This window comes from Pongo abelii, chromosome 23, assembly GCF_028885655.2.
Source record: "Pongo abelii isolate AG06213 chromosome 23, NHGRI_mPonAbe1-v2.0_pri, whole genome shotgun sequence".
NCBI classification, from domain to species: Eukaryota; Metazoa; Chordata; class Mammalia; order Primates; family Hominidae; genus Pongo; species Pongo abelii.
In genome coordinates, this window is record NC_085929.1 from 37,072,158 (window position 1) to 37,596,439 (window position 524,282).

The following is a 524,282-nucleotide window of genomic DNA, read 5'->3' on the forward strand; positions in this document are numbered from 1 at the left end:
ACTTAGGTGTACCAGGAAGCCAAATGCAAAATCCGTCCCATTTTTAAGGTGAAATGTCTATGGCCAGAACCCCAAACCTCTGCTTGTTCACTTGCCTGTCCTTAATCATGGTGAGGGAGGATTCAGGACTTGTCCAATGACTGACTCCCCCTTAACAGCCCTGAAACAGGCGCAGAGATTCAGAGGCCAGCAGCTTGCCTTAGGTCGCACAGCCTGTGGGTGGCAGAGCTGAGATTCCCCCACCTTGGACCCCAGTGCCGACACTTGCCGTTGTACCATGCCACCTCCCTGCCCCCTGAGACCGGGCCTGAGGAAGCCACAGGCCCCTCCCATTTTGGGGAGACTGGTTGTGGCAGGTCTCAGGCCAGGCTAGAGAGAAAGTGAAGGGGAACTACAGGGGATCCCTCTGCACTGGGCTTTGAGGGGCCCATTAGCTGGGTTTGATCCTCCCTCCAGGAGGGACTGTTGGGGTGTGTTTGGCCCTGAGGAGCAGGAAGCTGCTGAATCCTGCTCAAATGAAAGGATATTTGCTAAGCCAGGCACAGTGGCTCACGCCTGTAATCCCAACACTTTGGGAGGCAGAGGCGGGCGGATCACTTGAGGTCAGGAGTTCGAGATCAGCCTGCCCAACATGGTGAAACCCTGTCTCCACTAAAAATACAAAAATTGGGTGTGGTGGCAGGTGCTTGTAATCCCAGCTACTGAGGAGTCTGAGGCAGGAGGATCACTTGAACCCAGGAGGTGGAGGTTGCCATGAGCCGAGATTGCACCACTGCACTCCAGCCTGGGCAACACAGCGAGACTCTCTCTCAAAAAAAAAAAAAAAAAGATACTTGCTGAAGAGACCCAGCCTGCCAAACTCAGGGGCAGCCAAGGGAGGTAGTGAAATGGAAGTTGGAGCTCAGAGCTCGCTCCCTCCACTGCCCTCAGATCTTCTCTGCCTCTTCCCCATCAGTCAGCTGCTTCTGGGCATGGTCTTGGCAGAGACTTGGCCTCCTTCCAGTTCAAGCTCCCTCTTACTTTCTCAGATTGTGTCCCACGCCACTGAGTCTCTGGGACATTGGGTCAGATGTCTAGTCTGGCACAATTGGCAGGAATCCTGAGAAACAGTGTGGGTGAGGGGACAGTCATGTTGGATGCATGGCCTGGTAACGGTAAGAGTCTAACCAACAGAGGCCCTCCATCTGGGACTGGGAGGCAGGTCTACGTCACGCCTGCATTTAGATCTCTAATGGCCCCAGACAAGCCCCTTCTGCTCACTAAGCCTGTTTCTTAACACAGCCGTGGGATGGTGCTTTGGTTTACATAGCACGCGATCCCATCATAGATCACGCATGGGGAAACTGAGGCCCCAGGAGTGATCTGCTGGCACATGCAGCGACAAGAGGAGAGGCGCGTCCCACAGCCTTGCAGCACGGTTGCCAGAAATCGATTCTCTGCCCCCATCCCACCCCCACCCCCCCATCCCATAAAGCCTCTCTGCATCACCTGCTTCCCACAGCAGCAGCCTGGGCCTCCAAAGGGCACATTCAGATTTGAGGGATTTGGGGAGTTTGTGGGCAAGGGCAGACTACTATGGGCTTTTGGGTGGACCCCAAGGGAATGCAAAGAAGCCCCCTGCCACTCTCCATGAATGGAGGTGAATGCCCTAGCCCCCCATTCTTCCACGTGGGAATATCCTCTTGAGAGTCCTGCTGGCTGTTGGTCAAGGCAGGTTAAAAGGTGAGGCTTAAAGTAGCCAGGAGTAGTGGCTCCCGCCTGTAATTCTAGCAACTTGGGAGGCTGAGGCAAGAGGATCAATTGAGCTCAAGAATTGGAGGCTGCAATGAGCTATGATCACACCACTGCACTGTACTCCAGCCTTGGGGAAAGAGCAAGACCCTGTCTCAAAAAAAAATAAAAAAAAGCTTTGGGAGGCCGAGGCAGGTGAATCACAAGGTCAGGAGTTCAAGACTAGCCTGGCCAAGATGGTGAGCCCCTGTCTGTATTAAACTACAAAAATTAGCTGGGCGTGGTGGTAGGCCCCTGTAATCCCAGATACTCAGGAGGCTGAGGGAGGAGAATTGCTTGAACCCAGGCGGCAGAGATTGCAGTGAGCCTAGATTGTGCCACTGCACTCCAGCCTGGGTGACAGAGTGAGACTCCATCTTAAAAAAAAAAAAAAAAGCTGAGGCCCTAGAGCCACACGGAGACCAGGTCCAAACCTCCTGCCACCACTCAAGCTACGTGTCCCTGGCTCCTTGCTTTCTGCAGCTGACCAAACCCTCTCATCTGCAACTGGGATAATACAGCGCCTGCCTCCAGGAGGAACAGTAAGGAGTGGATGGGATGAAGCCCTCCACCCTGGCCACAGGTGGTGTCTGTGGGTGGCAGAGCTGAGATTCCCCCACCTTGGACCCCAGTGCCGACACTTGCCATTGTACCATGCCACCTCCCTGTCCCCTGAGACTGGGCCTGAGGAAGCCACAGGCCTCTCCCATGTGCCTTGGCCCTTCTGGGCTCCCATGGAGGATGGTGCTGCTGGGTCACCTGCTTTGGGCTCTGTCCTTAGATTCCCTTCACCCCAAGGTGTGCCGTCCTCTCCATTCCACCAAGGCCTGTGCAGGCCTTGCTTGCTTAATCCATAGTCCTCAGAGCCACCCGTCACCAGGCAGGGCAGGTGGGAGCCGCTTCATGGTGGTCTTGGAGACAGATTTTCACCACCAACCACTCCCCATCAGCTCAGGTCTGAGAAGGTACAAGGTGTTTTTGTTTTGTAAAATTATTATTGTTGACCAGGTGTGGTGGTTCATGCCTGTAATCTGAGCACTTTGGGAGGCTGAGGCAGGGGATCACTTGAGGTCAGGAGTTTGAGACTAGCCAGGCCAACATGGCAAAACCCCATCTCTACTACAAATACAAAAATTAGCTGTAAATGGTGGTGGGCACCTGTAGTTCCAGCTACTTGGGAAGCTGAGACAGAAGAATTGATTGAACCTGGGAGTTGGAGGTTGCAGTGAGCCAAGATTGTGACATTGCATTCCAGCTTGGGTGACAGAGTGACTCTATCTTAAAAAAAAAATTTTAAAAATATATGTATATATATAAATTATTACTGTTGCCGAGCGAGGTGGCTCATGCCTGTAATCCCAGCACTTTGGGAGGCCGAGCTGGGTGGATCACCTGAGGTCAGGAGTTCAAGACCAGCCTGGCCAACATGGTGAAACCCCGTCTCTAGTAAAAATACAAAAATTAGCCAGGCATGATGGCAGGTACTTGGGAGGCTGAGGCAGGAGAATCACTTGAACCCAGGGTGGGGAGGGGGACAGAGGTTGCAATGAGCTGAGACTGTGCCATTGCACTCCAGCCTGGGTGACAAGAGTGAAACTCCATCTCAAAAAAATTATTACCGTTGTTGGTTTTTTCTTATTATTTTTTAATTAAATTAAAAAAATTTTTGGTCGGGTGCGGTGGCTCACGCCTGTAATGCCAGCACTTTGGGAGGCCAAGGCAGGTGGATCATAAGGTCAGGAGATCGAGACCATCCTGGCTAACACGGTGAAACCTCGTCTCTACTAAAAATACAAAAAATTAGCCGGGCGTGGTGGCGTGCGCCTGTAGTCCCAGCTACTCAGGATGAGGCAGGAGGATAGCGTGAACCCGGGAGGCAGAGCTTGTAGTGAGCTGAGATCGTGCCACTGCACTCACTCCAGCCTGGGCGACAGAGCGATACTCTGTCTAAAAAAAAAAAAAAAAAAATTTTTTGAGGCAGGGTCTTTGTCACCCAGGCTGGAGTGAAGTGGTACAATCTCAGCTCACTGCAGCCTCCATCTCCTGGGCTCAAGGGATCCTCCCTCCCAATCCCCTGAGTAGCTGGGACTACAGGCAGACACCACCATGCCAAGCTCATGTTTGTTTGTTGTTTGTTTTTGAGATGCAGTCTTGCTCTTTCGTCCAGGCTGGAGTGCAGTGGTGCAATTTCCTCCAGGCTGGAGTGCAGTGGTGTGATTTTGGCTCACTGCAACCTCTGCCTCCCGGGTTCAAGCGATTCCCCTGCCTCAGCCACCTGAGTAGCTGGGACTACAGGTGCCCACCACCACACGCAGCTAATTTTTGTAGTTTTAGTAGAGACGGGGTTTCACCATGTTGGCCAGGCTGTCTCCAACTCCTGACCTTAAGTGATCCGCCGGCCTCAGCCTCCTAAAGTGCTGGGATTACAGGCGTGAGCCTCTTCGGCCAGCCTCCCGGCTCATTTTTGTATTTTCTATAGACACGAGGTTTTGCCGTGTTGCCCAAGCTGGTCTCCAACTCCTGAGCTCAAGTGATCCTCATGCCTCAGCCTCCCAACGTGCTGGGACTACAGGCACTGTACCCAGCCTATTGTTTTTTACTAAAGGAAACTTACTAGAAAACTGACAAAATCCAGGCTGGGCGTGGTGGTTTACGCCTGTAATCCCAGAACTTCGGGAGGCCAGGGTGGGTGGGTCACCTGAGGTCAGGAGTTTGAGACCAACCTGACCAACATGGTGAAACCCTGTCTCTACTAAAAATACAAAAATTAGCCGGGTTTGGTGGTGCACGCCTGTAATCCCAGCTACTCAGGAGGCTGAGGTAGGAGAATCACCTGAACCCAGGAGGCGGAGGTTGCAGTGAGCTGAGATTGTGCCATTGCACTCCAGCCTGGGCAACAAGAGCGAAACTCGGTCTTGGAAAACAAACAAAAAAACCTGACAAAATCTCAAAGATAATTATAACCCTTAGGGGTCCCAGATTTCTCTTCCTCAGGAAATGGCAAGGGGGTGCGAGAGAGGGGCCGCCCGCTTTGGCTAGCTTAGTTTCCTTTCCACAACCCTTTCCGGAGAAACCCTACATGCCACCATTTTTTGGTCCTTGGCCTGGAAATTTCCCTATCTGCACCCCCTGCCCTGTAGCTTAGGCTATTCAGCAGAGATCTGCAGGCTCCAGCAGGCGTCGGACTTACAGAGGCAAATGTGACCATGTAAATTCCCAGGCCCACCCGTGGCAGAGAGCCTCTGATTCAGCAGGCCTCCTTTGAGGCTGGGGATTTTAAACCCGCGTCCCGTGATTGGGATGGGGATTGAGGGCTATATTCCGCACCTGGCCACCAGAGGGCGCAGCGGGCTGGGTTCAGCGGTCCCCCTTTGAGATCTTGTGTCTCAAGACAGGTTGCTGTCATCAAGGATTTGCTGGTTAGACAACAGGCAAGGGGTGAGCTGGGTCCTCTTGGGCAGGAGCCTAGTAGGAAGACCGACAACAGGAAAGAGGCTCACATCTGATACTGGGCACATGGCTGGGCCTTGGTCCTCGTGCTCCTGGACTTCAGAGCTCAGAGGGGCCAGGGCCTGGCCTAGCCTGGAATCTGGATGGACCTCTTCTGCCTTGGGGCGCGCCATTTACCCAATCCTGAGCTCAGAGAGCGTCTGTCGTTCTGGTGGGAAAACCGAGACCCAGACATTAACAAGGGCTCAGTGGCAACCGCTCTGCCTCCCAGCCCAGGGCTCTGTCTTGCCGGGGCTGGGGCACAGGGTGGACCCCAGGAAGTTCTGCTATGAGTCAGCTTCGAGTGCTCAGGGGACGGGACAGAGGCTGCTGGCCGGGGAAGGATGCCGGCCGGCGGTACCTACTTCCGCAGCAGTGGGTATCCCTGCCTCGTGATTCAGCTTCCCTCTGAGGGTCCCCAGGGGGCGCCGCCCTGGACTGGGAGGCTGGGGAGGATGCTGGGGCTACGGAGGGGCGATGGAGGTGCTTTAAGGGACCCTGTAATCCAGCTCTGCTGGATGCTGAGGTCCCACGAGATAATTGTGGCCAGAGATCAGGTGGGCGTAAGACTGGTCCTAGGATGGGGCTGTGGGCCCCTCCTCACTACCCTGCTTCTTGAAGATAGCCTGGGCGGCTGTGCGGGACACCCCAGTGTCTCCAGCAATGCGCGTTCATCTACATGGGGGGGCTCGCCTTGGCGCTGGGTGGGGAGAGACCTGGTCCCCCCGGCGGCGAAGAGAGGCTGACCACGCCAGCTCGGGGGGGCTCTACTGGGCAGATGCGCAGGCCCCGGGTGGAGGAGGGCTGATGGGGGAAATGCCCGGCCGATGGGGGAGGGGCCGTGAGCGGGAGGCGTTGGGGCGGGGCGAGACCTCCCTCCTGGGCCCGGGGGCGGGGCCTGGCCTGGGGCGGGGCCTGGCGGGGGTGCTCAGCCCAATTTTCCGTGTAGGGAGAGGGCGGCGGCGGTGCAGGGAGAGGCGGAGGCGGAGCCAAGAGCGCACCGCCGCGCCCGCAGTGCCGGGCCTGAGCTGGAGCCGGGCGTGAGTCGCAGCAGGAGCCGCAGCCGGAGTCACAGCCGCAGCCAGAGCCTCAGCCAGAGCCACAGCCAAAGCCTCAGAGAGCAGGAGTTGGAGCGCAGGCCCTGCTGGAACCGCGCCTAGCTCGCCGCCAGGCACCGGCCGGAGCACGGGCCGTGGTGTCAGCTCACTGCCCAGGCGCTGTGGGAGGCAGCGAACCCGCGACCCCCCGGGCCGGGCACCACCAGGCGCGGAGCCCGGATCGCCCCCCTGCCAGGCCTGGTCACGGCCAGAGCACGCAGGAGTTCCCAGGGTCTGGATCTGCGCGCACCCTAATGACCTGGGGACTGAAGAGAAAAAAGGAACGAGGATTTCATCTAAAAGCATAACGTGGATACTAGGCGAGGAGGAGAGTGGAGACCACCTGGCACGGGGCAGAGGTGCCTGGAGCCCACGCTTGAGCATCGGAGACCCTGGCATCCTAGCAGCCGCGACCTTGGCTCTGCACTGTCTGAGCTGGAAACACAGCTTAGCTTCTAGACATCGCTGGCACAGGCCTGGCACAAGTAAGCAGTGTTCTCACCTGTCTGAAACGGGACACGGGGTCGGAGGAACCAGGATCTAGCCTGGCCCCAAGCGGAACTCTCTGGTGGCTCAGAGGTCGTCACTGGGGAGCCCGCCTCCTGCCCTAGCCTCACTGGTGCGGATGTGCCGCTGCCCGCCGGAGCACCATGATGGCAGGATGACCTCAGCCGAAGTAGCAGCAGCAGCTGGTGGTGCTCAGGCGGCTGGGCCCCCCGAGTGGCCCCCTGGCAGCCCTCAGGCCCTCCGGCAGCCTGGCCGGGCCCGGGTGGCCATGGCAGCACTGGTGTGGCTGCTGGCGGGAGCCAGCATGTCAAGCCTCAACAAGTGGATCTTCACAGTGCACGGCTTTGGGCGGCCCCTGCTGCTGTCGGCCCTGCACATGCTGGTGGCAGCCCTGGCATGCCACCGGGGGGCACGGCGCCCCATGCCAGGCGGCACTCGCTGCCGAGTCCTACTGCTCAGTCTCACCTTTGGCACTTCTATGGCCTGCGGCAACGTGGGCCTAAGGGCTGTACCCCTGGACCTAGCACAACTGGTCACTACCACCACACCTCTGTTCACCCTGGCCCTGTCGGCACTGCTACTGGGCCGCCGCCACCACCCGCTTCAGTTGGCCGCCATGGGCCCGCTCTGCCTGGGGGCCGCTTGCAGCCTGGCTGGAGAGTTCCGGACACCCCCCACCGGCTGTGGCTTCCTGCTCGCAGCCACCTGCCTCCGCGGACTCAAGTCGGTTCAGCAAAGTAAGTGCCTGGGTGGCCAACTGAGAAGGTGGGGGTCCGGGTGGGTGCATGGCCTGGATGGCCCTGTGAGGGGTATGGCTGTTGTCCCATTTTACAAATGAGGAAACTGAGGTTCATGGCTGTGGAGGAAGCAGAACTGAGGCTCAGAGAGGGCCCACAGTTCAGTGAGTTCCAGGCCCCAAACTCAGGCTCTGGAGGCCCAACTCGTGTTTATTTGTTTATTTACTTATTTAGACAGGGTCTGGCTCTGTCGCCCAGGCTGGAGTGGTGAGATCTCAGCTCACTACAGCCTCCGCATCCTGGGTTCAAGCGATTCTTCTGCCTCAGCCTCCCAAGTTAGTGGGACTACAGGTGCGCACCACCACGCTAAGCTAATTTTTGTATTTTTAGTAGAGACGGCATTTTACCATGTTGGCCAGGCTGGTCTTGAACTCCTGACCTCCCAAGGTGCTAGGATTTCAAGCATGAGCCACCCCACCTGGCCAGCTAATTTTTTTTTTTTTTTTGGTATAGATACAGGGTCTTGCTATGTTGCCCAGGTGGGTCTTGAACTCCTGGCCTCAGCGATCTTCCCACCTCAGCTTCCTGAAGTTCTGGAATTACAAACCAGTATTTAGTGATAGCCAGTGATCTATTCCTTGACTAGCCATTTATCTCACTGTATTGTTCCCATCTGATAGATGAAGAGGCTTGCGCTGGGCCCTGTAGCCAGTGAGCAGCAGAGGCAAGATCTAAACCCAGATAGTCGGACTCCATGCTTCCAAGAGATGTGGCCTAAGGCTTTGGACACAGGAAAGCCAGAAAGCATGGGCCAGGGAGAGAAAAGGAGGGTAAAGCCTTGAGCAGGGATTTGGAAGGTCAGGGGTCAGGCCTAAGTCTGGGGACGGCTGATGTTTACTGGGAGCTACAGTGTGACAGGCTTGGTGCTGAGTGTTGACCTTGAGTTGTCATGGCAACCACCAACTTTATCCCCATTTTACAGATGATGGGACTAAGACCCAGAGAAGTTCACGATTTGACAGGCCAGGCACGGTGTCTCATGCCTGTAATCCCAGCACTTTGGGAGGCTGAGGCGGGAGGACTCTTGAGGCCAGGAGTTCAAGACCACCGTGGCAAACATGGTGAAACCTGTATCTATTAAAAATACAAAAACTGGGGCCGGGCACGGTGCCTCATGCCTGTAATTCCAGCACTTTGGGAGGCTGAGGCGGATGGATCACGAGGTCAAGAGTTCAAGAACAGACTAACCAAGATGGTGAAACCCCATCTCTACTAAAAATACAAAAAAATTAACCGGGCACCATGGCAGGTGTCTGTAATCCCAGCTACTCAGGAGTCTGAGGCAGGAGAATAGCTTGAACCCGGGCGGCAGAGGTTGCAGTGAGCCGAGATCGCCCCACTGTACTCCAGCCTAGGCGACAGAGTGAGACTCCATCTCAAAAAAAAAAAAATTGGGCCCGGCGCGGTAGCTCACAGCTGTAATCCCAGCACTTTGGGAGGCCAAGGCAGGTGGATCACCTGAGGTCAGGAGTTCAAGACCAGCCTGGCCAACATGGGGAAACTCTGTCTCTACTGAAAATACAGAAATTAGCTGAGCGTGATGGTGGGCGCCTGTAATCCCAGCTACTCAGGAGGCTGAGGTGAGAGAATCGCTTGAACCCGGGAGGCAGAGGTTGCAGTGAGCTGAGATCGCGCTATTGCACTCCAGCCTGGGTAACAAGAGCGAAACTCTGTCTCAAAAAAAAAAAAAAAAAATTAGCCAGGCCTGGTGGCATGCACCTGTAATCCCAGCTACTGGGGAGGCTGAGGCATAAGAATTGCTTGAACCCGGGAGAGGGAGGTTGCAGTGAGCTGAGATCACACCACTGCACTCCAGCCTGGGCGACAGAATGAGACTCTGTCTCAAAAAAAAGAAAGAAGTTTGGCCCAGCACGGTGGCTCACACCTGTAATCCCAGCACTTTGGGAGGCTGAGTTGTATTGGGGGAAATTCAGCCAAATATCGGGCAAAATTCACCCCCGATATTTCACGTAGATTCTTTTCTATATTACCTAAGTGTCAGCCGGTCTGAGAAATAAAGGGACAGAGTACAAAGGAGAGAAATTTTAAAGCTGGGTGTCCAGGGGAGACATCACATGTCGGCAGATTCCGTGATGCCCCCTGAGCCATAAAACCAGCAAGTTTTGATTAGTGATTTTCAAAAGGGGAGGGAGTGTACGAATAGGGTGTGGGTCACAGAGGTCACGTGCTTCACAAGGTAATAGAATATCACAAGGCAAATGGAGGCAGGGCCAGATCACAGGACCACAGGACCGGGGCGAAATTAAAATTGCTAATGAAGTTTCGGGCATGCATTGTCATTGATAACATCTTATCAAGAGACAGGGTTTGAGAGCAGACAACCGGTCTGACCAAAATTTATTAGGTGGGAATTTACTCGTCCTAATAAGCCTGGGAGCGCTACGGAAGACTGGGGCTTATTTCATCCCTACAGCTTTGACCATAAAAGATGGCCGCCCCCCCGAAGCGGCCATTTTAGAGGCCTACCCTCAGGGACGCATTCTCTTTCTCAGGGATGTACCTTGCTGAGAAAAAGAATTCAGCGATATTTCTCCCATTTGCTTTTGAAAGAAGAGAAATATGGCTCTGTTCCGCCCGGCTCACCAGCGGTCAGAGTTTAAGGTTATCTCTCTTGTTCCCTGAACATTGCTGTTATCCTGTTCTTTTTTCAAGGTGTCCAGATTTCATATTGTTCAAACACACATGCTCTACAATTTGTGCAGTTAATGCAATCATCACAGGGTCCTGAGGCGACATACAGCCTCCTCAGTTTACGAAGATGATGGGATTAAGAGATTAAAGTAAAGACAGGCAGAGGAAATCACAAGGGTATTGATTGGGGAAGTAATAAGTGTCCATGAAATCTTCATAATTTACATTCAGAGATTGCAGTAAAGACAGGCGTAAGAAATTATAAAAGTATTAATTTGGGGAACTAATAAATGTCGACGAAATCTTCACAATCCATGTTCTTCTGCCATGGCTTCAGCCAGTCCCTCCGTTTAGGGTCCCTGACTTCCCGAAACAGAGGTGGGAGGATCACGAGGTCAGGAGATCAAGACCATCCTGGCCAACGTGGTGAAACCTTGTCTACTAAAAATACAAAAATTAGCTGGGCGTGGTGGCGCGTGCCTGTAATCTCCCCTACTCGGGAAGCTGAGGCAGGAGAATCACTTGAACCCAGGAGGCAGAGGTTGCAGTGAGCCAAGATCACGCCACTGCACTCCAGCCTAGGGACAGAGCTAGACTCCATCTCAAAAAGAAAAAGAACAAAGAAAGAAAGAAGTTCATGATTTGCCCAGAGGTCACAGGGTCCCTAATGACGTGAAGCATGGTCTATGTGACTCCAGATGCTGGCTCTGATGAAAGAGGGCAGCAGGGCTCTGGGCAGTTTAGGGCCGAGGCTCCAGGCCCAGACCCACTAGATCATTCTGCCTGAGGGCGAAGGCTGGCTTCCTGCCTTTCCTACTGAGGGGCATCTGAGTCACAGCCTCTACCCTCTCTCTGCCTCAACCCAAGGAGACATAGGGGAGGCCAGGGTGCCCACTCAGGGTGGGGAGGCCTGGGTTCCAGCCATACCTTTGCTCATATTTGCTGGGCAACCTTGGGCATATCAGGATTTTATCTGGGCCTCAGTTTCCTCATCTCAGTGGAGGAGAGTTGGAGCTGATGGAGTCCAAGGGGCCTCTTGCTCTCCCTTCGCCCTGAGATCCTGTGACCCAGGCCTGGGAAAAGGAAGTGGGCACACCAAGAGTGCTGGGCTGGGATTGATGACAGCCCATAGCCAGGGAAGATTGAAGTCAGAGTTCAGCCCTGCCCTGGCATATTCAGAGCTGGGACACAGAGGCCCTGTCTCTATCCTCCCTGGCCCCAAGGGCAGGGCCAAAACCCAGTTCTATTTTTTGCCCTCAGGTTACATGAGAGCTAGAGGCTGAGCACAGGCATGAGCTCTGGGTGTGAGTCTGCACTGGGAAACCTGACCTGTGGGCACCCCTGTGTAGGCCACAGGGCTGTGAAGGTCCTAACCTCAAGGCCCATGCTGCCCCTGCTGAGAAACAGTCAGTGCTTCTCACACTGGGACCCAGGCAGCCCCAGCCTGCAGGAGGGGCAATGGCCGGCCAGGCCTCAGGCACTTGGGCATGGAGTGGCATGTGCCTGGCATCGGGCTGCATCTTGACTCCTGCCAGCTCCCTCCTTCCCTCCATCCCCAGTCTTAACTCCTGACCCCTGGGGAGGTTGAGTCCTTGCTCTGGGCTCCTGTGGCACCCTCTGCTCCCCTATCGTGGTTCCAAATGCCATGGTATGATCACCACCTGGTTACCTGTCTGCTGCCTGCCAGACAGATTTGGGGCAACTCTGTGTTCCTGGAACCTAGCCCCAGGGCCTGACAGAGGGTACATACTTTGTAAATTATAATTTTTAAATTTTATTTTATTTATTTATTTTTTTTTGAGACAATCTCTCTGCTGGAATGCAGCAGTGCAATCTTGGCTCATTGCAACCTCTGTCTCCTAGGTTCGAGCAATTCTTGTGCCTCAGCCTCCTGAGTAGCTGGGACTATAGGCTCACGCCACCGTCCTGGCTAATTTTTATTTTTATTTTTATTTTTATTTTTTTTTGTAGAAACAGGGGCTCACTATGTTGCCCAGGCTGGTCTCGAACCCCTGGCCTCAAGTGATCTTCCCTCCGGGCCTCCCAAAGTGCTGGAATTACAGGTGTGAGCCAACATGCCAATAGGTTTATTGATGGCTCTGACAGGCGAGCCAATCTCATAGACTGGTTGGGCTGCCTGGTTCAGGAGGGAGTTTGGGGGCTAGAGGCCCCACTAACAGAGATGGGAGCCCTGCAGAGACGGGGAGGAACAGACTTGAGCCAGGGCCTGAGATAGGTTTTTTTTGCTTGTTTGTTTGTTTGTTTATGAGAAGGTCTTGCTCTGTCATCCAGGCTGGAGTGCAGTGGCTCACCGTAGCCTTAATTTCCCAGGCTCGGGCAATCCTCCCACCTCAGCCTCCCCAGTAGCTAGGACTATAGGCGCACCTCCATGCCCAGCTAACTTTTGTATTTTTTGTAGACATGGGGTTTCATCATGTTGCCCAGGCTGGTCTCCAATTCCTAGACTCAAGTGATTTACCCACCTCGGCCTAAAGTGCTGGGATTATGGGCATGAGCCACCACACCCGGCCTGAGTTAGGTTTTGAACAAAAGGAGGTTTCTACTGCAAGAGGCGCCAGGAGAGGCACCAGGGCCAGATTCAGACTCAAGTGTACGTGGCTGATGCCAGCTTCATTCCTGAGAGCAGAGTTTGTGGGAGCAGAGGGCAAGTATCCAGAAAGAAGGCTGGGCACGGTGGCTCACGCCTGTAATCCCAGCACTTTGGGAAGCCAAGGCAGGCAGATCACTTGAGGTCAGGAGTTCCAGACCAGCCTGGCCAGCATGGTGAATCCCCGTCTCTACTAAAAATACAAAAAAATTAGCTGGGCATGCTGGTGCATGCCTGTAATCCCAGCTACTCGGGAGGCTGAGGTAGGAGAATCTCTTGAACCGGGGAGGCGGAGGTTGCAGTGAGCCGAGATATCACACCATTGCACCCTAGCCTGGGCGACAGAGTAAGACTCCATCTCAAAAAAAAAAAAGGGCCGGGTGCGGTGGCTCACACCGATAATCCCAGCACTTTGGGAGGCCAAGGCGGGCGGATCACGAGTTCAGGAGATCGAGACCATCCTGGCTAACATGGTGAAACCCCGTCTCTACTAAAAAATACAACAAATTAGCCGGGCGTGGTGGCAGGCACCTGTAGTCCCAGCTACTTGGGAGGCTGAGGCAGGAGAATGGCGTGAACCCGGGAGGCGGAGCTTGCAGTGAGCCCAGATAGCGCTACTGCACTCCAGCCTGGGCGACAGAGCGAGACTCCGTCTCAAAAAAAAAAAAAAAAAAAAAGTATCCAGAAAGAGGAGAGCCCAGGCAGCTGTTGGCAGGGCCAGCGACTTCTCTCCTTCCTGGGCCAGTTGTAGGCCCAGGGGGCCTGCACAAGGAAAGGGGTTATGCCATCCTCCTACCCACAGAAAGGGTGGGAAGTGGGGTGCCAGCCTGCTGAGCTTGCTCTCAGCTGGACACCCTCTGCATCACAGAGCAGGCGGACTCAACCCCTCTGAGCTCTCAGGCTGATGGGGGAGATGCACTCAGATATAGAGATCACGATGGCAAAAAAGAAGTTCTAGAGTCAAAGTGGTCACAGGTGTTGGGGAGCGGTTGCTTCTTCCTGGGGAGCGCTGAGAAGGCTATCTAGGAGAAGAGACATGCAATGATGATGACAATAATGTAACCATGAGAGCAAACATTTGTTGGGGCCTCTCTAGGTGCCCACACCATGCCCAGCTCTTCATACTGAAGGAGGAGGAAAGGGTGATCTGGGAATGGGAAACAGGCCGTGCCAGGGCACCGGGTGTCAGCCAGCAGGAGCAGGGTGTGGGGATCATGCCAGCTGCCGGGGTGAGCCGGCATCAAGGGCATCACACAGGGCATCAGGCCCTGTGTTCAGCACCTCACATGTGAAGGGGCTGTTGCTACCCGAGCCACAGGACTCACAAGGAGACTGAGGCGTGGAGAGAGGGAGACAGTATCACACAGCCCGTGAAAGAGCAAAAGGGACAAGCCAATAGCAAGCAGACAGGGTTTAGAGAAGGGTCAGCTGTTGTCTGCATGTGGCAGAAACTTGGGCATGTTCCAATAGAAGGAGAGGTGGCAATGAGGCAGGACAAACAGGCTGACATTTTGGGGTCCCCAGGTAGAAGCCAGTCGCCGCCTCTGACAGCGAATCGCTGCCCTTTCCCTGGGCTGCAGGGAGGGGAGGTGGAGGATTGGGTGGGATGTACAATGGGTGTGAGGAGATGGGTGGGAAGGTTAGGACCTTCCTGCCTGGCTGCCTTGCAGAGGGTGAAATTTACCAAAGGTGAAGTTCACCTGAAAACCCAACCGCCTTCTTGTGATGGGACCTTTAACGTGCAAGCCACAGGTAGCTCATAACAGTGTTAACTTTCGAGCCTGCGAGCAGGAGGCATTCCGATTATCTGTTCATTTCTAGAAACGCTTGAGCCAGAGGGACTGTTTGTTGCCTAGAGAACAAAGCTAAAACATCAGAATGAAATTGAGAGAGAAATAAAATTTCCTATTCTAAGCATAGCCTATGAGTAAGCATCTCTGTGGTTTTTTGGAAAGTGTGTGTCAGAAAATGCATAGAGGCTCACAGAGGCCTGGGAGGGGACCTGTGTCGACTACTCATCTCTCTCCACTAACTTGGCGAAGGCCCCATGCCATCATTGCCCTCATGCAAATAATGTTATTTCAGCCAGGCGCAATGGCTCACACCTGTAATCCCAGCACTTTGGGAGGCCAAAGTAAGCAGATTGCTTGAGTCTAGGAGTTTGAGACCAGCCTGGGTGAACCAGATGACGAAACCCCATCTCTACAAAAAATACAAAAATTTTCAGGGGTGATAGTGCATGCCTGTAGCCCCAGCTACTTGGGAGGCTGAGAAGGGAGGATCGCTTGAGCTCGGAAGACAGAGGTTACAGTAAGCTGACATCGTACCACTACACTCCAGCCTGGATAACAGAACCAGACCCTGTCTCAAATAATAATAATAATGTCATTTCACCTGGGCACCCCTTTGTGAACTGGCTGGTGGTGGCATGTGTACACGCAGGTACACACAGATACACAGTCACACATAGGCAAAGCAGCAAGATCCCCTCTTCCCTTGCAAAGTGAAAAGGTTTCCTCTTAGTCCTGGATTCGTCTTGACAAGCCACAGTATTAGCAGGAAAAAAAAGATGCTGATTATCAGTTATAAACAGTGAGTGAGAGCCAAGATCCCACAATGACCTTTTGTTCCCTTGTCACTCCAGTGGTCATAAGTGAATGAGGCAATGAATGGGTCACACTTTTGACCGAATTTATTATTTTCTTTTATAAATTCTTTTTTAATGCAAAGGCCCCCATGTAGCTAGTAAGTGGCAGAGCTGGGACCCTCTGCTGGCCTGTCCTTTCATGGTGGCTGGAACTGCAGTGTGGGAGTAATTAAGGGCTGCGGCGGGAAAGGTGGTTGGGGCCACTTGATGCAGAGTCTTCGAAGCTGGGTGAAGAACCTTGGGCTGGATGCACTGGCTCACGCCTGTAATCCCAGCACTTTGGGAGGCCGAGGTGGGAGGATCACCTGAGGTCAGGAGTTCGAGACCAGCCTGGCCAACATGGTGAAACCCCGTCTCTACTAAAAATACAAAAATTAGCCAGTTGTGCTGGTGCATGCCTGTGATCCCAGCTACTTGGGAGACTGAGGCAGGAGAATCACTTGAACCTGGGAGGCAGAAGTTGCAGCAAGCCGAGATCATTCCACTGCACTCCAGCCTGGGCAACAGAGCAAGACTCTGTCTCCAAAACGAAAAAGAAAAAAAAAAGAACCTAGGACCTTCAGGGCCAGGGCAGCCCCTGAAGATTTATTTTTATTTTTTAGAGACAGGGTCTTGCTCTGGTCATTGAGGTGGAGTGCAGTAGCATCATCATAGCTCACTGTAGTCTTCCTCTGGGCTCAAGTGATCCTCCTGCCTCAGCCTCTCAAAGTGCTGGGATTACAGGCATAAGCCACCGCACCTGACCGATTTTTTGTTTTTTTTTTTAAGACAGGGTCTCGCTGTGTTGCCTAGGCTGGAGTGCAGTGGTGCAATCTTGACTCGCTGCAACCTCCACCTCCTGAGCTCAAGATCCTCCTGCCTCAGGCTCCTGAGTAGCTGGGACTACAGGCACGTGCCACCACTCCCAGCTAATATTTGTATTGTGTAGAGACAGGGTTTTATCACATTGCCCAGGCAGGTCTCAAACTCCTGGGCTCAAGCGATCCACCCTCCCAAAGTGCTGGGATTACAGGCATGAGCCACCACACCCAGCCTTTGTAATGTTTTTTGAGCCACTTAGTCTTCATGCTTATTGATCATTTAGATATCCCAAGCAGATCATTGTTTCAGCTCCTGGGAGGCAATTTGAAGTGGCTGATAACAGACTTATTTATTTTAGTTTAGTTTTTTATATTTACTGAGCATTTCCCATTTAAGGGCTTTATGTATGCCGTCTTTTAAAATGTTTACAACAACCCATGATTAGGTTTTATTACCCAACTCTCCGGGTGAGGAAACTCAGGCTTACAGAGGTCAAGTGCCTCTCATGAGCCCAGGTCACAGCTACTCAGGGGTGGGCACAGGTCACAAACCCAGGTGGTCTGACTCCAACTGTTGACTGTCATGTTTCAGATGAGCCACCATCCCTGCCCGAGGGGCCCGGGTAGGCTTCTTGGAGGATGGGCCATAGGGGTCATACTGGGGTGGCTGGAGGGGTTGTGTCCTTCTGGGTGCTCATGGCAGTTGTCCTGTTGCAGGTGCCCTGCTGCAGGAGGAGAGGCTGGACGCGGTGACCCTGCTCTATGCCACCTCGCTGCCCAGCTTCTGCCTGCTGGCGGGTGCAGCCCTGGTGCTGGAGGCTGGCGTCGCCCCACCGCCCACTGCTGGTGACTCTCGCCTCTGGGCCTGCATCCTGCTCAGCTGCCTCCTGTCGGTTCTCTATAACCTGGCCAGCTTCTCCCTGCTGGCCCTCACCTCTGCCCTCACCGTCCACGTCCTGGGCAACCTCACCGTGGTGGGCAACCTCGTCCTGTCCCGGCTGTTGTTTGGCAGCCGCCTCAGTGCCCTCAGCTACGTGGGCATCACACTGACTCTTTCAGGAATGTTCCTTTACCACAACTGCGAGTTCGTGGCCTCCTGGGCTGCCCGTCGGGGGCTGTGGCGGAGGGACCAGCCCAGCAAGGGTCTTTGAGACCTGGGGGATCTCAGGAGCCACCTGGGATGGCCCTGGCCTGAATCCAGCCTCTGCCGTGGCCATAGAAGGAATGGAGAACAGGGCTGGGCATGGTGGCTCACGCCTATAATCCCAGCACTTCCAGAGTCCAAGGTGGGTGGATCACCTGAGGCCAGGAGTTCGAGACCAGCCTGGCTAACATGGCAAAACCTCATCTCTACTAAAAATAGAAAAATTAGCTGGGCATGGTGGCACATGACTATAGTCCCAGCTACATGGGAGGCTGAGGTGGGAGGATCACTTGAGCCCTGGAGATCGAGGCTGCAATGAGCCAAGATCGCATGCTACTGCACTCCAGCCTGGGAGACGGAGCGAGACCCTGTCTCAAAAAAAAAAAAAAAAAAATGGAGAACTGGCAGTGACCTCTACTGGGGCCCATGGTAGGGAGGGGAGCCTTCTGGAAGGGCTGCCTTGGAGATTGGAATGGGGACTCCCAGGGAGACCTGCCTTCCATCCCTGCCACAGACTCTGCTCACCACTGGATGGTGGGTCCAAGCCTGGCACAGTCCCTGTGCTTGTCAGAGTCATTATTATGATTAATATCAATTACGATGCCAAAAATTGCTAGGCAAACTTTGAAGACCTCAACTTGTTACGATGATGATGATGATGATTCTTGGCGGTTACACAATCCTTCCTCCTGGCGGGGAGGCAGCTAGGAGGCCCAGCACGGGGGCTTCTATGCTGCTGGGCTCCCCTAGGGAGTTGGGGTAGTCTATGCCAACTCCAGGCAGCTGCTGTGGCCTCACCCCTGGGCCCCCCAGTTTTTGGTCATCCATCCTCAAATACACTATTTTTGCTTGTATGCCTGTGTCATTTGTTGGGGGTACAGAGGGGATATAGGGAGAGTTGTAGGCTTCCCACACAGAAACTAGGACATCCTCCCTTACCCTGTTCATTGCAGTCTGTCTGGCCCCCCACCCCGAGCCCAGTGCCATTCCCTCAAATCCCTCCACTGGCCGGGCCACCATTGCCCATCTTCCGGACAGTGGCAGTGGCCTCCCCCTTGCTCTGCCTGGCCCCTCTACTCCATCTTACACACAGACCCCTTCACCCAGAGGGATCTCACTAAAACATGCACATTCTGATGTTCCTCACTGCTCTTGGGACAAAGTCAGAATTTCCTACCCCAGACCCCAACTCCCTTAGGACCTGGCACCTGCAGCCTCACCCAGCTCGTCTCCCTTCCCCTGGGCTCTGCCTTCCAGCCTCACCGACTTCTTTCAGTTCCCCGTGATACCAGGCCTGCTCACTGAAACCTTTGTACGTGCTGTTCCCTCTGTCCAGTCGCCGCTTCCTACAACAACCTCCTCCCTTCCCACAGCTTAAACCCCTGCCTGGAGGAGAAAACCCAAACATGCAACTCTTTTTAAAAAGAGAAATCCAGGCCGGGCGCGGTGGCTCACACCTGTAATCCCAGTACTTTGTGAGGCCAAGGCGGGCGGATCACCTGATGTCAGGGGTTCGAGACCAGCCTGGCCAACATGCTGAAACCCCGTCTCTACTAAAAATACAAAAAAATTAGCTGGGCCTGCTGGCGTGCACCTGAGGCAGGAGAATCGCTGGAACCCAGGAGGCAGAGGTTGCAGTGAGCCGAGATTGTGCCACTGCACTCCAGCTTGGCCAACAAGACCGAAACTCCGTCTCAAAAAAGAAAAGAAAGATCCAATCGCTTGAGGCCAGGAGTTGGAGGCTGCAGTGCACTATGATTATGCCACTGCACTCCAGCCTGGGTGACAGAGCAAGACCCTATCTCTTTGGGAAAAAAAAGGGCTGATGAGGGTCTTGACAAGGGACTGTGCTCAGGAGGCTTGCAAGGGTGTAGGGGAGCAGGGCTCCCATGTAGGGAACCTAAGACAGGAGTCCCAACCCCCAGAGCTCCCTGACTCGCCAGCCAGCATCAGCTTTGTTATTTACCTCTGAGCCTTTCCTTGGCGCTTGTAACACTTAACTCTCCCCACCCAGCTACCGCTCCTGGAGACCACCTGTTAAAGATGATAAGGACCCAGGTTGGAGTGAGAACACCTGGAACCTAATCCTGCTCTGCCCACCTGACTGGGAGCCTCCCCTCCCTAGGCCTCAGCTTCCAGATCTGCAAAATGGAACTGATGATCCCTATGGACAGGGTTCGAATGAGGAGCACTGGGCAGGGCCAGGAGTGAGGAAGGAGGTAATGGCACCAACTGGCTCTGCTTTTATCTTGGGGTATTCACCCAACCTTTCTGGAAACCATCTGCAAAATGTCTCACATTTGTGTGAGGACCAGGAGCTAGACCAGGCTGGGGCTGTGGTCTAAGGAGACTGAGATTCAGGGAGGAATCATTCAGATTCAGTAACCAGAATTCGTAAGAGACCACAGTGCCAGCCAGTGCTAGGCAGGGCTGAGTAAAGGGCCAGCCCACGGCGGGGTGGGAGTGGGTAGGGAAGGCCTAGGAGGACCGGTATGGGGTTTCCTGGCCCCAGCCTCCGCCCAGGCTGCCTTACAGAAGGGGAAGTCGGCCTGGGCTGAGTCACCTGTCACCCGCCCTCTCTATGACTCAGAGATGCCGCTGGCCCAGCCCAGTCCCTGAGCAGCTTGGGTACCTCTGGCCTCCACTCTCAGGCTTTGCCAGGCAGGATGGAGGGATGGATGGCTGTGGTCAAATCCTCCTCGGTGACTCAGGACCCTTTCCCATCCAATGGGCCCCCACTGCCATAGCAGGGACCTCCCTGTAACACCCTCATTTCTAGGCCTTGTGGGATACTTGGCTAATGAGTGAGCCTCACATCAGATTAAAGCCTGCCCCTGGTGGTTGTGGGGACAGGTAATTGGGGTTGTGTGTGACCTGGGAGCTGGTTTGTCACCAGATTCAGGACCATTAGACATTGAGGTGATTCCCCCAAGGCCACGGCCAAAGCCATCCCTATCACCCCTCCCAGCAGTGGGCACAGAGAGTGCTGGATTGGGAGTCAAAAAGCCTGGGTTTGGCAGGATGTGGTGGCTCACGCCTGTAATCCCAGTACTTTGGGAGGCCAAGGGGGGCGGATCACCTGAAGTCAGGAGTTCAAGACCAGCCTGGCCAGCATGGTGAAACCCCATCTCTACTAAAAATACAGAAATTAGCTGGGCATGGTGGCAGGCGCCTGTAATCCCAGCTACTTGGGAGGCTGAGGCAGGAGAATCGCTTGAACCTGGGAGGCGGAGGTTGCAGTGAGCCGAGATCGTGCCATTGCACTCTAGCCTGGGGGACAAGAGCAAGACATCGTCTCAAAAAAAAAAAAAAAAAATTAGACGGACATGGTGATGGGGACCTGTAATCCCAGCTACTCGGAAGGCTGAGGCAGGAGAATCGCTTGAGCCCAGGAGGCAGAGGTTGCTGTGAGCCAATATTACACCACTGCACTCCAGCTGTGTGACAGAATGAGACTCCATCTCAAAAAATAAATAAAAATAAAAAAGAACAGGGGCTCTGGAGTTAGACTTGTGCTTGAATCCTGGCTTTGGTACATCTGAGCTGTGTGAACTTGCACAAGGTCCTCCCCACCTGTGCCTCTGTGCATTGAGTGGGGGCAGCAGTGGAACCTAATCCCCCACCAGCTTCTGGAGCTGTAATGGACAAAGGCCTAGGAAGGCCTTAGTCTTATCACAGATGCTTCCACTTCCTCCTCAAGGCTTCTCTTGTTATCTGCCCCACCCCTCCTCAGCCTGCCAGAGCACATTGAGAGTCCCCCAGGCATGCTCCCGCCCGAGCATAGCAGCGTGGATGCCAAGCCTCCAGCCCCCTTGTCCTGCTTTGGAGGAAGCCTGGGAAGCTGGGTCTGTGCTGGGCATCCTGCCATTGTGGACTTCGAAACAAAGACCTGTCTCAGGCCCAGCTGCCTGGTGCCCCTTCTACCTTCCCCTGGTGGCCCTTGGATTGGCATTCCAGGATCATGAGTCCTTGTTTGTCCTCGCCCCCTGGAAGGAGTAGCTCCTTCATGCTACTCTGCCCTCAAATTAGCTGAGGGATGTCAAATCCTCCACCACTGCTCTAAATAACTTCCTGGAAGTAGCACAAAATACTTAACTGAGGGCCACGAGAGGTTGTGAGCCATGATCTTTTATTTCTTTTCTTTTTTTGAGACAGAGTTTCGCTTTGTTGCCCAGGCTAGAATGCAGTGGTGCAATCTTGGCTCACTGCAACCTCTGCCTCCCGGGTTCAAGTGATTCTTGTGCCTCAGCCTCCTGAGTAGCTGGGATTACAGGCATATGCCACCACACCTGGCTAATTTTTGTGTGCATATATATATATATAGAGAGAGAGAGAGAGAGTGTGTGTGTGTGTGTGTGTGTGTGTGTGTGTGTGTGTGTGTGTGTAGAGATGGGGTTTCACCATGTTGCCCAGGCTGGTCTTGAACTCCTGACCTCAAGAAATCTGCCCGCCTTGGCCTCCCAAAGTGCTGGGATTACAGGCGTGAGCCACTGCGCTTGTTCAAAATAAACATTTCTTGATAAGCAGACCTTCAATTTAGTCTGGACCCTATGTAGAGAAAAAATTGGAGGGGCTTGAGACACGAGGCAGGAAGACTAGGGAAGACTTGTTGTTGTGGTCTAGGTAACTCCATGACAGTGGGGACAGTGCTGGGGCAGAGTGGGTATCAGTTGTATTGATTTAGAATAACACTTTATCTCAAAACCTTATGGCTTAGAGTAACAAACACGTAGTATCTCACAGTTTCAGTGGATCAGGAATTCGGGATTGGCTTAGTGGGTTGGTTCTGGTTGAGTTTCTCATGAAGTTGTAGTCAAGATGTGGGTCTGAGCTTCAGTCATCTGAAAGTTTGGCTGGGGCTGGAGGATTTGTGGCCCCCCAGTGGGTTCACTTTGCCCACTGCCTAGACAAAGCCGATTTATCAAGACAGGGGAACTGCAATAGAGAAAGAGTAATTCACACAGAGCCTGCTGTGCAGGAGACCAGAGTTTTACTATTACTGAAATCAGTCTCCCCGACCATTCAGGGAGCAGAGTTTTTAAGGACAACTTGGTGGGTTGGGGGAAGCCAGTGAGACAGGAGTGCTGATTGGTCAGGGATGAAATCACAGGATGTTGAAGCTGTCTTCTAGTGCCCAGTCAGTTCCTGGGTGGGGGCCACAAGATCAGACGAGCCAGTTTATCGATCTGGGTAGTGCCAGCTGATCCATCAAGGGCAGGGTCTGCAAAATATTGCAAGCACTGATCTTAGGAGCAGTTTAGGGAAGGTCAGAATCTTGCAGCCTCCAGCTGCATGACTCCTAAACCATAATTTCCAATCTTGTGGCTAATGTTAGTTTTATATAGGCAATCTAGTCCCTAGGCAAGAAAGAGGTCTGCTTTGGGAAAGGGCCGTTATCATCTTCATTTTAATCTATAAACTATAAACTAAGTTTCTCCAAATGTTAGTTCAGCCTATGCCCAGGAATGAACAAAGACAACTTGGAGATTAGAAGCAAGATGGAGTCAATTAAGTTAGATCTCTTTCACTGTATCAGTCAGAATTTTGCAAAGGCAGCTCCAGATTTACGTTCAAAATGGGGCATTCACGTGGCTGTTGGCAGGAGGCCTCAGTTCCTTGCCATGTGGGCTTCTCCATAGGGCCCCTTGAGTGTCCTCAACACATAGTAGTTGGTGTCCACCAGAGTGAGTGATTCAAGAGAGCAAGAAACCACAAAGTCCTTTTAAATCTAACCTCAAAGTCTGTCATTTCTCCAGTATCTTATTGGTTAGAAGTCTATTTAGTGTGAGCCCTTCCCACATTGACTACACAAAGGCAGGATTACCAGGAAGATGGGATTACTGAGGACATCTCTGAGGCTAGCTACCATATCAGTGAATATCTATTGAATGAGTGATTGAGGACTTAAGGACATAGCCTGGAGCCCTATGAGGAATTAGCCTGGGAGCATTCTGTTCTGGGTGGGGTCTTGTCAGCCACACCTCTGCATCCTCCCTAACCGAGTATTGCACAGTCCTGGCCCACAGCATGCACTTAGTAAATGTTTGCTCAGTGAGGGCTGGTGGCTGCCTTCTGTGCTCTCCGCCACTGGCAGGACAAGGCCTGGGCTCCCTGGCCTGGTATTTGAAGCCGTGGATGTTCTCATGTTTCCAAGCCTACCCTGAACCCTTCGGCTATTGGGGGCCACCCTGTTCTCTATGCCTGCTGAAGTTTTTCAGTATCTAGGTCTCCTGCTGCCCTATTCCGACTGCCACAACCCTCATGTGCCCCCTTCCTCCTTCTCTTTTTTTTTTTTAAACAGAGCCTGTCGCCCAGGCTGGAGTGCAGTGGTGCGATCTCCGCTCACTGCAACCTCCGCCTCCTGGGTTCAAGTGATTCTCCTGCCTCAGCCTCCTGAGTAGGTGGAACTACAGGCGCACAACACCATGCCCGGCTAATTTTTTTGTATTTTAGTAGAGACTGGGTTTCACCATGTTGACCAGGCTGGTCTCGAACTCCTGACCTCAAGTGACCCACCCACCCTGGCCTCCCAAAGTGCTTGGGATACAGCCCTGAGCCACCATGCCTGGCCGCCTCCCTTCTCTAAGCACTGCCAGCATCCCAGCTGCACCTGCTGCCTAGGCTGGGAATTTCTGTTTGTATGTTTAGACTCTCTTTGGAGGAGAACCCTTGCTACGCTGGAGCCCAAAATCAATCAAGCCAAAGCAGAGTTCCCTGTTTTTATTTATTTACATATTTATTGAGGAGTAAACAGTCTTTATTGGGCTCAGAGCAGAAGTCCATGGGTCTTGAGGACATCCGAGTATTTGTCAGTTTCCTTCTCCACGTTCTTTTCGGCCTGTTTCTGTAGCCTCATTAGCTGTTTTTTTTTGGGGGTGGGGGGATGGAGTCACGCTCTGTCGCCCAGGCTGGGGTGCAGTGGCGCGATCTCCGCTCACTGCAAGCTCCGCCCCACGGGTTCACACCATTCTCCTGCCTCACCCTCCCAAGTAGCTGGGACTACGGGTGCCTGCCACCACGCCCGGCTATTTTTATTTTTTATTTTTTTAGTAGAGACGGGGTTTCACCATGTTAGCCAGGATGGTCTTGATCTCCTGACCTCGTGATCCGCCCGCCTCCGCCTCCCAAAGTGCTGGGATTACAGTCCGGCCATCCCATGAGCTGTTTCTTATTCGGGTAGTAGATCTTGGCCTTCTCCTCCCTCTTCTCCTCCAGGGTGGCTGTCACTGTCTGGTACTTCCAGCCAACTTTGAGCCAGGTGCCCCAGGTAGGCAAACTTTCTTGTAGGCTTCAGACACACGACCTGGAGGGCAGCAGGAACCACCAGCCGCTTTTTCGTCATAGGGCGGTGGGATGCCGTTAAACACCTTGAGGCGGTCGCGGGCAGCCTGGCCTCCTTGGTCTCCTGAGGCAGCATGCCTGGGGGTCCGCCAGAAGATGCGGCTGGGGACCTGGAAGTGGTGGGGGCCCAGAAGTGGTAGGTGCCTCGGGAAGGGTTGCTGTTCATCCGCTTGTGGAGGAAGGCCAGGTACTTCAACTTCTTTCTGTAGACATTGCCATAAATACTGATGCCCCCGCAGTGTACGACCACCACCTTCCGGCCTGCTTAGCCACCATGGCCCTCAGGAAGCCCAGGAGATAGCTTCGACCATTGAGCACCAGGACCTGCCCCTCCGCCATCTTCGGCAGCCGCCTGGGAAAGGAGTTCCCTATTTTTAGATGAAACAGGGAAGGGCATGGGGCCCCCTCACCCCTGAGGTACCTCTGCCAGATTTCCCTGGAACCCTGTTTGAAAACCACAGATCTAGTTCAATCCTTGTTGTCCATATGAGGAAACTGAAGCCCAAAGAATAGAAAGAACCAAGACGACCTTGTGCAGAGGAAGCAGTAGGATTAGGACTTCACCCTCCTAATTCCTGGGGTTCTGCTATTCTCTGCTCCCTACTCTGCTATGAAGAACAGAGCCACGGTGTGAAGTTACCAGGGCTGTGCAGGGTCTGGCCCAGGGTTGTAGGGACAGTTTGCCACAAGAAGCCAGCAGCCAGGTATGGTGGCTCACACCTGTAATCCTAGCACTTTGGGAGGCTGAAGAAGGTGGATGGCTTGAGCCCAGGAGTTCCAGACCCATCTGGACAACATAGCAAAACCCTGTCTCTACGGAAAAAAAAAAAAAAAAAAATAGCCAAGTATGGTGGCACACGCCTGTAGTCCCAGCTACTTGGGAGGCTGAGGTGGGAGGCTGCAGTGGGCTGTGATTACACCACTGCACTCCACTCTGGGTAACAGAGTGAGATCCTATCTGAAAAAAAAAAAAAAAAAAAAAGAAAGAAAAGAAAAAGAAAAAAAGAAGCCACTAGCCTGGCATTGCCCAGCTCAGTCAACAAAATATCTTTTTTTTTTTCTTCCAGGAAAAGTAATTACAAATATTTTGCCAAGGGCACATCTAGCATGTCTCTCAGAAATGGGCCTGCCTTAGTATCTCTTCCATACCCAGGAAATAGCTAGAAGGAGCCTGAAGGAAATCTGGTTTCAGCATAAACATGATGATGAATTTCAGTGTCACAGTTGGGAGCCCATAGTCAATTCTGCTTTCTGTAAATAGAGGTCTGTGGGGTGCCTTCTTATGCACGGATGGCATTGTGATTCCCATTTAACAGAGTAAGCAAAATTTCAGAAAAATTCCAGGGTCTGCCTGAAGACAAAGCCAAGAGGTGGAAGAGTCAGGATGAGAATCCACAGCTCTCAACATTCCTCCCAAGCTCTTTCTTAGGTGATATTGGGCCGCGATCCAGAGGTGGAAAGTAATGGATTCTTAGGACTTTTTTTTTCTTATTTTCATTCATTTATTGAGGCACCACTGCACTGCATCCTGGGCAAAAGGGTCTCACTCTGTTGCCGAGGATGCAGTGGAGTGGTGCCATCATAGTTGACTGCAGCCTCAACCTCCTTGGGCTCAAGCGATCCTCCCACCTCAGTCTCCCAAGTAGCTGGGACTACAGGTGTGCACCACCATGCTGGGCTTTTTTAAAAAACTTTTTGTAGAGAAGGAGTCTCACTATGTTGCCCAGGCTGACTGCAAATTCGCAGGCTCAAGTGATCCTCTTGCCTCAGCCACCCGAAGGGCTGGGGTTACAGGCATGAGCCACTGCACTTGGCCTCTAAGGGCATTTGGATTTAACATCCCAGGATAGGAAAGCAGGGCTATGTGCTTCAAGGTCAAGAGCTACCTGCCCCTGGGATTTGTAATTAGATCACCATCTCGACAGAGGTCATTCCGAGAAATCCTCAGGGCCAACAGCATGTCCCTGTTTATCTGACAGGGCATTATAAACTTCACAGAAACTTCTCAAACCAAATTTAATTGACTTTGGAAAGAAAGTGATTCCTCACTTTTTGAAGTGAGAAAGTTAAAGCTTCATGTAATCAAACAGGGCTAGAATCCTTGTTCTAAGCCAGGCTGTTAGGCTATGGGACCATTTTTTTCTCCCCTACTATAGGACTGCATTCAAACCCTAACATGACCTTCTTCCGAGGTTGTCTGAGTAAAAGGCTGCTCTACTCTCAGTCCAAAAGAACAGCGCGAACTGTTTGGGGAAAGGATGTGAACCCTCTCAAAAGCCCTCAACCTTAACCTCTCCCACTTAGGATATGAACTCCTGGTCTCATCATGTCCAATTCTGAATACTTAAAAAGAGAGTTAAAAAGGAGGAATGGCTTGGCCCAGTGGCTCATGCCTGTAATCGCAGCACTTTCGGAGGCTGAGGAGGAAGGATCACTTGAGCCCAGGAGTTCGAGACCAGCCTGGTCAACATAGTGAAACCCCATCTCTATTTTGTATAAAAATATAAAGTAATTAAAATTTAAAAAAGGAGGAATGAAAATTATGTTTACTCAACTATGAAAAAAATGCTCAGGAGGAAGGAACTAGATCACAAAACTAAGATGTTGACTTGGTTACAAGGATGGGGATATTGTGGCTGGACCATATTTGTTTTCCTTTTTCTACGAATGAGCATGTAAGATAAATTTCTGGGCTGGGTGCAGTGGCTCACACCTGTAATCCCAGCACTTTGGGAGGCCGAGGCAGGTGGATCACCTGAGGTCAGGAGTTTGAGACCAGCCTGGCCAACACGGTGAAACCCTGTCTCTACTAAAAAAAAAAAAAAAAAAAAAATGGCCAGGCGTGGGGGCGGGCACCTGCAATCCCAGCTACTTGGGAGGCTGAGGCAGGAGAATTGCTTGAACCCGGGAGGCGGAGGTTGCAGTGAGCCGAGATCACGGCATTGCACTTTAGCCTGGGTGACACAGCAAGACTCTGTCTCAAAAAAAAAAAATTCTGGCCGGGTGTAGTGGGTCGCACCTATAATCCCAGCACTTTGGGAAGCCAAGACAGGTAGATCACTTGAGCCCAGGAATTTGAGACCAGCCTGGGCAACATGGTGAGACTCTGTCTCTAAAAAAATTTTTTAAAGATTTAAAAAATAGGCCAGGCACGGTGGCTTATGCCTGTAATCCCAGTACTTTGGGAGGCCAAGGCAGGCAGATCACGAGGTCAGGAGATCGAGACCATCCTGGCTAACACAGTGAAACCCCGTCTCTACTAAAAGTACAAAAAATCAGCCGGGTGTGGTGGCGGACACCTGTAGTCCCAGCTACTCGGGAGGCTGAGGCAGGAGAATGGCGTGAACCCAGGAGGCGGAGCTTGCAGTGAGCCAAGATCGCACCACTGCACTCCAGCCTGGGCAACAGTGCAAGACTCCGTCTCAAAAATAATAATAATAATAATAATAATGATTAGCTGGGTATGGTGTTGAGTACCTCTAAGTTCCAGTTACTCATGAGGCTAAGGTAAGAGGATCATTGGAGGCTGGGAGTTTGAGGCTGCAGTGGGTGGTGATCACACCACAGTATCTAGCCTGGGCAACAGAATGAGACCATCTCAAAATAAAAATTTTTTTTTAGTGAAAAAAAACTAAATCTCTCAGGGTTCCATTTCTAAGTAAGATAGAGTAAGCATAGTCTGTCTCTCCCACTGGCTGCAACTAAAAGCCCTGGAAATAATGCATCTGAGGACTCTGAAAAAGAAATATTAACAAGGCTGGGTGCGGTTGCTCATGCCTGTAATCTCAGAACTTTGGGAGGCTGAGGCAGGAGGATCACTTGAGGCCAGGAGTTTGAGACCAGCCTGGGCAACACAATGAGACTCTGTCTCTAGAAAAAAATTTTTTTTTTTTTTTTTTGGGTAGCAGCAGTCACAGTGGTGGCCAGAAAAGCACCTAAAACTCTGACAAAGCAGAATCCTTTCATCTGTCCAAAGCATCTGCAATCTGAAAGGTAGAAGAGGGGAATCTCCATTGCCTTTTTTCTCTCTTCATCCTGTCACCTGGCCCAAGAGTACACCCGCCATGGAGGGTACGTAACAGAGCAGGGAGACTCAAGGTCCCAATTTCTAGCTAAAGGGCCAGGAAAATGAGGGGTCTTGAAAGCTGGAGAATGTGGACAGGAGAGAGCTTGTGAAATAGATCCCATAAAGTTGCACATGAATTTGTAGGCTCACATGCATGGATCTGACCCTAAGTAGTATTCCAGTGAATGAGAACTGAACTATTATTAGGCAGAACACCCAGGTTTCAGACTGGTCACTGGGTGGCATAAGCTTAGGACTGTTCTGATTTACATGGCAAAGGCTTTGAAACTGAACTTGATCGGCCGGGCGCGGTAGCTCATGCCTGTAATCCCAGCACTTCGGGAGGCCGAGGCGGGTGGATCACGAGGTCAGGAGATGGAGACCATCCTGGCTAACACAGTGAAACCCCGTCTCTACTAAAAATACAAAAAATTAGCCAGGCGTGGTGGTGGGTGCCTGTAGTCCCAGCTATTCGGGAGGCTGAGGCAGGAGAATGGCGTGAACCTGGGAGGCGGAGCTTGCAGTGAGCTGGATTGCACCATTGCACTCCAGCCTGGGCGACACAGCGAGACTCCATCTCAAAAAAAAAAAAAAAGAAAAGAAAAAAAAGAAACTGAACTGATATTGGAACTACAATAGCCCACAGGAGACAGATGAGAATCGAACCGAAGAGGGTCAACTGCCTCCTAAAACAAAAACCTGACATTTTCCGTGGGATTTAAACAAGACCTATTCAAAACGCCTGGGATACAATCAAAATTACACACAAAGAACAAGGAAAGTCTGGACCCTGAGATGACCCAGATGTTGGAATTATCAGAAAAAGACTTTTTTTTCTCTCTTTTTTTTTGAGATGGAGTTTCACTCTTGTTGCCCAGGCTCGAGTTCAATAGCATGATCTCGGCTCACTGCAACCTCTGCCTCCTGGGTTCAAGCGATTCTTCCGCCTCAGCCTCCCAGGTAGCTGTGATTACAGGCACCCGCCACCACATCCAGCTAATTTTTTGTATTTTTAGAGACAGGGTTTCAACATGTTGGCCAGGCTGATCTTGAACTCCTGACCTCAGGTGATCCACCAGCCTCAGCCTCCCAAAGTGCAGGGATTACAGGCTAAATAAGAATTTTAGAACTAAGAAAATACAAGAATCAAGATTTGGAAATGATGTTTCTGACCTATTCCCTGGAAAATGTGAATGTTACTTTATATGACAAAGGAGACTGCAGATGTAACTTATGCAGATGTAACTGATTTTATTTTTATGTTAGTGGGCTCATTCTAATCACGTGAGTCTTTTAAAGCAGAGTGATTCTCTCTGGCTGGACTTAGATGTAACAGAAGGAAAAGTTAGAAGTATTTAAAGTGTGAGAAGAATTCAACCTATTTCTGGAGGGGGACACATAGAAAGCACCAGAATGTGGGCAGCTTCTACGGAGAAAAGGCCAGCCCCCAGCTGACAGCTAAGAAAACAGGGTCCTCTACCCTGCAACTGCAATGCACTAAATTCAGCCAAGAACCCAAATGAATGTGGAAGCAGATTCTTCCTCAGAGCCTCCAGGGAAAAACACATTTGGTTTTGGCCTTATGAAACGTGATTTTGACCTTGTGAGACTCTAAGCAGAGGACCTAGTCAAGTCCAATCAAGCTTCTGACCTATAGAAATTGTGAGAAAATATATGGATGTTGTTTTAAGCCACTAAGTTTGTGGTAATTTGTTACAGCACCAAGAATAAACTAATACATTATCCAAAATGAGCAGCAGAGAGAAAAAAAAAATTTTTTTTTTTGAAACACAGTCTCACTTTGTCACTCAGGCTGGAGTGCAGTGGCACGATCTTGGCTCACTGCAGCCTTGACCTCCTGGGCTCAAGTGATCTCTCACTTCAGCCCCAACAAATAGCTGGGACTACAGGTGCATGCCCCCACACCCACCTAGAGAAAATTTTTAAAAAACTGAATAGTCTCAGGAATTCACGGACAATGTCAAAAGGTCTAATGTTCATGTTATCAATGACACAAGTACAGGACAGTATGGTACAGAAAACAATATTTGAAGAAATCATAGCTGAGAACTTCTAGATTTTTGAAACACGAAATCAAGTGGCTCTGTGACCTCTGATAAGGATAACCGAGAGAAATCCATGTCCATATACATCATAATCAAACTGATGAGAACCAAAGACAAGGAGAAAATCTTAAAAAGCAGCTGGGGAAAAATAAAGCATTACCTGTTGGGAAACAATAGTTAGAATGCCTCTGGATTTTCTGAGAAAAAACTATGGGGGCCAGAAGGCATAGAACAATTTTTTTTTTTTTTTTTTTTTTTTTGAGATGGAGTCTTGCTCTGTCGCCCAGGCTGGAGTGCAATGTTGTGATCTTGGCTTACTGCAACCTCTGCCTCCCGGGTTCAAGTAATTCTCCTGTTTCAGCCTCTAATCTCAGTAGCTGGGATTACAGGCACTTGCCACCATGCCCTGCTTTTGTATTTTTAGCAGAGACGAGGCTTTTGCCATGTTGGCCAGGCTGGTCTCGAACACTTGACCTCAAGTGATCTGGCCACCTCGGCCTCCCAAATTGCTGGGATTACAGGTATGAGCTGCCACACCCGGCCTCAATTGCATTTCTATATAATAATAATGAGCAATTGGAAAAAAAATTTACAATAGCCCCCCCAAGTGAAATATAGTTTGAGACCCATTCATGGATCTCAAATCCAAAAATCTGAAATGCTCAAAATCTAAAACTTTTTGAGAGCTGAAATGACTATCAAAGGAAATACTCATTTAAGCATTTTGGATTTTGGAGTTGGCATGCTCAACTAATATTTGCTTCAGGTAAAGCAAATATTAACCTGAAAATAATCCAAAATATTTCTGGTCCCAGGCATTTCTTTTTTTCCTTTCTTTTCCTTTTTTTTTTTTTTTTTTTTGAGATGGAGTCTCACTCTTGTTGCCCAGGCTGGAGTGCAATGGTACAATCTCGGCTCACTGCAACCTCCGCCTCCTGGGTTCAAGCGATTCCAATCAAGCAATGGTGCAATCTCGGCTCACTGCAACCTCCGCCTCCTGGGTTCAAGCGATTCTCCTGCCTCAGCCTCCCAGCCTCCCAGCCTGGGATTACAGGCGCCCAGCTATAAAAGAAAAAGCACTTGGCTTCCACTGGAATCTGGAGCCACAGTTCGGTGTCAAACAGAGCAGCTGTGCTTTTGTTTCAAATGCTGTTTGCTGAAAACCTCTGGATCAGAAGAGCTGGTCTTGAGCCAGGTCCTTGGCACCAAGGGGATGTGAACAATCCTGAATTCCAGGGCCTACTGATGGAGTCCACTCGTTAGTCCCTTTGACACTGCCCCCTTATGGATCCCAGTAGTCAGCCGGGGTGCAGGTTTTCATAGTGATTCTAAACAAGGCTGCAATCACTGTTTAGAAGTGATTGGGGGAAGCTGGAATTGTGCTCCTTGTTTCAGGACCCCTAGATTGCACCCAGATTAAACAAGACGGAAGCTCTCAAAAGGCTCTAAGTCTAGGCCTCCTCCGAGGTAGGGTCTGAAAGGACTTAAACCATTTTTTTTTTTTTTTTTACACACAGGGTAACTTTTTGGAAGAGTACTTTGTAACAATGAAGGGCTGTGCACAGAAAGGAGAAATGCCATTATGAGGATGTGTGTGCCAACCTGGGACCAGAAGGGTGAAAGAGTCTATCATTCATGATGAGAGCTGCCATTTGAGCTAAGCACACACCATGTGCCAGGCACTATGCCAAGAAATTGTTGAATCTTCAGAATAACTCTGTGAGAAAAGGGCTGTCATTAGACAGATGAGGACACTGATGCTCCCAGGGGTCCAGGTCACATGAAGAGGAGGTGACAGGGCTGGGCCTTGGTCCGAAGCTCCAGCCTTCCAAGCCAAGGCCTGTGAGAGGAACCCCTGAGGCCTGATGTCAGGCTTGTTTTTCTCATGTGCCCTGGAGAAGGGGACCAACACCATCTTTTGTCAAAGTTTGGTGAGGGATGGCCAAGAGCTCTTTGAAACTTTGCCATGTACAATAGCACTCACAATTTTTTAAAAATTTTTTATATAGTGGTATCGGGGTACAGTGGCTCACCAACACTTTGGGAGGCTGAGGTGTGAGGATTGCTTGAGGCCAGGAGTTTGAGACCAGTCTGGGTGACATAGTAAAACCTCATCTCTATAAAAAAAGAAAAAAAAAGATGCGGGCATGGTGGCACACATCTGTAGTCCCAGCCACTCAGGAGGCTAAGGTAAGAGGATCACCTGAGCCTGAAAGGTTGTGGCTACAGTGAACCATGATCACACTACTGCACTCTGGCATGGGTGACAGAGCAGGACGGTCTCAAAAAAAGACAAAAAAAAATTTACACAGTGGAATGCTTTAAAAACTACCTTATGCAAAAGTACAATCTAGAAAACCAGAACTGGGCCACTTGTAGTGAAGGTGGAAGCAGAGGTGGCCTGGGACCACCCCCAGGATTCCTGGAGCACTGCCTGAAGGCCATTTATCTAGTAGACTGGCACTCACTGTGAGAAGCACAAGAGGTACCATGATGCTTAAGGCTCTGGCTCTGGGTGTGAAAGAACGAGGTGGAATTGTAGCAGATTCAATCGGTTTTGGGGAGGGCTGCAGGATTCCAGGCCTGCCATGTGCAATGGGTGCTGGCCTTTCTTTTAGGCACCATCTGCCTCAACCTATCCCCTGGCCAGCAGAGGCCTGTCACTCACAGGGCAGAAAATTTATCTTCACCATCTCACAATTAGTGAGTTTAATCTTAAAAAAAAATGGATTATAAAGTTAAAAGCTACAGCAACTCTTTTTTCTTGTGCTCATAAAAGGCATCATCATTTTTGTTTAATCATTTTTTCTGTATCAACAAAAGTAGAATGTTCAAGTTTGGATCTTGGTGTAGGATCAACAATAGATCTGTACCTCTGACTCCAATGCAGGGGCTGGTGGGATGGCTCACAGTGGAATCATCAAACGGACTTCCTTCTCATAGATGTCAGGGATCATTCCCATTGGAGAACTGACCATGTGCACAGTGTTCTTGCCAAACAACTGAAACTCATAGTGGATGAGCTGCTCCCAAAAGCCGCTATTGGGTCGGATGATGGGCCGGCATGACTTGGTCCATGTGTGGGCATCCAGCAGGGACATGGCGTGGTACTTCATGAGGTAGGCGAGGCACAGGGCAGCTGAGCGGCTCACACCAGCAGCGCAGTGCAGCAAAGTACGGCCCTGCTTCATCTCCACGCTGTGGATATGGTCAGCAATAGGGTCAAAGAAGTCACAGAGACGTGAGTCAGGGGCGTCAGCCACAGGTACCTGCAGGTACTGGATATCCTCATACAAGGTGTTCACTACCTCCACTGAGACATTGATGACCATGGTGATCTGGTTGCTAGACAGCATGAGCTTGTTGTTGGCGGCCACACCATTGCTGATATACAGGCTTTTGGTTATCTGTGAGAGGCCGCTGACTGAGGGCTGCCGGAACTGAACTGGGAAGGCACACGAGGGTGCTGTCATCAAGGCGGTGGGTCAGCAGTCAGCAGTCAGCGAAGCATGAAGGCTGCGTCTTTCTGCTAGGCTGTGTCCATGGAAAACTGCAGAGAGGGAGAGGATGTTTAGAGGGCAGGTGCCCAGAGGGCCAACTCTAGGGGATCCCTGGGAAATGGATGGATAGGCCTATAGCATTCCCCAAGGCAGTCCTCTGACCATCACAGCAGAATTACCCAGCAAACTCATTTAAAGTACAGATACCCAGGTCCCTCTCCAAACCCACAGAGTCAGACTCTCGGGGTGAAGAGCATGAATCTGCATTTTCAGCATGCTTCTCAGGTGGTCTAATGTGCACTGCCCTATAGGACAAAGGGCAAGTCCCCAAGTCTGGCACTTGAGGCCTCCCTTGAGGGGCCCCACAGCTCTAGTTGGGCAGATGACTTGTGTCCCTCGGCCTGTGCCTTGGCCTGATTCTCCATTTAAGCTCACAGAGCCCTTTTCTTGCTCCTCTTCCAAATTCTCTCCTTCCTTCCAGCCCTTCAGAGTGGTAACCACTTGTACAGTCTTCCTCGTCAGTCTTCTGACTTTATGCCCAAATCATAAGGCCCTGAGCCAGTGGCATGGAACCAGAGCCCACTGTGCTGGCAGTCACTGAGGAGGTTGGTATAAGAGTAGGGAGGGTTCCCACTTTCCCCCTCTAAGAACCATCTCTTTAAAGAGATAGGATATGCCCATGCGAAGCTGATGTCAAATACAAAGTCCTAAATTGTTAGACATGCTCCCGTACCTTGCCTCTGAAGAGGGCCTGGGAAAGGGAGTGGCTGAAAGCTTCCTGGAAGCCAGCATGATGGGCACCACAGCAACCCCAGGGGCAAGCACAGAGACAGCAGGGCCTTAGGAAGACCTGCCACACCTGCATCATGCTGCCTGCAGCAGAGCTGTGAAACGCACCCCAGGGAAGGGCAGACCCCCTGCCTTCACCCGCTCGATAGGTTCAGTCGCCGCTAAGTAATTGGCGTAGGGGTTCAGCCGCAAATCTGCTTCCTGTGCCGCTGACCGTGCAGTCCTTAGTGCTCCTCAGGTGCGGCCCGGGTGCCCAGAGCATTCGTTAGACTCTCGGACCTTCACTTTCTCAGTCTTAAACAAAGCTGCAAAACCCAGGACATCTTTATATGTCCCACTGAAATAGGGGTATTTGGATTTAGATCACACCTTTCAAGGCCAAGTGGCAGTCTTCACCAGGCACGAGAAATGAGGAGCCAAAGTTTTGTTTCCCTGCTTAATATATATTTCAGTGGGGCTGTGAGGATAAGATGGAGCCACTTAGTTTGGCTGTCAAGGCCATTTGTGACCTGGCTCCTGCCTGTCTCTCCAGCCTCTTATTAGGCTTCCCCATGCTCTGAAGGGCCTCAGGTGAACTGAGCCACTTACAGTTCCTTAGGGACAGCCTGTCCTCTCCAGCCAGTGGCCTTTGCCCCTGCTGATCTCTCAGTCTCTTTCCTTATGAACCCATCAGATCCTGATCTGTTCCATTCAGCAGAGGACTGCAGAAGTCTGAGGAGCCTTAAGATATCAACTCAAAGGTAACTGTTTTAAGGGAAATCTCCTTAGATCACACCCCTCCCTCACCTTTGACCAACTCTGCTCCAGGCTTTCTTAGCCCTATGTTCTCTCCTTCCTAACACTTATTGAAGATGTGGTTTTGCTCCGATCTGATTATTTGATTAATGTCTGTCTCCCCAAGAGACTGTGAGCCCTTCAGAGATATGACGGTGTCTGTCTTCACTCCCACTCTATCACCAACTAGTGCCAAGCGCTGTGTCCCAACAAGTAGGTGCTTGATAAATATTTGTTGAATGAAGAAATGACTCCCAACAGCTAAGACTCTGCCTTCTGAGAGGTTTTCTGGAAAGAATGAGTTCTCTGGCCGTGTGTCTCTAGAATTCCAGGGAGGGTCTGGGTGGGGATGGGGGTGGGTCTGAGGCTACCAAAGAGAAAGACCAAAGGTTGTATAGGCAAATCCTACCTGCCAATGCCCCAGACTCAAATGCATCAGGCTCATCCCCGGAAGGACAGAGAGGGCTGGCTTGTTACAGAGGTGATATGAAGGGCAAAGAAAAAGCCTCCTGAACCCAGATGGAAGTCTAAATGCTAAGGAATGTTCTGGATCCTCATCATCAGAAAATCCAGAGAGAAGTGAACTGATGTCCCCCCAAACCAGTGCCCAGTGGGTAACGGGAATAGAGGAATGTGCTGTTCATTATAGCCACTAAAAGTCTGCAGAAGTGACAATGCTCTTGCGGGTGAGGGTAGTGATGGGAGGAGTCATTTTCATGCTAGTTAAGAAATATCTATCAGGGCTGGGCACGGTGGCTTAAGCCTATAATCCCAGAACTTTGGAAGGCCGAGGCGGGCAGATCACCTGAGGTCAGGAGTTCAAGACCAGCCTGACCAACATGGTGAAACCCCCGTCTCTACTAAAAATACAAAAATTAGCCAGGCGTGGTGGCATGGGCCTGTAGTCCCAGCCACTCAGGAGGCTGAGACGGGAGAATTGCTTGAACCCGGGAGGCGGAGGTTGCAGTGAGCCAAGATCGCGCCACTGCACTCCAGCCTGGGCGACAGTGTGAGACTCCATCTCAAAAAAAAAAAAAAAAGAAATCTCTATCAGGCCCTATATTAGGTGTTGGAGATACTGAAATGTACAAGACAGGCATGGCCCCTTTTCTCAGGGAGCTCAAAGACTAGTGGGAGAAACAGACAGTAAACAGGCAATTACAGGCAGACAGAGCTTGAAAATAGGATAACAGTACCTACCTTAAAAGGATGTTTGTGAAATTAAAAGAGATAATCCACGTAAAGAGTTTTCTCAGGGCTTGGCATAGAGTAAGCCCTCTCAAAATAACTTATTTTTTCTTGCTTCTGATAGGGAAGTTAAAATGCAGGGCTCTGTGAAGGGGAAGTGTAAACAAGATTTCTTCCAGGTCGGAGCCTAGGGAGTCACAAAGGACCGCCTGAAGAAATCACAAGAGATCTAAAGAACGTTTAGCTTGAGGGAGAGGGAGGAGGAGAAAAAAACAGCAACTCGGTAGCAGTTCAGTTCACCACTTTACAGCCTATGAAGTCTTTGGCTTCCCTCATCTGGTTCGATCTTCAAAGCAACCTAATCAGACCGGCGTCTAGAGTTAATATTTCCATTTTACAAAAGAGGAAAGTGAGACACAGCGCGGAAAAGGACTTGTTCAGAACGAGTCATAAAGCAAGGAAGCCGATCTTTATGGTCCATTATGTGTGGGAAAAAAGAACAAACACCGCGGGGCGTTCGTGAAATACTAAGTTATAAACGTGGAACAAAGTCCAAGAGTTAACGAGAGCGAAGCACCACTTCTAGGGGTGGGCCAAGTAGGTTTCCTCGGGGAGCTGGCATTGGAATAGGCTTCTTCGCCTGCTTGGTGTCAAGACCCCCAAGGTCTTACCTGTCTCCCTCAGGCGGGTGGGCGGGTTCGTTCAGGAAGTAGCCGCTTCGGGAAGCCTTAGGCAAGGTTCTTCGGGAGAGAGACCAGTCATGATCCCGCAGCCTCAATCGCCGCTGGCCTAACGCTTTGGTTTCCACAGCAATGGGCTCGTCGCAGAAAGGAATAGCCTGTGCCGGGTCTTCAGAGAAATCCTGGCCTCGGCTCCATGCCCCTGAGCAGCCCCACCCTGGCTCAACCGGTTACCCGCCCTGCCGGCAAGCCGGGGTCACTGCAGTCCCCGTGGCGAAGCAGGGTCAGCTCAGCTCACCGCACCCCACTCCATCCAGCCCTGCCCATCTCTACGGCAACGGGCCGGGTCGACCAGGGCTGCAGCCCAGAGACAATCTCACCGCTTCCGTAGCCCCCCCCGGGCTCTGTGCGCATGTGTGACACTCCCTCCCCGGCCCCGCCCCCGTATGCGTCTCCCAGGCAACGCGCCGCGCGGGGCTCCAGGTTCCGCCCAGGGACTAACTCCAGGTCTGCGCGCGTCCAACGCGCATGGCCCGCAACCGTTCTCCGCGCGTCCAACGACCATGGCTTCCAACCGGCCTCCGTGCGCTCAACGACCATGGCTGCCAACCGGCCTCCAGTTTCCAACTGTTTCTCGAACAGGGAAGCCGCCATGACACAACTGACTACGCCCTCGTTCACAGGGGACCCGAGATCCTCCACGATTTACGGGACCGGCGCCACCTCGGGCTCGAACCACCCTCTCTATAGGGCCGCCGCTAAGTAATCGGCGTAGGGGTTCAGCCGCACAGCTCCTTCCCGCGCCGCGGACCGCGCAGTCGTTGGTGCTCTTCAGGTGCGGCCTGGGTGCCCAGAGCCTTCGTTAGACTCTCGGACCCGCAAGGGAGCCCGAACTCTTTCAGACTCGCTCTCCCTCAGCCAGACCTCGGCCCTTTTTCACACCCCAGGGGAGTCTGGATTTCTCATAGTCGTGGGCACCAGCCCCTTCCCAGTAGCTGTTGGGACTCCCTGAAGCCGGAACTCCCTCGCCTGGACTCCCGGGAGAACCTGGAATCCCCGTCTCCAGTCCACGTTTTCTCAGAATCGGTCCTAGCCCTTCAGTCTCCCAGGCATGACATCGTGTGGTCCCAGCGCCCTAGGTGGTGAGCTCTGACTCTCCTTAGAGCCTGGCGAGGCCGAGGTCCTCCCCAGCTCGAACCCATCCCACACTCCCCTTCTCAGCCTCTGTGTTCCCCAGTGGTCCTGGAAAAGCCCCCAGTTCCCTCTGCCTGGCCCCAATCCTCACAAACCCAATTACCCACGCTCCTTTCCATTCCATAACCCCCATCACTGCATCCTCCAGGCTCCCATCCATGGAGGACTTGAGGTGGAAAGCAATTTGGTTCAAAATGACCATTATTTATTACTTGAAAGGGAATATTTCCAGTTGTTGCCAGCCTCCTCCCCTTCTAGTATTGGTAAATTTTTTGCACCACTAAGTGGGTGAAGAGTTTTATGTGTCTTTAAATGTTTTAAGGATTTTTTTAAAAAAACAAAAAACTCTCAGGATTTGGGGGACTTTTGTGTTTGAGCATCTTGATCTCTAAACCAGCTTTTTCCATCACCTCATACCTAGGCTATGCATAGAGGTCAGAAAAATGTAAATGAGAGATTGAGAAGTTGGATTTTCATACTAGTTTGTAAATATAAAAATATTCACAACACTCCAGTTCCAAATAGGCTGAAAATGCATTAGAAAAACTAGTCCTTCAATATTTTTTATCCTTCTACAGTTGTCTTTTTTGACCTAGTTATAAAAGTAGTGTACACTTATAGAAAAATGAGGACAGGCATGGTGGCTCACGCCTGTATTCCCACCACTTCACTTTGAAAGGCTGAGGCAGTTGGATCACCTGAGCTCAGGAGTTCGAGACCAGCCTGGGCAACAGGGCGAAACCCCATCTCTACCAAAAATACAAAAAATTAGCCGGGCTTGGTGGCTCACCTGTGGTCCCAGTTACTCAGGAGGCTGAGGTGGGAGGATCGCTTGAGCCTGGGATGTGGAGGTTGCAGTGAGGTGAGATTGTGCCACTACTCTCCAAACTGGGCGACAGAGTGAGACCCTGTCTCAAAGAAATAAAAAGAAGACAAGACAGGCCAGCAGCATAAGTGGCTAGGGACAATCACTGTTAACATTTTGGTGTATTTTGATCAGAATCCATTCACATATATATATATGTTATAACATGCTTATGCTTAAAAAAGGATACATCACAAAAGTTCACTTTTTAGTAATCTGCTTTTTTCTCACATCTGATATACCACCCGTCTGTTTCATACACAATTACATGTATTTTATTTTATGACATACCAAAATTTATTCAATTGCTTCCATATTGTACATTTTGTTTCTGCATTTTAGAAAGAAAATATGAACAATTTTTTTTTTTTGAGACAGAGTCTAGCTCTGTCGCTTAGGTTGGAGTGCAATGGCACAGTCTTGGCTCACTGCAACCTCTGCCTCCTGGGTTCCAGTGATTCTCCTGCCTTAGCCTCCTGATTAGCTGGGATTACAGGCGCTCACCACTACACCTGGCTAATTTTTGTATTTTTAGTAGAGATGGGGTTTCACCATGTTGGCCAGGCTGGTCTCAAACTCCTGACCTCAAGTGGTCTGCCCACCTTGGCCTCCCAAAGTGCTGGGATTATAGGCCTCAGCCACTGTGCCTGATCCTGAAGAATTATTTTTAAATGGGCAAAACCATTTAAAGGTATTTATTTCTAAGACTACTTCATGGTGTAACCAAATTATCAAAAAGTGAAAACACAGTGCCTAGAAGTATATCCACTCTTCACCATTTCCTCATTTTGACCAGATTGTTACATTTTCACCTGGAGTACCTGGTTCCATTCTACCCCACCCCACCCCATCTTTCACCTCTCACCTTTCAGAGTCTCCTAAAACCCCTGTCCACCCCACACCTCCCTCACTTTTCTAAATTTTCCCCAAACCTTCTTATGGAATTCCCCTATTAACCAGCCTAACATCTGTCCAAACTCTTCATTTTATTTCTCCCTGCTTTGATCTATACTCCCCCAAGCCCCCGCCTCCCAGATCCCCTTTAGGCACAGGGTCTAGAGCAAGTGCCTCCCAAGCTAAACACCTCTCAAATTCATCCTTCGAACCCTACTCTACAACTTTTACTCCTCCCCTCTAAGACCCCTCTCTCCCATTTCCTTAAGAAAGATCCTTAAGAAGGATAATCAAGATGACTGCTTTTGGCTGGGTGGGCATGGTGGCTCTCACACATGTAATCCCACCACTTTGGGAGGCCAAGGCAGGCATATCTCTTGAGGTCAGGAGTTCAAGACTAGCCTGGCCAACATGGTGAAACCCCGTCTCTACTAAAAATACAAAAATTAGCCAGGTGTGGTGGCGCACGCCTGTAATCCTAGCTACTTGGGAGGCTGAGGCAGGAGAATCGCTTGAACCCGGGAGGTGGAGGTTGCAGTGAGCCGAGATTGTGCCACTGCATTCCAGCCTGGGAGACAGAATGAAACTCCATCTCAAAAAAAACAAAAGACTGCTTTGGAAGATGGTTCTGAGTTCCTGATAACCCTTGTGGACTGCACTGGGCACTTTTACAAACACAGAATTGCTTTTCTTCTGGGTGTCCATGAAACACCCCTTTAGCATATCTTTCCACAAGAAGACACTGGTTACTCCCTTGCTTCTCTGAAAATTGTGACAGAGCTGCACTTGTCCTAAGATACCTGGGGAAGCCTCAGCCACTCCCCCAGGACCCTGTCAAATCTGCTCTGGCCCTGGCCTCAGCCATCTGTAACCTGTAACCTGTAACCTGTATCACCTTTCCCTCCCTGCTCCAGCTTAATGATTCCAGTGAAGCAGCAGTGAAAAATGTTTTACTCATATAAAAAGAGCAGTTTATCTTGGGTGGTTTTTCATGACAAGCTCATAGCACAACGACTCCATGAGGTGGAGGTAAAGTAGCCACAAGCTTTTGCATTAGAGGGTGTTAGTGGCTTGACCCATGTTCATTTCATTCTCTCTATATTCTGGGGTATCATAGAGGTGATAGGAAGTCCCCAAGGTGCTCCAAGGCACGCCCCATTTTACAGAGGAGGCAATTGACACTCGGGGTTACTGACTTGCCCAAGGTGTCACACCTGTTCCTAGGCTAAGGAAGCTAGAAAGACTCCATGTCTCTTGGTTTTTTTTTTTTTTTTTTTTTCCTGAAAGCACATTATCTCTCTAGGGAACCCATGGATGGATTCTTATTTTCTCCCATACAAAGTCTTGGGTTCTAGGCTGGGTGCGGTGGCTCATGCCTGTAATCCCAGCACTTTGGGAGGCAGGACAGTCACTTGAGGTCAGGAGTTCGAGATCAGCGTAGCCAACGTGGCGAAGCCCCGTCTCCACTAAAAATGCAAAACTGATCTGGGTGTGGTGGCGGGTGCCTGTAATACCAGCTACATGAGAGGTTGAGACATGAGCATTGCTTGATCCGGGTGGTGGAGGTTGCAGTGAGCTGTGATTATACTCCAGCCTGGGCAAAAGAGCAAGACTTCGTCTCAAAAAAAAAAACAAAACAAGCAAAAATAAATAAAACCCCCAAAAAACTAAGGTCTTGGGTCCTAGAGTTTGAATCAGCGTTAACACCATCTTGTCAGTTACTTCCTTCGGGGATTATCCCCATTTTCCAGATGAGAACTTAGGCTCTTCTCCCACTTTTTGCTTATGGACAGGTAAGAGTTTGACTCAGGCTTATTGAAAAGCCTGAGTGCTGTCACCCTACTGTTCCATAGACCCTGATTGATGAACTCATTAAACCTGTCCTTAGGGCCTGCTTGGGACAGCTACTGTGTTGGGTGCTAAGAAGAGACAAATGAAAAAGATGGACACCAACAACATACTCATTTTTTCAAACAGAGCAGGAAGCCCAGGGTTGAGCTGCTGCCCCTTCTTGACTCTGTTGACTTCTCTCCATGTTCCAGGGTCAAATCTGGATGGGCCCACAGGAATCTAACATCGAAAACAGTTGGAGATCCTTAAGAGATGGTGCCAGATCCTCTTGAAGATCACAAAAACCAAAAGAAGAGCAGAGACCTGGGCATTTCTGCCTCTGCTAAACTTCCAGTGGTGTGATGTAGTGGAACTAGATGGGCAGGCCAGCTTTGTGTGACCTTGGGTGAATCACACTTCCTCCAGACTGTGCTTTCTCATTTGTAAAAATAGGATCTATTAAGATCCTCTCAGTGGCAGATAATATAAACTGAACTTGAACTAGTTCAAGCAAAATAGAGAAGTTGGGTTTACATAATCAAGGACGGACAGGGCACAGTCGCCAGTGTTTTAGGGGAGAGAAGCCAGGGGCTATACTGCCACCAGGTATGTCTTCCATTCTCTCTTCATTGTCTTTATATTGTATCTCATCTCGTCCCGTGCCGTCCCGTCTCGTCTGTTTGAGACACGGTCTCACTCTGTTGCCCAGGCTGGAGGCCAGTAGCATGAGGCTCACTATAGCTTCAACCTCCTGGGTTCAAGCAATCCTCCCACCTCAGCCTCCCAGGTAGCTGGGATTACAGGCATGTGCCACCATGCCCGGCTAATTTTTTGAATTTTTAGTAGAGATGAGCTTTCACCATATTGCCCAGGCTGGTCTCAAACTCCTGGGCTCAAGTGATCTGCCCTCCTCTGCTTCCCAAAGTGCTGGGATTACAGGCATATGCCACCGTGCCCAGCCCTTTGTGGCTTTCTGAACACCGGTATCATTATCAGGCTGGCTGAACCTGGGGAGCAGAGTCACAGGAAACCCTGGCCTGTAGACCACAAGGAGTACTTCCACTGCTGCTCCAGTTAGACAAATCCTGAAGAAGGACTCCAGTTGGCCCCAGTTGGTTCGTGGGCCCATCCCTGTTTTAATCACTGTGGCCAGGTGGTGTGGGGTGTTCTGAGTGGCCCATGATAGGTTGGGGGCCAACTCGGTGGGGAATGTTGTACACCTTAGGTGGGGCAAGGAACTGTGAACTACTCAACTGGAAGCTCCTGAGTTGGCTTTATGTATACCTGAGGGCTGTGCCAGCTTTCAGCTGTCCAGAAGCTTCATTTTACTTTATTTTTATTTTTATTTTTTTATTTTTTTTTGAGACAAAGTCTCCCTGTCACCCGGGTTGGAGTGCAGCGGTGCGATCTCAACTCACTGCAGCCTCCACCTCCTGGGTTCAAGTGATTCTCCTGCCTCAGCCTCCCGAGTAGCTGGGACTACAGGCGTGCACTACCACGCCTGGCTAATTTTTGTATTTTTAGTAGAGGCGGTGTTTCACCATGTTGGCCAGGCTGGTCTCAAACTCCTGACCTCAAGTGATCTGCCCTCCTTGGCCTCCCAAAGTGTTGAGATTACGAGTGTGAGCCACTGCGCTGGGCCTTGGAGTTACCTAGCTTAATGCCCACTTTTTACAAATAAATAGGCTCCCTGTGAGTCAAAGTATTTATGGAATGAATATAGTGTTGAGAGAGCTTTAGAGAAGAGCAATAAGGAGATCAGCCACTAGTGAAGATCAGGCCACCTGATAAAAACTTTATGACAGACCAGCTCAGAAAGCTGGGGTGCCAGAGATGGGAATCCATGAACATCTGCCAGTACTTGGATAACCTTTGAGTGTACCAGGAATAGTTGAAACTCCAGTCTCCCAAGAAAGACCAGCCACTCTAGTACTGGCAAAGGGATCTGCCCCAGGGCCACGATGACACTAGTGTGACCAGAGGAGAACTAGAAAATAGCCAGCCTACATGACTGTAAAACAATAGACGGAGACCAGCAGACAGCGGGGCATAACAAGTCCTCAGCAATCCTCATATTCCTTCCCCATGCGTCCCCTCTGTTCTGGTGAAAGGAGGTCCTGATAGTTCCATGGATGCTCACCTCAAAAAGGCAGGATCAAGCTAGCTTCCATGGTTAAGGTGAAGATTGACCTCTCGGTGCCCACTTGTCTGAGGTGACATGCCAGGTGAGGTGTGCTGGGACAGTGGTACCTTAGATGGGAAGGCCTCAGTAATGCTAGTGCCAGTGGTAAGGAGGTGTAGGGGAGGCATCAGAAGGACCTGGTTTAGGTGCTGTATCTACCACCAGTCAGCCGTGTGGCCTTGTCACCTCCTTGAGCCTCTGTTTCCTTATCTGAAAGAATGCCACAGTAGTAAGGGAACCTACCTCCAAGGTCTGGCATGAGGAGATAAAGTGCTCAGCCTAGGGCTCATCATTTCCAGTGACTGTCATCATGCTGGCTCCAGTGGCCTTCTAGTGGTCCCCACTCCCTGTTCTGCCTGCTGTCCAGACTACATCCTGATAGTCCCCACATTGTACCTTTATTTGTGAAGACTGTTCATCCGGAATGCCTCTTTAGCTCACTCTTCATCCTTCAACATTTGTCTCAATGCCATTTCCTACACAGCATTTTCTTTTTTTGTTCTTTGGTTTTTTTTGAGACAGAGTCTCACTCTCTCCCAGGCTGGAGTGCAGTGGTGCAGTCTTGGTTCACTGTAACCTCCACCTCCTAAGTTCAAGTGATTCTCCTGACTCAGCCTCCTTAGTAGCTGGGATTACAGGCATGTGCCACCACACCCGGCTAATTTTTATATTTTTAATAGAGACAGGATTTTACCATGTTGGCAAGGCTGGTCTCGAACACCTGACCTCAAGTGATCCACCTGTCTGGGCCTCCCAAAGTGATGGGAATACAGGCGTGAGCCACCACACCCGGCCTGCTACACAGCATTTTCTGACCTCCTCCTGTCTCCTGTCCACCTCTGCCCATAACCCACCTAAGTCATATGGGAACGTTTCCTCTCCCCTCTGAACTTGGATTACTTGTGGTTTCATTCTGCCTTGCAGAGTAGCTGTTTGAGCATCTATCCTGGCTCCTGATTAGATTGTACATTCTTTTGTTGGGGTGATCAGACCCAACACCAGGTCCCGGGGGCGACAAAGTCTGGCGGAGTCAAAGGAATGAGAAAAAAGTTTGAAAGAGAAAGTGGGACCAGGGGGTCATGGCGAGTGTGGAGGCTGCGAAGGCGCCGAGCTCCGGGAGCTCCCGCTATTTATTGGCGCTCAAACAAACAGGTGGTGAGGATGTGGGGGTTGAAACAGTGTATCAAGTGAATGAGAAACATATGGCTGCTTGAGATAATAGGAGTGCTAGAAGCAAAGGGCCGGCAAGTCTAGCAGACATGCAAGTCCTGCCTCACCTGCTCTCCCAACACTCAGTGTTTTTTCCAACATGCCTCCCCCTTCTCTTTTATGTAAAAACCGCCACAACTATCATTACTAGCATAAGGTGACCTCTTTTTAAAATTGATTGAGCAAGGCAATTGCAGGCTGTGTAGCGCTTAATTGCCGGTTGGTGATCCAGCTTCGTTTTTCTTAGCCCTTATTCAAAATGGAGTCGCTCTGGTTTGAATGCTTCCTACGTATCTCCCCTTTCCCTTTTACAAGAGGACCCTTAATCCTAGGGGTTGCAGAAGGATGAAGGTCCGTCTTCTGTAACTTCTTCATGCTGAATAGGGGCAATGATACTCCTGCCTACCTATTAGGGTCTCTTGTATTCAGGGTAGAGAGGATTTCACTCAGAAAGCATTGGTCCATTAAGCATCCACAGGTAAAACCTTGGCGCTCTAGCAGTTTCTCAGCATGGTTCTTACTGGGGGAACCCGGTCCATGGTTGTACACATCTTGAGGGCACCTACACGGTTTGTTCATCTCCTGCAAAAACACAAGCATACCCTCACCCCCATGTTAGTAAATCTACTGAAACAGAAGCAAAAACTTTTGTGGCTGTAGCCTCGAGGCATGCCATTGCTGAAGCATTTGTAACTCAGCTTCTGCCTCTTTGGTTAATTATCACGGGGTGAAACTTACCATAGATAAGGAGAAGCAGGCGCCTTATAACAGAGGGCACAGACGAAGCAAATCCAGATTTAAAAGCAATCCTTAAACCTTCAATTTGCGCTGTACAGGTGGGTCCACTAGATGCTGTGGTTCATGATCTTCAGATGTTTGGTGGGCACCCACACAGGCACTGATTGTCACCTGGAGAGACACAAGCAAATTCTCTTCCCCATAAAATTCTTTCCTTTTTCCCAGCTCTTTGTACGTGCATCCCTCCACCACATATCTTGTCCAACCTTTTTATTTTCCTTTTGTCTTGTCAGGTGTTGTTCAGCTGCAGTCATAGGTTGAATCACAGCAATAACAGCCCTTAGATCTGTTAACATTCTCCATTTCCCTGATTTTTTCTTAATGACAAATACAGGCTAATTCCAAGGGGAGAAAGTAGGCTCTATATGTCCCTTTTGCAATTGTTCCTGCACCAGTTCTTTTAAAGCATCCAGTTTTTCGTGTTTCAGCAGCCATTGCTCCACCCAAACCAGTTTGGCCATTAGCCAAACAAGAGGAGTGGGAGCTGGAGGCTCAACAATGGCTGCTCCTAGAAATGACACCCCAATCCAGTCTGATCTGTTTGCCTTTTTAATTCTAAAGGTTCTGATTGGCCATTTTTATGTTTTCCTAGTCCTTTTCCTGGGCGATATCCCATATTTCTCATCATTTGTCTACTATTATTACTATATTGATCCATAGGAATAGCTATTTCAGCATCCCATTTTTGCAATAAGTCTCTACCCCATAAATTGACAGGAATAGGTATAAATGATAGGCTGAAATATCCCTTTCTGAACATCTGGCCCTTGACATGGTAAAATCAAAGAACTTTGAAAAACTTCTGAGGCAGCTCCTACTCCAACAATACCAATGGATGCCTTTTGCTTAGGCCAGTGCCGGGGCCATTGATTTATAACAATAATAGAGACATCAGCTCCAGTTATCTACTAGTCCTTCAAAATCTTTTCCCTGAATAGTTACTGTGCAAATAGGTCTTTTGTCAGACACTTGATTAACCCAATACACAGACTTTCCTGCTGGATTAGTATTACCAAAGCCTCCTGTTCTTTTCACTGTACTCTTCCTAGTTTTATGTAAGGTAACAGCAACAATTGAGCAATCATTTTTCCTGGGGAGGCAGACCACGGAGTCGAGGAACTAATAACTAATTGAATTTCTCCAGTATAATCAGAGTCGATTATTCCCATACGTACAGTAACACCTTTTAAATTCAGACTAGACCTTCCAAATAATAGACCGACTGTTCCTGAGGGTAAGGGTCCCCTAACTCCCGTGGGGACCTTTGGTGGCTCCCTAGGAAGTAAGGAGATGGGAATTGTGCAGTAGACATCTACGGCAGTACTGCCTGCTGAGGCGGGGGACAACTGTTGTATGTTTGTAAGGGTACTGGCTGTGCCAGGTATGCCTTGGTTTGTTGAGGGGCTCGAGGCGGGCCCCTCTTCCCGTTTCCCGAAAGAGGTTGTCCATCTTTGCTAAATTTATAATGACACTGACTTTCCCAGTGAGTGCCTTTCTTACAGCGGGGACATACACCAGGACTTTTCTGTTGATTATGGTAGTTTTTGCCTTTTGATTTCCTTTTCTACATTCCTTTCTTGTGTGTCCAAATTGCCCACAATTAAAGCAAGAGCCTGAAAAACGGGGCATATTCTTTCCTACTCTTAAACCAGCCATAGTCTGATCTAAAAGACTAGCCTTATGTAAGTTACCTCCAATGCCATCGCAAGCCTTAATATATTCAGCTAAATAAGCCTTCCCTTTCAGGGGTCTAATAGCAGTTTGACACTATGCATTAGCATTATCATATGTACGAAGCTGTGTTAGAACATCCTGTGCTGTTTTATCAGTTATGGCTTTATACACAGCCTCTTGGAGCCAAGCAATAATATCAATATATGGTTCTTTGGGTCCTTGCCAGACAGAACTGAAAGAGGGATATTTTTCCCTTGTAACATTTATCCTTTCCCATGCCTGTAAGCACACAAAGTGCAGCTGAACAATGGCAACATCCTCCATTACTGCTTGATTTTCTAATCGACTCTACTTAGGGCCAACTCCCATTAACTGTTCAAAGGAAGCAGGCACAGGTGGCTGCACTTGTGTTTTCCCTTGCCTGAGTTTGAGCTTCATCAGTCCACCAAGTTTTAAACTGTAAATACTGAGACGGAGTGAGAACAGTTTTTGTCAAAGTATCCCAATCATATGGTATTAATTTATTATCAGAGCCATATTTTTAAATAAAGTTTGCACAAAAGGAGAGTTCGGTCCGTATTGACTAATGGCTTGCTTAAATTCCTTTAGTAACTTAAAAGGAAAAGTGGCCCAATTAGCTATATTAGCCCTGCCTCCCTACTGGATTATAGTAACGGGAAATTGCCATCCTTCAAGGTCTCCCTCAGCTCTAGCTTTTTGAATAGAATTTTGTATAGCACCACCAATTGCTCCAGGTTTTAATGTTGCAACTACAGGAGCAGTAAGTTTTTCAGCTAATTTATTTTCTTGCCAATTAAAGGGAGACAGAGGAGGTGGCCATTCACTTAATTCAGCAGGTGGAGCCGACAGGCTAGTAAAACGTTTTTCAGTTTTCCTTTCTTTCCTTTAATTTCCTCCGGTAGCTGTTCCTCACACTCAGAATCTGAAGTTAGTTTTTTACACTCATCCTCCTCTTCTTCATCTGAATCTGCCTCATGATCTGTTTGAAATGGCTCAAGAGCTGCCTTTATTGGCACCCACATTGACCAAACAGAAACTAGAATTTCTGCTCCCTCTTTATACGCCTTCTTAAAGTCTCTCCAAATTCTCTCCCATTCATTCAACTCCATAGTCCCTTGTTCAGGAAACCATGGGCAAAACTGCTTTACTGTACTGAAGAGTGATAACAAATTGTGAGTACTAACTTTCACGCCCCCCTCTTTGTAATAAATGCCTTAAGAAATCTAAATAAGCAGAATGTCTGCTTTCACTTTGTCCCATTGTCACCCTGGTTCTTCCCAGCGCTCAGCTTTCCCACTGAGCTTCTTTTAGACGTTTTTGGGTGTCCTTTGACAATGTGTCCTCCACTTTCACACGCTCTAGTGTTCCTTCACTGGGGTCTTTGTCGCCCCCACGTTGGGCAGCCAGGAATGTTGGGGTGATCAGACCCAACACCAGGTTGTGGGGACGACGAAGTCCAGCAGAGTCAAAGGAATGAGAAAGTTTGAGAGAGAAAGTGGGACCAGGGGGGTCATCTCGAGTGTGGATGCTGCGAAGGCCCCGGAGCTCTGGAAGCCCACGCTATTTATTGATGCTCAAAGAAACAGTTGGTTGAGGACGTGGGGGTTGAAAGGAAACAGTGTATCAAGTGAATGAGAAACATATGGCTGCTTGAGATAATGGGAGTGCTAGAAGCAAGGAGCCAGCAAGTCTAGCAGACATGCAAGCCCTGCCTCAGCTTCTCTCCCAACACTCAGCTTTTCTCCCAACACTGTTTGAAGGCAAGGACCAAGGATCCTCCAAGATTCAGTTCAGGCCTCTTTTCTTCTTTGATGCCGACAGCTGGCCCCAGTAGAAAAGGCCATTCTTTCCTGTGCTGCTGAGTCCCCACACCCCTGTCTCCACACAGAGTGCTTAGTGCACAACATCATTTGTTTGCACACTGTCGCTCCAATCAGGTTGTAAATGTCTTTTTTTTTTTTTTTTTTGACCGAGTCTTGCTCTGTCGCCAGGCTGGAGTGCAGTGGTGCTCACTGCAACCTCCACCTCCCAGGTTCAAGCGATTCTCTTGCCTCAGCCTCCCGAACAGCTGGGACTACAGACACGTGCCACCACACCCAGTTAATTTTTGTATTTTTAGTAGAGACAGGGTTTCACTATATTGGCCAGGATGGTCTCAATCTCTTGACCTCGTGATCTGCCCACCTTGGCCTCCCAAACTGCTGGGATTACAGGTGTGAGCCACCGCACCCAGCCGAGATGAGGTTTTATTATGTTGGCCAGGCTGGTCTTGAACTCCTGACCTCAGGTGCTCCGCCCACCTTGGCCTCTTGAAGTGCTGGGATTACAGGCGTGAGCCGCTGTGCCACCTGGTCTGGTTATAAATGTCTTTATGGCAGCAATGCTGACTTACTCATCCCTGCAATCACAATGCCTAGTAAATGGGGTAGTCACTCAGTGTTTTTTTTTTTTTCCTTTTTGAGACAGGAGTCTTGCTCTGTTGCCCGGGCTGGAGTGCGGTGGTGCGATCTCAGCTCACTGCAACCCCTGCCTCCCGGGTTCAAATGATTTTCATGCCTCAGCTTCCTGAGTAGCTAGGATTACAGGCATGCACCACCACACCTCACTAATTTTTATATTTTTAGTAGAGATGGGGTTTCGCCACGTTGGCCAGACTGGTCTCAAATTCCTGACCTCAGATGATCCTCCCACCTTGATGTCCGGAACTGCTGGGATTACAGGCGTGAGCCACCGTGCCTGGCCAGCAAAGTCATTTAATTCCTGCGGACCCCTAGCAGGAACAAGAAACAGGAACACTTTCCAGCCCAGCCCTTTGTTAAATTAGGAAGTGTTACTCTGGCTATTAGAATTCTGGGCCTGGTCCAGCAGCTGACTTTGAAAGTTTGCAGGCCTATGAGGGACAGAGCCAGGGGCAGGCCTTGGACTGGGACCTCCTGTCTCCCCCAGTAATGTCTCTCTGGGCTTCAGCTCTCCCACTTGCTCTTCAGGGACAGTGGGGCTGGTGGGTGGTTTCTGCACTTCCTTCCATTTCTCAGATCCTGAGATGTGGCAACAGAGCTTTGCACACACAATGCTTCACAAACATCTGCTGAGTGGAAAGGAACAAATCCTGCTCTGAGCAAAGCCAGAAAATCCAGGCTTATCAAAAATGATCACTCAGGGAGAGTTTTACTTAACTAATGTGTTTATCACTTTACAAAGTGACTCCCAGTGGTATTCCTTATCCAGTCTGCTCATCCAGCAGCATTTTCAAAGCTTCTGCCCCAAGCCATTGTCATTCAAATGCACCTCCCCACTGAGTCAGGTTGGGTCTCCCAGCTAATGGAAGTTCCCCTGTACAGGAGCTTGGCCAGGCACAGTGTTTCATGCCAGTAATTCCAGCACTTTGGGAGGTCCAGGCGGGAGGGTTACTTGAGGCCAGTAGTTTGGGACTAGCCTGGGCAACATAGCGAGACCTTGTCTCTACAAAAAATAAAATGAAAAATCAGCCTGATGTGGTGGCGTGTGCCTTTACTCCCTGCTACTTGGGAAGCTGAGGTGGGAGGATCACTTGAGCCCAGGAGGTCAAGGCTGCAGTGAGCCAAGATTGAACCACTGCACTTCAACCTGGTGAGAGCAAAACCCTATCTCAAAATAAAATAAAATAAATCTCCCTATGGTTAAAAAACACTCATCTTCCACTTTATCCAGTATGTGTTTATTTATTAATAGCTCCTCATATGTACCAGGCACTCTTGTAGGTGCTAGAAATCATCAGCGAACAAAACTGACTCAAATCCTTTGCTTCCATGGAGCTTGTATTTGAATAGTCTCGGGGGTGGTGGAGTAGGAAGAAAAGCAATCAGGTGAAACCGCTGGCTGCTGGAGTCTGATGCCTCTGGCTGAATGCAGGATGCCTCCTTTGGGCTTTATGGGGAGAACCCGGTTTACACAGTCTTTTCTCTGTGCAATCCTTTGGCCTCTGGAAATGCTGTCCACAGGACTGGAAGGCCATGTGTGTCCCTCCCTGCTGCAGTGAGGCTTCTTTTATCTGATGTGCATGGCCTCTGAAGTCAGATGGCTCTATTTGGAATCTCAGCTCTGCCTTGCACAAGAAAGTCATTTTGCCCCTCGGAGCTTCACCTTCCTCATCTGGAAACTGGGAATAATTGTAGTACCTACTTCATAGGCTTGCTCTGAGAACCCAGTGAGCTTGACAAGAACCTAGCCCAAGGCCTGGCGTCTCACGGGTGAATGGGAAGGGGGTTGTGTTGGCAACTGTCATTGTGCTGTACTTGGAGTTGACACATACAATTCAAGAGGCAGCCTGGTGCTGGGGAGTGGGCCTTGGAATAATAATCTAGAGGTGGGAGTTCGGCTTCTATGACTCCTCAGTTTGCTCTGAGACCCTGGGTAACATACATCCCCCACCTTTTTTTTTTTAGATGAAGTTTCACTCTTGTTGCCCAGGCTGGAGTGCAATGGCACGATCTTGGCTTACTGCAACCTCCCACTTCCAGGTTCAAGCGATTCTCCTGCCTCAGCCTCCTGGGTAGCTGGGATTACAGGCACCCACCACCACACCTGGCTAATTTTTTTTTTTTTTTTTGTATTTTTAGTAGAGATGGGGTTTCACCATGTTGGCAGGCTGGTCTTGAACTCCTGACCTCAGGTGATCCACCTGCCTCGGCCTCCCAAAGTGCTGGGATTATAGGTATGAGCCACCGCACTTGGCCCTTAAATGCCTTTTCTGAGGATTGGTGATCTGCTCTCTTCCCTCATATTCAGTTAATCCCTTAGGAGAAAGAAATTGGGTTGAGACAGATCCATATCCTCCAGGGGGCCTTGGAGCACCCCAAGCCAGCATGTGCCTGTTGGGAACCTGGTCGGGAGCAATGGTTGGTCACTGGGGCTCCAACCAAGCCCTCCCCAGGTACTTCTCGGGGGCTGAGTGCACTTGCTCCACAAGAATGAAATGGTCACCAGGAAGAATTGTTCCTTAGCTTTGTCATATTAGAGGGCTGGGAGGGCCTGATCCCCTGGAACCTGCCTTTCCTACCTGATTTCCCATACTTCTTCCCATGAGCCAAATCCCATGATTTCTCTCATTTCTCCAAACAGGCCCCTTGATTTTCCACCTTGGAACTAACTTTCTTCCTCCCTTCCTCCCTTCCTTCCTTTCTTGCTTTTGTTCTTCCTTTCTTCCATTCTTTCTTCTCTCCTTCCTTTAACCCCATCCCTCCCTCATCCCCTCCAATCCCCTCCCCTTCCTTCCATCACCCAGGCCAGAGTACACGGGCGTGATCATAGCTTACCACAGTCTGGAACTCCTGGCCTCAAGTGACCCTCCCACCTCAGCTTCCCAAGTAGCTAGGACTATGGGTATATGCCACAAAGCCCCACTAATTTTTTTACTTCTTGTAGAGACGGGGGGTCTCGTTGTGTTGCCCAGGCTGGTCTTGAGCTCCTGGCCTCAAGCAATCCTCTTGCCTGGGCCTCCCAAAATGCTGGGAGTACAGATGTGTGCCACTATGCCCGGCCCACCTCAGAACTTTTGATTCTACTGTTCACCCTGCAAGGAATATAGACTTACCCTCATTTCTACCTGAGGAAGGTCAGCTCAGACTCTTCGGGGCCTGCCCTGACATGAGCTCTGCCTTCCTAGACTAGACTCTGCCTGTCTCCCATCAGACAGGGAGCTTCCACCAGGCAGGGGCTGGACACGTTAGGAAAAGAGAGGCTTGGGTGGATAACCTTTTCTTTGTAAAAATTGCATTATGCGGAACCAACCATAATCTCTGGAGCTCTCAGGTAATTTCTATGGCAGTCCCCCTGATTCCACATTGCTTTGGAGATTCTGTATACTTCACTAAGGAATCACTGACTCCTCTGAAAGGTTTTCACATAAAACCTGTCACTATCACTCTAAGCAGAGGTCACTAATTACTAGTCCTCCTGGGGCCAATAGTGGGGCGTTGATTCGATCAAACACTATGCTTCTCATAGTGATGAATTTAAGTACTTTGGATGTGGTATACAAGCTGCAGTTAGCTGAAGATCCCACCACTGCCATCTTCCTAAATCCAAGTGCATTTAATCTCCCTGGTCCCTGAAGGCATGTGAGTTTGTGATTACTCCAAAGTGTTAGAACAGGGTCAGATGTGGTGGCTCACGCCTATAATAGTGCTGGCTCGGCCAGCACTTTGAGAGGCCGAGGCGGGCGGATCACGAGGTCAGGAGATCGAGACCATCCTGGCTAACGCGGTGAAACCCCATCTCTACTAAAAATACAAAAAATTAGCCAGGTGTAGTGGCACGTAACTGTAGTCCCAGCTACTCAGGAGGCTGAGGCAGGAGAATCTCTTGAACCTGGGAGGCGGAGGTTGCAGTGAGCCTAGATCATGCCACTGCACTCCAGCCTGGGTGACAGAGTGAGACTTCGTCTTAAATAAATAAACAAATAAATAAATAAAGTTAAATTAGGCTGGGTGTGGTGGCTCATGCCTGTAATCCTAGCACTTTTGGAGGCCGAGGCAGGCAGATCACGAAGTCAAGAGATCAAGACCATCCTGGCCAACATGGTGAAACCCCGTCTCTACTAAAAATACAAAAAAATTAGCTGGGTATGGTGGCGGGCGCCTGTAGTCCCAGCTACTGGGGAGGCTGAGGCAGGAGGATTGCCTGAACCTGGCAGGCGGAGGTTGCAGTGAGCTGAGATCATGCCACTGCACTCCAGCCTGGTGACAGAGCAAGACTCCGTCTCAAAAAGAAAAAAAAAAAAAAAATTAAAGGATTTTTTCCAGCCTATAGCCAGAAAGTGGCAGACCTGGGATTTGAAACTTCCAGACTTGTGCCTTTAGCTGCATGCTGCCCTCACTCCCACTTAGGGCCAGTTCTGAAGCAGGGTATGGTTCAAGCCACTCCAGACCTTTCCTGAATAAAATGAGACACACACCAGCATCTAGTTTTGTATCTGCGGCCACAAGCTCATAAGAGAACCTGTCTGGATTTTGGAATGAAGACCAGATGGCAGCTGGGAGACCTGGGTTTTTATCCAGTCAGTGATGTGACCTCGGACTCTGGCAGAGGGGGACGGTGATATTTGCCATCTCACAAGGCTAACCTCAGGTGGAAGTGATGGCTTGTGAGCAGTTCTGCAAAACAAGGATGACCAGCTACTCCAGAGCCTTCCAGCCCAAGGGGACTTTGCTCCTTGCCATCTTTTAGCTTTTCCTTCTCCTGAGCCTCTCAGGGACAGTCTGGCAGGGTTTGTTTTGGGTGGGCAGGCACCTTGGGGTTGGAAGCTCAGGTCTATATTCTTTTACTGCACAGGCAAGCAGGTTTTTGGACTAGAGAACCTTCTGTTTGAATATTGGCTCCCCATTTGCGCTCACGCGCGTGTGTGTGTCTGTGTGTGTCTGGGCAGGCCTCTTTAGCTTTGTGAGCCTTGATTTCTTCTTGCATAAACATGGGGGTTATGAAACCAATCTTACGGGGTTGTTTTAAGTGTGGGAAGTGATGTATACAAAAGGCCTAACATTTGTAAAACAGAAGCATTTTATAGTAATTTTCTTTTCTTCTATTCTTTTTTCTTTTCTTTTTTTTGAGATGGAGTTTCGCTCTTGTTGCCCAGGCTGGAATGCAGTGGCACGATCTTGGCTCACTGCAACCTCCACCTCCTGGGTTCAAGTGATTCTCCTGCCTCAGCCTCCCGAGTAGCTGGGATTACAGGCGTGTGCCACCACGCTTGGCTAATTTTTGTATTTTTAGTGGAGACAAGGTTTTGCTATGTTGACCAGGCTGGTCTCGAACTCCTGACCTCAGGTGATCCACCTGCCTCGGCCTCCCAAAGTGCTGGGATTACAGGCGTAAGCCACCGTGCCCAGCAGTATTTTTTTAATGGTTTGTTTGAATCAGGATTAAAATAAAGTTCACACACACTGTATCTGGTTGATATGTCTTTTTAAACTTTATAACATTTTCCAATTCACCTCCTATTCCTAGGCCATGCATTTATTGAATAAAACTTGTCATTAGGATGTAGATTTTTCTGTTTTTGGATTTGACTGTCTGACTCCTTGGGCCATTTAGCATGTTCCTCTGTCTCCTGCATTTTACAAGTACTGTTCAAACTAAAAACTAAACAGGTTTAGTTTTTTTGAATGGAGGGAGGTGGTATAAAAATAATCATAGGTGGTGCTGTTTTTCCTATGTGGTCACATGGGGAGGCACATAATATCCTGTTGCACTTTTTGTGATGCTAAGATCAACAGGTAGAATCAGCTGATGTCAGCCTGATCCTTTAAGACGTTCCCCATCAACCCCATCACTTAGTAACTATTGGTGATTATTTGATCCCTTACAGTATTTCATTAGGAGTTGGCAAATATCATTTTTTTCTAATTCTATAATTCCTTCTGCATTTATTATTTTTATTATTATTTTTTTGAGACAGGGCCTTGATCTGTCACCCAGGCTGGAGTGCAATGGCATGATCTTGGCTCACTGCAACCTCTACCTTCCAGGCTCATGTGATCCTTCCACTTCAGCCTCCTGAGTAGCTGGGACTACAGGCACATAGCACCATGCCCAGTTAATTTTTGTATTTTTTGTAGAGACGGGGTTTCACTATGTTGTTCAGGCTGGTCTCAAAACTCCTGGACTCAAGCAATTCACCTGCCTTGGCCTCCCAAAGTGGCGGGATTACAGGTATGAGCCACTGCGCTCGGCCTCCTTCTGCATTTATTCGCTAATTATTCATTTATTTTTTCCTTCATAGAGATGGGTTGTCAGTATGTTGCCCAGGCTGGTTTCAAACTCCTGGGCCCAAGGGATCCAGCTGCCTTGGCCTCCCAGTGTTGAGATTACAGGCGTGAGCCACTGCACCTGGTCTAGCTAATTCTTCTATACACATTTTTCCTTCATGAACTTTGTTACTATGAGATAGTTTGTACAACAAGGATAGGATACAGACTTAATTATTTCCCTTTATCAATTTTCACAATAATGAATTGGTACTGTGGTAACCTCCACATAGGACCAATAAGGTGGGTTTTTGTTTTAGTGGGTTTTTGTGTGTGTGTGTAACTTTAGGAACTTATGCATTTAATTTATGGATTTTTATATAGTTGATGTTTCAGCCCATTGCAATCATTATTCTTTTTTGCTCATATTCTTCCACCTCTGGCCACTGCGAGCCCCTTTAAGTTGGCCCCTGAGTGCTTTTGACACAACAGTGGTCTTGAATAGCCTCTTCACTTTCTGGCATGACAAAATGTCCAGGCAGGCTCATCTTGCATATTTCCTGCCCCAGACTTGTAGTTGGTAAAAAATCTCCTTTGGGCCGGGTGCAGTGGCTCAAGCCTATAATCCTAGCACTTTAGGAGGTCGAGGCAGGCAGATTACCTGAGGTCAGGAGTTCAAGACCAGCCTGGCCAACATGGTGAAACCCCGTCTCTACTAAAAATACAAAAAATTAGCCAGGTGCAGTGGCGCGTGCCTGTAATCCCAGCTACTCGGGAGGCTGAGGCAGGATAACTGCTTGAACCTGTGAGGCAGAGGTTGCAGTGAGCCGAGATCATGCCACTGCACTCCAGTCTGGGCGACACAGCAAATAAATAAATAAATAAATATATATATAAATTTAAAAAATCTCCTTTGTCCCCAGGAATCCTTCTTTCTGTAGGCTAAAGAGCATTCCTCACAGTGTGGTGTCCACCCAGCTCTGTTCCATCTCCTGTCTTACTCTTCCAGATATGATGAGCTATTTATTACTTCCCAGACAAGCTGTTCTTTCCCAACATAGGACTTAGAGTATGCTGGTTCCTTCACCTTGAATGCCCTTTCACTCCTTATCCCTTGGACTCAGTGCAAACGTTGTCCCTTCTGTGACTCCTTCTTCACTCACTCTGGCAGAACTAATGAAGATGGCAGGCCCTGTCATCTTTGAGAGCTTGGCCATTTATTGCAGCAGTCAAAACATATCCTTAAGTACTTGTTTACTAGACAGCTTCCTTCCTTAAGGGTTGCAAATGCATCTGATGCATACATAGCAGGCACTGAGCTTTGCCCATTGTGGTTATTTCCCAAGCTTGTCAACCTTGATCTCATCTCCTTCTGCTCTGGCCTCTGTTTAGTTCATTTCACCAAATATTTCTCAGAGAACCCTCTAGTAAATGACTAGAGAATATTTACTAAGCATTTACTATGTCAAATATGGTTTACATACATTATTTCATTACAACCTGAGAGGTAGTTGTATTATCCTCATTTTACAGATGAGCAAGCGGAGGCTCAGTGGGGTCACTGAAGGACCCACAGCAAGGGAGTGGCCGAACTGGGATTTCTTTAGTGGGTCTGACTCCCAAAACCCTAGATGTTCCCTCCACAACACTGTCCATCAAAATGTGCTCCATGATTCACCCACATGCAAAACCTCTGGGAAATCATTAAAATGCATGTTCCCAGCCAGGCGTGGTCCCTCATGCCTGTAATCCTAATACTTTGGGAGGCCGAGGCGGGTGGATCACCTGAGGTCAGGAGTTCGAGACCAGCCTGGCCAACATGGTGAAACCCCGTTTCTACTAAAAATACAAAAATTATCTGGGCCTGGTGGCGCATGCCTGTAATCCCAGCTGCTCGGGAGGCTGAGGCACAAGAATCGCTTGAACCCAGGAGGCAGAGGTTGCAGTGAGCCGAGATTGCGCCGCTGCATGCCAGCCTGGGCAACAGAGCAAGACTCCATCTCAAAGTAAATGAATAAATAATGAAATGCATGTTCCTGGCTGGACGAGGTGGCTCATGCCTGTAATCCCAACACCTTGGGAGGCCAAGACGGGAGGATTCCCTGAGCCAGGATTTCAAGACCAGTCTGGGCAACATAGGCTCCATTTCTACAAAAAAAATTTTTTTAATTAGCTGGGTGTGGTGGCACATGCCTGTAGTCCCATCTAGTCTGGAGGCCGAGGTGGGAGGACCACTTGACTCCTGAAGGTCAAGGCTGCAGTGAGCCATGATTGCATCACTGCACTCCAAACTAGGTGACAGAGTAAGACAGTCTCAAGAAAAGGAAAAGAAAAAAAAAAGCATGTTCCTGGATTCCACCTCTGACTTACTGGGGATGGAAAAGTGAATTTCTTTTTCTTTTTTTTTTTTTTTAACTAAGACGGAGTCTCGCACTGTCGCCGGGCTGGAGTGCAATGTTGCGATCTCGGCTCACTGCAACCTCTGTCTCCCAGGTTCAAGCACTTCTCCTGCCTCAGCCTCCCGAGTAGCTGGGATTACAGGCACACACCACCACACCCGGCTAATTTTTTAATTTTTAGTAGACAGGGTTTCATTATGTTGGCCAGACTGGTCTCCTGACCTCGTGATCTGCCCGCCTCGGCCTCCCAAGGTGCTGGGATTACAGGCATGAGCCACCGTGCCCAGCTCTGGAAAAGTGAGTTTCTAATAAACCTCCCTGGAATGATTTTAACAATTATTATCATTAATTTGAATCAGTGAAACATACACACAGTGAAACATACACAGTAAAACATACAAAAGGTTCAAAGTGTGAGTGAAAAGCAAGCATTCCACCTCATTTCCCAGTTGTCCAGTTCTGTCCCCCACTGCACCCCAGAGGCAATCACTTTTCCTTGGGGTGACTCACCACGCTGAAGTTTGAGGGTCACCGTCATACATATGGGATAGACCAAGATGGGGGGCTCTCTGCACTCCAGAGCTCACAGCAAAATTGCAGGTAAGACCACCATTCAAAGACAAGTGCCTGAGGAAGGGGTCTCAAAGTCACCAGCAAAGATGCCAGGGGCTCCTGTTCAGTGCATGTCTGCACCTCCTATTTCTAGGACCTTCCAATCTGCTTCCTTCTGGGGACTACTTCATGTAGGAGGCAGTCCCTACACAGGTTATCTTGTCACAAGCAAAGAACAGGAATGGATAGGTGGGTAAGGGGAGAGTAAGACGTGATGATGAACTAAGGGGAGCCTGCAGAGAGGTCTAAGCTTGAAAGGTCTGGACAGAAACCCAATATTCAGTCTTTCCATTTGTATTTCTGATTATTTGTAGTAACCATCAACTTTCGTCATTTGGAAAGATTCTTAAGAAAAAAAAATCACTGATGGCTGGGCACAGTGACTCACGCCTGTAATCCTAGCACTTTGGGAGGCCGAGGCGGGAGGATCACCTGAGGCCAGGAGTTCAAGATCAGCCTGACCAACATGGTGAAACCCCGTTTCTACTAAAAATACAAAATTTAGCCGGGCATGGTGCGGGCCGTGGAATCCCAGCTACTAGGGAGGCCGAGGGAGGAGAATCGCTTGAACCTGGGAAGCGGAGGCTGCAGTGAACCAAGATCACGCCACTACATTCCAGCCTGGGCTACCCAGTGAGACTCGGTCTCAAGAAGAAGAAAAAAAAAAAAAAGCGGAAAAAAAAAATTCGCTTATGTTTTAACCATTCTGGGGTCACAGCCTCCTTTGGGAATCCCATGAAAACTATGGACCTACTCTGGAAAAATGCACAGACAGGTAAAACTCCACAACTACTGCGAAAGCCTCACAGACTGCCAGCCTACCCAGGGATCCCAGGAGGTCCAAGTTAAGAACCCCACTTTGAGATGTTTCTTGCACTAAAACGCCTCGTTTACAAAAAGTCTTCCCATATTTGTTTAGAGAACCCGAACGATGTCGTCACTTGCAGCGAAGCGCCCTGGCATGAACCGTAGGCCAGCTGGCTCAGGAGGTGGAGGCGGTGGCGGCGACTTGGGGCCACTGCTTCTGGCGGCCGCAGGAGCGACCCACAGACAGGTAATGGCTGCCATGGGGGGCGGGGCGTCGTCTTTAGCCTTTAGCGCCCCGTGCTTCGTGCGCATTTCGTGGCCTCTGGGTGCCGTACCTGCTTCCCGCCCGGCTTTCCTGGGTGGCGGAGAGCGAACCCACCCCACCCTGGGTTGGGGGAGGGGGCGTCGGCGCAGGGTCCCGTGGGCAGAGCTGCGCTGGGAGCCGGCGGGCTCCGCATTCATCATTGTTCCTCCAGCGCCTGGCACGGGCTGGGCCGCAGCAGAGACCGTGGCCTGAAGCGCGCCATCCCCTCCGCGTTGCCCGCCCGCCCGCCGAGCTCTCCGCCCACAGGTGTTGCCAGGGCTCCTTCCACCGGCCGGACCGAGGGAGGACCCAGGGGCCAAACCTGGCCCGCGGCTGGCCGAGAGCACAACAGCCGGCGGGCGCTGGCGGGCGCGGGGCCCACGGGGCCGCGGAGGGACCCGCGCGCGCCCCCGCCTCGCGCCGCGCGCACGTGAGTGCGCCCCCGGCCCCGCCCCCGGCCTGCTCCCCGCCCCTACTGGCCGCTCGGCCGCGCGCGGGTCGGCAGGCTCTATGGGGAAAGCGGCCGCTCCGAGCCGAGGCGGCGGCTGTGGCGGCCGCTCCCGTGGGCTTTCGTCGCTCTTCACGGTTGTCCCCTGCCTGTCGTGCCACACGGCGGCGCCGGGCATGAGCGCTTCCACGTCCGGCTCCGGGCCGGAGCCCAAGCCCCAGCCCCAGCCCGTGCCCGAACCGGAGCGGGGACCGCTGTCAGAACAGGTGTCAGAGGCAGTTTCGGAGGCAGTGCCAAGATCGGAGCCTGTGTCCGAGACGACGTCTGAGCCGGAGCCAGGGGCTGGGCAGGCATCGGAACTGCTGCAGGGGTCGCGGCCGGGGTCAGAGTCAAGTTCAGGTGTAGGGGCTGGGCCCTTCGCTAAGGCCGCATCAGAGCCGCTCTCCCGGGCGGTGGGGAGCGCGCCCTTTCTCAGACCCGAGTCAGGATCGCTGCCAGCGTTAAAGCCCCTGCCTCTTCTGCGACCAGGACAGGCGAAGACTCCTCTTGGGGTTCCAATGTCGGGGACTGGCACGACCTCCAGTGCCCCACTGGCCTTACTGCCTCTGGACAGCTTCGAGGGCTGGCTTCTCAAGTGGACCAACTATCTGAAGGGCTACCAGCGCCGCTGGTTCGTGCTGGGCAATGGTTTGCTATCTTACTACAGGTATGGAAGCGCCAGGGTGGGACATGGGGGTTGGAGGGTGGTGATGCTGCAGGGATGGTGATGGAGGGCCTCCATGGTTGGGGGACACTGCCACTAGTCTAGAGATGTTTAGGGGCATGCATTCCAGCAAGCCAAGTCACACTTCTGGCCCGCCGCCAAGGGCTGGGGGCCCTGACCTCTGGCAAGGGTGAATGTGATCTGCGGACATGACCTCTGGCAAGCTTGGGTTTTTGGGCAAGTGGGGAGGTGGAGTAAGGGAGTGATCTGGGGCCTCAGTTCCCTTCTGCTTGGCAGTTGTGGGGCTTGGGGCAGCTAGCTAGAGTCAGCCCCTCAAAGTCCTTGCCCTTTCTGGTTTGGGAGCTAACATCGTTGTGTGTTTGGGATTGAGGGAGACAGTCACCTTGTTCAGTCCTTAGGACCCACACTCTTAGGAAGGGCTGCTTATTCTTCCCACCTGGGGCAGTTACTCCCACCTTTCCTGATGCCTCTGGTTGCCAGGCCTTGGGCTGGGCACCACAGACTCACAGATGTATTGGACACGGCTCCTGGCCTTCCGGAGTCCATCTTGGCATTTTGCAGAGAGCTAGGAAGTGTTTTGCTGCCCTCCTTTCTTATTCCAGACCCAGCACGGAATTCAAAATTGAAGTACAGTGGTGAGAGAGCTAACACTGTCTTCCCACTGAAACTGGTTGAAAGGAGGTTACTGAAGCCTCCCTTTGTTTTCTTACTGGCTCTTCCCTGGGTCTGCTTCCTGGGGATGGTTGGTTTAAGCCTTGAGAACTCAGATCAGTCTATGCCAGTCGTTCTCAAACCTGAGTGTGCATCAGCATTCCCTGAAGAGCTTGTTGGAACACAAACTGCTGGGCCTCCCCACTGAATTTCTGATACAGTGGGCCTAGGGGAAGGGCCTGAGATTCGGATTTTCTAATAACTTTACCGGTGTGGCTGGTGATGCTGGTCCAGGACCACACTCTGAGAAGCACTGTTTCATTGCTGCACACAAAAGGACCTTGACTTGCTGTTGTTGAAATTCAGGTCACTTCACTCACTTCATTCAGCCAACAGTATCCCTTCAAGTCACCCACTACAGGGTTTTGTTTTTTGTTGTTTTTGTTTTTGAGATGGAGTCTTGCTGTGTCGCTCAGGCTGGAGTGCAGTGGTGCAATCTTGGCTCACTGCACCTCCACCCCCCGGGTTCAAGCAATTCTTCTGCCTCAGCCTCCCGAGTAGTTGGGATTACAGGCGCCCGTCACCATGCCCAGCTAATTTTTTTTTTGTATTTTTAGTAGAGACGGGGTTTCACCATGTTGCCCAGGCTGGTTTCGGACTCCTGACCTCAGGTGATTCGCCTGCCTCGGCCTCCCAAAGTGTTAGGATTACAGGCATGAGCCACCGTGCCGGCCTGTCCTGTCTTACAAATGAGGAGTTCTGAGGTTTGATGGGGAGACACAGAGCCCATTATCCAAAGTCACTGGCCCAGTAGGTGGTAGAGAGGGATTCTGAACACCAACATCTGGACCTGTCCCAAATGTGTCCTTATACCCACTCACCTTTGAGTTCAGCATGTCTGTGTTACCTGTATTTACCAGGTACTACTAAACTGAAGAGTTAAAGGTAATGTTTATAAGTATAGTCTCCCACAGTGGCAGAAATGCCTGGTTTTAGTGGAAGTAAAACCTGATATCATGCTTTTGGGTTTTAATTGGAAGAGCAAAGATGTCCATCTTCTTTTTTTTATTTTTTGAGATGGAGTCTCACTCTGTCACCAGGCTGGAGGGCAGTGGTGCGATTTCGGTTAACTGCAACCTCCGCCTCCCAGGTTCAAGCAATTCTCCTGCCTCAGTCTCTCAAGTAGCTGGGATTACAGGTGTGCGCCACCACACACGGTTAATTTTTGTATTTTTAGTAGAGGCGGGGTTTCACCATGTTGGCCAGGATGGTCTTGATCTCTTGATCTCATGATCTGCCCGTCTCAGCCTCCCAAATCTTCTTTTCTTAAAATAAAATGTGTAGACGGTTGACATTTCAGAGTAATCTCAAATGTGCAGATTCTCTGGGTAACTAAGAAAAATTCTTACTGCTTGCTAATAATGTTGTGAAGATAAATGCTAGTTTTGTGTGGAGGAGGGAGTGAGAACAAGTTTCTTGTGTGTGTGCATGTACAGTCCAGCTCTGCAATTTCCTTTTCGGACTTTTCGAGATTCTAAGGTGGGTCAAATTGTTGCTGACCTCACCCGGGTATAATGAATGATTCCTGACATTTATACTATCCTGTTCCCTCATTGCATTCCATGCAAAGCTGGCCAGGAAAGGGGAACTGAGGCTGAATGAATGAACCTCAGTGGCCTCCCCCGAGGTGTCCAGCTTGCAGGCTGTGTGTCCAAATGCCACCAGAGATGAGTATATGTGCAGAAAAGGCCCATTTGAGGTGCAGCTGGAATTGCCACTTGAGATGTTTGACGCCGCTCTCCTGTCCCCACTTCTGATCTGAATCCCCCCTTCCAGAACAGGCCATCCTACCAGCTGGGATCAAGGCCTGAGCATCCTCCAGGTCTGTCACGTAACCCTGACAGCAGCAGGGTGGGTTTTCGGATGCGCCAAATGTGCCCAGTGCCGTGCATGTGTGTTATTTCCTCCAGCCCTCTCCAGACACCCAGCTCTCAGCAGTTGGCCAAATGGGTGTGGCTGGGGACAGAGGTGAGATTAGGTGCTTGTGAGTTGGAAATAGAGTGAAAGAATTTTTAAATTCATGATCTCTTTTTCTTGGGGGTTGGTAGAGTCAGGCTTACCTGCTTGGCAATGTGGCTGGCGAAGAAGGAATCAGGCCATTTCTCTTGCTGGCTTCCATTTTGGAAAGACCACTCTCAACTTTTTATTTTTAATTTTTTTTTTTTTTTTGAGACAGAGTCTCGCTCTTTTGCCAGGCTGGAGTGCAGTGGCGTGATCTCAGCTCACTGCAATCTCCGCCTCCCAGGTTCAAGCGATTCCCTTGCCTCAGCCTCCCGAGTAGCTGAGACTATAGGCGCACAGCACCACGCCTGGCTAATTTTTTGTATTTTTAGTAGAGACGGGGTTTCACCATATTGGCCAGGATGGTCTCAAACTCCTGACTTTGTGATCTGCCCACCTTGGCCTCCCAAAGTGCTGGGATTACAGGCGTGAGCCACCGCACCTGGCCAACTTTTTAATTTTTAACTAAGTGAAGCCTGGTGTTTGGAGAAAATGTGGGCGTCTATTTCTTGTGCCCCCTGCCATCCCATCCCACTTTCTGGCCTCCCCTCCTCCAGGATAGCAGCCACCATTCCTAATCCTGGTCGCCATCCACTTTTCTTCCCATTTTATTTAATTTTATCTCATCTAGGTGTAATTTTTAAGAGCCCATATTTTTTATTGCAGTTTTTTTTTTTTTTTTTTTTGAGACAGAGTCTTCTTCTGTGCCACTGCTGGAGCGCAGTGACACGATCTTGGCTTACTACACCCTCCCACTCCCAGGTTCCAGCGATTCTCATGCCTCAGCCTCCTGAGTAGCTGGGATCACAAGCGTGTGCTACCGTGCCCAGCTAATTTTTTGTGTGTTTTTAGTAGACACAAGGTTTCGTTATGTTGGCCAGGCTGGTCTCAAACTCCTAGCCTCAAGTGATCCACCCCCCTCAGCCTCCCAAACTGCTGAGATTACAGGCATGAGCCACTGCGCCTGGCTATGCAGTCATCTTTAACCTTATTTCAAAAAGGGTTTCTAATATATAGAGTATGTTATTTTTACAGGACTTGTTTTGACTATTGTATAAAGTCCAGGGTGCAAATGTAGCACCTTTTACTTATGCATTTTCCTAATGATGGATCACTACAAACATTCTTGTATGTGTGCAGGAATTTCTCTTGGGTATAATTTCTGGGTTGTAGAGAATTGTGAATGTTCATCTTACGTAATGCCAAACTGTTTCCCAAAGCAGTTGCACAAATTTATATTCCCACCGGTCATGAAAAAGAGATTCTGTGGATCCTTATCCTTTGCAACACTTGGTATTGTCAGTGTTGATTTTGCTAATCGAATGGGAACTGTGATCGCTCATTGTAGTCCTGACCTGCATTTCAATTTCCATTATTTTTACCTTAATAGCAAAAGAGTGGGGGTTTGGATTAAAATTTCTCCTTTCAATGTGACTTCCTCAGGTAATTCTGCCCTGGATTTTGCTCGAGAAACTCATTTGATTGCTTAAGTATATTCTAAGGAAGAAAGCACATTTTACCAATAGTTGGGCTTAATAACATTCATATTATTAAGAATTTTTAAAAATGCTCTTTATAAATATTATCACATGTAAAAAGTATTTCTATGAGATATGGATAATTGTTGGCAGATTTTCACTTCTTTCTGACAATGTGCTTGGAATATAAATAAGACAGAAGACAAGATTCTTTTTTTTTTTTTTTTTTTTTTTGAGATGGAGTCTCGTTCTGTCGCCCAGGCTAGAGTGCAGTGGCGCGATCTCGGCTCACTGTGACCTCTGCCTCCCAGGTTCAAGCAATTCTCCTGCCACAGCCTCCCGAGTAGCTGGGATTACAGAGGCATGCCACCACACCCAGCTAATTTTTTTTGTATTTTTAGTAGAGACGGGGTTTCACCATGTCGGCCAGGCTGATCTCAAACTCCTGACCTCGTGATCCGCTTGCCTCGGCCTCCCAAAGTGCTGGAATAACAGGCTTGAGCCACCGAGCCCGGCCTAGAAGACAAGATTCTTATTCCATTACTTGGCATTCTTAATTATATGTTTATTTGCATACTAACAAGGAGAATATAGGAATATGGTTTTTTGTTCAATGTTGGCTTTTTTTTTTAATTGCAGGAAGTTCCCTTTGAAAAAATTTATCCCTAGTTCTTATCTCACAGGGAACACGTGATTCCATAAAATTAGAGAATAATTCCTAAATGATACAGAATTTTCAAAGGTATTGTCATCAGCAAGTTTTTATGGAGAAAGTGTTCCAAACACAAGTTTTATTTACATTAATGACAACATTTATTAGGTTAGGCAAACTTCTGTTTTGTTGTATACCAGTTGTCTGCTTGGTGACATTATAAATGACATTTATTTCTCAGGAAATGATTTCAAACAGAAGCATTTTAAATAATTTATTTATTGTTCATACTGATCTATGCTTAGTAATGGCTAAGCCAGTTAGCAAGGAGTGCCTCCCAGAAATTAGCCTGGGTCTATAAGATAGATAGCTGCAGTCAAGTGAAAACAAATTTTGAAAGTCCTTGGCTGGGCACAGTGGCTCATGCCTGTAATCCCAGAACTTTGGGAGGCCGAGGTGGGCGGATCACCTGAGGTCAGGAGTTCGAGACCAGCTTGACTAACATGGTGAAACCCACCCCGTCTTTACTATATACCAAAAAAAAAAAAAAAAAAATTAGCTAGGCGTGGTGACGCATGCCTATAATCCCAGCTAGTCGGGAGGCCGAGGCAGGAGAATTGCTTGAACCTGGGAGGCAGAGGTTGCAGTGAGCCAAGATTGTGCTATTGCACTCCAGCCTGGGCAACAAGAGTGCAACTAAGTCTCAAAAGAAAAAAAAAAGTCCTTTGGCTGAGGAAGACCACTGAACACTTGGTGAGCTGCACCCATTTTGGGTCAGTGGCCAGGTAACAGAAGATGGCACACCAAGACATTGTTGCCTCTGGGATAGATTGTGTACTCACCCTTCCCATGAACTCAGTTCTCAAAAGCCAACTGCTGTGAAAATTGGGCACCGAGAAATATTGTACTGTTTTCAATGTCAATTTCTTTTTTCTTTTTTTCTTTTTTTTTTTTTTTTTTTGAGACAGAGTCTCGCTCTGTATCCCAGGCCGGAGTGCAGTGGCATGATCTTGACTCACTGCAAGCTCCGCCTCCTGGGTTCACGCCATTCTCCTGCCTCACCCTCCCAAGTAGCTGGGACTACAGGCACCTGCCACCACACCCGGCTTATTTTTTGTATTTTTAGTAGAGACGGGGTTTCACCATGTTAGCCAGGATGGTCTCGCTCTCCTGACCTTGTGATCTGCCTGCCTCGGCCTCCCAAAGTGCTGGGATTACAGGCGTGAGCCACCACGCCCGGCCTTCAATGTCAATTTCGATAATACTCAAAGGCTGGAGATGGAAAAGTCCATCCAGTTGCAAAGTGTCCCTGAAAACATGAAGTTGAGGGTGCAAGTGTGCAGGATTAGTCCTCACATAATGGGCTGGATACCCCAGAAGGTAGCTTTATTGGATTCAGCTTTAATTTGAAATTATTATTCATTGTTACATACTCTGAGACTGTTAGGAGGCCGAAAAGAAATGCACAGGTTGATCATATGTAAGCATTTGAAGTATATTTTCTTAGCATTTAGCACAGAGTTGTTGCAAAGAGGTGACAAATGGACTATCAGCATATTTTGGAGGAGCACAGTGCACACCAACATTCTTAGCAAGTTCTAGTGACATGAATTGTCATTTTCCCCACCAAACCTGCCTCCCCCTCCTAACTCTCCTCTTTCTATGAATAGCTGAATACCTCTGAGTCATACTTGCTGCCTCTTCCCTCCCTCTACCCTCCCTCATCCCACATTAGATGAAATTTCCAAGTCCTGCCTGTCTATCTCCTCTAGCTCCTCCTCTCCATCCCAGCTGCCGCATCATGGTTCAGGTCTGCCTTCTGCTTACCTGGTGTCCCAGCTTCTGTCCTGGACAGTGCATCCCTGCTGTGGTGCTAGTGTCCCACCTCCATGACCCTGGGCTTGTCTCACCTTCTCTAGGATTCTCTTTCAATAGTACCTTCTCTGCTGGGCGTGGTGGCTCACGCCTGTAATCCCAGCAGTTTGGCAGGCTGAGGCAGGTGGGTCACCTGAGGTCAGGAGTTTGAGACCAGCCTGACCAACATGGCGAAATCCTGTCTGTACTAAAAATACAAAAATTAGCTGGGCATGGTGGTGGGTGCCTGTAACCCCAGCTACTCAGGAGGCTGAGGCATGACAATCACTTGAACCTGGGAGGTAGAGGTTGCAGTGAGCCAAGATCATGCCACTGCAATCCAGCCTGGGTGACAGAGTGAGACTCCGTCTCAAAAAAAAAAAAAATAAAAATAAACAAAACAAAACAAAACAGTACCTTCTCCTGTGTAAGCAGATCCCTGTATTGAATATCTCCTGTTTGAAATACCTAGAGTAGCCCTGTACTGATCCAAAGAACCAGGTCTTCCTCCTTTGGGAATTTACAGGGTATGTCTGAGCTTCTCTGCAGATAACTTTGTGTCAAGGGGACACCATGGCCAAGTTTGGCATCTTCTTTATATTCCACATAGAGCCTGGAGTAGTACTTGCCACTGATACATCTCAGTAGCTTGGTTAGTCTGTTAATGGATGAGTGAGTAAATGAGTTAGAGTTGCCTGTGAGTTTTATGGGATTTCAGAAAGCCAAGTATGTTCATGTCAAACTTGAATTTTTCTTAATTTGTCTTCCATTTCAAAAACTTGTTTGCTGCAATAAGTTAACTGGGGAGATAAATTGGAGATTGTAGGCTTAAGCCAGGAGTGCAAGAAAAGCAACAGTGGGAATGTGGATATAATGTGTTTCTAGGTTTGAATGCGTTGCAATAGGCTACTCAGTGAACCAATATCTTATTTTTTTTTTAATTTTTTTAGATGGAGTCTCGCTGTATTGCCCAGGCTGAAGTGCAGTGGCACAATCTTGGCTCACTGCAACTTCTGCCTCCTGGGTTCAAGCGATTCTCCTGCCTCAGCCTCTGGGGTAGCTGGGATTACAGGTGTGTATCACCACACCCAGCTAATTTTTGTGTTTTTAGTAGACATGGGGTTTCACCATGTTGGCCAAGCCGGTCTCAACCTCTTGAGCTCAAGTGATCCACCCGCCTCAGCCTCCCAAAGTGTTGGGATTACAGGCGTGAGCCACCACGCCCGGACTTTTAGCTTTTTTTTTTTTTTTTGACTGAATCTCACTCTGTTGCCCAGGCTGGAATGCAGTGGCACGATCCTGGCTCACCGCAACCTCTGCCTCCTGGGTTCAAGCAATTCTCCTGTCTTAGTCTCCCAAGTAGCTGGGATTACAGTCACCTGCCACCATGGTCTGCTAATTTTTGTATTTTTAGTAGAGACGGAGTTTCACCATGTTGGCCAGGCTGGTCTCAAATTCCTGACTTCAAGTGATCTGCCCGCCTCAGCCTCCCAAAGTGCTGGGATTACAGGTTTGAGCCATCGTGCCTGGCCTGGCCTTATAGCTTCTAAAACTAGTTTTCTGTGCATCTGATGGTTTGCCTTGCACTGTTGGAAGCCAGCTGTTGATCAAAGAAGGGGCCTCTACCCTAAAATGTTAGATCCAACTGGATAATACAACCTTTTGTCTGTGGGGTATTCTGCAAGTGTCAGAGTGATTTCCAGTTTATGCTTTCAGTGCAGGAGTGCTGATGTTGCCATCCTGTTACATGGGGAAAAAACTGGAAGCACATGAACAGCACCAGGATTCAATCACAGTCTTCTGACTCAGCCCACGCAAAGGTGTCCACCCACCTCACACTGGGGAGACTCTTCTCTGGGGTCCTGGGTCGGAGGTCTCCAAGAGTAACCCCAGGCTCAATGACCCACTAGGAGGACTCACAGGACTCAGCATATGTTAATGGCAAAAACTGTGATTACCTTTGTACCAACCTGATAGTTGTACCCACAGCTATGCTTTATTACAATGAAAGGATGCAAAGAAAGCACAATGGCAAAGAAACAGAGTGAAGTCTGGGGAAAACCAGCTGCAAGCTTCCAAGGGTCCTCTCCCAGTGGAGTCACACAAGACTCGCTTAATCCCTCCACCACTGAGTTGTGACAACGCACGGGAAATGCTGCCAACCAGGGAAGCTCCTTAGAGACTCAGAGCCCAGGGTTTTTACTGGGAGTTCGTCATGTGGGCATCTTCTGTTTGGCACATACCCAAATTCCAGATTCCCAGAAGGAAAGCAGATTTTTTTTTTTTTTTGGAGACAGAGTCTTGCTGTGTCGCCCAGGCTAGAGTGAAGTGGTGCAGTCTCAACTCACTGCAACCTCTGCCTCCTGGGTTCAAGAGATTTTTGGCCAATTTTTGTATTTTTAATAGAGATGGGGTTTCACCATGTTGGCCAGGCTGGTGTCGAACTCCTGACCTCAGGTGATCTCGGCCTCCCAAAGTGCTGGTATTACAGGTGTGAGCTGGAAAGCAGATATTTGCCATAAATCACATCGTTTGTACAAACAGTATAGGTACAGTGAGCCACCCTTATCAGTTAGGGAATGGTAGGAAACCTCCCCAAATTCAAGCTCCCAGACACCAGCCAAAGGCCCCTTGGAAGCAGGCCTGTCAAAGAACGGGCAGTCTCAGGCCTGCTATATGAACTCTTTTCTGCACAAGCGTGAACTCCTTCCTCCTTGCAGACATCAGTGACGTCAGTCAGAGTAAGGGCTGGTTCAAGGAGAGTGAGTGCCCATACTTGGCTTTGAGTGATGGAGTGGCCTCTTGTCTCTGATCAGAGAAAGCCACATGCCAGTATTGCAGGGTGTCAGACACATAGCATGTCTGCTGCTCTGTGTACTGAGTGCCTGCTCTGTGGCTCTCCTGGCCCTGTGATTGGCGCTTGATTGCGTCACAGACACTTGTCTGATCTAGACCTTGTGCAAGGTCATCTGGCGGCTTGGTTTTTGCAAGTGACTGGGGTACACTTGCCACATGGACCCCTTCCTCCCCACTATTTTTGTTGCTGTTGTTGTTGAGATGGAGTTTTGCTCTTGTTGCCCAGGTTGGAGTACAGTGGCGCGATCTCAGCTCACCGCAACCTCTGTCTCCCGGGTTTAAGCAATTCTCCTGCCTTAGCCTCTCGAGTAGCTGGGATTACAGGCATGCACCACCATGCCCTGCTAATTTTGTATTTTTAGTAGAGTCAGGGTTTCTCCATGTTGGTTAGGCTGGTCTCGAACTCCCGACTTCACATGATCCACTTACCTTGGCCTCCCAGAGTGCTGGGATTACAGGGGTGAGCTACCATGTCTGGCCTCTCCAGTATTTTTGTGCCTTTGGTGGAGTGTCTGCTGTGAGTTCTTCAGCTGCTGCTACTGAACCTTCTACTTTTCTCAGGGAGAGTCTGTTAATCCAAGATTGGGGACTGACAAGAAGTCTGAAACGTTTGTGACAGTGAGCCTACACTAGTTTTGGTCATATTGTTTATTGATCTCCTGCAGTGACCACAATGTGCAAGGCAGTGTGAGTGACAGACCCACATACCACTGTCACACAACTGGAGTGGAGGAGGGGGAGGGAAGTGTGCACACACCCTGGTCATTCAGTAAGAGGCCAACAGGTTCAGGCAAAGTGCTTTGTGGGAGCCCCTGGATATTCGAACATGTGGCTTTCACTTCCCCTGTAGTCTTTTGGGATAAAGCTGGCAAACTATGTCAGTAAAGAAAGACAGGTCTATGAAAAGGCTGTGAGGTTCCCTAGAACAATATCAATATATGCTTATCCCAAGGGGAAAGAGAGGGGAAATGGGCCTATTCCCTGGATGACTGCTGGATGCTGACACGTGGAGAGAGGAGATGGTAAGAAACACCTCTGAACAAAATTGAAATTGGCAGCTTGGTGTGTGGTGAATCACACAGCAGGTGTCACCACACGGAGATGTGGCTTTAAGAGGCCCCTTTCATAATCATACACACGGAGCAAACTGTCAATAAGTTTTGGGGTCATGCTGGGTGCTGTACACTTTTTTTCTTTTATGTGTGATGCTTTGCCACGTTGCCTTACTTTTATTTTTTAAAAGTACTTGGAGTTCTGATTGCTTAGTGATGCTTCATTCCATTTGGCATCTTGTCACACGCGCAGCCACAGCTCTACATTTAATACCGATTTAACAATCTTGACTCACACCATTTGATCTGCATTGCTGGGCCATTGCCTGAAACCAAGAGGAGGGCAGATGGCATGGCTGAGCTTGCATAGGAAACTGCCAGATTGCATTGTCCTTTGAAGCAGCAGGAGGTGCCGCCTTCCTAATACAGTGTGTGGTTTCCCTGGGCTCACCAGATGAAGCCCTGACCCTGGGCGTGATAGTCACTGTCCTTCACAGCCAGGTCCTGCCTGTCTTTTCCCTATCACTCATCTTCTTCCAGCTTTGACCCTTCTTCTAACAAACTTGCCTTACTCCCCCTTTGCAAGCCACATGTGTTTCATTCCTCACTCCAGATCTTCCTGCCATCCCCTCAGCCAGAAGGACCCCTCCTCATTGCTGCTGAAATCCTAGCTGGGTAGGCTTAATCCCAGGGTCATCTCAGCATGGACCTATATGGATTTCCTGCAGTGATCTGGAGGAACTGTCCTTCCTTTGGATGCCTTTTTGTGTATTTCATTTGGCCATGCACCCCATCAGCTGGATATTCCTCCTTCTCTCTCAGTTAGATCAATACCTCCCTCCTCCCCACCGGAACATGGGGCCATGTCTTCTCAATGTAGTGTCCTCTAGAGTGCTGGGCCTAGGGTCTTATACTTGAAAGACTCTCAAATTTCAGTGAAGCTTTTTTTTTTTTAGACGGAGTCTAGCTTTGTCGCCAGTCTGGAGTGCAGTGGCGTGATCTCAGCTCACTGCAACCTCCGCCTCCCGTGTTCAAGCAATTCTTCTGCCTCAGCCTCCTGAGTAGGTGGGATTACAGGCTCGCGCTGCCACGCCCAGCTAATTTTTGTATTTTTAGTAGAGACGAGGTTTCACCATATTGGCCAGGATGGTCTTGATCTCCTGACCTCAAGTGATCCACCCACCTCGGCCTCCCAAAGTGCTAGGATTACAGGCATGAGCCACCACGCCCGGCCCTAAGTGAAGCATTTTTATAGAAAATGTACTTTTTTGGCCCAGTGCAGTGGCTCACACCTGTAATCCCAGCACTTTGGGAGGCTGAGGCGGGCAGATCATGAGGTCAGAAGATCGAGACCATCCTGGCTAACACGGTGAAACCCCGTCTCTACTAAAAATACACAAAAAAATTAGCCGGGCGCGGTGGTGGGCGCCTGTAGTCCCAGCTACTTGGGAGGCTGAGGCAGGGGAATGGTGTGAAACCGGGTGGCGGAGCTTGCAGTGAGTCAAGATCACGCCACTGCACTCCAGCCTGGGCAACAGAGCAAGACTCTGTCTCAAAAAAAAAAAAAAAAAAGAAAAGAAAATGTACTTTTTGTAATTTTGTGTTTTGTTCCTAGTATAAAGACCGAACATGCAACCTGAACCATTGCAGTAGCCCAGGGGGAGTCAATGAATTGCTAGGAGAACACAGTGACCACGAGGCTACACATGGCCCAGCTTCTTCAGCCCCTTTTCTTTTTTCTTTTTTTTTTTTTTGAGACAGAGTATCACTCTTGTTGCCCAGGCTGCAGTGCAGTGGTGCAGTCTTGGCTCACTGCAACCTCTACTTCCTGGGTTCAAGCGAGTCTCCTGCCTCACCCTCCCGAGTCGATGGGATTACGGGCACCTGCCACCATGCCCGGCTAATTTTTGCATTTTTAGTAGAGACAGGGTTGTGCCATGTTGGTCAGGCTGGTCTCGAACTCCTGACCTCAGGTGATCCACCCACCTCAGCCCCCCCAAAATGCTGGGATTACAGGTGAGAACCACCTCGCCTGGCTGTGCAGCCCCTTTTCTAAGGCTTACATGAGCTAAGAATATGTGAGGATATTGAGAGCTCATTGTATTAATGTGTATTTAAAATTATTTTGTTATGAAGAATTTTAAACATATATAAGAGTAGACAATAGCATAATGAAACCCTATGTACCCGTTACCTAGTTTCAACAATTATTAACTTCTAGGCCAATCTTGTTTCATCTCAGTCCCTCTCATATCATTTTAAAGTGAATTCTAAATATGATATTTTACCTGTGAATATTTCAGTATATATCTCTAAAGGATAAGGATTTTTTTTTTTTTTTTTTTTTTTTTTTTTTGAGACAGAGTCTCGCTCTGTCGCCCAGGCTGGAGTGCAATGGCATGATCTCGGCTCACTGTAACCTCAGCCTCCTGGGTTCAAGCTATTCTTCTGCCTCAGCCTCCTGAGTAGCTGGGATTACAGGCACCCGCCATCATGCCTGGCTAATTTTTTTATTTTTGTAGAGACGAGGTTTCACCATGTTGGCCAGGCTGGTCTGGAACTCCTGACCTCAGGTGATCCACCCGCCTCAGCCTCCCAAAGTGCTAGGATTAACAGGCATGAGCCACCGTGCCCGGCCAAGGATAAGGATTTTAAAAACATATCCACAGGCCAGGGGGGTTGGCTCATGCCTGTAATCCCAGCACTTTGGGAGGCCGAGGTGGGTGGATCACCTGAGGTCAGGAGTTTGAGACCAGCCTGACCAACATGGTGAAAACCTATCTCTACTAAATATAAAAAATCAGCCGGGTATGGTGGTGGATACCTGTAATACCAGCTATTTGGGAGGCTGAGGCAGGAGAATCACTTGAACCCAAGAGGTGGAGGTTGCAGTGAGCTAGGTTGCGCTGTTGCACTCTAGCCTGGACAACAAGAGCGAAAACTCCATCTCAAAAAAAAAATAAATAAAATAAATAAATAAAAACATATCCACAATACCACTATTACAACTAAAACAAATTAACAATAATTCCTTATCATCAGATATCCAATCAGTGTTCACAATTTCAGTGGTTTCAAATGTCATAAATGTTTTTTTTGGATACATTTGTTTGTATTGGGACTCAAGATCTACCCATAGAATTTCCCACAGTCTGGATTTTGCTGATGGCATTTTCTTGGTGTAGGTTAACATGTTCCTCTCTCCTCTGTAATGTCTTAGTTTGACAGATGGATCTAGAAAGTTGAATAGGTGGTGGTGTGTTCTTCCATCAGTAGTTGGTGGCTTCTCTTTTTTTGTGATGTTAGCAGCTAATGATGATCAGTGTTAGATTAGTCTAATTCTTTTTTGTTTGTTTGTTTTTTGTTTTTTTTGAGACAGAGTCTCACTCTGTCTCCAGGCTGGAGTGCAGTGGTGTAATTTCGGCTTACTGCAACCTCTGCCTCCCAGGTTCAACCAGTTCTCCTGCCTCAGCCTCCCGAAATGCTGGGATTACAGGCATGAGCCACCGTACCTGGCCAAATTAGTCTAATTCTTTAAAAAAAATTTTTTTTTTTTTTAAGACATGAGATCTTGCTGTGTCACCCAGGCTGGTCTGCGAACTCCTGGGCTCAAGTGATCCCATGCTTGGCTTCCCAAAGTGCTGGTATTACAGATGTAAGCCACCTCGCCCAGCCCAGATTAGTCTAATTCTATCACTTCATCCTCATTTATTGGCATGGATACTTTTTTTTTTTCTGAAATGGAGTCTTGCTTTGTCGCCCAGGCTGGAGTGCAGTGGCACAATCTCAGCATACTGTAATCTCTGCCTCCCAGGTTCAAGCAATTCTCCTGCTTCAGCCTCCCGAGTAGCTGGGATTATAGGCATGTACCACCATGCCTGGCTAATTTTTTTGGTATTTTTAGTAGAGTCAGGGTTTCACCATGTTGGCCAGGCCGGTCTTGAACTCCTGACCTCAGGTGATTCCCCCTCCTCAGCCTCCCAAAGTGCTGGGATTACAGGTGTGAGCCACCGTGCCCTGCCTCAGCAAGAATACTTCTACAAAGAGAAACTTCCCCTCATCTGCTACTCATTGGTCACTCAGAGGTGCAGTTCACACAGGAAGAGCAGAATCAGTGCTTGACTCTTTCCTGGTTTTTTTGTTTTGTTTTGTTTTCACAAATTTTCAAAATAATGAGTTGGTACTTCTCTTCTAGTGGTGGCCAATTAGTTGTGTTTTCTTAAGCATCATTACATTCTCATAGATATCAGCATGTTTGATGTGTTGCCCACTACTATCATTACCCTTAAAGATGCTCATGTTGTCCGGCCATGTCTTTAGTTAGTGGAAGTCTCTTCAAGTTCGCCCTAGAGTCCTTTGGAAGGACCCCTGATAGAATTAGGGTTTAATAGCTTCCTTGCTGTCTGGCTTGAAAACATGTTCCAGGCTCTTCTTGTACTTGTCTTTTTTTTTTTTTATATATGTATTTTTTGAGACAGGGTCTCACTCTGTCACCCAGGGTGCAGTACAGTGGTGCAATCTCAGCTCACTGTAACCTCCACCTCCCAGGTCCAAGCGATTATCCTGTCTCAGCCTCCCTAGTAGCCGGGATTACAGGCATGTGCCGCCACGCCAGGCTTATTTTTGTATTTTTAGTAGAGAAAGCGTTTCACCATGTTGGCCAGGCTGGTCTCAAACTCTTGACCTCAGGTGATGTGCCTGCCTCGGCCTCTCAAAGTGTTGGGATTACAGGCGCCTGCCACCACGCCCAGCTAATTTTTGTATTTTTAGTAGAGACGGGGTTTCACCTTGTTGGCCAGGCTGGTCTCAAACTCCTGACCTCAGGCTATCTGCCCGCCTCCCCAGAGTGCTGGGAATACAGGCGTAAGTCACCACGCCCAGGCTTGTACTTGTCTTGTCCCAGGCCTGGAGTCAGCCATTTCTCCAAGGAGCCACATTTCTTTTTGGTGGGAAATAGTGTTTGAAGATCATAGTCTTGATGCCATAAGGGGTCATTGTCACCCAGTTGACCATTGTTTCTAGGTCTTTTTAGTGTATAGAGCTAGGAAATATATATATATTTATGTATGTTTGTTTTATAAAAGCTAGGAAATATCTATATTTTGTTTTATACAGACCTAGAAAATATATATATTTATACAGTGTTTGATACTATATATATGTACATACATATATATATACAAATACATTTATATCCTAGCTCGGTATAAAACAAACATACAATATGTTTGTTCTCTTTAAAGATAGAATATATTATCAGTTCATACTGGTATTCTCAACACAAAATTAAGACCAGCCCGGGCTCAGTGGCTCAGGTCCGTAATCCCAGCACTTTGGTAGCCAAGGTGGGTGGATCCCTTGAGTCCAGGAGTTTGAGACCAGCCTGGGCAACATGGCAAAACCCCATGTATACAAAAAATACAAAAATTAGCCAGGCATGGTGGTGTGTGCCTGTGGTCCCAGCTACTCAGGAGGCTGAAGTGGGAGGGTCACTCGAGCCTGGGAGGCAGAAGTTGCAGTGAGCTAAGATCACATCACTGCACTCCAGCCTGGGTGATACAATGAGACCCTATCTCAAAAAAAAAAAAAAAAAAAAAAAATTAAGTCCACAGTGTTTTTGCTTAGGTAGAACTCATTTTCTCTATGTTTCATCTCCTTGCTGAAGCCCACCATGGTGTCTGCCTGGTCCCCTTTAGCTGGGGTGGGTTGGTAATCATCATCATCCCAGAGCCGGCTTGATGACATAGGTCTCTGGAGACCTATAGAAAGATCTTTGTCACTTTATTCAGCTAATGCTTAGACTCCAGGCTAGGTTTCATACATCTCTCCCAGAGGTGCTCATGTGACACGAAAGGTGCAGGCCAACACTGGTGTAATACACAGGATAATGCAAGTGACCCAAAGGGAGATCAATGGCAAGTGGGTCCATGCGGAAGCAACTCTTTGAGAAAGACAGAGCGTGTCAGACTGTTTCAGACCCTGTTCTCCAGATCTCCTTTACCATTGGTAATTTTTACCTCCAGCTTCCTCCTTACCCTCCTCCTCTTTCTTCTCCAAACCTTGGGACTTGACCTAACCCTCCCACCTCACCTTTTCCTCCCACCTGGCAGAATGACATCTTTGTTCCTGTAGAGCAGTACATCAGCTGTGAGAGGAGGAGCCCAGGAAATTCTTGTTGAACTGAAATGTGCTCAAGCCTTCCCACCTCCTTCATTTGCCCTGGGAGGAGAGTGCCAGATGTGCATTTGTTGGTTCTGGGTCCTTTGAAAGTATTAAGTAAGGATGTGGATGGCCATTTCCATGAGGTCAGGGCTCCCAGCTGCTATGGAACCTCAGAATCCTCTCTCATCCTTTTGCACATTGTATGAAATGAAAAGCAGGAAAACTGATCAGGAATAGAATATTGCAGGAAATAATCTTTTGTATGTGTATGGATCTACTTCATCACACTTCCAGTCTTCGTGACCTGGGAGGGAACTGGAGCATCCACGATCACCCTCATTTTACAGATGGGGAAAACAAGGCACAGAAAATGTAGTTGCTTTGTCTAAGGCCCAGCAACTTGCATCACTGTTCATCATTTCTGTCCATATACAGGTTGTATGTTGGGGTCATTATGGACATAACCTCAGCTCTTTATTCTTTTATTTATTTATCCAGCAATATATCTGTCTAGTGCCCTCTATGTGCCAGGCCTGCTTCTTGGGCTGCCAGTAAAGGAAGGAGCCCTGGTTTTTTGGTTTGTTTTTGTTTTGTTTTGTTTTGTTTTTTGAGATATAGTCTCACTCTGTCACCTAGGCTGGAGTGGTGCGGTGGCACCATCACGGCTCACTGCAGCCTCAATGTTCTGCACACAAGCAATCCTTCTCCACCTCAGCCTCCAGAGTAGCTGGGACTACAGGCGTTTATCACCACACTTGGCTAATTTTTTTTTTTTTTTGAGGCAGAGTCTCACTCTGTCGCCCAGGCTGGAGTGCAGTGGCGCGATCTCGGCTCACTGCAAGCTCCGCCTCCTGGGTTCACGCCATTCTCCTGCCTCAGCCTCCCTAGTAGCTGGGACTACAGGCACTCGCCACCATGCCTGGCTAATTTTTTCTATTTTTTTAGTAGAGACAGGGTTTCACCGTGTTAGCCAGGATGGTCTTGATCTCCTGACCTCGTGATCTTCTCACCTCGGCCTCCCAAAGTGCTGGGATTACAGGCGTGAGCCACTGTGCCCAGCCTATTTTATTTTATTTTTATGATTTTTTTCTTTTCTTGCTAACATGGGTTGGGAACCAATGAAGTATTTTATTTTATTTTTAAAATGTTATTTATTTATTTATTTATTTATTTATTTAGACAGGGTCTTGCTCTGTTACCCAGGCTGGAGTGCAGTGGCATGATCACAGCTCATTGCAGCCTCAACCTCCCAGGCTCAAGTGATCCTCCCACCTCAGCCTCCCAAATAGGTGGTACTACAGATGCACACCACTATGCTTGGCTAAGTTTTAAACAATTTTTTTAGATACAGGGTCTTGCTATGTTGCCCAGGCTGGTCTCTAACTCCTGGGCTCAAGTGATCCTCCCATCTTGGCCTCCCAAAATACTGAGATTACAGATTTGAGCTGTTACACTCAACCTAAAGATGTTTTCATTGACACATCATAATTATATGTATTTTTGGGGTACAGGGTGATATTTTGGCTCCTGTACAATGTGTAATGATCAAATCAAAGTAATTAGCGTATCCATCACCTCAAACATTTATCATTTCTTTGTGTTGGGAACATCCAAAATCCTGTCTTCTGTTTATTTGAAAATATACAATACATTATTATTAACTGTAGTCACCCTACAGTGCTGTAGAACACTAGAACTTATTCTTCCTATCTAGCTGTAATTCTGTATCGATTAACCAACCTCTCCTTCTCCCCTACTTCCCTCTATCCTTCCCAGCCTCTAATAACTACTATTCTACTCTCTACTTTTATGAGATTGACTTTTTCAGCCTCCACATGTGAGTGAGAACATGCAGTATTTATCTTTCGTGCTTGGCTTGTTTTACTTAACATAATGTTCTCTGGGCTCATGCATGTTGTGCACATACAAGATTTCATTCTTTTTTAATGGCTGAATAGTAGTCCATTGTGTATATATATCACATTTTCTTTATCCATTCATCTGTTGGACACTTAGGCAGATTCCATATCTTGGCTATTGTGAATAGTTCTACAATAAATATGGAAGTGCAGATATCTCTTCAACACACTGATTTTTTTCTTGTAATTTTTTTTATCGTAGTAAAAAACACATAACGTAAAATTTACTATCTTAACTATTTTTAAGTGTACAGTTCAGTAGCATTGTGTATTTCACGTTGTTGTGAAACACATCTCCAAAACGTTTTCATCCTGCAAATATGAAACTCTATGTTCATTGGACAACTTCTCCCCTTTTCCCCTTTCCCTACCCCTGGTCACCACCATTCTACTTTCTATTTCTTTTTATTTGAGACGGAGTTTCACTCTTGTTGCCCAGGCTGGAGTGCAATGGTGTGATCTTGGCTTACTGCAACCTCCACCTCCCGGGTTCAAGTGATTCTCCTGTCTCAGCCTCCCGAGTAGCTGGGACTATAGGCACCTGTCACCATGCCCGGCTAATTTTTGTATTTTAGTAGAGATGGGGTTTCACCACGTTGGCCAGGCTGGCCTTGAACTGCTGACCTCAGGTGATCTGCCCGCTTCGGTCTCCCAAAGTGCTTGGATTACAGGCATGAGCCACTGCGCCCGGCCCACCATTCTACTTTCTGTTTCTATGAACTTGACTGCTTTCGATACCTCATAAAATGGAATCATACAGTATTTGTCTTTTCGTGACTGGCTTAGTTCACTTTGCATAATGTCCTCAAGGTTCATATGAGTCATAGCATGTCAGAATTTCCTTCCTTTTTAAGGCTGAATAATACTCCATTTTGTGTATAGACCATATTTTGCTTATTCATTTATTATTAAAAGTCAATGGAGATTTCAGTTGCTTCCTCTTCTTGGCTATTGGGAATAGTGCTGCTGTGAACGTGGATGTGCAAATGTCTCGAGACCCTGCTTTCAATTCTTTTGGTTCTGTTTTTTTTTTTTTTCTTTAATTTTTGAGATGGAGTCTCGCTCTGTCGCCCAGGCTGGAGTGCAGTGGCACAGTCTCAGCTCACTGCACCCTCTGCCTCCTGGGTTCAAGCAATTCTCTTGCCTCAGCCTCCTGAGTAGCTGGAACTACAGGCATGTTCTACCACTCCCGCCTAATTTTTGTATTTTTAGTAGAGATGGGGTTTCACCATGTTGGCCAGGCTGGCCTTGAATTCTTGACCTCAAGTGATCCACTCACTTTGGCCTCCCAAAGTGCTGGGATTACAGGCATGAGCCACCATGCCCAGCCTTCTGTTGTTTCTTTTGGATATATACGCAAAAGTGGGATTGCTGTATCATATGGTAGTTCTATTTTTAATTTTTTTAGGAATCTCCATACTGTTTTCCGTAGTGATTATACCATTTTACATTCCCACTGAAAATGTTTCTTTTTTTAAAAATTTTATTTTGTAGAGATGGAATCTCGCTATGTTACCCACGTTAGCCTGGAACTCCTGGGCTCAAGGAATCCTCTCTCCTCATCCTCCCAAAGTGCTGAGATTACAGGCATGAGCTACTGTGCTTGGCCCAACAATGTTTCTTAAAGGTTCCAGTTTCTCTACGTCCTTGCCAATGATTTATTTTCTGTTTTTGTTTTGTTTTTGTCTTTGGTTTTGATAGTAGCCATCCTAATGGATGTGAGATGATATCTATTGTGGTTTTGATTTGCATTTCTGTGATGGTAAGTGATGTTGAGCATCTCTCTCTCTCTTTTTTTTTCTTTTTTTTGGCCGGGGAGGAGGGGACAGAGTCTTGCTTCATTGTCCAGGCTGGAGTATAGTGGCATGATCATGGCTCACTGCAGCCCCAACCTCTGGGGCTCAAGTGATCCTCCCACCTCAACCTCCTGAGTAGCTGGGAGTACAGGTGTGCACAACACCACACATGGCTAATTTTTAGATTTTTTTTTTTTTTTTTTTTGAGACGGAGTTTTGCTCTTGTTGCCCAGGCTGGAGTGCAATGGCGCCATCTCGGCTCACTGCAACCTCCACCTCCCGGGTTCAAGTGATTCTCCTGCTTCAGCCTCCCAGGTAGCTGTGATTGATTACAGGTGCCCGCCACCACGTCCAGTTAATTTTTTGTATTTTTAGTAGACTCTGGGTTTCAAAATGTTGGCCAGGCTGGTCTCGAACTCCTGACCACATGTGACCTGCCAGCCTCGGCCTCCCAAAGTGCTGGGATTACAAGCATGAGCCACCACACCCAGCCTTTCTTTCTTTCTTTTTTTTTTTAACACAGGATCTTGCAGTGTTATCCAAGCTGGTCTCGAATTCCTGGGCTCAAGTGATCCTCCCACTTTGGCCTCCCAAAGTATCCCACCTCAGCCTCCCAAAGTATCGAGATTACAGGCCTGTGCCACCATGCCCAACCACGAGCATCTTTTCTTTCTTTCTTTTTTTTTTGAGACAGAATCTCGCTCTTCTCACCCAGGCTGGAGTGCAATGGCATGGTCTCGGCTCACTGCAACCTCCCCCTCCTGGGTTCAAGTGATTCACCTGCCTCAGCCTCCTGAGTAGCTGTGATTACAGGTGCCTGCCACCACACCCAGCTAATTTTTGTACTTTTAGTAGAGATGGGTTTTTGCCATGTTGGCCAGGCTGGTCTTGAACTCCTGACCTCAGGTGATCTGCCTGCTTCGGCCTCCCAAAGTGCTGGAACTACAGGCATAAGCCACCACACCCGGCTGAGCATCTTTTCATATGCTTGTTGATCGTTTGTATAACATCTTTAGAGAAATGTCTGTTCAAATCCTTTTTTTGTTTGTTTGTTTTTTTGTTTTGTTTTGTTTTTTGTTTTTTTTGAGACAGAGTCTCACATGGTTGCCTGGGCTGGAGTACAATGGTGCAATCTCGGCTCACTGCAACCTCCGCCTCCCAGGTTCAAGTGATTCTCCTGCCTCAGCCTTCTGAGTAGCTGGGATTACAGGTGCCCACCACCACGCCTGGCTAATTTTTTGTATTTTTGTAGAGATGGGATTTCACCATGTTGACCAGGCTGGTCTCGAACTCCTGACCTCAAGTGATCTGCCCGCCTCAGCCTCCCAAAATGCTGGGATTACAGGTGTGAGCCACCGTGCCTGGCCCCTTTGCTCATTTTTTAATCATTTATTTGATTTTTGTTGTTGAGTTGTAGAAGTTCTTCTTACATTCTGGACATTAACCCACTGTCAGATATATGATTAGCAAATATTTTATCCTATTCCATAAGTTTCCTTTTTACTTTGTTGATTGTGTCCTTCAAGGAACATAAGTTGTGTCCTTCGATGTAGTCCCATTTGTCTATTTTTGCTTTTGTTGCCTATGCTTCTGGTGTCATATCCAAGAAATCATTGCCAAATCCAATGTCATGAAACTTTATGCCTATGGTTTTTTCTAGGAGTTGTACAGATGTTACATTTAGGCATTTAAATCTATTTTGTTTTAATTTTACTGTTTGTGTGTGTGTGTGTGTGTGTGTGTGTGTGTGTGTGTAGAGACAGGGTCTCGCTATGTTGCTCAGGCTGATCTTGAACTCCTGGCCTCAAGTGATTCTCCTACCTCAGCCTCCCAAGTAGCTGGGATTACAGGCAAGAGCCACTGCACCTTGCTGGGTCTTTAATCCATTTTGAGTTAATTTTTGCATATGGTGTGAGATAAGGGTCTAACTTCATTCTTTTGCACAAGGACATCCAGTTTTTTCAACATCATTTGTTGAAGAGACTGTCCTTTCCCCCATTGAGTCGTCTAGGCATCCTTGTCAAAGATCATTTGACGCAGGGGAAAAATCAAGGCCTTTTGAAAAATGCCTACACTAAGGGGAAATGACACATGTTTTACTGTCCAGCCTGCAGCTGTGCCATCCAGGACCAGATGGGAAGTTACATCCAGGAAGGTGGACCTCCAAGGTCCCTTCTCACATCTCTAGGCTCTGCTCACTAGCTATACAGCCCTGTACTTACAAAAGAATTATTGCCATAGCCTGTAAGAAGGTAGATGGAAGTCAAAAGCAGATCCTTAGGTTGCTGACAAAGATTGCTGGTTGAGACTCATATTTTGACACTTGGAGTCTCCTTATTCATCTTCTGTTCATCTCAAATATGTGCCAACATGACTCCCCCTCAGGACTGGCCTCATCTCTGCCTCTCCAGCATCATCATCTCCTGCTGATCCCTTGCTCTACTGTGACACCTCAGTGACAATGGGCTCTGTGTGCATTCTGACAGGCGAGGGTGGGCGGGAGTTAGAATCGAGTCCTCAGCTCACCTGTGCTCCTGGATCAATCAACTTCAAAACACATTGCCCAGCGGTGATTTAAACTCAGAGGTTAAAGCAGCAGTGGTTTACTCTTGCTTGAGGGTCCGCAGATGACCAGGGCAGGTCTCCTTCAGGCAGTGGCACTTGGGAGTAAGCTAGGAGGTGTGTCTTCCTGTTGTGATGGCAGAAGTACAGGAGGGTAAGCGGGGGTCACAGCATCCCAGCTTGAGCCTGCACACCCTCACTCCATTCCACATTCCATTGGCTGAATCAAGGCATGTGGCCCTGTCCAATATCAGTAGGGTGGGAAGATATCCATTCCCCATTTTAGAGGATCCTGCAAAGTCCAGTGGCAAAAGTTGTGGACTTAAAATTGTAGCTCAGGGATGGCAAAAAGAATCAGGAGAAATGCTTCAGTCTGTCACAGCCTCTAACCTCCCTTCTAACGATCACACCCTGTAGCTTCTTTATCTATAGAATAAGAGGACTGGGCTAGGTGATGTCTGGGGTTCTTTCTAGCCTTACCTTTCTGAAAATTTGATGGGAAACCATCTGGAAGGAGGAGGAGGAGAGATGAGATATCTAAGATGACCTGTATGCTTGGCACTGGGCTTGACACATCAAAGGACTCGGGAAATGTCTGTTGACTTAATGGCTTGGAGATCTGAGTCCGGGAGGCCAGGAATCTGGTGACTGACCTGGTAGGGAAAGAATGGGGGATGCTTTAGCTGGGCCTCAGGTGTTCACTGGCCTTCCTGCCCCTCGGGCCACAGGCCCTGGGCACTGCTGTTGGAGTTGCAACTTTACAACTTCGGAGTTGCAGTGACAGCATCCGGGTGCTTGTCTCCCTTTTTTTTTTTTCTCCTGCCATTACTAACAGATTTGTTGCAGAAATGGCCTGGGCCCTTGCTCCTGAGCCCTGGGGCAGCATGGGAACAGGGCTGATGGTGTGTTCTGGTTCTCAGACTTGGGAACCTTGCGGGCAGACTGAGTGGGGACATTTTGCTGAGTTGTTCATGCACTGTGACAAGAAAGGCACCTTCTTTGAATTTTTTATTTTTAGAAAATAAAATTATTTTGCTAGATACAGGCATGGAAGCAATTTTCTTCTTTTGAATCCTGCAGTTCTCCTAAGTTTGAATTTATTTTATCTTTCAGCTTACTAAGACTTTGCCTTCTAGAGATTGGATTAGAGTGTTCTTAACCTTGAGCTGATTCCCGTTGTGCCTTCTCTCCAGCCTGTACTTACCTGAGTGCCTCGCAGTCCTCTTAACCTTATCCCTGGCTTCAGGCTGCTGCCCTCCTCACTCACCTTCTCTTTCAGCCTTAGTTTGTGCTCAGTGGCAGTATGTCATTATGTGTGAATGTGCAGCTGTGTGGCAGGACCAGTAGCTCATGTTTTGTCTGTTCCCTCCCAGAAGTCCCAGCCCACAATAAATCAGTGTTCAGTAACTGATAGCCAGCCACACACTGCATAGATGTGCCATGAATGGGAAGCTGATTAGATTTTCCAGGTCCCTGGAAAAGTTGCATGGTGTGGTGGCAGAATAATCTCTAGGTAGGAAAGGAACTTAAAAGTCACCAAGGCCAGGCACAGTGGCTCACACCTGTAATCCCAGCACTTTGGGAGGCCGAGGTGAGTGGATCACTTGAGGCCAGGAGTTTGAGACCAGCCTGGCCAACATGGCAAAATCCCATCTCTACCAAAAATACAAAATAAGCCGGGTGTGGTGGCGCACCCCTGTAATCCCAGCTACTTGGAAGGCTGAGGCATGAGAATTGCTTGAATCAAGGGGGCAGAGGTTGCAGTGAGCTGAGATGGCACCACTGCACTCTATCCTGGGCAACAAAGTGAGACTCTGTCTCAAAAAAAAAAAAAAAAAGTCACTGAGCCAGAGCCAGGATAGCTTGAGGCCACGAGTTCAAGACCAGCCTGGACAACATAGACCCCATCTCTCAAAAACAAACAAACAACAACAACAACAAAAAGTGCCGTCAAGCCAACCATCTCTCTGTTCATTGACTTCTTCCCATAGCATCCCAATCCCCTTATCACCTCTCAGGTAACAGAGAGCAAACCTCTAAGACAAGCTGATTGTTCCTTAAACAACTCTGAATGTTAGAAAATCCTTCTTCTGTTGAGCTGAGATAGGTTTCCCAGCAACCTCTGTCCTCATTGGGATATTTCTCTGTCCCACACAGCTGGGGTTATCCCTTCCACATGGATGTACTTTTCATCTTCAGAGAGGCTGTCTCAGTGTTCTTGTGTATTATGTGTTGCCACATAACAAATCACCTTGAAATTTAGCACTGTAAGACAACAATAAGCATTATCTCATTGTTTCCATGGATCATGAATTCACCCATGGATGACTAATTGGGGTGATCCTGAGTGGACTCAGGATCTGTCATGAGGGCTGCAGTCATTTGAAGGCTTGATTGGCTGGAGACACCACTTCCAATGTGGCTCACTCACACGCCTGGCAAAATGGTGCAGGCAATTGGCAGGAGGCCTCAGTTCCTCACCCTGTGGATTTCTCCAAAGGGCCGCTCGAGCGTCCTCACAACATGACAGCTGGCTTTTCTAAGGGAGAGTGAGCCAAGACAGAGTTAGGCAGGAACCCCAGTGTGCCTACCCTGAAATCCACACTCAATATCCTCTTAGTTACACAGGTGATCCCTGGTCAGTGTGGGAGGAAAACACCACATGTCCATGACTTTCGCTTTCCTTATCTGTCAACAGCCCTGCTTGGCTATTTGAAACAAAAAGGGAAGAAGTACTTGGCAAACTGTTTCATAAGTGTAAGGGATATTTTTTAATATAAGGGTTTTGCTAGTAATGAATGCTTAACTAATGAGACCCTCCTGTTTAACTCCCATATTCCTGTTTAACAGGAAGGCAGGACTGGATTTGCCAGAGGATGAGGAAGACATAGTTGAGGCCTCCTTGGGGAGCAGCCAGGTTGTGGAACCTTGTCGTGGGAGACCCTTCTCTGCTGATGGAGTCCTTCCCTTGCTCAGTCCAAATGGTGGATGGGAGGCCCAGCACGGTGGCTCATGCCTGTAATCCCAACACTGTGGGAGGCCGAGGCAGGCAGATCACTTGAGGTCGGGAGTTCGAGACTAGCCTAGTCAACATGGTGAAACCCTGTCTCTACTAAAAATACAAAAAAATTAGCCAGGCATGGTGGCGGGTGCCTGTAATCCCAGCTACTTGGGAGGCTGAGGCAGGAGAATTGCTTGAACCTAGGAGGAAGAGGTTGCAGTGAGCTGAGATGCACCACTGCACTCCAGCCTGGGTGAGAGAGGGAGACTCCATCTAAAAAAAACCCAAAAAACCAAAAACCAAAAAACAAACAAAAAAAACCCAAAAGACAGATGGTGCATGAGAGAAAGAAGGTCACATGTCATTGGTTGCTGGGTGCTATGGGGGCCCGGAAGACTAGCTGCCCCATGGAGGCCAGGATCTCATCTGTCTCATTCACCACTCTGAACCCAGTGCCTGGCCTGTGGCAAGCCCTCAGTGAATGCCGTGCTGACTGAATGAAGGACGAGTGTGCGGAGCAGGGGTGAAGGTGGTCTCCCACGCAGACTCTGTTAGGGGAGTCTGCAACTGCCTATGGTGTGGGGTCTTTGGTTCTGCAGGCTGCTGTTGTGTTTCGACAGGAGTTTACCTGCCATTCCTGCTTCAAGTGAAGCTTGATGGGAGTTGCTTTTACATAAGACCATTTCATCTATTGTTCATGTCCGTGTCTATAATACTGGAGGCCATGAAGGGAAGAAGCGAAATTCCTGAATAAATTGTATGTCTCACCATCAGATCTGTAAACTCATATTGTAATCTGAACATTTAAATTTATAATTGGCCTTGGTGTGTTAAATTTGGAGTTAAATGTTTCCTTAATTATCTCAAATTCATGGCATTTCAATCTTTCACTTGGCTTAGCAACTGGTTTTCTTTTTTAGAAACTTTGCTTAGTGTAGTATTTTGGTAGGTTTTTGTGCTGCGGGACTTTTAAGATTGTAAAAGGAAGAATCTGGGTTGCAGGAATATCCTATAGATTGTGGCTGCAGCTACCGAGATTGTGCGATGATTTAAAAAACAAATCTGCTCAAGTATCCTGAATTCTGTGAAGGAGAATCTGGATGTATAGGCCCACAGCTATGCTTGAAATAGATCCAGCCCTGTGCCCTAGAGACCCTGCCAGCTCCCAACTTCTTGCCTTGAGACACTTAGTGTGCAGCCTCATTCCTCTGCCTGGCTCCCTGGGACTCAAGAGGTCCCCTTTGTCACCAAAGTCATTCAGTGCTGCTGTTTGTCATGGCTATACACAGGGAAGATTTAAACAATACTTACAGATTTTATTTTTTATTTTGGAAATTTTCAAAATATACAAAAATGGAGATGTTTGGTGTGATGAAATCCTTGTCCCCATCACCCAGTGTCAACAAGTCTCACCTTAGGGTCCATCTAGGGTCCACACTCAATCAAATCCCACACATCCTTAACTTTCATTTATAAATATTTTAGTACAGTGTGTATCTCTTTAGAGTTTTTTTAAGGTAATCAAAATAGTACCAACATGCCTAAAAATTTAACAATAATTACTTAATATTATCAAATATCTAGTCAATACTCAAATTTCCCCACTGATTTATAATTTTGTTTATAGTTTCTAGAAGTCAAAATCCTGATCTTTCTTTCTTTCTTTTCTCTTTTTTCTTTCTTTCTCCCTTTCTCTTTCTCCTTCCTTCTCTCTCTTTCTTTTCTCTTTTTTCTTTCTTTCTCTTTCTCCTTCCTTCTCTCTCTTTCTTTTTCTTTCTTTCTTTCTCTCTGTCTTTTTTTTTTTTGACAGAGTCTCACTCTGTCACCCAGGCTGGAGTGCAGTGGCGTCATCACAGTTCACTGCAGCTTTTACCTCCTGAGCTCGAGTGATCCTCCCACCTAGCCCTCCAAAGAGCTGGGACTACAGGCGTGTGCCACCACATCAGGATAATTCTTTTTGAATTTTAGTAAAGACAGGATCTCACTATATTGCCTAGCTTAGTCTTGAACTCCTGGGCTCAAGTGATCCGCCCGCCTCGACCTTCCAAAGTGTTGCTGGGATTACAGGCATGAGCCACCACACCTGCCTCAAATAACTTTCATACACTACAATTGGTTGATATTTCTTCTTATATATATATATATATATATATATATATATATATATATGTTTATTTATTTTTTGCTGGAGTGCAGTGGCGCAATCTCAACTCACTGCAACCTCTGTCTCCTGGGTTCAAGCGATTCTTCTGCCTCAGCCTCCTGAGTAGCTGGGACTACAGGCGCGAACCACAAAGCCCAGCTAATTTTTGTATTTTTAGTAGAGACAGGGTTTCACCATATTGGTCAGGCTGGTCTTGAACTCCTGACTTCATGATCCACATGCCTCAGCCTCCCAAATTGCTGGGATTACAGGCGTGAGCCACCACACCCAGCCTTATTTATTTATGTATTTATTTTATTTATTTTTCCTGAGACAGAGTCTTGCTCTGTTGCCCAGGCTGGAGTGCAGTGGCATGATCTTGGCTCACTGCAACCTCTGCCTCCCAGGTTCAAGCGATTCTCCTGCCTCAGCCTCCAAAGTAGCTGGGATTACTGGCGTGCGCCACCACGCCCAGCTAATTTTTGTATTTTTAGTAGAGATGGGGTTTCACCATGTTGGCCAGGCTGGTCTCGAACTCCTGACCTTAAGTGATCCACCTGCCTTAGCCTCCCAAAGTGCTGGGATTACAGGCATGAGCCACCGCACCCGGCCAGATTTTTATTTAAAAAAACTTTACCTATTTAGAGCAGTTTTAGGTTCACAACAGAATTGAGCAGAAGGTACAGGATTTCCCATCTACTCTCTCCCAACACAGGCGTATCGTCCCCCATTACCAACATCCCCATCAGAGTGGTCTATTTGTTGCAGTGGATGAACCCACATCGTTATTACCCACAGTGCATGCTTTACATTAGGGTTCACTCTTGGTGTGGTACCTTCTATGGACTTGGACAAATGCCTAATGGCATGTATCCACCATTACAGTATCATACAGAGTATTTTCACTGCCCTAAAAATCAGTCTGTGCTCTGCCTATTCATCACTCCCCATCCCCTAACCCCAAGCAACCACTGATCTTTTTACTGTCTGCATTAGTTTTGCCTTTTCCAGAAAGTCAGGTAGTTGGAATCACACAGTATGTACAGTATGTAGCCTTTTTGGATTGGCTTTTTTCCCTTAGTAATATGCATTTAAGTTTCCACCATGTCTGGTTTTTGTTTGTTTGTTTTGAGACGGAGCCTTGCTCTGTCGCTCAGGCTGGAGTGCAGTGGCGTGATCTCATCTCACTGCAACCTCCATCTCCCAGGCTCAATTGAGTCTCCTGCCTCAGCCTCCTGGGTAGCTGGGATTACAGGTGCGTGCCACCACACTTGGCTAGTTTATTTTGTATTTTTAGTAGAGACGGGGTTTCACCGTGTTGACCAGGCTGGTCTCCAACTCCTGACCTTAGGTGATCCGCCCGCCTTGGCCTCCCAAAGTGCTGGGATTATAGGCGTGAGCCACCATGCCCAGCTTCCACCATGTCTTTTCATGGTTTGTTAGCTCATTTCTTTTTAGCACTGAATAATATTTCATTGTCTAGATGGACTATAGTTTGTTCACTCACTGAAGGACATTTTGGTTGCATGCATATTTTGGCAGTTATGAATAAAGCTGCTATAAACACCCATTTGCAGGGTTTTGTGTGGACCTAACACATCTTGCTATGAGCGGGGCAGGGACGAGACAGTCCAGGTCCGTGTCTCATGGAACTTTTGCTTTAGCTTGTGAGCTGTGCATGACAGACAATGACAAAGTAAACCAAAATATTATTTCTGGACAGATACCCCAGTGTGCTCCATGGAAAGAGCCCTGTGCTGGTGGCAAAGAAACCAAATTATAAGCCGGGCGCAGTGGCTCACACCTGTAATCCCAGCACTTTGGGAGGCCGAGGCGGGTGGATCACAAGGTCAGGAGATCAAGACCATCCTGGCTAACATGGTGAAACCCCCTCTCTACTAAAAATACAAAAAAAATTATCCGGGCATGGTGGCAGGCGCCTGTAGTCCCAGCTACTTGGGTGGCTGAGGCAGGAGAATGGCGTGAACCCAGGAGGGGGATCTTGCAGTGAGCTGAGATCGTGCCACTGCACTGCAGCCTGGGTGACAGAGCAAGACTCTGTCTCAAAAAAAAAAAAAAAAAAAAAAAAAGAAACCAACTTATAGGCCGGGTGCAGTGGCTCAGGCCTGTAATCCCAGCACTTTGGGCGGCCAAGGCAGGCAGATCTCTTGAGGCCAGGAGTTCAACACCAGCCTGGCCAACATGGTGAAACCCTGTCTCTACTAAAAATATAAAAATTAGCCAGGCATGGTGGCATGCACCTGTAATCCCAGCTACTACTCGGGAGGCTGAAGCATGAGAATCACTTGGACCCGGGAGGCAGAGGTTGTAGTGAGTCAAGATCACACCACTGCAGTTCAGCCTGGGAGACAGAGTGAGACTCTTCAGCCTCCTCCACCAAAAAAAAAAAAAAAAAAAAAAAAAAATACACACACACAAAAAACAAATTATAGTTCTGCCTTTGGTATTCACCAGTTCTACGGACCAGGGCAAGTGATTTGTCCTTTCCTGATCTCCTCCCCTTTCCTAGCTGTGAAATGGGGCTAATTCCCTCCAACAAGTACCTGACATATGGAATATACTTGATCAATATTTGCTAAATGAATCAATGTCTGCTTTTCTAATTTATGGCTCTTGTGAGGGTCAAAAGAGTCTTTTTTTTTTTTTTTTTTTTTTTTTTTTTCTGAGACAAAATCTCACTCTGTCACCCAGGCTGAGTGCAGTGGTGCAATTTTAGCTCACTGCAACCTCTGCCTCCCAGGTTCAAATGATTCTCATGCCTCAGCCTCCCAAGTAGCTGGGATTACAGGTGTGCACCACCATGCCTGGCTGATTTTTGTATTTTTAGTAGAGATGGGGTTTTGCCATGTTGCCTAGGCTGATCTCAAACTCCTGGCCTCAAGTGATCCGCCCACCTCAGCCTCTCAAAGTGCTGGGATTACAGGCATGAGCCCCCCGGCCAAAACCGTCATGTTCGCGATAGGCTCCCATAGAAGGTGAAGTGCTACATAGATGAAAGTTGTATTGATAGGAATGTTGTGCTTCATAAATTACTCTCATCCTATGTTTGTGTAAAAATGTAGAGATGTCATTTACAATAGCAAAACTTGGAACCAACCCAAATGCCCATCAATGATAGACTGGATAAAGAAAATGTGGCACATATACACCATGGAATACTATGCAGCCATAGAAAAGAATGAGTTCATGTCCTTTGCAGGGACCTGGATGAAGCTGGAAGCCATCATTCTCAGCATTCTAACACAGGGACAGAAAACTAAACATCACATATTCTCACTCATAAGTGGGAGTTGAACAGTGAGAACACATGGACACGGGGAGGGGAACATCACACACTGGGGTCTGTCAGAGGGTGGGGGCAAGGGGAGGGAGAGCATTAGGACAAATACCTAATGCATGTGGGGCTTGAGACCTAGATGACAGGTTGATAGGTGCAGCAGACCACCATGGCACATGTATACCTGTGTAACAAACCTGCACGTTCCACACATGTATCCCAGAACTTAAAGTAAAATAATAAATAATAAATAAATAAATGTAGTGATGTGACGTTCAGTGATGCGAGAATGGCTTCCAGGCCTCCTTTTTAATTGTTATTTTTAAAATTACATTAGAAGTGTCCTTGTAGTAGCATTTATTTAACATTTCTCGAGGGAAACTTTAAATTGCAAAGAATCAGGCCAGTAGGAAAATGAAACAATGTCAGGTCTCAGAGTGACAGCCTCATCTCCGAAAGTGAGCACTGCATAAGTAGAGGCTTCTGTTTGATGGGCAGCGGCTGACATTTGTGATGTTGAGCATTGTCTGAGTGGCACCGTCTGACTAACTTTAATGGCTTTTGAGAGTATAAGTGAACCTGGGCGACAAAAGTCCATGCAGCCCAATTGGTAAGACATGGAAGGTGCTGGGAGTAGGTAGGTGGGCCTGGCTCTGGTGGCTCAGTGTCCTGTGGGGCCCCAGCCTATGCATGTGGAACGGGGAGGTAACATCCCTGCTTTTCCATCACATCTTAAATGGCTGTCCATGTGAGACATTGCTAAGGTAAGTCCTCAGGATGTGGTAGTTAGGATGTACAAGCTGAGCTTCCTTCCTTCCACCTACCCAGGAGGCTCCTAAGAGTTTCCCCTTGACCTGAGAGGTAGAAGAACTGAAAACAGCTTTTCCTCCTGTCTGTGTCTCTTAAACACTGCCCTTCCTGCCCTCTGACATGCCTTCTGTGGCCAGTGTCCAAGTACACCAGCAGGTTTTTAGTCAAAAACCACAGAAAACCAAACCTGGATATTTTAAGCAAAAAAGCTCATATATATGCAGAAGGGATCTTGGGTAGCTCACAGAATCTCTGGAAAGACAGGAAAATATAGCTCTCAGAGAAGAGGTGAGAACAAGGGAGGCTGGACAGCGAGCTCTGTGGACAAAGTCATGCCACAGAACCACCCCAGAGAGGACACTGATACCTGGGCACTGCATGTTGATGCCACCTGGGCACTGCTGCCTCTGCTGCCCCTAAGAACCAGTCATTGTTGCTGCTATCATTGCCAGGAAATAATTCTCATTCCTGTTTTTTTAAAAATAAATTTTAACCGAAGTTTAATATGTGTAGAGAAAAGTAGACAAATAAGTGTATAGCTCAGTGAATGTTCATAAAATGAACACCCTGAATAACCACTACCCCGATGAAGAAATAAAGGATGACCACCCTGGGTCGGGCGCAGTGGCTCATGGCTCACACCTGTAATCCCAGCACTTTGGGAGGCCGAGGCGGATGGATCACAAGGTCAAGAGATCAAGACCATCCTGGCCAACATGGTGAAACCCTGTCTCTACTAAAAATACAAAAATTAGCTGGGTGTGGTGGCGTGTGCCTGTAGTCCCAGCTACTCGGGAGGCTGAAGCAGGAGAATCACTTGAACCCAGGAGACGAGGTTGCCATGAGCCGAGATCACGCCACTGTACTTCAGCCTGGTGACAGAGAGAGACTCTGTCTCAAAGAAAAAAAAAAGGTCCAGGCACGGTGGCTCATGCCTGTAATCCCAGCACTTTGAGAGGCTGAGGCGGGTGGATCACGAGGTCAGGAGATAGAGACCGTCCTGGCTAACACAGTGAAACCCCATCTCTACTAAAAATACAAAAAAATTAGCCACATGTGGTGGCGGGTGCCTGTGGTCCCAGCTACTCGGGAGGCTGAGGCAGGAGAATGGTGTGAACCCAGGAGGCGGAGCTTGCAGTGAGCCAAGATTGTGCCACTGCACTCCAGCCTGGGCAACAGAGCAAGACTCCGTCTCAAAAAAAAAAAAATACAAAAATTAGCTGGGCGCAGTAGTGCACAGATGTTTTTGCTCAACATTATATTTGTGAGATTTTTCCAGGTTTTTTTGTTTGTTCGTTTTTTGTTTTTGTAGAGACAGGGTCTAGCTGTGTCACCTAGGCTAGAGTACAGTGGTACCATCATAGCTCACTGTAGCCTCAAACTCCTGGGCTCAAAAGATCCTTCTGCCTTAGACTCCCAAGTAGCTGGGTCTACAGGCACATGTCAACATGCCTGGCTAACTTTTTCTTATTTTTATAGAGACAGGTTTTGCTTTGTTACCCAGGCTGGTCTCGAACATCTAGCTTCAAGCAATCCTCCTGCCATGGTCTCCCAAAGTGTTGGGATTATAGGTGTGAGCCACTGCCTCTTCCAGGTTCTTATATGTAACTAACTCATTTGTTTTAATTGCTGTATTATATTCCACCATTTGGAAGAACCACAAAATGGATAAACCACCATTTGTCGTATGGACCTGCAAGTTGTTTTCAGATTTTGGCTTTTAGGAATAATGTTGTGAACATTTTGGCACCTGCCTTCTGGTAAGCATATGTACACATTTCTAATGCCGAAATCCACAGGAGTAAAATTGCTTAATCATGAGACACATATACATTCACTGATAACTGATGAGGTTGAGTGCTTTTTCATATGTTTATCAGCCATTTGGGTATCTTCCTTTGTGAAGTGCCTACTCAAGTTTTTTACCCATTTTAAATTGGTTCATTTCCTAGTATAAAGGTTCCCCAAAAAATTAAAAATAGAACTACCGTATGATCTAGGAATCCTACTTTTGGAAATTTATCCAAAAGAACCGAAATTAGGATCTCAAAGATACTAGCACTGCCATGTTCATTGCAGCGTTATTCACAGTACCCACCTAAATGTCCATCGTTGGATGGATGGATCTAAAATTATTGGCCAGGCACAGTGGCTCACGCCTGTAAACCCAGCACTTTGGGAGGCCAAGGTGGGAGGATCACCTGGGGTCAGGAATTTCAGACCAGCCTGGCCATCATAATGAAACCCCGTCTCTACTAAAAATACAAACATTAGCTGGGCATATTGGTGGGTACCTGTAATCCCAGCTACTCGGGAGGCTGAGGCAGGAGAATCATTTGAACCCAGGAGGCAGAGATTGCTGTGAGCCAAGATTGTGCCATTGCACTCCAGCCTGGGTGACAGAGAGAGACTCCATCTCAAAAAAAAAAAAAAAAAAATATATATATATATATATATATGTGTGTGTGTGTATATATGTATACACAACGGGGAGATAGCCTTAAAAAGGTAGGAAATCGGCTGGTCATGGTGGCTAATGCCTGTAATCCCAGTACTTTGAGAGGCCGAGGCAGGCAGATCACAAGGTCAGGAGTTTGAGACCAGCCTGGCAAACATAGTGAAACCCTGTCTCTACTAAAAATACAAAAATTAGCCAGGCTCTTGTGGACTTCAGCTCTTGTGGACCTCAACACCTTGATTATGGGCTTCTAGCCTCCAGAAGTGTGAGATAATAAATTTCTGGGTTTTTTTGTTTTTTGGGTTTTTTTTTTTTTGAGATGGAGTCTCCCTCTGTCACCCAGGCTGGAGTAAAGTGGCACAATCTCGCTCGGCTCACTGCAACCTCTGCCTCCCAGGTTCAAGCGATTCTCATGTCTCAGCCTTCCAAGTAGCTGGGACTACAGGCGTGTGCCACCATGCCCGACTAATTTTTGTATTTTTAGTAGAGACGGAATTTCACCATGTTTCCCAGGCTAGTCTCAAACTCCTGACTTCAAGTGATTTGACCATCTCGGCCCCCCAAAGTCCTGGGATTACAGGCGCGAGCCACCACACCCAGCCTGGAGTTTGCTTTTAAAGCCACTTTTTATAAAGTATAAAAGTATAACATACATGCAGAAAAACTGGTCGATTACGAGGATGTAGCTAGTGAATTTTCATGGAGTGAGCACCTCCCTTATTTTGAATTTATTTCCCTCCACTTATTGTTAACAAACAGTGGCTTGTCATTTACAGGCGTGTGTCCTTCCCAAGCTAGACCACTGAGGCCAGAAAGATATGTCTTATTTATTTTTGTATCTACTCCCTCCCCAGTTTCTAGCACAGTTCCTTTATATAGTAGCCCACAGGAAGTGCTTGCTGAATTAGAATGCAGAAGGTTGGATGGGAATTTCACAGTGAATCAGGGTCACCTTGAGCTTGCGTTGAATGGAAGTTCCATATAAGGCTAAGTACTTTGCTCCAGAGTGGTAGCTTTTGGTCTTTCTGTGCGTCTGGATTCAGATTCGCTGCCCTGTCAAAATATATATATATATATATTTTTTTTTTAATGGACATTTTTGGGGAAGGGCTTCTGGAAAACATAGCCCAAGGCAGGGATTAAAGAGCTAATGCTGGCCGGGCGCGGTGCCTCACGCCTATAATCCCAGCACTTTGGGTGGCCGAGGTGGGCGGATCACGAGGTCAGGAGATCGAGACCATCCTGACTAACACTGTGAAACCCTGTCTCGACTAAAGATACAAAAAATTAGCCGGGCATGGTGGCGGGCGCCTATAGTCCCAACTACTCGGGAGGCTGAGGCAGGAGAATTGCTTGAACCTGGGAGGTGGAGGTTGCAGTGAGCCGAGATCATGCCATTGCACTCCAACCTGGGCGACAGAGTGAGACTCAGTCTCAAATAAATACATAAATAAATGAAAAGTAAAGAGCTGACACTTTGGGAGGTGCAATCCCAGGGCAGTGAAGGAGCAATGGCAAGTGGCAGAGGAGAGATCAAAGTGACCACCCAGTTCGTTCTCTTGCTGGATGAGACTTCACAGCGAGCTACAGAGACACGGTGGGTCGCTCAGCAAGCATGCTTGCCTGGCACATGGACTTTTCCAGAACATACGCAAGAAGAAAATACACCTCAGAGCCATCTGTGGAGGGAAGAGTGGAGGGAGATTGATCTGACCTGTTCTTTTCGTATCCTATTTTCCACTGTGGCATTTCATGCAAGCCCAGAAGTGGAGGGACAGCATGACCTGGATGAGGCATCATCGAGAGAGACAAAGAAGGAGGTGGTCGAGGGAATCTGAGAAGGCGCACAAGGTTTGTGTCCAATACAGTCCACACCTTGCGCTACTCAGGTCTGCTCGTGCCCTCCCATGATATCAGCTCTCCTACTTCAATGTGGGAATCTCCGTTTTCCTTGGAGAACAAAAACATCCTCATCCCTTCCCTGAGCAGGAAGGTACAAGTCCCATCAGTGACAGAAGCCATTTCCTGGTGCTGGCGCACTGGGGTTACCAGGAAGAATAAAGCAAGAAGGTTGTGAAACAAGGTCATCTGCTGCTGCCGTGGCCGGTCCTGATGTGCTCATTGTTACTCATCATTTCCCTCCTGTACTACCCACCCTAGACCCTCTCCACTCTCTGCCAGCACTCTGGCTGGTCTGTGATGTTTGTGCTGAGGGGTCTGCATGTGTTGTTGGCCTTGCTCATCATCAGCCATTACCAATCATGGAAGTGTTAAGAGATACCGGGGCTAGGCACAGTGGCTCATGCCTGTAATCCCAGCACTTTGGGAGGCCAAGGTGGGCGGATCACCTGAGGTCAGGGGTTCAAGACCAGCCTCACTAACATGGTGAAACCCCATCTCTACTAAAAATAAAAAAATTAGCCAGGCGTGGTGACGGGCGCCTATAGTCCCAGCTACTCAGGAGGCTGAGACAGGAGAATCACTTGAACCTGGGAGGTGGAGGTTGCAGGAAGCTGAGATAGCACCATTGCACTCCAGCCTGGGCGACAAGAGTGAAACTCCGTCTCAAAAAAAAAAAAATAAATAAATAAATAAATATGAGAGCTATCCCAAGGAGTCCTCTGGGTTTTATTCCAGACGTTCTCTTCCCATTTCCAAATGGGCCACTCACCTAATTTCATGGCAATTAGGATCAGTGACCCCTGGCAGTAGAGTCACTCCCCTCTTTGTTGGTCACTGGCATGAGGAGCCATAGGTGGCCAAGTGGTTGTGGCAGTGTCCAGATCAGTGGAATCCTTGTTTCACATTCCTCCCTTACCCCAGGACTAGATCCTCTAACCCAGCTGATCCCAAGTGTGTGAGGATGGGAAGCACACACCTTGCAAAGGGCAACCATGCGTGATGGTGAGCAGGGCCACTTCTGGACCTGTCTGCTGTAGCTGTGGGGGACATGGCACCAGATATCAGTTGTCAGCTCAAGGCATCCTGGAGGACAGAGGCTCAAACCTGAGGGGCATTTCTCCCTCGGTGTCCCCGCTAAGCCAGTAGGCCATTCCATTGTTTTGTCAGGCTCGCTGCCCCCTAGTGCAGCTGGGTTCCTGTGATTCCAGTGAATTTATGGCCAGGAGTCATTGGCACAGCTGCTAGGCTGAAATGGGCCACTTTGTATAAGGCTGTGTTGAATGGAAGTCCAGGCCAGCACACGAGGCATTCAGTAACTTTGGACCATGGTGCTACTGGAGGCACTGCAGGCAGGGAAGGCAACCTCATTACCAAAAAGCGCTTCCTTTTCCTGAAGGATAAATTGTGTATCCCTCCAAGGTGGAAGGGGTCTGATATAGTTAGTGGCTGTCTGGCTCTTCCCAAGGATGGGCCATATCAAGGAGGGTTCCGTGTTGGTCTCTACTGCTGGTAGATCGGACGCTCAGTGGAGCCACGAGATGAGCCTTGGTGCTGGGGAGGCAAAAGAGAAAGGAAAGCAAGGGGAGGATGCAAAGTAACATGAGGCTTCAAGGCCTGGCCACCGCTTTGCAGCAAACTGTAAGGCTCACAGAGTCCACTCATGTTCTCTGGGCTCATGGACTTCTCTGGAAGGTTTGCAAAGATACCTTGGAGAGATCTGCAGGGGGGATAAATGAAGAGCATTTCCTGGCCTGGTTCCCATCCACTTCCCATTTCCCACTGCTCATTGTTTAACCTGTGAGTCACTAACCCTTCCATACTGTGGGTTGCAAAAATCCAGCTTCTTGGTGACCACTCAGGAAGCTAGACTGCATACTCTCAGATGCAGTACTACTCCCAAGCCCAAAAATGCAGGGGCGACTTGGCTTAAATGGAGGAGAGAGACAGGGGACGGAGGAGGTGCACCATTCTGAGTTGGTATACAAGGTTTGGGTCCAATACAACTATGTTAGTCACTAACCATAGATGGTCTCCATGGCCTAAAAAGCAATGCATTAACTATTACAGGCTCCCAAGTTCTGATTGCTGGAATCCTTGACACAGGTGAGAGTGTGACTGGGGTCATTGCGAGTATTATTTTGTTGAGAATCGGTGTAGTTAACTTAGTGGGATGTTGGTTGTGGCGAATTCTCTTGCAGTTAAATCGTACTGCAGAGGTTTAGTATTTTGTTTGTATTTGTTCTAAATATATCAGATATCCAAGTAATGCCTCAAAAGATGTCTCCTTAAAAATGGCAGAAGATACATTATCATTTTTTTTTTTTTTTTGAGACAGAGTCTAGCTCTGTCACCCTGGCTAGAGTGCAGTGGCACGATCTCTGCTCACTGCAACCATCACCTCTTAGGTTCAAATGATTCTCCTCCCTCAGCCTCCTGAGTAGCTGGGATTACAGACGTGCACCACCATGCCTGTTTAATTTTTGTATTTTTAGTAGAGACGGGGTTTCACCATGTTGGCCAGGCTGGTCTCAAACTCCTGGCCTCAAGTGATCTGCCCACCTCAGTGCTGGGATTATAGGCGTGAGCCATCATGCCCGGCCACATTATCATGTATTTTGGATATGAGCCCTGATAAAATTGGGAGGCCTTAGGACATGGCTGGTAGTGAGGCCACTGAAGCTGCTTAGGGCTCAGTGAGACTAGATGGTTCTGGAATATTGCACACCTCCATAGCCTCTTGGGGCAGAGGAGTTACCACTGCAGCTTGCAGGGCCCAGGTCCATAGTGTACTGTGGGCAGGGCTTTAACTTTGCCACCGTCTGGACTATTGGACTTCTCTGGAAGGTTAACCTTCATAGAGAGGGTTACCTCAGCCAGGACTCACAATGGGAGAAACAAAATCATTTATTTACAACATGAGCAGGTGCACTACTCCCAAACAACAATCTGAATTTTAGGATATGTCCCTAAATTTTAGACCCTTTCAGGACTGAGTTTGAAGCCATTGAAAAATTTTTAAAACTGAATAAAAAGGATAAAAATAATACCTTGGCTACAGGTTAAAAATGGATTGAACATAAAGTATCTAAATGAAAGAGAAGAGCAGAGCTAAATTCTAAGACTAGCAAATGTATCAGATCTTGATAATTTTAAAGGTTGTTAGCCCCCACATTTATATATTTCACTATGTAATTCCTTCCAAATAATATAGAAAGATAAAACCGAAAAGTTAAAGTAAGAGGCTGGGTGTGGTTGGTGGCTCACGCCTGTAATCCTAGCACTTTGGAAGGCCAAGGTGGGAGTATAACTTGAGCTCAGGAGTTCGAAACCAGCCTAGGCAACATAGTGAGACCTTGTCTCTACCAAAACCAAAAAAAATTAGCTGGCATGGTGGCACATGCCTATGGTCCCAGTTACTTGGGAGGCTGAGACAGGAGGATTGTTTGAGCGCAGGAGTTCAAAGCTGCAGAGAGCTATGATTGCACCATTGCACTCCAGCCTGGGCAACAGAGTGAGACTCTATTTCAAAAATAAAATAAAATAAAATAAAGTAAAATAAAATAAAATAAAACCCTTAATAAAAAGTAACACTAACTAGAATGAGTAAAGGATCAATTTAGATTTGGATGCTGGGTGACTAGAAAAACTAATCTGCTATATTTTCATTTTCTGAAGTGCTTATGTTACTTATTCATATCTACCTGCTCTTGTTTCATTTTTATCGACTTCTATTTCGTTAAATTGTTTCTTCTTTTTTTTTTCTTCTCTTTTCTCTCTTTTTTTTTTTTTTTTTTTTCTTTTTGAGTCAGGGTCTTAACTCTGTCACCCAGGCTGGAATGCCTGGCTAATTTTTGTGGTTTCTGTAAAAGACAGGGTTTCACCATGTTGCCGAGACTGGTCTTGAGCTCTTGGCCTCAAGTGATCTCCCACTTCAGCCTCCCAAAGTGCTGGAATTACAGGCGTGAGCCACTGCTCCCCAGCCTGTCTCTCCTTTTACTGATGTTATTCCTTTATCTTTGAGAATCCTAAACCTGTTTACATTAAATACTTTTCACATTGTTATGGCTGAAGCGATTCTTCTTCTTCTTTTTTTTTTTTTCTTTTAGAGACAGAGTCTCATCTCGCTCTGTTGACCAGGCTGGAGTGCAGTGGCACGATCTCGGCTCACTGCAACCTCCGTCTCCCAAGTTCAAGCAATTCTTGTGCTTCAGCCTCCCGAGTAGCAGGACTACAGGTGTGCACCACCATGCCCAGCTAATTTTTGGTATTTTTAAAAATTAATTATTTATTTATTTATTTTAAGTCAGAGTCTCGCTCTGTTGCCCAGACTGGAGTGTGGTGGCATGATCTCCGCTCACTGCAACCTCTGCCTCCCAGTTTCAAGTGATTTTCATGCCTCAGCCTCCCGAGTAGCTGGAATTACAGCTACATACCACCATGCCCAGCTAATTTTTGTATTTTTAGTGGAGATGGGGTTTCACCATGTTGTTCAGGCTGGTCTGAACTCCTGACCTCAAGAGATCCGCCCACCTCGGCCTCCCAAAGTGCTGGAATTACAGGTGTGAGCCACCATCCCTGGCCTGAAGTGATTCATCTTCTAAGCATTGACTTCATTGGCTTCTTTATTAGCATTGATTTTCTTCACAGGTTTTGAATTTTGGTTTTTAGGCTCATCTCGACTGGGAGGTCTTCCCTCCCTCCCTCAGCCTCACCCACTCTTCTTTGTCTAGTGATTTTTAAAATGCCTTTACTTAGTCCCCTGGAGAGTCCCGTCTAGAACCAGATCCTATGATGGGGGCTTGGGACTTCTGCCCTTGAGTGACATTGGGAATATCTCCGATCTAATCTCTGACCCTAGAGGCAGATGAGTTCAGGTTCTGGCTACAAGACTTTGCTATCAGCTGTGACCCTGGGAAGGTGATAGCAGCATTAAATTGTTAAAATTTTGAAATAACTTAGATTTACAGAAAAGTTAGAAAAATAGTGCAGGCAGTTCCTATATACTCTTCGCTTAGCTCCCCTTAGTGTTAACATCTTACCTCACCAAAGTACAATTCTCAAAACTAGAAAAGTAACGTCATTATAATACTATTAACTAAACTCCAAACATTATTCAAATTCCATTAGTCTTTTTTTTTCTATTTTATAATTCAGTCCAAGATTCTGTATTGCATTTAGTGATTTTTCTGTGTCCATAATTTCATCTACTTTTATTAAGGAATATCTGTCCTCTCTCCCCCATTTATTTAGTTAATGGGTTATAATCTGGTATGATCACTGCTGGGTAACTTCTAGTCCAGCCCTGATTTCATGCAGTGGCCTGGCTGCCATCTCCCACCCTGCGCAAGTCACTTTGATTCTCCATCTTTCCACAGGAACTTCTGGAACTCTTTTTATTTTTGAGACAGAGTCTTGGTCTATTGCCCAGGCTGGAGTGCAATGGTGCAATCTCGGCTCACTGCACCCTCCACCTCCTGGATTCAAGTGATTCTCCTGCCTCAGCCTCCTGAGTGGCTGGGATTACAGGCATGCATCATCACACCCGGCTAATTTTTCTATTATTAGTAGAGATGGGATTTCACAATGTTGGCCAGGCTTGTCTCGAACTCCTGACTTCAGGTGATCCTGCGGCCTCGGCCTCCCAAAGTGCTGGGATTACAGGCATGAGCCACTGCATCTGGCCTTTTTTTTTTTTTTTTAAAGATAGAGTCTTACTCTGTCACCCAGGTTGGAATGCAGTGGCATGATTACGGCTCACTGCAACCTCTACTTCCTGGGCCTAAGCAATCCTCTCACCTCAGCTCCTGAGTAGCTGGGACTACAGGCGCACACCACCTCACCTGACTAATTTAAAAAAAATTTTTTTTATAGAAATGGGGGTCTTCCTATGTTGCCCAGGCTGGTCTTGAACTCCTGGCCTTAAGTGATCCTCCCACCTTGGCCTCCTAAATTGCTGAGATTACAGGTGTGAGCCACCACACTCAGCCTAACTTTAAGAACTCTTGACCATCTCTGTTTCTTTCCTGATTTTAGGCCCACAATGTTCACTGTCTTAGTTTTAGGATGAGACTCTAAATCTTTTTTTTTTTTTTTTTTTTTTGAGATGGAGTCTCGCTCTGTTGCCCAGGCTGGAGTGCCATGGCACGATCTCGGTTCACCACAACCTCCGCCTCCAGGATTCAAGCGATTCTCCTGCCTCAGCCTCCTGAGTAGCTGGGACTACAGGCATGCAACCACCATGTCCGGCTAATTTTTGTATTTTTAGTAGAGACGGGGTTTCACTATGTTGGCCAGGCTGGTCTCAAACTCCTGACCTCGTGATCCACCCGCCTCGGCCTCCCAAAGTGCTGGGATTACAGGCGTGAGCCACCATGCACGACTGAGACTCTAAATCCTTAATGTAGCCTACAAGGTACTGAATTTAGTCCCTGCCTGATTTTCTTTTCCTTTTTTTTCTTTTTTTCAACTCCAGAAATATGCTTACCCACCTGCCTGATTTTTTTGCCTCATTTTTCTCTCATTTGCTCTCTTGTTGTCGGCACTCTGGCCAAAGGACCTTTCTTTCTATTCCTTGGAAGCTGAGAACTGCTCCTCACCTGGTGGTCTTTGCCCCTGCTGCTCTCTCTGTCCAGAACACTGCCCAGCCCCCTCTTATTTCTGAGCTAAGCCATAATGTCATTTTTGATGAGTCACTACACTTACACCTGAACAATTTCTAGCCTAAAATGTCCTTAAATCTAAAAGTGTCAGGCTTCCAACAGGCATGCCCAGCTTCGCCAGTTTTCTAAATTAGAGTGACTGTCCTTCGAACAAAAGGTACCAGCAGCTAAGAGTTGGGCTTTCCTTCAGCTACACGTCATCTTCTCTAAGGAATGTGCCCAAAGCACAAGGGAATTGGAAAAGACAATCGCTGTTCAAAAAAAGACAAATGTCTTCTTTTTTTTTCTTTGAGACGGAGTTTCGCTCTTGTTGCCCAGGCTGGAGTGCAATGGCGCGATCTTGGCTCATTGCAACCTCCGCCTCCCGGGTTCAAGTGATTCTCCTGCCTCAGCCTTCCGAGTAGCTGGGACTACAGGCACCCGCCACCACACCCGGCTAATTTTTGTATTTTTCAGTAGAGACGGCGTTTCACCATGTTAGCCAGGCTGGTCACAATCTCCTGACCTCAAGTGATCCACCGGCCTCCTCCTCCCAAAGTGCTGGGATTACAGGCTTGAGCCACCGCGCCCAGCTGACAAATGTCTGATTGAGTGTCGAGTCGTTTGACTTTAGAACTGATAGAAGAATAAAAAAAATGACAGATGATGAACAGCCAGGGAAAATAAATGAGCATTAAAAGGTAGCAGAAAATTACGAAATGAGCTCCTACCACTGGCAGTATTAAATGCTGGCCAATCACTCTTCCTTTTCTAATGCCTTTCATGGGAAAAGATTTATTATGTCGCAGGGATTCTGAATTTCCTTCAAGTGTCTAAGGAGTGAGTTAGATCAAGTCATGATAGTTGGATCTCCGTTTTCCGACATTGATTGTAATTGGAAATGGCATACACTTTAGTCACCTACCCTCCCCTTATTTTGATACCATTAGCTCCATCATCTTATAAGCCCCTTGTCATGAGGTTGCACTGTGTTTGCCCAGCCAATGCCTTCAACTAATCCATGTAGAGCCAGAGAATGGGGCATCCTTGCTCTGTAGATCTCATGATAGAACGAAAGGACAGCATCGGGGAGACACTGGCCGCAGGTGCCTCCCAGCAGGAGATGCCTCTACGTCTGCCCTCTCAGGCTCTGGGCCTCCAATTTCAGTTTTAGTGGCAGGATCCCAACCTGCTCCAACTTGGTAGTTCTTTTGTTTGTTTGTTTTGAGACGGAGTCTCGCTCTGTCACCCAGGTTGGAGTGCAGTGGCACCATTTTGGCTCATTGCAACCTCCGCCTCCTGGGTTCAAGTGATTCTCCTGCCCCAGCCTCCCAAGTAGCTGGGACTACAGGTGCACGCTACCATGCCCAGCTAATTTTTGTATTTTTGTAAACGCCCAAGGGATTCACCTTGCCCGCTGCCTAGACAGAGCCGATTCATCAAGACAGGGGAATTGCAATAGAGAAAGAGTAATTCACACAGAGTCTGCTGTGCGGGAGATGGGAGTTTTATTATTATTCAAATCAGTCTCCCTGAGCATTCGGGGAGCAGAGTTTTTGTTTTGTTTTGTTTTGTTTGTTTGTGTTTGAGACAGAGTCTCACTCTGTAGCCCAGGCTGGAGTGCAGTGGTGCGATCTTGGCTCACTGCAACCTCTGCCTCCCTGGTCCTGGTTTAAGCGATTCTCCTGCCTCAGCCTCCCGAGTAGCTGGGATTACAGGCAAGAGCCACCATGCCCAGCTAATTTTTGTATTTTTAGTAGAGACGGGATTTCACCATGTTGGCCAGCTGGTCTTGAACTCCTGACCTCGGGTGATCTGCCCATCTCGGCCTCCCAAAGTGCTGGGATTAAAGATGTGAGCCACTGTGCCTGGCCAAGGGGAGCAGAGTTTTTAAGGATAACTTGGTGGGTGGTGGGGGAACCAGTAAGCCAGGAGTGCTAATTGGTCAGGGATGAAATTATAGGGAATTGAAGCTGTCTTCTTGTACTGAGTCAGTTCCTAGGTGGGGGCCACAAGATCAGATGAGCCAGTTTATCGATGTGGGTGGTGCCAGCTGATCCATCAAGTGCAGGGTTTGCAAAATATCTCAAGCACTGCTCTTAGGAGCAGTTTAGGGAGGGTCAGAATCTTATAGCCTGCAAATGCATGACTCCTAAACCATAATTTCTAATCCTGTGGCTAATATTACTCTAGTCCCCAGGCAAGAAGGAGGTCTGCTTCAGGAAAGGGCTGTTCCCATCTTTGTTTAAACTATAAACTACAAATTAAGTTTCTTTCAAAGTTAATTCAGCCTATGCCCAGGAATGAACAAAGACAGCTTGGAGGTTAGAAGCAAGATAGAGTCAGTTAAGTTAGATCTCTTTCACTCTCAGTCATAATTTTGCAAAGGCAGTTTCATTTTTAGTAGAGACAGGGTTTCACCATGTTAGCTCATGACCTCAAGTGATCCACCCTCCTCTGTCTCCCAAAGTGCTGGGATTGCAGGTGTGAGCCACCGCGCATGGCCCCAACTCCGTGGTTCTAAGACTTAAAGGAAAGAGTTTAGCATAGAGTCCGAAGGCTGATCTGTCTTGAGAGACCCTGGGCAGTCATTCTGCTATTTCCTGGTGTCTGCAAGGCTTTAGACCACACCAGACACTCCTTGCACACGTGGCACCAATGCAGGCTCCTGTCCCTCTGCCATTCCCCACAGAGAGCAGTCGTGGCCTTAGAGTCCCCCTCAACCAAGCCACGACCCAGCAGTTCCAATAGGCATCATCTCGCAACTTTGACTCCAGGGCCTCTCCCAGCTCTGAGGGTCTGAGATTCCGAGGATTTGCCTGGAGGGTTTCTTTAGTCTGGAGCCATTGAGACTAGGAGCCTCACCCCATTCCTTCTCTTACATCCTACAGAAATCAGGGTGAAATGGCCCACACGTGCCGTGGAACCATCAACCTGTCCACCGCGCACATTGACACGGAGGACTCTTGTGGTATCTTGCTGACCAGTGGGGCCAGGAGCTACCACCTCAAGGCCAGCTCAGAGGTGGACCGGCAGCAGTGGATCACCGCCCTGGAGCTGGCCAAGGCCAAGGCTGTCCGCGTGATGAACACTCATTCAGGTAGTGAGCACTTGGGACAGCGGGTGTGTATATGGTGGTGTCATGAGTCTGGAGGAAGTGGGAATTGCAAGCGGCTGGTGGGCAGTGGTGGTCAGGAGACCCAGGCCAGCCTGGATCAATCTGGAAGGTCAAGGTGCGTGCATGTTCTGTGCATCGTCAGCAGTGAGAGGCTCAGCCATTCTGTCTGGCGAGCAGTTCTTGGCATGGAAATGTTTTTGGTGGGCAAGAGCTGTGTGTGCCTTTCTTTGGGCTAGTCAGGACTTCAGCAGACCCTTCAGATGCTGCAGTGGGTCAGGTCCAGAAGCAGCAGTCAGTCTGTGCCTCAAGCCAGCCTTTTCCCCAGGTTCCCCCATTGTGGAGAGTGAAACAATTTAGCCAGAGCTACTGTCTTTGCCTATTAGGGAGGCCAGCTCAGATGTCCTGAGCAAGACATTTTGTTTCTTACTTTAATAAATTTATTTTATTTTTTGAGACAGAGTCTCACTGTGTCGCCCAGGCTGGAGTACAGTGGCATGATCTCGGCTCACTGCAACCTCTGCTTTCCGTGTTCAAGCAATTATCCTGCCTTAACCTCCCAAGTAGCTGGGATTATAGGCACACACCACCATGCCCAGCTAATTTTTGTATTTTTAATACAGACAGGGTTTCATCATGTTGGCCAGGCTGGTCTCAAACTCCTGACCTCAGGTGATATGCCCGCTTCGGCCTCCCAAAGTGCTGGGATTACAGGCGTGAGCCACCACGCCCGGCCAATAAATTTATTTTTTAAATATGTAATGTTCGGCCGGGCGTGGTGGCACATGCCTGTAATCCCAGCACTTTGGGAGGCTGCGACAGGTGGATCACGAGGTCAGGAGTTTGAGACCAGCCTAGCCAACATGGTGAAACCCTGTCTCTACTAAAGATACAAAAAATTAGCTGGGCGTGGTGGTGCGTGCCTGTAATCTCAGCTACTCAGGAGGCTGGGGCAGGAGAATCACTTGAACCCAGGAGGCGGAGGTTGCAGTGAGCCAAGATTGCACCAGGGCGAGACTCTATCTCAAAACAAAAGTAATATTTTAACATGACTCATAAACCAGCAGCTTCTAAAGCCTACACAGTGAGGTCTTGTCTTTGACTCCTGGTTCCCAGTCACCCACCCCATTCTCCTACCCAGAGGCAACCAGAGATACTTGTATCTTTACATGTATATTCAAATAGGTACTTATTTCAAAATAACTGCATTCACCGCCTTCTTTATTTTCCATTTAGCAATATGTCTTGGAAATTTTCCCTGTCAATATGTAAAAAGCCTCCTCCTTGTTCTTACGACAATGTAGTATTTCATTGTATGAGTGGACCATAGTTTATTTAACCTATAGCTTGTTGATGAGCATTTGGATTGTTTTCCTGATTTTGTTGTGACGTACTGTGCTGCCATGAGTAACCTTGCAAGTACTTCATTTCATGCACATGTGAATATAAATGAAATTTATGTTCCAGGAAGCCGGCTTGCTGGGTCAATGGGCGCGTACATTTGTAATTCTTCACTGTATTGTCAAACTGCCTTCCACAGGGGTTGTGCCATGGAATGTTAACAGGAGTGTGTGAGGACACACACCTCCCGCAGCCCTGCCTGCCCAGAGCTACAGTAAATGTTTCTGATGGTTGAAAACTGTGTCTACACATGCAACTGTGATCCTTCTGAAGTCATTAGCGGAATGGTGTATTCCACAGACCTATGTGTTTTTCTGGGGAAGCAGGGCTCCAGGTGAGAAGGGGGCACAGCCCCTGCTCTCCCGGACTATCTTGGAGACTGGGTGGGGAGACGGTGAGTCCTGTGGAAGGAGTTCCGGCATTCAGCAGGATGGGAGCTAGTGATGTTGGTCCTTATGCTCCATCCCTGTCTCCCATGTTGGGTTCTGTCTCCCAGCTCTAGGGTCTTGGTGAGTATTAAAGGGCACTGAAACCAGTCTGGCTTTCTCTTTTGTCTACTCATTTGGAGCATGGCTCACCTGCTTGGTGACTGTTCTCCCTGAGGTCAGCACTCATGTAGCTCTCGTGTGTCAGCAATGATGCTGAGCTTGACGGGGGTCCCCTGGGTACCACTCCATCACCCAGTGAAGGAGGCAGGTGGGACCATCTCAGACATGGGCTGTGTTGGGACCCCCAGAAGGACCCGTGGTCTCCGTTTGTATGCCTGTGGGAAGCCACTGTGGCAACATCTGTGGCTGGTGGCACAGCTGGGCTCAGGTCACTGACACTGGCCAAGTGAGGATGCTAACTAGAGATCTAGCTTCCTCTCCCTGGTTTTGCTTTTCTAAGTATAAATAAGTAAATAAATGATAAATTGCTTTATTTTTTCGGAACTTCTTGAAAATAATGCAGCAGGTGGCAGTCATGGGATTAGTCATCCGGGAGCAGTTTTCCTATGACAGCCAGTGCGAGGGGTTTCTTTTGCAGTTGGCGGGGTGGGGGCGGTGAGGGCGGGGAGCAGGGAAGTGCTTGTTAACTCAGCTGGGCAGTGCTAGAGACTGCTAGCCCAGACTTCATCTAGGGGAGAAGGGGACCCCTGAGGGAGTAACCTTAGGCTCAGCTTCCTTCACTGTATGAGATGCAGCACAAGTGCCCAGAGGGCAGCCTTCTGGGCAAGGGCACAGGACAGAGACAAATGTCCAGGTATCACTCAAGGTAGGATTCTTCTCCTGTTGGCTTTTTGAAGCATGAATGAACCATGTATGTGAAGGAAAAGCCTTCAGACGGCTACTCTGTGTTTATGGAAAGATTGGAACCACCTGATTGTGTCTTGGAAAATAGCCCTTTTGATGGCCTTCTGTTAAAGGCAAGGTCCTCATCTCTGAGCTCTCAGGCTGATGTCAGAGAGTTGTGGTTTGTAACTTTTTGCCTATCTTGGAGTCAGCTTGGGGCAGCCTTGAATGAGAGAAGATGGCCTAATGTCACTCTCCTTGGGCCTGGCTGATGGTGGCCAGCTGGGTCAAGGACACAGATAGCACTTGAGGCAGGCCACTGTGGGTTATCCCGGGGCCTGTTTTCTTCTCCTGAACTGAGAACCCTGTCTCATCCTGCTGGAAGCCTACTTCCTACTTCTACTTATCTCTTGAAATCACCTGCTACTCCCCAGCTCTTTTGCCATGCCCTAATCCAAGTAAAATCCCCTCCTACCTGGATGTCTATCAGGAGTTCGAGACCACCCTGGCCAACATGGTGAAACCCCATCTCTGCTAAAAATACAAAAATTAGCCGGGTGTGGTGGTGCATGCCTGTAGTCCCAGCTACTCGGGAGGCTGAGGCAGGAGAATCGCTTGAACCCGGGAGGCAGAGGTTGCCGTGAGCCGAGATCACGCCACTGCACTCCAGCCTGGGCAACAGAGTGAGACTCTGTCTCAAAACAAACAAACAAACAAAAAAATAAACTCTTAGGTGGTATAAACCAACTAGACTCAGCAGACATATACAAAACACTCCACTCAACAACAGCAGATTATAATTTCTTTTCAAGTACACATGGAACATTTTTCAAGATAGACCATACGTTAGGCCACAAAACAAGTCTCAATAAATTTAAAAAAGATTGAGATTATATGAAGTATCTTTTCTGACCACAGTGGAATGAAGGTAGGAATCAATAACAGAGGTAACACTAGAAAATGCAGAAATACACGGAAGTTAAACAACATACTCTTAAACGAGTGGATCAAAGATGAAATCACAAGGGAAATTCGAAAATACTTTGAGATAAATGAAAACAAGAACACAATATACCAAAATTTTGGAATGCGCAAAAGCAGTGCTCAGAGAGAAATGTATAGCTCTATCTATTCCTCATTTATGTGCCAGAAAAAATACAAAAAAAAAATTATAGCTCTAAAAGTATATGTTAAAAAAGAAGGAAAATGAATCTCAAATGAAAAACCAAACTTTATACCCAAAGGAAGTAGGTAAATAACAAACTAAACTCAAAGCTAGCAGAGGGAAGGAAACAATAAAGATTAAAGTTGGGCTGGGCGTGGTGGCTCACGCCTGTAATCCCAGCACTTTGGGAGGCCAAGGTGGGTGGATCACCTGAGGTCAGGAGTTTGAGACCAGCCTGGCCAACATGCTTAAACCCCATTTCTACTAAAAAAATTTAAAAATTAAATTAGCCAGACGTGGTAGCAGGCGCCTGTAATCCCAGCTACTCGGGAGGCTGAGGCAGGAGAATCACTTGAACTGGGGAGGCAGAGGTTGCAGCGAGCTGAGATCATGCCACTGTGCTCCAGCCTGGGCAACAGAAGGAGACTCTGTCTCAAAAAACAAAACAAAACAAAACAAAATTAGAGTTAGAGTAAATGAAATAGAGAATAGAAAAACCAATAGAGAGAATGAATGAAAGCAAAAGTTAGTTCTTTGAAAAGACTGACGTAATTGGTAAGCCTTTAGCTAGACTAAGAAAAAAAGAGAAGACTCGAATTACTGAAATGAGAAATGAAAGTGGGAACATTACTAATGACCTTACAGAAATGAAAAGGGTTATAAGAACAGGATGAAAAGGGTTATAATGAACAGTTTATGCCAACAAATTAGATGACCTGGATGCAAATGGACAAACTCTTAGAAACACTCAAATTACAAAAACTGAGTAAAGAAGAAATAAAATATCTTAACAGACCTACAATGAAGAGGTCTTTGAATCTGTATTCAGAGATCTTGAAACTAAGGAAAGTCCAAGACCAGATGGCTTAATTGGGTGAATTCTACCAAACATTTAAAGAACTTGCAAGGCTGGGCCTGATGGGTCACGTCTGTAATTCCAGCACTTTGGGAGGCCTAGGAGGGAGGATCAACTGAGCCCAGGAGTTTAACACTAACCTGGGCAACATAGTGAGACCCTTTCTTTACAAAAATTTGAAAAATGAAAACTAGCCAGGCATGATAGCACATGCCTGTAGTCCCAGATACTTGGGAGCCTGAGGTGGGAGGATTGCTTGACCCCCAGAGGTTGAGGCTGCAGTGAGCCATGATTTCACCACCGTACTTCAGCCTGAGCAGTGGAGTGAGACCCTGTCTCAAAAAAAAAAAAAAAATTATACCAATTCTTCTTAAATTTTTTCCAAAAAATTGAAGAGGATGAAACACTTTTTTTTTTTTTTGAGATGGAGTTTCGCTCTTGTTACCTAAACTGGAGTGCAGTGGTACAATCTCGGCTTATTGCAACCTTCGTCTCCCAGGTTCAAGTGATTCTCCTGTCTCAGCCTCCTGAGTAGCTGGGATTACAGGCAACTACCACCACACCCGGCTAATTTTTTGTATTTTTAGTAGAAACGGAGTTTCACCATGTTAGCCAGGCTGGTCTTGAACTCCTGACCTCAGATGATCCGCCCGCCTTGGCCTCCCAAAGTGCTGGGATTACAGGCACGAGCCACCGCGCCCGGCTTGAGGATGAAACACTTAATAACTTATTTTATGAGGCCAGCCCTGATACCTAAGCCACACAAAGACATCACAAGAAAAGAAAAGTATAAACCATTATCCTTTATGAATATAGCTGCAAAATCCCTCAACAAAATACTGGCAAACAAAATCCATTAGCATATTTAAAGGATTATACACCATGACCAAGTGGTACTTACCCCAGGAGTGGAAGGGTAGTTCAACAACAACCAAAAAACCATCAATGTAGTACACCAATTTGATTGAAGGTGAAAAAAGCCACATGTAGCCCTCTCAACTGTTACAGAAAAAAGATCTGACAAATATTCAACACGCTTTCATGATGAACACACTCAGCAAGCTAGGAATAGAAGGCAACTTCAGCAACACGATAAAGGGCATTTATGAAAAACCCACAGCTAACATCATATTGATGACAAAAGAATGAAAATTTCCTCCCTAAGATCAGGAACAAGTCAAGGATGCCCAGTTCCCCAAAGCTATTTAACATTGTACTGGAAGTTGTAGACAGAACAATTAGACAAGAAAAATAAACAAAAGGGAAATTTGGAATGGAAAAAGTAAAACTTTCTCTATTGGCACACATATGATCCTATGTACAGAAAAACTCAAAGAACCTACAAAAAAACTATTAGAGTTAATTAATGAATTCAGCAAAGGTGCAGGGTTTTCTATATACTTGTATTCTACATAGTTGTAAATAATAACCCAAAAAGGAAATGAAGAAAACAGTTTCATTTAAATAGCATCAAGGGTCGGGTGCAGTGGTCATGCCTGTAATCCTAGCACTTTGGGAGGCTGAGGTGGGCAGATTGCCTGAGCTCAGGAGTTCTAGGCCTGCCTGGGCAACACAGTGAAACCCCCTCTCTACTAAAATACAAAAAATTAGCCAGGCATGGCAGCATGCGCCTGTAATTCCAGCTACTCTAGAGGCTGAGGCAGGAGAATTGCTTGAACCTGGGAGGCAGAGGTTGCAGTGAGCTGAGATCACACCACTGCACTCCAGCCTGGGTGACAGAGCAAGACTCTGTCTCCAAAAATAAAAAAATAATTAAAAAAAAATAAATAAATAAATAGCATCAAAATTTAAAATACCTAGGAATCAATTTAACTAAGGAAGTGAAAAGGAAACTGAAACTAAAACATATTGGTGAAAAAAAAAAAAAGAAGAGCTTTATAAATGGAAAGACATTCCATGTTCATGGATTGAAAGACATAATATTATTAACATGGTGAACTGCCCAGGCAATCTGTAGAATCAATGTGATCCCTATCAAAATCCAATGACCCTTTTTGCAGAGATGGAAACGTTTATTCTAAAATTCATATGGAATTAATTTCAGAGAACTCCCAAATTGTCAAAGCAGTCTTGAAAAAGAACAGAGTTGGAAGACTCTTTCCACTTTTGAAACTTGCTAAGAGCTATAGTAGTCAAGACAGTGTGGTACTTGCATAAGGACAGACGTACAGATCAATGGAATAGAATTGAGAGTCCAGAAATAAACCCATACATCTCTAACCAATGGATTTTCAGCAAGAGTACCAAGATCATTTAATAGGGAAAGGATAGTCTCTTCAGCAAATGGTACAGAAATGATTGGATATCCACATACAAAATAATGAGGTTGGACCCCCCAACGCCCACCACCATATACAAAAATTAACTCAAAATCTGTTAGGCATGGTGGCTCACACCTGAAATCCCAGCACTTTGGAAGGCTAAGGCAGGTGGATAACCTGAGGTCAGAAGTTTGAGACCAGCCTGGCCTACATGGTGAAACCCCATCTCTACTAAATACACAAAAATTAGTCGGGCGTGGTGGTGCACACCTATAGTCCCAGCTACTCAGGAGGCAGAGGCAGGAGAATTGCTTGAACCTGGGAGGCGGAGGTTGCAGTGAGCCAAGATTATGCCACTGCACTCCAGCCTGGATGACAGAGCGAGACACCATCTAAAAAAATAAAAATAAAAATAAATAAAAAAAAAGAACTCAAAATGAATCAAGGACCTAAATATAAGAGTTAAACCAACAAAACTCTTAGGAAGAGAAAACAGGAGTAAATTTTCAAGACCTTGGATTTGACAATAAGTTTTTATTTTTATTTATTTGTTTATTTATTTAAGACAGGGTCTCACTCTGTCAACCAGGCTGGAGTGCAGTGGTGAGATATCAGCTCTCTGCAACCTTCACCTCTCAGGCTCAAGTGATTCTCCTGCCTCAGCCTCCCGAGTGTCTGGGACCACAGGAACGAGCCACCAGGCCAGCTAATTTTTGTATTTTTAATAGAGACAGGGTTTTGCCACATTGGCCAGGCTGGTCTCAAATTCCTGAGCTCAAGTGATCCGCCCGCCTCGACCTCCCAAAGTGCTGGGACTACAGACGTGCGCCACCGCACTCGGCCAGCAATAAGTTTTTAGATATGACACTAAAAGCAAAAGCAACTAAGAAAAAAGATAGATAAATTGGACTTCATCAAAATTTAAAAATTTTGTGCATCAAAGGACATTATCAAGAAAAGGAAAATATAGCTCACAGAATGGGAGAAAGTATCTGCAAATCATATATTTGATAAAGATTTAGCATCCAGAATATATAAAGAACTCTTACAACTCAACAACTAAAAGAAAAATTACCTATTTAAAAAAATGAGCAGGCTAGGCGCGGTGGCTCACACCTGTAATCCCAGCACTTTGGGAGGATGAGGTGGGTGGATCACTTGAAGTCAGGAGTTCAAGACCAGCCTGACCAACATGGTGAAACCCCGTCTCTACCAAAAATGCAAAAATTAGCTGGGTGTGGTGGTAGGTGCCTGTAATCCCAGCTACTTGGAAGGCTGAGGCAGGAGAATCGCTTGAACCTGGGAGGCAGAGGTTGCAGTGAGCCAAAATCACACCACTGCACTCCAGCCTAGGCAACAGAGCAAGACTCGGTCTCAAAATAACAATAAAATAAAATAGTGGACAAATGGCTGGGTGTGGTGGCTCATGCCTATAATCCTAGCACTTTGGGAGGCTGAACTCAGCGGATCACTTGAGCTCAGGAGTTTGAGACCAGCCTGGGCAACATGGCAAAACCTCATCTCTACATAAAAACCAACCAACCAAACAACAACCAAAAAATAGCCAGTATGGTAGCACACACCTGTAGTCCCAGCTACTCAGGAAGCTGAGGTGGGAGGATGGCTTGAGCCCAGGAGGCAGAGGTTGCACCCAGAGGCTGAGATTGTGCCACTGCACTCCAGCCTGGGTGACAGAGCTAGACCCTGTCTCCTAAAAAAAAAAAAAAAAAAAAGGCAAAGTACTTGAATAGACATGTCTCCAAAGAAGCTAACAAATCCATGAAAAGAGAATCAACATTATTAGTCATTGAGGAAATGCAAATCCAGAACAACACTTCACACCCATTAGGATGGCAAATAACAACATCAAAAAAGAAAAATCACAAATGTTGGCAAGAAAGTGGAGATATTGGAACCCATATACATTGCTGGTGGAAATGTAAAATGATGCAGCCACTATGGAAAATAGTTTGGCATTTTCTCAATAAGTTAAATAGAATTGCCCCTGTGGCCCAGCAATTCCGCTTCTGGGTCTATACCCAAAATAATTGAAATCAGGTGCTCAAACAAGAACTTATACATGAACAATCATAGCAGCACTATTCACAATAGCCAAAAGGTGCAAAGAACCCACATGTCCATTAATGGGTGAATGCATAAAGAAAATGTGGTATATCCATACAATAGAGTGTTATTCAGTCATGAAAAGGAATGAAGCACTGACACATGCTACAACATGGATGAACCTTGACAACATTATGGTAAGTGAAAAAAGCCAGACACAGAACACCACATATTGTGTGATTCCATTTATACAAAATATCCAGAACAGGTAAATCCATAGTGATAGAAAGCAGACTAGTGGTTTGTAGGAACTAGGGGGAGATGGGAAGTGACAGCTAAATGGGTACGGGGTTTCTTTTTTGGGGTGATGAAAATATTATGTAACTAGACAGAGGTGGTGGTTGCACATTATGAATGTACTAAATATCACTTTAAAATGGGCCAGACATGGTGGCACACGCCTGTAATTCCAACACTTTGGGAGGCTGAGGCAAGAGGATTGCTTGAGCCCAGAAGTTTGAGGTAGCACTGAACCGCATTCGTGCCACTGTACTCCAGCCTGGGTAACAGAGCGATGCCTTGTCCCCAAAAATAATAATAATAAAAATAAAATGATTCAAATGGTAAACGTTATGTATGTCTACATCCACACACACATATAAAATTATCTTAAGTGGCTTGCTAGTGGTCGTTGGGTAAAATCCAAGCTCTTCCTCACATTGGCGGTGCGGTAAGGCCCCGTGTGATCAGGCCCCTGCTGGCAGCCTCCTTTCCTCCTCTTCCCTCCCCCACCCACTGGGCTCAGCTCTGCTTCAGGGCCTTTGTACTTCCTGGTCTCTCTGCCTAGAACACATCTGACTGGTGTCCCATCTTCGGAGCTCAGCCTAATGTCACCTCGAAGTACTTTAAGCTGTTCCTCTCTCTTGAGACATCTCCATTATAGCACCCTGGATATTTTCTTCACTGCCATCTGCAGTTATTTTTATTTTTATTTATTTATATTTTGAGATGGAGTCTTGCTCTGTCACCCAGGCTGGAGTGCAGTGGTATGATCTTGGCTCACTGCAACCTCCATCTCCTGGGTTCAAGTGATTCTCCTGCCTCAGTCTGTAGCTGGGATTACAGGCACCCGCCACCAGGCCCAGCTAATTTTTGTATTTTTAGTAGAAGCAGGGTTTTACCATGTTGGCCAGGCTGGTCTCAAACTCCTGACCTCAAATGATCCACTCACCCCTGCCTCCCAAAGTTCTGGGATTATAGCCATGAGCCACCACACCCAGCCTATTTTTATTTATTTATTTATTTTAAGATGGAGTCCACTCTGTCACCCAGGCTGGAGTGCAGTGGCGCGATCTTGGCTCACTGCATGCAGCCTCCGCCTCCTGAGGCTGGTCTTGAACTCCTGACCTCAGGTGATCTGCCCGCCTCAGCCTCCCAAAGTGCTGGGATTACAGGTGTGAGCCACTGCGCCCAGCCTAAACTAAAAAACTTCTAAGACCCCCGAACCATTTAAATTGTTTATTGTTCATCCCCTCAATAGAACCTAAGTTCCTTGAGGGCAGAGAGAGCCTGTATGTCTTGTTTTCATGGTGACCTCAGGGCCAGACACTAAGTTTGTTACTGGGATTGGTGCCCAGCAAGGATCTGTTGTGGGGCCAGTGTGCCGCGACACCCTTGGCAGCACCAGCAGTGTCCTTGCAGAAGACTGTGGTGTTGCAGTTCCTTTCTACCTGTTGTCACCAGAAAAGGCGTCTGGTCCCAGATCCCAAGAGAGGGTTCTTGAATCTGTCGCAGGAAAGAAATCAAGGCGAGTCACAGAGTGCAGTTAAGATCACTTATTAGAGACTACTCAATTACAGAGTAGGGCATCCTCAGAAAGCAAAAGGAGCAATGCGCTACCAGGTTGTTAAGAATTGTGTATTTAGGCCAGACATGGTGGCTCATGCCTGTAATCCCAGCACTTTGGGAGGCCAAGGCAGGTGGATCACCTTAGGTCAGGAGTTCGAGATCAGCCTGGCCAACACGGTGAAACCCCATCTGTAATAAAAATACAAAAATTAGCTGGGCATAGTGGTGTGCGCCTGTAATCCCAGCTAGTTGGGAGGCTGAGGCAGGAGAATCGCTTGAACCCGGGAGGCAGAAGTTGCAGTGAGCCGAGATTGTGCCACTGCACTCCACCCTGGGTTAGACAGAGCGAGACTCTGTCTACAAACAAACAAACAAACAAACAAAAAAGAATCGTGTATTTATTACAAAGGCTGGTGATTAGTGGCAGGCTATTAGTATTGTTACTTTCCTATTGTTGCTAATTCTTGATTTTAGCAAGAATTTATGAGTGTACTATTATTTTTAAATCAAAACCTATTCTTAAACTAAGAATGCTTTTGTGTTCTTAAAGTACTGGGACATTTCCGTAAGTTCTGAGTCTTTAGTTGGTTAATATCATTAGCTCATTCTCTTAACATAAACATGTGACCAGGAGTGCCCAACCTCCTGGGAATGTAACCCAGCAGGTTTGGCTTTATCTTGGCTTTATTCAAGATGGAGTCACTCTGGTTAGGATGCCTCTGACACTGTCACCACTGGAACAAATGAACTTGTGACATTTGGCCGGAGAAAGGAAGACCAGGCAGAACCTGCTTGAATTGAAAGTTTGAAGAGTCAGGGTGTGCAAATGAAGCCACAGACTCGTTTCTAATTTTGTTTGTTTTTTATTTTTGAGATGGAGTCTTGCCCTGTCACCCAGACTGGAGTGCAGTGGCGCAATCTTGGCTTACTGCAACCTCTGCCTCCCGGGTTCAAGCAATTCTCCTGCCTCAGCCCTCCAAGTATCTGAGATTACAGGCATGCGCTACAATGCCTGGCTGATTTTTTTATTTTTAGTAGAGACGAGGTTTTGCCATGTTGGCCAGGCTGGTCTTGAACTCCTGGCCTCAAGTGATCTGCCCACCTCAGCCTCCCAAAGTGGGAGGAGTATAGACGTGAGCCACCGCGCCTGGCCACAGACTCGTTTCTAGTGGAACAAGCAGAACCAGGAGTGGAAGTAGTGAGACTGATTTCTGCTTGGTCAAGAACAGAGCACACTAGGAGAGGGAGGGAGAGGTGAGGAACATAGTGAAAGGCCAGAGCCAGAGGGCTGGGCCTGAGGCAGGGCCTCAGGGTCCTCCCAGTGTTTGAGTGCTGTCATTCTGGGCTAAGTTTGCATTTCTTTAACTGTTCCCTTTCCAAATTTGGTAGAATATTCTGTGGCAGTGTGGACAGAACAGTGGGCCCAGGGGCAGATCTGACACTGGATAAGTCGCTGTGTCTCATGGTGCCTCAGCCTCCTCGTCTATGGAATGAACAGTTGACCAAACTTCTCCCTAAGCCCAGCTCTGGGGCCTTGGTCAAATCAGTGAATGTTTCTGAGCTCCAGTTCCCTGTCTTTGGCATTCCTGCTTAGTTGCTGGGAGGATTACACGATGGTAAATGCGAAGTGTGTTGCACTGTGGATGCAACCAATTCCATTCATACTGGCATTGCTGGTGGGTCATGTGCCCCATGTAAAGAAAAAATTAAAATTCGAAGGCCCCCCAACCATCCAACTGGGACTTCCTCCTAGGCCAGGGCACTCTAAAATTTAACCTGAAAGACTGGTTCAGGCAATGATGGGAAGTGGGAGTTGGACATGCCTGGTAATACCTCTCTGATGTTAACGTCAACACAGACCTTAAGTCTGATAAGAAACATTGGCAATCTATTCTCTCCAGCCTGCTACCTGGAGGCTTCATCTGCGTGATAAAACTTTGGTCTCCACAACCTCTTATCCCAACCCAGGTATTCGTTTCTAGTGATAACTCTTTGTTTTTTGTTTTTGTTTTTGTTTTCATTTTTGAGATGGAGTCTCTATCTCTTGCCCAGGCTAGAGTGCAATGGCACGATCTCAGCTTACTGCAACCTCTGCCTCCCAGGTTCAAGCAATTCTCCTGCCTCAGCTTTCTGAGTAGCTATTATAGGCATGTGCCACCATGCCTGGCTAATTTTTGTATTTTTAGTAGAGTCAGGTTTCACTATCTTGACCAGGCTGTTCTCGAACTCCTGACCTCAGGTGATCCACTCGTCTCAGTCTCCCAAAGTGCTGGGATTACAGGCATGAGCCACTGCACCCGGCCTCTATTGATAACTCTTAAAATCAATTGCCAATTAGAAAAAATTTAAATCTACCTGTAACCTGGAAACCTTACCCCCTTCAAGTTGTCCCACCTTTCTGGACCAAACCAATGTGTTTCTTAAATGTATTTGATTGAAGTTTCATGTCTCCCTAAAATGTATAAAATCAAGCTGCACCCCAACCACCTTAGCACATGTTCTCAGGATCCCCTGAGGGCTGTGCCAGGGGCCATGGTCACTCATATTTGGCTCAGAATAAATCTCTTCAAATATGTATGTGTTGTGTGTGTGTGTATATATATATATTTTTTTTTTCTTTTTTTTTTGAGATGGAGTCTCACTCTGTCATCCAGGCTGGAGTGCAGTGGCGCGATCTCAGCTCACTGCAACCCCCATCTCCCAAGTTCAAGCAATTCTCCTGCCTTAGCCTCCCAAGTAGCTGGGATTATAGGTGCCCGCCACCACGCCTGGCTAGTTTTTGTATTTTTAGTAGACACGGGGTTTTGCCATGTTTCCCAGGCTGGTCCCCAACTCCTGACCTGAGGTGATCCTCCTGCCTCGGCCTCCCAAAGTACTGGGATCACAGGCGTGAGCCACCGCGCCCAGCCCTCTTCAAATATTTTACAGAGTTTGACTTTTTTCGTTGACACCCAGCACTCATAAATCATCCGCCCACAGCCGGTGGCAGGAGATGGGTCAGAATCACCCACAGGAGATTAGGCGCCCAGGGCATTTGAGAGGTGAAAGGAAAAAACTGCTTTTACTGTCTCCAAACAACTTATGTCCAACAACATGTGTTTCGCCAAAATGAGGTGCAGCAGCCCCCGAGGGATTCACCTCTGGAAAGACATTCACCTTCTGCTCGGGGCAAAGACATGCTGCTTGTAGCTGCAGGAGGGAAAGCCATGGTCATCCTGGGGGAGGTGTGCTCACACTTCCCAAAAGAGTACCTGCCTCAGTCACAGAGGAGTCTGCAAGCTGGGACGGTAGCCCTTCCCTGCCAGCCATTCCCCAGCTGTGGGCCTTCCCTGGGGCCCAGGACCAGGTGTTGGAGCGGAGTGCTGTTCAGCGGCATCCAGCCACCTCTGCTCACTGCAGTGGTGATTCTCTGCCTGTGCACCTAAAATTTGACCTTTTGGGGTTTTCCAGTTTTGTATTTGTGGCTCGAACTTGCCAGTTGCCTAAAATGAGCTGAAGGAAGGAATACTTATTTCCAGGCCACATATTTTTTCTTTTCTCTTCTTTTTTTTTTGAGACAGAGTCTCACTCTGTCATCTAGGCTGGAGTACACTGGCATGATCTTGGCTCACTGCAACTTCCGCCTCCTGGGTTCAAGCGATTCTCCTGCCTCAGCCTCCTGAGTAGCCTCCGAGTAGTACAGGCACTGCCACCACACCTGGCAAATTTTTGTAATTTTAGTAGAGATAGGGTTTCCCTATGTTTGCCAGGCTGGTCTCGAGCTCCTAACCTCAAGTGATCCACCCACTTTGGCTTCCCAGAGTGCTGGGATTATGGGTGTGAGCCACTGCCTCCGACCTAGGCCACAATGTAATTTTTATAATATAAAAATAATCCCTGGCCAGGTGAGGTGCCTCATGCCTGTAATCCCAGCACTCTGGGAGGCCAAGGTGGGTGGATCACTTGAGGTCAGGAGTTTGAGACTAGCCTGGCAAACATGGGGAAACCCTATCTCTACTAAAAATACAAAAATTAGCTGGAGGCTGGGCACAGTGGCTCACGCCTGTAATCCCAACACTTTGGGAGGCTGAGGTGGGTGGATCACTTGAGGTCAGGAGTTCAAGACCAGCCTGGGCAACATGGTGAAACCCTGTCTCTACAAAAATAAAAAAAAATTAGCTGGTCATGGTAGCACACACCTGTAATCCCAGCTACTCAGGAGGCTGAAGCAGGAGAATCACTTGAACCCGGAGGCAGAGATTACAGTGAGCCGAGATTGCACCACTGCACTCCAGCCTGGGCAACAGAGCGAGACTCCATCTCAAAAAAAAAAAAAAATTAGCTTGGCATGGTGGTGCACAGCTGTAATCCCAGCTACTTGGGAGGCTGAGGCAAGGAGAATCACTTGAAACAGGAAGGTGGAGGTTGCAGTGAGCGGAGATTGTGCCACTGCACTGTAGCCTGGGTGACAGAGTGAGACTCCATCTCAAAAAATAAAAATAAAAATCCCTGGTAGACTTCTGCACCTTATATGCTCTTGTACATTAACCTTTCAGAGGGAATGAATGCCATTTAAATGGCATAGTCCTATAAACCAAAAAATATCTGAGATAATTTCAATCAATTTAGAAGTTTATTTTGCCAAAATTAAGGACTTACCCATGACACCGTCTCAGGAGGTCCTGACGACATGTACCCAAGCAGGCTACAGCTTGTTTTTATACATTTTAGGCAGACATAAGACATCAATCAATGCAAGATGTACATTCGTTCAGTCCAGAAAGGCGGGACAGGGGTGCAGAGGGGTGGGTGAGGTTTCCAGGTCATAGGTGGATTCAAAGATTTTCCAAATGGCAGTTGGTTTAAAGAGCGTATCTAAAGACCTGGAATCCATACAAGGGAGCGTCTGGGTTAAGATAAGGGGTCCTGGAGACCAGGGTTCTTTTTTTTTTTTTTCTTTTGAGACAGAGTCTCCCTCTGTCGCCCAGGCTGGAGTCCAGTGGCACCATCTCGGCTCACTGCAAGCTCTGCCTCCTGGGTTCACGCCATTCTCCTGCCTCAGCCTCCCGAGTAGCTGGGACTACAGGCGCCCACCACCACAGCCAGCTAATTTTTTGTATTTTTAGTAGAGACGAGGTGTTAGCCAGGATGGTCTCGATCTCCTGACCTTGTGATCCGCCTGCCTCGGCCTCCCAAAGTGCTGGGATTACAGGCGTGAGCCACCGTGCCGGGCCCAGGGTTCTTATTATGCAGATGAAGCCTCCAAGTAGCAGGCTTCAGAGAGAATAGATTGTAAATGATTCTCACCAGACTTAAAAAGGTGGCACACTCTTAGTTCTCTCCTGGATCAAGGAAATGACCTGGAAAAGGAAAGAGATTCTCTAGAGAACATAGACTTTCCCAAGAGACAGATTTGCAGGGCCATTTCAAAATATGTCAAAGAAATGTATTTTCAGGTAAAATACTTTGATCTCTTTTAAGGCCTGCTGTTTGTCATGTGATACTATACTAGAGTCAGGCTGGAACTTGGTGTCATTACTACAAAAAGTCTTAAGATCTCTGCTTTAATGTTAATGCTAGGCAGCTGTGCCTGAATTCCAAAGGGAGGAGGGTACAGAGGCACGTCCAACCCCCACTTCCCATCATGACCCCAGCTACTTTTTTTAGGTTAACTTTGGAATGCCCTTGGCTGAAAGGAGGAGCCCATTTACGTGGTTGCAGGGCTTCAAATTTTTTTTCAGTTTACAGCCCTATATGAACTCAAACTTCAGGAGCAAGGTGTGGCAGCTCCCACATAGGTGAGAACCAAGACCCTCTGTGTTTGGAAGGGAGACTTGCATATGGATTAGCACAGTGTAAGGTAGGAGGCCCTCAGTGTCTTGGGGTGGCTGGAGGTGGGGTGTGGGGGTGAGATGTTACTGGTGGGAGGTAAGACCTGAGAAGCTTTGGAATATGGAGATGGAGGTGAGGAGGGCAGGGAAGAAGACTCCAGGTGGTGGGAATGGTTGGAGCAAAAGGGTAGATGTGTTCAGGGACCATGGGTGTCCTCTGTGGCCTGAGCATCATAGTCAGACTGCAGCATCCCTCAGCCTGGGAGTCACCAGGGGAGGTTCAAGATAACTTGGTGGAGACAGCTCCGTGCTCCTTCCCTTGAAGCTGAGGGTATTGGCCTGGGCAAGATCTGGGACTAGGACCTCCATCTGGCCAGGAAGGTGGTGGATGGGGGGGCTGGACAGGCTCAGTGGCCAGAGTGTAGAAGTCACCTGTCCACCCCAGGAGGCCAAACCGTCTTTGGTCAGCAGCCACCACAGAGCGGGATGATGTGCTTTCCCAAGGATTTTGCATGTGATGGTTTGAACATGGGTTATTTGGCTCCCTCTGAAAAGAGTTACTATTGGACTTATCCCCAGGAGAAGGGCATATTTGCCTGCAACCCTTCAGGGGGAAACAAACTTTTTCCACATATTTGAAGTTAAGAGAGGGATTTGAAAGCAGTGAAGTAAGCATGTCCTGTAGAATGCCCTGGAATTCAGTGGCCTTTTCTCCAGCCAGTTTGGTATTCCTTCCGTTTTGCCTGGTGGCTTGCCTGGTGGCAGCTCTCACATTCCACTTGTGTATTTGGGGCTGGATGACACATTGTTCCCTGTGTGGAATTTATTTGTTCTTAATTGTTATGCCCAAATATTGTGTCACATTGATCAAACTCCAAGAAATCAGAGGCACACAGCACTTGCGAGAATTACTCTGAGTCTTTCTGCTGCTTGGGGAAAAAATAGATTTTCCTTTGAATCTTTTGGCTGGACTTCAGCCAAAAATTGGGCAGACTTTTCCAAGTGCGTGAGAAGATGCCGAAACTCCCTAGATGTGTTTTCCCTGCACACTCCCTCTGTTTATAGTTCCTGTTTATTGTTGACATTGGAAGGCTCCTGTTCTGTGAAAGAAAGCAATGCAATCCTGCAAGGTCACTGAAAGGCAAAATGTTTCTTATGCAGTAAAGTGCATGCATATGTCCCTCAGCAGACTTTGAATGGTGTCCTTGTGTGTCCTGGGGGCTGAGCCAGATGCAGGGAACTCAGAGATGAACAGGCACAGGCTTGGACCTGGCCTTTGAGGAGCTCACTGTTTGGGGCTGAGGAGAGACTCATGTGGGCAGCACAGGTACGCTGGCCCATGCAGAGGAGAGAAGAGCTGTACCTGGGGTGCAGTAGGCACCTCCTCACCTTCTCCCTGTGCCTCTTGGCTTACACCCCACCCTGCTCTGTAGCAAGCTGCCTTACCTTCCCCATGTCCTTTGTGTCACCCCCGAGGGCTCTCCCTTGGCCTCAGGGAAGCCTGTGTGCTGTGCTGTCCTGCCCCACCGGCCTCATGTTGGGGTCTCCATGTGTGTCTGACTTCTCCACCTGGAGCTCCTCTGCATGGACCTCCTGCTGCTGTGCTGAGGCAGGGGGTGACCTGTCAAGCCCCCTGGCTTCTGGATGATCTTTGGTCATTGCCTCTTGGGGCTGCCCTTACTCCACCTCAAAGCCTCCCGTTGCCATATAGCTTTCTGCTGACTACATTTTCCTGTCCCCATCCTGATCTTCCCCACAGCTGTCTTCAAGCTCATAAAAACTCCCCGTCCTTGACCCCTCTGCTTTCTTCCTGTATAGACCCCCTTTTCTTTCTTCTTTCTGCTGGGCAGCCTCTCCTCTTTCTTGCTAGGACCCTATCTTCCTGACCTCGTTCTTCCTGATGCTTTCAGCCCATGCATCTCCAACACCCTAGCCAGGATCAGCTCACTTGTGTCCTCCTGTGGGCACTTCTCAGTTGCTGACGGATAACATCTACAGCTGTGTAGGCCGTGGCCACTAAACAGTCATGCTTTACACCCACTGGGCATGCCATACCCACAGGGGCGCTTAGAGCAGAGTGGGTGCAGAGTTCTGGGCAGCTGATGGCTGGGACCTCAGATGATGTCCTGGGCTAGAGATCAGGAGACTTCCCTTCTGGGCTGGAGATGGACAGGGCCCCATATTGCCAGAGAGACCAGAGCTCACCACAGGACCAAGCAGCCTTTCAAGAGAGTCCTTATTATCAGATTCTCAATTCCTTTCTTATACTTTATTAGAAAAATTCATATGAGGAAGGGCATGGAGTTTTCTTCTGTTCTGATGAGGAATCAGGCAACCCCAGGACTGTGTGATTGGTTGTTTAAGCAGCTTCTGAAGTGTAGGCCTCCTTTGACTTCGGGAAGCTTTGTCTTGTTCCCAGCTGCCATCTGGTGGCTGGATTGAGGCCCTTCTGAGGGCATGTTGAGTGAGCCAGGGCTGGCTTGCTCACCTGTCTTTATAAGGTCCCCGTGGGGTCATCAGAATGTGGGACCTCTGGGGAGAAGAGTCCAACCAGGAGAAGGAACTTTCACCTACGCAGCCCCCACCCTCCAAGAGGGGCAAACCTGGCATAGAGACTGGTCGATTATGCCCCTCTTCAGTGTTCCCCTCCCCATGCCACTCATTCTTCCAAATCCTGGTGTCTTGGTGTCTGCTAAGATTGCACCCCACCCATCTCAGCCCTCAGGTCCACCAGGGCCCTTGGCCATGGAGCTTGTCCTCAACCCCTGAGCCTCGTTCCCTGGTCGGCATGCCGTCGCGTCTTCAGCCGTGCCTTAACGTGGTGCACCAGTCCCCACGCAGCCTGACCTCACTAGGCCCTGTCCACCTCTGCCCCACATGGCCACCTCCATTCCCTGCGGGCTCTGGCTCAGTAATCTTAAAGTCAGAAGCCCTTTTCTGGCCACCACAGCAGTTACCCTTCCGGTGCCCTTCCAGATCTGACTCCTCCAGGTGGCAGTTGCATTTTTGTTTTCGTTTCTCGCTTGGCCTCGCCCTGTGGTTCACCCCTGCTGGGGTGAGTTCTTCCTCTCTCTCCTGGTTGTCTGGCTTCCTTCACACCTGTCTGTCCTCTATCTAACCATGCGGCAGCCCAGGCACTAGACAGGTTGGGCCCGAATCCAGACACTTATAAGCTAGGTCCCTCTGCCTCTGTCTCTTCACCCACAAAGTAAATGTAATGATAAAGACCTTTTAGGGGCCAGGCACGGTGGCTCACGCCTGTAACCCCAGCACTTTGACTTTGGGAGACTGAGGTGGGTGGATCACGAGGTCAGGAGTTCGAGACCAGCCTGACCAATATGGTGAAACCCCGTCTCTAGTAAAAATACAAAAATTAGCTGGGCATGGTGGCGCATGCCTGTAGTCACAGCTACCTGAGAGGCTGAGGCAGAAGAATCGTTTGAACTCGGGAGGTGGAGGTTGCGGTAAGCTGAGATCATGCCACTGCACTCCAGCTTGGACGACAGAGCGAGACTCCATAAAACAAACAAACAAACAAACAAACAAAAACCTCTTAGAGTTGTCAAGAGGGATAAATCAAATTATGCTACAAACTGCCCAGCAGTCACTGGAGTGTGGTGGCCACTCAGCTGACAGAAATGACATTGCTGGTCTTTGGGTGATGACCTGTCAGTTCTGCACCTTCTACCTTCAGGCAGGGGTGATAGGGCCCTTTGCTGAGCACACATACACATGCTATGCAGCCACGTTCTGCAGTGACCCTCCCAGCCATGCAGACCACACTCCTCAAACCCAGAATATCTGCTGGCCTTGATCAGTACCTGTCCCCTTTGTGTGAGTCCCCCACCACCTTTCTCTTCCATCTCCCATTGGCTCTAGACGTCTTTGCTACTCTGTGTATTTTCACTGCTGCCTCCTGCCACAGTGCAAAAGATCTTGCTTCCTCATGCATAGAACAAAACCAGATCCACAGTTGAGCCCCTCAGCTCTCTGCCATTACACGCTCCCTGCATCCGCCCTGCCATGTGAATCCCAAATGATTCCAATGGAGACATTTCTCCCCTTTGAAGCAGTGCCAGCTTCAAAGGGTGATTTTCTCCCTCTTGCTGGGGGACTTGGTTTTATCACTGTTTTCTTTTTCTTTTTCTTTTCTTTTTTTTTTTTTTTGAGACAGAGTCTTTCTCTGTCACCCAAGCTGGAGTACAATGGCATGATCTTGGCTCACTGCAACCTCCGCCTCCCGGGTTCAAGTGATTCTCCTGTCTCAGTCTCCCAAGTGGCTGGGTATACAGGTGGGCACCACCATGCCTGGCTAATTTTTGTATTTTTAGTAGAGACAGGGTTCCACCATGTTGGCCAGGCTGGTCTCAAACTCCTGACCTCAAGTGGTCTGCCCGCCTCAGCCTCCCAAAGTGCTGGGATTACAGGCGTGAGCCACTGCACCCAGCCTTATTGCTGTTTTCTCACTCCTGTAGCCTCAACCTCTCTCCTGGCCTCTTCCCACTGCATATGACCCACCACTCGCTACTTTGAAACTGTCCTAGCCAAGGTCTCAGGTCACTTTCCAGACCTGGCAGATAACTAAGAAGTGAACCTGGGTGTCACCTTGAGTCCTGCCCTCCCTGATCCCTCACGTGCAGCTTGTCAGCAGAGCCTGTCAGTGCCAGACCTGAGCACTTTCACATCTGCCCACTGCCCTCCATCTGCCTAGCCTCCAACCCAGCTTCACTACCTCACCTCCCAGAGTCTGGACAGCACGAGTGAGTCTTTTAAAATTCAATTCCGCTCGGTTGCAGTTCCAGGTAGGATTAAGTGAGAAGATTTCACTCTGCAGCTATGAAACGTGGACAGGGCCAGACACAGTGGCTCATGCCTCTAATCCCTGCACTTTGGAAGCCTGAGGCAGGCCGATCACTTGAGGCCAGGAATTTGAGACCGGCCTGGCCAACATGGTGAAAGCCCGTCTCTACTAAAAATACAAAAATTAGCCGGGTGTAGTGGTGCACGCTTGTAGTTCCAGCTACTGGGGAGTCTGAGGTATGATAATCATTTGATCCTGGGAGGAAGAGGTTGCAATGAGCCGAGATGGCACCACTGCATTCCAGCCTGGGTGACAGAGCGAGACTCTGTCTCAAAAATAAAATAAAATAAAATGTGGACACAATGCACAGAGCAGCTATTTGAGCACCCTGAAAATTAAGTAGCCACAAGCAGACTGGAGAAGACCAGAATCTGAGGTAACACCGAACAGGTGGTGAGGTTACAATTTTTTCCCTCCAGTATCTTCTAGAGTGGACTCAGGAGAGACCCAGAAGTGAGCAGACAGAGAAAACTCCTGGAGAAGCCCTCTAGTTCAGGCTCAAGGAGGAAAGGTTCCCCTGTCAGTGATAGCAGTGGCGATGAGAGGCCTGCAGGTACCAAAAACTCAGAGGAATCCATCCACACCAGTAGGAAGAGCTCTGGTCCCAAGAAGTGAGGGAACCCCTGTTGCATTTTTCTCTCACTCTTCCTACCACTTAACCCCCGATATAGGTGCGGTGGTGGGAAGTGGGCAGCCAGAGGACTGAAACAGAGCCCAAGAGAACCAGAAAAAAACAGCAGATCACAGAGAGAGAACACCTTGGGAGTGTGACCCAATAACGTTGTTTTCATGAACTCCTGGCTTCACGTCCAAGCCACACATGGATGGATCTGATCCTAAACAGCATACTAAAGATTTTGAGAACTGAACTTAAAGCTACATAAATACCCACGTCCCTGTGGCCACTGGCTGGCACACACGTGGAACAGATCCAACTAGTACTGCAAAGGGCCGGGCGCGGTGTAACCTGGCACTTTGGGAGGCCGAGGCAGGTGGATCACTTGAAGCCAGGAGTTCGAGACCAGCCTGGCCAACACGGTGAAACCCCGTCTCTACTAAAAATACAAAAATTAGCCAGGCATGGTAGTGCACACCTGTAATCCCAGCTACTCGAGAGGCTGAGACAGGAGAATCGCTTGAGCCTGGGAGGCACAGCTTGCAGTGAGCTGAGATTGCACTACTGCACTCCAGAGCAAGACTCTGTCTCAAAAACAAAAACAAATAGTACTGCAAAGGCTTTGAAAATGGAACAAACAGTGAAACCACCACCCAGAGAAGGCTGGTCACTATGTGTGGCCTTAACCCAACTTATTTGATAGACTGCTAAAATGAAAATATCAAATTACCAACATCAGGAATGAAATAAACAATTAATAGCACAAACAAACATAAAAGGACAATACTACAAAAACATAAAATAGATAAATAATACATAAAAGGAATGCTACAGACAACTCTGCTGACAAATTTGACAACTTGGATGAAATGAACCAATCTTCAAAAATCAAATTCTAACACTTGCCCAAGATCAAATCCATAAACTGAATAATCCTATAACTATTAAAGAAGTTGCATTTATAGTTTAAAACACTTCAAAAAAGAAGTCTTCAGGCCTACATGATTTCACAGGTAAATTTTATCAAATATTTGAAAAAAGAATAACACTATTTCCACACAATCTCTTCCAGAAAACAGAAGAGGAGTGAGTAATTTCTTTTCTTTTTTAATTTTTCTTTTCTTTTTTTTTTTTTTGAGACAGAATCTCGCTCTGTTGCCCAGGCTGGAGTGTGCAGTGGTGCAGTCTTGGCTCACTGCAACCTCTGCCTCCCGGGTTCAAGCAGTTCTCCTCCCTCAGCCTCCTTAGTAGCTGGGATTACAGGCATGTGCCACCATGCCCAGCTAATTTTTTTTGTATTTTTAGTAGAGACAGGGTTTCACCATGTTGGCCAGGGTCATCTTGAACTACCGACCTCAGGTGATCCGCCCGCCTCGGCCTCCCAAAGTGCTGGGATTACAGGCATAAGCCACTGCACCCAGACTTTTTTCTTTTTTTCTTTTTTTTGAGACAGAGTCTTGAGCTGTTGCCCAGGCTGGTCTCGAACTTCTGACCTCAAGTGATCTGCTCGCCTCAGCCTCCCAAAGTGCTAGGATTACAGGAGTGAGCCATTGTGCCTGGCCAGGAGTGAGTAATTTCTAACTCATTTATAAGGACAGCATACCCTGATACCAAACTGAACAAAGATAGTGTAAGAAAATAAAACTTCAGAGCAATATTTCTCATGAGCATAGATGAAAACATCTTCAACAAAATATTAACAATTTGAAACCAGCAATACAATAGAATATTACACCATGATCAAGTGGATTTCATGCCAGGAGTGCAAGATAGGTGCAAGATAGGTTCCATATTTGAAAATCAATAAATGGGGCTGGGGGCAGTGGCTCACACCTGTAATCCCAGCATTTTGGAAGGCAAACGCAGGCAGATCACTTGAAGTCAGGAGTCCAAGAGCAGCTTGGCCAACATGGTGAAACCCTGTCTCTACTGAAAATACAAAAATTAGCCAGGCATGGTGGTGCACACCTGTAGTCTCAGCTACTTAGAAGGCTGAGTCAGGAGAATCACTTGAACCCTGGCAGGGCGGAGGTTGCAGTGAGTGGAGATCACACCACTGTACCCCAGCCTGGGCAACAGAGCAAGACTCTGTCTCAAAAAAAGAAAAGAAAAAAGAAAATCAATATAAATGGAATCACAATATTAACAATCTAAGAAAAACTACATTATAATATCAATTGATACAGAAAAAGGCATTTGACAAAATTTAACATCATTCATGGTAAAAACTCTCAGCAAACTAGGAAATTCCTCCACCTGATTAAGGGCATCTTCAAGAAACTGACATCATATGTAGTGACAGAAGACTGAACGCTTTACTTTCCGCCTAGGATCAGTAAAGTCAAGGATGTCCATGCTCACTGCTCATATTCATCCTAATACTAGCCAGTATTATAATGCAAGAAAAAAGAAGTCAAAGGCACTCAGATTGGGAAGAAAGAAACAGAGCTATCCCTATTTGCAAGCAACATGATGGCTGTGTAGAAAAATCCTAGGAAATCTACAAAAATATTTTTAGAGTAAGTGAGTTTAACAAGGTCACAGGATACAAGGTCAGTACATAAAGGCCAGTCATATTTCTGTGTATTAGCAATGAACAATTGGTAACAAAAAATTTTAAAAAATCACTTACAATGACCCCATGAAATACTTAGATATAATTATAACAAAACTAATATAGTATCTATATGTAAATAGTGTTAAATACTGATGAAATAGAAGACAAAAATAAATGGAGAGATATACAATGCTCATGGATCAGAAGAGCCAAGAGAGTAAAGACGTGAGTTTTCCCTTGACTGATCAGTAGCTTGAATGCAATTCCAATAAAAATCCTAGCAGGACATTTTCTCAGCATAGACAAACTTATACATTTATATGAAAAGATAAAGAAATTAGAATAGCTAAAGCAACTTTGAAAAATAAGAATAAAGGTGGAGTAATTACTCAATTTTAAGACTTAACACAAAGAAACAAGACAGTGTGATGTTGGCAAACACTATATAGATTAATGAGATAGACATATACATTAATGGAACAGAATAGAGAGTCCAGAAATGGGCCCACACAAATATGGTCAGATGGCTTTTGACAGAGGTGCAGAAACAATTTAATTGAGAAAAGATAGTCTTTTCAACAAGTAGTATTGGAACAATTGAACATCCATATGCAATAAAATGAATCTTGATTTATACTTCTTATTTATACAAAATTTAACTCAAAATGCAAACCATACAAGTATAATACTTTTACTTGTAATCCCAGCAGTTTGGGAGGCCGAGGCGGGTGGGTCACTTGAGCCCAGGGGTTCGAGACCAGCTTGGGCGATATGGCGAAACTCCATCTCTACCCAAAATAGAAATATTAGCAGGCATAGTGGTGTGCAACTGTAGTCTCAGCTATTTGGAGGCTGAGTCAGGAGGGAATCATTTGAACCTGGGAAGCAGAGGTTGCGGTGAACCGAGATTACACTACTGCACTCCAGCCTGAGTGACAGAGTGAGACTCCATCTCAAAAAATAAAAAATAAAATAAAAATAAAATGCAATTTTGGGCCGGGTGCGTTGGCTCACACCTGTAATCCCAGCACTTTGGGAGGCCGAGGCGGGTAGACCACGAGGTCAGGAGATCGAGACATCCTGGCTAACACGGTGAAACCCCGTTTCCACTGAAAATACAAAAAATTAGCTGGGCGTGGTGGCGGGCGCCTGTAGTCCCAGCTACTCAGGAGGCTGAGGCAGGAGAATGGTGTGAACCCAGGAGGCAGAGCTTGCGGTGAGCCGAGATCGCACCACTGCACTCCAGCCTGGGCAACAGAGCAAGACTCCATCTCCAAAAAAAAAAAAGCAATTTTGATTTATGTCTCTTCTCTGGCTCCTCTTGTGCTCTAGACCCATCCAGCTTCTGCTGTCTTCACTGGCACACTATCTTGCTGCCAGCCAGCATGAATGCTATACCTCTTGTTGGCAAGGTCTGTTCCCTAGTATCCAGCCCCTTCCCACACCCTATTTTCCTCAAGTCTGTTTACCCTCCAGGGAGAGGCCATTCAGGAAAGCCTTCCCTGAGCCAGCCTCCTGCCTGGGCCAGATGTTTGCTCCCAGGTGTTTGCTCCTTGGCTTGGCCCCTCAAGCATGGTAGCGTAGCAGTTAGTCTGAGCATGGGCTTCCTAGAGCCTCAGAGTCTCCGCTTGTCAGTCCCCTAGAAGCTTCAATTCTGTGCTTCCCAGGGTCCCTTCAATCAAAGATTTCTAAGTCAGTGGAAGCAGAGATGCTGGAGCCAGCCTGCCTGGGTTCAAATCGTGGCTCCCACACTTACCCACTGTGTGACCTTGGACAAGTTGCTTGCTGTCTTTTGCATCATTTCTCTCCTTTGTAAAATGGGTTTCATGATAGAACCAACTCTTACAGGTGCTGTGAGGATTAGCTTAGATAATGTGTGAAGAGATCTTGGCACACGGCTTGGCAAACACTCGACTAAAGTAAACTGCAGTTCTTGATAGTCACTTTCGCAGCTTTAAAATAATACAGGTTCCCAAGAAGTCCCCTGCCCTGCTAAAATAGAATGAGAATGACTTTTGGGTGCGGAGGGTATTTGTATTTTTTTTCAAAAGCTCCTTGAGTGGGATTGGCAGATTCAAAATATACAAACACAGGTTGGCCGGGTGCAGTGTTTTCTGCCTGTAATCCCAACACTTTGGGAGGCTGGAGTGGACAGATCACTTGAGGTCAGAAGTTCAAGACCAGCCTGGCCAACGTGGTGAAACTTGTTTCTACTAAAAATACAAAAATTATCCAGGCATGGTGGTGCATGCCTCTAATCCCAGCTACTTGGGAAGCTGAGGCAGGAGAATCGCTTGAACCCAGGAGGTGGAGGTTGCAGTGAGCCGAGATTGAGCCACTGCTCTCCAGCCTGGGCAACAGAGTGACAGAAAAAAAAAAAACAAAAACCCACAGGTCACCCAGTTTAATTTGAGCTTCAAATACAAAATGAATAATATTTTAGTATAAGAATGTCATGCAATATTTGGGCAGTCTTTATACTAAAATTTATTTATTGTGTGTCTGAAATTCAAATGTAACTGGGCATCCTGCATTTTATCTACGAGCATTTAACCCTATCCTGGGGGACCTTGACACCCAGCCCACTTGGGGTCTCTGCACCCAACTCCCTGGTCCAAAGGCAAACCTCCAAGTCAGAAAAGAGATCGTATCCTTTTACTTGACACAGGGGGGCGCTAGAAGATGGCTTGTTCGCTTTCTTTTCTGTAACTTAATGTCTAGGGAAGCACCAGCAGGTTGGCTGGCTTGCAACAAATCTCTCAGTACCTGTGAGTCATTTTCTGATGTTCAGGTTTGTAAGAAGCCAATACAGAGCTGGCCACCTCCCTCTTGGGCCTTCACTTCTGGGGGCCTAGCCTAGCGCCTCAGGGGCTCCCCTCTTCTCGCCTCCCCTCTGCTCGCCTGCCCTCCATTGATGTCATAACTCTATTCTGATATCACAGCCCAGCGCTTGGAATTATCCCAGGCAGCCCGGGCTCTGCCCTTAGAGCAACTAGAGCAGGCAGTTGAGTGGGCGGGCGGGGATGAGGAGGGGGTTGGGTGGCTGGTGGCCCTAGAGGCTGGCCCTAAAGAATACCTGGACAGCCTGCCATCCTATTGCTCCAAAATGAAAATCCTCTAAAAGGTAGGACTTGGAAGAATTTCCTCCTGTTCCTGTTGGCCATGATCCCACTGAGGTGGAAATAAATTCCCAGGGAGTGTGGTGTTGTTCTGGCTCTGTAAACAGCTCTCGGGAACCCTGCTGCCTGTGTGCCTGGGGATGCAAGTGGGCTTGGTGCACTTAACAGTCCTCTCTTCCCGTTTGAAGGAATGACTTCACAAAGCACAGTGTTTCTTACTTGTTGGGGGAGACGTTCCTTAGGGCTTGGAGAATGCCTGCAAATACTGATCCAGGTTCTTCAGTGGCCACTGCCTCTGCCCTCACTCCCTAAGAAGATGGATGGGAACAGGGTTATGCTCTCCTTAGGACAAAGGGAAAATATAGGTGCATTCAAGCTATTGACCCTCAGACCCCTCAGTCCCAAGGAGGAGAGAAGCCCCATCCTCCCAGCTGGCCAGACAATATAAAGAGCTCTCTTATGAACTCACTGAGTGAAAATTTGACTGGTATGGATTGAACAACACAATAAAAGAAAACTCTGAATAACTTCTCTCTTACTTTGAGGGACATGAAGTCTTCCTGGGGGAGCGTGTTAAAACTGCAAATTCCTAGGGCAGGACCACTGAGATTCAGATCCGATGGTCATATGGCACCCAGGAACCCCCATTTTATTTGTTTTAATTTAATTTAATTTTTTTTATAGAGACAGGGCCTCACCATGTTGCCCATGCTGGTCTCAAACTGCTGGGCTCAGGCAATTTTCCTGCCTCGGCCTCCCAAAGTGCTGGATTACAGGTGTGAGACACCTGGCCCTCCCCCATTTTTATTTTTTATTTTTATTTATTTATTTTTGAAATGGAGTCTTGCGCTGTTGCCCAGGCTGGAGTGCAGTGGTACGATCTCACCTCACTGCAACCTCCACCTCCCGGGTTCAGATGATTCTCCTGCTTCAGCCTCTTGAGTAGCTGGGATTACAGGCATGTGCCACCATGCCTGGCTAATTTTTGTATTTTTAGTAGAGATGGGGTTTCACCATGTTGTCCAGGCTGGTCTTGAACTCCTGACCTCAAGTGATCTGCCCACCTCCGCTTCCCAAACTGCTGGAATTACAGGCGTGAGCAACCACTCCCTACCTTCCCCCATTTTTATAATAAACATTCTACACAGGGCTCCTGCCAGCCCTCCAAGCTTCTCACTTTGAGAAGCACAGTCTGCTCTGTCAGACTCCCTGGATTGCTTATTGCTGCTAGCTCTCTTTCCCCATCTCCAAATTCCATGTTTTTCTGGGAGGGGGGTTTAATTCAGCTTTACTCCACATATTTATTTAATGTGCTGGATCCAGGAAGACAAAAGTGATGGTGTAGGGTCTTATTGTTCATCAAGTGCATTGTATCTGAGTTTTTGGCTCCTGCCTTCCAGGCCTAGGTGCAGCCCCTCTCTCTACCTAAGAAAACCACTTGTGTCTATATCAGGAGTGCTGTACCCTTTCTTCATCAGAGACTTTCTCTTCATGGTTCTCACCCGAACTGAGAAAATGGAATATGAGCGTGAATTATTGGTCATTAAAACTGATAGTGGAGCCAGGCATGGCTGTTCATGCCTGTAATCCCAGCATTTTGGGAGGCTGTAGTGGGAGGATCGCTTGAGGCCAGGAGTGGAGAGCAGCCTGGGCAACATATCAAGACCCCATCTTTCAAAAAAATAATAATAATAGCTGGGTGTGGTAGCATACACCTATAGTCCTATGTACTCGAGAGACTGAGGTGGGGGAATCACTTGAGCCCAGGAGGTCAAGGCTTCAGTGAGCTATGATCATGCCTGGGTGACAGAGCAAGACCCTTTCTCTAAAAACAAAAACAAAAAACTGGTAGTGGTGAAGGGTATGGCTCATGGAAGGGACTGGTTTCTGCTTCTCTGGTGGCCTTGGAATGAACATTGAATGGTACCTGGCAGGGCAGCCATGGCTCCTTGATCGCTCAGCAGCTCAAGGTGCAAATTCCTTCCTCACTGGCTATGAATTTAGGCTTTCCCAATAATACCACACAGCTTTTTGAACAAATAAACATATCTAGGCTAGTTCATGGGGTTTTTAGTTGCCGTCTTACCTGTGTGCTCTTGAAGTTTTGAGCCCTTTGCATTTGGCACTGTCCAGGCATTCAGGCCTGGAGCCTGTGTAGTGCCAGTGCCTCCCTCCACGCTCTTGGTCCGGTGGAAAGCAGGACGTGTCCTGGCCCTTGGGTCTTGGTCTTCGGGTTGCAGAATGGAGGGAGTGGCCTCACCTAAACCCTCCAAAAAGTAGATGGTCAGACTCTCTTCCCTTCAAACTCTTCTCTGCCCTGACTCACACCTGAGCCATTTCATCCAGTGAGACTGAGGGAGGAGCGAGGGAGTCCATGTTTCCCCTCCATGACGCCGGGACAGGAAGCTGGACTCAGTCTCTTCCACATGGCCAGGAAGGGGAGTACCTGACTGCCCATCTTGGTTTTGGGAGAGAGAAAAACCAGTGCTCAGTCTGGGAAATGAGGGTTTGGGGGATTGTGATAAAATAGAGGACAGGACTCTGCAGGTCAAGGACAGAGGTGCATCCCAAGGGCTCTCTGCAGGCAGGGCCAAGTGGCTCACTCTTTGCAGCTTTAGCAGCACCTTGGATATAGTTGCTGCTCTGTAAACGTGTTGATTGACAGAGGTGCAGGTAAAAACCTCAGAACAGTTGGGCTTAAGGATGCTACAAGAAAACTCTGGGATGGGATTTAATTTTTTTTTTTAAACTGTTGTTATCAGCCTGGCCAACACGGTGAAACCCCGTCTCTACTAAAAATACAAAAAAAAAAAAAAAAAAAAAATTAGCTGGGCGTTGTGGCACGCACCTGAAATCCCAGGCACTCTGGAGGCTGAGCCAGGAGAATTGCTTGAACCTGGGAGGCAAAGGTTTCAGTGAGCTAAGGTCACGCCACTGCACTCCAGCCTGGGCAACAGAGCGAGACTTTCTCTCTCTTTAAAAAAAAAAAAAATGTTGTTATACAAAATAAACAGAAGTGAACAGAAGACTCTCAGGAATCGTCACATACCTGTCACCCAGATGCCACAGTTACCAGCTACCAGCTCATGGCCAGTCTTGTCTCTATGCCTCCATCCTCTTCCTCTATCTCTATCATTTTGAAGCCCATTGCAGAGGTCATAGCATCCCATTTGTTAACATGTCTGGATGTATCTTTAAAAAATCAGAATTCCTTTTTTTTTTTTTAACATAACCAAAGTGCTATGATCATATCTAACAAATTAACAGTGGGTTGGAATGACGTTTATTTTGGAGCCAGTCCTCTCCCTGTCTTAGAGAGTTTGCAGGAAGTAGAAAAGGGAATGCAGAGGGCTGAGAAAGGGGCCGCACATGTGCTTCCAGCAGCCAAGCTGGGCTCTGTTCAGCTCAGAGAAACCAAAGAGAGGTTAACAGCTCTCAGTTGGGAGAGGATCTGGGCCCTTCTCAAGGAAGGAGGGCTGGGCGTTGGCAAGATGTGTCTTCTGACCCTTGGCCTCATCAGGGGCCGTGCAGGGTAAAGGGTGAGAGGCGTGGGTTGGGGAGTTGCTAGTGAGAGCACAGTCAGTTCCCAGGTATCCACATTAGGAAAAGGAAGAGCCACCAGAAAGCAGCATAGGAAAATGATGGTCTTATTCTTTAGGAGGTGTGAACAATTTGGTTTTAGATGTGACCCTATGACCCATACAGATGGCTGCGGCTTACCCCGAGAGACCTGTATAAATCAGTGCTAACTGAAAGAGGCCCAGGGTAAATGGGTCACTCCTGAGTTTCAATGCATGTGCAGAGCTCAAAGGAGATTGATGTTCAGTTCTCAGAGAAACTGAGTTGGGTTTTCACCCTGGGGGTGACAGCGTTTGTCCTGAGCCCCTCCTCATGAGACTTTAGCCTGCCACCCAAGCCCAGGAGCCAGCCCAGAAGTGGCCACCTTATTTCAGTAGAAAAGTAGGCGTTATGGAATATGCCTCTGGGGGTGGGGGTTCTTATGAAGAGGTCAGAGCATAACAAAAGTGGTTGTCTGTAGTTTAAAACATTCTTGTGGCTGGGCATGGTGGCTCATACCTATAATCCTAGCACTTTGGGAGGCCAAGGCGGGCAGATCACTTGAGGTCAGGAGTTTGATACCAGCCTGATCAACATGGCGAAACCCTGTCTCTACTAAAAATATAAAAGTTAGCTGGGCATGGTGGCATATGCCTGTAGTCCCAGCTACTCGGGAGGCTGAGGCAGGAGAATTGCTTGAACCCGGGAGGCCGAGGTTGCAGTGAGCCAAGATCGCACCATTGCACTGCAGCCTGGGGGACAAGAGTGAGAAACTCCATCTCAAAAAAACAAACAAACAACAACAACAACAAAAAAACCAAGAGCATTGTTGCCATTAAGGTAGTTTAAGCATCATTTTCCTGCCAGGGCAATTATCTTGATTGCTAATTGTTTCCTTTGTAACTAGAGGGCATAATAGCACTTTCCTTTGTAATTATCAGATTGGAGTTTATTCTTTGTTGCCGTTTAGGTGTTAACCTTCACGTGGATCTGTAGGCATGAGCACCGGACTCTGATGCAGGCAAGGCTGTCAACTCAGGATGTCACTAATTCCAGAGGTGGAGGGCCCCAGGGTCCAGACCGGATGCCTGACCTAAGCCTGAGGCTGGCAGGACTGTGACATTTCCCTGGGGTACCCCCTGCATTTCACTTTGCCAGTTTGAGCTTTGACTGGAGATGGTCATGGAAAGGTTGAGGCTGAGTATTCTGGGCTACGGAACTAGAAGGCTGGGCTCTGAGGGAGCTCCTCGGTCAGTTTGCTGAATCACAGTACCATGCCTGGTGGTATGAACAAGTATGGCTTAATAAAAGGGACACAAAATTTGGGATCCTGATGTTGCTCTTGAGTCGCTGTGTGAACTTTGGACAAGGCCGTCTCCCTCTCTAAGCTCCAATTTCTTTGCCCATCACAGGGACAAATAATGTCTGCATAAAGAGATGGTTGTGAGGGTAAATAACAACAACAATAATATTTTTTAAATTAGGCTGGGCACAGTGGCTCACACCTGTATTCCCAGCACTTTCGGAGGCTAAGAAGAGCAGATCACCTGAGGTCAGGAGTTAGAGACCAGCCTAGCCAACATGGCAAAACCCGGTCTCTACTAAAAATATAAAAATTAGCTGGGTATGGTGGCACGCACCTGTAGTCCCAGCTACTCGGGAGGCTGAGGCAGGAGAATCACTTGAACCCGGGAGGCAGAGGTTGCAGTGAGCGGAGATTGCACCACTGCATTCCAGCCTGGGAAACAGAGAGAGACTCCATCTCAAAAACAAAAAGATGTTAAATTAAATTAAATAATACAAAACAAGTCTAGGTGAGAGGGAAGCACGTGGAACAGCTTCCAAATGCCAGTCGTCATCACTACCATTCCAGGCTCTTCAGCTCAGGTCCTTACTTGACAACAGATCTGTGTGTGATGGTCTCATGCATGTGGGATATCTTCTACCGACACTGGATACACCTCCATAGACAGTGATATGGTTTGGCTGTATCTCACCCAAATCTCACCTTGACTTGTAATAATTGCCATGTGTCAATGGTGGGGCCAGGTGGAGATAATTGAATCATGGGGTGGTTTCCCCCATACTGTTCTCATGGTAGTGAATAAGTCTCACAAGATCTGATGGTTTATGAAGGGGAGTTCCCCTGCACATGCTCTCTTGCCTGCTGCCATGTACGATGTGAATTTGTTCCTCATTCACTTTCTCCCATGATTTGTTTTTTTGAGATGGAGTCTCGCTCTGTCGCCCAGGCTGGAGTGCAGTGGTACAATCTCAGCTCACTGCAACCTCCGCCTCCCAGGTTCAAGCAATTCTCATGCCTCAGCCTCCCGAGTAGCTGGGATTACAGGTGTGTGCCACCATGCCTGGCTAATTTTTGTATTTTTAGTAGAGACGGGGTTCACCATGTTGGCCAGGCTGACGAACTCCTGACCTCAAGTGATCTGCCCATCTCGGCCTCCCAAAGTGCTGGGATTACTGGCATGAGACACCGGGCTGGCTGCCTTCCACCATGATTGTGAGGCCTCCCCAGCCATGTGGAACTGTGAGTCCATTAAACCTCTTGCCTTTATAAATTACCCAGTCTCAGGTGTCTCCTTATTAGCAAGATGAGAATAGACTAATACATACAAGGATCTGTTTTACTAATTAGTTTTTTAAAAATTATTTTTTCATGGTTTTCTATCCAGGGTCAACTGGTGGCAGGGAACAAAACCCCGCTGAGACTGGCTGAAACACAAGTGGGGCCTGTGCTCAGGGTGCAGGAAGTGGAGCATCCAAGGGGAGAGGTGTGTCCACAGCTGCTCTCTCTGACACCCCCATTTCTGGTTCTCTCCTGGTGTCCCCTCTGTGTCCTTTCCCTCTGTAGCCTGGTTTCTTTGTTCCTCCATAATTTCGTTCTGTAGGTGGGCCTGGCCTGCCCTGGCTCTTGCCTGGCTTTGTGGTGGCCATCTCTGCCTCCAGCTTCAAATTCTTAGGTAAGAGCCTCTGGCATAGCTCAGAGCAGGTTCCCTGCCCTGGCCCAATCCAGCATGGTCATTGCGGCTGCTTGAGTCATCTCGGCTCATTGCAACTTGCCACCTTCCAGGTTCAAGCGATTCTCCTGCCTCAGCCTCCCAAGTCAAAGCAGGGCAATATCATGCCTGAGGGGCCACCAAAGTGTATATAGCGAGGAAGCCTTATATCCTGTCCCCGTTGCTGGGTCTTCCTGAGACTTGGTCTCTTCCAAGAAGCCTTCCATTACCACCTCTAGTCCTCTCCCTGCCATCGGCAGGAGGGCAGGCAAAAGTCGTTTGGGCTCCGTGTCCACTGAGGCTGCCCCCTCACCTGTGTCTAGCCCAGGCCAAGGAACCATGGTGGGCTCAGACCCTCCTCTGGAGGGAAGGCCAGGCTGACAGGCAGGCATGACAACCATAGATTGTGGAAGAGAAACCTTGGAAGACAAGGCAAGTTGCTGAAGGCACAGGCAGGAATCCTAGAAGCTTCCAGAGGCTCCAGAGGGGCAACCTGGGGTGCTGGGGAGGGCCTGATGAGCACAGGAAGGGCTGAGTCCAGTGGAGGCTGGCTTTTGGCAGCACAGTGGTGGTCCCTGTCCATGTATGGCACACCTGAACACAGTGGCACCAGCAGCCCAAGGCTTCCATGTGGTTCCAGAGCCTTGGGCTGGTGTGAGCTACTGTACTTCTCTGTAGGGGCCACCTGCAAGTGGGGGTGCCAGTAGGTGGGCTCCAGGCTGGCTTCCTTTGTCAGCCTAGGTTGCTTGCCTTGTTCTGTGGCCAGTGGTCTTTGGTGAAGGATATCTGTTTGCAACATGAGATCCATCCACCGCAGATGATTTGAAAACCACTGGTCCAGAGCTTCCACCTGAATCGGGATTAGCTATAGAAACTGAGGCTGAGCTTGAAGGTGGGAAGGGCTCGGGCTTGGGCTCAGGCTGTGGCAAGAGGCAGGACCTGGCTGCTTCGTGATCTCCCCTGCTGTCCGCGGCTTGGAGCCAGCTCTCCTTCCATGGAAAGGACAGAGGCTGCGCTCGTCCACAGGCCTCAATGCCTAGACACAGAGGGAACATTCTGTCCAGCCCCCAGATGTTTGGTGTGCACAGTGCCACGCCAGTAGCCTGCCTTAGTCCAGGTGACAGCAGAGAAGGGTACAGGGGCCATCAGGCAGCTGCAAGCCAGAGAATCAGGCCAGAGACAAGCCCCTGGGGCAGGCTGTGCTCTGACCTTGCAGGCTGGAGTTGGCGATTCACTGTGGCCTCAGGCACTGCCCTTTGGAGAGCCTGGGATGGATCCTGCAAGTTGGGACTCCTGTGGGTGAGCTCTGGTTTCAGTGACTGAGTGGTGGGTTTCCCTTCCCCCACAGCAGCCACCTTACATTTTTCTTCAGAAGACGGTCAGAAACACTTGACTTCTCAGAAATGAGATAACCTCTCCTGAGGAACGAGGGTTTTCATTTTAATTAGGCCCTTGAGTCTTGGTACCTTGCCTGCCGTGGAAGACCTGCAGCCACAAATGAGCCCATCTTTCTTTGTCACTGTTAAGCACCAGAAGCGGGGAGGCCAGGCTGGCCCGTGGGATGTCTTGTCATGAATGAGGCAGCTCTGTGTCATAGAGAACTCCTGTGCAGAGATGTTTTGTGAGCTCAGCCAGAAGTGTCACCTTCAGAGCCTGGCCACAGAAGCCCTCAAGTCCTACCTGTCGTAGGAGCAGCCCTGCTGGCTCTGGGCGAGCCTGGGACTGGTTAGGCCTGGCTTTGAGGCCACTCTGAGGTCTGGGTTTCCCTCTCCTCAGCTGAGTGATGTCCTCTGTGGCCTCTGCCTCTCTTGGCCTCAGCGCCTCAGCTGTTAGCTGGCCTGAGCCCCATGCACTGTGAGGTGTCACATACCACACGGGGAATGGCTGCTCTTGTTAACTGCATTTTTTTTTTTGAGATGGAGTCTCACTCTGTTGCCCAGACTGGAGTGCAGTGGTGTGGTCTTGGCTCACTGCAACCTCTGTCTCCTGGGTTCAAGCAATTCTCCTGTCTCAGCCTTCCGAGTAGCTGGGATTACAGGCCGCCTGCCACCATGACCGGCTAATTTTTGTATTTTTATTAGAGACGGGGTTTCACCATGTTGGCCAGGCTGATATCAAAATCCTGACCTTGTGATCCACCTGCCTCGGCCTCCCAAAGTGCTGGGATTACAGGCGTGAGCCACCGAGCCCAGCCTGTTAAACACATTTTTTTTGTTTGTTTGTTTTGAGATGGAGTTTCACTCTTGTTGCCCAAGCTGGAGTGCAATGGCACGATCTTGGCTCACTGCAACCTCCACCTCCTGGGTTCAAGCAATTCTCCTGCCTCAGCCTCCTGAGTAGCTGGGCTTACAGGTGTGCGCCTAGTCCCGAACTCCTGACCTCAGGTGATCCGCCTGCCTAGGCCTCCCAAAGTGCTGGGATTACAGGCATGAGCTACTGCGCCTGGCCTCTTAAACGCCTTTTTATCCAGGACACCCTCCTGACTCCCCAGCCCAGGTCGGCTTCCCACGTAGTGGAAAGAGTGCTATACGACTCCTTCATAGCACCCACCCCAGTTGCACTGATTATTCACCTGTACGGTTATTTAGTGTTTGACTTCCCTGATAATCCATAGCAACAGGAGGGTGAGGATTGTGACAACTGGCTTGCCACTGAATGCCCAGTGCCTACCACCCTGCTTGTCTCAGAATAGACTGCTCGAATTATTTGTTGGAGGAATGGGGGAGGGAAGGAGGGAGAGAGAGACTGCATGAATGAATGAGTGTGAGAAGTGAGCACTGGTGCTCTGGCCAGACACGGTGGTCACTTTGGTCCACAGGCTCTGGGTGTAGAGCCTCTGGGTCACTTGGATAAGCAGTCTCGGGGTCCTCACAGAGCCAGCTTGGAAGAGCAAGTCCTTCCAAAGGATATCGCTGAGTGTGGGAGGCCATGAGGGACTTCAAGGTGACTCCAGAGAGCTAAGCTGGAGAGGCACTCCAGCAGGGGCAGTGGAGTCCTTAGCAAGGGGCAGTCCAGTGGCAGTCACCATATTAGCCCTCCAGCTGCTGCCATTTGTGTGAAGCGCAGTGGTGGCCAGGGATGCTTGGCTGTCGTAATAACACAGGTGTCTGAGTTTGTACCTATGCAAGATCAATGCTTAATGGTCTTCCTCTGAGGACCTGTGTCATAGGTGGTCAGGACAGTCCTGACCACCAATGAGAGGTGGCTCATAAGAGAGAGAAGGCAAGGCTTGGACTCCCCAGGGGGGCTGGGCCCTTCCTTGGCTATGTAGCTGTGGTGCCTGGGCAAGCCCACCAACTCCTCCAAGCTCTAGCTGCCTTGTCTCTAAAATAAGGATAGTTCCAGCCCTAGCCTACCTGACATCCACTGCGGGGACAAATGAGTGTGTGCTGGCGAAAGGGTTGCCTAGGATCACCATTGGAGTTGTTGTCATTTATAGGGGTAGCCAACAATAAAGTTGGGCCCTTCTCAACTCCTCTGTGAGGTGATGCTCATTGTGGAGGGCATTGTCATTGGAGTAAGTGCCCAGGCCTCAAGCTAGCCAGTGGTTTGTGTTATGAATGCGCCACCACCTGGGGCCCTTCAGTCAGAATGCTAGGAGCAAAAGGTGTGTCCCTAAACATTTCTGCCTTTTAAGAAAACGCTTCAAGTTTTGTAAAAATATTTGATGGAAAAAGAAAAGCACAGACCGTGCAAATCTCCTCAAATCTACTCACCCAGCAGTAATGACAGTTAAATCTTTACTGCAAGTATTCCAGACAATCTAGATATAGAATTTTATATCAGTGGGAGAATCCCAATATTTGGTTTTATAACTGACTCATTAAACTTGACAGTATGTTGTGGCTATTCCATGTCAATGAGTATACATCTGTGGCACCACTTTTTCTAAAAAGATAGATTTTATTGTGTATACTTAGGGCATTCAATAGATAATAAAATGGTTACCAAACAATGAGTAACTATGTGAGATGATAGCATCACTTTTTATAGTATTTTATTATGGAAAAGATCTAACATTTCTATGCATGTAGATATACACGTATATGGTCCCCATTCTCATCACTTAGCTTTCAATAATGTTCAATTATGGTCAATCTTATTTCATCTCAGCCCTTCCTATTTCCCCCGTTATTACTATTTTAATATTGTGATAAATACATACGACATTGAATTTACCATTAAAGGCATTTAGTACATTCACAGCGTTACATGGCCATCACCTCTGCCTAGCTCCAGAACATTTTCATCACTCCAAAGGAAACCCTGCACCCACTAAGCAGTGACTCCCCATTTCCTCTCTCTCAGCCCATGGCAACCACTAATCTACTTTCACCGCTATTATTTTACAGCAAACCCCATCTGTGCACATTTCACCGTGTATCTCTAAAAAACAAGGAGTCTTATAAAAACATAAATTCGACCAGGCGCAGTGGCTCATGCCTGCAGTCCCAGCACTTTGGAAGGCTGAGGCAGGCGGATCACTTGAGGTAAGGAGTTCGAGACCAGCCTGGCCAACATGGTGATACCCCTTCTCTACTAAAAATACAAAAAAAAAAAAAATTAGCTGGGCGTGGTGGTGGGTGTCTGTAATCCCAGCTACTTGGGAGGCTGAGGCAAGAGAATCGCTTGAACCTGGGAGGCAGAGGTTGCAGTGAGCTGAGATCGTACCACTTCACTCCAGCTTGGGTGAAAGAGTGAGACTCTGTCTCAAAAAACAAACAAACAAAATAACTCATAAACTCAAGACCACGATCCTACCTGAAATCACAATTCTTTAATATCATTGTTCAAATACCTAATTATAAATATCATTGTTTTCAATTTTTAATTTTTGTGGGCACATATAGGTGTGTATATTTATGGGGTACATAAGATGTTTTTTGTGGGGAGGTTGGTTTTTTTTCTGAGACAGTGTCTTGCTCTGTTGCTCAGGCTGGAGTGCAGTGGCGCCATCTCTGCTCATTGCAACTTGCTGCCTCCCAGGTTCAAGTGATTCTCCTGACTCAGCCTCCCGAGTAGTGGGACTACAGGCAGGCACCACCACAGCTGGCTAATTTTTGTATTTTTAATAGAGATGGGGTTTTGCCATGTTGTCCAGGCTGGTCTTGAACTCCTGGCCTCTAGTGATCTTCCCACTTCAGCCTCCCAAAGTGTTAGGATTACAGGGGTGAGCCACTGTGCCCAGCCTCATTTTTCTTTTTCTTTTCTTTTCTTTGTTTTTCTTCTTTTCTTGAGACAGGGTCTCACTCTGTCACCCAGACTGGAGTGCGGTGATGTGTTCTCAGCTCACTGCAACCTCCACCTTCTGGGCTCAAGCAATCCTCCCACCTCAGCCTCCAAAGTAGCTGGGACCACAGGTGCATGCCACCATGCCTGGCTAATTTTTGTATTTTTAGTAGAGATGGGATTTCACCATGTTGCCCAGGCTGGTCTCCAACTCCTGAGGTCAATCGATCTGCCCGCCCCTGCCTCCCAACATGCTGGGATTATAGGCGTGAGTACTGCACCTGGCCTAATAAATATCACTGTTAATGGTGCATGATATTTCATTAAATAGATATAGCATACTTCACTGAAACATTTTTGAAAATGTTTGCCAGTTCATTCAGTTGCATTCTGGTTGTTGGCAATATTTCTCTATTATCAACAGAAGGCACTGGAACAAGCATTTCTGTGCTCACTTTTTTTTTTCCTTTTCTTTTTTTGGAACTGGTGTGGTTATTTCCTAAGGGTAAATTCTTAGAAAAGGGATGGCTGGGTCAAGTGCATGCTTCACATTTTGATACTGCTGCTGAGTTATCTTCCATCAATGTTGTTCCAGTTTACACTCCCCTTGGCAGAAAATGCATGGCTTAGTTAAGGGAAGATACTTCCTGGAAATATTCACATTAATCCTTTCCCATAGCTCAAGTAAAGGTACCACTACTGCCTAAGACCATGGGAATGCACCTCTTGCATCAGCATGACCTGGATGTGAGACCTGGAGTCAAAGGAGATCATTTTGGAGCTTTAAGATCTGACTGCCCCACTGGATTTCAGGCATGCCTAGGGCCTGTGGCCTCTTTGTTTTGGCCAATTTCTCCCATTTGGAATGGCTGTATTTACCCAATGCCTGCACTCCCATTGTATCTAGGAAGTAACTAACTTGCTTTGGATTTTACAGGCTCATAAGCAGAAGGGACTTGCCTTGTCTCAGATGAGACTTTGGACTGTGGACTTTTGAGTTAATGCTGAAATGAATTAAGACTTTGGGGGAGTGTTGGGAAGGGATGATTGGTTTTAAAATTTGAGGACATGAGATTTGGGAGGGGCCAGGGATTGGATGATATGGTTTGGCTGTGTCCCCACTCAAATCTCATCTTGAATTCCCACGTGTTGTGGGAGGGACCCGGTGGGAGGTGGTTGAATCATGGGGACGGGTCTTTCCTGTTCTGTTCTCGTGATAGTGAATAAGTCTTACAAGATCCAATGGTTTTTAAAAAGGGGTGTTTCCCTGCACAAGTTATCTTCTCTTATCTGCTGCCATGTGAGATGTGCCTTTTACCTTCCACCATGATTGTGAGATCTCCTCAGCCATGTGGGGCAGTAAGTCTATTGAACCTCTTTCTTTTGTAAGTCTCCCAGTCTTGGATATGTCTTTATCAGCAGTGTGAAAACGGACTAATACAACTACTCTTCCATCTGTAAAGAAATGCCGGGTTACACTGGGCTGAGGGTCTCCCAGATGCAATAGCAGCTCAAGGCCATTGCTTGATAACCAGATGCTGGAGAAAAATGCCATAGTGCCCACAGTGACAGCCCATGCAGCCCTTCTGCTAAGGGAGGGCCGGGAGCAGTCAGAGAGAGTGATGGCAGCAGCTGGGGAGAGCAGGCAGACAGAAAGCCCTATTAGTGAAGCTGGGCTGGTTCACACACGTGCTCATCAGTCTGGAAGCCCAGGAAGCCGGTGGGAGGAAATCGATGCTCTGTCTTTTGGAGGAGAGGGAGGAAGAAGGAATTGGTGAAGAAAATGATCCTCCACTATTCACTTCAACTTGATTTTCTATGCTATTAAAAATGTTATAGTGACATTAAAGGAGTTTATTTATTTGTTTGTTTATTTATTTATTTATTTATTTGAGACAGAGTTTCACTCTGTCACCCAGACTGGAGTGCGGTGGTGCAATCTCGGTTCACTTCAACTCCGCCTCCCGGGTTCAAGAGATTCTTGTGCCTCAACCTCTCAAGTAGCTGGGACTATAGGCATGCACCAGCACGCCCGGCTAATTTTTGCTTTTTTTTTTTTTTTTTTTTTTTAGTAGAGATGGGGTTTCACCATGTTGGCCAGGCCATGGTGAAATAAAAACAATGCCATGATCCTAGCCATTGCTGTTTCTTCGGGACCTGCTCATACTGCCTGTGTGCATGTGCACACACACACACACGCGCGCACACACACACACACACGTACACACGCACACGCACACACATGCACACACGCACGCGCGCACACACACACACGCACCCCACTGACAGCGCTGCGACCACCACTGTGTTCTCCTTTCCCTGGGCATTCCAGCATCAGCATGCTGGCTGCTCTTCAGTTTTTGTTGTCACTTTCTGCTTTTGCTTCTGCTCTGTGGAGAGCCTGGCCCCAGTTTTCTTATCCTGCTGTCCAGTGGTTGGACACTTGGGCAGCCTGCGGTTACGGCCTGTTATAACACCCACTGCCATGTCCATGCTTGGAGCTCCCTTTCATTGTTAACACTTCCCTAGGGAAAATTCTATTGGGTAGTGGATGTCAATGGTATTGTGGCTCTTGATTTCCCCTGTCCTCTAGCCCAGTTGTTTTAAAAAACAGAAGTGAGTGCCTCCCCAGGAAGGCACAAGATATCCACTACAGTACGAGACGAAAACATTAGAAGTTCTATTCAAACTGATTTATGGCCGGGCACAGTGGCTCACCCCTGTAATCCCAGCACTTTGGGAGGCTGAGGTGGGTGGGTCACTTGAGGTCAGGAGTTCAAGAGCAGCCTGATCAACAAGGTAAAACCCCATCTCTACTAAAAATACAAAAATTAGCCAGACATGTTGGCAGGCACCTGTAATCCCAGCTACTTGGGAGGCTGAGGCAAGAGAATCGCTTGAACCTGGGAGGCAGAGGTTGCAGTGAGCCGAGATTGCCCCACTGCACTCCAGCCTTGGCAACAGAATGAGACTCCGTCTCAAAAAAAAAAAAAAAGTACTGATTTAATTTTATCTTCTAAAGTTTTTTGGTATATACATATAGATAGATAGATAGATAGATAGATAGATAGATAGATAGATACAGAATTTCGCTTTTTTGCCCAGGCTGGAGTGAAGTGGCCTGATCTCGGCTCCCTGCAACCTCTGCCCGCTGGGTTCAAGTGATTCTCCTGCCTCAGCCTCCCGAGTAGCTGGGATTACGGGCACCCACAACCACACCCGGCTAATTTTTTAAAAATTTTTTTATTTTTATTTTTTTTTATTTTTAGTAGAGACAGGGTTTTGCCATGTTGGCCAGGCTGGTCTTGCACTCCTGACCTCAGGTGATCTGCCTGCCTTGGCCTCCCAAAGTGCTGGGATTACAGGCGTCAGCCACCATGCCTGGCCTTAAAATTTTAGTTTTTGTATATGTTGTATAATATACATAAAGTGTAAGTCAAGTAGTACAACATATGTATAATCTATAAACCATTATTCATATACTGAGGGTTCATGTTTTTTGGATGGGGACATTTGCAAATGCCTCCAGAAGGTGGTCCTGAGCGGTATGGTCACCTAGCACATTCCTGCCTCAGCCACTTGGCCTCCCTTCCCTTCCTGGGTACAGTTGCAGCTGCAGGAGCTGGACAAAGTAACCCCAAGTGACAAGAACCCACATCTTGTCCTTCACTGAGAAAGCGCCAGAGAAAAAAGTACCTTTTTTTGAAAGTATCCTCAGTTCCTTTCCAGAATGAAGAAGAAATAGAGCTGAGGGGACAAAGGAGGGGTCCAGCCTCATGCTCGAGGTCTGGGGACCCAGAGAACCCTCGGCCCCTTTGGTGGCTGGGTGGTCTTCCCCGCGGTGAAGGCTGGTCCTTGCTGCCCACCCTGGCCCACCTGGGTAGCCCCTGCCCTCTGCGCCTCTCTCCCCACAGCTTGTCTTCCCTCCTCAGGCTCTCTCTTGCCCTTTGGTGTTCCTTTCCTCATTGTTTTTCCTTTTAGATGTGCATTTCATGTGTGCCAGACAGATTCTCATTCTGTATGAAGCAAAAACCTTTCATCTATTTGTAGTCAATTCAAAGCCAAATCAAGATGCCAGAACTGAAGGATCATTCAGGCTGAGTGTTCAGTCCTTGAGGGGCCCACAGCCCTGGGCGAGCAGAAAGGCACTGTTATTCAGCATTATTTGAAAACCACAAGTTGCCTGGTACCATTTCTTGCACCCCAGTGCTAATGCTTCTGTTGCAAATATGCCACAGTGATCCATTTCCTCTCAGAATGTGGCACAGTGAAGATCCAGTAGCATGTCCTGTGAAAAATTTCATCCAGCAGTGCCACAGCTGCTGAGGAGTCAACCTCATCTGTGAGTTTTCCTCAGCCCCTGCTATGTATAAAGAACCCGACACGCATGACACGGAGTAAATGTCACAGCTCTGTGACTCTGGCATTTTCCACATTGTTGTAATGCACCCAGGCTACTAAGACTTCACTGAACTGTTTTTTGTTTGTTTGTTTTTTGTTTTTCTTGAGATGGAGTCTCACTCTGTTGCTGAGGCTGGAGTACAGTGGAGCGATCTCAGCCCACTGCAACCTCCGCCTCCCAGGTTCAAGCAATTCTTATGCCACAGCCTCCCGAGTAGCTGGGATTACGGGCGCCCGCCACCACACCCGGCTAATTTTTGTATTTTTAGTAGAGACAGTGTTTTGCCATGCTGGCCAGGCTGGTCTCGAACTCCTGACCTCAGGTGATCTGCCCATCTTGGCCTCCCAAAGTGTTGGGATTACAGGAGTGAGCCACCCCGCCTGGCCTACAACTAAACTGTTTAAATTGAACTCCTTTGGCATTTGTGGATCTAAGGTCTGGTGTTTCAAACAACTCAAAAGTAAAAACCTCCAGTGGGCTGACCAGGGAGCTGGGCTTTCGCAGGAGGTGGGAGGCCTGACCACAGAAGGTTCTGTGCCTCATGTACAATTTTTGTTTTAATATTTTAAATGTTTTTTTTTTTTTTTCTTGAGATGGAGTTTCGCTCTTGTCACTCAGGCTGGAGTGCAGTGGCGTGATCTCGGCTCACTGCAACCTCCACCTCCCGAGTTCAAGCAATTCTCCTGTCTCAGCCTCCCAAGTAGCTGGGATTACAGGCACCCGCCACCATGCCTGGCTAATTTTTTTTTTTTTTTTTTTTTTTTTAAGTAGCGATGGGGTTATACCATATTGCCCAGGCTGGTCCTGAACTCCTGACCTCAGGTGATCCACCCACCTCGGCCTCCCAAAGTGCTGGGATTACAGGCATGAGCCACCACACCTGGCCAATGTTTTTGTTTTTTACATCCACCCATACACATAAGAAGGGAGTATGGAAGTCATGCTTCTCTCAAAAAGCAGCAGCCCTGCTCCCCCCGCCTTCCTCTCTTTCCATCCTGCTCCCCAGGGCAGCCATTCCTGACTTTAGTTAATGCCCTGGTTCATGCCACACACTGAGTCATTTGTCCTGTGGCTCAGGCCCCAGCCTGAGGTGTGTGTGTTTGTGGAGAGACACAGGAACACCAGCTTGAGAGGGTGATGTGTGATCACAAATGGAATCCTATCTGATATACCTCTGCCTCCTGCAAAGATCCAGGGGATGTGAATGGTGGCCCTGAGTGGACTCAAGTGGGCTGACTAGGGAGCCGCGTCTGTCCAGTAGGGGAAGGTGGGGACTGGTGGCAGAGTGAGCCAAGAGAACACTGGGTTTCTAGCAGGAGACAGGAGGTCTGACCACAGGAAGGTTCTGGGCCTCCAGTCTCAACAGGCTTGCAGTGATTGTCCCAGCTGGAGGATGTGGGAAATGTAGAGTTTCCTGATGGACAACCACTCTTTTTGTTTTCAATCCATGTCTTAAAAACCAAAATTAGAGACTTGGCGCAGTGGCTCATGCCCGTAACCCCAGCACTTTGGGAGGCCGAGGTGGATGGATCACATGAGGCCATGAGTTCGAGACCAGCCTGGCCAACATGGTGAAACCCCATCTCTATAAAAATACAACAATTAACCAGGCGTGGTGGTGGGCACCTGTATTCCCAGCTATTCAAGAAGCTGAGGCAGGAGAATCTCTTGAACCCAGGAGGTGGAGGTTGCAGTGAGCTGAGATCACACCACTGCACTCCAGCCAGGGCGACAGAGTGAGACTCTGTCTCAAAACCAAAAAATCATAACTGGCAAGCAGTAAACTGCCTATAGTGTACAGTCAGATAAGTTTTGACGTTTATGCACCCATGAAACCATCACGACAATCAAGATAATGTACACATTCATCACTCCAGATTCTCTTCATGCCCTTTTGTATTCCTCCTCAGCCCCTTCCACCTCCTGCAGACAACCACTAATCTACTTTCTGGTGTGATCGTTTGCATTTTCTAGGATTTCTTTTTTTTTAATTCACCATGTTGGCCAGGCTGGTCTCGAATTCCTGACCTCAGGTGATCTGCCTCGGCCTTCTAAAGTGCCAGGATTACAGGCGTGAGCCACTGTGCCCAGCTGCATTTTCTAGGATTTCATACAAATGGGATTGTACTGCAAGTAGTCTAGTTGGCTTTTGTCACCCAGTGTAACTGTTTTGAAATCAGTCTGTGTTGTTACCCGCGTCACTAGTGTGTTGCTTTTTATTGCTGAGTAGTGTTCCATTGTGTGGACGCACCACAGTGTGTTTATCTGTTGCCTGTGGATGGACATTTGAGGTGTTTCCAGGTTCAGCCATAACAGAGCTGCTGTGAACATTTGCATACAAGTCTTTCTGTGGACATACATGTTTTTTTATCTTGGGTAAATATTTAGGAATAGAATGGCTGACTCATAGGGTACATATATGTTTAACTTTTTAGGAAATTGCCACATCGTCTTGGAAAGGGATTACACCATTTTACATTCCCATAAACGGTGTGACAGTGTCCCAGGCTGGGGGACAGAATCAGCCGTCCCAGGACAACCCGAGGAAATGTCAAACACAGGTTCTCCTGATGAGCAATACTTATTTTGCCTTTTCAAAAATGATTGTATGTTTTCTCAGGCATGACAGTGTCTGATACGTCCTTTCTGCTTCAAAGAGTAGGGAACCTGTGGCTTTTTTTTTTTTCTGGAGAAAAGGCAAATTATTGTGTATACAGGGAGAATCACAGGGCAATTGCCCAGGAACCCGTGTGCATATGGTCCTATTCATTGGTATCTGGGGGAATTTAGTGAAGGCAGCTCACTGCAGACACAGGATCTTGCCTCTCAAGGTTCTGCCTGTTTTCATTCCCTGAAGACATAAAATACCACATCTCAGAGGCAGGGAGTCTTATTCAGAGAGCTTTTTTTAATTTTTTTTTTATTTTTTGAGACGGAGTCTTGCTCTTTTGCCCAGGCTGGAGTGCAGTAGTGCGATTGCAGCTCACTGCAACCTCCAAACCTTCACCTCCTGGGTTCAAGCTATTCTCCTGCCTCAGTCCCAAGTAGCTGGGACTACAGGTGTGTGCCACCATGGCCGGCTAATTTTTGTATTTTTAGTAGAGACAGGGTTTCACCATGTTGACCACGCTGGTCTCGAACTCCTGATCTCAAGTGATCCACCCACCTTGGCCTCCCAAAGTGCTGGTATTACTGACGTGAGCCACTACGCCAGGCCAGAGAGCATATTTTGTCTAAACGTAAATTAATAACTGCAATACCGATAATACTATTGCTTCCCAAATCTGCCTGGTCATGTAAAAGCTTTGCTGTTGGGAATGCTTGCATAACAATGCAACTTATGGCAATTTCTTAGAAATAGAAAAACCGTGACACCTCAATGCAAATGTGCCTTTTCTCAACCTGGTGCTCTTGCTCGCAACATTGCCCCTTGACCCTAGAAGCTTCCTAGGGCAATGCCTAGTTAGGTAAACCAGCTGGTGCTGAAGAGGAGAGCTTGGGTCTGGGAAATGCCCATTGTAATCACTTGGGACCGTGTTACTTGAAAGTGGCCTTCAGCGTGTATCTGCAGAATGATTGTTTCCTTCCAGGAAGAGGCTTCAGAAGCAGGGATGGCATCTTTAGGACTGACATAGGTTTCTACGGTCATGTCCTGAGTAGGTAGTTTCATAGAGCCCTCTGTTTTTTAAAATACTGCAGATACAAATCCTAGATTTTCATTCTTAGCACTAGAATGGCATCTCCAGAAACAGATTTATGTATTTGTAGGAATTCACTTAGTGATAAAAGTACCATTCAAATCACTTGGAAAATAAGGAACCGTTCAACAAGTGTGATTTATTTATTTATTTATTTATTTATTTTATTTATTTATTATTTTGAGACAGGGTCTCTCTCTGTCACCCAAGTTGGAGTGCAGTGGCATGATCACAGCTCACTGTAGCCTTGACCTCCTAGGCCCAAGTGATCCTCTCACCCCAACCTCCTGAGTAGCTGGGACTACAGGCACATGCCACCATGCCTGGCTAATTAAAAAAAAAAATTTCTTTTTAAGACGAGGTCACACTGTGTTGCCCAGGCTGGTCTCAAAGTCCTGGGCTCAAGTGATCCCACTACCTTGGCCTCCCAAAGTCCTGAGATTACAGGCGTGAGCCACCGTGCCCAGCTGACAAGTATGCTTTTAATTGCATCCTTCTGGAATTTGTTTTTCTGCAAGTTGTGAGAAAGGCATCTAATTTTTATGTTTTCCAAAAGTGTATCTGATTTTCTCAATAGCATTTACTCTGATTTGGAATACTCGTCTTCATTGATATTTTATCGATTCCTGTGCCTGTTTAATTACTATAGCTTTATAATATAATTTGACAGCTGGTAGAATAAATCCTCCTCATTTTTTTTTTGAGATGTGTCTTGCTCTGTCGCCCAGGCTGGAGTGCAGTGGTGCGATCTCAGCTTACTGCAACCTCCACCTCCCAGGTTCAAGCAATTCTCCTGCCTCAGCCTCCTGAGCAGCTGGGATTACAGGCGTGCACCACCAACGCCTGGCTAATTTTTTTTATTTTTAGTAGAAATGAGGTTTCACCATGTAGGCCAGGCTGGTCTTGAACTCCTGACCTCAGGTTATCCGCCCACCTTGGCCTCCCAAAGTGCTGGGATTACAGGTGTGAGCTACCGCACCCAGCCTCCTTTATTGTTCTTTAATTTTTAAAATGTACTGGAGTTTTCTCTTCCATGTAAATGTTAGAATCAGCTTAAGCTGTATTAAAAATACCTCACTGGGATTTTGTTTGGCATTACATTTTAATTGTAGATTTAAATTTTCCTCTGTAACCAATGTAATGTGTGGGCCCTGTTTTGGAGCACAGAGTACCTCGCACACATTAATGCTTAATCTTTCTGGCCGGGCACAGTGGCTTATGCCTGTAATCCCAGCACTTTGGGAGGCCAAGGCAGGTGGATCACCGGAGGTTGGGAGTTTGAGACCAGCCTGGCCAACATGGTGAAACTCCATCTCTACTAAAAAAAAAAAAAAAAAAAAAAATTAGCTGGACATGGTGGCTGGTGCTTGTAATCCCAGCTACTCAGGAAGCTGAGGAAAGAGAATCACTTGAATCCAGGAGGTGGAGGTTGCAGTGAGCCAAGATCGCGCCATTGCACTCCAGTGTGGGTGACAGAATGAGACTTTGTCTCAAAAAAAAAAAAAAAAAAAAAAGCTTAATCTTTCTGATTTAGAAAATTTGCTTTCTTGCTGAATTTTATAGAGGTTAGTGATATGATTTCGCTCTGTATCCCCACCAAATCTCATCTCAAATTGTAATCCCCACATATCGAGGGAGGGACCTAGTTGGAGGTGACTGGATCATGGGGGCAGATTTCCCCCCTGCTGTTCCAGTGATAGTGAATGAGTCCTCATGAGATCTGGTTGTTTGATAAGTGTCTGGCACTTCCCCATGCTCCTGCTCTCTCTCTCCTGCTGCCTTGTGAAGAAGGTGCTTCTTTCTCCTTTGCATTCCACCATGATTGTAAGTTTCCTGAGGCCTCCTCAGCCATGCAGAACTGTGAGTCAATTAAACCTCTTTTCTTTATAAATTACCCAGTCTCAGGTAGTATCTTTATAGCAATATGAGAATGGACTAATACAGTTTGTGTGTGTGTGTGTGTGTGTGTGTGTGTGTGTACAGAAGTTTTGCTCTGTTACCCAGGCTGGAGTGCAATGGCACAATCTCGGCTCACTGCAACCTCCACCTTCCAGGTTCAAGCAATTCTCCTGTCTCAACCTCAAGTAGCTGGGATTACAGGCGTGTGCCACCACGCCCAGCTAATTTTTTGTATTTTCAGTAGAGATGGAGTTTCACTATGTTGGCCAGGCTGGTCTCGAACCCCTGACCTCAAGTGATCCACCCGCCTCAGCCTCCCAAAGTGCTGGGATTTCAGGTGTGAACCATTGCACCTGGCCTCAGTTAGTATATTTTAAGTAAGTTAATATTTACAATAAATATTGACTGTACATCTCTCTGTGCCAGACAGCACTAGGAGGTGAGGAGTCATGGAAAACAAAAATCAATGACACCTGCGAGAGACCCCACTGCCTGCTGCGGGGAGACAGACAAACCAATACAAAATCATGATGCAATGGCCCAATGCTTCACCATGGTGAAAGGCACACAAGGAGAGGCACCTAGCCCAGTTTCGAGGGTCGGGGAAGGCTGCCTAGAGGAGGTGATATGTAAGCTGAGATCTAAAGGGTGAGGAGGAATCCACTTGTTGAAGATAGGAGGAGTACAATTTGAAAATGAGGCCCAGAGGTTGGGGAGATCCTGGCTGTTCAGAGAGCTAAAGACACCTCATTGGTGGCAGGAGCAGAGGGCGGGGATGGGGTGGGGTGGGGATGCCTCAAGATGAGGCTGGAGAGACTAGCATCAGGAAAGTTGTTTTGTTTTGTTTTGTTTTGTTTTGTTTTGTTTTGTACAGTCTTGCTCTGTTGCCCAGGCTGGAGTGCAATGGTGCAATCTCGGCTCACTGCAACCTCTGCCTCCCAGATTCAAGCGATTCTCCTGCCTCAGCCTCCCGAGTATGTGAGACTACAGGCACGTGCCACCACACCTGGCTAATTTTTTGTATTTTTAGTAGAGGCAGGGTTTCACTGTGTTAGCCAGGATGGTCTCGATCTCCTGACCTCGTGATCCGCATGTCTCGGCCTCCCAAAGTGCCGGGATTACAGGCGTGAGCGATCGTGCCCGGTCAGGAAAGGTCTTACCATTCAGATTCTACACCTGTGTTAGTCCGTTCTCACGCTGCTAATAAAGACATACCCAAGACTAAGTAATTTATAAAGGAAAGGGGTTTAATAGACTCACACTTCAGTATGGCTGGGGAGGCCACCGGAAACTTACAGTCATGGCGGAAGGGGAAGGAAACATGTTCTTCTTAACATGGCAGCAGGAAGGAGACGAATGAAAGCTAAGAGATGGGAGAAGCCCATTATAAAACCGTCAGATCTCGTGATAACTTACTATCATGAGAATAGAATGGGTGGGGGCCGGATGCGGTGGCTCACGACTATAATCTCAGCACTTTGGGAGGCCGAGGCGGGTGGATCATTTGGGGTCAGGAATTCGAGACCAGCATGGCCAACATGGTGAAACCCCATCTCAACTAAAAATACAAAAATTAGGCGGGCATGGTGGTGCATGCCTGTAATCCCAGCGAATCGGGAGGCTGAGGCATGAGAATCACTTGAACCCGGGAGGTGGAGGTTTCGGTGAGCTGAGATCGTGCCACTGCACTCCAGCCTGGGTAACAGAAGGAGACTCTGTCTAAAAAGAAAAAAGAAAAAAAAGAATAGCATGGGGGAACTGCCCCCATGATTCAATTATCTTCCACAGGGTCCCTCCCACCATGGGGATTATGGGATTACAATTGAAGATGAGATTTGGGTGGGGACAGAAAGCCAAACCATATCACCACTGGCTCTCGAGTATCAAAAGAACCTTGGAAGGGTGTTAGCTGGAGCATGGTACCCTTGGAGCAAGGCAGGACAGTGGCCAAGGGGCCTGTGGGTCTTAGTGACAGATGGTAGTGTCAGAGGGTCTTGACAGTGGGAAAGGACAGAAGCATGGAGATTGAGAGCGCTTCAGTAGGCAGAGCCAAGCTCCATGTGTGGGCCTAACTGAACAGGACTGGGGTCTCAATCATGTCATTTACCAGCCATGTAACCTGGAACAAATAACCTCCCCCATCTTCAGTTCCTTCATTTGAAAACTAGGGCTGTTGTGAGGGTGTGTGAAGTGTCAGCACCATACCTGGCCCATATGGGCTCAGTACAAGTGACAGTGATGGTGATGGTGGCGACAGTTTGATCAGCTGCAAAGTGTCTTCTCCTGCTGAGTAGGAAGAGGAAGAGGACGGGAGTGCTACCATCTCCTTTTATATACAGTTTCCCCAGTGCCATGTTAATCATTCTGCAGTTGCTGCCAAAGCACTGGACACAGAATCCTACCCAGTTCCCATGGAAGATTTTCCTCCAAGGAGAATCCAGCAGTAGAGAGAGGCCAGCCGTTTGCAACATGGGGAGCTTTCACTCAGAGCCCTCAGTCAAACAGCCAGAATGAGCTCTGGGGCAGCTGACAGGCCAGCCAAGGCCTCTCATATGATTTAATCTGACAGATACAAAAAGGAGTATAAAATGATTTTGCTGTGGCCCAGACATGCAGAGCTCCCACAATTACATGTGTCCTTTCATGAAAAATTAGATTATCACTGTAGCTCCAGCATAATGAGTCTCTAATGCCAAGAACTGTGTTAATTAATAAGTTGTACATGTTGACTTTTAAGTCAGGGCATTTTGGAGGGTGAACAATTTTATTTATTTATTTGTTTGTTTGTTTATTTTTGAGATGGAGTCTTGCTCTGTCACCCAGGCTGGAGTGCAGTGGCGCCATCTCAGCTCACTGCAACCTCTGCCTCCTAGGTTCAAGCGATTCTCCTGCCTCAGCCTCCCGAGTAGCTAGGATTACAGGCACCCCCCACCACACCTGGCTAATTTTTGTGTTTTTAGTAGAGTTGAGGTTTCGCCATGTTGGCCAGACTAGTCTCGAACTCCTGACCTCAGGTGATCCGCCCATCTCAGCCTCCCAAAGTGCTGGGATTACAGGCATGAGCCACCACACCTGGCCGAACAATTTGTTTTTAATAGCTTTGGACAAATCTACATGTGATGATATGAAAGGGCAAAAAAATTACTTGGCATTAGCCCATTTGTAGTATGCCTGGAGAGTTGGTTGGCCATCTGGGAGACCATGTCTCTGCAGGAACAGAAGAATAGGAAATGCTTGCTCCTGGTGCTGAGTGGTGGAAGTTTTGTTGCACCCTCTTAGAAGAACTTCACTGCTCAATGGCTCTCGGAGGCTTCACTGTTATCTCTGAGATGCAGCCTAGAGGTTGTAGGAGAGAGGATCTGGGAAGAAGTCCAACCTTGACAAAAGAGAGGGGGCCTGAATCTGGCAAGCAAGTGGGGGCCACATTCTCTGGGCATTCAGAAGCCAGGATTTCATGGGCCATGAAATCTGCTGTCTTTTAGAAGTGGGCTCCAGTCTGCTTTCTCTCCACAAGTTCAAATTTTCCACCATTTCCAGGAGCCTGCAGCTAACACAAGTGAATGAGTGGTGTCCTCGGCATTGACCCCATCAACTCAGATACTTGTAAAAGAGAAGTTAACTTACAGAGCATATAAAAATCAGAAAAAGACAGAAAGAGCCTGTGGACAGCCCAGTACAGCTGTGTATGGATCACCCATTGGAACAAGCATTTGTTTAGGCTTCCAAGGCTGTTGGAGGACCTTACGAGGGAAGAAAATGGTTTAGCTGGAGATGGTTTGGGTGCAGACTTTCCAGAAGGCAGCACCAGTGACCAGAAGGTGGACAGACTTCAGTTCCAGCCCCAAGAGCACAGGCAGGGAGAGATGCTCTCTAAGAGGGTCTGCCCTTGAGATTGTTTCTCTGTAACAGCTTTGCGTCTTCCACCAGTAAAAACTTTTTTCCCATTTTAGATCAAAGTTTAATTTTATTTTGTGCCATGCTCTTTGAGGGTAAGAGGAATGTGAATCTCAGTGAAAACGTGTTGTTTCTTGTGTACCCCTCTATACATGTGACAATGGCTATCATCTGAAAGAAGCGATGTGCAAGGGGAGAGGGTGACCCCATCTCTATGCTACAAGGTGACTGGGCTGCAGAAGGAGGACGCAGCCCCTTGGGTCAGCAGATGGGTTTTGTTGGAGTGGCCCGTTGGGTGTGGGTCCCTTGGGCTGGAGGTGATGTGGATGACACACAGGGCTTATTCTTTGTGCCCTCTCAAGCTTCACCCTTGGCCCTGGCCTGCAGGGATTCCCGGGTTCAGGAAAGACTTTGAATCTGCAGCCACATGAAAATACATGGCACTGCTGTCGACCCACTTTTTAGGGAGAGAGAGAGAGAGAGGGGAAAGCATAGAAAAGATTTGACAGCTTGAAACTACATCAGCCAATTTGTAGAGGTTTTGGCCACTCTTCTAGTTTCCATACACATGATCCGTGATGGATTTGGAGGGGCACGGGAAAGAGGACAAAGCCAGAGGCTCCTCATTAGTCTTGGGAATTCAAGGAGACTTCAGTTTGGTAGCTGCATTTGGAGAGATTGTGTGTGTGCGCACACACATGTGGTTGCTCCAAGGCAGTTTCTACTGCTGCTTGCTCATGTGTCTATAGCTTCCAGGCAGTTTTTCAGCAAGACTGTAAGCCAGATGCAAAAGCAAACCTGAAGAGATATGTCAAACTGCATTAAAAAAGAAAAGAGGGAGCATACTTTATAGGTTAAAGGAAATTTTTTTGAGACGTGGTAATTTACTGAGAATTCACTGACAAATGTGGTTAAGGGTCATTTCAGGACCAATAAGCTTTTGGATGAACAATTTAAAAATCTGTTAAGGGATATTTCTTCCCTTATCTCTATGTTTGCTTCATCGAATCACGTGGTTGCCCTGAAGGAGAAATAGGATTCATTTGTTGGTTTTTAAATTCCACTGCTTGGAAGGACTTGGACAGTCAAGGCCAATGTGATCCCTGTTTCAAACTTCTCTTTTTCTTTTTCTTTTCTTTTTTTTTTTCTGAGACAGAGTTTCTCTCTTGTTTTGTCACCCAGGCTGGAGTGCAGTGGTGCGATCTCGGCTCACTGCAACTTCCGCCTCCCGGGTTCAAGTGATTCTCCTGCCTCAGTCTCCCAAGTAGCTGAGTGCCCGCCACCGTGCCCGGCTAATTTTGTATTTTTAGTAGAGACGGGGTTTCACCATGTTGGCCATGGTCTTGAACTCCTGACCTCATGTGATCCACCCGCTTAGGCCTCCCACAGTGTTGGGATTACAGGCATGAGCCACCATGCCCAGCCAACACTTCTCTTTTTCAAGCCGCAGGAGCTTATATATTGGGGGATTCTTCTTCTTTTTTTTTTTTTTTTTTGACAGAGTCTGGCTCTGTCATCCAGGCTGGAGTGCAGTGGTGTGATCTTGGCTCACTGCAACCTCCACCTCCCAGGTTCAAGCGATTCTTGTGCCTCAGCTTCCCGAGTAGCTGGGATTACAGGCATGTGCCACCAAACCTGGCTAATTTTTGTATTTTTAATAGAGACATGGTTTCACCATGTTGGCCAGGCTGGTCTCAAACTCCTGACCTGAAGTGATCCACCCGCCTCGGCCCCCCAAAGTGCTGGGATTACAGGCGAGAGCTACCATGCCTGGCTTATATTGGGGAATTCTAAATAAAATCAGTCCTGTCTCTTTAATGTATCCATGCCACAGTTTTGTGAAATACATTGTCAATCTTAATTCTGCTTTGCAGATAGAGAAAAATGAATTGTTGAATGGAAGAGTGTCGTAGCTAGGAAGAGCTGCAAGACAGGAAGGTCATCATCATCTCTCAGGGCTAGACCCAGGCCAGTGGGGATTTCAGGAGCCTTTATAATAGATGGTTTGATTAAGAACCCTCTTATTCTGCCCCCACATCAGTGGGTATACAGATTAGTATCACTCAATGGGTATATAGATAAGTATTACCAAATATATAGAGTCAGAGAAATTATGATAAAATATCATAATCAAAACAGGAAAAAACAAAGTATTTAGGAACCGCATACAGAAGTTTCAATCAGGCCAGGTGCAGTGGCTCATGCCTGTAATCCCAGCACTTTGGGAGGCTGAGATGGGTGGATCACTGGAGGTCAGTAGTTCAAGACCAGCCTAGCCAACATGGTGAAACCCCGTCTCTACTAAAAATACGAAACATTAGCCAGGTGTAGTGGCACATGCCTGTAATCCGACCTACTCAGGAGGCTAAGGCAGGAGAATTGCTTGAACTAGGGAGGTGGAGCTTGCAGTGAATTGAGATCGCACCACTGCACTCCAGCCTGGGCGACAGTGCGAGACTCTACTCTGTCTCAAAAAAAAAAAAAAAAAAAAAAAAAGGAGAAGTTTCAGTCACTATGGTTTGCATGATAAGAAATAGTTTATGAATACAAGTATTTTTTTCATCCACCATCTGCAGTATTGTTTACAGAAGAAACTGAGGTTATAAACCTTCCTGTAAATGCTTCCTGCAGACATCTACTTACAGGCCCACGGGTAAAAAGTTTGCATTTATACTTTTTAATGAATAGTCTCTTTAGGGTTTAATTAGTCATTGTGTCTATGCATGAATCATTCATAATCTGGTCTTGCCACCAGCATATGGCAATTAAAGTCAGATGAATAGAAGTAATATTCTCAAGCAAAATGAACTGTACTCTTCGGCCAATTATCATTGGTTGGCAACATGTTTTATAGAGATAAAAGTTGATTGGCAGCTGTTACAAGTTTTGGTTTGTCTTGTCTCTTGGGGAGAAAGTGAACCCTATGAAAAGCACAAGCCTCCGGTCTTCCACACCAGCACTGTGAGGGCCACAGTCTCTAATATTCCCCAGCCAACCTAACACTGGGGAGGTGGTCTGAGCTCATGTGAGTAATGTTAACAGTCACCACCATGTGCGCCTACTGTGTGCCTGGCATGTTTACATGCATTATGGGTCATCTTCCAAGTGACTTGTCCACAATCACTGAGTTAGTAAATGGCAGAACCTGGATTTTAATCCAACACTATCTGATTCCAGGTTTTCTGCTTCATCCTGTCCACCACATTGTCTCAAGACTGAAGATAAGAGTAAATTAGGTTGTAGTTCAGCTAAAAGGTTGACTTGAAAAAGGATTTAGGAGCCGGGTGCGGTGGCTCACGCCTGTAATCCCAACACTTTGGGAGGCTGAGGCGGGCGGATCACTTGAGGTCAGGAGTTCAAGATCAGCCTGGCCAACATGGCGAAACCCCATCTCTACTAAAAATATAAAAATTAGCCAGGTGTGGTGGCAGGTGCCTGTAATCCCAGCTACTCAGGAGGCTGAGGCAGGAGAATCGCTTGAACCCAGGAGGTGGAGGTTGCAGTGAGCTGAGATCACATCACTATACTCCAGCCTGGGAAAAAAGAGGATTTAGGGCTGGGTACACTGGTTCACACCAGTAATCCCAGCACTTTGGGAGGCTGAGGCTGGACGATTGCTTGAGGACAGGAGTTCAAGACCAACCTGGGCAACAAACAGCTCTACAAAAAAAGTAGGCTGTGCACGGTGACTCATGCCTGTAATCCCAACACTTTGAGAGGCCAAGGTGGGAGGATCACTTGAGCTTATGAGTTCGAGACCAGCCTGGGCAATGTGGCAAAACCCCATCTCTGCAAAAAAATACAAAAATTAACCAGGCATGGTGGTATGCTCCTATAGTCCCAGAGCCAGACCTTGTCTCAAAAAAAAAAAAAAAATTAAAAAATTAGACCCACGTGGTGGTGCACACCTATAGTCCTAGTCATTTGGGAGGCTGAGCCCAGGAGTTTGAGGCTGCAGTGAGCTATGGTTGCACCACTGCACTCCAGTCTGGATGACAGAGTGAGACCCTATCTCTAAGAAAAAGTGGTTTAAGTTGTACACCTGTGTTCATACAGCATTATTCACAGTAGCCCAAAGGTGGATGCAACCCAAGTGTTCATTTATGATGAATGGATAAACAAAATGTGGTATATCCATACACTGGAATATTATTCAGCTTTTAGAGGGAAGGAAATTCTGACACATGCCATAACATGGACATCCCTTCTATCTCATTTTTAAAATTATTAAGCAAGCACTTAAAAATTACTTCAGGCCAAGCATGGTGGCTCACGCCTATAATCCCAGCACTTTGGGAGGCCAAGGCAGGAAGATCACTTGAGCCCAGGAGTTCAAGACCAGCCTGGGCAACATAGTGAGACCTGGTCTCTAAAAAAAATGTTTTTTAATAATTTAAAAAGTAAATAAAATTATCTTATTCTCTCCTCCTCTATTCAATTTTTTTTTTTTTTTTTGAGACGGATTCTCACTCTGTCGCCTAGGCTGGAGTGCAGTGGCATGATCTCGACTCATTGCAACCTTCGCCTCCCAGTGGGTTCAAGTGATTCTCCTGCCTCAGCCTCCCGAGTAACTGAGATTACAGGTGCCTGACATCATGTCTGGCTAATTTTTGTATTTTTAGTAGAGACAGGGTTTCACCATGTTGGTCAGGCTGGTCTTGAACTCCTGACCTCGAGTGATCCACCCACCTCAGCCTCCCAAAGTGCTGGGATTACAGGTGTGAGCCACCACGCCCACCCTGTACCTTCTTAATGAAGGAGATTATAATATGAATATTTGATATATTATAATCTACTTTAAGTTATTAATTTGCTACTTCCCAAACAATTTAAGAAGCTAACAACAGTTAAATATCTTCCAGGAGGCTGAGGTGGAAGGATCACCTAAGCCTGGGAGGTGGAAGTTGCAGTGAGCCGAGATTGCATCACTGCACTCCAGCCTGGGCAACACAGTGAGACCATCTCAAAAAAAAAAAAAAAAATTCCCCTTACTTTTTGTAATTTTATATTTTACTCATACGTGTATACATTCCACAAAGCATTATAATTGTTATTGATTTAAGCAATCAATATTTATATAATTACTTTTTTTTCTTTTGTATATATAACTACTTTTTTTTTTTTTTTTTTTGAGACAGAGTCTCGCTCTGTCACCCAGGCTGGAGTGCAGTGGCACAATCTCCACTCACTGCAACCTCCACCTCCCAGTTCAAGTGATTCCCCTGCCTCAGCCTCCCAAGTAGCTGGGACTACAGGTACACACCACTGCACCCAGGTGATGTTTTAAATTTTTTTGTAGAGATGGGATCTCATCGTCTTCCCAGGCTGGTCTTGAGCTCCTGAGCTCAAGTGATCCTCCTGCCTCAGCCTCCTAAAGTGCTGGGGTTACAGGTGTAAGCCACTGGGCCTGACCCAAGATTTTCTATCTTTGGTCTTCAGGGCTTTGACTATGATGTGTGTAGGTAAGATTTTGTTTTGTTTCTCCTTCTTGGGGCTCATTGAGCTTCTTGAATCTGTGGGTTAATGTCTTTCACCATATTTGGGAAAATTCATCACCGTTATTTCGTCCACAACTGCTTCTGAACCTGTTCTCTCTTCTCTCTTCTTCTTATGGGACACAAATTACATGTATATTAGACTTTTTGAACCACATGTCTTTATGCACTCTCCTATCTTTTCCATTCTTTTTATCCATTCTGCTGTTAAACCTATCCAATGCATTTTTTTTTTTTTTTTGAGACGGAGTTTCACTCTTGTTGCCCAGGCTGGAGTGCAATGGTATGATCTTGGCTCACCACAACCTCCGCCTCCCAGGTTCAAGCAATTCTCCTGCCTCAGCCTCCCAAGTAGCTGGGATTACAGGCATGCACCACCATGCCCGGCTAGTTTTGTATTTTTAGTAGAGATGGGGTTTCTCCATATTGGTCAGGCTGGTCTCAAACTCCCAACCTCAGGTGATCCGCCTGCCTTGGCCTCCCAAAGTGCTGGGATTACAGGCATGAGCCACCCCGCCCAGCCTCCAGTGCATTCTTAACTTCAGATATGTTTTTAAATCTTGGAATGTCTATTTGATTATTTGTATAGATTTCCAATTCTGTTGAAATGCTCCAAATGTTCATCCATTTTGTCCTTTATCTTTCCTTTTTTAAAAACTTATTAACCATAATTATTTTCAAGTTGGCTCCTTGCCAATCAAGCTGCTTTGAACACCTTAGATATGCCAAGTGGTTTTTCTCACTGGTTCTTGACATTTCAGCCATCTGTATTTTTGAAAGTTTACATTTCTCTTCTATAGCATTTTCTCTGATTGCCCTAACTGCCATGGGCTTCATGCAGGGAGGGCATTGAGTCTTTGCGAACTTCCTAGGATCTAGGAGGACAGTCACACAAGGCCCTGGCTTTATGTGGATATAGCTGCTTGGTGACTGCTGAGGGAAATGCTGATCTCCTGGGCTGGATCCACCTCACTGAGGGCCCCTTGGTTAACCAAGGACACAAGGATGATGATCAGGGTTGAATTTGTTTTTCTTGTTTTTACTGCTTATGAATCCCAAGTTTTAGAACATTGTAAACGTAAATATATTTACAAGGGAAATAACTTCGATATTAAACTCTACTACCCTATGTTATTTTAAATTATCTTCTATTCTTTGTTAATATATGTGATTTAGATAAGAACCATTGGGTTTAATTTTTTTAAATTATTTATTTATTTATTTATATTTTTGAAACAGAGTCTTACTCTGTCGCCCAGGCTGGAGTGTAGTGATGCGATCTCAGCTTACTGCAACCTCCACCTCCCAGGTTCAAGTGATTCTCATGTCTCAGCCTCCTGAGTAGCTGGGATTACAGATGCATGCCACCAAGCCCAGCTAATTTTTATATTTTTAGTAGAGACAGGGGGTTTCACCATGTTGACCAGGCTGGTCTCGAACTCCTGACCTCAAGTGATCCACCTACCTCAGCCTCCCAAAGTGCTGGGATTACAGGCGTGAGCCACGGCACCCAGCCAAAATTTGTTTTTATTGTAGCAAAATACACATATCATAACGTTTACCATATTAACCACTTTTAAGTGTAATGTTCAGTGGCATTAAATATATTAGTGTTGTTATGCATCCGTGACCACCAATCCACCTATCCATCTCCCGAACTCCTTTCATTTTCCAAAACTCTTGACCCATGAAACAGTAACTCCCCATTCCTCACTCCCTTTAGCCCCTGGCTCCCATCATTCTACTTTCTGTCTGTTTGGATTTGACTATTCTAGGTACCTCATATAAGTGGAATCATATGGTATTTGTCTTTTTGTGACTGATCTATTTCCCTTAGCATAATGTCTTCCAGGGTTTTCCATGCTGTAGCATGTGATAGAATTTCCTTCCTTTTTAAGGCTAACCAATATTCCATTGTATGGATAGACCACATTTTGTGTCTTCCATGTTTTAGCTATTGTGAACAATGCTGCTATGTTTATTTATTTATTTATTATTTTATTTTTTTTGAGACAGAGTCTCCGCCCTGTCGCCCAGGCTGGAGTGCAGTGGCGCAATCTTGGTTCACTGCAAACTTCGCCTCCTAGGTTCAAGTGATTCTCCTGCCTCAGCCTCTCGAGTAGCTGGGATTACAGGCATATGCCACCACACCCAGTTAATTTTTTGTATCTTTAGTAGAGACGGGGTTCCACCATGTTGGCCAGGCTGGTCTCAAACTCCTGACCTCACGATCGGCCCACCTCGACCTCCCAAAGTGCTGGGAGCCACCACGCCTGGCCCTATTTATTTATTTTTATTTAATTAAATTTTTTTTTGAGACAGGATCTCACCGAGGCTGGAGTGCAGTGGCACAATCAAGGCTCACTGCAGCCTCAACCTCCCAGGTTCAGGTGATCCTTCCACCTCAGCCTCCTGAGTAACTAGGACTACAGGCGCCAGCCACCATGCCTGGCTAATTTTTGTATTTTTTGTAGAGAGATGGGGTTTTGCCATGTTGCCAAGGCTGGTCTCGAACTCCTGAGCTCAAGCAATCTACCCACCTTGGTCTCCCAAAGTGCTAGGATTACAGGTGTGAGCCACCACAGCCAGCCAATGCTGCTATGGATATTGGTGTACACATATCTCTTTGAGACCCTAGTATATGCCCAGAGGAATTGCTGGGTCATAATAATAATTCTATTTTTAATATTTTGAGGAACCTGCACACTATTTTCCACAGCAGCTGCTGCACTATTTTATATTCCCACCAGCGCTGAGTTTTAAATTCTCCACATCCTTGCCAACACTTGTTATTTTCAGTTTTTTAGATGGTAGCCATCCTAGTGGGTGTAAGGTGGTATCTCATTGTGCTTTTGATTTGCATTTTCCTAATGATTAATGAAGCCAAGCGTCTTTTCATGTACATATTGGCCATTTGTGTATCTTCTTTGGATAAATGTCTACTCAAGTCCTTTGCCCATTTTTTAATCGGATTGGGTTTTTTGTTGTTGAGTTTTAGGAGTTCTGTATTCTGAATATTAATCCCTTATCATATATATGATTTGCAAATATTTTCTCATATTCTGTGGATTTTTTTTTACTCTGTTGATAGTGTCCCTGGAGGCATAAATTTTCTAATTTTCACAAAGTCCATTTTGTCTATTTTTGTTGTTGTCTGTACCTTTGGTGTCATACCCAAGAAATGTTTGCCAATTTTGATGTTGTGAAGCTTTTGCACTAAGGTTTTGCTTATAACTGTTTTATAGTTTCAGCTCTTACATTTCGGTCTTTGATTGATTTGAGTTAATTTCTGTATATGGTGTTAGGTAAAGGTTTGATTTCATTCTTCAGTATGTGGATACACACTTTTCACAGCACCATTTGTTGAAAAGACTATTTTCTCCCTACTGAATGGTCTTGGCACACTTGTCAGAAGTCATTTGATCAGCTGGGCATGGTGGCTCACACCTGTAATCCCAGCACTTTGGGAGGCCAAGGCAGGCAGATCACCTGAGGTCAGCAGTTCAAGACCAGCCTGGCCAACATGGTGAAACCTTGTCTGTACTAAAAAATACAAACTTTAGCTGGGCATGGTGGCACACATCTGTAGTCCCAGCTACTCGAGAGGCTGAGGTGGGACAATCACTTGAACCCGGGAGGCAGAGGTTGCAATGAGTCGAGATTGTGCCATTGCACTCCAGCCTGGGTGACAGAGTGAGACTGTCTCAAAAAAAAAAAATTATTTGACTGTATATGCAAAGCTCTCCCTCCCTCCCTCACTCCCTCCCTCTCTCTCTCTCTCTCTCTCTTTCTTTCTCTTTTGAGACAAGGTCTCACTGTGTCGCCCAGGCTGGAGTGCAGTGGCACAATCTCAGCTCACTGCAGCCTCTGCCTCCCAGGTTCAGGCCATCCTCCTGCCTCAGCCTCCCAAGTAGCTGGGACTACAGGTGCCCACCACCACACCCAGCTAATTTTTGTATTTTTAGTAGAGATGGGGTCTCACCATGTCTTGGTCTTCGAGACTAAGCTGGTCTCGAAGAACCCCTGGCCTCAAGTGATCTGCCTGGCTTGGCCTCCCAAAGTGCTGGGATTACAGGCGTGAGCCGCTGCGCCCAGCCTGCAAGGGTTTGTTTCTGAAGAGCCATTGGAGTTTTAGGGCTGAAAGATACTGCAGGCAGTAGTTAATTCAATGCCTTCTTATTACAGATGAGGAAACTGAGGCCCAAAGACAAAGGGCAACTTGCCCTGGGTTTCATAGTGACAGAGCTGAAAGTACATCCTAGGCCTGACTCCACATCTGATGCTTTTAAAAGCTAGTTGTTAGTTTGCTTTGCTCTTAGAAGAGTGTTGTGTCAGTTACTATTTTGATAGAAGTGGCAAATGCCTTTTTCACTCTGCAGAAAATGTATGTGGCTTACCCATCCTCTTCACCACTCCTGTGGAGCAGTCCGTCACTGGCAGCTCCTGTATTTTGAAGCATTACTGTGGCGAGAATAGGCCACCAGTTTTGTGGGTTCCTATTTGCCCTGATATTTAGTTTGCAGAGTTTGAAAGGGTCCTGAATATAGCTATGTAATAACCTACTACAGAATGCCTTCCCAGTGCACATTTGTCTTTATTGCCTACAGGAAGGAACTTGATCTTTGAATTTTTTAGCAACCTAGAGCCTCTTTCCGTCATGCCTACCAGTAAGACAGACCTGGGCTAGGCTGCCGTCCCAAGGGTTGTCTTGGCAGAGGCTAGGTTGGGGGTGAGAATAGGGGCAACGGGGAATATGAATTAGACAAAATTCCAAAGCAGATTTAAAATTATGCCATTCTTGATGTTTCCTGGCTGGGTTTGCTCATTCAAGAGCTATTAAGCCCCTCTTAGTGGTATTGTGGACACTTTGCTGGGAGCTGACAGGCCCCTCACAAAACCAGAAGGCAAGAACTCATAGATTTTCTGGAGGAGCTTAAGAGAGGAGGCAGGGACCCAGGGAAGAGGCTGCCATGTGGGACCAAGGAGAGAGGAGGAGGGCTGGGTCCAGGCCTCCCGAAGTGTCAGAAGGAAATGGTGAGCTAAGGAAGCAAACAGGTGGAACCTGCGGCAGGCTGGTTGTGAGGGAGGAGGAAGGGATGAGCCATGGACATGCTTCTGTCTTCAGAGAACACCTGAGAGAGCAAAGCACAGCTGGGCTGGGAGGGCAGATGGGGGATTTGCTTTAGATTTGACAGCAACATTGGTGATACAGGTAGCATTCCAGGCAGGTTGGCGGTGGTTTACTCGTTGTCCGCAGCAATGGAAGTCACAGTCCGCCTGCCAGAATGAGCATATGTAGTGGCAAGGTCAAAGAGCAGGGCCGGAGCCATGGGGCAGAAGGTAGAAGACAACCTGGGGCAGTAGTGTCTTCGGCCTTTGTGTGTGAGAATCAGTGGTATGTGATCCAGTTCTTTGGCTTTTCCGGAACCCAGAAAAGAATGGAGTAACTGAACTGTGATTTAAAATCTTGCTGTGTGGCTTGGGTTGTTTGTGTTGGTTCAAAACTCTGAATCTTTTGGGGTCTTCAATTTGTGGGCATGTCAGTGGAAATTCTAAGCTTTGTTTTAATGGTGTGTGTGTGTCTGTCTGTCTCTGTGTGAGTGTGTTTAGAAATTGGCTTCTCTGGGTTCCTCGCTGGTCTTCTGAAAGGTGGGGTTATAGACATGCTGGTGAATTCTGAATGTTTTATAAATTAGACTATTAACGGAGTTAAATTGAAGAAACCTTCTGTCATAAGACCTTCCAGGAATTCCATTCCAAATGAGGAAATGCATAAAGACTTGTCCACTTGGCAAACATTGGGTGTTTGGGAGGTGATTGTGTACCCTGTCCCCACATTTAATACCTGCAGCCATTGCAACAGGAAGCCCATGTAACCTGGTGCTCATGAGTACTGATTTGTTTCTTGACATTGAGTTTTGACAGTATGTTACTTAAAAAGAGAAGAAAGAAAAATAAGCTCTTGGAAGTAATTTTCAAGTAGAGGTAGTGGTTTTTTGTTTATTTTTTTAAGGTACCATATGTGGCATGTGCTTCCTTTCTTTGATGTGAAATCTGAAGGAGCCCTTGCCTCCTGCCTAGCACATTTCCTAAATGATAAATGCCCACTCCTGTTCCACCTATGCCCTTCATGAATGTTTTGGCTCCACGATCTTTTTGTAGCAGCCGTGGTCAGTGAATGTTTGAGCAGAGTCCTCTATGCCTGCTTGGACAGCAATTATTAACCTCCACTTGAATGCATTCTATTCGATCTTTCTCCTTCAAAGTGGGAGCTCACCAAATGGTAAAAATCAAGGTGTCTTTGGATTTGAATTAATGTGGCATTAAAAAGTTGTGGTTGCTTTAAAAAGAATTAGGCAGGGCTAGGGGTGGTGACTTACACCTGTAATCTAGTGCTCTGGGGAGGCTGAGACAGCAGAGTCACTTGAGGCCAGGAGTTTGAGAACAGCTTGGACAACACAGCAAGACCCCATTTCAACAACAACAACAACAACAACAAAATCCTAGCTAGATATGGTGGTGCACACCTGTGGACCTAGCTATTTAGGAGGCAGAGGTAGGAGGATCGCCTGAGCCCAGGAGTTCAAGGCTGCAGTGAGCTATGATCATGTCACTGAACTCCAGCCTGGGCGATAGAGCAAGACCCTGTCTCTACATAAATAGAATGAGTCAATAAATAAATGACAGGCGTTTCCTATTTAGTTCCGTGAAGGTAGGGTATCCTCATCTTGGACTCCAGAAAGGCCTGAGGGAGGCCATGAAGTAGGCAGAGCCTGGAACCAGAAGGAGCCCCACCCCACCCTCATGTTTCAGAGGAGAAACTGAGGCTCAGGTGGCCTGGGTCATGTTGCTGGTCTGTGGCAGAAGCCAAGTCAGAATCAATGACCCCCCAGGGACTTTCCTGGCTGGGTAGGAGGAGGCGTGGGAGGGATTTGAACAGAATGTGGAAGCGGTTCTGCGAGATGTCATCAGACTCTAGCAGTCCCGTCTGTTGGTTGGTGCTGGGAGAGGGAATTGGATTCCAAGTGGGGATGGGACCGCATCTCCCCTAGTTCCCGAGATAGACTCGCCTGTAACTGGATCACTCCTTGCAACCTCAGGTAGCGTGTGACTGGAGAAATGAGGGCTGAAGCCATGGACCATCCAAGGGCCCCTCCCCTGATGGGTCCAGGCAAAGGGCCGGCCCTCTCCAGCCTCGATTGGGGCGCGATAGCGCCCTTAGTGTCGTGTCTGGTTCCAGGCCACGCTCGGGCATTTTAAGAGGCTGAGGTGCGCCTTCCGCTGCCCGCCTGCGTCCCGCCACGGAGAGCTCGCCTTTATCTAGCCCTCTGGGCGAGAGAAGAAGGCTAATCCCAGCTTGGGACAGGGCTGGCTGAGGCGCGCCGTATCCTCCGGGGACCGATCGGTGGCCTCGCGCGGCTCTCATCGCTCTCAGAGCAGCGCTCCAGGGGGCGGAGGGAGCCTCCTCGGGCGGTGGGGAGGAGGCTGGAGGAATGAGGACGCAGCGCGGCGCGCCCTTGCAGCGCTCAGGCTGACGGGCGGGCGGGCGGAGCGGGCGCACGGCTCCTCTCGGTCAGGCTGCTCTCTGAGCTCGCGGGCTGGACGCTGTCCGCGGTGCTGAAGCGGCGCCCGCGGCAGGGAGGCGGACCCGGAGCCGCCGGGCAGCACACACCCAATCCCGGGACCGCCCTCCTCCCAGGCTCGGAGAGGCGGTGGCAGCCGGCACTGCACCCAGATGGACTGAGAGCGCGGCGGCGGGAAGGCGGCGGCGGCGGCGGCCGCAGCAGCAGCTGCAAGAGCCCTCGCAGCCTCGGGGCAGGACCCACGTCCACACCCGAGAGCCCCTCCCTGAGGTGAGTCAGGGCGGGCGGAACAGGGATGGGGTGGACGGGTCCTGGGGTGTGGGATCTCTTGGGCTTTAAAATTTCCCTTCCCCGTTGTAAATTTCTTCCAGCCCAGATCTTGAGCAGTTTTCAGGGCTGAGGGCTCAGAGCTATGCCTCCGCACTTTCCCAGTCCTGGGATAGAGGGCAGGCCCCTCTGCCCTCACAAGCCAGGGGACAAAGGATTTAGCCAGAAGCCAGACAGTCACAAGGCATGTCCTCCTCTCCACCTTGGGTGCAGCCCACAACAAGGTACCAGGAAAACCTGTTTGCCCAGGCTGGTGCCACAGTGGGGACAGCTTCCCGTCTCTGGTCTCTGTTCAGACGCCTGGCCCCGAGCAACCTAGCCACTGGAATTCAGCCCAGACAGATGCCAGCCATCTTTTAGCAGGGGAAAGCAAGCTTCAGCCTTCACTGGGGCTACAAGCGAGAAGTAGAGCCCTTTCCCTGCCTCCTTCCAGTCTCCATAGGCACCTGAGCTGCCATGATCAGGGCTTCAGGGTGAGGGTCACTTCAGTGCACCTGGCTGTTATAAGTGAGCTGGACTCAGGCAGAGGAGCTCTGGAGTGGATACTGGGCAGGCACTGCCTGCCAGTGGGGTGTGTGTGTGTGTGTGTGTGTGTGTGTGTGTGTGTGTGTGTGTGTGTGTGTGTGGTGTTCCCAGCAAGCAAAAGGGATTTTAAACTCCAGTGGTGCCTGTCACAGGAAAAGCCCTTCTCCAGCCAGCCTGTGCCTGTGAGTAAGCAGTTCAGGGTCACGCTGGGCAACTACCCAGCCAGAGGAGCTTTGGGCTTCCTCAGCCCCTACAGCTGCCCCCCTTCTGCCTTGAGCCATCTACTGAAGGGGGAGATGTGTTTAAACTTGATGGGTCACCTCTGCCTTCGATCCTACCAGCATTCGGTTCCCATCTCCATCACCTGGCAAGGTCAGACAGATAGATGTCTTAACTTCTAGAACTGGATGGGTGGGCTTCTGGGGGGCTTTACTGCCTAGGCAAAGGGCATTTGGTGTGTTGGGGAGGAGAGGGAGTGGAGAGGGGAGGTGGAATTAGTGGGACCATCCTCCAGGGCCCTGGAGATGTCTAGTTGTGCTAGATTCCAAGCCATGTGAGATGCCTGTTCTAACCCAATGGATGTAAATGAAGCCTCTGAATCTCGACAGGTTCATTGCTGGAAGACTGAGGTCTGTGTTTTGTTCCGTCTGTCTAGCTTAAGCTGTGCGCATCAGAAATGACTCTGGTGGGCAGCTTCCTTGGATCATTGGATGCCTGACGGTGCCGATGAAATGAAAGAGGAGGGGGGAAGATGTGTGAGATGATGTGCTGGTTTTAGGGTCAGTGTGAGCTGCAGTGGTGCTGCAGTGCTGAAGGAAATGCATGCCAAGAATGTGTTAGCATTACTTGCATAAAGCAGACCCCTTGGTACCCAGGTACCATTTGTTTCTCACCAATGTTCTGTAGAGAGGGAAGATGATAAGGGAAAAGTATAATAACTGCACATCTGACATATACTTGATTTACATTATTCTTGACCACTTTTTTCCACCCAAAAGTATTTTTTAACTACCATATAAACACTTTATATTTTGGCCAGATGAATGAACCTCTTTAGAGAATGGTTGTCTGGAAGGATGGCTGACTCATGACTGTACTTTGACATTCTTGCTGACTTGTTTCATAAAAATATGAAGTCCAGAAGCATAATGGCAGGGCAACTAAGCAGTAGGACATCGTTTTTATTTTGGGAAAATTGTGTATTTGAGCCTTGCATGTTATTTGTTTTGAAAATTACATTTATAGCCAAAAAAAGTTTTCCACTGATTGAGATTGATCTATCTATCTATATATTTTAACCCATAGTCTGAGCAACTTAAAACGTCCTCAATAATTAAAGTAGGATCAAGTTCTCTTCTGTAACTGAGGAAGATACTATTTGAGGGTTGACCCTGGGTAATTGATACACAGTCCTAGATCCAGCTCACAGTCTCTGTTCAGAAGTCCTGACTGGCTTGTATCACATGCAAGCCTGCATTTATGCACAGTTATAAAACGTGCATGAAAAATATGAACACTATTTCTGTCTGGATTTCTCAAGGCAGCAAACAAAGATGTAGTGATGACTATTTGTCAATAGAACGCGTTTCATTTTGGTGAAAGCAATTGATCTTGTGTTCCTGGTAGAATAGTTAAATGTTAGGGATGGTGGCAATAGCTGTGTGATGTTAATGAGTGAAAAGAGATCCAGCTTTGCAGATTGAGAGGCCTGAGTTTGAATCCTGATTTTAACCTATTATTAATTGTATGCCATGATTTAACCTCTATAAGCCTCTGTTTTATCATCTGTAAAACGGAGAAAATAATACCTGGCTGGTTTGCACAGGATTGGCATGTGGGTGCTCAGTGTTATTCTAAATATTTCTTACTATTGTCTACCTCCACTGGTTATTAAAGGCACATGAGTGTGTTTAGCTAAAATTACCTCAAATTTGTGTTTATGTTCAAACTGTGAAGGCCATGAAAGGACTCAATAGCTTGGGGTGGCCTAGGCCTGCTGGAGGTGGTGTTTCCAAGGTAGGGACTTTTCTTGGGTCTGTTGTCATCCAGGAACATTGGCTGGTCAACCCTGGAGCTTGGGTAAAAGGACAAAGGAACTGTTCCCTCCGGGAGAATGGAGCCTGGATGCCAAAGGCCATGAGGAGTCTGTTCAGAGAAACCCCTTCCAAGAAAGGCTTTGTGGCAAGGGTGGTTTTGTTACATGGAGAGGCTTCTCTGTCCTGAAATGCTATCTTTCTGATACTGGGTTTCCTCCAACGATATGTGTCTCTTCCTTCTTCTGTCCTGTGTGCCCTATGGTAATAGCAGCTAAAATGGGAAGGTGCTTGTTTCAGGCCAGGCTTTCCTGCAGTAACTCAGTCATCATCATGACCCTGTGAGAGGAGAACCATTGCCATCCTTATTATACAAATGAAGAGACTGAGGCTCAGACAGGTCGCAGTGCCCAAGGTCTGACTCTGGCCCTGCCTCTACAGCATGAGGAGAGGACCTCACAGATGAGCTGATGACAGAGAAAGGAGGGGCAGCAGAGCCGGAGTCACCCCAATCTCCAGGCTCACAATCCAGTGCTCTCTCCTCCCATTGGGGTGAGAGCGCCCCATTGCTTGGTGGCAAGAGGAGGAAGAATAAGCAGGGGTTAGGGCCAGCCAGGCAGAATCGCAATGGGGAGGAGGTGGTGTCAGGTACCTTCCCTTCCTGGCCTGCCACATCATCCTGTCTCCAGGGTGGGGCTTGTGATCTCAGCAGCTGGGGCAGCAGCCGCAGCAGTAAACAGAGCTAGAAGGTGGAGCAGAGCCCTTGCAAATCAACTAGGCCAACCTCTCATGATATGAATGAAGAGCTTGAGGCCCAGAGAGGAAATGATTCATCCATGGAGGTGCTGGGGGGAGGAGAGAGATCTTTATTCCACTGCCCTGGACAGGAACCCGTCCTAATGGACTGCTCCTCAGTGCCTCTGCGGGAAGCCTGGGTGTTGCTGGTGGCTCTGTTCGAAAGGGCTGCCCAAGTCCAGGGACCTCCATAGACCTCTGAGCTGGACAGCTCCTTTTTCTCCCTCCCCACCTGGCAGCTCCATCTGGCCCCTGCTGGCACAGGATTGCCGTTCGCAGACTGCATTGATTTCCATTTCCCGGGTGATGAGATAATTTAAAGGTTATCCAGTTGAGTTTTTGCTTCCCTTGACTTGAGTCCTTTCTCCAAGAGCACCTGCTGCCAACAGCCTGAGTTCCAGGCATTGAAATAAAAAGATGCAATTGTTGCCCATAAACTTGAATTGTTTACGAGCCATGTGTGAACTTTTATAGCTGTTTTGCACACATACCCTGCCTCGAGGGTTACTTAATGAGCATACCTGTGAGGTTGCTTTTTCCACTGAATGGCATATCATGATGCTGAACCTTGCGCCATTCCTGCAGGTGGGCTCCTTTTCCTAGGTTGCCATTTTCAGTTACTGGCCCCATCTCTCCTACCTTGAACTCCAGCCCCTGCCCCTGCGAGACTCAACTCCTTCCTCTTCTTGCTGCCTGAGGCCATGCCCTGTTCATTTTCTACCACATTTTCTCTGAAATCTGTCGCTTCCCTCAAGCCATGCTGCCACTGCCCTGATTGGGCTCCTCATTACTGACTCTTTGCAAATGCCCTTCAGCCGGGGTGCCTCCCTGCATAGGGTCCCTTGTAGACTTGCCCCTATATGCACAAGCAGATAAATGTTTCAGGAACACAGATTCTGCTCTCGGCACTGCTTTCCTGCTGACCCTTCCCTGGCCAAATCCCACCTCCAGGATGAAGGCAGATACCACAGCCTGGCCTGGAAGGGCTTTCTGCAGACTGGCCCAGCTCCCTGCCTCTCACACAGCAGCTGGGCCTGCTCTTCTCTCCCACATGGTATTCTTTCTCCCTGGACATGTCCCTTCCCTTTCCCACCTCCAGCTCTAGAGCTGCCTCCTCCAAGCCACCTTCCTTCCTCCCCTGAGCTTCCTGAGTTTTCTTTTCCTGCCTAAATCCAGAGCACGCTTGCTCAGTAAGCTATTCAAGGGACCGGTTGGGTCTTTTTTTGTGGTGGTCTTTCTCTGTTGCCCAGGCTGGTGTGCAGTGATGCAGTCACAGTTTTACACTTCATTGTAACCTCAACGTCCCAGGCTCAAGTGATCCTCCTGTCTTAGCCTCCTGAGTACTGGGACTACAGGCACAGGCCACCATGCCAAGCTAATTTATTTTTATGTTTTTTGTTGAGACAAGGTCTTGCTGTGTTGCCTAGGCTGGTCTGGAACTCCTGGGCTCAAGCAATCCTCCTTCCTCTTCCTCCCAAAGTGCTGGGATTACAGGTATGAGCCACTATGCCCAGCCAGCCGAATTTTACTGCAGGCCAGGTACGGTGTGGGGCAGCAGTAATGCTAAAGCCAGTGTTGTGGGTTGAATTGTCATAAGCAAGGTATACACAGAAGACACAGGGAAGTCCCCCCAAAAGATATGTTAGACCTGGCATGGCGGCTCACACCTATATTCCCAGCACTTTGGGAGGCCAAGGTGGGAGAATGACTTGAGCCCAGGAGTGCAAGGCCAGCCCGGGCAACATAGCAAGATCCTGTCTCTACAAAAAATGAAAATAAAAAAATTAGCTGGATATAGTGGGGTGCCCCTGTAGTCCCAGCTACTCAGGATGATGAGGTGGGAGGAACACTTGAGCTCAGGAGGTGAAGGCTGTAGTAAGCCATGATCACCCCACTACACTCTGGCCTGGGTGATAGAGTGAGACCCCGTCTCAAAAGAAAAACAAAAGATATGTTGAAATCCTAAACCTCTGTACCTGTGAACATGACTTTGTTTGGAAATAGGGACTTTGCAGATGGAATCAAGTCAAGATGGGGTCTTTTGGGTGATTCCTAATCTAATATGTCTGATGTCCTTATGAGAAGAGAGAAGTGTGGACTTATGCCGGGCGCAGTGGCTCACGCCTGTAACCCCAGCACTTTGGGAGGCTGAGGCGGGCCGATCACGAGGTCAGGAGATCGAGACCATCCTGGCTAACATGGTGAGACCCCGTCTCTACTAAAAATACAAAAAATTAGCCAGGCGTGGTGGCGGGTGCCTGTGGTCCCAGCTATTTGGGAGGCTGAAGCAGGAGAATCGCTTGAACCAGGAAGGTGGAGGTTGCAGTGAGCTGAGATTATGCCACTGCACTCCAGCCTGGGTGACAGAGCAAGACTCCATCTCAAAAAAAAAAAAATGTGGACTTAGACACACACACAGAGGAGACCACCAGGTGAAGACACAGACAGAGAGGGGAAGGTCGTGTGAAGTCAGAGGCAGAGATTGGAATTTTGCTGCCACGGCCAAGGAACACCTGAGGCTGCCAGGAGCTGGAAGAGGCAAGGAAGGATTCTCCCCTAGAGCCTTCACAGAGAATGTGGCCCTGCTGACACCTTGATTTTAGACATCCGGCCTCCAGAACGGCAAGCAGATGAATTTCTGTTGTTTTAGGCCAGGAAATTTTTGGCAGCCCTAGGGAAACTAACACAGTGAGTAAGACTCCTTCCCAGCCCAGGTGCTGGATATTTTTCGGGGAGACATACTCTCCAATGGAGCCTTATGAGTCAGTGTAGTGAGTACGGCGAGAAATCTAGAAGTGTGTGATGAAGACTCTGAGAAGGGCCCTCCACCAAGCAGCCTTCCAGCCCCTCGCTGGGGTGGCAACTGTCAAGGAAGGCTCCTTGGGGGAGGGAAGGCTCATACCCCATGTTCAGAGATGAGCAGAAGTCCACCAGGGAGCAAAAGCCAGGCTATCTCAGGCCCCGTGAGTGAAGGCACGACAGCGGGAAGCAGCCGGTGGAGCCAAGGCCTGGGACTGGGGAGTGCTGAGCCCCACAAGGCTTAGCTCCTAGTAGGCTGTGGTTTGCAAAGGGCTTCGAACTTGAACTTGCCTCTGTTCATATCAGGGAGCCATGGAAGAGAAGTGACAGGGAGGAGATGGTAATTTCAGTAAATTGTCCCCATAATGTCATGGAAGATGGATCTGAAGGGGTACACATGGAAGCTGAGACCTCAGAAGTGAGCTAGAGGTGTGGCTGGTCGAGGTGGAGAAGACGATATGGATTTGCAAATGATTTGGTAAGGACTTGGGGATTCATTGCATATAGGGACACAAGGAGAAGGAAAAACTGCAGGAGCTGACCCCCCGGTCTCTGGCTGGTGCCTAGGGAAAGAAAGAATGGTCTGGAGAGGGAAAAGTTATGATGAGGGAGCAGAGGAGAGATGTTGGGCTCAGCTGGGGACAGGTGGAATGTGGGAGACATCCAAGAGACAGTGGAGTTCTATAGCTTGGAGGGGCAAGACTGTGCTGGTGCTACAGATGGGGAAATGTGAATGGGGGATGGGATATGGAGCTATGGACATGGACACCATCGCTTGGGCCCATCATGGAGTGAGAAGATGATGGGAGAGAGGACTGACTCATGTCCTCAAGTGAGGACAGAGGAGGTTAGAAGACAGTGGATGTGTGGCAAGAGGATCAGGGGGTTTCAAAGAGGGGTGGTTGATGTGACTCAGGCCTTCCACAGGAAGTGGTCTATGGAGGGCATCAGACAGGGCCACTGGATTCAGGGATGACTTGTCGTTTCTTGCCTTTCCTTGTGTCCTCTGTGTACACTTGCTTATGACACCCTCTATCCATTTCTGGCACCTCTCCTGACACCTCTCTGGGCCATGCTGTCCAGAGCGGACCTGAAGAGGTGAATGCAGATGCATGTCTGGACACCCGCACAGGTAGCCTCTCCTGGGCAGCTGCAGCCATTAATCTCAAGGTCACTGGTCTTCTGCCAGATCTTCTGCCAGAAGCCTGGCCGCAGAGGGTGAGGTGAGGCCTGCAGCCTGGCCAGAAGACAGGTACTATACCTGAACCCCCGCCCCCACACCTGGTTGCAGCTGTGTCCATTCTTTGCAGGGCCCCTCACCATGGGCGGCTCTGCTCCTCCGCCTCATAGGAATTGTGCCACGGGTGCGCCAAATGATCCAGCCCCTCTCTGATTGCTGCCTGCCAGGTTGGTCTGTGTGCACTGATGCGGTGGCTTCTCTGATGTGATCTCTGGGCCCTCCTGCCCGAAAACTCACCCAAGGAGTATCCTTCTATATGCCTGACCTTCCACCATTAGGGAGTCACTCGTAGGGCATCACAGGTTTCAGCGTGAGCCGGAGTTGATCCTGGCACACTCTCTCCAATTGTAATTTGTTGAGACATTAATTTTAGTTAGGAAACACAAGATTGTGAAATATTTCAAGATTCTAAAATTTATAACATAAAATTTAGTCATCTTTCACAACCCCTCCCCATCTCACTTATCTCCCTGGAGATATACGCACCGATTTGTCAGTAGTGGTATTTTCCAGATCTTTTCCTATGCATTTACAAAGCCATATAAGTATACACAACACCCCACACACATACATATATAAAAATGAGATTGTACTGTACATACTGATTAGGAGCTTGCTTTTTCCCTTATCAATGTATTTTAGAGGTCTTTACATATTGATACAAATATACCTCTTTTATTTCTTTTTAGTTTCTGATTTTATATTTTTTAATTTTTATTTATTTTTTTATTTTATTTATTTTTGAGACAGGGTCTTGCTCTGTCACCCAGACTGGAGTGCAGTGGTGCAATCTCAGCTCACCACAACCTTTGCCTCCCAGGTTCAAAAGATTCTCATTCCTCAGCTTCCCAAGTAGCTAGGATTACAGGCATGCACCACCATGCATGGCTATATTTTTTAAATTTATTTTTAATTTATATTTATGTATTTGTTTGTTTATTTATTTATTTTTGAGATGGAGTCTTGCTCTGTTGCCCATGCTGGAGTGCAATGGCGCAATCTCAGCTCACTGTAACCTCTGCCTCCCAGGTTCAAGCGATTCTCCTGCCTCAGCCTCCCAAGTAGCTGGGATTACAGGCGCCCACCACCACACCTGGCTAATTTTTGTGTTTTTAGTAGAAACGGGGTTTCACCATGTTGGCCAGGCTGGTCTCAAACTCCTGACCTCAGGTGATCTGCCCACCTTGGCCTCCCAAAGTGCTGGGATTACAGGCATGAGCCACCGCGCCTGGCCTATATTTTTTTATTTTTAAAGACAGGGTCTTGCTTTGTCACCAATGTTGGAGTGCAGTGGTGTAAGCATAGCTCACTGCAGTCTCGACCTCCTGGCTCAAGGCATCCTCCTGCCTCAGTCTACGAAGTACCTAGAACTACAGGCACACGCAACCACACCTGGCTAATTTTTTATTTTTTGTAGAGAGAGGGTCTTGCTATGTTGCCCAGGCTGGTCTTGAACTGCTGCCTCAAGCAGTCTTCCCACTTTGGCCTCCCAAAGTGCTGGGATTACAGGCATGAGCCACCACACCCAGCTTTCTCATTTTTATTTTTTATTTTTTTATTTTTGAGACAGCCTTGCTCTGTCACCCAGGCTGGAGTGTAGTAGCGCAATCTCAGTTCACTGCAACCTCCTCCTTCCAGGTTCAAGTGATTCTCCTGCCTCAGCCTCCTGAGCAGCTGGGACTACAGGCACGCACCACCATGCCTGGCTAATTTTTGTATTTTTGGTAGAGACAGGGTTTCATCATGTTGGCCAGGCTAGTCTCAAGCTCCTGACCTCAAGTGATCTGCCTGCATTTGCCTCTCAAAGTGCTAGGATTACAGGCTTGAGCCATCACACCTGGCCTCATTTTTTAAAGAACAGCATAGAATTCCACAGTGTATTATAATGTATTTAATCATTTTCCTCTTGATGAACAATAGATTCTTCACGTTATTACTATTCCAGAAAGTGCTGTGCAAATCTTCCTCTACATGCATCTTTTACATATGTGTGAGTTTTTCCATTGCATGGATTTCTAGAAGTGGAATTGCTATGTTACAAGGAGATGCACCTGATAAGTATCAACAGCTGCTATAAAATTGTCAGCCAAAAAGAATGCATAAATTGATATGATCCAACAGTGTGTATCATCCACAGAGGCGACCCCATCATTCTTTTTACTCCTTGTTACTCTGATGGGTGAATGAAAAGGCATTTCCTTGCTCTATTTTGCATTTCCCTCATTCTCACTGAGACTGTGTCTACTCTTATCTGTTTATTTACCCATCGTGTGTATTTTGTGACTTGTATGTTTATATTTGTTGCCATTGTTACTTTGGATATTTGTGGATTTATTTGTTGATTTGTAGAAGTTTATTCTAGCTATGGTTATTTCTCCTTTGTTGGTTATATATTTTGCGAGCATTTTTTCTTTGTTGCTTTTCTTTTCACTGTTTTTGTGGTGCTGTGGAATTTCTAAATGTTTATGTTGTCAGGTCTATCCATCAGAGGCTTGTTTTTTAGTAGTTGGGGGAAAATGGAGCTTGGAGGCTTACGATGTTGCATCCTTTTTTTTTTTTTTTTTTTTGAGACGGAGTCTTGCTCTGCCGCCCAGGCTGGAGTCCAGTGGCGCAATCTCAGCTCACTGCAACCTCTGCCTCTCGGATTCAAGCGATTCTCCTGCCTCAGTCTCCTGAGAGCTGGAATTACAGTTGCACACCACCATGCCTGACTAATTTTTGTATTTTTAGTGGAGATGAGCTTTCACCATGTTGGCCAGGCTGGTCTCGATCTCCTGGCCTCAAGTGATCCACCTGCCTCTGCCTCCCAAAGTGCTGGGATTATAGGCATGAGCCACCGCGCCCGGCCGCAATGTTGCATTCTTGACCCTTCTCTAGTCTCTGCTTGCTATTTGACTTTGAACAAAACTCAACTTCACTAAACTTTAATTTTGCAAGCTATATAGCCATGCTGTCTGTCCTGCCCATCCTCACCCAGCTGCTGCAGGGATCACAGTGATTACAGGAATCACAGGAGAAGCTGTCTTTGATGGGGCTTCACAGTCATTCACATCTTCACAGTTAAACTAATTCCTTGATGGACATTGAGATTGACTCTTCTAGCACCAGCCTTGTGTAGGGCAGTGGTGTGGGGACGCCTGGTGCTGGGACCCTTATGTAACTTTTCCCAGATTACTTTTTTTTTTTTTTTTGAGATGGAGTTTTGCTCTGTCATCCAGGCTAGAGTGCAATGGCGTGATCCCAGCTCACCACAACCTCCGCCTCCTGGGTTCAAGCGATTCTCCTGCCTCAGCCTCCCTATTAGTTGGGATTACAGGTGCATGCCACCACGTCCAGCAAATTTTTTATTTTTAGTAGAGACGGGGTTTCACTGTGTTGACCAGGCTGGTCTCAAACTCCTGACCTCAAGTGATCCACTCGCCTCAGCTTTGGTATTACAGGCATGAACCACCACGCCCGGCCCCAGATGATGTTTGAGTGCCCGCCTGTGCTGGAGATACTATCCTCACAGCTCTGCATAAGGAAGTATATGAGTCAGCCTGGGCTGTCATCGCAAAATGCCACAGCCTCAGTGGCTTAAACAACAGAAGTTGATTCTGTCACAGTTCTGGAAGCTAGAAGTCCAAGTTCCAGGTGTCGGGAGGTTTGGTTTCTTCTAAGGCCTCCTCTGCTTGTGGATGGCTGCTTTCTTGCTATGTCCTCACATGGTCCTTCCTCTGTGTATATGTTTCTGTCCTCATTTCTTCCTCTTCTTATGAAGACACCAGTCATATGGATTAGGGTCCGTTCATATGATCTCGTTGGGTATTTTTTTTTTTTTTTTTTTGAGATGGAGTCTCACTCTGTCACCCAAGCTGGAGGGCAGTGGCTCAATTTCAGCTCATGCAACCTCCGCCTCCCGGGTTCAAGTGATTCTGGTGCCTCAGTCTCTTGAGTAGTTGGGAACTACAGGCACATGCCACCATGCCCAGCTATTTTTGTATTTTAGTAGAGATGGGGTTCCACCATGTTGGCCAGGCTGGTCTCAAACTCCTGACCTCAGGTGATCTGCCCTCCTTGGCCTCCCAAAGTGCTGGGCCATATGATCTTGTTTTATCTTAATTACCTCTTTAAATGGCCTATCTCCACAGAGAGTCACATTCTGAGATCCTGGGGGTTTGGACTTCAACATATGGATTTTGGGGGGACACATTTCAACCCATTACAGGGAGATAGCACCATGTCTGGATGAGAATCTGGGAAGTGAAGCTCAGAGAGGCTCCTGTACTTGCTTTCAGTCACAATAAGCAGCTTGTAGATCTGAGCTCAGACTCCTGTGTTTGACTCCAAAGCCCAGGGCTCTGGGTGACCTGACTGGTGTTAAAAGTCTCTGGGCTGGGCCGGGCGTGGTGGCTCACACCTGTAATCCCAGCACTTTGGGAGGCCAAGGCGGGAGGATGGCGTGAGCCAAGGAGTTCGAGACCAGCCTGGGCAACATGGTGAAACCCCATCTCTACAAAAAATGCTAAACTTAGCCAGGCATGGTGGCACGTACCTATAGTCCCAGCTACTGGGGAGGCTGAGGTGGGAGGATGGCTTGAGCACGGGAGGCAGATGTTGCAGTGAGCTGTGATCATGCCGCTGCACTCCAGCCTGGGTAACAGAGTGAGACCTTGTCTTTTTTAACAAAACAAAACAAAAAACCTCTTTGGGCTCCATTACCCTGACTTCCTGCTCACTAGTCACCCATCTGTGTCCCCACCCCGTGGCCTCATAACTCTCACTCCCTGGGCAGGACACCTACTCCTTCAGTATCTTCTGTACTTCGTCTGTCCTCTTGGGAAAGGGTTTCACATAATAATTCAATTAATTGAATGTATTATAGCTTGTTACATTTTTACTGTTGCAGCAGGAAAGACTGCATGGTATGATAGAGCATTTGCAATGCAGGAAATTCCCCAGTAATCTCACTCCCTCACAAACCTGCTCTTGATGTTTGCATGTTACCTTCCCATCTCCCCTCAGGACATACACTTGTATTTCCCGTGTTTGGCATCATATTAAACATGGCCCTTCATGCACTTCCCTTTTCACCCCACATTATAGCTAACAGTTTCTTTCTGTTTTTTTCTTTTTTTAAAATTTCTTAGCCCAAAAGGCCATCCCCTATCTTTTCATGCTCATTTTAATGGCTGTGTAATATTCCACTGAGTTGCCATACTCTAATATTCTGAATCATTACAGCTGTCGAGCATTCGAGTTTCCCATTTGTGCTATTACAGATAATGATGCAGTAAATATCTTTGTACAGAAAGCTTTTTGCTTGTCTCGAATTATTTCCTGAGGGAAAATTCCCAGGAGTCAGATTACTGAGTTAAGGGCTGCAGCAGCATCACAGAGCCTTGATGAACTGAAACATCATGTTATGGAACAAGCATACCAATGTCCCATGTCAACAAGTGAACATGTCAGCTGCACTGTAATCTCACCGGCATTTGCAGTAAATAATTAAATACACTTTTGACATCTTTTATATAAGGATACGCCAAGGCTGCTTTAACTGGTGTTGCTTTAATAACCAACAAAGGAGGAACATTCTACAATAGATTCAATAGATTTGTATTTTCAATTCCTTTTGTTGTCACTTTTATTTTTAAAAAAGAATCATTGAAGACGAAACAAAATGGGCAGTCATCCCTTGGGAATTCCAGCGCTGTTATTATCTTGAGGAATCTGTCGGTGAAAGTAGTATTTAGACTTCAACAAGCAAAAGGCCTCTTGGTTAATAACTGGCATAGCAATAGAACGGGCCTGAGAAGAAGCTGATCTCCTCAGAGCCATGTGGCGGGACTGATCCCAACTCTCCATCCAGGTCCTCCAAGTAGCCTGGCCCACCGGCAGGCGGCCCTTTCCAAATGCGTGTGCAGGGATGCCAGTGCAACCCCGTGCTGGCTCCAGGGCAAAACCTTCCAGGCTCAGCTCCCAGAGAGGCGGCCTCTGTCTCTTCTGTTGCCCCTACCAGCAGAGGGCACGTGTGGACAGTCAGGCCTAGGCACCACCCCTAGCTTTTCCCTTTTTTCAAACTGAATGGTGCCCTCGGTGCCCTCTCCCTCATTCTTTTCCTTTTTTTTTTTGAGACAGTCTTACTCTGTTGCCGTGGCTGGAGTGCAGTGGTGTGATCTCGGCTCACTGCAACCTCTGCCTCCCGGTTCAAGCAACTCTCCTGCCTCTGCCTCCCAAGTACCTGGGATTACAGGTGTACGCACCACACCTGGCTAATTTTTGTATTTTTAGCAGAGATGGGGTTTTACCATGTTGGTCAGGTTGATTTTGAACTCCTGACCTCAAGTGGTCCGGCCGCCTCAGCCTCCCAAAGTGCTGAGATTACAGGCATGAGCCACCGCACCCAGCCCCCATTTCATTTTTCTGATCTAAAATAATCAATGATAAATGGAAAGTTTTTTCCCCTGGAAGTTTTTTAATTGCCTAGCAACACATTATCACAAATTGCTCTCAAATTAATTCTTTGGCTTCAGTGCAGAATCATTTATTAATGAGGATGGCAGGCAGCATCTAAGAATGGCTATTCTTAGAACACTGCTGCTTTAAAGGGCTTCATTCTTAAGATATCCCCACAAGGACCATGTATGCCTCACAAACCCTTGGAGAACCTGATTCTCCAGGCAAACACAGAGAAGGTCACTGCTTCTCCCCTGTGGGCCCCAGCCCCTCGTTAGTGATGAGCCCAAGGCCAGGAGGGGGAAGCCAAAGATCCCCAAGTCCCACAGCGGTTGAGGGCTGTGGCCAACTTGGGTCAGGAGGCCACCATTGGATCTTGCTCCCGTGGGACTCCCAAGCTGGTGCTGGCATCTGTGTGGTATCATCAAGGGAGAGGCAGGGGGGCAAAGGGGAAAGGGGGTTGTGAGGAGGAATGCACCAGAAATGCAGACAGGAGGGAACAATGATGGAAGGCTTGGGAAGACAGGGAGGTGATGTGGTTTGATAGGCTGGGGTGAAAAGGGCTCTTGTTGAGTGATTATGTTGCTTTCATGAAGCAATTCGATTGATTTATTCATTCCCATGCACCTACCATGTACTAGACCACATTGGAGGCTGAGAATAGTGAGAAAAGGCCTCCGACTCTGCCCTGAAGGAGTTCACAGTCTGTTGTGGGAGATAGACAAATAAATAGGAATCTACAGTGGGTGTGCTAGGCTCTGGGAAAAAGAGCTCAGGGCACTCAGGAAGCTCAGACTTGAGGAAATTCACCTGTGATCCTACTGGGTTTTTTGTTTGTTTTGAGACAGGGTCACCCAGGCTTGAGTGCAGTGATTTGATCTTAGCTCACCGCAGCCTCGACCTCCCCAGGATCAAGCAATCCTCCCACCTCAGCCTCCCAAGTAGCTGGGACTACAGGCATGCACCACTATGCCCAGCTAATTTTTAAAATATTTTTACAGAGATGGAGTTTCGCCACGTTGCCCAAGCTGGTCTCAAACTCCTAGGCTCAAGCAATCTGCTCATCTCAGCCTCCCAAAGTGGTGGGATTACAGACATGAGCTACCGTGCCTAGCCAATCCTACTGTTTTAACATGTCAGTATATGCATACTTTTCATAGAATTACAAATATGTTGTGTGATTTGCTCTTTTCCTTTTAGCGTTTTTTTAGCATGGTTTCTTATTTTCCTGACATTATCGCTTATATAAATCTAAACAGCTCCCTGATATTCCATGAAGTTGATGAAATAGAGTTGATGAAATTCACCTGCTGTTAGAGTTAGGTTGCTTCGTTTTTGCAACAGATGGCATTGGGTGCAGAACTTTTTGCACTTGTGATGAATCCAGTTCATCTTACTGGGCTGTAGGGTGTGGATGTGCTTGCGATTCTTAATGTACTACTATGTTGTCCCCAAGGCCTTGCAGTAGTTTCTGGGGCTGCCATGAGTGCCTGAGGGACATATCTCTCTGTTGCCTCCGTCCAGCACTGGGATGAATAACAGATACACACACCCACATCAATATGAATATTATTTGTTGAGTGTGTGTGTGTGCCACATTATTGAGCAAAGGAAGGAACATAGAGGAAACTGAGTCTGATTAGTAGTGTTCTGGTAGCAAGTGGAAGTGGGAGGCCAGCTTCTAGGGAGGCTGTTGCAGGAGCAGCAGCCCAGGTGGGGCGTGACAAGGAAAGTGGTAACCATACACATGGGAGGAAAGCAAAGAGTTCAAAGTGAACAGAGCAACCAGTTTGATGTGGGGTCAGATAGGAGTTTGGAGGGTTGCAGCTGCCCCCACGATTGCCAGCACAGGATATTTGGGGTAAGTGAACCTCAGGAAGGTTTCAGAGTTGCTGCGCTTGGTTTTAGGAGGTCACAAAGAGGAGGGCTGGAGGCCCAAACCTAGACCTGTTCAAAAGACACCCATGGGCCGGGTGCTGTGGCTCACGCCTGTAATCCCAGCACTTTGGGAGGCCAAGGTGGGTGGATCACCTGAGGTCAGGAGTTCGAGACCAGCCTGGTCAACATGGTGAAACTCCGTTTCTACTAAAACTACGAAAATTAGCTGGGCGTGGTGGTGCATGCCTATAATCTCAGCTACTCAGGAGACTGAGGCCAGAGAATGGCTTGAACCCGGGAGGCAGAGGTTACAGTGAGCAGAGATCATGCCACTGGACTCCAGCCTGGGTGACAGAGGGAGACTCTGAAAGACACCCATGATGCATGAGTATAGATGGCTCACAGGAGTGGGGCTGGGGTTCAGCCTCACGCGTATGGTTATATGAGGGAAACTTTGTGACAGGACTCAGGGCAGCCAGTGGAGCTGTTAGAAGAACCCATCAGTCATCTTAGGCTCAGTCTCTTCGGCTTCCTTGACAAACTAATTCAACTAAGACTTTGCAGCTAATATATTTTCTTTAAGGACGAGTTGGCACCCTTCTGGCTGCCTGTTCAGCTAGGTTGTAGATTTTTAAGTATTTCACATGAGCAGAATCTGATAGTTTTTTTATTGTGACTTATAGTGTAAAATGATTACCTAGAAAAGAGAAATAGTGTGTGTGTTTGCTTTAGTGGGACCACATGATTTTTTAAAAATATTTTTTCTGTACCATTTTCCTTTTGTTCCGGGGTATGTTTTGTTCCCTTTCTTCTCAATTACCCAGCTGTAAGCCAGGCATGGCTCTGGATGAGAGTGAATAGACAGTGGGGCTAAGAAAGAAGTTCAGTGACACCAGGGTTCACTAGCAGTGAGGGTGGCATGTGGCACTCAGCTCCTCTGCCCTCCTCTTCTTCAGCCTTTAGGACAGAGGGCACAGTTCTGCATTAGTGAATCCTCCAGATTTCAGATTCCACGATACTCATAATGCCTGGTTAAATACCTTGGGTTGGATTTATTCTTGCACATGCAAATCCTTAAAAACAAATTGCCTGTATATTTCTGAACGTTTCCCGAAAACATTCAAAACACTGCTCTGACCGAACACAGTGGCTCACACCCATAATCCCAGCATTTTGGGAGGCCGAGGTAGGAGGACTGCTTGAAGCCAGAAGTTCCAGCCCAGCCTAGGCAACAAAGCAAGAACTTTGTCTCTACAAAAAATAAAAATAAATAAAAATTAGCTGGACATGGTGGTGTGCCCCAGTAGTCCCAGCCACTCAGGAGGCTGAGGCAGGAGGATTGTTTGAGCCTAGGCATTTGAGTCTGCAGTGAGCTATGATCATGTCACTGTACTTGAGCCTGGGTGACAGAGTAAGACCCTATCTCTAAAAAAAAATAAAAATTTAAAAATAAAATTAAAAACAAACCAAAACACTATTCCAGACTCCTCCCATTTTTTCTCATGAGGCCTCTGGGCGCCCAGGGCGCAGTAATCTCTTTGAGGGACCCTGCAGAGCATGGTTCTCTGAGTGTGGCCTCCGAGGTCAGCCAGACCAGGCCAGTTCCAAGCCTGGTGACCCTGGGCAAGTCACTTGACCTCAGAGCCTTAGTCTCCTCATCTGTAAGAGAGGGTGTTGGTGAAATTTACCAAACAAGCGTTTTCTGTGAGAACGAAATGAGGAAACGCAGGTCAAGCATGCAGCCTGGTGTTCTCAACACTCCATCACTAGGACCATTTCCATCACTGTGGTGCTCTTCATTTTGCAGCCAGAAAACCAAGGCCCAGAATGGCTAAATGCTTTCTATCCTCCCGCCCGGCCAGTGAATCTAACTCAATTGTTAAGGATTAATTCTCTAGGTGAAAGAAGTACTCAGTTGCTTCAAAGGCCTGAAAGGGAATTACTGACCCAGCACCACCTTCCCTGAGTCTATTAGATGTTAAAACAGGAGCTTTGATGTGTATTTGAAAAAGCTTTAAATTGGTGAAAATGGATTCCGTTTCAATAAATTACATTTGATCAATTCCTTTGCTTCAGCTCCTGCAAGGTGGCACAGTTAGGTAGGGCTCTGTTGGAGATGAAGCAGTGGCTAAAACTCAGTCCCAGGGCCCAGAGTCTGTAGTCCAGTGGGAAAGATGAGACATACATAGGGCAGAGCGAAGTGGGAGCCTCAGCAGAGGAGTGGGGCAGGCCCAGATGTGGAGTTGAAGACCTCTGAGCGGGAGAGTGTCAGCGTCTGACATACAGTGAACAGGATCTGTCAGCTGTTATATTGTGCAGAGACTGCGGGGACCAGAGTGGGAGCAGAGAGACTTGCAGGGAGATTGTGTAAGAGTCCACAGGCAAGATGAGGGCATAGTAGGCCCCAGAAACAGCATGCAGGTGGTGAGAGTCAAGGGATCCTGGCTGTATTCTACGGGTACAGCCATCATGATGTCCTGATCAACTGGATGTGGATCTAAGAGACAGAGAAGTCACAGACAACTCCAGGGTTTCTGACCTGAACGATGTCACTAGCTGAGGTGGGGAGGGTTGAGGAAGGGTGTGGTACAAATGGCGGTGGATGGGGGATGGGGGTGCGGGGATAGGGAAGCTCAGATTTGGACAGTTGGGTTTCTGACACCCACCACACATCCCATGGAGATTTCGGTGGGCTGCCCGGCGGAGGCGGTGGGCGCTTCTTTACTGGAAATTTTTGTGAGTGAAACTTGCTGTATTTACCTTGTTGAGTGTTTCTGTTAACATCTGAAACTCTGAAGAAAATTAGGATTCTTTAACCTTGTAGACCTAAAAGACACAGAGGCAGTTAATTTCACTTAACACGAATTTATTAGAAACAGCTCCTTTAGAAATCAGCGTTCTCTGATCTGTAATAAACCTTGTAATTAACTTTGCCTGCTTACTGGTTATGCCTGTGGGCAGCTGGACAGGGGAGTTGTGTTCAAAGGCCTGGGCAAATACGTTGTGACCAGATGCCTGCAGGCCTGTGGCAGCAGAGCTAAGGGAGCCCAGCTCCCCGGGGCCCTGCCTGTTGCCTTCTTCCCGCATGGTGGCCAGGAGTCTGCAGGTGGCCAGATACAGGTGCACCAGCCACCGCAGCGGGGTCAGAAGATGAGAAGGTCTCAGAGGTGACCCCGATTTCCTGGAATCACCGTCAGGCCCCTGGCCATCCCCATTTCCCACGTGCGCCTTAGCTCTCAAGGGCATTTTTGCCCTTTGAGATAAAGCAACGCCGAGCTTGTTGCTGCAGGGGACAGCACTTTCGCTCGGATTTTCGCATTAAAATGTGACATTGAAGTGGGGAGCCTGCACGGGCGTCCGCGGAGTCGCACGGACCAGCAGGCGACGCGCGGGACAAGGCCGCACTCCTTGGGCCGGAGGAAGTGGTAGGCAGCACCGCCGCTCAGGCTGGGCTCGGCTCCCGCGGCGCGGACGGGGTTAACGCGCTCATGCATCGGGTGGCGGGCGGCAGTGGTGCATTGTGGTAACGCGGCGCCGGGACCCACGAGTGTCCGCCGCCTCCGCCGGGCGGCCCACCGAGCTGTGCACGCGTCGGTGCAAGCCCCCGGGACCCGGCGCCATGTAGCGCCCCGCCGATCGGAGGCTGCCCCGCCGCGGGAATGAAGGGACGCGGCTGCTGGGACACGGCCTCCGTGCGCTCCTTCTGCAGCTCCGGCTGCCTGAATAAATTTAAGAAGGGTTAGTGCTTGCCGGGCTTCCAACCCGGAGGGAGGCCAGGCTCCCGGCGCATGCACGCCCGGTGCCGGGCTTTGCTGCGTGATCGATCCACGCGAGCCTCTGATGTCACTCCCTCGCGGCGTGGGGAGCGCGGGGAGCCTCGGGGAACCCCTGTCCCCGCATCCCGCCGGCGTGCGCTCCCGGCTTGCTTCACGCGCGGGGCAATTTGGAGAGGGGGCTGCAGCTAGAGACCTGTCCGTCTAATTAACATATGCAAAAAGAAAATGAAATATAATCTATATCTTTATGAAAAGAAGGGGGAAGCGGTGGTCGGTGTTTTATCCACCCATCTACCTCTTCTTCCCCAGAATCGGCCTGGAGTCCGCATGCCCCTGGAGCCCCTGTAGAGTCGCTGATTTGCCCACAAGGGCCTAGTCCTGGGGCTACCAGTGGTGTCGGCTTTGCTCAGTGCATGATTCTCCGAGTGGCCGCCTGGGTTTGAGCAACCCTCCCTCCCCCTGCCGTGGTGATCCTGAATGACCGCCCTGGCTGTGCAGGCTCACAAGCCCAAGGGCCCTTCCTAGCATGGGGGAAAACCTTAGCTGTCTTAAATGGAAGACTTGCAAACTCTGTAAGCTCTTGCCTGCAATTCCTGATGCTTGAAACCTTTACTGGAAATTTTGCGTGAGTGAAACTTGCTGTATTTACCTTGATGAGTGTTTCTGTTAACATCTGAAACTCTGGGGAAAATTAGGTTTCTTTAACCTTGTGGACTTAAAAGACACAGAGGCGGTTAATTTCACCTAACACGAATTTATTAGAAACAGCTCCTTTAGAAATCAGCACTCTCTGATCTGTAATAAACCTTGTAATTAACTTTGCCTGCTTACTGGTTATGCTAATGGCTTCATAAGACCTTGGTCCATTCCAGAGGGCTTCGAAGTTGCAGGCTGCAAGCCTCAGCCCAGGAATCCCATCCCACCACGTGAGTTCTCTGGAAACACCATATGAGGTCTTAGGGTGTGTGCAGTTGTAAACATTTGAAATGTATTTCATTAGGAGTTGATACTACACCTCCATCTTAAGAGTCCTTTAAGGAAACTTGCAAGTAAATTTCATCCAAAGTGTGTGTTCTGGTTTTAGAGGATTGGTCTTAGTTTCCAGTTTTTATTTTGGATATAGCGTCACTTCTAAAGCAGTTATGTTCTTTACGCGAAGTTTAAATGATGTTTCTGATATCGGTTTGGATGGATTTATTCCGAGGGAGAATTTTGGAGTTAGTTTTTAAAAGAAAAGACTGTTTTTCTTCTCTTGGCTCATCTAATGATTTTCTTGGTTGCCCTTGTCTGGAAGTGTTAACAAGGAGCATTGGACGTGATGTCTGCTAGCACTTGGCTTGGTTGTGGAGGAATGTCACCTTTGTAGGGAACCTCAGGTGTGACCAGAGCAGCTGTATCTTGAGAGCAGTGACAGGGTGACCTTTTTGATGGCCAGACCCCTCCAGGCCAGCCTTCCATCTTATCCTCCTGTTGGTGTCCTGCCCTGCACAGCAAGCCTGGGGAGGAAGCTGCTCAGGAAGTTGTGTGTTGGTGGGCACTGTGCTTAGAACAGGGCCTGGAGCAGAGCTTGCTGCACCAGAGGGAGGAAGCCTAGTGGCTAGTGCAGCAGTAAAGAGCAGCCAGAACTCAGCTACCATGTCGGAGACCCTAGGGGCGAACATGGGAGTTTGTCCCTCAGGTGCTCTGTGTGAAAGGGGACCTGGGAAGGCCAGAAGCGTGTTTTCAAGAGAAGCTGGAAATCTCAGTTTTTATGAGATTTCCACATACAAACACATACATAGCTGGGGGTTGCGGGAGGCCTAGTTAGGGATCAGCTTTGGGAGGTGGGAGCTGCCTAGCCCCTGACATCGTTATGGGAATTGATTGGGTCCTCGTCCCCAGCATGCAAACAGGGCGAGAATGGCCTACTGTTTTAGACATGTCGAAGGGTATTCTGGTGAGATGTCACCGCACCCAAGTTTCCCCTTAGGAAAGGGTTTCGGTGAAATTGCATCATGCACCTAAGCCCATCTTTGTGCAAGTTGAAGAGGGAGCTGGGCTTGCTGCCTGCTCCGGGATGCCAAGGGATGAAGTCCAGGTGGTGCCCATTTCAGCAGCAGGACAAGGTCTGGGCTTATGGAGGTGCATCACATGGGCCTCTATTCTGGAGGTCCCGTGGTATAGCTGGGCTGTCAGGAGCCCTGGCTTTTTGTCCTGACTCTGCTGCTCGGCTGTGTGTCTGTGCCCATCTGTGATTCTCCGTTGCCCCCGCCCTTGTAAACAAGGGGAAGCGTGGATTGAAAGAGGTTCCAGAAGAACAGATCCCCACCCTGCTCCCAGACCTAAGCATATGAGGAGCCCTGGGCAATGGCATGTGCAAAGCATAGCCCCACTGCTTGCCTGGCCTTCAGCCAACTTCTTACCTTTTTGATCCTCAGTTTCCCCATCTAAAAGATAGCATTAAACCTACTTACCTTGGCTGGGCACGGTGGTTCATGCCTGTAATCCCAGTATTTTGGGAAGCCGAGGTGGGCAGATCACCTGAGGTCAGGAGTTCGAGACCAGCCTGGCCAACATGGTGAAACCCCATCTCTACTAAAAATACAAAAATTAGCCCAGCATGGTGGCATATGTCTGTAATCCCAGCTACTCAGGAGGCAAAAACAAACAGACAAAAAACCCTACTTACCTGGCAAGGTTGCTGGGAGGTTGAAATGAGATACTATGCATCTGTACCTACCAGTCTGTCAATCACCTATGTATCTGTGTCTCTGTGTGCTTCAAACAGAGCCTGGTGGGCCACAGTGGGGGAAGCACCGACTTGGGGTCTCTTGTAAGTGCTGACTTCAGCCCTTGGCCATTCTCCCCTTTGCCTTTGTGTGTGTGCACTTATGTATATATGCACATGTGCAGATCTGTGTTGCACTCATGGATCTTTTCTGGTTGGAACGTAAGTCACGAGAGCAGAACATATGAACCCCACGCCCTGGCATGGTGGGCTCACCAGAGGTCAGAGTCTGGTGGCCTTGGGCAGGCCCTGACCATAGTACTGCCAAGGTCATCACTTTCTCGTCTGGGGCCTCAAAGCACCGCTGCTTGCCCACAAGCCAGCCTTCATACTGAGCCCAGCTCTGATTTGCCCAGTGGAGAGAACTGAGCTGAACTTGCAGCTGACTGGGTGATATGTCACAGAAACAGGAGGGGATCAGGGTGATGGCAGCCAACACGGGCCATCAGGGGCAGGCATACCAGGTCAGGCGGTTAGGTTCTTTGCACAGACCCCCAGAAAACTTGGTGGCAAGGGTGCGCTGGCCTCTGTGAGTGGCTGTGATGTGAGCACCAGGTCCTGGAATGTTCTGAGGGGTTATTGTTTTTGATGACGTGTTTGCATCTTTAAAGGCCAGGACAGAGAAGGAACCTCACGGAACTTCAGCTGGGAATTGATGGAGGACACAGGGTCCTTCAAAAATTCACAAATGGGGACTTTTAGGGTACAGCTTGCCAAAGTGCACTGTCTATATTTGGCATCTGCTGAGGTTCCTGGGAGGAAGGACTAAGGCCTGAAGCAAGGGACTGGCTCTGTGCTCTAATCTCCTTCCCTGCACCTGCAGAATGGCCTCCTGGTTCCCAGGGATTCACATTTGTCACTCCTCAGGCCTGGTCTCATAGCATGCCCAGTCCAGCCTCCCTCTGCCTACTTGGCCCAATCTCCCTGCTCCTCCCTCATAATAAATTCATCCTTGCAGGCTCAATGCCCATTCTAGTTCCTCCTGAAGTTTCCCCCGACCTCCCAAGGCTGGAGGTGCCCCCTCCTTTGGACCTCTCCTGGGCCCCTTCTGTAGTAGGACTGGGTTGTTTGATGCAAGTCTTACCCTCCTAGATGCTGTAAGCTACCAGAGATGGAGGCTGGGTTTTACCTGTGTCTTAATGCCACCCTCTCCTCTCCAGCACTCAGCACTTTTGTCTAACTGGTGTTTGGAACCAGCCCACCACCTGGAAGTGAACGAAGGGAAGGGCCATCTGAGGCTGAGGGGCAAGGAGCATCCTTGGGCGGTGTTTTCTCTCTGGTTGGGTGCCTCAGCTTCCTGTTCTTCCTCTGGGGCGTTCCCCTGGTGCACTGGGACTCCCCTGACTCATGCTGGAGTCTTTCCTGCCCCCACCCTTTCCATTCTGGTCCCACTGTGGATCTCTGGAACAACCAGGGAAGCTCCAGCAGGACAGTGGGGCTCTTAGGTGAACCTGGAGTGGGGGGATCCTGGAGAGCTTCCTGGAGGAGGTGACACCCAGCTGTGTATTGGAGGATGAGTAAGTGGAAGGCAGGTGAGGATGGGGATGCTCAGTTAGGTTTCAGCGAGGTGTCAGGACCTCATGATGGGTGAGATATAGGCAGGGGCCCTGCCAGTGGGTTGCATCAGAAAGGACAGATGGGCAAGAAAGGATGTGAAGTGGGGAGTGGTAAGGGCACAGCTCTGCTGGCTCTGGAGGTGGTGTGTGGATTGTGGAAAGGAGGCCTCATGGTAGTGCTGACCCCATTTATGTCTTCCCACACCGAGTTGTCACTGTTACTTGGTGTGACTCACTGTGAAGCGGTACCTTCTGTCATGGAGACCTAACATGACAGAGCCTCTGGCCACTTGCTTTTGGCCTAAGGTGGTGAGAATTCTACTTGGTGTCTTAAACTGATGGCAGTAATACATATGGAAGCCCCTGCCCATCCTGGCACGTGGTAGCTGCTCATTATTAGTAGTATCTTTTCGATCTCCTCCAGTATAAGTCTGGCTCCTTGTAGGAATGCACATTATTTTACAAACAGACCTGTTGGGGAAGTGATGTTTTACTGCCATCATTTGCACAGAGGCCAAGAAGAACGGTTTCAAGGAGTCAACCTGTCAAGGCAACCATGGGCCCGTGGGCATGGGACAAGTCCAGTCCTTGGAGCCAAATGAGACCTAGGGGAGACATGGAAGAAGTCACCTCAGCTCCCTCATCGGAGGAGTGACGCTCCTCTGCAGCTTGAAATAAGGGGAAAGTAGGAAGCCCGTGGCCCACGGAAGGGTGCTTAATCTATGGTAGCAAGGAAGATAATCATTGGCCATATCATTGTACAGATGGGGAAACTGAGGCTCAAGGAAGAGAGATGACTTTTTCAAGATCACACAGGCAGGAGTGGGGCCAGAGCCTGCACCCCCAGCATTTAACCACGTGTTGGTTGAATGGACGGTCAAGGGGAAGGCTATGGCCTGGGGACCCGCTGAACTCTTGAGGGGCCTGGCCTGAGTGAAGGCCACAGTGGGTGGGGCTGGGGACTCACTTTCTGGGGCAGAACCTCAGAGCCTGGGGAATACAGAGAGGTGATCTGGGGGGATTCCTTGTCATTAGAAAGAGGCTAAATGCCAGAGGGAGGTCTCAAATGTTTCAGTGCTTTTGAAGCAGAGTGAAGAACAGTAAACGGTAAGACAGAATTTGTCTTTTCTGTTAGGCAGAAAATCTGGCCAACAGTGTCTGTCAGTCACTCACTCTGTCCCAGCAGCTGCATAGGGCACATAGTGTCCACAGCCAGGTGACAGGCACCCAGCCCAGAGGGGCTGGGAGTAGCAGAGCCCAGCTCGCCTCATCCCCAGGCCAGCATCCCTCTGACCCTGCACGCTGATCCCTTCCCATGAAGGAGGAGAGGACTGGCATGGCCCTGGCTGGCCACACTCAAGAGTCCAGGAGGCGCTGGCCATGCCAAGTAGAGAAGATTTGAGAATATGCGCAGAGCTTGAGGCATGCAGGAGTCCATCAGCTCTGAGGAAAGGCACTGCGAGTGGGCAGGGATCCCAGCAGAGGACCCGACGTGGGCAGGCAGCTAAGGGGTGGATTGGGGGCACTGTATGTAAGGGTGTCCCAGGTAGGGGGAGCAGCATGTTGGAGGTGCCAGGAGGGCAGCACACCTGTGTGCATGTGAGTGTCACTGTGTGAAGGGCAGGCCTACAGGTAGAGAGGGTGAGAGCTGAAGGAAGGAGGGGAGGAGACGGGGGAGAGGTGGGCAGAGCAGACTTCCCCCAGTGCTTTTACAGGCTATGCAGAAGTCCCCCTCAGCAAACAGGCTTCATGCCAACCCTGAGCCCCTGGGTAGTGAGGGAGCAGTTGTGCTGGACTGGAAGGGCCTGGAGGGGAAAGACGGTCATGATGGGGCGGTGCAGTAGAGAAGAGGAGACCCCTGTGGGCCAAGCACCAGCCCTGTGCGCTTGTGGCTGTTCGCTGTGCCACAACATGCCCAGTGACAGTGAGGAAGGTATTGACAGTGTGGAGGCGATGGGGCTGGGACAGGCCCAGGCTCCCCCAGCCAGGCAGTCAAGGTTCTTTGCCACTGGTAGCCCCAAGTATCCTGGAGAACATAGCGTGCTGTCCAGGGAGCTGGTTCATTTGGCGTTCACAGCAGGGCTGCTGTGGGCTCACTTGGCACCTCGCGTGGATTAGAAAAGGATGCCTCTTCCTCAAGACCCTTTACCCCTACTTATTTTTTTTTTTATTTATTTTTTTTGAGACGGAGTCTTGCTCTGGAGTCTCCCAGGCTGCGGTGCCGTGGTGCAATCTCGGCTCACTGCAACCTCTGCCTCCCGGGTTCAAGCTGTTCTCCTGCATCAGCCTCCCGAGTAGCTGCGATTACAGATGGCTGCCACCACGCCTGGCTAATTTTTGTATTTTTAGTAGAGATGGGGTTTCCCCATGTTGGCCAGACTGGTCTTGAACTCCTGACCTCAAATGATCCACCTGCCAAAGTGCTGGGATTACGGGTGTGAACCAAATCCTGCCAAAGTGCTGGGATTGCAGGCATGAGCCACCACGCCGGGCCCTTACCTCTACTTATTTTTAAACTGTTGTAATAGTTTAAAATTGTTCTGATTTGTCAAAACAAGACTCTTCCATTTGCTGGATTTGCATTGTAATAAAAATAAATCTATAGTGTCTGTTGTGAATGGCACTTCCTAGGGCTGTGCAGTGTACAACCTGCTCAACCATATGCAACAGCCCTGTTAATAAAAACATTTATTAGGAATAATATTTGACTGGTCCTGAAGGTAGCACAATGACCTCTGTTGCCTCTGGGCAAAGAGAGGGCTGCTTAGGTGCCAGGCTAAGACAGGTGACCCGACAGGGGCCAAAGTGGGAGCAGGGCTTAGGAAACTTAAGTGAAAAGGTCTCAAGGTGGCTATTGAAATGGGGGAGGGGCCTGAGTTTGGATGCATGGGGTTGAGCTGGAGCTGGGACTGAGGGGTTTGCTGGATGTACATCTTCTTCTGACCTCATCAGGGAGTGTTCTGTAGGGCACAGCCCTGCCCACTGCAGATTCATTCTCCTGGCATCTGGTTTTCCTATAAAGTGCCAGTCAGCTCAAACCAGCAGCAGCATCTGATCAAATAGATGAGCAATATGAATAAAGATGAAGTTATGGGCTTTGGGCTGCCAAAGATAAATTTCCTTTTATGTCCTGTTTCCCTGTGACGTGTGTGTTGAGTGATGATTCCTGACGCACATCTTCAGAAATAGTAGCTGCTCACACTGGGTGGTGTTTCAAGGCGGAAGGAGGCCACAGACTTGGGGAATGGAACCCCACATGGACAGCGCCTTGGGGCTGCCTGCCGCATCCTGACCTGGCATGGCCGTCAGCCTTTCAGCCATAGGTGGGGCTGGTTAGAAGACAAGTGTCTTTCCTGGTCAGGCCCACTGGGTGCATCCCTCCACCGGGGATATTTTTACATTAGAAGCAGCATAGTTTGTATGGGACAGGATCCCTGGAATGTGACTCTTAGTTCATTAGCCATTTGGTAACTGCTCATCTGCCTGGCAAAATCCCTTCCCCAATCCCACTCCTCACCTGTTCCCCAGCACACATGCTTTGTTTTTGGCCCGACTTTCTGAGATTCAGCAGGACCAATCTTCTGTGCCCTGGGCATTCATTATTTTTAAGGGTTATTTACTGTTTAGACAACAATTCCAGATGTTCAAGAGCATGGCGTTTCCATAGCGCCATTATCCTTTTGCCACTGTTTTTAGGTCTCTATTTTTGGTCAATGTTTTTCCTTTATACAAACATCCTTTTAATATCATTGAGATCCCAAAAAAAATGCCATTTTCACATGGCTGTACATCATAAGCACTTTCCCACGTTATTGCAGGCTTTGTGTTTATTTGTTGGAAGGCTGCGGAATGCCTTTTCCTTCTGTTAGACATTTAGGTTCTTCCCAGATCACTGTAGCCAACTGCTGCCTGAGCATCTTTGGCATGTAAAGTTTTTCCTTTGTGTTTTTTCCGGGACACATTCCCAAGAATGCAATCGCTGAGTCAAAGGGTGTGAATGCTTCTGTCTGGCAGCCCTATCACCCTTGGCAAGAACGTTCTGGTTTCATGATGCTTGGGGCGGGTGTGGACAACACCTTGCTGTAAGCTTCCCTACATGAGACTTCCATCATTCTGAGAGATTATTCTTTGGCCAGTATAATGTGCCTTGTTTTCACTTGCAGTTGACTAACCAAAAAGCATGAAGCGTCCTTACTAGTTCAGTTATTATTTGTTGTTGCTCTTTGACGGCTTGTCAGCTGCACTGTCTCCTGCCATTGTGTGGAAAACCAAAGGAAAGCATTCTAAACGAAGTTGGTTTATGTTGTGCGTGGCTGGAACCCAAGCCAGACAGGACTTCTTGGGACCCTGGCACCGATCCACTGTCCTTGGTGGTTGGGGTTCAGAGAAGTGGTCCCTGGAACTGTCATCCCCTAGCAAAACCTGCTTCTTGACTTGTGGGGCCAAATGAAAATACAAGGCCCCTTGCAAAAATTATTAAGAATTTCAAGACAGCTGAGAATTAAACCAAGGGTGGGGCCCTTCTGAATTGGGGGTGATGCTGGCACTGCCCCTCTTCTCTGGAGTTATCTAGTGGGAAGTGGCTCACTTGACTATACTGAATCCACTCTTTAGCTTTCCCAAGGGACACTCCAGATGCAGAGGTCCCAATCCAAGCATGGGTGAGAGTCTGATGGGAGGCCACTTATGGCCACCAACAGCCCCCATCCTGCTGCTGTGATCAGCACTCAAAGTCAGCACCACAGGAGAACCTGTTAACCACCTTCTCTGATCTCCTCAGCCCAAAGTTAATTGCCTTCTCCTATGGCCATTTCTGTGCCTGCTTTGACCTCTCACCCTGACCCCGGTAGTTCTTTCTGGGGATGATCTGACCTTTCTCCTGCTCTTCTGCCTGCTTTGGCCAAGCAGAACAAGTGACCAGGAAGCTCTCACTGCCCTGGGATATACTGAGCACTTTTTCCAGTATGAGCGTTCATCTTTGTTGTGCCCAGTTCACTCCCACCGTCCCCCTCTGCCCTTCTGCCCTTGCCCCCTTCTTCCCAGCTCAGTTTTCAAGATTCACACTGAAGTCCTTAATGTATCCAGAATTGATTTCTGTATATATACGTAAATGATATGAACTATGTAGTTAATTTTTTTTTCTTTTTTTTTTTTTTTTTTTTTTTTTTTAAGATACAAAGTCTTATTTTGTTGCCTGGAGTGCAGTGGCATGATCATGGCTCACTGCAGCCTCGACCTCCCCATCTCAAGCGATCCTTCCACCTAAGCCTCCCAAGTAGCTGGGACTACAGGCCTGTGCCACCACACCTGGCTAATTTTTTTTTTTTTTTTTCCTGTAAAGATGGGGTTTTGCTATGTTGCCCAGGCTGGTTTTGAACTCTTGGCCTCAGGTGCTCCTCCTGCCTTGGCCTTCCAAGTGCTGGCAGGAGCTGCTGCTTGTATTGTGCAAAGCAGGTAATTCAAGTGGCTGCAGATAGCTGCTCGCAGTTGGAATCATTGTTTGGACTCGCTCTTAATTGGAAATGCCAGGCTCTTTCTGTGATCACGGTCACGACCTCCTTGAAGACAGCAGAGTTTCCTTGCGGGGTATTAACTTCTCAGGAGCCTCTGAAACATGCTGGCATTCTCAATGGACTAGATGGATTTCCACAGAAGGAAGGGGAGGTGACCCCGGTCTCAGGGCTGGGCAGTGGCGCACCGCAGGGGAGCTGGGGTGGAGTGCTCAGCTAGCTGCAGCAGCAGGAGCTGCATTCCAGGAGTGTCTCCCTGTGAATTGCATAGAGTTTAGAGTTTTTAAAATGGCCCTTGGTTTGATTTAGCTTTTACTCTTGTGGGAAATGTGGCCATATATACTCATGTTCTTTTTCCACATTTTTCAAAGTTTGAATCAAAAAGGTGTCAGTGTGTGAGTTCTCACATTGAGTTGAGAAGGATTCAGTCACCTGTATGAAAGAAAATGTTATAGCCATAGAATCCTAGACTGTCACTGTCAGATGGGGTCTTAGAGATGATTTACCAAATCCCTATGGTACAGACAAGGAAACTGAGGCCTAGAAACACACAACTGTACAGCTAGGAAGGCATGGAGCCAGCCGTCAGCTGTTAGAGATTAGAGGACATAATCCCAAATCATCACCATTTGGCTGTTAAAATAATTCATGACTTTTTTTTTCCTGGTTACCAAGATAGTTCATGCTCATTGTAGAAAATCCAATAGGAAAAAAAAGCATCTAAAAGAAATTTAAAAATAAGTGTAATTCTGTTGCAGAGATAACCACAAATAATACTAGCTACTTACTGTGCGTGGAGCTCCTGGGCCATACACCTACATGTGTAATTGAGCTCTGCTTGTCCCTTGACCGTCACCCTGAACCTCAGCTGGTTTGAGGCCCCTCCCTTGATTTCGTAGGTGTGGCAGCTGAGACACGGACACAGAATTTGCCTTGTCACGCGGCCATAATAAATGGACTCAAAGCTAGCCCCTAGTCTCACCATATATCAGAACCAGGATTTAATAGCATTTTAAATTGTGTTGAGAATTGAAAACAGTATCTCATTATTGAATGAGTGTATCTTTGTTAGAATTTCTATTGGGTTTGAATTTTTTTCTTCTAGTGTATTAGCCTCTTGCAGGTCTGGGACTTCTTCGTCATACGCTAGTTTTGTCTAGTGTTGCACCTAAACCGTGGTGATATGATTATTGTAGTTGGAAAGTCTGTTTTCTATAGTAGGGCAGATCTTCTCTTATCAGTGTTTTTTTTTTTTTACCAACACTTTGTTTTGCAAAATTTCAAACAGAAAAGTTGCAAGAGCTGTATAATCAACACTTGTATACCCACCACATAGATTCTACCAATAACATTTTACTATATTTACTTGATCACCATTTATCCTTCCATACATCTCTCTCTTTAACCATCAGTCCTTTTTTTTTTTTTTTTTTTTTTTTTGAGATAGGGTCTTGCTCTGTCGCCCATGCTGGGGTGCAGTGGTGTGATCATAGCTCACTGCAGCCTCAAACTTCTAGGCTCAGGTGATCCTCCCGCTTCAGCCTCCCAACTTGATTCATTTTCATTGCCATATAATATTCCAGGGTAGGAATATAGAACATCCACTCATCAGTTGATGGACATTTGGGTTATTTCTACCTTGGGGCTGTTATAAATCTTCTATGAACACTTGTGCATAAACTTTTGTGTGGATGTATGTTTTCTTCACTCTCGGTTATATACCAAGGAGTTGGATTGCTGGGTAATACAGTTTAACTTTTGAGAAACTGCTCAACTGTTTTTCATAGAGGCTGCACCATTTTACATTATCACAAGGAATGTATTAGGGTTCCAGTTCTCTAAATCCTTGCTCTAACACATGCTACTTTCTGGGTTTTGTTTGTTTTTTAATCATTATCATCCTTTGGAAGTGAAGTATTTTATGGTGGTTTTGTTTTTCATTTCTCTAATAACTAATAATGTTGAACATTTTTTCATGTGCTTACTGGCCATTTGTATATTTTCTTTGAAGAAATGCCTATTTAAATCCTTTGCCTATTATCTATTTGGGTTGTCTTTTTATTCTTGTATGAGTTATTTATATATTCTGGATACAAGTCCTTTATCAGATACGTGATTCAGAAATATTTTCTCCTATTCTATGGATTGTCTTTTTTTTTTTTTTTGAGATGGAGTCTCGCTTGGTCGCCCAGGCTGGAGTGCAGTGGTGCAATCTTGGCTCACTGCAACCTCCGCCTCCTGAGTTCAAGTGATTCTCATGCCTCAGTCTCCTGCACAGCTGAGAATGCAGGCATGTGCCACCACACCTGGCTAATTTTTTGTATTTTTAGTAGAAACAGGGTTTCACCATGTTGGTCAGGCTGGTCTCGAACTCCTGACCTCAGGTGATCTGCCCGCCTCGGCCTCCCAAAGTGCTGGGATTACACCGTGCCTGGCCTGTCTTTCATTCTTGATAATATCATTTGCAGCACAAAATTTTTAATTTTGATGTCTAATTTTTTTTTTTGTTTTGTCATCTGTGCTTTTGTAATATCTAAAACCATTATCTAATCAAAATTCAAGAAGATTTACTTCTGTGTTTTCTTCTAGGGATTTTATAGTTTTAGTTCTTGCATTTAGATCTATGATTCATTTTAATTTTTTTCTATAGGGTAAGGTTGGGATCCAACTTCATTCTTTTGCATGCTATCCCAGCACCATTTGTTGAGAATATTTTTGTCTCCCCATTTAATTATCTTAGCACCCTTGTTGAAAATCAGTCAACCATAAACGTAAGCGTTAATTTCTGGATTTCTAGTTCTATTCCAGTGATCTATATGTCTATCCTTATGCCAACACCACACTTTCAATAGACACTCTTAATTTGAATGTTGTTGAATTTATCAGTTTTTATAGCTAGGACCTTTTCTATTTCTGCCTGGAGACCATAATGGTGTTTTCTAAAAATTTTCTCCTGAAAAGTTTTCAAGATTCACACTGAAGTCCTTAATGTATCCAGAATTGATTTCTGTATACATATGTAAAGATATGAAATATGTAGTTGCTTTTTTTTTTTTTTTTTTTTTTTTTAAAGATACAAAGTCTCATTTTGTTGCCTGGAGTGCAGTGGCATGATCATGGCTCACTGCAGCCTCGACCTCCCCATCTCAAGCGATCCTCCCACCTCAGCCTCCTAAGTAGCTGGGACTACAGGCATGTGCCACCACACCTGGCTAAATTTTTTTTTTTCCTGTAAAGATGGGGTTTCGCTATGTTGCCCAGGCTGGTTTTGAACTCTTGGCCTCAAGTGCTTCTCCTGCCTTGGCCTTCCAAATGCTGGGATTATGGGTGTGAGCTACCATGCCCAGCCATTGATTTTATTTTTCTGATGTGGTCAACCAAGTAGCTCAGTGCTATTTATTGAGCAGTTTCTCTTTTCCCCTCTGACGGCTGTCAGAGTTCTACATATGCTTGGGTCTGTTTGGGGCACTCTCTCTCATTTCACAGAACAATTTTTTCCCCTGCTCTAGTACCACAGTACCTTAAGTACTTTATAATATAGTTTGATATCTTGTAGTTCAAGTCCCCCTGCTTGCTTATCAGGGTGTTGTTATTCCTGTTTTAGAAATAGGAAGACAGGCTAGAGAGGTTATGTCCCAGGCCATAATGCTAATGACTGGCAGAGCCAGGCTTGTTTGAACTTGGGCAGGCCGACTTGCAGGCTATACCCTTAGCCTCTGAATTCTGTTGCCCTTAATGGCAAGCACATACAAAGCTATTTGTTGTTGGTTCACATTTGCTCCACTGGCCAACAGTTGAAGACCTTTCCTCCTTCCTTTTCTTTGCCTGGCAAAAGGAAGACACATTTTCATTGTAACCCCCTGAATATAATGCTTAACCTGCTGCTGCTGCCAAACCGGAGATATTTCAGGGAAGGTAATTCAAAGGTATTTACCACTAAGTTTATGTCTTTGGGCACCCTTTCAGGCAAAGGTGCTGATGCAGGTGTGGTTCAGTGAAGAGCTGGTGGAGCAAGTGGGATGCAGCAGGGCAGGTAGCCCCAGGGTCAGCAGACACAGCAGGCAGTTGGGACAGGAGAGACTCCAGAAGCCCCAAGAGGTGATAATCACTGGGGTTCTGGTTGATATTGGCCAGAAAGAAGGAGGCTTAGGGACTTAGTGGCTTTTAGGGACTGCTGCCTGTGTCCCCAGTGCCTTATGTAGTAGCTGGCACACGACAGGTTCTCCGTCAACTCTTGTTAAGTGGGTGAATGTGATTAAAGAACCAATTTAACAGATCAAAGATGATAAATTGGGCCAGGCACAGTGGCTCACTCCTATAATCCCAGCACTTTGGGAGGCCAAGGCAGGCACATCACTTGAGCCCAGGAGTTCAATACTAGCCTGGCCAACATGGCGAAACCCCATCTCTACAACAACAACAACGACTAAAATACAAAAATTAGCCAGGTGTAGTGGCATCTACCTGTAATCCCAGCTACTAGGGAGGCTGAGGCAGGAGAATCACTTGAAACTGAGAGGCAGAGGTTGCAGTGAGCCAAGATCATGCCACTGCACTCCAGCCTGGGCAACAGAGTGACACTCTGTCTCAAAAAAAAAAAAAAGTTTGCCCTTAACCCTAATGGACCTTGGCTTCCTTATCTGTTCCACTGGGGGTAGAGAAGTGGTTATTTGTGCCCAGGCAGTGATGCAGAAGCATGGAAAAGCACTGAGACCCCTTTTGCTGGGGTCCCGCTCGTCCCTATGAGAAGGAGGTGGGCCGTTCTACCCAGCAGTGCTGTGCGCTGGTTTATAGGTAGCTTGTGGCTTCCAAGACTCTGCACTGTGTGAAGAGGAAACTATGGCAAAAGAAAAATGCCTCTACTTTTCTCTTGGTGCCTAGCTCAGAAGGAATGGAGTCCATTGTCATTCCAAATGGCATTTCCTAGAATCTGGGTCACCCTGCAACTCCCTGAGCATGTGTGGCTCTGAGCCCTGCCCTCGTTTACCAGCTGCTGAGGCTGCGATTGTGATGTGGTTCTAGGCAGGTTAGGGGTGAGCAAAGCCCAGGGTGTGACAGGGTGATGCAAGCCACAGGAGGAGTCAGGACCTAAGGCCGGGCTAAATCTCGATGCCAGCATTGTCTTGGTTGCTTCCTTTGCAGCCCCGAAGTCTCTGCTTCTTACACATTGGTTGGGCATGTGAACCTTCTTTAGAATAATGTAGGTCTTCATTTTTCCAAGCTCACATGTGCTTTTTGTGAAAGAGCATCATCGTTATTTTTAGTGAATGCTTTGTATGTGCCAAAAACTATGCTGTGCTTTTTATGTACATTGTCAAATTTAATTTCTTTTCAGCCCCTGAGGTACATATTTTTTCTATTCTGATTTTAGAGAGGAAGAAACTAGACACAGTGAGATTAAGTCATTTGGTAAAGATAGCAGAACTGTGAGGTTCAGCAAGCCAGAGCCCATCCTCTTAGGATCTAGAGACCTTGTCAGGATCCCTCGTGTGGCAGCAAGCTGTCCAATTTAGAGGGTCCCAGCAGCAGCCTCATGCAGATCCCGAGCATGCAGCTGTGGCATGAAGGGGACTGGAAGGTTAAATGTGCTTCTCTTCCAACTTGTGTTCCAGTGTTTGGAGTCCCTGGGGATGTGATTGCATAATAATGTTAATTCCCTGAGGATAAGAACCAGGTCTGATTCGTATCTATGAAATAATTGGAAAAATATAGGAAAATATGAGAAAATAAAAGTATATAAACCCACAAAACAAATGCTTTAATGTACTTTTGTGTATTTCTTTTTCTTACATTATTCCATTGGCTGGAACCTCCAGTACAATGTTAAATAGAAGTGATGACAGCAGAAATCCTTCCCATGGTCCTAGTCCTGGGGGAGAACATTCAGTCTTTCACCATTAACTACGATGTGCACTGTATGTTTTTTACAGTTCCCTTATCAAGTTGAGGAAGTTCCCTTTTATTCCTAGTTTTCTAGAGATTTTTTGATGAAGAGATGTTTAATTTTGCCCAGTGCTTTTTTTCTGTGCCTATTAAAATTATTATCACTTGGATTTTTTTCTTTAGTCTGTTAATATAGTGAATTATTTTTATTTTTATATTTTGGTCCCACCCTCAAAGTTTTTTCTTGTTCGCTAGCTCTAGAATAGAGCTGGAAGATTGGCATTTCTAACAAGATCCCAGATGATGCTGGTCCAGTGATTACAATTTGAGAACTACTTCATTAAAGAGATGGGAGGGAGATGGGGTGAGGAGTGGTAAAAGCTGAGTTAGCAGCTTGAGTTCAGACTTACCTCTGCCCCTTAACAGATGTGTACATGTAACATAGCTTTTCCAAACCTATGTCTTATCTGTAAGATGGGATTGATAATAAGGCAAGAAGTGAAAGAGTTGATATGGGGAAATAACTCAGAATAGTATCTGGCACAAAGTAAATGCTTAATAAATCTTACCTATTTGTTCCTTTCTGTATGGTGGGTGGGAGGACTTAATGAGATAATTAATGTAAAGCCCTGGCACATACAAAGTGCTGCATACATGCTAGTTTTAGTTTTTTTTTTTTAACAGCTTTCTTGAGATATAATTCACACACCACATAATCCATTTAAAGTGTACAACGTGGGCTAGGCGAGGTGACTCATGTCTGTAATCTCAGGACTTTGGGAGGCCCAGGCAGGTGGATCACTTGAGGTCAGGAGTTTAAGACCAGTGTGGCCAACATGGTGAAACCCCATCTCTACTAAAAATACAAAAATTAGCCAGGTGTGATGGCGGGCACCTGTAACCCCAGCTACTTGGGGGTCTGAGGAATGAGAATCACTTGAACCCGGGAGGTGGAGGCTGCAGTGAGCTGAGATTGCGTCACAGTACTCCAGCCTGGGTGACAGAGTGAGACTCTCTCAAAAAAACAAAAAAACAAAAATAAAAAATAAAGTGAACAATGTCTTTTACTATATTTACAAGGCTAGGCAAACCATCGTTACACTCAATTTTAGAACATTTTTATCCCTCCTGAAATAAATCTTATACCTGTTAGCAGTCAATCCCCATTTCTCCTGACCCCTCAACCCTAAGCAACTGCTGTCTACTTTCTGTCTCTATAGGTTTGCCTACTTTGGACATGTTATACAAATGAAACCACATAATATACAACCTTTGTGACTGGCTTCTTTCAATTAGCATAATGTTTTCAGAGCTTATGCGTGTTGCTACATGTATCAGTACTTCTCTCCTTTGTACTGTTGAGTAAGATTCCGTTACATTACGTAGATACAGGCATACCTCGGAGATATTGCAGATCCAGTTCCAGATAAAGCAATAAGTGCGTCACATGAATTTTTTGGTTTCCTGATGCATATTAAAGTTATGTTTATATTGTAGTCTAGTAAGTTAGCAATAGCATTATGTCTAAAAAACAATGTATATATCTTCATTTAAAAATACTTTATTGTAGACCTGGCACGGTGGCTCACACCTCTCATTGCAGTGGTTTGGCAGGCTGAGGCAGAAGGATCAGGGGCCAAGAGTTTGAGACTAGTCCAGGCAACATAGTGAGACCTTGTCTGTATCGAAAAAAAAAAAAGAATGCTGAGAGTTGTGGCATGTACCTGTAATCCTGACTACTTGGGATCGAGCCCCTGCATTCTAGCCTGGGTAATAGGGTGAGACCCTGTCTCAAACAATTTTTTTTTTTTTGAGACAGGATCTTACTCTGTCACCCAGGCTGGAACGCAGTGGAGAGATCACAGCTCACTGGAGCCTTCACCTCCCTGGGCTCAGGTGATCTTCCTACCTCAACCTCCCAAGTAGCTGGGACCACAGGGGTACACCAACATGCCCAGCTTACTTTTGTATTTTTTTGTAGAAACAGAGTTTTACCGTGTCACCCAGGCTGGTCTCAAACTCCTGAAGTGGGAGTATCCCTTTGAGCTCAGGAGTTTGAGGCTGCAATGAACTATGAATGCAGCCAACTATGAACAATGCAATGAACCATCGCACTTCAGTCTGGGCGACAGAGCAAGACCCTGTCTCAAAAACAAAACAAAATAAACCCTTTATTACTAACAACTTAACAATCATCTGAGCCTTCAGCCAGTTTTTTTTCTTGGTGGAGGGCCTTGCCTTGATGTTGATGGCTGGTGACTGATCAGCGTGGTGATTGCTGAAGGTTGGGGTTGTTGCAGCAATTTCTGAAAATAAGACAACACTGAAGTTTGCCATATCAGTCAACTCTCCCTTTCACAAATGATTTCTCTGTGCCATGTTTGATAGCATTTTATCCTCAGTAGAACTTCTTTCAAAATTGGAATCAATCCTCTCAAACCCTGCCACTGCTTTTTCAACTAAGTTGATGTAATATTCTGAGTGCTTTGTTATCATTTCAACAGTGTTCACAGCATCTTCACCAGGATTAGATTCCATCTCAAGAAACCACTTTACTCTTCCGTAAGAAGCAACTCCTTATTCGTTCAAGTTTTGTCATGAGATTTCAGCAATTCAGTTATTTCTTTCTTTCTTTCTTTCTTTCTTTTTGAAGGAGTCTGGCTCTGTCATCCAGCCAGGCTGGAGTGCAGTGGCACAATCTCAGCTCACTGCAACCTCCATCTCCTGGGTTCAAGCGATTCTCCTGCCTCAGCCTCCTGAGCAGCTGGGATTACAGGAGTGTGCCATCACACCTGGCTAATTTTTATTTTATTTTTTTAGTAGAGACGAGGTTTCACCATGTTGGCCAGGCTGGTCTCAAACTCCTTACCTCAAGTGATCCACCCGCCTCAGCCTCCCAAAGTGCTGAGATTACAGGTGTGAGCCACCGCGCCCGGCCTGCAATTCAGTTACATCTTGAGGCTCCACTTCTAATTCTTATTCTCTTGCTATTTCCACTACCTTTGCAGTTACTTCCTCCACTGAAGTCTTGAACCCCTCAAAATCATCCTGGAGGGTTGGAATCAACTTCTTCCAAACTTCTGTTAATGTTGATATTTTGACCTCCTCCCATGAATCACCAATGTTCTTAATGGCATCTAGGAGGGCAAATCATTTCCAGAGACCCCATTGGTGGCAAATTTGTAGATGCCCTGAAGCCAGGCTCCCACATTGTCCAGTATTTTGCAAGCTTCATTTGCCAAGCTGGCAGTGCTCCCAGGGACCCTGCTGGAAGCCACAGTACCTTTTCAGGAATCTTTTTTTTCCCCCCTTGAGCAATGGGTCCTGACAGTGGGCTTAAAATATTCCATAAGCCACACTATATAAACAGATGTGCTGTCATTCAGGCTTTATTGTTCCATTTATAGAGCATAGACAGAATAAATTTAGAATAATTCAGCCAGGCACTGTAGCTCATGCCTGTAATCCCAGCACTGTGGGAGGCCAAGGAGGGCAGATCACTTGAGCTCAGGAGTTCAAGACCAGCTTGGGCAACATAGTGAAACCCTATCTCTACCAAAATAAAAAATAAAAATTAGCCCAGCATGGTGATGCGTGCCTGTATTCCCAGCTACTTGGATTGCCGAGGTGGGAGGATCAATTGAGCCCAGGAGGTGGAGGTTGCAGTGAGCCAGGATCGCACCACTGCATTCCAGCCTGAGTAACAGAGTGAGACCCTGTCTCAAACAATTTTTTTTTTTTTTTTTTTTTTTTTTGAGACAGGGTCTTACTCTGTCACCCAGGCTGGAGTGCAGTGGAGGGATCACAGCTCACTGGAGCCTTCACCTCCCTGGGCTCAGGTGATCTTCCTACCTCAACCTCCCGAGTAGCTGGGACCACAGGTGTGCACCAACATGCCCAGCTTACTTTTGTATTTTTTGTAGGAACAGAGTTTTACCGTGTCACCCAGGCTGGTCTCGAACTCCTGTGCTCAAGTGATCTGCTGGCTTTGGCCTTCCAAACTGCTAAGATTACAAGCATGAGCCACCGCGCCTGGCCAAATTTAGCATAATTCTTAAGGGCCCTAGGGTCTTCGGAATGGTAAATGAATATTAGCTTCAACTTAAAGTCACCAGCCGCATTGTCCCCTAAGAAGAGTCAACCTGTCCTTTGACGTCAGGCGTTGACTTCTCTTCTGTAGCTATGAAAGCCCTAGATGACATCTTCTTCCAACAGAAGACTGTTTCATCTACATTGAAACCCTGTTGTGTAATGTAGCCACCTTCATCTATTATCTTAGCTAGATCTTTTGGATAACTTGCTGCAGTTTCTACATCAGCACTTACTGCTTCACCTTGCCCTTTTATGTCATGGAGATGGCTTATTTCCTTAAACCTCATGAACCAACCTCTACTAGCTTCAGACTTTTCTTCTGCAGTTTCCTCACCTCTGTCAGCCTCCATACAATCGAAGAATTAAGGGCTTGCTCTGGATTAGGTATTGGCTTAAGGGAATGTCGTGGCTAGTTTGATCCTCTATCCAGACCACTAAAACTTTCTATCAGCAATAAGACTGTTTCCCTTATCATTTATGTGTTAACTGGAGTTTTAATTTCCTTCAAGAACATGTCATTTGCATTCATAACTTGGCTAATTAGTGCAAGAGGCCTAGCTTTGGGCCTATCTTGGCTTTCAACATGGGTTCCTCCCTAAACTTACTGATTTTTAGCTTTTGATTTAAAGTGAGAGCCATGCAACTCTTTCTTTCACCTGAACACTTCGAGGCCTTTGTATGGTTATTAATTGGCCTAATTTCAATAATGTTGTGTCTCAGGAAATAGGGAGGCTCAAGGAGAAGGAGAGAGATGGGGGAATGGCTGGTCAGTGGAACAGTCAGAACACATACAACATTTATTGATTAAGTCTGCCATCTTATATGGATGTGGTTTGTTGCACTCCAGCAACTACAACTGTAACATCAAAGATCTCTGATAACAGATCATCATAACAGATATAATAATGTAAAAGTTTAGCCAGGTGCAGTGACTCACACCTGCAATCCCAGTACTCTGGGAGGCCAAGGCGGGCGGATCACCTGAGGTCAGGAGTTTGCATCCAGTATGGCCAACATGGTGAAACCCGTCTCTACTAAAAATATAAAAACTTAGCCAGGTGTGGTGGTAGGTGCCTGTAATCCCAGGAGGCTGAGGCAGGAGAATTGCTTGATCCTGGGAGGCGGAGGTTGCAGTGAGCTGGGATTGTGCCATTGCACTCCAGCCTGGGCTACAAGAGTGAAACTGCATCTCAAAAATAAATAAATAAATAAATAAATTAATTAATTGATATATTGTAAGAATTACCAAAATGTGACACAGAGACATGAAGTGAGCACATGATGTTGAAGAAATGGCACCAATAGACCTGCTCAATGCAGGGTTGCTACTGACCTTCAATTTGTTTAAAAAAAAAAGTGGGGGTGGGGAGCAGCCAGGCACAGTGGCTCACACCTGTAATCCCAGCACTTTGGGAGGCCGAGGTGGGCAGATCATGAGGTCAGGAGTTCGAGACCAGCCTGGTCAACATGGTGAAATCCCATCTCTACCAAAAATACAAAAATTAGCCAGGTGTGGTGGCACGTGCCTGTAATCCCAGCTACTTGGGAGGCTGAGGCAGAAGAACTGCTTGACCCAGGAGGTGGAGGTTGCAGTGAGCTGAGATCGTGCCATTGCACTCCAGCCTGGGTGACAGAGTGAGACTGTCTTCAAAAAAAAAAAAAAAAAAAAAAAAAAAAAAGCAGTATTTGCAAAGCACAATAAAAGAGGTATGCCTGTATACTGCCTTTATCCATTCATCAGTTGATGGACATTAACTTTGGGCCCATAATGAACAATGCTGCTATGAACATTCATGTGTGAGTTTTTGTGTGGATATATATGTTTTCATTTTTCTTGGGTGTATACCTAGGAGTGGGATTGCTGTGTTATATAATGACTGCCCAGCTGTTTTCTAAAGTGATTGTATCATTTTATTTTTATTTTATTTTATTTTATTTTATCTTACTTTATTTTTTTGAGACAGGGTCTCAACTCTGTCACCCAGCTGGAGTGCAGTGGTGTGATCTCGGCTTACTGCAACCTCTGCCTCCCAGGTTCAAGCAATTCTCCTGCCTCAGCCTTTCATGTAGCTGAAATTACAGGCATGCACCACCATGCCTGGCCAATTTTTGTATTTTTAGTAGAGACGGGGTCTCACCATATTGGCCAGGCAGGCTGGTCTTGAACTCCTGACCTCAAGTGATCCACCCGCCTTGGCCTCCCAAAGTGCTGGGATTACAGGCATGAGCCACCACACCCAGCCTGATTGTACCATTTTACGTTCCCACAGTATGAGAGTTCCAATTTTCCCACATCCTTACCAATATTTGTTATTTTCTGCTCTTTTGATAATAGCCATCCTAGTTAAGGTGGGAAATGCTAGTATCTCACTGTGGGTTTTTTTTTTTTAATCCCCTTCCCTCCCTCTTATTCTGGTTTTGATTAACATTTCCCTAATAACTAATGATGCTGAGCATTTTTTTCGTGTGTTTATTGACCAAAGAAGATATCTATGTATCTACTTTGGAGAAATGTCTATTCAAATACCACTTTTAAGTTTGGTTATCTTTTATTGATATTTCTTCATTGTACCAACATTCATTTCTGGAAGAAACCTCACTTAATATGTGTTATACTTTTTATGTATTGCTGGATTCAATTTGCTAGTACTTTTCTGAGTATTTGTGTGTCTTTGTTCATGCGGTATATTGGTCTGTTGTTTTCTTTTTTTGTGATCTTGTCTGGTTTTGGTCCTTGGTCTGTATAGAATTGTTATTTCACTCTTAAATTTTATTTTATTTTATTTTATTTTGTTTTGAGATGGAGTCTTTCTCTATCACCCTGGCTGGAGTACGGTAGCACAATCTTGGCTCACTCCCGGGTTCAAATGATCCTCCTACCTCAGCCTCCTAAGTAGCTGAGATTACAGGCACCTGCCACTACACCCAGATAATTTTTGTATTTTTAGTAGAGATGAGGTTTCCACTTTGTTGGCCAGGCTGGTCTCAAACTCCTGACCTCAGGTGATCTGCTCACCTCAGCCTCCCAAAGTGCTGGAATTACAGGCCTGAGGCACCTGCACCCAGCTTCATTCTTTTTTCTTTTTCCCTGAGGTGGAGTCTTGCTCTTCGCCCAGGCTGGAGTGCAGTGGCATGACCTCGGCTCACTGGAACATCCACCTCCCAGGTTCAAGCAATTCTCTTGACTCAGCCTCCCAAGCAGCTGGGACTACAGGTGTCGACCACCACGCCTGGCTAATTTTTGTATTTTTTGTAGAGATGGGATTTCACCATGTTGGCCAGGCTGGTCTTGAACTCCTGACCTCGTGATCTGCCTGCCTCGGCTTCCCAAAGTGCTGAGATTACAGGTGTGAGCCACCGTGCCCAGCCTAGTTCTTAAATATTTGGTAGACTTCTTCACCAAAGCCTTCTGAGCCCTGAGTTTTCTTTGTTGTAAGATTTTAAACTATAGAATCAATTTCATTAATAGACTCCTCAGGTTTTTTTATGAGTGAATTTTGGTATGTTTGTATTTCAAGGATTTGTTTATTTCGTCTAAGTTGTCAAGTTTGTGAGCAAAAAGTTGTTTATGATATTTCCTTGCTCTTTGTCTGTGAGATCTGTAGTGATTTCCCCTCTTTCATTGCTGATATTAGTCGTTTGTGTCATTCTTTTTTCTTCCTCAATCTGGCTAGAGGTTTATAGATTTTATTGATATTTTCAAAGAATTGGATTTTTGTTTTATTATTTTTATCTACTGTTTTCCTTATATATTCTTTTAAAACATATATACTATAGATACCCTATGAAAAGTAAATAGAATTATAGTATACATACTGTTTTGCTCCTTGATCTTTTTCACTGACTATGTCTTAAAGGTTTTTTTCATATTAGTACACAGAGGTCTATTAGATTCCCTGACAGCTACATAATATTCTGTTATATTCATGTTTCATAGTTTAAATAACCAATCTCTTTTTGAAGGGCATTTAGGACGTTTCCAGATATTTTGCTATTGCAAATAGTGCTTTTAGGATGTTTCATTCTAAAAAGTATCCTAAAAGCTATTGCAAACAGTGCTGAATGTTTCCATCCCAAAAACTATCCTAAAAGCTATTGCAAACAGTGCTGGAATGTACATTTATAGATATCAATATTTGGTCATATGTATATCTGCATGTCTGTAGGATAAATGACTAGAACTGGATCAGCAAATGGTTGTACTATTTTTTTAAAAAAATCAACCTTATTATTATTGAATTTAAATACAACAAAATGAACTGATGTTAACTGTTCTTTGAGTTTTGACATGTATACACCTGTGTAGCCACCATCCTAAAAAAGATATAGAACATTTTAATCATCCCCAAAAGTTTCCTCATACCTCTTTGCAGTTAATATCCCCCAACATCTTGCTTTAGATAGCAACTGATCCTTGTGCACTATAGTTTTACTTGTTCTAGAATTCCATTGTATGAAATCAAACAATAGGACGTGTGCCCTCTTTCATTCAGTATCATGCTTTTGAAGTTCATCCATGTTATGTGAATATGTAATTTGTTCGTTTTTATTGCTAACTCATTTTCCATAGTGTGAATATACCACAATTTTTCATCTGTTAATGGATGTTTGAGTTGTTTCAGTTTGGGGCTTCTATGAGCCATAAAACTGCTGTTAACATTTAAAATGCATGTATTTTCATGAACATATGTTTTTATTTCTCTTAGGTATATCTAGAAGTGGAATTATGGGTCATATTGTAAGTGTATATTTATCCTTATAAGAAATTGCCAGCTGGGTACAGTGGCTCATGCCTGTAATCCTAGCACTTAGGGAGGCCAAGGCAGGGGGATCACCTGAGGCCAAAACTTTGAGACCAGCCTGGCCAACATAACAATACCCCATCTCTACAGAAAAATTTAAAAATTAGCCAGGCATGATGGTGCACGCCTGTAGTCCTAGCTACTCAGGAGGCTGAGGTGGGAGGATTGCTTGAGCCCAAGGAGATTAAGACTATAGTGAGCTATGATCATGCCACTGCACTTCAGCCTGGGCAACAGAGTGAGACCCTATCTCAAAAAAAGAAAAGAAAAGAAACAATTTAAAGAAAAGAAAAAATAAACTGCTACACTTTGTTTTCCAAAGTGATTATACCATTTTACATCCCCACCAGCAAGGTATGAGAATTCAGTTGTCCCACATCCTGCCAACCTGGAATTGTTAGTCTTTTTAAGTTCACATCTTCCTGTAGGCATGTAATGGTATCTCATTATGGTTTTAATTTATATTTCTCTAGTTACTAATGATATTGAGTATCTTTTCATGTTCTTATTAGCCATTTGTATGTCTTCTTTTATAAAACACCTTTTCAAATCTTTTGCTTATGGGAGGGTGATCTTTGCCTTATTATGCATTTGTAGAGTTCTTTACATACTATGAATACAAGTTGTCAGGAACATATATTGGGAAAAACTCCTGTGGTTTACCTTTTCATTTTTTTAATGGTATCTTTCTGAGATCATATGATTTTAATTTTGATGAAATCTACTTCTCAGATGTTTCTATTATGATTAGTCTTTTTTGTGTTCTAAGAAATTTTTGCCTACCTAAAGATAGTGCTATGTTTTCTTCTAGATGTTTTATAGTTTTAACCTTTACATCTAGGTTTATGTTCCATTTTGAATTAGTTTTTGTGTATGGGGTGACATAGTTGTCAAGGTTACTTTTTACCATATGTATATTTAGTTGTTCAAGTACTATTTTTTTTAAATGAAGCTTCTCCTTCATTGACTTACCTTGACAGCTTTATTGAAATTCAGTTGATCAGGCTGGGCATAGTGGCTCACACCTGTAATCCCAGCACTTTAGGAGGCCGAGGCAGGTGGATCATTTGAGTTCAGGAGTTCAAGTCAAGCCTGGCCAACATGGTGAAACCCTGTTCTCTACTAAAAATACAAAAAAAATTAGCCGGGCATGGTGCTATGTGCCTGTAGTCCCAGCTACTTGGGAGGCTGAGGCAGGAGAATCGCTTGAAACCCAGGAGGTGGAGGTTGCAGTGAGCTGAGATTGTACCACTGCACTCCAGCCTGGGTAACAGAGCTAGACTCTGTCTCAAAAAAAAAAAAAAATTCAGCTGATCACATATGTGCAGGTTTATTTCTGAACTCTGCTGTGTTCCATTATAAGTCCATACTTACGCCAATACTACATTGCCTTGATTATTTTAGTTGTATAGTAAATTATGTTAGTAGGTAATTTAAGTCCTCCAGCTTTGTTCTTGTTTTCCAAAAGTGTTTTGGCTATTCTTCATCCTTTGATTTTTGAGACAGCATCTCACTCTGTCACCCAGGCTGGAGTGCAGTGTGGTGTGATCTCGGCTCACTGCAACCTCTGCCCCCTGGGTTCAAGCGATACTCCTGCCTTAGCCTCCCAAGTAACTAGGATTACAGGCATGCGCCATCATGCCTGGCTAATTTTATATTTTTAATAGAGTCAGGGTTTCACCATGTTGGCCATGCTGGTCTTGATCTCCTGACCTCAAGTGATCCACCCGCCTGGGCCTCCCAAAGTGCTGGGATTACAGGCGTGAGGCACTGCACCCGGCCTGATTTTCTAAATAAATTTAAGAATTGGCTTGTCAATTTCAACAAAAAGTCTCCTGGATTACTGAATGGGATTATATTGAATCTATACATTAATTTGTGGAAAATTGATATTTTAATAATATTTAAGTTTCCAATCCATGAACTTGGTATATCTTTCCATTTATTTAGGTCTTTAATTTATCTTAGCCGTGTGTTGTCTTTCACATATTTTGTTAAACTTATTTGTATTTACTGTTTTTGATGTCATTTTAAATGGTATTATTTTTATGTTATTGTTTTTTTGAGACAGAGTCTTACTCTGTTGGCCAGGCTGGAGTGCAGTGGCGTGATCTTGGCTCACTGCAACTTCCTTCTCCCAGGTTCCTATAATTCTCTTGCTTCAGCCTCCTGAGTAGCTGGAATTACAGGCATGCGCCACCCATACATGGCTAATTTTTGTATTTTTTTTTTTTTAGTAGAGATAGGGTTTCACCATGTTGGCCAGGCTTGTCTCAAGCTCCTGACCTCAGATAATCCACTCAAAGTGCTGGGATTACAGGCATAAGCCACCGTGCCTGGCCTAAATGGTATTATTTTTAAATGTCATTTTCTAGTTGTTCATTGCTAGTATTTTAGAAAAATGATTGTTATATATTGACCTTTTATTCCATAGTCTGTCTAAATTCACATTTTAGTTCCAGTGGCTTTTCTTTAGATTCTTTAGGGCTTTCTAACACACTGTGATCATGTTATCTGTAAGTAAAACCTTTTTCATTTCTTCCTTTCTAACCCATATGTTTTTGGTTTCTTTTTCTTGCCTTATTGCAGTGACTGGAACTTCTAGTGTAATGTTGAGTAGAAGTAGTAACAGCAGACATGACTTATTATTGGTTTTAGGAATAAGGAAAAATTATTTTAGAGAAAAGAGTTCAACTTTTCATCATTAAGTATGATGATAACTGTGAGATTTTTATAGACGCCTTTTATAATGGTGAGGAACTTCCTCCTCCTTCCTAGTTTTCTGTTTTTATCCTGAATGGTTATTGAATTTTCTTAAATGCTTTCTTAGTATTTCTGTTTCTTAAATAATTCTACAGCCAGAAACTTTTTCAGTATTTACTGAATTTACATTTTTCTTGATACCGTTAATATGAGTTGTATTTCAAATCTTAAACCTTGCACATCTGAGATAAACCCCACTTGTTCATAATGTGTTAGCCTTTTTTGCTGAATTCTGTTTGCTAATATTTTGTCAAGGAAATTTGCATCCATAGTCATAAGGGTTTAGAGGCTTGTAGTTTTCTTGTGATGTCTTTCTGCTTTTGCTTTCAGTGTGATATTGGCCTCATAAGATGATTGTGAATTGTTTCTACCCCCTATTTTCTGAAAAACTTTGGGTAAGAAGTGTATTATTTCTTCCTTAAACATTTGGTAGAATTTGCCAGGGCCACCATTTGGACCTGAGTTTTCTCTGAGGAAAAGATTTTTAAATTGAGTTTCTTTATAAAGGGCTTATCTGATTTTTATTTCTTGTGTCATTTTTGGTAATTTGTTCTTTCAAGGAAGTTTGCTTTTAGTCAAAGGTGTTGAATTTATTGGTGTAACTTTTTTTGTAATATCCTTATAATATCCTTTAATGTCAGCAGGATCAATAATAATGTTCCTTCTTTCATTTCTATCATTGATAATTTGTATTTTATTTCTTGACTGCCCTAGCTAGAGGTTTATCAATTTTATTGATCTTTTCAAAGAAAAGCTTCTCAAAGCATTTAGTTTAACTTTTTAAATTCTGTTTTTATTTTGTTTATTTCTGCTTTTATCTCTATTTTATTCTACTCACTTTGAATATAATTTGCTCCTCCTTTTCTAGATTCTTAATGTAGAGGCTTGGATTATTAATTTTAAGTCTTTCTTCTTTTCCAAAAATAAATATATAAAGCTATGAATTTTCCTCCAAGCACTACCTTAGCTTCATTCCACACATTTTGATATGTTGTATTTTTTTTATCTTTCATTTCAGAATGTTTTCTAATTTCCAGTTATTCAACCCATTGGCTATTGAAAAGTGTCTGGCTTAATTTCCATATATTTGGGTTTTTTTTTCCAGATATATTTTTGTTATTGTTGTCTAATGTACTTCTTTCATATCCAGAGGAGATACTCTTTATCGTTTAAAATTTAAGAGTTGGTTTATGGCCCAGCATACATTCTGTCTTGGTGAATGTTTCATATATTGTGGAAAAGAATGTGTATTCTGCCATCGTAGGATGTAGAGTTCTGTAAATGTCAATTAGGTCAATTCAGTTGATAAAGGAGACTTGAAGATAGATGTGTTCTAAGTCCATACTAGTTTTGTCTACTTCTATCAGCTATATTGTATTATAGTATTGAAACCGCTAACTATGTTAGATTTGTCTTTCTCCTTTTGTTTTTGCTTCATGTACCTTTAAGCTCTGTCACGAGGCACGTGCACATCCAGGAGTTTGCGTCATCTTGATGAGCTGACTCTTTTATCATAATGAAATTTCCATCTTTATCTCTGTCCAAAAGTTTGCTTTCTAAAGTGAATAAGGCCACTCCAGCTCTCTTGTGATTGCTGTTTGCATGGTGTTTCTTTTCCCAATCTTTTATCCCATTTGTATCATTATATTGAAAGTGTATTTCTTACAGAAAACATATGATTGGTTATTTTATCTATTTTTTAATATTTAAAGGAGTTTTATTCTTGTTAACATATAATGAATCTTGCTTTTTTTATCCAGGCTGATAAAGTCTCTGACTTTTAATTGAAGTGCTAGGATGATTTTAATTTAATGTAATTATTAAATCTATTTTGCTGTTTTTTCTCATCTACTTTTCATTTTTTTCCTCCATTCCTGTTGTTTTTACTGTTAAATTTTCTTTCTTCTATTAGCTCATAAGCTATTCACCTCTTTTTTTTTTTTTTTTTTTTTTGAGACAGAGTCTCGCTCTGTCCCCCAGGCTGTAGTGTAATGGTGTGATCTCAGCTCCGCCTCCTGGGGGTTCAAGCCATTCTCCTGCCTCAGCCTCCTGAGTAGCTGGGATTACAGGCACATGCCACCATGCCCGGCTAATTTTTTGTATCTTTAGTAGAGACGGGGTTTCACCGTGTTAGCCAGGATGGTCTCAATCTCCTGACCTCATCATCTGCCCGCCTCGGCCTTCCAAAGTGCAGGGATTACAGGTGTGAGCCACTGCGCCAGGCCTCACCTCTCTTTTCTTAGTGGTTGTTCTAGGGTTTACAGTTCTAGGGTTTACGCATTTTTAACTTACGGCAGTCTCCTTCCAAATAATTCACCACTTCAGCTGAAACCTAAGAAACTTACAACAGTGTACTTCTGTTGTTTGTGCTGTGTCCTGTTTTGCTGTGTCATTGTGTGTGCTGTGTCCTGTTTTACACGTGATGGATGTAACCCTACAATACACTTTGTTTTCTTGCTTTATACGTTATCTTTTTTTTTTTTTTTTTTTTTTGAGACAGGGTCTCACTCTGTTGCCCAGGCTGGAGTGCAGTGGCATGATCTTGGCTCACTGCAACCTCCGCCTCCCGGGTTCAAGTGATTCTCCTGCCTCAGCCTCCCAAGTAGCTGGAATTACAGGCACGCACCACCATGCCCGGCTAATTTTTGAATTTTTAGTAGAGATGGGACTTCACCATGTTGGCCAGGGTGGCCTCAAACTCCTGACCTCAAGTAATCCACCCGCCTCAGCCTCCCAAAGTGCTGGGATTACAGGTGTGAGCCAACACACCCGCCCTATATGGTTATCTTTAAGTAACATTTAAAGTGAAAAAAAAAAAAACACCTTTTATATTTACTCACGTATTTATGTTTCTTCTTGCCTTTGTCTGGATTTGAGCTTTTATATGGTATCCTTTTCTTTCAGCTTGAAGAATTTCCTTTAACATCTCTTATGGAGTAAGTGTACTAGTCTGTTCTCACGCTGCTAATAAAGACATACCCAAGACTGGATAATTTATAAAGGAAAGAGGTTTAGTTGACTCACAGTTCAGCATGGCTGGGGAGGCCTCAGGAAACTTACAATCATGGTGGAAGGGGAAGCAAACATGTCCTTCTTCACATGGCAGCAGCAAGGAGAACAGAGCGAAGTTGGGTGAAAGCCCATTATAAAACCATCAGATCGCGTGGGAACTATCACAAGAACAGTATGGGGGAAACTGCTTGCATGATTCAATTATCTGCACCTGGTCCCTCCCACAACATGTGGGGATTATGGGAACTACAATTCAGAATGAGATTTGGGTGGGGACACAGCCAAACCATATCAGTAGGTCAGGTGACAACAAATTCTCACATGTTTTACTTGTCTGAAAATGTCTTTTTCCCCTTCATTTTGGAAGGGGCTTCTAACAGGCTATATAGTTCTAGGCTTTTTTCTTTCAGCAGAGTGAAGATGCTGTTCCTTTGTCTTTTGGCTTACACGCCCTACTGCCCTGGCCCATTCCTTCTCAGAATCCCAGAGCCAAAGCTGCCCACCAGATGACCGTGGGCCGGCACCTTTGCCTCACAGAAACTCAGCACCCTTGATGTTAAAGGGGGCCAGAAGGAGAGCCCACAGCACAGGCATGTGGATACCCCAGGGGGACTGTCTTGCTGAATGCTTAATAAACGGTAAAGTAATTCTGTGCTATCAGCAAGAACGGTAGCTGTTGCTGGTGCTGCACAGGTCTCTGTCTTCAAGACCTGCTCTAAGAAAAGGGGCCTTTTATTCCAAGGCCCCAAGGCCCTCTGGTCCTAAGCAGCCTTTGATATTCCTCAGCACAGCCCTTCAAAGCCTCATGGCCCCCACTACATGCTAATCAGAGCCTGTCTCTTCTAGCGCTAGTAGGCCTGGGGCAAGGACACCAGAAAGTTCGCAGCCACAGGGTGACCTATTTAAGAGGAGCCCCATCCAGGCCATTATCGAGTTAATCTGAAATAGGTCTTAGGTGGAAACTTGGCCCAAAGTTGTTGGACCTCAGCAGACTGGTTGTAACTCAAGCCTGCCTGACTGGGAGAGTTCAGATTTTGCCAGATCGTGTTTAGCCATCATCAAAGACTGCGTGGCATGTGCATTGTTGGGTATGTCCAGGTTTCTTCTTCATCCCTGCAGGCTATGTGAGGGGCCCCTGGGGAGTTGAGAGGAAGGTCCCAGCCAGGCTCTGGGGACCTGGCATTGGTTGGGCTTTGAGGAGCCTCCTGTGGGCTCAAGGATCAGCTGTTGAGTAGTGGGGTCCTGAGAACTGGGATAGAGAACCTGCTGGCATGGCCCGAGGTGGGCAGGTGGCCCCCACTCTAGCCCTGCTCTGAGATAAGGATCTTCTTTTCCTTCTTTGCCTCCTACCCCTACACCCCTTCACCCCTCCATCTCTTCATTTCTGCCCCTTGGCTTCACTGTGGTCTTTACCTCTACCGTGCCTCCACACCAGAAGGTTCCTGAGTCAGACAGAATGTTCTGCCCAAGCGCCAGCTCTTAGTCACTGAGACTTGGCAGTTGAAAACAGAGCCCTTATTTTTTTTTTTTTTTTTTTTGGAGACAGGGTCTTGCTCTGTAGCCCAGGTTGGAGTGCAGTGGCGTGATGTCAGCTCACTGAAACCTCTACCTCCCAGATTCAAGCAATTCTCCTGCCTCAGCCTCCCGAGTAGCTGGGACTACAGGCATGCGCCACCATGCCTGACTAATTTTTGTATTTTTAGTAGAGATGGGATTTTGCCACGTTGGTCAGGCTGGTCTCGAACTCCTGACCTCAAGTGATCCGCCTGCCATGGCCTCCCAAAGTGCTGGGATTACAGGCATGAGCCACCGTGCCCAGCCAAGAGCCCTTCATTTTTGAGGAACAATTATTCACCTTTAGGTTTTTGAAAAATACCATCACATCTTGGAATTTCTCATTTTCATTTCTTTTAGAAAATAAAAAAAAAATTATGAATTTATAGTAAGACATGTAACTGCCAAGAACCCAGAGAATGAAACCTACTGGCCCCTTAGGAAGCAGCTGTCCTCCCCAGGTGGCTGAGCGGAGGTGGCCCGAGCAAGGGGCTGTCAGGCTGGGGGTGACATTCTGTATTTTCTCCCTCTCGAGGAAAGGGACTGGCTTAAGTCCCACCTCATTTGTCTTTGGCCAAGCTCCTCTTAAGCAACTTCCTTCCTGAATGTGGACTTTTCTGGAGCCTCATTATTTTGAGATTGATTATTCTCCTTTGCAAAAACTGCTTGGATAGCTTTTCACCAAGCCATGCCTTGGAAGCTACCAGCCCACAGTAGTGACTGCAGCAGCCCTCCTGGCAGGGACCCTCTAAGTGATGGGGGTGACCGCCCCCACTCAGTCCAGCAGGCATGTGGGTGCAGGAGGTGGGATGAGGGAGGCAATGGTGGGCCTGGAGGGCTAGTGCTTGTGTTAGCAGCTGGGGCCTTGTTTACAGAGAAATGTGGGCTTGTTCCCTGGGAGCTCCTCCTTTTACAGCAGCAAACACCGAGGCCCAGGGGAGGGCACCTGTGTGAAGTTACACAGCCGACTGGTGGACAGATGGATGCTTTAAGCTGAGAACCCCATTCTCTGCAGCGCATTTGGGCGGGCAGGAAATATTCGCGACCGATATGGGACAGGTTGGCCGAGGTTATCTTGGGGAGAATCACTGGAGATTGTTTCTTTGCTACTTTGTGCTTTGCTTTTCTCTACAGAGCATTTTTATTTTTCTACCTCGAACATGAGTCCATTTTATAGCCAAGTAATAATGGCCAATGCTTGTAGTCTCCTCATTGCGGACCGGCCACTGTGTTAGGCACTTTACAGGCATTAACCCATTTTATACGTGAAGACTGAAGGTTAAGATGTTAAGTAATGACTGTGCAGGGTCACGGGGTGGGAAATAAGGTGGGACTCCCAGGTCTGCTTGAGTCATCAAAGGGAAAGGCATCTCTTAGGAGTAAACTAAGGAGGCCCCCTCATCCCCTATTCATTTAAGACACATGAATCTGCCTGTGTGGAGTAAGAGGTTTCCCCTCAGCAGGCACTGTGGGTCTCTTCCGTGCTCTCCGCAGAACTCAGCCAACCCAGCCTGTCAATAAATGTTGCTGAAGGGCCTCCTGGAGCACCTGCCCCCTACACTGCAGACAGAAGAGGCGGGAGGGTGCCTGGAGAAAGTATTCCGGGGGAAAGAGAGGATCTTTGCAGGCACTGCGCAGCTAGGCCTGGCCAAGGGGAACCAATCATGGGGAGAATCACAAGATAATCAGGTTGTGATTCACTTTGTTTTTTATTCCTTTATTAGCTCAAGAGGCAGGGGCAGCAGAAAGAAAAACTCAAAACCTGGACTCTTCCTAACCCCACAGCACCCTAATCCTCTTCACGGCAAATACCTGCACACTACCTTACAGTTTACAAAACCCTTTCCTGGCCAGGGACGGTGGCTCACACCTGTAATCCCAGTACTTTGGGAGGCTGAGGTGGGCGGATCACCTGAGGTCAGGAGTTCAAGACCAGCCTGGCCAACATGGTAAAACCCCATCTCTACTAGAAGTATAAAAATTAGCCAGGTGTGGTGGTGGGTGCTTGTAATCCCAGCTACTCAGGAGGCTGAGGCAGGAGAATTGCTTGAACCGGGGAGATGGAGGTTGCAGTGAGCCAAGATAACGCCACTGCACTCCAGCCTGGGCGACAAGAGTGAGACTCTGTCTCAATAATAATAATAAAAAAAAAGCTTTCCCATTCTGATATTTCTTATGCCATCCATTCATTCAATAGGTTCTATTTAGCACCTCCCACGCACCCAACTCCAGGCTGTGAGCGTCAACCAGGCAGATGCAGCCCCTACCCCTTCAGGGCCCCATGGCTCCTAGTGGCAGAACCCTTTCCCCACCAGGGCCCTCTGTCTCAGCTTGCGCTCCAACATTGATACCTAGAGGCAGCCGCGTGTGGAAAATGGTTTAGTATGATTACAGGGGCATCAGATGATTTCCAAGGAGAAGCCGCAGTGGCTGTCTCCAGGCCAGGAAAGTGTCATCCCATCCCAGTAGTTTCCAGTGACCTGCTCAACAGTCCTGGCACCGTCCGAGATCAGTGGCTTCTCCAGTGTGGGTCACCAGATACTCACTTTAGAACAAAGTCCCTCTTGCTCTGGCCTCGAAACAGGTGTTTGCATTGTGTCAAAGGAAATGCTCACATAGGTGGGTCTCTTCCTTGTCCACTAAAGGATCCCCCTCACTAGTCAGGGATTGCTGACCCCACAACCATCAGCAGAGTGACCAGGTCTGCTGGTGCCTGGTGACTGGCTGGGAGAAGCTAGGCACCAGGCCTTGTGGTGAGCCCGTTGGTAAGGCCAGTGGTTTCAGAGGAGCTGTGCTAGGAGTTGGGCCAAGGGCAGCACCCTTCCACATGCCAACGAGGGCTGAAAAAAGGGCCTTCCTCCACAGCCCGAAGAGCTGGTGCCATGGGAGGACATGGCCTATAACCAGATGGAATATGGGGCAGCCGCTAACAAGGAACCAAATCGTAGAGACTGGGCAAAGCATGATGGGCCAGATGAAAAAGCAAAACACCAAACTGAATTTGTGTTATGTGGACAAAGGCTAGACTTCAATGTGGAACAAAGGAAAGTTTAATTTCCTGAGATGTCAGGATCCTGGGAGAGCTTTTTTCCTCTCCTTTGGTTACCCAGGAGGCAGCACAGAGCACTGAAGTGGGGTCCCTGGAGCCAGGATGCCTGGCCGCTGCCCCCGGCCCCCTCTCTGCAGAGCTGGGAGGCAGCACCCGGGCCATGAGGGACAAATGTGGAGCAAGGGATGGAGCTGGAACTTGCTATTATGGGATGTTAAAGCTGGCAGGACCTGAGGTAGCATCTAACCCAGTGGTTCTTACCTTGGCTATAGCACTAAAGTCTCCTAGAGAATCTGTTTTACGATATTGATGCCTGAATCTTAAATTCAGCTGATTAGATAAAAAAATTAAAAAAAAATACCGATATCCTTCCTACCCCCAAGTTACCAGTCAGTCCCATCGCCCAGGATGCTTGAGCCTGCAGGCAGGAGTTTCTGGTTGTATCTTGGAGCAGGCGGTGGGCAGGCAGATGGGTGGGTTGGGGTTTAGAGCAAGCCCTAGACAAGAGGAGGCTCTTGTCTAGAAACCAGCCAACTTGGGAGGCTAGGGCCTTGGTGAGAAGCAGGCGGGTCCCTCATCTTAACTGCAGGGAATCAGAGGAGGAAGAGGGAGCCTGAGTGCTTCAGCTCTGAGCACCTTCCATGCTGTCAAACAGGGCTCAGGGGAGAAGCTGAGCATCTCGCCAGGCTTGCTTCATGCCGGAGGAGGGGGCTGCAGCCCCATGGGCAGCTTCCTGGGCCCAGCTGGCATGGGGTCTGTCCTTCATGCATCTGCCAGGCTGGGCTCGAGAACAGCCCTGTGGAAGTCCTGGCCTGGGCAGCCACCCCTCTACCTTGGGGTGAAACTCAAACCTACACAGGGTGGGTGAGTGAGCCCAGCACAGAGCTGGATCTAGGGCAGGCACCCTCATTCCTTCGAGACGACCTTGTGGGAACCCTGGTAGGGTGGAGGCTGTGGGTGGGCTGGGTGCTCTGCCGGCTGGAGGAAGCTGTGGGCAGCAGGCCATCTTTAGCATCACGGCGGTTGCCAGAATTGGAGCAGGCACCGCTATTTTGTGCTCCATTTCTGCGCCTATGTGACTTTCCTGGAGTGGGCCTGGCTGCCCGGCGCTGTCCATCATCCCCAGGACAGCTGAGCGAAGTATGCGGCTCTAGGTCACAGCCCTCTTCTGAGTGAGGAGGCGCCCTAGCTTGTCTCATGTGCCTCTGTTGTTCATCCCTCCTTTTGGTTCATGACTTTGACCATGTGCCCTTGTTCCCCCAGTGAAAAGGGAAGGAGGGGAGTTTCTTTGTCCTCTGGGATTTGTGCTTGTCGATCTCTCTAGCTGGCCCGGGGGTATTGGGAAGTGATTTCCCCTGAGAAGTCATAAGACTCAGCCCCACAGAGACCAGCCTACAGATTCATGTTTATTGATGGGGTTTCTGCCGCGGCAGCTCCAGTGGAATGGAAGCAAAGCCTGATACTTATATGGCAGGCCTGGGTGCCCCATCCCACAGGCCCCACCCTGGCCTTGGTAATAGGTGTCCCTGGTATGGCGGAAGCCCTGCACCCCTCTCCTGGAGAAGTTGTCAGAAAGCCCAGATGTGGTCTCAGCTTCCTGCAATGCCCCAGGCACACCGCACTCGCTGCAGTGGGAGACGAGGGGAGAGGGGCCTACGGAGAGGCCCTGAGAACTGAGATGACAGTGGCGCTCTGGCTTGGGTTTTCCATCTGCCTGCCAGAGTTTCGTGATTTATTATTTATTATTATCTGATTTTCCATCAGATTAGATCCTGACGTGCCTTCCAGCGTCCTCAGGTTGAACGTCTCGGAGTCTTCAGCCGCCTGCCTCCTGTAGAGGAGCAGCGTCACTTGTCCGGTTACCCAGGGGTCTTTATATTTAATGAGTGATCCCTTTTGTGGCAGAACCCCCACAGGGCCCACTTTGGGTAAGGCAGATCTGTTATCCTTCTGGGTTCCCCAATCAGGAAGGACTGGCGGTGCCTCAGGGGCGCTGCTCCTGCTCCCAGGGGCCCTCGCCGCTTCTATCTCCCACTTGCAGCTTCAAGGGGGCTCAGGCTCCGAGCGCTGGCCCATTCCACCTCTGTCCTGGGGCTCCTGCCCCTTCCTCTCCCTGGAGCGGCATCCTCCTCCCGTGCTACCTGCCACTAAGTCACCATCCTGCACCAGCTGTAAAGCTGCCACCTCCTCTCAAAAGTCTTCTCAGAGCCCTACCCACAGCCTGAAGTCATCTGTTAAATCAAAGTCACCAAAGCTGCTGTAACTGAATGTTGGAGGCGCCAACCACACGGGCTGGGAATGGCTGTTTTCTGGCGAGGGTGCAGTTTTCTGGCGAGGGTGCAGCGCCCCCGCAGCCCTCACTGGAAACCAATGACACCACTGCACTGTTTCTCCTCAGAGCCCCCACGCGGGGGTGGAGTGTCTCTTTGCATAGCCAGACTGTGACAAAATAGGATGCATGCCCTGCTTAAAGTCAGTAGTGCTCAGGATGCAATGAACGCCCTGCTCTGGGGGTCTGGAGCCTTGCGATGGGAGTCCCAGACAGCACTGACCGCTCGAGGATAAGGTCATGGGCTGGAAAGTTGCCAGGGCTCGGGGACTAGGCCTTGCCCATTTCCAGTCCTGCATACTTGAACTTCGCTCTGCAGAGAGGGGAGGGACAGCAGTGCCTGTCTCCATTAATCACACTGTGGGCCCGAGGGAGGTCCACTGGTCAGAGCGAATCCTGCTGGTGACTGACAGCTGGATATCAGCCCCCAGCACAGCAGCCCCTACACTGCACTGATGCAGGCGTGCCTGCTGTGGGGAATGGGGAGGAGGGCAAGGCTTCTCTTTCTTTGCTCCGCCCAGGGCCCTGCCTGGTCTGTGGACATGCAGGAAATAAGTTCTGAGCTATGTCCTCAAAGAAGCCACCACTTTTTTTTTCTTTTTTTTTTTTTTTTTTGAAACAGAGTCTGACTGTCACCCAGGCTGGAGTGCAGTGGCACAATCTCGGCTTGCTACAACCTCCGCCTCCCAGGTTCAAGCGATTCTCCTGCCTCAGCCTCTTGAGTAGCTGGGATTACAGGTGCCCACCACCACGCCCGGCTAATTTTTTGTATTTTCAGTAGAGACGGGGTTTCACCATGTTGGCCAGGCTGGTCTCAAAGTCCTGACCTCAGGTGATCCGCCCACCGCAGCCTCCCAAAGTGCTGGGATTACATCACATTCTTTTAAATATTTGGATACCTCAAATGTGACTCCAGTTAGCCAGAGGCTGGTGAAGGGGCCCAGTGCTGGGGAGCCCAAAGGAGGGAGCCTGAGGGCCCCAGGCACTGTACCGTTGAAGTGACCCACACTGGGGCTCTGGCAGAGGAGGAAAGAAAGAAATCCTGCAATGCGTGTGTGCGGCGCAGCTCAGGAGTGGGAAAGTACCCAAGTCAGCATGAACGGTGCAGGGTCTCTGCATGCGGCACTGCGATGGGCTGAAGAACCAAGAAGGAGAAAGGATAACGGGGCATTGGTGGGTGCTGCTCCAGCCTTGCTGGGTATGGGCTGTCTTAATGTCCTTCCACACCCAGGACCCCATGAGTACTCCCAGCATCCTCCTCCAGGCCCCTGCTCTTGACACTCCCCACCCCCAGGCCCCACCGGCCTGTCCCCTGCCAGGCCCATCTTAGCAGCACGTCCCCCAAAACTCATCCAGCCCAGCACTGGGTGTGGGTGCAGTGAGCGGGGTGAGTACCATCCTTCCACCCTGCTTCAGGGCTGCTCTCCTCTCCAGTGACACATGTGAGGGGACGGGTCTCTGCTGGACATCTATGCCTTAACCCTGGAGGAGCTCATGGGCAGTGAGGGCAAAGTTAGTTTCCCCGAAACAAGCAAGCAGTACACAGTGGGGTTGGCCGCAGGGCCTCTGCCCCCTGAGCACCACCGGGTCACCTTCCCCTAGTCCATAACCAGCCTATGCAGCCTTTCAGTTTCTTGGTTTCAAAAAGCTGCCCCCAACAAGGCTTCCCCAATGAGAAACTTGATCTGTTTTCCTCCAAAGATGAGAAAAAAGCTCCACTTCTAAAAATAGCCCACCTGGCTCCCCTGTGCTAGATGTTTCCATGGCAATCCACTCCTTCCTAGGAGCCTCCCGATGATAGAGGGGTCCCAGCGCTGAGGGGGTGCCCTGTGGCCGCCTCAGCCAGAGCCACCTATTACAGGGGTCAAGGAGATCCCTGAGTGCGGAACGGGGTGTGGGGGCACAGTAAACAAACAGGGCCCCCCCTGGTTCCGAGCCTCTATGATTTGAAGTAAACTCAAGACAGTTATGGCCGGGAATGGTGGCTCAAGCCTGTAATCCCAGCACTTTGGGAGGCCAAGGTGGGTGGATCACTTGAGTCAGGAGTTTGAGACCAGCCTGGCCAACATTGTGAAACCCCATCTCTACTCTGAAGATACAAAAATTAGCCAGGTGTTGTGACGCATGCCTGTAATCCCAGCTACTTGGGAGGCTGAGGCAGGAGAATTGCATGAACCCAGGAGGTGGAGGTTGCAGTGAGCTGAGATCATGCCACTGCACTCCAGCCTGGGTGACAAAGCAAGACTTCATCTCAAAAAAAAAAAAAAGACAGTTACGGGCAAAAGTGAGTTGTGTCAGTGGAAGGTGACAGGGCCAGGGGCCTAGGGCCCTGGTGCATGTTAAGTCCCAGCTCTGCACTGGCCACACGCGGGGTGGTTACCATCCTTCCCAGAGCAGCCACTAATATCCCCGGTGTAAGGACCAGCACACTTACCCAAGGCCATGTGGAGTCAGAAGCAGGACTGCCTGGCCCAGAACCGCCACCTCCCCACCCCAGGCTGCCACCTCCATGCAGACAGCCTGGTCAGGAAGGCAAATGTGCCAGTCTTTGCAGGAAGGACAGAGGGACTTGTGAGGTCTCTGTGCCTCAGGAGTCTCAGTGACCCACTCGAAAGCATCCAGGGACGACTCCCCGGCAGTAAATCAGACCGTAATGATCAGTGTGAGTGAGAATGTGGCACGGTGTGCAGCCCAGCCACAGCGACTCAGTGTGACAGACAAGCAATGGCTCCCAAAGATGTCCATGTCCTAATCCCCAGAGCCTTAGATGCCTTGTCTTAGATGGCGAAAGGGATGTTGCAGATACAATGAAGAATTTTGAGATGAGGATTCTCCTGGATTACCCAGGTGGGCCCAGCACAATCACTAGATCAGAGAGAGAAGATGCTGCTTTGCTAGCTTTGAAGATGGAGGAAGGGGCTATGAGTGAAGGAGTGAGGGCGGCCTGCAGAAGCTAGAAAAGGCAAAGCAACGCCTTCTCCCCTGGAGCCTCCGGAGTGAACGCAGCCCTGCCAACACCTGGATTTCAGGACTCCTGACTTCCAGAGCTGTAAGATAATAAATGTGTGTTCTGGGCCAGGCGCGGTGGCTCAGGCCTGTAATCCCAGCACTTTGGGAGGCCGAGGCAGGCGGATCACAGGTCGGGAGTTCAAGACCAGCCTGGCCAACATAGTGAAAACCCCTCTCTACTAAAAATACAAAAATTAGCCAGGCGTGGTGGTGCACACCTGTAATGCCAGCTATTCAGGAGGCTGAAGTGGGAGAATCGCATGAACCTGGGAGGTGGAGGTTGCAGTGAACCGAGATCGCACCACTGCACTCCAGCCTGGGCGACAGCACAAGACTCTGTCTCAAAAAACAGGAAAAGAAAATGTGTTGTTTCAAGCCATTGTCTTAATTTCCTGGGGCTGCCATAATAAATTACCACAAACAAGTGGCTTAAAATGACAGGAAATCATTCTCTCTCGGTTCTGAACTGAGACTTCTGGACTCAGTGTGGCCAGAGTTTACTCATGTGGAGGCCAAGCCCCCTTCATTGTTCAGCTGTGCCTCTGCCTGGGCTTGGGGTGAGGCCCACGCCCCTGTGCTCAGTGTGTGTCACAGCATCGTTGTCTTGCTGTGAGAACATGGGAGGTGGGTGATGCCACCTTCCCTTGAGGGGTGGTGCGTGTGTGGGTACGCATGGGAGCCTGCCTATGACGGGTAGTTCACGGCCTTGGAGCTGGGTGGGAGCCACCATCAGTGCGCCTGGGCTGGGTGCAGGGGTCCTTCCTGCCCAAGCCCACCCCTCCTGGCCTCTCTGTCCCTCTATCCGCCTGTGATTCCACCTGCCACCAGTCTTGTCTTTCCCATGGACTGCTGTGAACTGCCACATGCTCCCTTTTGCCAGAGGACAAAGAGCCAGTCTCCTTGGTCTGTGCCAGAGGCCCCTTACCTTCTCCCCTTTTCAACCTACTCCTCTGTGTCTCACCCCTACCTACCCCCCACTTTCTTCAAATCCTGCCTTCCCATGTGTGACTCGCCAACCCCAGGAGGAACCCATGGGTCTAGGTGGACCCCGAAGCATTCATTCATTCACTCACTCACTCATTCCCTGTCTCTCGTCCTACCCTCCCTCATTCTCCTGGTCTCCCTGTCCCTTTGAGGGGACCTCTCCCTGCCTGTCTCTGCAGAACAGACTGTGCTCATGGGTAATCGTTGGCCTAAGTGCCTTCTCATCCTTCCCCAACAACACGGCCAGTGACTTGAGGCCAGAACAAGCGTATCCCTGTGTCCCTGGGGACTTGAATTTGGACCTTAAGGGCTGCTTACTAAGGTATACTCTTGAATAACAAGTTATACAGAAATGTGGCTACCGGCTTCCACCTGCCACACGGAAGGATGCTAACATGCTTACAGTTAGACTCACTGTGCCTCTCACCAGCTCTTGCTTACAAAGCAGGGGTCACATTTGGGCTGACCCGCATCTGCATTGGGCATGCCCCCTCGAGGCCCTCCCCGTGTTGAGCCGGGGGCCATTCTGATGGATAGGGCGCTGGCCGTTCTGGTTATTAGATGTACTGAACCTGGGAAGATGACATGTGCCTCAGGGACAGGTGGTAAGAGCACAGGCTCTAAAGCCAGAGACCTGGCTGCTCAGGAATCTCCTCACCTCATGGCCCTGGGCAATTTCAATGCACCTTTCTGTTCCCAGATCTACCTCACGGGGTCTTCGCAGGCATTAACTGAGGCAGCGCCTCACCCACAGCCTGGCACCTGGAAAGGTGTGGTACACATCAGCCGTTAGAGCCTTTCTAAGGCCGATCCAGAGACAGGGAGGCTTGTGAGCAGACAGAGCTGGACTCAGATCCCAACCCTGCCCCTCAATAGCTGGGCACTAAGCTGGTGGCTTGGCCTCTCGGAACCTGCATGTTCTTGCCTGCCGGGAGGGAAGAATAGCCACTGTCTACTGACCTCCACCATGAGGCCCAGAGCAACAGCTGACAGAGCCAGTGGCCCAGACCCTGGCCCAGCCCGTGTGGCCTCCAGACGTCTGGGGGCCGCAGTTGGGCTTCTGAGTGCAGGCACGCTGTGGCCTCTCAATGGCCTTGCCAGGGTAGGGACTGTCCCATCCCCAGGTGATAGATGAGGAAATCAAGGCTCTTAGAGGTGAAGCCATGCTCAGGCCGCCTGGCTGGCCACTCTCTTCCTTCTGGGCTGCTGGGGCCTCCATGAGAGGGGCAGGCGGTCATTTGAATAACAAGTTATTGTCATTTGGAGGCTGCAGTTGTGATGGGAGGCTCCCTGCCTCCTGGCTGGATGCTGACCCAAGGCCCCTGTTGCCAGAGGGGGACAGGGTATGCCGTGGGCACCCTCCTCAGCTCCCCTCGGCTCGGGCCCCATGCAGCTGGCTGGCCTGACCCTGCCGTGGACACCACATGCACTCGGAACAGTGACTCAGCCATGTCCACCCCCGTGTACCTTGCCTGCTGTGGGAAGAAACGTTCTCTCACAATATGCATCATTTTTCAAAAAAATCTTATATCTTGGGTTACAGATTTTCTTCATCTAAAAAAAGTTTTTAGCTGATTATTTCTAAACAAGGCATTTCAGAAACCCCTTGGCAGTTACAGGCTCTGGGACTCACGGGGTGGTGTCAGCCTCTTGGTGCCCTGTGCCCAGTGTTAAACAGCAGCCTGGCCCTAGGTCAGCTGCCTCCTGCCCCACCTGCTGTGGTGCGCCACCCCCCAGAGACGCCCACAGCCCCATGCCCCCGGGTGCAGGCTGGGCTGGCAGGAAAGGGGCCCTGGGCAGCTGCGTGAGAGAGAGGTAAGAGGAGGCGTGGGAGCCGCAGAGGGCACAGCCTACCCCTCTCGTGGAGGCCCCAGCAGCCAGAAAGGAAGAGGGTGGCCAGCCAGGCAGCGTGGGCATGACTTCACCTCTCAGAGCCTCCATTTCCTCATCTGTCGCCCGGGGATGGTCCAGTCCCTACCCTGCAAGGCCATTGAGGGGCCACAGCGTGTCTGCACACAGAAGGCATTCCATCAGTGAGAATGGCTGTGTTCCTGCAGGGAGATCGGTGAAGGCAGGGACAGGGGAGCCTCAACTGTGACATCAGGTCTTTTGGCAGACTTTGTTTTTGTTTGTTTGTTGTTGTGTTTTGGGTGTTTTTGTTTTGTTTTGTTTTTTGAAACAAGGTCTCATTCTGTTACACAGGCTGGAGTGCAATGGCACGATCACGGCTCACTGCAGCCTTCACCTCCCTGGGCTCAGGTGATCCTCCCACCTCAGCCTCCTGGGTAGCTGGGACCACCAGCATATGCCACTATGCCCGGCTAATTTTTCTATTTTTTGTAGAAGATAGACTTTTGTCATGTTGCCCAGGCTCTTTTGGCAGAGTTTGGACAGAAGGTGGCATTGGGCTGGCCCTCAAAGGGGTGGGTGGGGCGGGACCTCTGGTGGGGGCAGGTATGAGAAGGTTCCATGCAGTGGGGACATGGCGGGAAAGGCCCCAAACAGGAGCGCTCAGGCCTTTGCAGGGAACAGGGGACAGATTGGTGTGGCTGGGGGATGGGCATGAGCAGAGAGCAAAGTGAGGTTGACTGGACGGCGGTGACTGGCTTGGGGTAGCCCTGCGACGCTGAGAAAGGAGCCCGGGCTCCATTCTGGGGGCTTCTGTGCCCACAGAGCAGTCTCCACCTCTCCACCCAGCATAGCCCATCCTTCCCTGCACACCACAACGTAGGGAGCTGGTGCCCTGCACGCAGGTGGGTGCCCGCAGGCCTGCCGCCTCCGAAGCCCAGTCCCGGCCCTGCCATTCAAGCTAGGCTCTCTTTACAGTCCTTCCCACTGACTCAGGTGGGCTCTTGCCCACCCCACCCTGGGAAGGCTAGGCCAGGATGGGGCAGGCACCTCACCCTGGCCAGGAACAGGAACGGGCACTATCTCGGGGACTGATGTTTTCTGAATGGCGCTATCCACCCTGCCCTGCTCGGCCTGGCTGTGCAGGCCTCTTGGTACCATGTCTGTTCGTAATGACCATAACAACTCTATTTTCTTCCACAGATGACTCTGGGGACGACGACGAGGCTACCACCCCAGCCAACAAGAGCGAGCTGCACCACACCCTAAAGAATCTTTCCTTGAAGTTAGATGACCTCAGCACATGCAATGACCTCATCGCCAAGCATGGCGCCGCACTCCAGCGCTCCCTGACAGAGCTGGACGGCCTCAAGATCCCATCCGAGAGTGGGGAGAAGCTGAAGGTGGTGAACGAGCGGGCCACCCTCTTCCGCATCACATCCAATGCTATGATCAACGTGAGTACCCGCCCCCACCACCGCCCTGGCACGGGGCTCCCTGGCTCCGGCCCCGGGGTCCCTGAGTGGGTGACCAGGGGTGCTTGAAGGGTCAGCATTCCATTTCCTGCAGTTCCACAGTGTTTCCCAAAGCCAGCGCCCCCCAGCTAGCTTCCGAGTTCTCAGATCATCTCCTTCATTCGGCCGTCATTGGGCAAGGACATTCTTCTTAATTGTCTGGAAGAAACTGGAGTTGGGTGTGGACTCTGGTGCAGTCTGCAGTTACTTCATGCCTCGATAAGGAAGGTCAGGGCCCCAAGTTAAGTAGCTAGCCCAGCGGGTCAGTTCTGCCCACACAGTAGGGACACAGCTGCCACACTGGCCCTCAGTGGCTGCTACTGTGTCTCCCTGGGTTCACTCCCCACATGCAGTGGGAGCAGACGCTGTGCACAACAAGGGGAGGGTGTGGTAGGGGGCTGCAGTCGAGGGCTCCCTGAGCTGGAAGAGCCTCAGAGCTGAACCTGCCGAGGTCGTGCCAACATGATGGTAGACAGAGCGGGTAACTGCAGTTGTAAACTAAGCAGCCCCGCTGCAGGAGTCAGCCGCTCACCCCGGCTCTGGAAGCCACACGGCTATGACTGGGGGCCAGGAGGGTGTCTCGATGGTGGCAGGAGGACAGTGCTTGGCCCTGCTTCCCTCTTTCTGTCTGGGGAGTGTTCCCCAGAAGTATGCGTGCTCCTCCAGGCCTCCACCCTCCAGACACAGGTCTGACTGCAACAGCCTCCTCCCAGCACAATCCCACAGGGCGGCACATCTAGGCCAGGGGTGCAGTTGTAGGAGCTTGGGGTGGCCTGCTGGGAGTAAGGAGACCAGAGCAGAGGAGCTGTTTAGAAATGGAGGCTGCTACAGAGGAAGTAGTGAGGTCCAGAGAAGGGGGTTCAGGAGAGCCATCGTGCTGGCTGGGGACAGTGGGCAGTGCTGGTGCCCGGTTGACTTCCAGCTGGGGGACCCAGCCCCCAAACTAGGAGGTTAGACCAGGGCCGGACTGGGAGCTGGGACCAAGCTCCAGGCCCCACAAGAAATGCAAGGACAGGGTGGGAAGATAGAGGCTGGAGCTCACTGCAGGCCAAGAGCCCGGGCTAAAACCTGGGCATCCAAGACCTGCCCCAAGCCCGCTTCACTGGCCTGTTGGCAGCATGATTGTGGGGCAGGAGAGCCACCCCACCACCCACACCTGCCCAGATATGCTCAAGCTCAGGCCTGGCGTGCCCAAATGCAGCCTTGGGAATCCCACCCTGGGACCTGAGGCTGGGCGAGGTGTGCCCCCCTTCCCGACTGCTGGGAAACTCAGCCTGCAGGTGCCCACCTGCCTCAGCTCAGCAGGTGCCCACCTGCCTCAGCTCAGCAGGTGCCCACCTGCCTCAGCTCAGCAGGTGTGTGCGCCTTGTCCGTCCCAGATCCCACAGTGCTGGGGGTGGGGGGCGGTTGGCCCCATGTGCCAAGGATGCTGAGAGGCTGCTGGGCCACCCTGCATGTTGGCCCCATTGTCACCTGCACTGTTTTCCTACATCCACCCTCTCAGGCCCACTGTCCTCCTTACAGCCCACAGACGAGATTGCTGTACTTCTACCAGGAACACACACAAATATGAAGCACTGAATGACATAATAATGCATTTGTATTTCCCTGTCCCTCCCAGAAGCCACTGCCGGAGGCTTCCCAGGCACTGCCTCCCTACCCGAGACCAAAACTGCTTTGTCTTGAATAAGCAGTTTTGGCTTTTCCGAGATAATGAGCGTCTCAGCTGGCTGCCGTCTTGCACAGTCTTTTATCAGCCATCAGAGGCTCATCTGTGTTTACGAAGCCATCAGAACAGCTCCAAGTTTAAGTGCCTAATGAATTGTTTTATGAGAAGCACAACCCCCTGGGGTTGGTCACGATTCCTTTCTGCAGCTCCAGCATCCAGGGAACATGGTGGCAGAGTCAGCCCTGAGTGACAGGAGCTGTGCCCTGGGCTGGGTTCTGCCAAACCTGCTGGTGTTAGCCTGCCATGAGGGCCCCTCCCCAAGTTCCTGCTGTTAAATCAGGGGCAGGGAGGGCAGGAGTGCGGTGCTGCCCCGACAGACTGTGCTTGTAGCCTCCCAGGCTAGCCCGGAGGCTCATGTTTCCCCTGGGGACCCTGCCTGACAGCCACTCCTCGCCTGGCAGGAACTGGGGCAGTTCTGGAAAGGCTATTTGCATGGCTCTCAGACACCAAGGGTTCAGCCCCCACTGTGTGCAGAGGAGCCATGTAGGCAAAGCCGGCCACTTGCCTGAAGGTCATGGGACACATGCGTTCCTACCCTTGGCCAGGCCTTGGCTTCGGTACCTGTTAGGAGAAGGTGTTGGACCAGGGCTCTGTAACTAGGACATCCATGCTGCTCCCACCTCCAAACCTCCAGGGAGCCTATTCAGGCACCAGACCACTTACCTCTTCCAATAGCCTGGTTAGCACCTTGAGGGATTGTTAGTGTCAACGTGGAAAGTGAGGCTCAGGGAAGTCACCTGAACTGCTCAGCATAACCCAACTGGTAGGTGGCCACGCCAAGATGCATGCAAACCCAGGTCTGTGTGGCCTGCAAGAGAAGTGATGGCCCTCATCCTCTCATTACCTCAGGGAGGTAAGGGTGACCTCCTTGGAGGGTTGCAGAGGCCCCCTCCTGCTGTGGCTACACGCCAAGGCCAGGACACGGGGAAGCCTCACCCGCACCCTGGGCAGGATCCCAACCTCAAAGATCTCTGTGAGTCCCTGGAGTGTCTTACCTTTCAGCTTCAAGGTATCCTCTGGTCACCATGGCTGCAGCCCCACCAGGGCCCCTCCTGGGAAGCCAGGGACTTGGATATGGAAGCCACGCACTGCAGTCCCCAGAAGGTAGAAATCATCACCCCAAATCTCTCCCGATCTCACAGTGAGAGGGAGCTGCTTCTCCCACTATGGGGGCCCCACTGCAACTCCATCTGCTCCCCAGCCCTGCCTTGACTGTGATGTGTGTGGGGATGCTCCCAGCAGCGCCCATGCCTGCATTAGGGAAATCTCTACTGCCACTGGTTCCTTGAACAGGGCAGACCCTCCTCCTGGTGAAATGCTGTGTGTTTTCCACCTTGTGGGCTCTGATTGAGCCAGATCATAGAAGTGGAGCCTAAAATGAGGGACGGCTGGCCAGACAAAGCCCACATGGAGGGTGTCCTTCACAGCGCGCTGGGGCAGGCAGCTCTCTTCCTTCAGGGACAGGCTGGCTGCTCCATCTTCACTTTTCCCCAAAACCACAAAGAATCTGGGGTTGTTCCGGCTTCAGGAGAAAAGTCAGGGTGGTTGGGTGTGGTGGCTCACACCTGTAATCCCAACACTTTGGGAGGCTAAGGTGGGTGGATCACTTGAGGCCAGGAGTTCAAGACCAGCATGGCCAACATGGTGAAACCCCGTCTCTACTAAAAATACAAAAATTAGCTGGGCGTGGTGGCACGTACCTGTAATCCCAGCTACTTAGGAGGCTAAGACAGGAAAACCACTTGAACCCAGGAGGCAGACGTTGCAGTGAGCCAAGATCGCACCACTGCATTCCAACCTGAACGACAGAGTGAGACTCTGTCTCAAAAAAACAAAACAAACAAACAAAAATTAGCCAGACATGGTGGTGCATGCTTGTAGTCCCAGCTACTCAGGAGGCTGAGGCAGGAGAATCGTTAGAACCCAGGAGATGGAGGTTGCAGTGAGCCAAGATCATGCCACTGCACTCCAGCCTGGCGACAGAGTGAGACTGTCTCAGAAAAAAAAAAGAGAGGAAAAAAAAGAAAAGTCAGATGATTTCTAAATTTCTTTCAAGTTTGGGAAAGGACATTGATATAAGCCTTTAGGTCCTCAGCTCCTAGAAGGGCAGGGAGGGGGAGCCTCTGGATGATTCCCGAGAGCCTAGGACCCACGGCTAGTGGTACAGGCCCATTCCACGCACTGTCTGATCCTCGCAGGGCGCTGCAGCCATCCTCACCTCACATCAGGTGTGGCTTCGGCCCCAGGTGTTTGAGGGAACAAGGTGCTCAGAGGTGGTTTCTGGATTGGGAATCTGGAACAGCAACACTGTGTTTCAACCCCCCACGCTTTTGCCAGTGCTGTACCTTCTAGAACACCCCTTCCTCACCCTTCAGGTACTGGCAGCTCCCTTGTCATCCTTCAGAACCCCACAGGGACATCACCATGGCTTTCCAAGGCCTCTCTTGGGTAGCCATCCTCCTGGCTGGGACCCCAGCTCTCAGGCACACCACCACGTGGCACTTAATCCACTGTTTCAACCACTCCCCACTGGGCTTTGTGCTCCCTGAGGTCAGGCTGAGTGTCTTACTCACAGGTGTCCCCAACAGTAGCCCCGTGGGAGTGCCAGCGAGTGATGTTTCATAGCGGGTCTTGTGTCTCTAGATAAAGCACTCCAAGTGGCCCACAGCTCACATTTACCTGTGATGTTACCTTTTACAAAGCTCTTCTAGTCCCATTTTCTCAACTGAACAAGGTCAGTGAGAAAGTGGAGGCCCAGCCCCGAGGCCTCAGCCTGCCGAGGTCACCCCTGCACCCCACACCCCCCTGCACTCCCCTTCCAGAGGGATCACCTGGCCTGGAACAGCATTTCGTGGCATTAAATCCTATGGGTAACCACACTTTCCATGTGCACGCCACACGGGGCTCCACCCTCCCTCTGCCTTGTGGCATTTTGATTGGCAGGGTTCTTTCTTTTTTTTTTTTTTTTCTTTGAGACAGAGTTTTGCTCTTGTTTCCCAGGCTGGAGTGCAATGGCATGATCTTGGCTCACTGCAACCTCGGCCTCCCAGGTTTAAGCTATTCTCTTGCCTCAGACTCCTGAGTAGCTGGGATTATAGGTATGCACCACCACGCCTGGCTAATTTTGTATTTTCAGTAGAGACGGGGTTTCTCCATGTTGGTCAGGCTGGTCTCGAACTCCCGACTGCAGGTTAATCCGCCTGCCTTGGCCTCCCAAAATGCTGAGATTACAGGAGTGAGCCACCGCGCCTGGCCCTGGCAGGGTTCTTTCTAGCCGGACTCGGAGGGTGTACTTTGTGGGCCTTGGAAGGACCCTCTGGGGTCAGCATCTGAGTAAGTCAGCAGCCCCGTCGTGAACTCAGGGCAACTCCTCTCTCATCACACAGATAGGAAAGCCCTGCCTGATGGGCATTTGACATCAGACCTTAGCAGCTGCCTCCTGATCCCTGCCCAGGCCTGTGCCAGGCAGGGACTCGCAGGGAACAGGCAGTCCAGCAAACTATTGAAGTGACAGGCTGCCAAGCATGTGCTCATTAGTGTGACCTGTTCTAAGATGACCCAGGGCCGCCAGCTCACATGCCCACTTTTCAAGGCCAAGTTTAGGGAGAGCCCGGGAAGGTTCCCAGTTGGCGGAGAGGCAGATTCCTGTCCAGCTGACCACAGCCCAGCGGGAAAGCCAGGGCAAGCCTTGGCTGGGCCTACAGAGGGCCGAGGCAGCAGACACAGAATGGGAAGTAGGCTTTCTCCCAGGCAGAGAAGGAAAATATTACTATTTTCCCTTCTGGGCTGTCATCGTGCGCAGGTCTTTCTGCTCTGGCCGGGATGGGGACCTGCACCAGTTTGGCTCTGAAGCCCCTCTGTTATTCCCACCTTTCCACCCAGTTACCCTTCCTGGGCCTCTGGACAGTTCTCCAGTCATGGTGGGCCCATGGGCAGGACTTGGTCATTGGGTGAGGCTTGTCAACTGTGTGGGTGGTGGCCTCACCGCCCCACTGCCCTGGAAAGGAGAGCAGACTCCTTGCCGTCCCCCTCAGGGAACCTGGAGAGATCAGCTTGGCTCTTGGTTTTCAGCCATGAGAGAGAAACAGGGTATGGGGTTCACACGATTCCTGAGCATCCCTGGTGGGCCCAGCAGCCTCTCCCGACCCGTTCCCCACAGGCCACCCGTCCCTGGTTGTGTCTTCCTGCCCTGGTGGCAGTTCCCCCGACACCCATGCCCCAGCTCCTAAGGACCGGGCTATGAGGGGCTGGGACAGGCCCTGCCAGTGGGGAGCCAGGATGGGAAAGGGGATGAGTGTTCCATGCGTTGCGTGGCATGCCAGACATTCTGCATGCACTTCCCCTGCCCCCACTCTGCAGGCTTATGCATGGGGAGACCAAGGCTGAGGGGCTCAGGATCCCAGCTGAAAGGGATACAAGCCCATGTCTTCCTGATTCCAGAGCCCACTACACTGCTGCATTATGGTAGAGAAATAAACCTGACCCTCCCCTTGATCGGGGGCAGGAGATCAGGAACACGTCCCCTGTCCACCCTCACCCTGCATCCCTGTCCTGGCACCACTGATCACCCACCTTCTGCAGGCCTGCAGAGTCTCACAGATCTTTCCACTGCAGCATCTTGACCCTGTCCTTCCTGCAAGGGCGGAACACAGTATCTCTCACAATCCCCGTAGCCCTGTAGCCTCTATGCCTGGCTCAGAGCCCAGCACATGGGAGCCTCGGCAAATGAGAGAGAGAGAGAGAGGAGGGGTGGGGAGAATATTGTGAAAAATCACAGGAGCAAATGAATGAGTCGCTTAGTGTCTGGCAAAATTCCCTAGTGGGTAATTTTTTTTGACTCTGATAAAAGCCAGCCTAGCAGATCCTTGCTTGAATTACTGTTTTGGGTAACTGAATTCTCCTGCCATTTAAGAGAAACCCCATAGGACTATTAAATGACTTTGGTTTTTAGAATGAGTCTTGAACCATAACATGCCTGCGCACAGGTGCTCGGCCAGGCATGGGGTGGGGACATTCTCCCTCACAGCAGCATCTTCCCTGAGCACCAGGGTGTACTTTGTACAGTGGCACTGCCTCTGTCACTTGGCTTAAGGTGGAGAATGATTGAGTTCGTACATATTACAAGCTCATGCTTGGAGTGTTAGTATCCATAAAGTGAAAAAGCTGCGGGAGCAGGTTCCGTCTGCAGGCCAGGGCAGCAGAGCGAGGCTGGGGCGTGCTTTCCCCTGCAGTCCTGACTCCCCTGGGTGGGCTGGCAGCTGGGCTCCATCCTGCTTCTTAGCAGCCTGTGGGCTTGTTCCTGCTGCTGTCCCTCCAGTCCCTGCAGGTGGGGCCCAGGCAAGACCGACTGCACCTGACTCGACCCCCATTCCTGAACTTGGAAGGCTCCTCATAGTTGGTCACTCATGCTGGGCCTAGGACATGGTCCTAATGACCACATGACCCCCTGTGGCACTTGGGAACCTTGAGCTGTGAGGGTGAACACAGCCCCAGCCTTGTGGGCCCCACACCCTCCTGTGGGAGCTGTAACCACATAGGTGATATGGGATGTCAGTGGCAAAAGGACCTTTAGAGGAAAGAGCCAGTGAGGTGGGATGGGGTGAGAGGCCACAGGTGCAGACAGGCTGGGGGCTGAGCAGGGGCACAGGTGCCAGGTGCCCTGGAGTGCGCACCGGGAGCCACAGGAGGGGAGGTTGGAGTGAAGAGGAGGCCAGTCACAAGGGACCTTGTGCTGACAGCATTCTGCTTCCACTTGAAATGAGACAAAGGACTCAATGCCAAGTGACTCAATGCCAATGTCAATGACTCAAGGCCAAATAAAATGATCCCACGTGCATTTTAGCAAGACCCCTCTGCTGTTTGGAGAATGCGCTATCCGCGAGGCAGGGGCAGGTGCTCAGAGACCCTTCAGGGGCCCCTCGGGCAGAGAGAGTAGAGCTGGCGCCCGTGAGAGTGGGCAGTGCTGCTCTGAGCTGAAGTCAGGGACAGCAGAGTTGCTGTGTGGTTGAGAAAAGAGGCCAAGGGGAAGGACCCCATGCTGGGGGCCTGGGCCGCTAGAGAATGGGGGCCTTGCTGTCTGACGCCCTGCTTGGCCCACACACAGTTCCGCAGGATGCAGGAGGGTCTTTCCCAGGAGTGGGTTTTGTGTAGCCAATGAGTGGGCAGAGCTAGCTTGCAGAGCTAGCTCGAGGTGCCCAGTGCAGGCAGAAAGCAGGGAGGGCAGGGCTGGCCAACAGAGGGTAGATGGTTACCAGGCCTGATGGGAGAGACGCCGCACTCTTGGTCCCTGGGTTTACCAAGGAAGGTAGCATCCCTCAGGAGACACACTTTGGTGCCTGCCGCAGGGCTGGCTGGGCAGTATGGGGTGCCTGCGACATCCTGATGGCAAGGACACGGAAAAACCTGGGGAGGAAGGGCACCCGGCACAGCCAGCACTCGATGGAGTGGGCTCGGGGGACACTCCACTTGGGGACACGCCAGCTGCAAGGGCAAAGTACGAGGGGGAAGTAGGAGACATTGGGGGCACCAGATAGCCAGAGTGGGCACTGGGGGTAGCCAGGGGCCGCTGGGAAGAGTGTCACAGGAACAGAGACAGCAACTTGGGGCCCTCAGACAGGGCTTCTGATGTGGGGCATCGTAGAAACAAAGACCCCCATCAGAAGGGGCCCCACTGCTGGACATGCTGAGGTTCTCTGAGGCCCCTCTTGGCTCACGGCCCAGGTTCCTTAGGCCAACCCAGGCAGGGGTGAGAGGCCCAGAGCTGCCCTCCCTTGTCCCTCTGGGGCCTGTGGGGCAGGTTTCTGCCCAGCTGACCACCGTCCTGCTCTGACAGCTTGCTCATCCAGGGCCTGGGCCTGGGGAGATGGGTAAAAATAGATTCCAGATTTGTCTAAAATCAGTTGGCAAACTGGAAGCCAGATGGTGTTGGTTCCTGTGTGCGAGTGGCAAACTATTTTGAATGTGGAGAGGCTATTTTAAAGTTTTAATTGGACTGGAAAGCTGCTTCACCAGTGCCAAGAGTGAGTCACGTCAAGGAAACATTCTGATCGACCCCCAGTGGGGACTGGGAAGGGCTGAAACACCTGTGTGCTACCAGCCTGTGCCAAGTGCGGCTGTGAGGAGCAGGCCCTGGGAGCTCAGCCTCGGGGGTCAGGCAGGTGATGGAGACACAGCATGACAGCTTGGCTGGGCCAAAGGGATCCCCGGGGGAGCCCAGCACTTCCCCTTGTGGCTCCATGGGTCCCCAGTCTGGGTCTTGGACACTTAAGACCAGAATCGCAGTGCAGCTCCTTCCTGCCTTTGTGAGGCACCTGCTGAGCTTGGGTTTCGTCTTGTGTAAAGTGAAGCCAAGCCAGGCATGGTGGCTCACGCCTGTAATCCCAGCACTTTGGGAGGCCGAGGCAGGCAGGTTACTTGAGGTCAGGAGTTTGAGACCAGCCTGGCCAACATAGTGAAACCCTGTCTCTACTAAAAATACAAAAATTAGCCAGGTGTGGTGGCAGGTTCCTGTAGTCCCAGCTACTCAGAAGGCTGAGGCACGAGAATCGCTTGAGCCTGGGAGGCAGAGGTTGCAGTGAGCTGAGATGGCACCACTGTCCTCCAGCCTGGGCAAGAGCAAGACTCTGTCTCAAAAAAAAAATAGGTGAGGCCAGCCTGCCACTCCTCAATGGCAGAGGAAGCAAGATCCTGTTACTCCAGTGAGTCCCCTGGCCATGCAGAGGGGTTCAGGGAGACCATGACTCTGTGATGTCACCACTCATCACCTTCAGAACCCCAGGCTGGTGAGAGGCAGGGTCTGTGGCAACAAGGGATGTGAGGATCAGCGTGGAGGGTGGGTAGCCTTGGCCCTAGAAACCCGGAGAGCAGAGGGTTCTCTGGCCACCCACCTGGGAGCCCAGAGCCAGAGGGCAGACACGTCAGATGCCTGGCAGGTCCTGGACCAGCCGCAGATAAGAACACGGCCCTTTCTCCCATTATCCCTGCACCAGGGGCGCTGGGACCTCCTCCGTGTGCTAATGGCTGGAGCCAATCGCCCAGCCTGGACCATCTGGGCATTTGGCCCATCTCCCACCTCCTCTGTGAGCCCAGTGGCTGCCCACGTCAATGCCCAGCAGGCCTCTGGTGCCTCCCTCACATCCCTGTCTAGGAGGGAAGTTTCCAGGCAGCCACTGAAGGCCAGACAGGGTCCTGGCTCTGCATGTTCCCGAGAGCTTGAGAGGCTGCCCTAGGTCACACACAGGGGACCCAGGCTAGCTGACCTCACACCTTGCTCTCCCGCCTGGCCCAGGGAGCAGTGAGATCGCTGTCAGGATTAGGATTAGGAACAGCAAAAGCGATTAGAGTTTGTCCTCCTCTTCCTGGGGTACATCTGGGCAAAGGTTTCCAGGTCAGAGACGCTCAATGTCTGTCCCATGGGGCACCGGTGACCACCAGCAACCCCCGCTCAGACCTCACATGGCATGGCCCCTGACTTGGTTTCCCCTGGGTGGGCAGCCCTTACAGCCTTCTTCCCCAGGCCAGACTTCTCAGTAGGGAGAGTCCCTGGTGGTCAGGCAGGGCCTGGACTCCCCAGGTGGGGTTGCCCCAGGGCGGAGACCCCCCCCTTGTCTGTCGAGCTTTGTGGTTCTCACTCTGCTTGGGGGCAACTCGACAGGCTCCCTGCCCTCCCCATGGAGACAGGACCACACTGCCCAGGGGCCCTGCACCCCAGGCCGGCCCCTCTGCATCTCAGAGCACCCACACCCCCAACACCCCTTTCACCAGAACCCTCTATGCAGCACTGGGGGTAGGCGGAAGGGACAGGGCTGGGAAACTTGAACTCTGTCCCCATGCTGAGGACAATCAACCTGACAGGTCACAGAATCAGGAACTCTGTAGGACCCCAGGAGGGCGCCAGGAGATTACAGGCCTGTCCCAGGGTGGGCAGTGGGGTAGCACCCATGTAGGGCCCAGGTACCACCTCCAGCTCCCACTAGGACCCCTCACTCTCTTCCCCTTAAACAATTCAGGACACAAATGTGTGGGTAGGGGGCTTCAGGTCAGCCCGTCTCTCCTCCTGCTCACAGCTGAGCATGAGTCTCCTGGCCCCAGGTAGAGTTGTCACACAGCCTCAGAGAAACGAGACCACGTTCAGGCCTGGGCTGGGTCAGCCAGGCCCTCCCTGGGCCCCCGGGAACCTCCCCCTGCCAGTCCCTCTGCCGGGCCCCAAGCCTAATCCAGCTTATCGAGCACACAGCACACAGCCCAGCTCAGCATTCTGAGAACAGCAGGGCCACGCCAGGCGCCTGCCTCTCCCCACAGCACAGCCAGGATGGGGCCTGGAGAAGGCCGGCAGCAGCAGAGGAGACCCTGGGAGTCAGGGATGGACACCAGGTGGGTGCATCCGGGCTGGGGGAGGTGGACGGGTTCTCTGCATCCATGGGGTGACCAGGCAGCTCATGTGCTGTGGTGGTAAAGGCCTTGGGTGCAGCCACATGAGGCTTTGATATTAAGGCACAGCAGCTTTCACCCTGCCCCGCTTTTAGGTGACTGTGACACTCTCCGACCTGCATGTGCCCAGCCTAGGCACATGTACCCAAATGAGGCCCGGCTGTCCCGGGGACTTCCTGTCTCCCTGCTGTATGATGCCAGCTGGCCCTTTGGTAGCCTTGAGGGGGACCGAGGTCACCCACGGCCAAGTTATCAGCCAGCAACCCTGGCTGTGTGGACAAAGTCCTCAGCTGGGGCTAAGGGTGCTGGGAGGCCACCCCTTCTCCCTGAGGCTAGGGTTGGGCTCTGTTGCTTGGACAGGGTTATTCCCAGGCAGCCTTGTTAGTGACTATCTCCCAGGAACCTAGCTCCACACCAGGAAGGCTCTGGGATCCCACAACATCCCTGCCCTCATGGGGCTCCCAGACAGCAATCAAGATTTAGCTTTACAAAGTAAACCCTAACAGCACTGGTTCCGTGCCCTGGGGGACATGCAGGTGAGATGCTCAGGGACTTGGATCCTGGCCCTACACACACCTCCTTGTGGCCTTGGGCGAGTCCCTCAGTCACCCTGAGCCTCCATTTCCTCCTTGGTCATGCACACTATATATAAAAAAAAAATCTACCTCAGTTCTTGTAAGAATGCCTGCAATGCCCTGCCCCACAGTGGGCCTGCGGTGTGAGGGAGGTGGGGCTGGCATCAGAATCAGCAGGAGGGTTTGAATTTGAGCCAGGGAAAGGCAAGAAGACATGATACCTGGTGGGCCACACTCAGGGCCCTGGGAAGGAATGGAGCCCCAGGAGATGAGGCTGGAGAGGATTGGACACCATTTTCTATGAGAGGCTGTCAGCTGCCCGGATCTGTGGAAAAAACAACAAATACTCCATTTTCCCTTGAAGGAGAAAATAGTCATTTCTAAAGTATTTGAGTCCCTGTGAACAGCAAAGGTAGGAGGTAGGAGGCCTAATTCATCTTTGTTCTCTGGTCATCTTTCCCTCTTTGCTTTTGCTGCTGGGAAGCCCAGGCACCCTCAGATGTGAGTTTGTGGGAATTCTTACCATGACCTTTGGCTACTATTTTAAACTGCTGTTGTATGGCTCTTTCATAAGTCTTGTTGTAAATGACATGAGGTATATGAAAACAAAGCACCCATCTATGTGAGAACTTGTGGACGGAGAGGATGATTCTGGGGGCTGTAGGAGATTAGCAGGAAGTGATGGTGCAGGGATGAGGGAGGGCGGGGCAGAGGCCTTGTGCACCCAGATAGGCAAGAACCCAGAAAACCATGAAGCACCCATTCACTCTCCCCAGGCACAGCCCAGCCCTGGCCTCTGCACCCCTGCTCACATCAGGCAGGCAAGGGGATCGTGCCTTGTGTGGAGGTGGCCCTGGGGCTAGACAGACCTGGGATCCCATCCTGTTCACCCTGTACTGACCCGATTAGCCCCTTCTCCCCGGCCTTCAGTCTCGGGATGCAGGGGACTTCCCTGAAGCGGCGCCCAGGGAGATGAGGTTGCCCTTCCTCACTTGCACTCTGCGCCTTGAGACCAACTCAGCAGAGCCTGGAGGCCTGCGTGGGCCAGGGTCAGCAGAGCAGCAGCGTCGGAGAGCCCATGAACAGGAGGCTGGAACCAAGACTAACTTGACTGAGCCCTGGGCCGAGCTTAGGGCAATGTGGGGAGGAGGGCCTTGTGGGAGCTGCAGCAGGTAGGAGTTAGAGCAAGCTCTCAGTTCAGGACCTGGGTTCTGGATCTGGCTCTGCCACCTCCTTGCTGGGTGCCCTCAGGGCTAGCTTTGCTGTCTTGGGATGGAGTGGGAGTCTCTCTCTACCCAACTCACAGGGCTTCTGTAAGGGTCTAGAACATTCCTGAGGCACCCAGAGGGATACCGTCTCCCCACCTCCGCCACCGCCCTTACACCCACTGGCACAAAACCAGCAAAGAGGTGCCATCTGGTCTGGCTGCTGGGGCATGCTGTCTCTGAGTCTGTTTTCAGGGTCCTCACTCTAAGGCCTATCGCAGTAAGAGAGGGACAGGGCTGAAGCAGGAAGGCCGCTGTAGGACTCCAGGTGGTGAAAGGCTAGGCTCCCAGTCACAAGCCAGGGAGCAGTGGAGTCAGGCCTGGAGCTGGGTCTCCCAGGACTCACCCAGGCCCACTATGGGGTCTGCAAATTGCATGATGGACAGTGACTGCAGCCCCACACCCAAGGGACAGCCTTATAAGACCCATAAACTCAAAATAGCCCAGACCTTCAACACCCTGGACTCAGTCTCACACATCATCAGGATGAGGCGCATGAGATAAGGAGGTTTCTTTCTTTCCTCGAGGAGGCCTTTCCCCCTGCCTCAACCTGCAGGGAGGAGACCTTCATCTGTCCAATGGGGGTGACTGCATTCCTCCCACCTGGAGAATTTTGCCGGGTGAGCAGAGACAGGGCAGCTTGTGGGCACAGCATCTGTCGGGCATCACTGTATGTCTCACAGAGAGGATGTGGGCTCAGAGGGGCCAAGGGGCTTCTGCTGGAACCCAGGTTTTCCAACTCCTGATAGTGCGCCCCTGGCCACCACACTCTGCTGGCTTCCTTGGGCAGGCCATGCCACATCTCCGGGATGAGGAGGCACACCTTGCCCTGCCCACCCTGCGTGGTGCTTGAGGGAGATGGGGGAGGGAAGGTGCCCAGAGGAGGCCTTGTTCAAGGAGTGGCGTCCCTGGGGTAGGCTGTGCAGCCAGCGCCCTGGAACAGGGGCAGCCTGGGGGCCCCTTTCCACCAAGCCAGGTTGGCCACCAGAGCTCGGGCTCTCCCTGTGGGGTGGGCGAGTCCCCAGGCAGGGTGCCCCAGTGCACAGCCTTGGGGAGCCTCCCACCCTTGGAGGTGCTCTCCTGAGGCCACCTCAGGACACCCCCATCTCGCTCCCACTGCTGTCAGTCCCATCCCCCTGGTAGGTGTCACTTGGCAGCAAATGTCTGGGAGCAGCTGCTGATTCAGGGGCATTCCTGGCACAGTCGCTGGAAAGACTGACCCAATGGGCAGGCATCTGAGTGGTTCTGACTGAGAGGGCAGGCCGTTTCCTGGGAGAGCGATGCTGCAGAGGTCTGAGGAGTGGTGGGAGTTAGCAGTCGTGGCCTGGGCACCAGGTGCCAGGGCAGATGCGGGAGGGGATCCATGAGGCACGTCTGTTGAGTGCTCCCTCGCCCTGCCTGCCACATCACCTCCTGATATTTCCTCAACAGCTGCCTTGTCACTGTGTCACAGGTGAGGACTGGTGTGCCCATCTTCCTCCTTTGGGGTGGGACAGCCTGTGATGTGCATGGAGCTCAGTGGGTGCTCCAGGTCAGCTGGGGCAATTGGGTGGGGAGGAAGTGCTGGGGAGTGGCAGCTGGGGCCATTGATGCAGATGTGGGCCAAGGAAACGTCCCTTCCTACTGGGTTCAAGAATGTGTCCAGAAAGGGCAAATCCAGAGGTTCCTAGATTTGATCTCACTGTCCTCCAGGGACAGCTGAAGCCTGAGCCATCCGCTCCACTGTAATGACAGGGCAGAATGACCAACCCCTGCTTCAAAACAGTGTGGTGGAACCACCTATGGACCTGGGAAGCTGAAAAGATTCTGGATGTCTTAGTAGGCCACAAGCTTGAAGGGAAAACCTTAAAAGCAGTTATGTGATTCAGACTCTGAGGTAGCTTGGTAGAAAGTGCCAGTCCCACTTCTGCCAGACAAGACCAATTACCTCTCTGAGCTGGGGAGGATAGCAGAACGTGGCTTTCCTTCCTTCTGTGCCACGGCCAGGGACTGGCCCAGGGTAGACAAGGGCCAGTGACAAACCTGAGGCCTAACACTGCAGGGAGGATGTGGCCGCAGAGAGCTCGGGCCCTACCATGATGAGCAACAGCAGCCACCTCAGCTCCAGGCTGAACCAAACCAGCTGCTGCTGGGGAGGCAGCCTGCAGACCCGTGGCACCCAGGTTTGCTGCTCCCCAACTGGCATCCTGACCGTGGGAGGCCAACCAGGGTGGGTGCTGGTTGCTGGGTGGGCTCTGAGAAGGCCAGGGTTCCCACATCCCCAAGGAGGCCAAAGGGGGCAGTAAGCATGTTTGTGACCATCCCAGCAGAAGGGGCAGCTAGATGGCCCCCAGGGCCTTCTTCACTGCAGGTGTCAACAAAAACAGACTCTGCAAAATATTTGAAGAGATTTATTCTGGGCCAAATATGAGTGACCACGGCCATGACATAGCTCTTGGGAGGTCCTGGGAACATGTGCCCAAAGTGGTCGGGGCGCAGCTTGGTTTTATATATTTTAGGGAGGCATGAGGCAGCAACTACATTTAAGAAATACATTGGTTTGGTTCAGAAAGGTGGGACAGCTCAAAAGCAAGGTGGGGAGGGGGCCTTCCAGGCTATAGGTAAATTTAAACATTTTCTGGTTGGCACTTGGTTGAGTTGTCTAAAGACCTGGGATCAACAGAAAGGAAATGTTCAGGTTAAGATAAAAGATTGTGAAGACCAAGGTTCTTTTTAAGTCTTATAGTGGCTCCCCTTGGAGACAATAGATGACAAATGTTTCCTAATCAGACCTTTAAAAAGGTGCTAAGACTCTTACTTAATCTCTTCAGGGTTTGGAGGGCCTGGAAGAAAACGATCTAGCTCTGTGAATAGAGATTCTTTACAGAGGCACGTTTTCTCCCACAAAGGACAGCTTTGCAGGGCCACTTCAAAATATGGCAAAGAAGCATGTTTTGGGATAAAATACTTTTTCTTCCTTGACTCGTAATGTTATGCCAGAGTCAGGTTGGAAAGTAAGTCACGATATATAAGGTTAAATAAAACCCATCTGATGAGAATGTATGGTTTTTAGGGCATGACTCCCCAGACGCCTTAGATAGGAATTTGGGCAAGGTGAAAAATATCAGAGCTTAGTCCTCACAGGGAATGGAGGTGGGGGAGCAGATGTGTTATAGGAAAGGGGTCCTGATCCAGACCCCACAAGAGGGTTCTTGGATCTCGTACAAGAAAGAATTCAAGGCGAGTCTGCAGTGCAAAGTGAGAGCAAGTTTATTAAGAAAGTAAAGGAATAAAAGAATGGCTACTCCATAGACAGAGCAGCCCCAGGGCTGCTTGTTGCCCATTTTTATGGTTATTTCTTGCTGATATGCTAAACAAGGGGTAGATTATTCATGCCTCCCCTTTTTAGACTATAGAGGGTAACTTCCTGATGTTGCCATGGCATCTGTAAACTGTCATGGCGCTGGTGGGAGTGTAGCAGTGAGGACGACCAGAGGTCACTCTCGTCGCCATTTTGGTTTTGATGGGTTTTGGCTGGCTCCTTTACTTCAACCTGTTTTATCAGCAAGGTCTTTATGACCTGTATTTTGTGCTGTATTTTGTATCTTATCCTGTGACTTAGAATGCCTTAGCTGTCTGGGAATGCAGCCCAGTAGGTTTCAGCCTCATCTTACCCAGCTCCTGTTTAAGATGGAGTTGCTCTGGTTCACATGCCTCTGACAGATGGGCCCCTGCCAGAGGCCAGGGTCTCATACCGCCACTCCTCCCTCCCCAGGCCTGCAGGGACTTCCTGGAACTAGCAGAGATACACAGTCGGAAATGGCAGCGGGCACTGCAGTATGAGCAGGAGCAGCGTGTGCACTTGGAGGAAACCATTGAGCAGCTGGCCAAGCAGCACAACAGCCTTGAGCGGGCCTTCCGCAGCGCCCCTGGCCGGCCGGCCAACCCCTCCAAGAGCTTCACTGAGGGTGAGTGGGCGGCCAGGACAGGGCTGTCCCATGACCTTCTGCCAGCTGGCTCTGCATACACAACTTCTGCTCCCCCACATGCATATCCCTGACTGTGCCCACATGTGAGCTGGGCTTGTCCAACTCTTGACTGCCTCTTCATGGTTTTGTATCTCCTGTGCCCATCACCCACTGGCAACAGTTTCTCTGCACCTAGGTTCACATTCTCAAGAGTTAAATTTAATGAGCCCAGCTGTCCCCTGTGTGACAGGGGTATCCTGGTGCCAGGTGGCCACCCACCTAGCCTTGGGTTGGGGGTCATGGGGACCCTGGACAGCGGTCCATCAGAAAGGGAAGCTGGGCCACAGAAAGACTGACCCACATGTTGAGAGATCGGGGAGGGGGCGCTTCCAGAAAGAGGCCCCTGTGCGGTGAATGCGTTGAAAGCACAAGATTCTAGCAGAGGGAGCAACAGTGGCCGCAGCCCAGGGAATCAGGGCTGCTCGGGTGACTGAAGCAGGAGGGGAGTGAGGCCAGATGGGGGCTGGAGGAGCCCTTGGCTCTGGACTTAGGGAGGTGAGATGAGCCTTTTGTGAGGTTACAAACTAAAGCTCTGCCTGTGTCTCTAGGAAGCTTCTTGACTCCCAAAGGAGAGGACAGTGAGGAAGATGAAGATACCGAGTACTTTGATGCCATGGAAGACTCCACATCCTTCATCACCGTGATCACCGAGGCCAAGGAAGACAGGTAAGGTGGCTGCAGCTGGGCAGAGCCTCCCCGACCCTGGTTTAAGGCTGCATCTGATCTTTTCACCAGCTATCTACTTGTCTACTTAGGGTTTTCTTTCCTTTAAATCTTGCTTTGGCCAGGCCCAGTGGCTCCCAGCACTTTGGGAGGCCAAGGGTAAGAGGATTGCTTGAATAGAAGAGTTCGAGACCAGCCTGGGCAACATGGCGAAACCCTGTCTCTACAAAAAAAAATACAAAAACTAGCCAGGCGTGGTGGTGCAGGCCTGTAGTCCCAGCTACTTGGGAGGCTGAGGTGGGAGGGTCGCTTGAGCCCAGGGAGGTGGCGGCTGCAGTGAGCCATGGTCATGCCACCGCACTCTAGCCTGGGCAACAGAGAGACTCTATCTCAAAAAATCAATAATCTATCTGTCTTGCTCCAGATGGGATTTCATTGTTGTGTGAGCCTCATAGAGTATACTTACACAAACCTAGCTGATAGAGCCTGCCCACACAGCTGGGCTATATGGCACAGCCTATAGCTCCTGGGCTACAAACCTGTACAACATGTGACTGTACTGAATATTGTAGGCAACTGTGACACAATAGTTAAGGATTTGTGTATCTAAACACAGAAAAGGTATATTAAAAATACGATATGATAGTCTTATGGGACCACTGTCATATACACTATCCGCCATTGAAATGTTGTTATGCGGTGCCTCTCTACACACAGAACACACAGCAGTGACCAGGACATCTACTAGCAATGAAAATGATGTTGTCTGGAGAGAGGATGGGCCAGGTCCCAAGGAGGCCTCGGGATTCATCAGTAACTTGCCTCCCGCTTTGTATTTCCTGCAGAAAAGCTGAAGGTAGCACCGGGACAAGTTCCGTGGACTGGAGCTCAGCAGACAATGTAAGTGAGGGGCAGCACTGTAAGGGCCGGAAGGCAGCTTCTGACCTAGGGGGTGGGAGGGACAGGCCAGCACCAAGAGCTGGGGGCCAGCAGGCAGGCACATGCCCCAGTCCAGGAGCGCCATCCTGGCCTTCCACCAGCAGTGTGCCAGTGGCCAGCTTGGTGCCAGTCCTCAGGGTGGAGGGCAGAGACCTGGAAGCCAAGGGGGCGCTCTGGCCTCCGCTGATGGTGGGGGGGTCCCCACTTATGTGGCAGGTACTAGATGGTGCCTCGCTCGTGCCCAAGGGTTCATCCAAAGTCAAGAGGCGAGTCCGCATTCCCAACAAGCCCAACTACAGCCTTAACCTCTGGAGCATCATGAAGAACTGCATCGGCCGGGAGCTCTCCAGGATCCCCATGCCGGTGGGTGGCTCGGGCAGGGCAGCCCCGGCAGGTCCTCTGGGGCTGCTTTCCTGTGCATAGATGAGCAGTAATGGCCTGTGTGAAGTACACACAGCCTTGGAGTGTCATTTTCTTAACAGCACCTGAGGAGCATGTAACTAATTATCTAATCGTGTACATAGGCATTGCCCGATCTTCCAAAGTACAGGGATCTTTGGGCTCTGACAGAAGGAGCCAGGGAGAAGCTCTGCATGGATCAGCAACCTGGGGAGCCCCAGAGCACCTCTGGATCTCACAGGACCTTACCATGTCCCAGCTGTCCCGATCTGTAGATGGGGAGTGGCAGGATGGGGCTGTGTGTGGAGGGGTGGGCCCTCCTTCAGCTGGCAGCCATCCCTGGTGCCATCCCCAGGAAATGCAGGCTCAGTGTGGTCACACAGTGAGCCGAGGGCAGAGCTTGGATCCTCGTGCCACCTTGCTACAGTGGCATCTCCACTAGGCCAGACGGTTCCACTGTGTGACCCAGAACAAGTTCCTTCACATCTCCAGCCTCTGTGTCCACATCTATAGAGTGGGGAGAAACACAGTGTCCTCTTTACAGTGTCTGGGAGGATGGAGCAAGATAACACGAGGAAGCTGAGACTCGTACCCGATGGCATCATGGTGGGGAGAGTGACCCTGCCCTATGTGACACCGAGATAGGGGCCCTGGGCCTAACCCATCCTGTGCCGGGCCCCATCACAGCTCGGAACATGGGGAAGACCCATTTCCTTCACCCACAGACTCATGTGCTCATTCACTCATTCACTCATTCACTCACTGCTTCCTAAGATTCTGCACTGAAGATACAGCAGTGGGCCAGGCAGAGCCCCTGGCCTTGGTGGGTGTCCATCCGAGCAGAGGAGAGCAACAGTGAACATGATAAAAGTGTGTAGGATGCAGCAGACCAGAAAGTGGGGAGGGCTGTGGAGAAAACAGACAGGAGGGGCCAGGGAGGTGACGGCTTAGGGGCCACACTTTGGACAGGGCCGTCTGAGGAGCCTCACTGTGAAGGTGCTGTCTGAGCAGGGATGTCCCTGAACATCCGAGAAAAGCAAGGGCACTATGCCAAGCCGGGGCTGGTGCCCAGCCTGACCGCCCACCTGTCCACCCACAGGTGAACTTCAACGAGCCTCTGTCCATGCTCCAGCGGCTGACGGAGGACCTGGAGTACCACCACCTGCTGGACAAGGCGGTGCACTGCACCAGCTCAGTGGAGCAGATGTGCCTGGTGGCCGCCTTCTCTGTGTCCTCCTACTCCACCACGGTGCACCGCATCGCCAAGCCCTTCAACCCCATGCTGGGGGAGACCTTCGAGCTGGACCGCCTCGACGACATGGGCCTGCGCTCCCTCTGTGAGCAGGTGAGCGGGCTAGGCTGGCACTGGGTGGCGCCCACCCACACTCTGGCCAAGCTGTTCCTGCCAGGCCCAAGGTGACAAATAGGATGCAGCCTCTGACCCTGACTGCCCATACCCAAGGGGCCATCAAGCTGAGGCCCAGCCGGGGAGCAGGGCCTCCCATGGCAGGGGTAGGCACAGGGCCTCCTGGAGATGGGAAGGGGCATGAGAACTCAGCCTGGTGAGGACAGGGTCAGGCCTGGTTGCAGGGAAGGGGAGGATAAGCTCCAGTCCAGGGTGTTGTGGAGCAGAGGTGGAGGGGCATCTGTGGGCACTGCTGGGGAGGAGCATGGGGTCACTACCGAGCTGAAGGCGGCTGGCAGGAGGAGCCTGGGTGTAGCGGGATGGACTCTGCCCCGGCCCGTGACAGCAGCCTGTCCCCAACACCCCTTCCCCACAGAGACACGCCAAGACCCAGGCCCAGGAGCCTCAGCAGTGGCAGCCCCATGCTGAACCTAGGCATCCTGGTTGGAAACGAGGTGATTCTGTTGGTGCTGGCGTTGCCCCTGGCTCCTGGCGTGAGCGTGGGATGCTGGCCATTCACAGATCCTGGTGCTAGTTGAGGAGGCTGCAGCTGCTGCAAGGCCCTGTTAGGAGGTGGCTGCAGTAACCCACGCAGGGGTGTGGTGGCCAGACCTGGGGGAAGGGGGAGGCCAGAACACAGGCAGCTTTTGAAGGATGAGACAGCTGGTTTGCCGACGCTTTGGATATGGGGTTAGGGGGCAGTCAGGGTGATCTCATGTCCTTGGCCTGAACCCTGGAGTGAATGTATTTCACTACTTAGCAGACATTAGGTGCCCTCGACATGCCAGGTGCTGCTCAGCCATGGAGGTTTCAGCTGGGAAGTGAACAGACACGGCTCTGGTTCTCATGGGGCTGGGAAAGCAAGGCGGATACTGTGGCTGCTTCCAGCTCTTTTAGAAAGGGGGTGGTCAGGGAGCAGCTTTGCTGATGCAGAGAGTGAGGGGAGGAAAGGAAAGGAGGGTGAAAAAGCAGCAGCTGGAGGGTGGTGCACCTGGGGTGGGGCCTGCCTCCTGACCTGCCAGAGGAACCCTCTGCTGCGATGGAGGAAGTGGCCCACAGGGAGGCCTGGGGAGGTGGAGGTGGGAGCGGAGGGGGCAGATGCTGGATGTGATTTGAAGGGCAGGCAGGGTTTGCTCAGGGTTAGTGGAGGAGCATGAGGAGGGCCAGAGAGGCTGCAGAGCGTTTGGTGTGAGCAGCTGGAAGGGCAGGATGCTGAGGTGTAGGCGAGGAGGAGGCTGAGCTTCCCACGGGCTCCTTGGGGAGGGATCAGCTGAGTCTCAGGGCCAGCTAACTCATTTCCCGGGATGGTTCGCAGCTGGGCCTGCACTCCTGGGGCATAGAAAGCAAGTGGGCACCTCTTTCGGAGACAGGAAGTTAGGCGAGGCACACTGGGGGCAGCGGGAGCCCAGCTCTGCCCTGGTTGGGCTCTGCCTGTCTGAGGGGAGATGTCCAGGGGCAGCTGGAGGCCAGGGGCAGGGCCCGACTGCCCCTTGGCTAAAATCACTCTGCCTGTCTGGGCCCTCTTGGTATAACATGGCACAGCAGCTGCACCTGGCGTGTGGGGAGGATTAGATGAGAAGTGGACAGGGAAGCCTCGGCACAGTGTGACACCCTTTATCAGCCCTCAGTGCACCTGTCACAGGCATGTCTTTGAGGCATGAGGTCCGCCATCACCCCTATTTCACAGCCCAGGAGCCAGGTACTGAGAGGCTCAGGACAGTACCCGATGCTTTTCTGCTCAAGGCAGTGCCTTCCTGGGGGCCTGCCTTGGGTCCATGGCCACCTGAGGAACAGCCAGGACTGCTCCTATGGCCACAGAGCTGTGCCTGCTGAGACAGGGCAAGCTGTCCCTCCCTGGCTGGGGGAGGTGGAACCTGGGCTCATGTCTGGCAGATGCTCACATCCTATGGGTCTGGTCTCAGGTGAGCCACCACCCCCCCTCAGCTGCGCACTACGTGTTCTCCAAGCATGGCTGGAGCCTCTGGCAGGAGATCACCATCTCCAGCAAGTTCCGGGGAAAATACATCTCCATCATGCCGCTGGGTGAGCTGGGGCCCGGTGCCTTCCTGGGACAGAGAGACATTCTGCCTAAGAGGGAGGATTCTGGCGATGTAAAAGCCAGCTGGGGGCTTCAAGGGAGACCTCCCTGTAGGCCTGCCTCTCCAACCCCCCAGCCTGGTTCTCAAGACACCAGGCCTAAGGGCAGACTGGCCAGACCCCTGCATGGGGGGCATGACCTCTGACCTGTCCCCTGCCCCCAGGTGCCATCCACTTAGAATTCCAGGCCAGTGGGAATCACTACGTGTGGAGGAAGAGCACCTCAACTGTGCACAACATCATCGTGGGCAAGCTCTGGATCGACCAGGTCAGGGGCGCCCTTGGGGAGGAGGTGCATGGCCCGGGGGCTGGCCGCTGACCACTGCCCTCCTTTGCCAGTCAGGGGACATCGAGATTGTGAACCATAAGACCAATGACCGGTGCCAGCTGAAGTTCCTGCCCTACAGCTACTTCTCCAAAGAGGCAGCGCGGAAGGTAAGCAGGACCAGCCACCTCTAAGCACCCCAGGGGGCCCAGGGCAGAGGTGTGCACCTACGCTGGTCCTGCCAATGTCCACAGGTGACAGGAGTGGTGAGTGACAGCCAGGGCAAGGCCCATTACGTGCTCTCCGGCTCGTGGGATGAACAAATGGAGTGCTCCAAGGTCGTGCATAGCAGTCCCAGCAGCCCCAGCTCTGACGGGAAGCAGAAGACAGTGTACCAGACCCTGTCAGCCAAGCTGCTGTGGAAGAAGTACCCGCTGCCGTGAGTAGGGCTGGCAGGGGCCCCGCCACAGGCACAGGACAGAGGTCAAAGGAGAGGGAAGGAGGACAGTGGACAGAAAGCAACTGACAGGCACAGGAGGTCGGGAGGGTTCAGTCCACACATGGGCAGAGAACAGTATTATGCAGCCGACATCCCAGTGTGAAGGCAGACACCAAACAGTAAATAAATGTGAAACTATCAAACACTATGCACAGACTTTAAGCGAGGTGATAGGACAGAGCCCCTCCCTGTTCCTCCCTACAAGAAATAAAAAACATACTTGAAAATAACCACAGGAAATAGAAAACTATAAAATGTGGCATAGGAAAGTCCAAAGAGAACAAATAGAAATTCGACAAAGGAAAAAAAAAAATGACTGACATTGAGAACCCTATGGAATGGTTTAGTACCTAGAATCTATCACCTGAACGCAGGTCAGAAGAAGTGATACAACTTCATTTAAAGAGACAAAACCCAGAAAAGACAGGAAGCTACAGGGAGAAGACAGAGTGAAGTCCCTGGAGCAGGCTCCCTGGCCTCTCCTGGGAGCGAGTTTGAGTGCAGTCTCCCGTCACACCTCCTGCAATGGAATCTGCATTTCTGTAAGCTTGCTCAGCAAGATTGAGAGCAGGGTTTGGCCCACTTCTAGTGAGAGTCCCAAAAGGAAAGAGGGACTGTACCTGAAGAAAAAATAACGAAGAAATTCCTGCACCTAAATCTATGCAGTGAAACTAAATCAGAGAGAAACTATTAAGCAGCCAGATTTTAAAAAGACATCACTTTCCGAGGAGCTGTCCCCTTATCAACAGAAATGGGAGCTTGAAGACAGTCAAGTGATACCTTCCGTGAGCTGAAAGATGCACTGCCAGCCTAGAATTATACACCCAGGGAGACCATCTTTAAAGAATGAAGGTGAAATCAAGGCATTTTCAGGCAAACAAAAAGCTTAGTTTGTCACCAGCAGACCTGTACAAAAGGATATACCTCAGGCAGGAGGAAACTGACCCCAGAGGGAAGATCTGAGAATAACAGATACTGTGCACCTAAATTAAAGCTGAATAAACAAGAATAACGTGGGGTATAACATTTTAGAATGTGGCTGCACAGTAAGAAGAGGAATGAAGGGAGGGAAACTGCTCAAAGGCCCCCCTCCCCGCCGCCATGCTGCCCTGGAAGAGGATCAAGATGCACATTCGCTTCTGAGTGTATGAAGTATGTTTATTGCGAGTCCTAGGGTAACCGCTAAAATAATCCGTTTAGCTGGAATCCCAGAAGGAAAGAAGAAGAAAAAAAAAAAACCAAAGAGGGAGATATAATGAAGATAAATTTCCCAAAGTAAAAGCAAAGAGATGAAAGACCCTGTACTGAAAGGGCCTATAGCGTGCTAAAGACAAGAAATAAAGAAAAATGTTCATCTAGATCATGCTATAGTCAAAATGAAGACCGAAGAAAAAATTCTAATAGCTTCCAGGGAGGAGCAAAAGATTTTAGTCAAGAATAAAGAATTAGACATCAGATTTTTCAACAACCAACACTGGATTAATATTTTCTAAGTTACAAAATTAGAAAGTAGAATTTTCTATCTAGTCAAACTGTCATTCACATATGGGGCCATATCCTTAGGCATGCAGCCTCAGAAGTTTTGCCACACAAAAACCCACAATGAAAACAGTATTGGGCCAGGTGTGGTGGCTCACGCCTGTAATCCCAACACTTTGGGAGGCCAAGGCAAGCAGATCACTTGAGGTTAGGAGTTCAAGACTACCCTGGCCAACATGGTGAAACCCCATCTCTACAAAAAATACAAAAATTAGCCAGGCATGGTGGCACACGCCTGTAATCCCAGCTACTCGAGAGGCTGAGGCATGAGAATCACTTGAACCAGGGAGGCAGAAGTTGCAGTGAGCCGAAATTGTGCCACTGCAGTCTAGCCTGGGAGGAAAAAAAAAATGAAACAGTATTGGACACAGTACTTTAAAGGGGAGGATGGGGGGAGCAAGGATGTCACAACAGATGAATAAAGGGGTTTTGTTTGTTTTTTAGTTGTTGTTTGTTTTGAGATGGAGTCTCACTCTGTCACCCAGGCTAGAATGCAGTGGCATGATCTTGGCTCACTGCAACCTCTGCCTCCCAGGTTCAAGCGAGGTTCAAGCGATTCTCCTGCCTCAGTCTTCCGAGTAGCTGAGATTACAGGGGCATGCTACCACGCCCGCCTAATTTTTGTATTTTTAGTAAAGACAGGGATTCACCATGTTGGCCAAGCTGGTCTTGAACTCCCAACCTCAAGTGATCGGCACACCTAAGTCTCCCAAAGTGCTAGGATTACAGGTGTGAGCCACCACACCCAGCCTAAAAGTTATTTTTTAAAACAACTACTAGGATTAAAGAAAAAGAGAAATCATGCTCATAATAATGCAGATTTAAAAGTTTAGATAATCTTAGCATGATGGAATTTGAGGAGAAGGGGAAGGACCTGAGGGATGTGAAGAAATGCTAAGTTCTTATTGGAAGGAAGAAACATTTATAGGATTGTTAAAATAGTGAGAGAAAATTAAAAAGTAGCACAAACAAAAACTATAAATTAACATGATAGCAATAGGCCCAAGCATTATCAATGATTATAATAAATATAAATAGATGAAACTCACCAGTTAAAAAGCAAACTACTGACAAACTGGATTTTTTTTTTTAAGAGACAGAGTCTCGCTCTGTTACCCAGGCTGGTATCCAGCGGCACAATCAGAGCTCACTGCAGCCTCAAACACCCAGGTTCAAGTGATCCTCCAACCTCACACTCCTGAATAGCTAGGACTACAGGCATGCACCGCCATGCCTGGCTAATTTTTAAAATTTTTTTGTAGAGAGAGGGTGTCACTATGTTGCTGTCTGATCGCAAACTCCTGGCCTCAAGTGATCCTCCAGCCTCAGCCTCTCAAAGTGCTGGGATTACAGGCACAAGCCACCATCCCTGGCCTAATTGGATGTGTTAAAATCCAGATACCCGGACCTTCTAAGAGATTCCCAAAATATAAAGGTATATAAAAGTTGAAATTAAAAGACACATATCATGAAAATACTAACAAAAAGCTATAATAGCTACATTAATATCAGGTAAAATAGACTTTAGGAAAAAAGCATTATTAAGGAAGGGAAAGTTGCTATAATAATAAAAGGTTGAGTTAACCAAAAAGATATAATAGTTTCAAACATTATGCACATAATTCCTCAAAAATATACAAAGTACATATTGATACTTAAGGAAGAAATTGATAAATCCAGCACCACAGTAGGAAATTAGGAAGTTTCTGTACATCTCTTTCACTTGTTGATGGTCAAATGGAAACAATAAAAAAACAATCCAGCAAGTATATGGAGATCAAAACAATATATGCTATTACAGACTCCTGGATGCAACTCTGAGAACATATTTTTTCTCAAGTATACACGGAACGTATGCAAAAACTGATTGTGTACTAAACCCTAATGGAAGCCTCACAGATTTACCGAGTGTAGCATACAGACCACAATCTATAAGACAATTAAGATAGAAGTTACAAACAAAATGACCAAAAAATCCCAAATATTTGGGAAAAAAATTAAGTTGCTAAATAACTCATAGGCAAAATAAATTAGAATGAAAAAATGCAAAATATGTAGAACTGAATGATATAAAAGATATTTGGCCGGGCATGGTGACTCAACGCCTGTAATCCCTGCACTTCGGGAGCCCGAGGTGGGGGGGGATCACCTGAGGTCAGGAGTTCGAGACCAGCCTGGCCAACATGGTGAAACCCTGTTTCTACTAAAAATACAAAAATTAGCCAAGCGTGGTGGCACGTGTTTGTAATCCCAGCTACTTGGGAGGCTGAGGTAAGAGAATCGCTTGAACCTGGAAGGCAGAGGTGGCAGTGAGCTGAGATCGTGCCACTGTACTCTAGGCTGGGTGACAGAGTGAGACTCTGTCTCAGGAAAAAAAAAAAAAAAAAGATATTTAAACTGGCTGTATGCAACAAAAGCAATGCTTCAAAGGAAATATATTGCCTTAAATCATTTAATGTTGAGGCTTTCTCCTTTCTGAGTTTCAATTCTAATATTAGAGAAAGTTCAACATAGAAATCCAAAGAAAGAAGAAAATATACTTTAAAAATAAGAGCAAGAGCAAAAGCCTGTGCAACATAGTGAGACCTCATCTCTACCAAAAAAAAAATTTTTTTTCTTAATTAGCCAGGCATGATGGTACATGCCTGTAGTCCCAGATACTCAGGAGAACTGAGGTGGGAGGAGCACTTGAGCCCAGGAGGTCGAGGCTGCAGTGAGTTGTGAACACACCACTGCACTCCAGCCTGTGTGACAGAGCAAGACCCTGTCTCAAAAAATAATAATTTTGGCTAGACGTGGTGGTTCATGCCTATAATCTCCTGTATTATTCCATTTTCACACTGCTATAAAGATACCACCAGAGACTGGGTAATTTATAAAGGAGAAAAGGTTTAATTAACTCACAGTTCTGCCTGATTGCGGAAGCCTCAGGAAACTCAATCATGGCGTAAGGCGAAGGAGAAGCAAGTACCTTCTTCACAAGGCAGCAGGAAAAGAACAGAGAGTAGGGGAAACAGCCACTTACAAAACCATCAGATCTAGTGAGAACTCACTCACTATCACAAGAATAGCATGGGGGAAACCACCCCCATGGTCCAATCACCTCCCACCAGGTCCCTCCCCTGACATGTAGGGATTACCATTTGAGATGAGATTTGGGTAGGAACACAGCCAAACCCTATTATCCCAGCACTTTGGAAGGCTGAGGTGGGAGGATTGCTTGAGTTGAAGAATTTGAGACCAGCCTGGGCAATATGGCAAGATACCATCTTTATATTAATAATAATAATAATAATAAAAGCAGAAATCAATTAAAAAAACCAAGCCAAAAGTTGATTCTTTGAGGCACAAAAAAACTGTCAAAATAGAAAACTGACAAGACTGATCAAGATAGAAACAAATATTAATGAAAAAGGTTTAATGTGACATATAAAGTATAAAGACATAATTAAAACTTAGATTGGAGGGACAAATTCTTAGAAAAATATAACAAGAACTAACTCTAGCTGGGCACAGTGGCTCATGCCTAATGCCTATAATCTCAGCACTTTGGAAAGCCAAGGCAGTTGGATTGCTTAAGCCCATGAGTTCAAGACCAACCTGGGCAACAGCATGACCCTGTCTCTACAAAAAAAAAGTTTTTTTAATTAGCCATGTGTGGTGGTACACACCTGTAGTCCCAGCTACTCAGGAGGCTGAGGCAGGAGGGTTACTTGAGCCCAGGAAGTCGAGGCTGCAGTGAGCCATGACTACTATTGCATACCAGCCTGGGTGACAAAGCAGACCCTGTCTCAAAAAAAAAAAAAAAAAAAAGAAAAAGAAAAAGAACTGACTCTAGAAGAAATTGAAAACATGAATAGTCCTATAATAAATTAACTGAAGCAATAGTTTAAAAATTACCGTAAGGAAAACACAAGACCCAGATAATTTTACAGATGAATTCTCCCAATTTTTTCAGAAACATATTATTCCAATTTCATATAGTGTTCCAGATCATAGAAAAAGGAAATATTCACCTCTCCTATACTGTGAGGCCAGGATAACCCTCATACCAAATTAGGCTAAACTAGCAGAAGGAAAATAAAAGTTCTACCCTATTTCACTTATATTAATAAATATATAAGCAAAAATCCAAAACAAGATATCAGAAAATCCAATCCAACAGTGTATAAAAAAGATAGCATCCTATAATCAGGTTGAATTTATCCTGGGTATATAGAATGATTTTATATTAGAAAATCCATAGAGTAATCATATTAACAGATTTCAATAGATTCAGAGAAAGCATTTTAGGTGCCTAGATACAAGATTAATATACAAAAGCCAGTTGCATTTCAGCAAACAACTAGAAAAATGCAATTTAAGATAAGACACCAAGGCCGGGCGCAGTGGCTCATGCCTGTAATCCCAGCACTTTGGGAAGCCAAGGCAGGCAGATCACCTGAGGTCGGGAGTTTGAGACCAGCCTGACCAACATGGAGAAACCCCATCTCCACTAAAAATACAAAATTAGTCAGGCGTGGCAGTGCATGCCTGTAATCCCAGCTACTTCAGAGGCTGAGGCAGGAGAATCACTTGAACCCAGGAGGCAAAGGTTGTGGTGAGCCAAGATCACGCCATTGCACTCCAGCCTGGGCAACAAGAGTGAAACTCCATCTCAAAAAAAAAAAAAAAAAAAAAAACAATTAACGGCATATAACATCAAGGACCTTGTAATAAATCTTACAATCTAGACCTCTATAGAGAACATTATAAAGCTTTAATAAGAGATACCAAAGAAGAGCTAAATAAATGGAGAAAGATATAATGTTCATGGATAGAAAGTATTGTAAAGATATCATGATTTAAAAAATCAGTAAATCAAAACCCCAATAGGGACCTTCATGGAACTTGATATTAGAATTTTTTAATTTATATTGAGGAATAAAGGGCCAAGACATTTCTGAAGAAGACCAGAGAGGATTTACCCTACTAGATACCAGGATTTTTATTTTGAAACTCTAATGGAACAGAATAGTGAGCCCAGAAACAGACCCATGGATATATGTACCTCTGATATATGACAAAGGTGGCATATCAGATCTCGTGGGAAGATGGAATGGCTCACCAAATGAATCCCTAAGGAAAAAGATGCACTTAATCCCTCCCTCACATTATAAAGAAAATCAACTCCAAATAATGGCCTTACAATAATATTAAGTTTGACTTACTATAAACAATGACTTAATAAGTTGAAAAGGATAAATATCTCTTAGACCCTAAGGAAATATTAAGACACAAGCATTCATATATTTGACGATATTAAAATACTTTTGTTCATCGAGAACTTTTACTCACTAAAAGGCAATTTAAAGAAAGTGAAAAGACAATGCATAAACAAACTTGGAGAAGGTAATCATAATATCTACCTACACTTGACAGAGGATTATTATCAAGAATACAGAGTATTTTATCACAGTTAAAAATAAAAATTTTAAAAAGATCACATAAATAACTTTTTTTTTGAGATGGAGTCTCACTCTGTTGCCCAGCCTGGAGTGCAGTGGTGTGATCTCAACTCATTGCAACCTCCGCCTCCCAGGTTCAAGCGATTCTCCTGCCTCAGCCTCCTAAGGAGCTGGGATTACAGGTGTGCGCCACCACACCTGACTAATTTTTGTATTTTTAGTAGAGATGGGGTTTTGACATGTTGGCCAGGCTGGTCTCAAATTCCTGACCTCAGGTGATCTGCCTGCCTTTGCCTCCCAAAGTGCTGGGATTACAGGCAAGAGCCACCACGCCCAGCCCACATAAAGAACTTCTAATCAACAATTAATGTAAAAATAATGGGAAAATGTGCAAGAGTCATGAACAAGAATTTTGCAGAAAAAACATATATGGCCAGTCATCATATAAAAACCATGTATGTTGAAGAAGCTGTAGAGCTGCAATATCTCTGATACATTGCTGCTGGCAAAAGTTGTAAATTGATGCAACACTCGGAAAAACAGTTTGGCTTTCCACCAGGCGTGGTGGCTTACGCCTGTAATCCCAGCACTTTGGGAGGCCAAGGTGGGTGGAAAACCTGAGGTCAGGAGTTTGAGACCAGCCTGGCCAACCTGGTGAAACCCTGTCTCTACTAAAAATATAAAAATTAGCTAGGCGTGGTGGCACACACCTGTAATCCCAGCTACTCAGAAAGCTGAAGCAGGAAAATTGCTTGAACCTGGGAGGTGGAGGTTGCAGTGATCCGAGATGGTGCCACTGCACTCTGGCCTGGATGACAAGAGTGAAATTCCGTCCCCCCACAAAAAAAGATGAACAATCACATAGTCATAACCCAGTAATTCTACTTGTAAAAATATACTCAAGAGAAATTCTTGCAAATGTACAACAGGACTTATGCATGAGAGTATTCCAATAACAAAAACTTGGAAACAACACAAATTTATTGAATGAATAACTGTGGTACATTCGCATGAAGGAATATATACAGTAGCTAAAACTAAACCCCAGTAACATGAAGCAATATAGGTAAATCTTAGCATATAATAAGCAAAAAAAAAAAAAAAAAAAAGCAGAGGGTCCCACGGCAGTACTGGTGGCTATGGTTCCCGTAGCCAGAAGGGGTCGCTCAGAGAGCCCCCCACACAGCATACGTAGGAAATCAACCTTTTAATATGGTTCAGGGTGACATAGATGCTATCTTTAAGGATCTCAGCATAAAGAGTGTACGGGTAGTCAGAGACAAAGATACAGATAAATTTAAAGGATTCTGCTGTATACAATTCGATGAAGTGGATTCCCTTAAGGAAGCTTGACATACAATGGTGTACCGTTGGGCAATCAGTCACTTAATGTGGACATTGCAGAAGGCAGAAAACAAGATAAAGGTGGCTTTGGATTCAGAAAAGGTGTACCAGATGACGAGGCTTCAGGGATGACTTCTTAGGAGGCAGGAGAGGTAGTCACCCAGGTGACTGGCAAACAGGCCCCCCAGTGGGCAGCCACTTCAGAGATGGTCCTCCCCTCCACCAATACAACATGGATTTCAAAGAACCGAGAGAGGAGGGAAGAGCACAAAGACCATGACTCCAGCTTAAACCTCGAACGGTTGTGACGCCCCTCAATCAAGTAGCCAATCCCAACTCTGCTATCTTCAGGAGTGCCAGACCCAGAGTGGAATTCATTCACAAGGAGCAAGAATGAGCCTGTGGTTGGAAGGGAATGGGACATGGGGGGTTGGAGCAGGACCACAGCCTGGTGAGCCCCTGGGCCGTGTTCCTGCAGCTTCCATTCCCGCGCCTGCCACTGGCCTCCTCACAGTGGAAACACAGCTTGTTGAGTGCATGCCAGCTGTTAACAAGTGGTTTTTAGTACATTCTGGGCTTTGCTGTATCTATCTAGTGCCTGTTTGTGCGTTTTTTTCTTTCTACCACTGCTTCCCCATTTTTCTTCTGTCCTTTTCCGCCCAGCTCCTTGTTTTCCTAGCAGCACGTGGGGTTCTCGGGAGGATCAGAGGTGGCCATGTGGGGGAGTCGTTTGGGCTATGGTGCTGCATCATTTTTCTCCTTTGCTTTCTCTTTTTACTTTAGACATTGGCCTGACTCCAGGTGTTTCCTTTCACTTCCTCAGTGTTTCTCTTCTGACCTGCATGTTGAGTTCTGTATTGCGTTGGCTTCCAAGAAAAACCAGAAGTCACTGACAGACTGAACTGCACCTTGTTGGTATTCCACTGTGATGGACATAGAGAATTGGAGGCACATTGTTTTCACAACTAGGATAAAAATAGCTGTTGATCCTTGCAGGGTCCTTTCCATTCCTATTGAGAGGGAGCCCTGGCTCCACGACCCCCTCCCAAAGTGGACTGTCCAAAGGGATAGGCTCACACCAGAAACAACGAGAGCTGAAAGCGGAGACCGTGGAATAGCAGTAGGGAGTCCATGGAGAAGATACAGTGAATGTTCGTATGCGTTCACGTGTTTTTGTTACTGCTTTTTCGAGGCTGTGTCCCAACTAGTTCACTCCTTTCATCCCCCCTCTGGCCAGCTGCAGTGAATGGCCAGTGGGTTTCTTTTATCCTGGGCCAAGGCACTTTGAGGGTTGGGGGACAGTGCCGGCACTGCGCTTGGCTGACTGCAGCGCTGACACGGTGTTTCCCCAAATCCCTGTTGCCTGTGTGTTTGTGTTTATCTGTTCCTAGTATAGGCAACATAATGAGATACTGTGCTTCCCACCTCCCCTTCAATTCATAGCCAAAATGGGTCTAGAATCTGGCACTTTACTCATTTCACTTGATAAATGAAATTGTACTGTGCAGAGCTGTCAGGAACCTTCAGATGACTGTATAGGACTGCAGCTGTCTAGGTCTGAGGCTGCATCTTGGGGACACACTTGATTGTTCCCATGTGCAGGGTTCAGCACTTACCTGGGAGTGGTAGGGGTTAGGCTTTTGAGCTTGAACGCCCGCATGTGAACAGATGAAAAATCCTTCAGTACCCAAATCCCAGTCTTCCCTTTGGGAGCAGTTGGGGGGTGGCTGGTAGCAAGGGCCTAGGAAAGAGACCCTTGCCGGGTGATGGCAGGGTGGCCTGGGGCGCCCAGTGTAGTGTGCTTAGTAATTGGTCACCAGCTGTCATTCTTGGCTTCTCCTACTACTGTCTCTTTGTTACAAGCCCTCAGCAATCCACAGAACCCTCTCTCCTTCCTTCCACCTGTCAGCTTCTCTGCTTCTAAGAACCATTTCTGTAACACCAATACTTAAGAAAGACATGCATTATGTGGTGTAATCAAACCTGATGCTTTCAGATCATCTACTTACATCTTCAACATGGATAAGATAAAGAAACAAAACAAATGCATCTAAACTTCTGGGCAATCCAGTTGATTTTTAAATGTAAGAATGGAATTCCAAACACAACACATTCAGCTATATGACAGAAAGTAAATCTATGGATATGGTATTTTGTGAAGGATCTTTTCAACAAAAGAAACGCTTACATAATTAAAATATATATATATACATTAGGAAAGATGAACTAACTACAACCCAAGTAGAGAAAGTATGAACAAGGCCTGCTGGACAGTTATACAACCTTGCACTCAGCAACTGTTCTCTTCAATCACATGGAACGTGTGCAAAAACTGCCCATATACTGGGCCATAAAACAAATTTCAAAGGACTGAAATTATGCCAAGTATATTGTCTGACTCCAAGGCAATTATACTAGAAAAAAATGACTACAAAAATCCCCATAAGGGCTGGGCACGGTAGCTGATGCCTGTAATCCCAACACTCTGGGAGGCCAAGATAGGCAGACCAGTTGAGGTCAGGGGTTCAATACCAGCCTGGCCAACATGACAAAACCCCATCTCTACTAAAAATACAATAAAATTAGCTGGGTGTGGGGGCATGCCCTGAAATCCCAGCTACTCAGGAGGCTAAGGCGGGAGAGTTGCTTGAACCCAGGAGGCGGAGGTTGCAGTGAGCGGAGCATCAGGCCACTTCACTCCAGCCTGGGCCACAGAGCGAGACCCGTCTTTTTTTTTTTTTTTTTTTTTAGACGGAGCCTCGAACTGTCGCCCAGGCTGGAGTGCAATGGCGTGATCTCGGCTCACCGCAACCTCAGCCTCCCGGGGTTCAAGCAATTCTCCCGGCTCAGCCTCCTGAGTAGATTACCTGGGATTACAGGTGCCTGCCACCACGCCCAGCTAATTTTTAGTAGAAACGGGGTTTCACTATGTTGGCCAGGCTGGTCTCGAACTCCTGGCCTCGTGATCCACAGGCCTCAGCCTCCCAAAGCGCTGGGATTATAGGTGTGAGCCACCGTGCCCAGCAGAGACCCTGTCTTAAAAAAGCCAGGCACTCCAGCCTGGGCAACAAGAGTGAAACTGTCTCAAAAAAGAAAAAAAAACATAATAGAAAAAGAAGAAAAGCCGAGAACTACTAAGCTAGGCAATTCCCAGATAAGTCTAATAAGGCAAAACAGCGGCAGGTTGGCCATGTGAGCACGGGAGGTGTGGGGAGCAGAAGGCAGCTGTTTGCAGCCACTGGGTTCCGCCGGGTGGGCTCACTGGGGTGGGCCCAAGGCCAGAGGGAGTCCTGGACGCGGGGAGCTGGAGGGTGAGGCGACCCGGGAGGGGAGACATCGCCAGGCAGGGGAGGGCGGCCGGGTAGGTGTGGTCCGGCTCACACCGCAGCCACCGCCACCGCCACAGGGAGAACGCGGAGAACATGTACTACTTCTCAGAGCTGGCCCTGACCCTCAACGAGCACGAGGAGGGCGTAGCGCCCACCGACAGCCGCCTGCGGCCCGACCAGCGGCTGATGGAGAAGGGCCGTTGGGACGAGGCCAATACCGAGAAGCAGCGGCTGGAGGAGAAGCAGCGCCTGTCGCGGCGCCGGCGGCTGGAGGCCTGCGGGCCGGGCAGCAGCTGCAGCTCGGAGGAAGGTGAGGCCGGGCGGGAAGGGCGCCCCGGAGGGGAGGAAAGGGGTGCCCGGGTGGGGGTCCCGTGGGGACGGATTCCGGGGGAGCAGGCCACCAGCCCACCCACCAGCCCACTGTGCCTGCCCAGCAGAGAAGGAGGCGGATGCCTACACGCCACTGTGGTTTGAGAAGAGGCTGGACCCGCTGACCGGGGAGATGGCTTGTGTGTACAAGGGCGGCTACTGGGAGGCCAAGGAGAAGCAAGACTGGCACATGTGCCCCAACATCTTCTGAGCGCCACCCTTGCAGCAAATACAGGCGCCTGCACAGCCTGGCCCACCTGTTCATTAATGCACTCAATTTAGTACTGAATGGTCTTTCTCCTAGCCCATTCCCAGCCCTTCCTATTTCCTTTCCTATTTTTTTTTCTCCCCACACTTTCTTGGGACTCCCACCTTGGAAGGAGGAAGGGCTGACCTGGGTTCTCTCCAGCCCCCAGGTGCGCCGGGTCACCCGTGCCCCTTCATTATGGACCTGGGCCCTACTGGAACCCCTGCCCCAGTTACCACAACTCAGGCCGGCTGGCCCGGGCCATGGGCTGCGCAAATCACCAGCCCCCAACCCAGGGAGGAACTGGCCCCTCCTAGGGAGCCTCTTCGACTTTTTTAGAAAAATGATCTCCATTTCTTTCCAGCCATGATGTTTAGTAAATATTTTTAGTACCGCACTTAGCAGACAGCTTTCCAAGTGTGCTTTCTTGCCACAAAAGTGTCCTCGCAAGAGCCCCTTATTTTTAAGACATCAGGAAGCCAGACCCCTTTGAGTTGGGAGAATTTTGTAGCTCAACATATCAAGTCCTCGATGGTATCTGAGCTGCCCACATCCCCACCTGCCAGGGCCCCACAGAGCCCAAAACAGAAGGGGGCTGCCCCAGCCCAGCAGAGCACAGAGAGTTTCTGGAGCTCCCACCCATAGATGCGGGAGGGGGTACTGATGGCAACCCCCATGTGGATTTGAGGGCAGCAGTCCCTGGCCTCACCCTAGCCAGCCTGGGTGGCTCCCTAGCCCCAAGAGGCCAGGAAGGGCTGGAAGGCAGGGCCTGCAGGTGCTCCCTGCCCTGAGACCCAGGCCCCAAATCAGCAATAATGAACAAACCCTTGGCCCAGCCTGGGCTGGTGACCCGGGCACCAGAGACCTTGCATCCCTCCTCATCCTAGGAGGCCCCTAGGGGTGCCCCATCTCAGTGCCCCCGAACTCTTTATTTGCCTAATTTATATATATATATGATATATAAATATATATAAAATAGCTATTTTGCTTAAATTTCTACAGTATGTAAAAGTGAAAAAATGATGAAGACGGGCACACCTGTCTGAGTTTGGCCGTCATGTCAGCTGTGCCCTTCCCTCTCCTCATGCACCCTTCTAGCGGCTTCTGCCAACCATGGGGGGCTGGACCACCATGGCCACTGACCCAGCCCCTCAGAATCCCACACTCCAATCCTTTCCATTTCAGTTTAGTCCTAAAAGTTCATCACAGGGTTTTTCTTTCTACTCCAGGACTGGTTTTGTTTTTATATATATATATATAAAAAAAAAAAAGTGAAAACACCAATGTGTGAAATGCCTTATGATGCCCACTGGAGAGGCGGGGTGGGGTGGGGCAGGATGGCCCCACTGGGGCTCCCACAGAGCTGTGGAATGTACCTCTCCCCAACACTGTTTTGTTAGCAAGCACCTTTTGACCAGTAATAAAAAACCTTGGCTTTGGAGTTTTCCACTGCCCTGTACCTCAGTCTCTCTGTGTCTGGGTGGAGGGGACTAACGTAGAAGGACAGGTGACAGCCTACAGGGTGGCATGGGGGTAGAGCATGGGGTGAAACAGCAGGGGGGTCAGGGGAAGAGAGGAGGTAGGAGACCCAGGAAACTGCCCAAAGGGCTGGGGACAGGGTCGCAGCTCTGCCAAAGGCTGCCCTGATGCTGTGGCCACAGGGCTGGCCTGGACCTAGCTCTGCTCTCTGGAAGGGCAGTGCTTTAGCCAGGTGGAGACCACCAGCAGCCCCCTCCCGTGTTTCAGTTCCTGGAGCTGTCTAGTGGGAGGCCTCCAGGGGGAAGGCCGGCCCTGGTGAGTTCCATATCACTTGACAGCAGCAGCCTGGGCTGCACTTCCAGGTGAGGGATAGGTAGAGCAGGACACCCCAGGGGCATCAGGGCCAGCGCTCTCACCATCTGCCTCCACACCCCAGCCCTGTGGGATCTGGGGCTGGCCCTGCACAGCTCCTTCCCTGGCTAGGCTTCCCTATCTGTGGGGAGGTGGCCGCTGGCGGGGGGTCCCGGCTGAGGAGTCGGTGGGGCAGGTCTCACTGGAATAGAGGTGAGGTGGAACCTCAGGATGCACCTGACCCAGAGGGCAAGGGAGGGGACAAAGGCCAGTCTACTGAGGCAAAGAGAGGGCTCTGAAGAGCTTGAATAGGAAGTGACATCAGGGCAATGTTTGAGAAAGACCACTCTGACCAGCAGGACACAAGATCAACCTACACTCAGTGGTCTCACACCAGCCATCACTGAGTAGAAAATGTAATAGAAAAAAAGATCTACAACACAGGCCATCTGACAAAAAGACACAAAACCTGTAAAAGACCTTTATGGACATGACAGGACTTGAGTTAAGAGGAAAAATACATCTTCATAGCTAGGTTCACATTCAGTTATGTTAGTCCCAAACCTACAAATTCAACATGATCCCTATCAAAATCCTACCAATATGGTTCAAAAGCTTGACAAGTTGATTGTGACATTTATATGAGAGAATAATTAAAAAAAAAAAAAAAAGGGCCAGGTGCAGTGGCTCACGCCTGTAATCCCAGCACTTTAGGAGGTCAAGGCGGACAGATCACTTGAGGCCAGGAGTTCGAGACCAGCCTGGCCAACATGGCAAAACCCCGTCTCTACTAAAAATACAAAAATTAGCTGGGTGTGGTGGTGGCCCTGGGATTACACCTGTAATCCCAGCTAGTTGGGAGGCTGAGGCAGATAATCACTTGAACCCGGGAGGCGGAGGCTGCAGTGAGCGAAGATCGCGCCACTGCACTCCAGCAAGAACTCGGGGACGATGAGGGGACTATGTAGATTTGACCTGCAGATGCCCAAACAAGCTGGAAGCCTCCTGGGGACACACAGCTTCCTTTTTCTCCACTGCGCTCTGATCACCATCTGGCTGCCATGCAGTGTATTTGTTGATGGTCTGCCCTCCCTACCCTAATGGACTGAGCTTCATGAGACTGTGAGCTTCATGGTCTTATACGTTGTAGCATCCCACTGCCTGGCACATAGTGCTCAATGAATAGCTGTTGAAAGAATCAACACCAGGCCAGGAAGACCAGCTAAAGCAAATGCTCAGTGGGACAACACCTGAGCAGTGGGGGGGGCGTGACTGCAGTACCAAGTTGGGAAGAGACTCAGAAATGGAACTGGTAAAGAGCTGAGCCCAGGGACCCAGGAAACTGCTGCCTCCCCCAAACTCTAGAGTCCAAATTGCTGCTCCTGACAGACTGTGGGGTAGGAGTCAGATTCTGTAAGTGGGGAAGAGAAGGCCTGAGGTTCCCTCATCTCCAGGGACATGGCTCAGCAGGAAGGGAGTTGGGAGGAGAGGACAACGGAGAGACACATTTCAAAGTGGAACACAGAATAGGACCAGAGACAAACTCAATGCTATTTAACTTATTGTTTTTATGAAGCTAGCCAGCATGCATAACTTCAGCAACAAAGCCTGATAAAGACAGTGTGAAAATAAAGGGAATATATAGTTCGGTCTCATGGAAGAAAAGAATTTTCATAAATCCAAACAAGAGAACAGCAAATAGAATCTAGCCACATAGAAAAGACTGAACCCCAAGTTGGTAAGCCCATGCCAAAATTAGGTTTACTGCAGAAATGCAAGAATGGCTCAATGTTGTGAAGCTTTCCATGGTAAATCATTCATTACATCAGCCAGTCGAAGGATTTCTTCTTCTGGCAATATGGTAAACTAGGTTCCCAGAAAATACTCCTTTGTGGAAAACTAGACAGGTTGGATAAAATTTTTTAAATGTTAAATGCATCCATCAACTGGAAACAATATGACGAATACTCAAGCCAAAAACTAAGTGGGTATGAAAACCTGGAGAGGTAAGAAAAGGTCTGAAATATTTTATGTTGCAATTATTTACAAAGCCCAATGAGCTTAACTGTAAGTTTTCACTGCCTCAAAAGAGCCTCCAAAGGTAGGGCATATAATAGGAGATTTGGGGCCCCCAAGGGCTATACCTTCAATGTAATAGTGAATCCAAAATAAAATACAAGAAAAATCACTTGTCTTAAAGGTTGGTCCTGAGCAGAGAAAAACAAAATCCCCCTAAGAATTTGTAATCAGGAGTGGACCCTCAGTTAGTTTTGCAGCCCAAATACACACTACCTGAATGGCTCAATGAAACCTCTGACAGAGAAAGTAACATGGTCTCAAGTTGGCAATGTTCCCAGTCACCTGGGGGAAGCAAACAAGTCCTCTCTGGAAGATATCCCCTTCATTCTAGGCCTTAGAGAACCTCAGATATGAAACTGCAGGGAAAATGAGCAGCTCACAGTATAAAATCTCCAAACACACAAGGAAACAAGCACCCATGAGCAAGGGCAACCAGAAATAACAGATAGCAGAATCAGACAGAAAACTCTTCCACACAGTGAAATTATCAGATACAGAAGAGAAAATAAGCATGTTTAATATATTTCTAGAAATAGAAAGGCAGCTTGAAAATAAGTGAAGAGTAAATATTCAAACATACTAAACAAATTTCAAGAAAATGTTTTAAAATCACTAAAAATAATTCAGTGAATAGTTTTACAACAGATTACACAGCTGAAGAGAGTATTAGTGAAGCAGAAGTGAGATCTGAAGAAATCTGGAATACAACACAGAGACACAAAGAAGTGAAAAATATCAAAGGGAAGTTAAGACATGAAAGATGATCCCACATATGTCTGATCTATTTCAGAAGGAGAAAAGAATTTTTTATGGAACAGAAGCAATCTTGGAAGAGTTATGGCTAAAAGTTTTTCAAGAAATCATGGAAAACACCAATACACAAAGTTAAGCTCAACAAATCCTAATTATGGTAAATAAAAAGATATCCACAGCTAAATACAATATAGTAAAACTGCAAGATTACTAAGACAACAAAATCTTACAAGCAGATTTTTTTAAATTACCTTCAAAGAGCATAAATTAGGCTGGGTGCAGTGGCTCACACCTGTCTTACCAGCACTTTGGGAGGCTGAGGCAGAAGGATCGCTTGAGACCAGCAGCTGGAGGCCATCATGGGAAAACAGAAGACCCCATCTCTACAAAAAAATAAAAATAAAATTAGGCAAAGTGGTATGTGTCTGTAGTCCTAGCTTCCCAGGAGACTGAGGCTGGAGGATTGCTTGAGCCCAAGAATTTGAGGCTGCAGTGAGCTAGGATCACATCACTGCACTCCAGCCCAAACAAGAGAGTGAGATCCTGAAAATTCATCTCCAAAGGAAGGCCAATTAGACCGAGAACAGATTAGACTGAGAGCCTCCAAAGGAAGTCAGAAGACAATGAAGTATTACCTCCAAAATAGAGAAGAAAATGTTAGTATTCTCCTCAGTCAAAATATCTTTTCCACAGGTCACGTGTGGTGGTTTATGCCTATGATCCCAACACTTGGGGAGGCCAAGGTGGAACGATCACTTGAGGTCAGGAATTTGAGACCAGCCTGGGCAATATAGCAAGACTCCATCTCTACAAAAATAAAATAATTAACCAGGCATGGTGGCGTGTGCCTGTAGTCCCAGCTACTTGGGAGGCTGAGGAGGGAGGATAGATAACTTGAGCCTAGAAGTTCAAGACTGCAGTGAGCTACACAATCATCCTGTCTCTGACTGTCTCTGTCTCTGTCTCTGTCTGTCTCTCTCTCTCTATATATATATATGTGTGTGTGTGTGTGTGTGTGTGTGTGTGTGTGTATAACTAAATTTTATTTAGCATATTAAACAGTATATTAAAATTTTTAAAAATATATATATAGTGTCATGTGGAGTTAGACTATGATGAGTTAAGATTATGTAAAACTTATCAGGTAATCATTGAAGGAATAGCAATACTAAATTATTTCCAAAGCAGTAGAAGAAACACATTGAATGCAGGGGGGGAAAAGCTCAGTAAATCTAAAGAAGGCAAGAGAGGAGAGGAAAAAAGAATGTAGAATAAAAATCACAAATAAGAGAATACAAATACATCAGTAATACATCAGTAATTACATAAAATTTAAGTAATCTAAATGCTTCAAGGAAAAAAATATGGACTAAAAATAAAATCTAGCTATATGCTATTTACAAGAATACACCTAAAACATAAATATATAAACTAAACAGACTCTAGGGCAAAAAATATTACTAGATGTCAACTACTAGAATTTTTAAGGTTATTTTGTAGTGATAGAAGGTAAAACTCATAAATTTCTAAAACTCTTATGCACCTAATAACATCTCAAAATGTATAAAGTAAAATGGATAAAGAGAAGGATAAATCCACTATCATAATGGAAGATTGTAATGTATTTCTCCCAGTAATGACAGCTCAGACAACAAATTATGTTAATTACTATATAATTAACAAACTTGATGTCATGGACACATACAGGGAATTAAATGTGACTGCAGAATACATATTTTTGAAATGCACATGGAACTTTTATGAACATTAACCACATATTTAATCCAGTCATAAGGCCTCAGCAAATTTCAAAGGACCACATTCTCAGACTGCAATGAAGACAGTACAAAATCAATGACAAAAATAAAACTGGGAGAAAAAAACAGACTAGAACATTAAGAAATATATTTTGAAATAACTCATAGGTCAATGAAGAAAACAATAGAAATCAGAAAATACAGTTAAACAAAAAAACTATATATTAAAACATACAGAATACAGGTAAAGCAGTACCTTGAGGAAAATTTACAACATTTAAGGCTCATGTAAAAGACTAAAAAATTTTTAAACATCCAATTTGAGTAAGAAAATGAACATTAGAATAAAGTCAAGAAAAGGACAAGAATGGGCTGGGTGAGGTGGCTCACGCCTGTAATCCCAGCACTTTGGGAGGCCGAGGCGGGCGGATCACGAGGTCAGGAGATTGAGACCATCCTTGCAAACACGATGAAACCCTGTCTCTACTAAAAAATATACAAAAAATTAGCCGGGCGTGTTGGTGGGTGCCTGTAGTCCCAGCTACTCGGGAGGCTGAGGCAGGAGAATGGCGTGAACCCAGGAGGCGGAGCTTGCAGTGAGCCGAGATCGCGACTCTGCACTCCAGCCTGGGCGACAGAGCGAGACTCTGTCTCAAAAAAAAAAAAGAAAAAGAAAAAAGAAAGAAAAGGACAAGAATGAAAATAAAGATCAGGTATTCATTAAATAGGGAAATAATAAAAAGAACGAAGAAAGCTGAGGTTAGGCCGGGTGCAGTGGCTCATGCCTGTAATCCCAGCACTTTGGGAGGCCGAGGCGGGTGGATCATGAGGTCAGGAGATCGAGACCATCCTGGCTAACACGGTGAAACCCCTCTCTACTAAAAATACAAAAACAAAATTAGCCGGGTGTCGTGGAGGGCACCTGTAGTCCCAGCTACTCAGGAGGCTGAGGCGGGAGAATGGCATGCACCCAGGAGGCAGAGTTTAAAGTGAGCCGAGATTGCACCACTGCACTCCAGCCTGGGCAACAGAGCGAGACTCCGTCTCGAAAAAACAACAAAAAAAAGAAAATCGCTTGAACCTGGGAGGCAGAGGTTGCTGTGAACCAAGATTGTGCCACTGCACTCCAGCCTGGGCAACAAGAGTGAAACTCTACCTCAAAAAAAAAAAAAGAAAGGGGACATAAATACAGACACCAGAGACATTTTAAAGAAAGAATATATTATTAGAACTTGCCCTGTGGAGACACCTAAAAAATAAATTAGGAATATTATGAACAACTTGGACAATAAATATTATGAACAACTTGGACAATAAATTTGAAAACAGATAAAATGGATTAGTTCCTACAAAAATATAACTTGGACTCAGTGGCTCATGCCTGGGATCCCAACACTCTGGGAGGCCGAGTCGGGCTGATTGCTTTGAAGCCAGGTGTTTGAGACCAGGCCGGGCAACATGATAAAACCCCATCTCTACAAAAAATATGCACACACAAAAATTTAGCTAGGCATAGTGGTGCATGCCTGTAGTCCCAGCCACTCAGGAGGCTGAGGTGGGAGGATGGCTTGAGCTCAGGAGGTGGAGGTTGCAGTGAGCCTAGATGATGCCACTGTACTCCAGCCTGAGCAACAGAGTGAGACTGTCTCCAAAAAAAAAAAAAAAAGACTTATAACCATTTCTTTTTAAAAATCAGTTAAAAGTAGTCCTAACAGGCCGGGTGCAGTGGCTCATGCCTGTAATACCCCCACTTTGGGAGGCTGAGGCGGGCGGATCATGAGGTCAAGAGATCGAGACTATCCTCGCCAACATGGTGAAACCCCGCCTCTACTAAAAATGCAAAAATTAGCTGGGTGTGGTGTCGTGCGCCTGTAGTCTCAGCTACTCAGGAGGCTGAGGCAGGAGAATCACTTGAACCCGGGAGGTGGAGGGTGCAGTGAGCCGAGATCACTGCACTCCAGCCTAGTGACAGAGCGAGACTCCGTCTCAAAAACAGTCCTAATATATACACACAAAACTCTACACAAATGACCAAGGAATAATTCCAATCTTACAGAAACTTTCCAAGAGTAGAGGGAAAGAGAGAATACTCCCAAACTGATTTCTTCAAGCTAACATAACCTGCTCACAAAAACCTGACAAACAGTATGAGAATAGACAATTACAAACTAATGTCACTTGTAATGGTACAATTCAAAATAAAATATTAATAAATCTAACAATATAGAAAATCACTATTATTCCAAAAATGCAAGGTTAGTTTATGCTGAGAAAAACTAAACCATGTAATTCACCACATTAACAAATTAAAGGAGAATGCTACATAGTTATGCTAATATGAAGAAAACGCTTTAGATAAAATTCAGCATGCATCCATGATATTTAAAAGGAAAAAAAGACTGGGCACAGTGGCTCACACCTGTAATGCTAGCACTTTGGGAGGCCCAGGTGGGTGGATCACCTGAGGTCAGGAGTCAAGACCAGCCTGACCAACATGGTGAAACCCCATCTCTAGTAAAAACACAAAAATTAGCTGGGCATGGTAGTGGGCACCTGTAATCCCAGCTCCTCAAGAGGCTGCAGCAGGAGAATCACTTGAATCTGGGAGGTGGAGGCTGCAGTGAGCCAAGATGGCACCACTGCACTCCAGCCTGGGCAACAGAGCAAGACTCTGTCTCAAAAAATATATAAATAAATAAATAAAATAAAGAGTGTAGCAATAGGAATAGAAGAAAATTTCCATAATCTGATATCTACACACACACACGCACTTTTCTTGCGAGACAGGGCACAAAAAGAGATGCCCACTTTCCCCCTTTATATTCAACACTGTACTCAGAGCCAATGCAATAAGGCAAGAAAAATATTTATATAAAGTATGAGAACTGGTAAAATTATCACTGTTCACTGATGATATGACCTAAAAAATCCAAAAGAATTGTGTAGATAACAGTCAATTGATATATAAAAATCAATTACATTTTTATATACTAGCAACAAACTGTCAGAGAATGTAACTTAAAGTTGTCATTCATCTATAATAGCATTACAAATCATCAAGTTCCAAAGATATATCTAACAAAAGACATATGAGACCTCTAAAGGGAAAACTGTAATACTTTTTTTGAGAGACACTAAAGAAAGATCTAGATTGAGAATTATACCATATTCATGGTTGGGAAGACTTATAAAGGTATCAATTCTTCTCAGTTAAGGATGGATACCATCAATTCCAATGGAACCCCTACAGGTTTTCTCATGGAGCTTGATGATTCTAAAATGTGCACGAAAATGCTAACACCTAACAGTAGTCAAGACACTATTGAAGTAGAAATGTAGCTGGGCGCGGTGGCTCATGCCTGTAATTCCAGCACTTTGGGAGGCCAAGGCAGGTGGATAGCCTGAGGTCAGGAGTTCGAGACCAGTCTGGCCAACATGGTGAAACCCCATCTCTATTAAAAATACAAAAAAATTAGCCAGGTGTGGTGGTGCGCACCTGTAATCCCAGCTACTCAGGAGGCTGAGGCAGGGGAATCCCTTGAACCAGGGAAGTGGAGGTTGTAGTGAGCTGAGATCATGCCACTGCACTCCAGCCTGGGCGACAGAGTAAGACTCAGTCTCAAAAAAAAAAGAAAAGTAGGAGGACTGCCTCAACTAGATATCAAAATAATGTAAAACTATAAATAAATTAGTATTGGCATAGAGAAAGAGACAGTAGACAAATATAACTAAATTAAAAGTTCAGAAACAGATTAATACATAAATGAACATTTGATATATAACAGAGGTAGCACTGTAGGTCAATAGTGAAAGAAAAGACTACTCAATGAAGGGTGGTGAGGCAACCAGGTATATGTATGGAAAGAAGGAGAGAAGAAGAAGGGAGGGAATGAAGAAGGAAAAGAGGAGGGAAGGAGGAAAACTGGAGCTCTACCTCATACCATACACGAAAGTCAATTCCAGGCAAATTAAAGATCTAGGCCAAGCAAGGTGGCTCATACCTATAATCCCAGCACTTTGGGAGACTAAGATGGGCAGATCACTTTAGGCCAGGGGTTCGAGACCAGCCTGGCCAATATGGCAAAACCCTATCTCTATTAAAAATACAAAAAATTAGCTGGGTGTGGTGGCACATGCGTGTAATTCCAGCTACTCAGGAGGCTGAGGCAGGAGAATCACTTGAACTCAGGAGGCAGAGGTTGCAGTGAGCCAAGATCATGCCACTGTACTCCAGCCTGGGCAACAGAATGAGACTGTGTCTCAAAAAATAATAATAATAATAATAATAATAATTTTTTAAAAAAAATCTACATAGATGGTCCTCAACTTACAATAAGGTTATGTTCCAATAAACCCATCATAAGTCAAAAATATCATAAGTTAAAAATGCATTTAATACTCCTACAGGACATCATAGCTTAGCCTAGCCTACATTAAATGAGCTCAGAACACTTACCTTAGCCTACAGTTGAGCAAAATCATCTAACGCATAGCCTGTTTTTATAATAGTGTTGAATATCTCATGTCATTTATTGAACACTGTACACTACAGAGTATCAAACGTTTACCCTTGTGGCTGACAGCTGCAGCTCACTGCCACTGCCCGGCATCACAATATCTTACAGAATATTGCTAGCCTGGAGAAAGATGAAAATTCAAAATTCAAAGTGCAGATTCTACTGAATGGGTATTGCTTTCACAACATCATAAAGTCAAAACAATCCTTAGTCAAACCATCATTAAGGTAGGGACCATCTGTATATGAAAGACAAAACTATAAAGGCTTTAGAAGATAATACAAAATATCTCCATGACCTCAGGGTAGAGAAGTATTTCTTATTTTTGTTTTGTTTTTTTGAGATGGAGTTTCGCTCCTGTCTCCCAGGCTGGGGTGCAATGGTGCAATCTTGGCTCACTGCAACCTCTGCTTCCCGGGTTCAAGCAATTCTTCTGCCTCAACCTCCTGAGTAGCTGGATTACCGGCACCCACCATCACGCCCCAGCTAATTTTTGTATTTTTAGTAGGGATGGGGTTTCACTGTGTTGGCCAGGCTGGTCTCAAACTCCTGAACTCAGGTGATCCGCCCACCTCGGCCTCCCAAAGTGCTGGGATTACAGGCGTGAGCCATTGCGCCCAGCCAAGAAGTATTTCTTAAACAAGTTACAATAAAATTATAAATAAAGGACTGATAAATTATTATTCTACATTTTTAATTAAGGATTCCTAGTCCTCAAAAAGACTCTGTAAAAAGAGAATAAAAAAGAAGGCATACCAAAGAATAGGAGAAAAAAATCTGCAACACAGATAACTTATAAAGAACTTGTCTCCAGAATATACAAAATTCAAATAAGAAAAAGATAAAATAGAAAAATGCGCCCAAATCTTGAGCAAACACTTCATCACGGAAAGCTAAATGGTCAATAAGGCCAGGCACAATGGCTCACGCCTGTAATCCCAGCACTTTGGGAGGCTGAGGCGAGTGGATCGCTTGTGTCCAGGAATTCAAGACCAGCCAGGGTGACATAGCGAAACCCTGTCTCTACGAAAAATACAAAAATTAGCCAGGCATTGTGGCACATGCCTGTAGTCCTAACTACTTGGGAGGCTGAGGCAGGAGGACTCCTTGAGCCCAGGAGGTGGAGGTTGCAGCGTGCTGCGATTGTGCCACTGCACTCTAGCCTGGGCGACAGAGCAAGACCCTGTCTCAAAAATAAATAAAAATAAATAAAATAAATAAATGGTCAATAAACATAAGAAAAGGTGCTCAACCACATTTTGGAAATCAGAAAAACGTAAATTAAACCACACTGAGATACCACTATACCCTCATCAGACTGGCAAAACATTTCAAGTCTAGCAATATCAAGCACAAGCAACAAAGTAGAGAAACAAAGCACTTATCCAGTGCCAATGGGTGTGAAAATTAACACAACCGATTCTGGCATTACCTAGTAAAGTGGAAATGGGCATGAACTATGACTCTGCAATTCTACTCCAAGGATTATATCCTAGGGCAGGGGTCCCCAACCCTCAGGCCACAGACCAGTACCAGTCCATGGCCTGTTAGGAACCAGACCCACAGCAGGTGAGCTGCAGGCAAGCAGGCAAAGCTTCATCTATATTTACAGCCGCTACCCATTACCCATTACTGCCTGAGCTCTGCCTCCAGTCAGATCAGCGGCGGCATTAGATTCTCATAGGAGCAAGAACCCCATGTAAACTGCGCATGCGAGGGATCTAGGTTGCATGTTCCTGATGAGAATCGAATGCCTGATGATCTGTCACTGTCTCCCATCACCCACAGATGAGACCATCTAGCTCCAGGAAAACAAGCTCGGGCTCCCACTGATTCTACATTATGGTGAGTTGTATAATTATTTCATTATATATTACAATGTAATAATAACAGAAATAAAGTGCATAATAAATGTAATGTGTTTCAATCATCTCAAAAACTATCCCCCACCCCAGTCCATGGAGAAACTGTCTTCCATGAAACCAGTCCCTGGTACCAAAAATGTTGGGAACAGCTGTCCCAGGGAGAAAGTCCTGCACACATGCAACAGGAGACATAAACAATGCACAGTTGCCAGTCTCAGAGGAATGCATTTCAAATTGTATTATGTTCAACCGCGGGTGTAATTCATTCGTTTTCATTACTGTCTAGTATTCGGCAGTGATGTGGCAACCCAAATAACAAAGAGGCTCCCTAAAAGAAAAGACATATATGCATAAATTTGCAATGCTTTGTTCCTAAATAAGTATCTTTTCTTTTGAGAGCCTCTCTTTATTGTTATTTAGGTTAACATCCAGAATACTATACAGTAGTGAAAATGAATAAATTATAGTTACATCCAACAATATGGATGATTTTCTGGAACACAATGTTGAAAATAAAAAAAAGAAAACCACAAAACAATAAAACGTTATGTCCATCTAAGTTCAAAAACAAAGCAAAATAAAACACTTAGGGCAAAATAAAACACTTAGGGCAAAATAAAACAGGAATACACAGAGCTCATAAAAATATAATGAAGAGTAAAGAAACACAATTATAAAATGAAATACTAAGAGTAATAAACGCAATTCAGGATGATGGTGACCTCTGAGCAGAGAGACAAGGGGTCCAGGAAGGACACACAGGGATTTATAAAATAACAAGCCAGGTGATGGGTGTTTGATGTATATTTTTTCTGCTTTACAATTTTTTTTTTAAAGACAGTTTCTCACTCTGTCACCCAGGCTAGAGTACAGTGGCACGATCATAGCTCATTGCAGCCTCCACCTCCCGGGCTCAAGCGATTCTCCCACCTCAGCCTCAGCACAAACCCAGCTAATTTTTGTATTTAATGTGGAGATGGCGTCTTGCTATGTTGCCCAGGCTGGTCTCCAACTCCTGGGCTCAAGCAATCTGTCCACCTTGGCCTCCCAAAGTGCTGGAATTACAGGCGTGAGCCACCGCGCCAGGCCTCCTTTACAAATATTTTATACAGTATTCTTTCATAGCTACTCAATGTCTAATTGAAAATAAAAACAGCAGCATAAAGGAGAAAACTCTATATTTTTTTTATAGAAGGTGTAAAGGCATTTGACAAAATTCAGCCAGTTTCCAGGGGGCACAGCCCACATTTCATTCTGCGTGACTGCTGCCCCCTGGCGCCCAACTCAGGCAGGACTGGCAACTACCGGTGAGTCCCAGCAGCCGCAAGACAAACTAAAGGAAACCCCAACATTTTAAAAGCCACTTGCCAAAACTCTCACTGCTCAACTCTCACAAGCGGATTTCCACCCATATCAGAAACAAGCCCGGGATCATTATTCAACATTGTTTCAGAGGTTCTAACTAAAGAAAACTGACAAAATAAATTGGTATACTGGCAAATTTGTATCTATAAAAAACAGGCTTATTAAAACTACCAGAATTCCTAAGACAGAAAGTGAATTATATTAAATCATTAGCTTTTCTCCATATTAATAATCAGTGAGCAATACAGATGAAAAAAAGTATTCCATCACAATAGACAAAAACCATAAAACACTTAGGAATAATTTTAACCAGAAAGTTATAGAACCCGTATAAAGAATTTATAAAATCTTATTGGAGGACCTAAAAGAAGTCTTGAGTAAATGGAAAGCCATTTTTTATCCTCTGGGGGAAGATTAATATCACAAAAATGTCAATGCTCCCAAAACTTCCATTTAAATTTAATGCAATTATAATTTAAATCCCAATGGAACACTTTCTTTTAGGCAGGGATGGGAAAGAACTGGATAATGCGATTAAATATTTCATGTGAGAGAATACATTCTAAGACTGGAAAAGCATTTTTTAACAAGTGAGGGAGACTGATCTATTTAGATGCTGATGACGCCCAAAATTATAGTTTCAGCCAGAACCTCACCCCTCACATCAGACTCACTTGTGCAACTGACCACAGATGTCTCCACTGGCGTCTAAGCGGGATCTCAAACTCAACAGGTCCACACCTGTTGGCTCATTTAATAAGAGGCTTATTTAATAAGTGGGGCTGGAATAAGTTAATTTCCACCTGGGGGCGGGGGACGCTTGACTCTTGCCTTACAGCTGATACTAAATATATTCCATAAAGACTATAGGTTGTCTAGTAAAAAATAAATAAATAAAAAATAAACATTGCAACAAAATGTAAGAGAATATCGGGGGAAGGGGAGAAGAGAGAAGGGGATTGATTTCCCTAAGCATGATAGGAATCCCCAAAACTTTAAAACATTTACCTTCCAACAAACACCATAAACCAAGCCAAGGACAAACGCATAGAAAATGGACTAATGTTAATTTAAGTCCAAGAGGCTTCAGGCGCTCGGTCTCGGGTCAAAAGGCAGGCACACAGGCTGGCTTTTCCCGGCAAAAGGAAAAACACGCAGCTTCATTTCCAAGTGTTCTTCCTTTCAGAGATAAAAGCGCCGACCCTAAGGACATCTGTCCAACGAATGTTTTCCCTAATGACCCCCCAAACGTTGGAAAACAACCGGGGGGGAAAAGATTTCATCTGCACTTTGACTTGATTAATGCGCAGCAGCTTGCAGGAAAAAAAAAATCCTCGCTTCTCTGTTTCGGGTATGAGTGGGCCATTGCTCTCCCTGTAATTCCAGCTACTAGAGAGGCTGAGGCAGGAGAATCGCTTGAACCCTGGAGGCGGAGGTTGCAGTGAGGCGAGATGGCGCCAGTGCACTCCAGCCTGGGCGACAGAGCGAAACTGTCTCAAAAAAAAAAAAAAAAAAAAAGTAGGGGATTAGAGCTGGCCACGGCTTCCCCAGAAACCTGCAGTTACTGGAGTAGGAAGGGGCCTCGGAGAATCCCTGGAAGCATCTACCTAAAAGACGCGAGGAAACCCCCAAAGGCCACAGGCACCTGCACCAAATCCTGAGTGCCACAGCAAGCTCGCGAGGCTTCCAAAGCGCATGCGCAGGTCACGGTGCACGTGCGGAGCGCCAGCAAAACCGCGCAGGCGTCGTGTCGCTTCCGCCTCGAGCGTGTGGCGGGATTGGGGAAGCCCTCCACAGTTCATAACCGTTGGCTGGTTATGAACCGTTCATAACGGGCGTTAATAACCACGCCCTGTTAGACTGAGCATGGTCCACCCGCGAATCCTCTACAGAGATGGCTAAGCGCTGGGGTCCTGGCTGCGTCCTCTAGGCCAGGTGAGAATTTACAACCCACCCTCGACCACGTGTTGTGCTGTGGCCGCTGATAATTAAGCATGAGGAACTCAAAAACTCTGAACCTTTTGACAAACGGGTTCTCCCCTGCCCACCGTGGTGCTCCAAACCCAGCAGGACAGATTGGTTTACATGATGGGGCATTGGGGAGGACCCAGAGCTTTCAATAAGGGAAGAAATGATGTGGGGAGGGACAGTAAATCGAAGTAGGGGATTAGGCCGGGCGCTGTGGCTCATGTCTGTAATCCCAGCCCTTTGGGAGGCTGAGGCAGATGGATCTCTTGAGACTGGGAGTTCTAGACCAGCCTGGCCAACATGGCGAAACCCCGTCTCTACTAAAAATACGAAAATTAGCCGGGCGTGGTGGCGCGTGCCTGTAATTCCAGCTACTAGAGAGGCTGAGGCAGGAGAATCGCTTGAACCCTGGAGGCGGAGGTTGCAATGAGGCAAGATGGCGCCACTGCACTCCAGCCTGGGCTACAGAGCGAGACTGTCTCAAAAAAAAAAAAAAAAAAAAAAAAAGTAGGGGATTAGAGCTGGCCACAGCTTCCCTACTAACCTGCAGTTACTGGAGCAGGAAGGTGCCTCGGAGAATCTGGAAGCATCTCAACAGAATCCAGAGGGGACAAGAAAAAAGGAGGGATACATCTGTCGCATCTTTCCCTTCTCATTGATCCAAGTTTGCCCTAGTGGTGTGAGCCCCCCTTATCTTCCAGGCCTTGGTGGGCAGCTGCTGACATGTCCAGAACCCTAGGAAGTGTTGAAGGCACCTGCGGTTCAGGCCCCATGGAAGCCCAGACCTCCTTCACCCTTTGGGTACACTGAAACTGGCCAAATGTTTAGGCCATGAGGATGGCTGCTGAGTAAGCCCATTACCCCCACATTGGACACAAGTAAGCAGGTGAAGGCCTACAGGTAGCAGGTAGGGGCCAGTGAATCCTGGAAGCAAAGATTTGGGGGTCAAGAACAGCAGGGAGCTCTGGGCCCCCATCCCAGCTTCAACCAGAGCAGCTCCAGGACTGCTGGCTTTCCACATGGGCTTCTAGATAAATTTTAGGTATTCCTGAGGCTGAATAAGCTGGAAAGCCTCTGCCATCACCCAACTCTGTTATTTTAGAGGAGGAACGGGAGCCAAAATGGGCAGTGACTTGTCTGAGGCCTTGTCAGCTTGAAGGAAATGTCTGCTGAACCCAACAGTGGCCCTGGTAAGGCCTGGTGCATTGCAAGTTACCGGATGAAAATGGTGACTGGCCAGGTGCAGTGGCTCATGCCTGTAATCCCAGCACCGGGAGGCCAAGGCGGGCGAATCACTTGAGATCAGGAGTTTGAGACTAGCCTGGCCAACATGGTGAAACCCTGTCTTTACCAGAAAATACAAAAATTAGCTGGGCATGGTGGCACGCACCTGTAGTTCCAGCTACTCGGGAGGCTGAGGGGGGAGAATCGCTTGAACCCAGGAGGTGAAGGTTGCAATGAGCCGAGATTGTGCCACTGCACTCCAGCCTGGGTGACAGAGCAAGAGTCCGTCACAAAACAAACAAACAAACACAAACAGAACAACCCCAAATGTCCATAAGTAGGAGACAATATATCCAACACATGAAATGCTCTGTGGTTCATGAGAATAAAGAAGACCCATATGGGTTATTCTGAAGCAGGTTCCACTACACTAAGCTACACTTAGTTTAACAGGCAGAAATGAAGAGAGTGGAAGTGTGTGCACTTAGGAGGGATACTCTCCAGGGAGCATTCAGGGATTGGGTGGGAGAAGGGAGCCTTGCTTTTCATAGTCCAGCCTTTTAGACGGTTTTAATGTTTACCATGTGCATATGTCACTTAAAAACCAAACACCCTAGGTGAAGCATGGTGGCTCACACTGTAATCCCAGCAGTTTGGGAGGCCGAGGCAGGTGGATCACTTGAGCTCAGGAGTTTGAGACCATCCTAAGCAACACGACGAAGCTCTACCAAAAATACAAAAAAAAATCGCGAGGTGTGATGGTGTGTGCCTGTGGTTCCAGCTACTTGGGAGGCTAAGGTGGGAGATCACTTGAGCCTGGAAGGCAGATGTTATCAGTGAGCCAAGATCGTGCCACTGCACTCCAGTCTAGGTGACCAGGGCAAGACCCCCATCTCAAACAAAACACCCTAGAGTCCCCACCCCTCTCGTTCTTTAAACACCAGCATTGCTGCCCTTCACTTTCTTGCAGCCTGTGCAAAGGACCTTCTCACCACAGATCAGTCAGACCATCTTCCTCCTTCCAAGTCATCAAAGAGTTCCAAGCTGGTCACCTGTCCCTTGATGTTCCCAGGAAACCAGGAAAGAGGACCCCTGCATTTTATCTTCCCATCCAGAGTGGCAGGATCTCTGCCTGGGAAACAGGCTGCATTCAGCACAGCTGTGGTAGCATTAACAAGGCAAAGTGGGCACATCTAGAAGTTGAAGCTAAAACATTCAAGAACTCCAGTCTGTTTCTGTGGATGTTAAGGGGGTGAAGATAAAACAATGGAGGTGATGAGGAGGAATAACGAAGACAGTTTAAAGCCACAGTGGTACAAAGAATGAGGAGAAGGAAGGTGCTGGATTTTACTAAGAAAACAGACTGAGTTCAGGAGTCTCACCAGTAGAAGTTTATAGTATTGCATTTCGATTACATGTGTGTGAATTTTAAAAATTGATTACCCTCCAGTAAAAATGTGGAACCAACTTGCATTTGGATTAAAACATTAGGTTTGGGGACAAAAGTGGACCCCATGCTGCCTGAGATGAAGAGAGAGAGCAGGATGGCAGAGGAATCACCAGCTCAAGAAACCCCAAGACTTGGACAGTCTTCCAGCAGAAGAGGCCAGGGTCTCTCAGTGTACTACTCCAAACAGACCTCTCCCAGAGATGTAGTCTGGGAAGGCCCAAAACCCACCAGACAGGCACATCCAGTGGGGAAAAGACTTCCCATTCCAGTGTGGCCTGCATCCCTCACCTCTGCTTCCCAGTCTTCTGCTGACCTCAGAGCAGCAGGGTGGCCATTGCTGATGTGGGTTAGGGAGATGCCAGAAACACACCCAGGTTTGAACCACAGGTTAGTGGTACAAAGTCACAGTCCTTGTGCCTTCAGAAAACCCAGAGGCCCCAAATACGAGTGGGAAGAGAGTTGGGAAAAACTGAACCAGATTCTTCCAATGGCCATTAAAGAGAAAATTCAGCAACGCTTGCCTTTGTCTTTGACCCTGAGAAGTTAAGGGACACAGATTGTGGCGCTGTGATGGAACATGGAGGGAAGGTATGGTGTGCTTCCTGCAGAGATGCCTCTGGAGTCCCTGTGGCCACGGAATCTCACTGGCCCCCTCCTCAGGCACCTTGATGGGGCTCAGTGGGGCCAGGCCGAAGGGTGGAAGTAGAAAAGCATCAACAGGCTGTCCAGATCAACTGGCACCATCCAAGGCCCTGCTGCACCCACACATGGAGGTCACCAGCTCAGCCCCAGGGGTTCTTTCACGCACAAGCTCCTTCCCTAAGGAGTCCTGTGGGGTTCCACACCCAGTGTGCTGCCCAAGTCAGAGATTCACCACAGATCTGTCTCCCCCTCAACCTGGACTCAAGTTACTGCGGTGAGAAACCTCACTGTCCATGGTTAACTGAAGAAATCCCTCCTTCAGAAAGAACTTGAGTAGTAGATGAGGTGGTTAGACAGGATCTTTTTCCCCCAGGCTGTTTGGACGCCACAGCCAGGACCAACTCTGACAGCTGCGAGAGAGCGAGCCCCTCCAATGTGGAACCTCCTATACAGCCCCCCTTTTGGGTCCCTGGATATGAGCCCCCAGCAGGACCACCACTCTGGGGGGAAGTCTCCCTCCCATCCCTCAGATCCCCACATTGTTCCTCCTCTAGGAGAAAAGTCAGCCCTGCCCCTGGAGCTTCTCCAAGATGGCACTGGACTCGCTGTTATCTTGAGGAGCCAGGAGCTGAAGTGGCTCCGGCTTAGCAACCCAGTGGGGCCAAAGTGGAAAGGTTCTCTGTCCTTTGCAGTCACCAAAAAAAAAAAAAAAAAAAAAAGTATGGTCTCACAGGCACAGCATCTTCTTTTAAAAAATAAATATTTATAAACTTAAGGAGGAAGATTCAAAGAATCAGGGTATCTTTCCCTCCAAAAACACAAATGTCCCATGTAAGTCAAACCAAGGTGCGACCACCAACCCATGAATGAAGCCCCCTCCCCCTGCAGCTACAGGGTTGAGGGGCAGGTGGGCAGGGGAGCTGCTCTCTCTCCCGCCTTCAGTCCCCCTTGGTGATGAGGTCCTCAATGTAGGCGTCCAGCTCATCATCTGTGTTGATGTCTATGTCCTGGAATAGAGCAGGGCAGGGGTCAACTGGGGGCCAGAAAGTGATTGGGGGGCTCACCTTTCCACCCTTCTCTCAGCTCCTGGGACAGAGCCCAGAGTCCTCTCCCTGACCTCCCACCCCGCCCTGGATGTCAGGCTTCTGTCCTGTCTTAATCACTCTCCCCTCCCTCATCTACTGTGCACAGATGATGCCCAGATTTCCTATGCCCACCCTGCCTCTACCCCATGTTCCCAATTGTCTTAGATGTATGTTTCCCTCAGATACTACAAATGTGCCCACTTCTCTCCCTTCTCTGTCACTGCCCAAGGTCCAGGCCACCACTGTCTCAGACAACTGTGGGAGCCTCCTCACAGGAGGCTCTGGTTCTAACTTTGACCCCTCCAGGCCTCCTCCAACCAAGCAGGTAAATGTCTGAGACTGAAAACTGCATCATGTCACACCCCTCCAGTGATCTCCACTGTTCTTGGGATGAAATCCCACAACTTTCAAGCCCTGCCTCTGCCCCTACTGCCCCCAAGTCCCTGCTCAGGCCTCAAGTCCTGCTCTTCTTCCTTCTGCCTGGAATGCTCGTGTCACACTCTTTGCATGACTGGCTTCCAGTGTCTCCAAATGCCTAAGCCCCTGAACACCCTAGTCAAGTGGCCTCCCCACACTGTACTGTATCTCCTTATGAACCATCATCAGTAATTCTCTCTCTTCCACCAGACTGGCAGGCTGTGAGAGCAGGAACCTTCTCTGGCTTGTCTTGTTCATTCTGTATCCACAGGACAGGCACAGAGCAGGCTCTCATGCTTATTGCCTGGATGAGGGGCCAACAGGCTAAGGGGCGCTCCCCACTTCTGGGCTACCCAATCCCATCTGGGCGTCATCTGGAAAAGAACTTCGATTTTATGGCTTGGAGGATTCTCAAACCAGGTTGTACGTCGGAATGTCTAAAGGGAAAAAGCCTGGTTCTATGGGTCTGGCTGGGCTGAGGCCCAGGCAGCCACACCATCTCAAGCCCTCCTGCCAGGGTGCTGTGCAGCCAGGGTGAGAACCATAGATTCCTGTGAGTGGATAGAGTCTTGTGAGAACAGGAACAGGGCCCAGGCCCCCCTCCCTGAGAGACCAGGTGGTCCAGCTGCAACAGGAAGGCTGCCGGGCTCACCTCCTGCACCTTTTGCAGGAGTGCCACGATGTTGGTCCTCAGCTTCTGCAGCTTCTCCTCCGTCTCGCGGAGCTTCCTCTCAGAGGTGCGCAGGCTTTCCTCGGAGGCCTTGGCCCGGGAGTCAGCACGGCTCTGGTAGGAATTGCACAGGTTTTGGAGCCCTACTTCATATTGCTTGAAGTACTCTTTCTGTTGGGAGCAGAGCAAGAGGGAGAGTGCGTAAGTTCACAGGGGTCCCCAGGGCCCTTTTAGGCTGACACAGGTGTCTCCAGCCCACTTTGCCCAAGGATGCTTGGTCTGAAGGAACATCTTACAGCCTCTTTACGTCCAGAGAAGAGAGACATCAATGCCTATCTTGTGGGGCTGCCACAAGGAAGAAGACAATTAGCACACAGGTGAAGCACTCAGCACAGTGCTCTGGCAGACAGCAGGCCGTGAGGACACGTGAGGGGTGACTCCTACCATTCCAAGTGACAAAAAAGGATGACAGAATCACTCTTCCATGTTCAATCATAACCTGTCTGACTTCAGTACAGCCCTTTCAGCCATCCACTTCCAAGACATACACAACAATGTCAGCACTCACGTCAGTTCTCTTTCCACCTACCAACTAATAGCAGATATCTCCAGATCTGTGGAGTAGTATATACTTCTACAGCATCAGAGCTTTTTACTATTTTCCCTGAGTACCTGAAGCCTCCAGGGGGTGAGGTAGGAAGGGAAACAAGCAGTTTTTCTAGTGGTTTTTCAGACTTGTAAAAGGGAGCAGAATACTCGTTTCAAATGAAATGTCACATGGAATCTCAGTGTGAAAAACAATGTAAGTAGTATCTCTTTAGGTTCAATTTATTTTCCAAGTTCAAATTTATAACATGACTTACTCGTAAATCACTGGGAATGATGAGGCCACTGTGATGAACACACACGCCACAACCAGCAGGTGCTAGCTGGCTGCTGCAGTCTTATCAACTCTGGTGTTTACTTCTGTAAAGATGCATGAGCTGCCTAGCCTGAAGAGGTTTCTAGATGCCATTTTTAAAAACTGTTACTGGCAAGTATTTAACTGTGTCATTCACCTTATCCTACTAAACCAAGATAGCAAGAGAAACTTCTAGCTCTACACAAAACAATAATTGCCTTGGCAGCACAAAATAAATGCTGGAGCTATCTCCAAAGTATTAAAATTCAGTATACAACATCTTCAAAGTGGACATGGTTTGTAATAATTTTTTCTTAATTATTTTGAGGTAACTGTAGATTCACATATAATTGTTACATTAGTTTTTTTGAAAAAATGATACTTTAATATTGCAGGGCTCCTGAGGCTCTATGGAACTCCTGATCCATATGCTATAAAGGACATAACTGACAAGGACATAATGAACAGTAGACTTTGTTTTATCCCTGATGCTAAAAAAATAGTTTGAGTGATGGCCAGGCGTGGTGGCTCACGCCTGTAATCCCAGCACTTTGGGAGGCCGAGGCAGGCGGATCACGAGGTCAGGAGATCGAGACCATCCTGGCTAACACGGTGAAACCCCGTCTCTACTAAAAATACAAAAAATTAGCCAGGCGTGGTGGCGGGTGCCTGTAGTCTCAGCTACTCAGGAGGCTGAGGCAGGAGAATGGCATGAACCCGGGAGGCAGAGCTGGCAGTGAGCCGAGATTTCGCCACTGCACTCTAGTCTGGGTGACAGAGCGAGACTCCGTCTCAAAAAAAAAAAAAAAAGTTTGAGTGGTTTTAGACATTACAATTAGCAGGACAAAGGTGATACACCGGTATTATACCTCCTTGTGCAAAAAGAAGCTAATATACTTTTTTTTTTGACACAGTCTCGCTCTGTCACCCAGGCTGGAGTCCAGTGGCACAATTTCGGCTTACTGCAACCTCTGCCTTTCCCCGGGTTCAAGCGATTTTCATGCCTCGGCCTCCCAAGTAGCTGGGATTACAAGCATGCATCACAACATCTGGCTAATATTTTTTGTACTTTATAGTAGAGATGGGGTTTCACCGTATTGGCCAGGCTAGTCTCAAACTCCTGGCCTCAAGTGATCCACCTTCCTCAGCCTCCCAAAGTGCTGGGATTACAGGCCTGAGCCTCCACACCCAGCCTAATATACTATTTTTAGACACTCATGCACTTTGTTTTGGGCCCAGGCATTCAAGCCCACTGCAGAGATCCTGCTGCACCCAGGCTCTACTCTGAGTTTGGCAATTACCTTAAGCCAAAATCAACAAATCTGACAAGAAGATGCCAGGCCAACCTAGCCACCCTATTAGCTGCTTGTTCCTCCTGGGATTTGCAGAGAGCACCTGCAGCCTAAACAAGGACAAAAGTTGAAGCGTGGATCTTTCTGTGAAGCAGCTGTGATTTCTGCACCTTCTAGCTCCCTCACCGAGCACCACCCCCTCATATCTTGCTGGGGAGAGCAAGGCAGCATCGTGAGCAGAGCAAGTCCTAAGAAGTACATGGGTTCAAATCTGGTCTCTGTCACTGACCAACAGACTCTTTACCTTTCTGAGCCTTAGTTTCCTTCAACTCCTGCTTCATTTCACATTTTAAAAAGTAGAATAAAGACAAACTCCATGTTTTTATCTCTGGCAAACTTTATCAAGCACACAACTGCCCCACGAGAACCCGACATCTTGAATATACTAATCCTGCAATTTCCATTCCCATTGTCTTTTCTCTAGAACCTCTTTCCTAGAAAACTTAGCTATTCCTATCATAGAAAAATCATCCCACTTCATGTGGACAATTCCCAGAGCCCCATCTCCAGCCCTGGCCTCCCCCTCCCTCCAAGTACCAGTCCTTGATCTCCACCTGCACAATGCACATCACCAGAACGTGGCACTTCTGGTGCCACACAAACCTCCACTCGTCACCTTCGTTGCACTCACCCATTTTTCTCTCCTAGTTAATAGCTTTGTCATCAACCTCCAATTCCCACAGGCCTGAGTCACTTGCCTACAATCCATCATCAGTCTCCTGATGACCTCTGACACAGCCCTTTCACCCCCAAGCCCACTGCCACCACGCTGGCTCCTGTTCCCATTCCCTCACCTCTGACCTTTTACATAGGACCTGCCTCCTCACCCCTGCATCTCCCATCCACCCATTCCACCCAAACACGCTGCTACTCAAATCACCCTCTTAGGGGCAGGGGCAGCAGATTACAGCCCCTGGGCCAAATCAGCCTGCCAGCTGTTTTTGTAAATAAAGCTTTGTGGGAACACAGCACATCCATTCCTTTACATACTGTCTGTGGTTGCTTTCATGCTATAATGGCAGAGTTGCCACAGAGACTGTGTAGCCTGTGAACCTGAAATTACTTGCCAACTGGCCCTCTACAGAAAAAAAATGTGTGGACCTCTGCCCTAGACATAGTTTGGATGACAGTTCCTTCAGCTCAAAACTTTTGCAGGCTGTCCTCTTCATACAAAGTTTAAGCCAGTATGACTTACACTGGGGATTCAAGACACATCAGATCCTGACTTTCAGGCCCCTCGACCCTAAATGCTCACCACACAGCCTGCTGCCCGGACCCCACTCCCAGAGCCTGTGCTCACAGAAGCCCCCACCTCAAACACTCCTTTTCACTTACACAGGCAGGCACTTGGCAAAACGCACATTTTCTTCCAACTCAGTTGCTCTCTCTGCCCCCCAGGCCACCACAGCCCTCCATAGCCTTTCTATCCACTTTCTCAGCACTCACTGCTCCTGCCCTCATGTCCAGCTACCTGGTAACAACTCAGTCTCTACTGAATGTTGAGCCTCTTGAAGGCAAGACTCTCTTTTGCTGCTCACTATGAGGTCCAGCAGACACCTGCTTGGGCAAGGCACCCCTTCAGCATTTGCTGGGTTAAGTAAGATCCAATGCTATGTCCACACATCACAAGCTTCTCTATACCTCCTTCTGAGAGTCAAGTTCTATGCACTTTGAGCCTCAGCTCTTCACTGTTGCCTGGGACAGGTTTACTCCCTCTGCTGGGGCAGAAGAAAGGGGGTATGCTTGTCATAAAATGTCAAACTATACCTGCTATCCCTAAGGGATGACTCAACTCCTAGCACCTGTGGTGGGAAGGGGTTGGCTTTCTGCACACCAGAGTCATATCCAGCTAAGCCAATTTTTTTCCCACATCATAAAGTCTCCTTTCAGCAGGAGAGAGGCTGGCTGAGATGGAGCACACAGCTGAGAGCTAGCAACTGCAACAAGCATAACAATCATAATCACAACAGTTACAACAAATGCAGGGGCAGGGGTGGGGGAATAAAGAGTGTGGAATCGAAGGTCAGGCCAGACTCACCAGAGGAAAAGATATTAGCTCATCTGAATTCATAGCACTCAGCTGCTTCTTGGAGATGGGGAAACTTGGAGGCAGGAAGTACCGTAAACAATTCCTAAAGAAGGCAGGGACAGTAATTCAGAATGGCATGGAGCAGGCAGAGAGCTGCTGCTGGCCCTGGGGTGGGAAGACAAAAGACATATGTACCGGAGGATCTGGACGAGCAGGTCGATGGTCTCGTGATTGGTGCTCAGGGCAGTGGTGTCAGGCTCAATGCGGAGGCATTCGGAAGTGGAGGGCTCTGTCACAGCTATGGCCTGCTGGGCCACAGGGCCCACCTCCTCCTCCCCGCCCTCCTGTTGCGTATCGAGGCTCTGATGTTCCGGAGAAGGGGGTTTCATCAGCCGCACATCCTCACTGCCTTTCTCCACCCTGTGGAAGACACACAGTTTATGTCATGTCTGACCCGGGCTCCCAGGATGGGCTGCTGGCAGGGAGGCCGGGGATACCTCCTTCGAGGAACCACTGCTCCTCCCTGATTGGGGCATTACCAGCGGTCTCTTGGTGTCGTGTCTGTGGGCACGTAGTCAAACTTCACCTTCCACCGCACCACATGCTTGCCCACCTCCACGGCTGTGACACGGCCCGTGTACCACTCCCTGTTCACACGCACCTCCACGTGCAGCCCTTTATCTGACAATGTAGACAGAGGTGCGAGTCAGAAAACTAGCCTAGAGTCCCTCACTTGGCCTGGGCCACATTGAGAAAAGCAGTCCCCAGGGTTTGGAGGACAGGAACACTTAGGTGCTTGCCCCCACTACACCAGGGACACGGAGACCAGGGACCAGCCACCATGGTCTCCTTCCCCATCTGTTATGAGGGTGCCAAAGAGCAGGAGAACAAGTGACCGCCAGGAGTGAACACCAAGGAATTAGTGTTAAAAATAACCACAAAGGGGTGATCCCTTCAGAATTCTGCTTGGGATTAGACTTGGATCCACTGCTGCACAAGAGCCCAGACCCAGGACAGATTCCATGAGCCTTTGGTAAACTGCTGCTGGTAAGGGGCTCCACTTCCACTCCCACTCCCACCCCCACCACAGGCTGCCAAGTCACTCCCCCAGCTCACCTTTCTGAGCTCTCTTGAGGTCAGCCGAGTCCTCTTCCCCAGCACTGTCTGAGAGCTGCGTGGAAAGCAGTCTATTAGAGGCATCCCCAGTGCCCCCCAAGAGCAGACTTGTGCCTTATTGGCCACCCGGGGTCATCAGCCATCATCTTCACGACTTCCTGTGCTACAGTTTAAATCACCAAGCCCCACTGAGAGCCACACTCCAAAATCACTGTCCAAGGTACCTACCCTTCTGCTACCTTTATGAACAAGACAGCAGGCAAGGGACATGTGTTTCAAGCCTCACTGATGTACGTCTGTGTGACTTCAGGCCTGTGGTTAAGCCAGAAGCCAGTCTCACTCAAGACCCTACCCGGCACCATGTTTAGTCACTTGTGTAACTGAGAGTCCTTGAGAGATCACTAGGCTTCTGGAAGGCTCATGACACGAATATAAACAGAGCTGGTGCAGACTGCTGGTGGGGGGTGCAGACTGCTGGTGGGGGATGCAGACTGCTGGTAGGTGGTGTAGACTGCTGATGGGGGGTGCAGACTGCTGGTGGGGGCTGCAGGCCCTAGAGAGGGAGGCTTTGAGAACCTCACCTCAACCACTCACCTCATTTGAGTCCTTCTTTTCCTCCTTCACAACAAATCTGCCCCGCTTGCACCTCTCCTTCCTCCTCTCAGCTTCCTCCTCAACTTCTTCCTCATCAGAAGCTATGACACTCCGCTTCCGACTAGGGGTAGCCTACAGCAAGAGGAGCGTGAGGATGTGAGGGGCCCTGTTCAGCCTCTAAGGAGCAGGAAGAGTTCATCTAGCCTAAAGGAGCCGTTCCAAGAGGAGCTGTACTCCCTGCAATCTCTGCCTGACATTACTTGGAATATACACAGGCAACCCATTGGCCCCTGCGCCATAAGGATCTTTGCTCAAAGCTGTCATAGGAGAAGCTTCTCAATTCCCTTCCCACCTTAAGTCTGCCTGGCCAGCTAGCTGTCATCGCCCCAAGAACCACCGACCACTGCCGCAGCCCACTCAGGCTACCTGTCACCAGATGACTGACCTAAGCCCACACTTCGAGAGCCAGTGGAGGTGACTCAAGTTTGTGGCAGACCAAAACTCGGAGGGAACAGTGAAGAGCTCGCTGTACAGGCAACCGATGTGCTGTCTGGCCCCGAACAAGTCCGTTTAGCTATCAAGGCTTCCCCTCCTCAGGGGCAGCAGCAAAGCTTTAGATTCAGTATCTTCCCAAGGCTCCCCCAGTACAGCTGTGACACTGCACAATTCCATTCCTACACTACTGACACTGGGCTGGGGGATTAAGGAGGACAAGCATCTCACCGGGGAGAGTTTGATGGGTAGCTCTGTCTTCTTCACCACTGGAGTCTTGATGACTTTGGGAGAAGGAACCTCCCGAGGGCTCTTGGAGTTGGGCAGTAAAGATGGTGACAGTTGCTGCACCAGAGGGGCAGGTCGGGATGCAGTCTTGACAAGAGTGTTGGCAGGCTTTCGGGGTGCCTCAGGTGGCTGGAGCAGCCTGGATGTGCTGGCCTCCTCCCGGGCTGCCAAAGCAGGGAGCTTTGGGGTACTGCTGATGACAGGAGCCTTTCGGGGCTGGCTGGCTGGTCTAGGAGTTGGCAAAGAAGGGGGTCTGCTGGGGGCATTCCTGATCACAGCAGGTAAAGGGGGCGACCGAGGACGCTGAGGTCTACGCACAGGTTCCTAAAAAAAGGCACACAGAGAGTGAGAACACTGATCCCTAGCATGAGACACCTGAGGAAAAGCCCTTCCCAGGCCCCTGGACTTCACCTCAGTGGAAGGTCTGGTGGTCACTTCCAAGGGCAATTTCTTCAGGTCTGCTTGGGAGCGGATGGGTGTGGTTTTCTGCAAGGCAAACATCATGATGAAGTTGTTTGCATATTTTAGTATACTTGAGCAAACTTTTTGGATAGTGTCTGGAACCAGGGACAAACAAAATAGAAAACCTGAGCCACAGTCCTACTCTTGCAAACCTCCCGTTCTCATTGGGGAGACACAAAATACATAAATACTCAACCATCAGCAAATTACAGGAAACTGTGATTAATCCAGCAACCGAGAGACTGGCAAAAAGTGTCAATAGACTAAATTCCTATAAAAGGAACCCAAAAAGGTAGAAAGGACCCGACGGATAGGGAAAACTTGGATGAAGCCAGAAAGGACAGGTGGGATTTAGCAGCTAGGGAGGCATGCATAAAACATCATGGGTTAGTGAGAGCACATCTGCACAGACACAGAAGCCAAAAAGGGAAGTGGTTGTGTACTAAATATGATAAACAGCTGATATCACAGACATATCTAGAAAAAAAATAGAAAAAATAAAAATGTAAGTGAATAAGCAATTTAAAAGGAATAAAAGTGGACACATGAAAAATTATGCAATCTTAGAAATATTAAGGAAATTAAATTATAAAACATGCATCTTTGCCTATGAAATTTGCAACGACATTTAAAAACAATGCTCTCATATACTGCTGGTAAATAATAGAAATTAACACATCTCTGGAGGGTACTTTAGAAATAATTGCAAAAAGCCATAGAATTTTACAATGGACCTTTTAAGTCCTTTAATTTCACTTCTAGAAGGTCATCAAAACAATTATGTGTATGTATTAATATAAAACATATATATGGCATTATCTCCCTATTTCTATTAAAAAATATATGTGTATTATGTGTAGGTATTCATGAGTTCATGACAAGTTGGAAGGATGTATGGTTAATGATGGTTACCTCTAAGGCAGAATTTTTATTTTCTGGAGTTTTATACATTCTAAATGAATTGGACCACTTTGAAGTATATAAGCATTTTTTCTTAAGAATAAGCAAGGTGTTATTCTTAAAATAACACTGTTGGCAAATAGTACACGTGGACCTGGAGGTTGGGGTTGGAAAGCTTTGGCAAACACATGCGGGTGAGTGGAGGGTAAAACTGAGCCTGAGGGAACAGGAAAGCTACTGAAGGTTCCTGTCCCAGGCAGAGCCCTGACACAGGCTGGCTTTGCCCACTGACCATGACCCACGTACCTGAAGGGCCTCCAGCTTCTCCTGCTGCTGGCGAATTTTCTCTGTCAGTTGTTTCTGCTTCTCTTCCTGCGTCTTCATGTCCTTTCTGAATGTTCCCAGGGGAACCTTCTGCTTTTGTTCAGAAGCCTCACACCTGTAGAGAGAAGGTACTACAGAGGTCGTGGCAAACAGAGCCCCAAGCTGGGCAAGGACCTTTCTCTTCAGCCAGTCTACACTGTCTGTCACAAGAGCAACCACCTCAGAGTTCCCAATGCACAGAATTAATCATATACACTGCAGGACATACATCTATTTTTATTTCTTGGGCAGTTATTAGGTGTGGCAAGACAGAGATGTAAGGTATGTGCACTGACCTCAAGAAACACAGTGAGTTATTTATCCCGACAGTAGAGAGAACAGTGAGGGGCAGGGGAGAAAAGTACCCGCAATCCCCTTGTTAGAGAATGTGCTCACCGGTCCTGTTCAGGATCAGGGTTCATGGAGCAAACCCAGGTGTCAGGGTAATCTTTTTCCACAGAACTCAGCTGGAAGGGGAGGGTTCTCCATTTCAGACACAAATCTGCAGAGAACAAAAAAACCCCACATATCAGCCACCCCCACCAACTCTATCTGTAATCCGGGCTCCTCACAGGCCCACCACAATGATGCCCCAGACTTTGTAGGCAAAGATCTTCACTTGGGCTCCAACTCTGCCTATCCTTAGAGAATACTAATTCTTCTCAGGGACACTGATTCCAGGAAGGGTGGAAACTTAATATGGTGGACTCTTAACACCCCCAGCCCCTCTCCCTTCTTTATCAAGATCCTGGCTCAGTCATCCACGCACACCAGAAACCATGTGGTACCAAACCAAGTGAGCCTGGCCTCGCTGCAGCTGGAGAAGCCTGGGAGGACAGATGACCTTCTTTCTCACTCAAGAGGGACAGGTGAAACTCAGCAAAGCCTCAAGACTGAGCTCACAGGGCCATCATCAAACAGACTTGGATCCCTAGGGGACTATAAGTCCATGAATGTCAGTCAAGTCAGGAGGCTGGCAGGAAGATAGAGAAAAGAGGCTTGTGGGCTGATGGAACTGAGTCGGGGGGGTCCAACCACCCAACTCACCACACTGGATGGTGGTGGGGATTTCCATAGCTCTCCGGCGTTTGTAACGCAGCTCACTGGATGGGGGCTGGTTCCAGTTGGCAGAGAGGTAGCCAAACTCATCCCAGAACTTGATGATTCCCCGCTGGGCTGGAAAGCAAACACCGATACATCATGTTAGGAGCCAGCCTCTCTCTCTCCCTACATTCAGGTGAAGAGAAAAGGCAGAGGCCCAGCAGCCCAGCCCCATTACCAATGGCAATGTCCTTCCAATACTGCGCCAGGTGCTCCCCCATTGCTCGGAGCAGGTGCCGGTACTCCTTGGCATCAGCAAAGTCCTGTTTGTTGTGTGTAGGCTCCAGGACTAGGTAGGGCACATCAACAACCCCAACAACCCCGCCACATGCCCTACAGGGAGAAAGAGAACAAGCTCTGTCACCCCACTGGCAACACCCTCCTGCCAACTATCCTGGGCTAGACAGCTCTCTGTGGGTAGTACTCACATGCCCCCTTCCAGCTGTGGGCCTACTTTCTCATACATTTTGATCAGCCGGCTACAGTTGTAGATGAACATGCCATCCAGATCCCGGTGTTCAATGTTGACCCCAAAAACAAAATTCAGTTCCTTAGGTTCTTTAAGTGCTCTAAGAAGACAAAAAAATTCAAGCAGATCTACAAATCGGCACACAAGCACCACAGTGTTTAAGATTTGTTAAGCTTAAGCTTAAACTTGAGACATGTTAAGCCAAAAGTTTTGTATCTCTATTTGATGTGTAACCTGTTAGACTTGATATGGACATGCACTGGGCACCAACTCGAAGCATCCCTAATTAGAAACATGAGTGTGGCTTTTTGGCAACAGGGATGGGTTTAAATATGAATGGTTTATTATGAAGCTGCTGCAAATCTGTGCAAAGACAATTATATGGTGGAATAAACACCAGGTTATCGTCATACCTTCCCTAAAATTCCACTAGTGTGATAGTAAATTATTATAATTTTTTCTTTTTTTGAGACATAGTCTCGCTCTGTCGCCCAAGCTGGAGTGCAGTGGTGCGATCTCCGCTCACTGCAATCTCCGCCCCCTGCATTCACACCATTCTCCTGCCTCAGCCTCCCGAGTAGCTGGGACTACAGGCGCCCGCCACCATGCCTAATTTTTTGTATTTTTAGTAGAGACAGGGTTTCACCGTGTTAGCCAGGATGGTCTCGATCTCCTGACCTCGTGATCCACCCACCTCAGCCTCCCAAAGTGCTGGGATTACAGGCGTGAGCCACCGTGCCCGGCCAATTATTATTATTTTAAAAGGCAAAAATTCACAAGAATAATAAGCATGTGCAAGAAGACACCATCATGTGATTACTATCAACAAAATCTTAGAGCTGAAAAGCAGATGGATGAGGAGTGGACTGACTTGGAGAGAAAAAACCTGAAACCCATGCCTGTGCCAAGGAGGCCAACAAGAGGCAAAACAGTAAATCAAGCCACAGAGTCCAAAGTGGATCCAGACATGGAGGTGGGACAAGCAGGTAACTTAATGATCCAGGACAAATGCTGGTTCTAAATGCAAAAGTATACAACACTCAATCTCCAGCATTATTCTACATACGTAACCACTGAGGAGAAAATGAATATGAAAAAATATATACGTAACATAAAAAATACGGTAGTATCACCAGGTGGTAGAAGTATAAGGGAGTTTAAAAATATTACTCCTTAAACATTTTATATTTTTCAAGTTTTATACAATGAGCATTTTATACATCCTTTAAATGAAAAGAAAGAAAAAGGGAAGAAAAGGTAAGACAGTGCCAAAGGATGGTTTTGGTGCTCAAGCTGAGGTTGTCAGCCCTGCCCTGTCTTTATGACTCAAAAAAGGGCTGAGAGCTCAGATTAAGACCTCCCTCCTGCAGGGGGCATTTGACAAGCATTTGGCATTAAAACAAAGCAGTCTTGGTGACAGAATAGCAACCTGTCAATAATCAGTACAAAAGCTACGTCAGTTTAAAAGATCCAAGGACAGGCCTGGCACTCACCGCTGCTTGGCCTCCTTGATCCTCTTCTTGACATCAGCTTCTCTGCGCAGAGTGATGGCTGTGTTCTGGACCTGTCGCAACATCACCTGCACACATTGACATCAGGTGAGGGGAGGAGGCACTCTAGGCCACAGCAGGGAATATTGAAACATTACATCTAAAACTTCTCAATTTATCTCAAAGATGTAAAACCACACCTGGAAATTGACTTCTTTCTACAGAAAACAGCCCTCACTGGGGACAAACTCAAAAGCTGTGTTTTACTTGACCAGGCTCATGGGACATGGGCTCCTAAGCCAGAAACGCTGGAGAACAGCCGCCTGGGCTGGGACCTTACCCTGGAGTCCCGCGTGAGGTCTCCACCTAGGCGTACTTCTAATGTCCGAGCTTTGCTCTCTGCCTCCCGCGCCTTCTCTTCAGCTGAAACCCAGAAGAGAACATGGTAAGGAATGCAAAGGTTCAAAACTCTTGGTCATCCCTCCTGGATCCACAGTACTGGACACGAAGTGTGTACACCACCAAGGAAAAGAAGAGTTGGGGGAGCTATGGCTGGTGAGCAATGTGAGGGCAGCCTCTGTGCCTGGACGGCAGTCAGTTGCAGAAGGAAAATCTGCCATTCAAACCTATCATGGAGGCCCCAAGGAAACTTTACAAATGAACCAGAACAGGTTCAAAAAAAAAAAAAAAAAAAAAACACCTAAGGCAACCAGTTAAACGCCCAGCTTGAGCTGGACGCTAAAGAAGTCTTCAGCCAATCACTCTCCAACAAGCAGCTGAGAAGCCCTGAACAGCGAGAGAGCCCTTGAGATGTCTGCCCTGAAGTCAGGAAAAGCAATTTCACAAGTATTTGCACCAGAGAACTGAGTGGGATTCTTCAGTTGAGATAAGCCAAAGAGTTGACACTTTTAGGCCCTATAAATGGCAGAAGAAGAGAAAGTGGAGTGTAGAAAGAAGAAATGCTGAGGGAGTTGGCATGTAGTGAAAGGGGCTGCAAAGGAATTGAACTATGCTTCAGGAGACCAGCCTTGTCCCTGAGTTGTGGATTCAGCCTTTTCCTGGAACCCCACTTTGCCCACAAGCAGCATACCCCAGATGCACACCCTCCCCCAACTCCTGCACCCAAAATGGCATTACCAATCCTTGCTACGTGCTCTGCTTTCTTCACCTCCTGCTCCGCACGGGTCTTGAAACGGCTTGACGTGTACTTGTACATCCTGATCAGTAGAAAAAGCAAGCTGATGGCCCACGCAGCAGTGGGGCAGGTGGCATACCCAAGCACAGGAAGCACCCTGCCTTCCTGCCTCCTCCCAAGCTGTGCTGTCCTGGCCCCTCGCGATGAGACAAATCCAAGCTCAATTCAGCAAAAAGATGCAATTCCTTATTCCACTTGCCCTTAGCCTCCTGCTGTCTTTGATAAGCAACCTCACCATTCACCAGGGGTGTCATTCATCCCACAGCAGAAACAAACCTCAGGAGTAAGCCAAGCCCACTGCTTTCCTATATAGCGTCTAAAGGCCCCTTGGCCCTAAAGCCAAGAGACTCAGACAGCTCACTGAGCCAGGCAGGGCACCCTCCCTGTCACAGAGGCGCACACACTCAATGAGCTTAACCAGCCACCTCCACAGCTGATCTGTCCCTCCCCTAGGACCCAGAACTGACCCTGTGACCAATCACAGGCAACTTAAAGCCCCAAACGTAGTCAGCACTGCCAGAGCCTCTTATACAGCATCCCTCTAACAATGCCCCAGAGAAACGCGGCCACATCCTCGACCCATGGGAGACAGCAGGCCAAGGTGCACTGGCCCGTACCTGGGCTTGTACAGGCAGCAGGAGAGCCTCTTGGTCTGCACCTTGTGCCCATGGAGGAAGATCCTCATCCGGGGATCAATATAGAGCACAGCGGCATAGGCACGGAACGAGCGCCGCTCTGGCTTCCTGGAGAAGGCAAAAACAGAGAAATGCTGTCACCTGCTCCACAACAGGCCTGACCAAGGGCACAACATCCTCTCTGCAGGCTCTCCACCTTTCCATGTTAGGTACTGACTTCTCCTGCTGCCCTGAACTGGTGCTCCCTTAGTGTGAGCACCACATCCCACCCCTCTCACGTCCTCAGCACAGGTACCCCACAGGCAACTGACCTGGCCCTACATACTACCCTACCACAGAACACTGGGCAATGAATGTGCTCTCCCCTCTTTCCCTGAAGCCACCTCCTGAGAGCACAAACGCCAGTTCCAGGGCCTCCCTCCCTTCCCAGCCACACTCACGTGCCCTCTGGGGTCGTCTCTGCCATCTGGATATCTCTTGGATTTGAGATTATGTCTAGTTCTGGCTCTCCATTATCCATGAGTTTGAGATTGAAGATGATCACCAATGTTCCTGAGAAACAGAAATCTTTTGTCCTGACAGATCCCCTGGCCCACCCCCACACTACTTGTGATTCTGGAGCTCCCAGATTCTAGGGCCTATAGGCTCAAAGCCTACCGCTGTCCCCAGGAATCTTCATAAATTGGGTCATCACTTCCTCCTCAGTGCGGAAGGGAGAGTACTTATAGATGAGTTCTGTCTCAATGGCAAATTTCTCTACATTGTCTGTGACAGGTTCCCGGGTCCGAGCATTCCAGGTGGGCAGTGGGACTATCACCTGTGGAGTAAACATGAGCAGGCACTTTAAGGGAAGCCCCAGAACAGCCTTCCTCCCAAATGTGCATCTCTCTTGTCCCTCCCCACAGTAGCTCCACACTGCCCTGTAGGTGAGGCCCAAGCTCCACAGCCTGGCACCAGAGCCTCTGTGAGCTTCAGGGCTTCTGCCTCTTCCGAAGACTCGGCCACACAAGACTACTTCCTTCAGGAGATGTTGGTTTATGTGCTTAGGGTCTCTGCATGAGAAGTTCCCTGCTTGGGACGTCCCTGGTCATTTTCCTAATTTGGTAAAAATTCTACTCTTACCACTAGGGAAAATATATTTGCAATTATCTAGTGAATCAGTAAATACACATAACATAACCTAAAACTCAGCAATTCCACTCCTAGGTACATACCCTAGGAGAAACTTTTGTACAGATGTACCAGTAAACATGTACAAAAATAACCCAGGCCTGGTGCAGTGGCTCATGCCTGTAATCCCAGCACTTTGGGAGGCCGAGGTGGATGGACTGCCTGAGCTCAGGAGTTCGAGACCAGTCTGGGCAACACGGTGAATCCCCGTCTCTACTAAAATACAAAAAATTAGCCGGGCGTGGCAGCATGCGCCTGTAGCCCCAGCTACTCGGGAGGCTGAGACAGGAGAATTGCTTGAACCTGGGAGGTGGAGGTTGCAGTGAGCTGAGATCGCGCCACTGCACTCCAGCCTGGGCAACAGAGCAAGACTCCATCTTAAAAATAAATAAATAAAAATTACGCAAATATCCATTCTAGAGTGGCCAAATTAAACTATACAATGGAATACTATGTAGTGATACAAATGAACTAACCGCTACTAGCATCAACATGGATGAACAACATAAACACAGTGTTATATGAAATAAGATACAAAAAATACCTATAGTAAGAGTCCATTTCTAAAAAATTCACAAATAGGCAAAACTAAACTATTATTTAAGAATGCATATAAGGGTGACAAACTATAGTGAAAAAGAAGGAAATCATTATCACAAAAGTTACCTGAAGGCAGTTCCTTCAGGGACACAACAAGAAATATGACTGATGAGGGCACACAGCACACTTCTAACATCAGTCTGTGATGGTGGCAATGCAGGTGTTGGCTTTAAAATTGTCCTCTGAACTGCACAAATATTTCAATACACTCTTCCATTTATGTGGAATTTAATTTAAATAATGTCTAAGTGATGTTTTAAAAAATCCTACTCTTTCTTCAAAAACCCAACCTCATATGCCACTTCCCCAGAGGCTCCTCCCTCCGTGGTTACGAGGCCGCAGCCCTTACAGAGCTCTGCAGATGGCTGCCTGAAGGATTTCCTCTGCAGGGCAGGCCAGACTAAGCACCTCAGGGCTTCAAACCCTTAGGAAAAAGGGACTCTGTAATCTTAACAAGTGCTGGGGTGATAAACTGTTAAGTGTTCTGAGACATTTTGCTGGGTTTTTTTTTTTTTTTTTTTTTTTTTTTTGAGACGGAGTCTTGCTCTTGTCGCCCAGGCTGGAGTGCAATGGCGTGATCTCAGCTCACTGCAACCTCCACCAATGGCACGATCTCAGCTCACTGCAACCTCCGCCTCCTGGGTTCAAGTGATTCTCCTGCCTCAGCCTCTCAAGTAGCTGGGACTAGGCGTACACTGCCATGCCCAGCTAATTTTTGTATTTTTAGTAGAGATGGAGTTTTGCCATATTGGTCAGGCTGGTCTAGACCACATGATCTGCCTGCCTCAGCCTCCCAAAGTGCTGGGATTACAGGCGTGAGCCACCGGGCCCAGCCCATTTTGCTGGTTTCGAAGCTTTGTGCTGCAAGTATTCAACCCAAGGGCTGGTCTGGACACATTCCTCCTCAGCTGAAAATGATCTTATTTTGAAATCTTGGCTGAGTTTGCACTAGAGTACAATCCAAAATAGCGACCTTCTAGCACCAAGTAAGGAAAAAATCTCAACCTAGCCTCTCCACCACGGGAACTGAGTTCCATTTGTGTTCTATAAACCTGTACCTCACTACGCCTCCCATTCTTCACAGCCGTCCCAGGTGACAATGGCATCACTTTAAACATTGGCGTTCACTCCCATGGGTACCCCATCCCTCCCCTCAGGAACACTTCTCCTTTAGTTTCAATGGTACACTTGCCCAGTTTTCTTCCTACCTTTCTGGCTACCCCTTTGTCCCTTTGGCCCCCTTCTCCTCTCCCCGACCTTTAGATATTGGCATGCTCTAGGTCCCAGATCCTCTTCTCACTCTATTCTCTCCATTAGGTGACCTTATTTGCTACCAAGAATCCTGAAGCCCCCAGACTTCCCCCAAACGCCAGACCCAGACTTCACTTTGCATGTCCAGAAGAAACTTACACTCTTCCCCTCCATACTTCCCCTCTTCATTCTTCCCAACTCCAGAGACCCCACTCCCCAACTGCCACAGCAGAACCTATGAGTCATCCATGACTCCCCTGCTTCGCTTTCGCTTTCTACTAATCAATCAATCACCAAATCTGTGGGTCCCACATCCTAAGGAGATGGAAACTCCATATATTTCTCTCACCTCCCTTGGGCGAGTACCGCCAAGCTACAGAGCCTGGGCCTCTCAACTGGAACACTCCAACACTCACCCTAACCTTTCCAACCCAATCACCACACAATCGCTACATGGACCTTCTTAAAAGAATCTGATACTGGCACATCCTTGCTTAATAAAGCCCCACACATTCATCAAGGCCCCGAGGTCAAGCCTAACCTGGCCCTCTCTGATCTCCAAAGGCCACCACCTTTCTCCAGGTGGCCCTGCAGCCAAGTTCCCTCCCACAGCCCTCAGGGCCTTAAGCAGACTGCTTCTACTGACTTCTATACCCTCCTGTCACCATCCTCAGTCCTGTATCAGGAAACATTCCTGAAAACCCCAACCCAGGCTATATTTTCCTATCCTACTTCTCCTAGAAGCCTGCTCTTTCCAGCTGCCACGCTTCTCTCACTCAAGTATGCAGAATGAACTCACATACCACACCAAAAAGGCAAACAAACCCACTGGCTTGCTATGTAATGATGGAAGGCCTACCACTTCCTACCTGAACAAGTTTGCTATGATTAAGGCTCAGATCTAAACAGAACCAGAACAAATTTAATCACAGCTTATCAACACAGATGAATTAAATTGTAAATCTGAATTCAATTACCTGCTTCTGTGGAAGACGTGGATTTCTTTCTACAGAACCTCTTAGCCCCCTTCTTTCAAGCCCTGGCCTCTATGTCTTACATAGGAAAGGAGATAAGAGTCCAGTCTGAGGCTGGGTAGTCCACAGAGCTGCCCTGATCCCCCACAATGAGGGGGCATAGACCTCACCAGAAACAGCTCTGCAGATATCTGAGCCACAAGGAGAATCGGCCAAATGTGTGTTTAGCTTACACAGTCAATTACTAAAATGATTTAAACTCAGAATATTCTGGATTCATTAGTCCTTCCTTCCAGCATAGCAATAATCACTGGGGCTGTGTAGCAGCCACTCCCAAGGTGAGACCCAGAGCATCAGCTCTCTTTTCCTGTTTTCCATACACTCACCTGCTTTACTACCTGCCCAGGCTCTCTGTAGGTATCTGAGTCATAGTTTCTGACATAGAGTTAACACATTTCCTCAAAAGGAAAATGAGCTCATAGCACATTTCACAAAATCACCACCAAATAGGAAAGACACCATGATCAGGGAAGCCCAAAATACTCCCCCTGATAAAACAATGCTCCATGGTAACACTCCTCCCCAGGATGGAATTCAAGTGGCAGATCTAGAGGAGCTGCAAATCCAACTCTTAATTCCTGCCACTTGACAGTCTCATTCTCGGAAACAGTTGTTCTTTGAAGTGCTCTGAGATTTTGCTTCCTCTCACATTAAAGTTATCTACCTTAACCCCCTCAACCAATTCATCCAGCCAGCTAACTGCGTAACAATTAGGGGGAATGTGTTCCAATCCTGCAACCCCAAAGAGTCTAGCATTGCAAACAACGTATGAAAACTGCCTGGGCAGACTCAGGAAATGGAGACTGGTGATTCAGACCACGAGAATGGGACCTACTTCATCAATGCCTTCTTCCTCATGAAAGGTGCGAGACAGGAAGAGGCAGGTCATAGTGTCTTCTTTCTTGGTGAAGAGTATAAAATCCTTCCCAATGCGCATTGAGCCCCTGAAAAGGAAACAGAAATATGTTATTCTCCCAGGGAGTCAAAAGCTCATCTGCAAAAGAAATCAATCCACTCTAGACATGATTGAAAGTGCTGTTGGAGGGCTCTCCTAAAGGCCTCCCCAGGTCCCAGGACTGTGTGCTGAGTTCCACAACCCTTGTTCCCTCTCCATCCCCCAACACTCCTTCCTCTGCTTTTCCACAGGCCTGTAACTCCTTAGTCTTTACTTACAACGTTCTCAACCACACCATACAGAGTTCTCTCACCACCCTTCTAGGGCGGGCTCATGGCAGACCACCAGCCCCAGGTTAGTCTCACTCCCCCCACAACGCTAAAGAGTAACCCTGCTGTCTTTGAGCTCTTGGTTCATCCCAGCCACATGACAGGTGCTGTGCCCTCTGACTGCACCACCATCAGACTTTAGTAGCTGGTACCCTCGACACGTCATCTTCCATGCTGACCACACCCAGTTCCCACCGTGTCCTTCCTCAGCTAACACAAACTCCCCTCCATTCACGAAACGGCAGCAGCACTGTCAAGTGAAAAGCCCAGTGCCTATACTCACAAGCCCGAAAAAACACCAGTATGAACCCAAGGCGCAGTAATACAGAGGGGCTAATAAAATATAATTCTTGACCACAGGATTCAAGGATGCCTGTAATTAGCTTATGTCCAATAACTGGAGCCATCTCCTGTCCCAGAAGTGTTTTGCCACCTCAAGCTCATTGTGACACAGGCAGCTCCCTGCTTTTGGAACTGTGCCTTGAGGCTGACTTCCAAAAGGCAAAAGTCTGAATGGATTCAACTGCTTCCTTCCTCTGTTTGGCCACGTTAAGCAGGCTAAGAAGCAGGCAGGGACAGGCCTTTCCAGGCAATGCAGAGCAGGGCAGAAGCATGAAGCACCAGCAGGGGGACTGCCCTCTGAACAATGGGGCTGTTCAGCTCCTTTCTTCCAGCAGCTTCTGGAGCTTTATGGCTATTATCTCATTAGTCTTTATAACACCCCAGGGAGATGATGGAGGTGGAAAGCCTCATTACTCTCTTCTGTGTACCAATACAAACCAGACTGGCATGCCAAGCACACAAATGAATGTCATGCCCCATTTCCCCAAACACTCAGGAAAACTCCCAGGACACTATTCAAAGATACCCTGGGGGCTGCCAAGTCCTTGTTTTCCTCCTCCAGTACGCAAAGTGCTGGCAATGCTCCTTGCCCTGACAATTTCACACACCACCACCTCCTCCTTCCCTAAAGCGTATGGGGAGCAAGTAAGGCACGTTATCTTGCCTTCTGTCAAAGCATGCCCTTGCCCTAATTTGGCAAAAACTCTCACTTTGTGCATCTTCCTTCTGTCTTTGATTCTGACTTTAGCCTCTGAATAGCAAAAGCCCCAAATATCACTTCCCTACTGGCTTCCTTGCTTCTCAGCCCTATTCTCCCCACAAATCACCTTCTCCTGAAACTTATTCAACTTCTGAATTGGTTTCAAGATGACGTTACTGTCTACTCTGAACACTAGATGGCTCCATCTCAATGGGACCTTCACAAAAGTCTTCCACTGAAATATGCTAATAATAACACTCTCAACTTCTATACGCTTTCCTTCCCAGTCTGCTAACCATTTTCAGAGTCACATTTCATTTGCTTCTGAACCTCACTCTGTAAAGAACAAAGTCAGAGATTAGAACCCCATTTTCTAGAGTAAGAAACAGACATTCAGGGAGGTGAAATAGCTTGCCTGAGGCCATTAAGAAACAGACATTCAGAGAGTTGAAATGGCTTGCCTGAGGCCACAGAACTGACAAAACCAGGTAGGAGGAGGCTGATCTACAATCTAGATGAAAAGTCAGGGCTTCCCCTGATTCCAGGAGACCTCAGTTTTGGGGGATTTAGATAACCTGCATCAGAATTATATGATTACAGGTGATTCATTTCATCTGTGAAAAACAGATTCCTAGCCCCTACCCAGATCCACTGAATCAGGCCAGCAATCTGCCATGGAAACATCAAAGGAGGAGAAATAAAGGCAGAAACCAGGCTCTCACAGCAATGATAGCATGTAATCCCTAACCTACTTGGTATGCATTATCATCTCAATTTACAAAGGAGGAAGCTAAGGCTTAAAGATGTAATAGCTGAAGTGAGATTTGAACCTTAGCTTGTCATTTAAGTGAAATGCACAGCAGCTCCATTTTGCAGTCAGAAAGACCTGGTTCCTACCCTAGCACTCTACACATAGGCATTTTTAATGCCTTTGGGAAAGTAACGTCACCCTTATAAACCTCAATTTCTTCATATAAAAATGAGAATAATAGTACCTACAACCTCACAGGGCTATCATGAGGATTAAATGAGATCATTCGTGTGACTGGCACATGGTAAGTGTCTGTTATTACCATTCGGTTCCTGCCCTGAAACACAAATCACAAAGTCCGGATACCAGGTCCTGATTTCTTCGGAAGTACTCTCTTTCTTCTCCATATACCCAAAGCACACTGCACACAAGGCCCAACTGATGCTGCTGACTGATCAAACCACCACCCTCCCTCAAACAAAACAACACGTTTCCACGACAAGACTGGAAACATGACTCACAATTCCATTTGCACAAACTCCAATTCCACTAAATCTTATTCCATCCAAAGGTATGTACAGCTGGAAGTGAGCATTTCAGAAATAGAAACCTTTCTCTTGGGGCTTCACTCAAAACCAGAACAACACATTCCAAACACTAACCAAGTGGGAACCAAGGCTAAGAAAAAGTCCCATGGGATTTGAAGACATTAGGTAGGTCCCTGCTATAAGGGCCTTGCAGTACATTCAGCATCCTCTGGGATGGAGGGCTCACATCTCTCTTCCTTACCCTGGATTCCCAGTGCCTGGCACAAAGCATGACATGCAGCAGGTGCTCAGGGAACACTGCTGCACAGTAAGGCGACCCCTTCATCATCTCAGATACATCCCAACACCACAGGAGAATCACTCACATCCTTGACTACAGGGTAAAAATAAGAATTTTCAACAGGAGAGGTGCAGTTCTAGAGCACTGTGCCAAGAGAAACGTACAGCCTCTCCTGCCCTGTTTTTGGATGTTCATACTTTTCAATCTGTGGAGTAAACTCAGCTGGGAACAGCTGGTAAGCTACTCCAAAAACCACCACTTTCTGATTTCTTCCAGTTCCAGAATTATAGTCAATAGAGGGACAAGGAGAAGGAAAATTTTCATCCAAGAGAAGCAGAACAGCATTACTGGATTTTGTTTGAGCCCTGTGACAAGCTTCTAATATACCTACGATTTTAACCCATTCCCGTACTGCCCAATCTGAGTAGACTCAGGTGTTCGCTTGGCCGACTTCCCAAACTGGATCACACTGGCAGCATCACCTGAAAGGGCAGACACAAGAGGAAGTGAAAAGTTTGCATTTCTTTCCTAGGGTCCTCAAAGTCAAAGGTCTGAGCCTTGTTAAATCCAAGCAGGGGTGTGTATCTGCTGAAAACCTCTCTCCAAGGAAATTCACCACCATGAAGCACATGGAGGCACAGCTCTGCCTGGCCTCTTGGTACCTCCATCACTGTGACCTATGTTCTATTCCCAGAATGTGGTAAGACAGCTAGCGGAGGCCTCTGTAGGTCCAGCTCGAGAATGTTGTGCAAGCTGATAAATACAACGCCAAGAGACAGGTAATCTGATTGACTTAAGACTGCCTTTCAGATCCTATCTCCCATGTTAGGACAAGACCTGGCAAATACATTAGTAGAATTAAGCCTGAGATGTTGCAAAAGACTTCTTACTCCCCAGGTGGATCTTCTAGACATAACATTGGAGGCAACAGAAAAACAAGTTCACACAATAAGTATTTTGTAAAAATGGTTACGTCGCACCCCCACACCCCCCACCCCACAAAACAATAATCTCATCACTTACTTGGATCCATTCCTGCTCCATCATCCAAAAAGCAAAGCATAAATCCTCCTCGAAGGTCCTCTCGTCTTTCTATAAAAGAAGCAGCTGCCATTACTAGGCCGTTACCCACCAGAGGGTAGCAACATGCCTATGATCAGAAGGCAGATCAATGTGAAGCTTGGTCCAAAAAGGTCAGGTCAAGCCTAAACTTTCTACGCTGGTGTGAATTAAACTTCAGGGTCCTTGAGGTTGCAAATTCCCATCCAAGGTTCTCCAATGTTTTCTAGATCATGACAAAGCTTAGGAGAACCTATGAAGGCAGGAATATCTGGTCCAGCATCTAATCATACCCACCACCACTGAATATGCACATACCTCACACATATCTCAATCATCCTATCCTTCTGCTCGCTCCACCTGGATTACTATCACTTCTGCCCTATGCCATAGACCCCAAGCACTAAAGTACTCCAACTACCACACACCGTACTTTATCAATACTGCTCAAACTCAACAGGATGCCTCCTTTGTGAATTAAGTCTGGGGTGGCCTTCAAAGTGATGAAACCAGACATGGTATGGGCACAGCAGTGGAAGCTGCTATCTAAAAGATGAAGTACTGTGTCTATACGTGACCATCCCCAGGCTGACTGGCATTCTGGGCTATCTGCATTTACTGTCATATCGCCTGCTAGCTATGGTCCTTGAAAGGGCTCCCCAACCCAATAGTGAGAAGGCACGTGGTACAATGTGGAGGTGCCTCATTCCTAGCTGGACCTGCCTGATGGGAAGAAGGAATGGTCCTTTGACAATAAGATGCACAGCAGCTGTGGTGGGGTTTCCTGGCCAACAGAAAAGGAACACAATAAACTATGGCTGCCATTCCAGTGAAAAGAACCTCTTCTCTCAGCAGTTGTCTTCTGCAGCAGCAAGTGGTTAACTGAAAGCGGTCTGGGTCCAAGCATGTCATGGTCAATGGAGAAGCGATTCCCGAATATGGAAACAGGCTATACTAGCTTCCAAGGTGCCTTTTGACCCAATGATGAGGACTAGGTGAGCAAAAGAGAAACCAGCCTTGGAATCAAGGAAGTTGGTAGACAGGAAGAAGAGAAGGATGTAAGGCAGAGGTATAGTGAGGAGACCCACACAAGTCAAGCAAGCCAACTTCCCATATAGATGCTATTCAGTCTACTGACTGGCACAGGGATAAAGGTAGCATTTCTAAGAGGAAAGAGGTCTGTGTAAGGTACTACAAGGGCAAGCCCAAGGCTGCTCTGGAGCCTGGTCCCTGATGATTTTTAAATCTCCCCCAAACTTCAGTTAACCAATTTTGTGCAACTATCTAAGCTGAGAAATCTGTTTTAAATGCTCTTTGTCCTTTCTTCGGGCTAAAAATTCAAGTGAGTGGGGATTGCCCTCTGTTAAATAGACTTATTAATATAAATTAAAATGCTATTTTTTTTTTTTAAGATGGAGTCTCACTCTGTTGCCCAGGCTGGAGTGCAACAGCGCGATCTCGGCTCACTGCAACCTCTGCCTCCCAGGTTCAAGCAATTCTGCTGCCTCAGCCTCCAGAGTAGCTTCAGTAAGGCTACAGACCACAGAGATTTTCAAGTACCACTCAGTGTTCAGGAAGCTGAACATTAATTACAAGTGCTTCTTGAAAGTACAAAGGTGAGGATCTTCCTGGAAGTACTATTGGTTAGATAAAATTTCTCCTGGTGGCAGTGCCTCTAATCAGAGTCTGGGGAATCCAAATGAGATGTGGCAATCAAGAATATGTACAATAAAAGTCCAAAAAGGCTTCAAAATTTCCATCTGGAGGAAGCCAGGTGTCATATGCAGACTCAAACTGGGTCAGGTACAGAGAATGGTAAAAGCAGCATTCTAAACTCAGCCAAGAGCCATTTGCTGTACACTACAGCCGCAAAGTGTGCATGAAGACTCTGCTTTGGGATCTAAAAATTGATTCAAGCCAAGCACCTCTGAAAAGTCCCCAAGGACTACTGGCATTCTTTGGACACTGCCTAAGAAGTTACTTTCTAGGCCCTTGTGTTAGGACAGAACTCTCAGGCTGCTTTAGCACACAATTATCACTTAACAGTGGGGCTGGTATCCTTTTCTGGCTCAAGGACTTCATTTCAAAGCTTTTTCTGTAGTTGAAAGGGTAAGAGATGACACTGGGGGGATCCTCCTGGCTACATAGTAACTGACAGCCTATAAATGGCTAGTAGTGTCTAGGTCCATGGTCACATGCAATACTGCCTCAGGGCCAAGAAAGACTAAGACAGCATTGACTTCTTCAACTTTGTAAACAGACAGTATAGTCTCTTCACCTTGTTCTAACGCTTAGGCCAATCACTTGTTTATTTAATGACTACTTAGTGATCAGCTCTTCTGTGCCTGGTTACGATGAGGACAAGAGCAGTGAACAGTACAGATGGGATCACTGTCTTCATGGAGCTTACATCTAATGGATTCTACTGCCTGCAGCAGATAAGCTAGGAAGTAAAGGACAGGAGGGTTTAAGCTGAAGGAAGCTTAGAAAAGTATTGGCTAGAGCAAAATGTAGTATGGGTAAGAATTATCCAAAGAGCTTGTGAAAATAGATTCTGGGCTCCCCCTGGATAGTCTGGGTAGGTCTGAGGTGGGGCATTCGCATTTCTAACAAGTTCCAAGATGATATTGACAACATCCGTGGGTGGACCACCTTTTGAGAAGCACTATACTAGAGCAAGCAAGAACTTGAAGAAGTCTTTGCTCAAAACTATCTCCTCATATATTCCACCATAGAGATAGATTCCTATCACCTGATATTTAATCAGTCAACTGAGTGATATCTGAAGCCTCCAAAGATAAAGGAGGGGGAATTCTGGATGAAGAAGAGTCTAAGCAGCTGGGGGTTGTATGTTCCCTGCCTCCCATCACACATCTTGAAAGTAAGACGGAGAAGGCAAATCCGAACTGCCTGCTTTGCAGCTGTGCTTCATATCCTGGGAACAGCTCTGTAAGACTGTCAGAGCCAATCTGAAAGTCCGCACATCTCCCAAAATGGCCAAGTCAGGCTTCTCCAAGCCAGACATTCCTCATCTAACTCCCACTGGGAAGAATAAAGAAAGAAAGCAGGAAAAGACAAGAGATGTCAAATGGAGCTATACATCCAAAAGTCAAAGGTGATAAAATAATGGTGTCCCTAGGAGAGGCTGCAATAAAATGACATCCAAGTTCTTCATCATACTCTGCAATCTGTTTGAGCAGTATTAATTGCAGTTTCATTTGCTCCAATTTCCATGTGTTAATCATTGCCCTGGCATCACAAAAAGGATCTTTCTTCCAAGGAGGTGGCACTACCTACCCCAGAAGGTCAAGAAAGTCAACAAAAACAATCTGCTTATGACAGGCATATTATGGTCTATAATAATAATCCAACTAATAATAATGTGCTTTCGGTAAATGAACACCTCTACACTTTGAGAGGCTGGCTCCTTTTTTGCCCTTTTTAGGTTTAAAAATGGTCTTTAAATGTGACTTTGTGGTGACTTCAAACTACATCTGATGTTTGGGAAGATTTCCAAGTCCAGTTATCAATCTAGTTTCAGAAGTGGAGATAAGAAAATACTTTCCCCCATGAACTAACAACAAGAACTTTACAGTATTAAGATTATTACTGGCCATGCTCATCGGCTCAGCCTGTAAGCCCAGCACTTTGAGGGGCCGAGGCAGTCGGATTACTTGAGCTCAGGAGTTTGAGACCAGCCTGGGCAACATGGTGAAAAAATATATATACAAAAATTAACTGGGCATGGTGGTGTGTGCCTGTAGTCCCAGCTGCTCGGGAGGCTGAGGTAGGAGGATCACTTGAGCCCGAGAGGTGGAGGTTCCAGTGAGCCTAGATAGCACACTGCATTCCAGCCTGAGTTAAAAAAAAAAAAAGATTCCACTGACTGATTTCTCCTGTTGAATGTGTTAATAAGGCCTTGTGGTAGAGAAGTGTAGGGTTAAAGATCTCTTAGCCAAGAATCCCAATCTCCTGGTACTTGAAGTAAATCAAGTCTTTTTCCAAAATGCTATGGTGCTTAGTGCTTCTATCACACCATTTAATCCTCAACTGTCTTGACTGTTCCCTCAAGATCTAGTTCCTGTTCTCTAATTATCTGTAGTGCACTAATTGTCTCTCCAATTAAAGACTAACTTCTTAAAGCAAAGACCCCCATCTCATCCTCTCTGGACATTTCCCAAAGCATAACAGGAGTTGTACTGAGCACAGAATAAAGACACACTGGGTCCTTTTTCATTTAAATTGAAATCCAACTTCATTCTGAGTGTCAGGAACTAAATTTCCTTGCTGAAATTTACCCACCAAATGTAGTAGGAGAGAGCAGAGATGATCTTTTTTAAAAAATGTCTTCCAAGTAGACTTGACCGTTACGATTTGTACCTTCAACATCACTTGGAGAAGAGGCCCATTCTCTGCTTTAGCATCTGTGCATTGATTAAATAAGCCCTATTTTTCCAGCGGTAGCAGTTACCACTCCTGAGAAAGCACACTCAGATTGTAAGATACATGCTTTGGCTTGGAAAGGCACCTCCATCTGGCCTGAGCATTTTTTTTTTTTTTTTGAGATGGAGCTTCGCTCTTGTTGCCCAGGCTGGAGCGCAATGGTGCGATCTTGGCTCATGGCAACTTCCACCTCCCGGGTTTAAGCGATTCTCCTGCCTCAGCCTCCCGAGTAGCTGGGATTATAGGCATGCACCACCACGCCGGGCTAATTTTGTATTTTTAGTAGAGATAGGGTTTCTCCATGTTGGTCAGGCTGGTCTCAAACTCCCGACCTCAGGTGGTCCGCCCGCCTCGGCTTCCCAAAGTGCTGGGATTACAGGCATGAGCCACCACGCCCAGCCCTGGCCTGAGCATTTAGTAATCATCTTCTAACATTCTTTTCCTGTGTGCCCCTATTTCCTGTTACTTTCTTCTAGAAAGAAAAGAAGCCTTATTTTTACCACTTTGGCAGAGCCTTTTGAACAAAAGGCTTTCAGAATTGAAGCAGTACAGCTGACTTTTAGCTGCTCTGAGGATTTTCTTTGCTCCAAAGTATAGCAGACATGAGAAATTCATCAAATCTGGGGCAGATTCTTCATAATTATACGACATTAGTGGTTCTGAGAATTACTACTTAGTTGTGTGCTTGTTCCCATTCATCAAAAGGGTCCATGAAGAGGGGTTATTTCATTCCCATATAAACATATAGACTTCTCAGAACCTAGTCCATGCTACTCAAAATATCACCTCACACATTTCAGAGGATTTCAGAAAAGTCTGTCAGAAAAAAACACATCACACTAGTCGAATTGTATTTAAAAGCTGTCTTCCGGCCAGGTGTGGTGGCTCACGCCTGTAATCCCAGCACTTTGGGAGGCCAAGGCAGGCAGATCACCTGAGGTCAGGAGTTTGAGACCAGCCTGGCCGACATGGTGAAACCCCATCACTACTAAAAATACAAAAAATTAGCCGGCCGTGGTGGTGGGCGCCTGTAATCCCAGCTACTTGGGAGTCTGAGGCAGAATTGCTTGAACCTGGGAGATGGAGGTTGGAGTGAGGCAAGATCGTGCCACTGCACTCCAGCCTGGGCGACAGGGTAAGACTCCGTCTCAAAAAAAAAAAAAGCTGTCTTCCTCCATTCTGCTTTCAAATTTTTAGTATTCAAATGACTAAAAAAGGTGCCAATACCAGGCAGAAAGCAAACTATTAAAATTAATTAGTTAATTAATTAAAAGGCCAATGACTGTTGCACTCACTCTAGGAAAAGGAGAAGATCTTACTACAAAACAGCAGAGCCAAATAAGCAAAATGAAATAGGATGTTGACAGGTGTAAATTCCAAGCCAAGCAGCCTTCCTTCCTGACACCTCTGAGAACAACTCAGCAAACCTCAGAGCCAATCCAGTTACTGCTATTTTCTGCAACTGATACCAGCAATTCTCCAAGTTGAGACTAGTGCTCACCAAGAGTTCAAAACAAAGTGGCCTCCAACAAGATCTCTCCTTGGCTGCAGGTACCACAAACCTCGTTCACCTATTAACTCCTACCAGTAAAATAACTTGGTCATTTCACTCTCTACTGTTCCACTCCATCACTTCCATAACTCTACTGGTAGCTATTTACATAGATTTGGATACCTTGTGTTAGTTTCTTGAAACCAATATTCTTGGTTTCTATGCCTGACCAGAGCTGACCATACCTGACTACGGCTGCCCCTTTTCTACCTATGACCTGGAATAATCATGCCATCTTCCCAGGCTCCCGAATCCAGTTATTTCCCACTCAATTCTTCTTAGGCGCAGTAATAAATGCATTAAGATGAACTAGACATTAGAAGGACTAAAGCCTGACTTACCTGCATAAATATCTATTCTGGTGGCATCAGCATCTCTGCAAAGTCAAAAGAAAAGAATCATGTGAATTAATATGAAATATCAACCATCAAAATGCATAGTGATTTGAGTAGAATGCAGAGTATTTTGAGTCTGTTTTCAGGAAGCCATACAGAAATTCTATAGACATTTAGAATTTTTTTTACTTTTATACTTGACAACACAATTTTCTTTATATGTCTGTAAAACATTTCTGAAGCCCCAAATTATTGAAGATAATCACATGACATGGGGCCTGGATATTTTTTTTTAATCCTGATTTTGTGGTAAAAACATCTATAGGGTAAGCAAGAATATTTCCCTTTATACCCTAAGAAATGATTCAAATATGTTTTTCTCACTCATTTGATTGCAATCATAAAAAGATGTTCCAATAACTTGTCCATTTTTTCTTCTCGTCAAGATTTTAAGAAAAAAGGAAAACAATAATCTCCTACAAAACCTGTGAAAAATCACTTCTCGTGGTATACACATTGCAGTCAGCAGACTGATTCCTGAGCCCATAATCTTAACCTCCCTAACCCTGAAAGGAAGTTGGGATACCCCTGCCCCATTAGACTCCAACTATTGGCTGAAATCATACAGATTCAGTTATCAATGAAGACTTCCATAAAGGCTCAGAAGTAATTTAGTCCAATTCTGCCAACTGCAGGCAAAGAAAATGAAACGGTTTCATTGGTTTTACATGCAAAAAATCCACACAGCTCTACATATACCTATTCTCAAATATCTAAAACATTTTCAAATATGAGAGATACTGGCAAAATGTATACACAAGTAGGAATACATACTCCTAAGAATCTCTATTTTACCATATGATACACAAAAAAGCAGCCTGCCACCGCACATCATGGTCTCACTAAATTAACAAGTGGCAAATTCAAACATAGTTCCATTAACCTACAACATTTTTTAATTGAATGGAAAAATGATGAGTCAACCAGGATTGAAACAAAACGGGAGTTTTCTGGTTAAACAACTAGCACACTTCCATTAGCAGTCCAGCTAATAACAATAACAAAAGTAACTAGAATAAGTTTATTGTATACACAGAGGTAAAGAGGAAATTATCAGCGAGCACATTAACTGGAGATCTGTTTGAAAGTACTTCCGCTGTCAATTTTCATCCTCTTCTTCCTTCATTAGTCATCAAAACCTAGTCAGTAAATGATGTGTCTGAATTTTATGTTTGCATTCAGGAATAAGACTGAGACAATATTTTCCTAATTATAAACAGAATCTTGATATGGACTTGGATTTATATCAGAACCCAAACTTCTATTCAGTCTTACACAGTAACATTTATATGTTTCTGTCACTAAGAACTCAGTATAACACCGTGCTGACCAATGATTCCTTCCAAGCACAGCTGCTAACAATGAAAGACACTGTGATCATTTAGTTATCTGACAAATATACAATTTGAGAAGACACAGAACTTTGGCATAGTTTTAAAGACATTAGATGGTGTACTATCCTGGTAGCACAAATTAAATCAGAGCCTGCCTGTCCCATTAATATGATTCCTAAGTGTCTATCTTAATTCTCTGCATTTTACTACAATTATCTTGCTCTAATACACAAGGGAAGTGGTTTTGGAGGTAATAATTCACTATTTTTAGGCTAGAACACAAAGAACGATTAGTGAATTTAGGTAAGAAAGTGGAAGTTATCAACTAATGTGCTATTAAAAATATTATTTTTAGTAAGAGTCTTCCTAGGAGTTACAGAATGTCTACATTCTACGGAAATGTCTTCCTCTCAAGTCTTCAGAGAGCAAAGGTCACAGCTACCTAAAGTGTTTCCACTTCAAGCACAGATTGTATGCCTGAAGACTACATACCTTGCATTATCAACCAGTTCAGCAAGAGCACCAAACAAGAATTCGTGAGTGGTTCTGAAATGATAAATACTAAAAGTCAGCAAAAGAATTATTGAAGTTATAATTCCTAATAAAAAGCCATGGTTATAAAATATTTAAGTTTTTTGAAAAAAATCTTAAAATCACCACTTGCATTGTTGACTTATACTACTCAAGGCTTTCCAGAGCTCCCCAATTCCCCTCAATTGTTAATCTTTAACAAGTCCTGCCATCTATTCAGAAATGATTATTCTTCCTATTTTGAGTTGGGAAACCCACCCTGAAGCATTGAAAGAGTCCTATGTGTAGTAACTGCTAAAAGTGTTTTTCACTATTCATATCCTGTCTAGAAAAATGCCTGTATATTTTTTCATTGCCTTAACCAGTGGTCAGTTTCTGAGTATCTCAGAGCAAGAATTTTAAAGATATATCTTATGCATAAATACTGAATTTTGTTTTTTGTTTTTTCTTTGAGACAGGTTCTCATTCTTGTCACTCAGACTGGAGTATAGTAAGTTTTGAATAACATGGTAACTGTGTATTTACTCAACCCAAACTTTAAGCAGCCTCCCAGAGGAGATGACCACTGGTTCCCCTCCTTGAAGGGGTTAATTTTAACAGGGGCCCTAGGCAACCACACCAAGCAAGCTCTTGTCATCCTAGAAGGAACTGTTGGAAAAGGTCTTGGATTACTTTCTTTAAAGGAGAGAAAGTTCTGGTTTTAGCCAAAGTCTGAGAAAGTCATAAAATGAGTTATTCTCTTTACCTTCTCTTTCAAATGGGATATTTTTGCTTATAAATTACACAAAAGCGTATGAGTTTCCTTTCTTCACTGGTAGATGACACACAAGTATTGGTAAAACAAAATGCTAACAAGTTATACATTGAGCATGTGCAATTTACACTGTTTAATTTGTGCTCTTTTCCACAATAGTCCTCATGAGATATCAAATTAGGATGTGTCCACATAGAACCACCTAAAAAAAAAAAAACTTGACTTTTGATTAAATACAAAATTAACCCACATAATACATGACCATCAATTTTTCAAAAATATCCATGTTACTCCAACTTTTTTGCATAGTTTCAGCCAAAGTAAAAAGTTTCAGCCAATTTTCAGTTAAAGTAAAAATTTTTAAATGAAATATATCAATATTAAATAACCAGCATCTAGGATCTCTGATTGCTTACCATATTGTAAACAAAATGTAGAACATTTATTAAATAAATATCCATAACTAAACTCTCCAGGAATATTGTTTTTTCTTCCTCAAGTAACTCCAAATTTTTACAAATGCAATTTTTTTGTTTTGTTTTGTTTTTGAGACAGAGTTTCACTCCTGTCGCCCAGGCTGGGGTGCGATGGCGTGATCTTGGCTCACTGCAACCTCCACCTCCCGGGTTCAAGTGATTCTCCTGCCTTGGCCTCCAGAATAGCTGGGATTACAGGCATGCGCCACCACACCTGGCTAATTTTGTATTTTTAGTAGAGAGGGGGTTTCACCATGTTGGGCCAGGCTGGTCTCAAACTCTCGACCTCAGGTGATCTGCCTGCCTTGGACTCCCAAAGTGCTGAGATTACAGGCCTGAGCCACCACACACGGCCTACAAATGCAAATTTTGAATTAAACTATCACTTCGTGGAATTATAGGAAGACCTTTCCCCCAACAAGATCAGTGAATATTTATGTTGCTAATCCAAAGGCAGCACGACAAATATGCTGTAACCAAAAGAAATTTTATCATCAATTTACCTAGGAAATAGAGTTCAAATTCTTCTGGATAAAACCTAATTAATTATACTACAGGGAAAAGACAGATTTATTTATTTATTTATTTTGAGACGGAGTTTTGCTCTTGTTGCCCAGGCTGGAGTGCAATGGCGCGATCTCTGCTCACTGCAACCTCCGCCTCCCGGGTTCAAGCGATTCTCCTGCCTCAACCTCCTGAGTAGCTGGTATTACAAGCATAGGCCACCATGCCCAGCTAATTTTTTTGTATTTTTAGTAGAGACGGGGTTTCTCCATGTTGGTCAGGCTGGTCTTGAACTCTCAACCTCAGGTGAACCGCCCGCCTCCCAAAAGTGCTGGGATTACAGCCGTGAGCCGCCACACCCGGCTGGAAAAGACAGATTTCTCAAAAAAAAAAAAAAAAAAAAAAAAAGTCCATAAAACAGCCATATGGTTTTTTTTGTTGTTTTGTTTTTTTGTTTTGAGACAGAGTCTCACTGTATCGCCCAGGCTGGAGTACAAGCGGCGCGATCTCTGCTCACTGCAACCTCTGCCTCCAGGGTTCAAGCGATTCTTCTGCCTCAGCCTCCCGAGTTGCTGGGATTACAGGCGCCTGCCACTATGCCCAGCTAATTTTTTTAAATATTTTTAGTAGAGACAGGGTTTCACCAAGTTGGTCAGACTGCTCTTGAACTCCTGACCTCAGGTGATCCAGCCGCCTCAGCCTCCCAAAGTGCTGGAATTACAGGCGTGAGCCACCATGCCCGGCCCATATGTTTAATTATTAAAAATATCTGTCTTGTGCCCCCTCGGTAAAAATTTAAAAAAAAAAAATTTAAAGAACAAAAAATATTTATGTCTCTAGAATTATCACTTTAAATTCTTCAAATTACCAACTGAATAAACAAAAAGTATTCTGTAAACTACCCCACTAAATAGGGAGAAATAAGCTTAAAATTAAGGTGACTTGCCAAAGGTAATGTTGGTTAAAAGTAAATCTAACACTTGTTCTCAAACTTTCAACCAGTCATTTTCCTATCAAACATGTAAGTGACTTAGAAACTTACAAAGTGAATTCATTTTATATATCCTAAATATTTTTAATTTTGAGGATTGTTATATAGAAATATAAAATGACCAATTTTATCCCAATACTTCTCATTTCAACATGAGTTTGTACTTTTAACGTAAATCAAGGAATCTCAAAAATACAGCTACCAGAAAAAAACAAGAGCACAACCATATTAAGTATGAGACCACATCTTGCATCAGAATGTACTAACTTCAGAATAAATAAGGAAGTTTCCAGTCTTTGGTAGTGAGAATGGTCAATCTGAATATTCTGGAAAACTAATTTTGACACCCTCTGCCATTAGGACAAGAAAACCAAAACAGAAATTGCAACTGCTTCTTAGCAATACATATTTTCTGATAGCATCCCACAAGAATGAGAAATTTAGAATGCAATAAGCAGATCTCAAAAGGGCAAGCACAAAGCACCTGCCACACAGTGCTTAGAAATGTGCCTTGTGTGGTGGCTCACGCCTATGATCCCAGCACTTTGGGAGGCCGAGGTGGGTGGATCGCTTGAGCTCAGGAGTTTGAGACCAGCCTGGCCAACATGTTGAAACCCTGTCTCTACTAAAAATACAAAAAAATTAGTCAGGCATGGTGGCAGATGCCTGTAATCCTAGCTACTTGGGAGGCTGAGGCAGGAGAATCACTTGAACCTGGGAGGCGGAAGTTGCATGCAGTGAGCCGACATTGTGAGATCGTGCCACTGTACTCCAGCCTGGACAAGAGCAAAACTCTGCCTCAAAAAAAAAAAAAAAAGAAAGAAAGAAAGACAGAAATGTGCCTTGCATATTTAGAACTTTCAAAAAATTCTAAATGGGCAGGGTGCAGTGACTCACACCTGTAATCCTGGCACTTTTGGAAGCCCAGGCCAGCAGATGCCCTGAGCCCATGAATTTGAAACCAGCCTGGGCAACACGGCAAAACGCCCATCTCTACAAAAAGTAGAGAAATAAAAATAAATTATTATTTATAATAAATAAATTAGCCAGGTGTGGTGGTGTACACCTGTAGTTCCAGCTACTTGAAAGGCTGAGGTGGGAGGATGGCCTGAGCCTAAGAAGCGAGGGTTGCAGTGAGCCAAGACTGCGCCACGGCACACCAACCTGGGTGAAAGAGCCAGATGTGTCTCAAAAAAAAAAAAATCTAAATGGTCTTTGTTGTTCCACACAGTCTCATTGCTGTTCCATGCATACATACATATTCCAGATAAGCTAACAGTAGCCTTTACAATGCAGCCAAAGGGTACTTTTGTGATGGCAGTACATATCATAAAAGAGGCCTTTTGTGACCACTGTTGGTAAAGTCAGAGATAATACTCAGAATCTCTTCCAGACCTCCAACTGATTAAACATAGATCTTCCAGATGCTAAAATCAAGAGTTCTAAATATTTCTTAAAATCATAAGAATCAAAATTATACCAACTGCACAAATTCTTTTTTCCCAAATAATATTCCAAGAGTACACTCATTGCTAGCTAGCATTTGGAATAGAATAAACATCAAAAGAAATTTTTTTTTTTTTGAGACAGAGTCTCGCTCTGTCACCCAGGCTGGAGTGCAGTGGCGTGATCGGCTCACTGAAAGCTCCGCCTCCCGGGTTCAGGCCATTCTCCTGTCTCAGCCTCTCGAGTAGCTGGGACTACAGGCGCCCGCCGCCACACCCAGCTAATTTTTTTGTATTTTTAGTAGAGACGGGGTTTCACCATGTTAGCCAGGATGGTCTCGATCTCCTGACCTCGTGATCCACCCGCCTCGGCCTCCCAAAGTGCTGGGATTATAAGTGTGAGCCACAGCACCCGGCCTAGAAATTCTTTTCTTCACAGACCTAAACATCCTTTGCGTGTGATCCAAGAAAGGTCAACTGGAAAAAGACAAAGATTTTTTGAAAATTCGTTCACTTTCAACTAATTATGGCTTTTTTTTTTTTTTTTTTTTTTTTTTGAGAGACGGAGTCTTGCTCTGTTGCCCTGGCTGGAGTGCAGCGGCATGATCTCAACTCATCACAACTTCTGCCTCCCAGTTCAAGCGATTCTCCTGCCTCAGACTCCCGAGTAGCTGGGATTACAGGCACAAGTTACCATGCCCAGCTAATTTTTTGTATTTTTAATAGCAATGGGGTTTCACCATGTTGGCCAGGCTGGTCTGGAACTCCTGGCCTCAAGTGATCCGCCCGCCTTGGCCTTCCAAAGCGCTGGGATTACAGGCATGAGCCAACCGCGCCTGGCTGATCACGGCTTTTATATCACTTGTGTCACAGTATAAATAGTTTGCAGCTTAGCATTTCCAGGGACAAACTCACGTATAAATTAGCTTGTTATGTAACGAAAATGGTCTCCCTATTTACATTCATCCTGAATGTAAACCAATAGATCATCCATAGGCCCATCACACAGTAATACCTTCTGCTGAGTTCCTAGACGTGCTGACAATAGATAATTGCCTTAATTGCTAGAAAATTAAGCTGAGAAATTCTAGAGCAACCATTTTACATTTAAACGGCTTTAATATATTTAAGATATAAGCCTACTCAACAGGCTTAAAGTAGTAAGTAATCTAAGTCTCTGAGTTGACAGGCTCCTCTACATTCACTTCACATACCCATAAAACTCAGAAATAAGGCTGGGTGCAGTGGCTCACATCTGTAATCCCAGCACTTTGGGAGGCCGAGGCAGGCGGATGATGAGGTCAAGAGATCGAGTCTATCCTGGCTAATACGGTGAAACCCCGTCTCTACTAAAAATACAAAAAATTAGCCAGGTGTGGTGGCACACGCCTGTAGTCAGTCCCAGCTACTTGGAAGGCTGAGGGAGGACAATCACTTGAACCTGGGAGGCGGAAGTTGCAGTGAGCCGAGATGGTGCCACTGCACTCCAGCCTGGGTGACAGAGCGACTCCACCCAAAAAAAAAAAAAAAAAAAACCAGAAATATATGCCCAAGATGTTAAGTGACTAAATGTGCCAACAAAAATAAATAGCAGACATCTTATATTTAAGCATCCTGCTCTATCAGACCACTTAGCAGTACTGCAAACAAAGTGACTTAATATACACATTTTATGCCAAAGGAACATCACTACCACCACTACATCTGAAGTAGCAGTCACAAAACCCACTACCAAAGAGAAGTAACAGCATAAAACTCCCTTTACTTAAAAACCCTAACATTTATCATCTCATACTAGCAACATCTGATGTTAAATTAGCTGAAGACTTTCAGGTTATCATGAGAATTTATTTCCCAGGCCTGCTGTAAGCCTTAAAAAGCTGATGTAACCAAGAGAATAACCATCAAGTTATCAAAGACCTGATACAAAAAGACAGATGTTCACTGTCTCCAACAGATGCTCCAGAATTTACTAAGAACTGATGTGCCTAATGACTAGCACCAAACAAGTTGCCACCACACTGACCAACTTCTGGTTTATATCAACTATTATAGAATAACACTCACCATTCACACAATGTTTACTGTGTATCACCGTATGAGCTAAGAACTTTATAAACATCATTTTACATAACCCTCATAAAAACTGTCAGATTAGCCCCATTTTATAGATGAAGAAACTGAGATTCAAGAAGTTGACCTGTCCAAGGACACAGCCAGGAAACACTCAAGCCCAGGTTTGGCTGGTTTGCAAGCACATGGTCTTTTCACTGCACCACACTGATTTCCACACTTCTCATCTGGTCACTGCTTCTAAGTCTACATTTAATGAGAAGTAAGCAAAGGACCATTTATTTCCTAATTCACAATACTGTAGATGTCAGACACCATGAAATGGTCTCGTGTTCCTAAGATTTTAACAGAACAAAGGAGAAGACAGAGACAAATCTTCCCTTCTCTGAAGATGACTTATTGAACCACTTTACACAGAGGTGGTTCATCTTCCATCTTTATGAGCTACAAGTAACATCATGTGAGAATTTTAAAATTTATTTTCTCTATAAATGAACTTCCAATCAGGTCACCACAATGCTTTAAAAATCTCCTGAAATTAGAAATAAAAAACTTATCTTGTTGGTTTAGGGTTTATACTTTCTTCTGGTAGGACTAATACATCAAAAAGTAGAACAACTTCTAAGGTCGAATTTGTGATCCAGGTAAGAAATTCCAGAGCTTCCAAAATGATACTCCAACCCTCAAATGTTCATGCAAGCAGGTGGTTCCAGTTCAACATGGGTAAGTCAAAGTCCCAGAAAATTCCCCAACAAATGACTTAACTGGTTTCTTTCCTTTCCTTGGCACTGCCAAATATCTATCAATAAGCTACAAAATAGCAAAGGGGGAAAAAGAAGGGAGAAATATCCCAGAGTCCTTAGAGATTCATTGAGATAAACTAAAATTGAAGACTTTTAAACTGTGAAGTAAACCCTTTGCTTTATAGACAAGAAAATAGGCTCTTGAAGGTAAAACTGACTACAGTAGGCACTGCCTAATGGTTAAAAGCACCAACTACTGTGGCCAGATAAATCCCACTTTCTTAAATCTTGGCACCGTTTAAGTCTGCCACTTGGCGGCTATATAGCCATTACCATGTAATTTAATCTCTTTGAACCTCAGTTTCCTCAAATGCAAAATAGGAATAATCCTTATCCCAAAGGCTTCCTGTAAAGATTGCTTTGGACAATGTTTAAAATAGTGACTGACATGAAGCAATTAACTGTTGTTACTATCATTATCCCATGAAGTCTTTGGTGAAGCTGGAACAAGAACTGAAATTCTGAAGTCCAGTTCATGGTCTTCCAAGATTATCACAAAATCTGTAATTCCAGACTTGCCATCATTCCAAAATTCAGAGCTGAGATAACCATTTATCAAACACAGTCATCCATGAAAATTTAAGTGGCCTTCAACTGCTTGTTCTTAATATGGCAGTTCAAATATTAAAAAGGACACTAAAGGTTTTCCCAAGGCTATGCTATCAACTAGCTGAATAACCACTAATCAGCAACCTCACCCAAGTGTGTTTCAGGGTCATCATACTTAAGTGTGAGAATTCAGCCTAGATGACTGCTACAGGCCTGCCATGATGGCTCACGCCTGTAATCCCAGCACTTTGGGAGGCCAAGGCGGGTGGATCACCTGAGGTCAGGAGTTCGGGACCAGCCTGGCCAACATATAGTGGAACCTCATCTCTCTAAAAAAATACAAAAATTAGCTGGGCGTGGTGGTGCATGCCTGTAGTCCCAGCTACTTGGGAAGCTGAGGCAGGAGAATCGTTTGAACCTGGGAGGTGAAGGTTGAGGTGAGCCAAGATTGCACCACTGCATTCTAGCCTGGGCAACAGAGCAGGACTCCGTCTCTCAAAAAAATAACAAATTTCCTAAACAAAATAAAACCAGGCTCTCACCATTTGACAATTTGCTTCACTACTTGGCAAAATTTTATTCCCTTTAAAGGAAAAATAGCAGAAATATTACAGACATTATGATATCACAAACATGTTGTCTTCTCCATAAAAAGCTAAAAAACCATTGTACTATTACTACATAATGGAAGTCTATACTCTCAACTCTGAAGTGAGTTCTTCAGAGACTGGACCATTCATGTAGCTGCTCATCTCCTCTCCAGGTACTAGAATGTTAGAACACTTACCTTCATCTCAAAAGTAACAGGTGAATGTATTAAAACACTAAAGTTTTGACTCTACTGGACAATCTCCAAGAGAGTGGGCATATGGATTAAACCTGAATCATTCCAGACCACGTTGGAGTGATGAGATTACTCCTTCATGAACTCAAGAACCATGAACACTGTATGTTTCTGTGGAAATTTTGGGGAAAGACTATCTAAATCGAGATATAAACAAGTTGCCGTTTCCTGCTTAGCATATACAAATAATATTGGGTGTAAGGAGCAATTTGCCAGGAAGATAAAGCCAACTTCTGAAAAAATAAAAATTTTCTTCTTGAAAGCTGTCATTTAAATGTCTTCTGTTTTCTTGTTAGAAAGTAAACACTTGTTATAAACCTAACTGTTTAGGACGTTGTCACTACAGAGGGGAAATGGTTGATACTAAAATAGTCCAACATTTGGCGATCCAATAGAGCAGTATTTGTTGGAGTCCTATAAACACTTGAATGAAACAACTCAACATATTGACTTCAAATAACTAAAGTTTGCATTTAGAAAATTTTGATCCAATAAACAAAAATCAGATTCTTCTGGATTAGCAACAAGTATTTCACTGATCTCAGTCCTTCAATACAGAGCTCAAGATATCCAGTGATACATTTCACTCCAGTGGGATAGATCTCAAAAAGTGAAAAAGCAAAACTTTCTGAGGAAACGATTTCCATATAATATCAAGGAATGAGTTACTGGTTACCTCAGTGGCACCTAGAAGATACTTACGAATTTGTGTGCAGATATTCAAAGGTTAGCTGAGCTCGATTCAGACTGCTGTAATTTGTGAAAGCCATGACTGCAATAAGGTCTCCAGCCCTTCACCCGCTAACTGGGAAATATAACCTTATAACGATATTGATTTCCCAGGATTCCGTCCAGTAATGCTTCAGTAAGTCTGTGCTCCTTAATGACAGTTAAAGTAACCTAGTAACTATCCAAAATATATGCAGAGATATTTAAAACTACAATTTCTTCAAGGTTTTTTTTAATCTTCTCAATGATTACAATGTAATATTTTGGAAGGAACTATGTCATAAATCTGTAGCTTTAAGGAGCTTTTAGCATAAAGTTGCGACAGCTCAATTCAGACAATCTGAGTCTCGTGTGGATGGTCCTGAAGGAGATGGTCCTTGGGTGGGGTGGTTTATGACTGCTCCATCTTCATGTTCTTCCAGCCTTTTTTGGTTCCCCGGAATTTCCTGTAGGGAAATTTACCAATCCGGAAATTTACCCACTTCTGTCAGAAAACTGATCAGCCATGTCTTCGCCACACGTGATGCCAGGATTCTTAAACAGGCCCAAGAACGGAGACCAAGATGTCGACGGAGTGTTATATGGCGCAAGTTGCAGCTTCACCACCTCCCAACTGAAAAAGCTTCTAGGCACTCACGATTTCTTTTTTCAAAGCCGGACCAAACCCAGTTCAGGGTGGTGGTCAGATTACCTCACACTTGGCCCACATAAACACCTCACAAATGACCCGCCCACAGCACCTCGGGCAGGCCGCGCCCCGCCCCCACGTCCCTCAGACAACAGCCTCAGCTCCTCAGGCCCTTCCCGGGCCTCGGTCCCGTGGCGGCCTCCTCACGAAAAGGAGCTACTCCCGGCTTTCAAGGACCGGATCGAGGGCAGTGGCGAGCGCACCACCTGACCCGGCACTACCCGGATCTCACAACTGCCTTTGTCCCTCCCCGCGCAATTGGAACCCAACAGCCGCAGCGCGCTCTTGGAACCATGTGCTGCTGCCGCCTCCGCCGCCGCCGCCGCTGCCTCCGCCGCCGCTCGCGCGCCGCGCTAGTTGAGATGGTGACAGGACTCAGCAACACGAAATTCGGCGTTTAGAGCTGCTCTGCCGCCGCCGTCACAGACACCACAGCCACCGCAGCCACAGCTTTGTCTCTGGTAGTGCACACAGCCCCGGCCACCTCGCACACTCCCCGACGCCCCAAGCCCCCGAGGCCTCCGCGGAGCATTCAGCCAATCACAAAGCTGCAGCTCCTCCCGCCCCCGCCCTGATGTACACCCTCCTGATTGGCGGGCTGCGTGTCCCCATGTGACCGGATCTTGGTTGGCCGGTCCCGCCCCTGTCACGTGACAGCGTGCGCCTCTCTTCCTGCTTTCCTGACCCTCTCCGCCATTTAAAGAAACAGTACCGGGGGCGGGCCGAGCGACGCAGCCGGGACGGTAGCTGCGGTGCGGACCGGAGGAGCCATCTTGTCTCGTCGCCGGGGAGTCAGGCCCCTAACTCGAAGAAGCCCTGGCGCGCCCTCCCCCCCTCCCGGGTCTGGTAGGGCGAAGGAACGGGCGTGCGGTCGATCGAGCGATCGGTTGGCGGCTCTTTCTCCTGCTCTGGCATCCAGCTCTTGGGGCGCAGGCCCGGCCGCCGCGGCGCGCGCCCGGTGGCCGTTGGCGCTCGCGCCGCGTCTTTCTTCTCGTACGCAGAACTCGGGCGGCGGCCTATGCGTTTGCGATTCGACGAGGAGTCGTCCGGGTGGTCGGCGGCGGCGGGCAGCTGCTCCGCCCCGCTCCGGGGGAGGCGGCGGCGGCAGCGGCCGCGGGATTTGGAGCGGCCGGGGAGGCGGGGGTGGCCGGGGCCGGCCTGGAGGCCTGGCGCCACCCTTCGGGGCCTGCAAGGACCCAGTTGGGGGGGCAGGAGGGGGCCGGAGGATGGTTGGTTGTGGGATTTCTACTTTGCCTTTTCCTCCTTATGCCGCCTTAGTGAGGGGCGGGAGCTCTGGCGGCAGCCCCGGGGTGGGGAGACGAGCTCCGGAGTCGGAAGAGCTGGGTTTGCTTCCGGGCCTAGCCACCAGCTGGCGGAGTGACCTTAGGCGAGTCACTCTGTAATTTGTCTGCGCCTCAGTTTCCTCCTCTGCCTATCAATGTGTGTGGGGTTGAAATTGCTTTGTAAACTGTAAAGCGTGGGTGTACGTAAAGGATGGTTATTGTTTGTAATTTTTTTTGAGTTGTAAGGAAACTTAGCAGTTCCCCAATCCTTGGGTTTTGAACCTGGGAACCTTGGATTGGAGTTGGGGATCCCCAGACTTCCTGAAATTGTGGGAATGTGCGGTTTGGGGGAATGATGGAAATTTGTGGGAATGTGCGTTTTAGGGGAATGATGATCCATCGCTAGCAAGTTTTCCAAGGGGGCTGTGACCCAGAAGAGTTAAGAATCACAATTTCTTCATGCTACAGAGAGGAAACTGAGGCCTAGATGTCATTTGGGACCCTTCACAACCAATTTGAAGCCCTGTTTGAGTCCCTGGGATATGTGAGCTGTTTCTATGCATAATGGATATTCGGGGTTAACAACGGTCCCCTGCTTGGCTTCTATTCTGAATCCTTTTCTTTCACCATGGGGTGCCTGAAGGGTGGCTGATGCATATGGTACAATGGCACCCAGTGTAAAGCAGCTACAATTAGGAGTGGATGTGTTCTGTAGCATCCTATTTAAATAAGCCTATTTTATCCTTTGGCCCGGCAACTCTGCTGCTTGTACCGGTGCCTGTACCTTTCTGACTCTCATTGACCATATTCCACGACCATGGTTGTCATGCATTACTTGATCCTACTTTACATGTCTAGTCTGTGTGGTTGGTGGTGAATAGGCTTCTTTTTACATGGTGCCGCCAAGCCCAGCTAATTAATGGTGCACGTGGACTTTTAGCAGGCGGGCTCCCTGGAAGAGACTGAACCTGGCATGGAATTCCTGAAGATGTTTGGGGTTTTTTTCTTTCTTAATCGAAAGTTAACATTGTCTGAAAAGTTTTGTTAGAACTACTGCGGAACCTCAAAATCAGTAGATTTGGAAGTGATTCAAAGCTTAACTTTTTCCTTGGCCCTCCTCGTGTTCTAATTGCTTGCAAGTGTAATACTAGGATGTCCAAGATGCCAGTTTTTGCTTCTTTGTTAGTTGTCAGCTGCTTTTATCAAATTTCAGGCCATTATCCAACAAACACTATAAAAATGTTTGAACAATTGGATTTCAAACATATTCGTTTTGTGGAGTGGTGCTCACCAAGTGGTACAGCCCTAAGCAAGTGAACACAAACACATTTAAGTGTATTTTGTCTGATTCGATGTTAGCCAGTTATGCTATTTCATTCAAATGTCTGAAAAAATCAATTGACTATTCCCTTTTCCTAAAGGGCAGAGACAGATAATCTCACTTCCAGAGAAATGACTGTTTTGGAGAAAAAAAGTGTTGGTCTTTTTGCTCTTTTGTAATTAAATCTGGATGTACCTCAAAAGACTCTTAAGACTGTGGTGATAAGATGCTTTCCTCAGCAGAAAGGAGGGAAAAAAAACAACTGGAACTCAAAGCTTGAAATTCTGTGGCAAAACATGAGATGTCCAGGATTGGAGGTTGAAAAGATTTCACTACAGTGTTCTGCAATAGTTGGAGCAGATAACTTTCAGTGTAGCCACAGCCATGGACTCCAGATTTCCAGATTTTCAAGAACTGGACCTGGAACCCGAAAGAGCTTGTCAGGATGCGGCAAGAACACTGGAGGTAGATTTTTTTTTTATTTTTGAATTTTGGGACTGTTGACCTTGCTGTGAGAAAAGAGACAACGACTGAGCAAGCACTACCACCAGCATTGTTACTGGGAATTAGAAGACCTGAGTTTCTGTCCAGACCCTCAGTGCAAACTGAGGACGCTCCATCCAAAGTGAATCATGGTACTTGCCATTTTCCAAAATGCGTTATTCTTTACCATCTCTGCACTTTTGTTCATACTCTTTTTCTACTTTGGAACTGCTCCTCTCTGGCTTTTCATTTGTCAAAACTGCCATTTTCTCAGTATCCAACTCGCCCTCTTTTCCATGAGTCTCCTAACTAGCCAGACTAGAGCTTTAAAGTTTTATGACATTTCGTTATGTATCCTCTATACAAAATCCTGTAAAATAGTTACTTGCCTGCATTTACTGTCTTTGCAGATAGCAGACTTCTTGAAAGCAGGGTCCTTGTTTAGTGCATCTTTGCCCACATAAACCACAACATGTCAAGATGCATTTATTAGGAAGGAGGAGTTTAGAGAGCAGGCTATCAGAATAACCACTCAGTAAGTGTTTTCTTAATTGCTATGTGATAACTAAAATTACTCTTAATGAGGAGAAAAGTCGCTAGATATGGGTCATGTTTCTTTATGTTTTAATGTATTTTAATTCTAAATTTTGATCTAGGGAGCCCTCAGACATAAGGAGAAACCAGTATGTTGAATGGGGTATTACATACAGAGGGACCAAGACCTTATTTGCTTCTACTTAAGATGGAATCTTGTTAAGATGAAAGGACAGCTTTTTAAAAGGAGAAGGTCATAAGACAATTTGAGGAAGGCATTGGAAGAGGAAGACGGGCAATGTCTCCTTTGTTTTATTGTTGGTATAGAAACTTAAAATCTCAGTTCTTTTTATGCCACTTGTGGAGCCACTTCCTCTCCCCACCAAAAAATGCCCAGTACCCTGAATCCGATCAAATTACTCTCCTAAAGTATAAGGCTTAGTTTCTGTTTGCTGCTTCGCTGAGACAGTTCCCACAAGTCGAGAGTGTTAATCAGACTTTTGTGTTTTCTTTTTTGGATTGCTGTTGTTTGTTTTCATTTATCATTTGTCTTTGCCTAAGCCAGGCTCATCAAGAATTAACAGCCATCAGGCTGCTGATGTGCTGACAGCAGACCCACTTAGAGTCCTGTGTTTGTAATTGCATGCATTTGTTATTTTACCTGTTTTGTCCCTGCCCCTTCTAGTCCTGTGCCTCCTGATTGCTGAGTGTTCACCTGGACCTTCTGACTACCTTCCCTGTGCTATTCCATCAGCCTACAGACCTGGTACCTGGATTTTTGCCCGAGATGATTCCTACCACCTTACTACTGAAGAAGACACCCATTCCAGTGGACCACTGTGACCCAGGAGGCATTCAGCCATCATGATGTGGCCTTTACCTCCACTCCTGTCCTGTTCTACCCAGATTCAGCACAGCCCTTTATAGTGAAGTCAGAGTCCTCAAGCCAAATAGCTAAAGCTGTTTTATCACAACAAAGGCCTAGTTTGTTCCATGAGTGTGCATTTCATTTCTTCAGTTAAAGCCTTCAGAGACACACAATAAATTTGGACCAGGGGATTTTTTAGTTATTAATGCTCTCTGAAGAAAGGCAACATCTTTTTGAGAGCAGCATTGGACCACACCCCACAATCTCAAATGGTTGAAATTCGTGAACATCTAGGATCCCGTGAAGGTCACTGGACCCTGTTTTTTCTACTTCAAATCCTGTAGTAGCCTACTGAATGAGAAAACATATTCTGACCCATTGGAATCAAATCAGAGGCACAGTGAACTCCTCATAGCATCTTCTTTGGAATTACTCAGGAACCAGAACTTTTTACACAAATGTAAGAAATTCTACCAAGGAGTCCCCTTACCTAACAGCATCTCACAAGGCTGCATCAGATTCCAGAAAAGGCTTCTCTTGATACATCAAGGTAGAACCTCTATGGTAAATCCCTCTGTTTATAATGCACTTTACAGTTTCAAAGCACTTGTACATACATTTATCTCAATTATCAAAATAACAGTGAATTATAATCCCTTTTTGGAAATGAGGGAATGTAAATTTTAAAAGTTAAGCAATTATCCAAGGTGACACAGCTGTGAAAGTGGTAGAGGCCAGGCTTTCTGACTCCCAGTCCAATACTCTCCTTGGAATTAGCCTCCATTTTACCCACAGTGTTAAAATGGCTGGGTATTGGGAACCTCAGGAAATTTTCCGGCTTCCTGATCTGTTGCCCCTAGTCACATAGGATGTCTTAAGTGTGATCATGTGATAGCTACATTTAATCCAGAATCCCATGGCAGTATCCCACGGTTTAAGGGCATAATATCTCCGTGGTGGTAGATTGTCAAGTCAAAAACGGGACATGTTGTAACAGCAAAGCTACCCAACATGAAACACAAAGCTACTTTTAGATTTTTTAAGACTTACTGATACTCCTGGGCCCTAAGAGTTTATCTATGGTCCTATCTTTACAAACTAGTATTTACACAAAATGAGCCACCTGGTTTTTTTTAAGGCAGTATTGTTTGTGTGTGTGTGTGTGTGTGTGTGTGTGTGTAAAAATATGACATGGAGAAAGCTGTTACCTAGTAAGATAGTAAAGTATATAAGACATGGCCCTTCCCCCAGTCTACATTGAGGTATAGTGTATTAAAGGATCTCAGGAGACTTGTAGCAAATTACTACTGCTTCTGTGCTTAAATTCAGAAGTCTAATTTAAAAAGAAAAAAAAGACTTGTAGCAAAGAGTTCCATTTTGCTGTTTAACCCATTGTGTCCTAAGTTTAATCAAACACAGAAGGATATTTTTTGCATCATTACATCTAATGGAATGCAGAAACTGCTTTAGAGCACTATAACCAGTGCTTCCTGATTGCCAACAGATTGCCCTGGACACCCCAGAATAAACAGCATCTTCAAAATCCCCCTTTCTCATACCTTCTTATTAATGGTTGAATTAGTATGTCTCTGTCATCTGAGAGTCTTGCATCTTGACCATTACCTTTATTTTCTGTCAAGGGAATCTCTAGAAGATGTATGGGGAGACATAGGAAAGGAATGGAAGAAAGTTAAATCACCCCAAATTGGATAAATTCCATGACATTTAGCAACTGTATCCCTAGAATTGTACCATAAGTTTAGTTCAAGGGCATTGCATCTCAGGTGGGTTAAGGAGGTTGGGAAGGGGAGAAAAGGGATGAGGAGATATTTTCTTGAGATTTATCTCCTTGAGATAATCTCCTTGAGATAATGCTTGAGAAGTCATCCAGCCATGGACTTCTTGGAGTGATACTTACAAAGAATTGGATGCATTTTGCAACCTTAGGCAAAAACCCCAGTGCTGTAGCAACTGAAAATCATTAGCCTTGTTCTCTGATAGACACTTACAAGCCCAACTGCAGGCAATCAAAATTTATAGCAGATGAGTTCTAACTCCATCAACCTGTATTATGGTCCATATTAGGGAAAGAATAGGAAAACACCTTGGTTTACCACAGGCTTTGCTTACAGTTTCTGCTTTCTGTGACCTATTTTTTGTATTTCAGCATTTTGTGACCGACTTATTCTTAGATCATTGGTTTTCCAAAGGCTTTGTGGCCATGAAGCCCTTTGAGTGAAAACTGCAGAAGCCCAGAGTAAAAGTGAAGCTGCTCTGGATGAAGTAGTGAAGCAAGAGTAGGGGCCTGAAGCCTGCTACGACTATCTTCCTTTACCACCGTGGTGACACCTAAGGGGACTTCCTTACAACACCTTGAACTCTTCCAAACACAGTTTGAAAACCACTGCCCCAGACAGCAATATGTTTGACCTGAATGGCATTCCAATCTTTTCTGTACCTCCACTCAGCACAGTTCGTGTTCAGTAGATGCTGAACATTCTTAGAAATACTGTGCGCGAACTTAGAAAAGTGCAAGAAGACAGGCATGTCTTTGACCCCAGGAATGATCATGGGCTGAAGATGGTGTCAAGTGAACCTAGATTAACAGCCCTCCACTCCAGATGGATATCCAGTGATTCCTAGAATGGGATATAGCCAGAGAACAATTCTGTGCACCCTACACTGACAGACTCCCTTAAGCAACACCAGATGCTCTACTGGTACTTGAAGTACATGACTTTGAAGTCTTGACCCTCCATGAATACCTGAATTACCAGCAAGTGGGTTTTGAAGCTGGTGCCTCATCAAGGCCATATTAGAGCAACTTGTACATTTGACCTCTTGTTATCAGCCATGGTACTCTACTTCGTAAGCAAGAGATAACTATGAAAGCCGAATTCAAATACTGGCAACATTTCCTAAAGGGGCTCAATATCTATCATTCATCTTCTTTTCCAAACTACACATCACTGTATGACTCAACCAGTAGCAGTTATATTGCCCCTTGGTTTTTATTCAGTTTAACTACTGTTTCCAGGGTAAATGAGCTAATAACCATTTTTTAAAAAAAGCTGAATTCTTTTTTCTTCATCACTGGCATATCTGCCTATTCTCCAGAATTATTATGACTATTCAGCTCACTTTAACAGTTGAACTTCAAGAGACAATCTTTGAACACCCCTTCTCATGTGATTTAAAATGAAACCATTTGGAAAAGTTTTTTCTAGCCAGTAATAGATTTTTTTTTTAATTGCTCTCCCTTGTGCCGAGAGATGTTCTTTTAAGATGAATCTTTTGAGGTCTGATACCACCAAATATAGGTGGTAGGGAGAGTTGGAGGCTGGCCCTTTGAGCAGGCCATTAGCTTACTTGCTGGGCATTTCCGATAGCTTATTGCCTACCTTTTTGCTGGAAACAGACGGATTTGAAAAACAAAATCTGTGAAGACTGCTGCTAAGGATTGTATCGGTAGACTTAAGAGCTTTTGTCCTTGTGGATATTTTAGTGGAACCACATCAGTCTCAATACTGTCATTTTACACTGACTCAGAGCAGCTGACTTCATTCCTTGCCATGATATATATTTAAGGGAGGCATTGTAACAGACATAAAGACAACTTATCTGTTTCAGCAGGAAGGATTCAGTTTATGAACTCTCAGACCAGATCATGTTGAACAAGGAGACTTTGATGTGTGTCATGAGAAAACTCATTCTTTACTTCCCAGTCAATTTAAAGGCCAGCTATCCTGAGCTACTCGAATGAATGCACTGGTTAAACATTGGAAATAGTTTGTTTATATCCTTGTTTCTCTCTAGGCCAATTGTGATTACATGACTCCACTCTACATCTCGTCAAACAAGGCCTAGGTCTGGTTGCTGTAGACTGCTCACCCTCAACAAATAAAAATAAAATCTGGATGACTAGCCTCCTTGTATATACAACTATTATTTGTTAAGAAGAAATTATCTCCAATTTTCTACGACCTTCAAATTGTCAGCTCTTTTCTTCGTCTCTGATTTTTCCTGTACTTTACAGAAAAAGACATTGGTCTATACTGCCATTCCCTGTAATCCTGCCATACTCAGTCAAAAGGAATGACTTAAGATGAAGATGATCATCTGCTCGAGTCTAAAATAAACATTGTATATAAGAATTGGTGATTTGAAAAGCAAAAAACCTAAAACTTAAACCTAGGAGTCTGTCTACTGTCTCCATGTCTCCATGCCTCAGATCTCATCTAAATCTTTGAACAGCACCATTCAACCAATCTGAGGCCTTGACTTGCTTGTAAGATGGTTCTCAGAGATCGGCTGAGTTAAAAAAGATGACGACTTGATTACCAAAGAAAGTAGGGCCAACTTTGACAAACCTGGCTCTGCTGACCCTGTCACTCCCAGATGTAGCATAGACTCCTAAACAGAACCTCAAGTCTGATTGAGGATAAGGCCTTCTCCTGAGCTGAAAGTTCTTTGGCAGATGAGCAAGAAACTGAAAGCTGATGTACCTGACTGGCTCTGTAAGATCAGAAAACTGTATCCAGAATAAGCCCTATGGATTAACCCCTGAGTACCCAGAGTAAAAACTAATTTACAGAGCTTCCTTATTGATCTGCCGGTTCTTCCAGATCATATTCTGGCTATTGGTATGGCTGGCCTTTCTGAAGGTACCCTGCTTGTCTATTTTCCTGACTCAGCTCTTGCCTGCCTTTTTCACATGTTGCTGCAATTAGACTCACCTTGAGAAGACTACAGCCAATTTCAGTCTATCTTGTGCCCAATACAACAAGGATTTTTAATAGAAACAACCCACACCTCACCCACTAGGACTCAATGTTCACAACAGGAAAGACCATTGCTGCATACTCCTTGACCAGCAACTTTTTTAAAGATATTTTTAAGTGCAGAGTAGGCCTCTATTCCTGTATGTAATTGTTCATTTTCAGCACCTGGAACCTCATCTATCAGGTCTGGAAGAAATACAGCAGACCGAAAGCTGCGTCCATTTCTCTCCTTCAGTAGTGCAGAAATGAGTCCAATTCACCAGTACACACAGAACTATACCAGTTCAACCTGGCAAAAGAAGAAAAGTTTCCACTGTACTTAAAATTTACAGCTGACTCAAATTGCCTCACAGAATTATTTGATGTAGAAGGCTAGTTGTCTTGCTTCAGATCAGCAGGACAGTTGGGCTCTCAGACTCATGACCACTGAGTTTGCTTGTATTGAAACTGTGGTTTCATCCAAATATGCTATTGGACATGATTATTATTCCATTCAAATGGATTACAGACCTCTTGAGGACAGGACAAACTTATCTCTCATGGTGTTTTTTTAGAATACTTTTATAACCAAGGAAGAAACAATGCCAGCTGTTACCATTCAACTTCTTAAGCAGAAATTAAGCTTTTTCATATCTGTTCTTATCCTGGACATCAGTAGTTTTTAATTGCCCAGCATCCATTCCATCTTGTTGTAACAACTCCCTGATGTTTCTTAAAACCACCTCTTACTATTTTCAGTCTGTGGTTTGGACAGTCTGTCCCAACCTTGAGCTTTGTGGGTGAACATGTAATTCAGACCTCATCAATCAGCAAATCCATCTGAACTGTGGAGGAGAAGCTCTCTTTACTGAGGTGCTTTAGCTTTGTAGGATGAAAACCTCAAACCAACAGGGCCTACCATGTAGAGAATGAAGCCAGTGCAGGGGAAAGCAGAGCCAAAATATGGAGAGACTTGAATCCTGATGACAGCGTTTGTGCCCCTGGATCCAACCGTGCCTGAAGCTAGAATATCCCCTGGACTTTTCAGTTATGTGAACCAATAAATACCCTTTTTTGCTTAAGTTACTTTGAGTTGGGTTTCTATTACTTGAAATTGAATCCAGACTAATATATCTACCAGCATTGAAACTTGACAGATCCAAGTATTTATTAAGCTAGAGGTCATGGTCACTGAAATTACTTTCCAGAGTGGAAGATAAAATGAAACAGGAACTGAGAGAATATTTAAGATCCCACAGAAGCATAAAAATGACATGGTAGAAAGTAATAGAAAACCTAAATGTCTGTCATTAAAGGATAGGTTAAGGTATGGTTCAGCCATATAGGAAAATCTTGTATCTATTAAAATGAATAAAGTACATTCATTGTGTATGGAAAAATGGCCATGATACATTAGGTGAAACAAGTTATTAATAGAAAAGTGTACAGTGTGAACTCATTTTAAAATGTGTGTGCTTATGTTTATAAATGCATAGAAAAGTCTATTCGCAGCTTTCTTTGAACAGTGTAGATCACATGAAACTTCCAACTTTATACATTTCTGTATTAATATTTTACACTACCCACATTACTTTTAAACTTTATTTTAAATAAAGAATTTTTTAAATTAAATTTAGTGCTTACTGTTTGACCTTGGCAAGTTATTCAACACTGAGCCTGTTTTATCAAATGATTTAAAATACCTACTTTTATGTTAGTAAATATTAAATATAAATCATTCATTACTCAAGCTGACAGATTGCTATACCATTGCTTGTTTGAGAAACTCAGAGCTTAGTAATTGTTCCTTAATTTTTTAAGCGTGTCTCCTTCAAGTGAGTTCATTTGGATTATCAAAATTTTACGGTTTTAAGGTTTATCAAAGATTATTCTAGTTCTTGACTGATGTTAATCTACTAAGACTATTGCAGTATCCACATTAGGCAGAAAGCAGGGGTAAAGTCACTTTTTAAAAAAAGTCCTTGAATTATTCTGATGTCACTGCAATTAAAGTCAATAGTGACCTTTTCGTTGCTAAATCCATTACACATGCATCTTATCTGAACTTTCAGCAGCACAGATAACTCCCACCAGCTTCTTGAAACACTCTTCCCTTAAGTGCTATAATACTTTTAATTTTCTTTTCAACTTGCTGACTACTCCTTTATTGTAGGTTCTTCTCCCCATCATGTAAATATAGGTATAGTGGACATCCATTGCTTTGGCTTGCCAAAAATCACTTCCCCTTTCCTTTAATGATAGATCCCCACTTATCCTTTAGAAAGCTGCTCCTTCCCATTCCGTGTGGTGTTCGTGGAAATATAGATGACAGTACTCTGGCCTCATGCCCCCTGGCTGAGGTTTGAGCAATGCAAGCTCGTTCTGTCCCACCAGGACTTTGATTCCTAAGAAAGGTGACCACAAAGTGATCAGAGTTGAGTCATTCTTATCGTAGTGTTCCAAAGAAACCATGTAAAAGTTTATGAAAGGAGATCTCCAAAGTATGCTGGCTCCTATTCTCCAAGCCTGGTTGTCCAAGTTTTCCTTTGATTGTGTAAACTATTGCATAGCCTCCTTAAAATAAGTTTCCTTTTTGTCAGCCAAAATGGGTTTCTATTGCTTGTGACCAAATGACTGACTAATTACAGAAATTGAGGCCAGATAGTTAAATGGTAGGCTTTTAACCCACAGGAACATATGGAGGATCTGGAACTGATTATTGTACTGAGACAGATAATGGCACCAGCTCTTGTTCTGTGTCCCTGGGAGGATAAATCTACGAGTTAAGGATGACAAAACAGAAATGATATCATTTCTTGTCATTTGGAATCATGCCTATTGAGAGTAGAATTTGGAGAGCCAGGTAATTGTTGACAATAGGGCAATTTAAAGTGGATAGACTGGGCACAGTGGCTCACACCTGTAATCCCAGCACTTTGGGAGACCAAGGTGGGCGGATCACCTTAGGTCAAGGAATTCAAGACCATCCTGGCCACATAGCTAAACCCCGTCTCTACAAAAATACAAAAATTAGCCAGGCATGATGGTTAATCATGTAATCCCAGCTACTTGGGAGGCTGAGGCCGGAGAATCACTTGAACCCAGGAGGCAGAGGTTGTGGTGAGCCAAGATTGCACCGTTGCACTCTAGCCTGGACAACAGAGCAAGACTCCATCTCAAAAAAAAAGAAAAAAAATTAGCTGGGCATGGTGTTGGGTGTCTGTAATCCCAGCTACTTGGGAGGCTGAGGCAGGAGAATCTCTTGAACCTGGGAAGCAGAGTTTGCAGTGAGCTGAGATTGTGCCACTGCGCTCCAGCCTAGGTGACAGAGTGAGATTCTGTCTCAAAAAAATAAAAATAAAGTGGAGAAAGCAGGCCAGGACCACTGAGTTAGAATGGTTACTTTGATTGCATTAGCTATTTTATTTTTTTTTAATTTTATTTATATATATACTTTCTGAGACGAGTCTCACTGCAGCACCATTGCTGGAGTGCAATGGTGCGATCTCAGCTCACTGCAACCTCTGCCTCCTGGGTTCAAGTGGTTCTCCTGCCTCAGCCTCCCAAGTAGCTGGGATTACAGGCACACGCAATCATGCTTGACTCATTTTTGTATTTTTAGTAGAGATGTTCGCCAGGCTGGTGTCGAACTCCAGGCTGGTGATCCGCCTGCCTCGGCCTCCCAAAGTGCTGGGATTACAGGCGTGAGCTACTGCGCCTGGCCCCGGTAGCTGTCTTAAAGTGAAGGGCATCAGCTCAAACCCAGAAACTGACCTGTGGGCATAGAATAAAATACAGGGCCTTTTTGTGGCCAGGATAAGTGAATCTCGGTGCTTAAATCCAAACTAGTACTTGGAGATTAATTATTCAAATTGCAAAATTACAATGCTGGTTGAATTTGTAGCATTACTAAGGTCTCTTTTGTGAGAGTTAAGGTATTAATCAGAAAAGAGACTATGTATAGAATGCTGATATCTGAGAAGATTTAGAGAATCCCAATCCTTGAAATATCTCAGGAATGAAGGTTTGGGTTACCCTATTAGTCAAAAATCCCTGACTGAATTAAACAAAAACGTATAGTCAAAGAGGAAGAGAGAAATAGCAGCTATAGCCCCATAACCTGTTGGAGAAGTAAGATCTGTAGCCTCTACCCCATATCTTTTAGTTTGCCTTATTTTATTTCCCCCCTCCTCTGTATTCATTACAGTAATCTGCCCTAACATTTCCTGGCTGAAGTTTGAGCATGATGCAAGTTAATCCAATCAGATTTCTCCTCCATTGGAGCTGAGCCATTCTAATGGCAGTGTCCCCTCACTGATGTGTATGAGTGTGTTGGTGATGGTTAAATATATCAAGAAATCTGTAAGTTGCAGATTATCAAGATGGGGTTAAGAACTAGAGAAGAATGAGCATCACCCGGAAATCTTAGGCTTATAACTAGAAATTATTTTAGGTTATCTCCCTCTAAGAGGGAGATCTCCCTTTAGCGGGGATTATGTTGAGTGAAGGTATTAAGATTGTTCATGTTGAAGAATGCATGTCCACATAGTGTACGTTTGCCTACCTGCTGTTATCTTTTTTCCCTCTGAGAATAGCACTTCACTTTTCCTTTGGGAAACTACCTGTTTCCCATGCCATGTGAGCCCAGAGGATAATGTGTAAGAAGTATATGAATTTCTGAGAGGAATATGAGAGGTCTTCACCTGCCCAGATTCCTGACTTAATCTTTAAGTCTTCTTGCCCTGTGGACTCTGAAAAATCTCATCCATTCCCATGGCCTTGGTTTCTAACTGTATATTGATAATGTCCAGATTCCTACCTTTGGCCTTGATATGTGTCTTGAGTGCCAGAGCTGAATGCCCACCTGTACCTGGATATCCACTGCTTGATTAACACAAAGATACTCTCACCCAACATAATAACATAATAAACGCTGACCTCTTCATTTTTTCCTTAAAATCTGCTCTTCCTCCAGTGTTCCCTTTGTTGGTAAATGGCACCACCCTCTACTCTGTTTCTCAAACCGGAACATGAGAGTTATTCTCGAAGCTTCCCTCTCTCCCAGAGTCCCTGTTAGTCATTAAATTATCTTGGTGTTAGCATGTAAATATATACCTTAAAACTATCTCCACTTCTATCACTTTGTCCAAGGGAACATATATCTGTTGCTGTGAGTATTATAATGCATTTCTAGTGGTCTCACTGCCTCTATTATTGCCCCACTACAGTCTTCTCTACAGAACAGCTATAGTAGCCCCCCAAGAGATAGGGTATCCCTGTTGCCCAGGCTGGAATGCAGTGTCAATCATAGTTCACTGCAGCCTCAAACTCCTGGCCTCAAGCGTCCCTCCTGCCTCAGCCTCACGAGTAGCTGGGACTGCAGGCACGTACCATCATGCCTGGCTGGCCATTTATTTATTTATTTATTTTGTAGATACACTATCTCGCTATGTTGCCCAGGCTGGTCTTGAACTCCTGGCTTCAAGCAATCCTCCACTTTGGCCTCCCAAAGCACTAGGATTACAGTGAGCCACTATGCCCAGCCTACTTAACCTTTTAATAGTTCCCCCATCATTTCAGAATAAAATCTAAACTCTCCTGGTTTACAAGGCTCTTCAGCTCTTCATTATCTTATTCCTCAAGCTTCATCTTTCACCACTTCAAACAGGAACAACTCAATTTTGTATATTGGAATTTCCTGTATTATTTCATTTGAAAAAAAGTTTCCACTTTTTTTTTTTTTTTGAACTGAAGTCTTGCTCTGTTGCCAGGCAGGAGTGCAGTGGCACTACCTCGGCTCACTGCAATCTCTGCCTCCCAGGTTCAAGCAATTCTCCTGCCTCAGCCTCCCGAGTAGCTGGGACTACAAGTGCGCACCACCACGCCCAGCTAATTTTTTGTATTTTAGTAGAGATGGGGTTTCACCATGTTGACCAGAATGGTCTCAATCTCCTGACCTCATGATCCATCCCCCTCGGCCTCCCAAAGTGCTGGGATTACAGGTGTGAGCCACCCTGTCTGGCTGGGTTCCACATTTTTTAAAGCAGGGGAGACACAAGGTTTCATTAAAGAAAAAATTGAAATGATTATTCAGAACAACCCAAAAGTCTATTGCTATGAATACTGTAATTTATTTTCTTCCATATTTCTTTCCATGAAATTTTTAAAAATCTAATATTTGTAACTGATATAGAGAGCTACAGTAAGGTGCCTAGAGAGCAACCAAATCCCTACCTCACAACATTTACAAAGATAAATACCAAAAGGACTACAGATTTAAATCTTAAAATGAAACACTAGAAGAATATTTAGGAGACTATTTTTGTGATCTTATGACATGGGAGATTTTCGTAAACAAAGCAGAAAACCTACAAGCCATAAAGGAAATTACAGACATATAAGACTACATGAAACAAATCTTGATTCTGTAAAAGATGTGATAGATTGGAGAGAGATTTCCAACATAAATGACAGATTCAGGACTAATGTTACTAGTACAGAGAGTTCTTACAAATTTATAACTAAAGTAATAATCGCTAGCCATTTATTTGGTGTTTGTTTCATACTAAGCATTGTTTCAGGCACTTTATAAGTGTTATTTAATCGTCACAGTTTATGAGACAGGCAATATTATCCCTGTTTTGCAGCTACGGAAACAGGCTCAGAAGGATAAAATAACTTGCCCATGTCACACAATAGGTGATAGAGCTATGACTCAAACACAGGTTGTCTGTTAGTCTGTACTTTGAACCATGATGCTCTTCCACATTTCCGTAAGCATATGAAAGATAATGAGGTCAGTGAGATGTGATGTACATCAAAGCAATGAAGTACCATTTGCCACCTATCAGATGGCAGAATTTAAAAGAGCAGTAACATACAGTGCTGGCAAGAATTAGGGTAACAAAACTTTTATACATTGTTGGTGGGCATGTAGATTGTTCCAATTTTTTTAGAAGATGATCTGGCAATATTGATGCAAATTTTTAAATATACACTTTTGGACCCAGCATTCCTACTTTAAAGACTCTCAAAGAACTAAAAGCACCAAGGTAAAAGGACATCAGTATGAGGAATTTACTGCAACGTAACCTGTGCTAGCAAAAAAATTTAAAAAGGTATCGATCAAAGTGGAGTGGTTGAATCAGTTATAGGACAGCTATACTGTGGAGTGTTATGCAACTGTTAGAAGACCTCTATTTCTTAGCCTGTGGCATGTCCATGATGCATTAAGCAAAACAAACAAAAATTACAGAGTAATGTATATCATAATAGCCCATTGTATGGAGTGCAGGGCTGGAAGCCCTACAAATGTATCTAAATGAACATGAAAGAAAAGTGGAAGGTTACACCAAATTGAGGGGTTTGGAGAAACTTGGTACTTTATACATACTGGCATTGTTTCACTGGTTGTGGGAGCACATCCTTTTTTTTTTTTTTTTTAAGAGACAGTTTATTTCTAAGGGAAATAATTAAATTTTTATTTATTTTTATTTTTATTTTTTTTGAGATGGAGTCTCACTCTGTCGTCCAGGCTGGAGTGCAGTGGTGCAATCTCGGCTCACTGCAACCTCCACCTCCCGAGTTCAAGCAATTCTCCTGCCTCAGTGTCCTAGGTAGCTGGGATTACAGGCACACGCCACCACGCCCAGCTAATTTTTTTTTTTTTTTTTTTTTTTTTTAGTAGAGACAGGATTTCACCATGTTGGCCAGGCTGGTTTCAAACTCCGTACTTCAAATGATCCACCCTCCTCGGCCTCCCAAAGTGCTGGGATTACGGGTGTGAGCCATAAATATAATTTTTAAAGCAATTAAATTGTACCTAGACTTTTTCAAGTTAGTATATGCTAAGGGATCAAAAAAGAGGGCAACAAAAAGTAACAGTTGGTTAACTCTTTTATATCCGGGGTTGCCTTTTGTAGATGCATGGATTCCAGGTGACTGGCCCACAGCCTTTGAATAGGCCACTCCCTACAACAGAGAAAGGGTTGTCCACTAGGGTGCCACTTCTAACAAAGATGTGTTGTCTCCTTGTATTTATTCTTCCGAGTAAACACATTTTTCAGTTTCCCTGGCAGGTATAACCCACTGACTAAATTTTAGCCAGTGGGACCTGAGTAACTTATAGGACTTACCCTTAAAAAGGAGTGAGCCCATCTCCTTCCTTCACCCTCCTGACTAAAATGTAGGCTTCACCTGCTGACTAGAATTCCATGACTGGAATTTGTCACTGTTGGACCATAAAGGAGAAGGCACTCTGTGCCAGTGACGATGGAGCGACAAGTTAGAGGGAGCCTAGATTCCTGATGAATGTGAAGCCACCTTACCAGGCCTGAACTGCTTATCTCTGGACCTCATTTACAAAACTAATTTCTGTCTTCTTGACATCATTAGTATATGAGGTTTTTCTCTGCCTCACAACTGAGCCTAGTCTGCCCATAAATATTTTGCTAGAAATATTTCTTAGGAACATCTGATTCCATCCGTTCTGATTTTATACTACTGAATCAACCTGCCCCTAGCTGAACTCACTAAGAGTAGATGACTGGTTGGGTCATGAACCAGCCACATATCTTTAATCATAAATTAATAGGGCCGCGCACGGTGGCTCACGCCTGTAATCCCAGCACTTTGGAAGGCCGAGGCGGGCAGATCACTTTAGGTCAGGAGATCTAGACCCGCCTGGCCAACATGGTAAAATCCATCTCTACTAAAAATACAAAAATTAAGCCAGGCGTGGTGGTGGGTGCCTGTAATCCCAGCCACTCGGGAGGCAGAGGTTGCAGTGAGCTGAGAGCTGAGAGCGCACCATTGCACTCCATCCTGGGGAATGAGAGTGACATCCGTCTCAAGAAAAAAATCATAAATTAATAAATTGATCTCTTTATTAGTTCAGTGGCCCTCCTTTATGCTCTCAGAGTCCCACTGTTATGGACATCCATTGCTTTTGTCTACTCAGTATCTATCTTCACTTCTTTTGATAAGAGAATATTAGTTGCCCTCTGAGTTTCCAACCCTCCTTCACTTTCTGTCTGTTCACTACCCCTGGCTCCAGGACTGAGCATGTAACTCAGACCGACCAGAGCACTGCAGCCCCTTGGTCAGGGTAGTTGGATATGGAGTGAGTTTATTATCTAAGCCAAGCCAGTTTTACACAAATAGAGCTAATGGAGGTGGGGGAATTTCCTTTTTAATCTGTTGAATTTAGAACTGTAAGGTTGCAAGGCTGGCATTATTGGCAGCCCTCTTGCCACCACAAGGAGATTGCTCATCTGAGAATGAGGCTGGTCTTGAACTCCTGACCTCAGGTGATTTGCCTGCCTCAGCTTCCCAAAGTGCCGGGATTACAGGAGTGAGCCACTGCATCTGGCCTGATTCTGCTGTTTCTGTTCCACTTCTGTTGACTCAGGAGAATGGCAAAGATGAGCCCAGGAGTCCTTAAGGTTCTCAGTGTTCCACTCTTGATATAATTGTTGATCTAGCTTCAGCCCATTTCCCTGACCTAATGACTGGGTCTTATTTCAGCTACTTTAAGACATGGAGACCTGCTGGTTTGGGATGGCAACCTGGGATAAAACTGTGAGGGCTTCTGGGATATTCTAATTGTTCGGAATTGCACCTAAGCAGAAAAATACCTTTATTATTGTTGGTGTAAAGGACCAGGACTCTGACTTAAACAAACCTATGGGTTTTTTTTAAATAACAAGTAGCAATTGAGGGTATGGGACTTTGATCTGATGCAGTCAGTGCAGTGGTAAGCCATTTATCCCTCTGGAGTGTGCCCAGGCTTCCAGGACTGTCCACCTACTCTGATAGAGATGAAAGAGGTCATGTTTCATTTTTTCTTTTTAAATTTTTTTGAGATGGAATCTCACTGAGTCATCCAGGCTGGAGTGTAGTGGTGCAATCTCAGCTCACTGCAACCTCTGTCCCCTGGGTTCAGGCAATTCTCCTACCTCAGCCTCCCGAGTAGCTAGGATTACAGGCGTGCACCACCACACCTGGCTAATTTTTGTATTTTTAGTGGAGACAGGATTTCACTATATTGGCCAGAATGGTCTCAAATTCATGGCCTTAAGTGATCTGCCCAAGAAAGGCCGTATTTCTATGAATGAGAATTGGACCTTCTTAATCCAGGCCTCCTACCACATTTGCTAACTGGCCAACTGGCATGAGTGGCATCCAAGGACCTCAGCCCATGAGAGAAAGGGAATGTGACATGTTTTTCTGTCAACAGCATTCCTGAGGGTGGTGGGGTAAATAAGAAATTGCTTTTCCTTATAAAACAAATTGAATGTGATAGCATGTGCATGTCATTGACACCAGCAGCTGTGGCTGTGGTTAAAAATGGCAAGGGAATGGCTGGCTGAGCTAAGTCTTCCAGGATATTGTTGCCTTAACAGCATTATTGCTAACAATTGCCATTTGCTGAGGCAACATGGTGAAACCCTATCTCTACAAAAATACAAAAATTAGCTGGGCATGTTGGCAGGTGCCTATAATCCCAACTACTCGGGAGGCTGAGGCAGGAGAATCACTTGAACCCGGGAGGTGGAGATTGTACTGAGCCAAGATTGCGCCATTGCACTCCAGCCTGGGTGATAGAGCGACACTCCATCTCAAAAAAAAGAGCAGAATCACATTTGCGTGATTCAACATTTGGCCTCTTTGGACAAGAGTCTGATTTCTCAAGTTCAGATGATGCCTGGAACTCTTTGGAGTTTGAGAGAAGATGGTTTGGCCAGAGAAGATCAGAGGCTGTTTTAGGTCTTCTAGGATTCAGGAGACGTACATAGAACATGGCTTCCATGGAGGTGGCAAGACAGGAGAACCAACGAACTCAGGCTCCAGTCATAAATATTTACTGGTATGCTCACAACACAACAATGACGGTCCTCAAAATGACATTCAACTTGCGTCCTATCCTAAGAACAAGCACCTGGAGTGCACTATGAACTAATGTTTTAAATCTCTGTTTGCCTTGTGACCAGCACAATTATACTGCAGTGTATTCTGTGTGTATTTTACAATATTCATTTTCCAATGTAATCATTTAAGTTATACCACAAATTTTGGAAGGTGTATGACAAATCAAGAATGAAATCAGAGTTCAGAGCAACATGTAAACATGCGCATGCACACGTGAGACAGCCCTGGAAACCAGCCCCAGAGACAGGACCTAGAAAAGGCCTTGATGAAAGGCAGCCTATAGTAGAATAGGCTTCGTTGCAGGTCCTACAGAAGAACGGGGTTGAGTTATGCAGCTTCTCCCATCCCTTTCTGGCCCAAAGCAAGCCCCACCCCCAACCACTTTGAGATGCTATGTTATGTTTAACTATGGGAAAACTCACAGTGATCAAAAATGAATGTGGAAAAGTTTCAAGAAACCTCAAGTTTATAATAGCAAGTATCCTTGGCTTTGGCCGAAAAGCAAATTGATACCAAGTTGTTCTTAGCACTTCGCCAAATGGATTGCTATTTCCTTGTGCCTGGAGCACCCAAAAAGGGAATGAGGGCTGAGGCTGCTGTGTTTATAGCTCTTTGCCAAGATACCTCTCCCAGTACCCTCTTTTAAGGCAAAGAACCCTGCTCCAATAGCATTGTGTCCTGACAGCCCTGTGGACCCCTTTGATGATAACCACATGCTTTTGCTTCACCTCTGTGCTTGCCCTTAGGACCTAACAGCGTAAGAAGGAGAGGCAGAACCTGCTTATTCCCTTCTTTCCTTGCCTCTCTCATTTCCTGGTCTTTCTTCCACTTGGAAAATTTGAGTCAGACTTCCATGTGTCTTTCACATAGGCCTTACAGGAAACCACTTCCTTTTATACATCTTTGGGTGCCCTATGTAGAGGGGATCCTCACACACTCTCCCTGGCTCTGACTCCTTCCCCTTCCCCTAAACCTATAGTGTCCATCTTCTACCCCTGCCTTGTGAAATTTCATAAGGAGGAAGGTTGCTCAACATCTATCAAGACTCATAGAAGATAAAGGGCTGTAAGAAATTTGGAAACTTCACATTCAGATTGCTGCTAAGAACTCAGATCAAGATGTGGTATACAGGACATATACATAAATTGTTGGGTTTAGTGCAAAATGAAAATGCAGGGTCCCTTGTTCAAAAATTATTAAGAATTTCAAGAAGGTGACAGTAGAGCACAAAACAAATGTGAGGCCCTTCTGGGAGCAGGGCCCTTTTAAGTATGGAAGCTTGTGTGACTTCACAGGTTGCATGCCCAGGAATCTAGTCCTGATGGTATATTTTGCTCAAATATCCTTTGGTTAAGCATCTAAAACACACCCATACCACCCCGTCTCCCAATTCTGGACAGCATTCCGTAACATTATTACAATACATGTTAATAACTGATTAGGGCTGGGAATAGAACTAAGATCTCTGCTTTTATCCACTGTATGAGGATCCCCTCCATATAAATGCTCTTCTACGCAGGCTTCTACCAAAACCTCATTGTCTGAGCAATATATCTTTTTCAACCTGGAAAACAATGGACCCATGATGGTGGATGAATAAGAATAGAGGCTTTTTAGCCACTCAACTAGGAGATGTTGATAACAGAATAGTAGCTTTCTTTTATCAAACCCTTAGCATGTGCCAGACACAACTCTGCAGTTTACACACGTCATCTCATTTGACATGTTTCAGGTATGAATTTTATTCCATAGCCCTAGCGCAAGAAGTTTCCCATACCTTTATAGATTATTTCATGCCGCCCTGAGTCTACTTGCTCAAACCGCCCTACCCCCAGCCATGACTCTGTGATGACAAAAAACTAAGGCACCTCCCATGGTGGTCACCATATGGAAAAAAAGCACCTCCTTCACCTGGTATTAGACATCATGCCCAGGACACTTCCTTCTGGTGTCCAGAGACACTGGCTCTTCCTTCAGTCCAGTCCCCCAACTGACTTCAGATATACACCTGGACACTCACCTTCTCCAGCTGTAAGGACAAGCAAGAATCAGGTCTCCTCCATGTTTTGAACATCCTCAAATCCTGTCCCCTTCTTATTTCAAACCTTTGCATGGACCTGAAACACCGAATACTAAGGACATCTCCAGATGGGGTAGGAGACAGCAATATCATCAGCCTCCTTTTGCTGGGGCTGGGCTGGAGATAAGAGCTGCTTACACCAGACAGTGTTTTATATTTTCCTTTAATAACTTGCCAGGCAACATCAGATGAAGAAACTTTGGCTGAAAGAAGCCATTAATCTAAGGTTCTATAGCTGGGAAGTGGCAGGGCCAGGATTTGAAGGTGCCTTATCTATTCCCCAGATGTAGGCCACCTGCCACCGTCATTGAGATCACCTTCAGAGAGTTCATTCAGAACTTCGCAAGCCTCACACTGGCCTACAGAATGAAAACCTCTAAGGAGAACCTTAGCTTCTGGAATTTCTATCTGGAATTCCAGCCAACCTCACAATATTAAGTGGCAGACAGGCTTAAAGGTGTTCTTACCCCCACCCCTCTCCAGTGATCCATGCTTCCTGGTGTTCACATCTATCTTGGTCATCTCAGGCTGCCGTAACAAAATACCACAGACTGAGTAGTTTAAACAACAGAAATTAATTTCTCACACTTCTGGAGGCTGGAAATCTGAGATTAGGGTGATCAGCTGCCTTGGTTTCTGATGAGGGCTCTCTTTCTGGCTTATATATGGTTGCCTTCTCAATATGTCTTCATATGGCTTTACTTGGTGCATGCACATAGAGAAAGAGCTCTTCTTACAAGGTTACTAATCCTATCAGAACAGGGCCTCACCCTTGTAACCTCATTTAATATTACATCCTTAGAGGCTCATCTTCAAATATAGTCACACTGTGGGGGTGAGGGTTAGGGCTTCAACATGAATTTTACTGAAATATTCAGTCCATAACAACACCTTTGTGTCATCCCTTCCCTTTCAATTGACTTCCCTTTAAGGTGGGTTTTTTATTTCCTTTTAGAAAATGGTGTCTTGGCTGGGCATGGTGGCTCATGCCTGTAATCCCAGCACTTTGGGAGGCCAAGGCAGATGGATCACTTGAGGTCAGGAGTTCGAGACCAGCCTGGCCAACATGGTGAAACACTGTGTCTACTAAAAATACAAAAAAAAAAAAAAAATTAGCTGGGCATGGTGGTGTGTGCCTGTAGTCCCAGTTACTTGGGAGGCTGAGCCAGGAGAATTACTTGAACCCAGGAGGTGAAGGTTACAGTGATCCCAAGATCATGCCACTGCGCTACAGCCTGGCCTGGGTGACAGAACAAGACCCTGCTTAAAAAAAATAAATAAATAAAGCGTCTTGCTCTAGAAGCTCTCCTTGCTGGTTTGCTAAAGAAAGTGGACATGTTGGGAAATCCCAAATGGCAAGAAACTGTGGGTATGGATCTGAGGGTGGCTTCCAAGCAAAGGACAGCAAGAAGCTGGGGCCTTCTGTCCCACAGCTCCAACTGAATTCTGCCAACAACTTGAGTGTGCTTGGAAGTGGATTCTTCCCCATTCAAACATCCAGATGAGAACACAGCCCACCCAACATCTTGACTGTAGCCTTGTGGGTCCCTGAGCAGAGGACTCGGCTAAGCCATGCCTGGACTCCCAACCCACAGAAACTGTGAGATAATGTGTGCTGTTTTAAGCCACTAAGTTTGTGGTAATTTGTTGTATAGCAAGGGAAAACCAATAAATTAGAAAACCCCACAGTCTTCACCCACAAGGCTGCATGAATGATTCCTCTCTTTTTTACTTCTACCCAGAAGCAACTTGTGTACTTACTGAGCATGACAAATGGCATGTGCCAAAAGGCCTGCTTTTAAACTTTTTTAATTTCTTGATTATCAAAAGTAATAGATGTTCATTGTAGAAAATCTGGAAGCACACAAAAAGAAAATAAAAATTACCCAGAAAAATTTCCTCCTGCCAACTCAGATAACCACAGATAACACATTGGCAAGCAGCCTTCACCACCTCGGTTCTATACAGGGAGGCTGGATAAAGTTACAAGCAGAGAATGTTCTGTATGGACTGTTTTGTAACTTGCTCTTTCCAGTGTCAGCCCACATTTTCTGAAGAATTTGAAGCATCAGAGGGGTGAATTTGTTTCCGGCATTTTGGGACATTGCCAGATTCCATTTTTAATGACCTCAGGTTTTTCCCAGAGTGGGCTTTGGCAAAGGAGACTCATTAAAAGGAAACTGAGGCCAGAGAGGGGAGGACATGCCAAAGGCCAGATAGCCTGTTGGCACCCAGAGAGTTCCCTCCTTCCAAATTCCTCATAACATCATAGCTTAGCTGCTGTATTCCCAAAACCCGCACAGTGCCCCAAAGCTTTACCCTTGGAATTATTATCAGAGATAAGTTCCTTAAAGCCACAGCCTCATCTCCAATCAAGGGAGGTCCTTGGAGGGACTTGGAATAGGAAGAAGCTAGAACCCTCTGAGATCTGGCCATCCTCCACCCATTGAGGCCCAATTCTCCCCTGGTCCCCTGAGCAACCTAAAATCAGCTCCTAGAGTATCATGTCAGAACTTTGAGCATTTGGGCTTTTATTTTATTTTATTTTATTTTATTTTATTTTATTTTGTTTTATTTATTTTATTTATTTTTTGAGACAGGATCTCACTCTGTCGCTCAGGCTGGAGTGCAGTGGCGTGATCTCAGCTCATTGCAACCTCCACCTCCCAGGCTTAAGTGATCCTCCAACCTCAGCAACGCTAGTAACTGCCACCACACCCAGCTGATTTTTTTATCCTTTGTAGAGACAGGGTATTGCCATGTTGCTCAGGCTTGTCTCGAACTCATGGACTCAAGGAATCCACCAGCTTTGGCCTCCCAAAGTGCTGGAATTACAGACATGACCCACTGCGCCCAGCCTTTTCCTTTTAAATGTGAGTGGGAAGATAGTGAGGAAAGAGAAGGAAGGAAGAAGGAAAGCAGGAGTCATTTTATTCAATAAACTTTCGTCAAGCCTCTGGAAGACCAGGCCTCTGTGCTAAGTACTGGAGCTATTGAGACGAGGTAGCATGAGGTCACTTTATTTGCTTATTTATTTATTTTTTGAGACAGGGTCTCACTCTGTTACCCAGGTTGGAGTGCAGTGGCATGATCTTTGCTCACTGCAACCTCTGCCTTCTGGGTTCAAGCGATTCTCCTGCCTCAGCCTCCCGAGTAGCTGGGATTACAGGCATCTACCACCATGCCCAGCTAATTTTTGTAATTTTAGTGGAGACGGGGTTTCACTTTGTTGGCCAGGCTGATCTCAAACTCCTGGCCTCAAGTGATCTGCCCACCTCAGGCTCCCAAAGTGCTGGGATTGTGGCCGAGGTGACTTTCAATACTTAGTTTAATATTTGTAAACTATGATTGTTCCGGTTGTTTGTTGCTGTATCACAAACCACCCCAAAAAGCTTAGTATCCTAAAACAACAAGCATTTTATATCCTCATGATTCTGTGGGTCAGAAATTGGGCAGGACATAGTATGGATGGTTCATCTCTGTTCTTAGATATCTAAAACATCAGCTGCAGTGCAGTGCAGTGATGATGGCTGAAGATGGCTGGGACAGCTCAACTGGGGCCATGAGCCTGGGGCCTCAGTTCTTCTCCATGATGCGTCTTCTGGGGGGATGTATAAGTTAGGATTCTCTAGAGGGACAGAACTAATAGGATAGATGTATATAAAAGGGGAGTTTATTAAGGAGTATTGACTCACACAGTCACAAAGTGAAGTCCCACAATAGGCCATCTGCAAGCTGAGAAGCAAGGAAGCCAGTCGGAGTCCCAAAACCTCAAAAGTAGAGAAGCCGACAGTGCAGCCCCCAGTCTGCGTCTGAAGGCCTGAGAGCCCCTGGCAAACCACTGGTGTAAGTCCAAGAATCCAAAAGCTGAAGAACTTGGAGTTCAAGGGCAGGAAGCCTCCAGCACCAGAGAGATGAAGGCTGGAAGACTCAGCAAGTCAAGTCCTTCCACTTCTTCTGCCTGCTTTATTCTAGCTGCACTGGCAGCTGCTGGGTGCCCACTCAGATTGAGGGTGGGTCTGCCTCTCCCAGTCCACTGATTCAAATGTTAACATTTTTTGGCCACACTCTCAGACACATCCAGGAACAATACGTTGCATCCTTCAATCCAATCAAGTTGACACTCAATATTAACCCATCACAGGCAGGAAATGTTCAAGATGGCTCCTTCACTTCCATGTGTGGTATCTGGGCTGGGAACAGTTGGGTAGCTGTGGGCAAAGTGATGCTGCCTTTTCACATGGCTAGCTTGGACTTCATCTTAGCATGGCAATCTCAGGTAGTTAGACTTCTACATGGCAGCTGGCTTCTCCCAAAGCAAACATTCCACAAAAGAGGAAGTGGAAACTGTCACCCCTCTTAAAGGCAACCCAGAGGGAAGCCACAGTACCTTTTTATGACCTGCTCTTCGAAGTCACACACCATTACTTCTGCTTGATTCTGTTCACTAGAAGTAGGCCACTAAGTCTGCCCATACTTGAGGGAAGGAGAATTAAGCTCCAACTGTTGAAGAGAAGAGTATCAAAGAACTTGTGGACATATATTTTTCAAAAGTACCACCACAACAACACAGTCCACTTCACATTGAGTAGTGGACCCCCCTTTTCTCTCTCTCTTCAATCCTCTGCTCTCTCGGAACCAGTACACATTCCTCCTCTTGTCTCATAATGAGCAGTGTAACTGATTTCCTTCTCCTCCAGGTCTCTCTGAAACACTCCTGCCCTTATCTTCTACCCACATGAGCTTATCAGTGTATTTTTTTCATCCCATAGATAATCTTTTCCCTTCAACGAATTTTGGTGCCAGTTATTAACATAATGAAATTTCTATTTGTATTTTTTTCATCCCATAGATAATCTTTTCCCTTCAACGAATTTTGATGCCAGTTATTAACATAATGAAATTTCTATTTGTTATATGAACCTTTGTATAGAGAAAATTATGTTGAAAGAAAATTCCATATCCTAATCAAGCAAATGTGGAGGCAAAAGGAGACAAGCAGGGATTCTGAAACTTTCCCTCCCATGCACTCTCTGAAAAAAAAAAAAATTACTTGAGGATATGCTCCAACAAATTAATAAAACGAATCCAGGAAAAAGATTTGGGAAGCAAGAAACAGTGGAACTAAAGTAAGAGAGAGTTGGGAAAAAATCCTAACTTGATAGCTATGCAGCAGACCTAAAATACAATCTGTCAAAACTAGAACTGGAAGTAAGAGGTCTCGGGGATGAAAACTTCAAGAAGGCCAGGTGTGGTGGCTCATGCCTGTAATCCCAGCACTTTGGGAGGCCAAGGCAGGCGGATAACGAGGTCAGGAGTTCGAGACCAGTCTGACCAACATGGTGAAAGCCCGTCTCTGCTAAAAATACAAAAATTAGCTTAGCGTGGTGGTGCACACCTGTAATCCCAGCTGCTCAGGAGGCTGAGGCAGGAGAATTGCTTGAACCCAGGAGGCGGAGGTTGCAATGAGCCGAAATTGTGCCACTGCACTCTAGCCTGGGTGACAGAGCGAGACTCTGTTTCAAAAAAAAAAAAAAAAAAAAAAACTTCAAGAAGGAAATAGATGCTTCATTTCCTGTGGGGGAGAACAAAACAAACAAACAACAAAAACAAAACAAAAAAACACAGAAAAGAAAATAGATGCCATTGCACAAATTGAATAAGTAAAAATCTAGAAGTTCTTAAAGATGATATCCAGACAAAGACTCTTTCACTACCAAAAAAGGAGAGTGCATTTAGAAGCTTTGCGGGGACAAAAGCTATGTTAGAAAAATCATGGTCAAGCTAAAATGCATATGGTTTGGGAAAACTGGTGAGTAAGAAATAAAGACCACTAAATAGCCATCTAAAACAAAACTGAATTTATTGCCTTCTTAGCAAGCGAAAGCCATGTCACTCAAACACAAGCTTGACAGCAAAAATTAAATAGGAATGAAAAAAGGAAGTGCACTAAATAAGGCAAGATTCTGAATTTTGGCCTGCAAGTGACTCACAAAGTAGATTGTCAAGTCATCTTCAAGTTCTGTGTCACTGACACTAGGAACTTGATTTTAAGCAAGTCCAAGATAGATTATAAAAGATTCCCCTAGACCTCAGGTCATTCATCAGAGGTGCTTAATGTGCATGTTCAAAACTTAGCAAGTTTTTTTTTGTTGTTGTTGTTGTTGTTATTTTAAATAAGTATGAAATAGTGCCTAGCCCCTAGTAGACAAAAAAAAAAATGAGGAAGGAGAAAGATTAATATTCTGAATTTATTATTTTGTTGGATTTATAATAGTAAATAGATGTGTTTTCCGTGGGTATCTTTTTTTCCCCCCTACAAGCAATTTGTCGTTTTTATTGGATATTTTTCTTAGAGATCAGCCTTTTTTTTATTACCTTCTCCTGAAGAAAGTACTTTTTTTTACATTTTGTTCCTGTCAATAAGTTTTTAAAGTGTGTGGTGTGTGGTGTGTGTGTGTGTGTGTGTGTGTGTGTGTGTGTATGTGGTCTATTTGGCCATCATTAGTGTCTTCTGATTTTAATTTGGCAGGTGACAAAATGTTATTGCATGGAAATTTAAAGACATGCTTATTGAGAAAAACAAAGTTTAATAAAGTTTAATAAAGTCATGCTTATTGAGAAAAACAAAGTTTAACCAAAAATATAATGTTCTCATGCTCTTGCTATTTCACAATCTCTTTTTAAATTTAGAAGAATATATAGAGAAGGGGTGCTTTGGTTTCACTTCAGTTCTTTTTCTTCTATTAAATTCTAGTAAAATAAATATTTTTAAAAACTGATGGCTGGGCCCAGTGGCTCACGCCTGTAATCCCAGCACTTTGGGAGGCCAAGGCAGGCAGATCGCCTGAGGTCAGGAGTTCAACACCAACCCGGCCAACATGGCGAAACCCTATCTCTACTAAAAATACAAAAATTAGCTAGGTGTGATGGCATGCACCTGTAGTCCCAGCTACTCGGGAGGCTAAGGCAGGAGAATCGCTTAAACCCAGGAGGCGGAGGTTGCAGTGAGCTGAGATGGCACCACTGCACTCCAGCCTGGGCAACAGAGTCAGACTCCATCTCAAAAAAAAAGAAAGAAAAACTGAAACTCAATATCTCATAGTGATGGAATTAAGGATGATTTTTAAATTTTCATCTATATGCATTATGCCTTTCTGTAATTTAAAATTTGAACAACAAATAATGCCTTACAGAATGTCACTTAACATCATAGTTAGGTTCTTGGAAACCACAACTTTAAGTGAAATAACTAATGTACAGTGGGTTCTCCAACAACATTTACTTCAACGTCCTTTCCTTCTAACCTCAATGAGGAAAAACAAAAAAATAAATGTTTCATGATATGTTGTTTCCCTTAAATTAGCAGTTGATACCTACCAGGTTCGTTCTGCCCATGCGCAGTAAACCAGTCACTGTGACCAGATTTTGCAAAACAGAAAAGGTTTATTCACAGGGCAGCCCAGCAAGAAGGTGGGAGAACAGCTCTCAAGTCGGCCTCCCTGAAAATAAAGTTTAGGAATGTTTATGGATTAGAGAAGCGGAGAGGTCTAAGGCATAGAAAGAGATGATTGACATTGAGGAAAAATGAATTGGTGATCTGTGCAAGTGTAGTTGGGGTCATGGCTTTTTATAGGATGCATATTCAGAAAATGGCTGCATTAGCATCATCAGAGGGTAGAGTTTTTGTCCCTGTAATATCAGAAGGCTACCTCATGGGCATTTGCACATGCCCAGTTGAAGGGTTAGTGGTCTCAACCAGTTTGAACTGGACAGGAGCTGTCCCCAAGCTCCTGAAAAGCAACGTAAGCAATCATTAATTACCATGGCAACATATACTTCAGAAATGTTATCTGTAAGGAAGCCAGTGAAGGTTGTTACTCTGTTAAGCAGTGTGACTTTTAGCTACCTGGGTAAAATAATAATAATAATAGACAGCCGGGCACGGTGGCTCACGCCTATAATCCCAGCACTTCCAGAGGCTGAGGCGCTGAGTGGATCCCTTGAATCCAGGAGTTCGAGACCACCCTGGGCAACATGGCGAAACCCATCTCTACTAAAAATACAAAAAATTAGCCAGGCATGTTGGTGCGTGCCTATAATCCCAACTACTGGGGGGCTGAGGCGGGAGGATCACTTGAGCCCAGTAGGTTGAGGCTGCAGTGAGCCCTGATTGGGCCACCGTACTCCAGCCTGGGCGACAGAGCAAGACCCTGTCTAAAACGACCACCACCACAAAAAAGCAAAAAACAAGTGAGTGACCAAAAGCAGCAAGCAGGGCAGGTTAAGTTTGGCAGACCTAATCAGATTAGCCCCTTGGTTTCTTGAACCTATCAATGACTTTTTTTCAGATGGCATCTCAGTCTTTCGCTCAGACTAGAGTGCAGTGACACCATCATAGTTCTTTGCAGCCTCCAACTCCTGGGCTCAAGGGCTCAAGCAATCCTTCTGCCTCAGCCTCCTGAGTAGTTGGAACTACAGGCCTGAGCCACTGGCCTGGCTTGTCTTTTTAAACCATAAAGTTATTTTCATAAAAGAAAGCCAAATATATGTAAAAGGATATTGCTGACATCATTTATAATAACAAAAAAATGTCAAACAACTGAAATGTCTATCAAGAGAATGGAATAGTTATATTATGGCACCCCCATAAAATATTATGTTGCTGTTGAAAAGAGTAATGTAGATTTATGTGAAGGAACATGGAAAAATACTTTAAAAAGCAAGTTGCAGAAAAATACATTCTCATTTTTATGGGGGAAAATAGTTCAATTTAAATTACCCAACTTCAATTCAAAGGGCTGGGAATTAAAAAAAAAGAGAGAGAGAGAGACACAGACATAGACAAAGAGATAGAGATATACATATGTGTTTATGTATAGGTATATGTACATATGAGTATATATATTTCAACCTGACCCCTAAATGCAAATTGATACTAAACAAAAAAAAAAGTATTAACTGATGTAGGAAAATTAGTTGGACTTACTAAGGAAGGTACAATATGTGTTAAGACTGCACATACTGAATTTTATGAAACATGAACTATTTGAAGCAATTTTTAACACTAATAAAATTTTACATTATGACCTGACAACTTTAGAAGCTACCACCTCATGACCACATAAGACATTATTACTTTACTCCTTATATGGGGACCAGAAATTATAGAAAGATGGAAGCCTATCACTCAACAGATGCGGGACAGACTGCTACTTTGTTTTTTGTTTGTTTGTTTGTTTTTTGGGACAGAGTCTCACTCTGTTCCCCAGGCTGAAGTGCAGTGGCTGGCTATCTTGGCTCACTGTAGCCTCTACCTCCCAGGTTCAAGTGATTCTCCTTCCTCAGCCTCCCAAGTAACTGGGATTACAGGTGCCCACCACCACACCTGGCTAATGTTTGTATCTTTAGTAGAGATGGGGTTTCCGCATGTTGGCCAGGCTGGTCTCGAACTCCTGACCTCAGGTGATCCACCTGCCTTGGCTTCCCAAAGTGCTGGGATTACAGGCATGAGCCAGCGTGCCTGGCCCAGACTGTTACTTTGAGGGTTTTTTTGTTGTTGTTTATTTGGTTTTTTTGAGATGGAGTTTCACTCGTTGCCCAGGCTGGAGTGCAATGGCGTGATCTCAGCTCACCACAGCCTCTGCCTCCCGGGTTCAAGCGATTCTCCTGCTTCAGCCTTCCAAGTAGCTGGGATTACAGGCATGTGCCACCACACCCAGCTAATTTTGTATTTTTAGTAGAGGCGGGGTTTCCCCATGTTGGTCAGGTTCGAACTCCCGACCTCAAGTGATCTGTTCGCCTCGGCCTCCCAAAGTGCTGGGATTACAGGTGTGAGCCACCACGCCTGGCTGTTACTTTGAGTACTTTCTCACATACAGTTTTATATTTGAATTTGTATAATTTATTACATACTTTATAATTTTTTAAATTATAAAAAGTCTGTATTTATATATCTTTCTAAATAAATACATATTAGTAAAACACTATTTTTAATGGTTCCATATAGTTAGACATTTAAGTTTTTATAAATTTTTTTTTTTTTTTTTTTTTTTTGAGATGGTGTCTCACTCTGTTGCCCAGGCTGGAGTGTAGTGGTGTGATTCGGCTCACTGCAAGCTCCGCCTCCCGGGTTCATGCCATTCTCCTGCCTCAGCCTCCCGAGTAGCTGGGACTACAGGAGCCCGTCACCACGCCCAGCTAATTTTTTGTATTTTTAGTAGAGACGAGGTTTCACCATTGCCAGGATGGTCTCGATCTCCTGACCTCGTGATCCGCAGACCTTGGCCTCCCAAAGTGCTGGGATTGCAAGTGTGAGCCACCACGCGTGGCCAAGTTTTTATAATTTTTTATAATTAGGAACATTCTTACACATAAACTCTTGTTCATGTTGCCATTTATTCTCATTCAAATTCATCCTAAATTGGAAAAGAAAGGATATGCATTGTTTAACAATATATTTGTGGCTGGGTGCAGCAGCCTGTAATCCAAAAATTAGCTGGGCATGGTGATGCATGCCTGTATTTCCAGGTACTTGGGAGGCTGAAGTGGGAGGATCACCTGAACCCAGGAGGCCGAGGCTGCTGTGAGTTGTGATTGTACCACTGCACTTCAACCTGGGCAGCAGAGTGAGATCCTGTCTCAAAAAAACGAACACAAAAAAAAACTTTGTGAAGATAAAGCAAAATTGTGTTTGAAAAGAACCTCACTTCTGTAGCATTTCTCTTTGTCACTGGCCTAGATCCCAGGTCTGAAGAACACTGAAAGTCAAACAAGTATCTGGGCTCCATTCCAGTTGCCCCAGCATCAACTAGCTCCTGAATGGGGCATGAACCCTGACCCTGACCTAAAGAAACTCACAGTCCAGAGGACAAAACAAACATGAATTACTGCAAAACAGTATAACTCATGTTACAATGGAAACACACAATAGAAGACCTCTCGAATGTTAATGTACACATCCAATACCTGGGGATCTTTTAAAACGCAGATTCAGGCTGGGCGCAGTGGCTCACACCTGTAATCCCAGCACTTTGGGAGGCCAAGGCAGTCAGATCACCTGAGGTCAGGAGTTCAAGACCAGCTTGACCAACATAGTAAAACCCCGTCTCTACTAAAAATACAAAAAAATTAGCTGGGCATGGTGGCGGGCACCTGTAGTCCCAGCTACTCAGGAGGCTGAGGCAGGAGAATGGCATGAACCCAGGAGGCGGAGCTTGCAATGAGCCGAGATCGCGCCACTGCACTCCAGCTTGGGTGACAGAGCAAGACTCCGTCTCAAAAAAAAAAAAAAAAAAATACAAAAATTAGCCGGGTGTGGTGACGGGTGCCTGTAATCCCAGCTACTTGGGAGGCTGAAGCAGAATTGCTTGAACCCAGGAGGCAGAGGTTGCAGTTAGCTGCGACGGTGCCATTGCACTCCAGACTGAGCAATAAGAGCAAAACTCTTATCTCAAAACATAAAATAAAATAAAATGCAGATTCAGAAGGCCTGGTGTGGAACCTAAGATTCTGCATTTCTATCAGTTCCCAGGTGATGCCAAAGCCACTTATTTGCAGACCACACTTTGAGTAGCAACAGTATAGATAGAAGTAAGCAAAGTTTTACAGGTACCCAAGCAGAGTTTCAAGAGATGAATGAGAATTTCCCAGACAGTTAATGAAGGGGAGGGTATACTCTAGAATAGGGAATAGCCTAAGGCAGAGATGCAGAGGCATGAAGTGGCCTGGCTTGTCTGAAGCCCCAAGCTCAAAGGGTGGGGAGAAGATGAGAAAGATTTCCCCCGAGGAGCAATGATGGTGATGGATCACAGGATGTGGAGACATCAGGGTGAATCCACAGGCTGGATAACTAACTGGAAGTAGGGGGAAGTGGAGGAGGACGTGGGTGATGGAGGAGGCACGCCCTCACCAAACCAATGAACAAAGAACCAAGTGCACAGTGGGTGCAGTGGCTCATGCCTATAATCCAGAACTTTGGGAGGCCAAGACGATAGAATTGCTTGAGCCTGGACAACTTGGCAAAACCCTGTCTCTACCAAAAATGCAAAAGTTAGGGGGGAGTGGTGGTGTGTGCCTGCACTCCCAGCTGCTCGGGAGTCTGAGGTGGGAGGATCACCGAGCCCAGGAGGTTGAGGTTGCAGTGAGCCATGATTGTGCCATGGGTGACAGCCTGGGTGACAGAGTGAGACCCTGTCTCAAAAAGCAGCAGCAGCAGCAGCAGCAAGTGCAGGTCTGAGGGGAGAGGTAATGAGTTCAGGTTGGGATTCACCAAGTTGGACGTGGGGGAAGAATGAACAGGCAGGGGGGCTTTAGGTGAGATGTGAGTGGGGCACTTCAAGGGAAAGGCTGCAGAAGAGACAGTCAAGGTGTCAGTGTGCTGAGCAATCCAAGCCATGGGCTGGGAGAGGAAAAGAAGGATCCTTCAAGCCTGTGAACCTCAGAACCACCACTATGCAACTGCAAATCTGTGAATCATGTTTCTCATATGACCCCTGAGAATATGAATCAGCAAGAGTGAAAACCAGGATCCAGGGTCCCCCAGAATTATCAGCATCTCACACAAAAACCTGCATATAAGTCAGACATGTTGGCTCACACCTGTAATCCCAGCACTTTGGGAGGCTGAGGCGGGCAGATTACTTGAGGCCAGGAATTTGAGACCAGCCTGGCCAACACAGTGAGACCCTGTCTCTACTAAAAATACAAAAAATTAGCTGGGCATGGTGGCATACGCCTGTAATCCCAGCTACTCAGGAGGCTGAGGCAGGAGAATCTCTTGGACACGGGAGGTGAAGGTTGCACTGAGCCGAGATTGAGCCACTGCACTCCAGCCTGAGTGCAACAACAGAGTGATACTCAAAAAAAAAACAAAACAGGCCGAGCGCGGTGGCTCACACCTGTAATCCCAGCACTTTGAGAGGCCGAGGCGGGTGGATCACTAGGTCAGGAGATCGAGACCATCCTGGCTAACACAGTGAAACCCCGTCTCTACTAAAAACACAAAACAATTAGCCGGGCGTAGTGGTGGGCACCTGTAGTCCCAGCTACTCGGGAGGCTGAGGCAGGAGAATGACGTGAACCCGGGAGGTGGAGCTTGTAGTGAGCCGAGATCACGCCACTGCACTCCATCCAGCCTGGGCGACAGAGCGAGACTTTGTCTCAAAAAAAAAAAAAACAAAAAACCCTGCATATAAATATTCATAGTAGTTTTGTTTGTAATTGCTAAAACTGGAAGCAACAAACATGTCCTTGAATAGATAAATGGATAAACAAACTGGTATATCTGTACAATGAAATAGTATTCAGCAATATAAAAAAATTAGTAGGCTGGGTGCGGTGGATAACACCTGTAATCCCAGCACTTTGGGAGGCTGAGGCAGGGGATCTCTTGAAGTCAGGAGTTTGAGACCAGCAGATCACTTGAAGTCAGGAATTTGAAACCAGTGTGGCCAACATGCCGAAACTCTGTCTCTACAAAAAGTTAGTTGGGCGTGGTAGTGTACGCCTGGGAGGCTGAAGCAGGAGAATCACTTGAACCCAGGACGCAGAGGTTGCAGTGAGCCAAGATCACTCCACTATACTACAGCCTGGGTAAGAGAGTGAGACTCTGTCTCAAAAAAAAAAAAAAGAAAGAAAAGAAAAAAGAAAAAAAAAGAAGGTAGTGGCCAGGTGTGGTGGCTCACACCTGTGCTATGAGTTCGGCATGGTGGCTCATGCCTGTAATCCCAGCACTTTGGGAAGCCGAGGTGGGCAGATCACTTGAGGCCAGGAGAACTTTGGGAGGCCAAGGCGGGTGGGTCACTTGAGCTCAGAAATTTGAGACCACCCTGGGCAACATGGTGAAACCCCACCTTTACAAAAAATACAAAAATTAGCCAGGCATGGTGGCATGCACCTGTAGTCCCGGCTCCTTGGGGGGCTGAAGCAGGAGGATCACTTGAGCCAAGGAGGCAGAGGTTGCAGTGAGCCAAGATCACACCATTGCACTCCAGCTTGGGTGACAGGAATGAAACCCTGTCTCAAAAAAAGAAAAAGAACAGAAATTAGCTATCAAGCCATGAAAAGACACGAAAGAACCTTAAATACTTATTACTAAGTGAAAGATACCAGTGTGAAAAGGCTATATATTTTACGATTCCAACTATATGATATTCTGGAAAATACAAAACTATACAGATGATAATAAGTGGAAGCCAGGCATGTTGGCTCACACCTGTAATTCCAGCACTTTGGGAGGCCAAGGCGGGTGGATCACCTGAGGTCAGGAGTTCAAAAACAGCCTGGCCAACATGGCAAAACCCCATCTCTACTAAAAATACAAAAATTAGCCAGGTGTGGTGGCAGGCACCTGTAATTCCAGTTACCCAGGAGGCTGAGGTAGGAAAATTGCTTGAACCTGGGAGGTGGAGGTTGCAGCGAGCCAAGAGCGTGCCACTGCACTCAAGCCTAGGTGACAGAGTGAGACTCCATCTCAAAAAAAAAAAAAAAAGGATGCCAGGGGTTCCATGGCAGTAATAAATAGTAAAACAAGGGGGATTTTTAGAGCAATAAAACTGTATAATACTGTAAGAATGGATAAAATTCAATATTACATTTGTCAAAACCCACAGAATTGTACAGCACAAACAGTGAACTTTAGCATATGCAAATTTTAAAAAATTATTTAGGAGGTTGGGAGATCCTAGGAAAAAATACAGAGTGTGATAAGAGCCAGGAGTGGCAGCATGCAGTTGTAGTCCTAGCTACTCAGGAGGTTGAGGTGGGAGAGTCGCTTGAGCCCAAGAGTTCAAGGCTGCAGGGAGCTATGATTGCACCACTGCACTCCATCCTGGGCAACAGAACATGTCCTTGTCTCTTTAAGGAATTTTTATGAATGTATGCAACAACTTCACTGAAGAGGACTCCAAGGAAAGTATTAGGTGTTGACCTAAGGAAATTTTTGGAATGAGTTAAGTCTGTAGACTAAAGGCAAAAGGAACTGCACATAAGCACTGTACTCTAGTTGATAAAGTTGTTACCTATTGGCTACAGATTAATTTTGATACTACTTTACATATATAATGAAATGAAACAAGTAAGTAAGTGGATGTCAGATTGTGGGAGTCAGGTTTCTCACTGTTGGAGTAGAAGTTTACAGATAATCCAGGTGAGAAGGCTAGAATTAACCATGTGGTAATGGATTCAAGTTGAATTCCTCAGTATGAACTCATGTTTAGCCTAATTTAGATACAGATGGCTACGCATAGAAATATTTCTAGATATGTGTATATACTCAGATAAGTAATACACATACATTTTTTGCACTGCCAGCTGAGAGGACCTAAAATAAATGACATCTCAGTAACCATGAGAAGTTCTAGTGCCCAGATCTTTGTTTCTAATGCCATTCACCAGTAAAAAGAATCAGAGCTCTTTGGAGAAATCAGTGATTCTAGGACTCAGGCAGGAAGTATACAAGATGAGCCTAGAGCATCTTGTAGTATAAGAAAATAAGGAAGTGCTCAAAAAAAGTTAATGAAGGTGTGTCATAGGCGCCAACTGAAAGAGCTCCCAATGGCCAAAGATGAAAAACAATTTGAGTTAAAATACAATATAAATATTGGATTATAACCCAAAATATAAAAATAAATATCCACTAGTCCATTGTATTAGTCTGTTCGCATACTGCTATGAAGAAATACCCAAGACTGGGTAATTTTTTTTTTTTTTTGAGACAGTCTTTTTTTTTTTTGAGACAGAGAGCGTGGTCTCAGCTCACTGCAACCTGCACCTCCTGAGTTCAAGCTATTCTCCTGCCTCAGCCTCTTGAGTAGGTAGGATTACAGGCATGCACCACGATGCCCAGCTAATTTTGTATTTTTCATAGAGACGGGGTTTCTCCATGTTGGTCAGGCTGGTTTCAAACTCCCGACCTCAGGTGATCTGCCTGTCTCGGCCTCCTAAAGTGCTGGGATTGAAGGCATGAGCCACCACACCCAGCCAATTTTTGTATTTTTAGTAGAGACGGGGTTTCACTGTGTTGGCCAGGTAGGTCTCGAACTCCTGACCTTGTGATACACCCGCCTCAGACTCCCAAAGTTCTGGGACTACAGGCGTGAGCCACCACGCCCAGTGACACTAGGTAATTTATAAAGAAAAAGAGGTTTAATGGACTCACAGTTCCATATGGCTGGGGAGGCCTCACAATCTTGGAAGACAAAGGAAGAAGAAAGGCACATCTCACATAGCTGCAGGCAAGAGAGCATGTGCAGGGGAACTGCCCTTTATAAAACCATCAGCTCAGCCGGGCGCAGTGGCTCACGCCTGTAATCCCAACACTTTGGGAGGCCGAGGCGGGCGGATCACGAGGTTAAGAGATTGAGACCATCCTGGCTAACACGGTGAAACCCCGTCTCTACTAAAAGTACAAAAAAAAAAAAAATTAACTGGGTGTGGTGGCACACACCTGTAGTCCCAGCTACTCGGGAGGCTGAGGCAGGAGAATGGTGTGAACCCGGGAGGCAGAGCTTGCAGTGAGCCGAGATTGCACCACTGCACTCCAGCCTGGGTGACAGAGTGAGACTCCATCTCAAAATAAATAAATAAATATAAAACCATCAGCTCTTGTGAGACTTACTCGTTATCACAAGCACAGCACAGGAAAAACCTGCCCCCATGATTTAGTTACCCCCCACCAGGTCAATCCCATGACACATGGGGGTTATGGGAGCTACAATTCAAGATGAGATTTGGGTAGGGATACAGCCAAATCATATCATCCATAATGATGTAAATGATTGGATAAATTACTAAATGAGGGGGAAAAGACAAATCTTCCATGCAGAATAGAGTGGGCTAAATAGTGTCCCACAAAAATTCATGTCTGCCAGAATCTCAGAATATGACCTTATTTGGCAATAGGGTCTTTGTAGATGTAATTAGTTAAGGATCTTGAGATATCATACTTGGATACCTACTTGGAGTAGGCCCTTAATCCAATGATTCATGTCTTTATAGGAAGAGGAGGCCGAATGTGGTGGCTCATGCCTGTAATCCCAGCAATTTGGGAGGCTGAGGCAGGCAGATCAGCTGAGGTCAGGAGTTCGAGACCAGCCTGACCAACATGGTGAAACCCCATCTCTACTAAAAGTACAAAATTAGTCGGGCATGGTGGCGCATGCCTAAAATCCCAGCTACTTGGGAGGCTGAGTCAGGAGAATCGCTTGAACTCAAGAGGCGGAGGTTGTGGTGATCTGAGATCATGCCATTGCGCTCCAGCCTGGGCAACAAGGGTGAAACTCTGACTCAAAAAAAAAGAACAGGAATTAGAAGGCCCGGATGCAGTGGCGCACACCTGTAATCCCAACACTTTGGGAGGCCAAAGCTGGCGAATCACCTGAGGTCAGGAGTTTCAGACCACCCCAGCCAATATGGCAAAACCCCGACTCTACTGAAAATACAAAAATTGGCTGGGTGCGGTGGCTCACGCCTGTAATCCCAGCACTTTGGGGGGCCAAGGCGGGCAGATCACCTGAGGTCAGGAGTTCAAGACCAGCTCGGCCAACGTGGTGAAACCCCATCTCTACAACAATACACAAAGTAGCTCCAGCCACTCGGGAGGGGGAGGTGGAAGAATCATTTGATCCCGGGAGGCGGAGGTTGCAGTGAGCCAAGATAGCGCCATTGCACTCCAGCCTGGACGACTGAGCAAGACTCCATCTCAAAAAAAAAAAAAAAAAATTAGCCAGGTGTGGTGGCATACACCGGTATTCCCATCTACTCAGGAGGCTGAGAATTGGTTGAACCTGGGAGGCGGATGTTGCAGTGAGCTGAGATGATGTCACTGCACTTTAGCCTGGGTGACAGAGTGAGACTCTGTCTCAAAAAAAAAAAGGAGGACTTAGAGATAGGCAGAGAGGAAAGAGGAAGGTCATGTTGTGAAGGTGGAGGCAGGGATTTGAGTTATGCTGCCACAAGCCAAGAAACACCTGGGGGCACCAGAAGGTGGAAGAGGAAAGTAAGCATTCCTTCCTAGACTCTTCAGAGGGAGCACAACCCCACAGACACCTTGACTTTAGAGTTTTAGCCTCCAGAACTGTGAGAGAACAAATTTCTGGGGTTGGTTTGTTTTTTTGTTTTTTCTTTTTAAGACAGAGTCTCACTCTGTCATCCAGGCTGGAGTGCAGTGGCGCAATCTCGGCTCACTGCAACTTCGCCTCCTGGGTTCAAGCGACTCTCCTGTCTTGGCCCCCCGAGTAGCTGGGACTACAGGCACGCACCACCGTGCCGGGCTAATTTTTTTGTATTTTTAGTAGACTGGGCTAATTTTTTTGTATTTTTTAGTAGAGACGGGTTTTCACCATGTTGGCCGGGCTGGTCTCAAACTCCTGACCTCAGCTGACAGGCCCAGCCTTGGCCTCCCAAAGTGCTGGGATTACAGGCATCAACCACCATGCCTGACCAAATTTCTGTTGTTTTAATCCACCTTCTAAGTTGTTACAACAGCCCTAGGAAAGTAACACACAAAAGAATTTCAAATAATGTATGTAGATGCTCTGCTCTCAAGGAAGGGGAGCATAACTCTCCACTCATTAAGCATAGATTGTACATGATGACTTTCTTCCAGAGTGTACAGTATGGAAATAGGGAAGAAGGAATAACTTCATTATGGAGAAACCTTACAAATACTACATCAGCCAGGTGATCAAGGCCAACATCAACTGTCAAAAATCATGATGGTAGTATGTTTGCTTGATACGACGTGATGAAAATGAAGAACTTATGGTCTCCCTCCCAGTAACCCAGTCTTTGGCAGGTGCAATGGCTCATGTCGGTAATCCTAGCAATTTGGGAGACTGAGATGGGTGGATCACTTGAGGTCAGAAGTTCAAGACCAGCCTGGCCAACATGGTGAAACAACATCTCTACTAAAAATACAAAAATTAGCTAGGCATGGTGGTACACGCCTATAGTCCCAGCTACTCGGGAGGCTGAAGCAGGAGAATTGCTTGAACGAAGGAGACAGAGATTGCAGTGAGCTGAGATCACGCCATTGCACTCTAGCCTAGATGACTGAGTGAGACTCCGTCTCAAAAAAAACAAAAAACAAAAAACAGTAAAGCACTGATAGGGTTTGGCTGCGTCCCCACCCAAAATCTCATCTTGAATTGAAATCCCCATAATCCCCGTGTGTCAAGGGAGAGAGCACGTGGAGGTAACTGACATGGGGGTACTTTCCTCCATGCTGTTCTCATGATGGTGAGTTCTCACAAAGTCTGATGGTTTTATTTTTATTGTATTTATTTATTTATTTATTTAGAGACAGAGTTTTGCTCTTGTTGCCCAAGCTGGAGTGCAATGGTGCAATCTCGGCTCACTGCAACCTCTGCCTTCCAGGTTCAAGCGATTCTCCTGCCTCAGCCTCCCGAGTAGCTGGGACTACAGGCATGCGCCACCACGCCCAGCCAGATGCAATGGTTTTATAAGTGTTTGATAGTTCCTCCTGCTTTCATTCTCCCTCCTGCTGCCTTGTGAAGAAGGTACCTTGCTTCCCCTCCACTTTCTGCCATGATTGTAAGTTTCCTGAGACCTCCCCAGCCATGCCGAGCTGTGAGTCAATTAAACCTCTTTCCTTTCTAAGTCACTCGGTCTCGAGCAGTTCTTTATAGCAGTGTGAAAACAGACTAATAATACAAGCATCCTACAAAATAACTTGACCAGTACTTCTCGAAACTGTCAAAGTTTTCAAAACCAAGGAAAGTACAAGAAACTGTCACAGCCAAGGAGAGCCTAAGGAAAGATTACTAAATGTAATGTGGTATCCTGGATGGAATACTCAGACAGAAAAGGGATATTGGGTAAACTAGGAAAATCTCAATAAACTATGGACTTTGGTTAATAACAACCTATCAATATTGGTTCATTAATTGTAAACACATGGATTATACTAATGTAAGATGTTAATAGGGAAGTTGGATGCAGGATATATAGGAACTCTTCATACTGTCTTCTCAATTTTTCTGTAAACCTAAAGCAATTCTGTTTTTTTTTTTTATTTGAGACAGAGTCTCACTCTGTCACCCAGGCTGGAGTGCAGTGGTGCGATCTGCAACCTCCACCTCCTGGGTTCAAGCGATTCTCCTGCCTCAGCCTCCAGCTGGGACTGCAGGTGCGTGCCGCTATGCCCAGCTAATTTTTGTATTTTTAGTAGAGACGGGGTTTCACCGTGTTGGCCAGGATGGTCTTGATCTCCTGACCTCACGATCCACCCATGTCGGCCTCCCAAAGTGCTGGGATTACAGGCGTGAGCCACCGCACCCGGCTAAAGCAATTCTTAAAAAAATAAAGTATATTTTAGCCGGGCATGATGGCCTATGCCTGTGTACCCACCACTTTGGAAGGCAAAGGTGGGCAGATTGCTTGAGCTAAGAGTTCAAGACCAGCCTGGGCAACATGGTAAGACCCTGTCTCTATTAAAAAATACAAAAAATTAGCCGGGTTTGGTGGCACACCACTGTAGTCCCAGCTGAGGTGGGAGGATCCCAAAATAAATAAATAAATAAAAATAAAGTATATATTTTTTAAAAAACCTAAATAACACTAAAGTGTAGGAAGTTATGTCTCTTCTGTGTTGAATTCCTAATCCTGAGAGATAACCATTAATTAATCTGGTGCATATCCAAATGAAGAAAAATTATCAACATCTCCGAGTACTGTGCCCCAGTAGGCCATGGTGGTTGTCTCTGGCATCAGTCTGAAATGCCAGCTACATCCAAGCAACTCTCACCTGGCTGCATGAACAGATGACCCTGTCAGTCACTGGTAGCCAAACCCCTGATTCTCAGAGAGTCAGCACCCAAGAGCCACCTGCTGAGATGACCCTCTCTGATTACAGCTGATTGGTCCAGGAGTGAACATCAAATTTCAGCTGAACCAGTCAGATTCTGTCCTGGGACTTCTTTATTCCCTTGAAAGTCAGCTCCAGACAGTAAGCTGGGGCGAAAACGAAAACCTCAGTAGCAGCCGGGCTCAGTGGCCCACGCCTGTAATCCCAGCACTTTGGGAGGCCCAGGCGGGCAGATTACTTGAGATCAGGAGTTCGAGACCAGCCTGGCCAACATGGTGAAACTCTGTCTCTACTAAAAATACAAAAATTAGCTGGGCGTTGTGGCAGAAGCCTGTAATCCCAGCTACTTGGGAGGCTGAGGCAGGAGAATCACTTGAACCGGGAGGCGGAGGTTGCAGTGAACGAAGATCGTGCCACTGCACTCCAGACTGGGCAACAGAGTTAGACTACATCTCAAAAAAAATTGGTTAATTAAAAAAATATATAAAAATTAGCCAGGCATGGTGGTGCATGCCTGTAATCCCAGCTACTTGGGAGGCTGAGACACGAAAATCGCTTGGTCATGGGAGGCGGAGGTTGCATTGAGCTGAGATCACTCCACTGCACTGCAGCCTAGGTGACAGAGCGAGACTCTGTCTCAAAAAAACCCAAAAAACAAAAACAAAACACCAAAAACCTCAGTAGCCATCTGCTGCCATGTGTTGGGCAGGCAGGAAGAAATTGTCAAGAGACCAGGAATCACTAGAGGGACAAAGAGTTCCTGTCCCACCACATGGTGGAGAGGAAGGCATCTTGTTCCTGGCAACCAAGTGATCTGCAGCAAGGCTCAGCAACTTGGCATTTTACAGAGCATGTGTACTGTTTTTACACGGAGAAAACAACAGTTATAACCATTTTGCTTTGAAAGAAAACCAAAAGATCCCTTCACATTGGGATTTCCAAGAAAATTTAGTGTTGGTTGGCTTTTTGTAATCAGTAATTTTGAATGTGTTAGGGAGAGGTTAAAGAAACAAACTCTTGAACCCAGCAATAGTATTTTACGAGAACAATAATGATAGTTTGCACATACTACTTCCTAGTTGCATTTACAGGAAATAGACTAAGTATATGAAATACACTGTCTCATTTAATTGCCCTACGAATTAAGCACTGATATCATCCTCATTTTACACTCTAGAATATCAGGATGCAGAGAGTTTGAGTATGTTGCCCACAGTCATATAGTATTTAACTTCAGAATTCGGGTCTATTTGATCCCAGGGTTCATTCTTTTGACCCATGAAGACCTCTTGAAACAGCTCATTGGACATGGTAAAACAGAGAGAGCAGCACATGCAAACTCCTTGCCTCAGTTTCCTCATGTGTAAAACATTTCCCATGAATAATATCTGCCTTGTGATGATTATGTAAAATACAGCGTATAAAATACCTTCAAAGTGCTTGACATATAATAGGCACTTAAGAAACCCATATTCCCAGTGTTGATTGAGTGAGATCCAGCCAGCAAAAATCTCATTTGGCCCAAACAGAGGCTGTCGGGGGAGTCGGGGACTTTTTTTGTCATCCTAGGTCTTTAGGTGTTTTTGTTCTTTTTTGAGACAGCATCTCACTCTGTTGCCCAGGTTGGAGTGCAGGAGAGTGACACAGCTCACCAAAACCTCATCCTCTGGGTTAAAGCAGTCCTCCCATCTTAGCCTCCCAAGTAGCTGGAACTATAGCCACACACCACCACACCTGGGTAATTGTTTTTTTTTTTAGTTTTGTGGAAACAGGATCTCATTATGTTGCCCAGGCTAGTCTTGAACTCCTGGGCTCAAGCAATCCTCTCACCTTGGCCTCCCAAAGTGCTGGGACTACAGAGTTGAGACACCAACCTAGCATAAAACCTAGGCTTCATCCTAGCTTTTATGAGGGATTTAAAAAATTAATACATGTCACGGCTATTGCCATGCTCTTGCTGTGAAAAGCCACACAAATTTCTTAAGATTTTGAATTAGTTAAAAAATATTTCAAATTCAGGAGGTCTCTTGTAAAAATATGGATTCCCAGTTCCTTTTGGCAAGTTGAAAGCTCTGGAATCGCTGGGTGCATATTCCATGGTGCCACAATCACTGGAGCTGAGAGACCCCAATTAGAGCATGTGCCCTCTGTGAGCATGTGCCACAGTCCCCACCGCTCCCCACTGTTCCCCATCATGGAGGCCAATGAACTGGCTTGCAAGGTGTTTTTAAAACTTTTTATTGGCTGGCCACGGTGCCTCACGCCTGTAATCCCAGCACTTTGGGAGGCCGAGGCAGGCAGATCATAAGGTCAGGAGTTCGACACCAATATGGTGAAACCCCGTCTCTACTAAAAATACAAAAATTAGCTGGGCGTGGTGGTGCACTCCTGTAGTCCCAGCTATTCGGGAGGCTGAGGCAGGAGAATCACTTGAATCCAGGAGATGGAGGTTGCAGTGAGCCGAGATCCCGCCACTGCACTCCAGCCTGGGTGACAGAGTGAGACTCTGTCTCCAAAAAAAAAAATAACAACAACAACAACAAAAAAACTTTTTATTATGAAAATTTTCAAACATGCACAAAAGTAGAAATAATAGTTGCAGAGCCCTGTACTCATTTCTTAAGGGTGATGTAACAAATTATCACAGATTAGGTGATTTAAAAACAACAGGCCAGGCGCAGTGGCTCATGCCTGTAATCCTAGCACTTTGGGAGGCCGAGGCAGGTGGATCACCTGAGTTCAGGAGTTCAAGACCAGCCTGGCCAACATGCCTGTAATCCCAGCTACTTGGAGGCTGAGGCAGGAGAATCGCTTGAACCCGGGAGGCAGAGGTTGCAGTGAGCCAAGATCACGCTATTGCACTCTAGCCTGGTCAACAAGAGCGAAACTCCGAACTCCGTCTCAGAAAAAAAAAAAAAAAAAAAGGATGAATTTGGCCCCCTTTTGTCTCACTCTCGCCCTCTCTTTGCACTTCCACCATGTGATGCCTTCTGCCATGTTATGATGCAGCAAGAAGATCCTTACCAGATGCCAGTACCTTCAACTTGGACTTCCTAGCCTTTAGAACTATAAGAAATAAATTTCTGTTTATTATAAATTACGTTCCCATCAGCAGCATATAAGGGTTCTGATTTCTTTATATCCCACCACCCTGGTCATTATTTGACTTTTTTATTCTAGTAAATATGAAGTGGTATTTCATTGTTTTGATTTCCATCTCTGACGACTAATGAATTTGAGCATTTTTTCATGGTTTACTGACCATTTGTATATCTTTAGAGAAATGTCCGTTCAAGTCCTTTCCCCATTCTTTAATTGAGTCATTGAACTTTTTATTATTTATTTATTTTTATTTTTATTTTGAGACAAGGTCTCACTTTATCACCTAGGCTGCAGTGCGATCTTGGCTCACTGCAGCCTTCGGGGCTCAAGCGATCCTCCCACCTCAACTTCCAGAGTAACTGGGACTACAGGCATGCACCAACACCCTCAGCTAATTTGGTGTTTTGTTTTGTTTTGTTTTGTTTATTTTTTTGTTTTGAGACTGAGTTTCACTCGGTCACCCAGGCTGGAGTGCAATGGCATGTTCTTGGCTCACTGCAACCTCTGCCTCCTGGGTTCAAGCGATTTTCATCCTTCAGCCTCCCAGGTAACTGAGACTACAGGTGAATGCCACCAAGCCTGGCTAATTTTTGTATTAGAGATGGGATTTCACCATGTTGGCCAGGCTGGTCTCGAACTCCTGACCTCAAGTGATCCACCCTCCTCAGCCTCCCAAAGTGCTGGGATTACAGGTGTGAGCTACCATGCCCAGCCGATGTCCAGCTAACTTGTGTATTTTTTGTTGTGACAGGGTTTCACCATGTTGCCTAGGCTGGTCTCAAACTCCTAGGCTCAAGGGATCTGCCCATCCTGTCCTCCCAGAGTGCTAGGATTGTAGGTGTGAGCCACTGCGCCTGACCTAATTTTTTGTTTTAATTTTCATAGAGACTAAGTCTTGCTATGTTGCCCAGGCTGATCCAAACTCCTGGCCTCAAACAATCCTCCCCACTTGGCCTCCCCAAGCACTGAGATTACAAGCGTGAGTAGCCATGCCTGGCCAACAGTGTCCTTTGAATCACAAAAGTTTTTAAATTGGATTAAGTCCAATTTATTTTTTTTCTTTTGTTCCTCATGCTTTTAGTGTTGTATCTAAGAATCCATTGCCAAATCCGAGTTCAAAACTATTATTTTCTATGGAATAGCCTTGGCACCCGTATTGAAAATCAATTGATCATAGACAGATGGGTTTTTTCCCCCCTGGACTTTCAGTTATATTCCATTGATCTATATGTTTTTCCTTATGCTAGGACTTCACTGTCTTGATTATTATTGCTTTGTAATGTTGGGAATGAAATTTTTGGTGTTGCAAAAAAAAAGAATTAATGTGGGAGCAAATGATCTCTCAGCAAGGCGAGCTTTAGTTTCTGCAGAAAGGGTGCTACTCAATAGCTGTCCAGCCACGAGAGCACACCAAACAAAGGAGACAGAGTTACTTATAACCTGATGTGTCTACCCTACTGCTGTGTCGAGTTTCCATCGGCTGGAATAGGACCTCACATTTTACACTTTACCCGATTGGCTATTAGTTTAAAACGTTCTTAATTAGCACGGGCGCGGTGGCTCATGCCTGTAATCCCAGCACTTTGGGAGGTGGGCGGATCACCTGAGGTCAGGAGATCATGACCATCCTGGCTAACATGGTGAAACCCCATCTCTACTAAAAATCGTGCGCCTGTATTCCCAGCTGCTGGGGAGGCTGAGGCAGGAGAATGGTGTGAACTCGGGAGGCGGAGCTTGCGGTGAGCCAAGATGGGGCCACCAAACTCCAGCCTGGGTGACAGAGCAAGACTCCGTCTCAAAAATAAATAAATAAATAAATAAATAAATAAATAAAACTTTCTTAATTAGGTAAGGGGAATAAAACGAAGAAAGAAAAGCAAGTTGCCCAGGGATAGTTAAGGAAGCATCTCCAAATAAGGAATGGCATTCACTATGGGCTGGGGCTTGTGTAGTTCTGTCCAGGCATGCCGGAGCAAGCTAGGACAGCTGATTTGGAATATATATATATATACATATATATATATACACATATACCAACAGTGGATAGCAATCTTATAGTAAGAAATTGGGACTTTTTACAATCTTTGAAGAACTTTCCCATTTCTCACAGTAATATGTTTAGAAATCAGGAAGTGTGAGTCTTCCAACTCTGTTCTTTTTCAAGATTATTTTGTTATTCTGAGTCATTTGCAATTACATGTGCAATTTAGAATCAGCTTGTCACTTTCTACAAAAAAGCCAACTGAGATTAATCCATTCATGAGGGCAGAGCCCTCATTACTCAATCACCTTTTAAATGCCCAACCTCCTAATAGTGTTACAGTGGGGATTACTTTCCAGCACATGAACTTTTGAGGGACCCATTAAAACCATAGCATTTTGTCCTAACTCCCAAGATTCATGTCCTTCTCACATGTAAAATACATTTCTTCTATCCCAATAGCTGAGGCTGGAGTGCAGTGGCGCAATCTCTGCTTGCTGCTGCCTCAACCTCCCAGGTTCAAGTGACCCTCCCACCACAGCTCCCCAAGTAGATGGGACTACTGGCATGTGCCACCATACCCAACTAATGTTTGTGTTTTTTGCAAAGAAGAGGTCTCGCTATGTTGTCCTGACTGGTCTTGAACTCCTGGACTCGAGCAGTCCTCCCACCTCAGCCTCTCAAAGTGCTGAGATTACTGTAGGCATCATCCACCTCACCTGGCCGCCCTAAAGTCTTCACTTATTTCAGCATCAACTCAAAAGTCCAAAGTTCCAAGTCTCATCTAAATCAGATATAAATGAAACTCAGGGCACGATTCACCTTAGGGCAAATTTCTTCCAGCTGTGAGCCTGAGAAAGCAAATTACCTTCTTCCAAAATGCAGTGGTTGGACAGGTTTAAGACAGACATTCCCATTCCAAAAGAGAGAATTAAGAGGAAAAGAATAACTGGCCACGAGTAATCCAAAACCCAATAGAGAAAACAATACTAAATCTTAAAGCTCCAGAATAATCTTCCTTGACTTCATGTCCCACTTCCTGCTGGTGGGACACTGATGTGGGTGATAGGCCTGCAAGGCCTCAGGCAGAATGCCGCTGTGGCTTTGCTGGGCTCAGCTCACACTTCAGCAATTCCAAAAGTAGCATGCACGCTGGCAGCACTACAGTTCTGGAGTCTTGATGCCCTGGTGGGGACTTTCTGCAGCAGCCCCAGGCCCACATTTCCACTCAGCATTGCCCTAGTTGGGGCTGTCTATGGTGGCTCCACCCCCGTGGCAGGTTTCCGCCTGCGATTTCACGCTGTCCCAATACATCCTTTGAATCTAGATGGAGGGCCGAGTGCAGTGGCTCACGTCTGTAATCCCAGCACTTTGGGAGGCCGAGGCGGGTGGATTGCCTGAGGTCAGGAGTTCAAGACCAGCCTGGACAACATGGTGAAACCCTGTCTCTACTAAAAATACAAAAATTAGCTGGGCGTGGTGGCACATGCCTGTAATCCCAGCTACTCAGGAGGCTGAGATAAGAGAATCGCTTGAACCCGGGAGGCAGAGGTTGCAGTGAGCCGAGATCGCGCCGCTGCGCTCCGCTCCTGTCTGGGCGACAGAGCGAGACCCCGTCTTAAAAAAAAAAAAAATGAAAAAAAATGAAATCTAGGTGGAGGCTGCCACGCCTTCATAGCTCTTGCATTCTGTGTGCCTGCAGAATTAACACTACAAGGACACCACCAAGCTTTATGGTTATGTATTCCAGAGCAACTGGTCAAGCTGAGCTTGGGGCCCTTTGAGTCGGGGTTAGATTGTCCTGTACTGGAATGCAGGAAGCAAGAGTCCCAAGGCATCCCTGGCCTGCAAAGCCATGGAGAGCACTCCGGGCCCATCCTACCCTCTTACTGCTGTAGGCCAGTGATGCAAGAGGCAGCCTTGAAGATCTCTGCAATGCCTTCAGGGTTTTTCCCCTGTTGTCCTGATGATTAGCACCTGGCCGCCTTCTAGCATACTAATCTCCATAGCAAAAGGTCTCTGGGACACACCCTTGGTATTGTCTCCTGAATGACTTTTTCACTCACACTGAGAGTTTTCCAAATCTTTCTGCTTTGCTTTCCTTTTGACTTTAAATTCTGTCATTAAGTAATTTTTTTCCCTCGCAAAGCTTAACATGAGCAGTTAAAAGGAGCCATGCATGGCCGGGCGCAGTGGCTTATGTCTGTAATCCTAGCACTTTAGGAGACCAAGGCAGGAGAACTACTTGAGTCCAGGAGAACTGCTTGAGTCCAGAAGTTCAAGACCAGCCTCGGCAACACAGTGAGATATTGTCTCTCTCTCTCTTTTTTTTAAGTAGACTGAATGCTTTGCTGCTTAGATATTTCTTCTGCCAGATAACCTAATTCATTGCTCTTAGGTTGTGAGTTCCATAAAGCCCTCTGGCATGGACAAAATCCAGCCAAGTTCCTTGCCAATTTATAACACGGATGGTCTTTACTCCAGTTTCCAATACCTTATTTATCTTTCTGTCTGAGACCTCATCAGAACAGCCTTTACTGTCCATATTTTTTTTTTTTTTTTTTGAGATGAAGTCTCGCTCTGTCGCCCAGGCTAGAGTGCAATGGCACGATCTCAGCTCACTGCAACCTCTGCCTCCTGTGTTCAAGCGATTCTCCTGTCTCAGCCTCCCAAGTAGCTGGGATTACAGGCGTGTGCCACCATGCCCAGCTAATTTCTTTGTAATTTTATAGAGACAGAGTTTCACCATGTTGGCCAGGCTGGTCTCGAACTCCTGACCTCAAGTGATCCACCCACGTCGGCCTCCCAAAGTGCTGGGATTACAGGCGTGAGCCACCGTGCCTGGCCTACTGTGCATATTTCGTTTTTCTTTTGAGACAGAGTCTTACTCTGTCACCCAGGCTGGAGTGCAGTGGTGCGATCTCGGCTCACTGCAACCTCTGCCTCCCAGGTTCAAGCGATTCTCCTGCCTCAGCCTCCCGAGTAGCTGGAATTACAGGCACCCACCACTACACCTGGCTAATTTTTGTGTTTTAAGTAGAGACAGGTTTTCACCATAATGGCCAGGCTGGGCTCAAACTCCTGACATCAGGTGATCTGCCCGCCTCGGCCTCCCAAAGTGCTGGGATTACAAGCGTGAGCCACTGTGCCCAGCCCCTACTGTCTATACATTTCTAGTAGAATTCTAGTCATGACCATTTAAATCTAGGAAGTTCCAGACTTTCCTTAGTCTTCTTATCTTCTTCTGAGACCTCGCCAGAATTACCCTTAATGCTCATTTCATGGTAATACAGGTTTTTTCTAGCCTGCTCCTTCAAATCCTTCTAGCCTCTACCCTTTTTCCAGTTCCAAAGCTACATTCACATTTTCAGATATTTATTATAACAACAACCCCACTTCTCAGTAACAGATTTCTCTTAGTCCATTTTCTGTTGCTGTAACTGAAGAGCTGAGACTGGGTAATTTATAAACAGAAGAAATTTATCTCTTATAGTTCTGGAACTGGGAAGTCCGAGGTCAAAGGGCTGCATCTGGTGAGGGCCTTCTTGCTATTGGGGACTCTGCAGAGTCTTGAGGCAGCATAGTGAGAGGGCTCATGAGAGAGGGCCAAACTAGCTTTTTATAACATACTCACTGTGATAGCTAATCCCCTCCAATGATACCCTGTTAATTCATTAATACATGAATTAATTCATTAATACATTAATCCATTCATGAGGGCAGAACCTGCATTACCCATCACCTCTTAAAGGCCCCACCTTTCTTTTTTCTGAGACAGGATATGGCTCTGTTGCCCAGGCTGGAGTTCAGTGGTGCAATCATGGCTCACTGCAACCTCAGCCTCCCAGTGTCAAGCAATATTCCCACCTCAGCCTCCTGAGTAGCCGAGACCACAGGTCCATGCCGCCACACCCAGCTAATTTTTTTTGTATATTTTGTTTCACTATGTTGCCCAGGCTGGTCCCAAACTCCTGAGCTCAAGCCATCCACCCACGTCAGCCTCTGAAAGCGCTAGGATTACAGGCATGAGCCACAGTGCCTGCCCCTGCCCTGTTTTGTTTTTGTTTTTGTTTTTGAGATAGGATCTTGCTCTGTCACCCAGGCTGGAATGCAGCAGTGTGATGATGGCTCACTGCAGCCTCAACCTTCCAGGCCCAAATGATCCTCCTGCCTCAGCCTCCCAAGTAACTGGTGTTACTGGAAAGGGGTCTCAATCCAGACCTCAAGAGAGGGTTCTTGGATCTTGCACAAGAAAGAATTTGAGGTGAATCCATAGAGTAAAATGAAAGCAAGTCTATCAAGTAAGTAAAGGAATAAAAGAATGGCTACTCCATAGGCAGAGCAGCAGCATAGGCCGCTCAATCTGATTCGACTTATGGTTTATTTATTTATTTATTTATTTATTTATTTTTTTTTTTTGAGACAGTCTCACTCTGTTGCCCAGGCTGGAGTGCAGTGGCGTGATCTCACCTCACTGCAGCCTCTGCGGTTCAAGTGATTCTCCTGCCTCAGCCACCCAAGTAGCTGAGATTACAGGTGTGCGCCACCATGCGCAGCTAATTTTTGTATTTTTAGTAGAGACAGCATTTCGATTTGTCCAGGCTGGTCTTGAACTCCTGACCTAAAGTGCTCTGCCCACCTCAGCCTCCCAAAGTGCTGGGATTACAGGCATGAGCCACCACACCCAGCCTATTTCTTGATTATATGCTAAACAAGGGGTGGATTATTCATGAGTTTTCCAGGAAAGGGGTGGACAGTTCCTGGAACTGAGGGTTCCTCCCCTTTTTAGACTATATAGGGTAACTTCTGGACATTTCCATGGCATTTGTAAGTTGTCATGGCACTGGTGGGAATGTCTTTTAGCATGCTAATACATTATAATTAGCATATAATGAGCAGTGAGAACAACCAGAGGTCACTTTCATTGCCGTCTTAATTTTGGTGGGTTTGGCAGGCTTCTTTACCTCATCCTTTTATCAGGAAGGTCTTTGTTACCTGTACCTTGTGCCAACCTCCTATCTCATCCTGTGACTAAGAATTCCTGGCCAGGCGCCGTGGCTCACACCTGTAATCCCAGTACTTTGGGAGGCCGAGGTTGGTGGATCAGAAGGTCAAGAGCTAGAGACCAGCCTGACCAACATGGTGAAACCCTGTCTCTACTAAAAATACAAAAAAATTAGCCAGGCGTGGTGGCGTGCACCTGTAATCCGAGCTACTCAGGAGGCTGAGGCAGGAGAATCGCTTGAACCTGGGAGGTGGGGGTTGCAGTGAGCCGAGATCGTGCCATTGCACTCCAACCTGGGCGACAGAGTAAGACTTGGTCTCCAAAAAAAAAAAAGAATTCCTAACCTTGTAGGAATGCAGCCCAGTAGGTCTCAACCCTATTGTACCCAGCCCTTATTCAAGATGGAGTCGCTCTGATCCAAATGCCTCTGACAATGGGAGTACAGGCATCCACCACCATGCCCAGCTAAGGCCCCATCTCTTAATACTGTTACATTGGGGATTCTGTTTCCAGCACGTGAACTTTTTGAGGACACATTCAAATCATCGCATGGGAAAGCATCCTGTCTTTTCTGCATTAAGTATGTTAGCTGTAGGTTTTTCATAGATGCCCTTTATCACTTGAGGGAGCTCCCTTCTATTCCTACTTCATGTGTGTTTTTGTCACGAAATAAGGTTAGAGGTTGTCAAATGCTTTTTCTGCATCTATAGAGATGATTGTGTAGTTTTTATAATTTATGCTATTGATATTATGTGTTGTATAAATTGATGTTTGGATGCTTAGCAAACTTGGCATTCTGTGATATAACCCACTTGGTCATGCTGTATATGTTGTTGGGTTCTAGCCCTTTATTTATTTATTTTTTGAGACAGAGTCTCGCTCTGTCGCCCAGGCTGGAGTGCAGTGGCTCCATCTCGGCTTACTGCAACCTCCGCCTCCCAGGTTCAAGTAATTCTCCTGCTTCAGCTTCCTGAGTAGCTGGGATTACAGGTGCCCACCACCACGCCTGGTCTAACCCATTTTAAAATTGGGTAGTCTTCTAATTATGAGTTGTATTATTTACTTGTAGATTGTGGATACAAGTCCCTTATTAAATATATTATTTGAAAATATTTTCTCCCAGGTTTTTCTTTTCATCATTTTATAAATGAGTCTTGGCCGGGCATGGCGGCTCATGCCTGTAATCCCAACACTTTGGGAGGCCTAGGCAGGTGGATCATCTGAGGTCAGGAGTTCGAGACCAGCCTGGCCAACATGGTGAAACCCCGTCTCTAACAAGAAAAATACAAAAATTAGCCAGGCATGGTGGTGGACGCCTGTAGTCCCAGCTCCTCGAGAGGCTGAGGCAGAAGAATTGCTTGAACCCAGGAGGCGGAGGTTGCAGTGAGCTGAGATGGCACCACTGCACTCCACCCTGAGTGACAAAGTGAGTCTCTGTCTCAAAAAATAAATACATAGCCGGGTGCGGTGGCTCACGCCTGTAATCCCAGCGCTTTGGGAAGCCAAGGAGGGCAGATCACCTGAGATCAGGAGTTCGAGACCAGCCTGACCAACATGGAGAAACCTCGTCTCTACTAAAAATACAAAAAATTAGCCAGGCATGGTGGCGCATGCCTGTAATCCCAGCTCCTTGGGAGGCTGAGGCAGGAGAATCATTTGAACCTGGGAGACAGAGGTTGCGGTGAGCCGAGATTGCACCATTGCAGCCTGGGCAACAATCGCAAAACTCTGTCTCAAAAAAAAAAAAAAAAAAATTTAGCCAGGTGTGATGGCATGCGCCTGTAATCCCAGCTACTCAGGAGGCTAAGGAAGGAGAATCACTTGAACCCGGGAGGTGGAGGTTGCAGTGAACCAAGATCGTGCCACTGCACTCCAGCCTGCACGACGGTAGTGAGACTCCATCTCAAAATAAATAAATAAATAAATAAATAAATCTTTTACAGAACAAAAGTTTTTCATTTTGTTGGAGTCCAGTTTATCATTTTTTTTTCTGTTATGGATAATTTTTTTGTTGTCATGTCTAAGAACTTTGAGTAACCCAAGATCACAAAAATTTTCTGCTGTATTTTCTTCTAGAGATGTTATAGTTGCTCTACTTAAGTATATGTCTGTGATTCATTTTTAGCTCATTTTTCTGTATATTTTGAGAGAACAGTGTAAATTCATCCTTCTGCATTTTGATACCCAACTGTCTCAGAAGGATTTGTTGAAAAAACTATTTTCCTTATCAAACTGCCTTGACACTTTGTCAAAAATCAATTGACCATAAATATAAGGGTTTATTTCTGGACTCTTGATATTGTCCCATTGATCTATGTCTAGCTTTTCACCAGTACCACATGGAGCTTTATAGTAAGGTTCGAATTTGGATTGTGTACATTTCCCCAACTGTTCTTCATCCAATTTTTTTTGGCCCACCTCAGCCTCCCAAAGTGCTGGGATTATAGGCGTGAGCCACTGTGCCCGGCCCATCCTTTTACTTTCAATCTAGCTATGTCATTACATTTACAATGAACTGCCTTTTACACAGTATATATTTGGATAATTTTTTTTTTTTTGAGACGGAGTCTCGCTCTGTTGCCCAGAATAGAGTGCAGTGGCGCCATCTTGGCTCACTGCAACCCAGGTTCACGCCATTCTCCTGCATCAGCCTCCTGAGTAGCTGGGACTACAGGCACCCGCCACCATGCCCGGCTAATTTTTTGTATTTTTAGTAGAGACGGGGTTTCACCATGTTAGCCAGGATGGTCTCAGTCTCCTGACCTTGTGATCTGCCTGCCTCAGCCTGCCAAAGTGCTGGGATTACAGGTGTGAGTCACCACGTCCGGCCATATTTGGATAATTTTTTATCCACTCATTCAATATCTGTCTTTTAATTGGTGTATTTAGACCACTTACATTTAAAATAATTATTGATGTGGTCAGGCTCAAGTCTGCCAGTTTATTATGTGTTTTTTTTGTTTTATTCCTCTGTTTATCATTATGTTTCTTTTTACTTGCCTTTGTGTGGATTATTTAAACATTTTGTAGAGTTCCAATTTGATCTTTTTCATTGGTGCAAAAGTAATGCCGGTTTTTGCCATTGGTTTTGGTTTTAATGTAATGCCATTACATTAAAAGTAATGGCAAAAACTGGCCAGGTGGGGTGGCTCACGCCTGTAATCCCAGCACTTTGGGAGGCCAAGGCAGGTGGATCACTTGAGGTCAGGAGTTCAAGATCATCTTGGCCAAAATGATGAAACCCTGTCTCTACTAAAAATACACACACAAAAAAAATTAGCTGGGCATGGTGGCACACACCTGTAGTCCCAGCTACTCGGGAGGCTGAGGCGCAAGAATCACTTGAACCCAAGAGGCAGAGGTTGCAGTGAGCCAAGATTGCACCACTGCACTCCAGCCTGGGAAACACAGCAAGACTCCATCTCAAAAAACAAAAAGTAATGGCAAAAACCACAATTACTTTTGCATCAACCTAATATTTATAATGTTTTTTGAGTGTATGGCATTGTATAGCTTGCTTAGTGATTGTTCTAGGCATTACCATATATTTATGTAATTCATCACAGCCTACTGGTATCAAAGTTCCAATCTGAATGAAGTGTAGAAACCGTACTTCCCAATTAGGTCTCTTAATGCTCCCATTTTTAAAGTATAATTGCCTTAAGTATTTCCTCTACATACATTGGGCACCACATCAGAAGGGTATGATAGCTTTTGCTTCAACCATAAAATATAATTAAAAATCACGAACTGGCCAGACGCAGTGGCTCACACCTGTAATCCCAGCACTCTGGGAGGCCGAGGGGGATGGATCACGAGGTCAGGAGATCGAGACCATCGTGGCCAACATGTGAAACTCCATCTCTACTAAAAATACAAAAATTAGCTGGGCATGGTGGTGCGTGCCTGTAATCCCAGCTACTCGGGAGGCCGAGGCAGGAGAATCGTTTGGGAGTCGGAGGTTGCAGTGAGCTGAGATCACACCACTGCACTCCAGCTTGGTGACAGAGTAAGACTCCATCTCAAAAAAAAAAAATCATGAACTGAAGGATAGTTTACTTCTATTTTTATCCATTCCATTGTACTTTCCTTTTTAGAGGCCCTAGCCTTCTTCTCTTATTATTTTCTTTCTGATTGGAGAACTTCCTTTAGCCATTCCTTAATGCCAGGTCTTCTGTTAAAAAATATCTTGATTCTTATTTATCTGAGAATGATTTTATTTTTTTCCATTATTCCTGAAAGATAATTTCACTGGCTATAAAATTTGGGGCTGACCGTTCTTTTCTTTCAACACTTGGGAAATGCTGTACCATTTGCCTCCCGTCTCCATGGTTTCAGATGAGAAATCTACTGTCATTCAAATTAGTGTTCCTTTAGAGGCAATGTATCATTTCTCTCTGGCTGCTTTTAATATATTTCTTTGTCTTTGGTTTTTTTTGTTTGTTTGTTTTTTGTTTTTTTATAGACAGAGTCTCGCTCTGTCACCAGGCTGGAGTACAGTGGCACGATCTCGGCTCACTGCAACCTCCGCCTCCCAGGTTCAAGCAATTCTCCTCCCTCAGCCTCCTGAGTAGCTGGGACTACACACGCACACCCCCATGCCCAGGCAATTTTTGTATTTTTAGTAGAGATGGGGTTTCTCTATGTTGGTCAGGCTGCTCTCGAAATCCTGACCTCAGGTGATCCACCCACCTCAGCCTCCCAAGGTGCTGGGATTACAGGCGTGATCCCAGCCCAGCCTGTCTTTGGTTTTTAAAAGTTTAATTATGATGTATCTTGATGTGGATTTCTTTGAGTTTATCCTATTTGAGGTTTATTCAGCTTTTTGTGTGTATCAGTTTATGTCTTTTGCCAAACTGGGAAGTTTTCAACCACTATTACTTTGAATACTATTTTAGTTCTGTGCTTTTTGTCCTCCGTTCTGGCAATCCAATGATACAAATGTTATTTCCTTTGTTATTATCCAACAGATCCATAATGCTATTCAATTTTTTTTCTGTCTTTTTTACCCTCTGTTGTTTAGATTGAGTAAATTCTATTGATGTGTCTTCAGGTTCACTAATGATATTCTCTGTCATCTCAGCTCCTCTATTGTGTTTATCAAGCAAGGTTTTTATTTTAGTTATTGTATTTTTTTCAATCTATAAATTCTATCTGGCTCTTTTTTTTTTAATAACATCTCTTTCTTTTTCTTTCTTTTTTTTTGAGACAGTGTCTTGCTCTGTCATCCAGGCTGGAGTGCAGTAGCCCAATCTCGGCTCACTGCAGCCTCCACCTCCCAGGTTCAAGCGACTCTCCTGCCTCAGCCTCCCAAGTGGCTGAGATTACAGGCATGTGCCACCACGCCTGGCTTTTTTTAGTAGAGATGGGGTTTCACCATGTTGGCCAGGCTAGTCTTGAACTCCTGACCTCAGGTGATCCATCCACCTCAGCCTCTCAAAGTGCTGAGATTACAGGCATGAGCCACCATGCCTGGCATGAGATTTTCTACTCTTACATTTGTTTCAAGATAATTTATAATTACTATTGACCCTTGAACATGACTTTGAACTCTGTGGGTCCACTTAAACACAGGTTTTTTTTTTTCAATAAAAGTTACACCAAATGTGCCTGCCTCACTTTTCTCCCCTTCCGCCTCCTCTACCTCGTCTACCTCTGCCACCACTGAGGTAGCAAGACCAACCCCTCCTCTTCCTCAGCCTACTAAATATGATGACAATAAGGATGAAGACCTTTATGTTGATCCACTTCCATTTAATGAAGAGTAAACATATTTTCCCCTCCTTATGGTTTTCTTAATAACATTTTTTTTCTTTTGAGACAGAATCTTACTCTGTCGCCCAGGCTGGAGCGTACAGTGGCATGATCTCAGCTCACTGCAACCTCCGCCCCCTGGGTTCAAGTGATTCTTGTGCCTCAGCCTCCTGAGTACCTGGGACTACAGGTGCATGCCACTGCACCTGGCTAAGTTTTGTGGTTTTTTTGAAACAGTCTTACTCTGTCATCCAGGCTGGAGTGCAGTGGTGCAGTCTTGGCTCACTGCAACCTCCACCTCCTGGATTCAAGTGATTCTCCTGTCTCAGGCCCCCAAGTAGCTAGGATTACAGGTGCATGCCACCACGCCCAGCTAATTTTTGTATTTTTAGTAACGATGGGATTTTGCTTTGTTGGCCAGGCTGGTCTTGAACTCCTGACCTCAAGTGATCCTCCTGCCTCAGCCTCCCAAAGTGCTGGGATTAGAAATGTGAGCCACTACACCTGGCCTGATTTTCTTAATAACATGTTGTTTCTCCAGCTTACTTTATTGTGCGAATACAGTATTATAATACATACACAAAATATGTATTAATCAACTGTTTATGTTATTGGTAAGGCTTCTGGTCAGTAATAGGCTATTAATAGTTAAGTTTTTGGGGAATCAAAAGTTATAGGTCGATTTTTGACTGCAGAATCAGTCAGCACCCCAACCTCCATGTTGTTCAAGAGTCAACTGTATTGTCGAAGCATTTTTATAATGGCTACTTTAAAAACTTTGTCCAATAATTCCTATGTATAATTCATCTTTATGTTGGCATCTGTTGATTATCTTTTCTCATTCAGATTATAATTTCTCTTTTTCTTTTTATAATGGATGATTTTTTTGTTGTTGTTTTATTCTGGACATCTTGGTTATGTTAGGAAACTCTTTTTTTATTTTTTTATAGACAGGATTTGGCCAGGATGGTTTTGAACTCCTGGCGTCAAGGGATGCTCCCACCTTGGCCTCCCAAAGTGCTGGGTTGACAGATCTGAGCCACCGCATCAGGCTGGGAAACTCTTGATCCTGTTGAAATCTTGTATTTTAGCAGACAGTCACTCTGTTTAGGTGTAAGTTCTGGCCTATTATTATGGGCTTTAGTTCCAATGACAGCCTAGTTTTCTGAGCCCTTGCAATGCTATCCTGATCTGCTGCTTTCTTTTGGTGATGCTGAGGCTCCCGCTCAAGCCCTGTTGGTGCCATATGCAGGGGAAGAGGTGCTGTCCTGTGTCACCTGCTGAGGACCTTCTAGTGGGGTGGGGACAGACAGAAGCCACTGGGCCTGGCTCTCCCTGTGCTACTGGGTGGAGAGCAAGGAAACAAGGGAAGTTGCTGCTGTTGCCACTACAGTTGGATGGGACCACATGTCAGTGCCTGGTTGTGGAATGGAGGCTGCCATGGCCCAAGCTTCACTGCTGCCAGCAAATCAGGTTGCCCAGGGGGCCCCAGCTGTGGAGTGGGGATCAACCCACTTTTTTTTTTTTTTTTTTTTGAGACGAAGTCTGGTTCTGTCGCCCAGGCTGGAATGCAGCGGTGCCATCTTGGCTCACTGCAACCTCCACCTCCTGGGTTCAAGTGATTCTCCTGCCTCAGCCTCCCAACTACCTGGGACTACAGGTGCATGCCACCATGCCCAGCTAATTTTTGTATTTTTAGTAGAGACGGGCTTTCACCATGTTAGCCAGGCTGGTCTTGAACTCCTGACCTCAGGTGATCCTCCCGCCTCAGTCTGCCAAAGTGCTGGGATTACAGGGATGAGCCACCTTGCCCGGCCTCAACTCCCTTTTACAAGTACATATATTAGCTGGGCGTGGTGGTTCACGCCTGCAATCCCAGCACTTTGGGAGGCCAAGGCGGGCAATCACCTGAGGTTAGGAGTTCAAGACCAGCCTGGCCAACATGGTGAAACCCCATCTCTACTAAAAATACAAAAATTAGCCGGGCATGGTGACGCACACCTGTAATCCCAGCTACTCAGGAGGATGCGGCATGAGAATCACTTGAACCCGGGAGGCGGAGGTTGTGGTGAGCCGAGATCGTACCGCTGCACTCCAGACTGGGTGACAGAGCCAGACTCTGTCTCAAAACCAAACAAACAAACATATATTAGCAATTTAACTCATCCTAATAAATGATGGCCACAATGAAATTATGAGTTTGGAGGGTCAGTTTTAAATTTTCCTCTAAGACACATGGAATAATTGATAGGAAGAAATGTTTATTCTCAAAAATCACTGTGCGAACATTCAAGACCACCTTGGGAAACCGGTCCTATAGCACAATGAAGCTTGTATGCTCTGTCTGACAATGGCGTGAGTAGAGGTAAACTCCCAAATGATCTAAGGCCATGTGGTGCTGAGAACACTCTAGAATGAGTTTTGGATGTGGTCACTTCACCATATTGCAAGCTGAGATGATAACTGGGTTAAAATTCTGAAAGCAGCCTAGGTACTCATTAGTGCAGCCTGTGGAAGCTGCATGTCTCACCTCAAGCAGCAGGCCAAATGCTCACATGCTTGCACACTTACCTGCTTATACACTGACCCACTTATGTGATCACCTGCTCACACATGCATGTCTTGCACACTTACCACTTATGTGATTGCCTGCTTACATGTATACTCATTTACAGAATTTCTGTCTGGGTGCGGTGGCTCACGCCTGTAATCCCAGCGCTTTGGGAGGCCGAGGCAGGTGGATCACCTGAGGTCAGGAGTTCAAGACCAGCTTGGCCAACATGGAAAAACCCCCGTCTTAACTAAAAATACAAAAATTAGCCAGACATGGTGGCGGGCGCCTGTAATCCCAGCTACTTGGGAGGCTGAGGCAGGAGAATTGCTTGATCCTGGGAGGCGGAGATTGCAGTGAGCGAGATTGCAAAATTTCGCCATTGCACTCTAGCCTGGGCGACAGAGCAAGACTTCGTCTCAAGAAAAAAAAAAAAAACACCAGAATTTCTGCCTACACAATTACATACCCCTGACCTGGTTGTATGCTTACTCACTTACATATTTATATATTCACCTGTTTGTACGTTTCCCTGATTACTTGCTGCATGCTTACCTCCTTACATGTGTCCCTTTTACGTCAGTCTCACATAGTAACACGATTACATGCTTACTTGTTTATCTGGTTATCCTGTTACATGCTTGCTTAAGTCCCTTACATAGTCACACACTTACTGTTTACACGTATTGACATAATCACACACTATGTGATTATAAGTTTACACAATGACATGCTTACCCACGTATACAGCTCCAGATCTGCCAGGGCCCAGCTGCAAAGACACCAATGGGGAAATGCAAGGGGGTTGGACTTCAGAGATGGCAGGCTCCTAGTTAGCAATCAGGCCCACTCTCATCCCTGGCACCTGACTCACACCAGCCTTTTCTTGCAAGAGCCCCATCTATTGGCCTGGCGCGGTGGCTCACGCCTGTAATCCCAGCACTTTGGGAGGCCAAGGTGGGCAGATCACGAGGTCAGGAGATCAAGACCATCCTGGCTAACATGGTGAAACCCTATCTCTACTAAAAATACAAAAAATTAGCCGGGCATGGTGGCCGGTGCCTGTAGTCCCAGCTATTCAGGAGACTGAGGCAGGAGAATGGCGTGAACCTGGGAGGCGGCGCTTGCAGTGAGCTGAGATTGTGCCACTGCACTCCAGCCTGGGCGACAGAGTGAGACTCCATCTCAAAAACAAAAAAAAAAGCCCCTGTCCACACCTCCAACAGTTGCCAACATATTTCCCATGGTCTGGACGTTTTTGTGGGATTTTCTTTTTCTTCATCTCCACACATGTCACATTGGAAGGAAAACAACCAGCATTTGAGGAACTTGTGTATTCATGGCCTTGTGTGTGGCACAGTGTGTAGATTCTCCTCCCCAGCCTTTTGGTGACTGGCCTGATCAGCTTCACAGGACTCCATCTGGTGTGAGCCAGAGCTGATTGTCAAATTGGAGGGTGCTGGCTCCATGGATGACAGGGATCTTCTTCAGGGAAGAACATCCTGAGTGTGGCTGGTGCAGAGAGGGGAAAGCACTGGATCAGGAGTCCACAGATGTGAATTCAGTATCAGGATGGACCTCTTCAGAGCTGTGCAGCCTGGGGGAAGTCACTCTTTCTCTCTGAGTCTCCACGTCTTCATATGAGAGAGGTGGGTAACTGGGGACATAGAGAGGCAGAGACTGGGTCCTCCTGCCTTTTTATATATATATATATATATATATATATATATATTTTTTTTTTTTTTTTTTGAGATGGAGTCTCGCTCTATCGCCCAGGCTGGAGTGCAGTGGCGCGATCTCAGCTCACTGCAAGCTCCACCTCCCAGGTTCATGCCAGTCTCCTGCCTCAGCCTCCCGAGCAGCTGGGAGCCTGTAGGCACCCGCCACCATGCCCGGCTAATTTTTTGTATTTTTAGTAGAGATGGGGTTTCACCGTGTTAGCCAGGATGGTCTTGATCTCCTGACCTCGTGATCCACCCACCTCAGCCTCCCAAAGTATTGGGATCACAGGTGTGAGCCACCGCACCCGGTCTTTTTTTTTTTTTTTTTTTTTTTACCTTTTTTTTTCTTTTTTCTTTTTTCTTTTTTTGAGACAAGGCCTTGTTGTGTCACCCAGGCTGGAGTGCAGTGGTGCAATCTTGGCTTACTGCAACCTCCGCCTCCCAGGTTCAAGCGATTCTCCTGCCTTAGCCTCCTGAGTAGCTGGGATTACAGGTGTGCGCCACCACCACACTCAGCTAATTTTTTTTTTTTTTTTTTTTTTTTGAGACAGAGTCTTGCTCTGTCACCCAGGCTGGAATGCAGTGGCGCGATCTCGGCTCACTGCAACCTCTGCATCCCAGGTTTAAGCAATTCTGTGCCTCAGCCTCCCGAGTAGCTGGGATTACAGGCACGTGCCACCACTCCTGGCTAATTTTTTAAATTTTTAGTAGGGATGGGATTTCACCATCTTGGCCTCAGGTGATCCACCCGCCTCAGCCTCCCAAAGTGCTGGGATTACAGGTATGAGCCACCACACCCGGCCCTTCTGCCTTTATCTTCTGTCCCCAGGTTCTGGCATGCAAAAGAAAAAGACCCTCAGTGAATGCTTTTCAGGTGGAATAAGACTTGTCAAGACATTTCTACATCACTGAACACTAAACAAGTAGCCTAAAAGCCAATGAGCACTATTCTGAAGGTGAGGTCCCTCTATCTGCATTAGAATCATTACAGTGTTGGTTAAATACAGACTCCTGCAGGAGTTCGAGACCAGCCTGACCAACATGGCAAAACTCTGTCTCTACTAAAAATACAAAAATTAGCTGGGCGTGGTACCACACGCCTGTAATCCCACCTACTCAGGAGGCTGAGGCAGGAGAATCACTTGAACCTGGGAAGCAGAGGTTGCAGTGAGTCGAGATCACGCCACTGCACTCCAGCCTGGGCAACAAAGCAAGGCTCCATCTCAAAAAAAAAAAAAAAAAAAAATACAGACTCCTGGGCCCTAGCACCACTGGGGATAGGACCTGAGAGTCAACAATCTAACAGCTTACATAGAGTCACTTGCCTAGAGTCATGCGAGGCAATTTCTGCTGCTCCCTTTTCTCCGTGTGATGGGTTCTTGTTCATCCTTCAAGGTGAACTCCAATATCACCTCCACCACAAGGCACTCCTTGACTGACCTCAGACAGAACTAATTTCCTCATCCTCTCTGGGCTCACAAGTGAACTATGTTATTCACATTTGTGTCCCTGGCACCTAGCCCGGGACTTAGCACATAATAGATACTTATGTTTAAAAATAAAATTCCAGGCCAAGTGTGGTGGGTCACACCTCTAATCCCAACACTTTGGGGGCTTGAGGTGGGAGGATCACTAGAGCCTAGGAGTTTGAGACCAGCCTAAGCAACATAGTAAGACCCTGTCTCTACAAAAAAATTAAAAATTAGCCAGGTTTGGAGGCGTGAACCTGTAATCCCAACTACTCGGGAGGCTGAAGCAGGAGGATCACTTGAGCCTCGGAGGTTGAGGCTGCAGTGAGCTATGATGGTGCCACTGCAAGTCCTTGTCTCAAAAAATAAATAAATAAAAATAAATAAACAAAATTCAACCTCCCATCTCTGGCCCATGAAGCCCTCAGTTAATCTCATCCTCCCCTTCCTACCTCTCTTCCACACCGCCCAATTCACCTCTTCTTACTCTGCTTCTCATTATCCATGCTCCTGCCACAGTGGCCTTCATTCTGTTCCTTAAACTAGCCAAGCTACATCCAGCTTCTCAGGCTTTGCTGCCTGAAGAAAGTGAAGGGGCCCCCCAGTGACACCCTTTCTCATCATCCCATTTTATTTTTATCACATGTGTATCATTATCTAATAATTTCTTTTTTTTTTCAATGTCCTTATTTTCTGTTTCTCCTCAGGGAACATAGGCTGCTTGATGAGATGAGAGATCTTTATGAGTCTAGCTCAGTGTTTCTTAAGCAGGTTTGATCTTTACCCCCAGGGGGCATTTGGCAGTTGTCTGGAGACACTTTGGGCTGACATACCCGGGTGCTGCTACTGGCATCTAGCGAGTAGAGACCAGAAATGCCACGAAACATCCTACAATGCACAGAACACCACAAAGAATTATCCAGCCTTGAATAACAACAGTGCCACAGTGAAAGTAACCCTGGTCTAGCTCGTCTCTGATGCCCCAGCGCCTGGACCGGCGCCTAGCAAATCGTACGTGGCTCAAGCTCAAACATTTTTGCCGCATGAACGAATGAAATGTTTGAATTACGTGCTGGATTTAATTTTAAAGCTGGAAAGGTCCTTAGAGAGCAATTAAACCACAAGTTTTTATACTCTGCTTCTGGAAGCCTCAGGCGATGGGGCGGAGTTTCAAGAATTCCGCTTGACAGGAAGAATTTTTAGCTCAACGCTCAAGATGTAAACTTTAGGACTATGGTGTCTGTTTTATATATTGAGGTCCCAGTAAAAGTTTCTGACAAGTTCTACCGCTTAAACAAACCGGACAGACTGTTGTTCCAGACCAGCCCCTTCTTTGCACTGAGCTGAAAGTAAGCCCCCGGAGGAGTTGGGGGTTCCTCAATGTCACACAGAGAGCCAGGTTCAGGTCTCCTTGAGCGTCCAGCTGGCCTTGGTCACAGACTTGCCATGGCTCTGTGATTCACCAAAGACACAATTTAGGAGCAAGACAATGTGGCATAGCAGTTACTAGCCCAGCTCCAGAGCAAGACGGGGTGCGTTTTCATCCTGGATCTGCCTACAACCAGCTGTGTGGCCTTGGATGTCCACTAACCCTCTCTGAGCCTGTTTCCCCTGAGGATCTGTGAGACGGAGATAATAATAGTACCCTCTTCACAGGGTTGTGATGCAGATTTAGAAAGTTAGTTGGCCAGGTGCCATGGCTCACACCTGTAATCCCAGTGCTTTGGGAGGCTCAGGCAGGAGGTTCACTGGAGCCCAGGAGTTGGAGGCTATAGTGAGCTATGATCATGTGACTGCACCCCAACCTGGGTGACACAAGACACTGTCTCTAAAAATAATAATAATAAGATCGGGCGCAATGGCTCACGCCTGTAATCCTAACACTTTGGGAGGCCTAGGTGTGCAGATCACCTGAAGCCAGAAGTTCGAGACCAGCCTGGCCAACATGGTGAAACCCCATCTCTAGTAAAAATACAAAATTAGCCAGGCGTGGTGGCACATTCCTCTAATCCCAGCTACTCGGGAGGCTGAGGCAGGAGAATTGCTTAGACCCAGGAGGTGAAGTTTGCAGTGAGCTGAGATTGTGCCACTGCACTCCAGCCTTAATGACAGAGTGAGACCCTGTCTCAAAAATAATAATAATAATAAATTAAAATTAAAAAATAAAATTAGAGTATGTGAAAAATGTTTGGAACAGTGTTGAGTGCATAGTAAGTGCTATATGTAGGGTGACAAATTCATCCCAATTTGCCTGGGTCCTTCCTGGTTTTAGCACAGAAAGTCCTGCATCCCAGGAAGCCCCTCAGTCACATAAAGCAGGACAGTTTGTCATTCTAGCTATATGTGTATGTTTGATGTGTTTTTTTTAAGAGATGGGATCTTGCTTTGTGGCCCAGGCTGGAGTACAGTGCCTCAGTCATAGCTTACTGTAGCCTCAAACTCCTGGGCTCAAGTAATCCTTCCACCTCAGCCTCCCAAGTAGCTGGGACTATGCCCGGCTAATTTTTTTAGAGAGAGATGGCGTCTCGCTATGTTGCCCAGGCTGGTCTCAAACCCCTGGCCTCAAGCGATCCTCCTGCCTCACCCTCTGAAAGTGCTGGAATGTTAGGCGTTGAGCCACCACACCAGGCCTGATATTTTAAACAAAACTGTCTACATTACTGATAAGTAAATGTCTCTATTAATGTTCAGTTTGATTTTTCATTACTTGGTACTTTTCATGAAGGAAGGATTACTGACCAATTAATCACACAGTTGAGAGAGCAGGGAATATCTTTAACCTACTTTCTAATAATGAAGTTGGTCATTTTCTATCCATTCACGCAAGGAGACACACAGCACCTTTATTTGGAAAACACTTTCTTAGTAGTTGGTTTGTTACTAGATTGCCTCAAACAAGAGAACTCTTGTTTCTTTTTTCAAAAAGTCTACTTTCAAACAGTTGCCAACTTCAGACGGAATTTTCCTCAGTAAGATTGAATCTTAGGCTTGAAAGAAGTTTAGAAAATGTCTAATCCAACCATGACATTTCCCAGATGGGACAAGTGAGGCCCAGAGAATGCTACTAATTTTCCTGGAGTTACACAGCAGCAAAAGATGGATCTAAGACTCAGGGCGGGCCAGGGCTTTTTCAGGGGTTCTCAAACTGGGTTCCACACCCAATGGCAGTTTTCCTAGAGAAGTGGGTAGTAAGGGAACGAGAGGGAAGTTACATCACTGGGCAACCTCTACCCCTCCTCCTTCCATCCCATAAGCTCCACTTTGACCATTTTGTACATCGAACTTCAACTTAAGGAGCCTCTGCAACAGAGTTCATCTCTGGAAAAACTCTTTTTTGAAAGCCACTCAGTTATATCGTAGGATTTACACATTTTCTTCCCTGGAAAACTTTTGTTCCCATGGAGAAAACTTAACTTTTTCTTTGAACCACATTCTCCCCCTCTCTAATGGATTTTTACATATTTGGAAAAACAGAGGCATGAGTGGGCCTTTTACAAGCCAGCAGTTAAACTGAAAGGCTCATTCACTTGCAGGAGAGCTGGGTGACTCAGGGCGTCGGTAACAACTGGCCCAGATGTGAAATCTCATGCTCATTGCTTAGAAAAATGTTTAGAAAAATGCTGCTGTTTGGGATCAGCAGACGGAAGCTTCAGTGAGGGCCCAGGAGAGCCCCAAGGTCGATAGTTCCGAGGGAACAGGATGGAGGGGGGCGAAGGGTGGTGAGACCGTCTAGAACTCAAGGCTAAGCAGTGCAGGGGGCTGATGGTAAGATATGCCTTTCCCCCAAGTGTCTCATTTTAAGCTGAAACAGACAAGATCCAAAGCCAGGAAAATATCCAGGATGGACCCCCAAAGTGGGAGAAAGACAAGAAACACAACAAAGCCAAGTGCACAGCCTTTGTCCATAGGGATCCTGGACTCTGCATGGAGTGAGTCTAGGCTTAAAGGAAGGGCCAGGAGGCAGAAGCTGATTCCCCAAAGCAGAAGGGTGAAAGCCTGGACTTGATACTTGATGGAACTGGATTTGAATCCTAATTCAGCTACTCACAAGCTGTGTAACCGTGGGCAAGTTATCCAACCTCTCTGAGCATCCTTTTCTCATTGGCAAAATGTAGACTGTCGTGATACCTACCTCATAGGGTAGTGAAGGGTTAGAAAATAGAACAGTACTGCTCCTTACAATGCACCTGTGCCAAGGAAATAGGTATAGCCACTATTTATTTATTTATTTATTTATTTATTTATTTGTTTGTTTGTTTTTCTTTTTTTGAGACAGGGTCTCACTCTGTCACCCAGGCTGGAGCACAGTGGTGCCATCACAGCTCACTGCAGCTTCAAACTCCTGGGCTCAAACGATCCTCCCACCTCAGCCTCCTGAGTACCTAGGACGACAGGTGCACCACCATACCCCGCTAATTTTTATTTTTTGTAGAGATGGGAGAGGGGGTGGGTCTCACTATGTTGCCCAGGCTGGTCTTGAACTCATGTCCTCAAGCAATCTTCCCACTTCACCTCCCAGAGGGTTGAGATTACAAGTGTGAGCTACCACGCCAACCTTCTAGCCATTATTTATTAAGGACCTACTAGGTTCCTAATTGTGTTCACCTGAGCCTGAGTTCCTCCCCACAGGCCTGCTCAGCCTCTGTTTACCAGAGATTCTCCCTGATGCTGAGGGATGTTTAAAGTAGGGCTGACACAATTCTTATGTGGAGCCAAAATAGATTTGGGTCAGAGGACACCCTGGGACACTTGGTCTTTTGACATAGGTGGCTGTGTTTGGCCAGCTGCCAGCACACAGTAGGGGCTCAAGAAATATGAATGAGTGACTCCACGGAATAAAAGTTAAAGACTGAATGTTGATGAATGTCTCCTGGATGGTGAAAAAAAAAAAAACTTCAAGAATTCATGAACATATGTTGAAATAAGCCAGATACAAGAGAATTTTCTATGTGGTGACATTTGTATAAAGTTCTAGGACAGACAAGATGAATCTATGATGAGAGGAGCCAGAACAGTGGTTGGCTAGGGGCTGGAAAGAACAGACAAAGTTGTTCCTTGTCTGCCCAATATTTGTTCCCTGATCTCTTGCCACTAGTGTAGCCACTTCATAAAGTTCTGGTCAAGGAGATGTACGTGGAACTGTTGGGTGACCGTTGGAGAAAGCCTCTTATAAGGGCTGGTTCATACTATTTGCCCCCTTGGTCTTATCTTCTTCCATCCTGCTCTCTGAATATAGATGTGATGGCTGGATCCCTGGCTGCCACATTGGATCATGAGGACTAGGGCCATAGCCTAAGGTTGGAAGAGCTAGGAACTAGCTCCCTAACAACTCCATGAAGCTATCATACCAGCCCTGAACAGCTCACTGCTCAGCTCTGGACTCCTTTATATAAGAGAGAGAAATGAATGTCTCTCTTGGATGAGTCACTACATTAGGCTGGGTTTTGTTTTGTTTTTACATTATTATAAAGGAATAACCGAGACTGGGTAATTTATAAAGAAAAGAGGTTTAATCGACTCACAGTTCTGCAGGCTGTACAGCATGGCACCAACATCTGTTTAGCTTCTGGTGAGGTCTCAGGAACTTACAACAATGGCAGAAAGCAAAGTGAGAGCAGGCATGCCACATGGCAAGAGAGTGAGCAAGAGAGATGGGGGAGGAAGTGCCACACACTTTTAAGCAAGCAGATCTCATGTGAACTCATCACCAAGGGGTTGGGACTAAGCCATGCCAAACAGCACCTCCCACCAGGCCCCACCTCCAACACTGGGGATTACACTTTTTTTTTTTTTTTTGAGATGGAGTCTCGCTCTGTGGCTCAGGCTGCAGTGCAGTGGCTTAATCTCGGCTCACCGCAACCTCTGCCTCCCGTGTTCAAGCAATTCTCCTGCCTCAGCCTCCTGAGTAGCTGGGATTACAGGCATGTGCCACCACACCTGGCAAATTTTTTTCTTTTCTTTTTTTTTAGACGGAGTTTCGCTCTTGTTGCCCAGGCTGGGGTGCAATGGCACGATCTTGGCTTACCGCAACCTCCGCCTCCCGCGTTCAAGTGATTCTCTTGCCTCAGCCTCCCGAGTAGCTGGGATTACAGGTGTGTGCCACCATGCCCGGCTAATTTTGTGTGTGTGTGTGTGTTTTTTTTTTTAGTAGAGATGAGGTTTCTCCATGTTGGCCAGGCTGGTTTCGAACTCGTGACCTCAGGTCATCCACCTGCCTTGGCCTCCCAAAGTGTTGGGATTACAGGCATGAGCCACTGCGCCCTGTAATTTTTTTTTTTTTTTTTTTGTATTTTTAATACAGACAGGGTTTCACCATGTTGGTCAGGCTGGTCACGAACTCCTGACCTCAAGTGATCTGCCCGTCTCGGCCTCCCAAAGTCCTGGGATTATAGGCATGAGCCACCGTGCCCACCCTAGGGATTACATTTCAACAGGAGATTTGAAGGGGACAGATATCCAAACCATATCAGCACTATCATTTGGAGGTTTTCTGACACATGCAGTTGAACCTGTTCTCACCGCCCAACAGCCCAGTGAGGTTAGTAGTATAGTACCATTACTGTTGCACAGAGTAGCCACATAGCTGGAAATCGGGAGAGCCTGGATGTGAACCCCAAGTCATGAGGGTTGTTGAGGGCATTCCTTCCATGGAGGTGACTGGGCACACATCACTGTCTTCTCATGCCCAGTTCCTGGAGTCCCCAGACAGCACAGTTCATTATCACAGGACCAAGGGAGCACAATCATAGCCCCAACAGTTGAGCCCTCACCCACATGATGTCATTGACCTCTCCCACAGAGAATGGGAGGTGGAGTCGCTTCCCTATTTTACACCTGAGAGAATTGAAGCTGAGGGTGCTGAATTCACTTACCCAGAGTCACTAGGAAAGGGCACAGCTGGGGTTTAGATCCAGGGGACCCTGCCAGCAAAGCCCACTTTCTTAACCCCTCAGCCACATTACTAGCTCAGAAGCCATGGAGCCTAATTTTCCATAAGACTCTGAGACCTCCTTTACATCCCCTGGAAATGGCTGGCCAGCCTTTATTTGCATACCTCCAGCAACAGAGAGCTCATTACTTACAGGCCTGCAAAAGAGAAGATTGGAAGGATGGGTTCTAATTCCTGTCCCAGCCTCTTTCTCTTGTCTGGCCTCAGTCATCCTGTGACTCCCTCACCCTGGGGATTTTTTCCCAGAAGTAGTTTTTTCCCTCCTGTCCAGTCCCTCAAGTTTAGTAGGAGAGGGCGTTATATCTTTGCAGTGGGTTTCCTTTCTCTCTCTCTCACCATTCACTGTCTCTTTGAAAAGGAGGAAAGGCCAGGCGCAGTGGCTCACACCTGTAATCCCAGGACTTTGGGAGGCTGAGGTGGGCAGATCACCTGAGGTCAGGAGTTCGAGATCAGCCTGGCCAAAAATGGCAAAACCCCGTCTCTACTAAAAATACAAAAATTAGTCGGGTGTGGTGGAATGTGCTTGTAATCCCAGCTACTCGAGAGGCTGAGGCAGGAGAATCACTTTTATATTTTTTGTAGAGACAGGATTTCACCATGTTGCCCAGGCTGGTCTCGAGCTCCTGGGCTCAAGTGATCCTCCCAACTTGGTCTCTCAAAGTGCTGGAATTACACACATCAGCCACCGCACCTGGCCTGCGAAGTTTTATATCAATATTATTCCTAGCACCCCAAACTGGAAAGAATCCAATGTCCTGGTAAATGGACAAGCAAAATGTAGCATATCTATACAAAGGAATATTAGCAATAAAAAGGATGAATTGCCGATACACTGTACAACACGGAAGAACCTCCAAATAGTTATGCTGAGAAGTCAGATGCAAGAGACCGCATAGTGTACGATTCCATTTATTTTTTATCTTTATTTTTTGAGACGGAGTTTCGCTCAGTCACCCAGGCTGGAGTGCAATGGCACGATCTTGGCTCACTGCAATCTCCACCTCCTGGGTTCAAGAAATTCTCCCGCCTCAGTCTCCCAAGTAGCTGGAACTACAGCCGCATGCCTAGGTGGGTGGATCGCCTGAGCTCATGAGTTCCAGACAAGCCTGGGCAACATGGAGAAACCCTGACACTACAAAAAATACAAAAATTAGCTGGGTGTGGTGGCGCACACATGTGGTCCCAGTTACTCGGGAGGCTGAGGTGGGAGGTTCACTTGAGCCTGGGAAGTGGAGGTTGCAGTGGGCAGAGATACTGCCACTGCATTACCACCTGGGTGACAGAGCGAGAACCCGTCTCAAAAAACAATAATAACAACAACAACAAAAAAAAACTGTTTCACTGAGCCATAGTTAATATAATATATAGTTCATTCGTTGTGAGTACATAGTTCAGTGATTTTTTAGTAAATGTATAAAGTTGTGCAACCACTACCACCATCGAGTTTTAGAACATTCAGAGCATTTCCAACCCCCTAACAAATGACTGTTTTTGAGTCAATTCCCACTCCCACCCCAATCTACTTTCTGTCTATATGGATTCGCCTTTTCCGGACTTTTTTTTTTTGAGATGGAGTTTCACTCTTGTCACCCAGGCTGGAGTACAGTGGCGTGATCTCAGCTCACTGCAGCTTACGCTTCCCAGGTTTAAGCGAGTCTCCTGCCTCAGCCTCCTGAGTAGCTGGGATTACAGGTGCCCACCATCACGCCTGGCTAATTTTTGTATTTTTAGTACGGACAGAGTTTCACCATGTTGGCCAGGATGGTCTTGAACTCCTGACCTCAAGGAGGAACTCCTCCCCCTCAAGGGGGAGACCCGCCTCGGCCTCCCAAAGTACTGGGATTATAGGTATGAGCCACCGCGCCCAGCCACTATTCCATTTATGTCAAATTTCTTGGTGGGGCGCAGTGGCTCATGCCTATAATCCCAGCACTTTCGGAGTCCAAGGCAGCGGATCACCCGAGGTCAAGAGTTCAAGGCCAGCCTGGCCAACATGGTGAAACTCTGTCTCTACCAAAAATACAAAAATTAGCCAGGTGTGATGGCGGGCACTGTAATCCCAGCTACTCAGGAGGCTGAGGCAGGAGAATCGCTTAAACCCAGGAGGCGGAAGCTGCAGTGAGCTGAGATCACGCCATTGCTCTCCAGCCTGGGTGGCAAGAGCTAAACTCCATCTCAAAAAAAAAAAAAAAAAAAAAGTCCAGAAAAGGCAAATCCATATAGACAGAAAGTAGACTGGGGTGCCTGGGGCTGGGGTGGGAGTGGGAATTGACTCGAAAATGGTCATTTGTTAGGGGGTTGGAAATGCTCTGAATGTTCTAAAACTCGATGGTGGTAGTGGTTGCACAACTTTATACATTTACTAAAAAAATCACTGAATTATGTACTCACAATGAATGAACTACATATTATATTAATTATGGCTTAGCGAAACAGTTTTTTTTTGTTGTTGTTATTATTGTTTTTTGAGACGGGTTCTCACTCTCACCCAGGTGGTAATGCAGTGGCAGTATCTCCGCCCACTGCAACCTCCACTTCCCAGGCTCAAGTGAACCTCCCACCTCAGCCTCCCGAGTAACTGGGACCACATGTGTGCGCCACCACACCCGGCTAATTTTTGTATTTTTTGTAGTGACAGGGTTTCACCATGTTGCCCAGGCTTGTCTGGAACTCCTGAGCTCAGGCGATCCACCCACCTAGGCCTCCCAAAGTGCTGGGATTACAAGCGTGTGAGCCTCTGTGCCCAGCCAAAACAGTTTTGTAAAAAGGAGATTGAGACTCTATGTGGTGGCTCATGCCTATAATCCCTGCACTTTGAGAGGCTGAGGTGGGCAGATCACTTGAGATCAGGAGTTTGAGACCAGCCTGGCCAACATGGTGAAACCCCTGTCTCTACTAAAAAATGCAAAAATTAGCTGGGCGTGGTGGCACATTCCTGTAATCTTAGCTACTTGGGAGAGTGAGGCAGGAGAATCGCTTGAACCCAGGAGGTGGAGGGTGCAGTGAGCTGAGGCCATGTCACTGCACTCCAGCCTGGGTGACAAAGAAAGACTCCATCTCAGAAGAAAAAAAAAAGTAAAAAAAGAGATCGATGTGGGAAAAAGAATAAGACATTAAGTGAAAAAAAAGTAGAATGCCAAACAAAATATACCATAATTCCTTTTTATGTAAAAAATAAAAACCTCCATAGGAACATGAGTACATATATCAATAAATGCAGAGAAACCTGTCTTAAAAGCTCTACCCCATACTTTTGGGAAAGGGAACAGGAATGGGTGGCTGGAAAGGGGGACTTTGACTTTACAGTGAAAGTTAATTCTTTGGGTAATCTTTTTAATTAAAAAAAAAAAATCAAGCCCCAAAAAAGAAGAAAAGGCTGGGTGCTGTGGCTCATGCCTGTAATCCCAATACTCTGGAGGCCAAGCTGGACAGATCACTTGAGTCCAGGAGTTCAAGACCAGCCGGGGCAACATGGTGAAACCTTCTCTCTTAAAAAAATAATAATAATAAAATTAAGAAAAGAAAAAAATGCAAAAGATAGCAGTAGAGACTCCATCCCCCAGCACCTTCTTTTGTAATTATTGAGCCCACGGATTTAGGGAATTGGTATTTTTAAGAAGTAAAAACGTGTGACTGTGTCTAGACTTAGGAAGTACTTAAGGAATGATCTAGTCCAGTATATTTATTCTGTAGGTGAGGAAACTGAGGTCCAGGGAGGGACTGGGGCCTGTTCAACGCCAGAGCTCACTGGGCCTGGGCTGAAGTCCAGGTCTCAGATGAAGCTCCCAGCTCTACCCCCGCACTGCACTCTGCACAAATTGTTTCGTGTCTCCAGGAAAGGGGAGTTTATAAATTTGGCCACATTTTGGAACAACACAGCCATAAATGGACATGACCGAGGGAGGCTGGGAGGTACCTGACCTTTGAGGCTGGGGGCGGGGATGGGAAGAAAAGACAGGGCGGGCAGGCTCAGCCACAGCCCAGATTCCTGCATCCAGGGGAAAATAATAGGGAGAAAGGAGTCAGTCCAGGGGGAGGCCGAAGTGAAGCTGGTGAATGTGGAGGGCCAGGCCAACCAGGTTCAAACACCAGCCTCCGCCCCTACCCCCACCACCTACAGACTTTGGGCAAGTGCCTTCACCTCTCTGAGCCTCAGTGGTCACCAAACCTAGTGAATGGCAAGGACATCTGGCAAGTGTGTGAAAACGGCAGATGGCCAGGCCCCAATTCCAACTTATGGAGAATCAGACTCTTCTAGGATGGGGCTTGGATACTCTGATGTAGCTAGAGAACTGGAGTTCAGGAGTCAGTGACATTCAGGCACTTCAAACAGGCTTTGCAAATCATTATTATTTTATAATTATTATTATTTTTGAGATGGAGTCTTGCTCTGTCATCCAGGCTGGAGTGAGGGGCACAGTCTCGGCTCACTGCAACCTCCACCTCCCAGGTTCAAGCGATTCTCCTATCTCAGCCTCCCGAGTAGCTGGGACTACAGGCACACACCACCACACCCAGCTAATTTTTGTATTTTTAGTAGAGACAGGGTTTCACTGTGTTGCCCAGGCTGGTCTTAGTCTTGAACTCCTGCCCTCAGGTGATCCACTCGCCTCAACCTCCCAAAGTACTAAGATTACAGGCGTGAGCCACCGTGCCTGGCAGCCGGTTTGTCTTTTTTTTTTTTTTTGAAACAGGGTCTCACTTTGTCACCCAGGCTGGAGTGCAGTGGCTCAATCACACCTCTTTACAGCCTCAACCTCCCAGGCTCAAGTGGTCGTCCTGCCTCAGTCTCCCCAGTAGTTAGGACTACAGGCACGCACCACCATGCCTGGCTAATTTTTTTTTTTTTAATTAGTGACTCCATCTCACTATGTTGTCCAGGCTGATCTTGAACTCCTGAGCTCAAGCGATCCTCCCGCCTCAGCCTCCCAAAATGTTAGGATTACAGGCATGAGTCACCACACCCAGCCCCAAAATCATTATTTTGATTAGACTCTGTTCCCTATAGATGGAAATCCAGACTTCATAGCCTGGCATTCGGGACTTCACAGCAACCTCTTAAACAGAGCTATAAACTTCATACACTGCCTGACCATCCCTCATCCCTCTCAGTTCCTTCAACAAGCACATGGAGAGTGCCCTCTCTGCAGCCCCAGATAAAATCGGGTCTCTGCCCTCTGGGGGTCCTAAGTGGGAATAAATTAAATTCCACACCCCAAGGTTCTCTTGTTTTTCCAAACACTTTCTTGCTCACACCTCCAAACCCCACTTTCATGGGGGAAAACCCACCAACAATCTCCTCCTACCTAAAGCTTTCCTGGTTCTCTGCACCCCCTGGCTGAATCACCATTTACCGTAGGGTCTACCCTTCTCATGAATGAATGAGTGAGTGAGTGAATGAACGAATCCCGACTAATTTGCCTCTGATCCCTAGCACTCTGTTTGTGGCCAATAATGTTTGTTGAAATACAATGGAATATGGATTTTCTAAGCCAGTTTTGATCTGAATGCAACAACCACTGAGAAACATTGCCAGTCAACATTTATTGAGTAGCTACTACGTGCCTGGCACGTGGAAACAAAGCAGATCATTCCAGATATAGTAAGAGTTACAAGTGCTATGGGAGGGAGAGAGACTGAGAGGTGCTGTTTCATATGGAATGGTCAAGGAAGCCCCTTGGAGGAGGTGGCATTTGAGCTGGAGACTTGAAGACTGAGACAGGCAGCCTGCAGAGCCCTGGAATGGTGACTTGATTTGGGTTTGAGCAGAGCTTTCTGACTTCTGGGTGGTGAATGGAGGTGGGGTGGGGGCAGTGGCCGGAGCCAAGAGACATGATGAACAGTGGTGTGGAGAGGTGGGGCCCAGCCACGTGACGAAAGACATCACAGGGGGGCTCTGCTGCTAGGGTGGGATCACTGGCCTTCTTCCAAGCTTTAGGCTATTTGATTCTCTGAGCTTTATCTGTGTTTTAAACACACACACAGAAGCAAATAAAGAAAACAACCCCCCCCTCCCCCCACCCCAGAGCCTCAGAAGTTGGCTAAAGCCCACAGGGTTGTTTGTTTGTTTTGTAAAAAATATGTTTTCCACTGAATCTTCAGTTTTTTGTTTCCAGCAGCTGGCATCCACCCAAGGGAACAAGTTAGCTGGGACAAACGGGGCTTCCGTCCCTCTGTCATTGTCCTCTGGATCACAGCTCGTGGCTGTAAGAGGGTCATTTCCTGTGGCCGAGAGGCAGGGCTGAGAAGGTGAAGTGTGGGGGCCAGGCCTTCCCACGGATGCAGCTGGGTCAGCTGCATTTCCCCAGAGGACACTGCTCCAGGGGAGGGGGTGGGGCAGAAGAAAGGCAGCCCCTGAGGTCAGGCTTGCAGCTCTGGCCCAGCAGTTCAATACTAAGTCAGTTACTTGAGGTTTAACACCACCACGGAGCAAGGCTCCCAGGCTAGTCCTCAAGAAGAGCCTATTGCACTGAAGTTGGAAAGTCATTTGTTTTGGTTGTTTGTTTTGAGACAGAGTCTCCGTCTGTCGCCCAAGCTGGAGTACAGTTGTGCGATCTCAGCTCACTGTGTGATCACTTGAACCCCCTCTTCCTCCTGTTTCAAGCGATTCTCATAGCCTCAGCCTCCCAAGTAGCTGGAATTACAGGTTTGCACCACCATGCCTGGCTAAATTTTTGTACTTTTAGTAGAGACAGGGTTTCGCCATGTTGGCCAGGCTGATCTTGAACTCCCAACTTAGGTGATCTCCCCGTCTCGGCCTCCCAAAGTGCTGGGATTACAGGTGTGAGCCACAGCACCTGACCTGGAAAGTCATTTGTATAGGATGAGAGGTACCCAGCACATGCACAAGGTGGTCGGGGCACATGATTTGAAAACTCATCAAATTCAGGCCACATGACCTGAGAATGAGGTGAGACTGAGCTGTGTCTGGAAGACAGAAAAGCCCTTCCGCCACTATAGACCAGAGCTGGGGGCTCCAGGCATGGGGACCACTGAATTCCACGTCTCTGCAAACCACATGTATGCCCAAATTCTGTTGAATTTCTAGGCTCAGCCCCTCCTGGTTATAATCTGGTTTCTCAAACTGGCTCTCTGTCCCCAGAAAGAGAAAGAAGGGTGCCAGGGCAGTGTCCAGCCCATATCCATCTAACTCCTCACACACTGATATGGTTTGGCTGTGTCCCCGCCCAAATCTCAACTTGAATTGTATCTCCCAGAATTCCCATGTGTTGTGGGAGGGACCCAGGGGGAGGTAATTGAATCACGGGGGCTGGTCTTTCCCATGCTATTCTCGTGATAGTGAATAAGTCTCACGAGATCTGATGGGTTTATCAGGGGTTTCTGCTTTTGCTTCTTCCTCATCCCTCTTGCCGCCACCATGTATGAAGTGCCTTTCGCCGTCCGCCATGATTGTGAGGCCTCCCCAGCCATGTGGAACTGTAAGTCCAATTAAACCTCTTTTTATTCCCAGTCTTGGTATGTCTTTATCAGCAGCGTGAAAACAGACTAATACACACACCTATGAGTTTTACATCAAGATCATGTGCCTTCCTCTCAGGCCATTCAGCCTTGTTCATAACCTCCAGTCACCATGGCCCGCTTCAGATTCCTCCTTCCTGCCTCAGGGCCTTTGCCCATGACTTCCTCTGCCTGGATCTCAAGTCAAAGTGCTCAAGACACCCTAAACTTTTCCTCTCAGATCTAACTCCCAACTGACAATAGTGATTTGTGTAGTCATTCACATGATGTTGTCTTCCTCCAAAGCACCATTGAAAACATTCCAAAAAGCGAGACTGGCACAGTGGCTCACACTTATAATCCCAACTATTTGGAAGGCCGAGGCAGGAGGATTGCTGGAGCACAGGAGTTCGAGACCTGCCTAAGAAACATAGTGGGACCTTGTCTCTACAAAAAAAAAATAAAGAATAAAAAAATTAGCCAGGTGTGGTGGTGTATAACTGTTGTCCTAGCTACTCAAGAGGCTGAGGCTGGAGGATTGCTTGAACCTGGGATGATCACTTGAGCCCAGGAGGTGAAGGCTGCAGTGAGCCATGATCATGCCACTGCACTCCAGCCTGGGTAACAGAGTGGGACCCTGTCTCAAAAAAAATTAAAAAGAGAGAAAAAGCGAAAGGAAGTGAGTGGTTGGTATTTATGGACCAAGCGTGAAAACAGCACATGTCCCTTCTGCTCACATTTCATTGGCTGGAATCAGTCACATGGCTCCCCTAACAGCAAGGGAGGCTGGGAAATGTGGTCTAGTACAGTGTTGAAGAGGAGGATGTGGACCACAGTAGGGTAAGGTGGTTCCTCAAAATGAGAAGAAAGGGGTGATGGGGGCCTGGACAGGCAAAAGGCCCACTATGCACTCCACACGGCCTCCATAACCCCACCCAGGGAGGGGAAGGCATGTCTCCTGGGCCTCCTTCTGCCTTTTCCTGTGGATGGAAAACTCATTAGTGGTCAGCCTCTGGAGCAGATACCGCCCATATGCCCCGATGATACCTCTACCCATCAAAGGCTTCTTACTGTGAATGTAACTGCTTGACTGTGTTGTTCTGACCTCAGGAGCACACTTGGGCCTGTCCTCGGGCAAGCGGGAAGGCTGAGTTCCAGAAGCATCCCTCAACCAGTGAAGGATGAGAAGTTGGTGGCTAGATACTCCAGCTGCCTTGCTCCTTGGTTGGGATGACTGGTCTCTGAGCTTTCCCTAGTGGGGTTGAGCTCCAGTTGCCTATCGAAGTGTGCTTTCAATTCATTTACTGAATTTATCAGCTGCTTTCCTATTCCCCATCTCACCTCCCCACTCCCAGGGGATTCCCTGGGATCACCTCCCAGACAGATTAATTGAACTTAAATACTTGTCTTAAGACCTGCTTCTGGGAGGACCCAAACAAAGGCAGCTCCCCAAGGGCAGGGACAAGGGACGGTGACGTGGACTTTTCTCCCTTACTTCCTGTCTTGTGCTTCATGCACACGCAATCATTCTTTTTTTTTTTTGAGACAGGGTCTCGCTCTGTTGTCCAGGCAGGAGTGCAGTGATGCGATCTCGGCTCACTGAAGCCTCAACTTCCTGGGCTAAAGCAGTCCTCCCATCTCAACCTTTCAAGTACCTGGGACTACAGGAGCATGCCACCACACCTGACTAATTCTTTGTGTTTTTTGTAGAGACGGGGTCTCACTGTGTTGCCCACACTGGTCTCAAACTCCTGGGCTCAAGCGATCGGCCCACCTTGGCCTTCCAAAATACTGAGGTCACAGGTGAGAGCCACTGTGCCTTGCCAATCATTCTTTTTATTACTGTTTAGAAACACACAAAATACATGTCAGTGGGTTGGTCATCTTGGCTAGAACTGCTGCAGACTTACCAGGGAGAGGACCTCACACACTTGGGAAAAAAAAGCCTTGGAGGATTTATCTACTCATCCTGTTTCTTTCCCACACACAGGAAATCCTGGGCAGGCAGAGCTTCCTGACCCAGGGGGAGCTGGTAGCAGCACTGGGTCAAGAATCGCCTCCTCCTGAAAGGAAATGTTTGGGTGGTCCAAGGGAGTCCACACTGCCTTCCTCACAGCCTGGAGAAAGGGAAAGTTCAAAGCTCTGGATTCTAATCTCCACTCTGCCACTGGTCTCCTATACTATTCTAGGCTGTGCCTTCCCCACCCTTGGGACTTAGATTCCCATCTATGAAGTACAGAGATTACAGAATAAATGTGCTCTGGGGTATCTTAGAATTGCTACATTCCGGCTTTGCGCGATGGCTCATGCCTGTAATCCCAGCACTTTGGGAAGCTGGGGTTACTATCTCAGACTTTCTGTGGGTCAGGTATTGGGAATGGCTTAATTAGGTAGTTCTGGCTCAGAATCTCTGAGTTGATTTCTGCCCAGGTTTTTTTTTTTTTTGGGGGGGTGGGGGTTTGTTTTTTGTTTTTTTTTGAGACAGGGTCCTGCTCTGTCTCCACGATCTCAGCTCGCTACAACCTACGCCTCCCAGGTTTAAGCGATTCTCCTGCCTCAGCCTCCAGAGTAGCTGCGACTACAGGTGTGCGCCACCGCACCCAGCTAATTTTTGTATTTTTAGTAGAGACGAGGTTTCACCATGTTGGCCAGGCTGGTTTCAAACTCCTGACCTCAGGTGATCCGCCCGCCTCGGCCTCCCAAAATGCTGGGATTACAGGCGTGAGCCACTGCGCCCAGCCTGTGCCCAGGTTTTAATTTATAAAGGTGACTAAGTGACAACACAGAGAGGTCAATGCCATTGAAAGAAAAGTTCTACGTGACTTACAGTTCCCTAAAAATCAGAGGTATAGCATGCCAGGCGGGGCCACAGGGAGAAGCACTAGCGTCAGCCAGTCGAGAGGCAGAAAGGAGTAAGGAGAAGGCATAGCCACAAGTTCATTTTGTTTTCCACAGGAAGGCAAGGCAGGGTGTGGTAAACAATTTAGGACTGCCTAGTTTGAATCATTTCAGAGAGCTTTGGGGAATAGGGGCTGTTCCTAGTTGCCCGGTACCTGGCCCTAGATTGATTTAGGGCAGGGTGTATGAGAATTGGATAAAGGAGGTTGAGGGTATGGACTTGAAATTCATTGGTTTGTGTATAAAAGGTGGGCTCACTGACAAGTTGTTCACTGTCTCTAGAAATTACCTAGCCCTAAAAGCAGAAGTCTCTTTCCAGCCGGCAAGCCCTCCCTTAAATATGTCAAAAACAACATAAAATACGAGAAAATGTCCAGTTTGACGTAGATTTAATATAAACAATGGTGCATTAATACTCACACCCCAAAAGGAGTCCCAGATGGGCTATTTTTATTCCTTAAAACATACACACAGACACACACGGAAACACACACACTCCAAGAAAATGAAAAATGGTGGGGGGCAGTGGCTCACACCTCTAATCCCAGCACTCTGGGAGGTTGAGGCAGAAAGATCACTTGAGCCTGGGAGTTCAAGACCAGTCTGGACAACATAAACATCTCTACAAAAAAATTTTTAGGCCGGGTGCAGTGGCTCACGCCTGTAATCTCAGCACTTTGGGAGGCCGAGACGGGCGGATCACAAGGTCAAGAGATTGAGACCATCCTGGCCAACATGGTGAAACACCGTCTCTACTAAAGATACAAAAATTAGCTGGGCGTGGTGGCACACGCCTGTAGTCCCAGCAACTCGGGAGGCTGAGGCACGAGAATTGCTTGAACCTGGGAGGCAGAGGTTTCAGTGAGCCGAAATCACGCCACTGGCAACACAGTGAGACTCTGTCTCAAAAAAAAAAAAAAAATTATCGGGCATGGTGGCGGGTGCCTGTAATCCCAGCTACTTAGGAGGCTGAGGCAGGAGAATTGCTTGAACCCGGAGGTGGAGATTGTAAAGAGCTGAGATCATGCCATTGCACACAAGCCTGGGTGACAAGAGCGAAAACACGGTCTCAAAAAAAAAAAAAGAAAAATGTTTTTAAATTAGCTAGGCAGGAGGGTGGGTGCTCACGCCTGTAATCCCAGCACTTTGGGAGGCTGAGGCAGGCAGATCACCTGAGGTTGGGAGTTCGAAACCAGCCTGGCCAACATGGCGAAACCCCAATTCTACTAAAAATACAAAAATTAGCCAGGCCTAATGGTGTATGTCTGTAATTCCAGCTACCTGGGAGGCTGAGGCACAAGAATCACCTGAACCTGGGAGATGGAGGTTGCAGTGAGCCGAGATTGTGCTACTGCACTCCAAACTGGGTAACAGAGCAAGACTCTGTCTCAAAAAGAAAAAAAAAAAAAAAAATTAGCCAGGCATGGAAGTGCATGCCTATAGTCCCAGCTACTCAGGAGCTGACAGGAGGATCACTTGAGCCCCAGAGTTCCAGGCTGCAGTGAACCATGATCATGCTACTGCACTCCAGGCTGGGCAACAGAGCAAGACCCTGTCTCTTTAAAAAAAAAAAACAAGAAGAAGAAAAAGAAGCTGTGCACGGTGGCTTGCGCCTGTAATCCCAGCACTTTGGGAGGCTGAGGCAGGCAGATCACGAGGTCAGGAGTTTGAGACCAGCCTGACCAACATAGTGAAACCCCATCTCTACTAAAAATACAAAAATTAGCTGGGCGTGGTGGCACGTGCCTGTAATCCCAGCTACTTGGGAGGCTGAGGCAGGAGAATCGCCTGAACCCGGGAGGCAGAGGTTGCAGTGAGCCGAGATTGTGTCACTGCACTCCAGCCTAGGCGACAGAGCAAGACTCCGTCTCAAAAAAAAAAAAAAAAGAAAAAGAAAAAGAAAGAAAGAAAAAGAAGAGAGAAAGAGAGGAAGAAAGAAAGAGAAGAAAGGAAAGAAGGAAGGAAGAGAAAGAGGAAAGAGAAAGAAAAAAGAGGAAAGAAAGAAAGAAAAAGAGAGGAAGAAAGAAAAAGAAAGAAAAAAAGAAAGAGAAAGAAAGAAAAAGAAGAAAGAAAATGAAAAATATGACTAATACAGGCATATCTCTGGTTTATGCTGTTGTTAGAATGTTGGCCCACACTGCAGTCATTCAAAGGCTTGACTGGGTCTGGAGCCACTTTTGAGGTTGCTCACTCACATGCCTGGCAAGCTGGGGCTAGCTGTTGATGGGAGGACTTAGGTTCTCCCCATGCAGGCCTCTCCATAGGGCTACTGAGTGTCCTCACAACATGGCAGCAGGCTTCCCCTAGAATGAGTAATTTAAGAGAGCAAAGCAGAAGCAACAATGGTTTTTATGAGCTGCCCTCAGAAGTCACTCTTTGAAATGAATCACTAAGTCCAGCCTACTTTCAAGGGGAAGGGATGAGTCTCCACCTTCTGAAAGGAGAGATGTCAAGGAACTTGCAGGCATATCTTAAAACCATCAGATCTGCTGGGCCCAGTGGCTCATGCCTGTAATCCTAGCACTTTGAGAGACCAAGGCAGGGGGATTACTTGAGGCTAGGAATTTGAGACCAGCCTGGGCAACAGAGTGAGATCCCATCTCTACACATTTTTTAAAAAATTAGCCAGGTGTGGTGACATGCACCTGTTGTCCCGGCTACTGGGGGAGGCTGAGATGGGAGGATCTCAGCCACAAGTTCAAGGCTGCCATGAGCTATGCTCACATCACTGCACTCCAACCTGGGCAACAGAGTGAGACCCTGTCTCTAAAAAAATAATAATAATAATAACCATCAGATCATTTCTTACTACAAGGGAGTCAGGGAAAACAACGGAGAACAGGATTGGCATGACTAGCTTAGACCAATCACAGTTCACCAACTGGGACACACTGCCACCACAGACAGAAATCAGGGCTCAGTTGTCAAGGAAATAGAAGGAAGGTTAATGGGGAGGCAGTCAAGTGTATCTGCTACAGTCAGGATGATGCAGGAGGAAGAAAATAGGGTTGCTCGATAAATGTATATCCTGATATTCCATGGGACATAAACTAAAACGTTGTTTATCTGAACTCAAATTCAGCTGGGTGTCCTACATTTATATTGGCTCAATTTAGTATCCCTAAGTGAGAAACAAGCTTCAGTGGCCATCGCAGGAAGTCAGCAAGGACTGGGACTTCTTTGGAAAGAGAAACAAAAGAAGACCTGGGGTGATCTGGGTAGGAGAGGCAAGTCGTTGGGACAGAAAAAGAGGAGGTGTCCAGGCACAGTTGCTCAGGCCTGTAATCCCAACACTTTGGGAGGCCGAGATGGGCAGATCACTTGAGTCCAGGAGTTCGAGACCAGCCTGGGCAATGTGGCAAAACCCAGTCTGTACTAAAACCACAAAAACTAGCTGAGTGTGATGACACATGCCTATAGTCCCAGCTACTCTGGAGGCCGAGGTGGGAGGATCACCTGAGCCTGGGAGGTCAAGGCTGCAGTGGGCTGTGATCACAGCACTGCACTCCAGCCTGGGCAACAGAGTGACAGAGTGATACCCTGCACTCCAGCCTGAGCAACAGAGCAATACCCTGTCTCAAAAAAAGAAAGACAGACAGGAGATTGGGGAGGTTGAGGTCTCTTGTTTTCTTATTCACTGCTGCCACCCCAACACCACAGGTAGACTCCACCACCACCACCGCCACAAAAAAAGGTGTCCACACTTTTTTTCTTTTGAGACAGTCTTGCTCTGTCACCCAGGCTGGAGTGCGGTGGTGCCATCTCGGCTCATGGCAACCTCTACCTCCAGAGTTCAAGCAATTCTCCTGCCTCAGCCTCCTGAGTAGCTGGGATTACAGGCGCCCACCACCACATCCAGCTAATTTTTGTATTTTTAATAGAGATGGGGTTTCACCATGTTGGCCAGGCTGCCAGGCTGGTCTTAAACTCCTGACGTCAAGTGATCCGCCTGCCTCAGCCTCCCAAAGAGCTGGGATTACTCATGTGAGCCACTGTGCCTGGCCCCACCACCCCGCTTTTTTTTTTTGGAGATGGGGTCTCACTCTGTCTTCCAGGCTGGAGTGCAATAGCCAATCACAGCTCACTGCAGCCTCAGCCTCAACCTCCCAAACTCAGGTGATCTTCCTACCTCAGCCTCCTGAGTAGCCGGGACCATGGGCACGCACTACCATGCCCAGCTAATGTTTACAAAATTTTTGTAGAGACGGGGTCTCCCTATGTTGCCCAAGCTGATATGTTCACTCTTCATCTCAAAACATAGCCAGGAAGCTCTAGCCAGGAGCACTTCTCTTTCCAACACCCTGAAAAACAGCTCATAAAGCTGAAATGGGGGCTGAGGGGCGTGCTGCAAAATACATCCCAGGGGTATGGGAACTGGGAGCCTCACTACATGACCTCAGGCAAGGCCCTCCCCTCTCTGGGCCTCCTTTTCCTTGGCTGTATAATGAGGGATTGATCTAAATTGTCTCCAAGGGCCCTTTTACTTGGACCATGTGTCTCCCTCCCAAAAGGAAAAACTAGAGGGAACCAAAAGATGTGGGTGGTTTCCCTTGTTCCGTCTCCAAGCCCCAAATTTGGACGAAAATGTCCAGTGTGACATAGATTTAATATAAACACTGGTGCATTAACACTCACAAATACCCCAAAAGGAGTCCCAGATGGGCTATTTTTATCCCTTAAAACACACACACAAAGAAACACACAACACTCCAATCCCCGTCACCCGCACTGGGTCACTATCTCCAGTTGGTTTTTACGAGAAGAGAGAGTTCCAGTTAAAGGGAGCTAATTAAACAGCTTTGACTTGGGGCGGGAAAGAGGCTGTCGAAAGCCTCCTCGCTGGGCATGATGTCACCACAATTGTGCATTTCTCATGACCCAAGAATGTGAATGTATTTGCACTACACATCGGAGCCAGAGCCGGTGATGCAAGCACAGCCTGGTAAACAGGCCCCAGACAGGCAGGCCCTGTGAGGAGCCGTGGTGCAGAGGCCTGGCAGGGGCCCAGCTAGTGTTTAACTCCTTCCTGGCAGATCTGGCTGCTGGGCTGCTAAGGTTTGGTCAAGGAGCCTTCTCCACCCAGTCCCTGCTTCTCTCTGAGGCACAGTCCCTATTAGTGGCAAGCCCTCAATCTGGAGACACCGTAGACCTGCATTCCCGCCCACCTGCACGTTTTGCTCGCTCGGGAGCCTTGGATAGGTGACTCTCTGGTCCCGAGTCTCAGTTTTCTTATCTGTACAATGGGAAGAGGAATCAGGCCCTCAATCTCATACCTGCAGCTCCAAGTCCAGAAAATTCAGACAGCCAAAGGCTTTTCTGCACACTTAGTGAAAACTCATTCAGGAGCAATATCTGACCTGGATTGACTGAGGGTGTGCAATCTGTTCATTTCACTTAGAGTCAATACTCACACCTCTAGCTACAGAAATATTCATATGTTTCATTGGAGATGGATGGATCCAGACCCCACCGGATTACCTTTTAAAATCTTAAAAAATCCTGAATTCTGAGGCTGGGAGCAGTGGCTCATGCCTGTAATCGCAGCACTTTGGGAGGCCGAGGCGGGAGGATAACTTGAGCCCAGGAATTTGAGGTTGCAGTGAGCCATGACTGTGCCACTGCACTCCAGCCTGAATAACAGACCAAGACTCTGGCTCAAAAAAAAAAAAAAAAAATGAATTCTGAAACCTATGCAGCCACAAGTGTGTTGATCAGGTCTTATGGGCCTGAGGCACCTGCCTCTAGCCTGTTGGGAGACTTACTGAGCGACTGCCTTCTGCTAGAATGTCAGCCCCCAAGGACAGGGCTTAACTCTGTCCCCGATGTGTCCCCAGCAGCCAGTGCAGTACCTGGCACGTAGCAAGCACCCAAACAATAGTTCTTGAATCTTTAGCTGAAGCTATTCATCCCCCATACATGCCGTGGTGGTGAATATGGGAAACTGAGGCCCAAGCCTCTGAGCTGGCCTGCCCTAGATCTTTTCCCACAGATGATGTTCTGACTTTCCCCCAAAAAAGGTAGCTGTTCACATTTCTCTGCCAGCAGCTCACAAACAGCTTGATGACCCCCCCTCCAACATTCCAGGGCAGCTGGCTGGTTTTGCGGGCACCAATGAGTTTTCTTTGGCCAAAGGTTCAGCCGATGAAAAAAGGGGGCCCCCATGCATTAAAGCTGGGGGTGGGGAACGGGCAGTCAGAGTAGAGTAGGGGCTGAAGGTGTCATTAAAGCTCGGGTGGGGGGAGTGGAAATGGAATCTGCTAGCTGGCCTGAGACTAACAGCCAGATCCCTGGATCCTTCCAGAGGACTATGAATGTGCTAGTCAGGCTCTGCCTTAATCCTAAAGCTGGAGAATTATCCAGACCCATGAAGAGCTGCCAGGAAGAAAAAATGCCTCCCCAATGTGCTCTGCCCTACACCCACCTGCCATGGGGCCCTGAGAAACTCCCTTTTCCTCTCTTGGCTTCAACATGATGGAGTTGGAGAATCCAAGACAGTGGATCAGAGCTCCTGAGATCATGGACTTAGACTCAGGTTCAGGCCCAGACTCTTCCTCTTGCTGGGCAAGGAGCTAGGGCAAGTCAATTTCAAGCCTTAGTTATCACATCTGTAAAATGGCACTAAGTTATAGGGATATTGTCCAGATGAATGTGTCTGGTACATAGTAGCAATAAAAAAGACGTTAGCTGGCCAGGCATGGTGGCTCACGCCTATAATCCTAACAATTTAGGAGGCCAAGGTGGGCAGATCACTTGAGGCCAGGAGCTGGAGACCAGCCTGGCCAACACAGTGAAACCCTGTCTCTACTAAAAATACAAAAATTAGCTGGGCGCAGTGGCTTGTGCCTGTAATCCCAGCTACATGGGAGGCTGAGGCAGGAGAATTGCTTGAACCTGGGAAGTGGAGTTTGAAGTGAGCCGAGATCGGGCCATTGCACTCCAGCCTGGGCGACAGAGCGAGATTCTGTCTCAAAAAAAGAGAAACATTAGCTAATATTACCCTCAGCATGGATACTCCTACCAGTCTGATATTCTATTTTAGGTACTTAGTACCATAATAGCCTCATTGTTGGAGCACTCACTATGTTCCAGGTACTACGCTAAGTGCTTCGCAAGCATTCATTTCATCCTCCCAACATCTCTCAAATAGGTACTAGCACTGTCCTCACTATTCAGGGGAGAAGTCCGCGGCTCAGAGGGATGAAGTGATTCCTCTAAGACTGCATAGCTTGTAAGTGGCAGAGCTAGGACCTGTCAGACTCTAAGCACTTCATACCACACCTACAGGACATATCTAGCAGCCAGTTCCATGCTCAGTTTCTTGAAGCATGAGATTCCAGGCCCCTAATATGACATGTGACTGTGGGCAGTACGGAGGCCTCAATTCTCCCATAGGAACCATGGGGAAGGTCCCCCCTGCCCTGAATCCCCTACAGGGCTGAGAGGAGGGCTCTGGAAACCTTGAAAAGGACTTTGTAGACTCTGAGCTGGGCACCCTCAAAGGCTTGGTTAGGAGGGAGACAAGAGAAAGAATTAATCCACTTCCCACCAAGGAAGCCAAGAGCTGAAGGAGAAATGGTCCGTGTCCTCCTCCAGGGCCTGCCCCTCAGCATGGTTCCTCCCACTGTTAGGAGGGTTAAGAACTTGGCCAAGTCTCAGCTCCACTCATCTCTGGCTGTATGTTCTTTGTACTTCCCCTCTCTGAGTGTCGGGCTTCTCAACTGTGAAATGGGGGTGATAATGACAACAGCCTTACCAGGACTGTAGTAAGGACAAGCCTTGGCCCATTGGTTCATTGTCTTAGTCTGCTCCTGTTGTTATAACAAAATACCTCAGACTCCGTAATATATAAACAACAGAAATATGTTGCTCATAGTTCTGGAGGCCGAGAAGTCCAAGAACAAGGTGTCAGTAGACTGGGTGTCAGTGAGGGCCTGTTCCTCATAGATGACGTCTTCTATGTGTCCTTACATGGTAGAAGGGGTGAACAAACTCCCTCAGGCTTCTTTTATAAGGGCACTAATCCCATTTATAAGGATGGAGCCTCATGAAGTGATCGCCCCCAAAAGTCCCACCTCTTAATACTACCACATTGCAGATTACGTTTCAATATATAAATTGGAGGAGACACATTGAGACACATGGATATTGGTTGAATAATTATCTTCTTTTTTTTTTTTTTTGAGACAGAGTCTTACTCTGTTGCCTAGACTGGAGTGCAATGGCATGATCTTGGCTCACTGCAACCTCTACCTCCTGGATTCAAGTGATTCTTCTGTCTCAGCCTCCCAAGTGGCTGGGATTACAGATGCACGCCACCACACCTTGCCAAATTTTTCATTATTAGTAGAGGCAGGGTTTCACCATGTTGGCCAGACTGGTCTCGAACTCCTGACCTCAAGTGATCCACCCACCTCAGCCTCCCAAAGTGCTGGGATTATAGGCGTGAGCCACCATGCCCGCCCTAAATAATGATCTTTTGACACCTGGTCTGCAATTCTCATGGAGTTTCCAGCCTGGAAGAAGAGTCTGTATGTAATGTGTTTGGCACAGGTAGGTGCCCAATGGGTAGGTAGATGGATGGATGGATGGGTGGATGGATGAGATGAGTGACTTACTGCAGGTCTCACAGTTATAAAGTAACTCTTCCTGATAGCTCACACTGGCCACCAAAGACACATTAAGCACTGATTAGAGAGGTACTCCGTGGACCAAATTACATGAGCAAAGTCTTAGAATTAGGAATTATTGCAGCATGGATGAGAGGCACTCATTTTATGTTCTCTTTTAGTATTTTTCCCAACAAGATCCTGAGAAGGAGGATCTGGATGGAGGTTCTGCCAGAGACCCCTGGAGCAGAGCCAGCAGGTTGAGTAGGGAGCAGCGCCCTACAGCCCACATGAGCAGGCAGGAGCAGGCCAAGCCTGAGGGTCGGGCCTCAGAGGCCTGGTCTGGCCATATTTGGTTTTCAAGGAACTGGAAGGCTTCTCACCTCCTCTGCTGTCCAGGCACAGAAGCAAGGCCACCCACAGTTGCTGAGTCAGGGAGGCCCCTAGGGCAGGAACAGAGGCCCCACAATGGGGTAACTTGAACACAGTGGTTCAGAGCCTGGTCTCTTAGTGTCAAGAAGATATGGTGCCGGTAACAGTGGTGTGTCCCTGTGGTTCCCGCTCCTCGGAAGGCTGAGGCAGGAGGATAAGCCTAGGGATTCTTGAGCCCAAGAGTTCTAGGCTGTAGTGTGCTATATTGATCGAGTGTCTGTGCTAAGTTCAGCTTCAATATGGTGACCTCCTGTAAGCAGGGGTGTCTAAGGAGGAGTGAACAGGCCCAGGATGAATATGGAGCAGGTCAAAACTGTGCTATCAGTGGTGGGATTGTGACTGTGAATAGCCACTGCATTCCACCCTAGACAACATAGTGAGACTCCGTCTCTAAAAGTAAATAAATAGGCTGGGTGCAGTGTGCTCACACCTGTAATCCCAGCACTTTAGGAGGCCAAGGCGGGAGGATCACTTGAGGTCAGGAGTTCAAGACCAGCCTGGCCAATATGGTGAAACCCTGTCTTTACTAAGAATATAAAAATTAGCTGGTCATGATGTCATGTGCCTGTGGTCTCAGCTACTCAGGAGGCTAAGGCAGGAGAACCGCTTGAACCTGGGAGGCAGAGGTTGCAGTGAGCTGAGATCACATCACTGCACTGCAGCCTGGGCAATGAGTGAGACCCTATCTCAAAAAAAAAAAATTAATCAAATTAAATTTTAAAATGTAAATAAATAAGTAAGTAAATAATAAATAAAAGCTGTGGGTTCAAATCCTGCTCAACAACCAATAGCTGTGTGCCTGGCCTACATATCACCTATCAGAGCCTTTGTTTTCTTTATCTGTAAAAACAGCAGCAAAAATATCGGTAAAAACAAGCACCATTACTGAGTTCGTTATGTACAAGCCTCTGCTAAGCACCTTACCTGCATTATCTTATTTAATTGTCATCACAATAAACAAGTATTATTATTGTCCTCGTGAAACAAAATACACGAGAACAGTGTCTCTCATCCATGCTGCCATAATTTCTAACCCAAGCCGTTGCTCATGCAGTCCCATCTACCTGGAGTGTATCTCTCTCTGTTTTTTTTTTTTTTTTTTTTTTTTTGAGACGGAGTCTTGCTCTGTCTCCAGCTGGAGTACAGTGACGCAATCTTTGCTCACTGCAGCCTCTGCCTCCCGGGTTCCAGATATTCCCCTGCCTCAGCCTCCCGAGTAGCTGGGATTACAGGCAAGTGCCACCACAGCTGGCTAATTTTTGTATTTTTAATAGAGTCGGGGTTTCGCCATGTTGGCCAGGCTGGTCTTGAACTCCTGTCTTCAGATGAGCCACCTACCTCGGCCTCCCAAAGTGCTAGGATTACAGGCATGAGCCACTGCGCCCAGCCTGTAACCAACTCTTATGCAACCTTCAGTGTTCCGTGTAAGGTATCCAAAAAGTTACTTCCTGACTGTGAGACCTGGATTTCCAAATGAGGAAGCTGAGGCACACAGGGTGAGATCACATTCAAGTAAGAGACAGAGCTAGAGGCTGGGCGCAGTGGCTCACACCTGTAATCCCAGCACTTTGGGAGGCTGAGGCGGGTGGATCACCTGAGGTTGGGAGTTCGAGACCAGCCTGATCAACATGAAGAAACCCTGTCTCTACTAAAAATACAAAATTAGCTGGGCATGGTGGTGCATGCCTGCAATCCCAGCTACTCGGGAGGCCGAGGCAGGAGAATCGCTTGAACCCGGGAGGTGGATCCCAGCTACTCAGGAGGCTGAGGCAGGAGAATCACTTGAACCTGGGAGGTGGAGGTTGCCGTGAGCCGAGATCACGCCATTGGCACTTTACCCTGGGCAACAAGAGTGAAACTCCGTCTCAAAAAAAAAAAAAAAAAAGACAGAGCTAGGAGGTGCTTACAACTTCCTCACGCTTACCTACATTTCAATTTCTGTTATTGAATCTTTTCCCCCTCAAATATACCCTATCAGCTTCTATTTTTATTTTTATTTTTATTTTTATTTTTATTTTTCGTGATGCAGTCTTGCTCTGTTGCTCAGGCTGGAGTGCAGTGGTGTGATCTTGGCTCACTGCAACCTCCACCTCCCAGCTTCAAGCGATTCTTCTGCCTCAGCCTCCTGAGTAGCTGGAATTACAGGCGCATGCAATCACACTGGGCTAATTTTTGTATTTTTAGTAGAGACGGGGTTTCACCATGTTGGCCAGGCTGGTCTGGAACTCCTGACCTCAAGTGATCTACCCGCCTCAGCTTCCCAAAGTGCTGGGATTACAGGCATGAGCCACCACACCCGGCCCCTAGCAGCTTCTATAAAACAACACTGGGCACCTGTCCCCTCCCCTGCTGCCTCCTTCAGTTTCAAATTGCCACCAAAGTCTTATTCAACCCTTTGCAACAGCCCTGTGCAAAGGGTAGGCTAGATATCATCCCCATGTCACAGACGGGGAAACTGAGGCTCAGAGAAATGAAGCAAGTTGCTTGAGGCCTTGCAACCAGCAAGAGGAGAAACCATAGGTGGACAACAGTGCTGTCTGACTCCCACTCCAGTGCTCTTTCCCCACCACAGCGAGCTGACCCTCAACCCCTCGACCTTCCCAGATGGGAGACTTCACCTCAACTCCCACACCTACACAGGTGATTAGGATTAAAGAGAAAATCAACGTGATATCAATTTGAAAGGAAGGGCCCTGCAGGACTAATAGGGTATTTTGCAAATAAGTAAAAAAATAAAAATAAAAATAAAAAGTAAGCCTCCTTGAAAAATCATAAAAGAACTGGGGGAATGAATAAGCTGTAACTGTTCTAAATCAGATCGTATTCCTACAAGGCGCAGGAGACCAGAACAGCTCTCTACAGAAATTAGCTCATCTCACTCATTTACAAGGCTCTCTGCTGAGAGCCAAGAGGGGGCCCCACCCAGAAGAATCATTACCTGGCCAGCACTTCACTGGGATTTCATGTCCCAGTAAAGTTTTTTCCTAAATTGGGGTACACAATCGCCAACATCTTGTTATTTGTCAAAGAATATTAAAAGGAAAAATAAATTGCTACTTTCTGCTGTTACCATCATCTCATAAAATTCAATAACAAGGACTAATCCCAGAATGTGGCAATTTTAAAAATTACCTATGTAAATGACTCACTATGTCGTCCTAATTTTCTCACTAGCCTTGGGCCAGTGAGAACTGTATCTAAGATGGGCATTTGGCAACCCTCAGATGAATAGGAGAGAGAAAACATGTATGCAAATAATTCAGAGTAGCTCATTGCAACTTGGGATGAGAGCCGCATAAAACTCTTCTAATTACCTTAATTTAAAAAAAAAAAAAGATTTATTGGAAGAGGGTTTTACCAGAAGATTTTTTGGATTCTGAGGGTTATGTAGTGACTAGGGATCAACCAAACAACCGCTCTAGGCAAGGACAGAAAACTTCAACAACACGTGGAATCAGCCCATTTGCATGCGCTCTCTCTCTCTCGTGTCATTCTGTGTCTCTGCTTCTCTCTCCGCATTAGCTGTCTTCTCACTCTAGTTACAGACAGGGTTCCTCCATGTGGCAGAGAACATGGTGGCTAATGTTACCAGAAAAACTCTGAACTGGGTACTGTGTGGCACAAGCCTGTAGTCCCGACTTGGGAGGCTGAGGTGGGAGGATCGCTTAAGTCCAGGAGTTTGAGTCCAGTCTGGGCAACACAGCGAGTCTCTACCTCTAATTGTGGGTCCGGGGGGGCACTTTAGGCAAATTACATTTAACAAAGTGTAACTGCAGAAAGAGCAATTCACAAATCCGGAGCCTTGCAGAACCAGAACAGGTTCACAGCAACTCAGAGACTGCCACAGGGTCAGATTATATTTATGGACAGAAAAAGGAAAGTTACATACAGAAAACAGAAGTGAGGTACAGAAACAGCTAGATTGGTTACGGTTGTCGTTATTCGTACACTGTTTGAACTGTGGTCGGCCTGCGATTGGCTGAAACTCAGCCCCTGTGACTTGATGAGACCTAGCCACTTGTTACAAGAGTAGCTTACGGTCTGTTTACATACCTAGTTAGATTACAGTTCACAGCGTATGGAGAAACCTTTAGACCCAAATTAATATACAACAGGTAAGGAGGAAGCTTCAAGCTAAACTTAACTCAGTTTTATTGAGAAAGAAAAAAGAAAGCAACTGCCACAAAAACAGGGAAGGTGTCTGATTGGCCCAGCTGGGTCAGATGTCTATCTCTGGGCCAATCAGCTGTGGGGTCTGTAACAACATGGCAGCTCCCGTGAGAACCGCATGGTTGGAGTCAGAAGAGGAAGAAGCAGAACTGGGCAGGTGAGCTGGGAAGAGAATACCATAGATGTCCACTATGGAGATGATAAATGCCCTAATAGATGTGCACAAAAAATGTCGTGGGCATTTAGGGGATGAAGACACAATTTCTAGCTGTGCAGCTGTGGTGATCAGTCAGAGCTTCCTGGAAGAGGTGGCATTGGAGCTGAGCCTTGAAGCCGAGAATCATCTGGAGCGTACAGAGATTCTAAATGCCACCTCACATTAGAAAAGAAAGATGATCCCTGGTAGTGGAGAAGATAGCATCCGAAAGAATTAAATATTAATGCCTCACTTTGTCAAGATTTTATAGATTTTTTATTTTTACAGATGGTGTCTCGCTCTCCCTCCCAGACTGGAGTGCAGTGCGATCATAGCTCATTGCAGCCTTGAACTCCTGGGCTCAAGTGGCCCTCCAGCCCCAGCCCCCAGAGAGCTGGGACTACAGGTGCGCACCACCACACCTAGCTATAGTTTTCAAAATTTAGATATAATTCATATATAAATTATATTTTATAGTTATTTTGGTGTTTAATTTTGAAATAATTTTAGACTTACAGAAATGTTGCAAAAATAGTTCAGAGTTATCCTAAACTCTTCATTTCCTACACCTTCACCTAGCTTTCCCTGATAGGAACATTTTACCTCACCTTAGTACAGTTATCAGAACCAGGAAATTAACACTGGTACAGTAACCTACAGACCTTATTTGAATTTCAGCTGTTTTCTTTTTGATCTAATCCAAGGTCCAACATTGCATTTAGTTGTAATGTCTTCTTAGTCTTCTCTAATCTATGACAGCTCCTCAGTCTCCGCTTTTTTTCTCATATGACCCTGACACGTACTGTTCAGTCATTTTACAGAATATCCCTCAATTTGAATGTCTGATTTTTTGTGGTGATTAGATTGAGCTTATGCACTTTTGGCAAGAATATCACAGAAGTAACATTATGCCCTTCTTATCATATCAGGGGCTACTTTCTGTTGATATGACTTATTACTGGGCATGTTAACACTGATCATGTGGTTAAAGAGGTTATCTGCTGGGTTTCTCTTTTATAAAGGGTCCTTTTGTAATTAGTAATTATCTTGTGGGGAGATATTAAGACCATGCAAAAATGTAAATTTCTTAACATTTACAGTATGTTTGTTTTTTTGAAATGGAGTTTCGCTCTGTCACCCAGGGTGGAGTGCAGTGGCGCCATTTCGGCTCACTGCAACCTCTGCCTCTTGGGTTCAAGCAATTTTCCTGCCTCAGCCTTCTGAGTAGCTGGGATTACAGGTGCCCGCCACCATGCCTGGCTAATTTTTGTATTTTTTAGTAGAGATGTGGTTTCACCATGTTGACCAGGCTGGTCTCAAACTCCTGACCTCAGGTGATTCGCCCGCCTCGGCCTCCCAAAGTGCTGGGATTACAGACGTGAGCCACCGCGCCTGGCCTACATTTTTTTTTAAGTGCTGTCAAATGCATACCTTCTACTTTTCTTCAATAAATGTCAACTCTTTACCCATTATGTGCCAGTCCCTGTGGGGTGTGCCAAGCAGAAAAAGCACTGATCTCAGATGTGTGGCTCAGTTATGTGTAGATCCATGACCTTGCTGGGCTTTAGGATCCTTATCTATAAAATGGATATCGTTATATCTTACCAGTAAGAACTGCTGAGGATAAAAGCAGACCGTACTTGTGAAAGTGTTCTGTAATACCAACTAGGGTTGTTCATTCTCCTTCTGCAGTGCTCAGCTCTGGCCTCACCTCTCCTGTTTGCATTTTCCATTTCCTTCCTGCCTGTGTTCAGGCCTGCAGACTTCTGTCTGTCCTCCCTGGTCTAAATCCCTTATCCTACATGCCAAGCCTTACTGTGATGTCATTTAATAAATTTTGGAGACACAAGGAGCGCCTCGTAGAGATGGACAATTTCCTTCAGTAGTCTCCTGCTGTTTTTAGAGTTGCCTCCAGGTGCCTGGGCCTGTGGGTGTTGGGCAGGAGAACCTTCCTCCCATGGCAGAAATAAGTGGGAGAAGTAGGGATTGCCTTCCTCCAATAATAATGCTTTGGCCCTAAAAACGAAACTCTTGAACCCCATAGAATATTTTATTTTATTTTATTTTTTTGAGACAGAGTCTCACTCTGTCGCCCAGGCTAGAGTACAGTTGCACCATCTTGGCTCATGCAATCTCTACCTCCCAGATTCAAGCAATTCTCGTGCCTCAGCCTCCCAAGTAGCTGGAACTACAGTGATGCACCACCACGCCTGGCTAATTTTTGTATTTTTAGTAGAGATGGGGTTTCACCGTGTTACCATGCTGGTGTCGAACTCCTGGCTTCAAGTGATCCGCCCTCCTTGGCCTCCCAAAGTGCTGGGATTACAGGCATGAGCCACCGTGCCCAGCCAAACCCCATAGAATATTGAAGAAGCCCAAATGGATACTTGTGTCTTACTGAGTGGACACACTTTAAAGTTACTTCAAAACATGAAAGGATGACTTGCTCCATATCAAACCTCCTAATTAATCCAACAGCAATTTTATTTTATTTCGTTTTATTTTATTTTTTGAGACAGGGTCTTGCTCTGTTGCCCAGGCTAGAGTGCAGTGGCACAGTCACAGCTCACTGCAGCCTCAACCTCTTAGGCTCAAGTGATCCTCCCAGCTCAGTTTCCTGAGTAGCTGGGACTACAGGTGTACGCCACCATGCCTGGCTAATTTTTGTATTTTTTTGTAAAGACAGAGTTTTGCCATGTTGCCGAGGCCACTCTCGAACTCCTAAGCTCAAGCAATCCACCCACCTTGTCCTGCCAAAGTGCTGGGATTACAGGTGTGAGCCACCACACCTGGCCTGCAATTTTAATCTAAGGCAGGATTTACTTATTTGTTTAGAGACAGACTCTGTCTCTGTTGCCCAGGCTGGAGTGCAGTGGTGTGATCATGACTCAGTGCAAGCTTAAACTCCTGGGCTCAAACAATCTTCCTACTTCAGCCTCTTGAGTAACTGGGACTACAGGCACACACCACCATGCCCAGAAAGGTGTTTTTTTTTTTGTTTGTTTGTTTGTTTTTTCTGACATGGAGTCTTGCTCTGTCGCCAGGCTGGAGTACAGTGGCATGATCTTGGCTCGCTGCAATCTCCGCCTCCCAGGTTCAAGCAATTCTCCTGCCTCAACCTCCCGAGTAGCTGGGACTACAGGTGCGTGCCACCACACCCAGCTAATTTTTGTATTTTTAGTAGAGATGGAGTTTCACCATGTTGGCCAGGATGATCTTGATCTCTTCACCTCGTGATCCTCCCGCTTAGGCCTCCCAAAGTGCTGGGATTACAGGCATGAGCCACCACACCACGCCTGGCACACCTGCTTCTTTTTTTTTTTTTTTGAGATGAGTCTGGCTCTGTTGCCCAGGCTGGAGTGCAGTGGCACGATCTTGGCTCACTGCAAGCTCTGCCTCCCGGGTTCATGCCATTCTCCTGCCTCAGCCTCCTGAGTAGCTGGGACTACAGGCGCCCGCCACCATGCCCGGTTAATTTTTTTTTTTGTATTTTTAGTAGAGACAGGGTTTCACTGTGTTAGCCAGGATGGTCTCGATCTCCTGACCTTGTGATCCACCTGCCTCAGCCTCCCAAAGTGCTGGGATTACAGGCGTGAACCACCACGCCCAGCCCACACCTGCTTCTTAAAGGACCAAGTCCTGGCTGGGCTCGGTGGCTCATGCCTATAATCCCAGCACTTTGGGAGGCCAAGGTGGGCAGATCCCTTGAGTCCAAGAGTTTAAGACCAGCCTGGGCATAGCGAAATCTCATCTCTACAAACCATTAAAAAATGTTTTGGCCGGGCACGGTGGCTCACATTTGTAATCCCAGCACTTTGGGAAGCCAAGGCGGGTGGATCACCTGAGGTCAGGAGTTTGAGACCAACAGGCCAATATGGTGAAACCCCATCTCTACTAAAAATACAAAATTTAGCCGGGTGTGGTGGTGGACGCCTGTAATCCCAGCTATTTGGGAGGCTGAGGCAGGAGAATCACTTGAACCTGGGAGGCGGAGGTTGCAGTGAGTCAAGACCGCGCCATTGCACTCTAGTCTGGGTGACAAGAGTGAAACTCCATCTCAAAAAAAAAAAAATGTTTTAAAGGGACCAAGTCCTTTTAGGGGGGCTTCTGATCATTTAAATCTCCAATAACAGAAGAGGTTTTCAAATGTTACCCCAGGGATTCCTCATTGCCCACTCCCAGTATTTTCCAAGAAAGACCTGAGGCTCCTTTCTGAGCTTCATTCCCTTGTTCTCCTCCCAGCCCCTCAGCTGTCTTTTGTACCAATTAGGTAGTTATTAATTGCTCCCTAATTGCAAATTGGCTGCCTCCTTACTGGCTCCCACCCACGCTGGCTGGCTGACCCAGGGGTCACATGCATCCTTCAGGGAAAGGTGTTTTATGAATCCAGTGGTTCATTTGTTCCACACGTGTGTTGAGCCCCTTCGTTGACGCCAGATCCTTTCTAGGTCCTGGGGACCGTGTTGAGCGAGACAAACCCAAGTCCCTGGCTTCTCAGAGCTCACAGTCTAGCAGGAGACAAACAACAAAAAAATTAATCATTTCCGATCGTCAGTGCTGTGATGGGGAGTAATTACAGTACAGAGTAATTTTGGGGAGCTTCAGATACGTGCTCTGGGAAGACCTTTCTAAGGAGGTGATGTGTGAGTTAAGATCTGAATGGTAATCCGGAGCCAGCCAGAGTGAAGATGAGGTCAAAGAGCACAGTCCTGGGGGAGAAGAAAGCAAAGGCAGAGGCCAGGTGAGAGGAAGCAGCATGGCCTTTCTCAGGGGCATTCATTTCATCTGTGAAGCCCTAAGGGATTCAGAAGTCAAACATCAGGTTGGGGCTAGTTGTAAGGTTTAGGGCAAAACACCCCTCCTACTCCCTGTTGTTAGAGACCGGAGGCGGGGTTTGCCCCCACCTGGCCCAGCTCCAGAAGGAGGGGTTATCATACGTCTGATTGAATCAACTTCCAGGATCCTTATTGGTCCTTGGTGGTAATTAGGGTGCTCTCGCTTCAAAGTTCCAAATTCAGGCACCCCACTGGGGACTAGAGCGACCGCTCCCCACCCCACCCACTCCAAGCTCAGAGGTTGGAGAGAACTGCTTCCCCGAAGGAACCCAGACCCAGGCTTGAGACTTTGCAAAGAGACACAAGATGCGGATTGCCATGTGAAGTTTCCGGATTTTTTAAAATGTTAGAACGATGAATTCGAAAAGCTTTAAAACACTGCACAGGCCAAACAACATGTCTATGGGCAGGACCTGGCCAGCTGGCCTGGGTGCGGTGGGGCTTGGTGAACGCCTAGAGGTAGGGACAAGGGAAAGAAGGAGTCAGGAAGGATGCTAACTGCATCCTGGATTCTGGGACACCCATGCCCTGGCAGAGATGTGCCCTAAGAGGAACGAACTCACGGCCACAGGCACAGATTGAGCACCTACTGTGTGCATGGCTCTGTGCTAGGATGGGGGATACAAAACACTTCATAGGACTGCACCCTCGCTCAAGGCTGGGTGGGCCGACCTCAGGAAACCTGGGTTCTAGCCCTGACTTGCTCTCCTATAATTGCTGTGTGAATCTGGGTTGATTCATCATCTCTCTGGGATTCAGCACACAGCCTTTGTTGACATTAGATTAACTAAATCCAGTAAGGGAAGATTTTGAAGGGCCTCTGGGTGTCTGGATAGGGAATCTGGGCTGGGTCTAATAGGAAGTAGGAACCACCCCAGGTTCTTGAGCAGGGGAGTGACATGTTGAATAGGAAAGTGAAGCAGGCCACCTGTGCAGAGACACACATCATCCAGGTGTGGGGTAGTGAGGACAGCAACTAAAGCTTATGCAAATCAGATCTGATCGCCTCTAGCTCAAAAACCTTCCATGGCTCCCTGCAGCCCTCACATGAAAGTCGTTTCTTCTTACTATGGTCCATGGGCAGGGCCAGCTTCATGTAACGAAGGGTCAGTGTAATGCTCTGCTGTCACTATCTTGAAATACTTAATAATTTTTGAACAAGGAGCTCCTTTTTTTCATTTTGCACCAGGCCCTGCAAATTATGAAGGGACCCACAGGGACCTTTCAGTCTGGCCCCTTTTCCCCTCTCCTCATCCAAATCACACTTCTCCCTTACCCTTCATACTTCAGTCACGTTGGTCTTCCATCAGTTTCTGGAGATTGCTCCTGCCTTGGGACATTTGCGCAGTCTGTTCCCCTTGCCTGGAACACCCCCACCCCCACGTCGAGACCAACTTAGTTTTTTGTTCAACAGTTTCTTATCTTCCAGACTTGAGCATAATTATCTCCTGAGAGATAACTCCTCTGACCTCCCAGAACTACCTATTCAAAACAACACTTTAAAAATTATTTAAGCCAGCCCGGCACGATGGCTCACACCTGTAATCCCAGCACTTTGGGAGGCCCAGGTGGGCGGATCACTTGAGGTCAGGGGTTCAAGACCAGCCTGGCCAATGTCATGAAACCCCGTCTCTACTAAAAATACAAAAATTAACTGGGTGTGGTGGCAGGAGCCTGTAATCTCAGCTACTTGGGAGGCTGGGGCAGGAGGATTGCTTGAACCCAGGAAGCAGAGGTTGCAGTGAACTGAGATCACGCCATTGCACTCCAGCCTGGGCAACAGAGTGAAACTCTGTCTCAAAAAAAAAAAAAAAAATGATTTAAGCCTGAGTGCAGTGGCTCACTCCTGTAATCCCAATACTTTGGGAGGCAAGGCAGGAGTATTGCTGAGGCCGGGAGTTCCAGACCAGTCTGGGCAACACAGCAAGATCTCATCTGTACAAAAAATAAGAAAATTAGCCAGACATGGTGGTGTGTGCCTGTAGTACCAGCTACTTCAGTGGCTGAGGCGGGAGGATTGCTTGTGCCCAGGAGTTCAAGGCTTCAGTGAGCCATGATTGTGCCACTGCACTCCTACCTGTGCAACAGAGCTAGACCCTGTCTCAAAAAAAAAAAAAAAAAAAGCAATAATGGAGGCATTTCAGACATCTGTCAGCAGCCATAGGTGTTCAGGGGCTTTGTGCTTATAAAGGTTTGTTCGGTAACAAATATTCAGCTGGAGGGGGCATCATGGCTCACACCTATAATCCTGGCACTTCAGAAGGCTGAGGCAGGAGGATTGCTTGAGCCCAGGAGTTTGAGACTAGCCTTGGCAACAAAGTGAGACCTGATCTCTACAAAAAATAAAATAAATAAAATTAGCTGGGCATAGTGGCATGCACTGGCTGAGGTGGGAGGATCGCTTGAGCGCAGGAGGTCGAGGCTGCAGTGAGCTGCAATCACACCATTGCACTCCAGCCTGAGAGACAGAGTGAGACCCTGTCTCAAAAAATTACAAACTTAATTAATTTAAAAAAATTCAACTGAGGAAATAGTTCTAGCTCTCTCTTTCTCTCTCTCTCTTTTTTTTTTTGGAGGCAGAGTTTCACTCTGATACCCAATCTGGAGTGCAGCGGCATGATCTCGGCTCACTGCAGCCTCCACCTTCCAGGCTCAAGGGATTCTCCCACCTCAGCCTCCCAAGTGGCTGGGACTATAGGTGCGTGCCACCACACCCAGCTCATTTTTGTATTTTTTGTAGAGATGGGGTTTTGCCATGTTGCCCAGGCTGGTCTCGAACTCCTGGACTCAAGTGATCCTCCCACCTCAGCCTCCCAAAGTGCTGGAATTACAGGCATGAGCCACCACACTTAGCCATATTGCCATCTCTTAATGAAGTAAATAAAACCGTTTACACCACAAGAGATAGAGGGAAGGGATAGGATTTGCCCAAAACATAATAAATCCCCTTGGCCAAAATCATGGACCCTGGCAGGGTAAGATCAGAGATAGCATCATTTCTGCCTATGTGGGTGACGTTCATTATGTAAGTCCCATGTACCAGGATTCCCAGCCCATGCAAGCTCCGTGAATGATCACTCCCAACCTTATAAGGTTGGAAGTATTGTCTCCCCATTTTGTGGATGAGGAAACTGAGGCCTAGAGAAATTAAGTAACTTGCCAAATGTCACACAGTAAAGAATTGACAGAGTTGGGATTTGCACCTAGATCTGTCCAACTCCAGATCTCCCTGAGCCCTTCACTACCGCAAAATAGCTACTCAATTGGCTTGCTGTATGATTTGGGGCAAGTTCCTCAACCTTTCTGAGTCTCAGATTCTTTTTTTCTTTTTCTTTTTCTTTTTTTTGAGACGGAGTTTCCCTCTTGTCCCCCAGGCTGGAGGGCAATGGCACGATCTCAGTTCACTGCAACCTCTGCCTCCCGGGTTCAAACGATTTTCCTGCCTCAGCCTCCCAAGTAGCTGGGATTACAGGTGCCCGCCACCACGCCTGGCTAATTTTTTTATTTTTAGTACAGACAGGGTTTCACCATCTTGGCCAGGCTAGTCTCGAACTCCTGACCTCTGGTGATCTGCTCGCCTCAGCCCCCCAGAGTGCTGGGATTACAGGCATGAGCCACTGTGCCCAGCCTCTTTTTCTTTTTTTTAAGACAAGATCTTACTCTGTCACCCAGGCTGGAATGTAGTGGGCAATCTCTGCTTACTGCAGCCTCAACCTCCTAGGCTCAAGTGATCCTCCCACTTCAGCCTCCCAAGTAGGTGGGACTATAGGCGTGCAGCACCAGGCCCAGTTAAGCTGAGCCTCAAATTCTTTACCTATAACTTGTCCCTTATTTAAGCTAACACATGGTAGGTGCTGAAGTTGATTCTCTCTCTCTTTTTTTTTTTTTTTTTGAGACAGGGTCTTGCTCTGTCACCCAGGCTGGAGGGCAATGGCATGATCCCTCAACCTCCTGAGCTCAAGCGATCCTCCTGCCTCAGCTTCCCAGAGTAGTGGGATTACAGGCATGCACCACTGTTGATTCTTTATAGATGTTAATTCTCTGCTTAACACACACTCCCCTCCAACTCCCACCACACATACAGACACAGACACACACACACACACACACACACGCACGCATGCACGCACGCATGCCAGCCCCACAGCAGGAGGAATGTAACAGAAGCAATGCTTTGTGTTCTGTAACCTGTTTCCTTTTCCTGGACACACAGGAAGGTCATGTTCTCATTCTTCCTGCAGTTAGTAGAGTCATGTGACTACATAAAGGCCAATGAAATTATACGTGACCCCTGCGCAAAGGCAGTTAAGTGTGGATGTGCCTCCTTTGATTTTCTGATTCCTTTTCCACATGTAGAGGATTCAGGAATAGATTCCAGGGAAAGCCTGGGGTGGAGGCAGGATTGGGGGGCAAGGTCACTGCTTGGAAAAGAGCTCCCTGGGAGAGCCCCAACCTATATCAGACTTTGCAGGAGTGAGAAATAAACTCTGATTGGGTTAAACCACTGAGATATTTGGTTTGTTACAGCAGTCAGCATTAATTACACTGAATAAAACTGTGTATCAGTTATCAATTGCCACAACAATGCTACATAACAAACCACCCCAAAACTTAGTGCCTTAAAACAGCAACCATTTTTTTAGCTCAAGATTTCATGGATTGGCACTTTAGCCTGGGCTCAGCTAAAGATATTTCTGGTCTCAGTTGGGCTTACTCATGTATCTGTGGTCAGCTATTGGATTAGCTGGTGACTGACTAGGACAGCCTCAGCTAGGACGACTAGTCCCTGTTCCAGCTGTTCCAGTGGTCTCTTAGGCAGGATAGCCCAGGCTTGTTCACATAACAACTGCGAGAGTTCCAAGAGAATGAGTGGAATCTCTTAAGGCCCAATCTCCTAACACCCAGGCTTTGAATTGGCAATACCACTTCCGTATATTCTATTGGCCAAAAATAGTCAGATGCCTGGCTGGGCATGGTGGCTCACACCTGTGTAATTCCAGCACTTTGGGAGGCTGAGGTGGATGGACTACTTGAAACTAGGAGTTTGAGACCAGCCTGGACAACATGGGGAAACTCCGTCTCTATAAAAATTAGTCAGGTGTGGTGGTGAGTGCCTGTAGTCCCAGCTACTCGGGAGGCTGAGGTGAGAGGATCACCTGAGCCCAGACAGGTCAAGGCTGTAGTGTGCCATGATCGCACCACTGTACTCCAGCTTGGGTGACAGAGATCCTGTCTTAAAAAATAAAAAAGAGCTCAGCCTCTAGAATCACAGCCCTGGGCTTAAGTCCTGACTCACTTGCTATTGATTTTGGGCAAATGCCTTCCCCTCTCTGAGACTCACATTTCCCTTCTATAAAACAGGTGCTGGGGCCGGGCATGGTGGCTCACACCTGTAATCCCAGTGCTTTGGGAGGCCAAGGCAGGCGGATCACCTGAGGTCAGGAGTTCAAGACTAGCCTGGACAACATGGTGAAATCCCGTCTCTACTAAAAATATAAAACTTAGCCAGGCGTGGTGGTGCACGCCAATAATCCTAGCTACTCACTACTCAGGAGGCTGAGGCAGGAAAATCGCTTGAACCCAGGAAGCGGAGGTTGCAGTGAGCTGAGATTGTGCCATTGCACTCCAGCCTGGGCGACAAGAGTGAAACTGTCTCAAAAACAAACAAACAAACAACAACAACAAAAAAAACACAGGTGCTGGAAGAGAGGAGTCCTAACGTTGGGGGCTATTGTGAGAATTGACTGAGGGAATGCACCATGGAAATGTGTGCTGTAAATTACCTATTTTATTACACCCAAGGTGGGCTTAATAGCTGTCAGGGAGTGTTAGTATTATCTCAACCAAACCCTCAATTTACAGAGGAGAAAACAGAGGCTCAGGCAGGTGATGTGACTTGCCAAGGCTGCATAGCTAAGGAGCGGTGATGTCCCCACCATACTCAAGTTTGTCTGTTTCCAGAAGCTAAGGTCTTAGCCTCGCTACAGTTAGAAAGTCCTAGGTTTGAGTCTCGACTCTGTCCATTATAGCTGTGTGACCTTGGGCAAGTCACTTTTCTCTCTGGGCCTCAATTTTTTTCTTCGTCTAAAGAAATTAGCATCTGTCTTATAATGCCATGGGGAATCAATGGGAAAATACAAAGAAAGTGCTTAGCAGAGTGCCAAGGAGGGACAGTGTGCATGCTCAGCAATTGAAGGCTGCCAAGTTCCCGTTATCATCAGGGGCAGCGTTCTATCCATCAGAAGGGCTAAGAATAGTCTTAGCCCGGCCAGGCGCAGTGGCTCATGCCTGTAATCCCAGCATTTTGGGAGGCCGAGGCGGGTGGATCACCTCAGTTCAGGAGTTCAAGACCAGCCTGGCCAACATGTCGAAACCCCGTCTCTACTGAAAATACAAAAATTAGCCAGGCGTGGTGATGGGCCCCTGTAATCCCAGCTACTTGGGAGGCTGAGGCAGGAGAATCACTTGAAGCCGGGAGGCAGGGGTTGCAGTGAGCTGAGATTGCGCCACTGCACTCTAGCCTGGGTGACAGAGGGAGACTCTGTCTTAAAAAAAAAAAAAAAAAAAGGAATAGTCTTAGCCAGTGGGGGGTAAGGTGAGGAATAAGTAAGTTACTGTGGGCTAAGCTTTAGCACAGTGCCCAGCACATATTATAAACTTCATAAGCAGTTGCTATTTTAAAGGGTTTTTGTTTTGTTTTGTTTTTGTTTTTGAGACAAGGCCTCGCTCTGTCGCCCAGGCTGGAGTGCAGTACTTTTAAAGTTCTGAACCCTGTTGGAGGCCAACATGAGACCATGGGGGACCCCAGGCCCCAACTGGCAGTGGCTCCAGGCACTGCCTCCGCTGCCATTTGGCTATTATTAGGCCCGGCGTCCTCATCTCAAATCCAGATGGGGAGCGAGAAGGGCGGGTAGGGCAGGGCCCGGCTGGCGGAAGGCTGGGAACACGGCTTGGAGGCTGGGTTTGGGTTTGGGCCCCACCCTGCCTGCCTTCCCTTGCTTGCAGCTGGTCCAGCCGCCACGTCTACACTTGGCTCTGAGGTTGGTGCGGAGCACTCCCTCCCACCGTGGCCGCCTCCTCTGGGAAGATTCAGAGCCCTTCTGCAGCCTCAGCACTTTTCTGCCTGCCCCAGAGAGGCCAGGCCTGCGTGGAAACTCTGAATTGGACACTGCGCGCCTTCAGAACCAGCAAAAGAGCCATCCACCCCGCTGTCTACAGGTCTTCATGCCTCCATTGAGGCTTACTGGATCTGCTGAGGGGGAAGGGCCTATATACCTGGGTTCAAATCCCTTCCCTACCGCCAACATGCAGTGTCAACTTGGACAAATGACTTCCCCTCTCTGAGCCTCAGTTTCTTTGCCCATAAAAGGGACAGAATATTAGCATCTGCTTTCTAGGGCTGTGGTGATGGTTACATGAGTGCGTGGTATGCCATGGGCACTCAATATGTGTCAGTTATTTCATGCTTAAGTGTGCCAGGCCCTGAGGAGGAAACAAAGTTTTGGGAGGTTGAGAATCTGGGATGCAGAATGGCTGCATTCTGCTCCTGATTTGCTACACTACCTGAGGCCTGTCGCTTGTCCTCTCTGGGACTCAGTTACCTATTTGAACCATAAGGTGGGTATCTAGGACTCTGTGATGCCAAGATTCAGGTGCTATGTTCAGAAGTACAGAGAAGGGTTTGCTGGGATCCCACACTGACAGGTTGGTAAAATATTCATTCTCGGACTGGACTCTGGAGCCAAAATACCCTCGGCCCCTGAGCTGCTCCAGATACTCCCTACTCTGCCGGTCCAGGGCTGAACCTGGAAGAATCTAGACCCTTCTTGTTACAGTTTTTTGCCCTAGGAGGGCCTGAAGGAGGCCAGTCAAACCCTCTCATTTTACAGATGGGCAGACTGAGGCCCAGGTCTCCCCAGTGCTCAGGTTTCATCCAAGCGGAGCTTCCAAATGGTGGATGGTAGAATATGGTGATTAAGAACAAATGTTCTGGCCGGGCGCAGTGGCTCATGCCTGTAATCCCAGCACTTTGGAAGGTCAAGGCAGGTGGATTGCTTGAACCCAGGAGTTCGAGACTAGCCCTGGCAACACAGGGAGACCCTTGTCTCTACAAAAAATAAAAAAATTAGCCGGGCATGGTGGCACGTGTCTGTAGTCCCACTGTGAGCCTGGGAGGTCGAGGCTGCAGTGAGCCATGGTTGTGCCACTCCACTCCAGCCTGGGCGACAGAGTGAGACTCTGTCTCAAGAAACAAAACAAGACAAACAAACAAAAACAACAACAAAAGAACGAGGGTTCTGAGCCTGTCTCCTTATCTGTATAATGGTGGTCCTACCTCACGGGACTCAAGCTGTGAAGGTCATAGTGGAAACAAAATTGCCACACATGTAGTATAAGCATGATCAGGAGCCCGTGTCCAACCCATCAGGTAGCAATTACATAGTGTCCCACCATGAGCCTAGACCCCCACTCCCTGTGCCCAGGCATCAGGGACTCCCAGAAGTCTAAAGCGGTCCAGGCTGGCACATCCAGAACTCTCTCCTTCCTGTTCCAGCCCCTTGCCTCTCCTCTGTCTGTGAGGCTGGGTCTCCTGGAATTCATTGCTGCCCAGTGGGCATCTGAGGCCCCTTCTCCTCCTGCAGGGCCAGAAGTTTGCCTGGCACTGTTGCCCAGAGAACACAGCGGCTGGATGACATCATGGAGATGATGGCCTTGCCAAACTGGTTTCCCAACAGGTCCTCAGTCCCACTCCGAGGGCTGCTGGCCATGACCTAGGGCGCATCCAGTTCTGCACATAAGGAGGAAGGTCATACCCCTTGGATCCAGCCAACCCCAACAAGAACCATCCACCTCTAGGGACTCCATTCTCCAGCCTCACCTGCCTGTCTGTTGCCCAACAAGGTCCTCACAATCCTACTTTCGTTCCTTTGCTAATGCTGTTCCCGTCTCCAGAATGACGGTGCTGTCCTGGGGAGAGAGGCTTAGAGAGCTTAGAGAGCCCAAGGCACAGCTCCTCCGTTGTGCATATGAGCAAGCTGAGGCTCCAAGAGGGCCAACCCTTACCTAGGGTGGAGCCGGGGGTAAGACACCCATCACCCTTCTTGCCTCCTGACCCAAGGCCTGGGCTTTCTGTGCAGGACCCTGACTGGGTGGAGGGTTAGCCAGGGTGACTTAGGGATGCAACACAGACAGCTTGGTAAAATAGTCATTCTCAGACTTGGGCTCTGGAGCAAAATATTACCCCTAGCCTTTGAGCTGCTCCAGCCACTTCCCATTCTGCCTTTCCAGGGTTGAACCTGGAAGAACCTAGAGTAGACCCTTTCTGTGACAGCCCCTTGCCCTAGGAAGGCCTGAAGCAGACCAGTCTAATCACCTCATTTTACAGGGGGCAGGCTGAGGCCCAGGCCTCTCTGGTGCCCACAAGATACATTCATCCTGCTCACCTGGCATTCAGAATCCTTCGCAAAGAGAACCACCCACATTTCCTGCTCCACCCACAGCCTATCCTCCTCCTTTTCCCAGACTATTGGTCTTTGCTCACACTGTTCCTCTGCCACAAATGCCCTTTCATGCCTTTCCCCCTCTTCTATGTGGGGTGAATTTTAAAAATTAGCTGGGCATGGTGGTGTATGCCTGTAGTCCTAGCCTCTTGGGAGGCTGAGATGGGAGGATTGCTTGAGCCAGGAGTTTGAGGCCACGGTGAGCTGTGATCATGTGACTACACTCCAGCCTGTGGGACACAGCAAGACCCTGTCTCCAAAAAAAAAAAAAAACAACAACAAGTGTGACACAGTTTATATGCCAGTTCCCTAAGAAGTCTTCCAGAGCTTCCCCCATCCTAGTGGCAGCAAAGTGGAGGGAAGGGGCTTCAGCATCAGGCAGAATTCCACTTTAGTCTGAATGCCTTTACTAGCCCAAGGTGCCTTCACCTCCCTGAGCTTCAGCTTCCTCTGTTGAATCAGAGTGTACCTATCTTGCACAGTGGTCACCTGGCAGTAGTGGAGCCCCACGTCTGATATGCAACAGGTGCTCAGCAAATGCTGGGGCCCTCGTCACGGGATGTTTACTCTTTCCTCGGTTGTAGCTGTAAACTTCCCTAGCACTGTACTGGACTGCCCTTTGATCTCTAGATCACTCCCACTCCCTTGCAGAGAGGAAGACAGAAGCAGGTGGGTATGTCTGGAGGTGGACCCAGGCACTAAGGGCTTGAAGGGGCAGGACCCACACATCCCTTCCATAGGGTCAAGGACTAGTGAGCGCATGTGCCAGACGGTAAATCCAAGCATGGAGGAACTCACCTGTACCATTCCTCCTAGCCTACAAGAGGGCAGGGAGAAAGGAGGGCATTAGCACAAAGCAGGCTATTCATTGGAGCTGGTGACCGCCATTCAGGCAGGCCCTGAAAATCAGAGGTGGCCTAGGTGTGCCCTGCATGAAGGGGAGGTCCCAAGGGACGCGCGAATTTTGAAGTATTCAGAATTGGCCTTAGAGGGCGCCTGACCCTCATTCTGGATAATAACATGGCATCTCGCCCAGGTAGAGAAGGCCTAGGACCTTGAACTATGTCCTCTGAAGTGAGCTCTGTTTGCCTCTCCTGCTGTGTAGCATTGACAAGTCGCTTTCTTCTGTGCCTTGATGTTCTTTTTTCTTTTTTTGAGACAGAATCTTGCTCTGTCACTTAGGCTGGAGTGCAGTGGCACAATTTCGGCTCACTGCAAACTCTGCCTCCAGATTCGAGTGATTCTACTGCCTCAGCCTCCCAAGTAGCTGGGATTACAGGTGCATGCCACTTGCCCAGCTAATTTTTGCATTTTTAATAGAGACGGGGTTTTTGCCATGTTGGCCGGGCTGGTCTCGAACTCCTGACCTTGGGTGATCCATCTGCCTTGGCATCCCAAAGTGCTGGGATTACAGGCATGAGCCACCGCACCTGGTCTGTGCCTTGGTTTTCTGATGTGTAAAATGGGACCACTTCTCAGGGGGGTGAGGATGAAATGAAATGACACATGGAAAAGACTCTCAATGTGGAGACTGGGCCTTTCCTTAGATGGGGGCTGGGGGGTGTCACAGAGGACCTGAACCGGGGCTCTTCTGGGGCAACAGGCTGAAACTAGCTCCCCAGAATCCCACATTATAGTGGTTAAAAGCAGAGTCTGGACTCAGAAGGTGCTGGGTATGAATCACAGCTTTACTACTTATCAGCTGTTGTCCTCATCTGTAAAATGGGGCAATAGTCATGGTCTCATGTGCTTGTTATGGGCATTATATGCCTGGTACATGGCAAGTACAAAATAAATGATTTGTTATTGTTTTTATTTGACAGGACTCCAGACCCCATCCTCCCAACTCCACCCCCTTTGGTCTCCATGGAGACCCGAGGGCGGCTTTAGGGACTCTGGCACTGAAGATGGAATAGCTTTCCCTTGTGGGTCTGACCTCCTGGGTCCCCTGGCTGATTCCTTGCTTGGTCTTGGACATGTCAGCTCTCTCTGGGCCTCAATTTCCCCCTTTTGCTGAATGACAGCCTGGACTCCATATTCCCTATTTAGGACTCCAGCGCTCCTAAAGGCAGACTCTCAGGGCTTGAAAGGTAGAAGCATGCTACAAGAAGGCAATGTCTGTTCAAAGGTGTGTGGGCTGGGGGAGGCGTGCTGTGTGATTGATCCTGCTCCACCTGAGATGGTCCCGGCACTCCAACACAGGGTCAAGGTGCTGCCAGTCACTCAGTCCCTGCTCTGAGGTAGCTCAGACCAGGTGTCCCGAAAGCAGCCTAGGGACGGCGGCCAAGCTTCAACACTGACGCGAGAAAGGGGTGGAGTCGAGGGAGGGGACGCGGTCTCAGGAACAAAGAGGAGGGCGGAGAGGGGCTGTCCTGAAGGCTCTGAGACTCCTACGACCCCAGGAAACTTACCTCGGCTCGGGGCGCCCTCCCCGACTTGGCGCAGAGCCTGCGTCCCCCTGCCGATGCCCACCCGACTCGCTAAAGCCACCGAGGCAGACGACCCCAAGACTCCAATTTCCGACCTCCCTGGCCCGCGAGGGGCGGGGCCTTCCTCTCGGGGCGTGGCCGTCAAATTGAATTTTCCCAATGGGGCACGAGAGTGGGAGGCACCCAATCGAGGGTTGGCTGGCGCGTCGGAGCGGGGCGGGGCCAGCCGGGCTGCTGGCGCGGCTGGACGGGCAGCTCTCCGCAGAATCCAGGGGACGGTTGCTGAGCGGGCCTGGGACACCGGGTCGCGGCGCCTCCCGCCCGCGCGTGTCTAATCCATCTGTCGGGTCCCGAAAGAGCTAAGCCGAGCCTGCGCCGGACGGGTGGGCTGGACTGAGAGGTGGGTGTGCGGACCTCGGGGGGGGATCCTGGTGCTGGCCCAACGTGTCCGGGGGTGGAACCCGGATGTCTAGACAAGAGTTCTGGAACGTCCAGATCTAGGAGCCCCCACCCATACGAGAGCTCTAAGCCATGGGATAAAGTTCTGAGACTGTTGGGGGAAGACGCCCCCGGATTCCTAAGAGACTCCACGCCCCACAGGGGCGCTAGTCTGTGGCGGCAGAAACCCTGGGGAAGCTGCCACAGAATCCTGAGGCCCCTCACAATGTCCGGCGACCCCAGACTGTGTGACAGGGAGGCATGGGATTGGAGAAGGGCAGCGGCAGGGATCTTCTTATAGTCCCATGGGTGTCCTAGATTAGGCATTAGGGACACCTGCCCCTTAGAAGAACAGACATGGGGGGAATCATAATGTCCGCAGAACCTAAGGCTGGTGACCACTGGACAGTCTTGAAGAGGTTTAACCCAGACAGAGTAACTAGGTAAGAGGCAAGGATCCTAACAGGCAGAGATTGGGAGGTTGACACCTCTGAGCCTACCAGGATTGGAGGAGGAGCAAGCAGTGACTTGAACAGGCTGGGACCCACACACCCCAACTGTGTGGAGTGGTAACCCTCACCTCCCACCCATGCACCATATGGGGTGACTTCCCAAGTGACTGTTCTGAAGAGAGGGAAGGGATGATTGAAAGATGAATCAACAGGAGGTGGGGGGCAAGCCTGGGGCCACACATTAGTCAGTCACCATACATTAACTAAGCATCCACAGCGTGCCAGACCAGGGCCCCTCAAATTCCAGACAGACATTAGTTGGGTCTACAGGAGGAAGGAGAGATCTGCCCTGGGAGGCTGGGCCAGGATCTAGGGATCCATTTTGATGGGCAGCACTGGGGCAAGATGGGGCTCTTGCCTCTGTCACTGAGAGTGTTCCAGGCCCTTGAGGGCACTTTGGAAGGGAGCTTCGGAAGCCGGAGATGACGAAGATTTTGATTACATCCTTCTCTGCCCTCTAAGTCTTTGGCTTCCTCCTTGCTTAGTGACAAATCCTTGGCCCTCTCCAATCCTCTCAGTTTGCCTGAAATCCAGAGGTTGGGCAGGTCAGCTTCTGAAAGCCCTTCCAGGTGGGGAATTGAATTCTGTATGAATTGGCAGGAGGTGCTGGGTGCCTGGACACCTGGCTTCAGGAGGTCTGGACAGCAGAGCTGACTCCAAGAATCGGAAGACACAGTGTACCTTCCTATACCTGGGGGAATGACAGTGGTGGTGGCAGCAAGAACTACGGGTTCAGCCCACAGCCAGGAGCTGAGCCTGCCGAGTGGGTGGGGGCTGGGTAGGCCCTGGGGATGGGTGGGTGGGGCAGGAAACTGGAGACTGGAGTGCACCCCCTGGTGGTGAGCACAGCTTGGGTGGGTCTTGCCGGGCCCTGGCTTCTCAATCCAGGTCCCTGCCCTCCCTGTTTGAGGTTTAGACAGGATGAGAGTCCATCCCAGGCCACACAGCAGACTGGCGGCCAAGCTGGCAGGGCTGGAACCAGAGATCCCCTACCCTGGGTTTGGTGAGTTTTCCAGCAAACCACCCTAGGGCAGAGGGCAACTTCCAGCCAGGAGCCACATTACAGGATGGGACAGTAATGGACGCTCCTAGGTTAGAGAGGGAAAGTAAGGCACAGAGCCTAAGTGCCTGTGGTTTCTAGAAGCCCCAGCATGCCTGATTCATGTCTGTCCCCTGCAGAATTCTCTGAGCTGGTGACAGGTGCCACAGGCACTGGGGATCTCACCAGAAAGGAACCGACGGAGCTAGGGGCCAGCGAGATGGCGGACGAGGCCTTAGCTGGGCTGGATGAGGGAGCCCTTCGGAAGCTGGTAAGTGGCCCCATCACCCACTGTGGGGACAGGAAAGCCAAGCCAGAGAGGCAGGGTCAATCCAGGGTACCTCTCAGCTGACAGGAAGAAGTGGTGGGGGAAAGGTCAGGAGGAGGGGGACATGGGAACAGGGGTAGGCCAGTTCCATGTGGCTGATGCAGAGGCCGTTGTGGCATGTGCCTGTCCATGCCTGGCGCTGAAGCCTAGTCCCTCCCAACCCTCCACAGCCACCACCTGTTTAAACAGTAACTGCTGTGGACTCGCCCATATGCAGCCACAGGTGTGGGGAGGCTGGATATGCCTCTCCAGAGCAATAGCTGGGGCAGTGCCCACCCCTGGAAGCTGGCCCAGTGATAATGGTAGCAGCAATGATTAATAATGCCAAGGCCTGGCAGGGGGCAGGCTGGGTACCGGGCATACCATGTCACAGAATAATCACAGCAGCTCTGAAAGCCTGGGCACTGCGACTCAAAAGAGTTGAAATCACCTGCTCAAGGACACCCATCTAAGAAGGAGCTGTGCCAAAATCCCAGCCCCATAGTGGGCCACGGGGAACCAGAGTCCTGGGAAAGTCAAGGCCGGACAAGGCCATAAGAGAGAGACAGGCTTTGCGGCCCTTGTGGATTCTGTGGCTTCCCATCTCATTTTTCTACTCTTGAGTCTCAGTTCCTCTACCTGTAAAATGGAGGGAGGGAGGGAGATGTGTGTGCACACAAGCTCTAGGTCCTAGAGTTGGCATGGGGACAGAATGAGGCATGGACCCAGATCTCAGGTGGAGGAAATATGAGCCCACTCCATTCCCTTTCTTGTTCCTCTTCCTGAGAGCCCTGTCTACCCCCATGCGCAGAGAGGCTGTAGGGCAACCCAGTGGGGCAGGGCTCCTCCCCCAATCCCCAAGGCCAGGCAGCCTGACCTGGAGGGGCCAGAGGAGCTCCATCTCCCCAGTCCCTGACCCTTGTCCATGGGGGTAAATTAAAGATTTACCTTACCTAGAAGACAAGTGACCCACCCCACTCTCATACCTTCCCCTGCAGGCAGAGGCTGGAACCAACCAGCGTAGCCCAGCCACTGAGCAGTGCCCAGCTGCTGCCATGACCTCCCCAAGGCACTCTGCCTGTTGTTCTCGGACCAGTGCATTAGACTCTCTGGGTGTCTGCCTCTCCACTATCACCGCAGGATGTGTGCAGCCTGGAGGGGATGGGGTTGGGTTTCCAAAGGTGCCCACCAGTCAGTTCGACCTCCCCTCAGGAAGTCCAAGTCCCAGTGGGGGTCGTAGAGGCAGCGCAGTCCAAAAAGAGGGAATGCGAGGCCAGGTTCCCGCGCATCCTCATCTCAAGGTGTCCACAGGCAGGCTCAAGGTTCTTCAGCCGCCACCTCCCTCTCTCATGCGAGGCTCGGGAGGCGCTGGAAAAGAGTTTCGGAGAGAAGCTGGAGCAGTGGTTGAATCTCTGGGAAAGGACAGATGAGAACCTGCCCCGGTGTCGGGATCGGTGCCGCTCGAAGTCTTTCCGACCCCGGGAGCGGCTCCTCCAGCACCCGGCGACCGCCATTACTGCGCCCCGCGCGCCGGCCCGGCCCCCGCTGGCCTCGTGGCAAGAACGGGGGCGTCCCTAGCCGGGCTCCTCCCCGCGGGGCCGGGCCTTATAAGGAAAAGCTGGGCCCGCTCCGCCCGCCCTGCGCCCCAGCGTCTGACCGATTTGGGGACGCTGGCAGTCGCTTCCGGCCCCGGCTCCCGCACATTCTTGAGGATTGGGCCGCGGATGGGAGGAATGGGGACGCCTGGGGACTTGCACGCCGCGTGCCCCTCCACCACGCGCCGGGACGCCCTCCGCCTCGGTCCCGAGTTCGAGTTCGACCTCCGCCAATCAGCTGGGTGTCCTGGGGACCTTGATTTCTTCCCTTTAGATCGGGACACTGAAGGAGGCGGTAGCGGGTGTCTTCCTACCTGGCTACCCTTTCGGCGCCTAGCGCGAGGCCGGGTGGGCGAGGCGAGGGCGGTGCCCTGCGAGGGAGGGCGGTCGCAGAGCCTGCGGGCCTTCAGCGCCCCCTGGCGAGGCTTCGCTCCACCGCCGGCGGGACCCGCATGGGCAACTGGGGGAGCTGGGACTGAATGCCTGGAGAGCCCCCTCCGTTGTGCTGTTGGGGAGACTGAGGCCCAGTGAGACCTCAGGGCCTGCCAGGCGTTCCCAACAGCGAGGGCAGAGAGTACACGGAGAGCCGGCCCCTCAGGGGGAGGAAGCACCCTCTTTCCTCCCGGGAGAATTTCACTGGGCAGTTTCGGAAACCGCCCCATCCCCTTCCCCTTCCCCCTTGGTAGACAATGGCGCTTTGTACTTCCTTCCCTCCCTCCCGCAGCTCCCTCCTTACACAGCGGTGGGGCCTGGGAGGGTGGAACTCGGGACACACAGAGGAGACACTGTGGTCCAACCTTTGCCTCCAGGCCCAAAGGGAAGGGTCGTGCCAGAGGGTGACCAGTGGAATGAGGTTGTCTCCAGCCTTGCCCACCCACTTTGGGGGATCAAAGGGAGGCTTCCATTTTCCAGATGGGGACACTGAAGCTCCCGGGGTTGTGTTGTAGAGGTGGCCAAGTTCCTACATCAGGCTTTTGTCAGAGACAAGGACCCCATCTTCGAGCCCAGAGCACTGAGAATGGGGATCTAGGAGACAAAAGGCTAGCCCTTGCCCCTCTGGGCCTCTTTACCCTCTTTACAGAAGGGACCGGACCCTCTGTCCCCTCTGGCCCCCAGCCTCCAAATGTACCACAGAAGGTTCTAGGCCTGAGACACAGCCAGTACCGGGGGCTGGGGAGTGAGCCTCATTCCCCCCGCCTCTGCTATAAGGTCTCTTTAGGCCTCAGAGCATCTCTAGTCCAGGCTAGAGGGGCCTCCAACACAGGATCCCTGAGGTCCTTACCATGACAAACAGACCCCAATAGCAGAGGTATCTTCAGTCTAGGGCAGGCCCTGGAGTCAGAGAGACCTGGGTTCAAATCCTGGCTCAGGTCATTTGACCATGAGCAAATCACATCTCCTCCCTGGACTTCAATCTCCTCATCTGTCCAATGGGAATAACAGTATCTAGGGTTTTTGTGGGCTTAGGACAAGTAGGGGGCTCAGCACAGTGTTCGACTCACAGGCTCTCCATAAATGTTACTGATGCCTCGGGTATCCTGCCCTTCCCATTTGCCCCCTCGTCTCTCTCCCTCCTCCTGACTGGCTAGAACCAAGTATGGAGGTGATGCTTATTGCAACTGCAGCTATGTACAGGACAGCCCGAGTCACTGTTCCCAACCCCACCCACTGGCAAATGAAAAAACCAAGACACAGAGAGCTTAAGGGATATGCTCTTGATCACCTAGCCAGGATTGGACTACGGCTGGAACCAACTAGGGGCTCTGGCCTGAGTTTCAGGGGGCCTTCTCATAATTCCTCAGGAATGTGGAGCCTGGAGGGCTCTTCCCCCAAGACTCTCCCTGCTCTCTTCAGACTAGGACAAGCTGGCTCATGGTTGAGTTGGGCCAGCCCACACTCCCTGCTGAAAGCTATCTCCATCCCATCCCCACCCTTGCCACCTGGCCTTCCCGCTAAGCAGAAACGAATGATGGGGGGCGCTAAAAAGGGAGATGATAGAGGGTTCTTTGGCCCTATCCCTGAATGATTTGGGGGGTGGGGACAGAGGAAATCACCCCACCTTTACTGGCTCCCTTCTGGTTATCAGACCCACACTGGAGGCTTATCTCTGCCACTATCTTCCAGGGGAACCCTGGGCCAGTCCTCTCTTCCTTGAGCCACAGAGGATCTGTATGTAGCAGGTGGCTCTACATGGTGGAGGTGTGGGGGAGGCAACAGGATTGGCTGACTCACTCCAGAGAAGGTGTTCTTTCCTTAACCTGGCTAGACCAGTCACCCCCAATTTCCCAGGAGCTGAGGGGCTGAGAACCTGGTAGAAGCACCTGTCACCCAGGGATGCCCTCTCTAAGGCCCTGGGGTGGCCCCTAGTGCCAGCCACCTTATATGTCTGGGGGATTGGTCCTCCCACTCTGCACCCTGGCTCCTTCGATGGTGGCTAGGGCCAGGCCAATGCAGTGGGGACAATAGCCCTCAGCCAGGCAGGACTCCTGAGCACCTGCCCTCAGTTTCCCCATCTGTAGATGAAGCAGTCAACCCCCAGCTGGGCTGTGGTGTTTGGTGACTAGACCATGGGAGCCTCCCTTGCTCAGAGGGTGGACTTCAGCTGTCACCTTTCCCTCTAGGGACCATGTTAGTGGCCCACAGGGTGGCCTCCCTCCTCCTCCTGCAATAGCTCCCTGGCTTTTGGGGATCTGGGCTCTGAGGGGCAGGAATCGAGTTGTAGAAAGGAGTGCCTGGCTTGGCACCTGGCATAGGTGGGCGGTTTCTGGCTGTTCACTCACAGTCGTGTGCTCTGTGAACCACAATGCAAAGTGGGCTACCCAAGATCCCTGAAACAGTGGGCTGGGTCTACCCCCAGGACCCTGCGTGGGCAGGCAGGCACGTGAAGAGCTTGGGACATAGGGAGTGGACACAGGCCACACATTGTGCCCCAGGCAGAGCCGTGGGCAGCTGGTGCCAGCCCTCCGCCCCTGGCAGCCAAAATGACCTGCCCCTCGCCCCCACTGCAGCTGGAGGTCACAGCGGATCTGGCAGAGCGGCGGCGCATCCGCTCAGCCATCCGGGAACTGCAGCGGCAGGAGCTGGAGCGTGAGGAGGAGGCCCTGGCATCCAAGCGTTTCCGTGCCGAGCGGCAGGACAACAAGGAGAACTGGCTGCAGTGAGTAGCGAGGGGTGGAACATGCGGGTGAGAGGGTGAGTGTGAGCCCCGGCTCAGCTCATGTGTGCAGGCAGGCGTGCGCACAAGTGTATCTGTGGACTGCATGTGCCAATGGCAGTACGTCCACATACGCTTCTGGAAAAACAGGGATGTTTGTGGGCATGGAGCACGTACTGATTGTGGTGTCGCGGCCGTGCTGAGTGTGTGGTATTAGTGCCCACGTCCATGGGCATATGAGTATTAGTGTGCAGTCAGAGGGTGTGCACAGCCACATGCCCTTCTGCCAAGGTTCTGGGTACTCTGTTCTGGCTCCTACCCTTAGCCCACATCCTCCACGACCTGGCCGTGGCAGTAGTGGTTACAGTCATGATGTCTCTGCAGCTCTCAGCAGCGGGAAGCTGAGCAGCGGGCTGCCCTGGCACGGCTGGCAGGGCAGCTGGAGTCCATGAACGATGTGGAAGAATTGACTGCACTGGTGAGGCCCAGGCTGGGGCAGGGGATGGGGGCAGGGCAGGTGAAGACCTGGACTCCACAGCCCAACACCCGCGGCCTGTCTCTCACCCACAGTTGCGAAGCGCTGGTGAGTATGAGGAGCGCAAGCTGATCCGAGCTGCCATCCGCCGTGTACGGGCTCAGGAGATTGAGGGTATGTGGCCTGTCCCGGCCCCACCCCTGCCCTGCTGTCTGTTGTCCACAGCACCTCCCCACCACTCACCTGCCACTTGCTCCTTCCCTTGCAGCTGCCACCTTGGCTGGGAGGTTGTGCGGCGGGCGTCCCAACAGTGGCTCAAGAGAGGACAGCAAGGGGCGAGCGGCACACAGGCTGGAACAGTGTGAGGTAAGGAGAGTGGGAGGGTGGCCCAGTGTCCTGTGCCCATGGATGCCAGTAGCACAGAGTGCCTGCGTGTCTTTGCTAGGCTGGTATTTGACTGTAAGGGGCCCACCCCTGCCATCCAGCCTCTATTTAGCAGCCAGAGGGATCTCCCAGAAATGCAAATCTGGCCCTGGCACCTCCCCTGCTTCAATCCGTCCCAGGGCTGCCCCTCACCCTCCACACAGCCCACATCTTTACCTTGGCTTATGGGGCCTGCATGTGAGACCCCACCTGGCTCACAGTTCACTCTCTATTTTCCAGAGTGTGGGTGAGAGGTCAGGCCATGCAGGTTCCCTAAGTGGCCAGCAGAGGCCGCTGGGTCCACGGTCCTGGCGGGACCCCACTCCCACTCCAGATGAACCAGGCTAAGGCCAGGAGTCAGGAACCTCCACTCCAGGGATCTATTAAGGCTCCCGTCCCCAGTAGGTCTCCTGCCATACCCACCCACTGACATCAGGACCTGGTCCTCTCTGAACCCCTTTGGCTAGGTAGTGCCAAGAGATTGGGAAGTGGGGATCAGAGACTGCCCTTAGCATGCCAGTGCCAGTGCTTGCGCAGGTGTGCCTACAGGAAGCCATGCCCTACCACTCTGCTTTGCATGCCCTGCCCTGGGCACTTGCCAGCCTGGCCCTCAGTGGTGGGGGTGGCGCTCAAGGCCTAGGGAGCCTTGGTTGCATCCTGTGGGTCCCTTACAGGTGCCAGAGCGAGAGGAACAGGAACAGCAGGCAGAGGTCTCAAAGCCAACCCCCATCCCTGAAGGCACCAGCCAGGATGTGACCACAGTGACACTCCTGCTGCGAGCCCCACCTGGGAGCACATCCAGCTCACCTGCCTCACCCAGCAGTTCACCCACCCCTGCCTCTCCTGAGCCTCCATTGGAGACTGCCGAGGCCCAGTGCCTTACAGCTGAGGTTCCAGGCAGCGCAGAGCCACCCCCCAGCCCACCCAAGACCACCAGCCCTGAGCCTCAGGAGTCTCCAGCGCTCCCCAGCACTGAGGGCCAGGTGGTCAACAAGGTGAGTCTGGACGAGGGGCAGGGATGCCAGGCAAGTGAGCAGGTCTGGGAGTCAGGCCTTGCTCAGGCCCTGTTCTTCTCCCTTGCAGCTTCTGTCTGGCCCCAAAGAGACCCCGGCTGCCCAGAGCCCCACCAGAGGCCCCTCTGACACCAAGAGAGCAGGTGAGGGTCCCAGCAGGGGTAGTCACAGGCATCTGCCTTCCCCGCCTCCCGCCTCCCTTTCCCTGCCTAGAGAATGGGCTCTTGTGCCTGGCAGCTCCAGCTTCCTCAGGTCCACGCAGTCCCTGATACTGCACCCCACCCCTGAAGTGTCCCCGCCCTCAGCTAGGCCAGCCTCCCCCTCCACCCCCATGGCTAGAGGCCTCCCCTGCAGCCTTGAAAGGCAACGGGCCTCAGGCACATTCTTCTCCCCAATAAGGGAGTCCACCCATCTCCCAGCTGGAGCTGTGGGCAGCACTGGCCAGGGGGGCTGTCCCCCCTCCCCATCTGCAGGAAGGATCTGGGCACCCTTCCTCCAGCCTAAGCCTCGCCTGGCCCCCAGGAGTGTCCAAATCATCCTAGGGTCAGTGTGGGACGAGAAGGAGGTGCCTGTAGGAGAGATGCAGCCGAGTGGGGATGCCGGAGTGTGGGAGATCCAGGAGGGGATGGAGAGGTGGGGTGGGGGTTGAGTATAGGAAAGGGTGGGAGGCTAGGGAGGTGTAGAGGAGAGGATTATGAGAGGTGGACGCCCACTATCCCCTGTCTTTTCTCTTTCCCCACATGGCCATCACCCCCTCCCCAACCTGCCAGACGTGGCTGGACCCCGACCCTGCCAACGCTCCCTGTTGGTGCTCAGCCCCCGCCAACCAGCCCAGAACCGAGGTACTACCTATTCTCACCCTGCCTAGGATCTGGGCAGACCCTGTCCCACCCAGTCGCTGACAGCCCTCCTGTTCCTTCTAGAGTCCACCCCCCTTGCCAGCGGACCTTCCTCGTTCCAGCGGGCTGGCTCTGTGCGGGACCGTGTCCACAAGTTCACATCTGATTCTCCTATGGCTGCTAGGCTCCAGGATGGCACGCCCCGGGCTGCCCTAAGTCCCCTGACCCCCGCAAGGCTCCTGGGCCCCTCCCTCACCAGCACCACCCCTGCCTCCTCCTCCAGCGGCTCCTCCTCTCGGGGCCCCAGTGATACCTCCTCCCGGTTCAGCAAGGAGCAACGAGGAGGAGCCCAGCCCCTGGCCCAGCTTCGAAGCTGCCCCCAGGAGGAGGGCCCCAGGGGGCGGGGCTTGGCTGCTAGGCCCCTTGAAAACAGAGCAGGGGGGCCTGTGGCACGTTCAGAGGAGCCTGGTGCCCCGCTGCCCGTGGCCGTCGGCACTGCCGAGCCAGGGGGCGGTATGAAGACCACATTCACCATCGAGATCAAGGACGGCCGTGGCCAGGCCTCCACAGGCCGGGTGCTGCTGCCCACAGGCAACCAGAGGGCAGGTAGGCGCCCCTCACTGCCTCCCCAATGGGGATGAGTGCCTGCAACCGCACCTGTGCATACAGGACAGGTGCTGCGGCCAGGGCTCAGGGTGTCTCCAAAGGGTGTGCTGGGAGCGAGGGCACTATCAACCTTGTCTGGCACTGCCCTCACTCCACCTGATCCTCCTGACAGCCGCCTTTCTCCCCACTCAGAACTGACACTGGGGCTGCGGGCGCCCCCGACCCTACTCAGCACCAGTAGTGGAGGCAAGAGCACCATCACCCGTGTCAACAGCCCTGGGACCCTGGCTCGGCTGGGGAGTGTCACTCACGTCACCAGCTTCAGCCATGCCCCCCCCAGTAGCCGAGGAGGCTGCAGCATCAAGGTGAGCCCCTCCTCACCCCACCAGCCTCACCATCCGTCAGCCTCACATACACTGCTTCAGGGTGTAGGGCTAGCAGGGTTCCTCTGCTCCTCCCCTACTGCACACACAGAGAAACCGAGGCCCAGAGAGGGAAGGTGGCTGCTCACAGACCACAGCCAGTCGGTGGCAGAGCTAAGGCCAGACCCTAGCATATCAGTCCCTAAGTGTGTTGGAAGCTTACTCTGTACTGGCGTTAAGCTTCCTGGATGCTGATCTCTGATCCTTAGTCCGAAATTGGTTGGTTCATTCCTGGTGAACACATGGAGAAACTGAGGCTCAGAGAGGGTGGTAAGGGCTTGCTCCCCTCTTCCTGTGGCAGCCCCAGTGCCCCTGCGCCAACCCACACTGGACATCAGCCCCGAGGTGTAGAGCAGCTCATCTGCTCATCCAAGATCAGCCTGGCCCATTAGGAGATTGGAGATTAGTGATTAGCATCTACGTCAACCTCCCTGTGGGGGTTGGGCAGAAGCTCTGATGGGGGACAGACAGGCAAGGGGGCGCCAATCAGGTGAGGCAGCAGTCTAGCAGGTGCCTTGGGAACTGAATACGCAGCACCCTTCCATTATTCATTCTCAAGCCCAGGATCCACTAGCCGGGAGCTCAGCCGGGAAAGGGATCCCCAAGCGGGCCACCCGGCTGCCCAGGTAATGCCCTCTGTGCTAAACCAGGGACTGAACGGGACTTTGGCTGAGGTGAGATGGCTAGAGCCAGCTTTGGGCCTTCTCAGGGGAGACAGGGAGAGAGTGAGGGAAATCAAGCACCCTTCCTTTCCAAAAAAGCAGGATCCAGCTGCCCTCTGACAAGGGATTGTGTGGAGTGGGGTGGGGGGACCAGCTGAGGCGCTTGAGGTGGATGGGAGGTGCCACAGTGAGACCTGGGTCTGACACCACCAACTTGCCTCAGTTTACCCATCTGGAACCAAAGGGGACAGGTGCTGTGCCCATAATGTGCTTGCTCAAAGTCTGTGGTTGGACGTGAGCACCATGGGCAGGCCAGAGGGCATTTATGTAAGACCAAGACACTTTTTGTAGCAGATCACTCAAAGTCCTGCCTCCCTGTGCCTCCATTTCCACCATCTGTTCCAGCTGTCTAAAACAGCTGGAGTTAGGGTAAAGGGTAAAGGAGTACAGGCTGTGGAGTCCAGCAGACTGATTCTCACAGCTATTGTACACGGTGGCTCAGCCAGGTCCATTCCCTGTTCCCTGCCTCAGTTTCCCCACCTGTGAGACATGGGACCCTGATCTCAGTGATCTTCAGAATCCATGCAGTCTTACTGTGCTGCAGGCCTATGATTTCTGTAGGGCTAGAGCCAGGCCTGGCGATCCGCCTGCTTGGGCTGGCCCCCCCTCCCCCACTGCCCCTTCCACGGAGGAGCCCAGAATAGGTTTCTATTTGGGCTGCAGCTCCAGCTGGCTGGTGGCGGGCTGGGAGGCAGGGGCGGGGCAGGCCTGCTGCCCTTGCCTTTGCCCTCAGACCAGCTGCAAAGACTCAGACACTGTCAGCCAGAGGCAGCAGCCCCTGCCACGGCCCCACCATTACCCCCCATAGAGTCCCCACCAGCACCATGCCGGGGGTACCAGGGCCTGGGCCTGAGCTGGCTGCAGCCCTTGAGGAGCAGTTGGGCCGGGCACTGGAGGAGCTGCGGGCGGTGGCTGAAGCAGGCCGGGTGGCAGTGACCCAGGCAGCCGAGGTAGCTGTAGCCACCGTGGAGCCGGTGGCCCGGGCAGCTGAAGAGCTGCGGGCAGAGAGAGCAGCACTGAGCCGGCGGCTGGATGCACTGAGCAGGCAGGTGGAGGTGCTGAGCCTACGGCTGGGGGTCCCACTTGTGTCCGGCCTTGAGCCTGAGCTGGAGCCCAGCGAGCTGCTCCTGGCTGCCGCCGACCCCGAGGCCCTCTTCCAGGCTGCCGAGGATGCTGGGACCCCCGTGGCCCACCCACCTGCCTTCAGCACCCGCCGCCGCTCCTCCACCGGCACCACCCGCAGCACTAGTCTCGTAAGTCCTTCTGGGTTGGTGGGAGGGGGTAGTTTTGAGCCAGGTTCTGCCTCCTCTATGACTTTAGGTATGTCACCACCTTCTCTGAGCCTCAGTTTACCTATCTTGACAGGGGACTGGGGCACTAGTGCTCTAAGACTAGGGCAAGAGGGTGCCAGGCTCCAGCCCTGAGGCATGCGTGGCAGCTGCCTTGGCAGCCCCTGGCATGACCCAGGCCCCAGCCCCCAGCTCCCCGCCGCCCTGCACCCTGGCGAGACCAAGCCTCCCTGAAACAGCTGCCACCTCGGCTCTCCTTACCCTTATAGCAGACAGAGAGGCCCTGCCAGGAGAGGAAGGGCCATAATAGTTGGCTTGGGGCCTTGTCTTCAAGGGGCTAGGGAGATGCCCTGGGAGGGCTGCAGGGCTAGAGACTCCTTAGAGGATGGTTTCCAGCAGGGGCGAGGTAGGGGGAGGTGGTAGAGAGGAGAGCTTCATAGAGGTCTTGGCTCAGGGCAGCCCCAGTCAGACACCTGGTCAGGAGCCTACAGGCCCCGGGCCAGCCCTCTTGGCAAGGTGGCAGGCGGATGGGGGGCAACATGTGCTGCCTGGGCACTGGCCCAGGAGGACCTAGGCCTTGGGAACTGGCAGCACAGAGCAGAGCCTGCCTGGGAGGGGGCTGGGAACAAAGCAGCAAAATGAACTGAGGTTCAGGAGTTAGGCTGCCTTCAGCTCAGATCCCAGGATGCATCACACTTAGAGAGAGACTGTGGGCAAGTCAGTTAGCTGCCCTGAGCCTCAGTTTTCCCTTCTGGTTTTTTTTTTTTTTTTTCTGGTCTTGTTTTGTTTGCGACACGGTCTTACTCTGTTGCCCAGGCTGGAGTGCAGCTGCGTGATCATAGCTCTCTGCAGCCTCTAACTCCTGGGCTCCAGTAATCCTCCTACCTCAGCTTTCTGAGTAGGTGGGACTACAGGTGCACACCACCATGCCTAGCTAATTTTTTATTTTTGTTTTTGTAGAGATGCGGTCTCGCTATGTTACCCAGGTTGGTCTCAAACTGCTGGCAACAAGTGATCCCTCCCCCCTCGGCCTTCCAAACTGTTGAGATTACAGGCATGAGCCACTGCGCCCGGCCTTCCCTTCTGTTAAATAGGGACAGTAAAATCCCTAGTGCTTATACAACACTTACTATGGACTGGAAATCATCATCATTATCACTATCCATTGTATTAATACAATTCTGGGTATGTGGGAAGCCCTACAAGACTTTCAGTGCCTCTTCCCTGACTGACGCTGACATGGCCATCTTTGGGCAGGCAGGCTGGCAGGCTAGTGGTTATTTCCAAGGCGTGCCAGCAACCCGAGGATCTGCTCCCCTATCCACTGGAGACATGATGAGTTTCACCCATACCCCTGCTTAAAGTCCATGCCGTCTCCCCACCCTGCAGATGGAACCAGAGCCAGCAGAGCCTCTCGCTGCAGCAGTGGAAGCGGCCAATGGGGCTGAGCAGACCCGAGTGAACAAAGCACCAGAGGGGCGGAGCCCTCTGAGCGCTGAGGAGCTGATGACTATTGAGGATGAAGGAGTCTTGGACAAGATGGTATGGCCAGATCCAGTGGGCTGGGGGTTGGCAGAGGTCAGCAGGCACCAGGTAGGCAATGACGGGCTCTATATGCAGCTGGATCAGAGCACGGACTTTGAAGAGCGGAAGCTCATCCGGGCCGCACTTCGTGAGCTCCGACAAAGGAAGAGAGGTAGAGAGCCAGTTGCCCTACCCTAGATCCAGCTGCCCCATTCCCCAGCTGCTCCCCTCATACTCTGGGGTCCATTTGTGGACACCCCAGCTTAATAACTGCCCTACCCAGCTTCTCCTTCTCTAGACCCAGCAGTTCCCTTGGCTATTCCCCGCTGGATCCAGCTTCTCCTTCCCTAGCTCCTTCTCTCCCGCTGGTGACCCCAGTTATTCTCCCCAACCAGCTTCTCTTCTCCTTCCTAGACCCAGATACTCCCTCCCGCAGCTACTCTCTCCTTGGATCCAGTTGCCTCTCAAAGCACTGTCAACGACTCCTTCCCTGAATCCAGATACTCCTTCTCCCTGCTGCTTCTCTCTCCCTGAAGTCCGTTGGTTGCCATCTTAGCCTCTGCCCCATCCAGCTTCCCTTTTCCTGGACACAGCTACTTCCTCCCCCAGATAGTTCTTCTCTGGACACATCTATTCATTCCCTTAGATTCTGGGTTCAATTGCTTCTCCTCTCAAACACTCTCAATTACTCCTTCTCTGAATCTAGCTGCTTCTGCCAGGGCCCACTGATGGCCACCCCAGTCTCTATCTCTACCCACCTACTTCTATTTTAAGCCCAGTTTACCCCCTTCACTAGCTTCTCTCCCAGCTACTCTTCCCCTGGATCAGATTGCTTCTCAGATCCCATCAATTGCTCCCTTCCTGGATCTAAATATTCCTGCCTCCAGCTGCTCTTCTCCTCCAACCAAAGACCCGCTGATGGCCCACCCAGCTACTTCCTCACTCAGCTTCTCCTTCCTTGGACTCAGCTACCCCCTCACTAGATCTAGATACCCCTCCTGACTTAGCTACTCATTCCTATAGAAACCCTTTTTGGATCCTTACCCCTTTGAGTTCAGCTATTCCATATTCTCTAGTTTCTGCCTGAGTCCATCAACCCCTTCGCACACTCCATTCCCTGTCAAGTTATGGCTGTCCCCTCACCCCAGCTTCTCCTAGAGAGGCCCTTGTTACCTGTGTCATTCATGTTTCTAACAAGCCACCCTCCACCCCATCTTGTGTGCCCCATGCACCTGTGCATCTGTGCTGTGTGGGTGTTGGTGGCCCTTTTGCGCATGCATGGGGCATCCCCTGCCCAGACCAGCGGGACAAGGAGCGGGAACGGCGGCTGCAGGAGGCACGGGGCCGGCCAGGGGAGGGGCGAGGCAACACAGCCACTGAGACCACCACGAGGCACAGCCAGCGGGCAGCTGATGGCTCTGCTGTCAGCACTGTTACCAAGACTGAGCGGCTCGTCCACTCCAGTAAGGGGCCAAATGGGGCCCAGGGCTCAGGGTGGGAATACATCCTCCCCCAGGCCCCTATGCCTTTCACATCCTTCTCATCCCTGCCCCTGCAGATGATGGCACACGGACGGCCCGCACCACCACAGTGGAGTCGAGTTTCGTGAGGCGCTCGGAGAGTAAGGCCACCTGGCGTCGCCCTGTGCCTGCCTGCCTGTCCGCCCACCTCCTCCAGCTCTTCCTTGAGCTCTCTCTCTGTGTCTTCAACTGTGCCGTCACTTTCTCTTCTCTGCCTGCGGCTATCACCACCCCTCCATACAGCCTCCCATCCCATCTCCTGATGTCCAGCCCAGGCCCTCACCTGGTGCCCCTTCCCCTTTTTTGCAGATGGCAGTGGCAGCACCATGATGCAAACCAAGACCTTCTCCTCTTCCTCTTCATCCAAGAAGATGGGCAGGTGAGCACCAGCACCCAATCCCTGACCATAGAGGAGTCAGTGCCACAGGGGACCTAACTGCAAACCCGTTTACAGAGGGGCGGGCTGGGCACAGTGACTCTTGCACAGTGACTCTTACCTGTAATCCTAGCACTTTGGGAGGCCGAGGCAGGCGGATCACTTGAGGTCAGGAGTTTGAGACCAGCCTGGCCAACATGGTAAAACCTCATCTCTCCTAAAAATACAAAAATTAGCCGGGCGTGGTGGCAGGCACCTGTAATCCCAACTACTGGGGAGGCCGAGGCACAAGAATCACTTGAATCTGGGAGGTGGAGGTTGCAGTGAGCCGAGATCGCTCCACTGCACTCCAGTCAGGGCAACAGAGCGAGACTCAGTCTCAAAAATAAATAGATAGATAATAAATAAATAAATAAATAAATAAAACAGAGGGGTAGACTGGGATGCTGGGAGGTAAGAGGTCTATAGCCAGGGAGGGGGCAAAGTGAGAGTTAATGATCCTGCTCTCTTTGGGACCTCATTTTATTCTCAACCACAGCACAGGAGAGGTGGATGCTCAGGGAGGCCAGTGAGTTGCTTAGGGGCTCACATCTCTGAGTGGCCGCAGTAGCATTGAACCCTTACAGAGGCCTACCTACCACACTGAGCTGCCTGGTGGCACTGCCACTTCCCAGTATCTGCAAACCATGTCCCAGGTCACACAGCACCTTTATACCTTAGCCCCATGAGAAAGGAGGGTACCCCCATGTAACAGAGGCTGTTGGGGCTGGCAGAAAGCAGGAACAGGATCAGAATCCAGGATGAGAACCAAAGGGGTCCAGGGACTCTGAGTCAGACAGACGTTGTTCAAGTTCTAGTTCCGCCCATCACGTCCTCTGAAATCTTAGGCAAGTTACTGCCAGAGGTCTCAGTTTCCTCACCTTTAGTGGAATTGGTAAGGCCCCTCCCTGCTCTTGTGAAGTTTAAAATGGCACACAGGAAAAGATCAACAGAGATGAATTATTATTATTACTATTATTATGCTAGTCATCATTTTTATTATCGGATAGTGTCCAGAAGCTGAACTCCCCTGTAACTTGAGGGTACAATGAGCCTTCTCAGAGAACTCCTCGTGGGTGGGGGAGGGGGAGGCGGAAACCTGTTGAAAACCTTGCTGTCATTTGAGCCTCAGTGTACTCCTCTAAAATGCGTGTGATGAGGACGCCTCCCTCCCTGGCAGGCGTTTGTGGCAGTGGAGATACTAGTGTGCTACAAGACCCCCCCTCCTCCTCGCGAGTGGTGGCCCAGGCTGGGGAGCAGCCCTCCTCTCCCTGCCTAACATGCGCCTCCCCAACCCCTAGCATCTTTGACCGCGAGGACCAGGCCAGCCCACGGGCCGGCAGCCTGGCGGCGCTCGAGAAACGGCAGGCTGAGAAGAAGAAAGAGCTGATGAAGGCGCAGAGTCTGCCCAAGACCTCAGCCTCCCAGGCGCGCAAGGCCATGATTGAGAAGCTGGAGAAGGAGAGCGCGGCCGGGTGAGCTGCAGAAGTGGGCTGGGCAGTGGGGGGCGGGGCTTGATAGGCAGTGGGGGGCGGGGCTTGATAGGCAGTGGGGGGCGGGGCTTGATAGGCAGTGGGGGGCGGGGCTTGATAGGCAGTGGGGGGCGGGGCTTGATAGGCAGTGGGGGGCGGGGCTTGATAGGCAGTGGGGGGCGGGGCTTGATAGGCAGTGGGGGGCGGGGCTTGATAGTTGGCCCGGCAGAGGCGGGAAGACCGCGCGGCTAGATCTGTGGTGCAAAGGCCCGAAGGTCATGGAAGGCGGGGCCTGGGAGCCACTGGGTGGGCCCACAGAGGCATGCCCCTTATAGTCGTGTGACCTGGTCCTGTCACCGCCCCTACAGCAGCCCTGGCGGACCCCGCGCAGCCGTGCAGCGCTCCACCAGCTTCGGGGTCCCCAACGCCAACAGCATCAAGCAGATGCTGCTGGACTGGTGCCGAGCCAAGACTCGCGGCTACGAGGTGAGCCCCGGGAGGCCACGGGGCCTGGAGGCCTCCCCAGACCCCAGCTCAGCACCTCCCTCTTAGCAGAGCTCCTATTCCCCAGTACACTTCCCGCCACTGTGTGGCCTCACAGGGAACATGGAAAGGCTCTTGGGGTGAGGGAACTGAGACTCAAAGAGGACACAAGGCAAGCCCTAGATTCCAGAATCAGTGATAAAGTAACAGGGCCTCTTGGGTGGTGGGCAGAGTTCAAGGCTGGATCCCACTCTTGGAGTCCCCTCCTTGTTGCTCTGTAGGAGGCCCTGAGTCAATTTCTCTAAATGAGGAAAGGAGTGATGAGGCATGACCATAGCCTTAGCTGGGAGGCGCTGGGCCTCTCAGTAGCTCTGTCCCTCAAAAATGCAAATATGGGAGTTGACAGGCTGACTTGGAGGAGGCTCATGTTCCAACTGTTTACTCATTGTGCAAGCTACAGGGCCTCTCTGTGCCCAGTGCCCTAGGTCTGGAATACCAGAATGCTGAGGGGTAGCCAGCAGGGGGGAGTTGCCCCCAGGGTCCTGACCAGTCCTCCTACGGCTTATAGCACGTCGACATCCAGAACTTCTCCTCCAGCTGGAGTGATGGGATGGCCTTCTGTGCCCTGGTGCACAACTTCTTCCCTGAGGCCTTCGACTATGGGCAGCTTAGCCCTCAGAACCGACGCCAGAACTTCGAGGTGGCCTTCTCATCTGCGGAGTAAGTGTGGGCCCTGGCCCTGCTAATGTTGCTGCACATCTGGGGCTGGACATCGGGACCAGGCCCAGTTGCCCTGTGAACCCCTGGAGCGGGCCAGCCACATTGTCAGTCAGCGGCTGAGACCCCCTTCCCCAGAGAGTCCCCGTCCTTCTCCATCCCCGCCCACCCGCTGCTGAGCGTGCCAGGTGCCCGCCGGAACGAAGGAGCCTCAGGCCGGCCTACCAGCCTAGGCCAAAGCCTACCAGGTGGCCCTGTCCATATCCCCTCCATCCTCCCTCTGCCCCCTTCTCCCTCTCTCTCCCTTTCTCTGTCCTGCTCTCCTCCCACTATCACCAGAGCTTCCTGCTCCCACGGGATCCCGGCTGGAGATTCCAAAAGGAGGCTCCTGGCCCGGGCACCGTGCCCGCCCAGCCTATATAGTGCTGCCAGAGGCTTATATAGGACCTCAGCAAGCCCTCCACTTTGGAATCGTTGCCCCGTCTGCTCACCTCACCCTCAGCACCCTTCTCCATCTGTCTTCCCTTCTTTCCCCTTCTCTTTCTGGTTTCCCTCAAATTTCTTTCTCCTCCTCCTTCTCCTCTTCCTCCTCCCCCCACCTCCTCTCACGCCTCCCTCACCCCCTCTCCCCGGGGCACAGCCCTCCTCTCCAACCTTGGTGCCAACGCCATTGCCCCCACCCCGCGTTCCCGCTTGCCCCTAGAGTTCTCTGCACCTGTGACTGGTTTGGCCCCCACCCCTGTCTGCATTGCACACCATTAGTGATGGGTAGTGAGCGGCACGTCCACAGTGGGGAGGCGGCATGCGGGGGGCTGGCAGACTGCAGCACTGGAATCGTAATTGAACTCATGTCTCTGTGTGTGTGTGTATGTGTGTGTGTCTCTGTTTCCTCCCCTCTCTCTTCTCTGCCTCTTCCCTCTCTTCCCCACCCGGGGCCCCGGCCTCCTGCCCCCATCCCCCACCCCTTCCCGGCCCCCTACCCTCCCCAGGACCCATGCGGACTGCCCGCAGCTCCTGGATACAGAGGACATGGTGCGGCTTCGAGAGCCTGACTGGAAGTGCGTGTACACGTACATCCAGGAGTTCTACCGCTGTCTGGTCCAGAAGGGGCTGGTAAAAACCAAAAAGTCCTAACCCCTGCTCGGGGCCCCACGGTGAGAAACGCCGCCTCTCCCACCTGCCCCGTTTCACCAGAATCTGCTCAGCAAGGCCAGAGAGGGTCCAGGGAGGCGGGTGGGGGAAGTAAGGGGGGCATTTAGTCAAGCCAGAGGAGCCAGACATAGCCCTGTCTTCTGGCAGTTCAGGGCCCAGCAGGCGAGACCATTCTAAATGGGCAGTGATGACCCAGGTGAGCAGCACTGTGATGGGGGAAGCCCAGGGGAGGTGCCTGACCCAGGCTGCAGGTCTGGGCCCCCCATCTGAAAAAAAGTGCAAACTAAGCTGGGATCTGAACAAGTTCAGGCTAAAGGAGGGAGAGGGAGTTCCAGGCAGAGGGATCAGCCTAGGCTTAGCAGGGCAAGAGAGCTGGAGAGCACAGCACATCAGGAAGGGAAGAAACTTGAGTCTGGAAATGAGGGAGGAGGGGGCCACAGTTAGAAGTTTGGCCTTCAGGCCAAGCACGGTGGCTCATGCCTGTAATCCCAGCACTCTGGGAGGCCGAGGTGGGCAGATCACGAGGTCAGGAGTTCGAGACCAGCCTGACCAACATGGTGAAACCCCATCTCTACTAAAAATACAAAAATTAGCCGGGCATGTGGCGCACACCTGTAATCCTAGCTACTCAGGAGGCTGAGGCAGGAGAATCACTTGAACCCAGGAGGCGAAGGTTGCAATGAGCCGAAATCATGCCACTGCACTCCAGCCTGGGTGACAGAGCGAGACTCCATCTCAAAAATAAACAAACAAAAAAAAGTTTGACCTTCCTCCTGAGGACAACAGGAGTTATAAAGGGTTTCCAAACAGAGAAGGGATGGATATAGCATTCTAGGACCTTCCTTGGATGAGGCTTGGATGAGAGATGGGATGGACTAGATGGCTGGAATAGCTTAAGAGCTAGAGAGACAGGCTTCCCAATAGATCTGGTTTGGAGAGGGAGAGGGAAGGTCAAGAAGTCTACCAGGCTCCTGTGTGGGCACTGGGGAGTTGGTGGTGCCATACTCCAAAGTGGGGAGCTCAGGAGCAGGACCAGTTCAACAGGAAGATGTTTCTGGCTGGGGTCTCTGGATCCTAAGCCAGCTGTGGCATTTCCTCTCTGGTCACCTCACCTCAGTACCAAAGTAAAGAATTCAGATCCTAAACTAACTACCCCATTACAGACAAGGAGCTCAGAGAGAGAGGTGGGCTAAGACTGTCCTGGGGGTGGGAGGGAGAGGGAAGATGGTTAGGTCAGAGCTGGGGCCAGAAACTGAGACTCCAGACTCCCCACTTAGTGGCTGTTTTCCTTGCCCCATCACTGCGTTCCCGCCCATTTTGTAGAGAGGATTAAAAATAGAGACCCAGAAGGAGCAAGGGGATTGGCTGAAGGAATGTGAGTCAGTGACAGGTAGGGGCACACTCAGATGCCCCTCAGGGCCTGGAGCCATTGTGGGGGGCAGTCCACATGTGCACACACACACTCAGAGGAGTGCAGATGAGTGGAGGATGGGCTTGGTGCTATCTCCAGATCATATATGGACTTAGGAGCTGCTGCCCAGCAAGCCAGCTTGGAGGGAGAAGGGCCCAGCCCAGCCCTGATCCAGTTGGAAAGTGTGACTCAGCCGTGCTGTTGCTCAAGTTGCCTGGTGTTTGGCCTGTCACTGGGGCAGCCTGAGCCCTGAGCCCTGAGCCCTGAGCCCCAGTGTAAACAATGGCTTTATAAGGTCTCCAGGGAAGGGAGTGGGGCGGGAGGGAGCACCAGGTTGGAGAGGGAGGTCGGGATCCCCGGGACAATAGCCACAGCTGGAAGAAGCTTCAGAGAGAGGCTGCCTTTGCATCATGGTACAGCTCGGGAAACAAGCCCAGTCTGGGATAGGGATGACCCTAGGGGCACGTGGCACATCAGCGGCAGACCCAGAACCCTCTCACTCATCCTAAATTCTTGTAAGGTCTCAAATGAGATAGGGAATAACTGTCCTGTTCTAAAGAGGGGGAAACTGAGTCATAGAAAAGGGCCTTATCTAGCACCCACAACTGGTTAGGGATACAGTCTGGACTGAAACAGAGGTATTCGGTGTTCTGCCTCCCAGGTTTCTTCTCTGAAGGAGTCCAGGTGAGCTGGGGGTAGGCCCAGCCCTACGACAGTTTTGAGTTTCTCCATAAGGGCACAAGATGGGAGGTGGTCTTGGGTTCTCAGGTTCTTGAGAATAAGGAGCAATTGTTGCCATTATACCTTCCCCGCCACAGGAAACTCATTCAGCAACATTGAATGCTTGCTATGTGCCAGGTATGGCAGATAGGAGAAAGCAAACAGGGATCAAGGCAGAAGAGGTCTTGCTCTGGGGGTTGAGGGACAGGGGAAAAGGAGCCAGAGAGCAGACTCCAGCTTCAGAGCTCTGGGAGCTGTCAGTTGCTTAATAGGCACAACCCACTCACTCCAGAGTGGGGAAAAGGCTTTGCCAACACCCAGAACTGGGTGCCTGGGTCCCATGCGGCCTAGCCTGCACTTACTAAGCCGTGGGGCTTGAAACAAATGGCTCCTCTGCTCTGTGACTCAGTTTCCTTATCTGTGAAGGGCAGCTAGCATTCTGAAGGATGGCCAGAAGGGTGGTTCCCCCCACCCCCCGCAAGCATGGCGTAGATGGTCCATTGGTATTGGCTGGGATCCTCATCTGCCTCCCCTGCTCTACCCAAGGCAGGTGATAAGGGTTAGAGAACCCCTCTGCTGCCCACACGTTCCCTGGCCTCCATCTCCAGCAGCAGGGTTATCCCCACCCCCTGTCAAAGAATAGGGGTCCCTGGGCCTCTCAACAGGAAGCACCAGATCAGGCAGCTAGCAGACAATCATCGGTGGACGACAGGGTCACTAGAGTGAGACCTGTCCATAGATAAAGATTGGCCAGTGATGAAGCCCATCTGGGTGCAAAGGCCGAGCTGAGAGGCTTCTACCAACTGGAGTGTGCCAGTGAGGGTGAGCAGAAGGCGGTCTCCAGGGAGAACATGGGCAGGGTTTGGAGCCAGCACCTCCCCAGGGTTGGAGGAAGCAGACCCAGGACCTGCCTGACTGGGATGGGGCTCTCTTCTGCCATCTCCGCCTCCACCTGCCTAGCTCTGCTACTTTGCCCCGAGGGATGCCTCCAGGCTTGGGTGGATGAAGCCAGGGGCTTCCTGCCTTCCTGGAAGGCTTTTCCCTGTCTGGAGTTTATGAAAGACCAGCAGGCAATGCGGCAATAAAAAAGACCTTGGGGTAGAGGGGCGCCACAAGAGGCGGGGCCGGCAATGACATCCAACCCCGTGCCCCCTCCCTGCAGGATGCTGGTGGACTGTGTGCCCCTGGTGGAGGTGGAGGACATGATGATCATGGGCAAGAAGCCTGACCCCAAGTGTGTCTTCACCTATGTGCAGTCGCTCTACAACCACCTGCGACGCCACGAACTGCGCCTACGCGGCAAGAATGTCTAGCCTCCCCGCCCGCATGGCCAGCCAGTGGCAAGCTGCCGCCCCCACTCTCCGGGCACCGTCCCCTCCCTGTGCGTCCGCCCACCGCTGCCCTGTCTGTTGCGACACCCTCCCCCCCACATACACACGCAGCGTTTTGATAAATTATTGGTTTTCAACGATCCTGACTCCTCTCTGCGTCTCCTGGGGATGGGGAGGGGGTTTGAACCGAAGGCAGCTCGGCAAGGTCTCCAACTCCAGCAGCCAGGCACTTGGGGATGCGAGGTCCCGCTGGGGTCCTCAGAGGTTCTTCTTCCGACCTCCCACCCCACCCGCCCGCAGCAACGAAGGAGTCGAGCCTCAGTTAAGGCAGGAGGGAATTTAGTGGAGCTGGGGAGGGAAGAAAGCGGGGTTGGGAGAACCTCCCCAACCCCATCCCTGCTGGCCCGGGGACGGGCATCGGCTCTCAGCAAGAGAAGTATTCCCGGGATGCCAAGCGCTTCATTCTGTCTCCAGGACTCAGGCAGGGTGGTCCCAGCTCCGCCGTGCCCCCGGACCTACAGGTCGGCGTGGTCCGAAATTTCCTCCGGGGGCTTCGCGGGCGCCCACACGTACTCGGGGGGCACCTGCGCGTCGGGCGCCGCCTTGCGGTAGAAGCCCAGCTCCTGCACCAGCGCGTTGATCTCTTCGCGGGTCATTTCACTTAGTGGGATGCGCTGAGGCGGAGGAGGGGCGGGGTCAGTAGGCTGGGCCTCGCCTCTGGCCTCGCCCCCAGCCCGCCTCCCACGGCCTCACCTCCAGTTCCTCGTAGCGGCGGCCCAGCAGCACGAGCTCAGGGTCGGCCCCAGGGAGGTGTTTCATCACCAGGTTGTGACTGGAGGTGGTGTTAAGGAGGGTGGTGGTGGGCAGAGGGAGGTGGTGGTTCCCGCAGCCTTACTGATGGGAATAGCATTGCCTCCTTTGCTGAGCGCTTACTCTGTGCCCGGGTGGGGCCAGGGTCTCCGCTTATACGTGAGAAAATTGGGGTTCAAAGAAGTAAAGGGCCCTCCTCTCCATTCTGTGGCAGTCATCACTAGTCAATCTCTCTCGCCCACCCAACATGGAGTCCACCTCAGAATCCTCTGGGAGCCACTACCAGTCAATTCCACTTGTCAGTTGAAAACCATCTGCCACCCCTTTCTGAAGTTACGTGGAGATTCTCCCAGGTGCCCACCCCGTTTCCCCTCCCCCAGAACGGAAGGATACTAGAATGGAATGTCCTGGGTGACGAAAGCCTTCACCTGGGGAGGAACCAGAGCATCAGCGACCATGACCTCAGTCTCCTCGAGGTACAGACGGGACACTGAAGCCCAGTGAGGTCTAAAGCAAGTCAGGTGCAGGCTCCTGACTCTCAGCCTAGGGATCCTTCCCCCACCCCCCCACGCCCCAGTCATTGGGACCATGTTGCCCACTCCACAAGAGGCTCAGGGGGAACAGAGCTAGGGACCTCTTCCTTCAAACTCACCTCCTTTAGGCGGTTCAGCTGTCATCCCCCACAGGTCTGGAGGGGGATAAAATGGGATAGGTCAGGAGTCCTTCACATTTATTCCAGTCACACTCCCAAAGCCATACATCCTTATCCCTGAGTTGGGTTGGGCTGCGAGTTACCCCCAGATCAGCAGTTCCCAAGGTCTGAAGGAAATGCTGGACCCTTGTGGGCAGAAGGGGGAACTGTGTATACAGGTGGAGAGACTCAGGCCTAGAGACACCAGGGGAAAAGAGCAAGGCCAGAGACCCACAGTGTGCCTGCCAGCCTTGGGGCCTGTACATCCTACTGGCTGTTGACTGACACCCAATGCCCAGGAGAAATGATCACCCCACTCCTCTTAAGCAGTAGAGACCTGGGCTTGGCCTTTGATCCCTGAAATCTCACAGTGGAGGCAGAGCAGAAGGAAACACCTCAGAATGGCCCTGGGGGCCCCCATTGGAGACACATACCATCTGGTCCCTACTCTACACAGGAAGACTTCACCCTGCCTGCCACCTGCGGCCCAGCCCCACCAGACCATATGGTTGCTTCCCTGACATGGGAGGATGGGAGGGCTCCTCCCTGCCTTCCCTGAGGAGATGCCACCATCCAGCAGGAGTCTAGCCCCCAGGACCACCCACTCCAGCCCTCCTCCATCGTACCCTCAGCCCTTTTCTTAGAGACAGGGTCTCACTACGTCCCCCAAGCTGGTCTTGAACTCCTGGGCTCAAGCAATCCTCCTGCCTTGGCCTCCCAAAGTGCTGGGATTACAGGCGTGCACCACCAGCACCCAGCCATTCTACACCCTTTCGTCAGACAGAGCTGACAAAAAGCTCAGAGGGGGGCTGTGATGGCCAAAGTCACATAGCAAGACAGGGACTCCGAACGGGAATTTCCTGGTGGGGGGAGGATGGGAGGCTGCTGCAGAGTAAATGTTGGCAACCAAGTTCCCAACTCGGTTGCCCCTCCGAGTTGGCCCCCTTCCCCGGATCCTGCATATGGGAGGAGGCACCCAGAAAGTCTTCTCTGCCCCCAGGAGAAGGAAAAGAGACTCTCCAGCCCTGGAACTGGGTCGGGGGGGAATTCCAGGAAAACATGAAGTGATGGGGGATGGGAAGTTAGGACAGGACTGGGAGTCAGAGGCCACGAGAAGAGTTAGCAGACTGCGTCAGTGTGTCTGGGTGTCCGCTGTCGGACCGGGTAGGGGGAGCTGGGGAAGGGTTCGGAGTTCCAGGCCCCAAAGTCGGTGTCTCAGGCTTCCACAGTGGATGCTGGGGCCATCTGGGGCTAGGGAACAGGAAGGATGGTCCCGGCACCAGGGGGAAAGCAGGGAGACTCGAGGTTCGAGGTGGTCCTGGGGCTGGGACGGACGGTGCTCCCATGGGGCCGCAGGGTTGGGGGACGGTAGTGCCGGGGCTGGAGGCCAGCGTACTCACCTCTACCCGGGCGCGGGTTAGGCCGCTCAGACGGTTCCAGTCCGGCCGGTAGGCAGTGGCGGCTGTGGCTGGGGCCACAAGCGCCGCGAGAAGCAGCAGCAGCGCCAGCGGAGGCAACAGGAGGCTCATCGGGACCTGGCCGCAGATGATGCGCAAGCTGGAGGCGAACCTCCGAGTCGCTGCGCCACGTCTGGGCCTGCAGGCTGGCCCCGCCCCTGCCCCCGCCCCCACCCCCACCCCCACCCCCACCCCCACCCCCACCCCCACCCCCACCCCCACTCCCGCTAGAGGCCCAGTCCCGCTGGAGACCACGCCCCCAGCGCTCGGTCTCCGCCCCAGGGCTCCCCGCCGTTACCTCCCGCTAGCTCAGGGCGAGGTCCTAGCTCCTCTCTGGCCTTTGGGCCGTCACTTTCCCAGGTCCGAGAGTGTCGACGCTCCTTTTGTCGACCGAGGATGTGGACGCTCCCCCAGGATGCAGCTAGGCAGCGCCACCTCACGCCGGCAGAGGGTGCCGGCGAGACGCTGAGGGACACGGGAGTTTCTGAGCCAAACCTGCGACTTTAAGATAGGGAAACTGATAGGACATCCAAGAAAAAAAAGGAAAGAAAGAAAGAAGAAAAAATAAGATAGGGAAACTGACTTTCTGAGGACTCCTCGCTTTGGAGCGTGGGAGATGGGGAGTGAGGTTCGGTGGAGAGGGTGCGGCTTCTGGGAGCCACTGAGACCTACCAGCGTGTCTTCTTACCATCCACAGCTACTGCTGAGCAGACTTTCTGACCTGGGGTGAGGAAAGGAATTTGTTATTCAAAGGTGGGAAAATGCAAGGAGGGTTACAGCTGATAGGCCACAACACGGTCTTAAATCAGCTGGGTTAAATTTATGGAGTCAGGATTTACTTTTTTTTTAAATGTGGCTATCCAATTCAATTAAAAATCTTGTCTTTTTCATTGCTACTCTGCAGCGTTACCTCTGTTATATATAAATAGGTAACCACGGCTGGGCGTGGTGGCTCACACCTGTAATCCCAGCACTTTGGGAGGCCGAGGCGGGTAGATCACTTGAGGTCAGAAGTTCGAGGCCAGCCTGGCCAACATGGTGAAACCCCATCGCTACTAAAAATACAAAAATTAGCCGGGCGTGGTGTGGGCGCCTGTAATCCTAGCTACTTGGGAGGCTGAGGCAGGAGAATCACTTCAACCTGGGAGGCAGAGTTTGCAATGAGCCGACATCCTACCACTGCACTCCAGCCTGGGCGACAGAGACTCTGTCTCGAAAATAAATAAATAAATAGGTAACCATATAAATATATGGGAGTCTACTTCTGAATATCGTACCCTATTCTAGTCCTTCAGTGGGTTTGTCTAACTATGCTGTCTTATTAACTATAGCTTGACATCTGGTTGTGTGTTGGTCCTCTAGCTTTGTTCTTTTTTTTTTTTTTTTTTGAGACGGAGTCTCGCTCTGTTGCCCAGGCTGGAGTGCAGTGGCCTGATCTCGGCTCACTGCAACCTCCGCCTCCCGGGTTCAAGTGATTCTCCTGCCTCAGCCTCCCAAGTAGCTGGGACTACAGGCACGTGCCACCATGCCCAGCTAATTTTTTTTGTATTTTTAGTAGAGACGGGGTTTCACTGTGTTAGCCAGGATGGTCTCGATCTCCTGATCTCATGATCCACCCGCCTCAGCCTCCCAAAGTGCTGGGATAACAGGTGTGAGCCACTGTGCCTGGCCGTTTTTGTTTTTTTGTTTTTGAGACAGAGTCTTGCTCTGTCACCCAGGCTGGAGTGCAGTGGCACGATCTCAGCTTACTGCAACCTCCACCTCCCAGGTTCAAGCGATTCTCCTGCCTCAGCCTCCCAAGTAGCTGGGATTACAGGTGCTCACCACCACACCCAGCTAATTTTGTATTTTTAGTAAATATGGAGGTTTCACCATCTTGGCCAGGCTGGTCTTGAACTCCTAACCTCAAGTCATCCACCCACCTTGGCCTCCCAAAGTCCTGGGATTACAGGTGTGAGCTACTGTGCTGGCTATTTTTTTTTTTTTTTGAGACAGAGTCTTGCTCTGTTGCCCAGGCTGGAGTGCAGTGGCTCAATCACAGCCTGAACCTCCCAGGCTCAAGCAATCCTCCCACCTCAGCCTCCTGAGTAGCTGGGACTACAGGCATGCACCACCACGCCCAGCTGATTTTTTTTTTTTTTTTTTTTTGAGATGGAGTTTCACTCTCATTGTCCAGGCTGGACACTCTCATGTCCAGTGGCATGATCTGGACTCACTGCAACCTCTGCCCCCCAGGTTCAAGCGATTCTCTTGCCTCAGCCTCCCAAGTAGCTGGGATTACAGGCGTCAGCCACCACACCCAGCTAATTTTTTGTCTTTTTAGTAGAGACGAGATTTCACCATGTTGACCAAGCTGGTCGCAAACTCCTGGGCTCAAGTGATCCTCCTGCCTTGGCCTCCCAAAGTACTGGGATTACAGGCATGAGCGACCATGCCTGGCCTGTGGCCTACATTTTCCTGTGGTGAGGGCCATGTGTGAGCCCACAGCCTCAGTAAGCCATCGCAGTCTAGCTTTGTTCTTCTTGAAGGTTGTCTTTACTATACTTGGCCTTTCACACTTCCAGGTACAATTTAGGGCCAGCTTGTCAACCTCCACAGAAAAACCTTCCAAATTTCTATCAGGATTTCAGATTCCCATTGGGGAAATCAATGTGGGGAGACTCTACAGCTTTACATTATTGTGTCTTTTCTTCCACAAACATAGTAAGTCCCTCCATTTCTATAGGTCTTCTTTAATTTCCTTCAATAATATTTTGTGGTTTTTAGAATAAATATCTTGCATATCTTTCATTAGATTTACTCCTAGGTATTTAATTTTTTATAGCATTATAAACTCTATTGTTTTTACATATTCATTTTCAAGTTGCTTGGCAGTAGCATGTAGGAGGACAATTGATTTTTGTATATTAACCTTGCAGCCAGTAACCTCACTGAATTTGCTTACTCTAATAGTTTAACTGGAGATTTTTTTAAATTTTCTACATATGCATATTATATCATCTGGAAATAAAAGTGGTTTTCTTCCTTTCTGGTCCTTATACCTTGGTTTTGTTTCGTTGCACTGTCTTAATTTTACTGTCTGGGGCCTCTGGTACAATGTTGACTAGAACTGATAATTGTCTTTTTCCAGATATCATCTTTAAATGATTGTGTTTGCTGTAGGTTTGTTACTGGTGCCTTTTGTAAAAGAAAGTTTCTATTTCTATTTTTCTTAGAGCTTTTATCACGAATGGATGTTGAACTTTGTCAAATGTTTTCCTGCATCTATTGAGATGATCAGGTGGTTTTTCTCCTTTATTTTATTAAATGTGGTAAAATATGGGAACTGATTTTCATATGTTAAACCTTGCATTCCTGTAATAAACCAATTGGTTGTAGAAAAAAAGAGATAGGAAAACCGAATCCTAGGGAATCCTTGTTTGCGCTGTTTGTTTATTCAGTAGATTACGGGGTCTTGCTGCTGACCCTGGTCAGGCTGGTCTCAAACTCCTGGTCTCAAGTGATCCTCCTGCCTCAGCCTCCCAAAGTGCTAGAATTACAGGTGTGAGCCACTGCACCTGGCCTTTTTATTTCTTTGGACAAAAATTCCAATCAAGGTTTTTATTTCCCAGAGCACACATTGTGGTGATGCAATATTGTGTACCCTGTGGGGGTTGGCAGGATAAAGGGGTTAACACATATAAAGCTCATTAGAACAGTACCTAATACAGGACGGGCACGGTGGCTCATGCCTGTAATCCCAGCACTTTGGGACGCCAAGGTGGGCGGATCACCTGAGGTCAGGAGTTCGAGACCAGCCTGATCAACATGGTGAAACACCCTCTCTACTAAAAATACAAAATTTAGCCGGGCATGGTGCTCATGCCTGCAATCCCAGCTACTCGGGAGGCTGAAGCAGGAGAATCGCTTGAACCCGGAGGCGGAGGTTGTGGTGAACCGAGATGGTGCCACTGCACTCCAGCCTGGGGAACAAGAGCAAAATTCTGTCTAAAAAAAAAAAAAAAAAAAAAAAAAAATTAGCTGGGCGTAGTGGCGGGCGCCTGTAGTCCCAGTTACTCCAGAGGCTGAGGCAGGAGAATCGCTTCAACCAGGGAGGTGGAGGTTGCAGTGAGCCGAGGTCACACCACTGCACTCCCGCCTGGGCAACAGAGAGAGACTGTCTCAAAAAAAAAAAAAAAAAAAAAAAAAGACCGAGGCGGGCAGATCATGAGTTCAAGAAATCAAGACCATCCTGGCCAACATGGTGAAACCCCGTCTCTACTAGAAATACAAAAAAATTACCCAGGCGTGGTGGTGCATTCCTGTAATCCCAGCTACTCGGGAGGCTGAGGCAGGAGAATCGCTTGAACCTGGGAGGCGTTGGTTGCAGTGAGCCGAGATCGCGCCACTGCACTCCAGCCAGGCGACAGAGCGAGACTGTCTCAAAAAAAAAAAAAAAAAAAAAAAGTACCTACTAGGACAGTGTTAGCTTTCATTATCAGTTCCTTCCTCACCTCATAAAGACCCCGTGAACTCCATTTTGCAGGTTAGGAAACAGGCTCAGAAAGGTGAAATGAGTGAACTGTGGATTTGGGACTTGAACCCAACATGTCTGCACTCAACTTGAGAGTCCGGAGTTTCTTCCTTCCGGTGGGTCGGTGGTCTCACTGACTTCAAGAATGAAGCTGCGGACCTTGGCTGTGAGTGTTACAGCTCTTAAGGATGGTGTGTCCAGAGTCTGTTCCTTCAGATGTGTCTGGAGGTTCTTCCTTCCAGTGGGTTAGTGGTCTCACTGACTTCAAGAATGAAGCCACAGACTTTCACGGTGAGTGATACTGCTCTCTTTTCTCTTTTTTTTTTTTTTGAGACAGAGTCTCTCTCTGTCGCCCCCAGGCTGAAGTGCAGTGGCACAATCTCAGCTCACTGCAAGCTCTGCCTCCCGTGTTCACGCCATTCTCTTGTCTTGTAGCTGGGACTACAGACACCCATCACCATGCCCAACTAATTTTTTGTATTTTTGGTAGAGATGGGGTTTCACCGTGTTAGCCAGGGTGGTCTTGATCTCTTGACCTCGTAATCCGCCCACCTTGGCCTCCCAAAGTGCTGGGATTACAGGCTGTTGCAGCTCTTAAAGGTGGTGAGGACCCAAAGAGTGAGCAGCAGCAAGATTTATTGTGAAGAGCCAAAGGACAAAGCCTCCACAGCACAGAAGGGCACCCAAGCAGGTTGCAGGTTGCAGGCTGCAGGCTGCTGGCTGCTGGCTGCTGGGGGTGGGGGTGGCAGCCAGATTTTATTCCCTTATTTGTCCCCGCCCACATCCTGCTGATTGGTCCATTTTACAGAGTGCTGATTGGTCCATTTTACAGAGTGCTGATTGGTGCATTTACAATCCTCTAGCTAGACACAGAGCGCTGATTGCTGCGTTTTTACAGAGTGCTGATTGGTGTATTTACAATTCTTTAGCTAGACACAGAGCGCTGATTGGTGCATTTATAATCCTCTAGCTAGACAGAAAAGTTCTCCAAGTCCCCACGCCACCCAGGAAGTCCAGCTGGCTTCACCTCTCGATCTCACGCATAAGCAGATAGCTCTTTCTGCCATGCACTGCCATAATGGTGTGCATGAATGTCCCAGCTGATGCTCTCAAGAGCATCAACAATGCCAAAAGAGAGGCAAACACCAGGTTCTTACAATGTCGTTCTCTGGTTTCTAACTGTGGTGATGAAGCATGGTTACACTGGTGAAGTTGAAATCATTGATCACAGAGCTAGGAAAACTGCTGTGAACCTCACAGGCAGGTTAAACAAGTGTGGAGTAATCAGCCCCAGATTTGATGTGCAACTCAAAAATATAGAAAAATGGCAGAATAATCTGCTCCCATCCTGCCAGTTTGGTTTCATTGTACTCACAACCTCAGCTGGCATCATGGATCACAAAGAAGCAAGACGAAAACACACAGGAGGGAAAATCCTGGGATTCTTTTTCTAAGGATGTAATATGCATTTGCAGATAAAATGCCTACAATTAAAAAAAAAAAAAAAAAAAGAACAGATCACCAGATCACCAGATTAGGATGCCAGTTCTCTTCTTCATGCTTTCTTCAGCAGACACAGCAAGTTCGTCACTGTCCTCTTTTCCCATTGAATCTAGGGACTCCTTCTCAATATTGAGCCAAGACTGCATTATGACTTTCATGGATGCTAGGGTTTTCTTTCTTTTCTTTTTTTAATTTTTATTTTTATTTTGAGACAGAGTTTTGCTCTGTCGCCCAGGCTGGAGTGCAGTGGTGCAATCTTGGCTCACTGCAACCTCCACCTCCTAGGTTCAATCGATTCTCGTGTCTCAGCCTCCTGTGTAGCTGGGATTACAGGAGCGTGCCATCATGTCCGGATAATTTTTTTTGTTTTTAGTAGAGACAGGATTTCACCATGTTAGTCAGGCTGGTCTCAACCTCAAGTGATCTGCCCACCTCCGCCTCCCAAAATGCTGGGGTTACAGGCATGAGCCACTGTGCCTGGCCTCTTTTTTCTTTTTTTTTAAGAGACAGGGTCTTTCTATGTTGTCCCAGCTAGTGTTCAACTCCTGGCCTCAAACAATGCTCTTGCCTTAGCCTCCTGAGTAGCTGGGATATGGACACATGCCTCCGTTAAATAGATATAATATACATAAATATTATATATATATTTGATTTTCAATTGCTTTGGTAAAAACATAACTATAATCTAGGCTGGATTCATTATTATTAGTATATGTTTCCTTTTTTTTTTTAACCTTAACTTCCCAGTGTATCCTTCTAATTTTAAAGGATATTAAAAACATTTTCGGCCGGGTATGGTGGCTCACGCCTGAATCCCAGCACTTTGGGAGACCGAGGCAGGCGGATGACGAGGTCAGGAGATTGAGACCATCCTGGCTAACACAGGGAAACCCCATCTCTACTAAAAATACAAAAAATTAGCCGGGCGTGGTGGTGGGTACCTGTAGTCCCAGCTACTAGGGAGGCTGAGGCAGGAGAATGGCGTGAACCCGGGAGGCGGAGCTTGCAGTGAGCAGAGATCACGCCACTGCACTCCATCCAGCCTGGGTGACAGAGCGAGACTCCGTCTCAAAAAAAAAATTTCAACACTTTCATGGACCACCTAAAAGTATGGTGGGCCCTAAACACTAAGCCTACTGTGCCTTCTCGAGAAGTTAAGTCTGCACTGAGTCTTTTGTTTGCACCCTGCTAACTTCCCCTTTACTAACTTTATTGTAAAGATATAAAATAGGCTTGGCTGGGCATGGTGGCTCATACCAATAATCCCAGCACTTTGGGAGGCTGAGGCAGGGAGATCACTTGATGTCAGAAGTTCGAGGCCACCTGGCCAACATGGTGAAACCCCGTCTCTACTAAAAATACAAAAATTAGCCAGGCATGGTGGTGCGTGCCTATAATCCCAGCTACTTGGGAGGCTGAAGCAGGAGAATCACTTGAACCCGGGAGGCAGAAGCTGCAGTGAGCCAAGATTGTGCCACTGCACTCCAGCCTGGGTGATACAGCAAGACTCCGTCTCAAAAAAAAGAAAAAGAAAAGAAAAATATATATCTATATATGTAGTCAATATGATTGGTCTTGTCCAGACTATTCACACAGTAAGCTATCTCTAATACTCTGTTTACTGCTGGGGAAGTATGAATTCACCTGGCTTTCTGAAGGGCAAAATCAAAACCCTAAAAACTTTTTTTGACCCAGTAATTCCATTTTTCAGAATTAGCCCCAAAGTAATCATCAGAGAGAGGATTGTTAGGTCAAGCTTGTTTGTTAGAATACCATTTATTGTGGTGAAGAACTGGGGATATAACCTAAGCATGTCACAGCAGGGGATGAGTTAAATTAATGAGTGTACCTCCATAGGATGGAAAACCATGCAATTGTTAAAAATGATGCAGCAGTCTGGGCGTGGTGCTCACGCCTGTAATCCCGACACTTTGGGAGGCCTAGGTGGGCGGATCACCTGAGGTCAGGAGTTTGAGACCAGCCTGGCCAATATGGTGAAGCCCCATCTCTACTAAAAATATAAAAATTAGCCGGGCACGGTGGTGGCTGCCTGTAATCTCAGCTACTTGGGAGGCTGAGAGAATTGCCTGAACCCAGGAGGCAGAGATTGCAGTGAGCCGAAATCGCATCACTGCATTCCAGCCTGGGCGGATGAGACTCTATCTCAGAAAAAAAAAAAAAAAAAAAAGATGCAGCATAGATGGAATGACATGGAGAATGTTCGTGGTTATGGTATTAAATAGCAAGAAAAAAGCAATAAAAACAGTAATCTAGTAATATCAATTGGGAGTTGTGATGCTGTGGGCTGCAAGTCACAGAAACCCCAATTTAAACTGGCTTAAACAATAAAGGGAGCCGGTTGTGGTGGCTTGTGTCTATAAACCCAGCTACTCAGGAGGCTGAGGCAGGAGGATAACTTGAGGCCAAGAGTTCCAAACTATCCTGGACAACATAGTGAGAACCTATCTCTAAAAAAAGATATTTAAAATCTAGCCAGGCATGGCAGTGCCTGTAGTCCCAGCTACCCCAGAGGCTGAGGTGGGAGGACTGCTTGAGCCCAGGAGTTCGAGACTACAGTGAGCTATGATCATGCCACTGCACTCCAACCTGGGAGACAGTGAGACCCCATCTCCTATAAAAAATAAAAAATAATGCAGTGAGCCAAGATCACACTACTGCACTCTAGCCTGGGCAATGTGAGTAAGACCCTGTGTCAAAAAATAATAAAAATAAAGGGGCCGGGCCCAGTGGCTCATGCCTGTAATCCCAGCACTTTGGGAGGCCGAGACAGGCAAATCACTTGAGGTCAGGAGATGGAGACCAGCCTGGCCATCATGGTGAAACCCCCTCTCTACTAAAAATACAAAAACTAGCTGGGCATGATGGTGCACATCTGTAATCCCAACTACTCAGGAGGCTGAGGAAGAGAATTGCTTGAGCCTGGGAGGTGGAGGTTTCAGTGAGCCAAGATTGCGCCACTGCACTCCAGCCTGGGTGCCAGAGCAAGACTCAGTCTCTAAATAAATAAATAAATAAATAAATAAAGGGACTCTGTTGGCTCAAATAATTTTAAAAGTCCAGGCCAGGCACAGTGGCTCATGCCTGTAATCCCAGCACTTTGGGAGGCTGAGGTGGGCAGATCACCTAAGGTCAGGAGTTCGAAACCAGCCTGGCCAACATGGCAAAACCCCGTCTCTACTAAAAATACAAAAATTAGCCAAACGCAGTGGTGGGTGCCTGTAACCCCAGCTACTTGGGAGGCTGAGGCAGGAGAATCGCTTGAACCTGGGTGGCGGAGGTTGCAGTGAGCCAAGATCGTGCTACTGCACTCCAGCCGGGGTGACAGAATGAGACTCCGTTTCAAAAAAAAGAAAAAAAAAGTCCAATGGCAGGTAGGGCTTCAGGTGAGGTTTGATCCAGTTAATGAAGTCACCAAAACCTGGTGTCTCTCCATTCTGCTTTCCATAATGTCAGTTTATCAGTAGGCCAATTTTCTGCATGGTGTAAAGATGGCTGCCAGCAGTAACTAGAGCCATTGGCCTCTTCATTTACATCTAATGGAAGGGAGATCATCTTTTTTGGCAACCTCCTCAGGAGAGAAAATAAGCTTCCTTTCCCAAAAGCCCTGAGCAAAAATTTCCTTGTATCTTGCTAGTTCATTCATGATCTAATCGTGTGACTGGGGAAATGGGAATTGCTTACTGGCTTAACCAACTGGGACCCATTCCTGAAGATGTGGATGGGGTCCACCATATTCCAGTTCCTGTTAAGAAGGAGATGGGCTGCAACCTTAACAGGATCCTAACCCTAACCCTAACCCTAACCCTACTGTGTTGCTGGACATTGTGGCAGCAACACAGTAACCAACCAATTCTATAAAACATGTATAGGCCCAGTCTTGGTGGCTCACACCTGTAATCCCAGCACTTGGGAGGCCAAGGCATGTGGATCACTTGAGTCCAGGAGTTCAAGACCAGCCTGGTCAACAAGGCAAAACGCTGTCTCTACTAAAAATACAAAATTAGCTGGGCATGGTGGTCATGTCTGTAATCCCAGCTACTTGGGAGGCTGAGGCAGGAGAACTGCTTGGACCGGAGGTGGAGGTTTCAGTGAGCCGAGATCATGCCACTGCACTCCAGCCTGGACGACAGAGTGAGACTCCGTCTCAAAAAATAGATATATATATATATAAAATATATAACATGTATATGTAAATATACATGTATATAAATATATATGCATATTATATACAACATGTATATATAAATATATATGCCTAGACCCCCCCCCACCAAAAAATATCTATAAGGAAACAAACCAATAAGTCAGAACGATTATTTCTTGGTTGATGAAATTATAGGTAAATGTTTTCCTTCTGTGTTTTATGTAATGGGCATGGATTACCTAAACACAAACAGTAAACTTTGTTTACAAAAATAATGGAACATACCCCACTATTTCCTTCTACTCCAACCCCTACCCCAGCAAGGGCCTCAGAGTAACTGAAGCCAGAGGCCCCACGGAGTCGTTGTTCTTTCCGCTGACAGAGCCAAACCCCAGTACCCCATGGGCCCTGGTTGTTTGCTGGACAGATGCCACCAAACCACTCTCATTGCATTAGCCTGGATGCTGTGGCCCCTAAAGGACACAGCTTGGGCTGCTGAGGGTTGACCAACCAGCCAGTGGAACCAGTAGTGGAGACTGTGACCATAATAGTACCAGGAAGGAACACTGTGGCATCAGCAGCATGAGAAGCCCAAGATCTCCCAAGACAGATCTCTGCCCGTAATCCATGCCTCTTATGTGGCAGCATGTAATTTAGGCCAGCAGTCTTCCTCAGGTGGGGCTGAGGTTGGGGATTAGTCTGTGACGGGGTCAGGCTCAGACAGGGTCTAGGTCAGCCCTTAGTTGAGTAGTCTGTAGCCTAGGGCTAGATTCAAGGCTCAGTCCGTGATTGGGCTTAGTCTTTAGTCTGTGACCAGGAGCCAGGCTCAGTCTGTGACCAGGGTCAGGTCTCTGTCGATGACTAAGTTCAGGGCTCAGTCTGTGACCAGATTCAGGACACAGTCTTCCGTTTAGGGCTCAGTGTGTGACCAGAATTGCTTGATCCAGGGTCAGAATTCAGTCTGTGGTCAGAGTTCAGTCAATGATTAGGCTCAGGACTCAGTCTTTGACCAAGATTAGGGCTCAGTCTTCTGCCAGAGTCAGGGTTAAAAGGTTAGTCTGACTCTTCTGCCAGAGTCAGTCTAAAAGGTTAGTCTGGGCTGGGGCTAGAATTCAGTCTGTGACTAAGGCTCAGTCTTAGAGAAGGATCTTGAGTCTTAGAGAAGGGCTTGATCTGGGCCCAGAACTAAGGTCTCAAGTTGGGATCAGCCTAATTCAGGCTTAGATCAGTATGTGACTAGAGTCAGGGTTCATTCTAAGGTGATGTCAGATCTCAGTCAAGCTGGAGTAGAGGCTTAGTCAACACCAAGAGTAGGGTTCAAGTTGGAGGATCAGGACCATGACCAGGGCTTAATCTGGCTCTATGCTCTGTTCTGAGCTCCAATAAAGAAGCTTCCGGAGGCATGGGAGCCCAGAGCAGGTCAATCTGCAAGAAATGAGAGCCCCCAGGCAAGCTTAGCAGGGTCTGGTGGCTGCAGGAAGTTTCCCCTGGACTGCTGAGGCCGGGTGTCCTAGAGCCTCTAACCTACATGGCTCTGCTGCTTGAGATCCCCTCGCACCAGAATAAAAATAGCCACTCACTTCAGAGCAGCTGACAGCGGGTGCTGGGCTGCCTGGGAGGAGGGGGAGCCGAAGAGAAGGAGGAGGGAGGCCTGAGCTCAGCCCCAGCTGTGTGACCTTGGGAAAGTCACTCCTCCTCCCCCAGCCCATTTCCTGAGTGGCAGAATGGGGAGTGAAGATGACATCTGCCTCAGAGGGTGAGAATGAAGTGCTGGAGATATAACATGTGAAGCTTGTTACCAACAAGAAACCCTGGAGTGAAGCCTTGGGAGAAGAAATGCTCTTTTGTGCCCTGTATACTTCCTTCTCAGGGAAGCCCTCCCGGATAACCCCCTCTTTCACATTCCCACAATATCCTGTATCACCCTCTACACCTTCGTAGATGGTAGCCACAGCATGACCTCCCTCATGGTGGGCCTGGGTCAGGGTGACCAGGGAGAGAAAGGAAGGAGGACAGACCCTCGGTACCGTTGCCATCCTCAGGTGCCCCTGGAAAGTGAACTGAGGAAGAGGAGGAGGAAAAAGACAGGAAAGACTTCTCTCCCTTCCCTGCTCATGGTGTGTTTACTCCGAACCAAACGGCCGGAGGGCATATGTTCAAATTTCTCATCCTTTCACAGCCAGAACCTTCCTTCCCCATCCATGCTTTGTACCTGCTGTTCTCTCTGCTTTCCAGCCAGGGCGTTTCTCTTCTTCGATTTGGCAACACGGACTCTCCTTCAAAGAAGGGGTTCAACAGGCAGCTCCTCTGTCGGGGAGAATTATCCACTGCCTCTCCAGGAGCTCCATGCTCTGTCCTCTCTCTACTGGCTGTGTAATCCGTGGGCCTCGGTTTCTTCCTCTGTCCAATGGGGGCCTCATTACGAACCTCACAGGGTTACTATGGAGAGTAACTGGGATACCCCGTCTATCGCTAGCATCCTGCCTTCCTATCCCTGACCCACACAGCCTGAAGGACAGCACTGAGTTTCCAGGAGTGGGCTGGATGAGCCCTCGACCCTGCCTCAGTACGCCCACCCCCCTTCCCCACCAAGAGCGAGGGCAAGGAGGGAGCCAGAAAGGGCCTCCGGAGACAGCCGTCTCCAGGGGGGCGGTTCTCCCTGACAGCTGCCCCCAGCCTGCCGCCCTGAGCCCCAGAGCCTGTTATCAACCTCCTTAGTCATCACACCAGGGGCTCAAATATAGCTCCAACTCACTCCCTTTTCAACTGGGGTCCGCCCCCTACCCCCTTCTCCTGACAAGACCAGGCTTGGGTCTCAGAGTCCCTTCCTTGTCCTCCCAGGAGAGTAACCACTCTCAGCCTCAGTTTCAGCATCCACCACATGGGCAGGCTGAAGTCGATGGTGGTGATGATGATGATGATAAATACAGAGCAGCCACCTTTATGGAGAGCTTGCTGTGCCAGGCTCTATGCTAAACATTTCATATATATTATCCTGTTGAATCTTCACCAGCAAACTTAGGAGATGTCTGCTGTTTTAATCTCCCTTACACAAATTGGGAATCAGAGTGACCTCCTCAAGTAAGTCAGCGGCAGGGCCAGAAACAAAGTCCCCTGCAGGGTCTGAGCTCAGGGAGCGGGTGGTGGGAAATCCTGGGTTGCCCTCCTGAGGCAGAGGAGCCCTCTGCAGACACATTTGCATGACATTTGCCTGGCTTCCAAAGGGCACTGATGCCCCTGTCCCAGCCCTAGATGGCTGAGCCTTAGGACTGGTCCCAGAGGCATGGATCTGCCCATCTTTCCCTCCAGGATTGCATCAAAAGCTGGGTAGTCTTGGGGGCTCCCATTTTCTTTGTCTTTTCTTTGAGACAGGGCCTCACTCTGTCACCCAGGCTGGAGTGCAGTGGTGCGATCTTGGCTCATTGCAACCTCCACCTCCACCTCCCAGGTTTAAACAATTCTCCTGTCTCAGCCTCCCAAGTCGCTGGGACTACAGGCATGTACCACCACACACACCTGGCTCATTTTTATATTTTTAGTGGAGATGGGGTTTCGCCATGTTGACCAGGCTGGTCTCGAACTCCTGACCTCAGGTGATCTGCCCACCTCAGCCTCCCAAAGTGCTGGGATTACCGGCACTTTGCCGGTACTCCCCCAGCCCGGGGGCTCCCATTTTCTTATTTGTAAAACAGGAGACAGAGGATAAGACAGGATGAGTTCGAATCTTCCTTTTTCTGGTAACCTGAGCATCACCACCAGGTCTACTCTCACATCCTCCCTGACTGCCACCTCCAACTCCAACACTACCGCTTTCATTAACACAACACCATCATCAGTATTGGTACCATCATCACCTCTACCTTTGCCATCACCATCACCTCCACCACCTTCACCACAACCACTGCTAGCCCCTACTTCCATCATCACAATTACATACATCATCACATCCATCACTACAATCGCCTTCCCCGTCACCACTGTCACCATCTCCACTATCACTGTCCAAAGACCTTTCTACCCCAACACCCTAATATGGCCTGAGTCTCTGCCCCTGCAAATTCCAGCAGAGATGCTGGCCTGAAAATACAGACTAGACCTACAGACAGTCAAGCAAAGGTAGGAAGTGCCTTCAGGAGAGAAAAGTGAGGCATCTGCCTTCATGTAGGAAACTGCACAGGCCCATGCAGATGCTCCATGTTGGTTAACAGGGAGCTCTGCCCACAGAACTCTGAACATTTTCTGCCTCTCTAAGCCATGAGAAACAGAGATCCCACAGCCATCCCAGCCCAATCTGACCCTCATCACCCATTCACTCTTCTAATTCATTTATTCATTCAACTAAACACTCCCATAGGCCTGTTGGGGACCATGCCCTGGGCTGGGTCCTGGCTGTAGCAGTTCTCAGGCCTGTTTTTAACTCTCTTGTCAGTCTGTTACCCCACTGCTGGGCCCTTCTCCACCCAAGTTCCCTTCCCCCAGATAGCCCGAAGGGCTTGTGCTAGTCTTGGGTCACTAAGTTTTCTCACTGAAACACAGGAGATCTTCTCAGTTCACCAGGTGACCCTGAGCAAGTTCCCCTCCCAAACCACACCCAGTGAATACTGGAGAGAGGAAAGCTGACAGAAGCCGGGCTGGGTTAGGCCTGGCTGTGGGAACATCTGAGGGCAGCTGGGTGTCTGCAGAAGAGGAGGGACTGGTGCTGAGGCCTGAGATGGGAAAAGACTGCAGTGGCTGGAGCCTGAGTGTCTGGTTCTGGGTTGGGAAGGATAGAGCCTGGGACTGGCAGTAGGAGTGGGGAGGGTGGCACCAAGACCTGAAAATGGGGCAAGGGTGGGGGCCCGGGCAAGCTCTGAGCTGGCAGGGAGTCAGGAAGTTCACAGGGTCAGGGCAAGAACTCAGTTGTCTCTGAGGCCCTGGAGAGGGTGCAGACCTCTGAACCACCTGTCCTACCTTAAGGCAGGTGTGTTAATGCCCCTCCCTGGAGCAAAGGGCTGACCAGGCCTACGGCAGAAAGGTGAAGGTAGACAGACAGCCTCCTTCCTGCTGCCAGTTGGGACCTGGGCCAGGCAGATGGGTACACTCTCCCCTCCCCACTCCATGGCTGTTCCAGCCTCAGCAGCCAGTTTGAAGGATTCCCAGGGGGTAGCCACCTTGCTCCGGCCTCTTCCAGGCTGGGAAGTGGGAGCCTGTGCCTTTAAATTCTCAGCAGGTTGAAATGGCTGATGACATCACTGGTTCCCGGGAGCGGTAGAGCTGGAGCCGGAGCCGAGGGAGTCCAGGCTGCCGGGGGCTGCAGATATGGAGGGCCGGAGCAGCAGGGGCAGCAGGAGGCCAGGGACCCGGGCTGGCCTGGGTTCCCTGCCTATGCCCCAGGGTGTTGCCCAAACTGGGGCACCCTCCAAGGTAAGACCCCTGAGACCCAGTGCCCCCCCCTTTCCTGATCCCTGGTTCCACACACCCCCCCCCCCCCACATACACTGCAGGCACCCTGGTGCTCCTGACTGAGGGGCTGGTACTTTCCTCTGCTCAGCGAGCAGGGGCTAGGTGAAGAGAGCACCCTGGGGGCTCAGGGACAATGACAGGATGCCCGGAGACAGATGAAGTTAGCCATCTCCAGGAGCCCTTGGGAGAGTCCTGGACGGGGTATCAGAGGACCCAGCTGTGCTCCACCTTTGCTGTGTGACCTTGGGCAAGTTGCTTTTCCTCTCTGAGCCAACGCAAAATGAGGGGGCTTGTCGCTGAAGACTAAAACTGTGACATCTGGGATGGCTAAGTTGTTAGTACTGGAGGCGGTGTGATAGTTGGGGGGAAGCCGGCACACAGTGTGACACTTGGAGCCAAGGAGGGTGCCTAAAATGCCACCTCAAAGAACTGAGTTTGAGAAGGGAGGTGGAGATGGAGTTTTAGGTACTCTGAACCGAGAAGGATACGGGACAGAGACAGAACAGTGTCTCCGGAGGCAGGGCCTCCCTGGGCCCTGTTACCCTACCTACGGCCATCCTGGGGCAAGTATAGACCTTCTTCTGCCCTCCTTGGCAAAGGACACTTTATCCTGTCTTCTGGAGACAGGGGACATCAGAGAGAATAGATGGGGAAGGATAGGTCCCTACAGGACTCCGTGACTCCCCACCCCTCCCACCTGCCGGACATAAAAGGGATACCTGCTTGCCTGTCCTTTCAGGTTGGGGAGAAAGTGGAGGATGTAAGAGGGCACAACCTGGGCACAGAGAGATGTGACACCAGGATCAACTTAGAATCTTGGACTTGCTCTGAATACTAGATTCACACTTGGTGAGGATGGACTATTCCACAGGGCTAGATGGAATTCTAGCAAATGTTGGGCTCATAAATGCAGACAACATGAGACGAAGATTCCCCGGAATATAATGTGGCCAGGGACCCTAGACCCCACCCCTTCATTTTACAGACAGAGAAACTGAGGCCCTGGGCAGAGAGGTACTTGCCTAAGGTCACACAGAGCTGGGCTTTGAATCTACACAGCCAGTCTCAGCTCCCAGCTCTTGCTCCTGAGTGGAGCTCTGGGAATGGGTAAGAGAACAGAGACGGCTGTAACCAAGGGATTTGGATGTTTACGGGGTGGTGGAGAACTGAGGGTTTCTGGGCATTATGAAGGAAGGGAGAGGTATTTAACAGGCTGCACCCATAGGTCTGTATCTTGACAACAGAAAAAGAAAAGAAACAGGCTGCCCCCAGTGTGCCCAGACCTGGGATATCAGGTCAGTAGCCGTGGCTGGGGGAGCTTCAGGGACTGCAGTGGGAGGGTTGCCCAGGGAACCTGCCCAGAATGGGCAGGGTGTGGGTGCCAGCCAGGACAGCAAGGCAAGTCCTCAGGTTCAGGTTCACACTCTGCCTCATTTGAGTCAGGGTCTTAGTTTCCCCATCTGTGAAAGAGGTTTCAGACTTAAAGGAGGGGTTAGGGTTTTGTGTCCTATCTCCTCCAAGACAGAAGTTGACCTGCAGCAGAATAGATTGAAGTGAGGTAGTAGGAAGAACTTCCTTGGACAGATGTGCCTTTCTTAGCTAGATGAACTCTGCTAGGGTCTATATGGAAGTTGCGGCCCAACGCCCTGGTTAGGATCACTCTGAATCTTTGACTTGTCCTCCACAAGGTGGACTCAAGTTTTCAGCTCCCAGCAAAGAAGAACGCGGCCCTAGGACCCTCGGAACCAAGGTTGGCTCTGGCACCTGTAGGGCCACGGGCAGCTATGTCAGCTTCCTCGGAAGGACCGAGGCTGGCTCTGGCATCTCCCCGACCAATCCTGGCTCCACTGTGTACCCCTGAAGGGCAGAAAACAGCTTCTGCCCACCGCAGCTCCAGCCTGGCCCCAACATCTGTGGGCCAGCTGGTAATGTCTGCCTCAGCTGGACCAAAGCCTCCCCCAGCGACCACAGGCTCAGTTCTGGCTCCGACGTCCCTGGGGCAGCTGGCGATGCCTGCCTCAGCAGGGCCAAGATCTCCCCCAGCCACCCTGGGGCCCAATCTGGCCCTAACTTCCAGAGACCAGAAGCAGGAGCCACCTGCCTCCGTGGGACCCAAGCCAACACTGGCAGCCTCTGGCCTGAGCCTGGCCCTGGCTTCTGAGGAGCAGCCCCCAGAACTCCCCTCCACCCCTTCCCCAGTGCCCAGTCCAGTTCTGTCTCCATCTCAGGAACAGGCCCTGGCTCCAGCATCCACGGCATCAGGCCCAGCCTCTGTGGGACAGACACCAGCTAGAAAGAGGGATGCCCCAGCCCCTAGACTTCTCCCTGCTTCTGAGGGGCATCTCCAGCCTCCAGCTCAGACATCTGGTCCTACAGGCTCCCCACCCTCCATCCAAACCTCCCCAGACCCTCGGCTCTCCCCCTCCTTCCGAGCCCGGCCTGAGGCCCTCCACAGCAGCCCTGAGGATCCTGTTTTGCCACGGCCACCCCAGACCTTGCCCTTGGATGTGGGCCAGGGTCCTTCAGAGCCTGGCACCCACTCCCCTGGACTTCTGTCCCCCACCTTCCGGCCTGGGGCCCCCTCAGGCCAGACTGTGCCCCCACCTCTGCCCAAGCCACCGCGATCACCCAGCCGTTCCCCAAGCCGCTCCCCCAATCGCTCTCCCTGTGTTCCCCCAGCCCCTGACATGGGCCTCCCAAGGCTTGGCACCCAGAGTACAGGGCCTGGCAGGTGCCTGAGCCCCACCCTTCAGGCCCAAGAAGCCCCAGCCCCAGTCACCACCTCCTCTTCTACATCCACCCTGTCATCCTCCCCTTGGTCAGCTCAGCCTACCTGCAAGAGCGACCCCGGCTTCCGGTGAGGGGGCCCTCTCCCAAGAAAGGTGGCTGGGGCTTAGCTCTGAGGTTAGCCATTCTTCCAGGGTGGATGGCATGCTCTACCTCAGCTTCTCTCTCTGAGGAAGAGTCTTTGGGGAGGGGGTTGCTGGGCCCACTCTGTGACGCTCAAAAGATAGCATCCCCTCCTAAGGAACTTGCCGCCTCTCAGTTGATCTCCCCAGGGAGGGTGTGGCAGGGGGACAGGATGCGGGGCCTCCTGTGGGTCCTTCTTAGGGCTGTGGCCCACACCTGCCTCCATTTAGTTCCCCAGGGAGTCCTGTGAAAGGAAGCTTGAGGGTGAGGGAGTGGTGCCAGGACTACACCCTCATATGCCCCTGCCCGCAGGATCACTGTGGTCACATGGAACGTGGGCACTGCCATGCCCCCAGACGATGTCACATCCCTCCTCCACCTGGGCGGTGGCGACGACAACGACGGCGCAGACATGATCGCCATAGGGTGAGGTGGCAGGGCATGTGGACCCCCTCCTGAGCCCCTCGGGCCTTCCAGGCCCTCCACCCATGGCAGGGGCTTCCAGGGCGCCTCTCCAATCCCATGGCCACCCCGCCCCCACCCCTCCAGGTTGCAGGAAGTGAACTCCATGCTCAACAAGCGACTCAAGGACGCCCTCTTCACGGACCAGTGGAGTGAGCTGTTCATGGATGCGCTGGGGCCCTTCAACTTCGTGCTGGTAACGCACCCCTCACGCCCTGGAGGGCCAGAGACCCTGCTGAATTCCTGGCTCCAGCTGTACCCTGGCTCACTGTGGGGCCCGCTGGGCCTCTGTGGCTGGGTCCGTGACATGGGTGGGTGGAGGAGCAGACCTGAAGGTGGGCGCGAGGGCGGGGGAGTTGTGTTCTGTCCCCCAGCCGCGTGGCCTCCGCCGCAGGTGAGTTCGGTGAGGATGCAGGGTGTCATCCTGCTGCTATTCGCCAAGTACTACCACCTGCCCTTCCTGCGAGACGTGCAGACCGACTGCACGCGCACCGGCCTGGGCGGCTACTGGGTGAGCCTGTGAGCGGGCCCAGAAGGGGATGGGACATGAAGGGGGCCTTAGATAGTCCCTCCGCCCCATGCACAGCAAGGTCCCCTTCCCATCCTCCACCCTTTGCCCTGCGGCCCACCCCTCCCCATGCACCGCCCAATACCCCATCCTATTCCTCTATACCCCCGCCCTTTTCTCTCCCCACTGCGTCCCAGCGTTGTTCCTCATTCCGTAGGACCCATCCACCTTCCACCCACGTCTCCTCTCTAACCCCCGCTCCCAGTGCCTTACCTCCTGGCCTAAGCCCCGCCCATGAGCCAGCCGACCCTGCCTCCCTAGGGTAACAAGGGTGGCGTGAGCGTGCGCCTGGCGGCCTTTGGGCACATGCTCTGCTTCCTGAACTGCCACTTGCCTGCGCATATGGACAAGGCGGAGCAGCGCAAGGACAACTTCCAGACCATCCTCAGCCTCCAGCAGTTCCAAGGGCCGGGCGCACAGGGCATCTTGGATCATGAGTATGGGCTGGGGTGGGGCCAAATAGAGCTTGGGTGGGGCTAGTGATGGGGGTTTTTGTACCAGCTTGGGTGGGGCTTATGGAGAGAGGCAGGGCCTATGGGGGTTAGTGCCCACCCAAACTAGTTGTAGGAACACGAAAGCAGAGAACAGTTGGATGGGGAGGGGCAGAGCCTGTAGGGTGGAGCTTTGCTGAGGGGCCCCGCCTTGCTGAAGGTCAGAACCTAATTTCCTGTAGACCAGTCCCCCTGCTCTTCCTCTGCCCTTTGGTGGGCTGGAGGCTCTGGCACCACTCACCCACTCACTACATCCCCTCGGGTTGGATGGGGCCTGGAAGGATCTGGGCTGAGCCCTTATCCCCCATGGACCTGTTGACACCCCCCACTGCCCCCCACATCTCTCCCATCCCCCACCCCAAACAGCCTCGTGTTCTGGTTCGGGGACCTGAACTTCCGCATTGAGAGCTATGACCTGCACTTTGTCAAGTTTGCCATCGACAGTGACCAGCTCCATCAGCTCTGGGAGAAGGACCAGGTGGGGTCCTTGTCCCCAGAAGCACACAGAGCATGTCCCAGGACACGCCTGTACCTTAGGCTATGGTCCCTGTCCTCACCTGCCCCACCCCTTCCCTGGGCACAGCAGAGCCCAAGCTGTTGTCCAATCTGCTCTCCTGGACCCCCCACAGCTCAACATGGCCAAGAACACCTGGCCCATTCTGAAGGGCTTTCAGGAGGGGCCCCTCAACTTCGCTCCCACCTTCAAGTTTGATGTGGGTACCAACAAATACGATACCAGGTGAGCTCAGTCCGAGGAGGGATGGGGAAGTGGGCTGAGGTCTTCTTGAACAGGGAGACTCTGGGAAGAGGGGCAGGAGGCAAGGTGGAGGGTTGCACCTTGATCCCCAGCCCCTGAAACTTGGGGTACCCCTGCTCACTGCAGTGCCAAGAAACGGAAGCCAGCTTGGACAGACCGTATCCTATGGAAGGTGAAGGCTCCGAGTGGGGGTCCCAGCCCCTCAGGACGGAAGAGCCACCGACTCCAGGTGACGCAGCACAGCTACCGCAGCCACATGGAATACACAGTCAGCGACCACAAGCCTGTGGCTGCCCAGTTCCTCCTGCAGGTGAGTTCTGGCCTCATCCTCCCCATGCAAAATCCCCAGGCCCAACTTGGCATACTGCTGCCCCTCACCATTACCCTTTGTATAACCCCTTGTACCTGCCCTCAGCAGCATCCATTTGTTGTAACAGTGGAAATGGGATTGCGATCTACATTTTCAGATGAGGAAGCTGAGGCTCAGACACATGGCATCACCTGCCCAGGGTCACACAGCTAGTAAGAGGAACAGTTAGGATTTGAACCCAAGTCAGTCTGGTTTCAGAGCCCATGCCTTTTCTTTTCTTTTTTTTTTTTTTTGAGACAGAGTCTCGCTCTGTCGCCCAGGCTAGAGTGCAGTGGCGCGATCTTAGCTCACTGCAAACTCTACCTCCCGGGTTCAAGTGATTCTCCTGCCTCAGCCTCCTGAGTAGCTGGGATTACATCACCCGCCACCATGCCAGGCTAATTTTTGTATTTTTAGTGGAGACAGGGTTTCACCATGTTGGCCAGGCTGGTCTTGAACTCCTGACCTCCTGATCCACCCACCTCGGCCTCCCAAAGTGCTGGGATTACAGGCGTGAGCTACCGTGCCCGGCCAACCTTTTTTTTCTTTTTTCTTTTTTTTTTCTTTGAGATGGAGTCTTGCTCAGCCGCCCCAGGCTGGAGTGCAGTGGCACGATCTCGGCTCACTGCAACCACCATCTCCTGGGTCCAAGCGATTCTCCCGTCTCATCCTCCCAAGTAGCTGGGATTACAGGCACCCGCCGTCATGCCCAGCTAATTTTTGTATTTTAGTAGAGACAGGGTTTCACCATGTTGGCCAGGCTGGTCTTGAACTCCTGACCTCAGGTGATCCACCCACCTCAGCCTCCCAAAGTGCTAAGATTACAGGCATGAGCCACTGCCCCCGGCACCCAATTTTTTTTTTTTTTTTTTAACGTAGTCTCACTCTGTCGCCCAGGCTGGAGTGCAGTGGCGTGGTCTCGGCTCACTGCAACTTCTACCTCCTGAGTTCAAGTGATTCTCCTGCCTCAGCCTCCCGAGTAACTGGGATTACAGGTGCCTGCCACCACGCCTGGCTAATTTTTGTATTTAGTAGAGATGGGGCTTTGCCATGTTGGCCAGGCTGGTCTCGAACTCCTGACCTCAGGTGATCCGCCCACCTCGGCCTCCCAAAGTGCTGGGATTACAAGGTGTGAGCCACCACACCCAGCCTTAGAGCCCGTGCCTTTTCTGCTAATCTCTAACTCCAGTCTTAGAAAGGTTTAGAGCAATTTATCTTAAAATTCACTTATAGGCTGGTGCAGTGGCTCACACCTGTAATCTCAACACTTGGAGAGGCTGAGGTGGAAGGATCGCTTGAGCTCAGGAGTTTAAGACCAGCCTGGGCAACACAGTGAGATATCATCTCTAAAAAAAATCAAAAAAAGGCCGGGCACGGTGGCTCATGCCTGTAATCCCGCACTTTGGGAGGCTGATGTGGGTGGATCACATGAGGCCAGGAGTTTGAGACCAGCCTGGCCAACATGGCGAAACCCATCTCTACTAAAAATACAAAAATTAGTCTGGCGCAGTGGTGCATGCCTGTAATCCCAGTTGCTTGGGAGGCTGAGGCACAAGAATCACTTGAACCTGGGAGGCAGAGGTTGCAGTGGGCCAGTATCGTGCCACTGCACTCCAGCCTGGGTGACATGAGCAAGACTGTGTCTCAGGGAAAAAATAAAAATAAAAATAAAATTTAGCTAGGTGGTACACACCTGTATTCCCAGCTATTTATGAGGCTGAGGTGGGAAGATCACTGGAGCTTGGAAGATCTAGGCTGCTGTGAGCTGTGATCGTACCACTGCACTCCAGCCTAGGCAACAGAGCAAGACCTTGTCTCAAAAAAAAAAAAAATTCACATATACAGCATTGTTTTCACTACTAGTGTCTTAAAAATAACAAAGAAAAGATATAAAAATTCACATATATAATAAGACCAGCAAAATCAAACTCCATGTGACATTCATTCATATTCATTCATTCATTATTTACTGAGTACTTACTGCCTTACCATATGCCAAGCATTATGAGAGTGTGTAGTGATGGGGAGGGAGAGCAAAGATATAAAAAATACAAAGCTGAACTCTTAAGTAGTTACTATAATTTAGTATCGTATTTAGGATTGAGGTTCCTGGTTGCTGACATCAAAACGGGAAATCCTAGAATCTCAGAACCAGACCTGTGAGACCATGTAGTCCAACTTCCTTTTTTTCTCTGGCGGGATCTGAGGCTCCTTATGGGGTAGGCACATGCCCCAAACCATACACAGGCTCTGCAGTGGCAGAGCAGGGTAGATCCCATCTTTTCAGCCCTGAAACCCAACTCTGGGCTCTTCAAGTCTCTTGATCTGATAAGAGGGAGGCCAGCAGGCCAGAAAATGTTCTTCCTGGTAACTTTGTCACGTGGCCAGTCAGTGGGACATTGGCCGATATCTTTAGCTGGGAATGGAAATATCCCCACGCTTGGCCTGCCATGACCTCTAGCAAAAGTGTTGGGCATGAAGATTTAACCCACAATCAGGGACCTCACCTGAAAAATCACTTCTTTTGATACCCCATCCTGTCCTTTGCGCCTCCTCCAGGACTCTGTCCCTTTAAAAACATCTCCCAGCTGGGTGCAGTGGCTCACGCCTGTAATCCCAGCACTTTGGGAGGCTGAGGCAGACGGATCACTAGATCAGGAGTTCGAGACCAGCCTGGCCAACATAGTGAAACCCTGTCTCTACTAAAAGTACAAAAATTACCTGGGTGTGGTGGCGCGCACCTGTAGTCCTAGCTACTCGGGAGGCTGAGGTAGGGGAGTTGCTTGAACCCGGGAGGCGGAGGTTGCAGTGAGCCGAGATGGCACCACTGCACTCCAGCCTGGGCTACAGAGCAAGACTCTGTCTCAAAAAAAAAAAAAAAAAAAAAAAAAATCCCATTGAGTACCTACTACATGCCAGGCCCGTGTAGTGCACTTTACATATGTCATCCTTTTGAATGCCTCAGTAGGCCCTGAGATGTCCCAGTTTTCCTCCCTGTTTTACTGGTGAGGGAAACTGAGGCTCAGAGAACTTAAGTCTCTTACCCAAGGCAATGCAGTCAGAATAGGGCTCAGTAGGGGTTTTGACGCTGCAAGGCCTTGGAGGGCATTTTCAAAGGTCTACCCTTGCCTGCCCCTGCTGTTAGGAACACAGGAACAGGGAAAGAATGTGCCAGTTACTTCTGGAACAGATTGGCTTGGAAGCTGAGGGAGGGAAACCTGAAACTAGGTAAACAGGGGATCAGACAAAGATCTGGTATTGGCAACAACTCAGCCCTTCCCTGAGGGACAGAGGTGGTGTCAATATCCTGGCAGCCTGCCACCTCAGCAGCTCCACCCATTCAGGTGGCGCCCCTGGTGGGTCTGGGTTGACCTTGGGGAAAGGATACTCGTGATTATAACTTTCCTTCATGGACTGATGACAAGGTAATAGTTAGTAACCACTTAGTACTTACACTCAGTTGGAGAAACTGAACCTTGGGATGGTTAGAGCCTGCCCTGAGGTAACATAGCGAGTTAGTGGTAGAGCCTGGAAGTGGACTGAGGTCTCCATCCTCCCACCCAGAGCTGTTCTTGCCTACTCAGGAATATTCAGCTTACCCCAAATACCCAGTGCATCATAGGATTTTATTGGTCTTCCTTGCTAGCATAGAGACAAATCATTTATTGAGCACTTACTGGTATACTGGGAAATTTATGGGATGCTTTGCAAATGGTGTCTCACTGAATCTGCTGAACAACTCCAAGAGTAAAATAAGAGTCTCTGAGTTTGGCCGGGCGCGGTGGCTCATGCCTATAATCCTAGCACTTTGGGAGGCTGAGGTGGGTGGATCATTTGAGGTCAGGGGTTCAAGAACAGCCCGGCCAACATGGTGAAACCCTGTCTGTACTAAAAATACAAAAATTAGCCAGGCGTGGTGGCGGTACCTGTGGTCTCAGCTACTAGGGAGGCTGAGACAGGAGAATCACTTGAACGCGAGAGGCGGAGGTTGCAGTGAGCCGAGATTGCACCACTACACTCCAGCCGGGGTGACAGAGCAAGACTCCATCTCAGAAAAAGAAAGAAAAAAAAAGAGTCTCTGAGTTTACAGATGAGGGCCCTGGCATTCAGAGAGGCTGAGGAACTCACCCAGCCTGTCAACAGCAGAACCAGAGCCAAATTCAGGATCTGCTAGCTTCAAAGCTATGTTCTCACTCACTCCCTAAGGAGGCTGTGGGCAGAAGGAGCCCTGGGCTGCGAGGCAGCACAGGGCTTGGTATTTATACTAGACCTGTTCTGCCTCAGTTTCCCAGTCTGTAAAGTGGCCCTTTGTCTCAGGCAATTTGTGCTAAGACCCAAGAGCCTTAAGTGTGTGGGATACTAGAGGGTCTCCCCTGATGTGGCCCCCTGCCCCTGCCTTGCCTGGACAGTTTGCCTTCAGGGACGACATGCCACTGGTGCGGCTGGAGGTGGCAGATGAGTGGGTGCGGCCCGAGCAGGCGGTGGTGAGGTACCGCATGGAAACAGTGTTCGCCCGCAGCTCCTGGGACTGGATCGGCTTGTACCGGGTGAGAGGGGCAGTGGCGGTCAGCGACTCAGGGAAGAAAGGGGCCTGGAGGAGCAGCTGAACAGCATGGTGGGGTCACTGGCTTGTCCAGATCTTGATGCCACACTGGGAGACTGCTGGGATCAGACATTATAGGGTCACAACACTGATTCCACAACACTGATCCCCCAGGTGGGTTTCCGCCATTGCAAGGACTATGTGGCTTATGTCTGGGCCAAACATGAAGATGTGGACGGGAATACCTACCAGGTACTTAAAAGGAGTGGGAGAGTCAGGGCAAGTCCCTGTTGCCTTTGGGACCTCAGAACTCACCTTGGGGGCTCTCAGGTGGCCTCCCTGACCCCCAACTTAGGCTTATATCCCTGGGCCCACCAGGTAACATTCAGTGAGGAATCACTGCCCAAGGGCCATGGAGACTTCATCCTGGGCTACTACAGCCACAACCACAGCATCCTCATCGGCGTCACTGAACCCTTCCAGGTAAGTAGGCCAGACTGCTGGGCTGGGGGTGCCTAAAGACTTTTGTTGAATGCCACAGCCCCTACATTCTGCTCCTTGAGCTCAGACAAATAACCTGACCTCCCAAGATCTGCCAACCAGAGAGGAAGACCTCAGGAGGTCAGGCCTCAGTGGCTGGGTTGGGGAGCAGGGCACCCCAGTGACCAGCATTTCCCCTAGATCTCACTGCCTTCCTCGGAGTTGGCCAGCAGCAGCACAGACAGCTCAGGCACCAGCTCAGAGGGAGAGGATGACAGCACGCTGGAGCTCCTGGCACCCAAGTCCCGCAGCCCCAGTCCTGGCAAGTCCAAGCGACACCGCAGCCGCAGCCCGGGACTGGCCAGGTTCCCTGGTCTTGCCCTACGGCCCTCATCCCGTGAACGCCGTGGTGCCAGCCGTAGCCCCTCACCCCAGAGCCGCCGCCTGTCCCGGGTGGCTCCTGACAGGAGCAGTAATGGCAGCAGCCAGGGCAGTAGTGAAGAGGGGCCCTCTGGGTTGCCTGGCCCCTGGGCCTTCCCACCAGCTGTGCCTCGAAGCCTGGGCCTGTTGCCCGCCTTGCGCCTAGAGACTGTAGACCCTGGTGGTGGTGGCTCCTGGGGACCTGATCGGGAGGCCCTGGCCCCCAACAGCCTGTCTCCCAGTCCCCAGGGCCATCGGGGGCTGGAGGAAGGGGGCCTGGGGCCCTGAGGGTGGGGTAGGCAGATGGGCCAAGGTGACCACCATTCTGCCTCAATCTTTTGCAAGCCCACCTGCCTCTCTCCTGCTGCTCCTCCAGCTGTATCTGCACCTGCCTCTCTGTCCTGGCCAGGGATGGACAACTGGGGTCCCCCAAAACTCAGTCCTGGCACCTCAACTGTGACAATCAGCAAAGCCCCGCCCAGGCCCCCATCTGGGATGATGGGGGAGCTCTGGCAGATGTCCCAATCCTGGAGATCATCCGTTAGGAATTAAATTCTCCAGCCTCACTCTCGGCTCTTTCCTACTTGTTAGTAGTCTTGGGATGGGGGTAGTCAGAGGCAGGGACTAAAGAGGTGAGGGAATGACAGAAACGACATTTACCAGGCACCAGCTGTATACATTACACATGCCATCTCCTTTAGTCTGCACCGCAACCCTGTGAGATCAGTGCTATTCTTAGACCCATTTCACAGGTGAGCAAACTGAGGCCTTTAAAAGGTTATATCAACCTCTCAAGATCAGACACCAAACCATAGTTCAGCTAGGTGTCGCGGGGGGGAATACTTATTAAGTGCTAAGCACTGTATATGTATTGGTTCACTTAATCCTCAACAACCCTATGAGGTAGCTCCTGTTTAGAGACCCCCTTTTTTCAGAGGAGGAAACTAAGGCTTAGAGTGCAAGAGGGAGGTCCTTTGCACAAGGGCATGGAGGAGATTTGAATTTAGGGTTAGGGCTGGGCCAGGAAGGGCACAGCAGCTGTTAAAAGAAGGGGCCCCCCTGGGAGGAGGGGAGCTGAAAGCCCTCTCCAACACCCACCCCAATCCTGGATTCAGACACAGACATTTCTGTGACATCCCTAACTTCCCACCTGCTACCCCAGGCCACAGCACCCAGGCACTGGGGCTCCCCTAGGCAGGTTTTTGAGGCATGTATTATTTTTGCAACACGGACATAACATGTACCTCCTCTGGTACTGCCTGGGGCTGCTGCAATGAGTTACCCTTTCCCCATTCCCATCTGTATGTGAAGTTCCCTGGCAAGGCCAAAGCCCAGGGCATCAGAATGAGCTTCCTGAACACCACATCCAGGCATAGAAGAGTTGTGTCATACATAGCTCAAGGTCACCCAGAACAGCAGGAGACGTGGTCCAGCATTTGGGCCTTGAGATCCCCCCATTCAGCCTCTTGATTGTCCACAAAAGCCTCTGTCATGCTTCAGTGTAACTTATGGAGGGGAGGCTGAGATTCCCAAGGCCTGGCAAAGCCACGGGCAAGGTCCAGGCTGGTGCCCAGGAAAGCTGAAACTGAGGTCACTGGCTCCAGGACTTCTGCTGCCCATCGGGTCTCCTGGCTGCCTGGGTTAGCTGCAGGCACTGGTTGTAGAATGACACGGGGCCTCTCAGGGGCTCTGAAGGCCATGGCTGCCTCTCGTCTGTGCCTTTATCCTGGAGCTGGCGTCGCCTCTGCTGAAGCTTCCGCAAGTGCCGGGCTGACACCTTGATGGCCCTAGGGTCTCTGGAACAGCTGTAAGGAGAGAAGAGTGGGGCAGATGATCAGGGCTGACAAGGATCCCACCCTACTCTGCAGACAGTGGGCTGAGGCCCAGAGAGAGAGGGGGATGGGGCCAGAGTCACCAGCAAGGCAGAGAGGGGTGGGTTTCACGGAGAAAGGGTGTAATAAACCGGGCTGGTACCTGGAGGCCTGGGTTCTGCCACTAGCTGGCTGTGGAAACCCGAGCCAGAAGCCTCAGCCTCATCTATGAAATGGGAAAGTTAAGAAGGAGCTGGCTTTGAGAATCAGAATCCAAATGAAAGCAGAGCACAGTGGCTCATGCCTGTAATCCCAGCACTTCAGGAGGCCGAGGTGGGAGGATCACTTGAGTCCAGAAGTTCAAGACCAAATGAGATTGTGGATTAGGAGTGAGTTAAGTACACATTTTGCTGTGTGCCAGGCAGGGCATGACCTATGTGCATCCTGCCATTTCCTTGGTTCCTACGACCATTTTACAGACAAAGACATGGAAACTTGGAAAGGTGAACCAGTTACCAAAGTCATGTGGGAATCAAATGACAAAGCAAAGATGCGACCCATAGAGGCCAACTGCAGAGCTGGACCTGGGGCAGCCGGGGGTAGAGGGATGAGGCTATGGATGGGAGCTCAGAGGTCTCCCGATCCCTTCCCCTACCCCCTTGTCCCAAGCATCCAAAGTGGGTATAAGCAACCCACCCCTTGAGAAAACCCCCAGTCCCTCCTGGCTCTGACATCACTTACTCTTTGCCTTCCACACAGTCCAGTGGAGGGGCCAGCTTGAAGCAGGTTGTGCCCAGCAGCTCCCAAAGCATGTTGGTAACCTCGGGTGGGCTGTGGAGCCTCAGGAAGCGTGCCAGACTGAGAACAGAGGCAGGCTCAGGCCGGGGCAGGGCCTTGCCAGCCAGGGGCCCCTTCCCATGCCTGGCAGCAGGCAGCCCACCCCGCAAGGGTTCAAAGGGGCCTCACCGGCACGTGCAGTTGCAGTGGAAGAGGGGCTCTTGGGCGCTGTTGAGCAGCTGGAACTTGATTTCCTGGGGCCCAATCTGGTGCTCACACTGGTCCAGGTGGCGGCGGAAGCTGCGGCAGACCCGGCGGGCACCTGAGGGGTGGATGTGGTGTTGATGGGAGCCCAGTCCACCAGGGAGGCCCCACCAATGCCTGCGCCATCCAGGAGAAACACTAGCACATGTGCTCAGTCACACACACAGATTCCCTCCATTTCATGCCTTCTGAGAGTCTTTGTGCCCTCAGTGTGCCGCCCTTGTGGGAGTGCCTCCCTACCCCCAAGCCGCCAAACACAGTAGTACTGCCATGGGGGACACCCAGAGTACTGATGGTAGTCAAGAAAGGCTTCCAGGAGGCAGAGGCTGCTAAACTGAGGGTGGGAGAGAAGAGGAGGAGAGGAGGAACAGCATGTGCAAAGGCCTCGTGGTAGGAGAGAGCCTGATGCTTTTGAGGAACCAAATGAAGTTTGTGAAACTAGAGTTTTGACTGGGGTTAGGGTCTGCAGGGCCAAGGCTTGAGGGCCTCTGGGTGTTGGGACATCATTGGCTGAGATAAAGAGGAGTGGTGGTGGGTGCACAGTGGGGCCTGATGTGGTCAAATTCGTGGATTATGAAAATCCTGTGCTGCAGTGTGATTTGATGGGAGAGGTTGGGAGATCCCAGGAGGAAACTGGGGCAGGAAAAGAGGCAACACATGACCACCCCTAAACAGAGGCAGGGACACCCCCTCATGTCAGGAACCCCCAAGGTTAGGTTCTGAGCTCACCCTGAGGTTTTAGGCCACGCTGTGGGCCCTGGAGGCCTGTGGGGGCCACATCAAGCCTGGGAGAGACCATAGGGTCCTGGAGGGCTGTGGTGTTGGTTTTGCTGGGGCGCTTGGACCCTTTCTGCTGTGGTGGCCACTTCCGAAGGTGCTGCTTCTGTCGAGGCTTGGGAGGGGCTGGGCTCTGGGAGCTGGGAGTTGGGGAGGTGGCCCGGGAGCTCCAGGAGGCATTGTAGAAGGTCCTGGGCTGAAGGCGAGCGAGGGGCACTGTGCCATACGTCCTACACCTGGGTGGTGGCAGTTGGTGGAAATTGGTGACTAGGAATCCCCCTTCCAGAAGCCCCCAGGGTCGTCTCCACGGAGATCAATGCTCTGCCAGTCCCATCCCCCATCCCACTGGGTTGTGAGGGACACCCAAGGAGGGTCTGCATCCCGGGCCCTCAGGAGAGGACATGTAGGATGGGACATCATTCCCTGGAAGACAGACAGACAGATAGCTCTCCCTCACCAGGCTTGGAGCCTGGGCTCCCTCTCTGTCTGGAAAGGGACACAAGGGGGTGGCCACGTACCCGCCCCACCAGTACCACGCCACACACGCCTCCTGCTCCTCCAGCACAAAGCAGGGGATCTCCAGCACGTTGAAGAAGGCCACGCCCACGATGTCCGAGATGGAGTCGTGCTGATTCTGCAGGCATTGCTGAAACCTGCCCCAGAGCAGATACTCAGGACCCTGGGGCATGGAGGGCTGTCTGGCTCCTCCTACAGCCCACTGTGCCACTACCAGCTGGATGGTTTGGGGTCCAAGTGTCCCTTCTTTCTGGCCTCAGCTTTCCTACCTGCACCGTGGGGTCCAAGCTGGCTGAGCTTTAAGATCCTCTGCAATCCCAATGTCTAGTTACCCAGGAGCTGGGTAACTCCGCCCTGTCCCTGAGCTCTGGGCCCTCGCTGCCTGCCACCAACCTGATGTCACAGTCACAGTGGGAGATGGTGTGGAATCGGTAGTTTCGGATGCCATAGTTGTACTGCAAGGGTGAGATGTTCTGTGGGCAGCGGTCATGTTCCCGGCAACAGAGATCAGGTCCCTGGAAGACCCCTGCAGGGAGGGGAGGGGGCACTAACTCAACAGGGTCCTAGGCATCACGCACCAGCTATGCCCCCCGGTAGCAGGAGGGCAGAGACCTGGTTCTCACCCCAGCCCTGACACAAATGCCATGAGGGTCCTCAGACCAGTCACTCTCCCTTCTGTGGGACTCTCAGAGTTTCAAAGCTGGAAAAGAGAAGCCAAGCTGCAGCCCCTGTTGGGCAACTCTAAATGCCAGGCAGCCCACCCATAAATACATGGAAAGGTCTTCCTCGGGGGAATTGGAGTCTGCCTCCAGAGTTCCCAAGCCCACGCCCCAAATAAAACTCCAAAATTATGAATGTGTGTATGACGGAATGGCAAACAGGCAGGGTGCAACATTTCTCACTGGCACAAGGAGGTGTTGCCAGGATGCCAACCTGCTCTGACTCAGGTGCCAAGTCCTCCCCCAACCCTGCACACAAACGCACAGACATCTGTACTGATAGTGCAAGAAATTCATCTATGTTTATTACCATCTAAAAAATAGCACTCTTTACTAAGCATTTCCCACATGCCTGGCACTTCCCACATCCAGGCTCACAGCCAGCCCTGAAAGGGAGGTATCACCTTCATTTTACAGGTGAGGAAATAGGTCCAGAGAGGGGAAGTGACTTGCTCAGCTTGTATGTGCTGAGTTGGGATTTGAACCCAGGCCTTTCATCTCAGCATCCATTCCACTGGGCACCCCGTGCCCACAAAACCTCCTCCTGGGTAATGGCTTTTTGGCTCAGTTGACCCTGGATCCTCCCCCAGCCTGCCCAGTCCCTCGGATGGCATTTAATGAGGACTCCCCGGTTTGAATAAGACCTTCCCCAACCATGACCTCATTTAAGCACCCCATGATGAGATTCATGATTACCCCCACTTTACAGATAAGGACATTGAGGTTCACCATGGTCAAGTCACTCCTTCAGGGACACACAGCCTAGGAGAGTAAGGGCTAGGGCTGAAGAAACCTTGCTTCCCTGATCGGACCCCCCAGCCCACACACCGCTTATGGCTCACCCAGCTCTGAGGAGTTCCTAGCAGAATCTCCAACTCCACACCACAGCGTGCCAGGCATGGTCCATCCTCTCTTCTCTCGCTGGGGCCCTCCATCAGGGACTCCACTCTGCCCTGCTGCTCGCTTCTTCCTGGCCCCTGCTGGACTCTCCTCAGGCGCTTGGCATGCCTCCCACTGACTCTGAAGAGTGGCCAGTGCTCTCTGCAGCTCGGGTCCGGGGGTGTGGATGAAAGAGCCCCGGGCAGTCTCATGAGCACAGAGGGCACCGTAGGCTGCGGTGAGCTCCGGCTCATCCTCCCAGCTACATGCCTGCAGCCTCCTATGCGCATCCCAGCGGGCATGGATCAGGGCCAGTCCCTGAGCATCCTTGGCCAGGAAGCTCAGGTATCCCAGTGGGTTGCCAGGGACGGGCTTGGTCAAGTGGCAGGAAGTCCTGTACCAGCAGAGGGCAGGGGAGCCCCCCAGGAAGCCCAGCATCCCAAACAGCCCTGCCAGAACCCCCATTCTGCACTGACCCAGTCCAGTCAGACAAAGCCCCTGGGATGCCTGCCCTTGGTGGCCCCACGAGGCGGCAGCTGAGCAGTGGAACGGAAGCGGGTCCCAGCAGGCCCGGTGTGGCGGGACCAATGAACGGAGCTGCGGGAGGAGGAGGAAAGAGGCTGGAGTATGGGGTGATCTTGGGCTTGTAACCGAATCCACCGGCCAGGCAGGACGCTGATTGGCTGAGGAGTGCACTTGCCGGGGCCCACGCCCCCATTCTGCCTGCCCTTCTCAGCGCCATCCAGTCACCTGCTGCCAGCCCTGCCTGGAGTGAGACTATGGGAGCCAAAGCCCTAGGCTGTGGGATGGGGACCAGGCTGGGGCTTTCACATCTCCTTGAAGGGAAGGAAAAGGGTTCAGGAGCTTGGGGGAGTCCCCTAGAACCCACCCTTGTCACCCTTACCACAGTGGTGGCTGCCACACCCACCTCCATCAGGCTGGCAGGGGGCCATGGGCCTCTGCCAGGGCTGGGTGAAGGAGGTGAGGGCAGGGCTGGGGCTCTGAAGCTACCACCCTGGGAGCTCCCAAGGCTTCTGGGAAAGGGAGTGCCACCTGGGGTGCTCCCCTTCCAAGTCCTGGTTCTTAGAAAGGCTCTCGGCATACTCAGGGGACAGGGCCCCAGGGATCCCCACTTCCTAGGACTCCAAGCATGGGCCTGGCCTTGCAGCAACCCTCCTGGTCTGATGACTGGGGGAGACGCAGCGGGAACAGGCCTTGAGAGCCACATAGGGCAGGGCTGATGCTCTGGATTTGAAGGAACTATGGTCCCCAGAGTGGCAGAGAGTGGCCCAGGGTGTATGTCTGTGGCCACCTCCATCCCTGGCCACCTGGGGGGACACAGCAAGCATCATGTGTGCCTTATGAGACAGGAATCTCTCCATCAGGAAGGGGCTATACCCAGGTATTGCTCCTGGGTCCCAAAGCCCAGCTTCCAACCATCTTGTGAGGCCAGGGTGCTTACACCCATAGTGCAGATGAAGAAACTGAGGCTCAGTGAGGATGGGAAAACCTCAGGTGACAGGCTTCAGCTGGGGAGGGCTTAGAGGATGGGAGTGCAGCTCTTGGGGGTCTGGCTGGGAGTCAGGGCTGGCCAAGACAGTGACTTGTCTGTCTTCCATCTGCCCATTAGCCTGCTGCTTCTCCAGCCTCCCTCTGCCCCAGGCTCCATCTGAGTCTCTTCCAGGGGATGAGTCCCAGTGAGGTAAAGCCAGGGGCAGAGCTGGGGAAGGGGAGCTCACTGTGGGGCAGAGCTGGGGAAGGGGGCTGCAGGGTGGGCAGGTCCATCTCTGTAGCTTCAGAACCAGCCTGGGCCTGTGGCTCAAAGGGTCATAGCTGGGAACAATGAAGAGAAGGGAAAGAGGGTGGGGTAGTCCAGGGACCAAGCGCCTTCTCCCCAGAGGTTGAGAAAGGGGGTGTGGAATACAGCGAGTGGTGGCAGAGGAGGTAGACCTGGGGTTCCCAAGGGCAAGGATGTAGCTGAACAAAGGTGAGTCCCTCTGTGAAGAGTTCTGATGTTTGAGAAATCATCGTGCTGAGACTTCCTCCCATCATAGGAACTGCCACCCACCTCTGCCCCCTTTTCCACATTGCTGAGCCCTTCCCTGCCCATCACCTGGGGAGGCTGGGAGGTACGATACGAGGAGCCAAGCTTTCAAGGTCAGACAGCTCCAGCTTGGGTTTCCGCACAGATCCTAGGCTTAGAAATCTTAACTTCTCTGAGTCTTAGTTTCCTCATCTGTATCATGGGCATAATCACAGTAGTCACTCCACAGGATGTTGGGTAAGATTCCCAGCACAGTTCTTGGCACCCAAAACACCATCACTAAAGCCTCAGGATATCCCTGGCCAGGAAGCAGTTTACTCAGGAGAAAGCAAGTCCCAAGATTTTGGGGCCACAGCATCTGTGATATCTGAGAGCTCGGGCTAGATGGCGACTGTGGGAACAGTGGCCAGGACACTACCTGCCTGGGTCACTCCAGGCTTGTCCCTGTCCCTTTCTGGGACTCTGTTTCCCCCTCTGTACAGTGAGAAGTACAGTGGAGTTGACCTTTGAGGTCTTTTCCAGTCTGGGTCCCAAACAGCAGCAGGCTGGGGCTTGCCCAGGCCTCGAGGGAGGGTGTCACTGAGCTTTCTGTCCAGACTCCACCCAAAGACAAGTCAGTCAGCCACAGGATAGGCTCAGAGTCCTGCCTCCCACCAGGGTGTCCCTCAGAGGCCCCGGAGCAGAGGGGCCAAACCAGCAAGACAGGAAGGCCTGGGTCCTGCAGACGGAAGAGGGTCTGAGGCTTTTCTCTGGCCCTCCACCTGTCTGGGTGACGCAGGGTGCATAGTGGGTGCCAGTGGGGAGTAGGGGTGGGGGTTCATGAGAGAAGGAGGGGCAGGGCCCCTCCTTCCTCCCTGTGTGATCGTCTATTCCTGTCTCTCACCATCCTTCCCCAGCACACATTGTCTCCTTTTTGGCTTTTCTCCCCCATCCCTCTGTCTCTTGGTCTCTTTCTCTCTCTGGGTTTGATTCTCATAATTTCTTTCTGCCTCCTCCAGCCTGTTCTCTCCATCTTTCTGTCTCCCTCTCTAACTCTCCGTCTGATTTTCTCTCTCCATTTTTTTCTGTCTCTCTTTCCTCTGTCTCTCTTTACAGTTTTTCATTGTCCCATTCTGCTTCATTCTCCGCCCTCTCTCTCTCTGTACCTTCTTACCTCCCTATTTCTCTTTCTCATATTTCTGCCCTTCCATCTCTATGAGTATCTCTCTGTGCTTCTCTCTCTCCCTCTTTTTCCCATTGCTTTTTTAAAATTTTTCTTCTGAGACAGAGTCATGCTCTGTCACCCAGGCTGGGGTGCAAGGGCACAATCTTGGCTCACTGCAACCTCCACCTCCCGGATTCAAGTGATTCTCCTGCCTCAGCCTCCCAAGTAGCTGGGATTACAGGCACTTGCCACCACGCCTGGATAATTTTTGTATTTTTAGTAGAGACGTGGTTTCACCATGTTGACCAGGCTGGTCTTGAACTCCTGACCTTGTGATCTGCCCGCCTCAGCCTCCCAAAGTGCTGGGATTACAGGCGTGAGTCTGTAACCGCGCCCGGCCTTTCACATTGCTTTCTTAATTTCTTTCTTTCCCTCCCTCATTTCCTCCCCTGTCTCTCAGTTTCCCTCTTTCTGTTTCACTGTGTCTTTTGGTTTTTCTCCTTTTTTCCCCTCACCACCTCCTCTAGCTCTCATTTCCTTCCTCTCTGTCTCTCATTTTTTCCTCTGTCCTTTGTTTTCCTCTCTGTGTGTCCGTGCGTCTGTGTCTGGGTCTCTCTCCCTCTCTCTGTGTTTCCACCTCTCCCTCTCTCCTAATTCTTCTCTCTTCTTCCTTTCTCTGCTCTGTCCCCTCCACACCGTGACTCCAGGCCCAGGAACACAGAGGGCAAACCCCCTAACCCCGTGTGCCCTGCCCTTTCCCATTCATGTTTTCACGGACATGACTTCCCCTGAAGCTCACTACCCCTGCCCCTCCCTGGGGAGACAAGCAGGGTGGGGCTTCTCATCCCATATCCCATAGAGGTATGGAGTAAGGCCCAAGAAGAGGAGTGACTTGCTCACCCAGCAGATCCAGAGAGAAGCCAGCTTTGACTTCCCCTGGCATGTGAGGAAGGCCGCCCTGTGACTTGGGAGTCTCTTGGCTCTTCCACAGCCTCCTAGCCTCAGGCCTTCCTTCCCCAGTGGCCTGAAGGGTGCCTTCCTTCTGGCCCATGGAGCTGGCACTCCCAGCCTTACCCAGGGGCCTCTCTGTGGCTCTCTATGCCAGGAGAATGGGGCGGGCAGTGCCTAGCTCCAGAGTATTCTGTGTCCATTCAAAAACAAGTAGTTACTGAATCTATTATGTGCCAGGCACAGGTTGAGACTCTGGACACAGCCTGCGAAAGAGAGGAAGGGAGAGGGAATAGAGCAGTCAGGAGGGGTGGAGAGGGAACTCATGCCCCAGGGAAATGGGATCTGGCAGCCACAGAGAGGGGCCAGGGCAGGGGTGTCAGCTGGGTCCTCTAGGAAACTGCTGCCAAGCTAGAGTTAGAAGTCCAAGAGATTTATCAGAGGAAATGCCTATGAAAGATAAAGGGGGAAGAAGCAGGACTGGGCAGGGAAAGCCTTCCGACTGTGTTTCAGATCTGACATCTATGGGAAGAGAGGGGAAGGAGGGTTGGTTGAGAAGAGCCTCATGTTGAAGTGCCACTCTGAAAAAGTCTCAGCCAGCCAACAGGGAGCTCTGGTGCAAAGACTGCCTGTAGAAGAGTCCCAGTTGGGCAGAAATGGCCAAGCCCTAGTGTCCCAGCTGTGCCCAGACATTGGCTGGGGGGCTTCCCAGGAAGACAGTGGCCTCTGCTCTGCAGATCCTGATGGTGCTGTGGCTGGAGGTTGTTAGAAGACTGCTGCCACATCTGGAAACGTACCCACCCATTTGGCTGGGGCAGCCCCCACTGCAGACCAGGAGAGGAAACCCAGTGAGACAGACAGAGTCTGGCATGTGGGGAGGAAGCCCAGAAGGCAGTCTTCTTCCAGGAGATCCTAGGGTTATGGAGTACAAATCTATGGCTATAGAACCATGCCTGTAAGATTTCCAGGTAGTTCAGCCCCTAGCATACCTGCCATCAATGAAACCAAGCCCTAAGTATGAGGGAAGAAAGAATGAGATACAACTTGTGTCTAAAACTAAACATCTCAGTAGATGGGAAGAAACATATTATTCAATTCAATAGCTTATTAAACTAGAATAAAAGAGAGAGACAGAGAGAGATGGGGAGTCAGGGACCCTACAGAAATCATTCTAGGTCACAGAACAACATTAGAAGCTGTGGTGGTTTAAAAAGATGTGGAGAAATTCTTTGATACTCCTCCTTTCAAATGGTGGAGCCTAATTCCCCTACCTTGAGTATGAGCTACACTTAGTTACTTGCTTCTAACAAATCAAATGCGATGGAAGTGAGGTAACCTCTGAGACTAAGTCATAAAAGGCGTTGTGCCTGACTTCTTGCTCTTCTTCCTGGATGACTCACTCTGTGGAAGCCAGCTCACATGTCACAAAGACATTCAAGCAGGACCAGGTGTGGTAGCTCACCCATGTAATCCCAACACTTTGGGAAGCTGAGGCAGGAGGATTGCTTGAGGCCAGGAGTTTGAAACCAGGCTGACCAACACGGCAAGACCCTGTCTCAAAAAAAAAAAAAAAAACAATTAACTGGGTACAGTGGCACACACCTGTGGTCTAGCTATTTGGGAGGCTCAGGTGAGAGGATCGCTTGTGCTCTGGAGGTGAAAGCTGCAGTGAACCATGATTGTACCACTGCACTCCAACTGCAACAGAGTTGCAGGATCTCACTGCCTCAAAAACAAGACAAAAGAAAAACAAAACAAAACAAAAAACAAAAAGGACATTCAAGCAGCCCTATGAAGATGCCCATGTGGTGAGGGAGGAACTGAGGCTTTCTGTTAACATCCTTGTGAGTGAGCCACTTGGAAGCAGACCCTTAAGCCCCAGTCAAGCCTTCAGATAAGTACAGCCCCATCTGACTTTTTTTTGGTAACAGAACTTTTAAGATACAATTCACATACCATACAATGCATCCATTTAAAGTATACAGTTCAATGTTTTTTAGTATATCCATAGTTGTGCAACCATCACCACTATCTAATTCCAGAACATTTTCATCATCCCAAAAAGAAATTCTGTAAGTCATTAAGCCTTCCTCTCTCCCCTATCCCCTATAAACCACTAATCTACTTTATGTCTCCATAGAGTTGCATATTCTTTTGCTTGGTTTTTTTTTTTTTTTTTTTTTGAGATGAAGTCTTGCTCTGTTGCCCAGGCTGGAGTGCAGTGGCACAGTCTTGGCTCACTGCAAGCTCCACCTCCCGGGTTCACGCCATTCTCCTGCCTCAGCCTCCTGCGTAGCTGGGACTACAGGCGCCTGCCACCACGCCCGGCTACAGAGTTGCATATTCTATACATTTCATATCTAGAGAATTGTACAATGTGTGGTCTTTTGTGATTGGCACTTTTCATTTAACATAATGTTTCCAAGGTTGATCTGTGTTGTAGCATCTATTTGTACTTCATTTCTTTTTATGACTGGATAAGATTCCATTGTATGGATACACCACATTTTGTTTATCCATTCATCAGCTGGTGGACGTTTGGGTTGTTTCCACTTTTTGGCTATTATGAATTATGCTACTATGAACATTCATGTACAAGTTTTTGGACATACTATTTTAATTTTTTTTTTTGAGATGCAGTCTTGCTCTGTCACCCAGGCTGGAGTGCAGTGGCATGATCTCGGCTCACTGCAACCTCCACCTCCCAAGTTCAAGCAATTCTCCTGCTTCATCCTCCTGAGTAGCTGGGATTACAGGCGTGCACCACCACACCTGACTAATTTTTGTATTTTTAGTAGAGATGGGGTTTCATCACATTGGCCAGGCTGGTCTTGAATTCCTGACCTCATGATTCGCCTGCCTCAGCCTCCCAAAGTGCTGGGATTACAGGCGTGAGCTGCCACGCCTGGCCATGGATGTATGATTTTATTTCTCTTGGGTATATACCTAGGAGTGAAATTGCTGGGTCATATGCTAACACTATATTTAACATTTTGAGGAACTGCCAGGCTGATTTTCAAAGTGACTGCACTATTTTACATTCTCAACTGCAGTGTATGAAAGTTCTGATTTCACCACATCCTTGCCAACATTAGTTATTGTCTGTCTTTATAGCTGTCCTATTGTGAAGTGGTATCTCATTGTGATTTTGATTTGCATTTCCCTGATGACTAATGATATTGAGCACCTTTTCATGTGCTTATTGGCCATTTATATACATGTCGAGTATCCCTTATCTGAAATGTTTGGGACCAGAAGTGTTCAGATTTGGGGTTTTTTTCAGATTTTGGAATATTTGCATTATACTTAACCAGCTGTACACCTCTAATCAGAAAACTCCAAATCTGAAATGCTCCAACAAGCATTTCTTTTGAGCATCATGTTAGCACTCAAAAACTTTTGGATTTTGGAGCATTTTGTATTTTGTATTTTTGGACTAGGGATGCTCAACTTGTATTTTCTTTGGAGAAATATGGCTGATGTCATTACTGTAACCTCATGCATTCTGAGCCAGAACTATTCAACTGAGCTACTCTTGAATTCCTAACCTTCAGAAACTGTGTGAGTTAATAAATGTTTGTTTGAGATGCTAAATTTTTTTTTTAACACAGCAATAGGTAACTAACATAGAAACATTCTATTAAAATCAGGAACACATCATGAGTACCTACTATTAATGCTACTAAAAGTCCCAGCCAATGCAATAAGACAAGAAAAAAATACAAATTGTCAAGTTTGGAAAGGAAGAAACAAAACTGTTATTGTTTACAGATTAATCTTCCACCTAAAAACTCCAGGTGTGTCTAACACCTTTGGTGTAGGTAAGGCAGTATGGTAGGATGGAATAAGCCCAGGTCAGACCCAAATTTGAGACCTAGATTTTTTCTCACTTTCTGTGTGATCTCAGCCAAGTCCTTTTGCCTCTTTGGGCCTCATTGGTGAAGTGGAGATAATAACACTTATGCCATGAGGATTAATATGAGTGTAAGTAAAGTGCCTCAGTGACCGACACACAGTAGCCTTTGACAAATGAGATCTTCATTTAAGGAGGGCACTTGAGGGCAGAAGCCAGGCAAGATGGCAGTGTGACTGACCTGATATTCAGTTCACCAGGCTGTAGAATGTGGGCTCCTTCCGTGTCCTCAGATGACTCCAGCCTGCTAGTGGGGTTCTAAGAAGCCCAGGAGATCCTTCCCTATACCCTGGGTTCAACCCCTAGCTCCACTTCCCCTCCTGGGCAGCCTTGGGCAAGTCAGTTACTTTGGCTGAATCCCCGTTATACACTCTACTGATTGGGATGCTTATGCCTACTTTTCTTTCTTCCCTGGAGTGCAGTGAAGATCAGAGTTGGGGAAGGAGCTCACTGACGGGAATGCCTCACAGTAAGCCAGAAACTATAGGGAAATCCAGTAGAAACAAGGGGCAGAATGGGCTGTGAGAGCTCTACCTAACTGGACAATGAAGCCCCAAAGGACCTTGGGGTATGGGATAGAATGATGCTGAGTGCAAGATTCACTCCCCTTCTGTTCCAACACCACTTGACATCCTACCATGTCCCAGTAGTAGAGTTGTCAGATAAAAAAAAAAAATGCCTAGTTAAATTTGAATTTCAGAAAACAAGAAATAATTTTTATGTAAGTATATGCCCAAACATTGCAATTATTATTATTTATTTTTATTTTTATTTTTTAGATGGAGTTTGCTCTGTCACCCAGGCTGGAGTGCCGTGGCAGAATCTCGGCTCACTGCAATCTCCACCTCCTGGGCTTAAGTGATTCTCTTGCCTCAGCCTCCTGAGTAGCTTGGATTACAGGCTCCCGCCACCACACCCAGCTAATTTTTGTATTTTTCGTAGAGATAGGGTTTCACCGTGTTGGCCAGGCTGGTCTTGAACTCCTGACCTCAAGTGATCTGCCTGCCTTGGCCTCCCAAAGTGCTGGGATTACAGGCACGAGCCACCGTGCCTGGCTGCAATTATTTTTTTAGTTATCTGAAATTCTAATTTAACTGCATATGCTGTGTTTTTGTTTACTATATCTGGTAACCCTGCCCAGCAGGAGTGAAGTGAAGACACCCAGGGACTCTTCACCTCACTTCACAATGGAGGCCCTAGGAGGAGATCAGATTTGCCCAAAGCTCTGTGACATATCCATTATTTTGTTCTACACAAGGCCCCTTGGCTGAGGTTTAAACCTGGGCTGTTTGTGTTGGCTCTAACTCAGAGAACTTAGCTCACATCCCTTCCTTCCCTCTTGGGGCTGGCCTGGGCCTTGGGGCCATTCACAGTCTCTGGGAGTCTAACTCACAAGATAGAATGAAGAGGGTGGGTGGACAGGGAGCATTAAAGGAGGATCAAGAGGCTCAGCAGGAGATCTAACTACAGAATGTGGCTCCTGGTAGACTAATAATGCCACTTCTATTTCTACAGCCAAAGACTCAAGTTCTCAAGCAGTTTTTAATCTGTGAATTTGCCCTATGTGAATGGCAGAGGAGAAATGGAGCTAGGGCTAGTCTCCGAGCCTCCTGACACTCAGGCCTCTCCTTGCTGCTCTGGGGTCTGGAGAAGAGGGTTAGGAGAGAGGCCCTCTGATGCCCAGACCAGGGAATTGGAAAGAGGAAGTCTTGTGGAAAAGCAGGGTGGGTCCTGCCTGAAGCCCCTGGAGTTTGGTCCAGCCTCTGCTGTCACCTAGTGGACACCCCATGCCAGTGCCTCCTTGAGACTCCTGAACAAGGCTGTCTGCTCCTTTCCTGGTCGGTCGTGCCTGCTAGCCTAGTCCTTCTTGGCTCTGATTCGCTATATGACCCTGAACAAGCCCTTTTCTTCTCTGATTCTCAATTTTATCTCTTGGAACAGTGGTTCTCTAAACGGTAGCAGGCCCAATCTTTCTAAAACACAAACATAGCCAGGTCTCTCCACTGTCTATATCTGTCTTCTGACCTCTCTGGCCCTCATGCTGAAGCCTGGTGGGCGGGCGCTGCAGGATCTGAGCCCAGCTGACTTCACCTACTCCCCACATCTCTGTTCTAACCACATGGAACTACATTCATATTCTCAATTAACACGCTTTCTAAGAGCCTTTGCACATGCTGTTCCCTTTGCCTAAAACACTTTTCCCCCTTCTTTACCTGGCTTGTTCTTACTCATCCTTCAGATGTTGGCTTAGCCATCCTGCAACCACCTTTGCAAAAATTATAACTGAGGAAATCATGACACTGAAAGAAATCAGACCTCACCGATTCCATCTTGCTTCTAACCTTTAAGCTGTCCTTGTTCATTCCTGGGCGTAGGCCAAACTAACTTTGGGAAGGAATTCAGTTAATCATTTGACTCTGAAACAAAATTGGTAATAGCCCTTTTCCAAAAAGACCCCTTTCTTGCCTGGTGGGGACCAGTCTGTTTTTGCAAGACTAACAGATTAGCTACAAGATTAGAAATTACAGTTTAGGGTCATGCAGCCTCCAGCTCCAAGAGTCTGAACCTCCCCAAATTGCTTCTGGGGATAACATCAGTATTATAAAATCTAAGATCAGTGCTTGAGGTATTTTGCAGACCCTGCACTGGATGGATCAGCTGACACTACCCAGACCGGTAATGTGGCTCAACCAGCTCTGCCATCCCACCCAGGAACAGAAGACAGCAAGAAAAACTCCCTTCGACCCCCTATAATTCCATCTCCAACCTGACCAATCAGCACTCCCCACTTCCCAAGCCCCTACAAATTATCTTTAAAAACTCTGATCTCCAAATGCTCTGGAAGACTGATTCGAGTAACAATAAAACTCGGGTCTCCCCCACAGCCGGCTCTACGTGAATTACTCTTTCCCCATTCCAATTCCCCTGTCTTGATAAATCAGCTCTGTCTAGGCAGCAGGCAAGGTGAATTTGTTGGGGGGGTTACAATCCTATCCAGGAAGCCCCCGCCACCACCCTCACCCCCATGTCCCCACACCAGGATGGGCGAGCATACCTTAGGTCTCCACTGAGAACTGGTTGTGGTTTCAAGAGGGCATATGATTCTGGAAGAGGTCAAATGTCAGCCCAGGGGGCTGACGGATAGCCATGGGCTCAGGGTTCAAAATAACCTGATTTCCCATCCCACTATGCCAAGGTTGGACGCTGCATATGATTACCAGCCAATGACTCCACCTCTCCAAACCTATTTAACAGATGAACAAATCAGACCATGTCTGCACCCACACTGGTCAACAGAATTCCAATGCTAGCCACAAATGTAATCTGAAATTTTCTAGCCATCGAGAACATAAAAGAAAGAGGTGAAAGTAATTTTAATAAGACATTTTGTGAGCTGGACCTGGTGGCGCACCCCTGGTGGCTGAGGCGGGAGGATCACTTTGAGCCCAGGACTTCAGGCTGCAGTGAACTTTGATCAATCCTGCCACTGCACTCCAGTCTGGATGATAGAGTGAGACCCGGTCTCAAAAAAAAAGATTAATAATACACTTTATGTGATCCGATGTGTAAAATATTATTTCAATGTGTAATCACTATTTTTAAATTATTAACAAGCCATTTTACACCCTTTTTTGGTACCAAGTTTTTGATATCCTGTGTGTATTTTATTTACACTTATTGTGCATTTCAATTTGGATTCCATCTCAAGCACTCAGCCACATGAGGCTAAAGACCACTGTTTTGGATAGCACAGCTCTACATGTAGCATTGGGGAAACAAGAATGATTCCCAGGTTTTTGGTCTGAACATGGATGGACAAAGGATAGGGTAATTTCTTGGTATGGAGGAGGGTGAACAAATGTGGTACAGGGTTGGGGAGAGTCTGAGGGCCATTGTCCTTTTAAGTGTTCATTGCCCTACATCTTCGGAAAGTTTCTAGATACCTGTCTGGGAGCTGTGTAGACCCTGGTTTGTGTAGATCCTGGTAGCTTGGTGCTAGTGCCTGGGCCTCCTCCTCGAGGCCTGAGAAGGGGTCGTGAAGTCACTCTCACTTCTCTCCCAGACCCCACAGTCCTAGGCTCTGCCCTTTTATGCTGTCAAGGTGTAGGCATTCCCTCTACCAAAGATTTAGCAAAAAAGAAAACTCAAGTTAATTTTGAATTTCAGATAAACAACATGTAATTTTTTTTTTTTTTTTTTTTTTTGAGACAAGATCTTGCTTTGTTGCCCAGACTGGAGTGCAGTGGCACAATGATGGCTCACTGCAGCCTTGAATTCCTGGGCTCAAGTGATCCTCCCACTTCTGCCTCCTGAGTAACTGGGACTACAGGCGTGCACCACCACGCCTGGCTAATTTTTAAAACTTTTAGTAGAGATGGGGTCTATGTGGCCCAAGCTGGTCTCAAACTCCTGGCTTCAAGCGATCCTCCTGCCTTGGCTTCCCAAACTGTTGGGATTACAGGCATGAGCCACCGCACCCAGCATAATAATTTTTAAATGTAAGTATGTCCCAGGTGATATTTGGGACATATTTATATTTTAACAATTTGATGTTTATGTGAACTTCAAATTTAATTGGGCATATCCTGCATTTTATCTGGCAACCCTACTTCTAGTTCATCCTTCTGGACTTGGAAGCACTGAATCTGGCTCTATTTCCTTGTTGTGTGACTTGGTCACATTTCCTCACCTCTCTGAACTTCAGCTTCCTCCTCTGTAAAGTGGCCACAAATACTTCTTTCCTCAATGAACTGTTAAAAGGACTCACTGAGAAAAGTATGAGAAAATGACCTCCAGGAGTTTGAGACCAGCCTGACCAACATGGTGAAACCCCGTTTCCACTAAAAATACAAAATAATTAGCTGGGCGTGGTGGTGCGCACCTGTAATCCCAGCTACTCAGGAGGCTGAGACAGGAGAATCACTTGAACTCGGGAGGCAGAGGTTGTAGTGAGCAGAGATTGCACCACTGCACTCCAGCCTGGGTGACAGAGTGAGATTCCATCTCAAAAAAAAAAGAAAAAAAGAAAAGGACCTCCCGGCCAGGCACAGTGGCTCACATCTATAACCTCAGCAATCTGGGAGGCCAAGGCAGGCAGGTTGCTTGAGCCCAGAAGTTCCAGACCAGCCTGGACAACATGGCAAAATCCTGTCTTTACAAAAAATACAAAAATTAGCTGGGCATCGTGGCACATGCCTGTAGTTCCAGCTACTCAGGAGGCTGAGGTTGGAGGAGCACCTGAGCCTGAGGAGGTTGAGACTGCAGTGAGCCAAAATCGCACCACTGCCCTCCTCCAGCCTGGGTGACAGAGTGAGACCCTGTCTCAAAAAAAAAAAAAGAAAAAAAAAAAAAAGGAAGGACCTCCCCATGATGCCTGGCACATAGTAGGCCCAGAGCAAACATCTGCCCTTCCTTCAGTCTCCCAGATGTGCAAGGCAGCTCCACTGTCCAATGAGTGCCCCACCTCCCTCCCTCTCCGCACTACCCAGGATCCCATAATTCCATAATTTCTCAGTGCCTTTTTGTATTGTCCTTCTCTTCACTAGTATTTCTTTCCCTGGTTTCCAGACTTTTTTTTTTTTTTTTTTTTTTTTTTTTTAGAGAAAAGGTCTCACTCTGTCACCCAGGCTGAAGTGAAATGCAGTGGCGTGATCATAGCTCACTGCATCCTGAAGCTCCTGGGCTCAAGCCATCTTCCCACCTCAGCCTTCTCAGTAGCTGGGACTACAGATGAATGCCACCATGCCCAGCTAAATTTTTTTTTGTAGAGACAGGGTCTTGCTACATTGCCCAGGCTGGTTTTGAACTCTTAGCCTTAAGTAATCCTCCCTTGTCGGCCTCCCAAAATGTTGATATTACAGACGTGAACCGCTGTGCCTGGCCAGCTTCCTGAACTTTTGGCCATGACTCATCTTTGCTAGGAATATCCTAGAATCCTCTGGAAAGGGCCTAATTCCCAAGAATAGAGTCCTGCTGACCTAGCTCTCAGAAGATTCCAGAATATGGCTCAGATACTACCTGGTGGCTATGTATCTAAACAAAAAATACTATCACTACCAGACATGAATCTGAAAGGTCAGGCTGGTTCACTCTGCCCCTGACCAGCAGGGCCACCGTGAGGGCAGAGCCCTGGGCCAGGCCCCAGTAGGAGACTGAATAAATGGACCCTGAGCTGTCCTGGGGCAGGGAACTTGATGGCAGGGGAGCAGCGGGCTTCAACGTGACCCTAGTACCCATACACAGAGAATGAGAGGAGCCTGAGGCCCAGGGATGGGTGGCCTGTCTGAGGGCACACAGCAAAGATTTGCCTATTTGCCCCAGATCAGGGGACTAATAAGGCCGTGCTCCTAACCCGCCCACTCCTCTGTGGAAGAACTGGGATTTAGGAGAATCAGGCAGTACTTTCTCTGGCTTATTCTCACTTCTGTCTGCAGACACGGTCTTCCTCTCTCAGCCTCCTGTACCCATGAGGAGAGACTAATGTGGGGTAGGGGTAGGGAAATGGCTAGGTCCAGGGAACCTTCTCCCCCATGTCAGGTGAGGAGACTGGAGGAGAAAGTGATGCTACCTCCTTACCACCTACCAGAGATGGTGCTCCCTGGGATGCTGGAATGCTCTCTCTCTGCTTGCATTGAACAGATCATAAAATTGAGTCCCAGAGAAGAGCAGGGACCTGTGAGTCCTAGAAGATCAAATAGGGCTGGCTGATGCCTATAATTCTAGCACTTTGGGAGGCCGAGGCAGGCGGATTGCCTAAGCTCAGGAGTTTGAGACCACCTGGGCAACATGGTGAAAACCCATCTCTACAAAAAATACAAAAAATTAGCCGGGTGTAGTGGTGAGTGCCTGCCTACTTCCAGCTACTCGGGAGGCCGAGGCATGAAAATCGCTTGAACCCAGGAGGCAGAGGTTGCAATGAGCCAAGATCGTGCCACCGCACTCCAGCCTGGGTGACAGAGGGAGACTCTGTTAAAAAAAAAAAAAAAAATCAAGTGGGCCAGAAGGTCCCCCAGACTTCTTGCCTCTCCTCACTTGGCAGGTAAACACCTGTGGCCGAAGTCCTTAATCATGCCCTCTCCCACCTTATAATTTACCCACTCTTTGGTTGTTGGTTTTTGTTTTTGTTTTGGTTTTGGTTTGGTTTTTTTGAGACAGAATTTCACTCTTGTCGCCCAGGCTGGAGTGCAATGGTGTGATCTCGGCTCACTGCAACCTCCGCCTCCCCAGTTCAAATGATTCTCCTACCTCAGACTCCCAAGTAGCTGGGATTGCAGGCACCCACCACCATGCCCAGCTAATTTTTGTATTTTTAGTAGAGACGGGGTTTCACCATGTTAGCCAGGCTGGTCTTGAACTCCTGACCTCAGGTGATCCGCCCGCCTCAGCCTCCCAAAGTGCTGGGATTACAGGCATGATGAGCCACCGCACCTGGCCTAATTTACCCACTCTTTAACCTTCCTGGTCCGCCAAA

General features: G+C 48.2%; 10 protein-coding genes, 5 long non-coding RNA genes and 2 pseudogenes across 51 annotated transcripts; 10 read left to right on the forward strand and 7 right to left on the reverse strand.

Moving 5' to 3' along the window:
• The first annotated feature begins 6,193 nt into the window (after window positions 1-6,193).
• On the forward strand, window positions 6,194-36,295 carry SLC35E4 (solute carrier family 35 member E4). Of its 4 annotated transcripts, XR_008517699.2 has the most exons (3): window positions 6,200-7,600; window positions 17,085-17,653; window positions 19,526-19,726. XR_008517699.2 is itself a non-coding variant. In XM_024239991.3 (2 exons), the coding sequence occupies exons 1-2, from the start codon at window positions 6,982-6,984 to the stop codon at window positions 17,516-17,518; spliced, it is 1,053 nt and encodes a 350-aa protein (XP_024095759.1). In that variant the 5' UTR covers window positions 6,194-6,981; the 3' UTR covers window positions 17,519-18,365. The 4 variants fall into 4 exon arrangements, 3 of the variants coding, with proteins under 3 accessions (XP_024095759.1, XP_054399303.1, XP_054399302.1); XM_024239991.3 differs by lacking the exon at window positions 19,526-19,726 and having other exon boundaries at window positions 6,194-7,600; window positions 17,085-18,365; XM_054543328.2 differs by lacking the exons at window positions 17,085-17,653; window positions 19,526-19,726 and adding an exon at window positions 35,947-36,295.
• Window positions 22,485-38,414, reverse strand: DUSP18 (dual specificity phosphatase 18). 2 transcript variants are annotated; one of them, XM_009234248.4, is made up of 3 exons: window positions 37,907-38,414; window positions 33,858-34,534; window positions 22,485-22,732 (listed from the first exon to the last, which is right to left on the reverse strand). In XM_009234248.4, exon 2 carries the CDS (start codon window positions 34,455-34,457, stop codon window positions 33,891-33,893), a length of 567 nt encoding a protein of 188 aa, XP_009232523.1. In that variant the 5' UTR covers window positions 34,458-34,534; window positions 37,907-38,414; the 3' UTR covers window positions 22,485-22,732; window positions 33,858-33,890.
• LOC100453310 (large ribosomal subunit protein uL13-like) lies at window positions 24,222-33,851 on the reverse strand (annotated as a pseudogene).
• On the forward strand, window positions 38,373-277,108 carry OSBP2 (oxysterol binding protein 2). 11 transcript variants are annotated; one of them, XM_063722721.1, is made up of 16 exons: window positions 38,373-39,057; window positions 61,236-61,370; window positions 62,404-62,581; window positions 108,784-108,992; window positions 239,802-240,055; window positions 256,865-257,057; window positions 257,666-257,783; window positions 258,626-258,680; window positions 258,936-259,082; window positions 260,218-260,463; window positions 262,446-262,566; window positions 262,785-262,888; window positions 262,960-263,055; window positions 263,140-263,324; window positions 275,121-275,353; window positions 275,481-277,108. In XM_063722721.1, exons 3-16 carry the CDS (start codon window positions 62,433-62,435, stop codon window positions 275,621-275,623), a joined length of 2,253 nt encoding a protein of 750 aa, XP_063578791.1. In that variant the 5' UTR covers window positions 38,373-39,057; window positions 61,236-61,370; window positions 62,404-62,432; the 3' UTR covers window positions 275,624-277,108.
• Window positions 127,948-136,651, reverse strand: LOC129052622 (uncharacterized). Of its 4 annotated transcripts, none has more exons than XR_008517703.2 (6): window positions 136,505-136,651; window positions 135,495-135,730; window positions 134,434-134,616; window positions 133,015-133,269; window positions 129,118-129,217; window positions 127,948-128,236 (listed from the first exon to the last, which is right to left on the reverse strand). It is a non-coding gene; the product is annotated as an uncharacterized LOC129052622 (long non-coding RNA). The 4 variants fall into 4 exon arrangements; XR_008517701.2 differs by having other exon boundaries at window positions 133,015-133,110; window positions 134,434-134,526; window positions 136,505-136,648; XR_008517702.2 differs by lacking the exon at window positions 133,015-133,269.
• Window positions 136,702-163,486, forward strand: LOC129052624 (uncharacterized). 2 transcript variants are annotated; one of them, XR_008517704.2, is made up of 4 exons: window positions 136,702-136,862; window positions 143,106-143,204; window positions 147,782-147,919; window positions 162,195-163,486. It is a non-coding gene; the product is annotated as an uncharacterized LOC129052624 (long non-coding RNA). The 2 variants fall into 2 exon arrangements; XR_008517705.2 differs by lacking the exon at window positions 162,195-163,486 and adding an exon at window positions 148,832-148,998.
• Window positions 267,866-274,433, forward strand: LOC103888964 (eukaryotic translation initiation factor 4H-like; annotated as a pseudogene).
• A 14,464-nt stretch (window positions 277,109-291,572) lies between the features above and the next one.
• On the forward strand, window positions 291,573-299,859 carry LOC134761168 (uncharacterized). The gene is made up of 2 exons (XR_010139454.1): window positions 291,573-291,760; window positions 299,422-299,859. It is a non-coding gene; the product is annotated as an uncharacterized LOC134761168 (long non-coding RNA).
• Window positions 293,988-295,247, forward strand: LOC100456582 (uncharacterized). Its single transcript, XM_002831014.5, has one exon. The coding sequence runs from the start codon at window positions 294,532-294,534 to the stop codon at window positions 295,012-295,014; it is 483 nt and encodes a 160-aa protein (XP_002831060.1). The 5' UTR covers window positions 293,988-294,531; the 3' UTR covers window positions 295,015-295,247.
• MORC2 (MORC family CW-type zinc finger 2) lies at window positions 295,853-338,855 on the reverse strand. Of its 3 annotated transcripts, none has more exons than XM_024239665.3 (26): window positions 337,024-338,855; window positions 327,844-327,897; window positions 325,964-325,998; window positions 319,592-319,660; window positions 318,960-319,050; window positions 315,559-315,667; window positions 311,326-311,485; window positions 311,109-311,220; window positions 310,651-310,776; window positions 309,976-310,055; window positions 309,179-309,261; window positions 308,842-308,927; window positions 307,308-307,448; window positions 307,058-307,212; window positions 306,826-306,954; window positions 306,175-306,280; window positions 305,722-305,854; window positions 304,465-304,539; window positions 303,997-304,377; window positions 303,274-303,405; window positions 302,680-302,734; window positions 302,103-302,244; window positions 301,759-301,983; window positions 301,573-301,666; window positions 297,273-297,452; window positions 295,853-296,116 (listed from the first exon to the last, which is right to left on the reverse strand). In XM_024239665.3, the coding sequence occupies exons 1-26, from the start codon at window positions 337,089-337,091 to the stop codon at window positions 296,048-296,050; spliced, it is 3,090 nt and encodes a 1,029-aa protein (XP_024095433.2). In that variant the 5' UTR covers window positions 337,092-338,855; the 3' UTR covers window positions 295,853-296,047. The 3 variants fall into 3 exon arrangements, with proteins under 3 accessions (XP_024095433.2, XP_024095432.2, XP_024095434.2); XM_024239664.3 differs by having other exon boundaries at window positions 297,264-297,452; XM_024239666.3 differs by lacking the exon at window positions 337,024-338,855 and adding an exon at window positions 336,265-337,009 and having other exon boundaries at window positions 297,264-297,452.
• On the forward strand, window positions 338,543-342,207 carry TUG1 (taurine up-regulated 1; the record flags this gene model as incomplete). Its single annotated transcript, XM_054543329.2, has 3 exons — window positions 338,543-340,977; window positions 341,236-341,360; window positions 342,045-342,207. A coding segment is annotated over one exon (474 nt), but the record flags the coding sequence as incomplete, so codon positions are not given.
• Window positions 342,202-348,073, forward strand: LOC100456948 (uncharacterized). Of its 2 annotated transcripts, none has more exons than XR_002912828.3 (2): window positions 342,202-342,791; window positions 344,395-348,073. It is a non-coding gene; the product is annotated as an uncharacterized LOC100456948 (long non-coding RNA). The 2 variants fall into 2 exon arrangements; XR_002912827.3 differs by having other exon boundaries at window positions 342,216-342,777.
• A 14,652-nt stretch (window positions 348,074-362,725) lies between these two features.
• On the reverse strand, window positions 362,726-408,057 carry LOC134761169 (uncharacterized). The gene is made up of 3 exons (XR_010139455.1): window positions 407,929-408,057; window positions 367,377-367,498; window positions 362,726-364,499 (listed from the first exon to the last, which is right to left on the reverse strand). It is a non-coding gene; the product is annotated as an uncharacterized LOC134761169 (long non-coding RNA).
• A 41,395-nt stretch (window positions 408,058-449,452) lies between these two features.
• SMTN (smoothelin) lies at window positions 449,453-473,598 on the forward strand. Of its 7 annotated transcripts, none has more exons than XM_054542931.2 (21): window positions 449,453-449,582; window positions 451,746-451,832; window positions 452,009-452,139; window positions 456,779-456,927; window positions 457,309-457,402; window positions 457,495-457,573; window positions 457,668-457,765; window positions 458,497-458,817; window positions 458,906-458,978; window positions 459,606-459,677; window positions 459,759-460,280; window positions 460,473-460,645; window positions 464,103-464,255; window positions 464,334-464,409; window positions 465,536-465,700; window positions 465,796-465,858; window positions 466,067-466,136; window positions 467,474-467,647; window positions 468,013-468,130; window positions 468,696-468,847; window positions 469,834-469,996. In XM_054542931.2, the coding sequence occupies exons 1-21, from the start codon at window positions 449,468-449,470 to the stop codon at window positions 469,976-469,978; spliced, it is 3,030 nt and encodes a 1,009-aa protein (XP_054398906.2). In that variant the 5' UTR covers window positions 449,453-449,467; the 3' UTR covers window positions 469,979-469,996.
• Window positions 473,599-473,780: 182 nt separating this feature from the next.
• SELENOM (selenoprotein M) lies at window positions 473,781-476,588 on the reverse strand. The gene is made up of 5 exons (XM_024240231.3): window positions 476,360-476,588; window positions 474,921-474,956; window positions 474,662-474,696; window positions 474,212-474,290; window positions 473,781-474,132 (listed from the first exon to the last, which is right to left on the reverse strand). Exons 1-5 carry the CDS (start codon window positions 476,486-476,488, stop codon window positions 473,974-473,976), a joined length of 438 nt encoding a protein of 145 aa, XP_024095999.3. The 5' UTR covers window positions 476,489-476,588; the 3' UTR covers window positions 473,781-473,973.
• A 15,215-nt stretch (window positions 476,589-491,803) lies between these two features.
• On the forward strand, window positions 491,804-503,585 carry INPP5J (inositol polyphosphate-5-phosphatase J). Of its 10 annotated transcripts, none has more exons than XM_009234265.3 (13): window positions 491,804-492,000; window positions 493,728-494,896; window positions 495,262-495,375; window positions 495,499-495,607; window positions 495,806-495,922; window positions 496,241-496,416; window positions 496,837-496,948; window positions 497,100-497,209; window positions 497,354-497,537; window positions 501,986-502,123; window positions 502,294-502,371; window positions 502,498-502,602; window positions 502,801-503,585. In XM_009234265.3, the coding sequence occupies exons 1-13, from the start codon at window positions 491,896-491,898 to the stop codon at window positions 503,305-503,307; spliced, it is 3,024 nt and encodes a 1,007-aa protein (XP_009232540.3). In that variant the 5' UTR covers window positions 491,804-491,895; the 3' UTR covers window positions 503,308-503,585. The 10 variants fall into 10 exon arrangements, with proteins under 10 accessions (XP_009232540.3, XP_063578912.1, XP_063578913.1 ...); XM_009234270.3 differs by having other exon boundaries at window positions 491,821-492,000; window positions 493,728-493,789; XM_063722846.1 differs by having other exon boundaries at window positions 491,821-492,000; window positions 494,719-494,896.
• An 89-nt stretch (window positions 503,586-503,674) lies between these two features.
• PLA2G3 (phospholipase A2 group III) lies at window positions 503,675-509,386 on the reverse strand. The gene is made up of 7 exons (XM_002831020.4): window positions 508,726-509,386; window positions 507,558-507,690; window positions 507,167-507,301; window positions 506,601-506,884; window positions 505,797-505,929; window positions 505,572-505,688; window positions 503,675-504,824 (listed from the first exon to the last, which is right to left on the reverse strand). Exons 1-7 carry the CDS (start codon window positions 509,225-509,227, stop codon window positions 504,611-504,613), a joined length of 1,518 nt encoding a protein of 505 aa, XP_002831066.3. The 5' UTR covers window positions 509,228-509,386; the 3' UTR covers window positions 503,675-504,610.
• Window positions 509,387-524,282: the final 14,896 nt, after the last annotated feature.

Coding starts and splice junctions, on each gene's coding strand:
- PLA2G3 (XM_002831020.4), bottom strand. CDS start 509,227: ATGGGGGTTCTGGCAGGGCTGTTTGGGATGCTGGGCTTCCTGGGGGGC. Junction 507,691..508,725: donor TAGGAACTCCTCAGAGCTGG/GTGAGCCATAAG, acceptor CCCTCCCTGCAG/GGGTCTTCCAGGGACCTGAT. Junction 507,302..507,557: donor CACTGTGACTGTGACATCAG/GTTGGTGGCAGG, acceptor GCTCTGGGGCAG/GTTTCAGCAATGCCTGCAGA.
- SLC35E4 (XM_024239991.3), top strand. CDS start 6,982: ATGTGCCGCTGCCCGCCGGAGCACCATGATGGCAGGATGACCTCAGCC. Junction 7,601..17,084: donor ACTCAAGTCGGTTCAGCAAA/GTAAGTGCCTGG, acceptor GTCCTGTTGCAG/GTGCCCTGCTGCAGGAGGAG.
- INPP5J (XM_063722841.1), top strand. CDS start 491,896: ATGGAGGGCCGGAGCAGCAGGGGCAGCAGGAGGCCAGGGACCCGGGCT. Junction 492,001..493,727: donor AAACTGGGGCACCCTCCAAG/GTAAGACCCCTG, acceptor GTCCTCCACAAG/GTGGACTCAAGTTTTCAGCT. Junction 497,538..501,985: donor CTGCCCAGTTCCTCCTGCAG/GTGAGTTCTGGC, acceptor TTGCCTGGACAG/TTTGCCTTCAGGGACGACAT.
- LOC100456582 (XM_002831014.5), top strand. CDS start 294,532: ATGCTGCCTGAGATGAAGAGAGAGAGCAGGATGGCAGAGGAATCACCA.
- SMTN (XM_054542931.2), top strand. CDS start 449,468: ATGACAGCCTGGACTCCATATTCCCTATTTAGGACTCCAGCGCTCCTA. Junction 465,701..465,795: donor TGAGCGGCTCGTCCACTCCA/GTAAGGGGCCAA, acceptor CTGCCCCTGCAG/ATGATGGCACACGGACGGCC. Junction 466,137..467,473: donor TCATCCAAGAAGATGGGCAG/GTGAGCACCAGC, acceptor CCCAACCCCTAG/CATCTTTGACCGCGAGGACC.
- MORC2 (XM_024239664.3), bottom strand. CDS start 337,091: ATGGCTTTCACAAATTACAGCAGTCTGAATCGAGCTCAGCTAACCTTT. Junction 319,051..319,591: donor TGGAGCAGGAATGGATCCAA/GTAAGTGATGAG, acceptor CTGCCCTTTCAG/GTGATGCTGCCAGTGTGATC. Junction 304,378..304,464: donor CCACCAGACCTTCCACTGAG/GTGAAGTCCAGG, acceptor GCCTTTTTTTAG/GAACCTGTGCGTAGACCTCA.
- DUSP18 (XM_009234248.4), bottom strand. CDS start 34,457: ATGACAGCACCCTCGTGTGCCTTCCCAGTTCAGTTCCGGCAGCCCTCA.
- OSBP2 (XM_054542964.2), top strand. CDS start 61,938: ATGGGGAAAGCGGCCGCTCCGAGCCGAGGCGGCGGCTGTGGCGGCCGC. Junction 108,993..239,801: donor CGTGATGAACACTCATTCAG/GTAGTGAGCACT, acceptor TTTCTTCCACAG/ATGACTCTGGGGACGACGAC. Junction 263,325..275,120: donor TGGAAGAAGTACCCGCTGCC/GTGAGTAGGGCT, acceptor CCACCGCCACAG/GGAGAACGCGGAGAACATGT.